This window comes from Panthera leo, chromosome F2 (assembly GCF_018350215.1).
Source record: "Panthera leo isolate Ple1 chromosome F2, P.leo_Ple1_pat1.1, whole genome shotgun sequence".
NCBI lineage: Eukaryota > Metazoa > Chordata > Mammalia > Carnivora > Felidae > Panthera > Panthera leo.
In genome coordinates, this window is record NC_056695.1 from 61,988,255 (window position 1) to 62,564,970 (window position 576,716).

The window sequence follows — 576,716 nt, forward strand, 5'->3', positions numbered from 1 at the left end:
CTTATACTCTATAGGTTAACACAGTGTCACCCAACAAATATTAAGAATGCACATGAGCAGTGGTTGCACACGTATAGAAAGCACTTCTCTTGACCATAAAAGCTAACTTCTTTCTTCTCTTCCTGTGGAGGTAAGTTTAGAGGGGAAATGTAGGTATCAATATTAGGCAGAATGAGCCAACAAGAAGAGGTATGGGAAGGACATCTGCTTGGAATGCAGGAATCAGGGACAGAGCGATGGAGGAAAACTTGATTTGGAATGTAAAAAATAAGGACGGAGGTGGCATGGAGTAGTGATAAGAGAATGAGGCTTAGAGTATGTGTTCTGATCACCTGTTAGTGAGTGGCTGTAGTCAGTGGATATCCAAGTGAGTGCATAAAAGCACTGCATGGGTTAGGAAATAAGTGAAGGAAATAGAAACTACTCTAGGTATTTCAAGCAGAAGAGGATTTAAAATAGGGAAATAAGTGGTTACAAAATTGTGGGAAGGATGGCAGGGACTGAAAACAGAGGCCACCACTAGGCTTCCAGGCTTCTCCTGCAGTTACCACCCCATTTCAGGAAGCTAAAGGAAAACCACTTTCACCATTACCAGTGCTCCACAGTCCCAAATGTGGTTCCTAGACCAGCCTTCCTGGTCACCGCCAATGCTCCCATTTGATGAGACTGTGAATCAGCCAACACCAACACTGAAGATGAATGGTCCTCCTCCTTTCCACTGACCAATCTCATGAGAGTCCAACTCATTGGTAAACCCTAAATTGCATCTGGACCTAACAGCAAGGACAGACTGGGGAATGAAGTTTTCAGCTTTCTGGGCTGTAAGGTATGAGGAAAACTGGAGACAGAGGTGTGAAAATGGATGCTAACGATATATGGTATAAGTATCAAGTACAGTGCAGAGAAGCAAGAAACACTGGTCTGCATTAGAGGAATAAGTCATGTTGGGTGAAGTCAGCTCAAAGACTGATGTCAGGGTTTTGGCAAATAATAAATTAAAAAAAATATTTCCTTCAAGCTGAAGGGAAGTCCAATGACAGAAGGAAAGGACTGTCACAAGAAACTGGCAGAGAAGGAAACATAAGTGCATGCTTCTCCCATTCATCCAATGGAAACTAACAATAGCTTCCATTCTGTCTGGCTAGGGTAGAGAAGACACTATCACAGCTTGCTCATCCCCTGAAGCCGGACCCCCACGTCTTCCTCCTGCTTATCCACCAGAAGGCCGAGACCCCTTTACCATTAGCTCTCATTCAGACTCTATGAGCTGGGACCTTCCCCTTCCTGCTCAACCCCCTAGGGTGATAAGCACATTTTCCAGCAGCTCTGGAGTCAAGGCTGCTTACAGAGACTGTGCCAACTCAAACATGTCCAGCTGGAAGTCGCTGCCTCCCAGCCTTCCTTCCCTTTCCCCTCCTCCCCACTGAAACCACAGGGGCTTCTGAACCTTCTGACAAGCAGACATGAGATAAAGTAAGAGAAGCAAGTCCCACTTCCCAGGGAGGAGCACAGATCTAGCAGAAGGGTAGCAAGTCCTAGCCTTTTAAAAACGTGGACACTCTAGAAAGTGGCACAATTGAGGTAGAAGAATAAACAAGTGTAGTGGAAGAATAGCTAGCACACAGTAGAACACTCGAGCACAGCCAAAATGCTTTCACACTCCCACCTCAGCATACCCTCCACGAAATCCGGGAGTCTCTCTGTCTTACATATTGCTGTTTCCCTGTGCCTGGAACAGGATCGAGGGTGTAGCAGGCAATGCCTCACTGAGATGGAGGGCACTGTACCACGGAGAAGTCAGCACTCAGCATTCCCTGACATTCTGTAGCCTCTTTTGCAGTTCAGTTGGTCTGTATGATTATTAGTTCTGGCCAACAGGCTATGAGTGGAAATGACATGTGTCACCTCTAGGAAAGGGTAGTTAAAAGCTCTGAGCTTTCTCCACCTTTCTCTTCCTTCCCTGCAGGAATCTTGGAAACCATGTCTTGACTCAAAATACAGAACACTGGACCTCTGAGTCACTGGATGCCTCCCCTTGCCTCACCGATCTGCATCAGATTTTACATGAGTTTTGTTGGGCTACCTGAGATTTCAGGGTTTTTATGTTACGGCAGCATGACCTAGACTATCCTGACTGATAGATGCTGAACCATTCATACATTAATTCAGCAGACATGTATTGAGTTCTCCAGAGTGTTGGTCACAGGGGACAAGAGACTGGCATAAAAGATATGAAGCTATAGAAATTTTAAGAGGTTGACAATATTTTCCTGACTCAGGCTTAGGAAAGCCTTGGGATTTCTGTAGCTATTTGTATAATAGAACAGAAATACTTAGTAAATTGAGACTGCCATATGCTTAGAGAAGACTCAAAAATGAAAACATCCTTACATCTTACATGTCTTACATTTTGCAAAGGCTGTCATGTGCATGATCTTACTAGATTCTTCTTCATAACCCTATGAGGATGACAAGTTAGGTATTATTATTCCCATTACCATAGTGGAAAATGAAGTCTAGGCAGCAGAGAACCTATGCAACAAGCTGCTTTCCAACAAACAGTCTGATGTTTAACTTTCCATGATGCAAAAATACAAGCACAGAAGCTGAGATGTAGGTTAAGAGGACACGAATGAGACAGGAAAGAACCCTAGTAGTTTTGGCATAAAGAGTAAGAATGTTAGCTCCAATTCAGTGAGTAACAGAAGCCATATGGATCTTAAATGGAATATCATCATACTTAATTTATCTTTGTGATTCCACCTGACTCCATGAAAATTACTAGGAGGTGAGCAAAGAAGAAAGACAATATCTGGGCATTCAAATCTAGACAACCACATCCAAGGAGAAGGATAAAGGAGGGCTAGGAAGAGTCATGGTCCTGAACATGGTCCTGGTCATCCATTATGACCGTTTCTGGCAAATTTCGGAAAAGAGCCTCTTGTTGGGACAGTTCTCAACGGTCTATGTTCTAGGATAACAACCTCAGCTCACTGTACCATGAAACAAGACCTTCTTAGGCTTAGCAGTGGGTAGCCACACAAATCTTGTAGCCTTAACTAAATATTTTCACTACATATCTGGAGACTGCAGAGACACATAAAAACACTGGCACTTAATTAGGAAAGTTTTTGCAAGTCAGCCCCAAAGAAAGACCATGCATCTCTCCTGGGTCTTTGAACCTCTTGTTGCCACTGCCAAAATTAACAAATGTTAGACGCAGACTCTGCTACTCGACAATGTATAAGTCACGAACTGAAATGATATTAACCTTTTAAGAATCCATCTCAGCATGAACTCTACATCCAAATCCTACTTTTATCTCTGTGTAGAGTCTACTTCTGCAACTTCCCTTATATTCTTCTATAAGTTCCCTCTTGCCTTATATCATCTAATATCTTTCAATGCTTCAAACCCTAAATCAAGTCTCTCTCATTCTGGAACCTTCCCCTGACCATCCCTACCCACTTCGGACTGTACATTTATCTATTCAATTCATATCTTTTGAGTGCTAACTTTATTGGGCAAACTGTGTTAGGCACTGGAGACACTATGGTAAGTTGGGCAGCTCAGATCTATGGGCTAAATTCCAGTGTTAACAGACCAGAGTATTTGTTTCCTGCTTTCTGCTTCTACAACAAATTCAAGCACTCTTACATTGGCCCTTAGAACACAATGCTGGCATGAATGCTTGGCTACCTTTGTACAAGTAAGCTCTTTGATGGTATGGACCATACATGTCTTGTACATTTCTGGTCCCTGCAGTGTCAGGCAAAAGTGGGCTGATTGAGGAACATCTATTGATATATACAAGTGACTAATATTATCCTGTGTCATATACTTTGTGGGGGTGCATAGAGAGAGGAGAGTGAGGGAACAGGAGGCATGTTTAGACTTGGTTTGCCTAGAGCACAGACACAGAGATTTGTTAGAATGATGAATAATCCATAGCAGGCATGGACTAGGACCTGTTTATTTCCAATCTGCTTTAAGAAGTTTGATATGGAACTTCTTCTGGTTGAATAACTCAGCTCATACTACTTGTTTTAGCTTACCAATAGATACTACACCAGGAAATTCATGACGCTGGGGAAAAAAAAACCAGTGAATTCCCTAAGGTGGACTTTGAGTTGTGTGTTTTGGGGGCATAGTCAAGGACCTGTGATTACCTGTACATATGATACTGGGAATCATTGGGGCTGGGTGAAACCAACAGATGCACAGTACCTATGAGTTCAAGTCCTCTTCCTTTTAGATAATGTGTTTTGCAGACTTCTTATTTATAGTATTAATGTTATAGGATCCCCAAGTCAATCTACATAATTTTTTCACAATTGTAAAAAGATTTGACTATGGCATTATGATTATTTTTAAAGCCAGAAGAAAACTTTAGGGTTAAACCTGTCTGAAACCCTCCATTTCACACATGAGGAAACTGAAGCATAAATAACCTAAATGACTCACCATAGATCATATAATCAATTGGGATCAGAAGCTGAATTAAAGGGGCGCCTGGGTGGCTCAGTCGGTTGAGCGACCGACTTCAGCTCAGGTCACGATCTCACGGTTTGTGAGTCCAAGCCCCACGTTGGGCTCTGTGCTGACAGCTCGGAACCTAGAGCTTGCTTCGGATTCTGTGTCTCCCTCTCTCTCTCTGCCCCTTCCCCACTCATTCTCTGTCTCTCTCTGTCTCAGAAATAAACATTTAAACAAAAATTTTTAAATAAAAAAATAAAAAAAAAGAAGCTGAATTAAAATGTGGAACTCATGACGCTTACCTGTGCCTTTTACACCACATCATGGTGACTGAGTTAGGGAACGGCACCTGCTGGCAAAGTGCACCGTAGCAATTTCCTTCTATCTGTGTTATACATACCCAGGTTGATAAATAGTAATTATCAGTGGTAATTTTTTAGAAATGTGGAGTATAGACCTCAGAGAATCTACAGCAAAGGGGGATCAAGTCAAACTTACAAGAATTAATCTCCAGGGGTGACTCAGTGGCTCAGTCAGTTGAGTGACTTATTTATTACAGCTCAGGTCATGATCCCGGTGTTGGGGGATCGAGCCTGATGTTGGGCTCCATGCTGAGTGTGGGGCCTACTTAAAATTCTCTGTCTCTCTCTCTGTGCACCCCCCACTCCTCTAAAATTAAAAAAAAAAAAAGAATTAGTCTCCAATTTTATTAATCTCCAACTTTCTGGGCAAGGGAAAGGTGGGAGTGTTCCAAATAGAGAGGAAAGAATGTAGATTCCAGGAAGTGAGACAATATTCTCAAGTGTTATGGAAAACAGAAGGTGGGAAGACCTGAGGAGGACAAGGTCTATGTACAGTCTTTTCCTGGGTCCCCAGCCTAGGTTACAGCAGCTTGTTTATATAACCCCTTGTGTTTGTTTCCTGTGGCTGCCATAACAACTTGTGACCAACTTACTGGCTTAAAACAATAGCAGTGTGTTTGTTCACAGTTCTGGAGGCCAGAAATCCAAAATCAAAATGTCAGCAGGGCCCATTTAAGGCTTACCCAGGTAACCCAGTGTTATCTCTTCATCTCAAGATCTTTAACTCAATCACATTTGCAAAAATCCCTTTTTCTAAATATGGTCATATTCACAGGATCTAGGAATTTACATGGATCTCTTATGAGAGGGGGCATTTTTTTGCCCATCACACCCTTTCACTTATAACTTTATTGCACATATTCATTATTTGGATAATTACTTTTAATAGCCTCCACCCTTAATGTAAGCATCCAGAAGGACATAAGTCTTGTCTGCTTTATTCACTGCTGCTTCCAAAGCACCTAGCAATAGTACCTGGGACATAGCAGATATTTAATAAATGCATGGGGATTAAAAGTAAGGAGGGAAGGAAGGAAGAAGGGAGAAAGGGAGGGAGGGAAAAAAAACATAAGAGGGAGGGGTGAGCAAGGAGGAAGGTGGGGAAGAAGGAATGTTGGGGGTGGCGGGGGGACGGAGAGTGGGAGCAAAGACAGAGAAAGGAGAGGAGAGGAAATCTCCATATCTCACTACTAGTTCTTATCACAGGGGCAAAGGTGGGAGAAACAAGGATGGGTTTTATAAGTTGAAGGTCACAATTAGTAAGTGATGAAGCTTGTATTTGAAATCCATTGCTATCCAGTACAAGCAGCCCTGGCAGATGCTGGGGGTTAGGTTAGGGTGGGAGGATTGGTGTACAGAGAAGTACATGGAATGCTTGCCCTCAAGGAGTTCACAGTCTCCTGGGGGATCCAGCTAGCTACTCTCTTTATACAGATGGTAGTGTGACAAGTACCAAATAAACAGGGCCTGGATTCTGAAAGATTTTAATGCCTTTGGATTTTATTCTATAAAGCAATATTTAGATGAGATTTCCAGGCATAAGCAGTAATATTCAAAATTTGCTATTTTGATAGTAAATAACAATTTTGTAGCTATTGTGTAATTTTAAGTACAAATATCTATTATGACTCATACTCAACTACATTAGCCCATGGGATTATCCTAAAGGGTAAATTACATACTTGGCCTAAATCCAACCACTGGAAAATACCCACTTGAAAATGCACAATTATGTCATTCCTGAAATGCATTTCATGTATGAATCTAAGTCTTCAAATCCGAATATCTTGAATTTTGACCAACATCTGTGAACTGTACAGGATCAAGACATTATTTAGTGTTGAACACTGTCTTGAGCATTCATTCATTCATTCATTCGTTCATTCAGTCATTAACATGGTTGTTTATTGAGATCCTAATGTGTGTTGTTCTGGGAGCTGAAGATACAATTTGAATAAGAATATAGCCCTTACCTTCAAAGAGTTGCAGTCTGTGTTAATTGGGTTAACCAGAGAGCGGATGCAGTGACAAATTTAGGAATGCAAGAGGGTTATTAGAGAATGACCCACGGAAGTGAAAGGGTGAGGGAACCCTTTCTCCCCAAAAGCAGATAAGACATCTGAGAAAGGAAAGAGAGGTAGGCTCAGGCAAATCCTCTCTGGCCAGTGAAAAACCTGGGCTTGCTGTATGGAGAGTAAAGAGAACAGAAGACAAGACTCAAATTCAGGGTTTTTCTGCCCCATGAATGGGATGAAGAGAGTTCAGAGAGACTCATACAGTCAATGTCTCTGAGCACAGGCTGAGAAAGAACAAGCCTCAGACCACAATGCAGAGCCGATGAAGTCTCTGCCAACCCAAAGATTTCCCACTAGAAGTCCTGCATTAGCCCCAGCACCACTCTTCCGCTCACTGGCTGGGGCTGCCCCCAAAGACCAAGGCCTCAACTTGAAAGGGAGGTAGATCTCTATGGCATTAACAGCTGGAGGCCGTCAGCTAACTGCACTCCTTGCAGTTAAACAGCAAGTTCTTTCTTGAAGGGAGATCAAAGTGACGCAACCCCCTGGCTGCCACATGGTGCGATCAGGAAGAAGGCAAGTAAACAGGCGATTTAAATCCAGTGAGGGTAATGACAGGGTGCCACCGGAGCTTAAACGTGGAGCACCACACTCAGACTTGGGGACAGGAACACTTCCAAGAAGACGTAGCATTTAAGATGGAGCCAGGATTACAAGTAGAAGTTAGTCAAACGAAGGGGGTAGGGCTAACTAGACATGGTTCAGGGCAAGGAAACGTTGTGTACAAAGCCTTGTGGGAGAGAAAGCATAGCACAGTTCGGGGAATGGCAGGACCTGCAGTTTGATTTTAGTATTACATTGTGGGGAGGTAATAGCAAGAGATAAGGCTGGAGAAGTAAGTAAGGGGTAAATAATGAACAGGCTTGGACACTGTGCTAAGGAATTCGGGCAGCATAACCACATGCAAAATGGTCTGTGATTGGAACATACAATTACCCACATTTTTCTCCCAATCAGTAGACAATCCTGAAGACCCCGTGTCCCAATTCTCTGTACTTACTGAGACACTAGTGATCCTTATGCTTAACCCACCGAGCCACCCAGGCGCCCCCTAGTGATCCTATGAAAAGGCAACTGTGTTACCTCTGAGGAAGAATATAATTATCACCCATTGTCATTTTGTCCAATATTTGTATCCAAGGCCACCAGTCTACCCCAACTAGGAGAGAAATCACAGGACTGGTTGGCGAGATTGAGAAGGTTAGCATTATGGAACTCTAAGAAGAATCAGAATCTGAGGAACTATTCTGAGTTTCCAGTATCCCAGGAAAAAGGGGCACAGACAACAATGTGTTTTGCCTACTTCTGATTTAGAGAGCAGTGTTTTTAAAAACGACCCCTGAGATTTCACTTCTGTGATTCTGTTCTGAGAAAAATCATAAATTTAAGGTTTTATAATGATTACTGATGACAGTAACGACGGCTAACTTCTAAAGGTTGGTGTTTGCCATTGCCATAGCTAAGTGCTTCACACCTGATTTTATACAATGTTCAGAATGACCACATTGTACCTAAGAAGGACGAATGGTATTAATTATGCCCATTTTTCTATCAGAAAATTAAAGCTGGGAGAGGTTAACATATTCTAGGTCACATAGTTAAGTGCACAAGGAAAATAAACAAAACATTACTTTGAAAAAATCAGAAACAATTTAAAGGGAAAGTATTATACAAATTTTGGGTATGTATATTAAAAGAAATAGTAATTATTAAAAAGATGTTTTTGAATTGTCTTTAATGACATTAACAACGCCATTATGGTATGGTGTTTAGTGAAAAGAATGGAATGCAGAATTACACATACAACATGACCTTCTTTAAAAAAAACACCCAGCTTCGCTGAGGTATAATTTACATACCATAAAACTTAACGATTTTAAGCGTACAATTCAACGATTTTTGGAAAATCTACAGTTGTGCAAGTATTACCACAATCCAGTTTTAGAGTATTTCCATCATTCCCCTCCCACCAAAAAAAATCTCTCATGCCTGTTTGTGGTTAATCCCTATTCCTACCCCCAGCCAGAGTTGACCCAAACAGATTTTTTTCTCTACAGATTTTTTTTTCTACATTTTATATAGATGGAATCATGTGACAATTTGCATATGGTTTCTTTCAATTAGCATAAGATAATGTTTTTAAAGTTTATCCATGTTGTAGCATATATCATAGTTTGTTGCTTTCACGTGCTAAAAAGCATTCCATTACATGGTTGTTACACATCTTTTTTACCCATTCACCAGCTGATGGACAATTGGACTGTTTCTACTCTTTGGCTATTATGAAAAACGCTGCTATGAATATTCGTGTGCAAATCTTTGTGTGGACATTATGTTTTCTTCTTTTCTTTCTTTCTTTCCTTTTTCTTTTCTTTCTCTTTCTTTCCCCTTCCTTCCTTCCTTCCTTTCCCTCCCACCCCCTTTCTTTCTTAGATATCCCAGTGTGAAATTGCCGGGTAATGTGGTAAATATATGTTTAACTTTTCAAGAAATGACAGAATGGTTTTCAAAATGGGTGTCCCATCGCCCCCAGAAATTCATGAGAACTACAGTTTCTCCACATCCTCACTAACACTTACAATTCTGTGTATATTTTTTATAGCCGTTCTAGTAGGTGTGAAGTGAGAGTTCCTTGCGGTTTTAATCTGCATTTACCTGAAGACTAATGATGCTGAACACTTACTTGCCATTCATATATCTTCAAATCTTTTGTTGATTTTTACTGGGTTGTTTGCTTTCTTATAATTGAAAGTTGAGAGTTCTTTATATCTTGTGAGTGCAAGCCCCTTACCAGATAAAAGATTTACGAATATTTTCTTTTTCAGTTTGTGGCTTGGTTTTTCCTTCTTTTCGCAGAGCCTTTCAAAGAGCAGAAGTTCTTAATTTCGATGAAGTACAGTAATTTTTTCTTCTATGGAATGTGCTTTTGGTGCTTGTCCAAGAAAGTCCTGACCAATCCATGGTACCAAAGAGTTTCTCCTGTTTTCCTTAAGAAATTTAATAGTTTTTAGTTTTTTAAGCCCATGATACATTTTTAGTGATTTTTGTGTGTCATGTCAAGCATGTACTGATGTGGCTTATTTTTCATTTACTTTATTTTTATTTTTTATATTGACAGCCAATTATTTCAGCATAATTTGTTAAAAAGACCATCATTCTCAAAAGAATCACCTTTGCACCTTTGTTGAAAATAAATTGGCCACATGTGTATAGATCTATTTCTGGATTCTTTATTCTTTAAAAAAAAATTTTTTAATATTTATTTATTTTTGAGAGAGAGTGAGAGACAGAGCATGAGTGGGGGGAGGGGCACAGACAGAGGGAGACACAGAATCCGAAGCAGGCTCCAGGCTCTGAGCTGTCAGCACAGAACCCAACATGGGGCCCAAACCCACGAACGGTGAGATCATGACCTGAGCCGAAGTCGGATGCTTAACTAACTGAGCCACCCAGGCACCTTTACTCTTTACCACTGATCTAATTGTCCTTTTTGCCACCAATACCACACTATCACGAGGACTTTGTACCAGTAACTCTCAACTGGAAGTGACTTTGCTCCACAGCGGGATTTTGGCTGAAATTGCACACTAGCATGATTTCTTTTTTCTTCCCTGTCTTGCTTTCTCCTCCCCCTTCCTGGTTTGTCCTGGGAACACAACTGAATTAACCATTCACACTAATTCCTTATCTAGGAGCCTTCTTCTGTGGAACCTAAGATGTGAAAACAGTACAGTGCCTGGAACATTATTAGTAATCAATAAATGTTAGCTGTTATTATTACTACTATTGCTGCTGTTAATTTTCCTCACCTCATTTTTTGAGGGGCTCCCTTTACAAAAGTGACAAATTGCATTTGCAGTATTCCTTTGGGCAGGCTATAAAATTATGGTAGTATTTAACTATCTTAGTATTTCTCCTTAGTACCTAGCTTAATATTTATTCTTATGTATCTTAGTAAATTATTTATACTTAGTACTTACCTAAATATAAATTACCTTTGACTGGTATTACAAGAATGGTGTGTGTTCATTCTAATTATTTAATGTGGCTCTCTTTTTTTAACTGTGGAAACCCCAAATCTGGATGACACAGATCAGTCTCAGCAGAAGAAATAAAAAATAAAACAGAGCAATCATCAACAACCTGGAGTGATCATGTCCAGGACCAAATGCAGATTAAGACTTTGAGATCTCAAAAATCATTGCCAAGGGCACCTGGGTGGCTCAGTCAGCTGAGTGTTTGACTCTTGATTTCAGCTCAGGTTGTGATCCCAGGGTCATGGGATCGAGCCCCGTTTTGGGCTCTATGCTGGGCAAGGAGACTGCTTGGGATTCTCTCTCTCTCTCTCTCTCTCTCTCTCTCTCTCTCTCTGTCTCCCTCTCCCTCTGCCCCTCTCCCCTGCCATTACTCTTTCTCTCTCTAAAATAAAATAAAATAATAAAATAAAATATTTTTAAAAATCATCACCAAAGTAGAAGTTGGGGGACCCCAGGGGCAGCTGGGAAATTCACAGAGAGCACATATTCTCTATTATAATGCAATAAAAGCTAATTCCTGATGTTTCTGAGCTGGCACTGTCTTAAAGACCCAGGAGTAAAAGAATTATACTAAGCACCAGTTCAGATGTAAAGACCATGTCCAATCTCGGTCTTTATAACTTAGAAGAGATATAACAAAGTAGGATGGGTTCAGAAAAGAGCAGAGAAACAGTCAAATAATTGGCAAATTGAAGCTCTGAGGAAAGGTTAAATGAGTTTGGGTTGTTTACCCAGAGAAAGAAAGGCCAAAAGTTTACTTAATACTTTTCTTCAAGAATTTAAAGTTGGCATCTGATCAGATATTCTACATCTCCAGAAAACAAAACTAACTAAGCCCACGATCCACCTCCCTGACCCCCCACCCCCAAAATTAGCAAATTTAAGACTTAGAATAGAATAAGAAACTAAGATTCAAATGAGGAAGAATTTCTTGATTCAGGGGTAAGTAAGGTATGCAAAAGTCTACTCCTAGTAGCAGAAGCTTTATTCCCAGTAATCTGTAAAATACAAGCACAATGCCAATCATTAGCAGAAGTGGATGTTTTTTTTAATGGTGGCTGAAAATCCATGAAAGGTCACATAATCAATGTGAACAGATCTAACTCCAGTTGTCACCACTGCAGCTGCTGTTCAGACCAGCATTTGATATGCTGGGGGCTGTGCCAGACTCAACACAGCTGGCTGAAGCATCAGTATGGGAGCTGAGAAGATTACTATCCATAACCAAGTATTTCACCTAATGGCTTTATCAGTGAGTTTTCACTGCATAACAAAACATGCCCAAACTCAGTGGCACAATGTAACTATTTCTTCCTGTGGGCTGAGGTGGTTTGGCTTCAAGTTGCAGATGCTGGATTGGCTCTGCTTCTTGCGTATTTGTTGTAGAACCTGGGTAAAGGGGAGACATCTACCCAGGGGAAACTATTTCTACTGGTGAAAAGTAAAACGCAAAAGAGGAAGAAAGCCCCACTGCACAAGCACATCTCAGGTCCTTGCTTGTATCAGATCTACTAATATCTCATTCATCAAACTCAACATCACGAGACTGGAAAGTACATAAGGTCTTTTGTAGGAGGCACTGCAAAGATCCAAGGCAAAGGGTATGGATACAGAAACGAGTGAAGAATTGGGGGCCAGTACCTCCTTCCTGCAGAGAGAGGAAAGGTCAATCACTCAGGTAGCTTAGACCTGAAAGACCCAGTACTAAGGTGTGGGTTGGTACCAGAATGGCTCATGCAGGTGTATTCTTGCTTGCTTTGGCTGAACTATGCTTGATTTCCCATGTGGGCCATAGAAATGACTTTGCCCCTTGATACTGCTTTAGAAGGGCAATGACCAAAGGCCAGCCATGAGCTAAGGATTCTTCTAGGCAAGAGTGGCATCTCTACCTTTCCTGTTCCTCCATATCCCCCCAAAGCAAAAATCTATCCACACCCTATATTTTTAATGTGAATTAATGATACAACAACCTACACAGTTATCCAGTTCAGAAACCTGAACTTCACCCTTGATTCCATTTTCTTTATCCCTTCATCTCATTTAAGTCTCTTTGATCTACAACTGAAATGACATACTGTCCCACTCTCTCTGCTACCTTTCTTTGAGATCTATCTTGCTTCTCACATGGATTACTACAGTGACCCTAACTGGTCTGCCTGCCACTGTCCCTCACCTCCCCAGTCCATCCACTGCATTGCAGTCAATTTCCTTTGGAAAAGGCAAATTAGATTATGTCAAAACCTGCTTAAACAGAAGTCAAAGGAGAGTTTTTGTTTTGTTTTGTTTTGAGAGACAAATCTCAAAATCTTTATCATGACATTCAAGGATCTCTGAAATCTTGCTCCCTTTCCAGATTCACCTCATCTCAAACCCCTGGTATGCCAGTCACACTGGGCCCCACATTTTATATACAGTCCACTCACTTCAATAAATTAATGCATTTTCCCCTGCTGTTCCATATGCTTAGAATGCTCTTTCATGTGTCCTCTACCAGACCAAAATTTCTAATCATTATCCTCAAACATCACTGTCCTTTCAGAATTAATCATTCCCTCCTCCATGCTTCCATGGGCCCTTGTTCATCATGTTATCGTAGCGCAGGCCTCACATAAGTGTGCATGTATTGATTGCTCACAGAAACCCTGGGAAGAAAGAAGAGCATCAATAACTCCTTCACAATGCAGAAAACTCTTCAGAAAGCACTTAGCCTGGAAGCTGTTCTTTCCCTTCCTGAGGTCCAGGGTGTTCTAGAGAATCCCTTCCACCACTAAATTTCAGTAGAGGCAAGGAATCTGCATGGCTGTAACAGAGAGCAGGGCAGAGCAGGCATCAAAGGTTAGTGAGCATGCTATGGTCCAGCACTGCACCCGTATGTGCAATAGTACGTTAGGAACAGTAATAGCTTGGGGAAGAGTGAGATACCTAGTGAAGACTTAAAACCTTGAGCACTGACAGAAAAAGAGAATGAAATTCTCTGTAATAATGTATCAACCTTAGAATAAAAAAGGTAAGCAAATGGCCTAGCATGGGACCAGTCTGGGTCACCAAAAGGACTAAAAAGCAGACCTAGAAGCTGGAGATAAGCTGAAAAGGCTAGACCCCACCATGATGGTGCAATTCCTTTGGGTGACACTGTTAACAGGACTGCTCACACTACACTTAAATTTTAGTTAGCTCTGTGTATTAGTTATGGCTCAGTTATTAAACTTTAATACTGTATATACATGTATATCAACATACATATAATTACTTATTAATATCTATGTAGTGTATTATACCTAAGCTATTTTTAAGGTATGGATTCAATCAAGCTATTTGATCCTTTTCATTGTTTTTCATTAAGTCCTGGGTAGAAAACTCTGTTGAATTTTACCGAAGTCAGCATGGACCCAACTCTAAATTAAAATTAACAATCTAGGGGCGCCTGGGTGGCTCAGTCAGTTGGGCGGCCGACTTCAGCTCGGGTCATGATCTCGCGGTCTGTGAGTTCGAGCCCCGCGTCGGGCTCTGTGCTGACAGCTCAGAGCCTGGAGCCTGTTTCGGATTCTGTGTCTCCCTCTCTCTGACCCTCCCCCGTTCATGCTCTGTCTCTCTCTGTCTCAAAAATAAATAAATGTTAAAAAAAAAAAATTAAATTAACAATCTAATGGTCAGAGCGCACAGACCAGACCAGACGCATCATTTCAGAACAGGGCGGCTGAACAATGTGTTTCCTTTTTGGGTGGGCCACCCATAATGAGACTTCCTAACAAGAGTATCTTAAAGTTCTTTATGGCTCTATTCAGTTGTGAGGGCTCCTAAACCAGACGTTATATTGTATTCACTGTGGAACACGGCACAGTAGGTTCTGGCACACAGGAGGTCCTCAGCCAGTGCTCACTGATCCGAACCCCACTGGGATCACGAGGATGCCACTGATGCACCATGGGCTGGACTGGCGGTGGACATGCTTTCAGGAGGGGGATGCTAGGCTCCTCCTTGAACGGGGACCTCAAGGTGTTCCTGTGTGGCTACACCCAGTAGATAGAGCATGCAATGGGGAGGGTGCCTTTGGCCGAGAGTTCATTACTTTCTCACAACACGCCTTAACACATTGCTAGTCTGCCCAGCTTCTGGAGGATGAATAATGAAAAGGAAATGGTACATGCCCAAATCAGCAGTGTCCATGCACACAGAGTTGGATAAGGGGAAGCGACCTGGAATTTTTATTCTGGTTTTAGGTATTTTTTTCCCTTCTCGATCTTTAGTTAATCCGCCTCGCTTAGTAAATTTATGTGGCACAAGAATAGAAGTAAATCCAAGCATTTCTTTCCAGCACCAAATTCTCTTTGTATCAGAAAGCATACTTTTTTTTTTCACTATAGATAGCATTAACACAAGATTTATTTTCTGCCTTATGTAATGATAATCTCAAAGTTACCATCTTGTTTTAGTTGAAGGCAACTGGAACTATAAAATGGGACTAAACTTGCATGGAATTAGCTGGGGAATCCACCGTATCCATTATTCCAGCTCAAACAGGTTCGCTCCGCAGCTCAGTAACCATAAAAAGACCCATTGATGGCAACCCCTTTCATTCCAGTGGCACTTTCCATGGCAATGATGACAACAACATGCAATCGTTCGGGCCAACACAGAACAAAACACCTGCGGTAGAAGATAGCGTAAGATCGTATCAGTGTGAAAATTTGGCCGAATATCACTTGCTTGGATCCAAATGTCTTTCAGCCAACTTGCTTTAAGATGTTAATGCCATTTTCTATGGGTGCAAGGACAGAGTTGAGATTTCTTTTTGTGTTTCAGAGGTTTGTTGGAGGAATAAAAAAGGCTCCACGTGGGCCCAAGCACTGGACATTCAGAAAGGGCTCTGTGTATACACCAGCATAAGAAAACTCTCATGCTCGGTATTTTTTTTAAGGTAAAAGTAAATTAAAAACAAATACTACTACATTTACCAATTCCTATATTTCCCAGGATATCCAGATTTTGAATGTGTAATTCAATTTAATAAGCATTGATTGGGCCCTTGTTATGTACAAAGGCTCTATGCTAGACACTCATGGTAATACAGAGATAAAGTTACAACATACAAGAGGGAAGGCACATATACAAAATACTATCAAATATGACGAAATGCTGGGGGAAGACATGAAAAATGCTTTGCGATAGGGTTCTGAGTGACAAAGTGCCGGGGTGAAGGGAAGGAGTAAAGACTCGAACAGCCACTGGTCATCTGCTCTGTGCAGTCATTGATATGGGATATGAATAAATGACTCAATCAATGTTTTTTTTGTCAGATAAACTATGAAGAATCAGCATGGTTTTTGAACTGCGGAAATGGGGAGAGGAGAACATTCCAGATGGAGGAAAAAATACAGGCAATGATGCAACAGCAAGAAAATTCACTGTACTACTGGGGGCGACCAAATGGTTTTGTATGATCTGAAGAGGTTTACATAGAATAGGATGGTTTTGTATGATCTGAAGAGGTTTACAGAAAATAGGAGTGTCTAACGTACATGCAAGTCACGCCTTGTCAGGACTATAAAGCCAAGATGAGAAACATATTTAATTCAGGGATAGGATTCAAAATTGGGAAACTCTATGATTCAGATGGGGCTTCAGGAAGACGAATGTATACTTGTGGTGCAGCACATGGCTTTGGGCCAGAGAGACCAGAACTCCAGTATTAGTCCGTCCTGTTATAAACTGAACGGCCCTCTGCGTGCTACTTAATCTCTCTGAGCCTCAGAATTCTCATCAGTAAGTGGAGGTAATAAACCCACCTTACCTATTCCAGCTCCAGCATAATAGCTACTTCACGTGAGAGAGGGTGGGAGCAGCACTAGGGAACAGGTCACAAAGAAACTTTGCTTTTGCTGAAGCAAATGCCACAAACGCTAACATTGTCACTTCTAGGTGTCGAGAGTATTCACATCACTTTCAACTTTTCCGAATGTCTGAAATATTTTGTAAATAAAAAAACAAGCCCAACTTATAGCCATGGTTGGTGGATATGATGTTTATCAAGCGTGTGATAGAGGCCCTGGCACAGAGCAGGTTTTCATAAAGGAAAGCTGTTTCATTGTTGTTTTTACAATGTAGCAATGGGGGTGGTAGAATAGAAAACATGTGATAAAAGAGAAACAGAATAAAATCATAGGGCACGCAGGACTTCCACTGTGCCAAGACAGAATAACAGGGACTAGTTTTGCCTTCCCACTTAAAACAACTGAAAAAATAGACAATTATATGAAACAAAGTTTTTCAAGACGGTGGACATCAGACAACGAAGGAAGGGCAGTATTGTCAGAAAGTTGGGAGACAAATGATTCTCCGTGATGGCCCCAGCTTACTGCTCAGAAAGGGCTTCCAGGCCTTGGAGTAGGAAAGGGAACTCAGGTGGATCCTAGTGGTCTCTCTGACTTGCGGAGACAAAGACGGGGCTACCAGGGGGCCAGTCTCCCAAGCATGCAGAGCTTGCATGGGACAACAGATAAGAAGAGAGGGCTCCAGAGAGAGGATTCTGGGTCTGCAGAAGGCACCCGTGTGTATTCTGCTAAGCAGTGGCAGTGCCTACATGTAAGGAAGCATCCTGAGGCCTGAAAAGAACCATCTGGAAGGATTAGAGGAAACAGCCCTTAAGATCTCCTCCCATGGGGCCAGGAAGATTGTGTGCTCACACCAGCAAGAATAGAAAATGTCATAATTCATAAGGCAGAAAGGAGAGTACTCAGAAGGGTTTTACTTCGCTAGCAGGGAAAAAATTAATCTTGGACTGAGTGCTGTTCTGGTTGTGCCTAACAAAGCTTTACAGCAAACTCCAAAAGAATCAAACCATTTCCAATCTCCGAGTAACTTAATTCTATTCCAGAACAAAGGTCACACATATTTATAGGAATATAAAAATATACAGAACCCAACAAGGTAAGACTTACAATATTTAATGATTGATCTAAAAAAGATGAGTAATACCTGTACACTGAAAACTGCACAATGTTGAAGTCAATTTAAGCAGACCTGAAAAATGGAGAGATACTCTATGCCCAAGGATCTGAAGGCTTGGTATTTTAATGCACCAATTTTCTCCAAGTTGATCTATATATTTAAAGCAGTCCCAGGCAAAAACCATAAAAGCTGTGTGGAAATACAAGGGACCTAGAATAGCCAATATGACCTTCGGTGTATGTGCTGCTAAAGAGAGCACACCAATAAAACTTTCAAAACGAAGAACAAACATCACACTTCTCGATCTCAAGGCTCACCATAATGTTACAGTCATCAAGACCATGGCATAATGATATCGTTGTAGACAAACTGGTCAATGGTACAAAACAGAGTCCAGAAAACCAAAACAGACACACACATACATGGCCCACTGACAGCAAAAAAGTGGAGAAAGATTTTGATTAGTTTTCCAATAAATGGCGTGGAACAATTTGCTATCCATATGCAAAAGAGGAAAAAAAAGGAATTTCAATCTATACCTTGAGCCACATACAAAACTGACTGAAAATGAATCATAGACTTACATGTAAAGCCTGTAACTGTACAACTTCCACAAGGAAACACAGGAGAACATTTTTTTCACTTTAGGTAAGGCGAAACATTTTTCAGATACACCAAAAGCATAATCTATTAAAAAAGTAAATTGGACCTCACCAAATTTTAAGCTTCTCTTCAAAAGACACTGTGATGAGAATGAAAAGACAAGGCACAGACTGGGAGGCAATATTTCCAGATGTATCTGGCCAAGGGCTTGCATCCAGGATGCATATGAAGAACACTTAAAATTCAATAATAACAATAAATGAGTATTGTTTAATTTGTTTAATAAATTAGTACTTTAGGAAAAGATTTAAACAGACATTTCACAAAAGAACATAAATGGCAAATAATCACAGGAAAAGGTTAATGTCACTCTGAAAAGGGCAAAATAACCTTTAGGTTATTTCCGCCGGGGGGGGGGGGGGGGGGGGGAGGGGGGAGGGTAGAAAGCAGACAGTGGTCACCTGGGTTGAGAAGGATGCTCACAGTTGGAAAGGTAAGCCACAGGCAACTTCTAAGGGTTCTATTATGCTGATTTTCACTATCTAGTGTGTTTCATGGATATATACATATGTTAAAATCTATCAAAGTATACACTTCAGGTGCATTTTTTAAGGTGCATTTAGTTTCTCAACTGTACCCCAACAAAGGTGTTAGCATGGTTATAGGGAATGTGCTCTTATGACAGGAAAGAAAGAAATCAAAGATGAATTTCGACTTTGGGTGATTGATGAACATGTTGGTTCTGCAAAAAGAGGAGAGAGGAGAAACAGATCGGCCTAGGAAACAAGGGCTTTTCTTCATGTGAAGAGGAGGAGGAGGGGAGGAGGAAGGAGAGGAGGAACTCCTCCCCCCATTCTTTGGTGTCTGTTATGGTCAGGAGACACTTCTATGGCTTTTACCCCCTCCGTTTCCACTTATGATTATTATTTGAGGTAGAGGTCAATGGGGGCAATGTGAACGCTTCAAAGAGAAAATGTAATTTTGAAGCATGTCCTCTTACCCCTTCTCTGGATTTGGAAGGTCATGCCAGCCAGCTTCTGCTTTGGCTGTAACACAGAGCCATAAGGGAGGCCCAGCCACCCACACCACTGTCAAGGGTCACCCTAGGCAATAAAACTGTGTAGCTCAACACTGGTCCCTTGTCTCCAGCCTGAAGAAGGTCAGGCTGTCTTGTCTTGTCTTAAAAACCTCAGGCTGCTGTGCATTTTGTGATCTTCCATCTGGTTTTGGTTGATTTTCAGGCTCCTCCAACACCATAAGCTGGTTTTGCTTTTTGTTTTTTTTTTCTGTTAGCATGTGACTGCAGAGAGATCCAGAAGGATATGGCAGAAACAGCATGGGCTTTGAAGGAGACAGATCAGGGTTCAAGTCTGTGCTCTACCTCTTACATGCTGTAGGCAAATGTTTTAACTTCTCAGAGCCTACTTCTAGTTCTTCAGCTATAAGATACAAATAAAAATGCCTGTTCTTTATGTTTGCATATGCATGAAAATTAGAGACTTCCCTTTGGTCTTTGTCTCATCTCCCTTCCTTCTTCCCTCCCTCCCTCCCTCCCTCCCTTCCTTCCTTCCTTCCTTCCTTCCTTCCTTCCTTCCTTCCTTCCTTCCTTCCTTCCACCTATCTATCTATCTATCTATCACCTACCTACCTACCTATCTATCTATCTATATCTATCATCTATCACCTAGGAGGATTTGAAGCATAGTGGTATTGTGGGTACACAGTAAATGTTAGCTGTTATGAGTATCCTCTTTCATGCTTTTAAATTTACTTACAATCTTTTAGACCAGTAATTCTCAAAATGTGCTCCCCAGATCAGAAGTACCCATATCACCTGGGAGTATGTTAAGAATGAAAATTATCCTGCTCAGACCTACTGGGTCAGAAACTCTGTGGGTGGGACCCAGTGATTTGTGTTTTACCAAGTTCTCCAGGTAATTCTGATGCACACTAGAGTATGAGAACCACTGTTCTAGATTATCGGGCTTGCTAAAGTAAATGGGTAATGAGGGAGGCTATTTCGTATGCTTTGTAATTCTCAGCTGTGTTTGAGGCAGCTATGGTTTTCCCCTTATAGAACCAGCAACAGGCACCCTTACGGCACACACAATTCTTTATTATTTAGCCAGCACTGATTGAGTGCTTGTTTTAGGCTAGGCATAGGTTTTAACCGAATGTTTTTAATGCCCCTGCTCTTCTCTGATCATTTCATTTGCGTTACCTATACTTCCAAGCCAATCTCTGTGCTCTCAGAGGGCGGAAACACAGGGTCTCACACAGCATTTGCATATGCCATTGTGCCAAATGTATTATTGCCACCTGCGAAGTAACTGATAGGGGCCGAAAGACTTGTCGTCTTTCTCAGAATGGTAAAGTTCGGAAAAATGTTTTTTCCATTTTATTTTATGGTTTGAAACATGGTAATAAGTGACGCAGTTGAGTCCATTTTTATCTTAAACCTTTTATCCTCTCCACCCTCCCCTAAATCCTCGTTTTCTGTTTACCTTTGGATTTGTCCTTGAAATACGTCCGCTTGTGTAGTATCTCAGCTTCTGGGTTTGTACGTTGGGTTTCTCGACTTCATCCGATTTCAGTTCCGTGCAATAAATAATAGCCATTTTAGCTAGAGTTTTAGCTATGAATAGCTTCTCTCCTCATAACTTCATCTTATATTTATTGCCTAAAATGATAGATTGAAAGTCATCACCTAGCAACTGGCACATTTTTCTCTTGTGGTCTAGTTACTTGTAATGATTGACTATTGCTACTGCTTCACTTGCTCGTCCTGGTCAAAAATGGATATAACGAGTCTATAAATAGAGGTCCATTTACATACTCTTAAGATTATCAGTGCGACTTACTGAAATGAGTTCATTTGTACAAAATACTTTGTCTATCAATTCATTTCTCACATTCTCAAAAGGAGTAGCCAATTCAAGCCTATCTAGGATTTTATACTTACAGTACTTTATTAGTTCTGTTATCTCAAACACCAGATCTCCTGTTGGAGACTGGCTTTTGTGTCTTTGTGAAGAAAGCAACTAAAAACTTAAAGGAAGAAAGAACACAAAATTTTTATATTGCTTCATGTTCACTTCTGGTATAGTGCTCTGTCACAAAAAATTAATGCTTTGTACTTTAAAAGAGCCTTTCATCCAAAAACCTCAAAGAACTTTATAAATAAGTAAGCATGATTATTCACATTTACAGGTTGGGAATGATGCACAAAGCTGTTAAAAGCGTATTGTGCATCATTGCCAAACTCAAGGAAAAGCTCATTTTAATTAAATGCATATAAAATTAGTTTGCTTGGTGTTTAAAAATATGTATACTAAGTTCCTCTAGGCTTCAACAGCCCATGGATACTAACAAAGTTACGATAATGGTAAGCCCAAATTCCTCTGGTTCTTCCCTCCTACAAAATTCAAGACCTTGTCTCCCTGCAAAGTCCCCTGTTTGTATCTGGGTGTCCCCAGGGGGCATTCCTTCTATGCTCATGGATCATCCATCCCCGCTGGACCTCCTCTGCTTCACCGAGCATCAGTTTCCAATCATATGCTGTTTCCAATCATGTGCACTCATCCCCCATTGTCCTGGAGACATCCTCACAAAAAGTGCCCAACGCACAGTGCCCAGTGACCTGTAGCGGTGTGGGAGAAGGTCCTCTTCCCTTTGGGTCATGTTCTGATAGAGACAGTCTTCTGTCTTAAGCTCTAGTGTTTTGTAAGTGGCTTTTCTTTTCAAAAGTTCTCTCACTTTTTACTTTTCCCCATGGAGAGCTGGGCTCAGAGGTGTATGCTGATGACAAGTATCACGGACTCAGAATTGGCATCTTCAGTGATCTTAACTGATGCTGAGGTTCTGTGCAAATTTGTGTTCAATAACTGAAACCCAAGGCCAAGCCAACTGGATCAGGCCAGTCCTAGAGGCTAGGGGCTGCTTTCCTTGCTCATGAGTCAGCCTCCCAGAGCACACACTGGGTGAATGTGGAGAGGCAGAGCATGGAATCTAGCACAGAGCCCCAACATCAGACAAGGACACTCTGTGATCGGGATGAATCAAGACAGCAAGTCCACTCTGCAATTACATGGGAAAACAGACAAAAACTGATTATTGTCTAAGCCATAAAAATGGTCCACCATTTTAGTTGGGGGGAGGGGAATGCTGTCAGGAAGTGGGAACAATTCTATGATTGGGTACCTGAATAAATCTTACCTAGAATTAGGGAACAATGAGGGGATGCTAAAGCTGTAATTGGTCAATAAGTTGCTTTTGCCTTACTTAGCATTCAGCCCAGAGCAAAGCCTCTTTCTTCTTCAGCCTTTTCCAAAACTACTTACCAGCAGGCCGAACCCTAGAAACAAATCCTCTCTAACATCCCCTTATTAAGACTCCCCAGTGTTCTCCATGGTGTGCATTCCTATTCATTTAATGAGCAATAAACCCAACTGTTCAACTACAGACGTGTTCCTGGAGGGCTTTGGCTGGAAAGTACTGACATCCAAGTGGACACAACAATGGGCTCTGGGGTTTTGTTGCGTTTGACCAACGGAAAGAACCAGCAGAAGATAGGGGGTAAGAGGAGAATGAGGTCCGGGTATTTATTCCCCTCATTCTCCCTTGCAAGACCCATGTCTTTTCTTCCTACATTCCAGTGACCACACAGGCTCCCCTGTGTTGTTAGCCCTGAGACATCACACCAGGTCTGGTTGTTTCTGTAACTTCTGACTACACATTTGTATAGTCTATTAAAGGCTCTTTCACTCTCCAGCTTAAGAGTGCTGTCAATTTATTGTTGGGACCAAACTTTCTTACTGGATTCTCCGTATTACACTCTTTTTTCTCTAGGATCTGTGTCCTCCTAAGACACATTTCAGTCCTCTTGCAAACAGACTTCTGGCTTGTTTGCTTCACCAGCTTGCCAGGCACATCCCCAGTAGGGCAGAATCATGCTTCCATAAGTTTTCCCTTTTGTTGCCCTATCAAGCTTAATTAATAGGCTTAGGAAAGACCTTCAGAAATTATGAAATTTCAAGATCAGCTGACTAGCAAGTATTTCCTTTCCTCTTCTGTGTCAGAAAACTGCACACCCGTTGTGGAAATCAAAGCCCAGAAGAAAAAGAATTAGGACTATGCAGGTATATGTATGCAGAATAAACCCATTTTCACTCTAAAGAAAATACACGGAATATTAAGCAAACACATTAATGGCTCTAGCCATGGATTACTTAAGAGATCATCCTTAATTAATACATTGAAAATGTTAAGCATTTTAACACTCTTTTTTTTTTTTCTTTTAAAACTAGTTACTGATTGCTGAAAAGCCCAGAGAACACAGTGGACAAATTTCCTTTTGGGGAAACTACTCCACAAGGAAATGCAGATGTTGGCAAAGTATTTTAAGTTTTAGCACACTATTCATTCTCCTTGTGACTCAGTTTGGCTTTATTATTATTTTTCAAAAATGATAAACTTTTTAAAAAACGATGTGATTTTGAAAAGCTTTCCTGTAGATGCAATTGTTTCAAAATTATATGTTGGGGCTACATTTCTTTGTTCCTGTGGGAATACATCTTCACTGGTATAATGTAAGTCAGTAAGAAAATAAGATTTGCTTAAAGGAAATTGTTTTATAGCCATGCTTCAGGAGCATGTGGAGTCCATCAGTCACAGCAGAATCCTGTGACCCTAAGGGCTCTTTCAGGGAGGCCTAAGGATAGTTCTAGAGAGTTTTTAGAGGAGGGAATATGTACTGTTTCTGAAACACTTTGGTTGTAATTAAAAAAAAAAAAAAAAGAAGAAGGACGGGGCGTCAATATAGGAATTCCCTACTTCTATAGATTACCTTCAGGACCCAGATTTATTTTAAATAAACACATATGTTATGTAGTTTCAATAAACACACATATCATGGTGATGGAAAATTTTGCATGAATTTAAAGATTAAACATGGTACCTTCAAGGACACTTCCGGGTTGTAATTAGCTCTTTTGGGACTTTGCTCTCAGACCCTGGGGGAGCATTGAAATGTTTATTTCTACCATTAGGCAATACCTACAAGTTATACCCATTATACAGACAGTGATCAGCTCATGTGAGATTTGGAAATACAGAAGTGACTCCCTAGCTGTGTGAGGCAAAAAGCCCACAAAACCCCTCTAAGCCTCAATTTCCTTATCTGGGGAAACACATATGCACTGAATCTTCTTGGGAAGATTAAGTGCCACAGATACTCAAAGAGCTCTGCACAGTCCCAGGTCCAATATATGCTAGCTATAGTAATAGCTAGCATAGTTATAATTATTGCAGACGTAGTAGTTTAGTATTTGGACTTGAAAATTACTATCCCTTATAAAATATGGAAGGGGCTTAAGGTCATCTTTAACATGTCATGTTCTATGGGCCAATGTGTACTTTGCAAATCCTCTTTTCTAGGAACATATCAGGTATTTCCCAAACAATAAAACAAACCAATTTAGTTAACTCTAACTTTTAGGGGAATATGTACAGCATGCTGATGAAAAAAAAATAAACCCAACCTCTACATTTCTGGTTAATTGATTTCGACACAGATGTCAAGACAATTCAATGGGAGAAAGTAACCTTTTCAGCAAATGGTTCTGAGACGACTAAACATCCACATGCAAGACAATGAAGCTGGACTCCTAACTCACACCGTATACAAAGATGAAGTAAAAACAGACCATAGACCTAGATGTAAGTGCTAAAACTATGAAAGTCTTTTAAAATAACGTAGGAGTAAATCTTCATGACCTTTGGTTAGGCAACAGTTACTTGGATAGGACAGCTATCAAATAATAGAAAAAAAAAAAAAAATATATATATATATATATTGGTCTCTGCCTCCTATTCCTGGCACAGAGCTTCTAAAACTCTTGTAACTTCCTAAGTGATAAGAGCAGAAGGAGCATCTTTTGTTCAAATGTTTGATCTTTGACCTTGGTTCCTCACACAGAGCTCTCAAATCCCTTGGAATCTCCTGGGTGACAGGAGTCTCTTTTGTTCTAATGAGACAATATTTGGGGGGCTCCTGGATGAGGGCTGGTCAGCAGAAAAACCAAACCACGATTACAAGACTGTAACTTCCAACCCCATCCCCTATCCTCTGGGAAGAGGAGAGGAGGCTGGGAATTGAATTAATGATCAACATGCCAGCGTAATGAAGCCTCTATAAAAATCCCAAACAGGGTTTGGAAAGCTGCCAGTTGGTGGACACATCCATACACCAGGAGGGTGACTCTCTAGCTCCACAGGACAGAAGCTCCTGCACTTGGGGTTCTCCCAGACCTCTCTTTATGCATCTCTTCATCTGGCTATTCACCTGTATCCTTTACCATGTTCTTTTATAATAAAGTGGCGAATGTAAGGACATATTTCTTTGAGTTCTGTATCTCTAGCAAATTAACTGAACCCAAGGAGGGGGTCATGGTAATCTCCAATTTATGGTCAGTCAGTCAGAAGCACAGGTAACAATGGGAACTTGTAACTGGTATCTGAAGAGAGAGACGTCTTGTGGGACTGAGCCCTTAGCTTATGGGATGCTATCTCCAGGTAAACAGTGTCAGAATTGAGTTGAACCGCAGGACACCTGGCTGGCATCAGAGAATTGTTTCATGTGGAAACCCCCCCCCCCCCCCCCCCAACGCGTCTGGTGTCGGAAGTACTGAGTCTGGTAGTCGTATGAAGGTAAAGGAGAAAAACACAGGAGAAAAAGTAAGTTTTTCCAACTGAACAACAAAAGCACAAGTGACCAAAAAAAAAAAAAAAAGATAAGTTAGACTCTACCAAAATTTAAAACTTCTGTGCGGCAAATGACACCATCGAGAACGTACAAAGGCAACAAATAGATAGAATGATAGTAAATATCTGCAAATCATATCTCTGATAAAGGACTTATATCTAAGATATAGAGATGCTTACAACTCAATGAAAAGACAAATCACCAAATTTAAGAAGTGATTAGAGGATATGAATAGACATTTCCCCAAAGAAGATATACCATATGACTGACAGACACAGGAAAAGATGCTTAACATCGTTAGTTATTATGGAAATGCAAGTCAAAACCACGTTAATATATCACTTCATATTGATTAGGGTGGCTATCATCAAAAAATCACAATAACGAGTATTGACAAGGATGTGGGAGATTGCAACTCTCACACATTGCAAAGGGGAATGTAAAAAGTTTCAGCCACTTTGGAAAATAGTCTGGCAGATCCTGAAAAAGTTAAACATATAGTTACCTACAATCTAGCAATTTCAGTCCTTGGTATATACCCAAGAGAAATGAAAGCCTATGTCCGCACAAAAACTTGCAGATGAATTCTTCTGACAGTGTTATTCTTAATAGTCAAAAGTGGAAACAACCCAAATGCCTATCAACTGATGAAAGGACAAGCAAAATGTTGCATATTCATACAATGGAATGTTAGTCGAGAATAAAAAGGAATGAAGTACTGATAATGCTACAATACGGATGAACGTTTGAAACATTATGCTAAGTGAAAGAAGCCAGTTACAAAAGATCACACATTGTATAATTTCATACATACGAAATGTCTAGAATAGGCGAATCTATAGACTTAGAAAGTAGACTAGCGGTTGCCGGGGACTGGAGGAAGGGGAGGGCTGGAGAGAATGGGGAGTGACTGCTAATGGGGACAGAGTTCTTTTCTTGGCCGATAAAAAAATGTTCTAAAATTAGATTGTGGTAGATGGTTGAACAGCTCTGTGAATATACTTAAAAATATTGAATTGTGTACTGACAATGGTGAATTATGGTATATATTAATTACATGTCAATAAGGTTGCTTTAGAAAAGAAAGGAAAAAGTCTCCAAACAGATCTTAAATATAGACTTTATAGTCCGTTACCTCCACATAGGTTTCTAACATATAAAATACATATTTGATCATTGCACTGATTAAGCTTAACACTGTATTTTATAGCAAATTCTGCAAGCCTGTTTGAGCTAATTGGAGACCAATGGAAATTTGGATGGGAATGTAATTACCTGAGTTGAACCATGATCAAAAGGCATTCCAGTCTAACCAGAAGGCACTACTGGATTTTTAATAAGTGCCGGCTCCTAGGAGTCAGGCTTTCTGCTTCCGGAATAAGATAGAACAATGCTTTTAACCGCCCACCCCCCCCCCCTTTCCTATCAGGCAAGTGGTACGGATTGACTCATGGTTAAGAGGGCAACCTTCTCAGCGAGCAGCACTATTCCTTGCAATGCTTGAAATTTCTTTTCAGTTTCTGCTTTCCATTCGAGTATTGATTGAGACAGGGCTCTGTGTAGCTTACAAGGTGTCAGGTGTTGTCACGGTGTGATTTTAGAGCTCTGAGGCCACTATTGTAATGGGTTGACTGTCTTTATGGAGGTGAAGTACAAAAGGGCAAGCTAGTGGATTAAGGAACTAAAGCACTTGCCTTCGAGGACCCAGGCTTAGCTCAAAACCAGTGCCCTTAGAACCTCCATCTCAATGACAAAATAAGTAGTTGTCATTGTACATCACAAGGGTCTACGTTTTAGACAAGTGATCCCTGTTTTCTTTCATGTAATGAACTATTTGGGGATGTGTGTGTATATATATATATATATGGAACTCATTTGGCAATTAGAAATGCTGCCTGTTAGTAACTGTAATATTTTTAGATGGTCTGATATATAGTGAAAAGCACAAATGTTCTGAGTAAGAAGGGCAGGGTTCGCATCTTAGCCAACTAAAAGTGTTTATTTTTAAATAAAAAAATAAAAAAATAATAAAAGTGTTGCACCTTGGGCAAATCATGTGGGCCCTTCTGTGTTTTGGTTCCCTCTGTCAACAGGCTAATAATTTTACCTATCTTGTAGGCTATACCTGAGTGTTCAATGGGGCAACATTGCTAATGTGCCTTTATAAAGCCAAAAGGGCCCTCACAGCCATCTTTGTTGTATGTGGACCTGTGTGATGTTTCAGGGGACTGAAATCTCTCTGTTTGTGTAGCTCCATGAGGCTGAGTGTGCATACTCAGATCAGATTTGCTGATTTGCTGGTTGTTTTGGGAGTCCTTGGGTTGTTGGGGGGTTGGAGGTATTCAAGATACTCTCCCCTGACTCATCCTTAAGGAGGCCGGGATCCAGCATGGGTCAAGGTTTCTGGATGGGTCATTCATTCACTCATTTAACAATTATTAATTGATTGCTACTCTGGTCTAGGTACTTGGGATAAACTGGTTTATCAGACTGACAAACATCTTCTCCCAGAGGCTTACATTCTAGTGAAAGAAAAAGATCCAATAATCAATGACATAAATAAATACATAATTTCAAAGAACTCGAGGTGCAGAAAATACAGCAAAACAAAGGATAGAAAGTAGGAGTGGAGACTCTTTTTTTTTTTTTTTTTGAACAATTTCAGATCTACGGAGAAGTTGAAATAACAATATGCAATGAACACTCATTTTTCCATTGCCTAAATCCACATTACTATGCCACATTTGTCTTCTCTCCCTCTTCTAGGTGTGCAGGTCTTTATATGTTTGCACACACATGTGTTCGTTGTTGTTGAAACCTTTAAAGTAAGTTACAGATAGCATGAAACTTTATCTCTAAATAGTCCAACAAATACCTCCCAAGAATAAGACATTCACCTGTACAAACCACAGTGCCATTATGACTCAAAAATTAATAATACAGGGGCACCTGAGTGCCTCAGTTGGCTAAGTGTCTGGCTCTATTTTGGCTCAGGTCATAATCTCAGTTTGTGAGTTTGAGCCCCACATCAGGCTCTGTGCTGACAGTCTCTCTGTCCCTCCCCTGTTTGTGCTCTCTCTCTCCCAAAATAAAAAAACTTTAAAAAAATGTTTATTTATTTATATAGAGAAAGAGAGAGCATGCGTGAGCGGGAGAGAGGGAGAGAGAGAGAGAATCCCATGCAAGCTCTGCACTGTCAGCACAAAGCCTGACATGGGGCTCAAACTCACGAACCCATGAGATCATAACCGCAACTGAAACCAAGATTTGGACACTTAACTGACGGAGCCACCCAGGCACCCTCTATATGATTTTTTTACACATGTCTCATATTGGATTAGGATAATTAATGCTAACTGCCATAGCAGGCAAATCCTGAAATCTCAGCTTACACAATAAAATTTTATTTCTTACACGTGTAAAATCTGATAAGATGGGGCATCTCTCCTTATAGCCTCACCATCTGGTATATGTAACCTCCCAAGTGGCCTTGGATGCCCAGAGGAGAAGGGTGGAAGAAGACACTGGCTGTTCCTTGCTTTTCCCCAGGGGGTTAGGGAGTGTCATCACTTCTGCTGACACTTCAAAGGTGCCAGCTGGTCTCATCACTGGGCCATGTAAGGGAGTACTTGGAGTAGCTGGAGAGGGTCAGTGGTCTCTCCCCAGATATTACATGTGAAAGTAGGAAACTCTCAATAATGGCGTCTTCAGGGCCATCTGAGGGGGTGGCCGTGGCACTAGGGGTAGAGTTTATAGCAGGAGAAGCAAAGAAGTTAAAAGCGTTGTCTTCTCTTAGCACTCTCATCTGGAAAGCTTCCTTTTCTCTTTCCTCTTGGCCTCAGGTTTCCTCTTGAAACTTTTGAAGACCTGGGCCCCAGGTGAAAGAGGCCTGATGTTACCTCTTCAGTCAAATTCTGGTTTAGGCCAGAGAGGCAGAGAGGGTGTTCAAGGTCCACAGTCTGGCTCTTGCAGATATGGGACCTGGTAGGTGTTTGGGATCAAAACAGTGGGCATTAACGAGGCAAGGATTTATCTAGATTATTCCTGATTAGTCCAGATGCCCTTGGATTCCTGCATCCACCATCACAGCCTGTTGTTGTCACTAAAGACAGGAATTCAAATCATGTGAAGAGCTAAATTCAGAAACACAATCGCAGCTTCAAAGCACAAGGCTTTGGAGGTTTAGCCCGTACCTGGCAGCCTGAAGGAAGCTGGACCAGCTCTAGGCAGTCCGACAGACCAATCAGTCACCCCGCCACGCCCCTTCTCTGTGGCTCCTGAGGGGAAGGCAGAAGGCTGAACAGCCATTATAAGCCTGCTGTGTTCTAAATCCTTTCTCCTAGGATCACTTGAGGGTCGAGTATATCCATCTGTTTCTCATTCATGACTCTTAGGGGACTAGGCTGCCCAGAAATTCTGACTGCTCACATTTGCTTCTGTGGCACTCGAGGAACACGTGACTGAGGTACGATAGGTAAGAGACAAAGGTTTGGAGTCATAGAGACCTAAATGGCAGAGATATTTAATACTCATAAATACCTATGTACATTCCACCAGCCTTTCCATCCCCCCAGTGATTCCCTAACCATCCTGCTGTTGAGCAGAACCATGTGACTCACTCTGTGAGCAATGGCTGTGAGTGTTTCATGCTTCTTTTTTTCCTCTGCTTTATGGGCCTGGAATCTAGGTCTTCCAGATGCTAGAATCTTCCCTGTTGGCCTGGGTCCTTGAGTACTGTGGGAGCAGAGCCTCCCCTAAACCTCAACCTGAGTGAGGCATGTAAGGTGAGTAAGGTGAGTTTTGAGGGTACTAAACCATTAAATTCGGGGTTTCATTTCTGGTTACCACAGCGTAACCTAACCAATTATGCCTAAGGCAGGATTTACAACCTCATCTAGTCTCTGCCATTTGTTATTGTTGGCCCCCATGCTCTCATCTGTAAAGTGGGGATAATAATACCTCCTGCACTGTCTGTCTGGTCATTTTGTCTGTCCTGCATCCATTGTGGCGGGGCGGGGGGTGGGGGGGTGTAAATTCTCCTTCTCCTCTAACTCCATGGGATTCTTGTGGTGGTGATTCTTGTCAATGTAGGGACTCACCTTCCCTCCCATGGGCCAGCCAATCAGAGAGCCACATCCTCATGGACATACTGACTGGACCAAGGGATGGTCAAGAGACCCCAAAATGGTTAACTGGAGTCTATTTTCTAGGCTGGCATGGATGTTGTAAGACCAAGTCTCTTTCCACGTAAACCTGGAGTTGTGAGATGCCATTTTTTCCCACTCAGACAAAAAAACAGCACCTGTGGATACTGGGAGAGCCACAAGCTCCACCTAGCCCTGGACTTTTTGATATACCAACTCATAAATCTCTCTCTCTCTCTCTCTCTCTCTCTCTCTTTCTCTCCTTAAGGCAGTTTGAGTTGGGGTTTAGGCACCTGCAACAAAAAGTCTTGACCAATGCACCAACCTTGGAGAGTTATTGTAAAAATTAAACAAAATAATTTATTAAAGTGCCTGACACATTACAAGTTGATGCTATTATGACTAAGGTTGGTTGCTAGGGGTTCTAGCTTATTCCTTATCCTCAATCCTTTAGGAAGGAGTTCATAAACTGAAACCACATGATTCTGCGCTCACAGGATTTTTTCCACTGGGCTGTATATGTCCTTGCTGTGTCCTTTGTTGCCTTTGAGGGACATCCTAAGCAGCAGCTACTTGAAAACCTTTATTGCATATGCTATAGGGATATTGTCTACAGCTTTACTCAGGGTCCCATCTAGAAATATACATTAAGAAATTTTTCTCAGACTTATGTGGGAATGAAAATTTGACTTCCCCCAAAGTGGTACTTCTCCAACTTTTTCACCCTCATCACCAGAAAAGACCGAACTCATACTTCCAGGAGGCACAGCCCTCAGCACGGGGAGTACGATTTCTTCTGTTTATGTTAAAAATTCATGTGACTTTTGTATTCTCCACTAGACATCCATGTTTATTTTTATGGATGTTGTAAATCCTGCATCAGATCTTTGATTGCCTCAAGGTTGACATGAAATTTCTAATTTCTCGGGGCGCCTGGGTGGCTCAGTCGGTTAGGCATCCGGCTTCGGCTCAGGTCATGATCTCATGGTCCATGAGTTCAAGCCCCGCGTCGGGCTCTGTGCTGACAGCTCAGAGCCTGTAGCCTGTTTCAGATTCTGTGTCTCCCTCTCTCTGACCCTCTCCTGTTCATGCTCTGTCTCTCTCTGTCTCAAAAATAAATAAACGTTAAAAAAAAAAAAAAAAGAAATTTCTAATTTCTCTTCAATAATGATGGCCAGAGTATATAGACTGCAACCTACATCCTTGTCTCGATATCCTAATTACTCTACAATTTCTCTGATCCTGATTGTAGTTTATTTATAACTTTCTATTTTATGGTATATTTTCTTGTGAATTGCTTCAACGACTTTGTGGAAGCAAATGGGTTATGAATAAATAAAAGCATTCATATAAACATAAAAAAAAGAATTGACAAGCTTGAAATGATACCATATGAGGACACAGGATGTGTACTTGGTTTCCTACTAATAGACATCTTACCCCCCAACCTCAGCTGAATTGAACAACACATTGAACCAAAAGAAGTGTTTAAAATTTTAACAGAAACAGCATGAAAAAGGCATAGCTAATATTCTTGTTATCCACAGAAAATCAAAAGTCCTAATTTGAAGAGAATACATTAATACTGATTTTGGAAGACAGATGTTGGAATCGGCATTGGCAAGAGTGGGTCTATTTGCTTCTTTTTTTTTACCAAGGGCAATAATGAAAAATATTTTTGTTAACAGAAGTACTCGTTACACTTTCAACTTCACACATTGGGACAGAAACTGGGCAATAGCAATACCTTTACTACGTATATCCAGAACTGAGTTAGCTGGTCTTTTGGACATGCTTGGAAGCACTGAGAAGCTTGAAAATGCAAGATGAGGGCTATGGATCTAAGGCCCATTTACTTACCTGTCTCCCCTTCTGAACAACATTCTCTGAGTACAGCAGGAGTTCCTACAATGGGATGAGATTCAGAAGATCCTTGAACCCTTTGAAAATGAATGCAAAGATTTGTGTTGTGTACTTTTTTTTTTTTTTTTTTTTTTTTTTTTTTTTTTGATGAGAGAGCATCCATAGCTCTCAGCAGATTTTTGAAAATACTTGTGATCTGGAGAGGTCAAGGACCAGTGATGATGTCAAGGCTAGTGGATTATCTAGCACAGTGCCTTGTGGGTAGTATGGGCTCAATAAATATGTGTGTGAAGCTGAGATTCTGTGCTTCCCGGTCATAAATAGCTAAGTGAGCTGTAGGACCAGGTCTGAGAATTTAATCCCTTTAAATTTTGATCACTTCACTGCTCAATTAAAAGGGAGTAATAATACCTAACAGAATACAGTAAGAATTACATGAGGTAGAATAAAGAATGCCTCACCTATAGTGGGCACTCAGTCAAGGCAGCTATTGTTTTTGTTCTTGTCAGTTAAACTGCATTTCAGGCAGAATTATCACATACCCGTCAGGGCTGATTCTCATCATAACAATTTTTGTTGTTCAAAATAAAATAAAATAACTAAAAACCTAAACAGTTATTCGGATGATTTTGGAATGTAACAGAGTCAAATACAAAGTAAAAACCAAGGCAGGAATTTACCTGCGTCGCCCAGGATTAGAGAGCAAATCGAGCTGACCTAAGGAGAATCGGGCCTTGTTTGAAACTCTTCGGATCTCTTCCACCTTCCCGCTTCCTTCTCGCTTCCTGCCTCCATCAACGACTACGTGCACACGCACGCAGGCACGTGCCAACGCTCGCATAAACACGCACGCGCACGCATACATGTGCGCGCTCACGTGCATGCGCACGTGCACGAACTTTTGGAAATCTCTCCTGAACGTTAGCGGCAATCTTTCGGAACCCGTCTTTAAGATGTAGTTCTGAACTCAGTCGCGAACTGCCCTAACTTAATTTCTCATAGGGTGTCATGAAAGGAAGAGTAACAAAGGTGTCAAATTTGATACCGCTTATTCTTTGACTTCTTTTTCTCCTGGTTCCATATGTGCAAAAATAATTTTAAAGATTTTTTTTTTTTTTTTTTTGCTTAACCAATCAAAATCAATACCTTTTCGTGTTGAAGTTGCTGACTGTGGGCTTGTGTGTTTGGCGCAGTTGCTCAACTTGTATTCCAAACTTGTTTCCTTTGAAAATCTCGCATAATTCTGTGAGACAAAGCTATGTAAAATTAAAAGTCTTTTTTAAAAATAGACTTTGTTTTTAATGTTTGTTTATATTAGAGAGAGAAAATGCACAGGTGGGGGAGGGGCAGAGGGAGACTCAGAGTCTGAAGCGGGCGCTGGGCTCTGAGCTGTCAGAGTCAGCCTTGGAGCTCGAACTCACCAGCCGAGAGACCATGACCTGAGCCAAAGTCGGATGCTTCACTGACTGAGCCAGCCAGGCGCCCCACTAAAAAATATTTTTCAGTCTTAAGAAGGAAGGTAAGCTACAGTGGACTGAAGTGTTTAGATTTTTAAATGGATGCTTACTTCTTTTTAAAAGCAAAATTGGAGGTAAGATGGGACAAAGTTGTAGTTGAGCTTAAAATTCTGTGGTGTAAGACCTATTACAAACCCCTAATAGTCCAAAAAACAATATTAAAATCCAGTGGTATATGAGCCTTGGTCCAAGTAAGGCTACTGTTGTCCCCTCTTGCAGCCATGGATGATGGCAGGGCTAGAGTATGATAGGCTCACAGTGTTGCTCTATAATTATTTTTATTAATACACATTAGCAAGTTCGTTTTTAGCCCATTTTCTGGCTGCTCCATCACTCGTTGGAGAGCTCATCTTTTGCACCATTTATTTCTGAGGGCCTTTTCACTCACCTGGTTGAAATAACATTGCTGTCAAGCTAATGATTGGCATGGACCCACATTTCCAAAAGTGCTTGTTCTGTGGGTTGTTAGTATTCTCTGGGGGAAACTGTTGGTCCTTGAATGCATTTGGAAAGTACCGCACTGAACAAAGCATATGATTATTTCCTGCAAGACTTCTCAGAGCCTTTAATATGCTAATGTGTTGCATGTGTCTCTAGGAGTGGGGTAAATAACATAAATCATGTTTTCAGAGCTTACTTGACTGTAACTTTCCATCTTTCTGCAATCCCAGCATCTGAGAATGAGTAGGGATTTCAGTTATCCTTCCAGAGATATTTGCATTTTAATAAGAGATTCTTAAAGAAGAAATTATATGTTGAGCTCCTTATTTCTTTTAGGAGGTACAATCTTTAAGGGCAGGAAAAAAAAAGTCATTTATCTCTGAGTCATCAACAATTAGCCCCATACCATGCACAGTTCCTGGCACATAGGTTGAATAGCCTCTACATTTGTTAAATGAATACACAGACTTACTTTCTGGAAGTAGAATTCGAGCCATCAAAGGCAACTGCATTAATCTTCCATTACCCTTAATTTTTTAAAAATCTAGTCTACAGTTCTGGAGCAAGACTTATTTGTAAAAAAATGATAAAGAAAATTATTAAGAAAACATATTGTTACATTTTTTCCTCCCTTGCTCACTAAAAAAAAATAATCTAATACTAGCTTTTGTGAGGCAGAATCAGTGACTTTGGTAGAGAAAAGCAGAGCTGGAGAGGCAAAAGTGGGGAAATTGCATACACAAGGGCCGAGATTTAGAAGAGAAGTATGGAATAGAAGTAAAGAGGGTGTAGAGGGAGGACAGAACCAGAAAAGTCTGGTGGCAGGGAGAGTTCTTCATTGGGAGTTGAGAGTGACAGAGGGAGAAGGGTTTGGGGTGAGGAACAGAAGTGGCTGCCTTTGGATGGATAATGAGGGTGGCATGCATGGGAAGAAGGACTTTTGGGATATTTCCTGTGTAACACATACCCATATCAACACCCACACATTCCATTTTGGCCGTTTCATTAAGAACCAAGTAAAATCTGGAAAATTTTTTTAGATATATCAGTGTTCCCTCTTGGAATTGCCAGCAGAAACTGGGCAACAGGGGGTGCCTAATAATATTCAGATTGTACTACCAAAGGACAGATACAAGTGAGAAACAGGACCCCAGCAAGTTTTCCATTTCTCATGAGAATGGGGGCGTGCTCATTTGTGAAAAAACTGCATGCAATTCTCATTATCCACTCCCACCTTACACCTCCCCAGTGCTATACCAAAACAAGAATCTGGTTGTCTTTCTTAAACTTTATTTTTAGTTGATTTTTCAATATATGTACAAAATCAGGAAAGGTAATGGAAAGCTATTTTTCAGTGTACATTTTCCCAGATGCCATAAAAACAGATATGTGAAGGGGAATGTATTAATAACCCTTGTGATTTCATAATCACCATAAGAACCCGCATCAGCCGGGGAGAGCTTTCTCTGGTACAAAATACCTAGCACTGCAGTATACATTTACTAGGTCGCACTAGGTCTTACTAGATTCTGAATAATCTTGGGTCAATAAATAATTTTGGTGGTCTCAACTGAGCTGCTCATGACATGACTGTACTTGATCCCAATACGGCCACCATGTTTTCCCAGGCAAGTATGAGTTCCCAAAACACTGAGATAGCAGGGAAACTTTTCTTTGCATGGCAAAATGGTAGCGGAATCTGTCTGTGCCTGGCTGGGACGACCTAAAGCTGCCTAGGTGATCTGCTACCTAAAGATTTCACCTCCCTCAGAAAAGACACCTGACTTTAGTCTTTATTACTTTGAGTTAACATGCTTATTGGAGCAGGGCTTGCTGGGCTCAGCAGGAAGAAGGAAAATAAGCTGAGAAGAACATGGCACCAAGTTTAATTCACTTAACCCTAACCTCTGTTGAGCAACTATTAAGCACCATGATGTGGGGATACAAATACCAAGAGGATGAATACCCTACCTTATAAGAGAAAAAGAAAGAAGGAGAAGGGTAAAATGGGTTGGAAGAGAGAGACTGAGATGAGACTGAAAAGGGAAAGAGAAGGAGATAAGATGGAGAGGAAGGTAAGGCAGAGAAAAGAAAACAACTACATGGAAAGGGGGCAGTAAGTTAAAGGCAGAGGAATGACAGAGAAAAAGTTAGAAAATGATAGGAGAGACAAATGAAAGAGGGGGAATGGTCAGAAATTATCCAAGAAAAGTCAATATGAAGAAAATGTTGGGGGCTCTAGTTTTACATCTTCTCAAGAATGGCAAAATGTTGCCCCATTTTCCATGTTCTTAATCTGTGTGAATTAAGAGTGGGAGAAAATTGTGCTTTTAGAGTTATAAGGTGCGTAGGCAGATTTAGAAGGTTTACACATTGAGTCAGTAAGCTAACTTAAAAGATTATCACGGGTTTTGCTTTTGGAAGACTTTTCTAGGTGGGGCGGAACCCAAAACTATATTCACAGTAAACATATAATAAAAAAGGCAATGGGTGTTTCCTTTCTTTTTCATGCAATTTATAAGTGCTTTTTCCTTTCTGGGAAAGAAGTGTTTCTCTAGTATAAGTTGAAGCAATTCATCATACTCAGTAATGTCATAGTGGCTATAAGTACTCATTAGGATGTCTCCTTGAGAAAAGAAAGGGTGAAAATGGTAGTTTAGAGCAGGTCAAATGGCCTGTTGTTTATATTTGGTGCATTGTATTATTCAGTAAAATTTTTTTTAATTTGAGAAAAAAATGTTTGGCATCTTTTAAATACGTGGTTGAGAGTGGAGTGTATCTAGATGTTTTCTGAAATGCACAACTGGCTGTGCCACATGTTTGGGAGAACTAGTTTCTAACCCGAGATCTCCTGGGCAGGTGTTATTTGAAGGTCAGTATCTCTACTGATAAAATACAGGTAGCTTACCGTTGGCCACTACCTGTGACAGACGGAACTGGAGGTGCTGGGGAATGCCATCAATCATGCTATTATAAGCACTTAAGACTCTGTGGGGTGAGAGCAAATTGGTGGGCAAGATCTGTTGTCCCATCTCCTTCCATCTCTTTCCAGGATCTGGAGATGAAGAGAATTGCATCTTTTGCCCGGCTGTGCTCAACACTAAAGCCTTCACCAGTAATAGCAATCATGCTGGTGGGATTTGTTGCTGGGGGAATTCTGTGTGCTGGGAGTTGGAGGGAGGCCACCAATCCATTTCACATACATTATTTCTCCAGGAAACACAGCATAATTGAGGACAATTTTCCACCATGAATTGCATCATTAGCTAACACAGGGAAAGTGAAATGCTGTTAACTTTTCTTTTCCTTCTGCAAAGCTGATGAGCTGAAGAAAACAGAAATAAAAAGTTTAATGTAATTTTTTTTCTAAGGATATATGTTGAAAATCAGAATCAAAACACTTTTACACGGTAATAGAAATCCCACATTTTAATACATTGCCATGCACATAAGGAATCAAGTAATGCTGAATACAAAATAGTCAAATATACAAAATGATAAAGCAGATTTTCAGGCCTGATAGAGATCATGCTCACAGATACAAGGGGGCAAAAATCTGTACAGTTCCATTTCTATTGATTTAAAAAGAATCATGCCCCCCAACTCTTTTTGACGACAACCCAAAACAGAAAGAAACACTATAAGAAAATATAAAGGAGACCCAGAGGGAATTGGCAAGTTGATAGCTGCGTAAGATATGGAAATCGTTGGTTCAAGATTGTGGTGCACAATAATTCTTATGTTTAGAGAAAAAAGTTTCTAAACATCGTATGTCCTGGGAAAGCAGGAAACCAAAGTGAACATCCAACAGAAAAGGCACTCTGATTTTACCATGTAACTTGCTTGAGTCCTCCTAAGTCTCGTCCTGGGAGTTTTTCTAGGGTGCATAGAGAAGAAAAAAAAAAAAAACAAACCACAGTTGTGGGCAATGGATAAGGAAAATACTTATTTAATTAACCACTCTTAGGGGACTAAGAGAATTCAGACTGCTGGTTTAACTGCTCACTCAAGGAAGCTATAAAAATGTCTACCCTCTATGTAGGCTTTTGTGTTATGAAATGTGCTTTTTATAGTCCATGTTTGTTAGTGTTTGTAAAACTGTGAACCAGTTTTTTTCATGAGATTTCCCCCTGTCATACCCTACTCAGGGGAGGGAATGGAAGACCCTACTAGTCGTCCGTTCAGTTTACATTGTGTGATTTTTCTTCTTTCTTCCCTAGGACAAATGCTAGTAGACAGTAGCTCATCAATGAAGTTCGATAGGGCTCTCTACTTCCTGTGACCCTTAATTTGTCAACTTCACACTTTCGTTAGTCTTCTCCGACCCGGGGACTGGTGATTCCCCCCCCCCCCCCCCCCCCCCCCCCCCCCCCCCGCACTAAGCCAAAGCTGAGGCTCTCTCCCTTGGCTAGGTTAACTCTGTCTTCTGGAGGCAGAGAAGTGGAGATACTTGGCCATGGGCTCTGCAGATCGGTCCCTACACATTAGAAAAAGCTTGTGTGTGCCTGCAAAATGTTGATTGTTACTTTCTTATCATTCTTTCTTTTCTTTTCTAATCCCAGAATGGACTCTCAGTAATACCAGCTACAAGGAGAAAGCATAAAGAGAAAGGGCTCACAATTAAAGCCCAGGTCACTATGATAATTGCATATATATTAGTGGCATGGGACACCTTCTCCCCTTAGCTCATTTTAGCCTGCAGACAACACTGTCTGCTAAGGTGGGACACATGAGCAGAAGCCCAGAGAAATGGGCAATTTCTCTTGAATCCAAGTATTCTTGAATTCAAAACATCTTCTTCCCCTTTCTCAGAGCAGTGCCAGATCCACAAAGTCCCAAAAATAACTCCAGTATATAAACCACAATAGATCAATATTTTCTTTTCCCAGGTACTTTTACTGCTAATATGTCATTTTGTTACAATATTGATCTTTTCTAAAGTTTTGGGTACAGCTATTTAATTTAGTGGCTAATGATATTAAAGAGTTGGATTAATTGGAACTACAGTAGTATGGTTTAATGACACAAGAGTTTTAGTGGAATTAGTTTCAAAATATTTGTGCTGGCTTGGCTTTTCAGCAGACTAGCTGCTTCTGTGCCAAGCATGACTGAGACTTACGGTGCAGTCAAGAGCCTAACATTATTCAACTCTCTGCGATGTGAACTTCTTTCACTAGCCAAGCCATGGTCTTCTCAAACATGGCCTTGTAAGGATAGCATTTTTCTATTGGTGGAGGAAAGGTAGTGGTGGACAAACCATTCAGAGCCCCAGAGAGCCTTCAAATTGCCTACATGTGAGTTTAAGCCAGTAAAAGCCCAACTACCTCCAGTGGGCACTGGAGAGGCAAATGCTTCTCTTCATGGTGCCTGGAGATGAGAGTTGCATTACAATGGAAAAGATAAAGGTTCTAGTGTTCAAACGCGAATGCATCCCCCATCCCCACCCCTTGCCCCAATTCTCTTTAAGCTTCCCTCCTATAAACAGGGCCTGTTGATGTGAAAAAGAACCTGGTCACACACTCCAAAACTTCTGCAGCTGGTGTGTGGGTCTTCTGCTGTATGGGAAACAGGAACTGTTCAAAGCTGCCACAGAGTCAACTGGCAGATCTCAATGCAAACACACACTAAACGCAGTTGATGGTGGTCAATAAAAAATCTTGGAAATTATATATATTATATATTATAATACATATAATATATAATTGAATATATAATTCAAATTGATTTAGGGGTGACATAATCAAAGACCAGGACGCTGCTCAATCCAAATCATATTCTTGGAATTATGCATGAATAGGGGGACTACCCAGAGCTTCAAAAGGTATCTTCATGATACTTGTGCTATTTTAGGGGGAGGCCAGGCCAGCTTCCTCTGCAGAATGGGAGGTGGCCACCATCAGTTTGTGGAGCAGAGCAACGATCAGACACTTGTATTTAATGGCAAGCGTAAGTATTTCTTCAAAGTCAGGTCACAAAATCACTCCCCAACCGCAGGAGAAATAATGATCTAATGAGAATCTCTTGTTTCAGATTTTTTTTTTAAAAGAGAACTCTTGAATACATTATTATCGAATTTGGGGAGGGTTGTATTTAAATAGAATCACATAAAACAGAGCTGTGTGCTCTTATCAACTCAGCTTAGAATTGCACATTTGATAGCTGTGTGTGTGCTCATAGGGCATAGCCATGCGTAAACACCCTGTTTGTTTCCTTTGATCCAAATTATTGAAATTTAAAAGATTATAACAATGCAGAAAGCAACCAGCAGCGTCTTCAGTGTCTTCATTGTTTTACGTATTAGTATCTCCAACTGGGTTAATGTAACATTCTTCTTATCATTCACATCAGCAGGGCTGTCTCTATCACCCTGCACTTGAGGCCAAAAGGCCTAGGTTTAAGAGCCTAAGGCTTCCGTAAATGTTTGAGGTTTGGAAATAACAACAGCAACAAAACAAGCCATTAAATAAATGAAACCCCTCAACCATTGGCTCCAAAATATGAAAAGAATATCGTATAATTACAAAGAATGTATCTACAACATTTAATGTTATGTCAACCAGTCAACTGCAATTCTGTGCAAGTCAGATGGTGACTTTGAAATTTTATTAGGTGCATGTTGTTGGTGCTTTTTGGTGTTTGAAGTAACTGGAGAAGGGAGACTCTGAAGTAAGAGTGCTTGGGGCTCTTCAAGATTGTAAAATAGCCCTACATGGTGCATGAAACTCCCATCTTACAAAGCCTTCTACACCCATTTTCTGCTGCTCTGTGGAAGTCATCTGTCCGTCTTGGTGCTGTTGGGCAAGAGGTCTAAAACTGGTCCCATACTCACTGGCACTTCCTCCTTTACATTTATCTTAGAGGTGAATTTCATCCTAAAATTTTTAGATCTTAGAAATGGTGCCCCTCCCACCCGCACTCCAGCCCAGAATTTTCCCTGCAGGGCCAAGATAATGGCCAGAAGAAAACCAGTTTTGGTATCATCCCTCTGGCCACGTTCCCACATGAGAATCTCCAGGGAAGGATCTGTTTTGTTCTTTTTATTAAAGTGCAGCGGAACCTCCCTGTGCACATGGCCAACTCTTCCTCAAGCTTCCCACAGGTGGTCAGCTTTCAAAAGAATGTTCCTTGTCTCCCCACTAGAGTAAGTCACCAGAGCAAAAGAATGGAAATGTGGTCCTGTTTGACCTGGAAGCTATGCAGTGGTGCCAGAAATCGTGCACATTGACAAAGCAGAATTCATAAGACAGTTCTCTGGCCACAGGATTAGATGCAGATCTAAAAAAACAAAGGAGCAGGACCTGTTTGTCTTTGAAATAGAGTCCCCAGCTGTGCCCTGAGCAGAAGCATCTCCTGGTCTGTCCTTTCTCATAATCTCACGGGTTCAGTTTTGATTAGCAGCTTTGACCAGTCACTCCCTGGAGATGTGAATTCACATCCACTGCTGTTTGGGCAGCAAGCCTTCACCAAGATCAAGCATAAGAAGGAATTATTAGTCAGTAGTGGGGAAAAGGGGGACGGCTAAGGTTTTCTGTTTGTGTTCTTTAGAGAATACTCAAAATCTACCCAAGAAATTTTGTTAAAAGAAGAGATTAAAAGAAAAAAAAAAAAAGAAAGTGAGGTGGAGGGGGTTGTGGGAGAGGTGAATAAAAACAGCCTTTAAGACATAAAAGAATGTATGTCATTTTCAAAGATTAGATTTTTAAAAAGAGTCTACGGCAGTCTTAAGTCTAGTTGTCAAGCAACAAAATTACTCTAAAGAATATAGAGGAAAACATCACCAAGAATAAAGCTGCTAATGCACCGGGGAGAGGAGGTTTGGGTAAAGGGAGTCTTCTAAACTTTTCTTCAGAGAGACTTTTGTAGTTCCCATTCAAAATCAATCAGGTGACATTTGCAGACAAAGAAAGCATTTGCAAGTAACACTGGGGTAAATCCATAATCCATTGGAGGTTTCTATCCTTAGGTTATATTTTCAGTAAGGTTGATACTCCTTTTCCCCTTGAGTGTTAAAAATGGCAGAATTCCCTCAGAACTAAGGACCATTAACCTCTGAGCAACCGAGAAGTGACTTTGGAGAGAACTCAGGGCTGCTTCCCCCATTCTGGAGGTAGAAGCCCCATGTGCAGCGACACAGCTCAGAGAGCCTGTGCAGGGGTCTGCAGGTGGCCATCATCCATAGGGAAGTTTGTAGGATCTCTGTCCTCTAGGTATGTCTTCAACTACAGAAGTGATTTGCTTTTCACCCTAGCAGAACCACCGATGCTCTGCATCTCAAATTCAGTTCTCAAGCTGGTACAAGCTAATCCCCTTGGCACCCCAGAGAGTCTGATAATTATTCATTTCTGTTCCTTCCCAAGAGTGTCTTTCCTGCTCAAGTGTGGGTGTCAGCCTTTCAATAAAAGGTGTCGCACAGGTTTAAGTAAAAGGAAAAGTTAAGCATCAACAGTTTATAGCCCTTAGACATCAAAATATTTATCCCTTACCTCCTGGTCTCCCGCTGCCTACTAAACAAAACTCCCCACAGCCATTCCTGAACTTCTGGGAGGTAAAATCTCCAACATACATCTTGGGAATAAGGTACAGCACAGGAGGAAGTAACAACCAGAAATCGTGGCTTAACACGGAACAAAGAACCTAAAGGCTGTGAATGAAGTCGGTTCTCCATTTTGCTGGTTTAGCAAGTAACTGCTCAGATTTTATGCCTCCATGTTTCCAAAACTATCCCTGCCAAAGACTGCAAAATGAGGCTAACAGTTTGGAAAACAGTCACAGTTACTACGAAAATATGTGATACACCAGGAATTAAGGCATTTATAGAGAAGCCATTTTCAACTGGGTTCTTTCATTGACTTCAGCTTTGCCTTTTCCCATCTCCACCCTTAGCCATCACCTTTTAAAAATTTGTCAGCACACTTCTGACTGAAAAAAAAAAAAGCTAGGAAACTCTACTTATTTAATTGTTCAGAACACATTTTGCAAAAGCCAAAGCAAGGATGAACCAGCATCACTGGATGACCACCTGCACCATAAAGTATGTCCAGTTTTCCAAGGTTGTTACCTGTAACAACTAAAGGGTCGACTCCGAACGACCCTCAATTAGTGAACCAACAAATTCCCAGCTACACTATTTCAGCAGCTGGTAGTTCTTTTGGATTCAGCAGGTCCTCTTCTGTGTCCCCAAGACTAAGTTTAGAATTGGAGCTTTAGAGAATCCAGCGTAACAATGAACGGTTGTGCCTATGTAAAGGATGGGAATACAGGTGACCAGGGTGACTATCAAGGAAAGGAATTAAAAGCTGTTTGGGGGAAGCCCTAACCAGCAAAGTCCGGGCCCTGGAAGGGCAGGCTGTGCACAAGGATCCAAATATGTGTCCCGATGCTGTCCACTACCTCTTCTTCCACTGTCTTCTTCCTCAGGCAAGGGAACTGCCTGCTGCCATGTGCATTTTCTGAGGTCCCTCTGGCAGGAGGTGAATGCTGCTTGAATTCTGTTTTCATTGTGGGAAAGCTGGGACAGGGACAGGGTTTGGGAGGAGGAGATATTGTCTCAGAAGGACATGGGGAGCCGGCCTTGTACCCTGTTGTTACCCCAACACAATGTTTGGCACACAGTAGGTGCTCAACAAACGTGTGCTGGATAAAGGAAAGAAGAAGGAAGCCCTGCTGTTGGAAGTGAAATTCAAGAGGTGGGCAGTAGAGATTGGAATGTTCTCCCCAGGGGCATTGGCAACAGGGTTTGGCCTCGTAATTCTGGATTTGTGAAGAATTAGGGTCTGTGAGGGCCTGGTGGTCCTGGGCTGACCCATTGAGAGGCCAGAACTTGTTGGTGACTGAAATCCCTCTGAGTTCCCTCTTGGAAGCCCCCTTCTTTGACAATACAGCCTGACAGGTTGGGGTGAGTCATCCTATGAGGTGACTCACCCAAATCACATTTGGCTCTCTTTCCCTTCCCCTGTCAGCTTTCCAAATCTCAGTGGGGACGGGGAGCGTTTTCCAAAGTGCTGTGCATTTCCTGAGGCCCCCGGGGGAGAGCAGACCATGAGCGCGTGTATGGAGACCCCCTAAGATGCCAAACTTCCTTGTGCTGGCAGGGTCCCAGAGTTGTTATATATATTTAAAGAAAAGCCTCCAGTGCCTATCAGTCCCAGATTGGGATTGTGGGTACACAGAACATATTTGCTGAATTTTTGATTCAGCCAAGTTTATATTTTCAGGGGAAAGGAAAGCGAAAGCATTACGTAAGGTCAGTCAATGTGGACATTTCTCTAATGCCCAAAGACAAGCAATAGTGTGCTTTGTTGTAAGACATCGTAAAAAAAAGAATTATTTGTGGATATAATCCCAGAAAGGATTAAAAAGGGACTAGTAGGTTCTCTACTGAGGTAGGAACCTAGTGTGGATTGGGCCCTTTTCCTTCTTTAGGCACACAGGGGGACACTTGCTGTTTTTCCTCTTCAGAGAGCTGTGATTTAAACTTGACCTAGAAAGCCTTCTCAAGTTGTAAAGTCAGACCACACAGGAAAACGGCATTCTGCCACCCTTACCCTCAACCCACCATGGTCTTTGATTAAATGGCCATCTCCTTTTGTTCTTGAAAACATTCTTCTATAGGACAGGATATATACACTGGCCACATACAAGCCCCCCTGTATTTATCTGTATGTGCATGTGCTAAGTTGTGCCTGGGTACCAGGAACCAAGAACTAAGATGTTTCAACCACCAGCCCCCTTCTCCTTCCCTCTAGAGCTACAAGAAATCCAATTGGTTCACTAAAGTGTCAACAGGTTAAGCCTAACAGTATTGTGGCCATATATACACCAATCTACCACAAATGACTGCCATATGCTAGGGGTGGAGTTTGTCTTGGACAGTCTGAGCCAGAAAGAGGACAAGATTTATAAAAAAAAAAAAGAGAGAGAGGATACTTGTTTTCCCATAGGTACAGAACGTGCTGATTCCTTTTGGCGTAGTTTTCTCATATAAAGTGCTTAAGAGTTGGACAGAATACCTTTAGACGTCATAACTAACATAACCAAGACGTGTTTACATTCCTACCAGGGCAGAGTATCGTGAACACTTCCACTGACATTGCAGAACTGCTGTGACTTTTTTCTAACATATCATGCCATCTGCACACATAATAAAATAATCCAGTAGTTGCCATGCTAAAATAGGACTTCTAGTGAAGGGCACAGACAGCCCCCAAAGGGAGCTTGAGTTATGCACAGTGATGAAAACTGGAAGCAATTTTCCAGCTAATGGTCTGCCAATGACCACTTGGAACAAGTTGGCACTGTATATTATGCACCTCATTTAAAAATCCACAGCAAACTAAGATTTTCCAAAGCCCATAATCTTGACTGAATGGGTGTTTTTTTTCAGTTAATCTGGTTAATCTGTCAATGCTCCATGGGTATCTTCTGGCAGGTGCCATGAGTTAGTCTTTCTGTGAGGAACAGGCCATGTTCATATCAACTGGCAGGACAGCAGCTTGGAAGGCTAACCACGTTTATGGAGAACCCTCGGTTGAGGCTGCAAGAGGAAAAAGGGGAAAAACGCGGTGAGTCATTTCTTTATGTTCCCAGATACTGGTATGAAGCAATTATCCTACTCAAACAAACTCTAACATCCTTTAGGTCGAAGAGAAAGCTCTAACAGATCTAATAGTTACTCAACTGCAGGACAAATTTATGATGGCTCTTGGAATGGTCCTTCTACCATTTGGCAGAGTATGGAAAACATCCATCTCGGGGATAGGCGAAGTTGCCTGGAAGGCAGGGCAAAATCAGATCTCTGGAGCTGGCATTCATCCCTCGATAGTCTGTGGTTTGAGAAACCATTTCATACATTATAGAGCTTCGTGAAGTTACCTGATCTGGAACAGGATAAGACTGGGAGTGGTGTGAAGGCATTTGTGTGTGTGTGTGTGTGTGTGTGTGTGTGTGTGTGTGTGTGTGTGTGTGTAGGGCATAATGGTGGTTTTATTTATCAGGGAGATTTCCTGGGATAAAACCTAGAAGGAAGCAATATGGCTGGAGCTCCTGAGCTTGCTAGTTGAAAAGTGAGACTAGCTGAGCAAGTCAGAGAAGAGACAGAGAAAGTTGTCAAAGTCTGACCAGAGATTAAACTACCTGCACTGCAATCTTGCTTTTGACTTTGGGAATGCTGGTGCAGATCTCTTCCTGGGTTTTGTAATTTTTTATTTTATAATGTTCCTTTTATTTTATCTGAGTCCTCCCTATAGTTCCTTATATGGAGGTCCTCATTTATTAGTTAATATGAGAGTGCCATGGAATGTCTTGTTCAGAAAAATATCAACATTAGCTTTATTTAATACACAAAACTATTGGGCATTGGAAGAGAAAAAAAGCAAGAATTCTTGATGTTAAAAAAAAAGAAAAAAACTGACCTAGTTTTTAAAACTGGCTTTTCAAAATAATGAGAGAACGCAAAATTTATAAGCACGTTTGATTACAACTTACTGTTTTTGAGAAAATGCAAAAACAAAAGTAAGGTACTATTTAAGCATACTAAATATAAAATAATACACACTACTGATAAGGTTGCAATGAAAGTAGAATACTAATAAATTGCTGATGGCATTGTAAACTGGAAAAATAATGTCAATTTATTTAAAAACTATTAAAAATTCACATTCACATTCACATTCACTGTTCCCATTCAAGGAGTGTATCCTTGATAATGATAGAAAAATGATAGAAACTATATGCACAAATATACAACCCAGAGATTATTTATAATAGTGGAAAAATTGGGAAATGAGTCTTCCATTGTTGAAAATGCAGGTCAAGTAAATGATGGTGCATTAGCAGGATAGATGCTTATATGGCTATTAAAGTAATAATTATGATGATTATGTAGCTACATGGTAAACAGTTATGATATACTACACTATAATACTTACACATATGCATAGAAAAGAATTCTAAGTGAAAGGAAGAAAACGCTAGGATTTTTATTATTGTTGTCTTAAGTATTTTGCAAAACACCAAAAATTAGGTTCACAAGAATGCAGATGTGACCCACGAGCAGTGACTAATGAAAGCATCCGTACTCATACTAATACTACCTCAAAAATAACTACTTTGCAGTTTCATTAAGAGATAACACTCTAGGGGAACCTGGATGGTTCAGTTGGTTACGTGTCTGATTCTTGATTTTGGCTCATGATTTGTGGGTTCAAGCCCTGTGGGATTTTCTCCTTCTGTCTCTGCCCCTCCCCCGCTCACACATGCTCTGTCTCAAAATTAATAAATAAACCTTAAAAAAAGAGAGATAACACTCTAGTAATATGGAAGGGGGCGAACAGAAACCAACATGAATAAAAATCTTCTACCCAGGTCAACCTGCGAGGGAAAAGGGCGGCCTAGGGAATTTCTGGGAACCTGACACAGTACACCAGCCTTTTGAGACTTCTAAAATCCACTCTGGAAAAACGTGTGACCTTGGAAAAGTATTCCTATGAATGACCGTAGAATAAAATTTAAAAGTGAATAAAGATAATAGTGAATTCCAATTAATCACTATACATTGAACCCTGAATCAAGAGTTGAGAACTAGGCTTATCACAGTTGCTATTCTTCCAAATAACCATGTTTTCCACATGAACTTCTAACAGATGATGGAAAGCAGGTGTGTCAAGATCTGTAATAATCTTATAAACACTAACATAAGCTGAGCCCACTGTACTTCACAACTCTTTCACCTGTGGTTCCTCAGTTCACTTCTTAGGATAGGTAGGAATATCCCCATTTTATGGATAAGGAAATTGAGGCCCAGAACCAAAGCCACACAGTTTGTGAGGATTGAACCTGTGCTCAGACTTGAGCACAGACCTATGTCCCAGTCTAGCGACATGCAGGAGTGACAGGGACACATATATAAAGTGTAAATATTCGTAGCCTTCCCCATTCTCCTCTCTCCTAAGTAGGATTCTGTGTTTATCCATCGGCCCAGTCAGCACTATAAAGGGCCCTGCTGGGCATGGAAGAAAATTGAAGACTTAATTTATGTTACACAGACAGATGATAGGAAGAGCAGAGGTACTCTTGTAAAACACTGACAGAGGCAGACGTAGAGTTCACAGAGATACCAAGTGGGGGTTTAGGAAGTGAGACAGAGAACTTAGATGGCAGCAGTGGGAACTGGGCCTTTGGCAAACAGATGGCCAATGAGAAGCGCGTGCTATGGCGTAATGCCCCCTTGACCATCTTTCCACGGAAGAGTAAGGAATTCATTGCTCCTTGATGCTTTCACAGTGAGTTGTCTTTCACTTGACTGTGTCACCACATTGAGTTGGGCTTTATGTGGGAGCAAGAGGCCTCTGTTTACTCAGGCTACATGTGAAAGGTATTGGCCTCGGGTCAGGCTTGAACCACTGGTTTTCTATCACAGATGTGCAATGATGGACTCTGCTGTCATCCCTTTGCCCTAGAGTTTTGTTATCTGCAGCTGGAATCATGTCTTCAGGTACAGAAGAGCTACCTGAGGTCAGAATGTAAAGTGGCAGTTCGTGATCTTCCAGATGGTGCTCTTTTTGGGTGCCATCCCCCAGGCTTCAGCCATCCCAGATTCCTTCCAGCTCCTCATACACACTGAGCGTTTGAGCCTTTGCTCAGCCTTTCCGCCTGCCTAGGATGCCTTCTTTGCATGCCCTCTGACACTAGTGAACACCTACCCCTCCGTCTTCCAAAACCACCTTGTGGTCTTGTGGCACATTCTTTACAAAGTCTCCTTTCCCCTTGATACAGCTGACAACTTCCCCCTATCAGCCAGCATGGCATCTGAAACCTTTATCACCAAACCCACCATGAACACTTTATTTTAATGTATCCATCTCTCCTAAATTTCTTGAGGCTGATATCATGGCTTTTTAGTGTGTGTCTTCCTAGTGCAAAGTGCAGTGCCCTGTGTATAGAAAGTGCTTAATGAATAGTAAAATTAATGAAGAAATGAATGATGTTGGAGAAAAAGAGTTCTCTTCTCTTCTCTTCTTTTCTTTTCAATTTAATTCAATGCTTAATTTTATAGGAGATTTAGTCCTGTAGCTCAAGTCTGCATATGGAGAGGGCGATTGTTCTAATTCTTTTCTTGCCATCTAAGAGCTAAAGCCACATGTGCTTTATGTATGTGCTGGCTATGTATGGATTTGCAACTAACATATAGTGAAGGGTTCTTCCTCAGATCTCTGTTTGAGGGTCAACATTACTATTCAAGTATTCTGGGAACTAACCACCTCTTATGTCCAATGCCTCCAGAGTTTGGGAAAAGTAGAGAAGCATTTAAGTCCAGTGATTAAGGGCATGGGCTCTGGAATCAGGCAGATCTGGGCTGACATCCCAGGCTTGCCACTTACCAGCTATATGATGTTGAAAACATTGATTTCCCCAACCTTCAATTTCTTTACTTTTAAAATGGTGATCATTTTTTTTTTTTTATGTTTTATTTTATTTTTGAGACAGAGAGAGACAGAGCATGAGTGGGGGAGGGTTAGAGAGAGAGGGAGACACAGAATCCGAAGCAGGCTCCAGGCTCTGAGCGGTCAGCACAGAGCCCGATGAGGGGCTCGAACTCACAGACGGTGAGATCGTGACCTGGGCCGAAGTCGGAAGCGCAACCGACTGAGCCACCCAGGCGCCCCAAAATGGTGATCATTTTAAAACGGGTTGCTGGAATGATGAAATGGGCTCAGAGAAAAAGCACCTTGCATGGTGTTTGGCAAATAGTAAATATCTGCTGAGTGATGGCTACTATTTATTATTATTATTACCACAAATTCCCAAAATTCCTTAGAGAAACAAGAAATACAAATAGGGCAAGGCAAGGTTCTAATGCCACAGCTGGGGGCAGTTAAAAGAAACACCATGCCCAGGGGTCAAGCCTTTGCACCCTCCAGGAGAAAGATAACACTCTTCTTGCCTGCCAAGGCCACAGTCAACACACTCTGGCTTCTACTCTCCCCCAGATTAGTGCAGACAATGACAGACGGTTCCATGATAAGGAGATTTCACTTCAAAGGCAGGAAGGGGCCCGGGAGGCAATGGTCAGCTTGGCACAGGAATCAAAGAACAGATCTGGGACTGAGTGTGTCCAGCTCCACCTTTCCCTACTCCAGCATCAAGGGGCTGATGGGATTCGTGTCTTTAGGGAAGGAGAAAAGATACTGTGTATAGGCAGCCTTACCTCTCATGGGCTGAGGGAAGGAAATAAGATAGTTTCTTAGAAGGTGTTTAGGGTTTTCCATTCAAAAGGGAGAGCCATAATAAATAAATAAAGGGGCCATATCCTCTATGTGAAAGTGTCTTTTATGTGACTCAAGTTTGAGGACTTTGCATTTTGAGGTGGGGCTATTTATGTCAGATGTGAGATGCACACTCCAAAGGAGTGAAGTCCACAGTTGCCCCTCCATTATGGAAATAACAAGCAAAACTAACATTTGTTGAGCAGCTACAATGGGCCAACGGAAGTTTTATAGGCAGTCACTCATTGGATCCTTACTACCATCTCTGAGGCCTGAATTGTATGATCTTCTTAAAATAGACCTGGAAAAAATGAGGCCAGGTTCATTAACTCCTCACAGTCATAACACTAGAAGGTCTAGGGCCAAGACTAGAACCTGGATCTGCTCTTACCACAATGCTTTCCTGACTCAATAAGAAACATAAGGGGGTGCTTGGGTGACTCAGTTGGTTAAGTGTCTGACTCTTGATTTCCACTCAGGCCATGATCTCATAGTCGTGAGATTGAGCCCATGCTTAGTGTGGAAACTGCTTAAGATTTTCTCTCTCCCTCTTTCTCCCTCTGCCCCTCTCCCCCACTTGTGCTCGCTCTCTCTCTCTCTCAAAAAAAAAAAAAAACAAACAAAAAAACAAAAACATGTTAGGAAAGCAAATTCTTTAACTCCCAACAGGAATGCAGGAAAGCAAGTAGCTGTGTTTGTATAAAAGAATGCTCATCACCCTATACATAAAGTACCATAAATAGAGAAAGTTAGTACATTTCTATTTAACAGTCTGAAATCTTTCCTATGTTTAGAGCAGTAGTCTTCAACTGTGTACAGTTCCCCCACCCCCAGCCTCCCCAAAGAGATATCTGCACTGTCAAAAGACATTTTTGATTGTTACAACTAGGGGAGTATTACTGCAACTGGGGGGTAGAGGCCAGAGACCCTACTAAGCATCCTAGAATTCCCTAGGACAGACGCCCCATCCCCCATCAAAGAATTATCCAGCTACTGAGGTTGGTTTAGAGGATACAGGTCCTTGTTTATCTTCTCTTCCTCGTTGTGAGCCAAATATATCACTCCCGAAATAGGCCAAGATAAAAACCAACTTAAGTGTGCCCGTTGTGTGTACAGGAAATAAGGCTGAGCTCAAACCTCACTCCTTCTATTCATCATTTGCTTGTTTTATTTTATATTCAATGTAATCAAAACCTCTAATACTAAATTATTTCTAACTTTTAGAACCCTCACGGGCATACCATCATAAGAATCAAGAGTGGATGATTTAAACAGGTATGCACACTTAATTAGTTAGCACGTAGGGGAGAAGTCAGGAGATAAAAGAAGGACAGAAGAGGATTTATGTGGCGATAAAGCTAAACTCTACCACAAGTCCTTTGGTGGGAGAGCTCATATGCCTTCTCCATTTCATGAGGTTCCTTTCTGCCACTGCCTGCTTCCCTATTGTTTGGGGGGTCTTTGGCCCCTGAGAGTATGATTAAGAAATTAAATATACCCCCCTGACTGCGTGAAAATCAAGGTCTGAATCTTGGACAAAATGAGTATCAGGCTGGCAGAGGACCTGGGTGAAGGGCAATAGAACAGATGATGCATACAAACTAGCTTGCAGCTTCTCATAAACCCTAGTAAACCGGAAATGACAATGGTGCTGTTATGGGTAACTTTTGTGTCCACCGGACTGGGCCACAGAGTACCCTGATATTTGGTTAAACATTATCCTGAGTATGTCCATGAGGGTGTTTCTGGATGAGATGAACATCTGCATCAGTAGAGTGAGTACCGTACATTGCTGTCTCTAATGTGGGTGGTCCCCATCCAATCAACTGAAGGCCTGAGTTGAACAAAAGGCTGAGTAAGCCTCAGCCAGGAGAAAGAATGAAATCTTGCCATCTGCAACAACACAGATGGAGCCAGAGAGTATGATGCTAAGTGACATACATCAGTCAGAGAAAGACAAATACCATATGATTTCACTTATATGTGGAATTTAAGAAACTAAACAAATGAACAAAAAGAGACAAACCAAAAACCAGACTCTTCACTACAGAGAACAAATTGGTGGTTGCCAGAGGGGTGGTGGGTGGGGGATGGGTGAACTAGGTGAAGGGGGTGAGGAGTACATTTATCATGATGAGCACTGAGTCATGTACAGAATTGTTGAATCACTATACTGTGCACCTGAAACTAATATAACACTGTATGTTAACTATACTGGAATTCAAAAAAATGAAAAGAAAAAAAGAAAGAAAGAAATGCTTTTCTAAAAAAAACCCAAAAAACAAAAAAACAGCCAAGTAAGGGAGAATTCACTCTCTATGTCTGTCTTTGAGTTAGGACACTGGTCTTCTGTCTTTGGACTTGGAGTCAGACTTGGACTGAAACTTACACCATCAGCTTTCCCAGGTGTCCAGCTTGTAGACCTTGGGCCTTCTTAGCCTCCATAATTATGTGAGACAATTCCTTTATCTCTCTCCCTGACATCTCTCTGACCCGTGTGCACTTTCTCTCTCTAGATAGATAGATTTGTCTGTCTTTCAATAACTAGAGATGGGTAGATATAGATACATTGATATATCTCCTGTTGAAGAAGCAAGGTCTCTTACTGTTTCTCTGGAGAACACTAACACAGAGTCTGTAGATGACAATGACCATAATAGTAAGCACTATTATTAACCAAGTACTTACTACATGCCCTAGCATCATGCTAAGAACCTGTGTCCACTGTGAAGCAACTTGAGGAGGTAGATATCGTGACTTCACTCCACAGATGAAGGAAGTTAGGCTTGGAGGGATAAATGAACTAACACGGGCTATACTTTAGGCCAGCCTATGACCCTTGATCTGGTTATAACGTGTCAGGGGCCTATTGATTATGGAAGTGCTAAGCAGGAAATGTGCAGCCCCAAAGCCCCATGGGAACATATTCAGGTAAGCATTTCTACCTAGTTGGGATAGGAAGGCTTTGGCCTCCATTCCCCATCCTCTCAGCCCTCAGTTTTATTGGTTCAATTAGAATGTGATTGGCTCCCGATACTTTAAGAGTCTTTCTGCAGTTGGCTTTGCAGTCCTCATTGGCTTGGATTGTCACCTCTCTCTGGGGTTTTAGAGGGTCCATGAGATGAAGCTGGATCACCGCACACACACACAGTGAATGAGAGAAGGAATGCACTTGTGTGTAAGCTGTCCCTCTCCTAACTCTAGGTCCTATGGGTAAAATTTAGTTTCTGCACTTCAAGGTTTGAGAACTCTGACATTTCAGCCAGAGGTTCTCAAACTTGACTGCATTGGATTCATCTTAAAGAGCGTCTTAAAATTTTATTTTTGTCCAGACTCTCTGCATTTCCACTGATTGCAAATGTCCAGGGGGAGGTCTGCAAAGCTCTCTGTTTACAAACGGTACAGTGATTCTCACGAGATCAGCATGGCCTAAGTCCATGGAAGCATCTATGCCTTTTCCCCAGTACTTAAATAGTAGTTATTTGTCCTTCAGACAGAGAAAAGTGTGTAGACTGTGGGGAAATTTGGTTTAGTCTTGTTCAGTTCACATAATAAAATACCAAGAATCTTGGATATAATACAATGCAGTGATCCAAATATTGGCTTTTAGAATGGGACAAGAAAAGAGCAGTGAAGCCTAAGCAAGCCATTCAACCCACTCACAGTCCTGGAAACTTAGGCATGCTCTATCATTCCAGTATTATTTACAGGCTGATGCATGCATCAATTAATCAAGCAAGCAAGTAACATTTATTCCATTGAGTACTTACTAAATGCCCAACATTGCCTTCGGGCCTTCAGGGCTGGAGGAGTTTCATATCTATATCATTGTACTTGTCACACTGTATTAGAACCACCTGATGATGTCTTTGTCTATAAATATAGACAATTTTACAGTCTTTGTCTATAAAAATGCTTCTCACACTTTACTGTGTTTAGAAATCCCCTGGGGAGATTGGTAGGGCATAGATTTTGAGCCCTGAATGGAAAGAATCTGATTTAGTAGGTCTGGAGTAGGTCTGTAAATGTGCATTTCTAACAAGCTTGCAGGGGACCCCAATGTTGCTAGTCTGAGGAGCACTCTTTAAGAACCATTCGCTCCCAACCCCAGGCTTCTTCAGGCAAAGAATATGTCATCTTCTCCTTCTGCAGGGTGTAGAAGAATGTCTAGAATATCAAAAGTGCTCTTGAAATGTTTGTTGAATAAATATAATGGCTAAGCTACCTGAGTAACATTAGCACTTACTTAAAGTAGAGGCAGAATTTATTTGGGCAACATAATATTGTTCTCTAATGAGAACTGGTTGAGAAATTTCAACGTATACAAGCATCTGAACTCCGTGAAGACTCTCTGAAAAACCAGGACACCTATCAGGATCAGTCTCAGGGCACGGTTTCCCCAGGAAAATGGCAACACCTCACCCAGCTTTATGGCCATTCTGAACTAGAACTGCTGACCACAGTGGCTGCCATCTTGCACCACATGAATATGATTTGATGTCTTTCTGGGAGAAAGTATCATCAGGCTAGATGCTCCCCGCAGGGATGTGTTTGGACAGCCAATTTGGAGGAGGCAATCCAGTGATTCCATTCTCAGCACTGGACATAGGTAAGCATTTCAAGTCATTAAATTCCAACAGCCACTCTAAAAGCCCACAGAGCCTTCCAGAAGAAAACTGTGTCCACTGGCACAAACAACAACGAATCTCATGGGAGATCATAAAAATATGCCTTGAAGTTTGATCCAAGTTGCCTTTAAAATTCCCTCCCATCTCCACAATGTCAGACGGGCTGGCAGATTATATTCTGAAGGACTGTTTCCTAATTTCTCCCATTGCTTCTGCTTCCCACCTCACTCACTCACAGAGCAGGGTGCCCTTTGTGTTTGCCAAATGAGTAAGTCAAGTTCCTTTTCCTTTTTTTTTTTTTTTTTTTTGAAGTTTATCTATTTCCTTCTTTGTCTAGTTAACCCTTCTTTAATCTCAAAGGCCTCTCTTTGGACCAGTGCAATAGCTTCTTCATTGGAAAAATATTCTATTAGATTCACAACTTCAGAAAAACATGTCCAAAAAAACTCTTCAGATCCTGCAGCTTTTCCAAGAGAAAGAAGAAAGCACACTTTTTTAAAAACGCTTATTTTTGAGAGAAAGAGTGTGAGTGGGGGAGGGCCACAGGGAAGGAAAACACACAGAATCCAAAGCAGGCTCCAGGCTCTGAGCTGTCAGCGCAGAGCCTGAGGTGGGGCTCGAACCCATGAACTGCAAGATCACGACCTGAGCTGAAGTTGGGTGCTTAACTGACTGAGCCACCCAGGAGCCCCAAGAAAAGCATGCTTTTAAAGGAGTATACAGGGGCGCCTGGGTGGCTCAGTCGGTTGAGCAGCCGACTTTGGCTCAGGTCATGATCTCACGGTCTGTGAGTTCAAGCCCCGCGTCGGGCTCTGTGCTGACAGCTCAGAGCCTGGAGCCTGCTTTCAGATTCTGTGTCTCCCTCTTTCTGACCCTCCCCCATTCATGCTCTGTCTCTCTGTCTCAAAAATAAATAAACGTTAAAGGAGTACACAAAGTATACTTATTTTTCCTCTTTTTGCATGGGGGCAAGTGTCTTTTTGAATTCATGCCACACAAGCTAAATAAATATGAACATATAAAGCTGATAACAATGATGGATTTCACCAAACAGAAGCTTAGAGTGGAAGGGTATTTTACAGCAGTACTTCTCAAATTTTAATGTGCATATGAGTCACCTGGGTATCTTGTTAAAATGCTGATCATGCGGGTCTAACAAACTCTCAGGCGATACTGGTGCTGCTGGTGGTCCATGGACCACATTTCGAGTAGCAAGGCCACAGAGTTCTTAATGCAGAGCAGCACTGCCCAGTGGAGGCTTCTGCAGTGATACAGATGTTCTATATCTGCTTTGTCCAATATGGCAGCCATTAGCCACATGTGGTCATTGAGCACTTGACATGTGGCTAGTGCCTGGAGGAAACTAAACTTTGAATTTTATTTAATTAAAATGTTTTCATGTTTATTTATTTTTGAGAGAGAAAGAGAGAGAGAGAGAGAGAGAGAGCGCGCGCGAGCAAGTGGGGGAGGGGCAGGGAGGGAGGGGGAGAGAGAGAGAGAGACAGAGAGAGACAGAGAGAGACACAGAATCCAAAGCAGGCTCCAGGCTCTGAGCTGTCAGCACAGACCCCGATGTGGGGCTTGAATTCATGGACTGTGAGATCATGATCTGAGCTGAAGTCAGGCACTTAACCGACTGAGCCACCCAGGTACCCCAAATTTTATTTAATTGCAATTCTTTTAGATTTAAATGGTCACCTGTGCCTAGTGGCCACCATATTGGAAAACAGCTTTGTAGAGTAGAAAACAGACTGAAAAATTTAGGAAAAAGGTTTCTGAAAGAAAGAAAAAAAACCCCTAAAAACCAGGGAAAACCACAGATTCCCCTCAATCCTATTGTAAATTTATACTGATTCCCACCCTCCCCTTCCTGCTTTCTGTAGCAAGGGCTCAATGTTTCCCCTCTGTTCTCCAGAATCATTCTATAAACAAAATAGTGTAATTAGGAAAGGCTTTATAAACATTCTGAAGTGCAGAAGATTATCTCGTTTACATAAACCCTTTTGAGTTGGCAAAAACCAAGTCAGAAGTCTTATAAGAAGTAATTCTTTTGTTACAGGCACTTTCACCTTGGGTACATGGAGCAGGACTCTGAAGACAGGCTCCAAGGTTATTTCTTCACTGTGGGTTTTGGCCTGGAATGCAGGAACACATGCAAACCGTTCAGATAGTCAAGAAAAGTTCAAAAGGAAAAAGAGCTCAGTTCAAGTTGAGTTCCCCCAAATGAGAAAATGCTGAGGGTGGGGAAACGGTAGGGTTTAGTTTTGTCTAAACTGGATTTATCAGCTCTCAGCAGGTTACAGTCTATATTACAGCTAACGAGGTTGGGGGCTCTGCCCTGGGCTGGTGAGTACTAATTTCCATTGAGGAAAAAGTTATGAGGCTTGGATGTCTTAATGATAACAGATAATTTCTCTGTGTTGGCACAGCTACAAAGCACGTTGCTATGAAACTGCATAGATCGGGCTATTTCTTCTGTGTACACAGTTTCCACTTAAAGAATTCACTTGGCATGAGTTGCAAACCTGCTTGGGGACCCTTGTGATTAATTGCTTGAACTGGCTGGTGGCCATCAGCAGGATCTTGCATTTTGCCGGGCTCTACACAGAATTATGAAACTGGAGGTTTAATGGGATTTCAGGTAATAGAGCCCAGATGTCCAAGACTATGATGTTTGAAATTACACTGCTTGCAAGGCTTCGGGGCTTAAACCTTATTTATTTCTTGCTTAGTAAATTTTCCTGTTCCCATCTTTATGTCACCTTGGACCAGTCAAATGCTAAGGTCTTCATTTTGGCATATGGCATCTAGAGAAGCCATTCACAAACATGCACCTGTAGCCAACAGCCTGGAGATACACAAGCTCCCTACCTTCCTGCCCTGGCTCTTGGGATTATCTTTCAGCCAAAAATATGGTAATTAACAGCCCTTCTACCACCTTGCTACTATACAGCACTTCACTTCCAAACTGCTTTCACACATTTAATTGCATCTTATTCGGTCAGGGTCTAGAAGAAATGGTCCGGGACAGGTATTATTATCTCCATTTGGATGAGGAAACCAAGGTGCACAGAAGAGAAGGAATAATAATAGCTAACATTTGTGGACCCTGTGTGCCAAGAAGTACTGTTCCCATGGGAGCTTCTTGTGCAGCATTTCCTTTAAGCCTAACAACAGCTTTGAGATTGATATGATTATCAGCTACACTTTGAAACCCAGAAAACAAAGGCACGCAGAGTTTGGGTCACCCTGCTAATTACTGAGGGAGCCAGGCTGGAAGCTGGTACTCTTGCTCTCAGTTACCTCTTTAAGGAGTATCGGTGGCATCACAGACAAGACCTCGGAGTCTGTTGTTGCTAACACAGCATTCATTTTACATCATTTGCAAGACAGAAGACAGATCCCAGGCACATTTTTCTAAGGAGAAGCCTTCTGTATTCCTATTCCCTGCTTTCTTCCAGAGCAATGCTGCCTCCTGAATGCTCTGAGGGAGGAGGGAGATTCTGTTGAATGGCATCCCATTTGAAAAAAATACTTGGCCTAATATTCTAGGTCCTTTAGATGACACTTCAGCCTATCCTTCCAGCCTTATCCATTCTGCATTCCAGACAGAGGAATTGATGGAATTTGTCCCACTCTGCCTCTTCTTTGATTATATGGCCCCTCCTTCCTTCCTCATCCCCCTGCTCAACTTCTCCCTTTCCTATAAGGCCAGCTCACAGGCCGCTTTACAAAGGCTTCACATAGCCTCACAAAGCCCATTTTTCCGTGTTCTGAACCTCTGTATGATTTTGTTGAATGAACGGATGAACAAATGGAAAAAATAACATCACTTTTTGACCGCTGTACCTGGTGCTATATGAAACACTGGGGATATGTGCACACAGGCAAACCATGACCGCATAATGTCCTGTACGCTATTATAGAAGGGCAAGATGCCAGGGGAGCAGAGAGAAGGGGGTTGCTCATTGCTGTTTGCAGATATGGCTGGAAAATCTGCCCAAGCCTCATCTCCCCTCCTAGTTAGGGAGACTTCGTGTTCAGGGGGCTTGTATTTGATGCATCTATGTACAGTGCTGAGATTCGGCATCATCTCTAACCTGAGCAAATATATGATAAACAATGAAGGGTTGTAGTAGAAGTGATGGGGTCTCTGTCACTATGGTAGGGGCATAGCCTTGCCGCTTCTGTGCACAGAGGGAGGCAGGCCTTTGCAGATGCCCACAGTGCCTTCCCAATGGTGTTAGCCCAGAGGGAGGGGGAGAGGGTCAGTGTCCAGCAGTGGCCCAAACCTTAGCGCTCCTGAGTAAGGGGTCAAGGGATGTTTCATGTACTGCCTTCACATCCACAGTTTGGGCCAGCCTTCCCCAAACCTACTCCTGCCTTCAAAGGCTGGGAAATATTTCTTGTTTTAAGTTATTCCCATTTAAGAACGATTCCTCTCATTATTTCGCATTATTTGGCCCCTTATAAGTGCTCCGTGCAGATAAGCTATTCTTATTACTCTTCTCAACAGGATTGTGAGGGAACCCTGGTCAGTGGCCCAGCCCCTGAAAGAGTAAAGCTCTTTCTCTAGAAAGTTCGAGTTTGGTTTTGGGAAACTGCAGCAGCATTTCATTCAGTTTTGAAGTTTGTTGGAGACAGGAGGTGGGATGGCTATCACTGTACAACACGCCTTTCTTCTCTGAACCGCCAACCTGCGTTGCCCCCAAATTTTAGGGAATCAGTGTAAAATAATAAAAATAACAGTCTTTCTCATCTTGCTAGTTTTGAGACCGGTCATGTTACTGAACCTCTTCAAGCCACAGCTGCTTCATCTGCAAAAGGAGGGAATTCACGTGTTCCTCACCTACTAAAGGAGCTATGCAGATGTTTTTATTAGAACTACTTTCCCCTGAATCCAAGATGTAATTTATTTTTAAAGTTTATTTATTTATTTAAATGTTTTTTTTTTTTTTTTATTTTGAGGGAGAATGTGAAGGGGAGGGACAGGGAGTGAGAGGGAGAGAGAGAGAGAATCCCAAGCAGGCTCTGCGCTGTCAGCACAGAGCCCAAAATGGGGCTCGATCTCACGAACTGTGAGATCATGATCTGAGCTGCAGTCAAGAGTCAGATGCTTAACTGATGGAGACACCCAGGTGCCCCAAAGTTTGTTTAATTTTTTTTTAGTAATCTCTACACCCAACTCAGGGTTCAGACTCACAACCCTGAGATCAAGAGTTACATGCTCTGCTGACTGAGCCAGCCAGGTGCCCCACAAGATGCAATTTTTAATGTACCATGAAGAAAGGACAAAAAACAACAACACAAAAACCCTGCCAGTTGAACTATGACATAATGATATTTGATAGTCCTGGACAAGGAATAATATTAGCCTTTTGCTCCTTTGGAATTTCTTTCATTTATTCTGAAGAACCTGGTCATTTCTCTGCTGTCAGGTATAAGCTTTCTGTACTGTAGGCAATCCTGCATGCACTCCCGTAATAAAACACAAGACGCCTTCACCTGCTTGTGATAACCTCCTATCCGAGGTGGTCGTGTAAAGTTCACAATTGCTGCTTTGCAGAAATAGATGAAATTGAGGCCGTTCCTCCGATGTCAGACATTTGCCTCACTAATGGTGCCCTATTTCCGTGGCTTTGGGCATACGAGATAAATTTTCGCTTCAGTGCCAAATTGTAGTGCACTATTTCTAAAGACATTTTTAAATAGCAATTAAACTCAACAGGTGAAGTACTAACAGTATATATAACTTGAGTGAAGAGATGAAAATGTGATCAGAGCCAAATTCATGCATGCAAGACTGCCATTTGGCCTTCGATGATTATAAGAATCCCTAGATTGTAAAATGTACAATTCAGAAATGTTAAGCATGAAAAAAAGGGCATTCCAGTTGCAGTGAAACACGGTAAGTGATGAGCATATATTATGGGTCTTGCACCCAGGAGATGCCCAACAAATCTCAAATCCCTTCTCTTTTATTTATTTTTTTATTATTTTTAAGATTTTTTTGTTGTTTTTGTTTTTGTTTTTTCCTTCTCTTTTAAATAAGGAAGGAGAATGTGGTGAGTCTCAAAGGTGCATGGAGTCTGGACCTCATTTTTTTCCCCCAAAACAATAAGATACTGAATTTAAATCTGATTCCTGTTAGATACAGTTTACATTTCAGAAAGTACAAAGCCATGAATAATCTCCAGAGAGATCAAAGTACTTTTCCAAACACTATGTGAGTGATGGCTGTAAGTTCTTTGTTGGAGCCCATTTCCTTACCTCCCATTGAGAGGTAGGGTCTTGTTTCCTACTCCCTTGACTCTGGAGCAGGTCTGTGACTGCTTTGTCTAATAGAATATGGCAGAAATAGCATTGGGCCAATCCTGGGTCTAATATTTAGGAGGACTGGAAACTTGTTTGCTCCTCTCTAGAACCTGTCACCATGCTATATATAAGTCAAGGAAACTACATCGGAGAGACCCACGTGGAGAATTAAGGCTCTCAGCTGACACTCCAGCTGCACAACCAGCCAACTGTTTGGACTAACTTGCCAGCCATTTGAGTGCACCATCTTGGATGTGGGTCTCTCAGTCCCAGCTGATAGCATGTGGGAGAAAACAGGAGGTCCCTGCTGAACCTTGCCCAAATTGCAAATCATAGCCAAATGATGACTGTTGAGTTTTGACGTTCTAAAATATGGAGCAGCTTGTTATACAGCAATAGATAACTGAAATTCATTACCTTGTTAATTTTCACAGATGCTCAGCAAGACCTGTTCTAGAACCTCAAGGAGTAGAACACAGAAGTGAACCTAGATCTTCTGATTCCTGCACTGAGGCCCTTGCATAATTATTCTGTGCACTGCAGTTATCAGAGGCTAATCAGGGCATGTCCTACTGTCTTACGCCTTAGCTCTCATCTAATTATATGATGAGAGCCAATTGGTCTAGGCCAATCTGTGGGTTCAGGAAAGAAATAAGAATAACAAACACTCAAGAGTGGAAAAGTTTCAATTTTCAATCTCTCTCTCTCTCTCTCTCTCTCCCCCCCCCCCCCCCCCCCACACACACACACACTCTTAAGGCTTACTTGGAATTTGAGAGTAGACTTTATGAATTAGATGCAAATGTGCTTGTGATATTTCCAAGCTTTTTTTTTAAAGTTTATTTATTTATTTTGAGAGAGAGTGAGTGAGTGGGGGAGGGAGAGAGAGAGAGAGAGAGAGAGAGAGAGAGAGAGAATCTCATGCAGGCTCTGTACTGTCAGCATGGAGCCCGACGTGGGGCTCAAACTCATGAACTGCAAGATCACGACCTGAGCCAAAATCAAGAGTCAGATGATTATCCTGAACCAACCAGGCACCCTGAACTCCCAAGCTTTTTAACATACCTGGTGGTGGTGGCCTCAAGGAATAATATCGTAGTAGAAACAAGCAAGAGTCTCAGGGAATTCATCCATATCAGTCACAGATTATTCAGAATGGAATCCCAAGTAGACAAAGATTACCTTGTTGACAGACTAAAACACAGGGCGTGGAGTCAGTCATGTCCTTGTGACATGAAGGCTCCATGTAGGGGTAGAAGTCTGGTTGACCACAGTGTCACTTCAGACAGCAAGCAAGTATATTTCACATTGTTGTTCACGTTCTAGGCCAGGATGTCAAGATCTTTTGTTTCCACATCTAGTGGTCTGTGTGTTGAGGCTATGGTTTCTGCAGCATGATAGAGCTAATGGTAAGAGCGTAGGACCCTGGTGGAGACATCTAGGTCTACACAGGCCACACTGTCAACTATGTCATCTTACCGTGCAATCAGCTAAAGACGCTTAGGGAGACAGATCTTCTTCGTGTCAGACAAACTCCAAATATCACTGAAGCAGGAAGCCCTTTATTAGGCATATATGCAGGATGCTATCTACCATGGGTATGAATGTTAGAAACATGGTGTGTAATTTATTTTGGAAATCAAGGCAGGGAGGGAACATAAACTTTAGTGTTGAATTCAATACAAATAGCTGTTGTTTATTTTTGCTTTAAAGCTGTAGCGCTTAGGAAATTGTAATTCTTTCCCATGACTTGCTGGTTGATGGCAAAGCTCCCATTTCTTAACGAAACCAGTGGAATAGGAGACGGTGCCTTGTGGCACACGGACATAATAGAGAGGAGTCGAGAATGCAGGAGAGCAATGGCTGGAGGTGGAAGTCGAGGCTGTATAGGACCACTATTCAGACGAGAGGTTAAACAAAGGGGTCTGCCTATTACTGCAGTTGTGAGACGTAAGGAGAATTTATTGGAAGCATTTAAAAAATTCTGAAGAAAAATGATCAAGCTAGAGGAATGTAACTTCTCTACACATGAAAAATTCTATTTGTCTTTTTTTTAAAAAATAAACCAGGTTATAGTCAAACTCCTCTATTTCAAAAGTCAAGCTCTGGCAATTTTAATAATCTAGAATAGGAGCTGGAAAATTATAGCACCTATGAGGCATATCCAGCCCACTACCTGTTTTTGTAAATAAAGTTTTATTGAAACCCAGCCACACCTGTCACGTATGTATTGTCTATGGCTGCTTTTCCAATTGCAGTGGAAGGGTTGAGTGCTTGCTACTGAGATCATAGGACTCAAAAAGCCTAAAATATTTAGTACATGATTCTTTGTATAAAAAAAAAAAGTTTGTGGACTCCTGATGTAAAATATCAAAATAAATCTAAGTGTTAGCGAAAAGGCTTTAAGAAGTTTACATAGTGCAAGGAAAACAAGTGTTACCAAATACTTTCTACTCCATGGATATGCATCAAGTTCTTTCATTCTCAGAACAAGCTTGGTGGAGTAAGACAGCAGGATAGAAGTAGTAGGGACCTGTAGATAGTATTGATTAGTAGTTGGAAGAGGGTTGAAGTAACTGAAAAGCAGCAATCTGGAGCCATTTAGTATAGGGGCACGTGGACTATGGCATAAAATAAATAAACTGATGTGCACAATGAGAGATTTAAAAAATGTTTACATTTAGGTGCTTGAAAGAGTAAACTTTGGTCATTTGGAAAATTTTTAAGTATTGGAGCTTATTTAAATCTTTCTCACTAAAGTATCAGCCATACATGAGTGTAGCATGAGACCTCAGGAAATCAATGCTATGGCTCGGTGTGCATATGTAAATATTCCTTCACTATCTACATCCCTACATTAGTTTGTCCTTTCTAGTCCCTGGCTTCAGCATTCCTCTTAGGCCCCTGCAGCACCTTCCTATCTGGTCTCTAGCTCTTTATTCTTCTGTGCAAATCTATCCCAAACACTCCTATCCCTTGGGTCTCCCCTGAAAAACTACCGGTCTTGTTCATCAGCACATACCAAATGAATATCCACTATGGGCAAGAGATTGTACTAGATTCTGAAGGAGACTCAGAGCTGGGGTAAGGGAGTTTTTGTTCCCAAAGGGCTTAAAAGGTGAAAAGGAAGGAAACATAATATACTTAGAGAAAGATAATTAATAGTATAAGGTATAAGATGATACATAAAAAAAAGGTTTATTGGATTTCATATAAGCAAGTGATTACTGCTTCATGGATTGGTCCTGGAGAGGGTGGAATTGAGAGGAAGGGCATTCGAGGACGTTGGTGATGCCCGGCTCCGTTCAAAGCCACCCAGGGTTCCCACATTCCTCATCTGAGGCTCCCTGTAGTCACTACCCAACCATCACACCATCCCCAGCATCTCTCACAAATAAAGTCTCCCCTGATGACCTCAGTGTTTTCTGGACTCTGATTTTTGAGCGTGCTAGTCCTAATGCCTAGAAAAGCTTTCTGTCCCCTCGAGCTTATCCCAACTTGACCTATTATTTGAGGACTAACTTCTTGGGGCCTCTGCATGGGGCCCCATCCGGGGGCATGGTCCCGTCCACTCCTGCTGTGCACGCCTACCATGCAGCTCACACCAAACACGGCTTGAAGCCCAAGTTCTGCAACACCAGAGCTGGCCAGTGCCCAATAGGACAAGTACACCAATTACAGCCTCGGATGTTAAATTGCTCTGAGAATCTAAACGCTTATTCTCAAGTCATTTACTGATTCCACTGCAAATCGGTAACAAACAGCCCACAGTCTGGCATGGTTCTGCATCCTACAGTATAGCACACTGCTCTAGTCTAACCTCATTTCTTCTCCTGAGTCTGCAAAGCACATATTGTCCATTTCAGGGGGGTAAAAACTGGCGGCACACAGGCCGAATTTGAATTGCCAACATGTAAAAATTGGGAGACGTATACTTCCTGCAAAAATTGTCAGTTGGGGCCTCATCGCCACATATTCTCAAATGACAGTCACCGGCTAGAGCTGAGCAGGCCTGCCAATTTATTTATTTTTAGAATATATTTTTAATTAACCTCTACACCCAACGTGGGACTTGAACTCACAACCCTGAGATCAAGAGTCACATGCTCCACTGACTAAGCCAGCAGGGCGCCCCAGACCCACCTCTTTGGATGTGGCATGCACTCTCCAGTTCCCTGCAGTCCCCATGACACCGCCTGGTATTCTCAGGACAGCTCATCTCTCTTCGTGTGTTTGCCTGAGCCCTGTAGGCATTTGTGTCAGCCACACTGTGCATTCTATGATGTGCATTCTGCCACTTTAATTATATTATCACATACTCTAATTGCTTGCTGTGTTGTTTGTTTTGAGTTCACATCAAGATGCAAAGTCCTAGAGGGGAGAGACTGTGCTCTGTATTTTTTCTCAACGTCTCTCAGTAGATACGACAACGCTATGCACATGAACAAGTGCTTAGTACTTTTTAAATAGCTCAATGAACAAATGATCGATGTTGTTTAGGTTGTAAATCTAAAGTACATATCCTAAGTCAAATATACGAGGTAATTTTGTTAATACTCTCTGGTGGATTAAAGGCAGCTACGAATTCTCTGACACCTCCTAGTGACAGCTGGGGGTCTGTTTCCCCTCCCTTCTGACTGCTAGTTCTAGAGCTGGCCTGTACGAGGACAGGGGGCTACTTGGTCTCTTGAGAAATCTGACTTACTCTGCAGGAAAGACCATGTGGAGAAACCTTCCTAATCTCTGGAGAGGGGGGAGGGCCCAGCTGAGCCAAGTTTTCAAGCCATCTCATCCAAAGCACCAGGACAGCAAGTAAAGGTGTCATGGTCAGCCCGGCCACCAGCTGAATACCACACAGGAACCACATTCACTGCCCTGTGAAGCTGAACAGCTGTCCAGCTGAGGCCGGAGCCAATCCCCAATCCTCAAAACCGTGACATATAATAAAATGCGTGTTGTCTTAAGCTACTAAGTTGTGGATGCAGTTTGTTACTAAACAGTGATAAATGAATAAAACAGAATTTATCCCGAGTTTGCACTGTTTACTGGAATGACATCCTTATTAGTAACATTAAAGTCCTTACTTGCCGTTTTAAAGTTATGGCATACAACGAAAGTAATAACACCTATCTGGTGTTCTAGGTAAATGGTTGAGGCTGCTGGCGGGTGGAAGGGCTGACCTGGGAACTCTGTTGCCGAGAGAACTCGTGTCTCTTGGCGTGCAGGTCGGTGTTAGCAAGCACTTGCCTGTGCACACTTCCACTGTCACGTCCTTCAGTAACGGAACGCTAAGTAATATCTCGTTCTCCACAGCAACTCTGCTGGGCTATTAGTTTTTTTTAATCTTACAAAGATATCTATCCATTATTCTGATCTACATAAATAATCTGGCCGTGATTCTGTATTTTATGACTTTGTTTCTGTGACTGTCAGGTTGTGGAATATGAAATTTTATAGTCTTTAAGAAAGGTTTCATTTCAGTTGACAGATCTTAGAAATCTGTAGGTTTTTAAAAGAAGTGTACATTTTTAATAAAAGCTTACCTCCTTCCCAAGAATCTGTTTTTAGTTAATCACTACGTTTTTCTTCTACCATTCATAACACACTGTAAAATCAGTTTATTAAAGATCTCTTCTCAACCATTCTCATGTGTTTCTCAATTTCCTGGGAACTAATTGGCAACAATCATGCTTCAAGCACGGAGAGACAAGATCCAGACTTGGCTAAGGTTGGAAAGGTAATGGAAACAGTTGACAGTTACTTCATCCATTTCTGATAATTTAACCCCATTAAACAAACAGATGAAAGCCTTCCCAAAGAACACCTGTTCTATTTTCTTGATATGGCCACTTTGTAATCATTTAACTGATGATTATGCAAATCATGTCCTTTGAATGCAAAAGGTGTCCTTGGGCCAGAGGTTTAAAAAGCAGGAGGGGTGGGGGACTCACTCTGCATAGAGAAGAGATAACAAACACACAGGCGAATATGGTGAAGTGAAACCTCTGGAATTATTTGTACATCATTTCTAAATAGCAATAATATTAATAACATTATTCATAAATAACAGAAGAGAAAACTTCTCAGAACTAAATTGGAGACAAAGGAGTGCTCATGGGAAGTTAAAGACCCATAGTGAAGACAGATAGCAAATGAACAAAATACTGTAGTCTCCCCTATTATGTGTTTATGGTCTGATTCATGAAATCACATATACATAAATTCAAATGTACATTAATTAAAACAATCTCTGCCCACAAGTGGTTCACCATCTGGTAAGGTGGAAGGTAGAAAGAGAAAGTAACAGACTATATTCCAGTGGATAAGTGCTGCAGGAGTAGTGTGGAAAACATGCTGGAAACATACGTAATTGTTAATTACATCCAGGGAGTGGGAAGGGGAATTTAAGCAGAGTCTGAAGGGTGAGTAGGAGCCCTCTGTGTATAGCTAGAGGAATAGCATTTCCAGAAGAGAGTTTTGCTTAAGCCACGATGTGGAAGAATGAAGGAACAGAGTTGTTTCCAGAAGGTTAGGATGTGAACAAATATCAGATATGGCTTAGTCACAGGATGAGTTAATTGAGTGAGGAGTAGGGGGAAAAATGAGGGCGCAGTGGCTTGCAACCTAACCTAGAGTTTGGAGCCAGATCATGAAGAGACATGTACACCTGGCTAATGTGTTTGGATTTTATCATGTAGACAATGGGCAATTAGGAAACTTTTAAAGCAGAGGGTGTGTGCCGTGATCATATTTATGGTTTAGAAATATCACTTTGTACTGGCACTGCCCTTAGGATGATCATATATTTGCTTTTGTAGCAATTGTCACAGTGGTCGTTTTACATTTGTTGGTGTGATTATTTGATTACTACTAATTAGAGAACAGAACACCATGCAAACAAGATCCATGTTTGTTTTTGCTCAGAAGAGTCTTCCCAGTACCAAGCATGGTGCCTGGCACATAGCAGGGGTTCAATGATGAGTCATTGAATGAATCAAACTATTTGATATTCGCATAGGCCAACCAAGACATGATGAAGGCCTACATCAAGGCAACGCCAGTGACAACAGGTAAGAAAGAATAACTGATTAACACCTTTAAAATGAAAATCCTGGGTTAACTCTAAGAGGTTAGGAGAAAGGATGGATATTAGAAGGGTACTCCAAAGTTTCTAGGGGGAAGTGCAGTTGTTTAAGAACCAGAAGGAAGAGAAGTGGGTGTTCTTGAGAGGGGAAGCATTTGGTTTCAACATGTATTTGAGAAGCCTCCAGGACATCGAGGTAGAGATACCGTATGGGCAACAGGGAGAATGTCTTGGTAGAAAGAACTGAGAAGTGGACATTGGGTTTGGGCTTTGTAATTTACCAGCTATGTGACCGAGGGCATGTCATGAGCTTCCCTCAACTTGGGTTTCTAACTTGTAAAATGGAGATAAGAATCTCTGCCATAACTAATTTAGGATGATTTAAAATTTTTTTTTGATGTTTATTTATTTTTGAGACAGAGAGAGAGAGAGAGAGAGAGAGCGAGCATCAGTGGTGGAGGGGCAGAGAGAGAGGGAGACACAGAATCCAAAGCAGGCCCCAGGCTCTGAACCGGTAGCACAGAGCCTGATGCAGGGCTTGAACTCACAAGATCGTGACCTGAGCCGAAGTTGGACGCTTAACCAACTGAGCCACCCAAGTACCCCAGGATGATTTGATAATAATGTAAACTTTATTTTTTTTAATGTTTTATTTACTTATTTTGAAAGAGAGAGAGAGAGAGAGGAAGGAGAGAGAGAATCCCAAACAAGCTTCACACCCAGCATGGAGCCCAATGCAGGGCCTGATCCCACGACCTCGAGATCATGACCTGAGACGAGACCAAAAGTTGGTCGCTCAACTGACTGAGCCACTCAGGCATCCCAATAACGTAAACTTTAAAAACATATGAGAAAGTGATTTTTAAAGTATATAGAACTTTATGAGGACTCATACTTATTATCATTACCCTAAAAGACTGCAATGCATCCCTTAATAGAGCATGGTACTAGTCAGTTAAAGGTCATGGATTTAATGAATGTGTGCCATCTAACTTGGTAAAAGTACAGGTAAGTCCCTCCCTTCCAGTCAGCAGCCTTGTAAATGGTATGATGGCAGAATAGTCTGGGCACATCATCAGAAGTAGAAAAATTCTCTACATATGTCTTGTACTGAGAGTGACATATTCCAGTTTTAACAGAACGAGGAGATATGAATACCAGGAAAAGGAGATATGGTATTGCAGGTAATGAGAAAACAACTCATGCTCAAACAAATGTATCCTCTTGACAGGTTCTGGAGCCTTTCCTTTTTTCAGAAAGCCAAATACAAGTCCCTTTGTTTTAATGCATCCTTACTTCTAAAGTTGTCACTTCCTTCTTAAGCCAACATCCAGAACCTCCTCCGTATCCACCAGACCCATGGAACTCAATGCCTTATTCAGGCAGCGGTGAGTCACTCCCATGTTACTTCTTCTAGGATCTGGATTTTCTCTAGAAGATATTAGTCTGCTCAGAATCCAAGAGCTGAAAACATCTCAGCATTTTGACTTTAGGTCGGTCCTAAGGTTCTGTGGGAGTCTAGCAGGTAGGAACAGAAAAGGGCCCTCAATTCAGATGACTGATTTTAAAATTCCTAAAGCAGAACACTACCACAACCCTGCCCTGATATGGAGATAGTCATTGGGGACAGTTTTCTATTAGAGACTGGCTCCTGTTCTCAAAATGGGACTTGAGCACGGATTCCACGTAAGAAGGCAAAGTTGAGTTTCTGAGAAAAATCGATAGGGCTATATCTTTCGCCTGTCTCAAGTTCCTTGATGTGATATAAAAGCAATAATGGGCCTGGGAATGAAGTCATAAACAGTTATTCATTTTACACCACAATAAACGTATGGCAAGATTGAATTGGGGTTTAGACAAAGCACCGGGCAGGCGGGAAGGAGACCCGGTTTTCCTTGCCAGTGCGTGCGTTGTGTCCATCTTCAGGAAGTCACTGGGCGGCTCTGGACCTCAGTTTTCCTGCCATGGGCAGAAGTGGCATGGTTCAGTAGGTAAAGAGATAATAATGACAACTGTGAATAATGACACAGTGAAGACTTACTATGTGCTAGGCTCTGTTCTTGACCTTGGCGTAAGTCAACGAACAGAAGATTTCTTCCGTTCATAAAACTCCCATTTTAGTGAGGGCAGACACGATAAAAAACATACATAAGTACGTTATTTTGTATTTCAGAAGTTGATGAGTGATGACTCCCCTCATCCACACCAGATAAATGATAATGTACTCAGATCATAGGTTGTTGTAATAACGCAACAAAGTAGAAGAAAAAGCCCCTAGCACTCAAATGTTACTATTATATTTTCCAATTTATAATTTCTAATAATTATTATATTTTCTTTTTTTAAGTTTTACTTTTTTAGTAATCTCTATACCCAATGTGGGGCTCCAACTCATGACCCTGAGATCAAGAGCTGCATGCTCTTCCAAGCAAGCCAGCCAGGTGCCCCCCTTTTTAAATTTATTATTTGTATTGTAATTATGCTTTCTAATCTCAAATACTTTGACCCCCAAATCATGATTCTCAGATAACAGGTGTCATAATAACAAAGGGCAATATTTAAAAATCACAAAGGAAACCAAGGATATAATTTAGCCCAGGTGGTTTGCCTCAAGACCTGGCCGATTACGGGAACAGCGATGCTTGCTGAAGTGGAGTGCCTCTAAGATTCACACACTGGACAGACATCTGCAGGCTATATTTTTAGTTCCAGGAGTAAAAAAAAAAAAAAAAAAAAAGTAGATTTGTAAATTATAAAACAAAGCTCTTTAATTTTATAACAGGTCTAACCAGCCTCCAGAGGCTAGCTGTGTGGAGAACAACATACCTGAACAATAATCAGAAAAGGCAAAACTGCCTCCTCTGGGAATTGACGTTAACAGATTTGACTTTTTCTTTTTCGTGCCAGACACAGAGCGTGTCTGGAAGAGGTATGAATTTCAGTGCATCACTTACAGAACTGCTGACCTCTGTGGGAAATGTTTAAGTCCTTTGATGTAACTTATTGTTGAGCAAACAGTATTTCTGGCACTAAAAACATTTTGGGTTTATATCTGTTTCCATCAATCTTTATTCAATGACATTATCATTGCTCACCTATTACAGAGATTTCTCAACTGAGACTTCTCAAAAGGGCAGAGGGTTGGAGAGAGTATGTATTGAAATGACCAAAAGATTTTGTTGCTCCCCGCTTCCCCTGCCCTGCCCTTTGCTTATAGAGGTCATAAAATCACTCATGGGAGAGGACGTTTTTTTATTAGAAAACAGTAAAAGCAGCTGAGGCTGGTCTCCTTCCTGTATTAGGTAAATACCACACATTTTGAGGCTAATATTATTTTTTAAAAAAACTATGTCTCCATTCATTCATTCTACGTTGAATGTTGGTTATGTTCTGGGTGCTGTGCTAGGTAGGCACAGACATAAAAACTAAGAGCTCACAACTCCAGGGAGAGCATTCTGTCTATGAACATGAGGCTGGATTACCCAGAACCTAAAAGAAGGTCATTCCATTGACTTTACAGAGAACTTGACCTTGCTTCCCAAATGCTGCTGGGAAGGCTATGTTGCCAGGGCTTTCGGAGGCTGCCAGCTCTCAGAGAAGATCCGGGAGTAATCTGGGAGGGAGTGGGCTTGGTGCCATGCTGGGGGCAGTAGGATCATTAAGTTCACTAACTGCTTGCAGGGGAATAGGGTTAATGGGCCAGAACCTTTCTGGAGCTTAGTACTCAGGAGTTTGACTAAGTCCCCAAAAGAGCATGTTAAGCAATTTAGGTAAGTTTATTTCAACTCAGCAAAACTTTACGAAGGGACTTCAGAGGAGCAAGTTGGGCCTGTATATGCAAGGATGCGGATTGAGCACTTTCTGCCTTCAAAGAGCTTACAGTCCTAGTCATACCTCTCGATGTGCTAAGGGCAGGAGGAAGCTCGATCTGGAGCTCGAGACAACACTGAAGCAGCCCTGCAAGAACAGATGATGGGGCCGAGGCTCCGAGAGGGGCAGGAAAGTAGCTAAGGCTGCCATGAATTACAGCTGGTTCAGTCCCCAGAGTAGCTGGAGTCACCCCTTCAGGTGTTCTACAAACTGGGTATCCAGATACAGACTTGACTCAGACAACTGTCTGGGTCACAGGATTTGTGTGTATGCAGCAGGAAAATAGAAGAGTTCACACACACTGAGCGCTTGCTCTGTGTCAGGCGCTGTCCAAAGTGCTGGTGCATAATAAGTATTTTATACTTATTATCTCATTTAATCCTCACAAACCATCTGAACAGGTGGGGGAGGGGCATGACCATCTCCATTTAACACAAGAAGAAACTGAGGTATAAGGAGGCTAAGTTTCTAGCAAAAATCCATACACCCAGTAACTTGATGAATCAGGATTCAAATTCTGGTTATCTGGAGACTGCTGTTCCTGTTACCCTGCTGCCTGGGACAAGCTCTTTCCCTTTTGGGCATATTGAAGATTGATATCAAATAAACATTTCAGCAATGGGAATTCTGGCAGAATATGGATATATAGGATATAAAAGAATTCTATCGAAGGTCAAGAAAGCCCTCTGTTGACAGCAAGCTGACTTCTCATATATTTCTATAAATTTCAACCTTGAAAGTCCTTCTATCCATCCATCTGTCCATCTATCCATCAACCATTCAGCAAACATTTGTGGTGGACCCACTACATGCTATGCGCTGTGTGAGGTGCTGGGGATACAAAGATAAAAATTTACACAGTCCCTGCCCTCAATTAAGTCATCGCGGTGCACGGTGCGGCAGTGGGGAGGGGGTCTTGCAAAAAACATTAGAATCTAATGATACCCCTGTTCTATCTTAGGAAGAAGCAAAGTTTTATGGGTGCATGGAGGAAGAAGGAAGTAGGTCAGCTTGTGGAAATCAAGAACTTCCAGAGGGGTTGACACATAAGCCGAGGATGATAGCTGCTGAGAAAAACTGGGCAGCTTTGAGTGTGTGTGTGTGTGTGTGTGTGTGTGTGTGTGTGTGTGTGTAAAGACTGAGGAACAGTGAGAGGGTGAATGAGTGGAACATTTCAGAAACCAGTGGCAGCATTTGGAGTGAAGGACACTGCAGTTGGAATTAGAAGACAATGTGTTTTCCTCCTGGGTCTAGCACAACAAGGAAGTATGACACTGGCTTAGTCACTTGCCTTTCTGAGACTTGCTTTCGTTATTTATTAGACAAGAATATTGATATTTAGTTGACCTCTCACTCACAGGGATGGGACTGAACATTTCTGCAGCTTTAAGAAGAACATTTTATTAATACAAATTATTATGATTAAAAGTGAATTTATCCTCTCCATTCCCCAACTGTGTAAGGACAGGCTTTAGCCACAAGGGAAAGGAAAGCAACCCATGGCTGACAAATAAGAGTTAGAAAAACTGTGTCTCCTGTACTGTGCAGGCTTTTTTCTCCCTGACTTCTTTTGGCCCTCCCAAAGTCCGCACCACACCTTGCTTTGCACATTTGGCCTGTTCTCCCCCCGCCTTTCTAACTTCACACTGAACTTTTAGGCCTGCCCTTTCCAACTCCCCAGGCACCATTTTCATTATTTTGGTTCCCATGGTGTCGAGTATAAGGACTAAAGGCTGAAAATCCATAACAAGCTCTGGGAACTTCATGAGCTAACTAGGTCTAGGCTCCGACTCAAAACTAAGCATACCAAGATGAAAGCATTCAGATGATGAGCTCCCCTTTCCTCTCTCTGTTTTCCCCCTTTGTTACAGATGTTTGCACCTCTTGGGTTCCCCTCTGGGAGGATTTTCCTGGAAAAAGAGAGAATGTACAGCTGTCTTACTATGACCAGTAGTGACTGCCATTTGAAGTTCAGAGCTGAAGCCCAATGATTGCATTTATCGCATCAGATGCTTCAGTCCCTGCTAATTCTGAGCTGCACCAACAACACACTTCCTCCTGGGATGTGATCTACCTATGAGAGAGGAAATATGAATCTGCCATGCGGGGAAAGGGATTTTAAGAAAAGAAATCTGAGGGTTAGTGGCCTGGAAAAGAAGTGTTCTGTAATGGTCACTTTGGCATACCTGAAGACCTGCTAAGGAGGCTGAGCAGGAACCAGCAAAAGGAGCAGGAAGGTGACAATGAAAACGGTCATCTATGTTTAATGAGGGCCTACTATAGTGCAGGCACCATGCTAAGGGCTTTATTTGGAATTCTCATCTGGACCTCACAACAACCCTGTGACACAGATACTATTTTTTTTTAAGTTCATTTATTTTGAGAGAGAGAGAGAGCGAGAGAGCGAGCAGGGGTGGGGCAGAGAGAGAGGGAGAGAGAGAGAATCCCAAGCAGACTCTGCACTAACAGTGCCCCAATGTGGGGCTTGAACTTACAAACCGTGAGATCATGACCTTAGCCAAAATCGAGTCGAACGCTCAACCAACAAAGCAATTCAGGCACCCGCCCCACCCTTATTTTTTTGTTTTTTAAAGCTTAGGACGTAGATACTATTCCTGTCACAGTTTTAGAGATGACAGATAAAGAGGCTAAATGATTTGCCCAAGGGACTATGACTAGTAAGAGATGGAAGCAGGACTCTATCATTGAGAGAAATCTCAGACACATGGTCTCCTAGACAGGCTATATGTGAGGATCATTTGGGGGAGCTGATCACACTGTTGATTCGTGAACAATACAGGGGATATATTAAATCAGTATCTAGGGATGCCATCTGGGACTGTGTCGTTTCCCAAAAGCTTCCCTGGTGGTTTTGATGTTCATCCAGGTTTGAGTACCTCTGGAGGACATGTGCTTTATATGATCTCAAGGGACAGATCCAGTACCAATGTGGGGACAGTGTGGGGAGACAGGTTTCAGGTCAGTGAAGGACGGTTAGGGATGACCCGAGGAGGCAGGTGCTGCTCTGGGAGCAAACAGGCTTCCTGTGTGTGGGGACTGGAAGCCAGCACAATACAGACATAGTGATGTTTAAGTCACTTCTAACCTCAACAGTCTATGAGTTCCAATCATTAATTCATTTAGCTGGTATTCATTGGGCACAAACTATATGCCGGGTACTGTGCCAGGCACCTTTATTCTCCCAGTGATCATGGAACACGGCTAAGGCCATTGCAGTTTCCAACTGCACAACCAGTGGTTGTGTGTAGTTTTTTCATTTGAAGTAGCTATGAGAAGGTGATCCTGTACCACAGCTATGTTAGGGGTGTCTTTGACCCTAAGTTTTTTCACTCACTGATTCATTTATTTATTTAGCAAACATTTGTTGATTGGGTATTGTGTGTTAGATGGCTACCTATCTACCAAAATTTGTGTTCTCCCTTCCATATACTTTTCAGTAGAAAGAGCTGTCCAGCTAGGGACCATATGTCCTAGAACCCCTCACAATGAGGTGTGGCCACGTGACTGAATTCTTGCCAACAGGATGTGAACAGTGATATATACACCTCTAGACCTGGTCCGTTAAAGCCTCTCCTGAGGCACTCCTTTAGCACTCTTTTTCTTTTGGGCTGGATTGAAAGGAGGAAACCTCTAGGGAGACTTTGAAAGCCACTCGTTGATGATGGCAGAGCCTCTGTTGGCCTGGGTCACTGATTGCATGCATGAGGGCCATCCTGTCCACCTGTCAAACTTGCCTAGGACTGTTATCCATGCAAAAACGAGTCTATCACATTGGAACTTTTATACGTGACTTTGCATGTTATAGCAGTCAGCCTACCTTCATATAGGTCTATGAACAAGAAAGACCTTACCCTGGGGCGCCTGGGTGGCTCAGTCGGTTAAGCATCCGACTTTGGCTCAGGTCATGATGTTGCAGTTTGTAAATTCGAGCCTTGCATCAGGCTCTGTGCTGACAGCTCAGAGCCTGGAGGTGCTTCCGATTCTGTGTCTCCCTCTCTCTCTGCCCTTCCCCCACTTACACTCTGTCTTTCTCTCTGTGTCAAAAATAAATAAACATTAAAAAAATATATGAAAAAAGAAAAATTTAAAAAAAAAGACAGAACTTGTTCTGTATCTCAGAGCTCCCAGCTGCACTGAAGACACAAATTACAATCAAGGTTGTGACAATATAAACTCCCCGCAGTAGCACAAAACAGGAGCATGTAAACCATCATCCTAGGGGATCACAGAAATGGCAGCCAACTTGAGACTGGAGGGTAAACTGGAATTCATCAGAATGGGAGGGAGGAAGGGTGATCCCTTCAGAGCATAGCCAGGGGCAACAAAGTACATGGGGTATCTGAGGAAATGGAACAGGTTGAGTAGGGCCAGAGTGAGGTCAGGGGCAAAGTTGGGTAGTGGTGAGGGGTGCTGTTGTAGGGTTAAGATCATCTGCCAGATCAGCAGAGGGAATTAAGAGTCTCATGTCCCTTTTAGATTACTGGGCTCAGAGCCCCAACATCATTGCAGGAATACCAGCGTGGAAGTCCAATGTGTGTGTGTGTGTGTGTGTGTGTGTGTGTGTGTGTGTGTGTGCGTGCGCGCGCATGTGCACATATGTTGAGGGTGAAAAAGGGAGGCAAAGTGAAGGGGAAGACAAAGTTGATTCAGTCATTTTGAACTGAGTCATATCAGAGGCAACAGAGGGTGTTGGTTCTCAGGGTGTGCTGGATGGAGGCCATGGCACCAGATTTGTGAGGTGGGGTCACCAGCTCTGGTAAGCTTAACAGAAATGAAGAGTGCTAGCCCGATTCTGGTTTAAACAGACAATATTGAAACCCTGCCAGGAAGAATCTGAGCAATATTTTGCAAACTTTAATAACAGCTCAGAGAAACCGATCAGAGCATTTGGCTTTGCCGTGCATTATTGCTTAGCTGGACCCATGTAATAGCAGAGAGAAATGAATCTATTTTTTTCCATTTGCAGAGAATAATATTTTTTCTTCCTCCCAAATGGAGAGAAATTCAGTAAAGTCTAAATGTATTTGTTTCATTCCTTATTTCAACTTCGCTATAAATCGCCCATAGGGTTTTGGCACCCACTGTTAAGGTAGTTGGTTCACTGCCTGAAATATCTTCTTATTGGAAATTGTATTCTGGAAACTGGAACTTTACTTAGTTGAAACCTTAATTTGTAGCTTTGATATACCAGTTGCCAGGCAGTGCCTGTGAGAATTAGAAGGGTTTTGAATAGGCCGAGTAGCGGGAGAGTTCCATATCTCATTTCCCTCTGAGACAAGGAAGTTGACAGCTTTCTGGATCCATGTAGTAGAAAGAACATGAGATGGTTTTGGAAACTGAAATGGGACCAAATCCCAGATCAACCACTTATGAACTGGGTGACTTTGAAGACAGACATGGTTTAAGCATTCTGGGGTCCTTGAGTTCCCAGGTAAGGTGGGAAGATAAGGTAAGGTGCATCAAATGTCTGTGGTAGTGCCTGCCTTTTAGGAGAATCCTATCAAATGGCATTTCCTTTCCTCTTCCTCCTCTTCCCTAAGGCAGAGAGAAGGGTTGTGAAGCAGCACATAGACTGTTTCCACATTGGCATGTAGACTCCTTACACCCAGCTCTGTGAATGGGAAAGGTCCAGATGTCCCCCTCAGTCCTGGCAAAATAGGCAGATCAGGGGGTGATGTGGGCTGGTGACATGTTAAGGTGCTTCCCACAGGGAGAAAGGTATCTGAAGAGTCCTTGAAGTCCCAAGCACATAAGGGCCTTAAAACAGGCTGCAAGCTAGGTATTAGAACTGGGTCCCTTGGCAGAGAGGCTCACATTTGGCTCAGCTCCAGGACAAGTGGAATGCTCTGGTTTCATTTTGGGGAATAATGTAGGGGAAGATGAACGAAGACCTTTTCATCTTAGACAGATGAATATTTTCTGAGGAAAACAGAACTAGGAAAAAAAAATGACAGGGAAGAAGGTAGGAGGGAATCATTCTCCTTTCGGTAGGACTGGTGGCTCTCCAATTGTTTTTGGTGAGAAGTCTGTGCACAAAGGGGGTTGGAACATTCTTTCTCATTCATTAGTCTCTGCTGGAATGTTATCTCTATAAAAGGCCTTCCCTGACTACCCCTCTCCCCAAAGAAGGTACCTCCTTACCTCGCTTTACGTTCATCGCAATATTTGTCATCATCCCAAATGACACATATTGATTTGGCTCTGTGTTCATAATTTGTCGTCCCCAGTGGAATGCACCTGTGATGGTAGTTTCTGCAGCTTGCTTGCTTACCGTATCCCTAGGGCATAATGCCCGATACAGAAATATTTCTTGGACGAAGCGATGAACAAAATATATATGTTGTTTATAGTGACTGCTGTTTTTATTTTTAGAGGTTAGGGGGATGATTAAGAAAAAGTAAAATTATTGCTATAAAATAAGACATTACAAATAGATAATTCTCCACAAAACACAGCTATTTTTTCTTGATTTATAAGTACTTTCAGAAGCAGAATTGATTTTTATCCACTTTTCCTTATAGAAGTATCATCAAAAAGTTCAATGTTTGGCCAATGAATTCCAAGTTATGTTTAGATAAATATGCTTCCATTTTAGAATTTCATCCCATTTCTTGGTAATCAGAAGGTATTATCCCAGTAAGCGGCCATTTGTACCATCATTTATCTTAAAATCAGCTCCATTATCTCAAATGTATAAGCCTTATATTTTAGGGTCAGTATGATATCACTATCAATTTGTTAGTGGAAAACGTACATATTATAAACATTTTAAATGAACACAATTACTGTAAATCTATTTTTTCACATGTGTACTGGTGTCCACAGGGTTTTATCATTTTGATAAAGGGAAAATGGCTTTTCAGCAGGCAATCGAATGTGAGAGTCTCACTACAATGTGAACGGGATCTTAGCAGCTGGAATGGATACTTCATAAGATACTTTATACTTCAGGGAGAAATTCACTCGGCTCTTGGATGTTGGGGTCATATTTAAAAGGTAGATAAGAGGGGCGCCTGGGTGGCTCAGTCGGTTGAGCGTCCGACTTCGGCTCAGGTCATGATCTCGTGGTCTGTGAGTTTGAGCCCTGCGTCGGGCTCTGTGCTGACAGCTCAGAGCCTGGAGCCTGTTTCAGATTCTGTGTCTCCCTCTCTCTCTCTGCCCCTCCCCCACTCATGCTCTGTCTCTCTCTCTCTCTCTCTCTCTCTCTCTCTCTCTCTCTCTGTCAAAAATAAATAAACATTAAAAAGTAGATAGGAGGGGACACACAGAAATAAGGACAATGCTGATTGTCAGTTAGTACTGTGACAGTCCACTGAGAGAACAGGCAAATGGGCACCCAGAATTCACAACTCACAAGGGACTCTCTATTCTTCCTAAGGTTATTTTGTGTTGAGTTTTCTGTCTGGACTCTGATTCCCTCCTTCACGCTGCAAAAACAACAAAGTAGCCTGTTCTGGAAGACAATGTAGCAGGAATTGTACACTTTGACTCTGGAGCTGTCCCCCCAACCCTCTTGCTGCAGACCATGTGACCTGCTATAAACGAATCCCTTCAAGCCAGTGTCAGCATAACAGTAATAACAATTACCTTCTAGGCTTGTTGTGGTTTGAATAAGCTGATGGTACTGTGCTAAGCACTTAGTAAGTCCTCAATCAGTGAGTGTTAGCAGCTATGAAAAGCTGTTTGGTAACTACTTCATACCCTTCCCTGAACCATCCATGAATTGTGCACTGCAACGATGTTTGTTTTATTAAAATATTGAAGCAGAAAAGCCTCAGTGAGCAGCAGCCTCCCACTTGTGAGACAGTCCTAGCAAAGACTAGGGAAGTGGGCAGCGTTGTGCCTTAACAGCATTAAAGCAATTATCCCCTGCGTTATTAAACTCCATGGTATCCAGTTCAACTTGAGAAATAATAAGAATTAAATACAGTCCAAACAGTAGCACTTTCCCTCCATCGTGAAAGAGTGGCACTCAACAATGAAGCGCTCTAGCTAAATAGCCAAGTTCAGGGCCTAAATTTAGGATGGGGCAATTGTGAAACAGTTGATTACTGCATCTAACATTATGGGTGTTCTTGTCAACTGTGGAAGATGATGAAGTAAATATAAAATGATGGATTATTATGGGCACAATTATGGGAAAAACCCTGCCTGGGCTGCCTAGAGTGACTCTGCATTGCTACATGGAAAGATTATGGAAAAGTGATCACAACTCGTGTCCAAGAAAGGCACACAAACATAATCCATCTTCTATGAGAAATATGATAGAGGGACTGAATGGAACAGTTTATTTCATTATCACATTTGACCCTTAAGATGAAAAGACATGTTTTGGGAGACTGGAACCCTCTCTTATGCTTCATGTGGATGAAAAAACAAAACAAAAAAACAACATTGGTTCAAAGCCCAAAAAGTAGACAAAGTGATGTCACAACATCGTCAAAAATATACCTTCTTGGTTTCTAATCAGTTTCCAAGCAGCCCAAAGGACAGAATTACCATTTGTGCTTTGACATAAGGCAGACTCCCCACTTTTGAGCTGTGTCTCTTGCCTTCCGTAAGCCATGCTTTCCCCATTGGTAAATTTAGGATGATAGTCATAGGACCTTCTTCATAGGGATGGTGTAAGGCTCTGGGTTAAATGTTTATATGAATTGTTCCATTCAACTCCATTGTAAATGTTCCATAAATGGTAGCCACTCTCCATAATTCCATTCTGCTTCTGCAACTTAAAACCTTTGTGACCTCGGGCAGATTATGTAATTTCTACGTACAGCTGTTTCCTCATATTTAAGAAGATAATGATTGATGATTGTACTGTACCTACCAGACCAAATTGTTGGGGAGGGACGAATGAGCTGTGTAAAACATGCTTCTCAGACATATAAGCCTTCTATGTGTTAGCTGCTATTATTATTATTACTATTATTATTATTATTATTATGACTACTACAACTTATTCGTTCATTCATTCATTTTACTACTACAGCTATTTTAAGAATCAATCAAGTCCATGATAGGTGACTAGGGGGAGTGACGCTTCTCAGGATGTGGTCCTGACAGCTCTATCTTGTCAAACTAATGATATGATGGAAGACTTGGGCTTGTTGTTGCTCTCCGGCTGTGGGGTCCTAGAAGCCACCTCTATAATCTATGGATATGCCAAGATGAGCCACCTGAGGCTACATCACAATACCACTTTGAGCCTCTCTCCACAGGAAGAACTGGAGGGTGGGAGAGGCTTGGAAACTGCTCAGCCCTCCCAAATTTTGGGGCTTTTGATGTCATGGCTTAATAAATTTTTTTTTATTATTAGGATCACCCCAATGTAACAATTAAATGTTAATATTAAACAAAACAAAACAAAATGGAGGGGCGCCTGGGTGGCTTCAGTCAGTTAAGCATCCGACTTTGGCACAGGTCATGATCTTGCGGTCCGTGAGTTTGAGTCCCTCATCGGGTTCTGTGCTGACAGCTCAGAGCCTGGAGCCTGCTTCAGATTCTGTGTCTTCCTCTCTCTCTGCCCCTCCCCTGCTTGCACTCTGTCTCTCTTCTCTCATAAATAAACATTAAAACAAAATTTAAAAAACCCCAGAAAAATAGTAACTGTGTGCCTTCATTCCCCGCTCTCCCACCTGATTCTTCTTCCTTTTCCTCATTCCCTCTCTCCGTCTGCTCCAATATACCAGGAGCTTCAAAGAAGAAAAGTAGCCAAGACTCTTCCCAAACTCTGACAGGGCTCCCTAGTACCTTCTCCATCAAAGTTCTCCTTGATCGGGATTTGGGGTGCCTGCCTCTGTGATTGGTTCAATCCCCACCTCTGGAAACGCTAGCTTGAGCGTCTGTTTTCACCCATGTGTAAAATGGGGGTAATAATTCTACCTTGCTCACAGGACCACTCGGAAGGTTGCATGAGTTCATGCCCCTGACATTTGAGCAGTGTCTGGCACAAAGTACAGGATCGTATATTAGCCAATGTTACTTGTCTCAAGCTTTGGGATTCCAGTATCAGAAAGTTACTACTCTAGCCAGCTAGGATTTTCCTTCCCCCCACCATTTTCATTGTTATAAAATATACATAACATTTATCATTTTAACTATTTTTAAATGGAGAGTTCAGGGCCATTAAGAACATTCACATTTGGTGCAACCATCATTTCCTCTTATTTTGTGGGTAAGTCCCATGAGACTCTGAATCAGACCTTGTGACTTGCCCAAAGTTACACCGAATCCTGGAACCTGTGTCTTCTACTCTTTCAGAATTCCCCAGACTTTGGAAGGATCTCTTCTTCCTCTCACACAGACTCAAGTTTTGGAATGAGTAATGAGGTCAGGGATAAAATTACCGTGTTCATTAAGTTAACACATTTATTTCCATAGATACTTCTTGGGTATCTACCTGCCATGGAAGGATGCATGCAAGAGAACTGGCAAAGAGAATCTCAGTTATTCTTTACAACAGCCATTATTGGTATTTGGCTGGTGTTATTTAGTTTTTTGTTTGTTTGTTTGTTTTTCACTTTATAAATGAGTCCATTCAGGGCCAGAGAAGGTTGGTAACTTCTTCAAAGGCACATAGTAAATAGTGCAGATGCGGTCCAATACCAGATGAACAGAGGTCCAACATATAATGAATCTGGTGACAGGGTTTATTAAGGCTTTCTAGGAATTTTTTTTTTTTTTTTTTGCCTTAAGCCATAACAACATAATACCAATATGCAGAGTACATTTTTGTTACCATGGTAAAAAGAAACAGACTCTTCTGTGAATGAAGGGTACCTGGAGCAAAAAGGAATTACGTCTCATGTTCACAGACCGAGAGCATTATTGAAATATCACAGCAGGGTATTCTCACGCCTTGGGATGGAAACGCTGACAGTGATGATGATGATGGGGTTGTTGATGATGAAAATGCTCATAACTATCAACCATGGAGTGTCTCCTACATACTGGGTTTGTGTTAGGCACATTCATAGCTGCTGGGAATACAGTAGGAAGACAGATACATAGGATATACAAGATTCCCATTCTCCTGGAGCTTATAATCTAATAAGCAATAGGACATGTCACCTTGATCCTGAAAACAACCATATGAGATTAGAAAGATGACAGTCATAACAGAAACTACCACCAAACTTCTCTTTAGAGAACTTACTATGTGCCAGACAGTCCCCTAGGTGCTTTACACACAAAGTATGTCATTCTTCAGATTATAGAACTTCCGTGAGCATTAGTTTCGTCATAACAAAAATGGGCATATATGGGTCTGACACCAAAGACTTTCTACCATATTCTCCTCTCTTAGGCTAAGCTCTGGCTTCATTTTCTTTTCTTTTCTTTTCTTTTCTTTTCTTTTCTTTTCTTTTCTTTTCTTTTCTTTTTTCTTTTTTTTAATGTTTATTTATTTTTGAGAGTGAGTGGGGGAGGGGCAGAGAGAAAGGGAGAGAGAATTCCAAGCAGGCTCTGCACTGTCAGTGCAGAGCCTGACGTGGGGCTCAAACTCACGAACCGTGAGACCATGACCTGAGTCCAAATCAAGAGTTGGATGCTTAACTGACCAAGCCATCCAGGCTTCATTTTCTATTGAGACCATTTGTTACTTCCATCCTGGGTTTAGATCCCAACATCTTGGGCTAGAAAGCAAAAGGGGTTGGGTGTTTACTTTCTAGAAGCGACCAGGTCTCTGTAGATGAGAACGTTTTCCCCCTCTTCTTTCCATTATGAGGGAAAGCAGGGAATCCCAGCCAGACCACTGACTATAAACTGCCTCATGGGGACTGTGTGCAGACGCTTCACTCTACAGCGTCACCTCACAGTGGCTGGGCTTCTTCTAGGGCATGGAGTGTATTAGGCATGATCTTGGTCATTCTGCAGGAGTCAGGGATATCTCCACTTCCCTGAATACCCTAGGCAAGATGGCAGTAAATTCGTATAATGTTATTGCTATTTCAGCTTACATAGCACTCTCCCATAGGTTGTTTCAGTGGATCCTTGTAAAAACCTGGAGGATGTCTTTATTTTATGGATGAAATTCCGGTGGCTCTCTAGTAAGGCTCACATGGCAAAGAGCTGGTGGACACCTTTAGTACAACTTCACGAGCAATTCTGAGCCAGAAACACCCAACCAGGCCACTCTTAAATTTGTAACCCTCATAAGAGGTAACATTTTTTGTTTTTACAGCTAAACGTTAGGGCAATTTGTTATGCAGAAATAGATAACGAACACTAATTTTGGGAGCACAGACATTCACCTTCGGAGTCAGGCAGTTCTGGATTTGCATTCCAGTTTTGCCAGTTATTGGGCAACTCATTCCATCTCTCTCTAAGCCTCAATTTCCTCACCTGAAAAATGGAGATAATAACAGTATTTATGCCCAAGTTCCCCCCACCCCCGACAAGAGTAAATAAAATGATGCTTGTTAAACACAGAGCTTGGCACACAGTAAGCAGTCAGTATTTGGAAGTTATAATTATTATTGTTATTACAATTTTATGAGCTCCATTTGGCAAGTCTTTGAAATACTCATTCTTAAAGTACCAACTATAAGCCTTGCTTAGTTGGATTATACAGAAGGAATGTTTTTATGAGGGAGACATGCTCGGTCAGAGAACACAGGTGTTGCCCTGCTGTTGCCCGTGGTGCAGAAGGACATGCCAAGATTGAAAAGCCCTAACCAACCAGCAGCCAACTGAGCTTCCCTCTCCTTGGCCACAAAATGCTGATGAACAGCATTTTGTAATGTAATTAAGATCACACTGAAGAATGAGTTCTCCATCACCCCATCATTCAATCACCTTTTCCTTCGCCAGCAGGAGCTGAGAGCTGGACTTCACTTTCCCCTACAGATAATCATCTGACCTCCAGCTCATTAGTCCCATCCCTGGGACAGTATTCATTGATTTTAGGGGCCAGAGTCCAACATTTCTCTTGAAGCTGTCTTTTAATGGCCTACACTGAGGTCACAATGAATGACATACTCATTTTCTGGGAGGACATTTTCTGATGTGACAGTGGGTGGAAACTCTTCCTGCTTCCCATCTGCATATCCACATTTATGCTCTGCTTGGCCCTATGATTCATTCCATCCCTAAGCTGAGGGCAGGTCTGGAAGATGGTTTCCCTTGAAAACCATAATTTATCTGCAGTCACCACATTCAGAACAGGACTCAAAGCAACTTATCTCCTACAACTGTTCAAAGAGATGACTGATCCCTTCCCACACGGACACCTCTGCCTTTTTTTGAGAAGAAGACCACTTGGCTCACCTTTTAGACCAAAATGAGAGGTCAAGCCAGGTTTATTAAAACATCTGTTTTGATAAGTCCATCTCATTAGGCAGTGAATGACTTTCTCATGGAGAAGATTAAGATGATTGTACTCTGTTGGAAACAACTCTAACTCTTAATAAGCTGCATGGGGATATTGCTCAGGGAAAAGAGGTTTAACTGTTGATCTTGGCTTGGTCACCAATCAGTTATGTGAACTACATGTCTCTGAGTAAAATAAATTTCTTCATTCATGAAGTGGGGAGAATAATACCTGTTTTGCCTAGTTTTCAGGGTTTTTAGAAAGATCAAATGAGATGATATCAACAGAAGTACACTGAAAAATAATAGTTTAAGTACCTTCAATTCATATAACCATTCCCGTTGCAACGAGAAACTTTCCAATAAATAAACCAGGTTTAACCAGCATTCCCCCCCACACACCCAACACAAAACAATGACATATGAAAGATATGTGCCATATGTGTAAATCAAGCTGTATAGACCAAAAAAATGAAGAATTTATGTTTGGCAAAAAACACTATTGAAAGAAAGTTAACACAAGGTGACAGATTGTCAAAATATAGGCACTGTCAAAAATGTCGAAGTAGGTATTCTCTTTAATCCGCAAGAAAGTAAGACAAAGAAACAGAGCAAGAGGCAGGAAACATCCCATTCTAAATAACCGAAGGCTTCCCACAGGCTAATCTTAGAATGGGGAAATCTAATTGGCTAAGAGGTATGTAAGGCTATGCTCAGATTCCTTTATTATCAGAACACGTACGTTCAAACAGCCACATAGCACTTCACACCCATCAGACTGGCCAAAATTAGAAATGTGGGTAATGACAACCACTCCAGCAGAAATACACACTGGTTCACCCTTATGAACTGTAATCTGACAAGACTTAGTGAAATCAGACACAAAGTTACCTTGGGACCCTGGAAGCTCCATCCTTGGTCTAGAGCAAGTAAATTCTTCCCAGGTCTTTGTATGAGGCAACTAAGCATATGTAGGGTTTTACCTAAGTAAAATGTGATGACCTGCTAGGCAGCATTTAGGACTACGGACTAGAAATAGATACAGCAACATGGAGAGATTTCAAAAAGTGTTAAATGGAAAAAAAAAAAGAAACTAGGAGGTCTATAACACAGTATCATTTGCATGGATTATAAACATTCACACAAAACAACAGTATATATTAACAGTACATCAAACACACTGGAGTTTTTGCTTAAGTGTGAGGAGAGGAGGACTGGAAATGAAATTCGGGAAAAGGAAAGGAGAGGCAAAACCCACAGGAGTCCCTTGAAAGACCGGAAAAAATCGTATGCCGAATCAGGTAGTACAGTTAACCCAACTCTGTGTACCTGAAGTCTAAAAAGAAAACCTGCATGCAAACACTATGATTCATTTTTATAACAACTATGTACCCAGGTGAACATATATACCTGAAAAGGTCAAAAATATTTGCAATGAAATATTAACTGTGGCTGTTTCTGTATACTTCTGGAATGGGATTCAACTCTTATTTTCTTCTTTTGTGTATCTTCATATTTTGGACTTTCCACAATGGACATACATTCCTTTTTTTTAAAGTTTTTGTTTGAATTCCGGTTAATATACAGTGTAATATTAGTTTCAGGTGTACAATTTAGTAATTCAATACTTCCATACAACACCTGATGCTCATCATAACATGTGCCCTCCTTAATCCCCATCACCTGTTTAACCCATTGCCCAACCCACCTCCCTGCTGGAAACTATCAGTTTGCTCTCTATAGTTAAGAGTCTGTTTCTTGGTTTGCCTCTCTCTCTCTCTCTCTCTCTCTCTTTTTCCTTATACTCATTTTTTTTTTGTTTCTTAAATTCCACATATGAGTGAAATCATATGGTATTTGTCTTTCTCTGACTTATTTTGCTTAGCATTATATTCTCCAGCTCCATCTATGTCCTTGCAAATGGCAAGATTTCATTCTGTTTTTTGGCTGAGTAATATTCCATTGTGTGTATGTGTATGTGTATAATTTGGCTATCATAGATAATGTTGCTATAAACATCAGGGTAGTTCTATTTATAGCTTTTTGAGGATGAACAAAGTTTGCACAAAGGCAAACAACTTTACTCAAGAATCCCACAGACAGATGGGGTGTCTGGCTGGCTCAGTCGGTGGAGCATGTGAGTCTCGATCTCGGGGTTGTGAGTTTGAGCCCCATGCTGGGTGTAGAGATTACTTAAAAATAAAGTCTTTTTAAAAAATATTTATTTATTTATTTTGGGAGAGAGAGTGCACACAAGCAGGAGAGAGGGGCAGAGAGAGAGGTAGAGAGAGAATCCCAGGCAGGCTCTGTGCTATGAGTGCAGAGCCCGATGCAGGGCTCAATCCCACAATCCATGAGACCATGACCTCAGCCAAAATCAAAAGTCAGATGCTTAGCAGACTGAGCCCCCCAGGTGCCCAAAAGTAAAATCTTTAAAAAAGAAATCCTAAAGATAGGTGCCATATTTTTCTCTCTTATTAACCTGTATATCTGCCCATGGTGTGGGGCTTTGAAGACTTGACCAGAAGTTTTTCTTTCTGGTTGTCCTTCTCATGAAAATGGAGAGGTGCAAAACTTTAAAGAGTTGAGCCTTTGGCAATTGTATTTACCACAAGAATGAATTCTGCATGAAGAGAGAGAAAATGGCACACTTGGGCAACGAGTGTTTTTCACTGAGTCCCCCAAGAAATCCAAGTGTTAAAAACTGTTGTCTCAGTCTAAGACCTGCCATGTCTTTTACCCCTACTAGAAGTCCATTGGAAAGGAACACTTAAAATATGTGCCCTTCTCCCATTTGGGTGTCAAATAAAGCCACTGGCTTCTGTTTTTCAGTCCCTGGCATTTTAGAGCATTTGCAGTCCAGGGGGTGGCCCTTTGTGTTCATTTTGCAGGGAAAAAAAACCCACTCACATTTATATATGAGGTGAATGTGTTATTAATAACAACTATTAACAGCTGACATTAGAATTCTTCTGAGGAAGGGAACTATCTTTGTTTGATAAAATTTTTTGATGAGCTCTACAGCATATGAGGTTAGTAGTGAAAACCACAAAAGTTGATGATAAAATACCCTGAATGAGATTTTGTTTTGTTCCCAGAAGGACAGTAGAGCAAACGCTGAGAAGAGATGATGTAGAGAGGAACCAAGAGCAGGTAAGAAGGTCTGAAGTAGCAACCAGGTAACAGCCCTGAGAGAGGTTCTATAACAGGATCTCTAATGATAAATCTGATGTTGTGTGAGGTCGAGAAAGAACTTCTCCTCCCTGCCACAATTTTAAGCAAGGTTTATTTTTGGAGTGAGGAGACGACGCTGAGTTTTACATCAGGGACACAGCACGTACAGAAGCTAGAGCCTTGAGACGGAGGAGCCCTGAGGACATTTAAAGCTCCATAGGTGGTCCTGACTTTCACACCATCCTATCTATTTCTTCAGTGTGACCACAGCCGGCAAGCTGTCTATTTTCTGCTTCACCAGGAAAATAAAACCAGGGCATGCCAAAGTAGGTAGATACCAGCCTTTTGGGGGAACTGGACAAATTCTCAAAAATTGCTAAGGAGTCTCGAGTTCCCATGCTTAAACACTGGGAAGACAGACTAACTTCAGTAACTAGGAGCTTCTCCAACAGCCTGGGTCACATGAAAATTGGAAAGAATTATGGAACTGAAATTAGGCATGCCAATAATGTATTCTGGATGGCACAGGGAGAGAAGTGACATCAATTGACCATGTACTGTCCCAGCCACATTACATAGCTCAACTTACTTAGCCTTTATTATAATCCTGGAAGGTGAGTATTATTATCCCCACTTTACACAGGAGGGGGCTGAGCTCGGAAAGATTAAATTAGTCACCCAACATTTCACAGAGTTAAGAAGTGGATTTGACCCGGGCCTGTTTGCAAAGTCTAGTCTCTTTGTACTGTTATACTCTTTCTTTTGAAGAAACAATCAAAAGATATACAGCAGCTACCTTTGGGGAACATTAAATAAAAAAGGACTGGCTGACAAATCATCCTCTTTTCATATTTCTATCATTTGGGATAATATGTTTGTGCATTTATCACAGAACCTTCAACTTGTAAGGGAAACTTTAGAGAGCCTCTAAACAGGAAGATCTTTTTGGAATTAGGGTGGGGATGGGTGTGGTTAAAGATGAATTTGATTGAGTAAAGATAACCCAGGATAAGGGAAATGAGTTGCAAGCAGAAATCGTAGAGTGGAAGGGTGAAAAGTAGTTGTAGACAGTAGCCAGCATGGAGATGGAATCTGCATCGATAAAGATGGGCAAGGGTACAGATGTGTTTTTCACTTCCAAAGGCTCAATTGCTTCAGCTAAGCAAATATGTTCTGATTATCTACTCTGCATGTATCAAGCACTGGGAACCCAAAGATGACTGTGGCAAGGTATGCATGACCATTAGGAGCATGGTCCAATTGGAAAGTATACTGAATCATGTTGATGGTCTCCAAAGTATCCTTTACCTCTTACCACTTCCCACAAGGACCTGAACTTTCCAGTCATGGAGTCCTGGCCAATGAGCAGACTCCCATCTCTTTTGTACTCACGACTGGTTTAGAGATGGATACCAGTCTTTTCACGGACTCAACTAGTGAAATCTTAGAGCTTTCATTAGCTAGTGAGGAGAAAAGAAATTCTTCTCATCTGGCTATCAGTGACAAAACTTGGTAATCACTTTGATACCAGGAGGAACTAATCTGAAGGTAAACCCAGGAAGACAAGGCCAAAAGAAATACATAAAAATGAAGCCCCATATCTAAATGAATCTCTGGATTAAACTATACCTGAAGCCTGATTCCTCTTTTCATTTATGTGAACCAATATATTCCAGTTTGAGTTGGATTTTCTGTATCAGGCAGCAAAAACACCATCATTTAAAGGAAATATAAAAATAGATCATTCCAATATCGTAAGGTGAGTACTATAGTAAAAATATGAAGAGAGTAACAGGAGATTTTAGAGGAGACACTGACCACAGCTCTTGGGATAGAGGCAAGCATTTCTAAGGAAATGATGATTTAACTGAGCTTTGAAGGGTGAACTAGAATTAGGTGGGGAAGGAGTTTTAGACAGAGGAAACCACAGGAGTAAAGACACAAAAGCATGAACTGTATGATATTTGTGGGGAAATTCACTAGATGATATTTTTGGGGAAATGACTAGATGATATTTGTGGGGAAATTACTAGATGATAAAGCGTAATGCTTGGCTGACAAGCAATGTGGCTGGAGAGCAGTTTGAGCTTTACTCAGTGGGTGAAAATGAGATAAAGTTTTAGGCAGTGGAGTGATGTATCTAGGTTTACATATAGCTGTAAGGTGGAGGGTAAAATTAGGGGAGTCGGGAGCTCAGTTACGGGGGATGAAATCACTCACACGCACTCACGGTGCCAAATGGTACTAGACACTCACTACAACGAACGGTAAGGAAAACAGTCCCTGCCCTTGACAAGCGTACGGTTGGCTGAGATGATTACAGAAGTTAAGGTAAGAGATGGTAAGTGGCAGACTGGGACAGCATCTCTGCAGACAGGTGGGTAAAGACGTCTCAGCAGCGCAACACGTGAAATTTATGTATGGTAGGAACCATGCTTTCCTTACCCTAAAATAGAGCCTGACTCCATACCATCAGTTGTTTTCCTCCATTGAATGCTACTATTCCACTTCTGCTGATAATACAGGATCACGTGGGATAGTTTCCACAGTGAATATCTCACCCTTTGTTTTTTCATATGGAATCCTGTTCTTACTCTTGGCTACTCTTGTATGAACATTGGCTTCAGCTGTGGAAAGACAAAAGGGCTGTTGCCTGGTTCAGACTGGAGGAATGGACTGGCGGTGGCTGCATGAGGAGTGCTGTGGAGAAGAATAAGGCTGCTCAGATTGGTTTTTGATGTCTGCCATGGGTGGGGGCAGGATCTGGTGGCAATCACACCGCATACTGGCTAACCTGGTCTTAGCCCACTCTCTGATAAAACGATTAGTGAGTAGGCGACTTTGTTTTTTTAAACATCAGAAGATGTACACCTTCTTCTGAAACATCAGTGTAACAAATGGAAGCCAATTAAAATATGATCAGTATTGACAAAAAGCCCCAGAAAGCTTTCTTATTAAAACACTCTTTTAAGTTCTTAACATACGCTTCTCCTTAAAATACTCAAGACACTAAAACAAATCCATTTTCAGATAAATACAGTTATGAGCACCTCTTTATTCATGAGAATCTGTTCATGCTCAAGGACCATCCGTTGAATGGAACTGCTCTTATTGTCAAAATACTACTTGAACTCACAATTATTTCATTTTATTAAAAAGGAATATATACATATATATATATATATATATATATATACACACACATATGTATATATCCATCCATACATACATACATACATATCTATTTTTCACCAGTTTTCTATTCTCATAAATCATTTTAGAAATCCTATACAACAGCACCTCCTAAAAGATTCTGTATTTTAGAAAGCAAGAAAGATCATTCTAATGGCAGCTAGCTTCTCACTAATAAAAGACATGCAGGACTTCTGTGTACTGACTCTACGATAGCAGGCTCCTTTTGCTCTTGCTTTAAGCAGCAGCTACAGTCCCTGACAGTGATCAGAGATGAAACGTAAACTTTAAATAGGATTATTTTTCAACTACACTATGAACTTCCGATGGAGTCGCGGGCGGAAGGCGTTAGAGGCCTAGTGTGCTGTTGGCCTCATACTAATTGGGTGACCCGGAGCCTCTTAGTACACACGGGCGATTCCACGCTCCAGGTTTTGGGGTGGGAGGCCTGATGGGAGGCTGCAGGATAGATAAGCTGAGCACATCTCCCCTGTGTCTTAATTTAAACTGAGTGTCCGGCCTTTGGGACAGGAGGCACAGCCAGTTAGGCTGACTAGGAGTTTCCTCGATCACACAGGAGAGGGATCTGTGTGGGCAGGTAGAGCATGCCAGAGTGCCAGCGCACCATTTTAACGTGCAGGAGGCTGGGGGAGGTGGGAATAGCATGGAGTTGGAGCCCCTTGTTAGAATCCCAGCTCATTAAATACCCGCTTATCACCTTAAGCAACCTGTTTAAACTCTTGAGTCTCACTTTGCCAATATTTAGATTGGACAAAATAAGAGGGTTACATAAGGATGAAATAGAATCTTTTATCTATTTACTTATTTTTTAATGTTTATTTATTTTTGAGAGAGAGAGAGAGAGAGAGAGAGAGAGCAGCAGAGGAGCAGAGAGAGAGGGAGACACAGAATCCGAAGCAGGCTCCAGGCTCTGAGCTGTCAGCACAGAGCCCGACGCGGGGCTCGAACCCACGAACCGTGAAATCATGACTGAGCCGAAGTCGGACGCTCAACCGACTGAGCCACCCAGGCGTCCCTAGAATATTTTATATCAAGGACCCACAAACAGCACTTGCCATGCAGTCGGCACATACAACAAATGGGAACCTAAACTTGCTCAGTTTGCTGAAGGCCTCTCAATGCCCCCAGGCTTGAAGTGTGGAACGCTGGGCAGGTAAAACACTGAGACCAAACGTCAGTCAATAAACTGTTTTCCTGCTCAGCTGGGCTAAGTTCTAGAGTCAAAGACAGGGTCTGTCCTCCACATCCCTATGGTATTTACCTACAATATTTAATGTGTGCCAAGTACTGGCTTAAGTACTTCTCACTCAATCCCCCCGACTCTATGATTATTACTGCCATTTCAAATGCATAAAACATGGGGCACCTAGGTGGTTCAGTCAGTTAAGCCTCCGACTTCAGCTTAGATCATGATCTCATGGTTCGTGGGTTCGAGCCCCACATCAGGCTCTGCACTGACAGCTCAGAGCCTGGAACCTGCTTTGGATTCTGTGTCTCCCTCTCTCACTGCCCCTCCCCTGCTCATGTTTTGTCTTTCTGTTTCTCTCAAAAATAAATAAACATTAAAAAATTTAAAAAAATTTAAAAAATAAAATGCATAAAACTTGGGGCGCCTGGGTGGTTCAGTCAGTTAAGCCTCCGACTTCAGCTCAGGTCATGATCTCACAGTTTGTGAGTTCAAGCTCCATATGGGCTCTGTGCTGACAGCTTGGAGCTTAGAGCCTGCTTCAGATTCTGTGTCTCCCTCTTTGTCTGCCTCTCCTTCACTTGTGCTCTTTCTCTCTCAAAAATAAACATTAAAAAAGAAATAAAATAGGGGTGCCTGGGTGGCTCAGTCGGTTAAGTGTCCCACTTGGGCTCAGGTCATGATCTCATGGTTCATGGGTTCGAGCCCCGCTTCGGGCTCTGTGCTGACAGCTCAGAGCCTGCAGCCTGCTTCAGATTCTGTGTGTGTGTGTGTCTCTCTCTCTACCCCTGCCTCATTTGCGCTCTGTCTCTATCTCTCAAAAATAAATAAAAAGTTAAAAAATAAAAAAAAAAAAAAAGAAAGTACATAAAGCTTAAGACACACAGAGGTTAAGTAACTTGCCTATGGTTCCAGGGCTCAACCCCAAGGTAACCCTACCTCACCATTTCAGTTGCTGTCACTGAAATGAGCATAGGGTCTGATTCAGTGACTTATAAGACAGAGTGGTCAACTGGCGGTGGGTGACTGCCAGAAACTAGGAAAGCTTTTGTGGGGAAAGTGATATAAGATTATTCTTTAAAACCTTTGAGTTTGGTCTTAAAATTATACCTTAAGGACTCTGGGCAGCCACATACAACACAGAGGGGCACCAGATGTCTCAGGGTCCCCCTGCTGCAATCGGGTTACCAAAGCCAGCGCTGCTTTGGTTATAAATAAGGCAATTATCTGGTTTGAAAGGAGATGGCAGGGGTAATCTTCTACCTGAAGTTTTCTTGTCTGCCTAGGACTCACTAGATCTTTCTACACCCCCACCTTCTCTGTGAGCACTGAAAACCTTTTGCTTTTTGGTTACTCCTGCTTTAGAAGTTCTGTCCCCAACTACTTCTTTCTTGGAATGGAAATTTAATCTTCAAAACTGTTCTGCACTGCTGGCCTCAGAATTAAAAGCAAGCACCTTCAATGGGGAAATTAAATTTATTTGATATACCTGTACATGTATAAAATTGGATCCAGCGTCCATTTGGCTTGCAGGGCTCACACAAAATGCTTTTAGCTATATTCTGTACCTAATACCTAATTCGAAGCTCCAAAGGGGCCGACCTCAAAGACCTTGTCTTGTACTGATCCTGAGCAAGGTGATCATTAGCCAAGAGCGGGCGTCATTTTCTGTTAGAGTGTCTCCCCATGCGCACAGTGTAATCGACAGCTGAGTCTTCCTTGGGGAACTAAATATTCAGTTGACTGAATTTTCATTAAAAAGAGAGAGAGAGAGAGAGAGAGAGAGAGAGAGAGGGAGACGGAGAGATACCCAGGGGGAGAGATACTTCAATTATAAATATCTATATTTCATTTTACATTCTCCTTTCTGGAGCTTCTGAATCCGGCTCTGCCTGGGCACCACAGAACACCCAGGCTCTTTGTTTGTGTGTATCTTGGCTTCAAGAAGAGGTTGAACAAAATAAGATGTGTCCTCAAATTCTCTCCCTTTTCTGCAATTTAGCTCCTATGGCAATGGTCATCGTGTTTTCTCCCCTACATCATTCATTTAGGGCACTTGTGCACCTAGTAAGAAATAAAGACTGGGGAAGATGAACAAAGAATGGGTCTGGGTCAGATGACGTTTGCTGATCCTTGGAGAACCAGAGGGGGTAGGGGTGCTCATGTAGACGGGGGCTCAGGGGACCTGGCCTGATCCTCTCCTGTCACACATAAGGCCTTCCTCCATCGTCCACAAAGGCTGATGACTTGTTGGAAGTCATTACCTCTGGGTGCAGGCAGTCTCTATTTGGATTAGGGGCCATGCACCCGCCCTGTCCAGCTCCAGCACCCTTTCTGCTGCTTTGCTTGCTTTTTGGGCTCCTTCTTCTTCCTCCTCTCTGACTTTTCTTATTTCTCTTTCTTCTTCCCTCTCCTTTCTCTTACACATTCTCTTTTCCTTCACTTTTTCGACTTTTTCTTTGTCTTCCTTCCTCTTCCAATTACTATCCTTTCCCATGCCATCCCTTCATCTAGCAAATATTGATTGACTGCCTATTAAGGGCCGGCGTTGGTAACAAGCACTGGGAACACACAGGCGGTCCAACCTACCACATCCCCACAAGGAGCTGGAGGCTGTGCAAAGCCTTCAGAGATAAGGCAAGTCCCACCCTTTGTCCTCTGTGGGACCCGGCTGCTCTGCCAGTCCCTGCAGCAGGCCCCTGTCTGTGGGAATTGCTAGGAACATGGCCATGGGGTAAGCAGAGAGCTTGGGGTAGCATAGAGAAAGGAAGAAGGGGTCCATGTAATGAGAAGCTGAGCTGAGCACAGGCATGTCAAGGACAGCTCTACGGGGGAAGAGCTGGAAGCTCCCATCAAGGAGGTGGAGAGCCTTTTGGCCAATGTAGCTGGTAGGGTGAGAGATGGGACAATGGCTGCATATTTCTTTGTGAGCCAAACACAGATAATACACATCCAAACATAACCAATCTTTTGCGTTCACCTAAACTAAGCAAAGTTGGGAGTGGCTGGTATTTCAATGAGAAGGCTTGTGGGAAGGCTGTGTGTTACTGGCGCTCCCTCTTCATGGGTGTGTAATCTTGGGGAACTCACAGAGGATGGCTAATTTTACAGGTCAACTTCACTGGGCTACAGGGTGCCCAGATGTTTGGTTCGACACTATTTCCTGGCATGTCAGTGAGGGTGTTCTCAGATGAGATTAATATTTGAATCAGTAGGCTGAATAAAGGTATTGCCCTCCCCAGTGTGCGTGGGCCTCGTCCAATCCATTCAAAACCCAAGTAGAATAAAAGACTGAGTAAGGAAAGAGTCTCTCTTCCTGACTGTCTTTGAGCTGGCCATCAGTCGCCTCCTGCCTTTAGACTCCGAATTGGACCAAAACTTATGCCATTAGCTCTCGTGGGTTTCCAGCCTGCCAACTGCAGATTCTGGACTTCTCAACTTCCATAATTGTGTGAGTGGATTTCTTATAGTAAATCAACCCTTTACCCCCTGCTCCTGTTGGTTCTATTTCTCTGGAGAACCCAGACTAATACATCACGTTTTGAAGTTCTGAGTTATAGAACTCGGTTTTCTCAGTGCCAAACTGCGAATAGTGACAAGACACATTTTGTACCATTTTCGTACAAATAGTTAAATAAACTACCTATAGTAGGATATAATAGTGTGTTTTGCTATGTATTATTTTAAAATAAAATGTCCCACATTCTTCTTGTACTTATGAGGATATCCTACATAGTCTTTGTATCTTATGACCTAGTGAGTTGCCTTGAAAATGGTAGGTTCCCAATTTGTCTTGGGAATCGTGGCTGGTGACAGCAGGAACTTGGGGATATTTATGTTCCTGATGATGTTGCTGCTGCTGAGATGTGGACACAGGGTAGTGACTCATTCTCCATGCCTCATGTCACCTCTGATGTTTAGCATGTGTTGTTAGTTGAATTAACAAATGACTTGGCCAACTAAGTCAGGTCTCAGAAGAGGAAAATAATCTGAGCAATGGATATGACACTAATGGGCAAAAGAGAGGTGTATTACATGAAATCAAAGCCCACAATTCTTAATTCTAAAATATTAATCGAGTACCTGCTATACACCAAGAAGAAAATGCCCAGAATGGGGAATATAACACTTGGACTTGTAGTTTATAACTATCCCTTCTAATAAAAAGTTCTTATATTTCAATCTTGTTGAAAGGTTCTATTGTATCCAAGAAAATGGTCTCAAATGCTCTCTAGAAATAGGTGAAGTTGAAATGACAATGACAACCACCACCACAACAATAATGATGTTTAAGCCATAGTCTCCCGCAAGTAAAATAGATTCCATCTATGCGAAAATTGGCCACATCTGTTGTGGGCAAAAGATAAAAGATGCAGAGGAGGATGGCTGGGAATAGGGGCCAGAAACCACTCATTTTAGAATATAACTTAAGTGTTTTGAAAAATCATTCAAGTCAATCCCCTATATATCAAGCATTAGGTTGCAGTGAATGTTTCCACCCTGGGGTCTTGCAGGCTGGGGTTGACAAGAAGGTGACGGACAGCTGCAAAAATGGCAGTGATGTAACACTCAATCTCCCCAATAGCCTTTATCAGTGCTGCGGCCTCCTTGCTGGAAACAAGAAAGTTCCAGAGATTATGATTCATGCCACATGGAAAGAGACAGTGAGCTATGTTGGAAGGGATTTAAGTAATACCCCCTATGTCATCATCTGTCTTGCCACACCAGGCTCTTGGAGACAATAATTAATAACATGTATCTAAATTGTTTCCATTCCCTCTGTCCTGGGGGCCTTGCCCCTTCTTCCTACACAGCCCCTGCCCCCACCCCTCTTCTTCCTATGACAGATGAGTCATGAGAGTCCCTCTGCTTCCTACATGATCACACCACATGAGGAGCCTTTCAAACACACCAGTGCCCAGTGCAGGTAGGTGCTGTTCCCTCGAACTTTCCACCATGCAGCTCAGGACTTGTCTTTACTTAGTCTCCTTAGCCTATGTTTTTCTATCTTTCTAGGGCCCCTGAGATTTGCCCTTTGTTCCTCTCCCAGACTGATTTCAGACGCTGTGACTGACAATTCTGGTGTATGTTTCCCCTTGCTTATCCCCTTCCCCAAAACGATGTCTCCTGGTGATGGTCTTATAGATCACATATTTCTTTCTTTCTTTTTTTTCCTTTTTTTTAGTTTATTTATTTTGAGAGACAGAGAGAGAAAGAGAGATTTCCAAGCAGGCTCCACACTGTCAGCACGAGCCTGACACAGGGCTCGAACTCATGAACTGTGAGATTATGTCCTGATCCGAAGTCAGATGCTTAACTGGCTGAGCCACCCAGTTACCCCTAGATCAGGTATTTCTATTCCTTCCCTTGGGTTTGTCCTAATTCCTCCCCAGGGACTTGCCCAAATGTTCTCCCCATCTTAATTATCACAATGGGCCTCCTTTTTATAGAGTTGATGCTTTTGTAATCTTGGTACCTGCTCATACTGTAATAAACTCAAAGAATCACCTTCAAATTTACATCACTTAAGCTGTATCCTTGTGATGAAACCAATACTTATGGAGGAACAGACAACTGGAAGGAACATCAAATACAACTGAATCTAAAACAAGCCAGGTGTGGGCCTTCTTTATTTCTTGTCTCTAAGAAATAAACTTTGTGGTCCATTCCCATTATAGGAAAAAAGTTTAGATTGGGAATAAGCAAATAAACACATAAATAAACAAAATGAAATGATCCTAAATCCTATTTTCTGGAGACAGGTATTGTTAACATTTTAATATCTATTCTTTGGGAATTTTTCTGGGTATAGTGGATACAGGGTACGTAAATAAATAGGTAATCATATACATATGCATGTATACATGTATTTACTTAATATATACAGAACTTATTCTTTATAAATAGCATAAACATATGTGATTAGCCTACCAGTTACAAATGGGCTATGTTTTCACAACTTCTTTTTACATTTACTATGAGAAGATTTTTTTTTCTCATTGAAACAGTACTATTCCTGGTATTTAGTTTCCTGAGCTAGAACTCAAAAATTAATGTAACCTATGAAGCATAAGAAGAACTTTATCTACTAAAAAATGGACAAAACAGAATCAGAAATCCACTTTTCCAATTTTAGTTCTACCATTCCCAAACAAAGCCCCACTACAGGTCAAGTTTCAGCCAGAGTATGTAAGACAAATAGGGGCAAAGCCCCCATTCCTCCATCTTCAAAATAAAGAGAATAATTCACATCTCAAAGGCTCGTAAAAATTCTCTTAAATCACATATATGAAAATGGCGGCCACCTACCAAGGACTCAATAAATAATTACAAACTTGGCATCAGGACCTCCGTAACATCTCTGTATCTCTTTTGAGCCACAGAATCATTGTTCAAGGAGTTTTTAAGGATATTTTGGATTCGAACAGATTGCAAGAATTCAACCCATAATTTACCAACTGCACTGCCCCAACTTTGTCTAAGCAGCCTCTTCACCCTCATTTCCTGATAGGGTACTAATCCTGAGCCCTGCCTTGGCTGAGCTCCTCTCATACCCTTCCTGTTTGCTCCCACTGTAGACACATTGGCCTCAAGAAACTGCCAGAGATTCTGTGTAATCATCTCCTTAGAAAAGGCACTCAGAACCACTGACTGCTGCTCTTTGTTGTGAATGTAAACAAAACACAGCTAAGTGCCCACCACGTTCCAGAGTCACTCCGTGTAATTCCCGCTCTGTCGTCTCTGGGGAGGCTAAATGCCATAGAAGTGATATCTTTCACCCACAGCAACTCATGATTTAATCAGGCCCCTTCTGCCAGAAAGATGGTCAAAAGTCACCGTAATGAAAAGAACCATTAACCCAGCCCAATTAACCAGTGACCTATCTGAAACGTCGAGACTGCAGAAGTAAGGCACATAGATGTTTTCTGACTAATGTTGCCTTTTTGAAAATACAAGTGGATGGGTCACTATGTTCTAAGAATTTATATTTTGAGGACTGGCTATTCTCCTGACTCCGGCCAGTTAAGGCTGTCAGGATGGCTTCAATGGAACTCCTTACTGAAGTGGCCAGATACAATCTGCAAGTCACAGAATCCCTGGGTTTATTCATTCAGGAGATGAGACACTCTGGTGTTAGCATGGATTCTGGGACAAGCCCTGAGGGTGATCTTGCTACCCGCAAGATCTCAGGTTTCATATTCCCCAGTGGAAACTGGTCAGTCTTGGCTTCCTTTCTCAAGGGTCTGGCCGGGCCAGAATCACCATCTGGAAATCTGTCACCCATGGGGACTGTTAAGACCAGGCATGACCTTGAGAAAATGCAGCAAGTCAAATGCTATTCCTCTGCCAGTGTTCAGAGTCCTATTGGACACCGATCCCTTTCTTATTAGGTACAGAGCCATTTTGAAATGGAATGCTTTCCTCTGACCTTGCACAGCGCTCAGGTAAGAGTTCCCCTACAGGTTGCTTTATTCTGGCATGAAGGATTATACCTTGCGACAGGAGACAGAAATAGCCTAACAACGTGGACAAGCGAGCTGTTAGAGACATCTGAGATCCTACGCATTGGTGTCAGGCGGGCGCTGCGAGTCTTGCCCTTTTCTCCCGCCCAGTGAAACACACCAGCGTTTGCAATGGAGGAAACAAAGGGAGGCGAATTGGTCCTGCGAGTCCGCGGGGCCATCCCCAATCAGTGAACTTGAAAGAAAACTGCAGCAGAACAGGAAACAGGTTGACATTTCATCATTTTATTTTCCCATCTGTGGGACTATTACAGTTCCCTCTTTATCTGTGACATGAAAGATTAGCCTGTACTTTCATTCTAAACCACTTTCCACATCTGGAGTTTTGAAGTCCTTATCTCTGGCTTGCCACACCTCACATGCGCTTTTTCACACTAGCAACTGGAAAGTGAGGTTAGAGGCTTGTTCGTCATCCACGTGCTTCCTTCCACAAAGAGGCCAACTATGTGCCCCACACCTGCCACTAGACTCAGGGCTAATACATTAGACCTATTTTACTTAAGATATCAAAGACCGTTGGGGCACCTGGGTGGCTCAGCCGGTTAAGCGTCCAACTTCGGCTCAGGTCATGATCTCATGGTTCGTGGTTGGAGCCCCGCCTCGGGCTCTGTGCTGACAGCTCAGAGCCTGGAGCATGCTTCGGATTCTGTGTCTCCCTCTCTCTCTGCTCCCTCACTGCTTGTGCTCGCTCTCTCTCTTTCTCAAAAATAAACATTAAAAAAATTCATTAAAAAAATTAAAAACAAAAGATATCAAAGACCGTCTTATTAGCCCACATTATTCCAGGCTCTGTGTGGCCTCATAGAGAATACAAATGACGTATTGCCCCTCATATAATTTCTAGCTGGAAGGAGTGAGAAGGGTGGTGGGAAAATGAAAGGCTAACTGTTCTCTGAAGTGTTGGTACACAATTGGCAGGGATGTTTGAACTATTATCAGACATCCATTCCCACCCCCCTTCGTTCATCCTCACTCAAGGATATGGGAAAGCTGATGTCTGTAACATCATACGGTCATAGTATAATAATCAGGATGACACCACGCTTACCTGGCAGATGTCCCTAACAGCAGAGGAGCTAGAAGGTGAGAACAGAAAGGCCTCTGCATGGCTTACACAGACCAAGTCCATCTGCCAGCCTCCTGCACACCCAAACTCAGGGGCTGTTGATTCTCATTTTAGATGCATTCTCGGAAAGCTGGCTAACTGCTTTTTAAATCCTCAGCAGATTAGAAATAGCAAATTAGTACACTTCGATGCTTACGGGAAAATGACAGCTGTCAGCCTCCCAGGGAGAGAGGGAGGGAAAATAAAAAGCATGAAATGCAGGCACAAGGCCTACAAAAACCTGGCAGACCAGGGAGACGTCTTAAAGATGTTATGATGGTCGCAGCCAGTATTCGCATGTAGCAACTCAGGAGCCCATGGTTAACAGGCAGGGATGTGACCAACATATTTTAGAAAGATTTCCATCTAGAATGGTTAAGATTGAAAAAGAAAGTTGAATGCAGTTGTTCTCAACCAGGGAATGATTTTGCCCTCTAGGGGACATCTGGCAATCTGGAGACATTTTTGGTTGTCATAGCCGATTGTGGGAGCGGAGGGCAGGGGTGGGTACTGATGGCCAATGGGCAGAAGCGAGGGACACTGCAAAATACCCTGCGGCGCACAGGACAGCCCTCCCACCCGGAGAAGTATTCTGGCCCCAAATGCACACAGTGCTGAGAATGAGAAACCCTTGTTAATGGAACAACATTGCATTATTTGAAAAATTCACTTAATGTGGCTCATCTCAGATGCTACCGATGCAGGGGAGAAGGGGGCATTACTGTGTCATATCCGTCAAGTTCTTTATACCTATCAAGGCACCTTTGATCTATTTGATCTCCACAATAACCCAACGAGATAGCTAAGGGAGTGAGCACAATTTCACTTCACAGACAGGACTGCTGAGAAACAGAAGGCTAAATGGTGTTTCTAGTGATGAACAGATGTCCTGACTCCTCATTTTGTGCCTGTTCCACAAGACCACTTCTCCTTAGATCTACTTATTTCTAGAACAAAATGGGAAGAATCAAAATAGTGCTTGTTGCTAATCTATATCAAATTTAGTTTTAATAAATTAAAATGCAATCTTGGGACTTAGGTTCATCTGTTCATTCATTTTCCAAAGAGCTATTGAGGGTGGGACATGTGACACACACAGACACCTCCTCCCTCGAAGCCCGCAGGTCACAAGTACCTTATACTTGCTGACTGGACATGTTGCAGTGAGTCTGGATAATATTCTCCACCAATGCAAACAAAGCCTTGCAAAATCCCACGTCCTTTCCCTGTGTCCCATAAACCTCATGCTGGAGTCACACTTGATTTCTAAGCAGGCTTTGCACATTTGTGTGATTTATATACTTGCCTTTTCCTCTGCCCCTTGCACTATTTCCTCCTTCTTTCTGTCATCCAGCAAACTCATATTCATTTTTTGGGATCCAGGATAAATGTTCCCTAATACCAGAGCTGGTAGCTTTGTCATCCGGGCTCTCCTATTATTCTATAAATATCAGAACCACATTAATTACTATGGGTATTCAATTTATCTGCTTGCGCCTCAGTCTGCTACCCTTACACTGAGTCTCTTGAGGGAGGTCATGTTGTGATTTTTTCCCTTTGCCCTTTCCAGATCCTTCTCCACTCTGCTCTGTGCCCTGGGAGGCTCACCCCTGTGAACTGCACCAGGGGTCTCCCTCTTCCTCTGGGTACCAGTGAGGATTTGCCAACGGGCAGCACCAGCAGGGGGTTTAGAAGTCAGAAGAGGATTAATGGTGGAGTTTATCTTCTTCAGCTATGTCTGGGGCAGGCCATCCTGGACTATGTATAGCTCACGGCATGAGGCCCATGCATCTCCCAGAGATGGGCGACTCCTGCCGGCCTCTCTCCAGGTCCCAGGCCCTTACTCTTTCCCCTTGTGCATTTAGGCCAAGGGGTGGTAATGGCTCCCCACTGTCACGATGCCCCAGGGTATAGCACCATCCCTTGTGACTTGATCTAAACCCAGTCCGTACATTTGCAATTAGCTCCTTTTCAAACCTCTCCTAAAATTACAGAATTCAATTAAATTCAATTAAGCCACTTTTCTCTTTTTACAACAGTCTTACTCAATTTAGCATCCCAGCATCTAACAATATACAATATATCGAACAAAAGATGTTCACTAAATGTTTGCTAAAAGTGTAAATGAATGAATACAGATGTTACAAAAAATTTTTTTACTGTCAGCTTTGGAATTTTTCATTTGCCAAAATAGCTGCACTCATCAAAGGTTTCGATTTCCTCAGAAGTAGTGAATTACATTTTTGAACTTGACTAGACACAGTACCACTTATTAGCATTGCTGTTCTTTGTCATTTTCAACTTTCAGAAAACAGAAATACGGTGACGTCTGTGCTTTCCCTAGAGCATCTAACAATTCTCCTTCTGAATTCTTCATTACAAACCTCAAACACAAAACAAAATCAAAGCACGAAACTGCTGTCCTAACCAAGCCCTGGTCAGAAGACTTCCACCTCTGAGGATACACATAATGACAGCTGGGTAGACAAGAAAGGGAAAAAATAAATCCAACGAGCCTCTCACATTTCAGCAAAAGTTTTCACCCAAAGCGAATATGACACATTAAATGAGCATCAGTCTCAAAGACCTTCTTTTGGAGCCTCGTTGGTAGCTGTGTTTTCTAAGTTAGCAAATGCCTGCTGTTAATGTGAAAATTGGTCTCAACTTAATTTGGCAACCAAGAAAACACATTATTTTTTTGTAGCTATTATGGTCCACAGTTAGCACTTTCCCATGTTGTCAGTGACTTGTAGAATTAATAGTAATTACAGCTACTGACCATTTCTGAAGTTTTTTTGCAGGAGGTGATGGGTCCTATACTGGAAACTTTTTAAAGGTGATCTTCAAGACAATACTACGAGGAAGGTATCATCCTGCTGCCCTACAGAAGACACAGATGAACCAAGGGAAGGCTACTGGAAGCATTGGGATTTCAGTCCAACTATGCTGACACAGAAACCAAAGACTGGAAACTGCCCTTCTGTGCTCGATAGCTGCTCATTCTCGTATCAAACACAGACACATGGACACATGGGGACGCTTGAAGTTTTCAGTCCATCATATACCCATTCTTTTGGTGTGGACGTGTTTGACTCTTAATCTGTCCAGGAGACCAAGTTGCTTAGTTCTGAGAGTGGGTTTGGGATGATGCTAAAGAAGAAGGTAAAGAGAAAAATAATTGAAAAAGAATGAGAGAGAAGATGAGAATTTTTAAAAAGCAGGTGCCCAAATTTTCAAATGGTAAAGTGAAATCTATCTGGTAACCAAATGCCACTTGTATTTCTGTGAATAGTCTAAGGACCTTCCCCACTAAGAGACAGAAAGCTCAAGGCTCATGCTAACTTGACTGTCTCTTTAAATGGTACCCAGCACCTAATATATTACATATACACTACAACGCAGAACAGATGGAACAGCATAAAGCAGATGCAGATCTGAAGTCTAAATAGAGACGAACAATTCTTCAGTTAACAACAAGAAAATGAGGTGGCAGCACAGACGACGTGGAAAAGGAGCAGTTGTCACGGGAGAGAAGCTACAGGGAAATGTACACATTATCACAACGGGGCAGTGCAAAAAGACTACTTTGTGGCAAAATGACATCCCCTTATGTCTTCCTGGGGTACAAACAGGCTTCCGTGGAACACTCAGGAGGAAAGCTGAAGGAAATGTGAAAAATTTAAGGCCATGGGCAGGTAAGAAGGGGCAAAAACAAACTACCCAGGGTCTCAACGGACTTCTAGCAGAGGGCTCAGCTATTACGAGTACTTTCATACCGGGGGGAGGCACCCAAGTAATCGTAACCGTGGGCTAAAGAAGAGACGTTCTTTCTCCTAAGTTTTAAAATGTATTAGCTGTATTTTTATAATTCTAACACTTTTACTTTATGGACATTCCCAAACATATACAAAAGTGGTGAGAACGGTATGATGAAATCACATTACAATCACCACCCCATTTCAACAACCATCAACGTCTGCCATTCTTGTTTCATTTCTTACTCCCTAGTTATTTCTCTTGGTATTTTAAACCATTCTAGATAAAATGCTTTTTCTTAGTTTCCCTGTTTATAAAGTGCATCTACTTCCTACAGTTGATGTTGGGGGGAAAGGTTATAAGATGTTAAGCGCAAAATCCTGACAAAGGGAAGTATTCAATAAATGTCCCTTTTAATTCTTATGTGTGGACACATCACATAAAAACAATGACAGAGGGTGTGGGAAGAGAGGACTTTCATTGTCAAGTGTTGGGATAGAACAAAACAGGACAGGGATATTAGGTGCTTTTATGTTCTAGCATTGTTTTAAGTATTGGCTATTCGGAAATGTGAAACTCTTTGGACACACATTTAAATGAAGTTAAGTAACAGAATGTTGTTCCAAGGCACAGAGATGTGTACCTCAGAAAAAAAACCTATCAGTTTGTCAGTCCACAAGCGCAAGAGCCCTTTTATTCATCGTCTTGCCATAAATGCCACCGGAAGATGGGGGAAAATGGCTGCTTAGCTTCAAGGAAGCTGACTTCTATGTTGAAGCCAGAGCTGAAACACTTCAGGAGAAAGACCCCAGCGAAGATAAAGAGGGGTGCTCTTGAAAATACAACATTAGAATCTTGTATGTAAAGGCTTAGGAGGTGCTGAGTAATGGGTCCTGCTCAGAGGCAGCCTGGCACGTAGAAAGCAGTTGGCCCTGCCATTGGGACGGTGGGGATGGAGATCGTGCTCTCACAGGGCGCTGACAGGAAACACATAAACACTCCTTAAAAGGCTTGCGAAAATGTAAATACATGGAACGGTCCTCTCCTAAGCCAAGAGAAGATGGTTTTAATCATGTAATTTGAGACTTCCTTTACTTGGTGCAAGCTAAAGCCAGATTCCATTGCAATCGAAATAGTGCTACATTCTGTTGCTTAACATAAGTTTCAGTTTTATTTTCGGTTTAAGTCCAAGTTTCTTACTCCGTTTCTTAAGAACACCTGCAAAAATTAACACAATCTCCTAGCTAACGCTCTATCCTAGTGCTTCCTGGTAGCCGCCCCCCCCCCCCCGCCCCCCGCCGTGGCTTTTGAACTATTGGCAACTTTACCATCCTTGGAGGGGTCTTGGTAATATCAACAATGGCACCACCTCCTCCACCTTCTGTCCCTCCCAAGATCCCCTAAAGGATAGGCTCAAATCTGGGATTTCTGGCCATATTTACAAAATTTTCCACTCTAAAATGTGTCCTCATGTTTCATTTTAATGACATCAGTAATCATGTATTGGAGTAGTCTTTTGGCTTTCAGAGCCAAAAAGGGAGGACAAAATTGTTATTCTAGAAAACAGTCTTCAAGCCTAGGTGGCCCATCACAAGGTCTTCAGGATACTCATAGCTGGCTGTTTAGGATAACCATCAGCATGAAACTAAGATTGTGGCCATATGCACAAGGGTGAAATGGGTGAAGGCAGAGGCCAGGGGAAGAACATGAACTCGAGGTACTGGAGTGACAACTGAAATCTTTAGGATGGTGACATGGACACCCGCATGGTTTTATATGTCTGCCCAGGGAATTCTGAGCCACGCCCAAACTTACATTCCCCGCAGCTGTTCTTACCTGGTTGGAGAACTAACTGCTGGAGAAGGGAATGACACAGTTTTGGGGACCTGGAAGCACTGCAAGGGAAGGACTTAAATTGAGACATAACTGCCCTGTGTAGCGTGGGAAGGACCACCAACAGAGTAAGGTTAATTCCTCAAGTACCTTCCTATTACCTCTACTATATTGCTCTTCACGTGGCCATGGCAAGTTTTATTATCCCACAGGGCAGGGCTCAGGTTATGTTGCCGTTCCTTCCAATGATGATTGCCCGAGGGAGGAGAAATGGGCTGAGATGAGGCATTTTCCTAATGAGAACATCCACAGGCCCGTTATCCCGGCCCTACCATCACTACTTAATTTGCGGAGTTTTCTCAACTCTCCTTAGGACTTGTACATCTTCAAAACGTCCACAACTGCCTAATTGATTAGGACTCGGCCAGACAGCTCCAGGTGGCTAATTGGTAAAGCAATCTCTCAAAGAGTATTCGTCTTTAATTGTGGGCATTTGACATCTTTATGTAGGTTTTATGAGATATTAAATGCATTTTCACTAGATAGCCATTGAAGCCATATGGCAGCCCTGAATATGTGGAACAAATTGGACATAATGAAGCTTGCTTGCTTCTTTCTTTATTTATTTACTTATTTATTTATTTATTTAAGAATAACAAGATGTACTGTTGAGGGTACTTTTTACAAGTTGAGGCTAGAAATTCCGGAGTCTAGGTAGTATAGAAGACATTCTCTAGTTACTGCTTTAGGATAAATGGAAGAAGATATAAGGACCGACAGAGTCCAAAGAGCAAGGAGAGAAAGAGATTCAAAACCAATTTTCCATATTCCAAGAGGAACATCAAAGACATATAATAAAACAGTGCATTGATTGTGTGCCCTTGTTTTCACCTAATAAGTCAGCTGGAACTAGAGTCCCTCTCTTTGGGTCCATTCATTTAATTCAATACTTATTTAGAGTCTATTAGTATAGCAAGTGATATGGATCATACTCATAACAGGTTCATGAACACTTAAGTGATCCATGAATGGGCATCAGGGACTCTGTAATTCTCCTAAAGTGTATGTAAAATCTGTGTACAGGAATGTTTCTAAAGAGCGAGTCCACAGCTGTAATGAGATTAAAAGCCTCATAACTGAAAAAAGGTCAAGAGCCACAAAGCTCCACATCCAAGACTGTAAGGCATACAAATGTAAGACACTAAGGTGAGTGAGCAGTGAGTGCTCTCTTCCCCACCCAGCCGTTTTAAGTAAAAGGTGTATACTCGGGTTATGCTGAAGAAAGTAAGGAGAATCCATAAACCCCAGAAAATGTTGCACATCTAATGTTGTTATGATTCTCAGAAAATAATTTTTGTTATCTGTAAGATCAAAAAATGTCCTAAAGAAATACAACCCAAAGTGGAAGATAAATAAAATCAGTTACAAATGAGAGGTTTGAGAAGGCTGAGGCCATCTAATTCCTATGATTCTTTTTTTTTTTAATTTTTTTAATCATTATTTTTAAGACAGAGACAGAGACAGAGACAGGCTATGAGTGTGGAAGGGGCAGAGAGAGAGGGAGACACAGAACACAAAGCAGACTCCAGGCTCTGAGCTGTCAGCACAGAGCCTGACACGAGGTTTGAACTCACGAACCACGAGATCATGACCTGAGCCAAAACTGGATGCTTAACCAACTGAGCCACCCAGGCACCCATGGTTCCTATTATTCTTAAGCTAGGGTATATCATTTTTGTCCACCTGGGATGAAGGCATCACTTGAACAACATGTGGACAGAGTGGGTTTGCTAGGAAAGACGTAAACATGGAGAGAACATCATTCTCTGTTCCTCCTCACCTCTGGCTGTTGAACAAACACTGGGTCGGCTTTTCAGCACATACTGCCATCTTATTTTTATTAATTGGTCTGAAAACAATAAATAATACACAGATTTTAAATCAAAGATACTTAGGCCTAATTTTAAAGAATTGAATTGTTCTACAGGATTTGCCATAAAAAAAATCCTACGATATCCCTCTTCCCTCTCCTCAACTGCCCCCCCTTCCCCAGCTTATTTTGGCATTTACTTCTTTTTATCTCTTAATCACATACTTATATCGCTACTTTAAAAAAAAATTTGAGAGAGAGAAAGTGAGCGGGAAAGACAGGCAGAGGGAGAAAGAGAGAGAGCGAGAAACAGAATCTTAAGCAGACTCCATGCTCACCGTGGAGCCTGATGTGGGGCTTGATCCCATGACCCGAGAATCATGACCTGAGCAAAATCGAGAGTCAGATGCTCAACCAACTGAGCCACCCAGATGCCCCTCTATGGCTACTTTAAAGTGTCCAACTTGAAAAAATGGGTCTAACACTGTGAACAGCAGACTTACACATGTGCTTTCCAATCCCTCTTCACCCCAATAATTTTCACTAAATCAAGACGCAGTGTTTACATTATTATACTATTTAAATGCTACCCAAAACTGAGCACGGAGTGAACTACTATCAGGATTCCTTCCCTGCAGAACTACTGTTTTCCCAGGAGGTAAAATTATCTGGTTTCTTAATATGTTTGGTTTTCTAAATACTTATGGCTCACTCAGCCCCAAACTCTTCACCATTTATGTAAATACGCTGTCAAGATGTCCCATACTTTAGGTATTCTATCAATCTCATCTTCCTGGAGAAGCCTCTCCTGGAGCCTTGTTCTCAACTGAGACTGGTGCAATCCATTCCCAGAGACTATTTTACCCTCTTCAGGAACAAATCTTCAGCCACTGGCTGGGGCGGGAGCGTGGGAGTCTCCTGAATCAAATATAATGAGTGGGAGAGGGGGTGTGGGGTCTTGTTTATTCTCAAACTTTTCAGTGATCTTCTTTATCTTAGCTCAGATATTAATATCTTGGGTCTGCTAATGAATTTACCATATGTCTGTCTGCTTTCCAGCTTCCAAAATGTGTGTACAGCCATCTTCCCTCTGGTCTCATGTCTTGATAGATTTATGTCCTTAACCTTTTTCTTTGCTGCCTTTTTTTTTTTTTTTTTTTTTTTTTTGGTAGACAACAAATGTATAAGTGTGTATCCAATCTGCCGTCATTGTTTTTGACAGTGTTTTAAAAATCAATATTAGTGAGAACCCAGGCACCTACTTTAAGTAGCCATTTCATCAACGGCTTTTTATAAGACAATAGCCAACATATGCTTATCAGTTAATTTACAGGTGAAGAAAATGAGGCGCATTCTCCTTCAAATATGTCATTTGCTAGATTGATATAAATACAGAACACCTTATGCCCAAGTCCTTTTTTTCGCTTAACCTTCCTAATTGTAGGCTTTTGTAGAGCATTGCCTTCCTGATAGTCTATGGCTGCTTTCAGGTCCCAAATACCTGAGAATTGCTTCAGTCAATCGATACCTCTGTCATGCTCTATTACAGCTGATCAATATGGACAAGGATGCAACGAGCTGGAAGCGAGATGTTTTATTCAATCAAGTTTTTGGTCTCCTTTATTGACCCCAATACTAAACTTCTCTGTTTACAAAACTTCTATACTCCTCTTGTTTATTCCAGCTAGCAAAAATTGTTCGCATAAAAACACCTGCACATGCCTTCCCTCACGGTTTCAGACGGAGTCCCTCATGCTGAACAGATTTGGATCCTAGACTCATCTCTGCCTCTATTTGTGTCTCCCATTTGTGCAGTGGGAGCTGATAAAGCTCACAAACTGGTATTCCATGGGTCTGTTGGAGTCAACAGACATATTTAGTGTGGCTGGCACAACGAAGGAAGTTTCTGGAATGGAACTGTCTTAGCGATAGTGGGGGAGGGGAAAGTACTCCATAATTTTCTGCAGTAATCACTACTTCCTACTCTGTTAACATTACCAGGTTGCTTCACAAAAGCCTATGACTTTTACACTTCTTCAATGTATTTGAGTTTTTTTGTACAATGATTATTCTGTCATATCCCCTTTAGTACTAACTTCCTTTGAGTTTATGGGCACTGCAAATAGTTTAGCCAAAATACCGCAGAACCCTGGGACAGCAGAGGTAGACCAGCTGTGTGATCACCTGAAGTCAGAATGAGACTGTTATAAAATACAGTGATCTTCCCCTCTTTCTATATGTTTTTCCTTTGATCAAATGCCCAAGAACTAGCTGACTCTTCTTTCTGTATATTTCCATTTCCTGAATAGACATTAGTGTCAGCAATATCATTACCACCCACTTTCTTTTCTATCTCACTATATGTTTGTCATATTTAAATTGTGAATTCCCAGAGGGTAGAATGGTCTTGCTTGAGTTTTCATCTTTCGTTTCTAAATGTTTATTTGGATTACAATTTTTGCATTGTACATACAGCATATCGAATGGAAACATTCATTTTTATTTAGTCTTTTTAAGGGAGTCACGGAACACACTGTGTGCTAAATTTTATTGCTTTTTGGAGCCTGGTTATTAAAAGGAAAATAAATGACACAGACATAAGATAGTCTTTCCTAGCAGTCCCCTCTGTACATCCTTGACCATTCTCTAGATCATACACTTGATCTTATAATCCAAAAGACAACAGCAGTGACGTAAGTCCTGGATTACAGAGAGAGAGGACACATAGCAAAAAACAGAAAACAAAACCAGGCTAAAGAAGACATATTTATACTATGACCAGGCCAATGAGTAATTGTATCAGTTGGATATAATTATTGGGTAAGTGAGGGGTCAGAGGAATTTCAAGTTTAAGCCAAATGGATCAGGGGTAAGTTACCATATCTCTCATTATTAGGCTGGGAAGCCATGATTCATTGTTGGAATCAACAATGCACCTATCACCAGCTCAAGATATAGAAAATTATATATAAGCCCTTCCCAGATCCTGTCCACCATGCTCCCCTCCCATGTAATCAAAATTCTGAATTTTGTGTTAATCATTTCCTTAATTTTCTTTATAGTTTATACACATATTTTAAAGCATACATTGAAATCTTCCTGCTTACGAAATTTATGTAAGCTTCATATAAACGGAATTCCAGCTACTATATATATATTCTTCAGTGATTGGCTTTTTTGGTCAATATTATTCATCCATGTGGACACACACAGCTATGGTCCATTTGTTTTCCTCCTGTATAGAAGGCCGTTGATGCCACAACTGATTTATCCATTCTAAGTCAAAGGACAATTGGGTAATTTCCAGTTTTTTGCTATTAAAATCAAAGCTGCTAGAAACACTCTGATTGCCTGTCTCCTGATATACAAAGTTATTCCCTAGGTCATGTGTCTCTAGAACTTCCCAAATTACATGGAATAGAAGTTGTGAGCTAGCATCCTCATTTTAATCTTGATTTTAAAGGGGCTTTAAAAAATATTTCACCATTGAATACGATGTTTGCTATAAGTTTTTTGTGGGTATACTTTATCAGATTAAGAAAGGTCCGTTTGATTCCTTGTTCGCTAAGAATTTTTATTGTGGATGGTTGTAAAGTTTTATTGAATGATTTTTTTGGTATATACTGAGATGACATAAAACTTCCTCCTCTAATTAATTGACATGATAAATTACATTAAATAATTTTCTAGTAACAAACTAACCTTGCTTCCAGGGATGTACTCAAATTTATGATATATCATTTAAAAATCCATTGCTTAATTTGGCTTGCTAATGTTCTTTTAATGGTTAATGTTCTAGATATTTGAATGGTGTATAATTTTATTTTCTTATACTCTGTGTCAAGTTTTGGATCCAAGGTTAATATTGGCCTTGTGGAGGAAGTTTGGGAATATTCCCACTTTTTCTGTTGCCTAAAAGACTATGTATTTTGGATTGAATAATTGGCATAACTCAAATGTAAGACCTTCTGGTCTAGTGTTTTCCAGTAGAAAAAAAACATTATTACCAATTTCATTTCTTCCATGGTCAAAGGATCATTTTTCTTCTCAAATTAGTTTTGACAATATGTTTTTAGATTGTCCATTGTACACAAATTTTCAAAGTTATCTGCTTAAAGTAGTTGATAATTCGCATTATCTGATTAACATCATGTGCCCTTTATAGACCCTTTGCATCTTTTATGTTATTTGTGCAATTTCATTTTTTCCAGTCTTACTAATTCATTATTCTTTTCACAGCATCGGCTTTTGATGTTGGTGATCCTCTATTTGTGTTATCTTAGTTTTCTCCCCATTATCTTTGGGTTTACTCTGCTCTTTTTCTAAGGTTTTCAGTTGATAATTAGCACTAATTTTTTTTTCTGATATAAGCATTCAAGGCTATAAATTTCTTATTAAGTACTACTGTAGCTTCATCTCATATATTGTTTAGTACTTATAATTTCCATAATTCTTATTATGATTTTATTATGATTTGAACCAACGGGTATTTGAAAGTGGGTTCTAAAATTTCTGTATGTATCCATTTGTCTTTTTATAACTGATTTGTTCATCTTCTTATGGTAAAATGGATTCTTTATTTTTTGTAGAGATGGACTTTATGCCTCACAACATGAATAATTTTTATAAATTCCTGTGTCTCCCTCAAAGGAATTTCTATTCCCTGTTGGAACAGTGTTCTCCATATGTCCTTGAGGTCAGGCTTATTCTTTGTGCTGTCCTACTTTTGTATATTGTACTGAAAACCGTTAAGTAACAACTTCCTACTATGATGTGGGGTTGTATATTTTTCACTGTAATTCTGTTCATTTGTTTTTAGTATTTGAAACTATCCTATTCATTATATATATAACACAACATGATTACAGTGTCCTGAGAAATGTTAACTTTCAAGAAAATTCACCTCTTCTGTGTATTATTTTTTGCCTTTAATAGTATCTTTGCTTGTTTTATTAATGATGGCTTCCTTTAGGTTAATGTTTGCCTGGAATACCTTTTTCTAACCTTTACTTTTGACCATCCTGTGTCTAAGAAACATATAGGTGAATTTTGTGTGATAGTGTGTGTGATCATGTGTGTGTGTGCGCATGTGTGTGTGTTTTAACTGGTCTGACAATCTTCGTCTTTTAACAGGGAAGGATAATGCAATTGCGTTGATTTTTGGTTACTGAAGTATCTGGATTCATTTTTCCAATTTTATTTTGTGGCATCTGTTCCACTTTTCACTATTTCTATTTTATTACCACTTTTCCTTCTTGACTTACTGAGGTTTTTTGCTTTTGAAGTATTTCTTCTATGAGCTTAGAAATTATAGACTATGTAGAATTTAAGAAATAAAACAGACGAACATAGGGGAAGGAAGAATAAGATAAAAGCAGAGAGGAAGACAAACCATGAGAGACTCTTAAATACCGCGGACAAACTGAGGGATGCTGGAGGGATTTGGGGTGGGGAAATGGGTTAGATGGGTGATGGGCATTAAGGAGTGCACCTGTTGGGATGGGCACTGGGTGTTACATGTAAGTGGTGAATCACTGGGTTCTACTGAAACCATTATTACACTATACGTTAACTAACTTGGATTTAACTAAAAAGAAATTATAGACTACAGGTACCCTCCATCACTTGGAGTCACAAACAACAGCTTTTCTGTGGTGTGGGTCTTTTTTTTTTTTTTTCCTAATTCACCTATTAAGCATGTCACCTTTTGGGGTCCTGGCTTTTGGTAAAGTATTTTTTGTAAAGATTCAACCTCCCATCCTGCTCAGTATCCACTTTAACTCCTGTCCATCCTTCTCCCACCCTGGTCATAGTGCTAAAACTTAGACCAGAGGATGCCAGCTGTAAAATTTGCTTACTCCTGTGAAGTAGAGTTTTCTGGATGTTCCTTGACTTTGACTGTTCTCCCCTCTATCTCTGTATCTATCTGTCTACCTACCTACCTACCTACCTATTTATCTATCATCTAGCACATTTAGGTGCAGACTGGGAGGGTTTTCTCTAAATATTTGGCCATTAATCTTGCTAGAAATGGAACACCACACTTTGGTTCTGATGTAACCATATCCTTATGTAGTTTTGACAGGTTTATGCAAGCCTGGAACAAAGGGGGAAAAGTAATATATTTGATTTGTAGGTCTCCTGCAAAATTTGCAGGATTAAACTCTCAGATGATATTCTTTAGGGAATCAAGGAAACAAAAGGGATGAACCCTAATAAAATGCCTTCCTTCCACTATGCATATTATGTTCGTATACTCACTTTATTTAATCCATATAACGACTCCATGAGATAGTTATTATTATCCTCATTTTATGGATGAGGTACCTGAGACCACATTTTGAGGATATTAAATTACCGAATTGGGATTCAAACTCTTGCCTATCTAATTCCACAGTCTGCACCCTTTCCTGAGTTATGCTGCCTTTCTCCAGAGGGCTCAGAGGGATTCTTTTTGGAGCTGGTAAAAACAATCCTGGTTAGTCTTTCCCTGGTAATTTTCATAGCAAACAATGCAGCTATTTACCCAGCATTGGTTAGAACTCTGCTAATTGCTAGCACTCATTCTGTTAGCAAACATGGTATTTATTGACTCCAGAAAGAGTCCAGATTGTGGGAAAACATAAACAGTGATAAAATACACAAATCCTTTCAAAGCAAACCTTTGTTTGGGCCCTAGTGTCAAACAGTTTTTATTTTTAATTGTCATTTTTACTTTTGACCAAATCTCTCCCATTCAATACTCTTTAAACCCCTGAGAGTAATTAAGCCTTCCATAAAATCTCCTGATGTCAGTTCATATACTAAATCTCATAATACACACACACACACACACACACACACACACACACATATGTATATATGTATATGTATACATATGTATACATGTATATATGTGTGTGTGTGTGTGTGTGTGTATATATATGTATATATATATATATATATATATATGTATGTATATATGTATATATCTGTTTATGCAAGTGCCTATGCAGCCCTGCAGGCCAAGCCTACACTGTTACTGAAGGCCACCTTGCCAAGTCTAACGGATGACCCAAGAGTGCCATAGACAAGCTAATCTTATTTTATGTCTCTGCTTTATCACCATGGAACTTACCTCAGGCAAAAGGTTGAGAAAAAGGCTCTCTCTCCCTGTCTTTCTACACATCCCCCTTTCCCTAGCTTAACCTGAATGTCTGAAGTGTATCCAAGAGAGCTCCAGCATCTTGGCAGCTTAGAGAAAAAACCATAAAGATGGCACATGGGCCCGTTTTCCCTGGTTATGTCACTAGACCATTCACTGGTCATTGGCTGCCTTTCCAGTGGAACATAACCATTTCTGCTCAAAACCAGGTTGGAAGCAACATACTCCAACAACTCACTCTCGAGACATATGGGAAGGGGTTCGAGTTTGGATCACTGTAATTTAGGGGTCAGTGATCACAAATGCAAACCAAGCAAGGCAACTTTTCTATTTCAAGGCTTCATACATGATCAAAGACACCAACATGGCAGTGTAAAGTGAAGAGAAGTGAAGGTGCATTGTTTCCATGACACGTGGCCATATGTATCTGCAAAGTGGCTCCTAAGATGTTGTCATTCCCTGGCTTATAAAAGGCTCTAACTCCTTTGTGCAAGGTTTGTCCCAAAATACGATTTAGAGGGGGAAAAAGTATTAGCATGCTCTCCCAGTGGATGTCTCTAGTTCTGTTATTAAAACGAAATGGGTGTGTTTACATAATCTGGGTATTCAGGGAAAAAATTACGCAGTTCTGTGTAATTTTCCCCAGAGTTGAAATTGAACAAAAATCAATTGCACATCTGGGTCTGGGGCTGCTTCAGCCTCTGATGCAAAAATGAAGATGAATTCCAAGTGATCAAAATGCGCAGAAGTGCTCACCCCTGACAATTTTTTCCCTCCCTGGAATGGAAATTATAACAACTGTTTTTCTGAAAGATAAATTACAATCAGCTGGTGTTAGTTTTATTATTTTTTTAAGACCTTCTACTGATCGGACTAATAGTATTTTATTATTGAGTACACATGAAAAGAAAAAACATCCTAACACTTTCCCATGATTTTAACTGGAAGGAAATCTAGATCAAACTGGGGTGTGCCTTGTGTATTTTAATATTAGGCAATAATCATACACTACCCTCTTCTCATTAATGTTTATGATGAACATTAATCGGAAATGGTTACGTGAGAAGTGAGGCAAAGCTGTATCTTTTTTTTTTTTTTAACATCTAAGCAAATTTAATTTTTATGTTTTATTTTTATTACTTTATTTTTTTGAGAGAGTGGGGGAGGGAGCGGAAAGGGAGACAGAGAATCTTAAGCAGGCTCCATGCTCAGTGCAGACCCCGATGTTGGGGCTCAATCTCACAACCATGAGATCATGACCTGGGCCGAAATCAAGAGTCTGATGCCTAACAGACTGAGCCCCACAGGCACCCTGGAAATGTAATCTTTAAATCTAGGTATTTTAAAGCAGTACAGAATTTCCAACTGAGGGGCATAAAACAGTAAGCTCAGAGAAAGAAGATAAAGACAGAAGACATTTCCATGGGTTAGAGTGACTCGGGAAAACCTTAAAGAGAAACACTGTATCTTTTTAAACTTGCTTTTAATCACCCATTTCTGGTCCACATCTGAATTATGCTCTCAACTGTAGCAAAGACTATAACCGTCAGATACAGAACTGAAATAGTTAATGCTCCCACCATTTCCTCAGTTTGACATTGTGGGGTGCATCATCAGTGTTTTATATACATAAGAGGGAATAAGTAAAGTCTATTTTAACATTGTAATCAAGACATGCATATTTGATGAATTTTGCTGACTTCCGTGCAGCACAATCCTGTTCATGTGCGTCTGAGAGGTCTGTGTTTCTTTGTGGAACAGCTAAGGGGAGATGCACTGCTTGACCCGGTGGGATTCATTTCACCAAAGAAACAGTTGGGTCAGCAGACAACGTGAGCACAGACAGCAACACATTCCAACACACTTACCTTGGCGAGTTTCTCATCTGCAAATAATTCCCTTCTAAAGGATACTACTGAGATTCAGAGTGGACCCTTGCACTTTCTCTCCACTGGCACATAGGACTGGGCCATTTTAGTGGTGGTGACGGGTGGGGGCGGGGGGTGGCAGGAAGCACAATAAATGCTTGTAGGCTTCCTTCTGCTGCAAGTGCCCAGATAAACCACAAAATCAATAGTCATAACATTTTCTTTAGCTGAACAAGGAATTCCAAAAGCAAATCCCTGTGTAAATGATAGCACAATGTCTTCATTCTTAGTCAAAACAGACTTTTGAGTCCATTGTTATGGTGTTAGAACAAATGCAAAGCATTCCCCTAGTGCCATTTTGTAGCCAAGCAACTCCGAGAGGAGCATGGTCACTCAGACTACATACAGCTTATCTCCAGTCAGCTGCGTTGCCCACTCTATGCTACCAGGGCAGGGTAAACTCGAGTTTGAGATAGAATCAAGGACAAAATTATCATCGTTGATACCTCCAGGGTGATTTTGTACCACAGCCCTCAGTGGAAATATAGCAAAGGTGGCCTGAACGCTGCTGATAGTACTTAATGACCTGGGGAGGGGGTGGGGGGAGGTTATGACTCTGGACTATCAAGCTTAGGAGCAATAAAAAAAAAAGTTTTTGGTCAGCTTCCAAGAGCAGGCTCCAAACAGCAGCAAAAGGGAAAGAAAAGGTTCACGCATTCTTCAGAAATGAGAAGAAACCGGTTTGAGAACACACATAAATGGTGGCAGGGGGTTATTTTCTCATTAGGCAACTGAGACTTATCTTAACTGTATGACTATATACGTACCGTGCCTCAAGCACTCTGCGTTCTCTAGAAAGTATAATTGCAGGCTATGTCAACCACCTGCTCAGGAACAAGTATCTCTGTGTTTTTAGTTTAAGTGGCAGACAGGTACACTCTGGGTCCCCAAATAGAAATCACAAGGTTGCCCTCCCTCGTCCTACATTGGTGACCTCATCCTAGTAACAGCCTTCATGGCACCTTATGTTTACAGGGACATAGTTAAAACTCATTCACATCTTATCTAAATTCAATTGCAGGAACAGCTAGCGGTATATCAGTCTGGAGAATACCATAATTTCTCTTAAATATGGAACCTGATGCACAGATTTTCCTAAGGTCTGCCAATTAGCTTACTCTAGAACTGAAAGGGTCCTGTGGGAACTCATTCTGGCCTCTAATTTCATAGATCAGGACGTAGAGGATGAGAAAGAAAGGTCACATGGTGAGTTAGTAAGAGAGAAAGAAGTGCCAGACTAAAGACTCAGAATCCAGTGCTCTTTTAAAATGTCGTGTTGCACATGTCTAGACAGGAGGCCCCTCTCCTTCCATGCTTTCCTGTGTGCAGTGGTTGTGGGTCTAGAAATGCAAGTGCTGTGAGGGAGGGACTCTTTCTTGCTCACCCTTTTACTGTCAATTCCTAGAGCAGAAAACATTCTGTGACAAGTGTGTAACAAATGTTAGGTGAATGAATGGATGTCTTCTAGTAAATACTAGGCATTTTTAGGAATAGATTGCTGACATTGGGCTCGCTGCTCTCAGCACAGAGCCTGCTTCAGAACTCTGTTCCCCCCCGCCCCCGCCCTCTCTCTGCCCCTGCCCTGCCTGTGCTCTCTCAAAAAGATATAAAACATTAAAAAAAAAAAAAAAAAGAAAAAAGAAAAAAAGGAATATGTTGCTGACATTTGGCATGAAGTAACAATCTATTGACCAGAGAAAAAGAAGATCTGTTATCTTTTGCTGTCATCTCCGTAAATGACATGAAACATCTAGAAGTACCTTAGAAACCTGCCTTGGATGGGGGAGGGGTTCTGACTCAGGCCCTCAGGTAAGCTGGTAGAGTGCTGAGTAACCCCGGTCATAGGCTTCCTTAGTATGACTCAGTAGACATCCTAGTGAGTAGGATGGTTAGAAGCCAGCCCCCAATTTCTAAAGCCATACCTCCTCTACCCTCCCTAAAGTTTGCTTGGCATCCATTTTTCTACATTAAAGGCTAGGTTTGTCCCTAGGGAGTCACATCAAACTGTATATCCTCTCCCACCAAGTAGGTATGGAGAGCCACTGTTTATACAGGAATTATATCCTTCAGGTACTTTTGGTAGAAATGAGGTCAATACCACTGAAGACTAAATGATCTCTGTTTTAAGGCAAGTGATTTGGGGAAAGGGGTAAGCAACTGGGGTTGAGTGACACTGCTTGGTAATAGCTTAATTTGCCTTGGTTACAGTTCAAGTCCTCTGGCTTCCATTTTCTTATCTGGCCATCATGATCCTATACTGCAAGGATATATATTTCCACTTTTTTTCAGAGAGGAAACCAAGGTTTGGAGTGGCTACGACACATGTTCAAGGTCAAACATGTGGAGAAACTTGAACTCAGGTCTTCTCATTCCAAGTCCATTTTCCTTCCCATTTTTCTACAGATGTGAGGTCCAAGCCAGGTAAAGGCTCTTGCTGCCTCTGATCTCCCTGTACAGGCTGGTGCAGGCTATCTGCTGAGCAGGTTGAAAGCTGGGCTCCAGCAGCTGGCCATTTCTCCTATGATCCAAAGAACATGAAACTTCTCTGTAAGCCCAACCTGTCAGTCTTCTGCAATTTGTTTCTCTTGCCTTTCAAACATACATTTTGCTCTAAGCTTACAGAAATTGTTGAAGTTGAAATTCCAATTAACCCAGGCAGTAAGTGCTGTAACTATACGGGAGTTTTATTTTCAACGAAATGAGAAGGTACCTCAAATGTTACTGGAATTTGCTGAAACTGGACAGAGATCAGGATTCAGACGCTTCATCTGACACCACCCAGTTGTTCCCTCTAGAAACCCAGGAAGAGGTGCAGGTTTTCAAAGCAAATATGACTATTTTTATCAGGCAGGCTGTTTTCATGAGCTGTGGTTCCCTGCCATATTTTCATTTTATCTTTTCATCAGATATATTTTGTATTTTTTCCTCTTTTCCCTTTAAGTAGATCATTTAAACCCAAATTAGGCATCAGGTAGGATGAGTTGGACACAACTGCTACCATGGATTAAATATACAAACAATAAAAATTCGAATGAGCCTCGACATATTACAAATAAATCCAGCTCCAAGTGTGGCTGCATGTGGAATTTCGCTTTATATTTGGCTAGGACTCATGGAGAAAATGCTTGGTGCTCCCTCTCTGGCACTTCACTTTTAGGGGAAGTGTTGTCTCCTGGTAAAAACAAGATACTGCTTTTCAGACTCCTTTAGAATTTATTCTCTGACGTGTCAATGGTACCTTTTGGGACACTGATCAACAAATATGGTTTCAGCCCCTACTATGAGGTCAGAACCACACCAGGCATGCAAGGAATATAAAAGCCAGAGTGAGAGATTCTTATTCTTTAGGTACTGATGGGCTAGCTTTGGAAGGGTAGATATGCAGCCCAAATGTTCTATTCCTCATTTGCAAACTCATGAAAGATGCCGTGATTCCACCACAGCATTCTTCACACACACCTGGTAAATGGTCTTGCAATCTTCATCTAATCAGCCATATCCAATTTAAATTGGTACAAGAATGAGGTGAAAAGCTCACTGGCCACACCTGAACTAGTTTGTGAGGCAAAGCTAAAGACAAGAGTAAGAAAGACCAAGTGTTGAATCCTAGGGAAGGGCAGTACCTCCTAGACTCGGGTGATGAGACTTCTATAGAGAGGGTTTCCATTGGGTCTTATGGGCAGGGCCAGAACTTAGAGAGATGAAGGGTAACAGAATTAACAGATTCCAAAGAGCAAATGTATGGATAGAGGAGATGAAAATGGAATATGAATATGGAATAGGGTTTGTCTTGGGATTGCAGAGTAGGGTTCTGTTCTCATTATCTGGGAATTTCATTCAGAAACTTCCCCTATTGTGGTTATGTTCCAATGCATAAATCCTAAGTATGGAGACATAGTGGTTTCTGATGTATAGATGCCCAGTGGCACCCTAAACTATTATGTATCGCATTCTGGAAGCAGTATTAGCTCATTCTCAAAACAGAGAGAGGACTCTGAGTCATAGCTTTCATGTCAATAAAATGGGTAATTTTCTTTTTCTAAGTTTATTTATTTACTTTGTGAGAGAGCACACGCGAGCGAACATACAGGGGAGGGGCAGAGAGGGAGGGACAGAGAGAATCCCAAGCAGGCTTGGGGCTTGATCTCATGAACGGCAAGATCATGACCTGAGCTGAAATCAAGAGTCAGATGCTTAACTGACTGAGCCACCCAGGTGCCCCAATGGGTAATTTTCTACCAAGCTCTTTAAATGAAACCTTTCCAAATATATTATTTTAGATTCATTATAGGCAAACCTGATAGTCACTTTTTGCCCCCTTTATGATAAAATGAAGAAAGCTCCAACTTTCCTGCACTTCTTACAGATAGATGAAACAATAAGCCAACCCCCTTGTCTTCTGCAGTTTGGGCATGGACCTTGCTTGAGGCAGGACTGGCTAGGATGACCTCTTAACTTCCCTTCAAGTGGCAAGATTCTATAAATTTTCCCACTGAATTGGACAAGAATCCACATATCCTGCTTTGAACATCTACACAGTTAGGCTGACACGTGAATGCCTGTGATTTCCTGGTGTACCCCTGTTCCCTCCAAACTTCACCCATAGGACATTTTTTACTATCTAGACAAAAATGAAACATCCAGACCGACTGTAAATGCTGGTGTAAAATTCATTAAGTTCCTTGCAATTACTAGAGGTGACATACTATATACTCGGCATCACTGTTTTCTAGAAAATAGACTATAGGAGAATCTTGGAAAAGTCGTGGATAGAAAGTCATGTGATGTTGAAACTACATGATCCCAGACAGGTAAGTGACCTTGCTAAAGTTTCTTCTGATTTCTGTGTAGGTTCAGAAGTGTGGATTATGTGCTGCCCTAGCACACATGTGCCCTATCCTCTTATATCCAGGCAGCCTCCTCCTGATTTCCTGTTTGATTTCTCTGCTTTTAGTCATATTTGTTCAGAAATGGTCATAAGAAGGAGTCTGGAATATTAGCTGCATGGGTGGACTTCTAGATGACACCTCACAATTCTGAGGGGTTTTGTAATCCATTTTGCCCAAATTTTGCAGCAGGCGCTCATGAGTCTTGAATCTTTCCATGCGAAATCTGATAGTGCCCATATTATAGCCATCATATAAACTTTGGGAGAACACAGGATTTTTTTTTAAAGAAGCAGGTAAGCAGAAAAAGCTAAACAATCCAAATAACAGCTTGAATTTGTTGTATTTAATGAACTAGGAATGTTGCCATTAAAAAACAAGAAACCAATGCTATTTTCTCAGGTGGTTATGGCATCAACAAACTTCCCGAAAACCCTTTTCCCCTTTCTTATTAAAAAAAATTTTTTTAACGTTTATTCATTTTTTGAGAGACAGAGACAGAGCACAAGACAGGGAGGGGCAGAGAAAGAGGGAGACACAGAATTCGAAGCAGGCTCCAGGGTGTCAGCACAGAGCCCAATGCGGGGCTTGAACTCACGAACTGTGAGATCATGACTTGAGTTGGAAGCTTAACTGACTGAGCCACCCAGGTGCCCAGACCCTTTTCCCCTTTCTACTATCATCCTTCCAAAAGACCTATTAATTTAGAATGGCATGTTTTTTTCTTTTACAGTTTATCAAAAAAATAAAGTTTGTTTATTTTGAGTGAGTGAGTGAGAAAGAGAGAATGAACAAGCAGCAGAGGGGCAGAGAGAGGAAGAGAGAGAGAGAGAGAGAGAGAGAGAGAGAGAGAGAGAATCCCAATCAGGCTCTGCACCTTTACTGCCAGGACCCTGATGTGGGGCTCAAACTCACAAAATGAGAAATCGTGACCTGAACCCAAATCAAGAGTCAGACACTCATGTGATTGAGCCATCCAGGCACCCCTAGAATGGCATGTTTGAAGCACTGTCCTGCGTAGATAATATGGCATAGTGGAAATGGACACAGAATTTGGAGACAACATGGGATCATTTCAATACCAGATCTGTTCCTTTCTAATTGTGTGGCAGCAGACAATTCGCTGACATTTGTTCAGCCTTGGTTTTCTTGTTTGTAAGCTGGGAATAATTTAGCAATTTCACAGAATTATTGCAGAGACTGAATGGGACCTAGTCCAGTACGTGGCATAGGGTGGGTATATGACAATTGCTAGTAACTGCTATTGTAGAAGACCCTTTGGGAACCCTCGTTTGATACCTGGAGAAAGACAGGGCATGGCTGGTTGTATAACACTGATGCTTGAGTTTGGTGGGTGGGGGCAAGCATATGTCAGAAAGATGTGTTGGGCTTTTCCGTCCAAGAGGCAGTTAGGGATGGCAATTTTCTTGTCTTTGTTGGGGACTGTTCATGTCTGTATGTGGTTTGTTTCCTGTTTCTCATCAATCTGTCTTCCTTCCCTTTTGTGAAATCCATCCAGCCTTTTCCTTCCAGTATCTTTAAGAAATGTAATAAAGGCCAACACTACCACTGCCTTACTCCACAGAGATGAGAACATTTTCTTCTCTTACCCCTGAGGCGATGTGTCATAAGCCGGCAGAGTTCTCCTGCTCCATTAAACTAGGAATCCAGGGTGGTGGACCAGGAGGCTGTGAGTATGAAGGGGACGGATCAAGGGAGGAAGGAAGCAAGCCTGTGTGTCAGGTGGATTTGTGACTCTTAATCAACCTATGCACTAGAAGAACTAGGTAGATTCCATTTGAGAGTGGTAAGAGAGGTTTAGATAGGTCAGATTAAGAAGCCACAGTCTCAGTGTCCATCACAGAATCTATATTCAGAATCAGAATTTGGTTTCTTAGGTGGGTATTCCTGAAATCACCAATCTGTGCCTACCACGTTGAATACAGTCAGGAAGGCAGCCTGGCTTCACAAGTCTGAAAGGACCCTCTTAAACTTTTGCTCTACCATTTACTATCTCTATGACCCTGCATTTTTTTTTTTTTCTCAGCTTTAATACTGAGCTGACTTAAAGACTATTTAAGATAACATGTGTGAAGCACCTTGTGCCTAGAAAATAAGAAACACTCAGCAAACTCAGTATCTGGAACCAAGAAATGAAGGAAGAATGTTTTCTAAACTAACAGCAAAATTAAAAATGAACAGGCAGAAAAAAGACCTAAGGACAGTAAAATGAAATAGTTTATCTATCAAAAGAGTTGGGATAATGCAGAGAGTCAGAGGGAAACCCTAACTTTGACATTCATCATCACCCTGCCTCCTGACAGAATCAGCTGGTACCCAGTTTTTACTCATCTGTATAACTCATGATATTAATTTGTAATAAATGGAAAAAAAAGAAAAAAGAAAAAAGAAAAAAAAGAGAGGACTAGGGGAAAAGGGTCACTCGTGATACATCTATAGGGGTTTTTTTGTTTGATGTTTTAATTTACGATTACTACTGTTTACACCTTTTGTTTTCCTTGTTGCCCTAGGGAGGTATTGGCAAAGTATGGATCTTCATGAAATTATGAATGGGTGGGGTTTCAAGAACTTGTTCATTTATGAGAAAGCCCCTAATAAATATACAGTCTGCACAGTCACACTTTCTACCCATGCTTACTCGCCTTGGATCATAAGGATAGGAAAATAACATGGAAAACTTCTGCTTTTCTGGATTGCCGAACATTTAAATCCCTTAATTCCTGAGAGATCCAAACTTGCCATTGAAAACACTATCACAGGACGTCACACGCTACCTGTCCTGAAGACCAAGCTCTGGCCTCTGAGCAGGAGTAAATTTTCCTATCACAAAAATAACAATGGAAATGATGATAAGCAGTGATAACAATAGTTACTACGATGCCGGTTTCTGTGCTAAAAGTTTTATAGATATTATCTTTAATCCTGAAAACAAGGCTTTAGGTAGGTATTATCATCCCCATTTACGAATACAAAAGTCGAGGATTAGAGACGTTAACTAAAATGCCAGAGATCATAGTTAGCTTCTAGTAGTGCTGGAATGAATGAAATTCAGGTCCATATGACAATAAAATTTTTTTAGGCCATCACACCGTGCTGTCTGGGATGACCTTCAGAAAGTCAGATATTTTCAAAGTTTTGAAAATTCAGATTTTGATGGCCATGGACCTTCTTTCTCATCACTTGTTTTCCTTCTGGAATGCAGCTTGCAACCACTGGGGACTGGGGCTCTAAGGCAGTGATTTCAGATTTCTTGTAGACCATCATAAAGTACAATTAGTTCATAATAATTAGCAAGAAACAAATGCTTCTTAAAAAAAATCCAATCACTTAAAATGATTTTTAATTTCATAATGACTGGTATATAATTATAGCAGAACAGAGCTATTTAGTTAGGAAAAAAAAATAACTTCAAAGATGAGAGCTCATTTAGTGTTTATTTGCTCTGGGGTTCTAATTACTCTGAAAACTACCAAAACTTTGTATATGATTACTAACAGCATTCAATAGCAGCTTGGAGGGAACCTGAGCCAATCTTTTTCTTTCTTTTCTTTTTTTCTTCTCCATTAACATGGTGGGAATAAATAGCGAATGGTAAATACCAGCAGCACATATTCACTATGTCATTATTACTCTCCTGTTCTGTTGCCAATTCAGGTGTCTTGTGTTAAACAATAAAAAATAAAACCAAACATGTCTTCCTGGCCATTTTCAAAAGGAGACCAACCAAGGAGGAACACTAACCACGATATTGTTTTTCTGTAATATATTAGCAAATCCTGGTAGCTTCAATTTGGCTTCATTACATTTCCAATATATGCACGCATTGATTCATCTCCTTTTTTCCCCATAGTTAAGATTTATGCACTGTATTAATCACCTCGTGACAGCCATCTCAGCAGTTTCATTTAGCAGAGTAAACCAGTCAAACCTCATCAGACTTCTGGGGACGTCACATGGCAAACTTTGGATTCCCGGCAACTTGAATTACTCTTGCCAATATGAGATTTTTCAGAGCGATCCATCTTAGGGCCATCTAATATATCACATCTGACTCTGCTCTTTTCCTAATGGATAGGTTGACAGAGACACCCGCTAGATCTCGCAATTGTCCCCCTGAAGCTGCCTAGGGATAGAGGCTCCGTGGCAGGAGCTCAAAATGGCAGGCAGTTAAAGGTTCTGTTTTCCAAATGTGACTTGACTGATATGAGGGGGCCTGTGTGGCATTCAGTGAGTCCACATTTTCCAAAGGGCTTTAGTAAGCAATGGCAGCCTTCCACACATTCACGGCATGCTCAGGTGGTCTAAAAATAGGACGTCGCCAGGTGTGATGGACCAGCCATTCATTATGATGTCCTAGCCTACAATAGTGCTAACCAGACTCAGGGTTGTGGCTACTTCCCTAAGTTGCTGTCACCAACTCTAATTCCTGGCCACACTATATTTTTTATCTGTTATGACTTTTCTAATGTCAACCCTACTCTCCCTAAAGTTCTGGAAGGGCACGGTTCTATTTTTTCTTAAGGTTATTTATTTTGAGAGAGAGAGACAGAGAGAGAGCACCCATGTGCATGGGGTGGGGCACAGCAAGAGACTCCCAGGCAGGCTCCCAACACAGGGCTTGATCTCATGACCCAGGATCATAACCTGACCTGGGCCGAGATCAAGAGTTGGACGCTTAACCGACTGAGCCACCCAGGTGCCCCATGAAAGGACACAGTTCTAACCGCACTTTAGTACTGCTCAAATAATTTTCACGTAATCTTTATTAAATCCCCACCAGCACACCTGAGTTTGCTTTGTGATACACAGAATACAGAGCTTGCTTTGTGATACCCAGAATACAGAGTTGGATTCGAAATGTAGCTATAATCAGAAAGAAGCAATCTTAACGCAGTTATTCATTTAAGAGAGAGGTCTTCCGAGCTCTTCCAGGTCTTACTTGATTATATGATCAAACAGAAGGGTTTGAGGGTGGCACTTTTCACACTAAAGGACTCAAATAAGGAAGATTCAATGATTTGCTAACTCTTACAGTGGAGCAGCCGAGTAGAAATTATGGTCCTTATATAACGGCATTGCACATGAGACCACATTTTTTTTTTAAATGACCAATTTGATACGAAGAAAATCTAATGAGAAATCCAGAATACAGAATGGGTTACCACAGTGCTATTTCTATGGTCTTTCGAATGCAGTTGTACTTCTAAAATCTTGGAATTAACAGCACTCAAAACTTCTCAGCCTCACAAGTTCATAAAGTGGCTGTATGGTTTAGCAAAGAGAGGGCTAGACAAAAAATAGGGAGAACTATATTTTAGCCTTGACCTTGTGCAGCACTTTATGGTCAGAGGCTGAGCCATTAAACCCACCGTGGAATAAAGGGGCTGGAACAGACAGTGGCTTCCAACTTGTAGCCCTCAAAGGTGGCAGTCAGCCTCCTTGCCCTATTTTTGCTTTTCAGAAAAAGACTCACAAAAATCATACATTTACCCATAATAAGATTACACAGGATAATCAAAATGTCACATTTATTTGCTTTTTGTTTAAATTGTATTAACTGAAAGAGGTAACACTAGTTATTTCATGCTGATCCAATACTCTAATTGGAGGATCATGGTTTTACTTAGTGGGAAATCAAGTTAATTGGCACTTAATAAGTGCAAATTGTAAAGGGAATCTTTCAAAAAGTAAAACTTACAGGCACACATAAGTTTTAAACAGGAACTTGGTAATGGCCAGTTTAGAAATGGCTTCACAAAAATCCCTGCCAACTCAGGATTTCTATTACTATGAATTTATAAATATAAAAGAAATTATTTGGTCCTTTTCTGGTTGTCTTTTGACTTTTAGTGTAGAACAGTTTTTATTAAACCAATGGCTTTACAACTTTCTCATTCAATTCTGTATATACCTACAGTGAGAGCATTTTAACCAACCTCACAATTTTCTTGGCTTACATGCTCCTCGCTTCACTGGCCTAATTATTTTAATAAGCAGCTTAACTGAAATGCTGGCTTATATTTAAATTTCAATTTAATTGTGTACAGTTCCTAGTACAGTGAAAACCTTGAAAGTCTTTCCCTATTTGTGACAGTATTTCCCTGTGTCTATGTGTTAGGGACACTAACAAATAAAATAACTTCACTTTATCTCTAAACATACATTTTTTTATGTATGGTATTTTTAATGTTTTTTTTTATGTTTTTTTTAATGTTTATTTATTTTGGGGAGAGACAGAGCTTGAGCAGGGGAGGGGCAGAGAGAGAGGGAGACACAGAATCTGAAGCAGGCTCCGGGCTCTGAGCCGTCAGCACAGAGCCCATGCAGGTTGAATCCACGAACTGTGAGAACATGACCTGAACAGAAGTTGGAAGTTTCACCTACTGAGCCACCCAAGTGCCCACTCCCCACCCTGCCCCTTTTTTTTAAAGATTAATAATGCAAAGAAAAGACTGCCAAGTTCTATCATTTTGGCTGTCTAGATGAGGAGAAAAGAGAGTCCCCATCCGGGCCTGCAGGAAAGCCCAGGTCTACTGGATGAAAATGAAAATCCAGCACACCCGGGCCACCCATATCGCTCAGGGTGCTTCAGTACTCCCAACCTATTTGTTCCCATCGTTAGCAAACAATTTTCGTAAAGGGGGAAAATCAGGAAGTGGAAAAAAGAATGACCTGGAAAGTCACCTACTAATCATAGTCTTTGGGGAATGGAAAACAGAAATCCCCTTATGGTCTAATTATTCTTTGGTATCTTTAATGAAACTAAATCACGAGAGTTTCCAGTGTCTGGCTGATGTTTCAGAGGCCTGATTTTCACGTGTCCTTGGCTCTGAAAGAAAATATTTACTAACTTCCTGAAGTTACCTTATTATCATCTATTACCATTTAGTTCCCTGAAAAAAAGAACTTTTTGTCACTTTTCTAACATGGAAAGAAAAAGCTGGAGGAACATAAAAGGTGGATGTAAACTGTCATGTGTTTTGTTTCTTGAAACCACAATAGTGTGGCTTCAGAATCTGTCAGCATGGAGCAAGTCACCACGGCCAGGTCAAGCTGGCACAGCTGACTCTCTGATGATAACTCCTTAGGCACCTAACAATGGATCCTAAGTGTGCCCCTGCTTTACCAGGCGAAAGTGAATATATGTGTCCCTTTTCATCTGTGCTCCTGCATGTGAGTCTATAAAAGAAGAAAAATGCGACAGAGCAATGCTTTAGCATCCCAATTCTATTGCCTAGTATAAACTGCAGCATGCCAGAATCAGGGGATTTTGGTAAATCTAATAAAACACATTCTGGAATCCTTGGATCAAAAGCAGTATTTACAGATTCACAGAAAAAAAAATAGCAACAATACAACAATAGCTACTTCTGTTTTGCAATACTGTTAGGCCAGGCTGGACTTGAATCTTCATTCCATTAAAAAACACAAAACATAAACCCTTGCAAAGTGGACAATATTTTATTTTATACTTACTCAGGGTTCATAACTCAGAAATGTTAAGCAGCCTTAAGAACCCACAGGTACTAATGGCAGAGGACAGCCGAATGTTTCCCAGGTACTTAAGGACTACACAGACCCATTCCCCTTGTTTTAACACACAAGATGCTGAAATTTAGAGCTATAAGGTATTTAGATGTGGTAAAATAGTGGATTTAAAGTGTTAAGGCTATGGATTTAGACACACTCAAGTCTGATGATTCAGGATAACTGAAAGGAATGTTACCTTGATGGTGAGATTCTTGGGGGCCAGAAAAATGTGTATTTTGCTCACTTTAGTGGTAGCACACTCTAGTCATTTAATCAGTATTTGTGGATGAAAAGCCAATATATAAAGCTGAAAACAGAAAACATATAAGTCAATTTACATTTGGTTTCGAAATGCATGTTCTCTTCAGCAGATTTATCTTAGGAAATTATATCTTTTTTAGATTACCACAGCCCAGTTTTTTTTTTTTAACACTTTGGTGAAAATCAGAGCCAGATGTGTGCAGCTAGAAGCCAGCTGAAGATGTGAAATGCAAAATACCCCCAATATGCAATCTGATCATGGGTCCCAATTGATGACAGTTTCTACCCATAGGGCTCAAAGCGTGTTCTTTCAAGCCATCCCAACTCCCTCTACAACCATTCGACTGGCACACTCAGGTCCTCAACAATGTAGGAGGTGTTGCAGGGAGAGGTGAGGGCTCGTGGCGGGGAAATGGAGTGCCCCTCACCAGGTCTCCAGACTCAAGCCAGCTCTACCCACTCTGACCTGTGATTTCTTGGGCAGTGAAGTCACATGTCAGAGTTGGTAATAAACCCAACACCAAGGTAAGATTCAGCACAATCTCCTCAGTTGAACAGAACTGGCCCCCAATTTGGGGCATCATTGCTTCCCAGTCCGATGATAGCCTGCTTTTATGTCAGACACGTCTGCCTGACAGGCTAGGTGGGGGAAATGCTCACTCAGCAACGAGGCGTGAGCTGACACTCGGGGACATGAGCAGGGCCTGCTGTGCAACACTGGAGAGAAAAGCGCTTCCTTCCAGATTGACAGCCAGGAATGCCATTTTCTTGTTCGATGAGTGCAAATCTTTTCATTTCTACCCCAAATCTCTGGAGCCCGGCTACACATCTTGACTCTCCCCCTGAGCTGAGCAGGCTGAACAGACTGACACCGGCTTAACAAATACAACCGACCTAGGTGAGCACCGCTGTTGCCTAACGGAACATAGAGTTAATTGTTTCACTAGCAGAAGAAGAGCTTCAGACGCTTTCTTCACCAGGAGAGTGGGGCGTGCTTCAGGCACCCCGAAGCTCAGCTAAAATTACCAGTAGCTACAAGTCAGGAGGGCCTGTTTCTATAAAGAAAAAAAAAACAGAATGGTTTTTTACACTGTGCATTAATAATTTATGAATAGGCCAGTGCACAAAACCGGATGTGCAAGAGGGACCGAGAGGTGAGATAAATAGGAACTTGACTTCTTAATAAAAGCAGAAGGATGAAAAAGATGGTAACAACAATAAATCCTGGTGGGTGATGTGTGAAGTGTAAATATTATCTTGTATCTACCATCAATAAGCAGGGAGAAAAAGAAAAGAACCATGTAGGCTCCCGCATCAAGAGGTGATGCTTTGTACCTTCCCCTCTGACCTGCTCTCTGAGCACTGGGCTGGGTCAGATTGCACAGATCTGGTTAAAAGGGGGTTTTTACAACTGTTGAGGCTCATCCACTTAAGGGAGACCGGGGCGCATTCTATCCCATTTTGTGTATTGTCACTAGATTGTCAGCAAAGTCTGGGGTGCAGAAACTTTACCATGTGATTATGTGAGAAAGAGAAAGAGGCAGCCTTTCTTTGAAGTTTTGGCAGTTATAAAAAAGAAAACTTTTTTTTTTTGAAAATTGGAAAGACAGGGCACACGAGTCATCCAGACACAAAAGAAATGGAGTCTGTCCAGGTCAATTTTTGGCATATTGATTCACTTAGACTTCTCCATCAATTAGATACAACATAACATGAAATAAAAAGAGAATTAGATTCCTCTAATCAGCTGAATTACAAGGTCAGAGCTCTAAATTATTGCTTTGTTGTTTGAGCAGCGAATTATTGGTGAAAGAATATTTTTCTTTTATGCATTCATTTAATCTCTGTATTTATACACTTTTCTAATAGCTATCAAAAAATGCTCTGATGCAAAATACATGTTGCGATTCAATATATATAGATTACATTTTTCATCATTCTAAATCTTAGAGATGCTTTGAAGCTGTGAAATAACCAATACTCCACTTATTGGAAAATAAAACCGTGTCCAAATGACACAAACCCCAAATATCAGTGGATAAGATGCAGAATTCCACATATGAAAGTATCAGATGCCAGAAACTCAATTTATTACTATAAATCAAAGTAATTTTTATTAAGAAAAAGCCCAAGTAAGAAAATATATGTAAAATCCTAGCATACAAAGGACTGCTTAGTAATAATAATGGTAAGCCAGCTGTCATGTATTGAGCATTTACCAAGCAGTTCACAGCCAGCACGGGCACTAAGGAGATCCACCGAAACAGAAGACCAAATTCTTGTTCGTAATGAACTCAAAAGACAGGCAATAAAAGGAAAGAAAGAGGAAAAGAAAGTGACCATAACCAAACATTTCCTGTTTAATTAATGTCATATCAGACATTAAGCAAAGAGGTGCACACGTATGTTTTCTACTCACAATAAACCTGTCTGGTACTATGTCCCTAAAAAAGGTCCGTGTGTCTCTCCCTCATCACAGAGCAAAGAGCAACAAAGACCTCTCCAGCTTCATCTCTCAAAGCTCTCTACCCTCTCTTGTGCTTCCCTAGAGTCATTTGTCGTCCGCTTCTCCAATGCACAGGGCTTTTATTTTCTGTCTTTGAGCTTCTGTTCAAAATGTTCCTTCTGCCTTACTATCCAGTTCAAATATCCCTTCGTCAGAGAAGGAAGGCTTCCCTGAGCTCTCAGGCCAGGCGAACCCGTTATATGCCAGGCACTTAACAATGTCTGCCGTTCCCTATTTATCCGGGAACATTTGATTACTGTCTGTCTCTCACTAGACTGTAAATTCCCTGGGGACAGGGCTTGTAGGTCATACCCCAGGGGCGTCTCTGGCCTTCAGCCCAGTGCACGGCAAGGCTGACGCCAGCAAGATGGCGGGCTAGGAGGCTGCAAGGTGCATCTCCCCAACAAAAACAATAAACAACTACAAGCTGATGAAAACACCTTTGGGAAAGCAGAGCACTACCGTGAAGAAGCAACAATCCTGCAGAGAATCCTTCACAGACTGAAGGTGGTGGCAGAGAAAAAGCGCGGGAGGTATTTTACCCACATCATCCCATTGCCCGGTCCGGAGCGGCTCAGCACCTGGAGGGAGTACCCCCCCACCCCCCCATGAGGGGAGAGGGGGTGGGAGGGGGCAGAATCGCACCACACAAGGAATGGGAGATCCAGCAGAAAGAGCTGCCTGGAGTCCTCCCCAGGCTGGAGCTGCCATTGAGGTGAGACCTGCCCTCAGGGGCTCGACTCGCTGCTGTGTCCTGCCCTCCAGGATTGGGACATTGTAGCACCTTGCCATCTATGGGGACCAGAGCTATTGCCGCATGGCACCCCAGGCCGAGTCCTGGGCCGGGGCTCCGACTCGCTGTCACGGGGCTGTGCTGCTGTTTCTCTGAGCCCCACTCCCCAGGTCCTGGGTCCAAGCACTGATCCACGGCCACTGCGGCTGAATCGCTGCTCTGCAACCTGCACCGTAGGTCCCGGGTTAAGGCTCTGACATTCCATCGCTGGGTCATGCTGCTGCCGTGTGCTGCTCTCTGGGTCCTGATGCCACTCGTGACCACCAGGGCTGACCCGCTACTGCTCTGCATCTTGTCCCCTGAGGCCCGAATCGGGACTCTCACTGCCATCCCGGGGTGCACTGTGCTGCACCCCCCGCCCCCTCAGCTCAGGCCACTGCTGCACCCTGTTAGCACTGGGCCCTTGTTGCTGCTGCACACCATTCCATCTCCCCTAGGGCCCAAGTCACTGTGTGAGCCCCGCAACTCAGGCACCAGCACCACCACCGCGGCCAGTACACCTGTGCTCCAGGCCCCAGGTAGTTCCGTGTGTTCCTGAGGCCACAACCCCAGCTATGCTGCCCTTCTGAGTGCCAGCATGCCAGACTTGGGGTGAAGGGGGACTCCCGTGGCTAGAACATCCCCCCAGGAGGGAAAGGGACAACGGGAGGACCCTAGCAGCCTTTGCTACTGAGGACCTCAAGAGCCCTGCCTGCCAGGATCCCTGCAGTTTTGGCCACTAAGGACCCCCAGTCTTTACCAAAATTAACCTCAACTGATGGGGCTTCATGGAGACTATGCCTCTGTGCCCTCCTTGAAACCAGAGATGCTATACCCTACCTCGCCAGTGCACCGTTGGTAAGAATGTATCTGGTATGGTAATAATGGGAAAAAGTATGGTGGTTCCTCAAAAAATCTAAAATAGAACTACCATATGATCCCACAACCCCACTCCTGGGAATGTATCTGAAGGAAATGAAATCTGTATCTTTTTTTGTTGTTGTTGTTAATTTTTAAGTTTGTCTATTTGAGAGAGAAAGCCTGAGTGGGGGAGGAGAGGTGAGGAAGGGGAAAGAGAATTCCAAGCAGGCTCTGCACTGTCAATGGAGAGCCTGAAGTGGGGCTCGAATTCACAAACTGTGAGATCATGACCTGAGCTGAAGTCAGATGTTTAACTGACTGAGACACCCAGGCGCCCCTGAAATCTGTATCTTAAAGAGATACCTGCACTCCATGCTCATTCCAGCATTATTCACAATAGGTAAGATATGGAAATAACCAAGTGTCTGTTGATAGATGAATGGATAAAGAAAATTGGTATATATACACAATGGGATATTATTCAGCCATAAAAAAGAAGGAAATCTTGCTATCTGTGACAACGTGGATGGATAGGTAGGGCACTGTAATAAGCTGGCCAGAGAAAGATAACAACTGCGGGGTATTGCTTATAGGGGATCTAAAAAAGAGTCACACTTATCTAAACAGTGTAAAAGTGGTTGCTAGTGACTAGAGGTATGGAAACGGGGAGATGTAGATCAAAGGGTACAAATTTTGAATTAGAAGAAGAATAATTCCTGAGGATCTAATGCACAGTATGGTGATTACAGTTAATAATACTGTATTGTACACATGAAATTTGCTGAGTAGATCTTACGAATCCTCCCCCCTCCCCCAAAGAGTTAACCAGTGACAGGATGGATATGTTAATTATCTTCACCTTGGCAATGTCTATCGAATGATCAGACACTTTTCATACACTTTAAGTATATGCAGTTATACCTGTCAATTATTCCTCCATAGAGCTGAAGGAAAAAAAGTGCAGAGCACATCGTGGGTACTCCATAAACACTGATGGAGTGAATAAGGTAACAGCCACTCCCTGACAGAGCTAAGGTTAGAACTGACGCTTGTTCCTTTTTCAGTGCCATTCAACTTTTATTATGTATTTCTCACCAATGTTATTCAGAAGCACTTGCCATCATGTGTTATCTTACAAAATAAGGGAAACGAAGCTTGCGCCTTGACGTCCGATTGTTAAGTGTTGGTTTGTGCATTCATTCATTTATATGTTCATCATGTATCCATTTATCCAAGAAACACTGGTTGACCACCTGGCCTGTGCTAGGAAGTCTCCTAGCTATCTGGGATAGAACAGTGAATAAAACAAACAAAAATGGTAGGATGAATGACATTCTTGTCAAAAGTATGCTCAGTCCATACTCTTGATCCAATTTCTAAGTGTCTGCCATATGTAAGGGCATGTGCATAAGGTTTCATCATGACACATAGACATATAGACTAATGGACAACTTTTAACTAATGTATTAAATATGAAGTCTCTGCAATGAGGTGAAGGTAGTGAGAAGCCTTCCATAGCAGATATACTGAAGTGATTGTGGTGCTTTACAAGGGCCTTTATTCTGTTCATGTTCTCATGGCTCCAGGGACAGTTGTTTTCATGGATGGTTTAGAAGCGCAGAAGAAAACCTGATGATGTAACTGATCCTAAGAATATCCAAAAGAATGTCACTCAGACTCTGATGGTCAATCAGAAAGAGTTATCCAAATGTTTAAGCCGTGGCCATATCACTGGTATAAGGACATCATCTTCTGAAGTCACTAATTTCACCAGAACAGCATACATCGAATGTATGAGCTTTGGTATGTTCCTTTTAAAGCCAAAAGGAGAAAAATAAATGGCCAAGCAGACAGGAAAACAATTCAATCTTATCAGTAAAATAAATGCAAATTTAAATTGCATGTCATTTTAAACCTAACTGGGAGATATTTAAAAGGAAAAAGAAATACCTAGTTTATAGAGCCTTTTGTAGGTAAGGAATGGTTTCACATTTCTGATGGGAGGGTAAATTGTTATAAATTCTCAGAAGGGCAGCTTGCCCATATGGGGATATTGTATGAACTCTTCAAAATGGGCATAATTTTGTTTTACTTGGGAAAAATTGTTTCTATACAATGTTTACTTTTAATCATAAGCAGAAAAAATAAAATGTAGTACTTATAATGGAAAACGGTATTCATCTGCCCATTTCTGCCCATCCTCATAAACTTCTTGCCAGACATAATCACTTTTAATCATTTTAGTTCTTTCTTATAGTATTGAACTCAATTGTTGATGCTTCTACCAAGGGATTACCTTGCAAAACATGTACCCTAGAAATATGAAAAGGAATGGGTACAAGATTAGGTACAGGGATGTTCATTATGTTGCTATTTAAATATGATAAGAAAATCACAAGCGATATTTGTCTGGATTGTTTGAATAAATGATGGCCTAAACATATGATTGAAATATTAAGTAGCCACCTATATAAAAATGGCATGGCAATAAATTAAAAAAAAAACTATAAATTACATAAATATGTAAGAGATTACCTCTGGCTAAAGGCTGATATCGAAGGTGGATTTTTCTTTCTGTACTCTTCTTAATTACAAGATTCTCTTCAATAAATGTATGCTTTCGTATAATCAGAAAAATGGTCACTGTTTTAAAATGTGCATCTTCTATTTTCTTGAATCTTGAGACTTTGATTTCATGTAATGTAGTGGTGGGGCAGTTTGCAAGAAAAGGATTGAGTGAAGTGGTTGTTTTCCTAAGACATGTTTCGGAGACATCTTTGCTTTTGGTCCAGTTCTGTGTTGGGGAAACATATTAATATGGGCAATGATATGGTATCTGCATACCAGAAGGGAAAGAGCTTGACTAGAGTCTACTTTAGTCATGCAATACAATACATGGAGGTCTGTGCAGAACTGACAGATAAATGGGGTACCAAACCCCAGCAGAAACCCAAGTAGGCAAGTGGTCAAATCCAGCAAGATTGGGAGGTGCAGGAAGGGGGACATGCACATCTAGTCAGGGTCCAGAGAAAGGGGGTGGGTAACATTCAGCAAAAGTAGTGCTGGCGTAGAATCAATGAATGGGATTTTTCTGGAGGGTCTCATGGCTTAGGACTGTGATGAAAGATGAATCATTCTGAGCCCACTGACCTTACTCTGAAATTCTGAGGGGAATTCTGAGGGGGAATTTTGAGGGGAAATTCTGCCTCAATCAAGTTAGAGTCACAAATTCTGGGATGAGCTCCTTGGCAGAACTAGGAATGGGAGGAACAGAGGACAGAGTCAGGCAGAGCTGTCCTGTGACGGACTTTGAGAGGAAAAGGACATGGGTCTCATCCAATTTGAAGCAAAGGATTTGGGGGTGTAACCATTTTGAGAATGTGAGAATACAGGAGTTCCAGAAGCAGCAGGTAGAAAATTTCAGATGGAAGCCCGCCCAAAATGTACTAAGGCAGATTTAGGAGATGATCTGAAGGACTGGCAAAAATCTCTTTGTGGTCAACTGACATGTGGCTTTAGGCTAAGTATGTATTAATAAATTTAAATATATATATATATATATATATATATATATATATATATATATATATATATATATATATTTGGATTGGGAGAGTATGCGGTAGATTAATTTAATCTCCACTTAAATTTACATAATAAAAGTATCCTGAGTGTTAGGCACTCATCACATGAAAGTCGTGTGTACTTGGGTAGTTGGGGCAATGCTGCCCCAACCTCAGTGACTTGCTATAACAGAGGTGTATTCCTCTTTCACATGATAGTTTTAAGAGAGTAAGGCAGCTTTCCTCCACGCACAAACTCAGAGATCCAGGTGCCTTCCATTTTGGCAAGCCACCATCTTCAATACGTAGCCTCCATATTGCCTAGGAAAGGGAAGGGACGGAGTAGAAGACGACACTGGGAATTTTGCGGCTGGATTTGGAAGTGGTACACGCATGCCTCTGGCCTGGATGCAGCCATCTGTCCCAATCCGACTACAAGTGCAGCTGGGAAATACAGTGTTTCTGTGTGCTCAGGAAGAGAAATGGGGTGGCGACAGTTCTCGACATGTGGTCCTGGATCAACAGAGTCAAAATCAACTGGGATCTTGTTAGAAGAGAAAAGACTGACTGAATCAGGAGTTCAGCAGTGTTTCCACAAACCCTTCAGGTGATTCTGATGCAATTAAGGTTGGAAAAGCCCAGGGTCAGGGATTATTTAGCCATTCTCTTTTACGTATTTGTTGTTAATTTGTAAATGTTACAGATTACATATAGATACTGCATGTTCATAAAACTGTATATGCTTTTGAGCGTTTACCCACAGACTCTACTGGGAAGTAAGCTTACAGCTTCTACAATGTGCAAATCTAAACATACCTTACCAATTTTGAACTTCATACAATACACAAAGATGTTCATAAGAACCGAATGCATTTTTGAGCATTCGTTTATGGAGTCAAGTAATTTTAGGTATTTGTAAGCATTTATTTACTTAAAGGTTAAAAGGTTTTGAGGATGTCTAACTACGGTTGAGCCATCTGCAGGAAGTCAAACAAGTCTGAGTAGAAATGCTAATGACAAATTAGAAGCAGGATCAAATAGCCTGGCATGGGACTAAAAGCCCAGGACAAAAATGACATAATCTTGAAGATTTTTTCTTAAAGAAAAAAATTGGAAATGCAAAGAGTGAAATGCGGTGGGACCACTGGATGTGGGTAATCAGCAAGTTGTGACCCTCATGGAGGACCCATACACGTGAACAGTGTTACAGCTGTGAACACGACCAAGAGTGAAAATGTGAAATAAAAATATGAAAAGCGTTGATGCAAGTGGTTCTCTTGATCCGTTGACTGAAACCCCTTCTATATTATTAAAATGCCCACTGGGGGCGTGTCATTCAAAACTAAAAGCTGCAGATTCAAAAGCAGCTCAGCTACTGTCCACCCAGAAATGGACCCCAGAATGAATCACCAACCAGTATTTAATTACAGCCACTTATGAAATGCTTCAAAAGCTGAAATACTGGACTCTTGAAGTGTTGTATGTTAAAACAATGAGATTGTTCATTTGTTTAAAGATATACATAAACCTCATCAATATTTCATTAACACTTAAAACTTTTTTTTAAGTTTATTCATTTATTTTTGAGAATGAGAGAGAGGGAGAGGGAGGGAGGGAGGGAGAGAGGGAGACAGAGAGAGAGAGAGAGAGAGAATGAGCAAGCAGGGGAGGGGCAGAGAGGAGAGACAGAATCCCAAGCAGGCTCCACACCATCAGTGCAGAACCTGATGTGGGGCTCGAACTCACAAACTGAGATCATGACCTGAGCCGAGATCAAGAGTCAGATGCTTAACTGACTGCGCCACCCAGGCACCCCTCATTAACACTTTTAAGATCTGCTAGAATGGCATATGTCATGATGAATGCAGGTATTTTCTTTCTAATTGGTTTGTAAGTTATAAAAGTAATACAGGCTCATGGACAAAAATGATCTGATACAGACGGTTGCAGAATGAAAAGTAAACGTTGTCCTCTTCCATATTTCTACGCTTCCCAGACATAACAACTGCCACTAGTGCCTGATGTTATTCTTAGGGAAAATGTCCACAGGCCAAGAGTCCTTGACCTGTATTTTAGGACTATCTCATTTAGAACAGGCATCTTGATAAGCTGTGACAAATAAGGCAAAGACAAGATACTTAGAAAATAACAGTGGAAACTGAGAGAATTATAAAACTCAAGCTAAGGCCAACAATAAAGTAAGTGTATCAATACACAAGTGCTGGAAGATGGGAACACTCCTCACAATACGTTCTAGTAATACAGAGTTGTGCATTTTTGCCGGGGCAGATTAAAAGGGCAAAGGAAAGGGAGAAAAATCAAACTTGTCTAATACTCAGGGAAGCCAGAGGAGGAGAATTTGGATGCCCTCCAGGGAAGAACAGGGAACATCCTCACTTGTTCACTCAAATTTCTTAGGTCACATCTCAAACCTGAATGGTAACATCTGGAATCTGTAGCCACATCTATTCCTTTGCCCATTAATTTAAGATACATTAATTCGTGTCTACTGGATGACATTAGTTCTGATATCAAAGAGTTTCTAACAGAGATGGAGAAGACAAGATATTTGGAGACTAGTCAAGATGGTATATAAAAAGATAAACTGAATATAATTAAGTGCCAGCCCTGCATGGTGCCATGAGCAACACTTAATTAAACTCAGGCTATAATCCATGTTCTGGTTCTAAGAAAAGAACCTCCTACAATTTCTCACTTTCCACTGTAACTAATACCTGGATCTCAGTCCTAAAATGTAATTTAGCAATAAGTATATTTCCATTATTAAAAGGGAAATCTGTTGTTCTTGAAATGTATGTATGTTTACATGTGTGTGCATGTTTAAAAATACCCAGTTTCAGGGGGAGGCAGGGTGGATTTGATTGCATGTAGTGATTGATTCTTCAAATTTAGTACCTCTGGGAAAAGAAGTCATAGAATCATAAAATCCAGAGAGAGAGAGAAGCCTGAGAAATCAACAAGGTCAACCTCTTGCCTCTGGTGGGATGGAACTCCTGACTGATTACCTAGCCAGAAAGTTACAGTGATGTTCTTGTATATATTTTCTTCTTGCATATACTGAATCAAAGTACAGCCAGGCATCTGGTACTGGAACATTATAAAGCCATATGTGAGGCTCACTATTACAAAAATGCCTGGAAGGAAACTAAGTTAATACATATGGCTTTACATTTACAGATGAAGACCCATTCATCATCAAAGACTCAGAATGATCATTGCCCTGACATAGAAAAGAACTTAAGAGAGATATCGGTTTTCATTTATGTATCATCCCCTTCAACACAAGCAACTATGAGAAAGACGTGTGCATTTCCTGGACTTGATCTTGGGTTTTTGCAACACATTTCACAAGGGATTAAAGGGTCCAAGGTCTCTTAGACAAGACTATGTTATGTCAGCTTCACCTCAGAGACAACTTACGTTGTGGAATCTGCAAAAGAATAATACTTACACATTATGCTAAGGTCATAAACAGTACTGGAGATTCTTAAAAAAATGATAAGAGACAAAATAGCAGACAGCTCTGGAACGGAACCCTGTGGCTACACTCCAAACTCTGCATGGTTTCCTTTTCCAGGAGAAAGAACATGCGACTCAGACTCCATCACCTCACATATCTGATCAGAGAAGACATTAACAAGAGAGCTTTTTAAAAATCCTATGATTAACAAAAGTGAAAGAGGAAACGAATCTTCCCATGTTTTCAGTGTTGGCACAATCTTCTTAGGATCTCAAAATCAAAGTTTCTTTCCCTTCCAATTTTGACCTTTTTTATTTGGCAGACGTTGATTTTTTTTTTTCCAGCCTGTGTTTCTAATGGAGCTTGAAATTAACATGGCTTTTTGTTTACCTCCTAATTTGTGCACCGCCATCATCAATGTTGTCAGCACAGTTCTGGGAATAGGGTTTGTTTACTGCTTCTGTTGAGCAAGCAAATAGAGAAATACAGAAAAGACTGTTCTGCTCATCCCATCCCAGCTCAGATTCCCCCACCATGCACAGAAATGGCCTTCATCAAGCAGCCAATGACCTTCTCAGGTACAAGTGCCAACAACCATCTTTGAGTGCTTGTCCTCCATGACATTTCTGGGCTGCTTTTGACATAGCTGAGTATAGCCTGACCCCTTCCACTCTTTGTTAACAGGTGACCCAGAAACTGAACCTTTCCCCAGGTATCTCCATTCTTCAAAGGATTCCCTATAGGCTTTTTAGGTGTTTGCATCTTCTCTTAGTCCTTTGTGAGATTACCTATTTTTGAGTTTTCAGAAGCATGCACTCTCATGCTCACTTGCTCTCTCCTATATGTGTGTGTGCGTGTGCGTGTGTGTGTGTGTGTGTGTGTGTGTGTGTGTATGACATCCAATTCTACCTGTATGTTTCTGATATTGCCTTTGCCTTTTCATTTGGACTTATGTATATGCTTCCTGACCATAGCAACTTCAGTTTGGGGAAGAGGGAAGCAATATTTTTTCCCCAGAAAGTATTATTAAAACTTCACAACAATCCTGGAAACAGAGTTTTTGGTTTGTTTTTGTTTGTTTTTTTGTTTTTTTTGTCTTTAATCTTCATGGTCTTTTGATCCCACTCTTTTGTCCATTTTTTAGCTTCTACTGTCTTATTACCAACATTCACCTTTTCATAAAGGTTTCTGTAATCAGTAAATACATTTGCTTCCCAAATGCACTTATGCTTTAAATTTCTACTTTTTAAAAACTTAGTATTTAACTACTCTAAATGCAAAATCCAGTGCCACCAAGTATTTCATAGTATCGTATGACCATTATCATCATCCATTTCCGGAACTTTTTCATCATCCAAAATAGAAACTTTGTATTCATTCAATAACAGCCTCCCTTGTCCCCACCCCCAGCCTCAGGTAACCTCCAGTCTACTTTCTGTCTCCATGAATTTGCCTAAGTACTCCATATAAGCGGAATAATATATTTGTTCTTTTGTGTCTGGCTTGTTTCTGTTTTCAATGTTCATTCATGTTCTAGTACTTGTCAAAATTACATTGCTTTTGAGGGTTGAATAATATTCCAACACATACACATTCTGTTTATCCATTTATGTGTTGATACACATTTGGGTTGTTTCTGTTTTTGCTTATTCTGCACGATGCTGTGAACCTTGATGTACAAGATCAGTTTTAGTCTTTGCTTTCCACAGAAGGACCCTCTTTTGTTTGCAAATTTCTCAACTGTATCCAGGAATAATGTCCAGCAAGGTCTTGATTACTAATTTATCCTGGCCTACAACTGGGGAGTGGCTGTGGTTCTAGTCACCTGTTTGATTTCAGATCCATGCTTTACTTGCCTTTGCCTGTTCTGTTTGCAGGCAACTACATTCCCCAGGCTCCTTTGCCCTCTGGCCTCCAGGCAGTTTTAACCAATGGGACACTAAGAAGAGACTGAGGGATAGAAGAAGGGAAAGCCCAGCACATTTCTTCCTCTATCACTTTGCTTCTGGAGGCACTTGGGCAGTGGCTGCATCTCCTCTTGGCTCCAGCTCCCACCAGAAGAGGCCAGTGAGGTTCTAAGTTCTGCCTCCTCCTCTGTCCCTCCAGCCCCAGGAAAGGTAGAAACTTCCTACTTTGCTAATTTCTGTGTTGTCTCACTGTCACACCTGTGCTGCTAATTCCCTTCTTTAAGTTCCCTTCTCCAAATATACCTGGAGTAGTTTCTGGGCTCCTGACTGGAGCTTGACTGATAACCGTCCTATGGGGAAAAGAAGATCTAAAATTTCTCAGGATGCAGAACCTATAGCAGCAACTCCTACCTGTCTTCAGTGTACCATTTACTTAACAGAATATTTAGCTGCGATTCCATTTCCACACCTCCCTGGTAGCTCGGTGTGGCCGCGACAGCAAGTTCTGGCCAAAGTGATGTAATCTGATGCACTGTGTGTCACGTTCTAAACCTTCTTTGTAAGTAAGCTGCTCCATACTCTGTACCATCTTCCCATGGTTGGAGCAAGGATGATAATTGGAGTCCCATTGTGGAACAAGAGGACATAGGCCACACCATCTTCCCATGGTTGGAGCAAGGATCTGACAATTGGAGTCCCATCATGGAACAAGAGGACATGGGCCACACTCTGGGGAGGGCAGGACCTAAAGCTGGAAAGAGCCTGAGCCCTTGAGAACCTTGTGGAATAAAGCCACCATCACAGCCCTGTTCTACCTCTGCAATTTTATGTCAGAAGAAAATAAAATCTTCTTTTGTCTAAGCTGCTGCTATTTTGAGTCTCTGTTTATCGCACCCAATCTGAATCCTTACAAATTCAGGACCCATATCATGAGCTTGATTTGTCCCACATGGCTGAATTTTCTTATGCTTTTTCTTACTAGATTAAAGCAAGATCCTTGATCCTCTGATCTCATTCTACATTTGGGTCTCCTCCTGTTTATACTTGGAATTGACCTATTCTCATCTACAAAGCTTTGAAAAAGCTTTATTCCCTCTAACATCCTCTGCTTTGCTTATTAAATTTTCTTTGAAAGGGGGGTAAAACCCAGCCCCTCACCAAGCCCATATCCAACACAGAAAATGATTAGAGCCTGGGATGTTAGAGAATTCTTAATTAAAAGCTTGGGAACATTGTTCCTCAAGTATTAATAAAGCCAGTAAAATGGAGAATCAGCATGGCCTAACACCACAAGACAGACTGTTAGTGTCCCGGTCTGATAGCCTCTCTTCACAGAGCTGATGGGCTGTAACTATACCTAATGGCTGCCAAGCACAGATAAATCTCACCTATACTTTACCCAAGTGGGCGTCAATTAGAAATATGGACGACTAGGATGATGGCTCTCAAACTTTATTGTGCATAAAAATCACTTGGGGGAACTTGTCTGAAATGAGGATCCCCACCCTTCTGCTTGTGATTTAGATGGTCTGAAGTGGGGGCCACAAACTTGTCTGTTGAAAAGGACCCCAGATGCCTCTAAAGCTCATGGTCTATGGACCGCACTATGCGAGATGCTGCTCCTGAGGAACTCATGAAGGTTATAAAACAAGCCACAAGTGGAGAGAGCTGTCATCAGCTGTGGGGGAGGGGCTGGAGAACATTAATTGATGCCTACTATGTTCCAGGGGCTCTGCTAGGCATTTTCCAGACATCATCTTTGCTTATGCTTATGATAACCTGCATAACTCTTAATAATTACTATTATTAATACCCTTGCTTTACAGTGAGCAACCCGAGGCTCAGGGAAATGAAGCAACTTGCCTAAAGTTGCAAAGTGGCTTCAAAGCTGGGTATGTGCGTGCTGGATATATCCTATTTATTTTCCTAGTTTTGCTCTGCACCCCTCCCTACCATGCTCTGTACTCCTAGACACTGGCCTATACACACTGCATCACAGGGCCCTCTGACCCTCCCGTTGGGTTGGGTCCTGCCAACGGGAGGTCCTGGAAGAAGGGCTGGGGGAGAGAGAAAGGGAGGTCAGGGTATTGATTCCCCATCCTCCCTCACTGCAGGTCATATCACAGTTCTTATCAACGGCTCCTGCTACATGACTCTTTCTAGGTTCCTATAACTGTTCCCTCTTCTTGCCCCTTCAGGTCTAGGGCTGATAACCGGTGTCCTTTGTCATCTAACTAGGATGAAGTAGGATATTGACCTTTTTCTTTCCCCACAGCCTGCCTGTGACTTTGTAAGTATGATTATTTCTTTATTAAATTCCCTTCCAATCACCCCATTTGAGTGTTACGTCTGTTTCCTGCCAGGAATCTGACTGATAGAGTTTGCTTGGCTCCAAAGTCTTCCTTGCCCCTGTTCTACATGGCCTACATCAGTCCCCTGGTGAGGAGGACGATGATGGTGGTGATGATGAAGAAGTAGATAATAATGGCAGCAGTGACCACACTGGCTGAGCACTTACACGCAGGTTGTTGTGCTGAGTGCTTCACATGGACATTCTTATTTAATTTCCACAAGTGCCTTGGGTATTAGGCCCTGTTTCACTTCCTTTGTATGGCGGAGGAAAACAAGGATCAGTATGATTAAGTAGTAGAACCCAGAGAAGCCAGTAAAAGGTGGCACAAAGATACATGAGCAATACTTACTCCTTCAAGTGAGTGTCAGTGCCATCACACATTATTTGTCCAGCCAAATGTGTGTGAATAAAATTCATAAAAATAAAAATGTTGAATGAAAAGTCTGTGTCACTTATTTTTCAGACCTGAATTTGAAAAAATTCACTTTGCCCCAAAAGGGAATATGGTGTTATGTGACAGTTTTCTTTCTACTCTCTCGAGCACAACTCAGTTCGAACCCTTCCATTGAACACATGGCGTGTTGTCATGGCTGCCTAACACCCTCCAGCCTCTCCCTATATTCCTTGGCATCCTGCTTATCACAGTACTAGATAAACGTGCTGAAAATGTATTCTGATTATGGTCACATCTCTGGAAATTATCAATGTAATTCAAAGATTACTGCTAAAGTACACCAAAATTCCAGGATAAGATCTTCCATGATTCCCAAATTATTTTTCTGGTCTTGAATGCAACTACTCTCTTATATATCCAGAAGCCTATAAAATCAAATTGTATGCATGATTAAGCCATACTCTTTGAATATGTCTTATGCTTATAGGTCTTTGCTTACAGAGTTCTCTTTGCTTAGAATTCCACTCCCTCTCAAAAGTTCCATAGAGACATCCCTTATCTCTGGATATTTATTTAGCTCTTGGGTCTCTGATAACCTTACTTCCATATTTATTGTCCTGCCTTATTGCAGTTTATGCTCCCGCTTAAGGAAACTAATTCTGCTCTTATTTGCTGAGTCCCATCTATGCTCCTGACACGCAGTATAGCCTCGCATCCCTGGAACAAAACAGACTTATTCTCTGCATCCACAGAATTTACCTTCTGGTACTTAAAAAATAATTTCGGAAGCCTCTTCTGCCTTTCTTAAGGAAAAGTGAATCTTCATACTCCAGACGTTTGTGGTCACTTCTGGAAATGGGGATGAGAAGAAGCACTAACATTTTGCCTGGGCCGTTTCTCCTGCTCAGAATTCTTTCTTTCATCCATGTCTCATTACTCTCTTTTCATTCTTCCTCCCCAGCAACTGCCTCTCTAGTTTGAAAAGAATCCTTTTCCTTCCTTTGTCAGCCCATTTCCTTTGCTTCGTCTCCTTTAATTCCAATAATGTTTCAGCCCTCATATTGTTGGTTTATCTGCTTGTCTCTCCAGGGTTGGGTATGGAGTATTCAATATCTATTCTACCTTGTTTCTAGCAGGTTTCCTTGTCCTGCGGTGGCTGTGAAACTAAGTACTATATTTTCCAGACTCCTTTGCAGCTAGACTATAAGTTTGATGAATTACTCTTTCATGAGATTTTGATAGAGGAAGTGAATTGGATGCTGTATCCCCAGTGGTGGAGACACTGGGCTTTTCTGTGGCAGGGCTCCTGGGAACAGCCATTACTCCAAGGGTATCCAGAATCACTTGCAATGATGGGCTCCCTTAGCCCTGAATAACAGCTAAGGCAGTGGGCCCTTAATTTCAGCAATTTCCCTGGTACTGTCCTGAATCCCTACCTTCCTCATTTAGGCAGACAGAGTAATTGACCTCATAAGGCCAGATGGCTGGTATTGTTTGGGAGTCATTTCTAGAATTCGCAGGGACCCTGGACCTCTTCTTAGCCCTTCCAACAATTTTATAAGTACTTAATTCCCTATCTTAAATATTTTCTGCATGAAATGGCTAGAGAGTTTCTACTTCTCACATCTGAGCCCTGACTGATATCCCTACCAGACAGAGAGTTGTTGATGGCAGGGTTGATATCTTTGTCTCCTCTGTGTCTAGAATAGTGCCTGTTGTATAGTGGAAAGACATTAATGTGTATTGATGTGAATAAGCACTTTACAAGTCCAACAATGTGCTAAATATTCTCTATAAACTAATTCTTACAACTGTCCTATAAGATGGGAATAATTTGCATAATTTTACAAATAGACTTAGAGAGATTTAGCAAATTACTCAAAAAATCCGATATAGGACCTGGTATCTATTGCCAGATTTAAACCCAGCTTTTCAGTCTTCAAAATTCTTGTTCCTTGTACTATGCCACTGCCTTCTTGTAAGATAAAGGTATTTCACAAGAAAACAACAGAAAATATATGACTGATTATCTTAATGATTCATTGAAAACACTATCATAGGGCTGCAAATTCTGACTCTTGAGGGTAAGGATTACATTCTTAAAATAGTCTGTTTCCTACTGCGTGTGTAAGATGTTGTAATAAGTGGTCTATAGTGTTCCCTGGAATATTAACTCACCCCATGTCTTTGTAGTTAGTCACAAAGTGGTCAATAGAATGTGGGCAAGCTAAGATGTTAAAGATACAGATCTCAAAATTGCAATTTTCCCTTTATCAAGAGCCACTGGTACAAAACCAGTAATGAAGGTATTTAAGAGATTCCTTCCCCCCCCCCCCAAAAAAAAAGAGGTTAGAGTGGGAGAGAGCCAAAGCAGAAGAGACTCTTAAAAACTGAGAACTGAGGGTTGATGGGGGGTGGGAGGGAGGGTAGGGTAGGTGACGGGCATTGAAGAGGGCATCTTTTGGGATGAGCACTGGGTGTTGTACGGAAACCAATTTGACAATAAATTTCATATATTTACAAAAAAAGAGAGATTCCTTCCTGTCACATGTCTTTGGTGGGACTTAAGGAAGGCACTTTCCATCATAAACATTCACACACCCAAACTAGAAAGCCAATATAGAGCATAAACCACTTTATGCCCCTGTATGGACATAGTAATTAGTTCCAAACACTGATGGCATGCAGGTGTGAGAACAGCAGGGAGGAAAATTAGATAATCTCTTGGTAATTTGCTAGTTTACAGGTTGAGAGAGGTATTCTGGCTTTTCTTCACTTATATTTTTCCACTTGGCCAAATACAGAAAAACTGAGATGGTGATTACGGAATTCCTCCAAGATATTAAATGTGAGACCTGATAATCTGTTAGCAACCTGAAAGTACTCATGTTTATCAAGAAGTATGTGGAGGGGCGCCTGGGTGGCTCAGTCAATTGGGCGTCCGACTCTTGATCTCCGCTCAGGTCATGATCTCACAGTCGTGAGTTTGAGCTCTGAGTTAGGCTCTACTCACTGCACTGTGCTGACAGCACAGAGCCTGCTTTGGATTGAATCTCTTTCCCTCTCTGCCTCTCTCCCACTTGCTCACATGTGCGTGCGCACGCTCTCTCTCAAAATAAATAAACAACCTTAAAAAAAAAAGAAGTACGTGGAACTTAATGAATTCATTTTCTTCTTCCTTAGAAAGCATGCTATATTGGGAGCATTTGGGATAGCAGGCAGGATATATAATAAGCAATTTCAAAGAGCAACATGGTTCTTCCATGTAGAAAGTGGTGCATGGGGATGGGATAAAGCAGAGAGGTTCAGCCTACACACCTTTGTAAGGAACATCACTTGCGACCTCGTTTATTGCATTTTTTCCCTAAGTCTGAAATATTCACTCTTGGTTTACATGATTTGATGGGAAGAACAAATGCTCTAATTTATAAAGGCAAGTCTAGGTGACTGAAAATAAGACATGAACTCTGTGGTTCCTGAGCGCTTGGAATCAATGTAAGGGCCTCTCAGCCCTGATTAAGTCTCCCAGAAAACATTCCCCTTTTACTTTTCTTAGTTGGCTGATCTTTCTCCTCCTGCCTCTGGACTAGGACCCTCCTTTTGTGGCACTCGGCTTCCCCCAGCTCTTATTTTCTCTCTGGCCCTGGGAGAGCCACCTTTTCACCTTATTCCAAACAATCTCCTCTGCGTTTTTGACCACAAGCCCTATTCTCTAGTTAATTCCCTTTGACATCTACAACCAAATGCCCAATAGCAGATCAATCATATTTGCTTTTACATCTTACTCTGACCTCAAAATTAATGTGTCTGAAAGGTAATTAATTATCTGTCTTCTCTTCGGTGTTGTCTTTAGTATCATCCTATGATTCTGCTTATATTGGGACTTGAAATCAGGTGGCCTCCTCAATTTTATTTGCCTTAGAAAGGGCTTGTAATATGCTATTTCTTCTTCATTCTTGAAATCACTTCTCCTATCCAAACGTTCACCCTCTCATATCTGGATTATTTTCAAGATTTCATTTATTTTTTAAAGTAATCTCTACACCCAATGTGGGGCTCAAACTCACAACCCCCAAGATCAAGAGTTGCATGTTCTACTGAATGAGCCAACCAAGTGGCCCTCTGGATTATTTTAATAACCTCTTAGCATTCACAACAGTCCCACAACTCTTATTGGAGTCCACATCTCAATCCTTACCATTCTTTTTAAAAATTGAGTATATCCTCTATGCTGTGCTTTTCATCTCTGTGACTTATTTATTTTATAACTGGAAGTCTACACCCTATAATCCCCTTTATCTATTTCATAGCCTTTCTTCTGGCAACCACCAGTTTGTTCTCTGTATTTATGAGTCTGTTTCTGTTTTTGTTTGTTCTTTTGTTTTTTTGGATTCCACATATAGGTGAAGACATATACCATGCAATGCAGTAATTCCACTGCTGGGTATTTACCCCCCAAAACCAAAAGATATGGATAAAAAAATACATGCACTCCTATATTATTGCAGCCTTATTTTGAAAGCTACTTAAGTGTCCATTGAACGGTGAATGGATAAAGATGAGGTATACATACAAGGGAATATTACTCAGGCATAAAAAAGAACGAAAGCTTACCATTTGCAACAACGTGAATAAACCTAGAGAGTATTATGTTAAGTGAAATAAGTCCGTCCTTACCATTCCTTAAGGCTCAGATTGTCTCAGCTCATGAATATTTGTGTGACCACGTCAGCCATACCTTTGCTCTGTTCTCTAAGTCCTTAGAGCCTTTATAACATTTAATGACATATTGTCCTCGAAGACTGTTTAATGTGGATTAGTCTTTTCTCCTCCATGTGAATATGTCTATACCTCTCTCCCACAACTGCTGCTGCTCCCTCCTTACATGACCACCTCCCACTATAGCTTCTATTGAACCTTTTAGAAAGTGGATATCTAGGTAGTTCATGCTGTATTTTTTTTTTTAACATATCTAATATAATAACGTTTATGGTAATAATTTTATCTGAAGCATATAACAGGGAAAGTTGAGGTTCAGAAAGGTTAAATGACATGCCTAAGGAGGCACACTCAGTAAGAAACAGTGCTAGGTTCCAAAGCCAGGCTAACATCAAAACTCCTGCTCTTCCCAGACTCGACTCACAGATGACATACAGAATAGCACAGGGAAACTTAGTTACCTTAGTTTGGTATTAAATAACAATATTCCCATATTACTACTAAGGAATCTTGTCCTTTCTCAAGATGACTGAACCAAACTGAGAGACAACCATGAAAAGAAATATTTAGAATTTGCAACCATAAGGAACGGATTATATTACACAGATCTTCAATCCCAGTAGTACTTTGGCAGTTATCTAGGATCCAAATGTGCCTTCTTGTTCTTTGATACATACAGTCCAGCTATGGAGCTGAGTAAGAGAGACCTGCTATGGGCCACATGTGGGCAGCCACCCCTCACTGGGACTGACTGACACCTCTAGGTGGGGGCAACATCTACTGAGGTTCATCCTTAGAGCTGTGGGGCCAACACCAGAATGAAAATGTCTAACTTCTCAGAGTTACTCTCCAAATATGGGGCCAGGTATGGAAGGGCCAAATTTCAAAATAATAATAATAATAAATGTACTGGTGGTGCCAACTTATTTTTCTGCCTAATGATGTAAAAAACAAGTAAGCAAAAATTCGAGAACTAGATAACATGATGTTGGAATGAAACTTTCCATGAACATAACAGATGCCACATACTTTGGAGATGCAATACAAGGTTTGCAAAAGAGATATGAAAACCAGTCCCATTACCTTTATGTTTCAGAGTGATCAAGAGCATATAAAAGTTGGGATCTTGTGGTTAAAGATTTCCTTAAAAAAAAAAAAAATCAAGTGTTGGTGAAGATGTGGAACACCCAGAACTCTCTCATACACTTCTGGAGGGAATGTTTATAGGTACAACCACTTTGAGACAGCGGAAGAACCTACTAAAGCTGAATACATATGTATAGATGAATTGTGTCCCCCACCAAATTCATATATTGGAAGTCCAAATGCTTGTTACCTCAGAATGCGACCATATTTGGAGACAAGATCTTAAGGAGGTAACTAAAGTAAAGTGAAGTCATATGGGTGAGCCCTAATCCAATATGACTGGTATCCTTATAAGAGGAGTAAATGTGGACACAGACACATACAGAAAGGCCAGGTGAAGACAGAGGGAGAAGATGGCCATCTACAAATCAAGGAGAGAGGCTTCAGAAGAAATCAACCCTACCAACTCCTTTATTTCAGACTTCCAGCTTCCAGAGCCGTGAGAATATACAAGCTTCTGTTGTTTATGTCAGCCAGTTTGTGGTACTACTTGGTTATGGCAGCCTTAGCAAGCCAACACATCATATACCCAATGACTCAGCAAATCCACTTTTAGGATGTACCAACTAAAATGTGTAATTTTATCACTCAAAGACATATTTTTTAAGTTTATTTTATTTTGAGAGAGAGAGAGAGAGACAGAGAGAGACAGAGAGAGAAAGAATTCCAAGCAGGCTCCACAATGTCAACATGGAGCCTGATGCAATGCTCAAATCCACCAACCGTGAGATCATGACCTGAGCCAAAATCAAGAGTCAGACGCTTAACCAACTGAGCCACCCAGGTGCCCCCTGCCAAAGATATATTTAATAATACTCAGAGTATCCCTTTTCACAAAATAGTCTCAAACTGGAAACTACCCAAATGCCTGTGAACTGCAGAATATGTAAATAATTGTGATCTGTGCACACATTGAACAATTTAGAGCAATGAGAATAAACCATCTCAAACTACAGACAACAATGTGGACAAATTTCAAGTGTAATGTTGAATGGAAGAGGTCAGACACGAAGAGTACATAATGAATGATTCCATTTATATGATGAACAAAAACAGATGATACTATTCTTTACTAACAGAATATAGAGCAGTGTTTACCCTTCGGGGGGAAGCAACTGGAAGGAAGCAACAAGGAAGGCTTTGGGGCTACTAGTAATGTTCTATTTCCTGGTCTGGGTGCTATTTCATGGGTGTGCACAATTTGTGAAAATTCAGTGACCTATACAGTTAATCTATAAGTGTATATATAATTTGGTGGAAAAGTTTGCGAAGGAGGTTTTCTATTAAGAAAGCTGGGTGCGAGTCCGTGACAGGCTTCCCTGCCTCTATTTGCTTGGGGGTACAGGAGAGAGAGAAGGGGCTGCTCCATGATGCCAGGTCTTCTGAGGAAGCTTCCAGGGATCTCTTAAACTACCTGGCGTGTGTGTTTTGGGGAGTTTGGGGGACAAAGTGAAACATATAAAGAGTCAGGACCTGTGGCTTGCTAACTGCTCTGGTGGCAGACCAAACAAAATATTTTCATGCTAGGGACAGTCTGCCCTTGTTTGTCAGGGAAGGACTACAGAAGCATTTCCCATGAGGCAGATCACGGCCATCCCGCAGGACAGAGCTGGTGTGGAGGAGCTAAGACCTCCCAAAAGAAGCCACTTAAAAGGCGAAAACACGACTCAAGCTGAAAGGCTGATGCATTGCTGAAATGCTGTTGGTTTAAGAAAAATAAACTTGTGGAAGAGTGCGGATGCATTTTCTCTTGTCGCGGGAACCACAAGTGAGCCATCTCCAGCAACGGGGGTGGTAGTGGTGTCTGAAGAACCCATCACAGACTAAACACTTGTCAGCCCTCAAGAGTGGGCTGGCTTCTATCAGTGTTTGTCAAATAAGACCTTTCCTGACCCCTGCACCTCTCTCACCTTGCCCTAATCAGGAAAAGGTTAGAAACCCCTCGTCATCAAGAGAAGGAGGTCTAGGCAGAGGAATGTGGCCTGTGTTTCCAACATGTTTCACACTGAGAAAGAGAGAAAATCATTCATATTTGAATTTTAAGTCATAAGTCACCCATTATGGCCCAGAGAAAGAGAGTTAAAATCACAGAGAAATTTTCAAGGGGTTATAAATTGATTTTATACTCACAAAACTTACACCTAGAAAGTCTGCTTCCCTCCCAGTACTACAAATGACTCTTGGGCCAGATCAAAACGACTTCCTCAATAGTGTAGACTAATGTTCAGCAGAGGTAGGGGCGATGGGGAGGGATGAACTGAGGACAGCCCCGGTGTTTTTCACTTGGGTAATCGGAAAAGTCTCACGTCAACGATCAAAACATGGCTGCAGGAGAAGACAGCAGGCAATGCATGAGTTCACCTTCGGTGTGCTGCATTGGTGGTGTCTTTGGGCTCTGAGGGTAAAATTTTTCCATGGAGATCTGGGAACTGAGTAAAGAAATTGAGAAGAACTAGCTCAGATTAGAATAATTAGTGTATAGATTCAGGTCATGTCTGAGGGGTAGATGTGGTTTCCCAACAAGAAATATTTAGAAACTTATGAGGAGTGGAGAGTAGGACAGCCTGCGAGGACACAGTGAAGGAGGTATGAAAGGGAGAATGATTTTTCCTGAAGCTGAAGCAAGAAGGTCCCCTGAAGAAAAAGGGATAAGAAGTAGCAAACTTCTACAGATGTCAGGGAAAAGAAACACCGAGAAGGATTCATTTAACATCAGAGGACTCCCAATGATCTTAGAGTGATGATCTTGTGAAAAGAACTTGGGGGACAAGCCAGAAAACAGAGCTATGGAAAAATGGGACATGAGGAAAATCCAGACACTCCACAGACTATTCTAGAAATCTGGTGACACAGGAAAGGAGGGCAAAAGTTTAAACATAGAAAGGGTTAAAGGAAGGGAGTCTTACTTTTCAACTCCTTTTCAACATGTTCCACACTGAGAGAGAGAGAGAAACACCATTAAAATTTGAATTTTAAGTTGTAAGTCAGCCCAATCGCTTCTGGTGGAAGCTGTGGCCCAGGGAAAGATTATCAAAGTCACAGAAAAATTTTCAAGGGGTTATAAACTGATATTTATTTGGCAGTCTGGGAAAGCCTATGAACTCCCTCTCAAGAATCTTTTTAAATGCAGAAAGAAAATATGTAAGATTAGAAAATACACAACTTATATTAAAAAAAAACACCTATCAAAACAGTTTTAAGAATTTGTGGTTTAACAATACATGTGTATCTTTGTCAATGCATTAAAGAGTAAAATCTATTGGCAGAAATAACTTTTGTAATTTGGCAGTAGTGATGAGTGCCGATGATGTTTCAAGAAATCTTTATGCGATTCAACCTTACTTGTGTTTCTAGTGACAAAGTCACATAAACTGCTAAGAATACTGAGGTTTTGTTACATTCATAATAAAATGTTAAATTTCAGTAAAAGTTGATTAAATATACAATATATGTAATACAGTATTCTGTAAAATATTATATATACATACATCTAAATTCATCAGCGCCACTAAATTCTATCCATGGCTCCGTTGGAGTTGGGAAGGATCTAGAAATCTTAGGTTAAGACTATTCAGCTAAGAGAAAGAGGTGGTTTGTTGCTTTTGTTTTTAATTAAAGGAGAGAAAAATTGTTCATGGAGACTGGAAAGTTTTGAGTCTTCCTTTGGTGGTATGGAAGTGTAACGCAATGGTACAAGGGTAGCCTCTGGAACTAGACCCTTTGAGTTTTTTTTTTAACTGAAGTATGGTTGGCATTATCACATAGTGTCAGGTGTACAACACAGTGATTCCACAAGTCTAGACTCCTTGAGTTTGAATCTTGGCCTCGTTCACTAGCTGTGTGACACTTTGCAAATTATTTAGCCACTTAACTTCTTTATTCCTCAGTTTCCTTATGTGTAAAGTGGGGATGACAGCAGGAACCCACCTCATAGGTTGTGTGGGTATAATAAGCATACGTTAGCCATTATCATCTTGACCACTTTCCACTCACTCAATACCCCTAGCTGCATGGGACACCTTCACTTCCTTGAATGCTCCACATTCTTGCTCAGACTGCTGCTCATACCGTGTTTTTCTGAGAGACTCTCCCCATCTATTCTTCACATAACTGACTCTTTCTCATCCTTTGGGGCTCAGCTGAAATATTATCGCTCAGAAATGCTTTCCCAAAAGCTATGTCCGAAGAGGCCTTCCGCCATTATTCTCTACAACGACCTCCATCATGGCTGGGCTTGTGTCTGTCTTGATCATCTGTGTAGCCCTGTGCCCGCCACATCATAAACTCTCCATCAACAGTCATTAAATGAGCCACTGGATAGGGAGAAACTGAGGAAAGAAACAGGGACACCCTGGCTATATTAATGCCTGTGAACAGTGCTTCAACTTACAACGTGGGTATGGATTTTATTAAGATTGTTCTCAGATTTGTTTTTAGAGGCGTTGGAAAGCCAAACACATTGCTTACATTAAAATGTCTGCAAGGTAGCATTTAGCCTTTCCTCAAACACTAGGAGGATCCCCTCTCTGGTCTAGACTGAATCAAGTAAAGCAGGACAAGAATGTCAAATTCTGAGCTGTGCTATGACTATCCAGATTCATGCAGGCCGTGCCTAGGAAATCCACAGGTGATGTGTCTCCAAAGCCAGTATTCTGCTATCACTTCACTTCTAGGCAACACGTGATGGAAAAGATCTTGGTCCAGCATTTAGGATCCTGACTTCTAATTCTGATTTTTCATGTTTGACTGGGTGATCGTAAGCAGGTCAACCTCTTTGAGCCTTAGTTGTTTTCAACTTACAAATAGCAATTTAAAAACATCTGCTGCTACCAAGCAAAATCTATTCTTCCCTTCACCCTGAATACAGGAGTAGGCTACACTTCCAAATTCCCCTCAAGGCTTGTGTGGTTATGCGATTAAAGTCTTGCTAGCAGAATGTAAGCACAAGTGTCATTTGTAACCTGTGTTTACTTGGTCAAGGCCCTTTACTTCCAGGTTTGAATGGTGCGGACCAGGGCAATCTCAAAAGTGGCTTATTAAAGGTGGCAGAGCTACTATGAGCCTGGGTCCCTAAATGGCTATGTAAAGCAGTCAGTCCCTGATCTGCAACCTTCGGCTAGGGTTGTTAAATAAGAGAGAATTAAGCCACTTGCTTTCCGGAATATATTTGTTAGAGCAGCTAGTGTATTTGTGACTAATACACAAGTCCTATTTACTTTATAGGATTGTGATAATATGCCTAATGTATGGGAAAGAGCTTTGAGAAGGAGCAAGTACTCTCAAGTCATCATTATTTTTTTCTAGCTTTATTGAGATATAGTTGACGTACAACACCGTATGTTAAAGGTATACAATGTAATGATTTGAGAAATGTATCTATTGCAAATCACCAATACTATTAATAGAGAAAAGTGCATACTTAAGTGCCTGACACATAGTAGATATTTAATATTTATTTGTTGAATGAATGAATGAATGCATCAATGAACATCTTGCTGAAAAAAGGCTGAGATAAAAAAAATTCTATCCAACACTATAGCACTGACAAAATATTTGTTCAGTCAGGGAAAATGTTTGATTCACTTGAATTCATACAGGTAAAGCAAAACCCTTAGATATGAGCTTCTTCAAGAAGATTCTTGTTTTTCTTTTTAACACTTTTTCCATCAAAATAAATTATAAAATATCAAACATTTTAAAAAAGGAAAACAGACCCTTAATCTCACCGTCCAAACACAGCTTTCATTTTCACCCAGTGCTTTCTACCTATGTGCATGCCTACTTTTCTTAGATGTAAATCTGTTTCTTCTTATTATTTTTAAAGTAACTTTTAATTTGTACTTGGTAAGGAAAGCAAAGGCTTGGTAATTCTCCAGGAGTGATTCCAACAAAGAATCACCTAATATTTCTAACAGTTCCAATTTAATTTTGCCAAGGGGTTCCACTCTTATTAAAAAGTATACCAGGGAGAAGAGGTGATTTTCATAAGAAAGTACATGGGGGGTCTTAATTCTCACTATGATTAGGGTGATCACGATTATAAATGTCACAATCTCTCCACTTGCAATTTAAGAGCTATCTTGTGGGTCTTACAAAAATTACATGGGGGGCAGATGAGTGCGTATGGATCTTATTCAAGGCTATAAGCGAATTCGATGATTAATTCAACAAATATTTATTGAGTTCCTATTATGTGTTAAACATAACGTGGACCATAAGACACAGTCTCTACCCCTGAAAAGGTTAAAGTAGGGATGAAAGACAAGAAGAGATACTGTGGTGAGCTCAGAGGCCTGGGGCAGTAGCTGGAGGAAATGAGACCCAACATCTGGCTGGGAGTTAGGCAGGTAATGGGGCAGAGGTGGGTCCAGGCTTCCCAAGCACACGGACCTGAATGAATGAAAGCAAGAAAGTACACGGTACTCATGGGCATGCAAGTTACTGTTAGGATGCTAGCAGAGCATGCTGGTGGTGAATGGATGAGTGGATGAGAATGGAGAAGTAAGCAGAGGTCAGATCAGGAAGAGTGGATAAGTTTCCTCAGAGCAGTGAGGTGTTTGCTCTGTGCCACCTAGGACAGCACCTGGCAAATAGGCTTTCCATCTGTCTTTGTGGAATGAATTAACCCACACCATGCTACACAGTTGACCCATGACTGGTCACTGTGATTGGCCTCTGGCTACAAAGGAAGGGTACACACACACACAGCTGTGAACGACAGCTATTCCTTTGTCTCTAGAGACTGCATCTATGATGGTGCTTACCGCCATGCTGGGGGTGACACGTGATCCCTGCTAGCTTCTCCTCTCAGGGATGCTGCTTTATTCCTGGTGGTCCTGAACTGCTAAACAGCAGGGTCAGACACGCTGAATGCCCCCCTTGCCTCAATTTCAGTTTTCAGTGGCATCAAGAATGCCACACATGTAGTTCTCAGGACATGCTTGCAAACACAATACATTAACGCCATTTCCAATTCCTAATCCTAGAGGCCGAGAGCATCGGGGTGGGTGTGAAGATGTGGGGGAGCTGGGGAGGAAACAAGAGGGGCTAAGAAGAAGTGTTGTGAAGACTGCTACTTGTGTGTCTATCTTTGACTGTAGTCTTCTCTATGCTTTGCAACTACTTTTAGTTGAAACTGAGCATCGATGATGTCAAAGTGCCAGAAGTCTTACCTTCTAGGGAAATGAGCGGATTAATAAACCGGATCTAGCAATAGTGAATAATTTGGAGACAAAGCAGATTTGACTCACAGCAGCCCAGCAGGGTGGCTTACTTTGGAAACATTTTGCCACCGCTCTGCTGGGCATACTAAAAATGCACAATGTGGCCTGACGCCATGGGAGGAGCACGTGGATTCAGCTGCTGAAAAGTGATGTGAAATTAAGGAGAGAATGAGATGTGTGATCTTATTTAATCACACCCAGTGCTTCAATTTCTCAATAACAGCACCCTGCTCCACTGTGTCAAATTGGTTTGCGTGTGTGCGTGTGTGCACACGTAGAAATTACAGCCAGAGGACAGACTGACTCTGATGCCTGCCAGTCCGTTGTAGGGGATCTAATATGCAAATGATAAATAAGGTTTCCTCGTAAAGAATTTCAGAGCAATTATCTTTGGGCCTGGACTGGCATAAAGTCACCATAACTGAGGGGTAAGCCATGAAATTTCACCTCCTAAAAGAGGCCAAAACCTCAGGCTCCCAAGCTGGGGGTGACTTAGGGGAGATTCTGTATTTTAATACCCAAAGTATATTCCAGGTCACGCTTTCTTCTGGCCTGATGGCCAAGAGTGTGAATCATATTGTTTCAGATTCTAGGAGGATGATAGCTAGGCACCCAGAAGAGGCAGCATGAACCACTGTAGCTTATTTAGGAATGTATGTTCGTGAGGTTAAAATTTCATTAATCTGTACTGGAATTGGTATATACAGAGATCACCTCCCCTTCCCTGGCCCCCTCACTAAGGAACTGCTACCTTGTGGCCTAAGGGGATTTCTACTAAGTATTACACACACTGTATTTCTATAGGGACCTGCACATGTTTCTCTGGCTAGTCAGACACTTTACGGCAAGGAGGTTCTAAAGGATAGCAAGGTGCTTCACCTAATGTCACAATGATTACTGCAATTAAATGTCCCATTTTCTGGGGTGGGGGGGGTACTTTCTACATGATTCCATTTAGCAGCAGAAAATAAAAGCTTAAGTATAATTAGCTTAACATTGACAGCTTTACATCCCATTTACGGTGAAGGAAATAAAAAATGAGAACTAGACAATAGCTATTTTGATCCTTCCCAGGGAGTAATCACACGATGGCCTGCAAACCCGCACACAAGTGAGTGATTCCCAAAGATGCACTGCTGGTTTAGAGAAGATTTGTTTAAAGAGATCGACTCAGTGAAAGGAATTACATAGGGAATACATGAATGGAGTGCTCAGAATTCTGACATAATCAATTTTCAGAAGCATGGGATTTCAATATATATTTTGAAAATAATCTCCTAAGTAAGTTCCTTATTGCCAGAGACCCAGGTAACTAAAAGTCCTTGTTTCACTCTTGCTTCTGAAAATCCTGACTATGTTAGCCATCTGGGTAGCACTTATATACAGCCTGTTGTGATCCTCTGATCTCCTCTGGAACTGGAGGCTTCTTGTAGGCAGAAAACCTGGCTCATTCATCTTTGTCACTCATTGTCAAAGTGTATGATGCAGTACCTCCATGCCATAGGTACTCAATAAACAGGTGTGAATCGGACCATTCGTCACTGTAGGTCACATTATTCTGGAGAGTAATTACTTATCTTCCAGCCTCTGAAGAAACAATGAGTAAATGTCAGAGGAAGTGGGGAGAGGAGAGGAAGGATGGCAGGCAATCAAATGAAGTTATATTGAAATTAATTCTCGGGGCACCGGGGTGGCTCAGTCAGTTTAGTGTCCGACTTTGGCTCAGTTCATTAGCTCACAGTTCGTGGGTTTGAGCCCCGCGTCGGGCTCTGTGCTGACAGCTCAAAGCCTGAAGCCTGCTTCAGATTCTGTGTCTCCCTCTGCCTCTCCCCTGCTTGTGTTCTCTCTCTCAAAAATAAATAAATAAACATTAAAAAAAATTAATTCTCTGATATGAAAAAGATGTACTGAATGGACTCTTTATAGTCATTGAGTGAGAATCTATAAAAATAAAATGTTGATTTAAAATAAAGGCCTATCCATTCTGCTATGTGGTAGATTCCCTTGGTCTATTGAAGAGCTTAAGCCACCCTCGGGTCATGAACACAATCTTTCGCGGGCAGGAGGGCAGCCACGTCTGAGCGGCAAAGGTGGTGAGCTGTGGCAAGATCCGTGGGGGTTTCATCATGATCCTGATTCAGAAAACAAATTTTCAACTTGAAAAATTGTGATCAGGGATGTCTTTTAAGGCTTGCCAAATCTATGTTCAATTTTTAATCTGTAGACTGAGAGTAGTCTTTTAGATGCTAGATATTTATAAGCAAATCTACAATAATGTAACAGGTCATTAAACATTCCCAATTATACTGTGGCTCAGGAATAAGCTGGTCTGCTCTCTTCACCCTCTTTTTAGTAGGTAACAATGGATAAGACCACATTCCCTTCCTACTTTTAAACCCTGTGGAAACCTGTCCTTACTTTTAATGTGACACCCAAATCCTGTCCTCGTGGCTGCCATGGCTCTGCAGCGAGTTTTCCCCTCGTCTTTGGCCACTGCCTACCTTCTTCACTATGCCTTTATGCTAATTCCTTTAGTTTGCCAAGTCCTTCCCAGCCTCTGGGCTCTTCCTACTGGCTGTGACTTTATTGTATACCGTTTTCCTTGTCTCTTTGCTTAACTTGTTTATCAATTGGGGTTCCTATTTTTTTTAAATTAATTAATTAATTAATTATTATTATTTTAACCTTTATTTATTTTTGAGACAGAGAGAGACAGAGCATGAACGGGGGAGGGTCAGAGAGAGGGAGACGCAGAATCTGAAACAGGCTCCAGGCTCTGAGCTGTCAGCACAGAGCCCAACGCGGGGCTCGAACTCACACACTGCGAGAACATGACCTGAGCCGAAGTCGGCCGTTTAACCGACTGAGCCACCCAGGCGCCCCTGGGGTTCCTATTAATGGTCACTTAAGAAATCCTTCTCCTGACCCTGTCTAGGTTCCTCCCCTTTCCTACTATCATACAGTATCTTCTTCCCAACCGTTATTTAATGGTTTTTCATGTAATTCTTTAATGTCTATGTTCCAGTCAATATTTTAAGTGTCATGACAGCAGTAAAAAGATATGTCTTGTTCAATGCTGTGTCTTCAGCACCTGGCCCAGCATATAACAGGCACTCAATAAATATTTGTTGAATGATTGGAAGTATCTTTCAGCTTGAGTTGACTATATAGATTTGAAGCATCAGGCATTGTGATGTACTGGACAGCGAGGGGACTCTGGACTCTGTTTGAATTCGGCTTCTGTCTTTGACAGCAAGAGGGATAAATCCATTCAGTTCGCCAAGCTTCACTTCCTCAGCCCTGCAGGCATCATGGCACTAACCATACCTCTAAAGAAAATGTATTCACATGGTACTGCTTGAAAATGGCCTGCACTGTTCATCCCCATGCTACCAGTAACAATGCCCTGTGTATAAGCGTAGTTATTCTGTGTTTTGGGGGAAGAATCTCTCATTAAAGCCAGCTTCCCACCTTCCTCCTTTCAGAAATGCAAAGAGAAAATGGGGAATAGCCTCTCCGTATCTGAACTAGGTCACCTAACACTGCTGTTTTACAAGCATCTAGAAACCTGCATCAGCCACCACGTAGATGGCCTCAAACTGAGGGAAGACATACCAGTTCCCATTCTCAGGGTGAGGCACAGCTGTTTGGGGTCTTCCATTCGACTCTTGTTCAACTTTCTTTCTGACCTTTGTCCATATGTCAAAATAGCATGTGGCTATTAGGGTTTGCACTCCATTGTACAAATACACAATTTATTAACCACAGCTGCACATGGATACTGAGCTTTTTTCCAGTGTTTGGCTATTACTTGCCTTTTCTTGTGGACTTACTCTGACAACCAGAGGACAGGTTCTCTCTGTAGAGGTTTGAGATCTGGGGCCAACTGTAGTCTACAGGAGGTAGAAGGGCTCACTAACAGGAACAACGTGGAACATGCAGTCTGGGGAAGAAATGCACATGGCCCAACCACATGCACCTCCAGCAAAAGTGGGGATTTTTCTCTAACCCAATTGTCAACAATATGGCCATTCCACACAAAAAACAAAACAAAACAAAACAAAACAAAACAAAACAAAACAAAACAAAACACCAGGAGAAACATCCTCGAACTAGATAGGATACTGCTCCAACTCATGTAAGTTCTACCCAACTCAGATCAACAGATATTAGTAGAGGTAGCCATGCTACGCAGAATACTGGGCAGGGTCAACTACACACCCAAGATGTGGAGGAATTGGTCTTGATGCAAGAGCCCCCAGATATGTAGGAAATGCTGAGTAAAGCAAAATTCTATCCCTGGGTCTACTCATAAAGCTGGCTCCTTTCCATGCTCCTCAGACTGCTGAATGACAAGACTTGTAAAGGCATATCAGCCAGCCCTCAAGGGAAGAGTGCCTGGGGATGCAGAGAAATCACCTAAGGCACCATTGAACAGTGAGCTATCAAATAGGCCCTAGCACGGAATAAGAAAAGTTCCACAACACAAATTATAAACATAATATAAACACAAGGGACTAAATGTAACACATAAAAGAGAAAAGCACACTTTAGAAAAGAATTGCCATAAGACAAAGACAAAAGTTTAAGAGTAACCACTTTGTATTCTCAAGGTAATTACTCAACACACCATGTTGCTATAAGAGAGGTAATGAGGCAACAAACAGAGATAAAAAAGGGATTTTATGAAAAGAATACAAGCAAGCAAATAATTCCATTGCAGAATTTAAAACTGCATGAAAAGCAGTAAAGGGGAGAATCGTCCCTGAATTAAATGGAATTAGATTAGTGAAATAGGACAGTGGCTCCCAAACCCAAATAAACTGGGGGGGGGGGGGCATACTTAAAATACACATTCCTAGGGTGAAATATAGGAGATTTTGAATCAGTGGGCCTTGGGTGTAGCTATGAAATCTATATTTACAAAAATTCCCTGAAGTGGATCCAAAAATTAATCTGGTTTGGAAACTGGTGAGTACAAACGTGAGACAATCACCCAGAGTTCAGAAGGAGAAAAAAAAAAACAAAAAACAAGTGGAACGATGAAAGAGGAATAGACGGGCTGGAATCACCGAAACAGAATCTGTAACAGGTGTATGATGGGAATAAAAGAGGAAGCAGTCTGAGCCAATGCAACAGAAACAATGTCAAAAATGTATATTGCAGGAAATTTCCTGGAAATGAAAAAAAATATCTCTAGTGTAAAAGGTTTTTACTGAGGACTCAGTGAAAACTGATAAACATTTAGATGCTTTCAATAGTAAGTCTAAAAAAAAAATCTTCCCCAAATCCAGGAAAAAAAATATAACATAAAAGAAAAAGAAGTTAGTAGAGTTTGTCTACCTAGTTTCCAGGGAGAATGCTTAGGCTATGATTCCCAAATTCTATTATCTGCTTAAGCTGCTGTCAGTATGAAATGGAAGGCAACGAGAAGACATTTTCAGCTGAGAAACGGTTCTAGAACACTGATGTTCTCTATGGTAACTGAGATTAGGCAAGAGCAAGGAAAATGGAATGCAGACATTGCTAAATAGCATCATTTCCATGAAGAATGTAAACACTGTCATTCTTGAAACAAGACGTCCAGTTACACGAGGATCAACGATTTAGTTATTCCAGACCCTAGCTACTACAATCCAGGATATCAATCTCCCAGCAGAGCAACAAAAACTGGGTGGGAGGGGCGGCCAGCTGGAGGAAGGAACCGGCAGTCATCTTCCACTTATAAAAAGTGGTGAGTCAACAGACACTGTTTCATGCTTGACACTGATAATTTGAGAGACATAAGTTTAGAACATGGGTTTTAAGCATCACTCTTATTTAAAAATTCAATAGTAACTATCAGAGGAACTTAAAACAAGTACCATACCTTCCAAATTCCTGGAGTGGGATAGGGAAGGAAAAGTGAATCAAAGAAAAACTCCGATTGATTGTATAGTAAAACTAGCCCCCACTTAAAAAAAAAAAAAAAAAAAAAAAAAAAAGAGAGAGAGAGAGAGAGAGAAGAGGAATAAAAGAAACAGCAACAAAAAAAGTCCAATGTAAACTAAGACAACAGAAGAAATAACAAAATAATGTTTTCATATATATGCATATGCATAATATATGCACACATGCATAAACACACACATATGCATATATGCATAAATACACATATGCATATACATTTCACAAATATACATATTTATGAAAGTCTGAGAGTATATGCACCAAAATGTTGATGGTCATTTCTGCATGGTGGGCTTAGAGTATCTTTTTTATTTTTGCTTAACTAAATTTAAAAAAATAAAAATTCTGGCAACGATTACATATTACGTATGTGATTGAAAATAAAACATAAACCTAAAATTCCTCTTCATTCATCTGAATGAACACTGATCACGAAGCCACTCATTAAAACTAGAAATGACCGGCATAGCGGCAATGGCTGAGATTGGCATTTGCTGTGATTATGCAACTTGTTTCACTAATTTGACTCATTTCCCCAAACAGGATGCACAGGTGGCGTTCATTTATTTAGTCACAACACTAATTACTCTTTACAATTGTGCTCTTCCCTGGTTTTCTCAGCATAACCATCGCAATGGTAGGAAAGTGCCCTTGAATGATTGCTTGTGCATGTGTATGCAGAAGGTGTGGGACCTTGGCTTATAGCCAAATGACTCTGGGTCCTCTGCCCTGTGGGGGCTTAGAGGTGACATTCCAGTCCCTTAGCACCATACACTTCTATCTACACTTCAGTCTCAGCCCCTGCCACAAACAGCAAACTCCAGCTATACTGAGCAAGTCACTTCTTGAATCTTGCTGCTATGCCTGGAATGCTCTGCCGTGTTAGGGGGGAGTTAGGGGCCCCCTCTAGGGTCCACAGCATCCTCTGCTTATCTCCTTATTTTCTCCTGTGGTACAGTGACTGCTTATTCAACTGTTTTGCAAAGGAAATGTCTGTCTCTAAAGGAAAACCTGGGGTGCCTGCTGGTCAGGAATGTATGGTATTTGCCTTCCAGCATTAGCACCGAGTCTGAAAAGGAGGAAGTACTCAGTAGACAGTCACACGGGGAGGGCTCCTCTCACAGCTGATTCACCTCAGCTCCCACCTCCTTCTTGCCTGGCTTACATCTCCTTTCTTGGTGGGAGAGATCAGAGGGTCCAAGACGCAGCATTTGTAGCAGCATGTTCCCTGAGCTTCTGAGCCCCTCAGAGCCACCCTCTCCTTGTGCACAGAGGAGATGTTTCTGCAAGAAGTTGGCAAGAGCTAAATAGCAAGTTCCCTGTGCTCTGTGGCTCCAACCTCATTGAGAATCCCAGATAGCTCGTGCCTTCTCCTCATGTACCTCCTACGTGAAGCCCCACCACTCTCTGTTAAGCAGCTGATGCCAGGCTAGTTCAGTTTTCTGTATCATGATCATGAAACATGTCACTCCTGAAAGAGAAGGGATGTTCACAGATATCCATGGCTGAGGTCAAATATTCCCAAACTGAAGAATCACCTCACTTGTGCCTATTTTTTAGAATATGAACTCAGCAATCATTCTTTTGTTTTACAAATTTACAAATGAAGCTCAAAAAAGGTTGTCCTATTTTCAGGACAGGCCAGGAAAGTATTAAATAAGACTTGACTTATGGTAAATAAACCATTAGAGTCACTAGGAGCTCACGGGACTCTGAAGAACTGGGGTTTGTATATTTCATTCTCCTCCCACTTCCTAATCACTGGTCCTCTTGTCTCTACTACGTAACCTCTACTCCAATCACACTGTAGCAGGTGTCCAGATGGCCCAGCGCCATGACTCTTGTGCGTGTCCCATCCTTCCACACCTACTTCACAAACTAACAGTAATCTTTCAAGATGCTCAAGTGGCTCATCCGCCAAGCATTAATTACTTTACCCACAGTCAGAAATATAATCACAGTACGGGGCAGTACTCTGTCATTGTGTTACAATCTATTTATACGCCTCCATTCCGTATTTCTTCAACAGCTAGGTATTGAGCATGAAGCATGAGTCAATGAATTCAATGAAGACTTGGCCTGTGCCCTTCATCCCTATGACCCTAGACGTTAGCCCTGCACCTGGCATAGGTTATGCACACAGTATCTTGCCGGTTCATTCAAAAAGGGATGGGAAAAGTCCAGTCTCTCATATGACTATGCTTGTCATAGAGACATGGGTGCCTTTCTAAGATAAGTAGGGAAAATACCACAATTTCTTTCTTTTACTATCAGGAAGTTCTTTTCTAATCTGAATCACACCTCTCATAATTCAAGCCTCCTCTTGTTCCCCCTTGCTTTAAAATTACAAAATGTTGCTCTTCATCTCTCTTGATATTGTGAAAATTACTCTAAACTTTTCTCAGTCCCAACTTCCCAAAAATGTGGTGTTGAGAATCTCAATTACCATTATTCTTTTCATGAAGGCTACTTTTCAGGGCAAGAGCTCTTTTAAAAATATTTTCTCTTTGTGGGCACCTGGATAGCTCAGTCAGGGGAGTGTCTGACTTAAGCTTAGGTCTTGATCTCACAGTTCGTGAGTTTGAGCCCCACATTGGGCTCACCGCTGCCAGCACAGAGCCCGCTTTGGATCCTCTGTCCCTCTCTCTCTGCCCTTCCCCAGCTCATGCGCGCTCTGTCAAAAATAAAAAAAACATTAAAAATATTTTCTCCTTGGACTGCTGAAGGCCTTTGCATCATCCTGCAGTTGTGGGGCCAGAAGCTTCCCAGCCCTGGAGGGGGACACAGCCCTGGCGAGAGGAAGAGAAACCTCCCAGATCTGAGAAGAGTTCACAAGCCCCTGCCTCTCAAGTCCTTTCTTTATCCTGTAATATTCCTCCTGTGGCTCAACCAGGACATCTGTTGTTGCCTCACCCTTCTGAGTCCATGCTGTCTCCCTCTTCCATTTGTGCACATGACTCTGGGGTTCTCCACTATGACGTTTCCCCTTCTCTCCGAACAAGTGAGGGGCTTGGGACTGGTTTTCCAAGGAATTGTCTTCCCGTACTGTTTGAGGCTGGCTGCAAAGCTATGTTGTTCTAAGTACTAAATATAATATCAAATAATGCCTGGCAAAAGATTTTTAGGAATTACTATTTCACAACCTAGTAAACTGTTGAACCGGGTACCCCCAAAGCTCACGCATGAAGTCCTAGCCCCCAGCAAATCAGAATGTGATCTTATTTGGTGTTGTACATGCAGTTAGTTAAGATGAGGTCAAACTGGAGTAGTGTGCTCCCCAATAAGACTAGTGTCCTTATAAAGATGGGGACTTTGGGCAAAGACACACACACAGGAGAATGCCACATGAAGACTGGAGTTATGTAGCCATATAAGGAACTACCAGAAGCTGAGAGAGGGGCCCATAACAGACCCTTTCCTAGTGCCTTCAAATGGAGCACGGCCCCGTTGGCACCTTGATGATGTCATACTATCAGCCTCTGGAACTGAGAGGACACGTTTCTGTTGTTCTAAGCTGTCCAGTTGGTGGCACTTTATTATGGTGGCAACGAATACATGCTGATACACTAGCTGCTTTCTCACTCTGTCTTGCTCTCCAGAAGGTGGCAAGCCAACTTCCCTTTAACGTTTGTGCCATCTTCCAGTTACGCCATGCTACCTGCTACCTTAGAGAATGATCAGACACTTGACATGGTCTCTCCACACTGAGCCAGAGGACACTAAGAACACAACAGGAGGGTATCCGGTTGGGTGAAAGAGGAATAGAAAAGGACCATGTTTTCTTTGTGTCAGGTGCTACATTATCTCTTTACTTCCAAAAACCACCTTGTGATGTAAGTAGACTGTTCTGTATTCCACGTTCCAAATAAGATTTATCAAGATCTGTCATCTGCTGACAATCACATAGCCAGACAGTGACAACACAGACATTTGAATCCAGTTCTGACTCTGAAGCTATTCTAGGATTTTTCTTCTGGGGAAGGTAATTAAGCATCAGGATAGGTTACCAAAGAAAGCTGGCTACTGTCATTTTCTTGAATGCTTAAAAACAGGTGCATTGTTCTTTATAGATACGTTGTACATGGTTCTACCTGAAGTCAGGGGCATGGACAAATAATCTTTTACAGTTCCTTTTAGGTCTGTGATTTTTATGATTATAGAACAGTCTTCATGAATTGAGGAAAAAAGAGGCTCATGCTTCAGGAATTTTATCTACGTAGTCCTCATTTAAAATGCTCGGCTCACTACATTAAGGGGACAAGACTATGCAACCGACTGGGTCCCTAGTAATTGCTGGCTTTGGGCCAGTAAGCCATGTCACTTGCCAGTTCTGCTTTTCCACATCAGCGAGTGTCTCTTCCAGGCCCTGGGTCCCCAGGTACTAAGTGTTTTCAGACCTCTTCAAGGCAGGGAGACCAAGCATGCTGTCTTGACATGCTTTCTTCAACCTTACTTCACCTTCCAGTCACCGCCTACAGGCTAGGCAATAAAACCTTTATTCACTTAATAACGTACCGCCTATCTACAGACAGGAATCTTGGGATGTGAGATTCTAGATTTAAACGTATGGAAATCACCAGGGGTAGTGGATCACACAGGAAACACTTGTAACAGCTGACAGCGATGCATAGCCGAGATACAGATCAAAGAAAGGTTGTGAAACTTGAAAGAATAAAGTCAAAAATTAGCAAGCAGGATCAGTTCTCAGGAAGATACCAAGTTCTCCTCTGAGAGTGGATCTGTTCAGGCAGAACTGGATAAAGCTGACGGTCAGCAGGACATCGTGTGCAAGCAAATTGCCATCTCCTATCGATGGTTTCTGCACTTACTATTTAATTTTAATACTTGGTTTGTTTTCATAATTTTACCTAATTCCTAAGACAGTGAGTTTATATTTACTCTTGATTCCAATGTTGAAATGGTGAAACAGCTACTTTTTAAAGAAAAAAAAAATGACCCTTGATAAAGATGATACTTTCTCCTTATATGGTTAAGATGTTGGCAGTTTTAAAAACTGTGAGAAACTGGAGGGAAATATGGTTTCTGTTGTTCTTTCTTTTACTTTTCCTCAGAAGATTTCTGCTTGAAGAAGCTCAGTCCAGCAGCAAATTAACTACTGGTTAAGTATTTCACCAGGTTCTACTTGATAAACAGAAAGTCATTTCCAGCTGCAGGGTTTGGCCTCCCTGGACTTGAATGTGACTCTACTGCTTGGAAATTGGTGAGACAGCCCTGCCATCACCCCCTGATGACTTCCTGACATCCTCATGGTTGCTGTTCAACATAAACAACAAGAAACCCTTCAAAACCCAAAAGCATTTTAATCAACACTCTGTGCAATGTTGATCATATCAACATTATATATATATAGATAGATATAGATACAGATATAGATATAGATATGTATGTATTTAACGTTTACTTATTTTTGAGAGAGAGAGACAGAGTGCAAGTGGAGGAGGGGGCAGAGAGAGAGAGAGAGGGAGACATAGAATCTGAAGCAGACTTCAGGCTCTGAGCTATCAGCACAGAGCTCCATGTGGGGCTAGAACTCAAAGACCACGAGATCATGACCTGAGCTGATGTCAGACTCTCAACCGACTGAGCCACCCAGGAGCCCAGGAGCCACCTATCTTTAAGATTAAACAAATGTTTTTGCTTCCTCTCTGTCTGGTTTTGCAAAGTCCTCAATTATAAAGAAAGGGGGAAAATGCAAAAGCTGACACTTTGCCCAACATAGCTGGGAAGGAAAAAAGAGAATTCCTTCAAGTCCATATGGGGCAGGCTGATTACAACCAAGGCCTTCCTCCATTTCCCTTAGCAAAACAAAACAAAACAAAACAAAACTTTGGTGTTTTCCCTGAATCTTTCAGCTCTGGCTGCAGCTTTGAGGAGTGGTGTTGATCCAACAGCCTCACTGTTTTTTTCTGTGGTCTGTGTAAGCAGAGCCTGATGGAGTGACACGTCAGTGATTCTGTTCTTGCCTCTCTGATGAGTCCCTGATGGTGCCTCTGAGTGATTGTGCCTTGCTTCCCGCAGCTCTGATGGGACCCAGCTCCCTCCTACCTAAACTCAGTATGGGGAGGCAGTCTCTTCAGGGGAGGTGGCTAGCAGCCCCCTGTCTCATTCTGGGCTCCTCCAAGAAATGTGTGTTGTTTTCTCTTCATTGAGGTATAATTGACCTATGGCATTATATTTGTTTCAGGTGTGCAAAGTAAAAATCTGATATTTGGATATTTGGCAGATGAGGACCAGAACAAGTCTAGTTGCCATCTGCCACCATACAAAGCTACATTTTTTTTTCATGTAGCTTACTGTTTCATCTGGGTATGGTGTGAACAGTGGCTAGACACAGATGAAGTAGTGTTTTTGAATAAAAGAATGTGCTACCCAGGAGGCATAACCAGTATTTAATTTGCTGCCTGGGTTCGATAGACTGTGAGCTCCTCAAGGGCAGGGACCGTGTCTCATTTGTCTTTGTATTCTGGGTGACTAATACACATCCATTTGTCCATTCATTTATTCAACAAGTATTTACTGAGAGCTGGAGGTACAAGACTTCAACAAAGAACTAGACATTTCTTTTGTCCCACAGGCTAGCATGCCATGGAATAAATATACTTTCTAATGTGTTACCAGATACACAAATACACACTCAAAATAAATAATACAAAAGCTGAGCTATCTTACTAAAAGACTCAACGAATGTCAAAGATGAATAGGACGTGTTTTTTTTTTTTTAATGTTTATTTTGGAGAGAAAGAGTAGGAGGGAGAGAGAGGTAGAGAGAAAGGGAGACACAGTATCTGAAGCAGGCTCCAGGCTTTGAGCTGTCAGCATAGAGCCTGATGGGGAGCGCAGGGCTCGAACTCACGAACTGCGAAATCATGAGCTGAGCCAAAGTCAGATGCTTAACCAACTGAGCCACCCAGGCACCCCAAGGACCTGCTTTTAAAGATAAGGAAGCCAACTGTCAGAAAAAGTTTACCAATCCTTGATCTTATACTCTTTTCACCTTGAGCAAGGAGGTTCATGAAAGATAAAGTACTTCAAGTAGAAATTTCCATTTTTTTCGGTATCCCTCCCGCCTTTACAACCTAATTTTGTCATATATATATTTATTTTTAATAGTTTAATTTCCAAGAGTTCACATAATTCAAGGGTCTCCAGACCATGGTTTAAATAAAGATTATGAATCCAAATTCTTACAGGAACCAGGATGTAAAATAATTTAAGCAACTGAAGCCAGGGGAAAGAATGGAGGTCAGAATAGAACAAAATGGAAACACAAGCTCTTGTTCACTTATCTACTCCAAATTTATGGCTTAAGGCAATTATTTTATTTTGCTTATGCTTTTGTGGGTCAGGAATTCATAAAGGGCTCAGCTTGGTGATTCATCTCTTACCCATGTGACAGCCCCTCATGGGGATGGAAGATCTACTTGCAAGGTGGCCTCCTCAATCGTGTGTCTGGCACTTTGATGCTCTTTGACCTTCTGTCTTTGTCCCTATGGCATTTCTTCTTCTAGGGCCTCTTCATGTGGCTTGGGCTTTCATAGCATATGGTCTCAGGACAGTTGCACTTGATATATGGTGGCTCATTTCCCTGAATCATTGTCTCAAGAGACAGGAAGGAGGGGCACCTGGGTGGCTCAGTTGGTTATGCACCTGACTTTTGATTTGGTTCAGGTCATGATCTCGCGCTTCTTGAGATCGAACCCCATGTCAGGCTCCACGCTGACAGGGCGAGCCTGCTTAGGATTCTCTTTCTCCCTCGCTCTCTTCCCCTCCCCTGTTCCTGCTTGCTCTTTTAAATGAATGAATGAATGAAGGAAGGAATGAATACATACATACATACATACAAAAAAGAGACAGGAAGTAAATGCTGCCAGTTTCTGTAAGCCTGTGTCCAAAAACTTACATAGCATTACCTCTGCCATATTTTACTGGTCAGAGAAGTCTAAGCTTTCCCAGACTCAAAGGGAGGAAACCCAGACCACATATCTCAACAGGAAGAATGTTAAAGAATTTATAAACATCTCTAATGTGCCATAGTCTGTTTCAGAGAGTAGGTATCAAGATACCAGGTTGTCGCATTGTGAGACTATAGTCCAGCATGAGATATTATGAATATTTAAAAGAGATGATGGAAATTCAAATTTAAAAAGGTGCAATCTCCTGATTTTTAAATGCTGGCAAAAGATTCAGATTTTCTGAAAAGCTCTGTCAGGCATACACATTTGTGGACACTGCCCATGCCCACCAGCATGTCCCCTTTCTTTCACACAACAAACCAAATTCTTATAAAGGACATTTAAGAAAGTACTGATGTGCACTTGGAAATATTTTGCCTACAACTGAAAATGAAGATCTTAAAAGCTTTTTACCATCTTTGACAATAGATTTTTATTGAAAACACACCACTTGGTAAATGAGGGATCTTTCTACATGACTATCATGACCCACAAGGGAATACTGAATGTCTGCTATCTGAGAATTCCCTTCTCCCATTTCTTTCTTAGCCAAATCACAGTTTGATGAAAAGTATAGTGACTTTCATCTCTTGAATTTGAAAACTGAAAATACACGATAGAGGTATTGACTTTAGTGCCCCAAAGGAAAGAAAACCAAAGAGAAGCACAGAAACCAAGAAGTCACTGATACAAACAATATAAACTCCACATTAGTACTTAAACTTTAGTGACCAAAGCACCTCTGGCTGAGAAGAACCAGGTAATGTCCCAAGACTCAGCATTTTGAGTCAATGCTTGAGATGACTCTGATGGAAGTGGCCCATGAACCACGTTGCTGGTACTCAATTAGAGGGATAAGTTTTGAGGGAGAGCAAAACGGTGCACAGCTACAGTATGAACTGTGCCTCATTAAAAAAAAAAATGTTTATTTCAGAGAGAGAGAGAGCGCACACGTGTGCAAACAGAGAAGGTGCCAAGAGAGAGAATCCCAAGCAGGCTGCACGATGTTGGCATAGAGCTCAATGCAGGGCTTGATCCTATGAACCATGAGATCATGAGCTGAGCTGAAATCAAGAACCAGACAACTAATCAACTGAGCCACCCAGGCATGCTGAATTGTGCCTCATTTTAGGAGTTGGTGGTAGCTGTGGTAATAACAGAGCCAAGAGAAGAAAGTATATCATGGTCCCCATTTCCCTGGCTCAGTGTCAAAATCATGTTAGAAGCAGGAGACAGGGTTTCTAGCCCTGATTTTGCATTAGCTAGCTAACTGCAGAAAGTCATTTTCCCTCTCATGGCCTCAGCTTCCTCTTCTGTAAGATGAGGAGGGCTAGCCTGGGTTTCAACAGTGGCAAGTACAACTGCCCATACTCTATGTCCGAGGGTCACCCTGTTGTGGCAAGAGGTCATGGAGAAGACATGACCGCTAGTTGACCTGCAAACCAGACTTGGGGAATCAAGGGCTCTGCGCCCCTCCTCTGTCGTGGAATGTGTGTTCTGCCCGCTGTTTCCACAGTGGGAGCTGTTCCAAGGACCTTAACAGAGTAAAGTGTTGTTGAGACCATCTGGATGAATATGTGACTGAGCCCCATTAGGGCTTCTCTGTAAACTTTAAGAATCTGGCGGGTGGGTGTGGAGATCTACTTGTCCTGCAGTTGCCCAACACAAGCCTTGTATATAAGTTCTCTTGCTTATTAATACTGCTACCTACTGATCTGGACTGAACTGCTTCCTTCATTGGTCTCTCCTTGCCCTCTGTGCATAAGGGCCAGTTTGCAAACCAGCACCTTTCCACCAAGAGCACCATGTTTTCTGCTATGCCCTGGCCTGGCCTTCCAGTTCTTTTTCCCGGCCACTTTCCAACAGGGTAGAATTAACACATGGGGTGATACCCCATGGTGTAGCTGTGGTGAAGGATCTCTGTCGTTTCTCCTGCTTGTATGGCATATTATAGTTTTGGAGGGAAAGTCAGTTGAAAAGAAGCCATGAAAGGTAGTTTTGAAGGTGGGAAAACAGTTTTAGGGCAGGAGCTATCCAGAAACAGAAACATGTGATTTGAGAAGGGTGGGAATGGCAGACAACTTGCCAGCCAGTCTCAGACGTACCTTGGTTCTCTCGATGATGGAGGTCTTGGTATAGTTGCCTCTAGCAAATCCCAGCAACAATATCCCAGGACAGTCCGTAGGAGGAGCAGGGTTGGGATCAGGGTGAGCAAAATCGTGGGTCTGCACATAATGAACCTGGGAGTGAGTGCCTCCTTACATTTGGTACCAGGCACCTTGCTGGCCTCGACCTGGTCCCAGGCCTGGGGAGAGGTACTACTCCAGTGGAGTTGCGAGCTTGCTGTGAAGCTGTCTTCTCTGCCACAGACCCACTGAGCAGAGTGGGAATGGGTTGTGTAGAAGGTGAGATCCAGATGGATCAGGCCTGATCAGGCCAGGAATTCCATGGACGTGATTTCCCGAAGGACATCTGACGTGAAGGGCACTGGCTTCAGATTTGTGCTAGGTTAGCTGTGCAACTCTGTCAGGTTACTTAACCTCTTTAAGTCTCCATTTCCCAATTTGTAAAATGCAAACAAGAACCCCTTCTTGGCGGAGATGCTGTCAGGACAGAATATGCGTCTGTGGCACTTGGCACACAGTATTCAGTTATTACATGGAAATTAATTTTCTTTTCTTTGTTCTCTTTTCTTCCCTTCTCTCTTTCTCCCTCTCCTTCTGCCTTGAGTGTCAGGAAATGAAGCAAGTTACGGACAGCAAAATTCATGCCAAAAATGGTCGTAGAAATCCACATCCTCATGCAGAGGAAGCCTGGCAGGTTTTTACATGCATTGTTGACTTTCTGACTCATAATTGCTTTCTCTTTTAAATCCACCCATTCTGCTCAGGTTAGACCTCGTGCAGGAAGGTTGGCAGTACAATGCCAGGATCTGGCCCATTAGGAAAAATCTCCCAGTGCTGCTCTGAGGCCAAAGTTCTAGGTACAAAAAATTATAAACCTGTGTCACAGGCTTGCCTAATAAGAATTATAGCTACCATTCACTTAAGGGATTAGTATGTGGTTGGCCCAGGGCTAGGCACTTATAAACATTATTTAAGTCAGCCCTTACAGTACTATAAGAAGTAGATATGACTATTGCTAGTTTGCAGATGAGGAAACAGAGGCTAATATGGCTCATGAAGTGTAGAAATGAATAGAAATCAGCTCTTTTCCTGATTAACCATTATTTACGATTGAACATTCATTACTCTGAAAATGCAAGAAAACACAAGAGGAACCCATTGTTCCCAGAGAGTTTTGAGGTGCAGAGAATAATCAGGACCAGCATATGAAAAAGAACAGTATGGCATGGTATGGGCTCAACCACATGGTGAGCTCTTTGAGGGTGGGGGCTTTGTTTCATTCTCTCTTTTTATTCCCCTATTTTCTAGGGCGATGGATAGCCCTTATTAGGAGCTCAATCACCATGTGTTAGATGTCTAAGCAAATAAAAGGATAAATGTTAAGGTGTGTGCCACAGGCCCAGATATTGGTGGGGGTTCAAGGTCCAGGGAGGTCCACAGGGGTCCAAGGGAGAAGGCCAGCTTCATGGAAAGCAGATTGGAACCTGAGATGGGATTCAGACAGGTTGAAAAGGGCAGAGAAGACAGAAGAAACACATCAATCACGACATGCTGTAGCATAAGCATGGGGTGTTGAGACAGTGAGGAGAGCAAAGTGCTTAGAAAATTGTGCACTAGTCAGCTTGGTAAAGGGCCAGTCTAGTAAGAGTTGGTAGGGTCTTGGTGTAAGACTGGCCATTATCTGGAAACAGGTCAACAAGGTCAAAGGAAACACAGGGTAGGCTGGTCTAGACACAGAAGGTAGGGAAGTCAGCTGAAGCAGGCTGGATTGCAGGAAGCACGGTTCCCCACCCATGGTAGAGGATATGCAAATATAACTTTTGGCAGCTGTGAAAAGCATAAGAGGAGGACAAGTCAGCCATGAAGAATGCGGAGGAGGAGGAGTACCGGGAAAGGTCTTGGAGGAACGCATTCTGAGGCTGATCACCCCCTCTATTTGGGTTTCATGCACCATAGCAGCCTACCTGCTCTCAGGAGACCCTTGGTGCATCTGTTTATGCTGTAAAATGAACTCAGGGAAATCATATTTACTAAGGGGTGAGTTATGATCCATAGGGCTCAAAAAGCCATAAAGTCCTTTTAAGTAGGGTTGTCTAGATATATATAGAAATCTCCTCTACACATATATAATTTTATATAATTTAATACATTTTCACATAAATGGAAATATAATTTCATATAAATTTATATAAGTAGTTTTATCCTGGGCTAAAGAGCTAAGTCTAAAAATGGAAGAATGTAACAGATGGCTCTATCTTGAGGCTACTGGTTGCATCCTTACCCTTCCCAGCCGATTGTTCCAAAAGAATAATAAAATTGTAACAGTCAGTTCTGCTCTGTCAGTATATATTTAATCTATGTGTCTCAGCCAGGAAGAAAATTGTTACTTGGTGATGGCCTCCACGTGGGCCTTAGGAACCCTAAGAGTTTTTACCAAGAAGCCCAGAGTGGTTGTGTGGGGCGATCTCTACCTCTGAAATGTGGGACTGAACAGCTCATCACTGCACATACTGTGTGCTGTAGAACCCCAGTGCCCATGGGATGTTAAAAAAACACTGTGAGGAATAGGATTTTCTTGTTGGGAAAATGTTCCCTAAAAACATCCCCAGGGTTGGTGATTTGCTAGGGGAACCAACAGGACTCAGCAAATAGTCATACTCACAGCCGACATTTATTACAGCAGAAGCATACAGAGCAAGATCAACAAAGAGAAAGGCACACAGGGTGAAGTCTGGAAGGAAGCAGGCACGGGCTTCCAAGAGTCCCTCCCGGGGGAGTCACACACGATGCATTTAATTCCTCCAGCAACGAGTGGTGAGAATGTTGTGTGAAATGCTATCTACCAGGGAAGCTCATTAGAGACTCACTGGCCAGGATTTTTATTGGAGGCTGTTCACATGGCATCCTCTGCCTAGCATGTACCCAAACTCCGAACTCCCAGAAGGAAAACACGTGTTCAGGATAAATGACACTGTCCATACAGACAATTTAAGTACATGGGCCATCTGATCAGGGAGAGCTGGGAACCCTCCTGAAAATCAAGTTTCAGGACACCAGCAAGGGCCAATCTTGCAAGTAGGACCTTCTAACAAAAGAATCGCAGGCCCCCTACCTTAACTTTTTCCTATGGAGGGTCTAGTAAGTTAAGAGAATTCTATATGCCATGGCTACCTTTTGAAAATAAATAATGCACATTAGCATACTAAAGGATCTGAAAGGTATTGTGGTATGAAAGACTTTTTTCTGAAACCAACATTTCTCAAACCTTTTTGATCACTTTTTTTTTTTTTAAAGATATCTTATGGGATGCCTGGGTGGCTCAGTTGGTTAAGTGTCTGACTTCGGCTCAGGTCATGATCTCACAGTTCGTGAGTTCGAGTCCTGCGTCGGGCTCTGTGCTGACAATTCAGAGCCTGGAGCCTGCTTTGGATTCTGTGTCTCCCTCTCTCTGCCCCTCCCCCATTCACACTCTGTCTCCTTCTCTCTCTCTCAAAAATAAATATCCAAAGGATACTAGCATCCTACAGAATACAGTTTGAGAAATCCTGGCCTAAATGTATAGACTTGCATCACTTCTATGGCCTCAGCTTTCACCCTTTATTAAACATGCAAATAACAAGAGCTGGCACAAAAATTCTTCTTACTGTGTGTTAGGAGCTTTTTATGTAATAACTCATTTGACCAAACGAGGTTGGACGAGGTAGCTCTAAGCACAGAGAAGCAGCACAGCGGGGGTTAAGGATGGAAACCCTGAATTAGACTGGAGCACTAGTTTCTTGGCTTCACCAGTTACCAGCTGTATGACCACTTTCTTAACCTTGGTGTGCCTCCATTTCCTCAACTGCAAAGTGAGAGCAGCCTTCACATACAGGAAGAACTCCACATGTGCTTATTGAGCTTTCTTTTAAATAAATGAAAGTTTGAGAAGTTTTGATCCTGTAGCTCTAGGCCATGAATCATGGCAGGCGTAGCAACAGACTCATGTGGCTTCAGAGGTGATGGGATGGGATGGGATGGGATGGGATGGGATGGGATGGGATGGGATGGGATGGGATGGGATGGGATGGTGAGGGTGGCCTGAGGGAATCAGAGCGGTAGCAGGTGGAGCTTGCTCCAGGACCCAGGAAGGCTCGACACCAACACCATTCAAAACCAGGGCCACTCTAAGGAGTAAATGAAGACTGACACAGGTCAAGAGGCACTATGAATTTCCTGGGAGTCTGGGACTGAGGCCAGCAACAGAAGTGATATGCTTTTGACTAAATAGAGCAAGACTCTAGACAAACTTTGACTAAACCTGGCAATTTTATCCACATGCTTGAAGAAAGGCACCTCGCAAGAAAATCCCTTCTGATTCAAGCCTCATACAGATCTACATGGTAGAAAGAAAGAATAGGGAAAGATGCCAAACTGAAAAATGACAAAATGCCACCAGGAAAAAGCCAATTTTTAATATGCCTTAACACTGTTTCTTTATCCCTTCTCAGGCTATCTTCAGTTAAGCAATGTTCCATGTAACTGAATAATCCTTCATGGAGATATATGAAGAGTCAGCAGTGTCACCCTGTAAAACGAAGGACTGTGATATATTTTATTAGTGTGCAGGTACAGGTGGGTGTAAAAAGTGGCGGGGTGGGGGGTGGGGGAAGACCTCTCAGTGTGCTTGGGTGTGCTAAAGGAATTTGAATGAAGAATTTCTAAAGGGCTAGGTGAAGAAATTCATCTGATATCCCCTTGAGACCATCCTGGGCTAGTCATGTACAAAATTGTTCTCAGAGATGATTCCTTGTGGCCATTTTCCTGGGACTCACCTCTTTTATAAAGTCAGGATCTGGAATATTCCATATACTCTCATAGTGCCATGCCTCTCCCAAACTAACAACGACCTGGGTGCTTGGCGGATAGCATATGCTCAATTAAATGTGGGTTGAATATACAAAGGCCTTTGTTCACAGATCTTTCCACTTTAAATGTCCAACATTTGCCTCCCTACCTGGCAACATCTGATACGTCAAAGCGTGTTTCCTCTGTAAATCCTGCCTGATTCCTTCAGGCAGGGCTCTGTGGACAGTAGTCCTGGCTACCATTATGGGAGCACTTTGTTCCTGTCACTGCTCCAGGACCTTTGCGTGTATCAACTCTTGTACTCCACATAATACCCACAAAGTAGGACTTTTTATAGGACTACACCTTCACTTTTACAGGTGCAGGACAACGAAGCTCAGAGAACAAAAGAACTTGCCCAAGGATCCATAGCTCGGAAGGGGCAGATGCCTTCTGTCAAGATGTCTCAATCATAGTATTTACCACATCATATGTGGCTTATCATGGCCTAATCATTCATTGCTTCACACCAGTGCCAGCCGGGGAGCTATCCATGATGGGGCACAGGTGTCCCTCACACAATTCCTCAAATAATCAATACAACAGATTGAATAACCCATGACAACACGACTCGGACATCAAAAAGTAAAACCAAGGATTCTGTAGTCAGACAGATCTGGCTTGAGCTCCAGCCTCTCCAAACCCTAGCCTTGTGACCTTGACCAAGTTATTTTAGTCTTTCAGGGTATCGGTTTTCTCTTTATAAAACAGAAATTACAAAACCTGCTTCATGGCATTTGCTTTAAGAATTAAACAAATTAAAGAACATGAAGTGCATACTCAAGGGTCGAGCACAAACTTTATCTGATACTCATGCTCGTTTAAAGGTTCGTTTGATAACCATGCTATGATCAGCCTGAGGCTTACTGGGTGTTCTACAATCGTCTATTAGATAAACAAATTTGGGAATCCAATACAGTAAGACACACACAGAACAGCTAACTGTATTTTGGTTGCCTTAAAATGGATCCTTTTTTTTTTTCTCTTTCCAGAATTCAAGCTTCATAAAACACGCGTGGGCTGCTGTCTAGACACAGCATAGTAGATTCTTAAATGTGGTACCAAAGCGGCCATCTTCACTACGGCAAAGCTGCCTGCCTCCTATGGGCTACTTTTAGTCTTCTGGTGTCATTACTAGTTCTGATCCTTACTTCAGTTCCTTTGATCATATCCCATCATCTCCCTGACATCTCTCTGTAACAATATCTTAAGTTGAAAACACAAAACTGTTCTTTCTTGTTATGTAGAAAAGAGGTCTTCAAGATTCATTTTTTCCATACCTCCATCTTTATGAGCTATATGCTCCTTCTTCTAAATATTAATGCAAAAATAGGTTAATGTAGTAAATTTATATTTCTGTCATTAGGTACAATGAAGGCATTGAGGGCATGATAACTATGGATCAACACCTTTCAGGCTGACTGCCTCGTAATGGTCACAGGGGATGTCTCTGGGCAGCATTACCTCCCGCTGCTGGTTGTTGTTGATTACATCAAAGCTGGGCCAATCAGAGTTCCTGTCTCTGCTCCAGAGACATAATCCAGGGATTATGGACTTGAGATGAGGAGATGTAGAAAGTAATTGGGAACAGAGAGAGGAGAAATTGAGAGAGCACTCGAGAACATTCTGAGTGCTCCAGTCACAGTCCATAAACTCGAAAGGGGTCAAGACTTGAATCAAAGAGATATTGTATATAAAGAATAAAGCGGACAGAAAAGGAGAAACCATAGAAAGAGGGCAGTCTGTTGTCTGGATTCTTGCTGGCTCTCACAGTTCTACTCCTCCCTGAGGTCTTGCTACCTCTGCTCAGAAGTCCTATCAAAGACTCCCATATGGGTTGTATGAATACCTCACCAAGAGGCGCCTGGGTGGCTCAGTCAGTTAAGCATCTGACTCTTGATTTTGGCTCAGGTCATGATCTCATGGTTTGTGAGATCAAGCCCCGTGTCGGATTGTGTGTTGATGGCACAGAGTCTGCTTGATATTCTCTCTCTCCCCCTCTCTCTGTCCCTCCCCTGCTCTCTCTCTCTCTGTGTCCCTGTCTCACACACACACACACACACACACACACATTCTCTCAAAATAAATGAAAAAACAGTAAAAAAAAAAAAAATGAATACCCCATCGAGCCCCGTATGTTTGGCTAAAGCACCTTCAGATTTCCATTCCTTACAACCACAAGAATCTTAACTTAGCCATCACAAAACTATGATTACAATTAAGGTTATCAACAACGATCCTTACAAGCATTTAACACTGTGCACATTTACTAACTGATTATTATTAATATCCGCTACAAGCAAGTGCTAGAATAATGCTGCTGAAGCAGCCATCCACGAACTAATAATTGGGTAGCAGCTGGAGGTTAAAAAGCAAGCCATGGAGAGGGAGCGGATTTACTGAAATGATAACCAGCATAAGTCATCACATCACTGGCAACGATTCTGCTTACAAGAGTCCATCAAGGATGGGTGACTGTAGATCAGTAAGACAGTGGAGGGAAATGTTTTTCTATCAGGAAAGAATAAAACGATGAAACAGATGGATTGCTGTTTTTAAGATGAAGATTACAAGAGCACAAAAAACTGGCTATGCTTAGGTGGTTCAGAAAAAAACATGGCTACCACCACCACGGATCCTAAGAAATATGCTTCTATCTTACATATGTCAATAAAGCATTACTCAACTGTCAATTTAATAATGGAAGTGCCACCAAAGATTCATATTTAACAAACCCAAATGTAATAGATAATGAGGAAAGGTGGCTGGTAGGGATCTGAATTAACTAACCATGTTTGAGAAAATGATTGAGGCAATAAAAAGATCAATAGGAAATCAGGCCATTCTCTAGGACCTAAAAGTTTCTTAGTGGAATATTTAAAAGAGCATTTTACTGGTTCATCCCATTTTTAATGCACTTGGAGATGTGCAGGTGCCCATCAATCCTGCAGAAATGGGTATACAATGAAACTTAAGCTGACTGAATAATAAGGAACTTAGTCACATACCTCTCTCTACTGAGTATATAGCCCTGCATATCTACCCTGCAGATATATCAAGAACAACAGAAGCATTGTTCCAGACTAGAAATATACCATAATTATGTTGCTTTAGAAAATCTTGAAAGTCCAGGAGAGTACAAAGAAGAAAATAAAAAACATCCTTAAACCACCATCCAGAGATACCACTGTTAAAATTCTGGTGCATTTCTTTCCAGTATTCTTTTTTTTTTTCCTGTGAGTGTGAATACTATGCACTAATATTTTACTGTATATACACTATTTAAAAACAACATTTGGATCTTCCTGTTTCTACTGTTTTCATATTCTTTTCACTGAATAGCTAGTGAAGGGGCCCCTGAGTGGCTCAGTGGGTTAAGCATCTGTTGATTTCAGCTCAGGTCATGATCTCATGGTTTGTGGCATTGAGCCCCATGTCGGGCTCTGTGTTGACACAGAGCCCGCTTGAGACTCTCTCTCTCCCTCTCTCTCTGCCCCTCCCCTGCTCACACACGCTCTCTCTCAATAAAGAAAATAAATAATCACACGAAGATTTTTTTCTTGCCATTGCATAGAATTTCAGTGCTGCACACCACTTTCAATCGTATGATTTTGTCATAATTTAACCACCATATTAGCTATTTATATGGTTTCCATTTTACTATTAGCTATTGACCAAATGTTTATGTTTTCCCAAATCTCATCTGCCTAAGCCCTAATTTCCAATACGATGATGTTGGGGGGAGGGCACCTTGTGGGAGGTATTTAGGTTATAAGGCTGGAGCCCTCAGGAAAAAAATTAGCACACTTGTGAGATGAGACACAAGAGATCTTGTTTCTCTCTCTTTACCATGTGAGGACACAGCAAAGAGGTAATCATCTATAAAGTTCCCCACCAGAAACCAAATCAGCTGGCACTTTGATCTTGGCCCTCCCAGCCCAGAACTATGAGAAATAAATTTATTTTGTTTAAGCTACCCAGTCTATGGTATTTTTGTTGTAACAACTCAAACTAAGACATTATTCTTTCAATATCAAGAAAAGAGCTGTTTATTCACACTTCCTTTCCCTGCTTCTTCCCCATAATCCATTCTTGCTTTTTCTGTCCATCTCTGCCATGGGAGGCTGACCCCCTGAGGAGTGCATTACCTGTGACCCTCTGCCTTCTGATCTCTGGTTGTGTTTAGCTAGTTAGAGGCACCAGTGGGAAGCAGTAGACAGGAGGTTTGACCGTTCTCTCCTTCCCTCCCTGTGTGGAACCGGTGCTTGTGGTAATGGCTGCACCTCTCACAAGGTTCTCTGGTCAGCTGACCCCTCTTCCATGGCTCCAGCTCTCTGTACCCTTCAGCAGAAGCTGTTGTTAGTCGCTAGGTGACTCAACCCCAGTAGGTTCCTTTAACCTCTGCTATGTCAGTGCTTCCTTAAATTACCTTTAGATTGCCATCTCACCAGTATGGACAGCTTCAATGAACAACTTGTACATGACATGGTATAACCCTGTGGAGATCACTTATTTATAAAAAGTGTAACAAAGTCAATATCATGTAACCCATTCCAAATAATGGGAGGCTTACCACAGGTAAAATACTTACACGAAACTTAATAAAATAGAAGAATGGTCTAGATTCTAGAAACTTCTTCCTTGATTTTCAGAAAGTCTCTCAGTGAATTTCCTTCAATTCTCTTCTCTGTGTAATGTTCGCAAACCACATGCTTTCCCCCTTCCTGCAGCCTTTGCTCACGCTGTTACCCTAGATGGAGCATCCTTCACTTTCCCCTTTATTCTAAGCTCCACCTGAAGCCCTATTTCCTTCCTGAATTTTTAGAGCCCACACCCACCCTTCCTCACAATTGCTGGATCTGTGGTACTCAACATGGTAGCTGGGAGCCACATATGGCTACTTCAATTTAGGTCAATTAAAGTTAAGTTATAAATTCAGTTTCTTAGTCATACTAGCCACATTTCAAGTACTCAATAGCCACATGTGGCTGGTGGCTATTGTACTCAACAGTACAGGTCTAGAGCATTTCCATTTCAGGAAGTTCTATTGGACAGGGCTATTCTAGAGCACTTAATTATGTAGGATTCCAAAGAGCATTATATCACAAATACCCTTGTACTGTTCTTTTGTTGTAGGGTCAAGAATACTAGGGAATAACAAGGAAGAGCCTGTCTTCTTCATTCTCAGTCCTAGCAGTGCTGGCACAGTAAGTACAGCTGCTGACTTGGGTAATGACCATGACGATTTTCTCAGAACACTAAAACGCAAAGAACTATTAATGACTGAAGCAATGGTATAACAAGGGTATCATGGGACAACCTGCCGGTAGTGGTAGGTAGGGATTCTTCTAATCCCACAAAAACAGAGGCATCCTATACAATGTCCTCCTTATGTACTCACAAAGAACCCATCTATAATATTAGCAATGAGTCTTCAATAAGATAAATAGTCTGATTAAATGAAGTCATCAAAAGAACTCAAGTGCATAGCTATATATAGAAGCTTCCATACCATCCTCTAGACTTGTTCACAGACAATGAAAAACTGTCTTAAGATACTGGTACACTTTTGAGTGTGATTCTGGTTGACAAACTGGCCTCTGTCAAAAGCAATTTAATGGAAGTGATAAAGCTATATATTCTACACAATGGCCTCTCTCATCTCTCTGCCTTGGGATGATTGCAGAATTTTAGCAAAAATTCAGTGTTTGACTTAATGGAATAGGCTTATGAAATACATATTTCAGCCTTATGCTAATCTCTGGCAAGAATGTCTTCTTAGATATGGATCCACTTCCTATCTTTTATTCAGATCTGTGCTAATAATCACTTGGCAAAAATCTCTTCTAATCCGCATAGCAACCCTGTGACCGAGGTATCTTTGTTCTGATTTTACAGCACAGAAAACTTGCTTCCAGAAAGGATATGTCATTTGCCTAAAGTTAAATAGATAGCGAGGGACAGAGCTGGGATAACAACTCAGATTTTTCGACTATAAATGTGCTTTGAGTCACTCTGTGACAGTTCACCAGGGCATCGACAGAGGTGATGCTGTGGTTGGAGGGCATGGCAGGGTGGCACCGTTTTGTGATCGCTCTCCTCAGCACAGCTTCTTGTCCCTCCCAAGGTCTCTTCTGATGTTCATTTGAACAAAACACCTGAAGACACTCAGGAGATGCACAAAAGCTGACAGGCGGCTCAGTGAAGGAAGCACACCCAGGGCACTTGGAGTTTGCCCCTCGTGCTCTCTTATTTGACGTACAACAAAACCTGTTGTGAGTAAAAGGCAGGAACTCTTGGTGGTCAAGCCAATGCACCACCCGCATGGCATCCTTGACACATATTTGGACGACTCCTCAATTTTACTGTTCGGTGCACATCCCACATGAGACCTTCATACTCAGATATCTAACTGCTTTCTTCAATGTTTCAAAGGACCTCAAATATAACGTGTTACACACTGACCTCTTCATTCCTATCAAGACTCTGCCTCCCACTCCCCCATCCAGGTTCCTCCGGAGCACAGGCTGGCCCAGTCTGTAGCAGCTCAGACCAGGAATCCTGACTCACCCTCGGTTCTCCCTCTCCTGGCCACATCCAACCCATCCCACACCCTGCGAATCCTACCAGCAGACAGACCTGTCCTCTTTCAGCTCAGGGGCCACCACCCAGTTCTGGTGATCACCTGTCCTCACCTGGATTTCTGCAAGAGTCCCTGGCGGGACTCCCTGGTTCCAGCTCTGCTGTCATCCGACCCATTCTTCTAGTCAGCTGCCATTTTTTTTAAATGTAACTATGATCTCATCACTTCTGTGCTTAAAATCCTTTAATGGCCTCTCACTGCACTTCTTGAGATGCTAATTCCAAATCCTTAAGGTGGCTCCAAGGCCCTATGGATCTGTCCCTTGCTGTGTCCAGGCTACAGAACTCTCTTCAGAGCTCTGCGATCCTACTTGTGGTCTTTGTTCAGTTCTTAGGTAATGCTAAACTCTTCTGTGCCTCAGAGCTTAGCATATGCTTTTCCGTCTGCCTGCTTGCTCTTCCTCTGCTTTCACCTAGGCACCCTCACTTCTCCATCTTGTTACCACTCAAATGTCACTGTTATCCCATGGTCCAACTTAGAGCCTCTCCTTGCATTTTATATTTTTCCTTCACTGCCCTTAACACAATTTTGCACATATCTCCTTTCCTGTGGCTGGAACTCTAGAAAAGGGTATGCTAGCTGAACAATTCTGTAGGGGCAGTGCAGTACAGACCCTCCAGTTAGCTCCCTGACATTAGATAATGGTGACTGTTCTTCCCAGTCTCATGCAATACATACACAGAGTTACAGCAACAAACCCAGCTGGTGTCTCAGACCATGGGCTTTGGAGAAAGCTGGGGCTCAAATCCTCACTCCATCACTTCTCAGACTGGGTGACCTGGTTCAAAAGTCACTTCGATCTTCTGTGCATCAGTTTTTTTGGTCTGCTGAATAGGGACCCCAACAGCTCCCAAAACGACAATGCAGAGTGCCTGGGACAGTGTTGATGAGCAGACAGCACACACTAAATGACAGCGATTACCTCTGTTGTGGCTGTTCACCTTGGCCTCATATGGGACTAAGTACCCTGGGTTTCAGAACCAATTCTGATAAGACTTGGATAAAAGTCTAAGTTTTGGGAATAATCACAGGACTGAAGACTCCTTGAGGGCAGGAGCTATCTGGGGCTTAGCAGGTATCTATAATGTAATAAAAGCTCAATAAACGCTTATCCAAATACTCCATAAACTGCCCTGATAGGGTCTGGGGGGGGCTCCAATCCTACCTTTAGAGATGCCCATCACCTTATCCTCTCCACTGGGGCAGTGTTGGGAGGGGGGGGGCGTTTCAGCCAGAGTCAACATGCTCAACATCCATATCAAGGGACCAGGATATCAATTCTTTTTCAACCTTTTCTTTCTAAGCCCAGGGCTTGAATCGGATAGGTTCCCTGGAGTCTAAGTAATAATTATTTCAATTATCTTTACTGTCACAGCACTTAGAAGCTACCAGGAGCTATTTTAAGGATGAGGAAACTCAAGTACTGGCAGTTCCTAACCCCAGTGCCGGGTTAACCCAGGGGACCAATTGACTCCCAGTACAACTGTTTCTCACTGCAGAAACTGCCAAGCCATCATAATTTTAGCTCATATTATGACGCAGAGAAGAAAACAAAAGGATGATTTATTTGAAAATTAAAATTGTGCCTATTTTATGGACTCTGTAAGCTGTTGGAAACTCAATTTTCGAGCCCTTTGAACTCAGCGTTGCCTCCAGATTATTTAAGGCAACCAGACAGCCACCACCACTACCACCAAAACAGAGGAGTTAAAAGTCTGCTTGAATCACAGGACGGACAATGGCAGTGCATGTGAGGGACCCAGTGTTGTAGCACAAGACCTGAGCTACTCTTCGCACCCACAGGGATTTTGCCGCAGCGTGGGTGATTAAGGACTTCACATCTGTGGCTGTGCGCCCACCAGAAAGTCTAAATCAAAGTTTCCTCGTGTCAGGTGCGTATCGGCACCCATTTCCACCCTTTCAATAAAGCAGAGAATTGCTTCCACTGCCCTTGTTTTTTTCCTGAAGAGAATTCAAGATAACACTTACAGCTCTCAGTCTGTGTTCTGGAAAAGAGGGTAGAAGGCCTTAGCACCAGTGTGCCAGCCTTCTGGAAATGGAACATAATTTGCTCATGCCAAAAAGATTTTGGTGAGGCTTTGGCAGCTAGCCTATTTGTGTCAAGGATTACACTGCTTATCACTGAGTCCCAATACCTAGCCTGATGTGCAGTACATACTCAAAAGTTGATGAATGGGTGAATAAGTATGTTTATTCCATTTCAACGGGTGCTTTTACAGTGTTAGATACATAGACCATACTCAGTAAGAAATCCTTTAAAAAATATGAAGGGAAAGATTAGGTAGCATTTAAATGTTGCACCCGCCAATTAGCATTTTGGAAAGGCAAATAAAGACACACAAATGGTTCAAATATGACCCTGGTACTTTCTTAAAGTCTGAAGGGATTGTGGTAGTGGGTATCCCTCACTTCTCTGCTCTAGCATACATAGGTGCACGTGTCTAAACCGACACCCTCAAATACATATCCCGATGTGCACCTAGATAACGTCTACACAGGAAAACAACCGTTCACACATTTGTTAGTCACGGCTTTGTTTACGCAGTGCTTCTACAGGGAGGAAGGAGTAAACACTCGTGAGCCTTTTAAACTGCTGAAAGAGACATTTTTCAGTGCATTGCGTGAACAAATGTGATGAGTCCAAGTCCCTACTAAGAAATTCAAGCCTGGAGAACTGGATAAATAAATATAAATGAATTCATTTGACTGAGTGACATTTTCATTTAATTAAAGCAGAAAATCAGTTCCAAAACGAATGATTATCCCAGACAAAGAAGCAGAAACTGGTCCTTAATTAATAAATTTCTAATAGTTCTTCTGTGGACTGAGTAGTCTTTAGGGGAGAAGTACACTGGGGAGAAAAAAGAGGGAACTAGAGAGGGATAAGCCAGAAGACAATGCATATTTAAACTTTTAGAAATAGAAAATTAGAGACCATTTATTTATGCTTTCACACATGCCAAATCCTGCTAGACCAAAAGTATTACAGTCAAACTCTCTGTGTAACAAAACAAATATTCAAGTCTCAGGAAAGGATCAATTTAAAAAAAAACAACAAACAAATCCAGGTCAATGAAATTTGTTCTGTTATTATGTCATCTCTTCCTCCTTTCCATGGCATGATCAAATGACAAAAGAAAAACCAAGTTTCATGATACTTAGAAGGATAATAGCTACATGTGTAGTTTACAGTAAGCATGAACCATGACAACCAACCAATGGGATAGAAATGGGACAAACCAAAACATATACTATAGTGCTTCTCACGTATTTTCAGAACCCCCCCACACTGCCTTCATCAATGCTTCGTGTTTAATAGTTTTTAGTGCTAAACATCTGTGCTGTTTCTCCGACATAACATGGAAAGCGGGAGACTTCAGATGGATATATCAAAGCCACACCACCTCTTACATAGCAGACACTTGAAACCTTTGAGGTCACTGTTAATAATTTTCTGTGCATTCATTTATTTTGAATCAATTTCCATTAAATCAATTAAAATGCCAGCTGGCAAAATTTCATGTCATTGATCCAACAAGGTTCAGATTACTTGGGGGTATGTGGGGGCATCAGGAAATGCTAGGCTGGCATCTCTGCTTCATTATGTCATCAAATAGGGAGACAAATTTCTTATTGTCACAATATCTTGGGTATGCAGGAGGGGCTTAGCAAAAACATACACCTACCATTCCTAGCAGCCCAGAATAATGGGAAATGGAGGATGGAGAGTGAAAACTATGTGTGATAAGCAAGGCATTAAGTGAAACCTTTCATGTGAATAGTCTCAAGCAGTAATTTTTAAAAGTACACTGGTGTCAAGAGGTTTTTTGTAAAAGAAAAAATGTATCTTTGGAAGAACTGAGACTTAACAGCAGGCAGGTAGGGCAGCAAGAAAGAGCACTGGTTTTGGAAATGACTAGTTATCTCTCCCCCTGTGATGGTTAATTTTATGTGTCAACTTGACCAGGCCAGGGGGTACCCATATATTTGGTCAAACATTATTCTGAGTGTGTCTGGGATGGTGTCTTTGGATGAGATTAACATTTGAATAGGTAGAAGTAAAGCAGTTTGCTGTCTCCAATGTGGGTGGGCCTCATCCAATCAGTTGAATGTCTGAAAAGAACAACAAGGCTGATCCTCCCTCAAGTTAAAGGGGATCCTTTCTGCCCATTTTGAGTTAGGGCATGGGTTTTTCCCTGTCTTCGGGCTCTAACTGAAACACTGGCTCTTCTTGGATTTTTAGACTGCTGGTTTTTAAACTAGAATACCACTGGCTCTCCTATGACAACAAGACCCTGGGACTTCTCAGCCTCCACAACTATGAGAGCCAATTCCTTATAGTAAGCCTCTCTCTCCTCATATATGACTAAAATATTAAACATCTATCTCCTAATGGCTCTGTTTCTCTGGAGAACCCTGACTAATATGTGCACTTTTAAATTGTGACCTTGAACAGGCACTGCAGCTCTCTGGGCTAAGTCTCTTTATCTATAGAATGGGGTTCATGATATCCATCTTACAAAATTATTGTGGGGACTAAATATAGAATTCAAAATGCCAAGTGTGCAAATAGGTGCACAATCAATATTAGCTCCAGGCTTCGCTTTTGTGATAAATTGAAGATTTGGTAACTTGTGCCCTTGTATGGAAATACAGTATCTGATGCTGATGTTAAATAGTAATGATTTTGAAACGGTTGCCAAACTTTATAAAACCTCGACGGTTTCAAATATGGATCCCTGAACTGTTCCTTGTGAGCTGAAGCAGCCACTTTGTTTTCTCTTCTCCCGCCTTCTATTTGTAGAGGAGGTCCTACCAGAACAGCTTTGACAGCGTCATCTTTAACCTGTCTTGCACAGGAAATGGTGGGAGTCTTGGCGTAAAGTACCTTCTTTACTGCCCTGTCGGACTGCCCAAGAGAACCCATCTCATTTTGCCGCAGGGAAATGGGAGAGATGGGATTTCAGTCGCTGTCTCTTGGGAAGGATGGAGGGTGGGCCAGTTTCTTAGACCTTGAGGACATCACCTGCAAGGTTAGGTGGCTATGTAGGACGGGATCCACTCCATTGTGGGCTTTACTATGAGATGTTCTCATTTACCCCAAGAGCTGAAGACTTTCTCTGAGTTTACCTGGTCATTAAGCCCAAACGAGCTTTACTCATGCTGTGCCTGGTACACTGCACATGTGGAATCTGCAATGTGTTGGGTAATGGCCCTTAAGCTTTCATCTGCATAAACATCATGTGGGGGTAAAGCTGTGGAAAATCATACTGATGCCTGGACTGGAGAGCCTAATTCCACAAGCTCTGGAGGAAGGTCCAAGAATCTAGAGTTGTGAAGAAGCATGAAGAAAAGTCTGCCGCAGGGAACATGGATTTGGGGGAGGAGAATGTGGTGCAGAGAAGTGAGGGATGATCCTTTACAACCGTCTTCTTTACTGTTCCTCGATCTATCACCACGGGTTGTCTGGTCTCTTGAGTTGACTTCTCTCCACTCTCTCTTGCCACCACCCTCCTTCAGGCTGCCATCATCTCCTGCACAGATTAATGCAAGAGCTGCCTCACAGGAGTCCTGCCTCCAGTCTTGTCCCTCTTCAGGGCATGTGCTCATCTTTTGTTATACAAAGCTCATCAGGATGGTCTCTGGTTCAAACCTTTTAGTGGCCCGCCACTGTCTCTAAATTACTTAGGAGAGCAAATACAGAGCGTGTTCACTTCACCCCGGCCCCTCTTAGTCTTGCCTCTCACCACCAGCTCCCCTCCCTCTCATGCTCTCCACCTTCTAACCAAATGAGCCTTCTGTCCAGCCTTCCACGTGTTTCTGGGATGCACCAAGCTTCCTCTTCAATGTTGGCAACAGAACAGGCTGTTGCCTCCAACTGGGACATTTTTTCTTTCCATAGTCTCAAAGCCGACCTGCCCTACTCCCCTGCTACATCTCCTGAGGGAGATTTTCCTGACCACTCAGAGTCAGGGAGGTCCCGGCTGCTTACAGCTCCCAAAGCATAAATAACATCCCCTTTTGGATCATTCACCATGCTACAAAAGATAATTTGTTTGGAAGTGTCTTCTCCATTGAAATGTAAAATCTGTACATCTGAGAACTATGTCTCTCTTGCTTACTGAATTTCACCAACACCCAGTAAAGTTCAGGCACTCAGTAAATACAGATTTTTTTTTTTTTAAGTAAATATAAGTGTTACACCATGGTATGTCTCTCTGAGACTCATTTTGGCCATTTTATATATTTGTTTGATGACTAAATAGAAAATTAACACGCCCTAACTAAATAGCTGACTCAGTTCAGAGGTCACTGCCTCTTGTAATCTTTCCTAACATATTCTTTCTGGTTTGGATGCACTTCCTACACGATCCTTGAATTCTATGTTTACAACTCTGTTGTGTCTCTTTCACTTGACTTCCACATCAAGGATTATTGTATCCATCCCTGTATCCTTAACACACAGCATGGAGTGCAGGGTTCATGGTATACACTGAATGAATCGCTGTGTAATTGCTACTACATAAAGGGATGAAAAAAGGGATACTAATAATGAAGGGGTTATTTCAGAGAAGCAGAGAAGATTTTGACACGTGGCTGGAGCACAAGGTTGGAGCAATCACAGTGTAGCCTACATGTGATGACTCCTGGAGATGGCAGGCAGAAACATGGATGCAATGAGAATCTTGAATATCTAAGCTCTGTAGAGTTTTGCTCTAGGCACTGAGAATTGGTGGTCCCAAAGAAAAGGCCATAGGAAAGCAGGCAATATATAATATTAGGGACAGAAATTCTAAAACATGCAGATGGTATATTTATCTGTTTCCTCTTGGAGAAGCCAAGGCAGCTCAGGGCATCCCTGAAATTGGCTTTGATTTTCTCTCCTCAGGTCCACATGCCATTGTCCTACTACAGCTGCCTTTTAAATGAAGCCCATAGGAGATTCGAACACCACAGAACCCAAATCTCAGGATTTAGCCTTCCCCTCAAGAAAGGAATCCAATGTTAGTTGTGGAAAACAAATGCCAATACAGTATCAGTTGTTCAAGATCCTTCAAATGCACAGTCAAACCACAAGGTGAAATAACAATGCAATCCCATGGCTATCTTGAATTGCTCAAACAAAAAAAACATCAAATGTATCTTTAACTTCACCCAGGACATTTATTTTTTATTTATTTATTTTTTTAAAGTTTATTTTTGAGACAGAGAGAGACAGAGCATGAACGGGGGAGGGTCAGAGAGAGAGGGAGACACAGAATCCGAAACAGGCTCCAGGCTCTGAGCTGTCAGCACAGAGCTCGACGCGGGGCTTGAACTAACTGACCACGAGATCATGACCTGAGCCGAAGTCGGCCGCTTAACCGACTGAGCCACCCAGGTGCCCCTTCACCCAGGACATTTAAATGTCAATAGCAAAGAAGTCAATAGCAAAGAATTTTTAAGTTAGTGATTTCTGCAGAGGCAGACATAAATATTTGGAGTTTTGGGGGTTCCCTAATGGTTACTTTTCAGAATGCGAAAATGCCATAAAAAATGGAGTCATGCAGAAGTAGTGACAAATAATTCCTCATAGAACATGTCCAAATTAAATAATTACACTGGTTAGAGGGACCATCAATGCAGTCAGAATAGATATTTTTCTTTCTTTCTTAAAAAAATTTTTCTTAATGTTTATTTGTTTTTCACACACACACACACACACACACACACACACACACACACACACAGCATGGGCGGGAGAAGGGCAGAGAGAGAGGAAGACACAGAATCCAAAGCAGCCTCCAGGCTCTGAGCTGTCAGCATGGAGCCCGACACAGGACTCAAACTCATGAACTGTGAGATCATGACCTGAGCTGAAGTCGAATGCTTAACCAACTGAGCCACCCAGGCGCCCCCAGATATTTTTCTACCATGAAGAATGGAACAGATAAGAAGGGTCCATTTGAAGCCTCACTTCAAACACCAGCCATAATGGAGTCCCATGATGAAAATGAAACAGGGGTGGATGCTAACTAGAGTGTACACATCACAATGCTAACCCCTACTGACACACTGATGTGTGAGCTCAACAATCCCCCAAAGAAGTCTATGTTTAGGCCTTTAAATATAAAGCTGTGACAGAGAGAATTTCTCTGAAAGCTCAAATACTTGATAAAATTAGAACTATTCCTGGCCATACAATTTGTATAACAGGGTATGGGGATTCTGAAATGTGTTGGGGGAAAAGCTCAAGAAGGTAGCAGATTGAGGAAATGCTATCTTGGAGGCAACTTAGAAGTGACATGTGGTTGGCAGGTCCTAATCAAATAACACTGGACGAGCAAGTGGTAATGAAAGACCCCAATTATAGAAGAATAATCTCCATGAAGTCTTAGAAGATTCCTGATCCAACATTCTCATCTACCATGGGCCACTGGGCAATTCCTGGGTCTTAGGAGAAAAGGCTCAACTTATAGTTGCTTGACAGTATCTCTCACATTTAAAATTGAAAATAGTGGGCCAAAAGACTCAAGGAAGGAGTGGCTTATATATTTAAGAGCCCCTTGAAAAAGGTATATTTAAGAGCCATTGCCATCAAGTTTACTAGTCAAAATAATACAAAAAGATCACAAAGGAATAAAAGAGATTTTGTGCAATTTTGCTCGTGGAAGATTCAAAATAGCTTTGTAGCTACTATTTTTTTTTATTATGAATCTGTAAAAAATTGACATTGTATTTACTTCTTTGAGAAGATTAAGTTGAGAATAGTAAATAAGAGAAAAGTAGAACAATTAATTTTAAATGAGTAAATATATGCAGAGGATCCACTCTCTGCTAAGTACCATGCTAGGCGGTAGGAGAGCAAAGGGAAATCAGAAGACCATGAAGTTGTCCATGTTCTATAGGGGAGATGGAGAGATCTCATGCTACCTTGCCTTTGTATAGGCTCCTCCTCTGCCTCATGCCAGCCCTTGGCCATCTACCAAAACTTGTATCTTGCAAGATCTAGTTCATGTATTATACCTTTGGCATGTTTTCCTTTACCCCACCTATTCCCAGGTGAGGCTAGGTTCCAGTTCCGTGGCATTACTACACATCTATGCATTTCTATAGGGGCATATACATCCTATCCTCATTGCTAGACTGAGTGTTCCTTTCTAACCCCAGTACCACAGAACCTGGTCCTCACTGGATGGAAGTACAAATGGATACTAAATGGATACTATGCAATAAAGACATTATTAGTATGAACAAAGTGCTTAGTAATGAAGAAGAGAGAATGATTGGTTCTGCCTGACAAATGAGGTAAGTCTTCTCAGAAGAGGTTGTATCTCATCAAGACTAGGTCCTTTCATGAGTTTTATTATACCATATTCATAACAACTCTGAAATAGGTCCTATTCCCATTTTTATAACTGAATATTCTTAATCTCTGACAAGTAACTTGCCCAAAGTTAATGCATCTATGAAATGCCCAGAATGGCTTTCTATGGAACGCTAAAAAGTTTAGATTTTATTCTATAGGCATTTGGGAGCCATCAAATGTTTTAAGGAGGGATATAATGTCATCAGAAATATATTACAATTAAGTCTGGCAATAGAAGCAGGAAGTTAATTAAAGGAGAACAAATGGGGCAGAGCAGAGACTAAAGATCAAGTAGCTAGTAGGTTATTCTTACGGCCTGGGAAGGAGCTAAAGAGGAATGGTTTAACACAGTGGCCAGCAGGGTCATGGGGTATGGAATGACTGGAAACCCATTTAACAGGCAGGAGTCAGAAGGTTTGGTCACTGATTATACGTGCATGGTGAGGGAAAAGGTGTAATCACAGGTCAGGTGACTCTGAACCTTCTACGATAGGTGATGGAATGAATAATGGCATTATTAAGCTTGAGAAGCAGCACAAGGGTTAAAATAGGCTGGGGAGATGGTCAGAAAGACAATGGAGTCTATTTTGGACATTTTAAATTTGAGATGTCAGTAGAATATTCAGAGTTCACCTTTTAGGGAGATTAAAGATCTGAAGTTTCATAGAGGTCTAAGATGTATTTGAGAGTCACTATGGAGCAAGGGATGGTTAAAAACAATGGCAGTGGACAACATTCTCCAGACAGCATGAATGATGAGAAGAGCTAAGAGGGTCTATTCTCCAGGCGGCATCAACATTCTGGAGTGATACAGGAAGGTGGCTTGCTATCAACCAGAGAAGGAGCCATTAGAAAAAGAGGAGAACCAAGGGAGTCATTATCACGCTCATGCAGACAGATGAGCACCAGGGAGTCAAGGCTCAATGTTGTACAATAATAAGGAAGAAAAGCTGAGTATGAAGACAACGGAATGTGAACACAGATTTGTAACACCAGTGGCACAACTAAATAAAAGACATGGAGAAGACTGGAAACCCAAATAGTGTAATTTGGAAGACCCTAGGAAAGGCCATCAGACATACCTGACATATGCATAAAAGGAAATCTGATTGGCTCAAGTTTTCTTTCCCAGAAGCTGGAAATATTGCTATAATTATGTTCCTCAGAACAAAGACAAAGAAAGCATTTCTTAATGACAATTGAGATGCTAAGAAAAATTTAGTCAAATGAAGCAGTGAACTGTACACATATTTGACCTTGACTTACTTTGAGACAATTTACTAGAAACTCTCAGGAAAACAGAGGCCTCTTACGATGGTGGTAACTCAAGGTAGGGCATTAGGTAAGACTTATACAAAGATGGAATGATTTTCAGAAAGCTTGTAACATTTTTGTATGTATTAAAGCCAGTCTCTAAGACTATTTTTCTTCTTTTATTACCTTAAGAATACTGGCCTGGCAGTTTCTTATGAAATTAGTCATATAATTACAATATGACCCAGCAATGCCATTTCTAGATACTTATTCAATGAAATGAAAACTCATGTTTATACAAAAACCTGTACATGTATGCTTGTAATAGTTTTATGAGTATTTACAAAACTGGAAGCCCAGATGTCCCTCACCTGGAGAATGTGGTATATACAACTGTGGGCTATCCATCCAATGGAATACTAGGCACTTAAAATGAATGAATGGAAGCACACCATAGCTTTGATAAGTCTCAGTGAATTATAGTATGTGAAAGAAGTCCGACTCTACGATTCCATTTATGACATTCTGGAAAAGGCAGAACTAAAGAGACAGAAAACAAAGCACTGGTTGCCAGAGGCTGGGGGTAATGAGAACTTTTATTTTATATCTTGATTGTGGTGGTGGTTATACAACTATATGCATTTGTCAAAAGCTGCAGAGCTATATACTAAAAATGGTGAATTTTACTGTATGTAAATTATACTTTAATTAAAAACAGTAAGAAAAAAAGAATACTGGTCTGGGAATTAGAACAGGGATCTAGTTTCAGTTATGCCACTAACCAGCTGTGTAACCACGAACTATGCTCTAATCCTCTTTGGGTCTTGGAGCCCAAAACTGTAAAATGAAATTGAAAAATTTTTCTCAAAGAGTCTATTGCTATGTTCTACAAAGACTTCCTTCTTTAAGCAATGTGGTGGACCAGATGGCCTATTTCAGATCAGATGGCCTACTTCAGTTGAAGTATCACTGCGGGGGTGACTGGACTAAAATACCCAATCTGTACACATGGTTCTGAAAAGTCTTCTTGGATTAGAAAGTAGTGTTTCTAATTTGTGTCGTTCCAAAAGATGAAGCTCTAGGAAAGTCCTCTGGTCATGCAATTCTTAACTAAAATTTAACACATATATTTGGACAATGTGGAAAAAGTCCTTTGGGAAATGCTAATGTTTAATGAGCTATAAGTGGCCCTGGTAAACAATCATGGTCTTCTTTTTTTCACTTTGTAGGCACTAGTTATAAAGGCATTTGAAGATGGTGGCATTTACTGTCTTCATCTGCTTTATCCTCCAGTCTGGATACTGGTTTCTACTGCCCGAAGTTACTCAACCCTCATCGTTGTGGTTACATTTTTACACTATCCAAGTATTTGTAGCCAAGGAAGACATTGAAAAGTATTCCTGAGATTGAGGGAAGTATTTACAACTCAAAAGGGAAGACACTAAGAATAAATCATAATCTTGATAATGATGTTAAAAGTTTACATTTTTAACCCTGAAGAGCAGGAACCCACAATCTATGGCCCACCAACTATGTCTGTAATAATAAAGTTTTATTGGTATACTGCTATGCTCAATTCATTTAAGATTATCTGTGGTTGTTTTCACATGATGTAGTAGTTGTAATCGATACTGTATAGCCCTTAAAGACTAAAATGTTTACAGGTGGCCCTTTTCAGGAAGAAAAAACAATGTCTGCCAACCCATTTTCATAGAATATGTCATGAACTACGCTATATGGTTTCCACATAAAATTTCAGGACTCATCATAGCACCACCATGAAATAGGAGTTCTTATCGCCATTTGACAGATGAGAGGTACTGAAATGTAATGCATAAAAGTTTGCTGTTGACTCAGATAGACCTGTATAGTGCTTTTTTACTAGCTGTCTGACTTTGTCTGTCATGTAAATTCTTCATCCTCCATTTCCCCATATGTAAGTCGGGGCTAACAACAGTACTGTCAGGAGTTGACGTGACAATTAGCGCAGTGATTTGTATACAGTAAAATTTGAAACTCATTAGCCATATGAGAAAGTCAGCTTTCAGTATCCCTGGGGTGTTTTTCTTCCCACAAACACTGTCCATTATTAAAAAGCTAAGGATGCCCCTCATATGCTTGGTTATGAATTAATTTGATACCATGAACTGTTGCTATTACATAAGGAACGTTTCTCCTGTCTCTCATGAATCAAGAAGAGAATAATGATGTTTCCAGCCCAGTACTGCATTTCCCAAGAGATAACTGGAGGTGCCCTGACATGAGTGAGTTTTCTGCAGGAATGAACAAAGTCATAAGCCCACCAGACTGATATCCTGGCCACTCCATGGACAGGACACAGAAGACTAAAAGGCTGTATGGAGGAAGAAACCGCCTAAATGGGACCCAAGGGAACAACATTTAAAGCAGGGCCAAACATTGATTATGTTTCTTGCAAATGTCAGGTAGTTATAGGGCCACTGTGGATAAAAGAAGGAAAATCAGAGGCCAGTATTTCAGCTGAAGAACAGTTCTGGCTTTAGGTGATAAGCGGTTTTAAAAATTTTTGTCACGATTCAATGATGGTGTCTATTAACTGATATATTTACTATGAATCCCACACACGTTTAAAAAATACCTTAGAGTTTGTTTGTATTTGTCTTTGGGTCAGCATCCAGAAGGAGGAGAGTAAGAAAGAAGGAGGGTAGAAACTTCATATTCCCTGTGTTCAGATGACCCACAGTAACCAGCTAGAGCCCTCATAGTCCTTTTGAGACCGTCTTAGTCCTAAAACGGTTACATGGCTCCTGACCAACTGTGTGTATAGAATCAATAGCTTAAGCCAGTTTTAAAACAGCCATCAAAAAGTTGGAAAAGTAGGCTTAATTATCCACTGTTTCCTTTAGAAACATGTTCAGGGATTTCTAAAAGTTATGTAGCATTCTATAATCTTTGTTTGTACTTATCCAGCATATTATTTCCTACTGATTAATATTTGCAGAGATAAAGAATCAAATATTCAATACTGAACCACGTATCATTCTTATGGTGAATTTCCATACAATATATATGTTATGCCAGTCAGATAACTTGGGTGGAATAGTGTTCCAATTTTTATTATAGCCAACATAGACCCCAAATATTTTAAGCCTACCCCAGCTGTCTTTAGAACTTCTATTATCAGTGATTAAAAACAACTTGTCAATTTTTTTTGTTTTGTGTTTTTCAAAAAGAAACCATCATTTCACTAAGGCTATAGATTTTCTAAAGTCTGCCTGGCATGAAATGAGTCTGAACATTAACATGTAAAGGACAAGCAATAAAAAAGGTAATATGAGTGCAGACAAAATATCGAAGAGCTGGAGAACGTGATCTCTCCTAAAAGGAGTGGAATGAGAGAATGCAAAAGGCACAGCTTTTCAAAGCTAAAGAAAGTGACAAGAACTGAATTGAAAAGGCTGAACTTAGCATTACCTTCCCAGAACACAAACATATATTTAGCTTAATAGACTTGAGTAGTATCTCAGGAAAAATCTTATATATTATGCATCTAGGGCAATGAAAGCTGTAGAAAATGATTTTGCAAAGCAAACACACTGCAGGCTGACAGTAGCAGAGGGAAAAAAAAAAGAGTCCAAGGCACATGGGAGGAGTTTAGGTCTCATTTTCTACATATCATCACAGGAGGAAAACAAAAGAGAAGAGGAAGCCTGACGTTGAACAGAACCTGGCAGAACGATACACGTGATTGAAGTTTAAAAATGTGCATGTGTTTTCTGATTATAACCATAATACAGATTCAAACTAGAAAACTTGGAAAATATGTTAAAAAAAATAAACAAAATCACCCACGATCCCACCACCTACAGAGAACCATTATCAAAATATTGGCACATTCACTGGCATCCCTTTTTCTGTGTACAATAAAAATATGTTCTTTCTAAGAAATTTGGTTCATATTGTAAATACGAAATTTTTACATGGTCTTCCCCCTCCCACCACTTCCTACTACTTCTTGAGCACTTCCCCATGTTGTCAAATATTTTGTGAAGATTTCATTCTAATGACTGCATTGTATTTTATCTCATGAGTTTCAGCAGACTTACTTGTTTCTTTCCATATTGCTGAAGCTCTAGGCTGTTCATAATTTTTCAGTTTTATAAATAGCACTGGGGATGGACTTTCTTGTAATAAATCTCTGAATCTCTATTTACTTCTTCAAAGAAACCAAAAAGTATATCAGGATGTCAGATTCAGATTTAAATCACTCAGTGTACTTGTACCTATAAATTTACCACTGGATACCTCTGGAGACAAATGCGAATAATGCGTATCAAATAAACACACTGTTTTCATATCACTCAAAGTCTGTATTCATCCTTGAAGAGCGGTCATCTTCAGGCAGTACATCGCTTTCTCTAGGCAAATGGTCTATTACTGGGTTATAATCTAAATGCAATAACACGAAAGTTGGCTGACCCAGATTTCTCCAATATCAGTATGCATGCAATTACAATATTCTACAGATTGAAAAATACCCCAGGCTCTCAAAAACACATATTTTATCATCCTTTCACAACGATGTATAATGGACATTAAAATAAATAAAGGGTTATAGCCAGTGGACATTGATAGCAACCAAATCTTATGTAGACACGCAAATTACATACAGCATTAACTTAAAACTTTTCTTCAAATTCTAGCTTTATTCTGTCACTTGAGTCCTCTCCAGTGTTCCCAATATATTGAATTTATTAATGATCCTTATTTAGAATTACATGGTCATAATATCCCAGGCTTAAATTCTCTACAGTCTATTTTTAAAAAGTGATTCTACCGGGGTGCCTGGGTGGCTTAGTCAGTTAAGTGTCTGACTTCGGCTCACGTCGTGATCTTATAGTTCGTGAGTTCGAGCCCCACGTTGGGCTCCGGGCTGACAGCTTAGAGCCTGGAGCTTGCTTTGGATTCTGTGTCTCCCTCTCTCTCTGCCCCTCCCCTGCTCATGCTCTGTCTCTCTCTCTCTGTCTCTCAAAAATAAATAAACATTAAAAAATTTTTAAGTGATTCTATTTTCAGGATGCCAAATAGCATTCTCAAAAATCTCTAAAGAGTGTATGTGTTCATACGTGTATATATACACAGACACATACCTTTAAAATGTTTTCCTCCCATTAGTTAGTGAAAAGCAAAGTAACATGAAACATAACAAAAATCCCACTTGTATCATGATGGTATGAACTACGGAATCACGCAAATTCCAAGGCCCCCTCAGAACTGGTAGTCAGACTAAGAGAGCTTGGGCTGCACTGTACAACTCTAGGGGGTGCAACTGTATCTGTATCTCTAGGTTGTGCAGGGCACATCCCATACAGCTATATGTGATGTCCTTGAAACTAGGTCACGAGATATTTCCATTTGCTCATTATTTGTTTGTGCATCCTTCCCCCAGTGACCTATGAAAAAGAGAAGTTTCCCTATGAAAAGGAGGGAAGTGGCCTTTACATCTATATCCTTTTTTTTTTTTTTTTTAAATAAAAGCAATTCTGCAAAAAAACAATAGTTTCTCTCTGGCTCCCCTTTGTCATGATGGGAATGGTTTCTTTCTTCCCATCTTCCCCTTATATCCACCCACGAGGCAGCAGCGGGGTACCTTGTGTGAGTAACTGTAGGTTTCTGACTTCTTCTCGCACCTTCAGCTGGAGCACCTGTTGTAAGATGTGCTGCCGGAGGTTTTCCTGGGCAATCCCCATTCGCTCAAGCTTTTTGTCAGTGAGTCTCAGCAGGGCTCGCCCTGCAGGGTTTCAAGAAATAAAAGAAAAAGCAAATGAACAATGGCTGGAAAGGATTTCCATCTTCGTTTTGGCTAACCCTGCCATAATAGTAGTTTCCTTCCAAACAGATAATTTAGAAGAGAGGGTCCTCGATTATTCTTACTGACAAGAAGAATTGATAATCCAGATAAAGAAAACACACAAATTTAAAAAAAAGAACCCCAATTTTCATCTAATTTTGGCAATCCTCAACTGAAAACACACTGAGTTAAATAAAATCGCAAAATTTTAACCTGGGTATTTTGGACACAGATTGCAGGTTTCCATAGAAACAACGCACTTCGTCGGGTGATGGGTCCTGCCTGAGGCTGGCCCACAGGAGCCCAGCGGAAGACCTGGATGCTGTATGTGTGGTTATAGAGAAACTCCACCAATGTTTCACCCGGGTTACAATAATGTTTCTGTGAAACATGCATTTAAAGTTCCAGTTTTAATCTGCAGGCAGTCACCTGCAGGCATTGCAGCCCTCGTGCTGGGCTAGAGATCCATCTCCAGCTGGTGGGAGCTAAAGCTTAATCCCAATCTCTGGCCCAAGGCAAGGGCTGCAGCAGCCTGATGGGTGAGGGAAGCAGGGTGAGTGAGGGCATCTAAAGATTGCAAAACCAGGAGCCCCCGGGTGGAAGAGCCTGCAGTGTGCAGACACCCGGGGTCCTGGGCAGCCTGGCCTGGTTTCCTTCCAACCCCTCTTTCCCCAGGAGGTCTGCCTGGTCTTCCGCTTCCCAAGCACTCCCTCGTCGTACCTGCACACCTTTCTCATTTCAACTGAGGGAGAGTCAACTACTTGTGATCAATGGTCTATCTTTGGGTGTATTATCATATGCACTTCAGAAAATAAGTTCTCTACCTCCTCAGAGTAGAAACCCCACAGCCACAAGGTGGGGTTCACGGACATTTTCATCAGAGAAATAGGGAAGTGTATGTGGCCTAGGACAAGAGAGACAGGCAAATGGAAAGAACCAGGTAGGAACAATCTATTTCGTTTGCTCTTTTTACCTCCCTTTAGCCCTTGCTAAATGCATCAGGTGGGATGTTAGGTAACATGTTACAGTAACAAATGATCCCCAAATATCAGTGGCTGCAATACGGTTTACTTCCTGTTTAGTGTGCACATCAAATGCAAGTCCGTCCACCTTGAACGTTGATTATTGTAGCAAAGGGAAAAGAGAAGATATTAAAAGGTCTCATAGCATCAACAAAAGGCTCAGCCTAGAGGTCATTTACAAATCATAGGCTGGAACTAATCCCATGAACTTTCCCACCCACACAGTTCACACATGGCTTCTGGCATGTGTCAGGAAACGGAGAGAAATATTTGATGAGCGGCACTGATAAGAACTACACCAAGACAGACGTGGCTTTGGACCAGTGCCTGGCAAGAAAGTGAGTGCAGTGAGCTGTGGTGTTCTGAAGCTTCAGTAAAATCGACGTTGGGGCGCCTGGGTGGCGCAGTCGGTTAAGCGTCCGACTTCAGCCAGGTCACGATCTCGCGGTCCGTGAGTTCGAGCCCCGCGTCAGGCTCTGGGCTGATGGCTCGGAGCCTGGAGCCTGTTTCCGATTCTGTGTCTCCCTCTCTCTCTGCCCCTCCCCCGTTCATGCTCTGTTTCTCTCTGTCCCAAAAATAAATAAAAAACGTTGGAAAAAAAAAATTAAAAAAAAAAAAATCGACGTGTGGAAGAGGAAGGAGAGGCAAGGGGAAAGGAATCCGAGGTAGCTACACTGAGGCTTGGTAACACCAGGCAGCTCGTGGTGGCCATGAGAAAGGAAACGAAGAGCATACACAGACTCAAGTAGTTCTGGTAGTCTCCTGTGATAGAATAACGCCCTCCCCTCCCAAGATGTGCATGTCTTCACCTCTGGGACCCGTGAATTTGTTACCTTATGTGACAAAAGGGACTTTGTAGGTGTGATTATGGTAAGGGTCTCAAGACGGGAGATTATCTGGCATTAGTAGGTGAGTCCTATCTAATGACACAGGTATTTATAAGTGAAAGAGACAGGAGCGTCATAGAGTTGTGATAATGAAGGCAGAAGTCAGAGTGAGGTAGCCGCAAGTCAAGGAATTCATGCTTCTAGAAGCTGTAAAAGACAAGGACATGGATTCTCTCTCATATTCACCATGAGGAAGCATCTCTACCAAAACTGTGATTTTTCCGTAAGACTCATTTTGGACTTCTAAGCTCTAAAACTGGAACACAGTAAACTTGTGTGGCTTTATACCACGAAGTTCGTGGTCATTTGTTAGAGCAACAACTGGTCTTTTGACTGAAATTTAACATATTTTTAAGAAATCAACCAATGGATTCAGATTCCCTTTCCTAATTTCTGGGCAGTGACATACTAAAAGGTAGAGAACTAAGGGGGTGGTGAGCCCAAGTCCCAGGCTTCCAGGACAGCCCTGCCATCAAATGTTCTCCTCACTGTCAGACCTTGGTCCTGAAGTTCCATTAGAAAACTACAGAATGGGATTTGGCAGCCTTTATGTGGATAACCCACTTCCAAATAAGACCTCCAACTCTCTATACGTGTTCTCAACTTACAAATAGTGTATAGGAAAAAAAATCCCTGAAGTTCAGATGATCTAAATCCTTCTCAACATCTCACGTAGATCACCCATCCTTATTTCTGTTCCTTTCAGCAATTAACTGAGCTGTGGCTTCACAAGCTGTGACATTCAGGGGCCAGCTCCGCTGAGGCAATGGTAACACACACGGGGGTTCGGTCACGGTAAGTCGGCTGGTCTGTCACTAGAGCACAGTGCAGTAAGTCAGAGTGAGGATTTTGTTCCAGTGTGCATAGCTCAGCTTCTCTCTTTGGTGGCCCCCCGAGGACCTGTAGCCTCAGCCTTTCCAGTAATGTACCTGACTGGTCAAAGTGTAGCTAAAAGCCCTATCAGAATGTTATCTCCTACTCGGGTGGGTTAACAGCCTCAGCTCTGAAAACGCAAGTTACAAAATTCCAATAGCTATAAAAATCTGTGCATTGAAGACTTTGTGGTACAAACAATAGTGCCTATCAACACATCACATGTTAAATACTCAGCTGTTCAAACGGTTTTATCCAAATCCTGAGGAAATAGATGTTATTATTTCCATCTTGTAGGAAGGAAAATTGAGAAGTTGATAAAAAAAAAAAACAAAAAAAAACCACAAGAGCTTTTCCGAATTCCTCCTACTATACCTTCAGTTGTGCTTTCTCTTCTTTGGGAGGAAACCAAAAGGCTTAGATCACAAGAAGGGAGATTATGGGGAAATTGTATAGAAGAATTTACTGATAAAACAACTTTTAAAACAGATCATGAATCTCACGGTCTGTGAGTTCGAGCCCCGCGTCGGACTCTGTGCTGACAGCTCAGAGCCTGGAGCCTGTTTCGGATTCTGTGTCTCCCTCTCTCTCTGCCCCTCCCCTGTTCACGCTCTGTCTCTCTCTGTCTCAAAAATAAATAAACGTTAAAAAAAAAATTAAAAAAAAAACAGATCATGATCTGTACGCTGAGGATGTTATGAACAAAATCTGACTCACTGTCTTTCTTGGATGGAAGGTCCACGGTTCTGAAAAATCTGCCCAATAATTAGATCATTTTCAGCAGGAAAAGTCCCATTAACTGCCTGTCCCACCACCTGACTACAAAATAGTGACCACAAAATAGTATCCAAATAAAAGTGGATCTGCTTCTGATGCTGGTGTCAGGAAAGTGTTAAGTCGTCAATCAACAACCACATTTTATTTTTGCAACGTATATTGTCACTTTTTGTTGCTTAGCATTAATATCCAATTGTTAATTCAACACTTACTGAGCACCCACTATGTCCCTGTCACTTTGTTATTCACTTTGAGTATAATGAACAGGACAGACAGGGCCAATCTTGGTGCCTTCAGAATAGCAAGGCAGGCAGTAAATGATAAATGTTTACACGTATGTGAGAAGTCCTAAGAAAGAACAAATAGGAGATCACAGAACTGGGTGACCTAACTTGGTCCAGGAAGCAGTCTTTGAGTAAAGAATATTTAACCTAGGACTTTGGGAGTGAGTAAGCGTTAGTCAGACCAAGACCATTGGATAAAGCAAAGATTTTTTAAGAAGTCCAGCAACCCAGGGATGAAAAGGGATACCACTATTGCAGACAGAGAACGTGCAGACAGAGGCGTGCTGTTATGGCTTTTACATTCCCCGCCTTTTCTCCCGAGAGTGTGTTGGGCACCTTGCTCTGCAGTCAGTTGTCTAGACGGAGGAGGAATCGAGAAAAATCAATTCAGTATCAAAAGAGGAACACCAACTAAATGTCCTGATACTCCAAACTGGTTATAAATGGTATTTCATTAATGCAGGCTGCTAGGTTCTTAGAGTTGGAAAAGACTTAAAGCCCTTCACACTGATCATATGCTGACCTTTTACTTCTTTCCTTTATTAAGCATTTATTGAGCACCACTGTATGCCTGACATTATTCTGGGTACTGAGGCTGTGGAGAGGAGCAGTATCTTCTGTCTTCATGGAGCTTACCATTTAGTGTGAGAGGCAGACAATTTACAAATGAACTGACATGCAGGGACCCCTACTGGAAGGATGGCACTTCGTAGTTTGGGTGGAGAGGCAAGACCTCCCTCAAGAGGTGACAGTGGAGCATCCAGAAGTGTCAAAGCAATCAGAGGAATGGCAGGAAGGCTAGCGTCACTAGGGCAGAGTAGATGAGAGAAAAATAAGAAATGAGGCCTGAAAGAAGGCAGGTGTCAGATCACACAGGGTCTCCTAGGCCTTGGTGAGAACTTTGGATTTTATTCTGAATATGGGAAATTTTGAGCAAGGGATGACGTGGGTGGGATCTCATGTACTGAATTCCTCTGGTCACGATGTGGAGAACGGACTGGGGGTGTGGAGGGGGGAGGTAAGGAAGAGTGGGAAGAGTGAGCACACTGCCATGGTAGTCAAACCATGAGGTGCTGGTGCCTTGGACGAGGGTGGAGGGGAAGAAGTCATAAGTAGTAGAATTCTGAACTGTGACACCTAGAAGCGGGGTGTGAGCAAAAGGCAGACCTCAAAGATGATGTAGGTTTTCAGTGTGAGATGGGAGGGGGGCACCATTTCAGCACAGGAAGTTGAGTCACTACTTGGAGAGAGGTGTGTTAGAGGCAAAGGAAATCATGGTAGTGTCAGTGCTATTTTCTTCTCTTGAAGTCATCTGGGATATAGAGAAGTGATGAAAAGAACAGAATGAAACAAAGGAGGATGATTAGAATACTCTTCCTTCTTCCCTGTAGTGCTTTCAATCCTTCAACATTCTTCTCCGATCCCAAATCTCTGAGCTGACTGGGGCAAGGTGCGCATGAGCACATCCCAGTGGAATTTAGAGAAACACGAGAAACCCATTATGACCCAAGTTCTGTACTGCTTGACCCCCAACAATGGTTTCAGTGCTAAAAATGTTACCTAGGACCCTCTGCAGAAGCTCAAGCCAGGGAATATTCAATGAGAAAGTTCACCCAGCAGAAACGTGGATCTGATGCCCTGCTAACGGGCCTGGAAAATTAGTACTTTGCTGCAATGTAAGCTTTAGCATATACGTGAAAGCTTTATCAAGCGTGGCCCACCACAATGCCAGCTCCATAAGAGTCAGTATCTTTGCCGTCAGCTTCCCTACTGTCACTTACTCCCTATGGCTACATGCAATGCTCAAGAAATATTTATTGAATGAATACATTTAGTTCTACTAAATGAATGTTCTCTTCTTTACTCACATACTGATGATCTCAAGGTCATTAAATTACTATCTTTTCTGATGAAGAGACTTGGCTGGAAACTGACTCCCAGGACGATGTGAAACTGAAAATAGCAGAGGGTGGAGGCTGTATTGTGTTGGTGGTGACCGCAGATGCCAAGTAAAAAGGAATAGGGAACTTGACGCTAAATGAGTACTTTGCTTTCCTGCGGGTTTAAAGAAAAGACAAGTGTCTTGTGCTTCTTTTCAACAGGCACCAAGTGGGACTGTAAGCCTCGATGGGCAGATAGGCAGCAAGAATGGATGACAGGTCATGGACACAGAGAGCAGTGTACTCATTTCCTATAGTCGCTGTAACAGACTGCAAACGGGGGAATTTAACACAGCAGAAATGTATTTCCACGTAGCTCTGGAAGCCAGAAGTCCGGCATCCATTTCCCTGGGCTGAAATCAAAGTGTCAGCAGGGTTACACTCCCCTTGGAAGCTGAAAGGGACAATTGGTTCTTGAAACTTCTAGCTTTTGCTGGCTTCCAGCATCCCTTTGCTGGTGGCCATGTCACTCTAATCTGTCTGTATCTTCACATTACGTTCTTCTCCGTGTGTGTCCTTTCAGTCTGCTTCTCTCTAGTAAGCATGCTTGTGATTTGATTTAGGGTCCACTAAAATAATCCTGGATAATCTCTTCATGTGAAGACCACATGTTTGGGGACTATTTCTTTATAAGGTAAGCATTTACCAGTTCCAGGGATCAGGACTTCCTACCTCTGGGTGGCCATCATTCACTCTACCATAAGCAGGAAGGAATATTTGAGACTTTGGAAGATGGCACGAAATTTATCGTGTTCCTCATAGAAAATTGAGGCTCAGAGGGGGAACTGACGAAAGCCACACAGGAAAAGGGGGGAAGGCAGGTCTGGATACGTGTCTCTGACCTTTAGGCCCAATCTGGTCTTTGGTCCCTAGTTCAGGTGTCTCCTACCTTCTGCTCAGAGAACTGTAACAGAAGCCCTGTCACACCTATTCAAGATGGACGATTATATGCCAGAGGGCACAAGTGGAAATTTCTGGGTAAGCTGCCAGGAGCACAAAGGATGTGGCTTCAGGCCCTACCCTACTGGGAAGTCTCAGTGCCACTGTAAGTGGGTGGGGACTGCCCATTTTCCCAGAGAAGAGGCTGTCCTACAGGGCCTCCTTTCTGCTAGAAATAGAGGTCACTTACAGCTCCCCAGAGAAAGGGTCATTTGTGCCCTGCGTTAGCTCCAAACTTGCTCTCAGGTAAAGTCCCCTATCAAGCATCAGGTAGATGTCCCTAGCCCTACCCCACTCCTGGCTGGTCAAGAGCAACCAGTGATGGTTGCTGGACACAGAGCCAGCATCCCACAGCCTGGATCCTTGAATCTCCATCTCACCATCATTACAAAGTTGGGATATCTGGAACAAAGAAAGACAGAGAGAGCTATAATGGCAACAGCATGGAACTGGGAGCTAAAAGGTATAAATGCCTAAGCAAGCATTATTTGGGTCTTAGTTTTCTCATGTCTGTAATGGGGATGAAAATGACACTATTTCATAGTGTCTGAACATCAAATGACATATACATGTCCTTTGCAAACATGAACACTAAGCTCATGCAATAAGGGTCCTATAATTCTTTGGCTGGCTGAGAATGCTTCCTCCTCTTCATAGCAATGATCATGAGAGTAAACATTTACTGAACAGTTGTTAGGAGTTTTAAACACTGTCCTGGGAGTTTTACATGGATTACCTCACTTTCAACAGTTCTCTGAAGATACTACTATTGTCTAGACCTGATTAAGAGCAACTATACCCAGCTGGAGGTCACATACCTACTAAGCTGCAGATGTGAGATACTAATATACATAATGGCCATGCTCTTAACCACCCTCTAACCTGCCACCCAAGAATTCTTCAAACAGACCTTATGTGTCCCCCAAACCCATTTCTGCCAGTTCTTGTGTAGAGAGCACCAGTAGGGCAGGCAAGAGACTAAGGAGCAGAAAAAGGTCATCATCTCTGATGCCTTAAAGCCAGAGAGTGCAAACACTGGTATAACTTCATGATACTCAAGGCTGTGATGGCCTTCACTTGGTGGAGTATCACAGGGGGCTGAGTGGTCTTTGAGAGTAGCCTTTAAACAGATTCATCCTCTCCACCATACAGACTATCTACATAGTCTGTACCATAGTCTGTACCAAGAACTGAACATATTATGTCACTAGGAGGTAGGGTGAAGAAAAGACGATGATTTCCCCATGGAGGGACAAACACAAGCTCTTTAAGAACCTACTGGAAGGGCGCCTAACTTAGCTGGGGTCCTTGAACAACAACCAAAACCCCCACAAAAGCCAAGGGGATGAGTAGGAGGGAGAAGGGCATTCAAGACACAGGGAACAGCATAGACTAAGACAGGGATCTGAGAACCAAAAGGTGCATTTAGGGAACTCCAAGAAACTTGGTATTGTTGCATGTGAAGCTTGAGGCAAGAAACACATCATGAGGGGTCTTATATGCCATTTCATGATGTCTACCCTATAGATGAGTCAGGCTTTTTCTTTCTCTGTCCACCCCAAAGCAGCACTTAAGGGATGATGTTCATAGTTGTAAAACATTCCCATTTATAGGACTAATATAAATACCTCATTTTTGCCTACATTGTACCCCTGCCAATTTCTGGTAAAAGAATCTCTTTTGACTTTTGGGAACTGGTCCTTCTCACCCCACGGGCCTTTAAATAATTAAAAAAAAAAAAAAAATCCCGGTAGTACTTTCCACATCTACAGTACTATATAATGTTCCTGCTTATTCTGTTTATTTTTCATTTTCTGATTCCCTTCCACCTCCTCCCATAATGTAAGATCCAGAAGATCAGGGCTTCATGGATGTCTCCAAGCACCTCGCTAGAGCCAAACTCAAAGTCGGCACTAAATAAATATTGGTGAAAGTAATACTGGTTCTAGTAATGTGCACTAGAATTCATCAGAATTGCTAAAATTCACTAGAATTTCCATGGTTTCTAAGAGAGAAGTCTCTTTCTTTCTTAGATCATGTCCCAAGGGACAACATAAGCCTAGATTTGCTGTTGGTGGCTACCTTTGCCAACATAGAGAAATTGCTAGAGAATTAAGCCAACGGAGGGAGCAGAGCTGAGAGAAAAACAAAAAAAGAATGAGAAAGGAAGATAACAATATGAGATTTCCTGAATACAGCCTTGCCTGAAGTCAGATACCCCTGGGTTTCTCATATATGTAAGTCAATATTGGGGTGGGAGAGGTTAGCAAGTTGAGCTCATTTATACCATTTGCACCCAAAGGAATCTTGACTTACAGATAAAAGCTCATGTGTAATGCATGGTTGAGTCCCTACTCGGTCCCTCTTATGTCCATGTCAAGAAAGCCCATGATGGTGTAGGCCAGTAGGGATGATTTGAACTTATTCTACAATAATTGGCTTTCAAAAGTTAATCACTGGCAAATTCTGATATCTTTATTCCTCACAAATTGTTTGGAATGCACCTTAAATCTGACTGCATACTTCTATTTGATGCACCAGCAAACTCCTTATCCAATTTGTGACCAGAGGTCACAAACTCAAATGTTGTCAGATGTGTGAAGAGAACGACTCTAAGGGACAACAGGGATTAGGTGGACCATAGCCTATTGGACACCGGTTTTTTAATTTTCTAAAATGAGCAATTCCAACCCATTTTTGCTCTGCTAGAATACAGGCTAAGTGTTGCTTCTTCTACTATTTTTAAATTGACAACAACTGAAAATCTGGAAGTTTTATGAATCCTCCCAATTTAATATTTGCCCATTATTTTCCCATACTATGAGAGCCAAACAATTCATGTATATGGGTCGTATTCAGCTCACAAGTTGCCACTTGCAACATCTGACTTTTAACCTTCCCTCCCCCACATCCCTCCCACTCGCAATGGAAAGTAATTCAGGCAACCTCACCTTCAGAGTTTCAGCAGACTTTAGGAACAGACTCCAAGTTTTGAGATTCCATTCTCTACAGCCTATTCTAATTTAACAGCTACTGAGTCCAAAGGTAGTTGAAGACTAGTCTGAACTGGCCCCTCCAGTTTTTATAACCTGGATGTGCCTTGCAAATCCATCTTCTTAAGTAGCCCCCACCCCAGTGCTTGATTTCCTAAAGGTGACTGCGAATCACCAATACCAGAGCTAACAAGGACTCTGAGGTCAGCCAAACTATTGCCTCATTTGCTGGCAAGAACGTGTGCAAAACCTTCCAAGACCAATAAATCTCTTCTCACTTCTACCTGAGAGCACAGCCCACTGCCAAGCCTGGTCACTCACTTGGTTACATTAAGAATGATTAGCCATTAATTGAAGGCCTCTTCTCTGTGCTTAAGAGAAGGATTGATGGACATTTATTTCCATTGTAGTACTGTAAGTAATTTACCATACTGATGGGAACTGTACATTTTTTTGTTTTGTTTTTTAAACCAGTCTGGGATAAACAGACTGTTTTAGACAAACTAGTTTTTTGGTTGAATATATTCACGTACTTACGATGCTAATGGGAAGAAACTGGGATAATGTTGTTTCCCATCTGAAATATAAACTCAGAAAGAAATTATATTACAGTGCTTTTCAGATTGAAAATGTGGCCTTGCACTATTTTTTTTGGAGGAATGCACATCTTCCAAACAGTAAATTAAAGGTTAAATCCTTTTATGTTGTTGGTAGTACGAAGAGTTACCAAATCCCCTTCAAAAATTAATTTAAGAAAACTCTAAAACATTTTGTTTGGGGATTCTGTTTCAGTCCCTGGGAAGACTCAGTAATTACTTCCCTTGTACCTCAGAGCAGATTTTTGAAGCAAAGAAATCTAGTACCAACATAACGGAGACTATAGCTGAAGATTTATGATGTCATAAACAACCTTCAAGGTCTTTTCTGGTTTTGATAGGTAGACCCAACCTCTTGGTATGCTTGCTTTTATTTATTAGCATTTGGGATTCTCTGTTAATTGAGTGCACTAGGTGAGCAACCCACTCTGCATTAGACATCTTTTAAAATTAATTGCCAAGAAGCACCTGAGATTTCTATTGACAAGTGTCCTCCCAGCCTGTGATAATCTGCTCACGGCCACAATAGCCAAACACGTATAGTGTTCATATGCCGAAGACGGGCACGGGGCATACTGGCGTCTCCATGTAGATTAATTTGAACTAGTGACTCACAGCCAAAGTAATGTTAAAAAAAATTTTAAAGCTATTTGACTTTCTCTTTTTGATATGTAGGGATTTGTTTTACTTTAAACTTTTAAATGTTTAACTTTATTAGTATCAGGGATTTTTTTAGTAGAAAAAGCAACGAGTATCGTCCCAGCTCCAGATACATTCAGCAAAAGACATGGAAATAGTACTCCTGCCTTTGAGGAGATGAAAAATTACCTGTGATGTAAGATCAGCAAGCATTAAACAGCTTTAAAGCAATTATGTGATAAAACCATAGCAATGACCACGAGGACCATAAGATCTATTAGGAAAGCTCTGGTAGAAAGAAAGGGGTCTTGAGTTTGGAGTTGAAAGTCAGGGCTGAATTAAACAGTTATTAGCTGCCTGGTTGTTTCCCTGTGAAGATATACCTTGTTAGGCTTCAGTTTCTGGGTGTGCTATGAGACCCTCTCTTCTCATGTTGTCCTGATTAAATAGCCAAGAAAGTAAGCAAGTAGGAAATAATGTTGCCACTTTAAGAAAGAAAGAAAGGTAGGGAGCCCACCCAAGATCCTCTGGGGCATGGTGTAGGTCACTCCAAAACAGATGGGGTTACTTGAAAGGATGGAAATGGAACCTCGTGGTGGCAGCTAAAATCCTTTACCAGCAGTGAAGGGTAACAAGGAAAATGAAATTCTATTTATTGCATGCCAAATTTCAAAAGCTATCAATAAGGTATGCAAGTAGAGTGGAACTTATCTGCTTAACTTGGTCAATTTTGGCACTGTTGACATTTGAGGCTAGATTCTTTGTTGTGGGGTGGTAGGTGTCCTGTGTGTAACAGGCTGTTTTGCAGAGTCTCTGGCTTCTAGATGCCCATAGCACCTGCTCCCAGTTGGGCCAGTCAAAATAGTCTCTAGAGTCTTGCCAAATGTCTGCTGGAGGGCAAAATCCCCAGCTTAAGAACCATTTATCCGGAGGTTTGCTTGCAACCGATTCTTAAAATGCTCATCTCCAAGAGACAGACTAATCCTCAGCGTGGAAGGTTCATGGGACTCTGGTGGGTGAGAAGGCAAACCAACACAAAACTTACTTTTGGGAAAAGCACCTACTATGTGTCAGACCTTTTTCCATTCATTGTCCCATTTAATCCACAAAGCACCCTGGAAAGTACTCTTAACTCCATTTTAAAAATGAGGAAACGGAAGTTCATAGTGATAAAGCAGCAAAGCAACCACATAGCAGAATGGGGATCCCAACCCAGTTCTACAAGTAAAAAGTTCCATGTATTTGATGTTGAAATGTCTTGAGCCCATAACCATAGCACTTCAAATGACATTTAACTTAAGGGGCCTAGTGGAGTAAAAAAAAAAAAAAAAAAAAAAAGTTGACTGAAGTTTCCTTATCTGATAAGTGACTAAAATTTGAGGGAACCAAGACCATAAACATTGACTAACACTGGCTGACACTGCTTCGCTGCTGAAGAAATAATGAAAATGAACATCAACATAATGTTCTTTTGTCCTCCAAAAGGGAGTAAAAATAAGTTCATCAAGCTTGAAGCCCAAAATTTGATGTCAATAGGTTATTATCACTAAAAGTTATATTAAGATAAGCAATGTGAACAGATTCTCAGTCTCGTTTATCTATGTCTATGTCTCCATACATTTCCCCTCCTAATGACTTCCCTCTTTTCTTATCTGATCGGCTTAAAGGGCTGCCTCAGGCCTGTCTTTCTCAGAAAGTGCCCCCTGACTCCCTTTGCAACCTCACCTTTGGAAGGTAAAATATAGCTGGTAAGTGCTACAGTAATGATTTCTATTTCCTGACTTAAATGTCCTTAAAGCAAAGGTATATCTTTTCATTTATATACTATCAACATCCAGGAAACTATTTGATAAACTAGTGAAATAATATTTGGACAGTATGACAATGAACTCTGTCAAAGGAAACTGAAGTTAGAGAATGTGGCAGACCCTAAGGAAAGCAGTCCCATGTTGCATTGTCACGGACATTTGAATTGACTAGCTTTTCCTATGTCTGCAATGCCAATACCTTGACTTTGCAAAAAGACCTGTAGGCTTGCAACAGCCATCCAATAGTCCAGGCTGCTGATGGTGCTAATGATTGTGGGGCTGGAAACAAGAATGGATAACAGCTTTCTTCTCTTATTCTTTCTTTCAGCTCAGAGATTATAATGCTAGAGCGAGAGAAAGGTGGGAAGAACAGAATGAGAGAAGGGCTCATGCTGTGATGAGTTTGATCACTCCTGAAGAGTGGCAGCACCGGGGAAGGGGCACTGGATGGCTGTCACAGCATGGACAAATGGCTTTACAATGATTAAGGGCATAACCCATAGAGTCAGATGCTTGAGTACAAATCATGTCTCTACTGCTTACATGACACACTACTTTAAGCAAGTTACTTAAGCTGATTTAGGCAAGTTCATTTTTCCATCCTATCAGTGGGTATGATAAGGGTACCTCTATCATGGAAATATTTATAAAGAATAAATGAGATGATACACGAAAGCACTTAGCACCGTGCCTGACACATGTAAGCTTTCAACAGAGGTTAGCAATGGAAGATGATGATCAGTCCTAAGACTGAGGACTAGTCACAGGTGAGCCTATGATCAGCAGTGTGGCTCCTCTGTTCTCACAGGTGAAATGTATGGCATCTCCATGCTAACTACAAATACCAACACTTAAGTAGCACATACCTTTGCTCATTGTTACTCAACCTCTGCCTGAGGACTCAAATTACTTCGCTGCCCTCAATTTCCCTTTTTTCCCCTTAATTTCCCTTTTTATAATTCCACTTTATAAGATATTTAAAGTAATCTCAAATGATATTTTTTCCTAAAGAGCTCTAAGTTGCAATGAGACATTTCAAGAATTACTTGGAAAGAAACAAAACAAGGTCAACTTGGGTTTTCTCCAACAAGCACACTAGAGCCAGTGTTCTGGGACGGCCATGTACGAGGGTTCTCCAACCTTGAAAGGTTTCAAATTTCAAATTTTTGTTGTAAGTAACACTTTGTTCACTGTGGGTACGAATAAAGGCATGCTATAATCGATACTGAACTCTTTATAATCAGTTACAAATGATAATCAAAATAGACCCCAAATAAGTTGGAAAAACAGAGGAAGTTGAAGGAAAAAGTGAGATTCTTTGGTATGATTTTTTTCCTTCTGACTTAGATTTGGTTATAAAATTTTTAGTTCAATATTAGTTCATTCTTTTAGCAATAATGTAATTAATAACTTATACTCTAATCATGTTAATTTCTGGGGAGGGGGTAGGGACCTGAACTTGTAGTACAATGTTTGGGTTTGAAGCCTGGTGCCTCCATACATGGGTGCTATGAACCTGGACAGCTTGCTTAATGCCACTGAGTCACAGTTTCCTCATCTGTAAAATGGGAATAATGATTTTGGTCACTTGGAGTTTTCTGTGTGCAAGTTAAACAGGTAATACATTTGAAAATGCCTAGTACAGTATCTGGCTCAACACATTTCTTTCAAATTAAACATACAGATTAAAGATGTGCCTCAAATAGGTTTCTACCTTCACACTTACTATATTATAATCATGAATTTGTTCAAATGCCTGTCTTCCCTTCTAAACTCTGGGCTCTTTAATGAAGAGAATGTGGGCTTCATTTAACTGAGCAACTCCAGCACTCAGCAGTTGGTAGAAGTTTATTAAAGTGCTGCTAAATGAATGAATAAGTTTCTCCTGTGAGAAAGGGAGAAGAAATGGCATCATCCCCATTTAAAAGAAAACAGGTTCAGAAAAGTGATGTGACTTGCTCAAAGTCATATGGCTAGTAATTGGCAGGGCAAAAACTCGAACCAGGATGCTTGATTCAAATTCATGATAACTCTATTTAGAAAAGCCCAGTGTTGGGGCAGCTGGGTGCTCAGTAGGTTGTGTCTGACTTCAGCTCAGGTCATGATCTCACAGTTTGTGGGTTTGAGCCCTGTGTCAGGCTCTGTGCTGAAAGCTCAGAGCCTGGAACCTGCTTTAGATTCTGTGTCTTCCTCTCTCTCTGGCCTTCCCTGCTCATGCTCTGTGTCTCTCAAAAATAAATAAATGTTAAAAACAATTTTTTTAATCTATAAAAAATCGAAGTCCAGTGTTCATTTAATAAATAATTAATCATCTTCTAACATCACCCATTCGACTAGATGCTGGGTATAAGCCGTGGTGAATCCAGTCTATGTGGTCTCTGTGCTCACAGAGTTGTTTAGTGACATCCAAATAAATACTTTCAATAAAGGAAACCAAAATGCTCTTCATGAGAGAAACAGCAGAAACCCAAGTGAGACTGAGGTAGGGTGAAAGCAAATGTGACGGGCCTTAAGGCTAAGAGATGAAGGATGAAAAAGACAAGAGTAAAAGAGTGAAAGGAAAAAATGTGGCAAAGGAAAAAATGCACAATATTCTGTGGAGTATTGCTTTCAGAGAAGGCAAGAAAGCCAATGAGGTGGGTTTGTGGGAAGGGCAGAGGCCAGGAGCTCAAGAGGAAGACAGAGGGGCAGCCAAGGGCAGGATCATTCATGGTCTTGGAGGTAAATCAAGGATCTCGTTATTTGCTGCAAGTGCAAGAGGAGTCCGTGTAGAGCTTCAAGCAGGGAAGTGACATGATACAATTTATATTTTAAAGCTCTTTCTGGCTATCAAAATAGTCTCAGTTGAGGGTGTGACATCTGGAAGTAGAGAAACTGGTCAGGAGACTGGAGCTTTTGTTGAGCCCATAGATGGTGGTTGCTTTTTCTAGAGAGGTGCTGATGGGAAAATGTGCATGTTGCATGTAAAATCAAAAGGATTTGGTGGTAGATTAGGTATTTGAGGCAGAAGAGAAGGGACTGTTAAGGATGATCCCAGTATTTCTGGTTTGAACAATAGAATAAAGTGCAGTTGGTGGTGTGGGGCATATTGAGTGAGCAAATTCAAGGGAAAAGATCAATAATTCTGGTGAAGATAGGCAATAAATCTGAACTGTCTATGAGATATTCAACAAAAATGTAAAGTTGGCATGTAGGTGTACATGCTCTAAACAAAGGTCAGGTCTGGGGTTTAGCGTGGAGCCCCCATCATAGAGTTGACATGCAAACCCACAGTCGAAGAGAAACGAAGCATGAACAGGGTAGTGGCCCTAAGACTGAGTCTTTGAGGAACTCTAGCATTAAGTGGGTAGACCAGTGAGATGAGCCAACAGGGACACCTCTAAGGAGTGGCTGGAGACTTGGAAAGAAAGGTGGGAGAATGAGGAGGAGTGTGGTTCAAGAAAGAGAAGGGGCCATTGGTGCTGAATGCTGAGAAGTCTAAGTGTGGTCACTGGAACATGTGACTTACTGAAATGGAAGGTCCTTGATGTATAGGAAGGAACCCTAGGCGTACAACTATGTGAAGAAGAGGGAAGGGATAATACTTCAGGCCACTCAATCACTGAACTCTCCTCCTAGGCTAGATAGCTTTTGTTTGGCCCAACAGACAAAGGTACAGAGTTGCACGGAGATGGAGCCACAAACCGTTAACATGATCATTATCAATAATAAAAACATCTTTATTTATTGGACCATTATGAGGAGCTAGGTATAAATGAACAATTTCTCATTCTTCAATTTATTCTTTGGGACAGCCCTCTGGACAGGTTCAATTATTATCCCCATTTTTAAAAGGATGAAAAATGGGGTTTGAGAATTTGAATAACTACGATCACATGGGTAGCAAGGGATAGAATTTTCAATTATTATTTTTCAATTCCAAAACTCATCTCTTCCTCCCATTCTGTAGCCTGGCCTTTCTCTGCATATAAACTTAAAAGAGGAAACTCCCTACAAGGGAGTGTTGCCTGGTGTCAACCTTTCTTTAAACCTGAGCTGAGAAGAGCCACTTAGCCCAAGGTCATGCCCCTCTTCCTGAGAGCAGCCTGCATCCAATGCCTGGTGGACAGTTGGGGAAGAAGGTATAAAGACCCAGGCTCCCAAGGTAACCCACCCCCAGCTTGGAACAACCCCAGAGCTGGGACTGACCGTGGTCTTATTGTGACTGAATCACAACCTGACTTCTCCCTCTGCCCAACCTGCTTCTTTCACTTCCTCCATAGATGCTGAACAAAAGGATAACACCCAAGACACTTCCAACATGCAGATCTTCTCCTCTGAGCCTGCTTTCTGGGGACATGAAACTCTCACAGGGTTTCACCAGGCAAAGGGTACCTGATCGATTCTCTGAAATAAACATCACATGTTGTCTGTGGTGACTTTAAAACAGCCCTGGGGGCTTCGCTGTACCGGCCAGCACACTTCTAGGTCATCTACCTCCATTGTTAGTAGGTGTGTGTGCAGGGAATGAAAATGAATTTTAAGAGTGGCCTCTACAATAGATAATTAGCAAGATAAATCTGCTAAAAATTCCACGTGCACACCATCTATTGATTTTCTAAGTGTGCCTCGTTTTCCATAAAACACTGGTAACACTAAATAATCATAGCACGTTATGTATCTGAACATAAAATACATAGGTATAAACACACACACATACGCATACTTTCTTGCATACATGGAAACCTATGTAAGATCCATCTTACTGAAGGCTTGCTATATGCCGACCACCATGAAGAGTGTTGGACATGAACTTCCTCATTGTATTTTCACAGGCAGGCACGATTTCTCTCATTTTTCAGAGGAGAAAACTAAAGCCCAGAGAGATGAAGAATCCTGACAAAGACTTCCCAGCTGCTAGAGCTGATACCTTGAGTCACTCCTGGGACCACTGGAGTTTTCAAACCCTGGACTTTTCATCACTATGCCACACATTAATTTGAGCAAATTTCTTATAAAAATGTGGATTTGGTAAAAGAATAACAAAAACAATCAGTGAGACTCACTGATTCCTCATTGTGTAAATTTGGGTTTGGTATAATGGGTTTCTTTAAATCGGGAGACACCTAAAAAAACAAATTAGGTCCATCAGAAATAGCAAAGCTACAGGGAAATGCAGCATTGTCCTTTTGCCCATGCAAAAGGTCCATCTTCTCAACAACTGAAGTAAGCTTGCTTTTACAATCAAAATGTTTTCCTCTGCATGCAGAGTAATGGAGCATAGCAGAATACATGCCTTCAGCTACAAAAATCTGTAAATCAACACGCACTCCACCATGTTGTGTCTGTGAGAACATACGCCCTCACAAGCCAGGAGACAGCCTCTGTCAGAAGGAAGGGCTGATTCCAATGAATACTGAACAGCCACTAAAAACAAGTGAGATAGAAAAACCATCTTCTAACTGATAAATGTATTGCTATCATAACATCAACAGCTTGAATTCAATGAAAACTGTATCGGTTAAATTAAGTCTTCTACATAAAGATGTCAAACGTTACAACTTCACTATTATGGTGAAGAATAGCTCCAAAATGTGCCTAAACTGAAGAATTAATTAGAGGATACCATCCTGAGAAACGACTTTACGGAGTTGTTGGGTCTCAAATCCTAAATCTGTGTTCGAACATCAAGTTTCTCTTGGTTTGGGTTGTATTTTTCGGCACACCATCCTAACCCAAGCCACCTGGATCATATTTGTATCTTGCTTCTAACAAAAAGAACATATGTGCTTTTTGAATGTTCCTAGAGTTCTCCCTTAATCAGAGGGGTGTGCAAACTGGACACATCTGAAACTTTGAATTTATTAACATTTCTTCCAGACTTTCTTTCATAGTAAAGCAACAGTCTCCCAGGTTCCTTTTTGCCCAAGGTGCCATATTTTTTTGGATTGATTACAGCTCTAGGCTTTATTTAAAATATTAAAAGCTTGTGAAGACGCAGAAGTCAGAACCCATAAGAATTCACCTTTTAAATGAGCTAAGTCAGGAGGTCCATTGCTGGGATCACACGCATGCATGCACGCACACACACATGCATGCAGAAACAAAAGTTTTAAAGATATCAGGATTGTTCAGATACACACTAAATGTGCTTTCTTCATTTAACCTTGAGATTTTATTTTCAGCATGTCTTTTCATCACTTACAAATGTAGCCACATGATTTTTCATTCCAACTTTTAAGATGAAAGTGAGCCTTTCTTGAGCATGATTTACATTTCCTTTATTTGTTCCTTATAAATTATATTTTAAGCTCACTATTCTGATTTATGAAGCTCCATTTCCTTGTCTTGCCATAAGAAAAAAGGCACATGTTTCCGAGATTAGATTCTAAACAACCCTCTGCATGTAATTATGAAAACCTATACAACACAGGAAAGTTAGAGGGGAAGAAAATTGTATGCTCACAAAAAGAAATAATTCAGTATTACAAAATCACTGAAATTAGAGATGGAAAAGGCTTATTAGGTCATCTATCAAAGAAAGTATATGCATTCGACACCCAGATTCAATATGCCAGAGATGTCTGGTCACCCAAGGTGCCTCCAATCTTCTGAAAAAGTGGAGAAAGTAAAACAGAACATTTAAGGATCAGAGCCCTTAATCAAAGGCAAGTCCTCACGGATCAAAATATCAGAGAGAAATATGTAAGATGCAGAGGAGAGGCAAACAACGTAACACCGAAACATCAAGGAGATAAAACTTTGAGAGGCAAGGCCTGGGATTTCCACAAGGACAAAGTGTCCAGGGATTGGGGTTTATAGGGAACTTACAGCCAGAAAAGCCAGAGGGGTCAAAGGCTAAAGGATATTATTGTGTGCAAAACGCCAACCTTTCATCTAAGGAATGTAACTTAACCCTTAGAAATCTGCTTTCTCTTCTAGCAAAGAGCAAAGGTTAGTAGTACACATTCTTCTGAGTGTGCTGGGGAGGGAGAAGATACAGGAGCCTGGGCTCAGGCTGATAAAGCACAACAGGGCGGATGCTGGCATTTACCAAGATAATCACATTAGACTCACCCCCAAATCGTAAGCTTCTTCAGATCTCACCGTGTGACCTTTAACAATATAAATCTTTTGTAAGGCATGGTCTTGTTGATCTTTTATTGTCTTTTCATCATTAAAAAAAAGTACGGTACTAACTAGTTGCTGTAAGCCACTTAAAAGGAGAAGCATGCCAGAAAACATAGTAAAACTTGCTGGTGAGCAACCTCTGAAGTTGATCAGAATCCGAATCAAGAGTCCACCCACACACCCTGCACTGGGGAGTGGGTACAAAGCTTCTCTCCTGAGGTATCGTGTTTCTCCACACAAACACTGAGGCTAGCATCTGCCTGTGTGGGTGCACTGCACCCACACTCCAGCCTGCCCTTTCCTTTAAGGCAATGCTCAGAATTCAAGAGTTTGTTCATTTCAACCAGGTCGCTGCGCAACTGGGCTAATGAAAACAAAGGTAAAGAGGTAAATTGTGCCCTAACCTGTTGAGCAAATTGGGATATAATTCTCAGTGGAAATGGAGACTAGGGTCTGGTATAATTTCAGAAGTATCACATACACAATCTCTCTGGTGGTGGCATTTTTTAAAAAAATTGAGATGATTAAGAGTAGTTTTTCTTCCCTCACGTACATATATCAAAATATCATGTTATGTATCTTAAATATGTACAATTTTTATTTGCTGATTATAGCTCAATAAAGATAGGAAAAAAAGTAGCAGTTTTGAAGTCCAATTGCCTGGGTTTCAATACTGGCTGTTTTACTTGTTTGCTTGGGAAATTTGAACAATATTTGAAGTTCTTTTATCATCAGTTTCTACATGTATTAAAAAAAATAGTATTTCTTTAATAAGGTTGCCATGAGAATGCAGATTAAAGAGATGATATACATATACAGCTAGTACATGACCCACAGTAAGGACCTAGTAAGAGATGCTATTATTAAATTAAAAACAACAAAAAACAGTTTCTAAAAATAAGTTGTGAATATTTGGAGAAAATGACCTTAAGGGGTCAACTTTAAAGACTGGCATTTGACAGGCCTATCATGAACTAATACAGTCAAGTGCACAATGAGAAACAAATGGGAGAAAGTTCTGATGAGGTGGAAGAACAAGAGAAGAACCTATCCCTCCTACTAGAAGAACCTATAACCGGAATTCAGAAGGCCATGGGTGATCAATGACAAAAATGCTTCCATGTCTTTGGAATACAGACAGTATATTGCATTTGGTCTTTAGCAACAGGATAGGTCTCAGTGTGATACGTTTTGTTGATTTTTGGTATTTATTCTACTTGGTGTTCTAGGACCTTCTGGGATATGTGGTTTGGTGCCTGTGCTAATTTTAGACAATTCTCGGCCTCCTGAAAAAAATTTAAAAATTCCCTTGGCTTCATTCCCTCTTTTCCTTCTGGAATTCTAACTACTCGTATGTTAGACACCTGATACCAAGAGTGGCTGAAATTTTCTGAGGCTGTCCTGATTTGAGATAACCTCAATTGTTAGCCTCTAGAACAGTCAACATAGATTTAACTCAGTGTTTCTCAGTTGCCATTTGAGGTTTCCATCATTTAAGTATGTATGTAGTGTTGTACATACAAACCTTAAGGTCTGTAACAGTTAACAAGGGATTTGGTACACACGCAGAATTCAGGGACAGGAATTCTGACTCAGTGGACTGGGGGTGAGGCCAGGAGTATGTATACTCACCAAACACCTTGAAGGAGGCTAAGAAAGGTGATCTTGGTCTTATATTTACAGAAATATCAGTGTAACAAATCCTTTACTATTTTCTATTTGTGGTACTCTAATAAACTCTGTAAAATTAATGGTCCTCTGCTTGAACCTAAACTTTCTTTTATGTACTTTAAAGTTGACTTATTTTAACTATTTTTAAAACTCTCCTAGAATAGCTAAAATTACAGCACTAACAATACCAAGTGTTGACAAGCATATGGATGGTATGAACTATCATGAACAGCTGGTCAAAGCGTAAGCTGAAATAATTACTCTTAACAGCCTTTTAGTACCTATTAAGCTGAATATACCTAAGACCCAGAAATTCCATTCCTCCGTATGGAAATGAGTACTCGTTTCATGAAGACATGTGCAAGACTGTTCACAGCAGCTTTATTCAAAACAGTTCCAAATTGGAAATCATCCAATGTCTCTTAGCAATGGAATAGAGAAATTAGGAAATATTCGCACAATGAGATATTATTCATTAATGAAAAACCACAGACCACAGTGATACTTGAAAACATGGATAAATCTTATTGAGAAAATATTAAGTGAAAAAAGCCATACACAAAAGAATTAAAAAAAAATCTATCACAGTAATTCAGAATAGTGGTTCACTCTGAAGATAATTAACTGGGAGGAGGTACGAGGGATTATAGTAATGACAGAAATATTCTACGTCATGAGCTGAGTGAGGTTTACATGAGGCTACACATGTATAAAATTTTATTGACCTGTACATTTACAATTTGCACTTTTTATTATATATAAGTTACACCGGGGTGGGGGGGAGCAGCAGGAAGGGAGGAAGGAAGAAAAAAAAGGTAAACCACTTTGTCCAAGAATTTGAAAGTCTGGAAAACAAGTTTGAAAGCCCTTTGGTCCTTGCCACTAATGACTTCACAGATTTTATTAAGTTCCTTTTTAGCCCTCATGTTCCCAGACTATAAAGGAAGTCTGGAGAAAATATCTTTTGTTAATAAGTATTAATAATCGATAGAAATCATATGCCCACATAGATAACAAGGAAAATCTTGCTGACTCTTTTTGGTTTTCTCTCTATAGCATTGAAAAAAAAAAAAAAAAAAAAAAGATTTCCCTGGATAAATACAAGGTTCAATGACTTCAGGAGGCTGGGGTATGTTGATTTAACTAAGTTACATAAACTGGATTGAACCATATTCAAGTATTTCCCTCTGACCAGAAGAGTCTTAAAGAGGAAAAATACACAAGGCTTTCCCTGAAATTCCTGGCTCTAACATTTCTTATGTGACAGGTTAAAATAAACACTATGCATTCTTAAAATAAATCACAAAGTGATAAACTCAGCAGGAAAAATGTTAAGGGAGGAGAGGGAGGTCAGCCCTATATTTCTACATTCAGTCAACTAGGAAGGACAATGCACAGAACAAAATCTCAAGTTTACTTTATAATTTAAATTATGTTTAAAATAATCAACTATGAATGTCCTCCTTCTTGCTTCCTTGACAAATGTCACTGGAGGGGCAGTGAGGTGGGTCCAGGGTGATTGTTGACAACAGCTTCCTCTTGCTGCTTCCAAATTACTAGTTTGTTCTTGTAAAGTTTAAGAGCATGAACAAAGGAGGTCAAGAGAGAGAGAAGGAGAGAGAGAATCCCAAGCAGGGGATGGATCTCAGGAACCATGAGATTAAGACCTGAGCCTAGATCAAGAGTAGGATGCTTAATCCACTGAGCCACCCAGGCACCCCTATTAGTCTGGTCTTTCAGAAGAGATCCTTTCCCTTTGATGTTCAATGCCATCCTCCAATAGCAGCCACCTTCCCATTCCTTGAGGACTACATCCCTTGAGGACTATGGCATTTGTAACCACATCCCTTGAGGACTACAGCACTTGTATCCCAGACTCATTTTTACTTTAAATTCTACTCTCCACCATACAAATGAATCTATTATCCAAGTATTACCCCACTTCAACCACCACCACCCTCATAACCACACTCCAGACTTTGTCATCACTGTGAATTATTTGAGCTTTCAAAGTTTGTTTTTATTTTTTTAACTTTTTAATGTTTATTTATATTTGAGAGAGAGAGAGTGCACAAGCAGAGCAGGGGCAGAGAGAGAGAGAGAGATGGAGACAGAATCTGAAGCAGGCTCCAGGCTCTGAGCTGTCAGCACAGAGCCTGATGTGGGGCTTGAATGCATGAGCTGTGAGATCATGACCTGAGCCGAAGTCTGACACTTAACCGACTGAGCCACCCAGGCACCCCTGAGCTCTCAAAGTTTAAAATTCATCACCAACCTCTTCTCTGGCCAGCGATATCACACTCCAGTTCTGCACCCTCAAGTTCTTTGTACCTTCCTTTTCCCCATGCCTATCAATTCCCATGTGCATTCACTTTCACTGTAATCCTACACTCAGCTACATACCAGACTCCCTTGACACTATCCTCAAATCTGGTGTCCCTTGTACCTATGCTTCAAAAGACTCGCTAAACTCAAAGATCATACCATCTGCTTTCCCAACTGACATACTACCAGCGAAAATTGTACCACTACAGGCTAAGTCATGTTCTTCATCCTCACCTGGACCTTCCATTCTGTCTGGGAACCCGTTTTCAATTCTGCACCATTGCTATTCCACTCTCTCCACGATCCCAGCCTCCTTATTGAACAACTACCCAATATCACCATCAGAAAAGTTCTGCTTTGCTCAGAAACCCAGGAAATGGCAGAACTCTTTCAATTTTATGCTCTAATACCTACCAACAGACTTATTAAACACTTATTTAAAAATGAATAAATCCAATCTCTGGTGACAGAGGTCAGAAAAAGTGGTTCACTTTGAAGACAATCAGCTGGGAGGTGGCACAAGGGACTCCACTGGAAAGATAGCATTCCACGTCATGAGCTCAGTGAGGTTTACATGAGTGTATGCATATATGTAAAAATATGGGACAGAGGTGGACAAATTTTCATCTTTCACCTTCCTCAAAAGGATTCTGAAAGAACCAAATCGTCCACCATCCTAGTTTTTTCAACTTAATAGGCTTGTTTTATAGTAACTCTATTCCCAAAAAATACCATTGATATTGAATGTGCTTTGCTAACTGCCTTTAGTTTTGAAAGCTCTACTGTTTGCTGGTCTAAGATAAACTCCATTTATTTAATCATCAAGAATTCTTATTTCAAGATAAGATCAAAAAGCCACAGTAGCTCAAAGGAAGCCAGGTAAAGCTTCTGAGAAAGAATCTTAAACATTTAATCCCAGCATGGTTACAGACACTCGTTAAGGCCTTCAGCAAGAAATTTCAACTCAATATGCCTTAGCTCTCCCTCTATAAAGAAAAGGATATTAATACTGCTAACCCAACTCCGCTAATTGTTGGAAGGAAATTAAATGATTTATGAGGCTGTTATGAAATGTAAAACCCCAGACATCAAGATGAAGTTACAAATAGGAAGGGTGTGAAGGGGAGGAAAAATTGTTAATCATCACTGATACAGAAAGTTAATTTTTCAAAGTGGCCTCCAGTGGGAATGTATTTCATAGGAAAATAAGCTCTAATCTTCCACAATATTTTGACTAGCTCATGGAGGAGGTGAGTTGTTGAGAACGATGGAGATTTCTGCAATTTTATTTTTGTTGCAGGTACAGGAATTTCCTTCTACGCTCAACAAATACTGAGTGCCTACTTTGTGTCAGACATTTTTAAAAATTAATGCAACATTTATTGAAGGTTCTCTATGTCAATTGCTTTCATCATGACATGTCTGCACTCCAGGGGGTGTGTCAGAAGACCGTTAGGGTGTGGTAAAAAAAAAATCAGGCTACATATTCTTATTTTTTATTTTTTAACTTTTCATTTAAATTCCAGTTTGTTGACATACAGTATAATATTAGTTTCAGGTGTACAGTACAGTTATTCAACACTATCATACAAGGAAGTGCTGTGAACTTGACAAATGCACCCCTTAAACCCCATCACTTCCCACCCACCTCCCCCATGGTAACCATCAGTTTGGAATTTAAGAAACAAATGGGCAAATGGGAAAAAAAAGAGTCAAACCAAAAAACAAACTCTTTAAAAAAATTTTTTTTTTTTTACATTTACTCATTTTTGAGAGACAGATACAGAGCACAAGCGGGTGAGGGGCAGAGAGAGAGGGAGACACACACAGAATCTGAAGCAGGCTCCAGGCTCTGAGCTGTCAGCACAGAGCCCGATGCGGGGCTCGAACTCACAAACTACAAGATCCTGACCTGAGCTGAAGTCGGATGCTTAACTGACTGAGCCACCCAGGCTCCCCTATCTTATTTTTTATATTAAAAGAAAAAAAGACTCCATTAGTTGGAAGGTAATGGTGTATATACAATATCCCCGAGAGCAAAGTCAGATTCCATAGGCTTGAGGGACAGCAGTGCTACCCCCACTCATTGGTCCCTGATCAGTGTACTGAGATGTGTAGTATCTACATGTGCTTGGTTAAATGCATCTGTAGCCTATAACAGTTTTAACTAAACTGCCTTACATAAAATACAAGACAAAAAAAAGTTAACATGGTTATTGAAAACCAGTAAAATGGTGAAACTGGCACTTTTTACTCCAATGGAAAACATTTAATTAGCTACACTATGTGGTAAAAGCCATAATATACCAATCACCCAAGAAAATGGTCCCTGAATTCAAAATTATTGAGAAAGACCAACTCAAATATACATATTTATATTCACTGTTGTTAACTGTGAATGTAGTTTTAAGTAGATCTTTCTGCCTTGAAATGTGATAATATGAAGTCATCATAATTAGCAAGATATTTAAGAATATTTTTACATTTGAGTTTACCAGATCCATTTTAATTTTCTATTATCATGAGCTTAATCACAAAGCTATCTGTTTATAATGTGTATATGTTAGAGTATTTACACATATTGGGCATACATGTTCCAAAGTGTTTTACACTGTGATGTGCTATAAAAAGATTGTAACTGCAAGAAAGCAAGATTTGGGGAGATGAAGGCTGAAATTATGCCTAATTGAATACAAAGGAATACAGACAGTCCAAGCTCAAGTTCAATTCTCTCTACAAGGGATATGAAAATTATCTCATATGAAATACTACCTGTGTTAATAGTCCCTATGGTAGTTTCAAAATATAGACTTGAATCTTTTCATTCTCCTCTCATTGACAGGTGGGAACTATGTCCCTTCCTCTTGTATCTGGGTGGGTTTGTGTTTCTTCTAACCAACATACATTGCTGTCAGTAAAAGCCATTAATCATTTTCTTGGAAACTGGGATGCTTGCTATTCTACTGAGGAAGCTACCTGTTACATAACAAGTTCACCTGCCCTCAAATAACCATGTTGGAGAGGCCACATGTAGGTGAATGGTTCAGGTGGAGCACATCTCCTGACCCATACATGTAAGCGGGCCATGTTGCACCTTCTGAACCAACCTACCTACCTCAATTGACATTACAAGGTACAGAACAATCACTTAGCAGAGCCTTGTCCCAATTCCTTAAACATAAAATCTCTGAGATAAAATAAAATGGCTTTTTAAGACCACAAAATTTGGGGGTTCTTTGTCATACAGCAATAGATAACTAACAGAACTTGTTACCAGAAGTGAGGTGCTGAAATAGCAAGTCATAGTGACTTTAACACCAGGTAGTGGGCAAAAGATAGAAAGACCTTGAGGATGTCTTCAGTAAGGTTGAGTGAGGAAAATGTTACAGGGAAAGTGAGGAAAACACTGTTGGAAGATGGAGGGAAGGAAACCCTCATTACACAGCGGTGGAAATTCTAGAAAAACTGTTGCCTACAGTATTTTGGAAAACAAACTGTACTAATGAATTGAAGAACCTGGCTAAGGAAATTTCCAACGGGATATCAAAAGTTCCATTGGTTTCTTTTAACCGTGTTTCATAAGTTACAAATACAGAGAGATGAACTAAAAAAGGAAATATGCTGTTTCAAGCAGAATTTAGAGAAAATATAAAGGAGTCAGGACTTGGCTTAGTTCAAAAATAAAACTATTTCTCAGCCCGTGTTTCTCAGCAGAACATTATCAAAGTAAGAAAGAAAAGGTATAAAAGCAAAGGCCAAAACCAGAATGCTGCGGGGAAGACGTGTTCTCACAGTACATATGAACACCAGGTGTGGCTAGAAAACCATTTTTTAGCCCCTCAAAAGATTTGAGGTGCTGTATCATAGATTATTTTAGTAAAACAACAAAAATCCAAGCTTCATAAGGATCTTAAGAGTGTGCATTACAGGGGCCCATGGGTGGCTCAGTCACTTAAGTGTCTGACTCTTGATTTCGGTTCAGGTCATGATCTCATGGTTCTTGAGATCGAGCCTCGTGCCGGGCTCTGGGCTGATGATGCAGAGCCTGCTTAGGATTCTCTCTCTCTGCCTCTCCCCAAGTCGTGTACACACTCTCTCAAAATAAATAAATAATCTTTAAAAAAAAAATAGTGAGCATTACAGACCCTTTGTTAAACAATAGGGCCTCTAAGAAATCTTAAGGGCACTGTCCCTCAGTAGTCTCAGAGGACCCACAAGAGAGAAGGGCATATTTCAAAGACTTTTATGCATGTGACTTTGTCTAGTACAATGAATTCTAGTAAGATTCTAGAAAATCCAGAAAGTTTTTATGAGAATTGTATTGGTAGAATACATTCCCAACTTAGACCTAAAAGGTCAGATATAGAGAGTGCCTTGCACTCCCCAGAATTCTATGAGCTGGAAACACACTGAGATAATTACTCACAAATAAACATAGGTTATTTCCTTTCTGTGGGAAAGGAATAATGGCCTTCAAAGGATAGAATCACAAGTATACAGCAGGGGGTTGGCAAATTAGGGCCAATGAGCCAGATTTGGGTGGTGGCCTGATTTTATATGCCCAGTAAGCTAAGAATGTTTCTACATTTTTTTCCCTTCTTTCTTTCCTTTCTTTCTCTCTCTCTCTCCTTCCCTCCCTCCTTTCTTTCTTTCTTTCTGTAAAATTTATTTATTTTTATAGAGAGAGAGAGAGAAAGAGAAAACGATCAAGGGAGGGTTGGGGGGGGGTGGTGGAAGAGATCTGAGGTGGGCTTTGTGCTGATAGCAGCAAGCCTGATGTGGGGCTTGAACTCACAAACTGTGAGATCATGACCTGAGCTGAAGTCTAATGCTTAACCGGCTGAGGCACCCAGGTGCTCCAGAATGTTTTTACATTTTTAGAGGATTAATTAAAAAAATAAAATTAAATAAAGACTATACATGGCAAGCGTGAAGACTATTTACTATTTGGCCCTTTACAAAAAATGTTTACTGACCTTTATCTAGTGGGCAAAGCTAAGAAAGATGGAGAATCATTGCCAGGGAGCCATAATGGGCTCTGACCAGAGAACTGGTAGTATAGTCCTGGCTATATCTCAGAATTAATAGGGACTTGGGTCTACTGCCATTTTACGTTGGAGAGCAGCTAACTCGATTCTTATGCTCACTTATCTTTAGATCAAAAGTAACCTTCCCCAGTGAATAGCACTTGAGGTAGGAGTTTTATCTGCACCTGATTTAGATAACAAGATCCTGGATCGTGCACCTGAGCCTGATTATCATACTGGGTCCTCTCTTTGGGTATGTGGGCTTCACAAGGGGCTATTATTCACAGCATGGTAAAAATGGAAACAATTTGTTGCTTACAGAATGCCCGTATGGTTTCAAAACATATCTGCAAATTCTTTTATGTTCCTCCCATAAAGAGATGGGGTGTGTTTCCCATCTCTTGGAGTCAGGGAGGGCTTGTGTCTGCTTTGACCCATAGAGTAGAACACAGCTTTCTGCATAAGTTCTAAGGTTAGGTCAGAAAGAGCCATGCTGTTTCTGCCTTGTTCCTTTGGGAGACTGGCTCTGGGAAAAGCCTCTGCCATATAAGATTAAAAAAAATTTTTTTTTTTAATGTTTATTTATCTTTGAGAGAGAGAGAGAGACAGTGCATGAGCAGGGGAGGGGCAGAGAGAGACAGAGGGGGACATAGAATCTGAAGCAGGCTCCAGTCTCTGAGCTGTCAGTGCAGAGCCCGACGTGGGGCTCAAGCTCACAAACCTAAGTGGGATGCTCAACTGACTGAGCCACCCAGGTGCCCCTGCCATGGAAGGATTTTGATTACCCTAAGACCACCAAGTGGACTGGAGTTCAGCCACTCTGACAGTCCAGTGGAGCACAGAATTCTACCCAAGATATCAGACAGATGAGTGATGTGGTCTTGGACCATCCAGGTCAGTCCATCTACTAGCTGAGTACCAGTAATGTCATAAGGATGAAAAGAGCTCAGCCAAGCCTTTCCTGAGTTCCTGACACCCAGATTGTAGGAGGTACTATAAACGGCCGAATCTTTAAGCAACTAATGTTTGGGGTACTTTATTAAGCAGCAATAAATAACCAGAACAGCTCACTATTTATAAGTGGGATACACTCTACAATGAAGAGGCAATGTGATCCCAGCCATGGGACTTGCTTTGGTCGTGGAATGTTAGCAAACGTGACACAAGCAGAAGACTGGAGTTCTCTTCTCTTGCACGCCTGTCATCACTATGAGAAGATACGCTGGGGCCAGCCTGATGGCAGGCGAGAGACATGGCAACAGAGGTCCTAGTTGTTGCTGCCATCCTGGTCAAGTCTGTCCTACACAAAGGAATAGCCAGCTGGCTCACAGACAAGTGAATGAGCCCAGCCAAGACCAGAAGGACCACTCATCAATTCTAACCCAAATCACCAGGCCATAAACTTGTGAGTTAATGTTTTGTTTTACATCACTCATCTGGAGAGCGTGAATGTGTGTTGTTATGTACCTTTGGTAGATACATGAAGATTTTTATGTTAAGGTACTTCTCGATTAAAAACATGTTGTTTCTCGGGAACCCTCTTGCACTGTTGGTGGGAATGCAAACTGGTGCAGCCACTCTGGAAAACAGTGTGGAGGTTCCTCAAAAAATTAAAAATAGACCTATCCTATGACCCAGCAATAGCACTACTAGGAATTTACCCAAGGGATACAGGAGTGCTGATGCACAGGGGCACTTGTACCCCAATGTTTATAGCAGCACTCTCGACAATAGCCAAATTATGGAAAGAACCTAAATGTCCATCAACTGATGAATGGATAAAGAAATTGTGGTTTATATACACAATGGAGTACTACGTGGCAATGAGAAAGAATGAAATATGGCCCTTTGTAGCAACGTGGATGGAACTGGAGAGTGTGATGCTAAGTGAAATAAGCCATACAGAGAAAGACAGATACTATATGTTTTCACTCTTATGTGGATCCTGAGAAACTTAACAGAAACCCATGGGGGAGGGGAAGGGGGAAAAAAAAAAGAGGTTAGAGTGGGAGAGAGCCAAAGCATAAGAGACTCTTAAAAACTGAGAACAAACTGAGGGTTGATGGGGGTGGGAGGGAGGGGAGGGTGGGTGATGGGTAGTGAGGAGGGCACCTTTTGGGATGAGCACTGGGTATTGTATGGAAACCAATTTGACAATAAACTTCATATATTGAAAAAAATAAATATTAAAAAATTAAAAAAAAATAAATACAATTAAATACATCTTGGAAAAAAAAAACATGTTGTTTCTGGGGCGTCTGGGTGGCTCAGTCGGTTAAGTGGCTGACTTCAGCTCAGGTCATGATCTCACGGTTTGTGAGTTTGAGCCCCACAATGGGCTCTGTGCTGACAGCTCAGAGCCTGGAGCCTGCTTTGGATTCTGTGTCTCTGTCTCTCTCAAAAATAAATAAACATTAAAAAAAAATTAAAAACACGTTGTTTCTAATCACACAGTTTTGTGCACTGTCCCTAAAAACACTTGGCATATTCAGTGGTGCCTGGGTGGCGTGGTCATTAAGCGTCTGACTCTTGATCTCAGTTCAGGTCACAATCTGTTTGTGGGTTTGAGCCCCACATTGGGCTCTGCACTGATGGCGTGGAGCCTGCTTGGGATTCTGTCTCTCCTTCTCTCTGTCCCTCACCCGCTTGTGCTCTCTCTCCCCAAATAAATAAATAAACTTAAAAAAAATGTTTTTAAGGGGCGCCTGGGTGGCTCAGTCGGTTGAGCATCTGACTTTAGCTCAGGTCATGATCTCGCGGTTGACGAGTTCAAGCCCCGCATCGGGTTCTGTGCTGACAGTTCAGAGTCTGGAGCGTGCTTTGGATTCTGTGTCTCCCATTCTCTCTGCCACTCCCCTGCTCACGCTCTGACTCTCAAAAATAAACAAACGTTAACAAAATTTTAAAAATTTGTAAATAAAAAACAAAACAACAAAACAAACTCACTGGGTATATTCAATCTAGTCTCTTTTTTCTTGCTATGCCCTTCCTTCCAGAATGCCCTTTGTCCTCTTTCTGCATCTCCTAATCCTGCAGATTCTTAACAGCCTAGTTTAAATTCTGTAGCCCTAAAATCAATCTACATCACTCTGTCTCGCAATAAGTTCACCTCTGGATTCAAGCAGAATTCACTCTCTGGACCATCTTCTGGACAATTAACTGTGTATTGCTATGAGAGGCTACTTAACTCATTTCTCCCTGCTTGTATTTTGAGATCTCTGAAGGGTGGTATCTTGTGTTCTCCTGCCTCTTACTATCCATCTCAACAACACCCTATGCTGCACAGCCCAGTTTCATGTAAATACTAGGTGTTAACATAAGAAGAAAGTAAAGAACACGCTGTAGCTTTTAAAAGGGTCTCGCCAGGCAGAGACAACACACTACACATTTTGTAACACTGCTTAACCGGTTCCTATTAGAGATAACCCCCACTTGTCGGAAGTTCCCTTGATGCCACTTTGCATTTATGAAAGACCCACATTAGTACTAGTTTCCCTAACTGAAAGACATCTGAAGAGGATTTTCGATTTACAGAGAAAAGGTGAGAAACAAAAACAGCATTCAGTGCTGATTTTGCAGCACCTGTAGTAGAGGCTGCTGCACCCCAGGCAGCAGCAGCATCCTCGCCACCCACGTCCCCAAGCACCTTCCCCAGGACCTAGGCTCAGCATCTCACCATCAAGCCACTAGAATTGGGATTTGTGTCTGTGGGCATCTGTGCTTTATCTTGATTTATTTCGTGCATCTGTTAGGAAGCGGTGTCCTCAGGTATCAGCAAAGCCTAAAAGAGGGGACTTGTTGGGTCTGAGAACACTCAAAAATTTTTCTGTATGAATTAATGGTATTGCTATTCACTTTATACCATTTCAGTTTAGGAAAGGTTTCATAGGAACTTTCTACTTTCAGCTAACAGGGGGACACTACACCTCAAATTTGAAAGAATAATACATCTCTTTATGGGAGATAATTGAGCAATTTGGTGTAGGGTCAGGGGGTGGGAGGAAAATATGCTGGAATCTTGAATGTTTTCAGTGAATCAGAGTCTTCATGGGTAAAAAGGTATTAAACAATTGTTGTCAGGCTTGACTATCTGCCCAATGACTGATCATAATGGCATAGCTGTATTTCCCAATCTGGAGGTTTTGCAAGTCATTAATAGCCTGTGCACCATTTACCAGGTGTTTGGTTAAAGCAGGCTTATATAAAGAGTTTGCAAATATTTATATTCCACAGATATCCTCCCACTGTATTTAGAGTTGAAACAAAAGAATCACTTGTCTTTAAAAGATTGTATTTCTCATGAAAGAACGTTATTTTTCCAAGAATCATAAAAAGAAGTGTTACTCTGTACCTTCTCTTGGTCTCACCTTTTCCCCCAGGGAAATTACCTCTGAGGATAATGGGGAGGCTGAATTAGGACAAATAATCACCTGCCAAAAACCACATTTTAGTGACAATTTACCATATCTGATTTTTTTTTTTTTTTTTTTTACTGAAAGTAAGAAAAGCAATAGGAAATAATGTTTTAGCATTTGTTGGGGGAAAAACTGAAGTCTTCTTTGTACCCAATGTACCTTCATTTCAACCACAAGGAGAGGAAACCTAGTTGTTACATTTCCTCTTACTTTTGTAAAAGACGATTTTCAATAGGACTTAACCAGTCCTTACATCTAGACATTAAAAATGAGGGTAAATAGGCATTCTACACTGAAAGAGATTCATGTGGAAGGGTCAGGGTTTGGAGGTGGGGTGGGGAACAGCTCCCAAGAGCAATCTCATAGCAGCCACAAACTGGGACTGCCTATGAGGCACTGTGCATTGGTGGGTTTGAATAATCCTACCCACACAGAATGTCCTAATGAAAAGTACATGTCTAAAGCCCAGTTGCCATTGTTTTCATGCCCTAGTGGGGACACTGACCAGACTGGTCACTCCCCTTACATGTAGTAGAACACCTAACAATGAAACTGATTAACTCACATCCAAGTACAACTTGACATAATTATTTTAAAGATTGTAACTGGCTGTCTGTTGTCTCCCTTCATGTCAATTGAGAGAGCAAAACTTGCTTATCAAAGGGAGAGTCCTATTCAGACTAAATGGGAGGATAAAGTCCCCAGTGAAAGTCCACGTCAAACCTGAGAGGTGAGTATACCAGTTAGCTTGTGTGAAAGCTCCCCCTTGAGGAGCTCAAAACAACTGTAAAACTCCACTGAAAAATTACATTGCCAGCTCTTCTTCAGAAGGAAAGGCTACGCACTTCCTTAGGACAAAGGGAAAAAAAAAATCCTTCACAAATATTTCTGCCAAAGGCTATTTTACCAACGGTGCTTTTTTTGTTTTTGCTCCCATCCGAGATACTATTTAACTGGTACCTTGAACATGAAATAAGACCCATATAATGAACCACATTGTCATGCTTATTGTCTCCAGCTAGGACTCATCTCCTTCAATAGATGTGAGGAAAACCCAATGGGGGGGGGGGGTGGGGGGGGTGGGGTGGGGTGGGAGATTAACCCTGTTCTAAGGTATCATTTTTTGTGTGTGTAGACTGCTACCAAAAATAGTCGCTTTACTTCTGAGAATAATGTGAGGGAGGACAAAACACTTCTTGTCCAGAGGTCATAATGAATTGGAAAACAATTTTGCTGGGTGAGCATTTGAGGATTCTGCTTTCTGTTCAAGATGAGCATACCCTGAAGCTGACTCTTACTGGGGTTTTGAAAGAGAGAGAAAAAAAGGAGATGTTCTCCTCTAGCGTCTTCAGCAACTATTCTCCCCCAGGGTAAACAGTCTCCCTTTCCAAGTATGTTTTAAGAATGAGATATCCAATCTGCCCACATAAGTCAAACAAACAAACCTCCAGGGCACATTCCACAGGCGAAGGGTGACTCACAAGTCAGGATCTGCCCATCCAGTGCTAGAACTGAGGAGCGGGCTTCTTCAGACCCACCGTGCCTGAGGCCGAGGACAACTGGAACAGACCTTCCATTAAAGCTGTCTCAATATCCCCATTTATCTAGCGTGGCTTTCCCCCCTTTTCCTTTCAAGTTTTTGGACACATTTCCCTCAGCACAATGAATAAGAGACATCAATGCTCTGTGTTATAAAAGGAGAATAGGATTTTCTTTCTATCAGATCAGGGCAGGTCAGTTCCAATAATAGTTTAATAGTTTCTACTGAAGTGGAATCGAGGAGGCAGTTTGCAATACGTATTGTCCATCTAAGTCACAGTGTGATGGCACTAAATGCTGGATGTACAGAGAGACAGAAGATGTTGTATGAAGTGAGAGGAGCTTTTTAACTATATTAGCTACATTAGCTATTATTTTTTTTATTAATTTTTTTTCAACGTTTTTTATTTATTTTTGGGACAGAGAGAGACAGAGCATGAACGGGGGAGGGGCAGAGAGAGAGGGAGACACAGAATCGGAAACAGGCTCCAGGCTCTGAGCCATCAGCCCAGAGCCTGACGCGGGGCTTGAACTCACGGACCGCGAGATCGTGACCTGGCTGAAGTCGGACGCTTAACCGACTGCGCCACCCAGGCGCCCCGACATTAGCTATTATTAACCATAATGATAATAAGTTAATCAGACCAGGGAAAGAATTTAGGACCAGGGTCATTATTATTTTTTTTTCCGGGGCATATTACTCAAATTCTGGCAAAGGATAATGGATGATACTACACTTCTACTTAGTGTATCTCCAACGTGCCCTAGGGAGCCTGCTGAAATCAAGGAAATCTTTAAACTTGGGCACAATCAAATAACAAAGACTGGGTTTCATCTAAAACAACATTTAGCTTGTTGAACTGAATGTTGCAGCTGCCAAAATTCCAGATCGAAGGAATTGTCCTGCATGAAAAATCCAACCATCTAGTGGTACAGGGTTTCATTCATTTGGGCTTGATTAGCCTGACCAGTATTCCCCATGATAACAAGAACAAAGATACCACAGGATAATCCTTAAACACCATTTAACTCTTTCAGGCTTGTCCCTCCCCCTCCCCCGCCACTGTATCTCCATCCATCTTTTCTCCTTTCATCCCTCAAATATGTAAATATTATGAGTAATAGGTGCATAGTATTTATGATTATATATTACAAAAACCTGATTTTCATGATTCCATTAACTTTGTGCATTCTGATTTTTCAAAATGTTTTCAGATTATCAAACTTTTTTTTTTCATTTTACCAATCTTGGAAAAAAAGGCATCAAATAACAGTTTCTAAATTTCATATTTCTTCTGGATTTCCTTTTTTTTTTTTTTTTTTTTGAGAGCACGCACACACCTGAGCTCAAGAGAGAGGTGGGAGGGGCAGAGAGCGAGGTGGGGAGAGAATCCCAGGAAGGCTCCAATGCGGGGCTCAGTCTCACAATCCTGAGATCATGACCTGAGCCAAAATCACGAGTAGGACGCTTAACGACTGAGCAACCAGGCGTCCCTTTTTTCTTTTTTTTTATATGGAGATAAACAGAATTAGGTTAATGAAGAGATGTGAACATATGTGTCTGTACTAAAGAAGATCCAGTTTCTCAGAATCGACACAAAGTGAACTCCTCCTTTAAAGAAGGAGCCCGACATCCTTCTCAAGCTTCTTTGTGTCTCCATTCTGGAAGTGTTGACCATTTAGTAATTGCCGAGCAAGTGTTTATGGAGCAAATTAATGAGCACTAATTTAAAGATAATTGAATAATTAGTAGGTAATGAATGATCTGCAAATTAGCAATCTATAATAAATTACAAATTATCTAATCTGTAAATAATTGAACTTCAATCGAGATAATGATAAAATATTCAGTAAGTAAACAAATTACTGGAATGAAAGAGGAAACTCCTACTAAAAAAATCTAAGGTCCAAGCTACACTATATGTGCAACGAAAAGAAAGGTTATTGTTTTCAAACACTGTAAGCTGTAAATGGGCGCTGAAACAAAATGAGATACACTGCGAGCAGGACCATTCACTGTGCCATCTTGCATCCTCACCTATTACCAACGAAGAATTCTTGAGAGTCAACTGCTAAATGCCTGATAGAATCTTACTATTAAAATACACTTGAGAGGTTTTCTACTCAAACGCCACTGGTTTTGCGATGGGAAATTTGAGCCCCATTTCAGATGTCCGACCTACCCACGTTTACTTGGCTAGTACATTGCTGGCCTTCTTTCCAGTTGGTCCTTTCTTTTTTTCTGTTCTCCCCGCCATTCGGTCAATTCCTGTTTCTCCAGTGACCAACGTGCCATTTTTATGCACCAGTCCATTTTTTTGTGAATTGAGAAGAGGTGGGTAACAAATAAGTGAGGGTATCTTTGTAACACTTATCTTCTTAAACTATAAAATTTCAAAGATAGGTACTATACTATCCATTACTTTCTGACCGCGACCTGGTTTTACCCTTAGTGGTGCATGCAATAATTGTTTCTATTGATACTGCTTCTAAAAAGCAGAGTAGTCCTGTTTGTAGATTCAATTTATTTCCCAGTCCTTTTGAATGTACTAAGAAAATCCAACTCAAGTGTGTGCAGCCAGAGGTGATAAAGAGGGAGGGATACAGACTACAAAAACTTCCAAAAGAAAGCCAGCCAGTTTCTTAAGTAAAAAGCAGAAAAAATGAAAAGGATAGTTTTCAAGCCAGGAAACAGGCTTTTGCCATTATAGCATCCAACATATGATCAAAGAGAAAACATCAGTAAAACATATGTTTTTCCATAGTTTCTAGTCCATCTGTCCCTGACATTTCGCTAATTATCTCAAAAATGGGTTTTGGTATAATTTTCCTTTCCCTTCTATTTCTAGTTAAAGGTAACAATATCTCTTGGTGAATAATAGCTTCAGCATTAAATGATCATGAACAACCGTGATTGGCATATACACACCATTCTGGAGTTCTGAATCTCCTAAGGCAATCTTCTCCTTGGCGTCAAAAATCTTCCCCTACAGTTTGTGTGTTCTATAGTATAGAATAGCAAAGCACATTCTAGAAGAGAGAAATAGGATTGTGCTGAGCATTTAACAAAGGGCAAAATGATGAGAGTAAAGAAGACAAAACCTGCCTCTGACGGGAGCAAAAAACGTAGCCTTAGGTGTCAGGAGTTGAGTACTGCCATCTACTGGCCATGAGGTCTGGGTCAATTTTCTTAACTTCTCCAAGCTTCAGGTTCCTCATCTGAAGAGAGACTCACACTTAGATAATGTGTGGGAAATATCACTTTTGTAAATTTCAGGTGATACAAATGTCAGTGGGAAGTTTTTTACGAATAAAACAATCGAAGATTCTGGGGAGATCCACAGAATGGTTAACTAAACACATTCAGGAAATTGCTTAGAGAAACAATGTGGCTTCCCTTTCACATTCTATAGCAGCACTTTTTGTCAGCACCCAGCCATCACTGCATCCTTTACCCTACAGCTGTCTATGTTTGTTGGGAGACAGGCTAGTCTTTGACTTGAACTTAGTGGGAGCATATTTTGCAAAAACACAGGTAATTATACCTCCACCCCCCCCCCCCCCCCCCCCCCCCCCCCCCCCCCCCCCCGCCCCGGCTGTGTGCTTAACCGATCATCACTGTGAGTTTACTGCTAAAGGCAGATTTGAGGTTAAGATTCTTCTGGAATGACTACAGCAATCCCATCTTTCCTCTCTAGATACACCTCACCGTCCTCTGAAAGATTTATAAAGAAGGACACTGTGGCAACATGCGACCTTTTGAAACTGCTCACGGTATGTTCTCTCCCCGGAAGGAATTCTAATGTCCTCTTGTCTTGTGTTGCCTGCCGTGTACCAACCATGGGGGAAAGGCACTGAAAATTTAATGAACTTAAGAAAAGCTGTGCAAGCTTCTCTTTTGGAGGAGCCTTGGGGAAGAGGGAAGCAAACAGAAGGAAAACATTCAAAGAAATTACACAGCCCCCAAGGGTGGCATCTACAGAGGACAGTGACAGGGACTTGGAGACGCTTTATTTTTCTAGTGCCCATTTACCTACAGGGCTGGTTTCACTTCTGTGGCTGGCCATCACCAGGGCAAAGGTGAAGGGAGAAGATCAATACCAGAGGTAAAAATACCAGAGAAAGAAAACCGTGACTCCATAATACAACAAAGAATGTAAGACGGGCATAGCCAGGGAAGGGAGGGTGGGTGTGAAATAGAGCCGCCTATGGAACCAGATACACAATTTATCTGAAAAGCGTAAATATATGCAACATCCCCAGAGAATAACTACTAACAGCCAAAGAAAACAGTTTGCATTTAACTTAAAAATGTATTTGTCATATAAATGTATTTTTAAGCCACTTAAAAAGAGGCTGTGCCACTCCCTAAGGTCTGATGCACACAAATAAGTGTGCAGAGACAATAATCTGAAAGGAAACACATCAAAATCTTTATGCCAGGGATTATTTCTGAGTGTTGGAATCAGAGGGAGATTTTAATATGTTTTCCTTTTTTGTGTATGTACACTTTCTAATTTTTCTACATTGGGTACACAAGAGGGAAAAGTAACGCACATTTTTAAAAACTGTAACTTCTAAATTTCTTTTGTAACCATCACTGAGAAAACATATTTGGGGATAGGGAGGAAGAGTTAGAATAAGGATCTATAAACCAGAGCCTGTAGGCTGAATCCAGCCTGCTGCCTATTTTTGTAAATAAAGTTTTACTGGAACACAGCCACCTCATTCATTTACATACTGCACAGAGTCTAGTAGTTGGGACAAAGGCCACATGACCTGCAAAGCCAAATGGCCTTAGCTGGCCCTTTACAAAAGAAGTTTGCCAACCCCTGGGCCAGAAGAATCCTTCTCGTGCTATTGGAATATCCACTGCACATTATTAGCTGCGTCAGCTTGAGGAAGTCATAACCTCTGTGTCTCAGTTTCCCCATATGTAAAGAGAAGGATAATACATCTTAGAGTTGTCTTGAGTATTAAGTGAGTTAATGCATAAAAAGTACTTACTGCTGTGTTTGGCACATTATGTAAGTCTCAAAAACATTTATTACGTACTTCCTTTTACTGAGAAAAAAATTTTTTTTAATGTTTGTTTATTTTTGAGAGAGAGACAAAGTGTGAGCAGGGGAGGAGCAGAGAGAGAGGAAGACACAGAATCCGAAGCAGGCTCTAGGCTCTGAGCTGTGAGCACAAAGCCTGACATGGGGCTCGAACTCACGAACTGTGAGATGGTGACCTGAGCCGAAGTCGGACGCTCAACTGACTGAGCCACCCAGGCGCCCCAACGTACTTCCTTTTAAACAAGATACGTTATTCCACTATCGGGGTAAACCTAATGAAGCTGCCATTTTGTTGGTGAAAATTGTTCAATATTGGCAACTTTATAGGGTTCAATTGTAACCCTATTTCACCCACTCACTGTTCTCATTTGTCTGGTGTAAGCTGTAATCTCTGAGATAGTATCAATGTCACTAAAGCAGTTTGGGGTTAGCTAATCTGCCACGGAGAGTTGAGAATAAAAATCTAGGACGGCTGTACCCAAATCCAGGCAACATGGATGTCAGAAACAATAATGCTATATTTGTATTATGCTTTTGTTACCTGTGAAACACTGGCAAATCGGCACTAAATGTATGAGTGGTGGGACAGACTTTGGGCTCTTGCCCTGCTGCCCTAAACAGAAGCTTTTCAGATAAAGGATATTCTTTCCATCTTCCAAAATAACACCTGTCTCTTGACTTTCGGCAGGCCCAACAAGCTTCCATGACACTGTGACAATCACTCTTGGCACTGAGCAGAAATCTAGACACATTCTGCCACAACATCTCTGGGAAGACCTGCCTGAATATGGGGCTCTGGATCCTGCAAAGTTTTGAGAGTCTGTCATTCAAGTCCACTTAAAGATAGCATTTGGGGGTTAGTACAGACCCAACATAGGAGTTTGTTAAAAAAAAAATAATAATAAAATGGGGCTTCTCCAAGAATGAGACAGGAAAAGAGACTCGAACATCAATGGAACGTAATTATAAGAAGCTGCAGATAGAAAAGTGTAGGATGGGCTTCATGAAAAGGAGGCCAATCAGGAAACTGAAGGACTAATCAAGTATTCTTATCAAGGAAATGTAGAAGGGCTTTAAGTTCAGTGCTAAGCCTATCAAAGGAAGAACAAACTCAATTTAATTCAGTCAACACTTATTAAATGCCTATTTTACGCCAGGCAGTGGGTTAACACAGCTAGAGACAGTAAGATAAACCAGATGCTATTTCTACCTTATAGGAGTTTCTGGGCTGATGGAAGGAAGATAAACATGTAACCAAGTAAAGCATTTTGGGGGTTAGTACAGATCCAACATAGGAGTTCATTAAAAAAAAAAATAATAATAATAAAATGGGGCTTCTCCAAGAATGAGACAGGAAAAGAGACTTGAACATCAATGGAACATAATTATAAGAAGCTGCAGATAGAAAAGTGTAGGATGGGCTTCATGAAAAGGAGGCAAATCAGGAAACTGAAGGACTAATCAAGTATTCTTATCAAGTAAAGTTAATATAATGTGATAAGTGTTCTAATACTAACAACAGCGATTATTCACTGCAAAAAATGTGAAGGAAATACGGAATGGAAACATTAATTTTGTTTGGAAAGGCCCAGGGAGGGTGGGGAAGACAGGCATAATTGGAGCTAGCCCTCACAAATGACTACAAGTTCACTAGGTGGACAGTGGGGCAAGAGTGAGAGTGGTCTGCTGGGGTTTGGGGATAGGATGGATTCAAGGAATGGCTGCAAACGAACCTGAGGAAGATTTATCAAGGGCCTCATGCTCCAAGCTTAAGAATCTGGGCTTTATCCAGTAGGCACTAAGTCTTTTTAAGCAGGAAGAGACCCGGGCAAGTCTGATTTAAAAAGACAAAAGAATAGATGCTTTCCCTGAGAGACATAAAGTAGGATCGTAGGAGACTGTTCATGCAGAGGCTCAGAAAACCTAGACCAGAAGGATTGCAGTTAAGAGTAGCAAGAAGGGGATATATGGTGGATACAGCAAGGCTTCAAACTGGAATGCAAAAGTGGAGGCAGAAAAGTCTGACAGGCAAAGAAGAGATGAACAGAATTTGGTGGGGGAGGAGGGAGGGTCACACAGGCAGTGAGAAAAGCACAGGTTAGGGGATTGGCTTGGGAGACAAAGTATCTTTTCCTCAGAGACATAAAGGAAGCCAATAAGAAGGGGGTGAAAACAGATGTAATACTGCAGAAAGTAATGTTAAGAAAATTTACTACCACTGGTGCTTACTCAGAATAATCAAAGGGGAGAGGGGTGGGCTTTGTGGACAAGGAGCTAGGAGTGGCCCCACCATTGGAGGCTGGAAAAGGGAAAAGCTGGAGATTGGTAAAAGAAATATCTGATAGGTAATGACCCAGGATCCACTTGGGCCAACAACTCACACACTGGTGACCTCTCTCATCCACACCTTCCGTTTTTTTTCCCAAGAGTGGTCTGAACTCATCAGTTCCCTCATCAGTGGTGATGCTACCCTCACTGATGGGTGGTGAATGACATCCACAAGAGGAAACTCTGGTTTCCTTGCCCTGACATTCAAAGCCTCTTCTAATGTAGTCCTCAGTCTACTCTTCCAATCTATCTCCACCTCCATCACTGACCCATCCTCAGGTTCAGAGACCCAAATGTTTTCAGGCTCAGGCAGGTAACCCAGTGTGGGAAGAAGAGTCAGGGTCTGACACAAGAGGGGGTGGTGAGGTCAATGGCTTAAAAGTTGTTACATTCTCTTGTTAAGCTCTCTGAGGGTCACATGAAATACATAAATACACCTTGATATTTCAGGGATTTTCTCTTTTAAAATCATACACAGGACAAATCCAGCCTCCTCCAAGCAGACTTCCTGATCAACCCGGATAATAGATAAGAGTTCCTTCTCAAGTCTCCTTTGGTGTTTATCCTTGTGTTCCTCTTCTTTCATCACTTGCTTGTACTTATAAGATGCTATCTTTCATAGCACAGAGGTCAGCTCCCTGAGCTCTGGATTCAGACAGCCCTGGGTTAAAACCCTGACTTTGCCATTTTTAGGCTTCTATGACATGAGACAAGATACCTAAGTTTTTGGAGAGTCAATTGACTCGTAAAATGGAAATAATATTACCTTATGGGGTTACTGTGAAAATAAACTTAAATAATGTAGCAAAGGACTTACTGGAGTCCTGGCATGTAAACATTCAAAAAAAAATTTTTTTTTTAATTTTTTTTTTAATGTTTGTTTATTTTTGAGACAGAGAGAGACAGAGCATGAATGGGGGAGGGGCAGAAAGAGAGGGAGACACAGAATCGGAAGCAGGCTCCAGGCTCTGAGCCGTCAGCCCAGAGCCTGACGCGGGGTTCGAACTCACGAACCGTGAGATCGTGACCTGAGCTGAAGTCGGACGCTCAACCGACTGAGCCACCCAGGCGCCCCTCAAAAAAATTTTTTTAATGTTTATTTATTTTGAGAGAGAAGGTGTGAGTGGGCAAGGGGCAGAGAGAAGGAGAAAGAGAATTCCAAGCAGGCTCCACACTGAGCATGGAGCCTGACCTCACAACATGAGATCATGACCTCAGCTGAAATCAAGAACTGGAAGCTTAACTGACTGAGCCCCCCAGGCACCCCCGAAAACTGATTTCTATACCCTCCTTTGCTTCTTATAAACCCACGTATGGAGTCCATATAATCACAGACCAATAATAAAAACAACCAGTAGCAACTTTGTAAGATACACATATTATTTTGTGAGAAAGGGAAACTGAGGCTCAGGGAGGTGAAACAGTCTTTGCCAAGGCCCCACAGGGTGAATAATCAGTGGAGGGGACCCTATCATGGGTCTCCACAATCCAGGCTTTCTCTGATCTTTTGTAACTATCCAAAGGTGCAGAAAGCCAGCTCTTGAGCCTAGCCCTGCATTCCCCGGCCCTGATACCGAGGCAGACCTTTCCCTTCAAGTCTCAGTTTTGCAAACTACAGAACCTAGAACAGCAGTGAGCGGAGGGAGATCATCATCCAAGAAAAAACTGAATCAGGGAGCAAGTAAAAATCCTCCCACCTGTAAGAGTAGTCTTGATCATTTAAGTCTATGCGATTGGTTTGAAAAAAAAAATCCTTCTAGTTCTTTGATGTATGAAGCAAATAATTCATTGTGTGATCACCTCCATTCTTATCCTTTCAAAGATAACTTTAAATAAATGCTGTATTTAGAACATCAAGGAATGTCCCCTTAGAGTGGCACATTATGTGATGCAAATGGGAGAAATAATGTATGCTTTCCTTAAAGTAAAATTTAGCGTGTTTTTAAATGAGATTTTGTGTATGTGTCAAAATTCCTTTGGTTCATAAAAGGGTGGTGAGGGTAATTTTTAATTTAAAAATATGAATGAGTGAAACAGTGAGGTAGCAATTATATGCTACTGCAAAAATATTTTCTGAAATTTAAGTCATCTGTGAAAGCCAAAAGTCTTGGATACACAAGTGTAGCTCAGACGAGCAAGTCTCAGTACGAGAAGAGAGCTGCTCTCTTGTCAGCTGTCATCTTCCAACAATTGGTAAAACCGTACCTTTCTTTATAAGAATGTTCTGGTAACTTCAGGTTATTCTTCCAGTGAAAAATGCACCAAGTGGATTTTCAAACTCCGTTTCTTTATATGTAGATACCTTTCTTTATAGTTCCATATATTTATATTATTCTATATCATATACAATGCATCTATATATCATTTTATATATTTGTACCTATATGTTTATAACATAGGTAAATATAGATGAATTTGTAATAGAAGATGAATATAGATCCGTCTCCAACATCTTTAATAGAAATGATCCAACAGCCCGTATGGAAAGACATAGGATGACATTTTCATTTTCTCCTTTTAAAAAACACTATGCCATTTTAGAAAATTTGGAAAGCACACAAGTCTCCAAAAACCAACGTTGAGATATAATTTACATACAACAAACTTCACACATCAGAGGTGCCAAGCTGATAACTTCTGACAAAGATATAAGCATTTTCATCACCACAGAAAGTTCCTTTGCCCTTCTTCCCCATCTCCCCCCCACACCCGAATCCAAGCAACCATTGATCCAGATGCCGCACTGCCAATTTTGTGTCTTCGGATCTCACACGATGGAATCACACCGTGCATACTCTTGTGTTTCTAACTTCCTTCGCTCAGCATGTGACATGCTTTCATGTTGCACGCATCAGTAGCTGGCTCCTTTCTACTGCCCAGCAGTGCTTTCGGTGTGAATATAGACCAGTTTATCCATGCTACTCCTGAGGGACCTAACAATTGTTTAGAATTTTTGTCCATTCTGAGAAACAGTCCTTTGGATATTAGTGGACGGGAATTTTTATGAATATGTGTTTCCAATGTTCTTGGGTAAATACCTCAGAGTAGATTTGCAGGATCATTTAATAATTGTGTGATTAACCACATAAAAACCTTTATAGTTTTTGAATTAGGTGGTACCATATTATACTCGGTAACGTCGTATGAGAAATCTAGTTGCTACATATACTCAGCAACCCTCACTATTGCCAGTCGTTTGAATTTAAGCCATTTTACTGACCGTGAAGTGGTATCTCACTGTGGCTTTATTTGCATTTTCCTGGTGTTAATATTCTTTAGCATATTTTCATGTGCTTATTGTCTATTCTTTCGTCTTCCTTGCAAAGGGTCAAATCTTTTGTCCATTATTATTGGGTTGGCTTCTGCTCCACATTTCAGGGTGATCATCTGCCTTATGACATCAGTTCTTTGATAGGTCCCAACAGAATTTTTATTTTGTCCAGCTTATTCCTGTTGTAAGGATTGGGGTGATGACTTCCAAGGTCCTCACCTATGACAGCTGAAATCTGAAGCCTTCTGCATCTGGTGAGATGATCATATGACTTTCTGCATTTATCCTATTAATGTAACGAATCAAGCTGAATTTTCAAAAACTTAACCTTGAATTCTGATGCACACACAATCATGATATAGTATCATTTTTGTTTATGGCTATGTTGAACTTATTTGTATTTCGTCAAGGATTTTAGGTTTACGTTCGTGAAGGACATTAGTCTATGCCATACAATTCTTGTATCTTTGTCAGGTTTTGGTGTTATGGTTATTCTGAACTTATGACTTTGGAAGTACTCCCATTTTCCTCTCTTGTCTCACTGAATCTACATAGGTTTGGTTATCATTATTTGAATTCATTGCAAAAGGCTTCAGGGCTTAGGCTGTGTACGTGTGGCGGGGGTTGTGATTTAAAATTTATTAGGAGATACGTGGCTATTTATATTTTCCAGCTTTAAGTGGGTGCTAAGTAATAGTTTTTAAGGAACATGTCCATTTCATCTAAGTACATTGGCATAAACTTGTTCATACTATTTTCTTATTGTTTTTTTAATGTATACAGGAAATTTAATGATACCTCCACTTTCTTTCTTGGTATTGTCTATTTTCCTGGTTCGGTCTAGGTAAATGTTTACCAATTTTGTTATCTCTTTAAAGAATCAACTTCATCTTTGTTAATTTTCTTTATTGCTCGTATGTTTATCTCACTGGTTTCAGCTCCTACTTTGGGATGAGTGTGTTCTTTTCTAATGTCTTAAGGTAAACCTTTACTGATTTCAAGTCTTTTTTAATACAGGTATTTAGTGATATAATTTTCCTCTAAGTTGTCCTGTAGCTGCACAAGACTGATATTTGGAATATTCACGTTTCTATTATTATCCCATTCAAAACATTTTCTCATTTCTGTTGTGATTTTTTTTTCCTTCACCCACGCAGTTCCTGAGTGTGCGTTAAGTTTCTAAGTATTTGGAATTTTCTGGAGATCTTATGAACAATTCCTAATGACATTCTGTTGTGGTCAAAGAATGTGCTTGTAAGACTTCAATGTTTTGAAATTTGCTGAGATTTATTTATACACTTAAGTGCAGTATACCATGGAGGATAATTCTCATGAACTTGAAGAGAGTGTTTGTAAGTTGTTGGGTATGGTGTTCTGCTTGGCATATGGTTGTGGCTATGTACGTATTTTCAAATGTACGAATTAACTGTGATTTAAAAAATAATGAAATAGAAAGAATGGACAAGGGGCTAGAATGGAACTATTTAGAGAAAAGGAGGAAGCCAGTGTAGCCAGACTCAAGAGAGAATGACTGCAGCTGAGGAAGCAAGGACCCAGGGGGTGATAGAGGATATCTGGTTAAATCAGAGGCAGAAAAGGCGATTTGTAAAAGAGGGTCATATCATCTTCTGGAAGATGGAGTGGAGGGGAAGAATATTCAGGGAAATGCCATCAGATGGTCTATACCTTCTCCGTGTAGCAGAAGGAGGACATCTACTAGAGATGAAGGAACTCAGAGGCAGACATTTTGGGATCTCCAACCAACAGTTGGCTGGGATGAAGGAAAGGATTGAGGACTATGCCGTGGTTCCCCTGGAGCCTGGTGGCAACAATCTGTCCTTGTAGCAGTCATTAAGGGCTTTCCTCAGCAAAGGTTTCTAACCTGGAACCTAAATAGGACCTACAGGTGGGTTTCAGTTAAACCTCAGCAGAACCTTCTAATAATTAAACTTTTTACCTATCAACTTAACGTGACAAGTCCTACACCAGGGCTTACCCTGGGAGCTACAGCATGGGTTACTTAATCCAGAGGAGGAGTAAAAAAGGCTTTCTGTAGGAGATGGTGTCTGAACTAAAGCCTGAACGGAAGTTGGGATTATCCAGGTATATGAGTGGCTTTGAGGATGGTAGAAAAGAACATAGCATTTGATGCCTGCAAAGCAGTTTGGCAGGCCTGCAGCTTAGAAGGAAAAGAGAATAAGAAAAACCAAACACGGTAACCACCACCACTCCAACTCTTAGATAAAAGGTTGCTTTTAAAAGTTATGAAATGCACATTCCTGGAGATGTTTGAGCAAAGGCTGGCTGGCCGGCTATCTAGGTACACAGGGAGGCATTGTGTTGATTCGGTAAGGGGACCCACTTCCCCACTCTTCCTAGTCCCTTGTGGAAGGACTTCCTGGACTAATGCTCCTGGATCCTCTCCTGCCTTCTGTTTGGTGCCTTTGGAAGCAGGAATTGGGCTTGCTCAGCTAGTGCAATGTTCTTTCCTCTCTTGTGACCTGCGTGCCTCATGTAATCTGCTTTCTGTTATGTGGCAAAAGGGACATGGCCAGTCATGCCTGGGAGGGAAAGACCTATTTTTATTTATTTACTATTTTAGAGAGAGAGTGTGCATATGTGAGTGGAGGAGACAGGCAGAGAGGGAGGAGAGAGGGAGGAGAGAGGGGAGAGGGAGGAGAGAGGGGAGAGGGAGGAGAGAGGGAGGAGGGAGGGAGGAGGGAGGGAGGAGGGAGGGAGGAGGGAGGGAGGAGGGAGGGAGGAGGGAGGAGGAAGGAGGGAGGGAGGAGGGAGGAGGAAGGAGGAGGAAGGAGGGAGGAAGGAGGGAGGAAGGAGGGAGGAAGGAGGGAGGAAGGAGGGAGGAGGGAGGAGGGAGGAGGGAGGGAGGGAGGGAGGAGGGAGGGAGGGAGGGAGGGAGGGAGGGAGGAGGGAGGGAGGAGGGAGGGAGGGAGGAGGGAGGGAGGGAGGGAGGAGGGAGGGGGGAGGGAGATCTTAAGCAGGCACCACGCTCAGTGCGGAGCCTGACACAGGGCTCAATCCCACAATCCCGGGATCATGACCTGAGCCGAAATGAAGAGTTGAATGCTCAACCAACTGAGGCACCCAGCCCCACCTCCCTCCACCCCCTGGAATGCCTAATTTAGAGGGAAAATAGTCTGAGCAAACCAATTTGTCTGAAGACCTAAACGACATTCTCCAAAAAGCTTTATCAGGAATGAAGCTGATATTCTGATCTCCATGTACACATTACATTTAAAGGAATATTTTTTTTATCGACCTCATAAAACCTGGGATGACATCTAACCCCCTTCCCAACATTTAGAAGTCTATTATCCTGGATCATCAAGACAACCAGATTCAGTACCCTTGGTTTGGGAATTCTGAAGAGTGGAAAGGTGATATTAGTAAGCTTTCGCCATCAAAAGGGGTTAAAAGCAATATATGTTGTTATTGGAAAATTAACTTTTGGGAAACTTCGGCCTTGATGATGTCAGAAACTTTACTATGCAAATCTATGCTGCTTGAGATAAAAAAAAAAATGTAGAGTAGTTCATACAAAAAGAGATAGGTAACAAAACACAAAGACATAGAAAAGTAAAACACAGTATCCAGAGGGAAAACAGCAACAAGAAAATGTACAGATGAGGCACTGTCTGTAAATATGCCCAGACTTTATGTGGCTATATTGGATTCTATTAAGTAGTACACTCATACCTAGTCACATAAAGTAACCATTCCTCTTCTTGTGATACTTGTTAACTATACAGCCCATAGTCCCTATGGGTAACTCCAACCATAGTAAAGAGGAGGAGGGCAATAGCAGAAGGTGAAGGGGTGAAAAAGAGAAATCCGCACTGAAGGGAATAATGTTAGCAAAGTCACAGAGCCACAAGCCAAAGGTCTGAAAGAGACAGAGGTTTCCCTTTTGTTCAATAACCTAGGCAGAAGTGCCACATTTCAGGGTGCTACATCTCAGCAGAACATTTTGAAGAGGGGAAAAGAAGAGGTACGGGGTGTGTTTGAAGGACAAAAAGAACAGAAATATTCACTTATGTCGCAGGAGACCACTGGGAAGTACTACAAATCAATACTGACCACTTGCAGGGGATATTCATATGATGAGTATTTATTCCTGCAGACATCTGGACATCTGAAGAATTCCCATTGCTGTGCCACAAAGCAGACTCCACGGAAACCTTTTACACATTCAAAATAGCTTTTAAAAATATTTTATATTCTAGGGAACTCTAAGTGCTTCACCCATAAAAAATAAGCCTTTCAAGTTGGCAGGGGAAAGAACCCTTTCCAGATGGAGAACTTGATGCTGAAGGAGGTAAACTCACTTCAGCAGCCATGGGAACAACACAAGGCACAGCCAGGGGCTGAAATCGCCTCAAACCTGAAAATATTCTTAACTGTGCATAAAAGAGAATCTGAAAGTTGCCTGTGAGCTTACACCTGGCCCCAGTAGAGCTTCCTCATCAGCATTCCAAGCCAGCCTCAGAAAGCTGGAGAGAGAATCTTGCAAGCACAGGAAAATAGACAAATTTCTTTCCTTCAAGCCTAATCTGATGATTTAAATCTATCTATCCTAACGCCTCTCAGGTGTTCTAACTATCTTATGCCTTTTAAGAGCGTAAGAGCGCTTCTGCAGGGAGGTAACACTAGTAACTTCTCCTCTGATTAAACACATCTGCCACAAAATAGCAGGTGCCTTCTGGACACAATGAGATTCTCAGAAATTCTAGTAGGAAACTTGCAAAAGGTTTCGAATGCTCCTATACTGAAACACATTTTAACTTTTCTTAGATTTTGGAGATAAAGGGGGGAATGTTTGTGTACAATTCAGTGTCTTTCAAACAAAGGCTTAAAAAATATTAATGGACTTGCTGCCTAAAACATAAAAAAGGAATTGAGCTACTGAAGTTAAAACGGTAATTTTCAAAAAAGGTTAAAACCAGTATTCTCATAAAATACAAAATGAACACGTTTAAGGTTTGTTTTTAACTCATTAGTGAAGAAGCTAGTAAGATATAATAAGCAGGAGAAAGATACTACAAAGGAGAATCCAAAGAGCAAACACACGTAGATCAGCGAGAGTAAATGAAGGTGGCAATGGCAGGCAAAAGTCAGATTTTCCACAGTGGCTAGGAAAGCCAGCTGAACCTCTGTGGGACAGAATTTACACATCCACAACAAGGATTATTTTGTATCGCTATCAGCTATCTACAACGTAAGGAGTTGTAAAAACAGCTCCGTGGAATTAGATAGCCCCAAATGGTGTGCTATTGACGAGGCACAGTTTTTCACAGAAGCCCAATTTTTTCCCTGCACAGACCACTGACTGTCTTATTTATTTCTGTATTCCCCAAACCCGGTACAAGGTAGATGCTCCATAAATACCTGCAAATGGATAAATGTCTACTATGTATCAGGCGTTAAGCTAGGCCCTTCACGAGCATCATTCCATTTAATTCTCCCGACAACTCTTAAAATATTTATTCTCATTTCACTGATGAAAAACTAACTCGTGTAATATTGTATAGATATTGCTTGTCAAAGGTTGGGGGTGGAGGACAAGCAGGGAGGATCACACTCAGGTCTGTGAAAGCCCTTTTTTCTTTTTTCCATTTAATATATGTCCTTTTTATTTGCCATCACTGTACCATCTGCCTCTAAATTAAGGGGCTGTTTATATGTTATACTGGTATGACACACTTGCTTGATAAGCATGATATTGGAGACCCACCCTTTAAGAAAAAGCAAAGGAACAGCAACACTCAAGAGGATCTAGGCATAAATAAGAGACAGGTGAGCATTTTTGTTGCGGCCTTGCAGATAAGCACAGGATATTTACCAGCCTAGACTACCCTCACCCTGCCACCCCCGGTTGCTCATTTCCCAGTTTTCAGGATAATAAAGACAGACGAATTCAACACTGTTTATGTGTGTTGTTTTCACCAAAATCAGAACAGCACTTAGGAGAACAGCAGCAGCTATTCAGAACAGAAGCAGCGTTCAATGCATGCTTCCCAGGACCATGAACTCCTTTCACAGCAACACTATGAGGCAGGTACTGGTACCATCCTCTTTTTGCAGATAAAGAAAGCTGAAGGGCACCAGTGACCTTCACAAGATGACACAACACAGCTGCAGCTCTGGGCTTCCACCCGGCACCTGTCAGCACTGCCGGCCCTCACCCTCAGTAGTCCACTGTTTTTTGGGGGCTGGCGACATTTGCTCTGTTACTATAGGTCTCAATTTTTCACAGACCTCTCTGTCCTGCTTATCACAGCCTAGTCTCCAAGGGCACGGAGATCCCCCCAGCCTCCAGCATCCTAGGGCTGGTCACCGCGGGCCAGCTGCAGTCCCGTCTATTATCTGACCACTTGGCGCTTGTGATCATTCAGGTATTTCACATTCATATTTGGAGAGGCGAGGCCCAGAGAACAGGGGAAGAGACTGGCTTTCTGAGGCCTCATAGGTGAATGTCAAAAAGATGTGGGCCAATAGTTAATGTGAAATCATTCTCTCTGTTCCCTGAGTCCCCAATAATTTTCTGCTTTCCTTTCTTGCCTGAAAAAAGGCTGCCCTTAGAATGAAGAGTATGTTTTTAAACACATCCAGAGGAGTCTTGACATGATAGCAAAATGCTGACATGTAGAAGGTGTCAAGAAATGGCCAACTTAGTAGTTTACTTAATATTATTTCATTTAGTCTTCATAACAACTCTTGCGGACAGGTAGTATTATCATCTTTACTTTGGAGATGAAGAGGGAGGTTAAATAACTCAACCACCTAAAGCAGCTTGCCTGGGATTTCAAGAAGGTTGTGGTTTACCAGTATCAGTGGCATTTCATGGAGACCAAATGTGCCACTAGAAGCAATGACAGGTGTATCTCATGTCCACACTCTTTTTCTTCAAGTCACTTAGCAGAAAGCCTTGGGAAGTGGTACCATTGACTCGGAGCACTGAAGCATGGGACCTTTACTTCTAAGGGATGTAATGCCCCTCCCTGACAAACCATTATAAATGCCTCCCTTCCCTCAAGGGTATCCCATAATGCCCGCCCATAATAAAAGATAACACTACTTTCAAACAAGATCATGAAAAAGGCTTTGCCTTTACTCTATCACACGGGCATTAAGAAACATTAAGCACACATTTTGGGATGAAGGCGACCATCATCAGTCAAATGGTTACTAACGGATTACTTAAGGGGTGGAAAAACAGACTGAGATGCTCTTTTATTGTTAAGGGAGGGCCAAAGAAAAAACAATTTGACACTTGGAATCTAAGCTAAGTTCTGACAGTGCCTTCAGAATTTCAGGAATTTCACCTAAAAAGCCATTTTATTCTACTTGGGGGTGGGGGGGGGGGAAGCAAAGTGAATTAATTAAGTACAATTTTAACACTTCACTCTCTGTTAACTACTCAGCCTGAGCTACACTTGGGTGTGCTCCTTAAATATTAAAACATTACCAGTTTGGTCAGAAGGAATCTAGGAAAATCCAGCTCAGGATTTGAAAAATATTCTTTAGGGGCACCTAGGTGGCTCAATCAGTTAAGCGTCTGCCTTTGGCTCAGGTTATGATCTCACAGTTCATGAGATCAAGCCCCGCGTCAGGCTCTGTGCTGACATCTCAGAGCCTGGAGCCTGCTTAGGATTCTGTGTCTCCCTCTCTCTGCCCCTCCCTCGCTTGCACTCTGTCTCTCAAAAATAAACATAAAAAAAAGAAAAGAAAAGAAAAGAAAAATGTTCTTTAGTATTAGAAACCTTTTTTCCAAATGAAGTTTTTCATAGAACTCAAACATGTAAAACAGATATAAAGGGAGCTGGTTTAGTTGACACACTTATCTCTACCCAAAGCACACCCCATCCCGTTGTCAACCTTTAGCGCACCCAAGGGCTCCACGGAACACACCTTGAAAACCACCCAGTTTGGAAAGAGGCTTGGTATCCACAGTGCTGGGCTACTCAAGATCAAGTCACTTTCCCACTAGAGGATAGTCTTCTCTTGGAAAAGGGGAAGGATCTGGACTAGAATCAGGACTCCTCAACACGTTTTTCCTCTGAAGCGCAGTTTTAGTGCACAGAGCATGTTTTTCAGTCCTGTGTTTCATCACAGTGTTTGCAATGGGAGAGGGACAAGGGGAGGGACGAGGCCCATATTCATGCAGACCCTCAGGGTGGGAGGGGAACACAGGGGAAGTGTGAAGATGCCCTTGTTCTGATGGGCTCCCACGGCGGGCCCTATCGACTTCTTCTCACCCAGCCTGTTCTCCAATCGAGAGACAGGATCCTAAGGGCTTTTACAGTTCATTATACTGTCATGGTTTCTGCTTCCAAGTGTCTCTTGGCCTTCAAATATAATACTCAGAGCCCCTTGCTGTAAATGGAATCTTCATTTGTGCTTTGAAGGTATTCATCTCAGGGACTGTAAGTATTATCATATTCACCTCAGAATTTTCCTGTTTAGAAATCTTTCCTACTTAGAACATCAAATACTGATCCCGCAAACCCAGATAATTTGGAAGACTTCCTTCCTTTTCTCTAGGATTGGTACACATTTTCTCTAGAGTCCCCCACCCACCCCCTTAGCTTGACTCCCACATACTTGTACTGAACCCGCAGAATCCAAGCTTCTCTAGAACTTCTTATGCTTATTCAGTAGCATAATTTGCATGGGTCTGGAATCCATTCTCCTTTTAAAGTAAGCAAACCCATGCCAGAAAATTTCAGTAGGGAGATGCAGTTCATTGTAAGGGTATGGGAAAGGCCACCGTGATGGGGAGAGAAAGAGGGAGTAAAATATTTTGGATGCCGCATACTTTACCAGTTATGTCATGCTGTTTGAATGACTCACTGTAGATCTGATACTGATTCGGACAATGTTTCTTCAACCACTTGCAGACATCCTGCTGAGTCCACAGAGCCACTGGTTTTGACAGCTTCACTGTAGCCGACTATAAATGAAGAAGGAAAAGGTTAATGTCAACCCCATGACAGTGCCCAGAAAGGCACTACTGTTAGAAGTCCTAGAGGGTGTGGTCAAGGCTACAGGCTGGAATCCCTGAAGGTAAGTATCTGGCTCTTTTCCTCCTAACCTCTATAGACCTTTTCCACACCCATGAAAACCAGAAGAAAAGGTCTATGTGGAAAAGGCCATGAAAATTATACTTATCCTCAAGTTATCATCTCCACTGGAAAAAGTCCCCAGAAAGTAGTGTTTTCTGACAAACACTTCAACAGTAAGACAATGCTATTGCTAAGCATTTAATTAAATTTTAGGGGTGAAATAGCTGCCCCCAAATGGCCTTTCTTTGTATTCCACAAAAGTGTCCATTTTGAGATCTCTAGGGTCTAGTGCACACTAGCCCTGGCAGGCGCTAATAATTATTTCAGGAACGAATGTTATTGGATTTAGATACCTACGTACTAAAGAGTGCACACTGGCCTGGGAGTGGTCCTGTAAAGTCTAGGAATTAGTTATGCCACAGCGGGGAAGCAAAAAGTCAATTCTGCCAGCATGTGGAGAATGGTAATAAGATAATGGGGTGGCTAAACCTGATGTAGAAGCCAACTAATTAAGGCCTTTTATTGCTCAACAGATCTTTCAGGAAGGGGTTTATGAAACAAAACAAAGGTGTGTTAGGACCTAGCCTTTGACAGAATTAATTCATCAATTAATGTGCATCAGCTCTGTGCCAGATGCCCATCTTCCTCATGGATCCTAACAACTTGGCTGGGACAAGATGAAAGCTTAGTTTTTTTATATTTTTTTTATCAGCATTTGTCAAAAATCTAGGATTGTAATATAGAAAAATCTTTAAACGATATTGGGCAGCACCCAGACCTGGTCAATGTCCCTTCTCGCTAGGGATCATTCACTTTTACTTCTCTTTCAATCTTTCAGATTAAGGCAAAGAGAGCCTCAATTTTGTAGGACTGTGATTTAATATCTTTCGAATACCTGCTAACATTTCTGACAAAGAGGGCACGCTTTGCCATTACAACCTTCATCAGAAAGCAACACACCTAGCGACTGTTTGATTTTATTTTTATCATATTTAAGGTTACTTTTGTATTATGGCAAATAAAGGCAAAAAAAATTTATTTTCAGTAGTAATATCTAGTTTGCTTTTATTTATTTTTAGTGTTTATTTTTGAGAGAGAGAGAGAGAGAGAAAGAGAGGAAATATGAATCTGAAGCAGGTTCCAGGCTCTGAGCTGTCAGCACAGAGCCCAACGTGGGACTCAAACCCACGATCTGAGAGATCATGACCTGAGTCAGACACTCAACTGACTGAGCCACCCAGGTGCCCCTAGTTTGCTTTTAAAACAAATTTGAGTTTAACAACCGTTGGTCAATTAAAAAAATGAAGGGAATGAACAGTGATATAGATGGTAACAAGATACTAACAGAAGTCACATGCACATGATTCACATTTGTGAAACACAGTGCTCAGGTGTTTCTTTTTTCTGTTAGTATATTTCCAATAGGATTCTTTGGGCCATGACTTACAAAATCATCACAAGCAATAGTGTTTACTTTTTGCTAATTTACTTTATAATTTTTTCTTTCACTCTTATTGTGGTAGATTATATTTCTCAAGGATGACTTTATACATGTACATATATACACATCCGTACACATATATCTGTTCTTCATTCATTGTACTTGATATTCCTACACTGATATTTGGGATTGATGTTCTTTTTCCTTGAATTTTGGCAAGGTCTGTAGTGGTTCTGGCCAGTGGAGCACAGTGGAAGTGATTGACTTCTAAGGCAAGGTCACAAAAAAGATACAACTTCTGCCTGGCTCGTCCTCTTTGGCATTCAGCTTTGGAACCCAGCCACATGCTGTGGGGAAGCTCAGACCACGTGAAGAGATGATGTGTAGAAATTTTGGCCAATCCCCAAACTGATGTTTCAGCTGCCAGCACCAACCAACCATCAGACAAATGAGTCAACAAGTTGCAGATGATTCCAGCCATCAGTCTTTGAATCTTCCAGCTGAGGCTCCCAGACACCAGGATGCAGAGACAAGCCATCCCTGCTGTGCCCTGAGTGAATTCCTGACTCGCATAATCCATGAGCGTCATAAGCCATTGTCTTTCATCACGAAGTTCAGGTACCATGTTCTATAATGTTAGTAACAATTACAATACTAAGTTATATGCTGGTGAGGATAGATGTGTTACAACTGTGCTCTCAGAATGCCCTGCATTTAAGAGATGCTATGCAGCCATGATGAATAAGTGAATGGATTAATGAAATGAACCCAGCAGTGAATTTCAAGCATAGCGTTTTGCTGCTTTCCACCAACTGTGTCTTGCTCCCACGTGGCTCCTAGTCAAACGTATCAGCCTCTTCCTTCCACACCCCATATCCCTGAGTCACAGGCTGTCCACCATGGTCCCTCTAAGCTCTGTATGCACCCGTATCAATTGTTCTAATTTTGATGAGCAAGGAGGGCCTCTGAGGGGGTTGGTGCAAATGAGTTAATGTTTTGTTGTTTGGTTTCTTATTTGCTCGTCATTCCCTCTTTTCCTTTCCATGATGAGGAAACTAGAATTTTGGCTCTTTTAGCTAGAAATGCACTACCATCATGTTTTACAAGTCTGAATCTGGCTCCTTCCTGCGCTAAAAATTTTTCTTCAGATTAACTAAATGAGTTCATAACTGACACATCATTACCCTGAAACCCTTTACAAGTTTACTGCAGGTAAAGCTAATCACATCTTTTGAAAACTCCTATAAACCAATTATAGGACAGGTGTAAATTAGGAAGGGAAAGACAAGAGGGTGAAGTTGCTTATATATCAATATACTAAATTTCCTGGAAGAGCACCTTTAACTTGCTCATTTCTTAGGAAACAGAGGCCCCTTGGCACAAAGTAAAGCCCCCTCAACTGGGCTTCAGGTCGAGATTAACCCATACATGCCAAGTGAACTCAGGATGCATCCCCATCAGCCCCCAAGTATGCTTTTGTTACAAATTATCCCTTTGTCATAAATTCGGATGTTCTGCGGCTAACATGCAAGGAGGTGCCTTGCTTTTCCTTCAGAATATACTCTTACTAAGCAGTAATTTGGTATCACTTGCTCGGAGGGCAATACACTCAATGCTTTAGGCACAGAGTTTTAAGACTGCAGGAACCTACATGGATCTGCCTCCATGTCAACTGGCATAAATAAAATGGGTAGGGATAAAGATTCCTATCGGGCAATTGCTTGTCTCTTCTTACTCAGATAGTGATAAAAGCACTGGCCCCATTTATTAGCCAATTCTTAGCCTTGGCTTTATTATGGAATTATTAATTTGTCACACATTAATTGGTTAAGAGCTATAAAGACTCCACTTCCCTCAGTATCCAGCTGCTTATGGATTCTCAGAGCCGACTTCATTTTTTCTGCCTGAACTGCTCTTTGCACAGCACCCGGGTGAACTTCAGTCACTTTTCCCATCACGATTACCCCATCCCCAGTAGCAACCAAATTTTGGAAGTGAATGCCATAACCTAACTCTTTTAAAGAGCTTAACTTCCATGTGTCATTTGGAACAACAATGAGCATATGTCAAACCCATGTCAATCTACTTACAGCATCTTCCCACTGGGAGGTACAGAGTTGTCAAACCTAATAGCTCCATAGTGATGTTTCAACCGCCCTCCTTTGCTCTGCTATACTCACAGCTTACATACAACTCCGGCCCCAAATTTTCTGATATGTTGTTTCCCTCTCCCCACCCCCGGTGGGAGCCAAATCCAAAACAGTTCACAAAAGAAATCAACAGTATTTCATATTTATTAGAAATAGTAATTAAAAAAAAAAAAAACAAACGAAACATCTATCCTGCCGAAAGGCAAACATTAAAAAAAACATTTGCCCTAGTTCCCTTTCTCTGGGCTCAGGTTTACCATACCATTCTCCAGGATTTACAGCCCTGGTGATGATTTTAGTTTGTTTTGTTGCCCTGAAAGGAGCCAGAGGCAGTTTGTTATCTTAACTGCAAGCATTGTGATACCAAACAGAATTCCGGGCATTTCCTCTCCGAATTGGTCCTGACCTTTCTGTAGAGATGCTGAAAGTGCACTTGAGACACTTTTAGGGTCTATTTTACAAGGAGGCCTCACTTGATGCGAAAGACACATCCCTGAGGGAAAATCTGTTTGCAAATTACTTTTGGCAAATGATTCCTCACCTTTATTCAACAATTTCTGTCTATAGTTCTGGTTTGTACTAAAATGGAGAAAACTCTTCAGTTTTAAGTTCTTTAAGGTAAACTGGAAGCTTTTCTAACTTATAAAATAATTAAATGCTTTAAAGAAGAAGCTTGATAGTGAAAGAACATATTACAAAATGCTTTTCAAGTTAAATTTTGTCATTTGATTATCCCTCAACTTACTTGTTTTGTAATATAAAATCTCTTTAATTTACTAGGTTTTGATTTATAAGAGAACACTGCAACCTAAAGCTCCCAATGGTTGTATAAACTCAACTAGGAAAGCTTACACAAGGCCGAGCGGGCCGACAGGGGAAAAAGTAGGCAACACGTAGATTGCTGATATGTACTGGCAGGTCGGAGTGACTGTTGTGCCCAAATATCAGCAAGTGGCAAACACATCTGCAGCATCTCATTATAAACAGGTGTTTGCAAGCTCTCAACATTGCCTCTTCTCTTAACCAGCCTGCAGTGATTTTCCTTTAGATGCTGGTCTCCTCTTTCATTGGTTTAACCACTGTGTAATCTTACTCAAGATTGGAAAAAGGAATGACAAGGTGGAGGAGGGGAAGGACAAACATATACAACAAGCCATTTGCGTCTCCTTTAACAGCTTCTGAAGCTCATTCACCCCAAAAATGGATCCATGGGCTAGTTCACAGAATCCTTGGCTCTGAATGAATTGATTTTCAAGTACTAATAATGCCCTCTTCCGTAGCCTTCACTCTTTCATGCAAGGAGCTGGTTAGAAAGTCGTAACGGTTATCTCTTCTATCCTATCCTGTTCACAGTGTAGCTTCTGAACTCCACTTGGTCACTTTCTTAGGTTTAAACGAAAACGTGATGAATGAACCTCTTAAATTTCATGCTTCTCAATGAGAAGGCATCTCACTGCTGTTAAGTTTACAGTAAAATGTCTTAGATAAATGCAAGATAAATATATGTCATGTTATTTCACATTTTCCTGTCTTTAACCATTGCTTTAACATCACCTCAACCATTCTGTGCTTCCTCGTTTCCGGTGTTTGTCTCTTCTAACCAGTGTAGCATCCCTCAGTAGCAGTAATGGGTGAGCAACTTTAGGAATTTTTCCAAGTAAACAGAGTGGCATTATTAGTTTCTCCATCTGTTCTTCACATGGTACCTGCTTTAGACCTTTCGATTTCCAGTCTCCTCCACAGGGCATGGTAGCTTGTTAACATTTCCTTCAAAAGGCAGTATCTCAAAAGCACTGACTACAAAAAGAAACACAGTATTGAAACCCAAACTTACCTACCTTCCGTCCTTTCTTTTACAAAGTCAGATCAGTGGCTTACACTGAACTTAGCGCAAATCTACAGTTTTGGGTCTTCTTCAAATTAACTTCTGTCAAAGTAGGGGTTCTCCTTTCCCGCAAGTAGATTCTTAAGAACTTCAACTTTATTTTGCAGGTTTCAGTGCATCATCGGGAATCCTTATTAACCAGTGTATTGGTTGTTCTCCCATATTTGCACCATCCCTGTAGACACAAGCCCTTTGAGGTGCTCAAAACCTTTTAAGATTATAATAGGATCCTACGATTAAAAGTTTGAGAACCATTGTTCTAAGACATCATTATAGTAGTGTCATTAAAATAAAAAAAAAATTGACCTGATATAATTTTCCCCTTAATTTGCCCATATTGAATTTTAGTGATGGCTTTTTTCATTCCTAAATCCTCAGAACCACAGCCTCACAGGAACTGAAATTTTGGAGGACTCTACATAGCCAGTAGGTTCAAGTTTAAACCTAAGGCAAGAATCCAATCCACTTTAACACGTCTAAAACGGTGGTGAGTAAACCAGGGCTATGATAAATATATCAAGATATACATGTGTGTTAACTTCTTGGATAAAGACCAATGTTAATCCCCTAATGGAAAATAATTACCATTCTCTTTTTTTAGAGCTATACAAAATTTGGAAAAACAATGATCTAGGTTCAAGATTCTCCCTGAAAATTTGTAGCATCAGCAAAAGCACCTGTGAAAAGGGTTATTCCACTGCTAATAAGCTCTAATAGGTTAAAATGTTATTTTTGTATTGGGGTGCCTGGCTCAGTTGGTGAGGTGTGTGACTCTTGATCTCAGGGTCGTGAGTTTGAGCCCCATGTTGGGTGTCGAGATTACTTAAAGTCTTCAAAAAAAATTTTTTTTGTGTGTTGAAGTCAAAGTCAGGCTTCTATGCTCTCACTGATTGTGAGTCCTGCCTTTTCAGTAATGCAAGACAAGTCTCCTTACCACCCAATGCACTGATTTCCATTTCACACATCATACTGGTACTCTCCACTGGGTATCTTGCTTTATTATTTTTTTTAACCATGGTATTTGTTGATGAATCCCAAATTGTATTTTCAGCCCAGTCTTCTCTCCCCAAACTAAGAAATTATATATACCATCCATAACCTCACAGTTTCATCTGCAGATCCAGTAAACATTTCATATTCATCATGTCCAAAACTGACCTCCTGTCCTTCTTCTCAAAACTACACTTCTCACCTCCTCTAAGAGAAGCTTTATACTTCATGTTGCCATAGCTCCAAATCTTAAATTCACCATAGACTCCTTTCTCTTGTATTCTACACTGAATCTATTGGCAAAACCTAAGAGGTCTACCTTTAACTACATCCAGACCCCAATCTCCTTTCATCACCAACAATGACTGCTACAATTTTGATCAAAAACACAATCATACCACACCTAGCCTACTTCATCTAGGTGAGATGCACCTAACAGATCATTCTGTTTTTCCCTTGTTTTAAATCTTTGCAATGGCTTGCAAAGCCTCAAGCCATCTGGCAACCCAGTATCTCTGATGGACTCCTTTACTACCTTTATATACTGCTCCCACTACCCTCACTTTAATGCTGCTGCTTATAAGTGCCAACTCTCCTCAGTTCGTATGTTGCTTGAGAGGCTCCTCTCTCCGACAGTGACAGTGCTAATTCCCTCCCTTCTTTCAAACCTTTGCTCAAGTTCTACCTCCTCAGTAAGTCTTACCCCGATCTTCCTATTTAAAAATGCAACCCTCTTCCCTCTGGCACTTCTGATACTTATTACACTGCTCCAGTGTTTCCTTCTCAAGAGCAAGCATCATCTACGGTACTATGTAGCTCACTTATTTTGTCTGTTATCATCCTCATCTGTCTCTTCCCACCCGCCTGCCATCTCCACAAAGGCAGGGATCTTTTTTATTTCATGAAGAGTCCCAAACTTTAGAACAGTACCTAGCACACAGCAGGCACTCAATAATTATTTGTTGAACGAATGAAGAACTGTCTGGTCCGTCATCATATATCACAGCTCCTATATCCTTGAGTGTCAGAAAGATGATTCAAGTCCCAGCTGTGCTCTTGACATTCCCAGGTTAGAACTACAACAGCCTTTTCTCCAATTAGATTTCTCTTACACTGAGCCAAATATGCAGAGACATTCTAGCAGTATAATTCTTAGCAAGACAGCTCACATTTCTGATTCTCGATTTTTCTTTTCCGATTGACACAGAGAGTGATGTAACGAAACAAGGTTGGCATTTGGAATCATGCGGACCTAGACTGAAGGTTAGTTGTGGCATTCACTAGCACGGTGACCTTGGGCAGGTCACTGAACCTTTCTAAACATGTCCCTCAGTACACTGAAAATAAAACGTAGCTTGTCATTTGTGGAGGTAAGAAATAGTTTACTCAAAGCACTTTAAAGGTGCCTGTCACATACTATGTGTTCAGGAAAGTGTATCTTCTAATCTCTCACATGTCAGTGATATGCTGCCCTGCTGGAATTTGCAAGCCTTGCTGGGGAAGCAGCCATGCAGTACAGCAGACAGAGGTGATCCCTGGAGTCCAGCTGACCTGAGCCGAGTTGCAGGCATTGGGAGGTGGTGGTAAGGTTAGTGAACTCAAAGGAAGACAGCTGAAGGAAAGGAGAAGTATTAAAAGGCACCAGTAAAAATGGCATGCTTAGGAACAAGAAATGAGAAAATGTAGGAAAAAAGAAGAAACCTGGAGAGGCAAAGATACCAAATTAGGAGAATCAAAGGGATGGTCGCCTTACTCAAATCTGCTTTGCTGCAGCCAAAAAGCATCACTTCGTGTTTTCCCATGATAGGTCATGCCAGTGGTTTCCCTGACACTCAGAACCTGCTCTTCCCTGTCTCCAGGAACAGTCATGCACAACATGTCCCAATGCCATGCCAAAGATACTGTCTGGACTCCCCAGGCACCTGATGGAACTATATATAAAGGCGCACCATCGAGAGGCATACGCTCTACTGCTCACAAGCTGTGAGGTGGATGCCTGTATGTCATGCTGGTGAAGATCTGATTTCCAAATGCATGCTGCTGGGCATAAGAGTTTCTAACATTAAAACCTCACAGAGGGGTAAACAGGCATGCGCAGGCAGTCAATAGGAAACGAGATGTCTGTGGCATCCTGGATGGCTGTTTATCAAGGCCTGTTCTTCCTGTAAGCCCAGAGTGTTGTGCTTGTTAAGAGAAACGTGGAGGGAGAGGATCACACTGTACTTGGTGTCTGCTCCATCTCAGTACAGAGGAAAGCCCATTGCTCACCTGCCCAAATGCGCACACCCTATGGGAGGTGCTGTGCTGCAAGGTACAAAGGCACAAATATGCTCTGAGCATGTGCCTGATAGAGCAAAACCCCGTGCGGATGTTGGATGAGTGAAAGCATGCTAAAACAAAAAGGAACGTAAGGACCAGAAAATGTTCATGAGTTCATATTTCTAGGACAATTCCTTTGGAGTAACAATGTGGTGGATTGATACCAAAATGTCCTAAGTACAAAACGACTCTCTGAATACAGATGGAGGTCCATTAGGCACAAGGTGGCATGTTTCTCCAAGTCTTGACTCTGGGGGTGGGGGTGGGGATGGAAAGGGAGCAGTGTGACCTGCTTTGATCAAAAGTTCAAGGCACAGGTGATGATGGGCCAGGTCTGAGGGGGAGTTCTCGAGAGGTCTTTGGGGCTTGTGCATGCTTTCTCGCTCCTGTGAAATCATTGTAAGAACATGCCTGGCCAGGTCTGACCATTTCAGGCTTGGTAACATGATAGAAGAGCTTATTATGTCATTCCAGACAGAATATTAGATTCAATTTTATAACAGCATATAGGAAGAATTGTTCTAAGCAGTTTAGATAAATCATCTTTAATCATCCCAACAACCTATAAAGTAGTTATTGCTTTCGTCTGACAGAAGAACAGGCATAGGACGTTGAAGTAACTCATGGAAGGTCACACTGCTGGTGAACTTCAGAGTTGCATTCAGTCCACATCTGCAATAATTCCAAAGTCTATGCTTATTCCATGACATCACTCTAGTTTGATGAACATGCGAGAAAAAATGAGGCTCATGAGGTCACTCCGGCTTCCTGGTCATAGGGGAAAAAAAGACATGAGCCACCTTATTGAAGTTCCTAGTGCTAGTTTGCTTCCTTAATTGAATCAATTAAGATCAATCTGTCAAAAGCAATCCTGCCTTTGTCCTAACCTGGGTATGCCTAGGGTAGAGCTGGGATCCACACCAGTCATCAGTCCCCCAGGGTTCTTTCCACTCTCTTCATTATGGGCAGCAGCACATTGTCTGCTCTATACAAGAAGGCAGGACTAATCACAGTCTCTCAATTACATCGCCAGCAAAACGTGAACCATCTTACAAAGCTGTGGTAAAGGTAAAATGAAAATCAAAAGGCTGAGTAGTGCTTTGGATCATTTTACAGAAAAGAGAGGGCTGATGGTTCTTGGGAAGTTGGGGCTACCATACTGTTGACACTCAGAGAAAACAAAGGCACTAAGAAAATACAGTTCCAGTTGTATTTAACAGGGCAGGGACACTGGGGTTTGGAGAGCCTAAAAACTCTAGACTCTGTTAGGGTAGAAGTTAGTCTGTGCAAAGCTTCCAATTAGTGCACTTGGGTTTTAAAAGTTAAGCCTACATAAAGGGCAGCTACTCTCCAGTTCCATGTGACTTCTTGGTGGCAAAACAATTTGTCCCTATGTTCAATTCGGCCAAATAACAGTTCAATGGGGGTTGTTATATACTGAAAGTTTGTAACCTCCAAAATACATATGTTGAAGTCCTAACCCCCTGATGTGACTGTATTTGGAGTTTGGGTCCTTATGAAAGTAATTAAGGTTAAATGAGGTCACCAAGTGAGGTCTTGACTCCGTAAGACTGGCATCCTTATATAAGGAGAGACACAAGAAGGCTCTCCCTCCATCTTGTGAGCATATGGGAAGAAGGCACCTATCTGTAAGCCAGGAAGAGAGCACTCAACAGAATTTGACCATATTGGGACCTTGATCTTGAAATTCCAGCCTCCAAAACTGACAAAATACATTTCTGTTATTTGAGCCCCCTAGTTTATGGTACTTTATTACAGCAGCCCAAGCTAATACAGGGCCAAACTCTGGTTCAGAGAAACTGGTGAACTTGCAAAATAGTCTGACAATCTACAATTGATAGAACTTGGAAAATTTTACTACATACGCTTAATAAAGAAGAGGATAAAATGGAGGGGAGATAAATTATAAGACAACAGAAGAAAATTTCTTTATACATTTACATTTACTTTTCAAATACTTTTATGCAATTAAAGGAAATCTTAACCTAGGATTGATCTCCTTAATTACATATTTATAAACTGTCTTCCTAGAATCCATGTCCCTGCACATGTCTTTATGGCCACATGACCCTTGTAACAAAAAAATTCTATATCCTTATTTAACAATTTAAATAACTTTTATGCTTCTATAATCATCCTATCCCTAATCTTCTTGCTATCAAAGAAAGCATGCACAGAGTTTAAAAAAAAATTGAAGCAAAAGGATGTAGAGTGAAAAACACCAGTCTCTTGTCCCATTTTTCTCACTGGAAACGATTATTTCTTCAAAGCAGCATGCACATTATGATCAAACTCAAACCTGTCCCTTTTTTCCAACCCTAGCTGCACATGAAGGTTTCTCTCCTCAGTCTCCTTAATTGGTCAGACTTAGAGAATTAATTATCTTTGGATACTCTTAAGAGAATGATCAGGATTTGGCACATATATGCTAGCTTCCTTAATCAGGATGATTAATTTTAGTTCTTAATTGGTTATTTTTTGACCCTTAATATACTTAAATCTGTATGATTTTTCCAAATAAGGACTCCTCTTTGTTTTCATTCCTCTTTTGTAATCGATCATCTCCTTCCATGTTCCACCTTCTGTCATTTGCACTATTATTTTTATATTGTCAAGGATAACAGCACATATTTTCTATCTCTATCAGATTTGCTATGTCATATGGATTGATTCAAAGTTAAAAAATCAGTAAGTAGCATTTACTATATTGTGACTGTGTAAAAATACTGTTCAGATGCTGGGCCAATTATTCTAGCTTTCATTATTTTTTCTTGTATAACATCCTCAGCTGTCCAATGTCATATCCATTCAGAATCTCAAAGAAGTTTCCTAAGACAAAAATCAAATAGACTTTTTCTTATATTCCATCAATTGCTTCAATTCATGCCACCATTTAGTTTGCTTTCCCCTCATGTCATTCATACTTTTCTTTTATATCACAGGTCAGTAAACTATGGCCCCCAGGACCAAATCCGGCCCGCTGCATATTTTTATACAGTCCACAGGCTAATTATAATGTTTTTTTATATTTTAAATGGCTGAAAAAGATCAAAAGAATATTTTGTAATGTGTAAAAATCATATGCCACTCAAACTTCAGTGTTCATAAAGTTTTACTGGAACACAGCCTTGCTCATTTGCTTTTATGCTGCAAAGCCAGAGTGAAGGGTTGTGACTGAGACCAAATAACTGCTCGCAGTAAACTTAAAATATTTACTATCTGGTTCTTTATGCAAAAAGCTTGCCTACCCCTCTTCCACATGGTCGGACACGTTCTCAATTTCATCTGCCAAATCATCTACTAAATTGTAAAATTCCAAAATTGTGTTTTAATTTCCAGGAAATGTCTTGTTTTCTGATGTGTTCCTTTTTCAAAGCATCTGGGGATTTTTTTTTTCCAGTGGATGCAATATTGTTTTGAATTTCTTTGAGGATACTACTTAACATTTTTTTAAAAGGAGGGTTGGTATTTCTCAAATGTTCTCAATGTGCATGTTTGATTTTATCTGTAAGTTAAATATCTGGTTTACAGATTTATCAATTAAAAAAGAAAACAAAAAAACTAGGCAATAGAGACCAGACTTGGATTTCTTGTGCATCTGAACTGGGCTTGTTGCCCGAGTGGCCTGTTACTCAGAATGCTTCCCAAATGCCACAACGAAGAGGACATCACTCTGGAGAGCGGATATACAAATATGCTCCAATTCAACCTAGACACTTAAAACTTTTTAGAAACAGACTCCCCCCACCCCCTGCCCCCGACACACAATCATCTGGCCAGTGGGATCTGTTCCTACAAGCAGAAGGCAAGGCAAAGACTGATTGACATTTTTTACTTGATCCCCATTTTATTTAAAAAATTTTTTTAAGTTTATTTAGTTTGAAAGAGAGAGAGAAAGTGCACATGCATGCAGGGGAGGGGTAGAAAGAGGGGGAGAGAGAAAGAATCCCCAGCAGGCGCCACATTGTCAGTGGGGAGCCTGATGCGGGACTCGAACTCACAAACTGACCCAAGCTGAAGTCAAACGCTTAACTCACTGAGCCACCCAGGTGCCCCGATCCCCATGTTATATCCTGTTTCTCACTCCTGTCCCCAAGTCTAGAGCCTCTTTGAGATTTTATCTTCAAATCTACTGATGTCTTCTCTTCTGTTCTCATTGTTACTACCATCTTATATTTCTTTACTACTTTCAAATGGTGTTCAGTGGATGAGGAAATAGACACCTGTGCTGTCATCTTGTATGTGCAATCTCCACATTTATTTTTTAAGTTGTTACCATGATATATTTTATTCATACAAAAGAACATATTTCCATATTCATGCACATACTTGTATTCCACTGGAAAGCTAATGTCTTGCTCACTCCTCTACTAGTAGACGTTTATGTTGTTTCCAGTTTTTTGCCACTAGTTTGAAAACCCTAACCTCCCTGTCCCCACTTCTGTCTCATTCCATTTCTCTGTTCTCTTCAAGAACGTCTTGAAAGAATTGCCGGAGGTCATCTGTTTCAGCACTGGGTCATGTCACTCTAGTTGGCTTCCTTTCCTGCTCTTCACCAAGCATCCTCCTGCCACGGCCGCTGAAGCACCAGAGCTGCTAGTTCTGACAACACTTCTTCCAATGTCACCCTTCCCTTCACGTGGCCGCTTAGTAACATTTGACACAAGGAGACTCACTTTGTTCTTGAAGTACTTTCTTCTCGATTCCATGTATCTCACTCAAATGGTTTTCTTTCTTCCTCATTAGCTACCTTTTTGTTGCCAGGTTCTTCCCTTCTGATCAAACCCTAAATAGTGTGCTTTGGGGTTTAGCCCTGGTACCCCTTTTACTCTCTATATTCTCTCCTGTGGTAATTTCAAGTCCCTTTGTCTTTAGATCCTGTCAATAAGTCAATGATGTTCAAATTCATACCTCTCCCTCAATAGATCTCTGTAATTTGACTCATTTATGCAAGCTGCTTACCCGATAGCTCACTCAGACATCCAGTAGGACTTTCAAACATAGCATGTTTCAAAACAGAATTCTGATTTCCCTCAATTCTGTTCTACCATAAGTGTTTCCACATCTTGGTAGATACTGACCAAAAGCCCAATAATCTTTTCATCGTTAGTTTTCCCTCGCCCTGTTCCTAATACACAAATACATCCGTCCATATAACCCATATAGGACTGTTGTCTGCAAGGAAAAGGTGTCCAGGATCCCAACACTGATCACCACCTTTACCACTTCCAACCCAGTTCAAAAGGCAATGATTTCTCACCGAGACTCCAGCAAAACTCTCCTGCCCAAATCCCCAACTTCCACACTTGCCACCTATAATCTACTATCCGTAGCTTCAGAGTAAAATTTTAAATATGTAGGTCTCACTGGGTCCTTTACGGTCTTTTTCCACTTATAATAAAATCCAAATTCCATCCTCCAGTCTGTAAGGCCCTTTCTTCATACATCTCTGACTCTTCTTTGCCTTGGTTTTAATGTTCCAAGACTAAGACATGGACCCTATCCTACTTTAGCTTGAATGAATGAAAGCTAGCTCTTCTCTCACATGTCCTCATGACTAGCTTTGGCTTGTCATTCACATCTCAGTTTAAATGTCATTTCTTCAGGGCTATCTTTCCTTAGCATAAGATAGTAATGGTTCCCCGTGATGTTTTTAACTCCTTATAGCCTTATTATTATCTGATAGTTTTACATTTACTTATTACTACAATATTCCCTATAACTAGCACCTACATACAAAACAACTATTCTTTAATGAATGAACTATAAAGCAAATACAGTAAATCTCTATCGTCTGGACTGATTTCTTGATGATAGGATACATCAATTCTAGAAAATGACAGAATCATTTTTCACCTTATGTTTTTCATAGCTTTAAAAAACCTTTCCTAGCTTAAAAAAAAATACTTTAGAATCACAGCAACATTCAGTGGGAGGTACAGAGCTTTCCCACATACTTCTGCCCCAAACACTGTCTCCCTCATTATTGATACAACAAATGTACCTCTCTGGTGGGGAATAAGTGATGAACCTACACTGACACATCATTATTACCCAAAGTTCATAGTTTATGTTAGGGTTCACACTCAATATTGCACATTCTAACAATCTGGACAAATGCATATGACATGTATCCACTATTATAGTGTCATAAAGAGTAATTTCGCTGCCATAAAAATCCTCTGTGCTCGGGAAATTCATCCATCCTTCCTCTCTAACCCCTGAGAACCACTGATATTTTTACTGTCTGCATAATTTTGCCTATTCCAGAAGGCCACACAGAATTACACAGTATGCAGCTTTTTCAGGTTGGCTTCTTCCACTTAGTGATATGCATTTAGGTTTCCTCCGTGTCTTTTCCTGGCTTCATAGCTCATTTCTTTTTAGCGCTGAATCCATATTCCATTGCCTACATGTACCGCAGTTTATTACTTTTTAATTTTACTTATTTATTTTTTTTTAGTAGAGTTGACACAGTGTTAGTTTCAGGTGTTCAACATAGTGATTGGACAAGTTGGTACATTATGCTGTGCTCACAAATGTAGATACCATTTGTCCCAATACATTGCTATTATGAGATCATTGACTATATTCCTTATGCTGAGCCTTTTATTCCTGTGACTTATTCATTCCATAACTGGAAGCCTATATCTCCCTTTCTCCTTCGTCCATTTTTCTCATCCCCCCCTTCCTCTAGCAAACATCAGTTTGGTCTCTGTATTTATAGGTCTAATTTGGTTTTTTGGTTTATTTCTGTTTTTTAGATTCCACTTATCAGTGAAATCATATGGAATTTGTCTTTTTCAGGTTGACTTACTTCACCTAGAATACTACCCTCTGGGTCTATTCATGTTCTCTCAAGTGGAATAATATCATTCTTTATGATGGCTGTGCGATATCCCATTTTGTATGTATACCACGTCTTCCTTATCCATTCACCTACTGATGGACACTTAGGTTGATTCCATATTTTGGTTATTGTAAATAATGGTGAAATAAACATTTCATTTTCTTTGGACAAATATCCAATAGCAGAATTACTGAATCATATGGTATTTCTATTTTTAATTTTTTGAGGAACCTCCATCATGTTTTCCATAGTGGCTATACCAATTTACATTCCCATCAACAGTGCACAATGGTTCCTTTTCCTCCTTACCCTCCCCAAAACTTGTTATTTCTGTCTTTTTGACTTTAGCCATTCTAACAGGTATAAGGTGATCTCTCATTGTGGTTTTGATTTGCACTGCCCTGATGATGAGTGATGTTAAGCATCTTTTCACACGTCTGTGGGCCATCAATAGGTAATTGAAAAAATGTCTCTTCAGGTCCTCTGAACATTTTTTAACTGGATTGTTTAGTGTTTTTGTTGTTGTGTTGGTTTGTTTTTTCTGATGCTGAGTTGTGGTATACCAACCCCCAAATGTATATATCATTTCCAAATATCTTCCCATTCACTAGATTGCTTTCTTGTTTTGTTGATGGTTTCCATTGCCGTGCAAAAGCTTTTTATTTTGATGCAGTCCCAATAACTTATTTTTGCTTTTGTTTTCCTTGCCTTAGGAAACATATCTAGAAAACATTGCTATGGCAGATATTAGAGAAATTAGTGCCTGTGTTCTCTTCTAGAATTTCTATGGTACCACAGTTTTTAAAAACCCATTTACCTTCTAAAGGACATATTGGTTGCTTTCAAGTTTTGGCAATAGAAACATCCATGTGCAAGTTTCTGTGTGGACAGAAGTTTTCAACTCCTTTGGGAATATACTAACACTGGTGATTGTTAGATTATATGGTAAAAGTATTTTTATTTTTCTAAGAAACTGTCCAACTGTCTTCCACAATAGCTGTACCACTTTGCATTCCATGATCAACAAATGAGATTTCCTGTTGCTCCACATTCTCACCAACATTTGGTATTATCAGTGTCCAATTTTTTGGCCATTTTAATGGCTATATAATGGTATCTTGTTGTTTCAATTTTTATTTTCCTGATGGCATAATGTGGAACATCCTCTCATATGCTTATTTGCCATCTGTGTATGTCATTTACTGAGGTGTCTGTCCATGTCTTTGGTCTAATTTTTGATAGGGTTGTTTTCCTATTGTTGAGTTATAACAGTTCCCTGTATATTATGAATAATGGCTCTTCATTAGATATGTGTTTTGCAAATATTTTTTCCCAGGTGGTGACTTGTTTCATTCTATTGATGGTGTATTTCACACAGCAGAAAGTTTTAATTTTAATGAACTCTAATTTATCAATTACTGCTCACATGGATCATGTCTTTAGTGTGTCCTATCTAAAAAGTCATAGGCAAATCCAAGATCACCTGGCTTGTCTCTTGTTAACTTCTAGGAATTTTATGATTTTGAATTTTACATTTAGGTTTGTGATCCATTTTGAGTTAATTTTTGCGAAGAATATAAAGATTTAGTGTTTTGTTTTTGTTTTTTTTTTGCATGTGGATGCCCAGATGTTCCACAATTTGTTGAATAGACTACCTTGTCTCCATTGTATTGCCCTTACTTCTTTGTCAGTGATCAGTTAATTATATTCATGTAATTCTATTTCTGGGCTCACCATTCTGTTTCACTGATCTTTTGTCTATTCATTCACCAGTACCACTCTGTCTTGATTACTAAAACTTTATAGTAAATCTTGGATTAGGGTAGGGTCAGTCTTCCAACTTTATTCTTCTTCAATACTGCATTGGCTATTCTGGGTCTTTTGCCTCTCTCTCTAAACTATAAAATCTGTTTGCCAATATCCACTAAATAACCTGCTGGGATTTTGACTGACATTGTACTGAATCTACATATCAAAGTTAGAAAGAACATCTTGACGATATCAAGTCTTCCTACCCATGAACATGGAATATCTCTGCTTAGTCTTCTTTGATTTCTTGATCAGAGTTTTATAATTTTCCTCATATAGATCTTGTACTTATTTTGTTAGATTTAACCTAAGCATATCATTTTGGGGGGTGCTAATAGTATATAGTGTTTTTAATTTCATACTCCACTTGTTTATTGTTGGTATATAAGAAATTGACTTTCGTATATTAACCTTGTATCCTGCAAACTTGTTATAATGCATTACTAGTCCCAGAAAATTTTGGGGGCTCAATTAAATTATTTTGAACTTCTACATCATTTTCACTCATGATATCTGTCAATAAAAACACTATTTCTTCTTTTTAATCTGCATCCCTTTTACTTCCTTTTCTTACTTCATTAGTTAGGACTTCCAGTATGATGTTGAAAGACAGTGGCAAGAGAGACTTGTCTTGTTCCTCATCTTAGTGGGAAAGCTTTGAGTTTCTCACTTTTAAGTATATTAAATGTAGATGCTTTTGTAGATATTCTTGATCAAGTTGAGAAAGTTCCCTGTTTTGAAAGTTTGGTGAGAAGTTTTATCATAAATGGGAACTGAATTTTGTCAAATGCTTTTTCTACATCTATTGATATGATCATGAGACTTTTCTTCTCTAGCCTATTGTTGGGGATTGCAGTAATTTGTTTTCAAATATTGAACAAGCCTTGCACACATGAGATAAATCCAATTTGATCATGGTATGTAACTTTTTTACATTGTTAAATTCGATTTAATAATAGTTTGTTGAGGATTTTTGCATCTACATTTGTGAATGATACCTGTCTGCAGTTTTGTTTTGTTTTTTTTTTTTAATGTTTATTTAGAGAGAGAGACAGAGTACATGCATGCAAGCAGGCAAGGGGCAGAGAGAGAGAGGGAGAGAGAGAATCCAAAGCAGGCTCCGTGCTAACAGTGTGGAGCCTGATGCAGGGCTCAATCTCATAAAGTTGACATTGTGAGCTGAAAGCAAGAGTCAGAAGCTTAACTGACTGAACTGCCCAGGCACTCCTGTAGTTTTCTTTTGTAATGTCTTCATCAGTATTGTTATTAGGGTAATGCCTGCCTCATACAATGAGTTAGAAAGTGTTCTCTCAGATTTTATCCTCTAAAAGAGTATGTAGACAACTGGTGTAATTTCTTTCTTAAATGTTTGATAGAATTCACAGTGAAACCATCTAGGACTGGTGCTTTGTTTTAGAAGGTTACTATTATTTAATTTTTAAGTAGATACATATAAGCCCATTCAGCTTGCCTGTTTCTTATTGTATGAGTTTTGAGTTTTAGTAGATTGTGTCTTTTGAGGAGTTAGTCCATTTCATCTATGCCATCAAATTTATGGGCAGAGAATTATTCATAGTCCTTTATTGTCTTATTCATGTCCAGGGGACTGGTAATGATGTCTCTGCTTTCATTTCTGATATTAGTAATCTGTGTTTGTTTTTTTTTTTCTTAGCCTGGTTAGTCGCTTATCAATTTTATTGATCTTTTAAATGAACCAGTGTTTGATTTCATCGATTTTATCTATTGATTCCTGTTTTCAATTTAGTTGATTGCTCACTAATTTTTACTATTTCTTTTTACTTTGGATTTAATTTTCTCTTCTTTTCCCAGTTTCCAAAGGTGGAAGTTTAGATGATTGGTTTTAGACTCTTATTTTCTAATTTATGCACATTTAATATTACCATTTTTCCTTGAACTATTTTCATACTATAAATTTTGATACATTTTGCTATTTTCACGCTCATTTAGTTCAAAACATTTAAGATTCATGTGTTTAAAAGTGTCATTTACTGTCCAAATATTTTGTGATTCTGCAGATATTAATTCTGGTTACATTTAAATTTAATTCTGTTAGTTTAATTCTATGATGGTCTAAGAAATCACCGTATGATTTCTGTTCTAATTTTCTTAAGGTGTGTTTTATGGCCCGGAATGTGGTCTCTTTTGGTAAATGTTCTATGGATCTTGAGAAGAGTGTGTATTCTGCTGTTCTTGAATGAAGTATCTATAGATGTTCATTATATACAGTTGATCAGTGGTATTGTTGAGTTCAACTCTATCCTTACTGATTTACTGCCTGCTGAATCTGTCCATTTCTATACACAAGTCTTGAAATCTCCAACTATAACAGTGGATTCAATCTATTTCTCCTTGCAGTTCTATCAGTTCTTCCTTACATGTTCTGATAATCTGTTGCTAGATGCCTACACATTAAGGATTATTATGTTTTCCTGGAAAACTGATTCCCTTCCTGTTATATAATGCTCCTCTTTTACCCTAACTCTGTTTGCTTTGAAAACTGCTTTGAAATTAACATATCTATTCCTGCTTTCTTTTGATTAGTGTCAGCATGATTTATCTTTCTCTATTCATTTACTTTAAATCTATGTGTCTTTATAAATAATGTGGGGTTCTTGTAAACAACATATAGTATGGTCTCATTTACTGATCCACTCTGAAAATCTGTCTTTTAATTGTGATGCATTTAGACCCCTGACATGCAAAGTGCTTATTGACACAGCAGGATTAATGTATACCATATTTGTTACTGTTTTCTATTTGTTGCCCTTGTTCTGTGTTTCTATTTGTCTTCCATTTCTTCTCTGTTTTTTTTAAATATATAAGTACACTTTAAATTTTTTTTCCTTCTTTTTTAGTTTAAATTTTAGTTAACATACAGTGCAATATTAGTTATAAGACCAGAATTCAGTGATTTGTCACTTACATACAATACCCAATGCTCTTCACAAGTGCCCTCCTTGATACCTATCATTCATCTAACCCATCTCTCCATCCACCTCCCTCCATCAACCCATAGTTTGTTCTCTGTCATTAAGGGTCTCTTGTGGTTCCTTTCCCTCTCTTCTCACCCCCCTTTCCCATATATTCACTTATTTTGTTTCTTAAATTCCACACGAAATTATATGGTATTTCTCCTTCTCTGATTGGCTTGTTCTGTTTAGCATAATACATTAGAGCTTCATCCACATCACTGCAAATAGTAAGATTTTATTCTTGTTGACGGCCAAGTAATATTCCATTGTATGTATATGTGTGTGTACACTACACACACACTACACATACACACCATATCTTCTTTATCCATTCATCAGTCGATGAACATTTGGGCTCTTCCCACAATTAGACTATTGTTGATAATGCTGCTATAAACAGTGGGGTGGTGCATGTACCCCTTTGAATCTGTATTTTTGTATCCTTTGGATAAATACCTAGCAGTGCAATCACTGGGTCATAGGGTAGCTCTATTTTTAGTTTCTTGAGGAATCTCCATACCATTCTCCAGAGAGGCTGCATTAGTTTGCATTCCCACTAACAGTTCAAGAGGGTTCCCTTTCTCCACATCCTTGCCAACACTTGTTATTTCTTGTGTTGTTAATTTTAACCTTCTGATAGGTGTGAGGTAGTTATCTCATCATGGCTTTTATTTGTATTCACTCATGTGATGATGAGTGATCTTTTCATGTATCTGTTAGCCATCTAGATGTCTTCTTTGGAAAAGTGTCTACTCATGTCTTCTGCCCATTTCTTAACTGAGTTGTTTCTTGGGTGTTGAGTTTGATAAATTCTTTATAGATTTTGGATACTAATCTTTTATCTGATATATTATTTGCAAAAATCTTCTCCCATTCTGTGGGCTGCCTGTTTTGTTGACTGCTTCCTTTGCTTTACAGAAGCTTTTTGTCTTGATGAAGTCCCAATAGTTCATGTTTGCTTTTGCTTCCCTTGTCTTTGGCAATGAGTCTAGTAAGAAGTTGTTCTGGGCAAGGCCAAAGAAGTTTAGCCCATGTTCTCCTCAAGGATTTTAATGGTTTCCTGTCTCACATTTAGGTCTTTCAACCATTTTGAATTTATTTTTGTGTATAAGAAAGTGGTCCAGTTTCATTTTTCTCTATGTCACTGTCCAGTTTTCCCAACCCCATTTGTTGTTTTCCACTGGATATTCTTGCCTGCTTTGTCAAAGAGGAGTTGACCATATAGCTGTGGGCCCATTTCTGGCTTCTCTATTCTGTTCCATTGATCTATGTGTCTATTTTTGTGCCACTACCATACTGTCTTGATGACTACAGCTTTGTAATATAGCTTGAAATCTGGAATCGTGATGCCTCCTGTTCTGTTTTTCTTTTTCAGGATTGCTTTGGCTTTTTGGTGTCTTTTGTGGTTCCGTGAAAATTTTACAATTGTTTGTTCTAGTTCTGTGAAAAATGCTGGTGGTATTTTGATAGGGACTCCATTAAATGTGTAGATTGCTTCAGGTAGTATAGACATTTTAACACTGTTCTTCCAATCCATGGGCATGGAATAGTTTCCCATTTCTTTGTGTCCTCTTCAATCTCTTTCATAAGTCTTCTATTTTCAGAGTATAGATCTTTTACTTCTTTAGTTAGGTTTATTCCTAGATATCTTATTGTTTTTAATGCAATTGCCAATGGGATTGATTCCTTGATTTTTTTTTTCTGTTTCATTATTGGCATATAGAAGTGTAACAGATTTCTGCACATTGATTTCATACCCTGAAAATTTGCTGAATTCATGTATTAGTTCTAGCAATTTTTTGGTGGAGTATTTTGGGTTTTCTACATAGAACATCATGTCATCTGCAAACAGTGGAAGTTTGACTTCCTCTTTGTTGATTTGGGTGCTTTTTGTTTTCTTGTCTGCTGAGGCTAAGACTTCCAGTGCTATGTTAAACTGTAATGATGAGAGTGGACATCCTTGTCTTGTTCCTGACTATAGGGGAAAAGCTCTCAGTTTTTCCCCACTGAGGATGATATTAGCTGGGGATCTTTTGTATATGACCTTTATGATGTTGAGGTATATTCCATCTATCCCTACTTTCTGAGGATTTTTATCAAGTATGGGTGCTACATTTTGTCAAATATTTTTTATGCATCTATTAACAGAATCATATGGTTATTATTTATTAACATGGCATATAACATTGATTGATTTGCGAATGTTGAACCAGCCATGCAGCTCAGGAATAAATCCCACTTGATGATGGTGCATAATTCTTTGAATGTACTGTTGAATTCGATTTGCTACTATCTTGTTGAGAATTTTTGCATCCATGTTCATCAGGGATATTGGTCTGTAAGTCTCCTTTTTAGTGGGGTCTTTGATTTTGGGATCAAGGTAATGCTGACTTTCTAGAATGAGTTTGGAAGTTACCCTCCTATTTCTATTTTTTTTGTAAAAGTTTGAGAAGATAGATATTAACTCTTCTTTAAATGTCTGGTGAAATTTCCCTGGGAAGCTATCTGACCCAGGACTCTTGTTTGTTGGAAGATTTTCGATTACTAATTCAATTTCTTTGCTGGTTATGGGTCTGTTCAAATTTTCTATTTATTCCTATTTTAGTTTTGATAGTTTGTGAGTTTCTAGTAATTTGTCCATTTATTTTCAGATTTCCCAGTTCATTGGCATATAATTTCTCATGGCATTTTCTTATAATTGTATTTCTGTGGTATTGGTTGTGATCTCACCTCTTTCATTCATGATTTTATCTATTTGGGTCCTTTCTCTTTTCTTTTTGATAAATCTGGCTAAGAGTTTATCAATTTTATCAATTCTTTCAAAGTAGCAGCTCTTAGTTTTGCTGATCTTTCCTGTGTTTTGGGTGGGGGGAGTTCTATATCATTTATTTCTGCTCTAATCTTTATTATTTCATTTCTTCTGCTGGCTTTAGGCTTTATTTGCTGTTCCTTTTCTAGCTCCTTTAGGGATAAGCTTAGGTTGTATATTTGGGACCTTTCTGCTTCTTTAGATAGGCCTGAATTGCAATATACTTCCCTCTTAGGACTTCTTTTTCTGCATCCGTAAGGTTTTGGACTATTGTCTTTTCATTTTCATTTGCTTGCAAGTATTTTTTAAATTTCTTCTTTAATTTCCTGGTTGACCCATTCATTCTTTAGTAGGATGTTCTTTAACTTTCATGTATTTCAGGGCTTTCCAAATTCTTTCTTGTGGTTGACTTCAAGATTTATAGCATTGTGATCTGAAAATATACATGGTATGATCTCTATCTTTTTGTATTTGGAGGGCTGATTTGTGACCCAGTATGTGATCTATTCTGGAGAATGTTCCATGTACGCTCAAGAAGAATGTGTATTCTGATGCTTTAGGATGAAATGTTCTGAATATACCTGTTAAGTCCATCTGGTCCAGTGTGTCATTCAAAGCAATTGTTTCCTTGTTGATTTTCTTCTTAGGTGATCTGTCCAATGCTGTAAGTGTATCATTTTTTGTTTTAATTGAGCATTTTGTATAATTTTCTTTTCTCACCTTTATTAGTGTACCAGCTATATTTCTTTTTTGAAAAAAATTTTATAGTCTTTCCTTTAGAGTTTGCAATATATATTTACAACTGATCTAAGTCCACTTTCAAATAATATAATACTACTTCAAGGGAATGTAAGTACTTTATACCAACAAAATAATCTTAATTCCTCCCTCCCCTCCCTTGTGAATCACTGCTGTCATTCACTTCACTTACACATAAGTATATGAATATTCATAATTATTGAATACATTGTGGCCATTATTTTGAACATATTTTTTGAATTGACTAAGAGTCAGAAAAATGAGTTTTTCTTTTACCTTCACTGATTCCTTTCCTGAAATTTGTCCTTTCTTTGCAAGAAAGACTACTGGCAAGAAATCCTCTCAGTTTTTGTCTAAGAATGCTTTTTATTTTTGAAGGATAATTTTGCATGGTATAGAATTCTAGATTGGTGATTTTTTCCCCTCAACATTTAAAATATTTTATTGCACTCTCTTCTTGTCTGCATGGTTTCTGAGAAGTCAGTGTAATTCTTATATTTGTTCCTTTACAGATAAGATGTTCCCCCCCCCCCATGGGTTCTTTCAGGATTTTTTTTTATCTTTGATTTTCTGTGGTTTGAACAGGATATATGTAGGTATATATATTTTTGATATTTATCTTGCTTAGTGTCCTCTGAGCTTCCTAGATCTGCGGTTTGGTATCTCACATTAATTTAGGGAAATTCTTGGTCATTGTTTCAAATATTTCTTCCTGTTTTCCTCTTTCTTCTGGTATTATACGTACATTCCACGTTTTGTAATTGTCCCATAGTTCCTGGATATTTTCTGTTCCCTTCCCCCACCCCAAGTCTTTTCTTTCTGCTTTATTTTCATTTTTGGAGATTTCTATTGAGATATCCTCAAACACAGAGATCCTTTCCTCGGCTCTGTCTAGTCTACTGATAAGCCCATCAAAGGTATTTTTCATTTCTGTTAAAATGTTTTTTCTTTTTTATCTCTAGCATTTCTTTTTGCTTCTTAGAATGCCTATCTCTTTACTTGCATTGCCCATCTGTTGTCTATCCATTAAAGTTCTTGGCACATCAATTATGTAAGTTTTAAATTTCTGGTAATTCCAACATCCTTGCCATTCCTGAGTCTGATTCTGATGGTTTTTCAATCTTTAGTAGATCTTGTAGTTTTTCCCATGATAGCCATATGATGTACTGTGTAAAAGTAACTACTAAAAATAGGTCCTTAGCAATGTGATGTAAGGTGTGGGAGGAGGCAAAGAATTCTAGAATTCTCTGATTAGAGTTCAGTATTTTATTAAGTCTATGACTGCACTGTGAACTTTATACATGCTTCTCAGTCCCACCCTCCCCCCTCCTTTAGGTACAACAAGATAGCTAGAACAGGCTGGAATTGGGTGTTTTTCTTCTTCCAGGTCAGTTAGGCACTGGTTAGTTTTTCATGAGGGAAGAACTTATTATGAACAGAATACTCCCATGTATTTCAAAATGGACCTTTTCCCTTCTTTCTGCCAGATGCACAAGGGGATTCATCTCTGATATTCACTGTGAGAGCCTTGTAGAGCTCCAAAAGGTAAAATTCACCAAAGAATAATACCCCCCAATGACTGGGTCCCCCTAGAGTTTCTCTCTCAGAGTTATCCACACTGAGCCTCTAGCAATTCATCAATTACAGGTCATGTTTTCCCAACCTGGTACTGATTCCCATGGAGGTTTCTGCACTGTTAAGTTGTGATCCTCTATATTCACCTGTTGCTCTCTCCAATTTGGGGGACAGCAATTTGCTGTATAGCCTCATTTCTCTTATGAATCTAAGAAGAGTTACTGATTTTTCAGTTTGTTCAACTTTTTAGTGTTAGGACTGAGTGGCAACTTCCAAGCTTCTCTCATACTTGACCAGAAGCCACAAGTCCTCCTTGCTCCTTGTGTCTTTTCCTGTCCCAATTGGATAGTAGAGCAAGGCTTTGATGTCAGACCACTGGAAGTGACGCAGCAGTCTGCAAAGCCCAGGAGCAGTTATGTCCATCTGAATTTGAAAATAGTGAGGGTTCTTCCCTGCCTATTCATTCAAATATTTTTACTGAATACTTGTCCAATGCTTCATATACATGTATGGCATACTGGAAACACAGAAGAGGCCTTCCCTCCATGGTATACTTTGTACTCACAGGTATAAGCCTGACAGACCAAGAGATTTAAATAGGTGAGGCTCAATGACATTGTGAATGGGCACTCTGCTTAACTTTGCTCAAATGGAATTCCAGAGGCCTAGGTTTGAATCTTGAATTTTCTATTTAGTAGCCATTAAAAAATTTTTTTTTTCCATTTATTTTTGGGACAGAGAGAGACAGAGCATGAACGGGGGAGGGGCAGAGAGAGAGGGAGACACAGAATCGGAAACAGGCTCCAGGCTCCGAGCCATCAGCCCAGGGCCTGACGCGGGGCTCGAACTCACGGACCGCGAGATTGTGACCTGGCTGAAGTCGGACGCTTAACCGACTGCGCCACCCAGGCGCCCCTATTTAGTAGCCATTTAATTGTAAGCAGGTGACTAGATTTCTCTACATCTCTGCTTCACCATAAAGGAAAAGGAGACAATATATTGTTCTTACAGGTTTTCTATGATGATTTGATTAGAAAATAAACACAAAACATGTTGTTTAGTCCCTGGCACTAATGATAGTTAATAAATGGTAGTCCCTCTTATTATTTTATCATTACTTCAGTTGCTATTCCCATTACTGCTACTAGTACTTGTTATTGAAGAAGTGTGGGTCAGATGGTAATCAGGGTTGCAACACATTTTTAGATATATCCATTGACAGCTACATAATAAGCCACATCAATTATTTTCCAGTGGCATAATTTACCCAGACCCAGAGGATGGCAAAAATGCAAATGACTTGATGGTTTCCATCTTATGGTTCTTTTCCAGAAAACAGCACGAAAAGAAACATGCCATCATACCTTGGTCATTTCTAATATTCAGGCATGAAGCTGGCACTTATTATTCATGAACAAAATCTCCACATTCTTTCTGGCCGCAAGTACCCAATTGAACATGAATCACAGCTCCCAGTCAGCACACACACGTGTACACACACACACACGTGTACACACACACACACACACACCATGGCCAAGAGAAGCATTTTCATTTGCTCAGTCTTTCTTCCAATATATCTTGTCTTTTGGGTCTGTGTGGCTTCTGACTTTCCCCAGGGAGGATCACTGGGGGCCATTAACAGAAATTTGGATCTCACTGAGCAGTGCCTGCTCGGCTCACGAATGTTATTTGTGGAAATGAAATTCGGTTTCCTATGGAAGTGCTGAACAAATCCAAAACCAGAAAAACTCTTGCGCTCAACAAGCATCATCCAGAGTCTGTGGGAATGAATAATGACACTAAACGATACACCACAAATGCAGTTCCCCTACTGAACTAAAACTGACTTTCCCCACAAATCATCCTCGAAAATCCTAAGGTTTTCATTTTTTCTATCTTCTGTTTATTCCTTTTTAATAAGGTCCTCTTTTCATTTTCATTCCATTTCCATTTTTCCTTGAATTTACACAGGTTTTTAAATTAAAAAAAAAAACCTTCATTCTCTGCCTTTGCAGGCACATTATTTTCCACTTCTATTCTGGGGCCTGTTCTGAATGTTTAGCCATTTGGCATTCTCAGCAGGTGCAAAAAGAGACTGGAGGTTCAAAGGTATCTTCTGCATTTCTTGACCTCTTTGATTTGAAAGCACATTACCTTAATAATAAAAATATCTGGGTTACACATTTGATATACAGACCAGAGAGAATTGAGTGCAGGACATTTTTATGATCCTTTAAAGAAAAGCCCAGAAGAGGATTCCAAACTAATTTTCCACTGATTCTCTGTTCCTCCATTACATTATTTTTCTGTACCTTTTATACATCAGTGGAGCCCTTCAGAGTCATTTGGGATTATTGATTATGAGGCAGCAGAAATCCTTCATACGGCAAGCAGGGTGATTCCAGCCTCTATCTCTCAGCTACCCTTTCAGTCATATTATTCCTACTCATCAAATGTATTTTATTCCATAATTCTTTTTAGAGTCAAACTAGTTTTCAAGTTACTATTACTCATTGAAAAGTGACCATATAAAAAGTTTAAAATCTGTAGATTTAATGTGCCCAACACTTAATTTCATGCTCTGTTTGCCCCATTGTTCAAAGCAAATAGTATTTAAGTCCCTAGATCTGTGTGTGTGTGTGTGTGTGTGTGTGTGTGTGTGTGTGTGTGTGTGTGTGTTTAGTTCATGGCTCTAGTTTTTACAGTACTAATATAGTGCTCTTTAAAAGTAATCCGCTATACAGGAAAGGTGTCAAATAATAATTTATTACTTATCACATTAGTTTTGCAGTTCCTATTTGCAAAGTGTTCTGATTTCTATGGCTAACATATTCAGTGGCACTTCTACATTTTTCTTTATTTTCTACCTTAAACAAGTCAACTGTACACCCAGATGATGAAGGACTGGACAGAAGGGCAGCTCTGAGAACAGGGAAAGGCCTCTGCATATTGTAATTCAAATGATTTAAGAGCCACTTTAACCAAACAATTATTAATAACTATGGATGATTATTTTGTGTCAGGTGCATTCAAAGGTTTTTAAATCTACAGAATAAGTGGTCCCTTCCACCCCCACCCCCAGTTTAAGAGGACTTAAATATGATAAATTTTTAATATCAGGCAGAAGGCAAATGGTTAGACAGTTTTCTCTATAGATTAATTACAAGAATCATTCATTAGTGAAATACTTGATCAAGTGTCCACTACATGCAAGGCACTTTGAGATGCGCTGGTGAGAAAGAACAAAAAGACACCTGCCTGCACATGACTTATGTTCTGGCATAAGAGACAGACACTAAACATGTCAACAAATGGTGGTGAGTGCCATGAAGAAAACTGGATGAGGAGAGAGCTTGGGACTAGGGCACAGGAGATGGGAACCATGAGAAAGAAAGGTCTTTCAGATACGGTGGGCATGTTTATTTCATATGACAGCTAGCCTATAAGATAAAAATGCTGATATAAGTTGGAGGTATTTTGTAAAAAATTAACATATACGAACCTCAGCATGAGAACATGAAAATTAAAAACTGTGTCACGACATTGATTTTACTGAAAAATCTTTGATTTTTCAAAAGAAATGTATATTCAGGTAATATCACTGTCTCCAATCTGCTCTGCCCCCCTCCCAAGTACTCCATCTCCATTACTACCCTTCTTCCATGAATTAGGATTTACATAATTACACTGTTCAACAAGCACACACAACACAGTTTCCGGGGCCAGGTGTAAAAATACATGCTAACAATCAACAACCCACCACTAAATGGAGTGAAGATTCATTTATTCAACATTTATTAGGCACTTACTACATGCCAGGCACTGTGCTATCTGCTGGGGAAAGATGAAAAATCAGGGCTGGGGCCAAAGGTTTCAAAAGCGAAGAACAAAGAGAAAGATAATTAGGTTAGAGCAGTTTGTGGTAGAACTGCAAGACAGAAAAATTTAGAGGAGCACCTACAGGAAGGCACCCAGCCTGCTGCCTGCATGAGTGAAGGTGATGGGGAGTCCAAGCCAACAGTGTGTATTTTTAGGACAGAGCCACATGAGGATATTAATGTGATGGAAAAAAGAAACCAGCTGACTGAGAAACACTATGGATAGACGTATAGGAGTATGGAAGAAAAGCTGGGATAGACTAAGGATGAGGAAGCCGTCAAGACTGATGCGGTATTGTTCCCACGTGTAGCAGGGACGCCTGCATGCACACACTCAGTGCTAAGTACGATGCTGGTGAAGCCAAGGTGAAAGAGACCCACTGCGACGCACCATCTGGTAAACCTGTCATGACTGGTATCCCCGACATAACTTCCCAGCTTTGTCACTCTTCATTTCCCTGGAACTATTTCTTGGGCCACGTGAACACTTGCCCCTTTTATGGTCCTGTGCCCTTGCACAGAATGTTTTATCTTGCTAGGATGTCACTCCCACCATCTTTACCAGGAGAATTCCTGCATGCCTTTCAAGCCCCAAACCAAATAAAACCTAATTTCCCCCTACCTTATTCCCATAGTTCTTGGTAGCCTCCAATGAGAGTCCCTTTCCTGATGAGGCTTAATTATCTAAATATCTGCTCCCACACAGAACCATGAGCATTTCCAGGGTACTGACAGTTCTATCCATCATTTCTACCCTTCACAGCTTCAATACAAGGTCTGCCAGATAGGTGTTGATTATATAAATGTTTCCTTTTATATAATTTATTATTCTAGCAGTCACTTAACAAAGGCTCAGATACTCAGACAATATTACACTATGGATGTCTTAATTTTAAAATAGTATAGCGACTCAAGAACGCATTCTCACCGTAACAATTCAAACAATACAGGTGTATAATAGGCATATACACTCTTTTTGTACTATTGTCCCAATTTATTCTTCTCAGCAGAGGCAGAAACCATCAGGATTTTGAGGTATAGGTTTGTGCGCATTTTACGTGTATATACATAAAATAGGAATATATAGTTTTCTATAAGCTCCACCCACTCCTCCATATGGGACAGTCCCATATGCATTGCTTTTGACTTATTTTTGCTTAATGGATTTAGAGATACTTTCCACCCTAAAGCATACAAAGTCACCTCATTTTCAACTATTGTATAGTGTTCACTAGTAAAAAGATGTGCCAAGGGAAACTATGATTAAGTTTTCACTCAAGAAATATGCAAGCATGGAGATGACTGATATTATCCAGTGGGCGGTTTGCTCTTAGACTAGTTTTGCCTTTTCAAAGTGCCAGTTAATGTTTTTCTAAAAGTTTACAACGTGTAACTCCAAGGTCTCTATCCTGAAAACACACACATGCATATGTGTAAGAGGGCATACCCAGATGTGCACTGCTATGGGATTTGCAACAGTGAAAACTTGGGAACATCTTCAACATCTACAAGGGTTTAAAAAACTGTGGAATACCTGCATTTATTCTGTCAGTTTTGGAGCACTGAACCCAACTTTACTCCAGCCCCCCATCTGTCCCTTCCCAAAGCTGCTTTATTTCAAGTCTCTCTCATTTTTAATACTTTCAAAAACTGCAATCCAGGACTATGTGCACATCTGATAATGGGATTCCTTTAGAGACATTACTTATTTTCAGAGATTTTAATAGCCTTGTCTTGCTTTTCTTCCTACATGAGGTGAAGGATATGGTTATTCTGGTAAACTTGGACAAGGCTCTCCTTCATCCTGACACCAAACCCGAACTTGACAATAGTTTTTGCTTTATTATTAATAATAGACATGTGTTGAATGTTAACCACATTTAAGGGATTGTGGAGGTACACTAGACACAACAGCACTCCATTTTACATGTACCAGATACTGAGTGTGGCAGCCTTAGATTAAAAAGGAAGTGAGCAGAAAGTTTGTATGGTTTTGTCCATCCACCAGTCCATCCATCTATCTGCTGACTAGATCAATGCAGTGAAAAGAGATCAAACAGAAACCTCCATGAAATCAAATAAGAAAGGAGAACAAAAAGAAACCAAATCTGACATCATGGCTGAAAATAAGGAAATGAGAAATGAGGACAATTTACAAAATCAAAAGCAGAGAGGTCTAACATCACACGGAAATGCAACAGGCAATTTCTGGCTACCCACAGAGGCCAGAATAAAAGGTTAAGTCCTACAAGAAATAAATGAAAAGTAGAGGAAAGTGCTGAGTCCAAACAGAATTCAATCGCTATGGGAACGTATGGCTCCTTTCCAGGCCAAGAAACTGGAACTTCACAGGTGGTGGACTAAGACTGGAACCCTGAACCTAGACAGATCCACAGAGCAAGGCAGGCCTAGCTGTAAACAGGGGGAAGCCCAGGGAGTCAGGGGCAGCATAGATGCTGGGTGTATGCTGAGACACACTGGCTCAGGCAGGCCGCACCAACAGACCAGGAGGCCTGGAATCAAGGTAAGGATTTATCCAGGAGTCAGACAGTAATGGCACCTATCAATGCCAGTGTCATGTGGGAAGGCGAGCAGGTGGTGAGTGGGCAGGAGAAGGCAGCGCTCCCACCTCCTGGCAGAGGCTCACAGAAAGAAGAGGGACTATGGGAAGGTAGGCAAGGCACCAGGACGGGGCATCCGAGTCTCGCAGGGGTTGAAGGACAAACAGGAAAATCCAACCAAGAGAAAAAGAACAGTCATCCTATTTATTACCAGGACCAGCTTACAACATGGGGCTGTGTCACTGCCACAAAGGGCAAGCCCAAAGAAGCCCAAGTAGCAAGACCTGACCCCTGAGGAGGGTTCCTCAAATTCCTTCTGATTAACAACCACTAATCATCCTACACCCTTGGGCTGGGGTAGAATCCTTAAATGTGGTCAGATAGCTTCAGCTGTGGGCATCAGAGGACTTCCAGGGCCAGGGGCCAGGCAAGTCATTATACTCAATTACCGGGTTTGGCAGGAGGAGGAGGGAAAAGTGTGGTTTTGGCAACGGTGCTGGAATTATAAGGCCTTAATTAGATTACTGAATCAACCTCTGACTAGCAATGGATGTCCTTGGGGAGGTCGTTTAATCTCTCTTTCAGACTATGTCTGAGTTTCTACATCTAAAAAAATGAAAATATTTCAGAGGCAACTATAGAAGAAACCCTGAAGAGCAACAGTATTGCTAAAAGGATTAGGATTTCAGCTGATCCTTCAATTATATACTGCCCTTCACCCTCTGGCCTTGCAAATAAATAGATAAAATAAAAAATAAAATAAAATAAAAAAATAAAAAATAAAATAAAGCAAGGCTGGGAGAAGTCCCCTAAAATAACCATTGCAAAGAAATGCACTTGCTTTGTACTTATGATACGTCATGGAGTTAACTTTGCCAAACCTAACTTGGTTGTGCTGTAAACTAGTATAGTATGACCGAACCATTCATCTTGAAGAAACCTGCAGAAGAGAAATAGCAAGGACAAAGAGACTTTGTATTTCTATTGGCCCATGAATGTTGGATCAGAATCACTACAGAGAACACTTCAGAGAAAAGAAGTGGCTCCAGGAAAAGGGTATTAGAGGTTGACCATAGTTAGAGCCAGGGAGAGAGTCAGATTAAGTAGAGGGCTGTTTATATTTGGGAAAATGGTACGAATTTGGAGTCTACCCAGGGGAATGTTGACTATTTAGCTAAGAATAAAGGGCTTCTCCCCAAAGTTGCCAAAGGCAAGTTAAGAAGGAACAAAGAAAGTCTTTTGAAAGCACAGTAAAGAAAAAAAAATTGTAGTAAAGGATAAACAATTCTATTTGGTATTATTTTGGTTTCCTTATTTTGAGCTAATACCGTGCCTCTTAAATACTGCCAGTGGGCTGCCCAACTAAGCTCTGGGGACAAGATTTGGAATGGTATTATCTAAAAATGGAGCTAATATCAATTTTGAATGGACACTCAAAAACTCATCCCACCACGAGAAATAATTTGGAAACACCTCCAAGTCCTGTTGAGATAATGTGGAGTTTCCCCAGGAAATCACAAACAGAATGTAATGGATGTTATGCTTTGCTGTTTTGTCTCAACAGAATGGTTCACTCTTTATGGAGTTAAAGCAGAGGCCAAGTACATGATTTTCCAGGTCTTTGGTACTATCCACTATCAAGAGGGTCCCACATATTGGCAGAGGACCAGGTTTCCTATATCCTTAGCTGCAACCCTGGAGAAAAATTAGGATAACCTGGAGGTGTTTTTTTTGTTTGTTTTGTTTGTTTGTTTGTTTTTAAAGCAATGTCTGGGGCATCTGGGTGGCTAGTTGGTTAACATCCTACTTCCGCTCAGGTCAAGATCTCGCGGTTTGTGGGTACAAGCCCCGCCTCAGGCTCTGTGCTGACAGCTCAGAATCCGGAGGCTGCTTTGAATTCTGTGTCTCCCTCTCTGCCCCTCCCCTGCTCACATTCTGTCTCTCTCTCATAAATAAACATTAAAAATATTTTGTTTTAACTCTAAAAATAGCAATGTCTGAGATCTACCCCAATCAAGTTAAATTTGAATTTCCGAGGGGTGGGGAATGGGAGGGGGCAGACCTAGGAAGTAATTATTATACTTCATAGCCAGGGTTGAGAACTGACATAAGCTTTCAGATGGGTGAGTGGAACTCATAAAACTTGATGGCTTTCTAATATGATTACTCAACTTCCTTTGCTCTGGTACCAGGATTAATAAGCAAACTTCATATGGTTATTTTACTTTTTAGGTTGACTTTTTTTTTTTTTTTTTAATAAGGGCTTAAAAAAGGGTGATCATCTGACCCACGGAATCTGCCTGCTTGCCAGTTATAGTTCTTATTTTAAATCAATAAAAGGAACATCTCATTTATTGTCTTGTTATTTTGAAAAGTCATGCACAATCTCCAGAATCTGTTTAACTAGAGAGGAAGAAATCTACATGGCTTCAAATACATAACAAAGCAGAGGATGAGATCTGGATTTCTCACAACTCTCTCAGGTGCTGCCCTCAGGAGAGCTATGTAATAAATAGCTTCATCTCTGTGAAATAACTTTGAAGGCAGTTATTGTATTTCAAAGGGAATAATTAATTTCCTTTTTTTTATTATGGCAAAATAATTATATACAAACAAGATGGTAGGTATGCATTCTTGACTGTCTTGGTCTTCCGCATCTAAGGTCACTAATCTGTTTTCTTGGAACCAAGGAGATTCCTGGAAGCAGGAATTTTCAGTTTTAAAACTGAGACCATCCTGGGGGCATGGGGTTGGGAGATATTTCCCAGAACTCAAGACTTTTGCAGTTAAATACAGGATGATGGGGTGGTTACCCCCAGGTATACCCCTAGTTTTCTAGGATGGATCTACTTTACAAAAGAGATTTCACTATCACCTAATGATAACTAAAATGAAACAGATGAGAGGAGGAATTAAAAATGTTCTTCACCTCACATCACAATTCTTCAACACTAGAGAAACCAGCAAATACTCCATGTACAGCTCAGATATAAGACCTACCACAGTGTTTCTACAGACGAAATCTCAGTTTAAGATTGAAAATAGGGGTGCCTGGGTGGCTCAGTCAGTTGACCAACCGACTTTGGCTTAGGTCATGATCTCGTGGTTCATGGTTCGATCCCCACGTCGGGCTCTGTGCTGACAGCTCGGAGCCTGCTTCCGATTCTGTGTCTCCCTCTCTCTCTGCCCCTACCTTGTTCACACTCTCTCTCAAAATTAAATACACATTAAAAAAGATTGAAAAGAGTCACAGTTCAGGTACTGGCAACACGAAGAGAGTCAACAGGAGTCTCAACACATGTCTGAGAGCTTAGAGTGTAGGGGAGATCTTTGATCAAGGCAGTCAGCTGGTCCTAGGTCCCATAATTAATAGCCAAGACGACCTTGAAGCCATGTGGCCTCAGCTGACATTTCCTGAATACTTAGACTAAGATATTACAAAAGGATGTAAGTTAATCAGAGCTCTATGAAATAAATCTATCATCTTCATTTTAAATATGATAAAACTGAAGCTGAATGGATTTTTATTCACCCTTGTATTTCTAGCCCATAGTAGACACACAGCACATCACACAAAAATATTAACCATACACACAAAATTGTAGTGTGGGAAGCATGAATACTTTAATAAAAATCTTTTGCTTTTTTTCCCAGCTATTCTGCAAAATGGCTGACATCTACTTAAGCAGGCCTATAACTGACCATCCTTTACAAATTACTTAAAGATAAAAAGGGAGAAGGATCCAGATTAATATTATTAACCCAAAACTCAAACAAAGTGAAACTACAAGTGATGTGTTCTGGCTAACAGTAATAGAATGAAAAAAAGAATGGAATGTGTGTCAGGAAGGAAAATTAAACTGAAAATTAGATTCCCTGCCCACAAATTTTGACAAAACTTAAAGGAAATTAATCAACCACTTTACACTTGCTTTGCTGATCACAAAAGGGCTCTGACTCCACTTGACATAAGCAAATAAAGATGGTAACACTTGACATGTAATTCTTGGCTCACTTAATTGGATTGCTTCACAAACCATTTTCAGTAATCAATGATTCCTAGTAGGAATCACAAAAGAAGGTACCGGTCTGCTGGGAACAGAAAATGACAGCACTGCATTTTCTTGAATCATCTATTCAGAGACAATGGGCCAGTCAGTCATCAAATGCTTCTGTGCCCTGTCTATACTTCTTTGTCCACATGGCTACTTCTGGGCCCCTTTGAACCCTTATAAACAATTATACCCTAGGGGTGCTAGAATCAGACCCTGGGCTCAAATCACCACTCAACATCTATATGACCCAGAGCATATCATGGCTCCCTGTTTGTAAAGTGCGGGTAACTGTATACCTACCTTACAGGATTGTTGAAGGATTAAGTGGTATAATCCATGTAGAGTGCTTAGAGGAAGGTCTACTCCATGGAAAAACTTAAATGAAGGTTTATTACTATTTTCATTATTGTTTTTGTTGTTCTGTATTTCAAAAGCTGCACTACCTCTACTTTAAAGTTAGGATCTCTGATCCAGGTTCAGTCAGAAAAGTGGAAGAGCCATCTGTGGGCTCCCCTGCAGAAAAGCATGTGGCGGGGATCTTTGTTGCAACGCAGACTCAGTAAAAAGTGGACGGCGTCAGGACATGTAGGCTGCAGCTACTTACCTTAGAGACTTCTTGGACATTCCTCTAGGATAGCTTTGGGCTCAAGCAGCCCGTAAGCACGTTGCCATAGGCCAAATATGCTGGTTGGTAAGGATCTGTTTGAGAACCACCTCATCTGCATTTTTGTCTCAGACCACAATTCCCGGGGCAGGATTCGATCTATCAATGACAGGATCAATGCATTTATGACTCAGTGTTGCTTTAAAAAAAATTTTTTTTAATGTTTATTTTTTCCTTGAGAAAGAGCATGAGTAAGGGAGGGGCAAAGAGAGAGGGAGACACAGAATCCAAAGCAAGCTCCAGGCTCTGGGCTGTTAGGATAGAGTCCGACACAGGACTTGAACACGCGGACTGCGAGATCATGACCTGAGTCAAAGTCGAAAGCTCAGCTGACTGAACCACCCAGGCGCCCCTCAGTGTGGCTATTTAGACTACACATTTGAATCACCAAGACACTCTTCCAATTCAAAAGCCCAAAGGGCTTTGAGGAGATCACAAGACTTGTGGCTTTCTTAGCCCTGCCAGCGTATAAGGAGAGGGGACAGTGTGATACCATGCTGGTTCAGTGTGAGACTGAGTCCTGCTACAAGACACCAGCTCTTTCTCCTTTGGTAATCCCATTCCCTGCAAACCCCAGCTCTTACATGACAGTATGTCCATTGTATAAACGTGGAAATCAGTGAACAGTAGCACACAGCAGTGTACCCTGGGACAGGAAGTAAACACACACGTACACTAGGGCCCAGTTCCTATCAGTATGAAATGGTAGTGGGTGGTGGGTGAACAGCTATGGCAAGCAGACCAAAAAGCATGTCATCTTGATCTCTGGCAGATTCACCAGGTGGTAACATGAACTACAAGGAGGGATGGGTTTTTGCCAACTGCCTCTGAAAACCAATCTGTCCTCAACACGCTCACAAAAACCCCTCTCCTACAGGCAGGAACATCTTCCTTAAAAATGCCAACATGGCTTTCAACTACCCTGATGTTATTTCCATTGGCTCAGAGACGCCTTCGAAAAATAACCCATTGTAAAGGGAGATCCAGTGACGTATGTGGTATTTCACAGGGCTTTGTTGATGTGAAACAATGTTCTCTTTCTATCACGGAAGCTTTTATTTCATGGGTTTAGAGCTGGCTTCATTACCTCCTCATCCCCTTCACTCTTCTTTGTCCTCTCTTTGCCACTCCTGGCAGAACGCTAGGCACAGAGCTGTTCAGGTGAGGGGAGCTGAACCAAAATGTAGCTTCGTGATGGCAATAAAAGATTTCTCCCTCAGTTCCAACTCGATCAGTGCCATGTTTATGAACACTCTTCCCTACTAGAGGACTATGTGGGACTTTTGGTAGCCTGCCCCTGGGTATATAATTTTTGTTACTGTGCACAGAAGTGGGGTACAGAATGCAATGGCCAACCTGGGGAGACAAAGCCATGTGGCCTATCTTGCTGCAGGACCAGTGCAGTGCGAAGCAGAAGCTTCAATCCAAGGAGAGGCTGCGACTCCATCTGCATATAGGATTCTGGTGGACTTCAAGAATCTCCCATCACACTCCTCTCCCCTCTCTGCCCCTGTCCACACTACTCTTTCTGCCTGGAAGGTTGCAGCCTGGTGTGTTTCTACCCATCCAGCAAACAGTCCACAGCTCACTCTTCTGCCTTCCCAGCCCATGGCAGCCAGAAGTCCCCTGGTCCTCCTCTGACCTTTGAAAGCTGCCTGTGACATCCAGATGCTCCTGGAATTTATTGTTGCGTTATGTCCTATTCTGTGGATTTGTCTTATCCATGAAAGAGAGTGAAATCCTGCAGCGTGGCTATCATTACTTTGATCCAACTCTCACTCCACAGAATTTCCAGTAGAACGCTGTAGTGTTATTTCCTCCCTTTTATAAATGGCAAAAATAGAGAGAGAGAGAGAGAGAGAGATATCATGGAGATTCAGGTAGCTCACTCTGACATACTACTGTTTCAGCTTCCTTGGTGAATAGTTAGGCAAAATTAACTAAAATAGAAGTATCCCCATCCTTCAGTCCTCCACGTGGGGCATTAGCCCATAGGTATATGCATTTGCACAAACTGGTAGGTGCTAGGATTTTTTATTTTTATTCTAGCATTAATTGTAATTGAAATTACATTGGAAACAAGCCAAATGTTCAGTGATAGGGAAATGCTTTAATAAATGATGATAAATACATAGAATGGAGTATTCTTTCTCCATTAAAAAAAGATAGGGAGGTACAATTATATATATGGACATGAGGATTTCTCAGTGCTGAGAACAGTGAATATTTGTTGAACGAGTAAATCTCTAAGATACACTATAAGTAAGAAAAGCAAATTGCAAAATACTATATATAGAACTCCATTTATGCTGGAAAGCTATTTACACACATATAGCATCTACTAGAAAAGGCACTGTGGTATGGGGATACGCCACTTTTTACTCCATATTTTACTCATTTGTTTTAAACAGTGAGTTGATGTTCACGTTTTACTTATGCAATTAAGCCGAGAAGAGAGGTTGCTCAGATGCTGGATTGCAGGGCAGCCGCTGGATCTAGGCCCGGCTGCTTCAGAAGGCCCTGCTCTAAAGGATGGACTTGGAGAGGAGACACCCACGTTCTGGCTCAGTCGATGGGGACCTGAGTGGGATCACTGAACCTTCAGAAGGTTTGTTGCTCACTCTTTAGCCTGAAAGTAGAAAGGACATCTTCTAAGGTAACACTGAGACTAAGTAAGATGAAGAATGCAAGAGCCCCTTTCAAACTTACAAAGCACTATCCAAATGCAGAAGATACTACTTATCATCACAATTATTACTGCCATCAAGTACTAATGCCATGTCTCACACAGATAAAGCACATAATACAAATCAGAAAAATAACTGTTAGAATATGTGAATTTAGTCTTTGGAATTAGCTCCTTCCGAAGGATTCTTGGGTCTTTCAGAGCGATCTCATTGAGAAAACATTAAAATAAAAAGGTCTGATTCCCTCTGTCACTAGATCTAAGATGTCACTGATTTTAAGACAAACATTTATTTTATGTACCACCGCGACAGAAAAAGAAAGATGCCAAAGAAACTATGGCACGCAATGATGCCAGATTTTGGAAATGTGAAAATGTGAAAGAAAATGTTCATTTAAGGATCTGTGAAATACAGTACTTAAATGAAAGGCTTCAGGCGAATTAGCTGATCAATTATACATTGTGTCTCTCAAATGAAATTACTAATTTAATAACGCATGGATCTCTCATACCAGGGATGTTTTACAGTGCCTTTTCCCCTTTGGATGTGCTGGCCACAGCATTTTTTTCATGTTTTAAAAATTATAGAGAATAGATAATTACTAGTGAATGCTGACCTTTTCCAGATTATGAGTAATTATGCTATTAAAAGCATCATTTGGACCTTAATTTGGTATACAAATTATTCAATTACCTAGTCTGCAGTTGTAAGGACTTTCAGCCACCACCACCATTTTGGATGAGAGCGGGAGGACAGCCCAGAACACGAAGCAATTTATTCTTACATTATGTTGCAGAAATTTTAGTTGCATCAAAATAGTATTAAAGTAGCGGCGAAACCAATAATTCCACTGAAACGCTCTATGGTACCAAATTACAACCAATATGTCACTACCGAAAGCATCTGCAAGAAGGAATCTGATAAAAATCCCTTTACAAAGCCAAAACTGAGACACACAAAAATAACTCTTCCTTAAGATGGTCAGGTTTAGTGTCCATTGAGCCCTCTCCTGGTTCCACGTTTATGTTGCTTATTTTGTTGCTGCTGGCGATAACAGTGGTGGTGACAGCAGAGACACAGGAACTCAGTGCCTTCCACAAAGCAAGGACCGACCTAAAGGACCTTTATTGCCTAAAGGCAGTGGGGTATAAACAAACCCAAACTGAGTGTGAATCCCAGGTTCATTAGTTACAGCTGTAGTGTCATTGGAACATCACTGCCTCAATTTCCTTATCCATGAAGTGTGAGTCATACAAAGCGTCTTCTAGACCTTTGTAAGAATTGGTGATAAGTTTCTAGAGTCTGTCACACACACACACGAGTTTCAATAAATAGGGGGAGGTGGTAGAATTATTGTACTTATTCTGTGGTTTCCCATTAGAATGCTCTACTAGAAGAAAGCAGCTGATTATATTAAAAAAAAAGGAGGGGGGACTTGTATAACTTTCTGAGTCAGAATAGGAAGGTGGTTTGAAAAATTTCACAAATTCCAGTCATATAACCACAGCTATTGTCTTATAGTGAATTTTGACAGAAAAAAAAGAAAAAAAGATTTAAAATAGTCTCAAACAATGTGTCCTGAGAGGAGTGCTGGATATTCCCCATTTTCCTGACCTCGACACATCGCTGTCTTGCGTTGGGGGGTGGGGGGGCGGGGGGTAGTGCTGAGTGATGGTGGGCACCAGGAGAGGAGTGTGTGGGAAAGGGTAGTTTGCTCCCTGCTTCTTCCAGAAGTACTGGCAGTGACTCTTCCCTCCTCTCTGCCCTCCATCAGCAGCCCCTTGTCCACGGCTTCAGCCCTAAACCCAGCTCTGCCACAGTGTTGCCACCTCACATCCCTCAGGCTCCCTTCTACGGCCACCCTCACCACACCCTGTTAGTTTTCTAAACCCTGCCCATACCTCTAAGTTGTCTCCTCCTTAACATTTATTTTCATATACCCCACTTGAGTATGCCATCTGTTTCCTGCCTCACTGATCGAGAATTCGGAAAGAGAACATTCTGTCCACTTGCTCTGTACTTAACACTCTGCAACCCCACGGTCCCTGATTTTATAGAGGAGGACACTTGAAATGCTTTCAGGGTTATCGATGTTTTCACTTGTTTTCGGTTGCTTCATTTGCTGGCTCTGTCACTCCTCTGCTTCAGACCTTCCAGATGAAACCTGACTAGGAACAGGAGACCCTGTGCGATGTGGCTCCTCCTTCTCTCTCCAATTCGGTCTCTCACCCCCTCCCTCACCTGCAACCTCACGTGCTAACTTACAAACTAACTGGGGTTCTCAAACTGGTCTGCGCAGGTTTTCACACGTGCGGTGCTCCTACTGGAAGGCACTGCTCTCCCTGCGAACCCTGCTTATTGCCTTAGGGGCAGCTAGCACATCGAACCCTCTAGCATTCATCCCATTACCTCATACCAAGTCTCCCCTACGCTCCCACTACACATTTCTATCCAAGCACAGCACCACTCTGTGATGAAACTGTGGATTGGCCTGGCTATAGCCCCACCTCGATCACCAGCTACGTGATAACAGAAACATAATTTTTATTCTCAGCTTTACAGCAACAATACCATCACTGTCATCAACACTATCATCCAACAGACTCCTGAGCAGTGTTTGTTCCATGCCAAACATTGTTCTTTATGCTTTTGATATATTTACCACTCCCGTCAACTCAAGGATGCAGATACAAAGTTCACCTCCACCTTGTAGATGTGGCAACTGAGGCACAGAATGATTAACTGACCAGACCATGTAAGTAGTGAGTTGCAGAGTCAGGGCTGAGACCCAGGCCGTATAGCCCTGGTCTGCACCCTTACCCTCCATGTTCTACTACCCCTCAGGGGCACTTAATTAACATTTGTTGGATTAATTAGTAAATTCTAATGGGCTTACTAGATGTCAAATTGGGTACCAGGAAAGCAAAGAGAGGAAGACACAACTAAGTCTGGTTATAGAAGACTTTGGGAAAAATCCCAATTTCAGAGATCCACTAACGTCACCATGTGGTTCCCCCTTCTCGTGAGAAGCAGGTGGGGTAGACGGAGTAACAAAAGTTCTTCAGCACTCTCCAGCAAGGCTCTGTTCAGAGCTCCCCTTCCTAGCAGCCCCTTCCCAGAGAAGTAACTGCATCTGCAACATGGTGGGCAGAGACAGTACAATGCTTCAAAGCTTCCTGTGAGAAATCCCTCCCCTTTATAGAAATAATTCAAGTATACAACATTTGCCACTTGGTGTCTCAAATGGCAGGCAAAGGGTCTGTGAGGATGTCGCTGTCCTACCTGCTCCCAAAGCATCAAAACTGTGACTTGTCGCCGGTGGTCCACATTTCCTCACCTGAGGACTCACAACACCTCCTCACACTGGAATGACCACCCCTTGGGGATGGTCATGCATCTCAGCTGCATGTTGCAGATGTGACCTCTGCCATCCTCCCCCACGCCTGGGTGAACGGACCCTGTCCTCATGCCCTGGGAAGGCAGGTAAGGGAAGACCTCTCGCCTTGAGGCAGAGGCCAGGAGCAGCGTGAGTAACTTCTGGGTTTTGCCGGGCACTCTACTTTTTTGGGGACTCAAGGAAGAAAGAATATGTTTTGCATGTTTTCTGCCCCTTGGTGCCTGAAATTTTCATTTTATGGTGATAAAGAATCTAAGCAGAATCTAGCCCAGAAAGGTAAGACACTTTTAATTTTGCCAAACCTTCCAGCAATTCCCAAACTCCCAGACTGCAGTTCAGTCCACTACACGGCTGATATTACCGTCACACGAGGAACGGATGGAAATCATACGGAGGGGCTTCTACGTGGTAGGGAAGGAGACCAATGAGGCTTGACATTATTTCTATCCGCATTCAACAAATCCGAACAGGTGGCTTCAGGAGCAAGACAATACTAGGCGTGTTCTCAAAATTACTAAAAATAACTATTAAAATTATTTCGTGCCCTCATTGCCATTCTGGTAGCATCAAATATCAATTTCTGCCAAGAAACCTTAGTGCTCAGAAAATGGCATTTGTTCCTCCAGCTCAAGTGGTTCTCTGCCAGCTCTTAAGCAACGCTCCATACTTCTTCCCAACTGCTGGCAACAATACAAATGCAAGTCTCCTAGAGACCCTGTCATCAACTGGTTCCCACCTTGACACATCACTTTCTGTCCCTGCACACTTCAGCAGGCCTCTCTCATCACCCGAATGAGGTATTGACCCAAGGCGGAGCAAAGTCTGATTCTGTGCTTTGTTTGATGCCCATTCATGATGGCTGCTTCGTAACCCTCAAACAGCAACTTCTGCTCCTTCTCTAACAGCCATGCAAAGTTAGCAGCTGATAAGAGAGCCTTTGCTGCAACATAACCCAGAGATATTCAACTCAAATTATTTACTTTTTCCATTTCCGTAGTTTGAGCTGGTGTCTTTGTCATTTTTCTCATCTTTCATCTTTACATGAATGGCTAAGACCTCCATATGAATGGTCATGACCCTTTGGTCTGAATACCAGTTGAAAGTTTGTACGTCCCAGTCAACACTGAGGACACGGTATACCCAGGGACTTATTCCCAGGCCAGGTATACAACATCGACTGTAGGATCTAACATTCTTACAGGGAAACATTAACACGACCTACCAAGATAGAAGACTCAAGTCCTTTGCCTCATAATGCCTAGCAGTGACCTACCAAGCAGGGAGAGGAGAGAACAAAGAATGGGGTCTCGGGAAACACAAAATTCTGAACGCTGGCTCTGCCATTTGTAGCTGTGAGCCTCTTGGCTTCGGTTTCCTCCAACTGTGAGGTAGAGATGATATCATCTACTTCACCAAATGAGTAATGGGGACAGTTTTTAAAAAGCACCTGGAATAGGATAGTACTCAGTACTTGGTTGCACTCTCTTAATTACTTAATTCTAGGTGCCTGGGTGCTCAGTTGGTTACGTGTCTGACTCTTGATTTCGGCTCAGGTCGGGATCAGAGTTGCGAGATTGAGCCCTGTATTGGGCTCTGTGCCTGCTGAAGATTCTTGCTCTCTCCCCCTCTGCCCCTCTACCCTTCTATCCAACTTATACTAGCTCTCTCTCAAAAAAAAAAAAAAGATTCTAGAGTAAAAAAAGAACTAGATGCGCTTCTCACATGGCATTCATCACACAGTGCCAATCCCTCAAAAACCTAAGGACCTATGAAGAATATATGTTCAATGATATTGCCCATCTGACCCTGGGGCTTTAGTTTCAATAAGCCTTCATTCTTATTCCAGGCACTACCCAATTACTTAAAATATAAATCCTCTTATATCATTTTAATAAACTATTTTTTTATAAAGGGAATAAGCTCAACAACTACCAGAAAATTAATTCCTTTGAGCCTTAGATAATTAGCATGATGACTTGGCCAATATATTTTCCTCTAACAGGGTGTTCGCCTTAAAGGAAACCTGCTGTTCCATTTTCAGTCAGGACTGGAGGAGAGCCCTCAACTATCCGGCTTAACTGCAGAGCTACTAACCATCCAAACACAGAGAGGAAAACACAGGAACCCAGGGAAGAGCCAACAGGGCTTTGCAGAGAGCAATCTCATTTCCTTGAGCCGCAAGGTAAGGAAACTGATGCAAAAACTCCACAAAAGGGCAGGGGTATATGTGGATTTTATTTAAAGTATCTACAAAGCCCTTTACATGTCATAACATCCTCACGGTAACTCTAAGAGGTACCACAGTTATTCCCATTTCATGGTTGTGGCAACTGAGGCACAAAGAAGTTAACTTACCTAATATGACACAGCTTGCAAAGGTCAGAAGTGGATTCCAATCCAAGCAGCCTGGCCCAAGAATCCCAGCTGTTAACCATAGCCTGGATGCTTCCCCACTTCAGTAATGTGAGGGTCTCTTCCTAAAGGCCAGCTGCTTGGGGCGGTTTCTGTCACCATAGGTCTCTGCTGCACAGACCTACTTCTCATGACCCTGACTACTTCTCTCCAGCAGTGAGTAGGAGCTCTAGGACCTCATTAGAGAAGAGCTTACACTCCATTATTTGATATTAAGCCACCCAAGCAATGACAATATGTCATAGTTACTCAAGGCCGATGTCAGCAAATTCCTACACCACACCTGGGACACCAATTTTTAAGACAAATGAATGTGGTAGGTTGTTTTCTCTCTGTCACTTAATGAGCAGTTAAGAGTCAATACACTTGTAATTTCTTTAGTCAATAATGTCCACTGGCTCCCTGTTTCCCTCAAAGTAAAAACAAAGTCCTTACAGTGAACCACAGGCCTTTCCCCATCTGTCTCTCCACTGTTATCTCACTGATCACATCTACCCATCACCCTGAGCTCACCCCTCCTTGTCTTCTAACTTGCCAGGCACACTATACCTCAGGGCCTTTGCAATGGCTGCTCTCAGCTAGAATGCTCTTCCCTAGTATCCTTATAGCTCACTCTTCAGGTATGTGCTCAAATATTGCCTTCTCAGTGAAGCCTTCTATGACCATAATAACCCCAGCTACCAGGATTCCTTCCCACCTCACCTTAATACTCACCATCTTATATAATTGCTCTTAGAAAACAACCTCTGTAAAGACAGGTATTTTTGTCATTTGTGTTCACTGCTTAATCCCAACACACTCTCACAGCACCTCTTATTCTGAAGTTGTGTCACTGGCTTCTTGAAAGGAGTATAAATGAGAAGGCAGAAGTATAAACCCACCATGACCAGAGTCATATTTGGGTTTAATAGGCAAGGTCCTTGAAGAATATGAATGACACCAACCCTCCAGGCAAGGAGAAGTAAGTGGTTTTCTCCCCCAGGCCCACTTTAGTAGGAAGGGATATTATACTTGATTATTGGTGCCTAAGGAGTTAGTGCACACATCATGTGCTGTAAGTAGGAGACAGCAGCAGATGACCACAGGATCATGAGTACTTCAGACAATCAGACGAGAGAGGCAATTCCCCCGGACTGCACTAACAGGGGCCCTTAATTCAGGCATTTATCTCCCCTACGGTGCTTTCTGACATATCTTACCATATGTTGGGTAGTATGTTAGGACCTAGTGATGTAAACATGAAGAGCCAAGTAAATCAATCTTTCAAACAGCCCAATGTGTTAAACATGGTAACAGAGGTATGGACTTTTGCAATATTCTCCAGGTCTCCTCATGTTGCCGTGAGTCCCCTCAAGAGCAACATTCCCAGCAGCAACCAGAAAAATTTTTTAATGAAAATGAGAAAATGTAACCCTTCAGCCATCCCACTGACTTTCATTACATGTCAGGTCTACACCCTAAGTGTGGCCTGCAAGGCTCCATGGGATCACCACCATTTACTCCTCTGGTGTCACCTTTGGTGATTGCCTCCAGGCTCACAGGGCTTCAGGGGCACTGGTCCTCTTGAGTTCATCGAAAGCCTCTTTGTCTCCCTACAGATAGTCCCCTCTGTCATGGCTTTCCTCACCTTCCTTCCTATCACTCACGTTAGCACCATGGTTTCTTCTCAACTGTCCTGTCTCAGGTTATGTAACACCTCCTCAGAGCAGCCTCACCTATGCAATTTAAAGTAGGTCCTTATGATTCATTCACGGCATTCTGGGCCCTCCAGTTTTTCTAGCCTTTAAAGTAATTTATAATTAGGTATTCAACTATTTGCTCACAATATAGTAGAAGTTTCATGAAAACATGGGCTATCTCTAGGTTGGCCATTTGTATACTTAACACCTAGCACTGTTTTGGAACCACAGCAAGAGGTTAAAAATAAAATTGCTGGGGTGCCTGGGTGGCTCAGTTGGTTAAGCATCCAACTTCAGCTCAGGTCATGATCTCACGGTTCGTAAGTTTGAGCCCCATGTCAGGCTCTGCACTGACAGCTCAGAGCCTGGAGCCGCTTCAGATTCTGTGTCTCTCTCTCCCTCTGCCCCTCCCCTGCTTGTGCTATCAAAAATAAGTATTTAAAAGTAAATACATAAAATAGTTGAACAGCTGACTAGGTGGTTGGATTGGCTGGAAGGAAAGGAAGAAAAGAGGAAATAGATTTTTGGATGATAAAGAAATGCTAAAAACAAATAAACACAAACAAACAACAAACCCAAACCCAACCCTACCAATTCTCCACAGGGATAGCAAAGCTAGACCCCAACAGACTTTGCAGAGGAGGGTTATTTTGATTTTTTTTTTTTTTTTTTAAATCAAAGATCCAAAGTCAAAGATTTAGCCAGTCTCTGCTATTCGGGGCACAGGAGGAATTTAAAAACGGTTGATTACTATCCTTGCCTTCAATAATCTTATAAATGTGTGGCCAAGATGGACAACTGGGGGGAAAATAAAGGTACAAGAAAGGGTTACATTAAATATAACAAAGCTCCAAAATATATGGTTCAGACATGAAGTCACACAGGCAGCCAGAAAGAGCAGAGACACAGGAAGACCCCACACAGAAAGCAGGATTTTCAGGGTGCCTTGGAAGAAACATACTAGACGTGCTTACTGGGAACCAGGCTGCGTTCTGACAGCCTTACGTATATTAGCTCATTTAATCCCGCCAACAACCCCATGAGGTAGATTCCAGTTATGACCTCCATTGTACAAAAGAGGCAAGATCATGCAGCTAATTACTGCAAGAGCAGGGGGTCCAGGCAGTCTTGCCCCTCAAAGGATGTCTAATGACAGTTGCTAAATGACCATCCATTAGTTTTAGTCCCTAAAATTGATCATGAGTAGAGTATCTTCTTAATTCAATAGGCACAGGACCCCAGAGCTTCAAAGACATGAAGTGAACATTTAAGGCAGCAAGTCAGCCCCTTGATACAAGAGGATACCCACCCTCTGAAAACGAGCACTTTCAGTCACTTCAGTCTTCTCCCTAGACTAATGGAGACTTTTTGAAGCAAAGATCCCTTTAACTTGTCACAGCTCACCCCACACTGCAGCTCCAACTTTCACCGAATGGCTACCAAACAAAAGATAAGCAAAACTGGTATATGTTTTATTACTGGCTTTAAAGCTGTCCAAGGATCAATAATTTAGGACACCCAGAGAGATCACCCTATAATAAAGACATTCTGATACTTTTGCAATAAATCTCTCTTGGAAGGAGTCCAAGTAGGACCTACCTGAAAGCCTGCTCTGTAGTGAACAGGGTTTTCGTTGGCTTTTTGCGTATTATTCCCAGGGAAGCCACAATGAAGAGAAAGTAAATACATTTCACATTCAGTAAAATTGGCTATTAGAGGGCAGCGCAGCAAAGTATTTTTTTAAAAGTATCTGATCTTTGCCATCCATCTCAATCTAAAAAAAAAATTTCAGGTGCAAATATAATCATGCTAGTTTTATGCAGAATATGATGAGCCTCATGAATAAATTATTACAGAGACATGGAAGAGGTATAAGAGGTCATTAAACAAAATTATTTAATAAAGTAATAATCATGTCAGAAAGCATACCTGCTATTTGTAACAATCAAGACAATAACTGGGAGTGTTTGAGGTTAAAACACAAACCATCAGCCACATCTTAGTAATTCATTGCACTTGACATTTTAAGGAGACACTATTTTGCATTAACTTGTACTTTTTATGGAGAAACATACCACTTAGATTTGTAAATCGAAAAAGACTGACATTATAAGAACTAGTCTTAAATCACTTTCTACATTTATTGCTCTGCTTGTGTCATCTAATGTGGTCATTTACAATTTGCTTTAACAAATAAGAACTTCTGTCAATCACTCAACTCTTGAGATACCGAGAGGAAGATTGCCATCTAGTGAATTTCATTATACTGCTTTAATGGTCAGCAGCCAACTTTGATTTTCTGTCTCAATGATCAAAGTGACGACTGTAACCCATGTCTAGATCATTAATATTAACAAATTTCTTAAATAACAATACCCATATATAACAAAAACTGCCTACTCCCCTGGGGAACATACACAATTACACAATGTTTAAGAAACTCACATTTTCAAGGGCCTTCTAAGGGCCAGATGCTGTGCCAGGATCTTTCACATACTGTTTGCTTTGAAAATAACTCTACATTGTAATTCTTACCCCCATTTCATAGGTGAGAGAACTGAGGATCACAGAGATGGGCCAGTAGAAGGTCTCCAGTTAAAGTCAAATCCAGACTTTAAGTCAGATTCATGCATTTGGCAAATATACACTGAATGCCAACAGTGTATTAAGTACTGTTCTCAGTACTGGAAAAGGAAACTACACAGAGAGTCTAGCTGCACAGTTCATTAAAGTGGGGATACACTGATAATAAACTTATATGATGTCATGCTATGATGAATGCTAGGAGGAAAACTGGAGGACCATATCTGAGAAGGGAACATGTGAACAAAGACCTCAATAAGTCACATGGTTGAAGTGGTCATGTGAATATCTGAAGAATGGGTTTAGACGTATTAGCCAAGTGGAATTTTCACTGATCTATAATATTCTTTTACAAATAAGTTACATATGTATTACTGATATAACTTTATGGTCCAAATACCACTATCCCCTTATGATGCAGCATAACACATTAAAATTCCTTCACAAAATAAACAGCTAGTATCTCCTAGGGAGCCTTCCCTCCCTCTAGCTATCAACATACTTGTCAACCCTTAAGTGCTCTACTGTGAGGGACAAAAGACGGCCAGATAAAAGCAATCAGCTTCTGTCTCTGAAAGGGTGGTTACAAATCCTGAAATGTCACTTCTTTCTCCTCTTCTCTGAGTCTTTCACTTAAAGATCTACAGAGTATTTGCTCTGGGCACTGGGAAAATGGAGATCAAAGAATCCAGACAATGCTTCCTAGTCCTAAAGGAATTTCATGCTAATGGATCTACTCAATGATGCTTTTGATTGCCCTGCTCTCCCTGCTAGGAATCTGCTCTTGGTCTGTCCACAAATACATCATCATGATCTATAGACCTAAGCCATGGGTGTCCACCTGTACTATTCCTCTACTCTGTGCTCTTTCAATGGCATAATTCCTATGTTACATTGGTTAACCTAGCACATAGGACCATCAGTAAAAAGAGCAAGCAGCTTCCTATCAGATAGGACTGAAAGACCCATGGGCCCAAAACACCCACTAACATTAAGTAAACAGACCAGATGGCTTGGTTAGCAAATATTTCCCTGCCCTGGGATCTCTTTAATATCAATTCTCTTGAGGAGGTGACACATTAAACCAATTCACACCAAATGCTGCAATAACTTATTAAACACACTTTTCCCCTGTAAATGGCAGAAGTGGGATTGGAAATAGGGAACAGAGAAAGAACAAATAAGTTGACTGACTGGATGCGTTCAGCAGTTCTAGCAGCTAGTGGGCATAAATAACTTTGGATATTCTGATTTTTAAAACTAACCAGTATCATTAAAATTACCTAATACCAGTATTGTAAATATGAATGCAGTTGATTGTTTTCTATCCTCAATTTCCTCATCTGTGGCAACAACATCTACCTCACAGAATCTCTACGAGATGGAATTAAACAGTGCTTTATCAACGTCCTGGCAGAAAGCAGATGACACAAAATAGTTGAACAGACTGTAATCAAGGTGGTTGTGCAGAATGATGACCCAAAAGGATGTCCACACTTTAAACTCTGGAACCTGTAAATGTGTTACCTTACATGGCAAAAGAAACGTTGCTGGCTTGATTAAGGGTAATTATATACAAATAAAATACAGAGATTATCCTTAATTATCTGAGTGGGCCCAAAGTTAAAAAGTAGAAGAAGGTAGCAGAAGAGGGAGTCAGAGAGGACAGGAAGATTCACCCTCTGCCGTTGGATCTGAAGGGAGAGAAAGCTGCCATGAGCCAAGGAATGCAGGTGGCCTCTGGAAGCTGCAAAAGACAAGTGGACAGAGTCTTTCCTAGAGCCTCAGGAAGAACTGGAGCCCTGCTGACATCCTGATCTAAGCCCATTGGCACCTGATGTGAGACTTCTAACATACAGGACTGTAATATCTTCAATCTGTATTAAGTTCCAGAACTCGTGGTAATTTGTTATGGAAGCAATAGAAAACACAGTAAGTTGTGGTGACAACTTGGTTTAATGGAACCATCAAGGAAAAGTGGAACAGGTCTGTATCAGCAACTGTGGAAGGCAGATACCACCTCAAAGCCAGAAGGGGACAGGGAGAGAGCTGCAGCCAAAGGAGAGACCATGCCAGGCAGTGAGCCTTGGCTGCAAGCAGCAGAATGAGCCACTGTCAGACCACAACCCAGTATGCGGAGAGGGGAGAAATAAACACTAACTTTGCTGTCTTCCTGTCGATGTTTCCCAGATGGAAATCAAAGGGCAAAGGGGCCTCAGTGGTGTGGTCTTACCAGGGTCTGAGTAAGGCAAAAATAGGCAAGAGTGGATGTACGGGGGCAAATGGAATACCCAGCACAGCTGTATATAGAGAACCTGGTACACAGCCAATACATGGTAGGCTTTCCTACCAAGACAACCCATGCCACCATCCTGGGATGTTAGTGGCTCTAGGTCTTTGTTATTATTTTTTTCCCAGTTATTTTATTACAGCTAAGGTAGATATTATTGGTCCTTTTATGGGAAGAAAAAAATGAAATGCAGAGATGAAAAATAACTTGGTCAGAGCTGTTAGGTAATAGAACTCTTTCCTATCCCAAGTACCTTCTTGTCCATTAACATGGTATAAGATGGCCCTAAATCCTGGCTTCATGACTTGAGAGACAGATCTCTCTAATGCAGCATGGCTTTTTAATCCTACAGTTGGATTAATTTCACCACTGGGATATACTTAATATAATCCATTTTACCCTGCAACATCAAGATATCCACTGTAAAGTTCAACAATGCAGATGGTGAGTTAAAATGGGAAAATGCTTACTTCCATAAGTAATCATTTGTGAGAGTAGGTCTCTGCCATCAAAGCCTTCAAGTCAGCAATAGAAATAAAAAATATCAAGACTAGTATCAGTTGTGGGTTCACAATCACTCTCAATAATAATGACCTTTACTTCAAACACATTTTGTTCCATGGGACACAGTTAATAACACATGCACTATGTACATGCTCCACTCACTAATTCCACAATTACTTTTTAAAAGAAGTTTTTGATGTTTATTTTTTTGAGAGAGATGGAGAGAGACAGAGAGAGTGAGAGAGCACGTGTACATGCAAGTGAGCGAGCGAGCATGAGCGGGGGAGGGACAGAAAGAGAGGGAGAGACAGAATCTGAAGCAGGCTCTAGGCTCTGAGCTGTCAGCACAGAGCCCAATGGGGGCGGGAGCGGGAGCTCGAACCCACGAACTGTGAGATCATGACCTGAGCCAAAGTTGGATGCTTAATCAACTGAGCCACCCAAGTGTCCTTTTTTTTTTTTTTTTTTTCAAATGACAGTGTACTAAAGTGCTTGAGGACAGGTGCTTTACATAATATGTTCAATAAAATACTGGACTACACTCCACAAGGATTCAGAATCACAATACAGAATATATTGTATTATTTTTCTTTTTTATTCAAGTAGACAAAAGTGTACAATGTAATATGTACAATGTAATGATTTTTTACATACCCTGTAATCACAGCTTAGACACTGGAAATTTCCATCACTGCAGAAGGTTTCCACTCATCCCTTGTCAATCTGCCACACCATCCCTTGGCTCCAACCACTAGCCCCAAGGCAGCTGTTCTCGTGCCTCTATTTCTTAATTTTGCCTTTTCTTCTGCACATGAACAATACTATAAGCATCTTTTTGTGACCGGCTTTGTTTGCTCAGTGCTAAGATTTTTCTATATTGTACATGTATCCATACTTCATTCTTCTTTAGTACCATGTAAAGACTATACCATCCTTGGTTAGTATTTCATCTCCCTTCTCCTATTAGTGGGCACCTACGCTTACAGTTTGTAGCTATTTTGGGTAAAGCTGCTACGACAGTTTTGTATAAGTCTTTGGACACATTTTCCTTTCTCTTGAGCAAATACCTAGGGCTGCATCTGCAGAGTCAAAGGGTATTTGTTCAACTTTACAAAACAAAACAAAAAACTGCCTAATAGTTTTCCGAAGAGGTGGTGTCAATTCATACTTTAGCAACAATGTATGAACCTTCCAATCACTCACCATCTTGGCCAGACCTTGGTCTTGGCAGTTTGAACTGGTAGATATTCTGGGGAGGATGCCATGGTATCTCATTTTGTTTTTCATTCACCTTTCTCAGATTAGCAGTGATGCTCCATTATTTCACGTGTTTATTGCCACTTCGACATCCCCTTTTGCGAAGTGCATGCTCCAATCTTTTGACCATCTGTAATTGGGTCTTTATCGCTTTTCTCACTACAAGATAGCACTTCTTTATAAACTCTAGATACAAGTCCTTTGCTGGAATTATGCATTGCAAATATAGTCACACCTAATCTGTGGCTTACCTTTTCATTCTACTGTATCTTTGAATGACCCGGAGTTCTTAATTTTAATGACAACCAGTTTATCATTTTTTCGTGTGGTTAGTGCTTCGTGTGTCTTGTTTCAGAAACTTTTGCCCACCTTAAGGTCACGAAGACATTCCCTTTGCATAGAACTTTAAAAATACTCTTGCAGAAGAGACCTTCAAATGCCAGAAATTTCAGCCTCTTGCCTCCTACCAACTTTCCTCTAAACCAACTAAGACAAATAAGCTTCTTCCCCTTTAAAGATCTCTAGAGAAACCACCTTGACCAATCTCCTTCAGTAATCTGTTCCGGCGCTTTAAAACCCTTCCTATCAGGATGTTTTTTCTCTATATTGACTGGAAATTACAATCCTGTTCATGTGATGGATTTATAATGCCTTTAATATTCACATTAAAAACTAATTTAAAACATTTTTATCCCATAATATCCTTCTGTTCTAAGGATATTCTAAGTACAGCTGTTGTAATGGCTTTTATTTTATAGTGTTTTTATGTTAGCTTTGCCTTTTGTTTTTGAGGCACTGAAAGTAATGTGATTTAATTGTTCAAAACATCTATGCAAATTGCTGGTTATTAAGATATTGAGGTCCTGGTGGACACTGGGATGGGGGGATGGGAGGGAAAAAAACAGCTCTGTTTTCCAGAAGCATCCTAGAGAATTCAGATTAATACAGAGAAGTGACAGTTCCTTTGCATATCACCAGTGCACAGTCCCGAACTATGTTTCCTCCTTGCAGAGAGAAAGTCTTTATTGAGTAAAATGCATGAAGTCCTTACTAGCTGGGCATTTTTTTAAAGAAGAGGTCTGATACTGTTGATGTAGCAAATTATTATCATATGTTAACATTTTGCAGTTACTCATATATGAGAGTCATGTAACTTTCCTATTTAAGATGCTAATCAACTTTGCTTAACACAAACAGAAGTGGGGGAACCCATTTATTGAGATTTGGTTTCCAGGTTCTTGGCAATTAATTTATAATTGTGTATCACATCTATCATTTTCCTATACTTTAGACCAACCACTCGAAAAAATTAAGAAATTGAAAGTAAAAACCACAAAGCATTATTCATGTTGATGAAGGACTACCTCCTTTTCATCATCTTCATCCCTAAGGGACAAGGAAACAAAAGAGAAAGCAAAGTATCATAGGAGTATGAATGAAACTTTGTGTTTAGGAATCACAATGAAGCCAGGATGATCTTTTAAAAGTGTAAATCAGATTGTGTTAGGATTAGGATCACCTCACAGTAACACCATTCCAAAGATACTTTCTCTTTGGTCTTCCCTCTCTCTCTCTCGCTCATGAAAGTCTAGAGGTTTGCAACAAGGACCACTGTGTAAGTAAGCTCTTTTCCATGAAGTCCCTAGAATCTGACCTGAGGATGTGGCCAGCATCCTCAAGGTCCAAGGCTACATCCAAGTTTCCGAAGGCAGGGAGGAAGAGGAAGTGAATGAAGGAGGGCATACTCCAGCTCTCTCCTAGAGAAGACTCCCAGAACTGCTAAGGACTGCTCCTATTTGCATCCCCCTGGCCAGAACTTAGCCACATAACCACAGAGAGCTGCAAGTTAGGTGAGAAAACAAAGGCTTTACTTTGGGCAGCCATGCCCAGCTAAAATTTTTGTTAACATTAAGGAAAGGATGAATACAGGGGTAAACCTGGCTCTGCTACCCCAAAGACGTCCTTCTGCAAAGTAACACCAGACACCATCTCCCCATTACCCCAGGATAAATATCAAAGCCCCTGACATAATCTGCAAGATTCTTCATTGTGTGGCTTCCGGCAACCTCTCCAGTACATCATCTCCTGTCACTTCCCTCATCCTTCTCCATGTTCTGGCTCCTCGGGAGAGAGTTCTTTTTCACTTTCCAAGTTCTTAGGAAACTCTTCTCCATCTTTGCTTCTTCAACCTCACCCAAGTCACTCTTCCTCATCCTTTAAAAGTCTGCTTAAAGGTCATTTCCCTTGGGACACGAACCTTTCCCGAGTGTCTCCCCTTGCTTTATGCTCCCATAACACCACATTGTAAGGCTTATCCCACAGTAATCTCTTCTTTACGGTCTTTCTCACTCTTTTGACTGCAAAATCCATGAAGGTAGGGATCTCACCTATTTTGTTCATCCTTTCATTCCTGGTACCTGAGTACAGTATTTTCATTTTTTAGGTAAAATTTACATATAGTAACATGTATATGCCTTAAGAATACAATTTGAGGAGTTTTGACAAGTGTGTTCACCCATGTAACCAATACCCCAATCAAATCTAGAACATTCCCATCCCCTCAAAATCCCCTCATGTTGTCTTCCGATCAATCCTCACTCCTTTAGCAACATTTTTACCTCCATAGATTGGTTTTGCCTGTTTTCCTACTTCATCTAAATGGAATCATACAGTATATATGCTTTTTGGGTATGACTTCTTAACACAGTATCTGTAAGATTCAATCATGTTGCTGGGTATACAAGTTGTCTATTTTAATGCTGCAGAGAACTCCATTATACAAATATACTAAAATCTGTTGACCCACTCCTTTGTTGGACATTTGACTTGTTTATACTTTGGGAGTATTATGAATAAAAGTGTTACAAATATTCATGTACAAGTATTTGTGTGACTATATATTTTCATTTCTTTTGAAAATACCTAGTTGTGGAATTTCTGAGTCACATTCACACACACACACACACACACACACAAACACACACAACACATTTTCTGTATCCATTCACGTCTATCGACAGACACTTAAGTAGTTTTCATATCTTTGCTACTATGAATAATACTGCAATGAACATAGGAGTACAGATGTCTCATTGAGACGATATTTTTTTTTCTTTTAGATAAATACTCAGAAGTGGGACTGGCAGATCAGAAATTACTTTCTTTAACATGTCATGAGACAGAGACAAAAAGAGTGATGTGTGTCAACCCTTAAAAGCTCCAATCGTAGGCAAGCTTAAGATACTCTATTAAAATACAACATAGTCAAGACATCTGGGTATGCCATCATATTAAAGAACAGCTTAGGAAAGACAAAGGAATAAGAAAGAATAAGAAAGAAAAATATAAAAACAGAAGATCTGAATAACTTCAGGTGGAAGGCATAACACTAGTGTTTTGTTACAAGTCAATGCAGCTAATGTTACACTGCCTTAATATTCGTGCTGACACTGAATACTTCAGAATATGTCATTTTAAGCAGAGAATTAAGAACATTTGCTAACCAGCTAACCAAGTGAGAACCACTGGAGCTGTCTTTGAATTCTCCGTCGCCTTCATCCATGTAACCAGTTAACCGCCAAGCGCTTTATGTACCAATTTCTCTCAAATTGATTACCCTTTTCCATTCCCACTGATACCACCTTCAGACCCTCATCAGCTCTCACCAGCAAAAGACTCTAAGCTTTTTTTCCCCAGCCTCTTTTAGCTTCTATTAAACAAAGCTTAGGTCCTGGTATGTCAAATGAAGCTCTTTATCATCTGCCTCCACTGCAAAATTACAGGCCCTCAAAGGTGTCCATATCCTAATCCTCAAAACCTGTGAAGGTGTTACCTTCCATGGCACAAGGCCCATTGTAAGCACTTCGTGATTAAGGGAAGATTATCCTGGATTACCCAGGACACTGTAACCACAGAGTCCTTTCAAGGAGAAGACAGCAATATCAGAGTAGGATAAAGTTGAAGGCACTATCCTTTGAAGATGGTGGAAGGGGGCATGAGTCAAGGAATAGAAGTGTCCTCTGGATGCCGAAAAGACAAAGAAATGGATCCCTCCCTAGAGCCTCCAGAAGGAACACAGCCCTGGCAAAGCTATACAACTCATTTGGACTTCTGATCCCCAAAACCGTAAGATATCAAATTTGTGGTAATTTGTTATAGCAGTGATAAGAAACTAATACAAAGCTTCCCACCCTTTCCCTCTGCAAACCCTGGGTGTAGCTATGAGCTAAATGTGTGGTGCACTTTAATGAAACTCCATTCGATGCTATTACATATTTGGAACATTGAGTCCAGGAGGGCAGTTCCTAATGTCTGCAATGAAGTTACGTACTCAAAAATATTTGTTGAACAAATCAGTGAAGGACCTCAGGCCTCCGCACATGGGGTTCCCTTCATCTTGAATGTCTTACTCTTATTATCCTGGTTAAATTCTTGCCCAGTTATCAAATATATTGACTTTGTTCTGTTTCCCCCAAGGAACTGGTTGATCTTTCTATCGTGCTTCCCCAGCACCATTTCTTTATCTCAATTATTTGTCCACCTATGTGACTACAAGTTTGTGAGGGCAAAAACCTTCCCCTTCCTCTGAGTGCTCAGCACGTGTTACATGAATCACGGTGTAATAAAAGTCTGATGAAAGAGGGTGGCTCAGGCAGTTGAACGTCCGACTCTTGATTATAGCCTGGTCATGATCCCAGGGTTGTAGGATTGAGCCCTGCCCAGGTGAGGCTCTGCACTGAGTGTGGAGCCAGTTTAAGATTCTCATTCTCTCTCATTTTCTCTCCATCCCTCCCTCGCTCCCCCTTTCTCTCCTCCCCTCTGCCTCTTTCCCCAACTTGCTCTCTAAAATAAAATTTAAAAAAATTTAAAAAATTCTGATGAACAACTTCCATACACCCCAAATCACATATGGTGAAAACAGATTACCCAGTTCTGCAATCATCCATCTGTATCATCATAAGAAATTACATGGATTCTCCACGGCTCAGGTACCCCAACTATAGGTCGGGGGTATGACAGTATGTACCTTACAGAGTTGTTGTAAGAATCACATGATAATATGCCCAGAAAGCATATAGCACAAGTACCCAACACAAGGTTTAAAGTAAATGTTAGCTGTCATCATTCTTGTCACTAGAAGATGACAGAATGCAGGGTGAGCTCAGGCAATAATGTATCAAAAGGGAAGAGAACCAAATGTCAACTGGGGTCATTAGATGGTCATGGGATGTAGGTGCCCCTGTGGATATAGGACTAGGTTGGCTCTTGGACACCACGCAAACCACAGTATGTGAGTCTCAGAGCCCCAAATTCCAAAGCTTTGAGGAGGTGGAATGTCATGACATTCATGTTCTCTCTTAGTCTAAAAATGGTTCCAAAATATAAAGACTCTGTGAAACCCTTCTCTTTCAAGTTCAGTTGGGTGTGATTTTTAATTGATCACTTCAGCCAGTAAATATGTACATAATGACCAGTTGAAAACTGGGTAGTCAGTTTTGTCACTGATAGGAAGATAATTAATCTTCAAAGACTTGTAAGTATTTCTGGCCAGTTATTTATCTCATCTCTTTTTCTCTTTAACTCGGTTAGGAGACTAGGACCTGGATCCAGCTGACTGGGTGAACTCCATGGCTGGTGGTGCACAACCTGTGTGTCAGTCTCCTTCTCTGTAAAACATGGAGAACAACAGCTCTGACCTCTTAGGGTTTTCGTAAGGATTACATGGGATAATACAAAGCATTTAAGGAAAGTGCCTGACATGTTTAGGTGCTCATTAAATGTTAGCTATTACTATTATTATATTTTGAAATACAACCTGTAACATCAAGGGTATCACACAGGCCATCTACTTTGGACTCAAGGGAAAATGTTTATAAGAATCAAACATTTGGGAATATTTACTCAAAAAATAGATGACTTTTTGAGGACTGATATACTTAATCAAGGGCTTAAAAGTTTTTAGATTTGTCAAAATGGCAAAACTGAATATAAGAAATCTGATAAGAAATGTTAATGAACTATGAAATGTTAGAGGAGACATCAATTAAACTTAAAGACCAAAATGAAATTTTCAGAGACAGAAACAGATGGAGAATATGAAATAGATGAAAAAAGTCAGGAAGAATGAAGCAACATAGGACTAATTAAACAGAATCACTGGAAGCCAATAATCAAGGAACTGAACTAATGTGGGGAATGTGCTACCGCAGAGTGCAACACAGCGATCACAGACATTGTTCTCCGGCTCAACCCGCTTCAGATTTTAGGTGCGACAAACGTACCTTCACTTTTCAAAAAAGGTGTTTTGTAATCCATTGAATATACCAATGACCACTAGTCCCAGAAATAGTCACAGGACCTGTTTACACAGCTATATGCTGTTCCTTTGAATACATGCTCATTAGTATGGTAAATAAAAGATGAAGACAATGGTGTTTCCAATGAAACCTAAAAAAACACACTAATGTATTTAAGATCTGCTACATTGGCATGTTAGGTTTCTAACATTTATTACCTCACTGCACTCCAGAGGTACATGGATCACTCCAGGCATATCAGCAAATCAAGCTGGAGAGTTCCTTCTCTGAATTTCTATGTTATCATTACTTCATCCCTTTCTTCTTCTAAAATCAATGAGACTAGCAGTTCAGTGGTAATACAGATATCCTACCCAAACTAAATTCCTGGATAAAGGTCGGTGTTCACAACCAGAATTCCCATGGTTTATGGTGTTATAGCACGGAAAATATGAGAGAAGTGGTATTATTGCTAAGGCAGGTCTTGATAGAAAGGACATATCCACAGGGTTTGAAGTACAAATATATGTTTATTCATTCAACAAATATAGACAGGGCACAAGAGGTATGAGGTGCATAGAACTGATCGATACAACAGGGGAGAGGTAAGCACAGCATCTCACCTCTGAGAACACAGTCTTGCCCCATGAAGTGTTTTCAGTATATGTATGCTTTATCACCCTGCTAAGTTCACTTTATATGCCCACATTCTCCCATGGATACATGCTGGCTTTCATACATGGTTTGATGTGGGGCCTGTACCATTCAGGATAGGCTAGGTTGTGCTACAGTATCTTCCCAGTCTGAATCACTTAACAGTCAAAGTTTATTTTCTGCCGGTACTACTTGCCCAGTACAGGAGTGGAAACTGGGAATTTCACTCTTCCATACCCAGAAGATGAGGAGGATAAAATACTGTTAATTAGAACCAGTGATTACCCCAGTGGTTTACAAAAAGGAATAAGGAAAAGTATGGATATGTGGAATGGACTATTAACAACCTATTCCCAGCCTGAAGATTCATCAGCCACATGCCTGCAAACTGGCAATAATATATGGCAATAACAGCTCTCCTGCCCAGCTTGGATGGTGGATCTAAAGCTGCAATGAAGCAGTAGCATATGAAAATTCTCTGGAAGCCTAAACATGCTCCAGACACATACAGTACTGTTGAATAGGAGTTGCTTGTGTTCAAGGCGGACATAGTTGGCCAGAGCTAGAGAAAAAGTGATGAACATTGGAAGCTGCCAAAAGATCAGTGTGGATAAAAACACAAATAATTTATGAATCTTGACCACAGGCTCCAAGACGACTCAGCTGAAGGCCAAGAACTTCAAGCATTTATTTTCTTGGGTAATGAGGGAAAAATAACAAAAAACAAACAAACAAACAAACAAACAAAAAAACGTTCTGAACCCCCTGACCTCTGAATCTCCTTAAAAGTCTCCCTAAGTTTGGAGCCAGGATCCAGAGAAGATTGTCCTTAATATGGCTCCACGGTCCTTCATGCTAGTACAACCAAGTGCTTTTATGGGGTCTCTTGAGATATGCCTCCTTTCTGCCCACATCAGAGTATATGCTGATCTGGACCCCAAGAGACCTTTTATGACTGAGGTTTACTCTGTCTTTGAACCCCTCCTCCAGCTTTTCTTTCCACATCAATCTTTCTCCCATGTGATTAGAACAACGCCTAGAAGTTACCCTGCAAAAAGCCTTTCCTGATTCTTTCAGCTAAAACCAATCGGTCCTTCCTCTATGGTGAGAAGGCAATTATTTCACCTTGTTTTCATATTTATTCTCACTTGGATCAGAGTTATTGATATTCTTGCCTTCCCTACTCTATTAGAGAGTGCTAGAGGGCACAGAGAGTGTCTAATTACTTACCTCACTGTCCATCACTGTCTAGCATGGTGGTCTGTATACAACAGATACCAACAGGTGTGGGATGGTATAAAAGAGACACCCACACTTCTCTAGCCACTTGTTCTGTCCTTTCCATTTTCTTTTGTTCTTCTCAAGTGGTCCCTGACTGATTAGGAGTTGGCACTTTAGAGCCAATGTAGTATCATCTCTTTCTCAATGCGAACCCTCCCTATTCATCCAACCTTCAAAAACTCAGTTTTGTATCCTATTCTCCAATGTGTTGCTTTCTAGAAAACTAGCTTTTTTGAGACCTATTAAAGCATCATTTTGTGAATGTGGCTTGGGAATCTATCCAGCTTGGACACTGGCCGGCTGAGTGACATTTGGAAAGCACCTTTACAAAAAGTGTTCATGGCTGATAATGTGGTACTCCCATGTGCTATGAGTGCCTTAGCTGAGATGTCTGTTTTATGCAGTACAATGCTCTCTAACATGCATATGAATCACCTGGGGGTCTTGTTAAAATGCAGATTCTGATTCAGCAGGCCTAGGGTGGGATCCAAGCTTTTGCATTTCTAACCTCCAAACTTTTGGTGTACAAACCATACTTTGAGTAGCAAGACCACACCCTGAATTGTTTTGTTCATTCGATTAGGAAGCTATTTAAAAAATAATCTTCCAGGGCACCTGGGTAGTTCAGTCGGTTAAGTATCTGACTCTTGATTTCAGCTCAGGTCATGATCTCGCGGTTTGTGGGTTCAAGCCCTGCATCGGGCTCTGTGCTGACATTGCAGAGGCTGCTTGGGATTCTCACTCTCTCCCTGTCTGCCCCTCCCCTGTGCTGATGCTCTTTCTTTCACAATAAACATGCAAAAAAATTATATCTTCAAAAAAAAATATCTTATCACAGACAAAAGTGATATTCTATTAGTGATGTTAGTGATATTCTATTAACATTTAAGTTCAAATTTGTAGCAACTCTTAAAGTCAGTCAATTCAAAAGGCCAGTGAAGCTGTTTTGCTGAATGCAAAATTTGAAATCATGGGTTACAGAAGACAAATATATATTAGCATTAGGTTAATTTTGCATGTTGTTTCCTGATAAATGTCCTCATGCACAGACATAAAACTAGAAATAATTTACAACTATTTAGCAGCATGCCTTACAGTCTCAGGCTAGGTGTTAATGAAACAGAACTGACAGGAAAAGCTGCTAATATCTGTATGAAAGGGCAAATTAAAATACTAATGGTCTCCAGTATAGGCAAATCTGGAAGACTGTTAAGAGTTAATTTTCAGTAAGTAAAAGTGCATGTGAAATTAAATTCAAAGCCAACATCTGGTCAATTCCTGAGCCACCTCTGTGATTGTGAGGATGATGTTTTAAAAACTATACCCTTGATCCTAATAAGTAGACTTTGTGGGCTTTTCCAGCACTGAGTTCTGGCCCATGCAGAGGAGGATTTTGCAAACAAGGGGCAGCGCTGAGAAGAGCATCACGTAAGGGTCCTTCAAACAATAAAGTGACAGAAGCACCTCTGTCCAATTCTCTAAGGCCAGTCAAGCACAAAGGCTTGGTTTCCAGGAGGTTCCAGGCTAAGGACCCCCACCCCACCACCACCCTCCTAGTGAAGTTCATGCCCAAACAATACATTTGTCAGAAGAAACCACTAATGTGACAAGCACTATAAATAACTACGCAGAGAATGCCTGTGTGTGAGGCAGAGATATTAAAAGCATCAAGGTAACAATTTTTTATGTTCAATGGATGGTTCTGCCTCAATATTAAAGAGCTCAGTGGCTTTTAATGATGAAAAAATTATACAAACATTAAAAAACAATTTTATATAATTATTTGGAGTTTGCTTTCATTTTACAAACAACAATTTAAAATAAATCCATTAATGCTGTCTGTGGGGATTTCTCGCAAGTCAAAGGAAATGTATCATGCACTGCGGTTTGGTTTAATACTAGAAAACAAGCTCTTCTACCAGTAGTGCTTATGAAGGGAAATTAAGAAACTTAAGTGATTATTTATGTGGCTGGGCCTGGGCCTTTATTTTTTTATTTTTTATTTAAAAAAAAAAATTTTTTTTTTAACGTTTATTTATTTTTGAGACAGAGAGAGACAGAGCATGAACAGGGGAGGGTCAGAGAGAGGGAGACACAGAATCCGAAACAGGCTTCAGGCTCCGAGCCGTCAGCACAAAGCCCGACGCGGGGCTCGAACTCACGGACCGCGAGATCGTGACCTGAGCCGAAGTCGGCCGCTTAACTGACTGAGCCACCCAGGCACCCCTGGGCCTGGGCCTTTAATGGGGAAGGTTCTTTCATGGAAAGGTATCAGAGTCATCTATTCATTTAACAAATGTTTATGAAGAGGGTAACTGCTCAGAGCTTCCTTCCAACTAGCCAAAAGCATTTCGAAGGCTCATCTCTCCAAGCCCTCCTCACGACCCTACAGAGAACTTCCAATAAGGCTAAAATTTATCCTCAAGGTAAAAAAGAGTCCATGGAGAGTTACCTATTTGTTTCAAAATGATGTTGCCTGGTACCATGTCTAAGAAAACTGAGGAGAAAGACAATGTTCTGAGGCTAATTCAGAAACCAAGCGCCACCTAGCGATGGGAAGGGAATCACCACCACCACATCCTTCCACCTCTCATTCTCTCATCAGTCTTCTAGAACCACCACCTCTTTCTCTGTTCCCTATAAAATCCAATTAAAATAAACACCTAAAGCATAACCAAAAGAAAAATTAATCTTACCACAAAATGCTTGCCTGAAATGATTCTGTAGAGTCTGAGAGGAATGGGAACACTAATTTTGCCAGTTGGCCATACTGGGTGGTGGTCATATCCAACCTCCTTATTAAACTGTCTTTTGGGGTGCCTCAAAGCATAAGTCCTGAAAAAACAGTTTCTTAAATTAACTATACCCTATAAATAGCCCAAGTCCCATGGTTTTCTTGGTTTACCTCCATCCTTAGCTACCATTGAAATCAGCTGATATTCCCGTCTTTTCCTGTCAGCATATTATACAATTCGTATTCACCGCACCTTCAGTTATATCTTGAGGCGATAGGTGAGTGTGAAGGAAAGGTCAATATCTTCAACACAGTTCTGCACCAGCCTTTTTTATTTTTTATTAAAAAAAAAATATGTTTATTCATAAGACGGAGAGAGACAGAACACAAGCAGGGGTGGGGTGGACAGAAAGGGGGGACACAGAATCCGAAGCAGGCTCCAGGCTCCGAGCTGTCAGCACAGAGCCCAACGTGGGGCTCGAACTCACGAACCCCAAGGTCATAACCTGAGCCGAAGTCGGATGCTCAACCGACTGAGCCACCCAGGTGCCCCATCTGCACCAGCCTTCTTAACCCATATAGCAAAACAACATATTCCTGTGATGTCCTCTCCTAGACTAGATATTACAGAAAAGCCCAGACCAAAGCAACACACCAATAATGGATAGATTCTCTTTATTAAATACATACTTAGTTCCATGTCCATCTAGTCCTCAAGACAACTGTATAAGGTCTACCCATAAGTGGAAGGTAACCTGGCTGCTAACTGTTCTACTTTCTCTACATACATGCACAGCTGGTGAGACCATATGGTGGATGGGCCTTTTAGCTGCTATTTCTAAAAGTTTTCCCAGGTCAGCTTAGTGACCAGGGAAACTCAGTGCTTAGCAGAGGCTGTAGTGAGTTGAATGGTGTCCTCCAAAAGCCAAATCCATGTCCTGATTCCTGGAGCCTCTGAATGGGACCTTACTTGGAAACAGGATCTTTACAGATCTAATTAAGTTAAGGCTTTTGAGAGGAGTCCATTGAGATTATCCAGGTGGGCTCTATATCAAGTTCCCTTAGAGGAGAACAGCATAAGGAGATTTGTGATAGAAGAGGAGACAGACACACAGAAAAGGAAACGTGAAGAAGGAGTAGAGAGAGATACAGTCACAAGTCAAGGACCGCTTACAGGTGCCAGCAATTAGAATGAGGAGGAAGAGTTTCTTCCCCAGAGCCTTCTGGGTGAGTGCAATTCTTGTAAGATTTCAGACTTCTGGACTCCAGAAACTTGAGAAAATAAAAATCACTGTAATTTGTTACGGGAGGAACATAAAACTAATAGTTTTAATAGTGCACTACCTGCCACTATTAGAATAGGGGGACATAGCAATGAAATCTGAGATTGGGTTTTGGTGAGCAAGTCTCAGAACCCACTTCATTCTGAAGCTTTTCGGGCTTAATGGACCTTGGCAATTGGTGTTACTGGTTTCTGCACTATTCATCCTCTCCTTTCTTATGAACACAACTCTGGTTTTTTTTTCAGGGCAGCTATGTGTAAACCACACTTCCCAGGATCCTTTGCAGGTGGCCATGTGACTGAGATCTAGTCTGAAAGATAAATGTAAGTGGTTAGGTTGGTCTCTAGGAAAACCATTTGAAAAAAAATTAATGTTTATTTATTTTTGAGAGAGAGAGAGAGAGAGAGGCAGAGTGTGAGTGGGGGAAGAGCAGAGCGAGAGGGAAGCACAGAATCCAAAGCAGGGTCCAGGCTCCCAGCTGTTAGCACAGAGCCTGACGCGGGGCTCGAACCCACAAACCATGAGGTCATGACCTGAGCCCAAGTCGGACGCTTAACCCACTGAGCCACCCAGGCGCCCCATAGGAAAACCATTTTTAAAGGGGGCGGACTCCTCTGGCACTCACATGTGGCCCTAGGTCTTACCCCCCTTCCCACCTGACATGCAAATATGATAAGAGCTGAAACTACAAAAACGGCAAAGCCTTATGCTAAGGCAGGCAGAAGAGAACAAGCCTGTGACACTGAAGATACTGTACATATGAAAGCCCGTCATGCATTGCATACTCTGGACTTCGTATCATGTGAGAATTTCAACCATCTATTTGAGCTACTATTTAACTGGGCTTTCTGTAACAGTCACATCCTAATATGTCCACCAGCTTAAAAAAACAGAATGTTCCTTGTGAACTCACTCAATTACTAGAGCTTTCTATATCAACACTTAAGGTGAAATCAGAGCCAAAAGTGAGGCATTATTTGCCTCCTATTTTGCAGTCACCAGAATATCTTCCTTGGGCCCTCAGACAAGATCTTGAGTATCCTTTGGTGCTTTGGCCATAATATCATCCATTAACACTTCAATCTCATTGTTATCCCTAAAAGGAACCTTTCAGTAGAAGTTAGCTCTCTTGTTTACTATAGTCACTAACAGAACTCAGTGCCTATATCCATGGACACCCCAATGGTCTTGGTACAGAACACTGCACACCAGAACACTGGTCCCTATACAGCAGCAGGATGGATCAGAGTTGGCAGCAATCTGGGGAAGACCAAGCTCCAGCTTTGAAGGTTGACACATTTTCTTGCCTAGACATTTCTGGAACTCCTCTTTATTTACACTCAATTATATCTACCCACTAATCAATAGCTTTGCTCTCTTCAGTTTTTCACTATCTTGATTATTCACAAAACTTAGTAACTTACTTTCCTATGGCTTTGAGCACTTAATTTTGAACTTCATCTTGTATTAAATTATAACCACACGAATATATGTCCTGTCTAGTAAGACTGTAAACTCCTTGAAGGTATGTAAAACACAGACATCTACCACAAGGCATGGATTGAAAGCATTGAAAGGCTATTATGCACAAAGTCTGATGCATTCCAAGCATGGTGCAGTCATCATCTCATTTACTGCCTATTATTCCTATTTTGTAGACAAAAAAACTGAGGCTTAGGAGGCTTGGCGATTTGCTCAAGGTCCCAGAACTACCTGGGATTTGAATTCTCAATTACAGTACCAATGGTAAGAGTCAATTATACGATAGCTGTTGTATGGAATATAGAACTAAGCTCTAAAACAAGTGGAAAACAACTTAAATTTCCAATTTATGAGAGAAGCATTCTCCAAGGCCCGATCTTATTTCCTCTGAAAAGGAAGATGAAGCTTACTTAAGCTGAACACATTCCCAGACAATACAATTTTCTTCCTTTTAAGAATTAATGAATCAAAGACTAAAGCTGCCTTCTCAAAGGTTTTTCTCTCCCATCTATAAAGTCACCATTTTCACAACTAATAATAAACTTTGGCCTGTCAATAACATTTCAATGTGTATATGATTGCATGTCTAGTCAGATAAAGACAGACTCCTATCTCCAAGTAATCTTATATTCTTGCTTCAACATCACTCGTGCAATGACCACTTTATGTACTTGTTCTTATTTTGGGTAGGGAGTTATTTTCATTATTGCTAAATATGGGGCAGTTTGAGGCACACAGCAAATGCCCAATTAATACACACTATCTTACTTTCAACCAAAGTCCTGTGAGCAGTCACAAAGGGAGGCAGAGCAGGACAGAGGGGAACAATGAATGGAAGGGATGAATGTGTTTTCTTCAAACACATTTTATTCAATTTTGAACATAATTCCAGGCCCAGGCAACATTAAAAATGGAACTTTAATGCTACACCATGATTGAAAGTCTGGTGTCATACCAAAGTGATGGATCAAATTTCTTATAAAATCTGCTCTGTAATAACATTTCTTATTCTTAATAACACTCTGGTCTAAATATTGACAGGGAGTTGCCACTTGGGAGACAAGTGGATGATAAAAAATATACCAAGAATATTAGCCTTCTTCCCTTAAGGTTCAATTTTTTCTGGTATAAGAAAAGCATTACCTTCTTAGGTGATTCTGAACTGGTCTTCAACGAAGGTGAAAAAGATCATAAATCCCGTGAAATGTTCATCTGTGTGTGTTTGTATCCCAGAAGGGCCAAGTAATTATGCTAAAACTTTTAAAAACTTCTTGTGTGAACGGATTTGGCCAACTATCCACAATTTAATAATATTTAACCCCAAGCATTGACGGACAGCCAAAAACTCACCTTGTCTATCCTGATTAAACGCACAGGCTGAGCGAGGGATGAGGAGGGTCTGACTGGTTGGAACCTGAACTGAAGCAAAATAGCCTAAGAGTTTCAGATATCACTTCCTAACGAACAGAAATTTTATTGTGCCTTCATGAAACTGGCCTTAACTCTGAGGGCAGGAATGAACGTATTTGTACATCTTCTTTTGGAAATGGTTTTACCTCTGAAATGTATAAGCGCATGATTTCGTGACAGTCCTACACACAGCTTCTCCCAAACTCAAAACTGAACATTATACACACACACTCATCCCTTCTCTGACACCTTTGGTATCATGAAAGATTATGTTTAGGTTTTGTTTGTTTGTTTTTTAAGTTTATTTATTATGGGAGAGAGGGAGAGGAGCGCGAGAGAAAATCCCAAGCAGGCTCCTCACGGTCAGCACAGAGCCCAACGAGGGGCTTGAACCCATGAACCACAAGATTATGACCTGAGCTGAAATCAAGAGTCAGTCGCTTAACCGACTGAGCCACCCAGGTACCCCTGTTTAGTTTATTTTTAATTAAGATATAACATGAACAGTTTAATTTATATGTAGTTTAAATATTTAATTTAAAAAAAGAAAAACTTCTGTCCTTAATAGGTATCCTAAGTATCCAACAGTGATTACTGTCTTAGGTTATAGATCTTGTTGAAAAGATGATACCTGTATAATAAAGCACTAACATACCCTCAAGTGTAACATTATAGTTAATGTGTTACAATTACTTCAGTAGTGAATAATATTGATATTTTTTTAAGTTTACTTATTTTTCAGAGAGAGAGAGAGAGATAAGTGTGAGTGGGGGAGGGGCAGAGAGAGAGGGAGACACAGAATCGGAAGCAGGCTCTGAGCTGTCAGCACAGAGCCCGATGACAGACTCAAACCCACAAACAGTGAGCTCATGACCTGAGCTGAAGTCGGATGCTTAACTGACTGAGCCACCCAGACACCCCAATAATACTGATATTTAAAGATGGTAATATTGAGGGAGAGAATTCATATTGTGTGTGAGCTGAAACAGTCACACACACATACACACACATATAAATAAATACAATTCTCTCCTTTACACACTCCTCTCATTTTAGTGGGCAAGCCGCTCCCCTAGTACAGCTTTTTTAACAGTGGTTCTCAGTTTTTGTTTTATGGAAGAATCCCCTGGAAAGCTTCTGCTTGAGCAGGCTTCGAGTGGGGCCCAGGAGCCTTCGGGTACAAGCAGGTCATGGGATTCTGGCGCAGATCCCACTGAACAGCAAGGAGGTAGTTGAGTTGGCCGTTTGTTTTTAAACAAGAAAGGGAACTACACATATTTATGGAAATTTCTTTTATGACATTCTATTATTGCCTATGAAGTAGAATGATAATTTCATTTATATAACTCAATCTTGAAATTTGACAAAGAGGTTTGGCGAGACAATTCCAGGAAGAGTCATTCATATCATAAATCAACCGAGAGCATCCCTTCTTCCCCAAGTGGAGTGTACACTTTGGCCATTATAGGCAGTGGAAAGGGGGCATCATATGTTGGAGAATGGCACCTAGTGGTCAAGGTTAGACATCAAAGCCTAGCTGTAATAGGCACTAAACGCCCAAACCCTCTCCAACCACGCCCCCCACCAAAAACACGATTTATTCCTTTAACAATTCTTCAGAGTCCTTCTATCAAGAGCTTTAGTTAATAGTTAAAAATGCTAACAACTCGCATATTCAGTAAAGTACATTTCCTCCAAGCAAATAAAGGGTGAATGTGGTTACTTTTCTACTGACTTTAAAACTATTAAAGCTTGAAGTTCTTCAGGAAATTCAAGTTAAAAGGTATTAACAATACCTCTGTCATTTAAAAAATAAACTGACTGTGACAGTCTGGCATATTATATTTTTCTTCACAAAGAACCTACTAGAATTCAAATATTACTTTGCTTATCATTGGCAACTCATCTAGAATGGTAGAAGGAAATTGAACTGTTAACAAAAGGGATGTCTTAGGGCAACAGATTCACCAAATTAGAAAAGAATAAATAAATAAATACAAAAACTCAAAGCTGTGGAGATTAATTTAATTTGGTTACTTCCCTGGAAAACACTCAGAATGATGGGAATTAGGAAGGGGGGAAAAAAAGATCGATTCTTATTTAGAGGAACTGACAGCAATTGAAATTGAAATGTTCATATGAAAGAGAAAGCCATTAACACCATAGGTGATTTCACAATTCTACATTTTCCCCCCACAGTTATGGCGCTATTTTAGGCAACATAATATGCAGTGTCTAGCAGGTCAATTGACAAATTTAGAAATCCCTTGATGCTTAAAAAAAAAAAAAAAAGTGCTTGAATAGACGTTTTGTGGATTGGAAAATCTGGGTAGATTTGATAATGCAAACTTCAGAGCAATGTTTGCTGAACCTCTGCTGTGTCAATTATCATGGTGGGGCCCTAGCAACTCTATAGTTCCGGTTGAAAAGGCACTTTCTTTCTTAAAACCCTACATTCAAGCTTCTATAGAAAGCTCTAAAGTAAAGGGGAGAAAAAAGACAATTTAAAATCTCTCTCAACACAATGCCACACAAAATCAACAGAATGAAGGTTTGCCTTGGGCTCTACCATGTCGTGTAGATCAGTGAGTAGAAAATTAAACAGACACGATTTGGTTGCAGTTAAATCATTGCTCATTGTGAAGACTTTAAAAAGTATCCGTTTGTTTTGTAAAAGCACATAAAGGAACACACCACGTCTGCAATGAACAAAGCATTGGCCCTTTGCAAGCACTTGTTGCTTTTATTAAGACAAATCAAACTTGCCTTTTCTGTTTATCAAAGAAATCTGAGCCTCCAATCTTATAAATGTGTGGATTAGTAAATGAATAAATCAATCAGTTATTGCACTTTTCTGAGAGAACAGAGTACCGTAGTGGACATTTTCCGCCTTCCAACTCTGATCCATTCCCCTTTATCTGGAAATAGGATCTATACTTTCCTTAGAGGCACTTCTGTAACACTTAGACTACATTTCCATTGGGCAAGTGTTAACAATTGAGTGACTCCTTAATTTTGAAGACCCTGGCAGGAATTTCCAATAAAGAGACACTTGTCTACTGGACTTGAGGCTGGGGACTGCTACATGCAGATACCCTGCTGGACAGTAAAGCAAAGACACACAAAACAGACCTAAAAGATGGGATTCATGACAATGGGTGAGCCCTGGATCTGCCATGCCTGAGCTATGATTGGCGTTTTCAGTGTTGTGTGTCAATAAATATTTAGCCCATTATCTGACTGGTTGCATAAATAGCTTGTTCCTTTTCTAGCACCTACAGTGAACAAATCCTAGAGAATTCCACCATATATGAGCTTGTACTGAAATAGGGCCATATCAGATACTCAAACAATATTTTTATGAGCCCGTGACAAAGGGAAATAAAGAGCACTGAGTGTTGTCAGGAACACTTTTTTATTTCAGTGCTTAAATCCTTAGACTGACAGAGTTCCTTATGATCCAGTCCTACTTATTTTTTCCAATGAAATCACCTAGAACACTGTTACCTGATTTCTAAGATCCTTCTATACTGATCTACTCATCATATCCAAACATACCTTACCCTTTTGTGCCTTTTTAATATTGCTTATGTCATTCTCTTGGCTTGAATGCACCCTCTCTAACCTCTTCTCCACTATTCAGACTACCCTACACAGCTAAGTTCAAATATCACCTCCATGAAGCTTCTCTCAAGTCTTGCAGTCAGTTCTAATTCTTTTCTCTGCAAAGCTCTTGCTTATATAAACATATGGGAAAGATATTTTGTGCACTATTGGGAGCTACACAAAGGTCATTTTTAATGTTACTAAGCACTTATGTTATTTTCTTTTACTTATGTTTTATGTATATCACCTTCACTAGACTGAACACCTTGAAGGCAGACACTAGCTTTATTTCTCCACAGCCTAGTCAATTGTCCTGGCATAATAAATGCTATGTATTCATTGTGCTGGCATAATACATACCATAGTATTCATTTATTTCAGATATGCACTAGTCATTTGACTTTTCTCTTGCAAAACCAAAGCCCATAAAAATTTAAAAATTTGCCAACCGCAAATGCAATTAGCCCAAGGAGAGAGAAATTTAAATAATATTTTACAAATAAAACATACAAATAACTCAGTAAATACAGAGTTCAAAATCTTAAAGGAAAAATGGTTTGAATATATCTGTCAAGAAATCTTAAAAGTCAGAAGATGCTTCCCTCTATATACACACCAAACCACACTATACACATATGTCTGTACACATGTTAGAACAAAGACCAGGTCAAAATAGCAGAGTCAAGTGTAAGAATAGGATTTGGTTGCTGCAGAGAGAAAAGAAGAAAATGCCTACAAGGCAAATAGTTCAAGGGAGTAGGAAGTAGGGAGAAGATGGGGGGAGTTGTATGCAGTGGTGACAGAGCCCCTTGACAAAGCTCACAAACTTGACCACCTAATGGGCTAGCAGGTAATAAAAATGAATAGAAAAGGTCACAGGGAAAGAAAAGAAAGCTCTAATATCAACAGCAAATAACATGTGCCTTCAGTTTTAGGGGGGAAATGGGCAATACTGGGGATGAGAGCTGATAAAAAGGTATGCCTCTCCTATAGGGAGCCTCCACTACCCCATTCCCATCCATTACTTCCACATGGAAATTCAGCTCCAAAGTTTGCAGAAAATCCAATTTTCCAAGAACCTCTTAAAATTCATATTTTAAGTGTAATTTGCTATTATTAAATGCTGGCAACTGATTAAATAATACTTTTACTAAAGCAGTGGGCAGGTCAGCTAAATGCACATGTTGGCTTAACTTCAAGTTTGTAGCCTCTCTGATATAAGACGAGCATGTGAGGCCAGCAAGCTTTCCCGGTCACCCAGCATTTAAAGCTATTTTTTATACTCCCCTGACACTCTCTAATTTTTGACCATGGGATAGAACCATGGGGCCGAAGTAGGAATTCAGAATAAGTGGATAGTGCTTGTTTTATGTTTAGAAGGTGTTTCCTTACGCATTCTCTCAATTCATCCTTGGAGCACCTGTGGAGAAAGATACACCTATTTTCAGACTGACTTTACAGCAGGCTCTGGAGAAGGTAGAAGGGAGTCCCCTGAGTCATCAGTTTTCTCACTGATCTTCGTTCGCAGCAAGTATTTATTGAGTGACATCTATGAGCCAGCCATTCCCATTCCATCTCTCTTCACAGCCACAGGATGAGGAAGGCTAACTGTCAAGAAATGTATCCTTTCTCCCTTGTCTATAATGTATTTAAGGCGGCTGGCTCACAAAGTGTTCAGGTTGTAGACCATTTGCCTGCCATTATGCTCTTTGAACATGAAATACCCCTTTAGTCAAGGTAATTCAATAGGACAATTACAGGGGCGCCTGGGTGGCTCAGCTGGTTGAGTGTCCGACTTCGGCTCAGGTCATGATCTCATGGTTCATGGGTTCAAGCCCTGTGTCTGGCTCTGTGCTGACAGTGCTTTGGAACCTGCTTCGGATTCTCTGTCACCTCTCTCTCTCTGCCCCTCCCCTGCTCACACTCTCTCTCAAAAATAAACAAACATTAAAAAAAATTAAATATGACAATTGCAGGTTATGAGAACCTCTGGTAATCATCATTCTACTGTTACTTATGAGTTTGACTTTTAAGATTCCACATATAAGATCATGTGATGTCTTTCTGTGACAGACTTATTTCACTTAGCATAATGCCCTCCAACTTCATCCATATTATTTCATACAGGATTCTCTTCTTTAAAGCTGAATAATAGTCCACTCTATTTTGCCATTGATTTCTCCACCCTTCTCGTCTCTATCACACAGTTAACAGTTCTTTTCCTCTATGTTATGGATATTACTTATAAAGTTTATTACCTAGTATTATATGCTGGTTTAAAGACTCATTTATGTTCATCTGGGCTGGCACAAGGACATCTCAATTTTGTATAAACTTTGGACCAATGTGTTACATTTTTTAACAACATGCTGCTTATATCAGACATATACAGCTGCTTAGTGCAGGGAACCCTAGGAGTTGTGGGCATATAGAAGGCTCTCCTTAGTACAGAAATGCAGCTTAGCACCTAGGAGAGCTCAAAAGTGTCCATTTCTCCTTTGACTATAAATGTTCCTTTTGCCTTTTTCTTTATATCTAATCTGTAGCTCTTTGCTATTGTTGACATTTTTGTTTCAGACAAACTATTGTAATCTTGACAACATTATGCAGACGCTATATTTCTACAAGGTCCATATTCCAAGAACTTCTGAGAAAACCTAGAACCTTCTTTTTAAGTTGACTCTTATTTTCCTTATGTGGGTGACTACCTCTCCCACATCCCTCATCACATCCCTCATCTACTCTCCACATCCCTCATCAGTGGGGGAGGAACCATTTTAATTTCTTAATAGTTCCAACCTCAAAGTGGGTACTAGGCACATTGGTCACCTAGAGGAACAAGAAGTTGGGAAGAAAAGGGCAAGACTGTCTACAGTGAGTCTGAATAAGCACAAACCAAAACTATGTCGGGTGCACGGATAACCCTGGCACAATGCTCTGGAGTCAGGCTCAAACATCAATCACGGCTTTAGCACTACTTGCTTGCCAGTTCTATTACTCAACTGTTCTACCCTTAGTTTCCTCATTTGCAAAATGGGAATAGTAACAGTATCATCCTCTCTAGGGCTATAGAGTAAAGGTTATAATGCTAATGTCTAAGTACTTCTTAGTACATGGTAAGTGCTTGAGGAATGTTTAAAACAACCAGTAGAAGGGAGGTATATCATACCCATAAAGGCAACCTATAGGAATTCCAGATGATGTATCACACAGATGCTTATAGAACATAGGATTGTTAACAAAACCACCAAAAACCATGGCGTCTGCTGGTGCCTGCCCATCATAAGGATGGGACGAGTCATATAAAAGTTCAGAATTGGGGTAAATGGGTTGCTTAGCCGGTTAAGCGTCCGACTTTGGCTCAGGTCATAGTCTCATGGTTCGTGAGTTAGAGCCCTGTGTCAGGCTCTGTGCTGATAACTCAGAACCTGGCGCCTGCTTTGGATTCTGTGTCTCCCTCTGTCTGCCCCTTTCCCATTTGTGCTCTCTCAAAAATAAAGAAATGTTAAACAAAAAAAAAAAAAAAAGAAAGAAAGGAAAAAAAGTTAGGCATCAGTCACACACACATGTGGTGGTTTCCAAAGGCAATATGGCCTCAACACTGGTAGACTGTTATAAAATCAACCAGCATTTATCGGTAATGTCTTAGCTTTTGAATGCAGGAGTTTGTAAGAATAATTCGACTCAATCAACTCTAAATTAGCTATACCTGCCCACCCACCTGCAGAAAAGGCTGGGAGAGGGGGATTAGCTCGCACACACAATTGGGATTCTGGGGCCTTAGTGCCATTGAAGTTCTGTTTCTCTCCAACAGAGGGAGCAGATGGTCAGCAGGAGCCCCAGACTCACTCCCTACTAGCTTAGCAACCCAAAGGAAACAGACTGTGGTCTCTCATTAGCCCTGGCAAAAACATCTTCTGTGCACTTCTAAATGACCTAGTTTGGGCATGTCTGCCTCTGAACTCATCAGTGTGGCCAAAGAGATGAGGACCAACCGGGCATAAATCACATACCCACCACTATGAGGGGCACAGCTGACTCCACCAAACCACAAAAATGGGTTCTTATAAAACTGAGGGCCTGTATGAGTATAGAAATGGGAGAAGGGTGGAGGACATATAAGCCAAGAGAAGTCCCTTTCCACGAAAATATCATCCTGTTAGCTATGGGGTCAGTACTCATAACTTGGTAAGATAGACAATAGTCTCTTTTGCCCCATCCCTCCTTCTAATACACTTCCTATGCCCCCATGCCCAAAAGGTTATAGAATAATCAAGACTATGAGCAGGGTACACATAGTCAAGCATTTAACACAATGCTTGCCGGAAACTTTCTAAGTTATCAATTAACTTCTGTTCTACTAAACTGGGGGTAAAGGGAAATCACCGAGTAACATAGGAGCCTCAAACGCCCTTCTCAGACCTTATTACATAGCATATATAGAACTTTCCTTGGATGGTAAGTTCTTTCATCCTCTACTGTACCACCATCACACTGAGTGCCTCTGACCTCTTGAAGAAAGGCTTGAGGAAATGTGTTCCATGCCTCATTAAGTGCCACCAAGTCTTTGTTAGGTTTCTGAGCTGGAATGCATAGCTCTGTTGTTTTACCTCCTTATCCCCAATGTCAGACACAAGGGCCTGGTACATAGCATGTGTCCGATCAATGTTAGGAAACAGAAAAGTATGAATTCTTAAGGAAGGGGGACATGGAAACCACAGGCATAAGATGGCCAGCTTCATCGAACAGAACTGGATTTAAGAGATGAGAGACATAAGAATGCAGAAAACTATCAGCAGAGGGGGACAAAAGTCAACAGTTATTGGGACTGAGGTCCAGCCTGATTTATACTAACAGACAAGTCAGTCCATCACGTGGGAATTAAAGAAAACCAACCACAGAATGGCACTGGTCTGTCTCCTCCTCAATTAGACTCTCAGTGGATAAACACCTTCCCAGAGTCCTGAGGTCTATTAGGAGATTTGTGTTTCTCTACACACCCCTAACTTAATTTCCCCACCAAATTCTAGGGAACTTCACCGCAATATTCTATATGTAACATGAGCTACCAAATACTAAGCACCTACTATACGCCAGGCATTTTGCCAGGCATGTAACAGCTTCAGTTTTGTGAATCATGAATGAAGAAAGGTCTAAATGGCTAAAGCTTAAGAATGAGCCTCAGTTATATCCAAATTTCAATGCAAGCCTGGATGAGATTCTTACATTCTTTCCCCTTCATAGAAATCTCAAGTCCCCTGGGGCTATTTTCTTTTTCTTTTGTCAATTTATTTATTTAAATTCAAGTTAGTTAACATGCTATTGGTAGTATTGGTTTCAGGAGTAGAACCCAGTGATTCATCACTTACATAAGACATCCAGTGCTCATCCCAGCAAGTGCCCTCCTTAATGCCCCTTGCTCACTCAGCCCATCCTCCAACCATATTCTTTCCAGCAACCCTCAGTTTGTTCTCCGTATTTAAGAGTCTCTATGGTTTGGCTCCCTCTGTTTTTATCTTATTTTTGCCTCCCTTCCCCTATGTTCACCTGTTTTGTTTCTTAAACTCCACATGAGTGAAATCATGTATCTGTCTTTCTCTGACTTATTTCGGTTAGAATATACTCTTGTTCCATCCACATTGATGCAAATGGCAAGATTTCATTCTTTTTGATCACTGAGTAGTATTGCATTATATACATATACCACATCTTCTTTCTCCATTCATCAGTTGATGGACATTTGGGCTCTTTCCACAAGGGGCTGTTTTCCTAATCAATGTAGTGCAATATATTTGTGTCCATTCTAAAATACATGGAGCACAGTTTTATCCTTTTTGATGATTTATAGACACACAGTGGCTGTACCTTTGATTTCAAGTGTTTGGTGATTGTATCTCTAAGTTGAGGGATGCTGATGCCAGTTGAGTACGCATTCCGAGTAATACAATGCTGCCTACAGATGATCTGACAGTCACTATTAAGGTATGGCCTTAAAGAACATGCTGTAACTGAGGCGCCTGGGTGGCTCAGCTTGGTTGAGCGTCCGACTTCAGTTCAGGTCATGATCTCGCGGTCGGTGAGTTCAAGCCCCACGTTGGGCTCCGTGCTGACAGCTAAGAGCCTGGAACCTGCTTCCAATTCTGTGTCTCCCTCTCTCTCTCTGCCCCTCCCCTGTTCATGCTCTGTCTCTGTCTCAAAAATAAACACTAAAAAAAATGTTTTTTAAAAGAACACGTTGTAACTATAAAAAGGAGAAAGGCTTATTTCACTTAGCCTAACACTCTCCAGTTCCATCCACATTGCTACAAAAGGCTATATTTCATCCTTTCTCATTGCCAAGTAGTATTCCATTGTGTATATAAACCACAATTTCTTTATCCATTCATCAGTCATGCAGAGAAAGACAGATACTGTATGTTTTCACTCTTATGTGGATCCTGAGAAACTTAACAGAAGACCATGGGGGAGGGGAAGGAAGGAAAAAAAAAAAAGAGAGGGAGGGAGCCAAACCATAAGAGACTCTTAAAAACTGAGACTAAACTGAGGGTTGATGGGGGGTGGGAGGGAGGGGAGGATGGGTGATGGGCATTGAGGAGGGCACTTGTTGGGATGAGCACTAGGTGTTGTATGGAAACCAATTTGACAATAAATTTCATTAAAAAAAAAAGAAAGAGGTCTACAAATTGTCTAAAGCTATACACTTTTAAAATAGGACTTGCTTTCACTGGTCACAACTAAAGTAATTTAACTTGTGGCCTGTGTATTCTATATAATTTGATTAATACAGTCACAGCAACATTATTTGTGTTCAAGCTATCCGAGTACATTTAAGTTTAGTTTAGAGCACTGAAAAAGATGTAATAATTATGTTGGTGCTTCTAGGAGTTATAATTGCCTCTTGTATGATTACTAATAATTTCAGGTAATTGTCAGCAATATGAAAGAGCTTTTTGTGGTCCCACACTAGGTATGACTCTAGGGAAGGCATTACAGAGCTTAGAGGGGAGTTGAGGAAGGGGGGTGGTTGTGAACATGCATAGTATAATTTGCTTGGTTTATTCTCTAAAATAAGTACATTGCTAGAATCTAATGATTTAATTACCTCATATGACAACCATATGCTGAAACACAATACCACCTTTAAGCAAAAAAAAAAAAACAAAAACAACTATATATGAAAATATCTTTGCATCTTCAAATTCCTGACTTTTCAGAAAAGTCAATTTAAATCATTTGGAAGCCTACCTGAACATTTTTACATCTGAAATATCTGAACTAGCAGGCGTGATGAGAGATCACACTGCACGGGTGTGAGATACTTCAAAACATGGCCATTATTACCATCAGGCAAAGAAAAAAACACCCCAACACAATGCAAGCTGATTTTCCTCTATGCTATGAGGAGGAGGATAGAGGGAATAAAAAAAAAAAAGATCATTTTAAAATATAAATACTCAGTGGAATCTATATACTGACATTTAGTCCAGGAAACTTACATGAATTAACTGTTTCTGAAAACATATAGCCTACTTGTGAAGATACAGGCCTCTCCATGGTAAAATACTAAGAGATTAAAGGACCAGATACTGAGGAAAAATAATCAGAAAACCAGGTGGCCTATGTTTCTCTTCTGGAAGACTCATCAATAAGATGTCTAAAGACAATCACTTACATTTTTTGCTTTATCCAAATATCAAAAGGTCAGAGTGGCTCAATTTATTGTTTCTTATACAAACTTTTTTTCATTGATTTAGAAAGGAGAAGAGCAAAAAGATAGTAAAACTCTAATCAGCCTGAGAGAAAGGTTAAAGCCATTCTTTTTTATATCCATTCTGAGTAGTGATCCATAAAAAATAATTAGGACAAGGGTAAACCTATTATGTAGCACAGATTCACCATCCGTCTCGTCAATCTGTATTTGCTCAGGCACTAAGAGTTTGTTGGAATCTGTGTATATATGATTGAAATGTATATTAAATGCATAGGTGTAAATTTCCCTTCCTTCATGTCGTCTAGTCCATGTCAGAAGGCCTGATGCTCTCCTTTTAGTCTAAACTAGCATCATTGTGCATGCTGATCTAAAAATGGTAGTGTCTGCCCCCCCCACTTTATTTATTGCATTGTCCAATTTTTCACACATTTCTAAACATCCATCATGCAGCTGTTATCTCTACCCAGCACTCACTGTCTGTCACATTTCTCCTGATCCTCCCTTTGAGCTAAGCTCCTTTACAAGGGCTGCCATGTCTATTTCCTTCATCCCTCTGCTGAGCCGAGGTGGCTGAGCACAGGGTCTGTAACTCTCAGATGCAGGCTATGTTAGGCGAAGGATTTTGTATTAGAGATCTGTCAGAGCTGGCCTGAAGGAGGGCACATTTGAAATCATTTCTCTTATTGAGAGATAAGTGTTCACTGTCACTTCTTCTTCCATTCTCGCTTTTACCTTTCACACTACTTCCATATTTATCCTTTAGCCGCCTGCATATTTGACAACGTTATTGCTGATAGTGTTATACCACGAGATATGCACACGTATGGCTGAAGTGACTGATGCGTGACCTTCAGCGCTTTCTATGCTTAATACACACATTCAGGCTTCATCCAAGATTGTTTGGGCTCTCCTGATGATCTCTATCCAGGTCCTTATTTTCCTTAGTGGTAATAACAATGCTAAGTGATAAGGCCATGAATTTATTAGACTTCTTTCTTCCCAGGTAATTAACTGTCATATCCTTGTGACCGCCTCCTTTTGTTGGCATTTGGCCAGAATCAGAAGCTATAGAACAAATGCAGAAGAACGGCTTCCCCTCTACTGGGTGTGGGGGTGGGTGGAAGGGGGAGGGAGAAAGGGGATAGTTGTGCCTAGTTTCCAAATTCACTTTGGATTACTCAACAGGGAATCTTAAAGTGACTTACCATACACATTTGTCAAGAGAAAAATCACAGTCCCAAGGAAGTATTGGTCAGCTAACTATCTGGTAATAAATATACCACCCAGTATTCCCCCAATTGTGAGCTTTTGGGGTGAGAGTTGTGTCTTCCCATAACTCCGGCATGTTTACAGAATCCAATGCTGTGGAGGCTGTTTAGTATACAGTTACTGATTGAGGGGCAGAGAGCAAGAGAGAGCACGCAAATGTGTGCACACACGCAAACGAGAGCAAGACCTAGGTGGAAAGCAGTAGACAGAACCCAGGCACCTCACCCAACGACTGCAGTTCACGTTGGAGAAACCACTCCTGACAGCTTGGTGAACAGAGGAAGAGGTTTTCAGCAGTATTTGGGGGAGACATGAGCATATCCGTGCGACGTTTACAGTAACTTAAGAACTCCATACCAAATTAAATTACACATGAATGCCCACACGCTAAGACGATACAAAGTTCAGTACTAAATAGTCATCTTCCCTTAACAAAAGCTTTACTGAAGTTTCTATCAAAGAGAAAATGAAAGGAATCCCTTCGAGTGACACGTTTCCACAAAGTTGCTGTGAACTTTTAACTTTTTGTGACAATTTCAGATTAAAGAATTTAATATCCAGTTTAACTGAAGGCCTTGTCAGCAGGGCTCTTGAGTTGTGACACTGAGAAACCGGTGTATCAGACACTGAATGAAACTGGCACAGTTTAAGAGAATAAACACGTTTTCAAGGTTTTTTTTATTTACATGAATTAAACAAAATCAAGATATCCAACTGCTCCTGAGGGCATAGGCAAGTAGCCATGAGGAGGCCATCCTAAGACAGATTATTCTGGTGTAAATACATTTTATACATACCCACACGATGGATTTTGTTTAGATCTCTCTACTTCATAAAATACACAATGTTCCTGGCTGTTTTGGTCCTTGGAGGTCATTCTGATATTTGATATTTCCCTAGCTGAAAATGCAATTTTATCTGGCTTTACAAAATGTACTTTTAGATATGTATCTAACTCATAAAATATATTTTGTACCTGAAAGTAGTTGTCCCAGTTGAGCCAAAAGGGTAGCACCCCATGCATGCACTTTGATGTACAGGAGTTTTAAAGTTAGCTCTGGGAGCCACAAACCTTTTAGAGAACTCTGACTTGGCACTTGGCATATTGAAGACCGGGGGGAAAGGGGGTGAAGGGGCCCTCCCTTAACCTCCTGTGCAAATGGAAGGTATTATTTGTTCATGGATGCAAAGATCCAAGTCCGGACCTATCACTAGAATGGTCACAGAACATCAAACTGAAAGCAGGCACCAAGTCAGGGTGGCCAAAGTGGAATTAAGAATCAACTCTTGGCATCTGTTACAATTATGCAGGTCCTCCCCTTTCCACTGCTTTCAGACTTATCCTTATAAACACTGAGGACCCGTAATCGTAGAAGACTCCCAGTGTTTAGAAAATAAAACTAAACTTCTTACATGACATATTTTGCCTTTCTTCATTTGGCTGTTTTGCCTGGCAAAACTCCACCCTTAGATAAATCCAACTCTACTTAATACCTGCATGTGCTCAGCTGAATAAGGCTAGAGAATAATACACAAGCAGTCCAACCCCCAACCCAATCGCTTGCCCACTCCCTCCAACATACATTCTCTGTCCTCACTGTTGAATGGAAACTCCACTTCTTATTTCTGAGAAAACAGGAGCCAACAGAACAGCGCTTCCCAACCCTCATCATCCTACTACCCACCTGTCGTATCTCTGTGCCCCTTCCAGCTCCTACTCCATTTCTCTTTACCTCTGTTAGAGTAAAAAGCCTCAAGAGTGCTGTCCTCACTTTTGTTCTCCGAATCCTTAGGGCCCATTCTCTCCTGAACCCCATGTTTCTTGAGCTTTTGGGCCCCACCACTCCACTGAGACAACTCTTCAGGGTCACCAATGACTGAACCACATTGTCAAAACCAATGGCCAACTCTGAGCTACCACATTTGACACATCAGGAGTATCTGCTTCTGCCAACCCCCTTTGGAAACAATCTCTTGTTTTAGCACCTAGGACAAGACTCACTTCCCTTCCTTCCAACCTCATGGGTTACCCCCTTCTTGGACGCTTGATTCCTTCTAGTCTCCACAATGTCTAAATATTGGGTACCCCAGCATTCAGTCCCTGTAGCTCTTCTCGGGATTTACCCAGCCTCAAGGCATAAATACCACTATACACTACTGCCTCCCAAATTCCCACCTGCAGCCTGGAGCCTGGACTTCTCCCTTGAACTTCAGACTCATTCCCCTTAACTGCCTGCTCAACATCTCCACCTAAAAATATCTAGAAGAGATTTCCTGATTTCTCTTCTCACACAGTTCTCCAATTCAGTTACTAACAACTGTCACCTTTCAACTGCTTAGGTCAAAAACCTTGAGTCACACACAGTTGCACACTGGCAACTGCTCCCTGTCTCTTGTGCACACCCCACACATGATCCATCACTGAAACATGTTGGCTCTGTTGGCTCTCTCTTCGAATCTATCAGGTATACCTGTGCCCCTCCAAATGATCCCACACTTTCACATTTCATGGACTCTATGTGCTAGTCCCTGGAACCCTTGCCCTGCATCCTTGTCCGATAGATGGACAGCCTGACAAGTCTGTGACATTTGACAAATGTCTCTGAAATCTGCCCTACTTCTCCTAATTTCTTCTATACTCCAAAGCGATTCATTACAAAACATCTCTGTGGAATTAGGTGTATAAATCCATAACCCTACCCTACAGAAGGACGACAGAGTAGAAAAATATCTGCTTTGGGCCACAGTTTTGTTGACATCAGTGAAAGTTCCTAAATTAGAAGTTTATAAATATTGAGGCCTCTAATTGAATTTATCTCACTTCTCTGTGTCATTCACAAGACTGAACACTGGGACCAAGTCTTATTTGTCCTAAAACTGGCAAAATAGGAAAGTGTGAAGATTAAATGGATACCATCAATAGTAACACTGGAAGCTGATTAGCATCCTGATGTTTTACACGGATTACCTCATTTAAGTCTCTGAACAATAAGATGAAGCACGAACTACAAATTCTCTTTACATTGGTGGAATCCAAAGCTTAGACAGATGGAAATGTTGCCCAAGGTCACACAAGGGCAATGGCAGAGGCTGGGATTGAATTCTTTAACTTCAACCATCTGGCTCATGAGCTTCCACGGTCTTGGAAGTGTTGCCAAGAAGACTAGGGAAGGTTCCCCAAACTGGCTATATAGATCAGAATCACTTGAGAGATGCTTGATAAATTGCAGTCTTTGGTTTCACTCCTAGGAACTGTTTTGTGACGGAGTCCAGAGATCCGTATTTTTAACAGGCACCCCAGGTGATTTTGATGTAGCCAATTCACTAGCCAGGTATAGTGAGGAAGAAACCAACAACACATCAAGTGGGTCATTAGGAGGAATTTAATGAAGGGACTACTTAGAAAGGCCCGGGCAGAGGTAAGGTAGAGTAGAATAGCAGCAGAGAGCTGCTAATACCTCTCGGCAGAAAGGGACAAGGTAAGGGAGCGGTTGCCACAAGGCTGCAGAGTTGCTACAGCTCAAGAGAAGACAGCCTGGCAGGGGCTCAAACATTCCGGCAAGAACAAAGGCAATCAGAAGAGCAAGAGCAAGAAAGGCTTGACACAGTCCACCAGACAGCGTTCTGAGGTGTGGAGCCAAGTGGAGAAATGGAGAGGTATGCTGATCTGTAGGGCTGAAAGGAAAACTTTCCGTATGCCACGCATTTGGGAATCCATTTCCTATGGGAAAAACATTAGCCTAGTAATCACACTGAGCCTATCAGACCAACCTGCTAGTGACACTTAGTGTCTTCCTTGAATGCCTCCTTCACTCTCAGCTCCAAACCCATGTAACCACCTGCCTGCTGAATACTTCTAGGTCCTGGACACGACACGCCTAAACTGTACATGGGCCTCCACCCCCAACACACGGAACCTGCTCATCTTCCTGCATGCCTACGCGATGAATAGCACCCATCCCCTCCCCCAGGCCCCTGGCCAGAATCTAGGGATTCATCTCTAACTTTTCCCTCTCCCTCCCAATCAGCCAATGGGAAATCTTTGCTCTCTCTCCTCCTCTTCTTCTTTCTCACTGCCATTGTTACTGCTTGAGGCCACGTCATCGCTGCCTGGATCACTGCAGGAGCCTCATAATTGGTCTCCCTGCTTCCAGCCAGTCTCTTCAGAGCTGCTGAAACCTTCTTTTCAAAATGCAAACCTGCCCCTCTTTCTCCCAGGTTTAGTATCCCCCAGTCATCCCCCACAGCACACGGGTAAACTGCAGCCACCAAATGTGAACACGGTATTTTCTTAGTTCTGTTTCTAGACCAGTTTTTGCTAATAGAGAAGAAAAAAAAGATACTGATTTTTATACATTTACCATGGCCAAAGTCTTTTAGTACTTTATCAGTCTATATAAATTTTCTAAGCACGCAATTTTATAACGTGATATACTTGTATTCTTTCCATTTATACACATTTTTACATTTTCTTTCCTTAGTATACTAGAGTGTCCAAAACAATGCTGAATAATGGTGACAGTAGCCATCCTTGTCTAGTTCTTGTGTATTTGTTTTGAGAGAGAGAGAGAGAGAGAGAGAGAGAGAGAAAGAGTGAGTGTGGGGCAGAAAGAAAGGGGGAGAGAGAATCCCAAGCAGGCTCCACACTGTCAGCTCAAACCCACAGACCTGGCCTCTAAGCATCAAGAGTTAGATGCTTAACCCACTGAGCTACCCAAATGTCCCTAGATCCTGATTTTAACTGATGAAATTATTCAAGTGTTTTGACATTTAAAATATTAGCCACTGTTTTTGTTTTTTGAAATAACAGCCTTTATTTCATGGAGTTTTATTCATGAAGTTCCCACCTATTCTCACTTACCCCACTTACCCTTAGGTTTGCTTCATTAGAAATACCTGCTGAAGTTTAGGAACTGCCTTTTAATACACTATATTTTATTTGTCATAGGAATGAATTACACAGATTTCCTATTCACATAAGGAAATCTATTTCCTATTTTCTATTCCTTAAAAAAAAAAAAAAGCCTACCTAGTTGTAATATATTATTCATTGACACAATGCTAGATTTGATGTAATCACACAATATTGGTCTGTAGGTATTGTTCCTTATACTTTTTTTAAAGTCACGTTTTGCTATTCATGTTATGCTGTCTTCCTTTAGAGTCTGGAATGTTGCAGTAATATTAGGATCAAATGATTTCTGATATGCAGAGCACAGGTGTATAATGGTTTGGTTCTTGTGACTTATTTTTATTTTAGTTTTTTTTTTTTTTTATGTTTTATTTTTGTGAAAGAGAGCACAAGTTGGGGAGGGGCAGAGAGAGAGAGGGAGACACAGATCGGAAGCAGGCTCCAGGCTCCAAGCTGTCAGCACAAGAGCCCGATACAGGGCTTGAACCCATGAACAGTGAGATCATGACCTGAAGTCGGATGCTCAACCCAGGTGCCCCAAGCTCTTATGACTTTTAAATGGGAGACCTTTAGTCATATTTCTAGTATCTTCTAGCAAACCTCAAATGAATGAGTATATAGTTTTTCTCATTTTACTTTTGAATTTATAGCCAGTAAAAATCATTCTTTACGGCATACAGATCTATAAATTCAACCAATGCACGGTCATATCAATCATGACAGGAGCTGGTCTTCCCGTTTCCTCCACCTACAAAGGTGAGACTGAGTTTTAGAAAACCCATTGTCCAGAGGTGCCTGGGTGGCTCAGTTGGTTAAGTGTCTGACTTCAGCTCAGGTCATGATCTCACAGTTCACAAGTTCGAGCCCCGTGTTGGGCTCTGCACTGACAGCTAGGAGCTTGGAGCCTGCTCTGGATTGTGTCTCCTTCTCTCTGCCCCTCTCTGACTCGTACTCTCTCAAAAATAAAAACATTAAAAAAAAAAAAAAAAGAAACCCCATTGTCCACACTCACACACAACTGGGGGTACCCTTGGGCAAAGTGGTTAAAGACAGGAGAAAAATTAATGGGGGTTTACCTACCCCCATCACACTTTGGACCACAGAGTTACCTTTTTTTGATTCTTCTGGCCAGAGACTATTTTCTCTCAAGGTTTTAGATGCCTCCATCTTGGCTGTGACCCAGAAAGTGCCACAGAGAGGCCACCCTTGGGGTAAGGCTAAAAGATGAAAAAAAAAAAAAGGAAGAAAAAAAAAAAGGAAGAAAAAAAAAAAAAGATTTCTCCCACACTCTCCAGCTTGCAGGGGGCTCCCTTTTCCTGATCTTCTGGCCAGAATTAGGAGTTTGTTAACTTGTGGCCACAGATACCCTCCGCACAGTTCCAGAACTTGAGCCACCCTCAGGTTCCAGCCAGGGGTGAAAGAGAAAAACCAGGAACCTCACCACGATACAATTCAGGTCCTGCCCCCCACCCCCAATCGGTCTGTATTGTTTACTTTTCAGAGGCCACAGGTTGTGGCTTTTGGTGTTCTGTTCAAAACCGAGGCCTGGTGGGGCTTCTCCATCTTGGCCAGCACGAGAAATGAGTTTTAACTTGTGTCCTCAACATTTCCTTTGGCCTTTCAATTTTAGGATCACAAGGATTTATGCTGCATTCTCTTATAAGTCTTTTGATTTTACTCCCTATGGTTTTCTATTTGTTTTTATTTTTTTGTTTTTTTATCTTTGTTTTTAATTATATACATTTTTTGCTGTCTATTTTCAAATACAACCAAGAAGATGTTATCAGTAGTTTTATTGGCCTTTTCAAAGACCCAGATTTTGATTCATCTAACTTTTCTACTTCAACAATTTCTACTTCTACTTTTTTCCCTAAATTCTTAAAAAAATTTTTTAAGTTTATTTATCTACTTTGGGGGAGAGGTAAGGGGCAGAGAGGGAGAAAGGATCCCCAGCAGGCTCCTCATTGTCAGCACAGAGCCTGACACAGGGCTTGAACTCACAAGACGTGAGATCATGACTTGAGCTGAAATCAAGAGTCAGACGCTTAACCAACTGAGCCACCCAGGCATCTCATCTTTTCCTAAATTCTTGAGATCCATCTTTTTAAGTTCCTCTATTTCACTTTTTAAGTACTGATGTTTAAGACCATACATTTCCTGATTTCAGCCTTTGGCATGCCTCATGGATTTTGGTTTAAGATTTTCTCTTTTTAATCACCTTTTAGACAGTTTATAACTCAAAGTTTGATTTCTATTTTGATCCAAGGATAATAAAGAATTTTACAAACACACAATGACATTTTTTGGTTACCATATTAGTACCGATCTTTTTAAAAATTTTTTAACTGGATTATGATTACAAAACATGGCCCATGAAAATCTGAGGCTAAAAACAATCAATCCTTAGAACTATTCCGCAGACATACAAAAATACACACACCTTTCCCCTTCATAGAATCCAAAGTTAAATATATTCCATTTTATTATAACATAGTCTGCCTGGATGATCCTGAAAGATACATAACAAGGTCATATTGTAAAGTTTTACTAATATCAAGTTCCCTCTGCATTTTAATAACTTTTGCTTTATATTTTGGTCTCACTTGATACACTTATGCTTATGACTAATACATCTTCTTTTATATTGTGCCTATTGCAATGTCCTTATTTATCCTACTTAGTGCTTTTTAACCTTAAACTCCCATAAGCTCGGTATTACAAATATAATCTACTTTTCTTAGTATCTCTTTGCACATTCCTGTAAGTTATACCATTGTTCATCTCTTTGGTTTAAAGGTGCTTCATGTTTCTGGATTTTAACTGAATCTATATAAAATAAGGGAATTTGTCAATTTATTTGTATCTTCTACTGTTTCCTGTTTTTGTTTCGTGTGTGTCTTTTCCTTTTCCTTCTATTTCTTGGGTTGATCAAATTACTGCTCACTGCCTCTCCCTTGCTTGTACAAAGTTCTAAGTTCTGCTTTTCTGAAGACAATTAGGAAAAGTTGAACATGGACTTGGTAGTAACTTTAAGGTATTATTAATTTTGTTAGGTATTATAAGTGTGTGGTTATGCATTAAAAAAAAACAGAAGTCCTCACCTATTATAGATACATACTAGAGTATTTTTCAATGAAAAGTCAGGATATCATTGCCCAATATTCAGGTGGGGGAACAGTTGAGGCAGTATGTAAAACCAGGCATTTATTGAAACTGTTGGGCACCTGGGAATCCATTTCACTACTCTTGTAACTATTTTGTGTATGTTTGAAAACTTCCTATTAAAAAAAGTTAAGGGAGAATTATTTATTTACACAAATGTTCCTATCATCGTTTTCATTAATATTACTGGTGATCTCCTGCTCCTTTTACAGCATCTGTTCAGGGGTCAGCAAGCTGTTTCTGCAAGGAGTCAGATAGTAAGTATTTCAGCCTTTAGGGGCCATTAGGCAAAACTGAGGATATTATGTAGGTACATACATAACTAGAGAGAATCAATTTCCACAAGATTCTTCATTGGATAAACACAAAATATAATGTCAGTAGTGGAGTATGATTTTTGTAATACAAGTCTAAAGTCTACCAAGCAGAAGAATGGAATTTTTTTTGGATGGGTTCCTAATTTTGCTTAATTGGGGTTCAAAGTTAGAGTTCCCCACCATCATGGTAGAAACATAGCCTCATTCTCCTACAGAGTACCCCTCCCCCTTTGTTTTTTGCTTCTCTGAAATAGAGTGATCACCTTTTCTGGGAATTCACCAGAATGTATGATACCTTTATCTTTCTTTCATAATTTAAATACTGCACTCACAGTGTTAAAGAAAACCAGATTAAGAGCATAGGCTCTGGATGAAACCTTCTGGATTTGAATTCAGCTGGATGACTCATCAACCCTACCTATTTGACCTATCTTAGAAACTTCAGTTGCTTCTTCTATAAAATGACTACCAGTACCTCTTTCATAGGACTGGCAGAAAGATTCATTGCACTGATAAATGCAAAGATTTCAAAGAATTTGTGACACACTATAAAGCATTTGATAGGTGTTAGTTTTGTTTCAATTTTTTCCCAGCCATTTAAATTTTAAGATCTTTCTTCGCTTGCAGGCCTCACAAAAGTAGATAGTTGGGCCAGACTTGGTCCATAGGCTATGATGTACCAATCTCTCCAAGAGCTGCTACCTATTTAGGGTATTCTGCATATCTTTCCTCTCTCCACCTTCTGAGCCCCTTCTAGGTTATCTTCCTTTACCCATACGTAACTCCATTCACTCCTGAGGCTCAGGTCCAACTGCGGAGACCCTTTAAGCAGTAATCTGGTAAGAGGGAGGAAGCACAATGGGCCCACAGACTAGCAACGGCCAGGTTGGCAGGTGTCATTCCCAAAGATAGTGGGCTTTTACACTGTTCACCAATATACAGTTCCCTCTGTTTCTGGTATAGGAATGATTATACTCTACCCTAACCCCCAAAGTTAAGTGTACTCATGTGACTTGTTCTGTCCAATGAATATGAGAAAAAGTGACATGTGTCCTTCTGGGTGAAACCATTTCAAGGTCACTGTGTGAACACCCATCTCTCCTCCTCCCTGCTATGACAACCACTGACTTTCCAGACAGTGGAGCTTCATCCAGGTCCCTGATGGCAGAGACCTCAGATCATAAACTACTGACATGTAAAGTGACAACGAAAAAAGAAATGTTTGCTGTACTTTTATCACTGAGGTTTGGGGGATTTTTGTTTCCACAGATGAAACTAAGCCTACTAGGACTATGTACCATAACAAGGGATTAAATTTCCTCCTTGGACTGCTCAGCTGCGAAAGCTGGCATTCTCCTGCTCACATGGGAAGATTCAACCAGTGTATTTTCACTCCTTGTCATGGCTCTTTAGGGGTCAGGAGTCCTCCAGGAGCCACCTTCAGGGATGACACTCCCCTTAGTCCCAGGGTCTACAGCACTCTGTACACCACGTTCTCGGGGAGGCAAGGCATCCCAATACTCCTGAAGGGCTCCCCACCACTGCACCACCCGTTGAGCTGGCTCTCAGCTTGGCCCTCTGGTTCCAGATTCCAGCAAATCCCCAGGTGTTCCTGCCTAACCCGTATCTATTCCACTCAGGACAGATGGAAGTCAGTTGGGCTGGAATTAGGATGGAGGGCAGCAGGGACCAGATCCTGTTATATGCCACCATTTTCCCCAGGCAAATTCCAAGGTAGAGCTTACCAAGTCCTAATCTGGCTATAGTCTTCTCTCTAGCATCATCTCTCTCAGCTTTCCATTTATTTCTCTCTGGGCTTTTGACAGTCAAAACACACATTCTCTGTCTTCCTTATTGTAGCAACTATTTTTGTACTCTTTGTACCTACTCACCTCCTGCCCACTGGCACAAGCCCAATAGCATGATTCTCAGTTCCATGCCCTTCCTAAGTACTTCTGTCTGCCTTCAACATGTGAGTGTTCATGCCATGCTGTAATCAACTGCTTCTCTTACAGCCCTAGACCGGCATGATACCTAGCCCATGGATGAACACACATGATCTTTGTTCTCTTTGGAAGTCTCAAGTCCAGCCATGAAGTCACAGGTAAAAAAGATATTCTATATAGCAGATGGATATGCAGAAAGGAAGAAAGGACATGCATGAAAGAATGGATTTGTTCTCATTAGGAAGGGGAGGAATGGCAAGTGATCAGGAATGTAGCTAACTAAAGAAAAGCAACAACTTAATGGTAACAAGGGATGCAGTGATGATAGAAGCTTGTGGTAACACAGAGGCAATATGTATTTATTGCATGTTTGTCTTCTGGAAAAAAAAGAAAGAGTCAAGGCAGCTTGAAACAAAAGGCACAGGTATACCAAAACTTTACGGGCAAGAAGAGCCAACTCATAAAAGGGAGTGGGGGAGACAGGGGATTGATGGTACCAGAAACCTTTGGGTAAGGTATAAGAACACATAACAAAAGTGAGCTGCTTATAAAGATGATCACTCTGCACTGAATGTTGACAGGACAACAGGAAAGGTTCTAAGAAACGGTCCAGAGTCTAGGCGAAACCAACCACTGGAGTGGGGAAACCAATCCAAATCACTTCTGGATAGATCTGTGAATCTGTCTTATCTTCACAGGTACATTGGAATGTCCTTACAGGGATGTCTTCCCCAGGACATATAGTAGGCACTAATTTAATGTTTCTCAATTCATACAACTCCTATACTTTCTAGCTTAGGAGTAAAAGAAAAACATTAATAGGTATCAAGAACCTATTATATGCCACACATGGTCTTCGATATTTTTCATTTAATATTTTACCCTTACATGATCACCACTTAAAATATACTTTATCACTTTAGGTTTAAGAAACCAATTAATAAAAGCTTCACCTAAAATAAACAACACAATAACCAACTGTGACTATCATCCTTCACCCCATACATCTAAACATTCCGCAAAGCCACTCGTGTCAAATTAGGTGTGGCTCTTTCTCTTTTCCATATGCTCACATACCTAAATATAAGTACCATTTACATAAATTGGATCATACTACGTTATTCTATGATCCGATTTTATTCATTTAACAATAGGTCTTGGAGAGCCACTTCCATATTATTTGGAGATCTACCTCATTCTTTTAAATCTCTGCATAATATTTCACAGAATGAATATACCTGGTTGATTTGGTGACCCCTTTATTGATAGGCACGAATTTGCTTAGAGCTTTTCTAATAGAAAAACATAATTACTCTGTTAATGAAGGTTGTTTCTAAGTTTTTCCCTACAACAAAATATTCTGAAATAAGAATCCATGTACATTTAATTGTCCACAACTGAAGACTTCTTGATAGATTCTTGGACGTGGAATGGCTGGGTCAAAGAGCGCACACGTCTTATATCTCAGAATTAATGCCAAAATAACTTAGAAGCTTTCCACTAACAGTGTGTGACAGTGCTCGTTGTTTCACATTACTTGTCAGTACCTGATAGTTTAATACATTTTCATTTGTGCTAATCCCATGCAAGGCAATCTCATTTTTTAAAAATGATTTTTTAAGGATGAATTGAGTCTGTAAGTTTATAGTCATTTAAAAATTTCTTCTCTGAACTGCCTGTTTATTAGCCTATTTATTCAATGGCTTGTTTTACTGATTTGTTGTGGATATTTGTTTTACTGAACATGTATGGATATTAATTCAATGTCTAGGATATATGTGAGTCACAAATCTTCTCCCATGCTGTGTTTAACTGTGTTCTCAGCGACTTTGTATTTAGAAGTAGGTTTATGATGCTTAAGAAAGCCTTTTTCCTTATTGCCTTCTGAAACTTGGAAAGCTTTATCATATTAACTCTTGAACCTATTTTGAATTTATTTTTTGCATATAAGGTAAGGTGCCTACTTCTTTCTCTTAAAATGTCATCATCTCCATTTTCCAAATAACAAAACTTAAACTCAGAAAGGTTAAAGAACTTACCTGATAATTCTGAGGTAGCAAGTGGTCTAACTGGGATATAAACCCACTTGACCCTTTCCACCAAACCAAGCGGTCTCTCAAGAGTAACGCACGATACATTCCACATTAAAACATTACACTCAGTACAAACAACCTAAAAATGTCACTCACGTCTGCTGTACTGCGTTAGCAGCGAGAGGTGCCTTGGCATTGCTGATCATATATAGATATACCTGCCAAGATCTGCTTTGCATTTGCTCAGAGATGGAATCACGAAGTCCAGGAATAGAATTGCATTATTATTCAACACCAACTAGCTGCTATCATGAAAATGAGGATGCCTCAAATTGACACTTTCTCAAAAGACACTTCTGTGTTCTCTTGCTTGGCATAGAACCCAAGAGATAATAAGCACAGAAGAGCAAGGCTGACATTCTACCCAAGACCAGGAGGCTCAACTATTCTGACTCCAGCTACAACCACCAATCCCTAACCAATGCTGTTCTGATGCAAGTGGCATGGAGGGTTGGTTTTGGTACTTTTTAACTCATCTATTCAATGGGGCACATAGTAGATACCCCGAGGACTGTATTACTAGTTTATAATGAATTTCTCTCTTGGAATGTTTTCTGTATCACCCAAAACAGAGCCACAGGATGCTAGGAAAGATGCCGCTGGCCACCATGTTTGTGTCATGAGTGATTTACGAGGAGTGGACCACTAACTCACACTGTGCCAATCAGACTCCGTCACTACCAGAATTTAGAGTTGGGAGTAAGGGAATCGAGCCAGCTTCATCACATGCCCGAAGTTGCACAGTATCAACCTAGGAGCTGTATGTGGCTATATGCTGCCACATGGACTGGGAAGCGGAAATACAAGCTGCAGGGGAGAGAAGGATGGGGTGTTGTGTACTGAGAATCAGAGATAAGACCTGGAGACTGAGTACTGACTTTGTTAGAATGACTTTTTCATTGGGATCATTCAATTCAAATATTTAGTGAGCACCTAATATATGTCAGACATCCTTTTAGATGACTGAGGACTAGAAGATCTATTTCATCATTTTAAGAAATTCCCCTTTTTTTGCTTAAGCTAATGACAGGGGTCTCCAACTGTTCTAACAGAGACATACAATGAACACAGGTCCACAAATGAAAAAAATCCTTTACCCGTAGGATGTTTTACACTCTCAACTATTCCTGACACCGTCTCCATTTATTAGGCACTCCACCTATCTACCTTGTATCAGGACTCATTTATTAAGCCTCTTCCATCATCCTAAGGTGACTCTAAGTTCTTCCAGGATAGTGATTCTCAACCAGCATGACACAGGTCCCCAGTGCGTTGTGATCAGTGATGAGGTTTGCCATTAGTAATTTTAAAGTATAATGCAGCACTAGAGCTGGCTAGTCCTTTATGATGGTTTCCTCACCCTCCCAGCAGATACAAGGTCATTTGTAATAATGTCAGCCTCACTTGCATGGCCATATGCTTTCTTAGTGGAAATTTGATATAGCTAGCATGTAGGGAATTGCACATAACCCTGGGTGTGTCCTAGGAGCTTCATAAACTGCTGCTGTTGTTACTGCTGATGCCGCAAAAGGACTGCAATTAGCCATATAGTAAATGTCCATGTGTAACGTCTTCCTCCTTAAAAAATTTATCTCAAGCTAGAATATATGCAAAGGTTGGGTAAAGTCAAATAAGGAGGTCAAATGCAGGTAAAGGCAAGTAGTTAACATATTACTTTTAGTTTGCATCCTATTCTGATGGGAAATACTTCTTCAGGCCATAGGATCCTGGTAGGACAGTGACTGGACTAGAGGTAGGCATGTGACTAGAGTGGGCCAATCAGGAACCTTTCTCCTAAGTTGAAATTAGAGAAAACAAGGGAGTCTTCTTCACTGTCAACTAGCAGAATGCTGTAAGCCTGGAGCTACATATGAGGACCCGTCTTTCCCAGAGAAACTAGCACATAACCATGTTAGACACTACATGTATGTTATTTCACTAAATTCTTGTGACCCAGGGAAGTAGATAGCTACTAAGCCCACATTTCTGATGAGGAAACTAAGACTCTGGGTTTGTGTCCCCATCCAAAGTCATCCAATCAGCAAAGAGCAGGGGTTTCAGTCTAGGTCTTTCTGGCTTGCCCTCTTGCAAGTAGGTATACAATGTTTTATATGAATTTGTAGGTATTCTGAAAATACCCATCCATGAGACCCCAGGCAAGTCTTTGGGCATCAGCTGACCTACACTTCAGTGGTTTTAAGCTTGGAGTCCAGAGACCTTCATCTGTAAAGGACCTGATAATAAATATTTTAGGCTTTTTGGGCCACATAATCTGCCAAAACTACTCAAATCTGCCACTGTGGTTTGAAAGTAATGCTAGGCAATACGTAAACAAAACTACAAAATAGGTAGCAAAAGGTAGAATTTGGCCTATGGGGGAATAGTTTGCTATTCTAAGCCATTATTCACCATGGAACTAGATTGTAAATTCTTTATAAACAAATTCCATATCAAGCATGTTTATGTTGCTTTATAACTTGTTCATGACTAAACACACGCACCTATACACACACTTCAGTAACTGAAAAACTGCCAGACACACAAAAAGTACACAAAACCATGAACCAAACTGATAAATGTCACATCATGATGACTTTAAGTACTTTCTTTTTATTGATTGGTTTTTTAAGTAAGCTCTATGCCCAATACAGGGCTTGAATTCATGACCCTGAGATCAAGAGTCAAGGCCTGTACTGAGCAAGCCTGCCCCCACCCTCCCACCTGCCAGTATTTTGATTCTTAAAGAGGAGTGCGCCAAATACCTTAGTGGTGATAAACCAAAGAAGGTCAAGGTGAGCAGGCAATGCTAGGGGGTGTGCAACCCCTATGAAGAGGGTAGTCCATTTCACTCCATGAAAAGATGAACAAACTATTAAGCTAGTGAGAAGTGGGCTACCCAGACTGCAAGGAGAACGTGCTTGGGACTTCAAGGCAACAGCAAGATAAGAAAGAGCGGAATCAAGAAACTATTCTCTCTGGGATGGGTAAACATTAGATTGGCTCATTCTCGGTGGGAAAAGAAGGATGTTTCCATTAACTTCCCAAACAGTATTTGTTTTTAAAATCAAGTCACTTTATGAATAGTTAAATATTTAGATATAAATTGAAATATTTAGCTATAAATTAAACACCTCTATATAAAATTAAAATTATATGTTTAAAAATTTAGATATAAATTAAAATATCCCTGAGATAATATTTGCTATGAATATAAATTAGTACTTAAAATGTTATACTAACGATGCAGTACAATTCTTGATGTATCTTTTAAAATCTGATTTCTACGTGAATATGGTTCTAAGCATATTGGAAGGAGGAGGCAGGATTCCGATGTCAACTTCCAACAGAAATAAAAGGGAGCTGTTCTAGGTCTTCCAGAATTAGGAAACCAGAGAACAAACGAAGGCAATTTTAAGACCATCACTTTTATGAGGTTACTTATAACTAAATCCAAGTCAAAGTTAATTTCTGAGTCTATACACACTTAGGCAATAATAGGCTACCTGCAAATACCATTTAACAAAATGCATTTTATCTCTATAATGAAGAATAATTTGCCCTTGAGGGACAAAGTAGTCTTGTGAGTAGTACGTAAAACAGGACTATGAACTTTCCAAGGTTGCCCACATTTTCCTTTCTGTCTGTACTCCTCTCTCTTGCATCCAAGATTGTCCCTGTTCTACCTAAATACTCAAGAACCAAAGAAGTGAAGGAGGGAGAGAAGGAAAGAAAAGAAAGAAAAGAAGGAAGGCAATATAATGTAGAGCACAGGGACTATAATTTCTGGGGATCTAACACATAGCATGGTGATCACAGTGAACCAATACTGTATTACATACTTGAAATCTACCAAGAGAGATCTTAAATATTCTCATCACAAAAAAGAATGGTGATTATGTGACCTAAGTGTTAGCCAACCCTAAGGTGATAATCAATTCTCAACATACAAATGTATCCAATCAACACATTGTACACCTTAAACTTCTACAATGATATATTTCAATTAAGTCTCAAAGTTGCTGAGAGAATAGATGTTGGTGAGAACACTTAAGCACACAGAAAAGTGATAACTATTCGAGGTAAAGGATATATTAATTAACCTTAATGTCATCATTTCAAAATATGTATCAAATCCTCACACTGTACATCTTAAACTTACAATGTTATATGGTAATTATGTATCAATAAAGCTGCAAAAATAAAATGTAAGAAATCCTTTTTTTTTTTTTTCAAAAACAGCAAAGGCAGATGAAAGAGGGAAGATGAGAGAAAAAAAGAATTAAACAACCCAAGAACAAAGAGAAAAAGGGCTATTCTATAGTCCTAGCACCACCCCACTGCCCCCAAAATGCAGAGAAGTCAGAGACCCTTGAACGGACTATTCCAGGCCTATAGCCCTGCAGATTTCCTGCTTGGCTCCTGTCTTCACTTAGGGTGTTATCATAGTCTGTGTGTTTAGTCCTCAGCTCATCTTTCCACACTCATGATGCCAACTGCACCTCTATGTGCCCAACTTCCAAGTCTCTTATCTCCATCACTAATCCATCTCCAAGTCTCTCTTTGTCAGCTGGACACCTCCCTTTAGAAGAACTACCTTCAGGGGCACGTGGGTGGCTCAGCTGGTTAAGCATCCAACTCTTGACTTTGGCTCAGGTCATGATCTCGTGGTTCAGGAGTTTGAGCTCCACATTGGGCTCCATGCTGACAGTGCAGAGCCTGCTTGGGATATTCTCTCTCTTCTCTCTCTCAAAATAAATAGACTTAAAAAAATAAAGAGCTACCTTCATTTCAAACCCTAATTAAATCAAACAAAATTATCACCCTTTTCTTTTCCTCTAGTTAGCTCTCCTTTTGTGTACCCTATTTCAGCCTACAGTGGAAGCCTAAGGGATCTTGACCCCACATCCCTCAACAATAAGGACTCTTACTTCATGACATATTTTTGGAACCATTCCTTCCTTTACATCCCTTGTGATAACATTCAAAGTCTTAGGCACTCAGGAATTTCTACAATAGTCTTCTTCATCCTCTGTCACTTTACCTCCACCATCTCCCAGTTCCAAACCATGGGAGCTACATGAATCTTACCAAAATATTTTTACTCTACTAGTCTCCTGTTCAAAAAATTGGGGGAGGGGGCCCTGTATGTACAGAACAGTCTAAGTTCTTGGGTCTGGGGTCATAGGTCTTTCACCATCGGTTCCCACTCTACCCTTCCCATCCCCCCAAGAAGAATCTCTCCATAACCTAAGCTGATCCATCAGTTCTTCTCAGATAGTAATGCTCATTCCCACCTTTCCGCCATCACATATTCACATTTAACAGTTATGTGCTAGACATACTGGGGCACCAACATTGGTCATATTCCACTCTTATAATTATACTACAATACTTTAAGTGAAAGCTATTAGCTATATAAAGTTTACAGGTGTCTTTGACCAGCAACAGATTAGTTCTAAGGGTGGAAAAACCTAAGAGGAGAATAAGAATCCATTCTTCTCTTTGAGGCCTTGGTTAAGTGGCACAGTCCTCAGGGAAGGGTGCGGAAGGACCAAAGGATGCACTCCAGACCAAAAGAAGCAATAGCTTAGAAATGTGGGAGAGCACACAAGAGGGATCTGTCTGCAGGGTTCTCCAGATAAGAGTCACACTTAAATATGAGCAAGAACAGGCCAATCACAAGGCCTTCCAATACTTTGAGTTTTCCTGGGTACATGCTATTTAGGTTGGTCAGGACTGTAAGTCAGCCGAAGAGGGTAGAGATTTGGTCTGGGGATTTCACCCCAGGCCATACACCACAAGAAAAATAGAAACTAAAGGGCTTGAAGTACACTTTAGAGTACCAAAGGAGTAGGAAAAGCCATGATATGGAGACAGCCCAAAACCACACAAGCAAGGTGTCTGGCTTTCTCCCTCTCTCCAGTCCCCGTTCCCTGCTAACAACACAGGGAAAGGTCAGTAGCTCTCTCCCAACTCCTGCACTGCATCCTCCACATATCCTGCAACTCTGTCCCCTACCTATCTTATTCACTCACCAATTTTGAAAATACGAAGGAGAAAGGATGAAGAAAGGAGTTATATATATATTGAGAGCATGCTTTGTGCCAGGTGTTCGCTAGATGCTTACATATATAAAGAGAGAAGGAAGCCAAAGCCAAAAGAAAAAGGCAGAGAGGAGTGATCAGAAGTAGAATCAAGCCAACAGAAGATCAATGAGGGCACTGGTTCTCAAACTGTTTCGTGCTAGCTGTGACAGAACCCCCAGGGCAACTGCTGGAATGCAGAAGCCCAGGCCAGTCAAACAATGCACTAGACCTGGGATGAGGCCCAAAACTATATAAATATACACGTTTGTGTGTACGTGCATGGGTGCATACACATACACACACACGCATATATATATATGTATATATAAACATACGCATTAAAAAATAAGCAGCCCAGGCACTTCTAGACAGGTGCTGTATACTGAAGCAGAGGAATCGGATACTCTCTCCCTCATAGATGAGAGCAAGCTATCATATTTTATAAATGCTGAGACACCCAAGATGCATTATTATTCCACCTATCACTAAGAAAGAAAACTCCTTGCCAATTAAACCAGATTATGCAAGCATTGTAAGATGCCTCTCAATTTCAGCAATGTTAAAAGGTTTGAAAAACATGTTACCTTAGAACTGCCAAAATATGGTTAACACGTGTCAAGTGCCCACAGTGGTCAGGGTTAATCTGTGGTTATATGCCTGGCAATTGAAGTTAAGCTCCCCAAGTTACACAGCTCACAAGAGACCATTTCTAACTTGAGAATCACTTCTACCTTGACAGGCAGGGCATGTTGCTGTCTGGTGTCCAACCTCAGCTCAGGTACTGCCTTCCTTCACCGCCCCCCCAGAGTTTACATGAGCCACACAGCTCCAGGACTGGATCTCGACCTACACTGTAGACATGGAAAAGCTGAGAACAAGGTCTGGCATGAAGCAAGGTCTCGAGAAATGCCATCGTCCCTGCCTTCACAGCCTGCAATGCAGCGAGGGGACAGGAAAGGAACTGCCAACAAGTATGTTGAGAGAGAAACACAGGGTGCTGTCTGAGAATGTAACAAGGGGCCTCACCCATGCCTTGGGTGGGTCAGGGAAAATTCCTGGACTGAGTAAGGTTTAAGATAGGGCTTTACCAGTAACCAGCAGCATTTAGCTATGAAAGCAAGGGGTTGGAATGGGGAAAGGTTCTGTAAACCCCAGCCCCGGCAGAGAAAGAAGAACACTGCACAACTCTGCTCCCAACCAGAGTAACACCGCATCAAACAATTCCCCCCAGCAGCCCGCACCCGCTTAGTCCATACGATTCCCACCAGTTCCCAAGGTGCCCTGATGAGGCCCACCGGGAGGGTAAGCAAACTTCAGGCCGGCAGGCTGCCAAAAGAACAGATGAACAGACCCGCTTGCAGGGCAGACAGCAATGGAGCAATAAATTAGCCTTGTAAAATACTTCAAATTTAAACGTGTAATTGCTCTTTCTACAGAGGACTTTTTTTAAAAGAAGGCAAATGAAATTACAACGTTGAGCTAATTGGCAAGCCCCTCTGCACCCCCACCCCTAGGCCTCCTTTAAGGCAGTTCCACTTGTAATACATTTGGGAATGGCTTTATTATCCAAGGTGATGATGTCAGCCTCGGCAGATCTGCAATATGGGGTGGGACAGAAGGAATGCATTACACAGACTCAGTGGGAACCCAGCCCAGCAAGCTCCTGGCACGTGGAACAGAACAGAAGGCCACATCGGTTTGCTTTACAGTAGGCTCCCAGCAAACACAAAACCAAACTCAGCCATGTCATCAGGGATACAAAGTTTTTCCTCATCCAAGATCACCAAAAATCATTTTTCTTCTCTTGCCTTTTTTTTTTAAATGACAGAAGCCATATTGAAAAAGCATATTTATAGGGCATGTAGACTTCTGCTTGAGACTTCTTCAAGAATAAAAAAACAGAAGCCTCAAGTCAGGTAACAGATAAGCAAGAGATGGTACATATTCCAGAATCTTATCCATGAATGCTGAAAGATTAGCTCAGGCTTGCCACCAGGAACTAGGGAGAGAGCTCTTTCTGTATTAGGCACGTTCTGTATCAAAATACATATCTGAAAACACCGAAGAGTCTCTTGAAGACCTCTGGACATCCTATTCCTTTTATGTAGAGTGCTCACCTCCAATTTGTCAGCCATGTTAAGAACGACTATACTCAGGCTTTACCTGGTCTCCCGAAGGCAGGGTGTCCTTTCCTCTATCACCCCCGAGATGGTCCCTACTACACACTTCTATTACTGCAGATAGGATACTGGGTTGTGAGTCATCATCAATACTTCTGATGCCCCATGAGACTGTAAGGTACTAAGGGCCAAATATAGCCACACTGCATTTACCCAAGGATCCTTGCCCCTGGCCAGTATTTGGCACACGTTGTACTCAATACAGGTTGAGCAAGATGTGAAACGAACATCTGTACCGCTTTCTGCTAAAAGAACTCTGGTCTTGATGGGTCTGTGGAAAAGCAGCAGAAAGCACATTAAGTACAAGGTAGACTCACAGATTAACATACAGTCCAAACTCATTTGTAATGGTTTTCCATATTGGTCTAAAACATGTGTTTTCTTAATATTTTTCTTTAAAATGCTTCCCTTTGCTAGTTTTCACCCTGTCCTGAGGAACAATGAGGAAGCCATGGTTTTGTGTGCTAAGTAGTTTTTGTTCAAATACAGAAAACACGAATTACTGAATAAGCATTCTCATCTGTATAGTACCTCCAGTCCTCCAGCCAAGAGTAACAGTGGCACAGTTACCCCACTTTAAGAAATCGTGGGTTAGTAACATATTCAAGCTGTAAAGGTCATCAGAGATTGCCAAGCCCAAACTATTAATGAACAGATAAGGAAACCAAGGCTTAGGAGAATTCTGTTTCTTTCTCAACTGATAAAACTAGTAGTGGGAGGGATGGGACAGGCATCCCGAGCCCTAGCTCCCATTACAGTGTTTTTGCGCTGACTACTGAAACAAACATGAGAGATAAAGGCTTTCAAAAATCTAAAACAGTATTGCAAATATTTTCAAGGTACTTTAAAATGTACCCTTTTACCAAAAAGACAAAGAAAATACAAAGTTCTGGTGGGGTAATGGATATATTACTTTTTCTCCTTCTTAATAACTTATAATGTGGTCACAGTACTTTTATAACGGAAAAAATTTTAAGTACACCCTATGTGATGATTAATTGCATGTGTTGACTAGGCTATGTGCCCAACCATTTGGTCAGATACTCATCTACATGTTAGTGTGACAGTACTTTTTTTTTTTTTTTTTTTTTTTTTAAACACTCAATCAGTTGACTTTAAGTAGATTATCCTCCATGATGGTTAATTTTATGTGTCAACTTGACTGGGCCATGGGTGCCTCCCACATCTGGGAGGGTGTTTTTGATGAGAATAACTTTTTAATCCATAGACTGAGTAAAGTAGACTGCACTCCCCAATGTGGCCCAACAACTGCAGACCTGAATAGACAAAAAAAGCTGACTTCCTGAGTCAAAGGGAACCTTTTCCACTTGACTGCTTTGAGTTGAGACAGCAGTGTGTGTGTGTGTGTCCCCCTGCCTTTGGACTCCAAGTAAAATACTGGCTCTTCTTGGGTGCTGAGCCTGCTGGCTTTTGGACTGGAACTATACCAGCAGCTCTCTTGGGTCTCCAGTTTGTTGCTGACTGCATATATTTTGAGACTGCTCAGCCTCCATAATCTTACATACACACCCTTATTGGTTCTGTTTCTTTGGAGAACCCTAATAAAACACCCTCCATAGCGCAAGTGGGCCTCATCCAATCAGTTAAAGGTCTTAGGAACAAAGACTGAGGCTTCCCAAAGAAGGAATGCTACCTCAAAACTTTAACATATAAGTCGCGACTGAGTTTCCAGCCTGCCCCTTGCCCTGTGGATTTCAAACTTGCCAGCCCCACAATCACACGAGCTACTTCGTGAACTAGTCTCTCGACACATAGCCAAAACACACAGAGCTAGATCCCTATATATCCTTTTGGCTCCGTTTCTCCAGAGAACTCTGATTAGTTAATAACCGTATTTTTCCAAGTCTGTGCATCTGCAGGAGAATGGTGACACCTTAGGATGACCAATCAGGAATCTGGGAGACAAATAACCGGTAATTCAATAACTACAAAAGAGCTAACACTCATCTGTTGTTTGTTAACACAGCAAATGTGAGAATAAAGCAAAATAAGCAACACAGTAGCTCCACACGTAAGTAATTATACATTGGTTTCCATTACAACTTTCTCCGGGTACACACTGAAGAATTCCTTTCTTGATGTTGTTTATCTTTACACTTGGTTTCCATTCTTTGTTTTGTTTAAATCACTGATAGAACAACTCAGATATTCTTACCCAACTTTCACAGTTTGAGTGGGTGCCAGAAGGCATATCTAAAATTTCCCCAAAACAGTCCTCCTCCTCTTCATTTGCTCAACCCTAGTGAAGCCGCCCAGATTTCTTCCAGCGCCTCACTCTGTATTACTGATATACATACAACAAACTTGTCTTCCTCTGCACAATCAGAGATGTTAGATAGAAAGCCTTTTGTTAACAAATCAAACAAATGAATGAATTCTACAGCTCATGTTGACAACCAAATCAATATTCAAAAATATTAATACTATAAAGTTTAAATAAGAGGTCTCTTCTACTCTGTAAATCACATTGTACATCTCCCCATTGCCACTAAATAACAGAGTGCCAATGAAGTCCAGACCGGTTCCTGGCTCTCCCATGTGTTTATCATTACTTTTCCTGAACAGAAACAAACCATAGGAAAATGTCAGTTATACTGTAAGTAGCCTAATCACAACCAATGAGGCGGCTTTTTCACTGCAGCACGAAATTGGGTAAAAGGTATGATGGGATCCTTGAGCACTGTGTCAACTCACTAGTAGAGACTTTTTTAAATGATTTGGGGGCACAATCACCAGTCCCTGATATTTGGTGACTTCCAACGAACACCTTAGTCATTAGTTATTTCTACACTGGTTTAGAAGAAAAGGAAGAAATCATACCCTGAGAATGGGAAACTAGAAAAGGTCAGGGTAAAAGAACTATGGACAGAACACTGAGCAAGAGGCATAAGAATTTAAATTTGGAGTCCTTGCTGTTAAGCTCATCTGTATTCTCATCTTTAAAATGGAGAGTGGGGCAAAATCTACCTACCAATCACTTTATAAGGAAAGGCTAAATGTTTACATGGAAAACAATTCCAGGGCACCTGGGTGGCTCAGTTGGTAAAGTGTCCGACTTTGGCTCAGGTCATGACCTCATGGTTTTTGAGTTTGAGCCCAGCGTGGGCCTCTGTGCTGACAGCTCAGAGCCTGGAACCTGTTTTAGATTCTGTGTCTCCTTCTCTTTCTGCCCCTCCCCCACCTGTACACTCTCTCTCGTTTGCTCTCTCTCAAAAATGAACATTAAATTTTTTTTAAATGGAAAACTATTCCAATTAGAGTATTTTTTCTTTGATATTCTCAAAGATGCAACATTTGTTCCTTTACATTCTATAGCCGAGAATGTCACTCCCATGCCCCCAAGCATGATCTTCTAGAATTGCTGATAAGGCCATGGTGAGGTGAAAGGAGTTACAGATGCTGTGTGATTTTCTTCAAGACTTAGGTGGCAGGAATGACTAAGACTCCCTAGTAAATACCATCCATGTGTCACAGTATTTGGCCATCCCTAGGACTTACCTTTGCCAACTGGCGAGTGACGCGTATGTGTGCGTGTCTCTGGGTGTCAACAAAGAATAGTTTTTAGAGTACAACAATCGTCGAATTGAAACTGTCAATAAAGCTGGTTAATGTGATCTTCAGAGCCTAGTAAGTATAAAGACGTTAATAGCTAGGGATGATACAGACCCCAGGTTTGTCCTCAAGAAACTCACAATCTAGTAACCAACACACATCATAGTGATATGCAACTACGCAGACCATAAGGGACGTAATAGAGGAATAGCAAAATGCTGAGGGAACACTTAGGAAGGTTAATATTGATTGGCATTAGGGTAGATCAGAGCAGCTTTCATGGAAAACGATGATATCCAAAATGAGTCTTCAGGCAGGAGCACACTACAGGAGGTCAGAAAGGGCACTGTAGTCCAAGGACACATCGTGAACCAAACTACTCGAGTGTCTTGACACACAATCTGAGTCCCAGTGGTATGTAGACTTTTTTACATAGCTCATCTATAGAGGTCTTTGTGGTTTCACTGAGATTTGTAAAATCTTGAAATTATGTTTAGTGTTACTCCAGAGCTTTTAGAAACAAACAAAATTTCAAACACAGTTAAAGCACCGTGGTAAAACCTGTTATCCTTGCTTGCCCCAGGTTTACCCCACCACCGAAAATAATATCCTCATATCCCAATACTGTTGTGAAGTGTTGAATCACTACATTGTACACCAGAAATTAATACTGTACTGTATGTTAACTGGAATGTAAGTAAACACTTTTAAAAAATGAACAGGAAAAAAAATATCCTAATACTATTGTTTATAAAATCTAGCATCCTCTTCTATTTATATATATATCCACAAACAGTATTTTTTTTTTTACATTTTACAATTCACATAAATCTCCCTATGCGGAGTAGATTATTCTACAATTTAGTTGTCACTCATGTTTATGAGACCTACCCATTTTGGGTTATGTGACTCTATTCCAATCTTTTTAAACAATATTTAGTATTCCTTGTATGAACACAACAGAATTAACTTACCTGGTCTTCTCACAGATATTTAGATTTTTTTTGGTATTATAAATAATACTATACCATTTCTGTAAAGGTCATCTTTCCCGTATCCAAGACTTTCTCTATGCAAGGGTAGAGGACACAGTCTCCAGGTTATATACAGCATGTGCGGCCTTTAATTTGCCACCTGCAGCTTACTGGCTTGCACGTACCAATAGAACCAATACTCTTTAATTTTTGGTACAACATTCTACTTTGTGTCAAGATTATTGAGATTGTTGTCCCAAGATCAAGATTATTGTGTTGTTGTACCTTCTACATGGTTTCTAACGCTGGTCAACTTAGGGTATCAATTACAAAGAAATGGAAGTCAAAGCTTTCTTCTATGATTGTGAATTTGTCAGTTTCCTCATGTGATTTTTTAATACATTGTGAGGCTATCCTATCAAATGCATGAAACTTTAGAATCATTATATGTTACTAGTGAACTGTTCTGTCATTACATAGTAACATGGATAACTGCCAGACCATACACAATCTTTGGTCTGTCCCGTGTGGGTGACCTGTACCTGCGAAGTTGAGCTCAATGAAGACGCTGATCAGGTCAGATGGTAAAGTATGTGTAAGCTCATACTGCACCTTGCCCAACCAGATTTATCAGGAATAGAAGTGAAATTCTGACTATGAGCTGCTTGACTCAATAATTCAGTCAGGTCCCAATTTAGGGAGAAGAAGAAAGGAGAGCTATTTATTGATTTCCTAATATCTCAAAAAGACTCCCTTCAGAGTAGATTTTTGTTCTGGGATTTGTCCCAGGGCTATTACTAGCACAAAACTAATTTGGGAATTAATTTCTTAGCCTTTGGCTTATGGAACATGGGAATTATAAATCCTGAACTCACAGGAAATCAAGTACATGAACTCAAGTTCTTCTAGGAAGACCTTTTTTCCCCTACCCAAAACTCAAATTAAGACAGATAAATTTCCTTTTGCTTTCCTGTACTAATGGGAAGACTCTTTAGACCACTCACTCCCAAAGAATACAGAACACTCCCTTTTGACAGTCCCTATTTTATGCAGGGGTGGCTGTTTCCATGGTCTCACTTCTAACCCCACACGAGTATTAAAACCCAAATGTCAATGGTCTACAAAGGTAACATAGCCCCCTCCCTTATTCTCACCTCCTGGCTTTTAGTCTCCTCATTTTTAGCAAGACTTCCTTTACATCCTTACAAGTTCCATCATGCATTAAGATTTCTGTTATATTTTGTCTAGCATTTCTCGAGATTCTTAACGGGAGGGCATTCGGTTTGTCTAGTGTGCAATTCTGCCAGAATTACAAATGGTGACACGTGAAATGCACTTGGAGCAGCACATGGCACGTGACAACTGGTAGACAAGTGTTCTCTGTGATTAAAAACCTTCTCTCCCCTCACCCTCTTTGCATAGATAGGTAATGCCCATAGCAAATCTCGTGTGGCATACTTATTGAATGATTACACAAAACTATGCCCTTTAAGTAAATTTCTGTACAGCAAATCTGGTGGGGTTTTTTTTTTTAATTCAATTTTAAATTGCGGGGGATTGCTCTCTATTTTTATTTAAAACACAAATTTAAAGATTAAATCTCAAAGAGCACTACATCATAAAGAGAGTTAAAGTAGCTAAGATTCAGAAAGCTAATGCTTTTTAGGAATTATCACATACATTTAAGGCTAAATAGGGCAAATGTACTATGACTTAAGTTGGGGAAGCTTCCAGACTCTCATTTCCTCGGGGCCAGGAAAGGGCTTTACCAACTGAATCAGGTAATCATATATTTTATTAAAATCTATGAGATTTATTAAGATAAGGTAGCTCGTCCACAGTTACCCTAGTTACCTTACCTTAACTAAGGTAACAGTCTCTCTACTCTGACTCTGACACACCTTCCTCATGTCGGTAGTACTGGAGTATCCACAGACATTTGGGGGATCCAGCTATGGAGAAGTTTAAGTAGAATCACATTTTGTTTGGGTTGAGCAGGACGTATTTATATTGTCTATAAGGTACCATATGGTTACTTGACTTCCATGTATAGTTATTAGGAGGTGTCTCCATGTAGAAATGACTTCCAAGAATACTTTGTGCCCACTCCCACCTGCAGGGACTCAGTCATGAGACCACAGCCTTTGGCACTGAAGTTCCTGTGCAGTGAAGGAAGCAAGCTTTGAGATGTAGTGAAGCAGGAAGCTACTTTTTGGAAAATTCTTCTCATATTTAGATATGGAACCCTGAAAGCTCAGAATCTAGTTCTCATAAACACCAAGTCAAAGGTAACTATGGAATAGACACTTTGGCAACTACTATTATAAAAAAAAATAAATAAGTTGTGTTTCTAGGAATCACAGGAAATAGAATTTATCATAATTCTTATTTTAGGGCTCAAACCTGTAGCACTCCTATAACCAGAAAGTACATTTGTATGAGAGGTCACATGATATAAACCCTAATATCAATACCATCAAGAAATCTTGCTCAAACATACTACAAAATCATTGCTCAAATCATACTACAAAAAAGACTGAATTATCCTTTCAATCTTGTTATGAAAATATTATAAAAATCAATGATTTAGGAAAGGCAATCTGTCAGCAAGCAGTCAAAATATAAAGGGGAAAAAAGTATTACAGAGGTAGGTCAATCAGTTAATAAAAATGGATTTTTGGGGGACTTTGGGACAGTTGTGGTATTTGCCAGCTCTTTCAAATTTGTAACTTTTGTGATTTTTCCTAGTACTCATACTATTTTTTGTATTTGAAATTTTGTAGCAAAATTACCAAAAACTAAGCCTCAGGCCCTAAAACCTGCACCTAGTTTAGGGACAAAAACAAAAAAAGCAGCAACTACAGTAAAAGTGAAACTATAAGAACACATATAATGAAATGAGATTTTGAGCCCAATATTTAAAAAATTTAAACATCGGATAATGCATAGCAAGGAAATCCTTTTACTTATTCATGTGATAAGAAAAATTTTTCAAGAAAAGCACAGTTCTGTATTTTAGTTTAAATCTGCACTGTTCCTCCATAGGGTCAATTTGAAATGTGAATTAAAACTATTTATAAATATCCCAAACTTTAACTTAGGGGATATAATCATTGTCCTAAAACTGTCTTCTTCAGTGAAAGAAGCCAAAATGCTCAGGTGCAAGTCTCAACCTGACTCAAAATCAAGGAAGTTAGTGTATTAAAGTTCATGGTTCATGGGACTAGCTGATAAATTTTGTTCAGAAAGCTATAAAGATATTAATTCCTCCTCAGTCTATAAATATAGAAATTGGTACCCATAATTCAGTATGAAAGGAAATGCTTTAGAGAAGTCCTGTTAATCCAGTAACGTAGATGTACAGCATTTCTAAAAAGAAATACCTTCCTTGAAAATTACAAAATCTGTGAGTAATGGGCTGGACTGCCATTTAATATAGTATACATTAAGCTTTTCCTCCTTGATTTTTGTGTCAAAGGACCCTATATTCCTAGAGGAAGGATGCAGCCTTCCCTCATGTCGTGCAAGAGGTCTAAGCGGAGCTGTCCACCAGCACTGGAAAATGAAGGTGGCTTCAGGAAAGGAATCAGGCCTGGAGAGGAGGATCTGGTGGTCATATGCAGAGACACTCCCCAGGAAAGGAACAGCAAGACCAACCAGAGAAGGATTATGACAGACTTGTAAATCACTGCATTTGAAGATTAAAGAAAAACAAAAGAGGCCATTCAAAAAAGGAGGGAAATGGGGCGCCTGGATGGCTCAGGTTAAGCATCTGACTTGGGCTCAGGTCATGATCTCACAGATCGTGGGTTTTGAGCCCTGCATCGGGATCTGTGCTGGTGGTATGGAGCCTGCTTGGAATTTTCTCTCTCTCTCTCTCTCTCTCTCTCTCTCTCTCTCTCTCAAAAACAAAGAAACATTAAAAAAAGGATGGGAATCGGGGTGCCTGGGTGGCTCAGTCGGTTGAGCGTCCGACTTCAACTCAGGTTATGATCTCACGGTTCGTGGGTTCCAGCCCTGCGTCGGGCTCTGTGCTGATAGCTCAGAGCCTGGAGCCTGCTTTGGAGTCTGTGTCTCCTTCTCTCTCTGCCCCTCCCCTGCTCATGCTTTGTCTCACTCTGTTTCTCAAAAAAAAAATAAATGTAAAAAAAAAAATTAAAAAAAAAAGGATGGGAAAAGGGAGAAAAAAGGCAAAAAAAAAAAACAAAAACAAAAACCAAAAAGCCATGCTTTAGCTGTATTTCATAGACTAAGAGAGAAGTACATTTCCAAAAACAAACAGGAATTGACCAACAATGTAAAACACTGCAGAGAAGTACTAAGGATGTGCATGGAGGCAAGGCGCATAAGGTAGAAAAACCCAACTCATTGATAACTTGGGAGACTATAATTTCAGCAACATAGCCAGAGATCAAATCGCAAGAAATTAAAGTATGGATGATGCAATAAATACAGGGAAGGGACACAATTATTCCTCTGAGAGGTTTGTTCAAGATTAAAAAGATTTTCATAAATTAGGTTGGTGGTCAAAGGGGAGAGATTTCTTTTGTTCTCTTTGACCCTGCCCTTGACGTAACCACACCAAGTCCAAGTGGAACGGTCTACCAGGCAGCTGAAAATGGGGGACTGGGGAGAAGTCAGTCCTGCAGATGAGGATCTGGCTGTCACCTGCAGACACTGCCAGAAAGGCCAACAGTGAGACTGACTGGAAAAGCATTGATGACAATCTTGAAAAATCACTCTATTTGAGGAATGAAGTTAAAAAATGAGAGACTGTTGTGACTCATGGCCATCTTAAAAATAGAGGATATATGTACAGGTTTAGTCCATAACATTATACAGAAAGAAAACAAGGAAAAAAAAACCCAAAAAAGATGGAGCTAAGGAAGCCAGCCATTTCCAGGGAACGCAAGAGAAGATGAGTTTAAAAGTGAGCACGCTTTTCTAAGTGTGATGGTGGGTTCACCAGTGTCTTTTTTTTTTTTTTTAAACCATTAGTCTGACATACATATGTTATATGCTGTGGTAGGTGTCAATTAGTACACATGTTCTAAAAGGCTGAGTGGAAAACACACATGAGCTCAGGAGTCCCTTAGCAGCGGCTGGAGATGTAAGTCCTTCCCATTCCAGGCTCAGCAGGAGTCCTCACCATCTATGCCCAGAGCACAAAGCCCAAGGCAACTGCTTGTTCTCCTCACTAGCTGATGCCTAGAAGATCCCTAAAAGGAAGGGGGAGAAACCCTTCAAATGTCAGGGATTTAAAAAAAATCCAAATTTAACTAAGATTTTCTTGTATTTTTCTTCTTTGAACAATAATCTACGGTGAAGTAATCATCTATGATCCAAGAAAGCTTCTTTTCTGTAGACATCCTGGACAAATATTGAATAAAGTCCCAAGAAAGAAAAGGCACGATGGGAACAAAAGAAACCTGACTCCTGCTTGCATCTCTAACTTATTTCTTACAGGCGGCTATAAGTCATTTCCCTTCTTTGCCCATCAGGTTTCTCATCAGTCAAATGAAAGGGTGGGATTACAAAATTCCTAATGTCCATTCTAATTGTAACCATTCCTTTCCCCTATAGCCTCTAACTTTTCATCGAGGTACACAAGCCTTCTGCTTCCTGAAAAATAGCTGCAAATCTCAGGGCTCCGCTGGGGGCCATCCTCAACAAAATGGCAGCACTGGCTAGAAATTCCCATGACTCACAGAAGTGCACTAATAAGCACTGCTGTAAATAACTTCCTTGCACTAAACCCCAGATGTTGCCGATAAATAGTAGCCATGTAAGCCCAAGAGAGAAAGAGGTCATTCAAGGAGAAGAACTTGTGTCTCAGAAAGTCAACGTGTAAACAGTAAGAGATGCAGCCCAGATTTGCATTCAGGAGGGAAAAATAGGTCAGCTTTTCCAAAACAGAATAATTGCTTAAGCAGATTAGCTCCTGCCCCTCCCCCACAGGACATTGGAAAAAACACTCACCTCTACCTTTTAAGCCCAACAGTTCAGGCCAGTTACAAGCGCTGAGCATTTTCTGACACATGCTAGAAGAAAGCAAGAGCCACATGAAAGGAAATCACAGCATCAAAATGAGAAGGAAATGGTGGCTAATTGCTGTCAATTACATATGAACACAAAATGGGGCACTAGGGATACACATGCCCCAGAATGTCTCTATATTGGTAGCAATCACTGGGACCCAGGAGAAGAGCTTGAAAATCTTCAAATAGAGATTTAATTTTAGTTCACTAGTTGAGAGTAAAAAGAACACTGATAGACTCTGTTAAAAAGAAAGTTATGATCAATACTGACTTGTAAGTAATCGTTAAGCACACCCATCTTTGTTGGGGGGTTGATTTTGGCCTGAGGTTCAGCAAGATGCCTGCCCTTGATTAGCTTATGTTTTGAGCAAGCATTACTGCATTGTTCCAGATGTCACCTAGATTGACCTGGTTAGGCTACGCTTCTGCTGCAGTAAGAAACATCCCTCAAAACCTCAGGACACAAGTTTATTTCTTGCTTCTACAGAAAGTCAGCTACAATTCAGCTCCTGAGTAGCTGTCCTCCATTGACTTAGTGATCAAAGTTCTTTTGACTTTGTGCTCTGCCATCTGAACATGCAGCCACCATACTCCCCCAAAAGAAAAGAGGGAGTTCGAAGTTTGTACCAGGGTTTTGCTGCTTAAGAAATTGGGAAGTGCAGACTTCCACGAGCACAGGAGAGAAGCAGATAGTGTGAACAAACACAAGTGTCCTCTCCCATGACAGCACTGGTAAAAGCAAACACACTCTCACATCCATATGCAAAGCTAGTAAGCCTTAAAGCCTCAAGACTGTATCAGCAGCTCATCCCCAACAACCCTACTCCTCCCCTTTTCTGAATACTGACCATATGCACTAGCCTCTTCACTAGAAGTTTAAAACCATTAACAGTAGGCAAGTATGACTGTGGGTGAGAGAGGTCAAAATTAGGCTGGACAGAAAAAAGTAGGAGGAGCTGTGTTTCTACAAAAGGCCTTTTATTCTGCTACCATTACCCTTCAAACTCAACAGTCTAGCCCTGAAGCTCAAAGTGCAATGACAAGAGGTCAAGGATAACCATCAAAGAAGCAGCAACAGAAGCAGAGCAGCCAAAGAGATACCACCTCCTAGAGATAAGGACCAATGGAGAAACTCTTGGTTTCTATACTTTCTCTCTCTCACTCATGTACAATGTGACAGATATGGCCTCCAGTCTATCTGTGGCTGAGACCTCCCTCATAAATCTGGATTCCCAAGTTTAATAACCTACTTGCTATCTTCTCTGGATATAACTGAGAAATTATAAAATTAACACGGTCAAAATGAAATTTCTGATTTCCCCCCCAAAGCTTCCCCTTTTTAACAGCCTCCTTTGCCAATTTTCCCTATCTTACCAATGTCCAGTTAGCTACTCCAACCAGAAACATAGGAGTTATCCTTGATTCCTCCCTTGCCTCATGAATTCTATCTAATCATGTCTCACCAATTCTATCTTCAAAATGAACTTAAATTTGCCTACCTCTCTCCATTTCTATTGACTCCACCCTGGACCCACACACCACCATCTGTCAATGCCATCAACTTCAACGGTCACTTTCCAGTCTCCCCATTTCTACTCTTGCTTGCTTCCAATCAACTCTGAAGAACAGCTCAAGTCTTCTCTTCCTAAGTCCCTCACCTACCTAAAACCTTTCAAGGATTTGCATTGCACTAAGTATAAAATTCAGACAAAAATCACACAATCGGTCCAGTATCCTCTTGAGCCATTTGTAAACCTGCCACACTGGTCTTCTCTCCTTTCCTAAGCAGGATACAATCTTCTGTACTTGAGGGTCTTTGCACAAGCTGACCTAGCTCCATGAAGCATTCTTGCTCCCAAGAAGTGTTCTTGCTTCTTTGGGCATGGCTGCTATTTTTAACATTTTTAACGGTTTCTCAGACCTCAGTTGGTTTCCTTCCAAATATATATTAGAATTTGCATCAAGTATGTGTTTGAGATCCAGTTTCTACTTCTGTCTTGCTCAATATAGTATCACCAGAGAGAGGGTCCAATAGATACTTTGAATATAGAATGACCTGTACATTTTTTAAGGGTAGAAGAGCCATTTTCACAGAATAAGAAAAGGTTAACTGACTTTTATACTATGTCAGGGTCCTGTTTATCAAGGGTCACAAACTAAACTGCTTAGAGAAACCTAGCTGGAAACACAATGAGTAAAGAGGGCCAGAACCAAACTAAAAGGGGCAACAGTTGACAGCTGCAGCTGGTATAAATTTAGGCTTATCATTTCCAGGTTTTTTAAGTTCGAGAAGTAGAAAATCTAGAGCTTTTAAATAAAGAATTTCTGGGTTTTTCCACTGTTGAATCTGAACTTTAAGTTTGTGTGGGCAAACAAAACTTGTTGATAAATCCAATATGGCTATAGGCACCTAATTTGAAACCCACTGCTAAAAAAAAAAAAAAAAGTATTCTCTAATCTATCTGGCCAAAATACCTGGAGGATGATATTAAGAACAACAATAGTAGCAAACTTACATCATGATTACAATATGCCAGAAGCTGTTTTAAGCACCATATACATCAACTGCAGTGATTCTAACAACCATACTGTGAGGTATATACAAGGATTGTCCCTACTGGGTAGATGAAGACACTGAATCAGAGAGAGGTCAAGAAATGAGCCCCTGGTAATACAGCTAGTAAGTAGTAGGACAGGGATCAGACCTAGGCCCTAGAGCCTGGCGAGCTTTATGATGTAATTTGAAGATAAATCAAAATAGTGAAGTCACATATCCTGTATAAGAATGTCTGTGTGATAACAAATCCAAGTTTTGAGATCTTCCTCTCTTCTGTTTTGTTATAGTTCTGGCCTGTACTGGCCACCTGCAAGCGGTTACTATTATCCAGGCCTTTGTAGGGTTAACCCTTTTTGTGTATTTACAACATGTGAAAGGCTAGTATCAGATTTCCCCCCCAAAATAGATTACACAGTGTGGAAGGTAGACATGTGACCAATTAGGATCTAAACTGGTTAATTATATTAAGAATGAGGAGGTGCCTAAGTCCAGCTTTGGTTGTAGCATTTGGTCAAAAATCTGCTATTAGGATTTGGCTTCGACCTTGGTTTTTGGCAGGCCAAGTAGCCAAATGCCATTTCAACTGTGTTTTTGGCAACCCCAAACTTGTGTGCAATTATTATCATTTGATCTTACAAGTTATTTACATATCTCATCACCATGGCATCATCAGTAACACAAACAGGGGTGTTCTTTAGGTTTATTGTCCCTATATGAAAATTCCCTTTCCAATAAAACTAGGCATGTCGCTTAGAGTAAGATTCTCCTGGTTTGCTTCATACAAGATTAAAAGTTTATCAGCCAGATGATGAATGTATACCGATTATTACAAATATTCATGTAAACAAAAAATGGCTGCACTCCTAGGACATACCAGGCATGGTTAGCAGTCATAGGGATTACTGAACAAAACAGGTCCCTGCCCTTGGAGTTTACACTGTGGTGGATGGTGATGTAGGATAATAATGTGCATAATAAGGAATTGGTACACGGTTTTAGCAAGTGATGGGTATACTGGGGGTGGGAGGGGATCAGGGGCATTGGGAAAAAGTTCATTCTTTAGATAGAAGAGCCCATGTAAACCTCACTGAGAAGGCTGAGCAGTGAGGATTTGAAGGAGATGAAGGAGCACAGCTTGTGCATCCTGAGGAAAAGGAATTGTGGGCAGAGGGAACAGCCAGTACAAAGGCTCTGAGGTGGGAAGATGCCCGGTTTAACGTAGGAACAGTCTGAGCTTTTGCTAGTGTGGTAGCAGATGACATGAGTGGCGTGCCAGGGGACAGATCACGCAGGGCCTGGTAGGGCATCTGAAGGACATTGGCTTTTGAGGAAAACGGGAAGCTGATGAAGAACATGATCTGACTTGCACATTAACTAGACCATTCTGGCTGCTGAGTTGAGAATCCTGCTTTACAATGAATATTGTGAAAACGTTGCTTAAAAAAACCACAAGCAATAGCAACAAAATTAAGCTTCATTTTGAAATTTTAAAAAAGCATCTTTTTCAAGTATAGCCCAAAGCTTTAGTTTATGGGACTGTTTCAATGAAATTGCCTCATGACTTTCAACCAAGATGGCAAGCCCAAGAGTAGAAGCCTTCATTTTAGTAGTTACTACTGGAGAAGGAGAAAACTTAATGACTTGAAGGGGGAATATCACCATTAGCATGACCCTGTCATGACAGAGCTTGACAAAAATCTTAGGTTGCTCCATTACTGACCTCAGCTGAGAGAGAGTACATTTTCAGTATCATAAATGTACAATATAAAAACCACAGGAGCGGACAGCTCTGAGAAATTATTACCACTTACCACAATGCCAATTTTTAACAGAATCTGCTTGGTATAATTTTAATTAAGTTGTAATAAATAGGCAGTCTTATTAATATTTCAGGTTTATTCTTGTATGCCAGCAAGGTATTCATTCTATGATGGTGATATTCAACTTCAGCCAAATAATGATTTAACACTCAGCCGTTTAGCTTTTAGCCAAAATGCATGTTTAGTATATGTTATGGACCAGATGTTTGTGTGCCCTCCCCAATTCCTATCTCGAAGCCCTAACCTCAATGTGATGGCATTTGGTGATGGGGCTTTGAGACATAGTTTTAGATGAGATCATGAGGGTGGAACCACATAGGATTAATGTCCCTTTAAGAAGAAGACAGACTAGAGCTCACTCTCTCCCAAACATGTGAGAACACAGCCAGAAGGCTATCTTTCTCCAAACCAGGTAGGTAGAGGGCTCTCACCAGGAATCAACTGGCTGGCACCTTGATCTTGGGACTTCCCAGCCTCTGGAACTCTGAGAGATATAGATCTACTGTTTAAGGTCACCTAGTATGGACTAGGCATATTTTGTTATAGCAACCCAAGCAGACTATGATAGCATACGTCTAAGGTTACCTGTGAAAGCAACATTTAAAAGCCATTTCTAATTCATTAAGAACTGAAAATAATGTTTTAGGTATTTATTGGTGCCTGTTGGTCTGATTTTCAATTTAAGGCAAAGTTCTTAATCATTTAAGGAGAAGCCGTTGCTTTCCATCTCCTTCCAGTTTTGACTTCAAGAAAATGGGGGTAGAGGGGCACCTGGGTGGCTCAGTCGGTTAAGTGTCCAACTTTGGCTCAGGTCATGATCTCATGGTTTGGGAGTTTGAGCTCTGCATCGGGCTCTGTGTTGACAGCTCAGAGCCTGGAGCCTGTTTTGGATTCTGTGTCTCCTCTCTCTGCCCCTCCCCCACTCACGCCATCTCTCTCAAATAAACTTAAAAAAATTAAAAAAAGAAAAGAAAATAGGGTAAGAAATCGGGAGAGTCAACAGATGCTTATGCTGAGGATGCTGAAAGAGAGTTATGCGTGGGGGTGAGAGAACCTTGCCATCTGAAATCTTGGCCAACCCTGGAGGTAGAAGAGATTACCGGGTCCTGACATGGAGGTTGGAGAATCTAAGTTTAGAATGCTTGCCACACTGCAAAAAGCTATTTTCTCTGGCTTAGAGACAATCTAGATTTTGAGGATGAAGAATAGTTGATTGGCTATGGAAGTATTCATTGCTCACCCTGCAGATGAGGTCTCACTCATCACTCAGTGAGAAAACTGTTCAGAAAACTATTCCCCCCACATGGCCAACCACTATAGGATGTTGCAAGATTTATCTTTCTGTTCGCTTGTAGAGAGGCTAAACATAATGAATTAACGATGAGGCAAAAGAGAGGAGGGCTCAGAGGCAAGAGACTTCTGTCTCACATCAACGGATTCATTCGTTTATCAAAAATGCATTCTTCATTATGTGCTAGACACTGTAGCAGGTACTGATGTTATAGCAGGGAATGAGACAGACAAGACCACTGCTCTCAAGGTGTTTCAATTTTACTGGAGACACAGAAAATAAACAGGAGGATTTCAGACAGGTAGAACTTCCATGAAGGACAGTGATGTCAGAATGTGACTGGGGAACTAATTTAGTTAGGGTGGTCAGGCTTCTCTAGAGAGGCACATTTGAGCTTTGAGCTAGGACCTAAATGACAAAGAATCAGCTGTGCAATGATGAAGGGGAGGAAACCAGGAGGAGGGAGGACAAGTACCAATGCTCTCAAGACAGAATGACCTTGGTATATTCAGGAAACAGATAAGTATGTCTGGAGCTCAACTAACCAGAAGAGAGCCTGCCATGTGACAAAGTTGAGAAGGCAAGCAAAGCCCAAAGGTCTTAGGGTCTTATCAGTCACGATAAGTAACAATTTAAATTCATGAAGTGCTATGGAAAACCATTAAGAATGCCTAGCAGGTGAATGGCATCCTCTGATTCAATACTGCTGTGTGGAGCATGATTGCAGGAGGACAAGAGTGAAGCAGAAGCCAGTTAAGGGGCTTCTGAGGTGGTCCACGGGAGAGGAGATGGTGATGTGGACCTGTGAGGACAGTGGAGACGGAACATGCGTGGCTTTCAGAATAGGTTGTAGGGGCAGATGAATGAACAGGATATATTGGTGAATACTCCATCTCTGTACAACAGATGTGCCTATGCAGTTGGCATTTTGTTTCTTTTACATAGTGGAATACTCTTTTTCCAATTCAATCATTACAAAATCTTTCTCAATGTATGAGTAAATCAGGGTAGTTTTAAGTGATTACTTACTACATTTTTTTTCCTTTCCAACTATAAACTTTTGGCAACTTATGTCCAAATAGAACATACACTGTGCTCATTTGTATAATTATAGAGAAGAGAAAAAGTGTTCTTTTAAAATGATTTGAAGTACCCCTCTACCTCCCACCCCTCTCCCCACAGTTCTCCATCATACTGGGTGTGCAGCGTCAGAAGCTGAGATGCCTAGCACCCCCCAGAGGCAGAGGCACAGCTGAAGGATATGGAGCAGTGAGGATATGCAGACATGCAACTCAGCCACAGGCCCACCACTTAACTATCTCAGAGAAATGCATCCACTTCCTCAAAGTCACATGGGGATAGCAACACTCCCCTCTAACAGTGCAGAGCCATTTACCATCTGTCCCTTTGTAAGTTTGCAAACCCCGTTCCTAATGGTCACCTGAGTTGAGGTGTTCATAGCTCAACAGCAACTACAACGTAGGATACCAAGGAAAGCAAAGATTCACTTAAAAACCTTACTAAACATGCATTTTATAAAGAAGGTATTTTAGCATATGTATGTGTGGGGGGGGAGGGAGAGAGGGAGAGAGGGAGAGAGGGAGAGAGACAGACAGTATGTGCTCTGGGAAGATGTGTATTTGCTAAACTGTAATGCCCCTCCCTAAGAACTAGCAATAGCCCTTAGCGATGGTTGCAGGCAAAGGCCAAACCCTGCTTTCTCCCACAGCCCTCTAATAATGTTCATCTTACTCCTTCTCACACTTGAACCTGTGACTCCGCTTTACCTGCTTCTTAAGCTTACTCAGCTGGGTTAACTAAGGCCCTTAAGTGCTAAGCTTTTCCAACCTCATTCATTGAGGACTAGGATTCTTCATCACAACTACAGCAAAAGCTCACTGTTGTCCTGAGTCCCACCGATGTTTGTCTCTTTCTCAGGCCCAAGATATACATTTGCCTTCATGTAGATGCATACTCTCCTGAAATATCTCAGTTCTGACTGAGGTTCTTAACTCAGTTCTTAACTCAGTTCTGTTAAGGACTCTTTAAACTGCTTCCATAGTGGGTTACTGATCTTCACATTTCAGACTGGAAAAGAAAAGCACTGGGGCAGAGAGCCATAAGACAGGCCATCCCTAGAACTCAAATGCCCTCTCCTCCAGAGGCCTACCTCTGCTATGTCAAAATGGTCAGTGAAATTGTAACTTGGTTCTGATCCACCTGCTGTTACGGGCTCCACTTTTCCTGAGCAGCACCTTTCATTCTGTACCTTCAAATGGCACACATCATAGTCTTACTACACCAGAAAAGTACCATTAACCAAATGGCTCCAAGAACTTGTTTCACATAAATTTGTCAGCATGATAGAATGGAGAGCACTGGCCATGTATTGAACTATATTTGAGACTAGACTGGGCCACTACTGGCCTCCAAATCTTGGAGAAGCCTAGAGTCAGTTTCCTTACCTATAAATTAGGTGGTCAGATGCTCCCTAAGGTTCCTTCTTTGTTGATCATACCATGAATCTTTGGTGCAAATACACCCTATTTCTTACGCTTTTAAGAGCTTGATACTTCAGTAATAAATGCTTACCTCTTCAAATATGGACTTGTTATAGTTTCTCCTGAGAGCTTTCCAAGTGCCCAGTATATATGTGCTGGGGCCCTGGAACTCACATAGCATGAAGTCATTCTGGCTTGCCTCTCTTGTTCTGACCCTTCTGACAATTCTTAAAGTGTGTGCTCATTACATTTCCAATGCATTATGTCCTTTCATATCATTGGTGACATTATATTGGATTGGCAGCTTCTTTTGGAGACATGCTTCCTCCCCAAGCCAAGAAATACAGAGAGCCAAGAATTAGATCATTCTATCCCCAAATTGCCATAGACCTTCTCAGAGGCAGCTGAGCAATGTAATTTGATCAAGGTTAAGTACAATCCACCCTTCACCTTTTAACCCAAGTCAAAATTCTTTTAGTTTTCTATTTTAATCCCAAAGGAATGCTTCTTGCTCAGAGTTACAAACGTCCACCAGCCATCTCCAGTCAACTCTCATTTATCCGCCTGTGGCTTATCCAAAGCACCAAGCTTTCTCCTCCTGCCTCCAGCACCAAGTTCCAGGCCAGCTCCTTTAACTTGGTGCCAAAGAAATACAAACTAAATCTAATATTAGCCTAATGAGAAAAGGCTATCTGCTGCCAAAGATTCACATAATGCATCCCAAAGCCAAATGCAGGCAATTATTCACTGTTTTAGATGCTGGCATTGCTTCTCCCTTATATAAAACAGAGATCAAGATTTTCTGTGTTTCTCTCTGAGGAATACAGATCACGTGCAGTGTTTTTTTAACCTCATTTTCAGCCCAGCCGGCCAGATTCTCAGTATAACAGATTATATTTTCTTTTCCAATAAATAAGTCATTTGTACATTTAATGTCAAGGGAATAAAAAACCCTGGGTTTGGAGTCATTTGACTTACACTTGAATGCCATCTTTCTCTAGTTGTTAGCCAGAAACTAAATTTTGGCAACTCATTTGAACGCTTTGTTTTCTTAGCTGCTAAATAGGGATACGTATTTTATTAAAAAAAAAAATACAAGGCAGTCATGCATGTATGAGGGACACTCAAAATGCCATCTTCAAAAATCCACCAAGACTCTTGATTATCACTCTGTGCCACTTTACAGACTCTAGCAAATTAGAATCATTGGCAAGAAAAAATACAAACTGTAGGAAACCCTTATTTTATAGGCATAAGAACACAGAAAGGGAGTTTCCTTGTGAGCACCTAGAAAATCAAGTCTAGAAGGCAAAAGTTTCTCATTTCCCAATGCTGTGTTTAGGCCACTGGTGAGGATACATCCCAGAATTCCAACAGGGAACAGGCAGGATACTGCCTGCTGATAGGCTGATTTATGCCATAGCCAGAGTTGCCATGGAAATGGAAATCGCAACCATCAGAACAGTTGGGAACATTATTCTCAAAACAGACTCCTGTTTCAACCTTTCTTATGACTGATGCACACGTCCTCCAAGACCCAAGGACAAGAATTAGAGACAATGTCAACAATACTGTTTTCTCATTTTACTCCTATACCCAGAGAACTTACGTAACTTTTTTTTTTTTTTTTAAGTTCATTTTTAGAGAAAGAGAGAGCGTGAGCAAGCATGCAGGCATGCCCTGCATGAGAGCTGGGAAGGAGCAGAGACAGAGGAAGAGAATCCCAAGCAGGCTCCGTGCTGTCAGCATGAAGCCCGACAAGGGGTTCAATCTCATGAACCATGACATCATGACCTGAACCGAAACCAAGAGTCAGATGCTTAACAGACTGAGCCACCCAAGTGTCTCATCAATAGCTTTCTATAGATCAGGACAGTGCTGGCTGATAGAAGTTTCTGTGATGTTCTAGGTCTGTGCTATCCAAAACAATAGCCTCTGGACACATGTGGCAACTGCCCATTTGAAATTTGGCTGGTATGACCAAGGAAGTAGATCTACTGTATTCAGTTTTAATAAATGTAAATAGCCATATATGCCTAGTGGCTACCATATTGAGCAGTGCAGGCAGAAAACAAACTCACATTCCTCATCCTAGCATTCACATCCCATAAACTTGGCTCCAACGTATTGTTCTAACCTGTTTCCAAAACATGAATCTTGACTCTAAGGAGACTGCTGCTGAGCACACCTGAGGAAGTCTGCTGCCAAACCTTGGCTCAAGGTACTTAGACTTCATTGCTTCCATTCTTAACTGCTGCATATTTGAGCTTTACCCATATTTCACAACATAGGTCAAGTTCTACTTTACTGGTACACCTTCTCTCTGGCTGCTCCATCTACACGGCTTGTGAGAAAAGGGGGAACAAACCTCAGGCCAGGGCCTCTCCAGGAAGGACCTTGGTCTCTCATAGGACTGTCTCCTTGGAAACTTCTATGTGGGCATATACCTGGTCTGCAGGACCAGGAGCTGGCCTTGGGCCTCCATGACTACAATGGTAAAAAGATTAAGAATAAAAATAAGTTGATGGACAACAGAGGCTGTGCCTTCTCTGTGTCACCTTGGCTCTCATCTGTGGTGGCTGTACGTTCCCCCATATGTGTACCTTCATAATTTTTGCACCTCCATAGGAGATAAAAATGTTATATTTCTTATCTCTTGCCTTGAATCCAACTGTAGCATAAAATTAACCGTTAACATGGCTTTTCTTTTTTTTTTTCTTTCCCATCTTGAACTTGTAACTGCAGCCCTGATGGCATGTGTACTCTCTCGAGTCCCAAGTGCACATAAGCAATTAGAATTTACATTGGTAAGTATCTTTTGTAGATCCAACATTTCAGTTGGCTCCATTTTTTTTTTTCCAACTAGACTCACTGCTGCCCAGTTATAAAGCTTAATTAAAAGTGAGCTTGGGAGGCGCCTGGGTGGCTCAGTCGGTTAAGCATCCGACTTCAGCTCAGGTCATGATCTCATGGTTCGTGAGTTCAAGCCCCACGTCGGGCTCTGTGCTGACAGCTCAGAGCCTGGAGCCTGTTTCAGATTCTGTGTCTCCCTCTCTCTGACCCTCCCCCGTTCATGCTCTGTCTCTGTCTCAAAAATAAATAAATAAATAAATAAATAAATTTTTAAAAAGTGAGCTTGGTTCTCCATTGGTTTCTCTTATGGTAAGAGCTACAGGCATCTCCTGGCAGAAACCATGTCTTTCTGGAATGAGAGTCCTAGTCTTTTGGGGATTAGAGTCAATGGCTCCAAAATCACATTCTAAGAGAAGCAAAAAAGATAATTATTTCAAGAACATAAAATAGAGAGATGTATCTTTAGATTATGAAAGTAACACAAATTTCAGAGTCAAGATGGTATATTAAGCATGTCATGCTACAATCTCCCATTCCTTGGGTTCTAGAACTTAAAGGCACTAGAAAATCAATCTCTAAATTGATGTAAAGCCAAGCTTGAAGTCACAGAAGAGAAATTTTTAGGTGTCAGAAAACCGCAGCAATGAGGTGGCATGAAGGTCACTATGCCTGCTGGGATCTGGGACAGGTGACATGGAGAGGGACTGGTTTCAAACCCAGCATGGCTAGACTCCAAGTGGCAAGGCCCACAGGCATGACGGGAAGCTGGAACCAGGTTCGTGTGAAGCCTGCAAACAAGAAAGTGCATATGGGATGGGGAGATGGGGGAGGACCACTTGATTTGCATAATCAATAGCAAAGGGATCCAAAGTCAAACTGAACTGTAATGTAACACTGGTCAGAGCTGTTACATCTCAAAAAGTTCAACAGGAGACAAGCAAAAGCACCACACCAAATGGTCTCCACAACTCAAGGCACATATAGGCAAAAAGTCCCCCAACGAACTTACTCCTTTGGCAAATAACTTACCAACAAGAATTGGAAGCCATGGGAGGAAATCAGCACCCTAAAAGGCCCAATATCGACTCAAATAGGAAAGTCTCAGTTGAGCTACTCAAGTTAATAAATAGAGCAATCTGAAAAGGGATTTGAAGTCAATACACCTAAAAGCATGCATATCTTTAAAAAACAAAAGAAAAAAACCCCTCAAAACAGAAGTGAAGAGAAGGTTTTCCCCCATAATCTCAACTCCGGATATAAACCGCTGTTCATATTGTGCAATAAACTCTTCCAGACTCAGTGACGTCTTTATTCAGAAACAGACATTTTTACATAAATGGGGACATGCTATACACACTGTGTCCTTCTCTTCCCCTCACTTTAAAGTATCATCACACTTATGTTCCCACATAAATATTGCTGTAGACTGAATGTCTATGTTCTGCTAAAATTCCTATATTGACCCCCATTGTGATGGTATTAGGAGGTGGGGCCCTTTTACATGCGTAGGTCATGACAGTGGAGTCCTCATAAATGGGATCAGTGCTCTAAAAGAGGCTCCAGAGAGCACTCTTGTCCCTCTCCACCATGTAACACAGTGACATAATGGCCACCTGAACAGGAGGTGGGGCTTCATCAGACAATGATTCTGGTGGCACCTTGATCTTGAACTTCCCAGCCCCTAAAACTGTGAGAAATAAATTTCTATTGTTTATAAGCCACCTAGTCTATGGTATTTTGTTACAGCAGACTGAACAGACTAAGATGAATCCACAGGTCTCTCCTACCCTTATAAAGGGAGGAACAGAATCCTATTCCCTTGCATGAATATACATAGTACCTTTAGCCAGCATTCTAGGAATGAACAGTTGGGCTGTTCCCAACATTTTCATATTATAAACCACGCCAGAGTGACCATTGTCCTGTAGGCATTTTTGCACATCTGGATGATTATTTCTTAGGACAAGTTACTAGAGGGAATTATTGGCTCAGAAGTTACACACATTTAAAATTTTGATAGCTACTATCAGACTGTCCTCCAGAAAAGTTGTACCAATTTACATTACTGAGTGCCTTTAAATTTATACATTTCTAACAGATTTTTTATTTAGAGTAGGTCAGTTTACCCAACATTCAATTACTTACTCAAGAAAAAAAGAAAACTTGCACCTCCAATAACCCTCTGAGGCAACAAAAACCCTTTAAAGGTGTTTGTACACACACAAAATAAGTTCACACTGTGGCACGGAAGGTTCAGTGTCTGTAACACTGTACATCTGTAGTAATCACACTATGGTACTTACTTTTAATTCTGTCTGCCCAGCAAACACAGTTGTCCTCGGGTCCTCCATGAAAAAGGGAATAAATACCTTGCCTGAGCTCTACTAAGGCTTCTGGTCTGTCCACTTCTAAATATGATGTCAACGTGAAAATACTCAGAATCCCCTTAACACCTTACACTGTAGATGATCTGGATAATTCAAATGAATCTGGTTTCCAATATGTGGACTATGCTTGAGAAAAGGGTCATTATAGACTACTTTATTCTCAGTGAAGTATGCTTTCAGCAAAGCAAATATAAAGTGATCTAGAGGCAAAAGCAAATGCTATCAACGTGAAATTCAGGAATTACTACAGTATCACATATTCCAAATACTTCAGAAGTAATCAAATCATATAAGATTTAAATAAAACTTTATTTTTTATTGGAAAACAGACCAGCAATATGATCTGGAAATGTTTAAAACTGAATTAAAATCAGACAAATACCAGCAATTTTCTTTTCCTCCACTCTACTTTTTTAATATTTTAACCATCCTTCTAAAAAGATCCCACTCAAGCTATTTATCTTCCTAAAGAAGATCCTTCATACACTTTTTCCCCTTGCTCTTTCAAGATGTCTGTGTAGCATCAGAGATGGAGGAGGTTTAAATATAACAGGGCTCACTTATTTCCAACTCTCCTCACAAACCAAGCTTCAACCATCGACCAATTTCCTAGGAGATGCAATTTCTTTCCACTAAAATGTCTAGTGCCAAGTATCTACAGTATCCTTGCTAATCATTTCCCAACTCTACAACACACAAAGGCATGCACTTAAGGTCATCGGTTTTAATTATCTACACTAAAGAAGGGAAGTAACAGCAGCAGTTATTCACAACTGTGGATAAAGCAGAGACATTCACATTTGATTTTGGAAGACGTTTGGAGTGGGGAGGGAGTTGGTTCCTATAGGACAGCAAAGTGACCTTTCTACTTCAAGTTTTTCTTGGCTGACTGTAACATTTGCTTTCCAAGGCACGCACATATTCATTCACGCAAACATTTGAAAGGAAATTCCTCTGCAGAGAATGCACAAGGGAAAAACTGAACACCACATGAAGACTAGTTTCTTCAATTTCCAAGGGGCAAACTAATATGAACATCTTCAACTGTGCGCTTGACACGAGCATCTTTACTGATTTCACACAAAGAATCCATCAAGTGCCAGTTCCACTGTGGAAAACCTTTAGAAGAGGTGGTCCTTACTAGAGGACCATCTACCCTCCAAGCCCCACTTTACCAGTGTATGTATGTTATGTGCCTACATTTAAGACTAAAAACGAAAAAGAACTAAGCATCCTAAAACAAAGTAGGATCATTCTATCTTCCATCAGAGTTCTGTTTATGATGGTCTACCTCACAGAATTGTTATAGGGACAAAGTAGGCCAGTATATCAAGAGTCCTTAAAACAGTACCCGGAATACATGGATATACTGAATAAAACATCAGTGATTAATTAACAGTGTTTGTCTGCCAAAGACCCTCATGCACAAGCAGCACTGGACCTTTTGCACAATCCTTCCAATGCATGCTATTATTTCATCTGTTCTACCCATGGTGGAGGGAGTTTTTATGATACCATTCTATAGAAGAAGAATCTAAGGCCTGCATAATCACATGCCATGCTTAAGTTCATAAAATGGTAAGCGTGAGCCTGGCAAACACACCTTTCACCTTTAAGTCCAGGGCATCTTTCTCAATAGCCCATTCTGTACCATACTCATGGCAGGACATGGACCACAAACGTGTTTAACTCCAAAGGGGATGCAGTCAACATTTTCATTATTGCCTAGAACCCAGAAGCAGTCGGTGTTCATTTAACTGAAGATACACCGGGACGGAGTGAAAGGACCATCCGTTCTCTGTGGCTGGACCACAAAGTATCAAAGCTGCAGCTTCCACAATCTCCATAATTTAGTGGATTACTACCTACCTTAGCAGTCTCAGCTTCTGCTGGCAGTCGCTTGGGGGTTCCTTTTTGGTCAAGCACCTTCTGAAAATTTTTGTTTTTAATGGATTGAGATTCAACACCTTCACCTTCAATCTGTAGTTTAATACCTTCGGCACGGGCAGGATGATCAATACCCCGTGGATTCAAGCCACAGTGGAGAGCTAGCAAAGAGGAAAAAAATATAACTGAAAACAAGTCCTGCAAAGAAGGCGTCCACGACAGACAGTATTTCGTGTGGCCTCAGAGGCAAGAAACAAAGCAGTGGTAAGTTTACAAGTGGTGTGATAACTATGGGAAATGATCTGGGGAGGAGGGAGCATGGCATAGAGGAAACCCTGAACTCTCAAGTCAGAAAGATTTCAGCACAAATCCAGAAACCATCAGTTCCAAGTTGTTTGACCTTGAGCAAGTTACTAATGCCCACATCACAGATGAGATTACCAAATCGGGCAACTTCGTTCCTGCCTCCCACACATGCAACTCATTCAACCCCTGCAGTTCAGCTTCTTATCTCTGCCTCCATCTGGAAGAGTGCTTGTTCCCTCCTCCTCTGAATCTATTCAAGCATCCACTCAAGTACCCCTGCTTGCATGGACTGTGCAACTATTTGCTGAGCGTGTACCATGAGACATCCCCTGGATTAGATCCTGGAAACATGGATTCATATATGACAGATGTTCCCTTCCAAGATCTTATGGTCCAATAGAAGAGGCAAACAAAAGGACAAGTGACTTTAGAACAGTTATTACAGCTACATGAAAGAGAAGGAAAGACCAAAGTGAAGGATTCAATGGAGTCAAGCCTAGATTTTTCCTGCCTTACCCTCTCCACATCCTAACATGGATAGGACCATAAATAAAATCTACAGCCCATTTTCTGAGCATAATTATTTATTCAACAAATACTTACTGAGCCCCTCCAAAGTACCCAGCATTCATCAAAGAAATAGCAGGAACCATACATTCCCCGCAGATGACCTCCACGAAGCATCCAGCATGTGTGAGGCTTGGTGTGCATGTGCACGTGCACACAATACGTGTGTGTGCGCGCGCGCGCACGCTTCAAGGTTTCTGGTAGTAAATTCTCTCACCTCCCTGGGACTCCACCCCTTTAAATTTAATTAAATTCCTTATCCCCTTCCCTCTGGCCTCAGAGGATTCAGGGCCAGAACCTTCACTCCTCCATCCCACTCAGGACTCTACTTCATTGGTGACTTTTACTCAATATCTTCACTTTCCCTCCATTCTCAGCATGCCTCCCTTTATATATATATATATATATATATATATATATATATATATATATATATATATATATATATACATACATACACATTTTTTTCCCTTTATACACACACATACACACACACACACACACACACACACACACACACACACACACACATACACAGAGGTTTTTAAAGGTTTATTTTGAGAAAGAGAGAGAGAGAAAAATCCCAGCACAGAGCCCGATGTGAGGCTCCATCTCACAAACCATGAGAAATCAGGAGTCAGACGCTTAACCGACTGAGCCACCCAGGCTCCCCTCAGCATGCTTCCCTTTTAGCCAACTGCTGCAATTCTACAATTCTTCCCTTACTCAACACCCCATTCAGGTCAGGGCTTCCTCTTACCAGGCTTCCAAGAGAGTATGTGACACTTGAGAGAAGAGGGCTGGCTTCGCAGAAGTGAGGCAGGGGTTCCCTTCCTGCTCTCCATGCTCTCCTTCAGAGGAGCCATTCATTCCCACACTCGGACACAATCAACAACCTGCTGATGACGTCCAAATTTTAACCACGGCCTAGATAGACCTGTTAGGAGCTTCAGACCTAAGTGAAACTGGAGCTCAATACCCTAATTCCAGTATCAGATAGCTCAGATTTAACATGTTCAAAACTGAATCTTGGATTTTCTACCACTACCCCCCAAAATGCCTTTTCCAGTTCCACAGAAACCAGAGTCATCCTTGGCAGGACTCTCTCCACGATTTACCACATCCCTTCCATCTATCATCAGGTCCAGCAAGCTCTACACCCACAGTGCTGCTCAAATCCATCCATGTGGCTCCATCTGCACTGCCATCACCCTGGTCCGAACCACCCACGTCTCTCACCCACAATGCTGACCAGCCTAACTGCTCTTCCTCGACTGAGCCCTGAAACCCAATTAAAAAAAAAAAAAAAAAGGTACAGGTCAGATCGTGAGACCCTTTGGCCTAAAACTTTCCAATGGCTTCATTTTAGATCTAGATCACTCAAAAGTCTTTAGCATGACCACCAAGGCTCTGAATTATCTGTTCCCTTCTACCTTTCCAACTTCATCACCCACATTATCCTTCGTTCACTGTACTCTGACCACACACTTCCTTTTCACACTTCCTACTTCTTGAACACATCAAGTTCTTTCACACTTCTCAGATTTTGTACGTAATGTTTCTCTGCCTGAAATGTTCTCCCTATTCCTCACCTAACTCCTACTCATCTGTCAGGTTTTGGCTTAAAGAACACTTCAGATATGCCTTCCCTTAATCTCTTCCTCATCCCCTGCCTCCACCCCATTTTAGATCACTGTACCTGGAACAGGAAGTATTTAAATACTGAATCGATGACCTTACCTAACTATACAAAGGTCCATATGCATGTGGCTCTGTACCTTTCAATATGAAAATTATCTGAATTTCTCTTTTAGCTTCTAAGCTTCCTAGAGCCAAGAACCAGCCCATTTCATGGTACACAATAGATGTTCAACATGTATTAGTTCACACCTCCTCCCTCAGGCTTTATGCCGGATCTCAAATGATCTTCATAAAAACTCGATAAGACATAATTACATTCATTTCACAGGTAAGGGAGAGGAGACTCAAGGTGCACAGTCACAAAGTCATGCAGGTGTCTACTGAAGGTCACAGAGATCAAGGATCATTTAGGATATGGATGATTTCAAGCTTCAGATGAGCAACCCAAAATAGGTTAAGCAGTAAGGAAAATTATTAGCTTTCAGAAAAGGAAGTCCAATAATGGTACAGGTTCAGAGTTCATGGATTTGCCAGCTCAGCAGAGGATTCATCAAGGATTCTTATTTTTTTTTCTTTCATCTTGCCATTCTTCTATCCAGAACATCACCTAGATCATAAGCCTGAGTCCCCTCATGGCACCTTGAGCTACAAGCTTCTGGGTCTCATCTAGAAATAGTGACAGTTCAGTTGTCTGGTTCTCTTTCCCCTAATCCTCTTTCAAATATTCATTTTTTTTCCCCATCAGCTCAAGGTGAATCACATACCTATTAACGAACTAAAACCCTGGCAGTGGAGGTAGCATCACTGTTAACCAGCTGACCCTTCTGCTAGAGTCAGTTTCTCAAACCACACTGCTAGTATTCAAGAAGGCAGGGGCGGAATAGATGCTGGAGAACCAACAGCAGTGCCAACTTCAGGTATATGGAGAAAGAGAATGGAGCAGCCAAAATCTGTAAGAGCAGAAGGCTCATTACTGTTAATATCAGATCAGCTTCTCCATCTCCGAAGAATGGCCTATTGCAACGAATATTCAGTATTTTAAAATCATGACTATTAAAAATTTTTTTTCTTATAAAAGGAGATGAGAGATTAGCACAGGATGGATTTGGACACTAGAGGAAGAAAAATATATAGCTTTGATCTTTCTCTCCAGACTGATCCCCAGCTGCCTTGAAATTTACAGCTTCAGAATACCACTGACTTGCTGGGAATTTCCAGTACTTCCTGTTCTCCCAATACCTCCCCCACCAAACTGGATTCTCATACTTCCTTCACCTTTGCTCATGCTGGTCCCTCCTCCTAGAAAGAGGTTCTACTTCACCCCAGTTTTACTTCCTCCTTTGGGAGGCTAAGTCCACTCACCCGATGTGTCAGCTCGGACCCTTAGAAAGCCACCTAGGAGTTTCTGGATACCAGACCAAGAACCACTTAGCTATGCTTCGACCATGCACACAGTGCCCTGGTGCTTCACTTCCCTCGCTGTAGTGAGGTCTACCTCACTGATCTGTACACCTTGTCTCCCACCCCTGCAAGCTCTTCAAGGCAGGCCCTTAGTCACCTCCATGACCTCCTCTCCCCAGTCTAGAACCTGGCACATAATAGGCATTAAAGAAACATTTGTTCAGGGGTGCCTGGTGGCTCAGTTGGTTGAGCACCCGACTTCAGCTTGGGTCACGATCTTGTAGTTTGTGGGTTTGAGCCCCACGTTGGGGCTGCTTTGTGCTGCAGCGTGGAGCCTGCTTTGGATTCTCTGTTCCCCTCTCTCTCCCCCTCCCTTCCCCACTCACACTCTCTCAAAAATACAGTAAAAAATAATAAATTAAAAAAAAACATTTATTCAGCTGCTAAATGAACCAGCAATCTCCTCTTTTTATACAGCCCTGTCTTAAATCAAAAGGAAACTTCCCTCGGCTGGTAAATACCTAGCATTCAAAATGTAAGAGAACTATAAACATGAGGCAGACTACGGTGTTTTGACTTTCTACACACGTAGTCACCTTCTTCACACAAATATTTTAATCCTCCATAGCTGTTCCCTCCTCGCCTGCAAACCCAGTAGTTGATTTAGGTTTTGTGCTTAGGTTTATTTATTTAAAACCATTTCTGACAGGCTTTGCTTTGTTTTCCCTGAAATTTCATGTCCCTAATATTTACAAATCAAGCAACTTTCAAATGGCCTCTTTACAAGCTGTGACCTCCATTTCTTTGTTCATCATGTAAAAGGTGCCCCTGTTTGAGTCCTCTTTTCTGTCCTCATCACTGCCCTTTCTTGTTTTCACTCAAGTTATTTACTCAATTTAATGGGCTCAGCAGCTCACAGGTCGGCTTGGAGACCCTCTTCCTGTTTCCCCGGGCTTCCGGACCACTCTGTGCCTTACTGATTTCTAGTTACCGATTTGACATCGAAAGCTGTTTGTGGTCTTTCCTTCCAGGGCCGCCCTAATAATTTTCACATTAAAGTTGCTAATACTAAGCTCTTCAAAATCAAGAATTAAAAACCAAATAGATTTCATAAATAGTCCTTTAAAAGAGTCAACAGGGACATTAGTTTTCACAATGTTTTGAGATGCCAGAGCAAAGGTACCATCTGTCTCTCGTGTGGAAAAGCCCATTCCCTCAGAAACCGGTACCCTTGTGCTTTGCTAGTGGGAATGTAAAATGGTGCAGCTGCTGGGAGCAGCTGGGGATTCCTTTAAAATATTCAACACAGAATTACCATCTGATCTGGCAATTCAACCAAAGAATTGAAAGTAGGGACTTGAACAGATATTTGTACGTCCATGTTCACAGCAACATTATTCACAATAGCCAATAGGTGGAAAGAACCCAAATGTCCACTGATGAATGGATAAAGAAAATGTGATACATACGACGGAATTTTCAGTCATACAGTGGACTTTTCAGTTTTAAGAAATGAAATTCTGATACAGGATGAACCTTGAAGACATGCTAAGTGAAATAAGCTGGTCACAAAAGGACAAATACTGTATACGACGCACTTGTAGTAGTCAAGTTCACACAGATGAAGTCAAACAGTGGTGAGCAGGAGCTGGAGGAGAGGTGAATGGGGATGTGCTTAGTCCAGTTTCTCTTTGGGATGAAAAGGTCCTCGAGACGCATAGAGGTGATAGTCGCACAACAATGTGAATATACTTAATGCTACTAAGTCATACGCTGAAAGGGGGTTAAAATGATAAATTTTATGCTATACATATTCTAGAACAAAAAAGAATTTAAAAACAAAAACAGCCCATTCCCTCTCATCTCATTCCCCCATATTGCCTCCATAGCTGGAAAGAGAAACTCCAAAGATATTTATTTTGAGAGAGACCAAGCGAGCAGGGGAGGGGCAGAGATAGAGTGAGAGAGAGGATCCCAAGCAAACTCCACGCTGCCAGCACAGAGCCTGATGCAGGGCTCGAACTGATAAACAGAGATCATGACCTGAGCTGAAACCAAGAGTCAGACGCTTAACCAACTGAACCACCCAGGCACCCCTCCAAAAATACTTTATTCACAAGTTTTAGAGTTTTTTCAGTAAGTTCATTGTGATTTTCAACCAAAACATGTTGTTTTCTTTAAAACAAAACAAAAAAAACACGGATAGCTCAACACTATCATATTACTTTAGAATTTTGCTGGAAAGGGCATATGCTGCAAAAAGGGGCCCCAGTCTGACTAGCAGAAGAGGTGTTTCATTGCTGGAAGTGAGCCTAGACCCTGCTGGACCTGACCTCTGAAAGATCCCATTCTGACAGGACTTAGCTCACAGTCACAGGCTATGGAGAAGTGCCAGGCATTTTGTCTCAAGATGACGAGAGAACCAAGGGGTGTGCTGGCTCCACTTGCATGAACAAGTGCCTCCTACTTGCCAAGAAGTCACCCAGCTTCCAGGTCTTCCAATCCCCACCCACACCACTCTCTCTCTGCAGTGAAACAAGGGGCTGAGCCCCATTCAAGCTGAAGATTCCTTTATTTTGGGCTTTGCTGTTAACAGAGACGCTGTGCAAACACCCCCAAGGTCCAGCAGGCTGCTCCAGATCCTGCACCAAGGGTTTCTACCACCACACAGATGCTGCCTGTAGCTGAGAGGTTTGGTGCTTCTCCACTTTGACAGAATTGATCTTTGTACAAAATATACTCTTCCCTTATTTTCATGGATGATCCTTCAGGAAATTAAATAATCTATTCTTCTCATCGTGAAGCTTTAACTGATTTTGCAACCATTATATCCTCTCTAAGCAATGTTGACAATTCACCTTTTTTTCTTATTCTCTCCCCTCCTAATTCCCCCCAGCCACCCCATGTATATATACACAACGCACCGCAAGAGTATATTAACATGTCGGCTTAGTCTATGACTAGGAACCCCTTGAAGCAAGTGACTGCTCATTAAAGCTTGACAAACCGAGTGCCTAGCCAAGTGCCTACTGTAAGTACTCAATCATTGTTTATAGAATAAGCAGAGGTATGGTGGAAAGATACCAATTCAATCCTACTCACTGCCATTCCCTTCTTAGGAAAACTTACAGCTTTTATTTTTCAAAAAGGGCAAATAAAAGTTGTTTCCTATCTCATTGTATAATTCAAAGATATGTTAAGTCACAGAACCAGACAACTGATGTCAAACTGATTTTCTTGACTGCCTTCTGCAGAGGAGAAACTGTCATGCTGGTCTGTGTGCCTGCAGAGACTAAACAGCTGTACATATTTGGCATCCAATAAACGCTGCTAAATAAATACATGACCTTAGAAACAAGAGTACTTCAATCCCCATCATTATCTATTGGAATGGAGATCGTTTAAAATTTCATTTCTACGTCCTGCTTTTGCTAAAGTTCATGGAAAACACAGCCCTTGTTTCAAACCACTCTTATAAGATAACCACATAGCAGATACTCTCTAAATGTGTTTAATTAACAGAAGTGCCTTATCATACTCTGAGTTCAAATTCAGCACAGCACTACCCTCTACAAGTAATCTGGACCTCTACAAGTAATCCAAGAGACCTCTCTTTGTAGGAAACACTTCCCAAAGTTCTCCTAGAGACTCTTGGAATGTACCCACAAAGGCACTCAATTTCCCAGCCCCCCTTGCAGCTATCTGTAGCTGTGAACAGATTCCTGCCTATGGGGCCGAAGCAGAAGTTTGATGTGTAAAGATGCAGTTCTGGAAGTGACAGAAGAGAACGAATTTTTATATCACCCTTCTCACCATCTTGTCACCTTGAATGGAGAGGTGGTATCTAGAGCTGCTACAGATCATAGGCTATAAACATGAAAGCCAAGAGGCTAAGAGCAACAAAGGCTCTACCATCACCGAGTGGCTCAAACGAGGTTTTTAACCACCTATCTCCGGACTTGACACTACATGAGAAAAGTAATCCCTTGTGACAACACCAAATCAGGCCTCTTCTGGGACTTCAGATGAACCATTCCAAACTGACACATGATACCACTTTAACAATATATCGTTGCTTAGCTCTTCCTAAAGGATAAAAATGAAAACTGGAATCCTAGCAAAATATTCTGCTCTGGGTTTCTTAACTCCCATTAGGACTTCAAAAGCTGAATATAGCAATACCTTAGCAAGGAGGAGGTACATGTACATGAATACATGTAACATGAGTACATGCTGTTATCAAGAAAAATGTTATCAGAGGTAGAATTAATCTAGATGATACAGTGAATACCTGAGGGCATAACTCTTACTCATTGAGGAGCCTCCGGTGCCCAGAAAAGTGCCTAGATCACTCATAAGAATGTGTGCATTGGACGCTGGGGTGGCTCAGTCGGTTGAATGCCCAACTTGGGCTCAGGTCACGATCTCACGGCTTGTGAGTTCAAGCACCACATCGGACTCTGTGCTAACAGCTCCGGGTCTGAGCCTGCTTTGGATTTTGTGTTTCCCTCTCTCTCTCACTCTGCCCCTCCCCTTCTCGTGCTCGGGGTCTCTCTCAAAAATGAACATTAAAAATGTTTAAAAAAAAAAGAATTTATGCATGAATGAATGGGAATGAATGGGAATGTGCCAAGAAGCACAACCTTGGGTTAAGCTAATTGACAGGGCACAATGTCTCTTTGGGCAAAGGAACCTGTCCAGCACATATCTACAAACGCAGGTCAGCAAACTAGGGTCGATGGGCAAATCCAACCCACTGCCTGTTTACATATGCCTTATGAGTCAAAAACAGTTTTTACATTTTTAAATGTTGGGGGGGAAAAAAGAATTAAAAAGGATGTTTTGTGATCTTTGAAAATTATATGAAACTCAAATGTCAAACATAGCTATGCTTATTTATACGTTTTCTATGCTGCCATTGTAGTATGATGGCAGAGGTAGAGGTGAGTAGTTGGGACATACCAAACGGACTGCAAAAATTAAATATTTACTAGCTGGTCCTTTACCAAAACAGTTTGCTGAGCCTTGTTCTAGGGTAGAGTGCCCCCATGTCCCGGAGGACAGTGGGATCTGAGCACTCTAGCTCCCTCCATCATAACATCAAGGAAGAGCCTCATGGGTCTGAGGGACTCACCTACTTATGCTGCACTCCCCCACTCCCAGGCAATTTAAATGAGCTCAATTATGTTTGATTTTATTATTTTGGTCAGGCTATGTGGAAAGAGAATAGGATTTCCAGACCTCTCCTTGGTCAGCTAAATGTGGTATATTCTCGCTCTCTATCTGTATCTATAGATACAGATATGTTTAGAGAGAGAGAGAGAGAGAGAGAGAGAGAGAGATAGGGATTACACATAATAAAAATATAAACATATATTTACAATATATATTGAAGCTTAACATTCAACATACAGGTTGAAGTCCTTTCCTATCAAAAAGAATAGGGGTAAAATACAAATTTCCAAACCAGTAATTCAAGGGCATTAAAAAAGGACATGTCTGTTCCCAAAAAGTCTGCAACTGACCAGTAATAGATGGCTCCCCATCTGTTACTATGAGGGGGCTGGAGAGAAAGGCAACCTGCTGATGAGAAGAGATGGGAGCAGATATCCTGAGACATGAAGGATTGAACCTAAAGAATACTCCATTGTCGTCAGAAGTCTGCCCATAGGTAGCCTTGATAACTACTGTGTGGCCACCGGAGCTGAGCCTTCATGACTGTCCATCCGAGACAGATATTCAGACCACATGTAGATGGGTCAGCACACTGCCCCCTCTGAGCCACATGAAGCACACTCACCCTGGCTCACTCATTTAGAGATGATTTCACCTTTGTAAAAACAGTTTGCTATAAGGGAACCCTGCTCATCCAAAGACTAACCTAAGTGTGATCACCACAGCAAACCTTCACCCTTCCCACTCATGATAAACAGACTAAGCAATCTCAATACAACAGAAATTAAAACAACACTTAACTTACATAGATCAACATCAGCGCAGGGAAAGGCTATGGACAAGCTGTAAGGCACAAACGTTAACTCCTCTCTTTCATGAGGAGAATACAACAGCAGATATAATCAGAGCTTCTGTGAAGCTTTAGATGGAGGATTCAGGTATCAGACAGAAGTAGGTAGTTTACACTGCAGAAAAAAAGGTCACCCAACCACCCGTATCAGCAAAGGCTGAGTGGAGAGCCTAGACTTCCACCCTCACCAGGCTGTACCTAGGTACTCCAAAACCCCCTAGAGGGTGGGGTCATAGAAAGCCACATAGGGAGCCCACAATTTCTGATCTGTCCACCATTATCAAGGCCACTTCCCCACCCTTGCAGCATCAGTTGAGCTGAGGTGAGGAGGCAGGACATCCACTTCCACCAGGCCATGAGACTGCCTCCTCCTTCCTGGGATAGTGTCAGAGGAAGCTTGGTGGAGAGACTCAGGACTCTTCACCATCACCCAGTGATAATGAGGAGGCCCCACCTCCCAGGTAATACCCGGCCAGAGTGATGTTAAAGCCAGCTAAAACAAGTTTTACATAAGATCAAGTCTCATAAAATGAAAATGTCCAAATTTTGATTAAAAAAGCACTCATAACCAAGAGCCAAGAAGATCTCATAGTAAATGAGAAAGACAATCAGCAAATGCCAACACCAAGATGACAGAAATCTCAGATCTGACAAATATTTGAAAGCAGCCAAGATAAAAATCTTCAAAGAGTAATTACACCTGCCACAAATGAGAAACTAGAAAGCTTCACCCAAGAAACAAAGTTGCAGGAAACAGAAGACATAAAGAACTACCCAATGGAAATGTTATAACTAAAAAATGTAATAACCAAAAGGAAAAGCGCAACGGATGGGTTCAAGAGCCAAATGGAAAAGACAAAGATTTCACTGCAAAAAGTAGAAGGACCTTTCTTGCAAATGGAAATGTTCTAAATCTTGCTTTGGTTGTATAATATACAAGTATCAAAACTCAGGACTCAACACTAAGGTTATTTAATCCACAACAGTAAGCATCTACCTTAAGAATGTAACAAAACAATACAGACACTAGATATGCTTTTAGATAGAGTGGAGAAATGATTTTTGATTCATCTGTTTTGATTCATATACCTCTCCCCCACCCAACACACCGCTACCCACTGATTCAAGTCCAAGTTCTACTTTCTTGCTATATTGATGAAGGACACATGACATCTTGCTATATTGATATAGGACACATGGCATCTGCCAAATGTTCAATGAACATCAATCTCCATTTTTATCTTAGTGCCCTCCTCCATCACAACGGAGGGGTCTTTGGCATTAACATTTTTAACAATTGTTAAGTAAACAAAATGGTAGTATTGTAACATAGTACAGACTTGAAAAGTGACAATCCTGAATGAAAAGAACAAACTAAAGTGAAATGGGGGAGGGAGGCGTAGTCAGAAGGCAAAAAGAACAGCTTTTCAAATACACAAACAACTTTAGTGAGAGAGTTGAGGAATGAAGGGATAAAGATAAAAGCAAATATGTGCACCCTGTAACATACTTTGTACAGGTGAGCTGACGGCATTCTCTGTCAAACAGTACCACGGGGGGGGAAAGTGACTGATGGTTTAGGAAGCCTTTACACACTACAATCTGGTATTCCAGGAAGGGAAGAGGAAGCGGTGGTACCAAATTAACATACGGGGGACTCTTCCTCCCCTATCGATAAGGTATTAGAAATTAGAAGGAGGGATGCTTTCACCTGCCCCTGGTCAGTCCATCCGTCGCCCTCAGTAACCATCTCACCCCGCTGCCTCAACATGTGAGTGCGTGCTGTGGGGGCGGTCACTAAGCTCTGACCCCCACGTCTGCATGAGCAAGTGGTCCCCCCACTCCCTGCCCCACCCACAACCCCTGTGGCCCAGGGAGGCGTGTGTAGGATGTGCTGCTGCTGCCCCCTCTCCCTGCCAGGGCTGTGGGGACAGCTCCAGGGGCCTGGGGAAAATCACACTGCCAAAACTGAAGCTGCCTCCACCTCCGTCTGGGTGGCCAAGTGTCCTCCCACCTCTGCCTTCTTTGTCCCACTGGGCGCAGCACCAGTGGACAGCCCTCGCTGGACAAAGCTAGAGGCTGAGCGTGACTCGTCCCACCCGGGCCTGGACTCACATGCTGGCCCGTATGTATTGCCCCCATATGTGCTATACTCTGGGCCTGCCGGCCTGCCACCTCTGCCCCCAGGCTCAGTACCACCACCCTCAGGGGGCCCTCCCCAAACCCAGCCAGGACACTGGGGGACCAAACACACACAGTCAGAGCCCTCCCCGGTGTCTACTGGTGAGGCCCTGGCCTGGAACGCTCAGGAGCCTGAGCTGACCCTGAGTGGGGAGGGGGACAGGGGAGGGCAAAAAAGAAAAAAAGAGGGGCGTGGAGAGGGAGGGAAAGACAGAGATGCTAAGCAACTTGGTTAAGACCACCATGAAAATGGAGGAGACATGAAAACCAGGATTCGTACATCACACACAACGCAGTTTCCCCTCTACACCTTAATTATTGCTTAGTTGGTAAAACCACAGGCTTTGGAGTTGAATAAACCTGGCTCTTCCACTGTTGAGCTGTGTGGCTTCAGGCAAGTTACTCAGCTTTAGGTTAAGGTTAACTTACCTATGAAATTGGAATAATCGTAACGTCTTTATAATTTAGCTTTAGAAGAAAAGTGCCCAGCGCCTGGCACCCAGTACGTGCCCCACAAATGGTAACTATTGCTTTATTACATCCTTTGCTCTTGCTAATATCACCTTAATGATCCTGATTTCATCAGAAGTTATCTTTACCCTTGGTATATACGTCTGAGTACATGTACACAGAGCAGCTCCATTAATAAAAAAGGAAAAAAAAAGTGACTGGTCAGGGGTCAGGTCAGTGTAGGAGGACAAAAGGTCAGATAATGATTTCAGAGAAGAAAAAGAGCAGCTTAAAATTCTCTGGGAAGAGTAATCCTGGCAACTAAAGAAAAAGGACTATCTCAGGAGAAACTAAACAGGTGTCAAGTCACACCAACATGCAAAAGGCTCAACAGGTTCCGGTTGGACTTGATGGGCAGGATGAAGGGATAGGACTTCCCCTTCCCCAAGGGGCTGGAGTGAGAGCACACGCGATCTTGCTTGCTCACACCTTCTATTCATGGTAACTTGCAGGAACACTCCAGGTGAACCAGCCCTATTACTGTTTCACTGGATCTTCCTAAATGTACGTGCCTGTGTATACAGATACACAAGTCGAAGATCATAGTATCTGAAAGGAGAGCCATGATGGAGGAAATGGACGGATCTTAATTTATGGATTGACAATCAGCATCTTCAAGACTTGTGAAGATGGAAAGGAGCTCAAAGGTCAACAGAGCCATTGATACATATACAACTCGCTGAAGACTCAAAAAAATGCTCCTTTGAAATTTCTCAAGTATACAAAGAAAATGAATAAAACACCATGCGGCTTGACATCACAAATTAAAGCTCAATACTCCTTAGTCAATCTTTGAGGCCACGCTGTCCAAAAAAGGAGCCCAATAGTAGTATGTGGTTATTTTAATTACATTTAAATACAATTTTTAATTTAATTCCTCAGTTACATCACCCACATTTCAATTGCTCAATAGCCACATGTGGCTGTGACCACTATACTGGATGGTACAGATTACTGAACATTATTCATCATCACAAAGTTCTACTGGATAGTGCCAGTTTAAAAGATCAGGGTCTTCCCAATGTTAAAACCAATTTGTTCTGTTCTGTAAATGTTACCTGAGGGGGGAAAAAAAAACAAGAAAAGAAACTGACTAAAATAGTTGGACTTTTCTACAGTTTTAAGATTTTTTTCAGTCATTTAAATAACCATATGTACATTTTAGGGATAAGACAAAAGAAGATATAATGACGTATTAGGGGTTTTATAAATTTTTTGCTCTTTGAGAATGAACAGCACTTAGAACCTGTCTATTGCTCTGACTTTTATAAAAGTATATCTGAAGTGTGTGTGTATAAAAGTGACTATTTGTTTAGTTATTTCAGACAGAGTCAGATCTTTATTCCCCAGCCTCGTTGCTTCTGTGTCACAGATCAGTGTTATTTTTGTCATGGTTATAAGCTTTTAGAGATCCAAGATTATCTTGGAGGGAGACAGAGATAAACTGGGAATCAGAGAAGTCAGCTCTGGCAAAGCTCACAGTCTACTAAAAGAGTGACTTGAAAACGTCTACCCAGAGAGGGCAGATACAGGATGAACATTTCACTGGTCCTCTGTGAAATGGAAAACAAAACAAAACAAAACCAGATAGCCTCAGGAGTTTTCCATTGGCCAGTTTTCAGCATAAAGCCCTGTCCTCTCATACTCTGCATTTTTGGGGGTCAAATGCTGATTTTTATGAAATTAGATTAGAGGTGGTGTTTCTGTTCACGTGAGTTTTAATGTTAGTAAAAGTTATATAAACGGTGAGTGTCCCATTAAAAAATTTTTTTTTACTTGTCTATAAAAGCTAAAGGTTTGAGTACTTTTATGCTATTGAGCAAAAATAAGCAAGCCATAGTTACTTGCAGATGGCATGAGAGCAAGGGAAGCTGGGAATATGAGCTGCAGAGAAAGTAATGCTAAGAGGGTTCAAAAACTGAGAAAAGGATTACTTCCAAGAAAACAACAGAACAGGCAAGACTCCATAGAACTTGGTATTTCTGATAGGTTTTGAAGAAAAGGCCAGCTTTGCATCCAAATATCAAGGAAGATGTCCAAGCAAGAGGGACCAATTTTTTTTTTAATGTTTTATTTATTTTTGAGACAGAGACAGAGCAAGAGCAGGGGAGGGGCAGAGAGAGAGGGAGACACAGATCCAAAGCAGGCTCCAGGCTCTGAGCTATCAGCACAGAGCCGGGCGTGGGCTCGAACTCAGGAACCGTGAGATCATGATCTGAGCCAAAGTTGGACACTTAACCAACTGAGCCACCCAGGCACCCCAAGAGTGACCAATTTAAAAGAAGGTACAGATTAGGTAAGTTTGGAACATTTACAAGGAAAAGTAGGTCATTTGAAAAGAAATTATGGAGATGGGACAGGAAGATGATCAGGGAGCTTTTGAGTGCATGGGGTTTTGGTAATAGGATCAGAAGTCTGGGACTTTTCACTAAACAACTGGACGGTGAAGAAATGCTTTAAACACAGGGAAACAGCCAATGTTGTATTTTAGCTATATGGATGAATAAACATGTGACAATCTTCATCTGTTTGATGTGGGCACCCTTCAAGATGCAGTTCAGGTCTCGTTAAAACCTCTTCATTCCAACACCTATCTGTATTCCTTAATCCTAACTCCCAAAGCATCCATCTACACTTCACAGGGCAAGTCACTACTGCAAATTAGGCATCTAATAAATCGTATGGCTGTTAGTTATCAACTTCATTACCTGTATCCTTTTAAAGACCAGACGCATAATAGGGGCGACATGAGGCCTGCTGGTACAAGCCAGCATATCCCACAGCCCTTATGTTCCCACTCATGAATCCTACAGTCGAACACTGGTGGGCGGGCACACATCCTGTGGACGTTTTAATCACATATATAAACATTGCCCTAAGAGACAACTAAAGAAACAAAACACAAGTAAATGGCAGAAAGCATGATTGTGTATTTAAGAAAGGATTTATATTCCCACTTAGCTTTGCAAATCCGATGATGCTTCTAAAATATTTTACCAGGTTCCTCATTGGTCTAGATCGTCTTGGCTGGTATACAAAAAACAAAAACAATTCTAAAGAACACACTCTGAAAGATTAGCAAGTCATTTTATGGTGGTGTAAATTATTTCTAAAGATGCTTCTACTCAGTTCTCAATATGATAGACATTAAAACATTGTAAACACCAACTGTCACAATCTAAACCTCTCCTTTAAGATTAGAGAGAAGGGGGAAAAGAATCAAGTACACAGAGCTCAGATCAGGGAAAGTCTATCAATCCAGCCACTTGCCCCCTTGGCTGCAAACAAAAGCCATGAGGAAGATGGCACCACTCTAAGCTCATGTTCTCACATTTTAGCTGAATCTTCAAGCTCTGCCTTATGTTCCATCTTCAACCCACACACTCCTCCCATAAGGCAAGTCTTGCCCTACATAATAATCCTCTCCCCTGTTTATTACTCCCTTCTTTTTCCCTTCTCCAAAGTAAGACTATTAAAAATACATTATTGTTCATACTTTAGGTAAACCTAAACGGGCACTATTCTAAGCACCTTACATGCTATGATAGATCAACTGTTTGATAAACACTTACTCCTCTTCTTTCAGAGCAAAGTGTGTATGCTTAGACAAGGACTTTGGCCTTGGCCGTGTGATTTAACTTGACCAACGGATAGAAGTGGACGAGATGTGAACAGTGGTTACGAAGTTTGATTTGGCCTCTTACACACTTGTGATAACTAGAAAAAAAAAAAAAAACATGCCTTAGGGGCTACTGCTCCTTCAACCTGGAACCCAGAAGGAGAATCACAGAGCAGAACTGACCCCAACCTAAAGTAAGGAGCCAAGTCCAGCCTCTCTTGGCAGAGAGATGGAGAGAACTGACGGGGGTAACAAGTACTAGACCTACAGGAGCCTGTGATTCATGACAGGATTTTGTTCTTTATCCTAAAGACAGTGGGGGACCTTTAGGATGCAGCTTCTAGAAGTCTTCTCCACTCCATCCAGATGCCATCTGGGGTCCCTTTAGACCCTTCAGACCCACAGCGTACTATTATAGAAACATGTACTACAATACAATTATTGTTTATGCATTTACCACGCCACCAATACGACTGCTTCTCCCACAGGGTTACTCTATTTCATGCTGAAGTCAAAATAACGATTGAAGTCTCGTCATGTCCATGAGAATTCAGAGGAACAGATGTTTGAATTGATGGGTCCTATCCCTTCAAATACATGACCTAAACATTTCAGATATAGGAGAAGAGAAAGACATCCAAAGACAGGGGAGCAATCCACAACAGCTATGCCCGTCTCAGAGCAGATTCCTATTTCTTGCTCTGCAGGCAGAAGAACCCAATCAGGGGAGCAGCTGCTGAGAGAGGAGGTGGTTCCACCAGCTGATACTAAAATAAACCAGAGAATAGCAGGCATTTCATCAGCCATAAACCCTCTACTCCCATTTGCATGGCTGACTCCTGGTTGTGCAAGCCTCCGCTTAATCGTCTCAGTGAAGACATTCCTAACCACCTTCTCTAAGTAGCTTCCCAGGCAAATCCCACCCCATCCCCCATCGTTGTTTTGGTTCTCTACATGGCACTTGGTACCGCCATGTAGAGATGGCTTATGTGTTTATTGCATCCAATAAAAGTTTTAAGTGGTAAGAGAAGGAGGCTTGCCTGTGCCATTCATTGTTATAACCCTAGCACAGTGCCTGACACATGGGCAGCACTCAGTGAATACTTGTTAAATGAATGGGCTGAGGAGATGAAATGCCTTCTTTTATACACATCCTCCTCTTGGGTTTTGGTTTTCCTCTGCAAGGCTGCTTCAGATGTTCCTGTGTAAGTGGGATCTTCAAAGTCCTATAAATGCATACAAAGTCTGACATACATTTGTGTGTCTGCTTTTTTCCAGGCAAAGGAACCCTAGCTATCAGAGAATCAAAGGATCCATCTCTCTTATAGACAGAATTGTGTCCTCCCTGCAATTCACTTGAAGTCTTAACCCCAATGTGACTACGTTTTGAAGACAGGATATTTAAGGAGGTAATTAAGGTTAAATAGGCCATAAGAGTGGGCCCTAATCCAATAGGACTGGTGTCCTTACAAAAAGAGGAAGAGATATCAGAGGTGTATGCACACAAAAAAGGCTACTTGAAAACTTAGGAGAAAGGTCTCAAGAGAAAGCAAACCAGCCAACACCTTCATCTTGGGCTTCTAGCCTCCAGAAATATGGGAAATTCTCTGCTGGTTATGTCACCAGATTTTGTGATGGAAGTCTCAGGAATCTAATACAGTATCCTGTAAAGGTAAGAACCACGGATAAGAAACTACCATTTATTTGAGCACCTAAGTAGGTTGTATTCCTTATTCACATCAATACACAACAATCCTGCTGGGTAATTACGATTGTTGCCATTCCACAGAATCAGGAAATGAAACCTGGACCTAAACCCAATCAACAGTTCAGTCTGCATATTAGAAACACCCAGAGAACTTGTAAAATCCCTCAGACCTAGCCAACCAAAAACAGAACCCAAGTTAATGTGTCCTCAAACAGCCCAGGCATCAGGTACTTCTAATGACTGGTTGGAATTAAGAACCAGTGAGTGAGGCAACCATCATCCCCCAACTTTGGGATTCTCTGATTGCTGGCCTCCCCAGGTCACTTGCTACTGCTTCTGACCATCACTGCAATCCTGCGCATGGTATGCTCAGTGAATCTTATTTTGTCTCAACCCACCTCCATTCACCCTGTCTCCACCACAGCCCAATATTTGATTGGGGATAGTTCCACTCTTCCCAGTTTTTATAGTTCATCTGGGATCTTACCCCAACTCCAGGGCTTGAATGCATGAACTGGTGCTAAGCCAATCAGCACATTCCATATCTCTGACCACATGACCTATGCTGTCCAATCAGACACCTCTGCACTGGTGTGGGAATTACAGGGAAGAGACTTGTTTTCTTTCCTACCAGATGTGTTCACAGGAGGAGACAGAAACTGCCACCGCAGTTCTGACCTCTCAAGACAAAAAGTCTCTGGGTGAATAGGGTCAGAATGGAAAGGAAGTCCAGGTGAAACAACTAGAAATCTGGATTAAACTTCTCTCCAGGCCAGATGAATAGCCAGGCTTCTCAATTAGATGAGCTAATACACAGCCTCTTACTACTTAAAGCTAGTTGGGTTTTCCAGTCCCTACAGCTTATGTCATGTCAAACCACCCTGGTTTTTTTTTTTTTTTAATTTTTAAAAAAATATGTTGAGAGAGAGAGCAAGCGAGTGAGCAGGGGAGGGCAGAGAGAGGGAGACACAGAATCCAAAGCAGTCTCCAGACTCTGAGATGTCACCACAGAGCCCGACACTGGGCCGAACTCACAAACTGTGAGATCATGACCTGACCTGAAGTCGGATGCTTAACTGACTGAGTCACCCACATGCGCCAAACCACACCTGGTCTTTGGTGACTACAAGGGTCTTCAGATGTCAGTAAAGTGCTGTGGCTTTCTAACCTGGTGTGTTAGGTATTTTATCGTGAATTTCATCTTGCGATTAGAAGGCTGCCCAGGAAGGGTTTTAAGCAAGTTCGTGTTAAGATTTTCTTTTTAAACATTACACTGTTTCCATACACAGCACCCTTGGGAGGCTCAGAACTGGAGTCAGAAAAAACTCATTTTAGAAGCTCCCGGATTCACCTGGTGAGAAGAGATGAAGACCTAAGTTAGGGCAAAGGTAGTGAGGAGAGAAGGAGATTGGTTTACAGATTTTTTTTTTTTTTTTAGTTTTTTAATGTTTATTTATTTTTGAGAGAGAGAGGCAGAATATGAGTGGGGGAGGAGCAGATAGAGAGAGAGAGGAAGACACAGAATCTGAAACAGGCTCCAGGTTCCGAGCTGTCAGCACAGAGCCTGACGTGGGGCTAGAACTCAGGATTGGCAAGATCATGACCTAGGCCTATATCGGATGCCCAATCGTCTGAGCCACCCAGGCACCCCTGCAAATTATTTCAGTCAAGGGTTGACCAATGTTATCTGCTAACCCCAGACTTGGTAAAATGGGTCCAACTTGGTAATTGACTGGATGTGAGGGAGGAGGGAAATGAGTCAAGGTAGCTGCTAGATTTTTTGGATCTTTATGTTCTCCGTGTTTGGTCCCAGAATCATAAATTGATTGAGTCACCGAATGTCAGAGGAGGATAGAAACTCATTAAAATTATATAGCTCAACAGCCTTGTTTTATTGGTGATAATATTGAGGGCAGCTTCTGCTGAGGTAGCAACTAGTTAGCAGGGCAAGCAGGACTAGAATTTAGCCCTGGTTTCAGTAGTGTATCTATCACACTATGTTCCTCTCTTCTATGCCTCTAGATAAAGATGTCACTCTTTTTTGAGACCACTGTGTTGCATGTAATTATTGTATATTTAATAAATATTACTAGACATCTATAATGAGTCTCTCAGTGGTCCTAGGACAGTCTGTCCCTCAGGAGACTTGGTCTTATCTTTGTTATACATATTTTCCCCAAGCCATTTTTGTGCTTTTGATTTTTTTAGATTTGACATTTTTTTAAGTGGTTGTAAAACATACATCATACTTCTTCACTCTAAGGATTATTCACTTTCTAATCTGAACAATGTTTTATGTTAAAAGCACAGTGAATTTATTCAAGCCAAGAACTGAAGAACTGCTTATTCAGCCTCATGACAAGAAAAGAATAAATCCCAGACATGCATTATCTGAACATAACCACAGTCAACTCCAATTGAAGACCAAAATATCCTACTAAAAGGCAAGCAAAATGCTTTCTGACTGCTAGGCAAAACCAAAAACCATACAAAGAAAAAAGGCTAGGAAAAAAATATGCCAACTACTAGCAATACCGGTCTTTTAAGAGGTGGGTCCATGGATAATTTTTTTTTTCTTTCTACTTACTTTCCAAAGAGTATATATAAGCATGTAATCATAATTATTTTAAAAGGTTAATTTAAAAAGTTGGGAAATGTTGCTATGTTGTATTTAAAAAAATTCTTGAATTTCTAATAGTATTTTGCTCCAGGATATTAACAGACTATATTAAATTATGTAAAAATTATTAAAACCTTTAGGTTTACAACAAAACTATGCTTTCAGGTCTAAATAGCTGATGTAGCCTTTCTAACTGGATAAATTTTCTCTTCATGCCTAGTGAATGACTGTTTAAGTATTTCCAGACACCAAACCCTCTTCACTGTTGTCCTATTTTCCAGTGTATCTTCCTTTTTTCTCATCCTTTGACAAACCCAACATGGTTGGTGAAGTATCATAAATTCAAATTTTTCCAGACCATTATCTTTAAGCAGGTTGCCTCACATTCTCAACAGGAGAGAATTCTTAGTGCTGTGGTCTCATTCCGCTTGCTTCTTTCATGGAATCTGGACCCCACTGTCCCTCCTTGAGAATGGGAGCCCAGATTTCAAAAATGGAGGACAAGTGGCCAGGCCAATGGAGGACAGCTGGCTCTTCTAAAAATGCTAGCTCAACATTATCAAGCCCTTATCCCCATTCCCACTTCAATGATGAAATACCAGTGGGTAGATACAGAGGAAAAGAGAGGAGAAAAACCTAATCAGGACAGAAAGAGGCAACTGTGGGTGGCCCTTGGGGACATCTCTCCATTCTAAGTTCAAAAAGACCTAGTCAGCAGAAGGGACCACATGGGAAAGTCTCTAGAAGCAGTCAGCAGAATGCATGCTTAAATCAAAATGCTATAACCTGAACACACAAGTACATGACAAGTTACTAAGAGTCCAGCCAGCCCTTTCTCCCCTAACCCTTTTCAGACCAACACATGATTGGTGCCACCTCAATACTAACTCCTAATCCCAAGTATCAAGAAACACTCTTGCCCCAACAAGTCCCATAAACAGGACACCGCTCTTGGGGTTGAATCTGTTTTGGTTTGCATGACCACTTTTGTCACATCTGAATGTATACACATGCACTACAGCGCTAGGGTGGGAGTTAGGAAACTTTCTCCATCCTATTACACGCTCTTATGAAGACGTGATGCACTGAGCAAAATAACATTTCACAATGATCTTCTGAGCATATACCACGTATCTTTTTTTGTAGTGAGGGAAATTTCTGGTTAAAACTATCATCCTCAGAAATGATAATTCCTATAAATTCTACATTTAGATTGCTAACTTTCTAGAAGTAATACAATTAAATATACCCAGACATTGAACCTTATCTGGAAATTAAGAAAATGAGTAGATAAGGCCATAGACTCTAGAATCAGATTTGGGAGTTTGAATATTGGATCTTCTGAGCGATTAACCAGTCCAAGAAAAAATGATCTAAATATTCTGATGTAAGACAACCTCCTCCCTCATTCTAAAAATCCAGCCAATACATCTTATAATGAAAACCATGATTGACAGGCCCCATCCATCCACAATTAAAAAAATTAAGGTCACTCAAATATGAGCAGAGAGTCTAATATCTACAAACACTTGAATATCTAACAAGAACAGAGACCAGAATGAAGACCAAAAAAAACCAAAAAAAAAAAAAAAAAAAAAAAAAAAAACCAAAAAAACCCCACCTTGAAGGCATATGGAGAGCCAGGTAAACTTCAATCAAACAACAGAAATGTTAGCATTAATAACCTCAATGAAGTATGGCAAGATACTATATCCACAAAGATTAGATGCTATAAAAATTTCAGGCAAAACAAGCTGTTGAAAAATTAAGAATGGTACATGCTTGAAAGATAAAATTTATCAGAAAATACAACAAAAACAGATGAGAAATAGGAAACAGACTTAAACTAAAAACTAGTCCAACAATAAGAGAAAGGAATGGATCTAAGAAATATTTCACAGGGGGAAAGGAAGACAGGATTGGGGCTTGTTTCCTTACAGGGTGTGGCAGACCCTTAATTGCTCCCAACTCTCCACTGCCAATAAAATACCAGTCCAAACTCCTTAGCAGCTAGAGCCCTTCCCAGAATGCTAAGGCCTTCCTGCTCTGGGCTGATTTCCTTCCCTTTCCCCTTTGGAATCTGCCCAGCAGTGAGTTGTTTGTTGGCTCATGGTGCACCTGGAATCCCACCCCCATCTTTTTATTACACAAGATAGGGGTTTTCTATGACTCTGACTTTGACATTCACCATCAAGTCACAGGGACAGAACTGACAGAGAGGATACTTTCTGGAACTTGGGCCTCATTAAATGTTGTATCTACAGAGAATGAAATTGTTCATTAGGCTGACCATACACAATGACCAAAAAACAAAGCAAAAACACAAACGCATTTATATTTTATCAACTAACCAACCGCTGAGATTTGCTAAAATGACAGGTTACACCAGCTATCGTGAATTACTTATAGAAAGCCCAGAAGGAAATATGAACTTTCCCTGGGGTGATCTACTGGCTTTCTTAGTGGCAACAGAATGGGCACTGAAGTCATTTGAACTTTGGTCTGAATTCTTACTCCATCATTTACCAGCTGGTGACCTTGAGGCAATTATTTAATCTCTCTGGGCCTTCATTTTTCATGTAGGAAATGAATATTAAGAACCATCGCATGGGATTGTTGTGAACAGGTAGGATATTCAAAATAAACAACCAGTATGGTCCAGACCACAACCCATCAGAAGTCATTGGCTATCAACAGCCAGTGTAGCTGTACCAAGGGAGACTGGCTGGAGAGCAGCTCCAGCTGCTACTATCAGTGAGTGCCTAGTAAACATTAGCTATTGGTATTCCTAGTTTCTTATTTGTGGGGTTTTTTTCTGTCTGTGGTGACTATGAAAGATTTTCACACCTAGAAAAAAGTGTTTAAATATTACTTTAATATAGCTATTTAGAAGATCTAGTTATGGCAAATCAACAAAATAATGGGGAGGGGGGAAGGAATTTAGCTTCTCACTACCGGAGCCAAGGATTGGGTGCTTCCAGAGAACTACATGACCTCTGGCCCGACTCTGGCTGCCTCCATCCATAATTTCAGAGAATTCTGGATACCTTCTAGAACAGCCCATTTGCAAAGCCCTTCAAAGTAGGCCCTGTGCCATCCCTTCAATCATGGCAGCAGTAATAGAAGCCATCAAAGACTCAAGACCCCAAGTTTTTAATCTAAGCTCTGTCACTAATATGTTATGTGACCTTGGACAAGGGAACCTTCACATCCTTCTTTATGAAATGGGAACAAGAGCCCCTGTTCCAGCTGCCAATGGATCAGCTGCGGTTCAGATGAGAAACTGTACTTTGGAAAGCACCAAGTACTCTGTAAAGCCAAGGCGGTAGGATTTCAATGATGATGGCCTTGGGGTGAGCCCCAGCAAACACACGGGTGCCAAAAGCTACCAGCTATTGAGTTTCAATTAAGAAACTCTGGCCAGGCAAAGCAGGTCAGAGGGAGGCAGAGTTTCCTGGGGGCTCTACAGAGGCACTTAGCAGGCAATAGACCAAGCATCAATCAGAAAATCACTACCATTACCATTAGAATCAGGGACAATGGCAGCAGCACCCTGGAAACCTAAATCTTAAAACTTTAAAAGCAGGAAGGGGGCAGGAGATCGAAGAAAATAGGGAACATGATCTTATCTTGGCAAAATTATGAAATTGGCCAAGTTTATTTTCAGTACCTTTTTCGCTTTTCCTTTCTGACATTACCCCTATTAGTTTTCCTGAAACACCAAACCCAGCCTGTAGGGTCAGGGTGCCCTCATGGCACCAGCTGGCTGACCAGCACCCACCAAGGCCTAACCTCTCTAGGAAATGACTTGCATTCTGAAAATGATACCCTCCTCCAACATCTGTGAATTTGAAATCCGAAATCCTATTCCACACCTGACCTACCTGGAGTCAATTATTACAAAATAAACTAACAAAATGTCAATGATCTATGTTATTAAAGGTCATCCTTTTGAGAGAGACTGCGCACGTGCGAGCCAGGGAGAGGGGCAGAGGGACAGAGAGAATTCCAAGCAGGCTTTGTGCCCAGCACAGAGCCCAATGTGGGGCTCAATCCCATGACATTGGGATCATGACCTGAACCGAAATCAAGAGTCAGTCAACTGATGAGGCCACCCAGGTACCCCCTTAAAGGTCATACTTTAAGACCCTCATTTTTAAAGAAAATTCTAAGGATGATAATGTCTTAATCCAGTATTCCCAGTGTTTCCTAACTAGGAAAATGGACAGACATCTTCTGTTTTTATCAAATTCTGGCTTGAGCATTACCAGTTGAGTGACCATGCCCAAGTTACTTAACTCTCTGTGCCCCTTTGTTAATTATAAATAGGGATGATAATGGTACCTCCCACATAGGATTGATGGGAAGGTTAAGGAGTTAATATATAAGCAGGACAGTGCTGGTCACACAGTATAGGTATTAGTATTTCTTGAAGATTACATATCTTAATAACACTCCTTACCTGCACCACCCATCACCCACCACCCACCCCTTCCAGAAAAAAAAAAAAAAAAACCTTCTGCATCTAAACTCGTGATGGTCCTTGCTTTCTATCCATTTTCCCTTCCATCCTATGGATCTTCAAAATCTCCCTATCCACTGGGATGGATGGATGGATGGATGGATGGATGGATGGACGGACGGACGGACACACACACACACACACACACACCCCCCATCTACAAACTCTTTCAAATATTTCTAGCTTAAAGAAGAAAAAAAAAAAAAAGCTTCCTTTGAACTGGTTTCCTATCTAGGTAAAGGCCTTCATCTTCCTTCCCACATCTTCTCAATGGTGAGAACAGTGCAACTCTTTAAACCTGGATCACTCTCTTGCTGTAACTTCTCCCTTTGTTCCACTTCAATACATGTGTATCAAGGGTAGTGTCATCATCCATTTAATCTTTGAATTATTTTAATATGGATTTGCTTCTCATTTCATCAGAGTATCTTTTACTACTTGCCAAACTCATGGACTCTCACAGCTAATACCTTGCTGGTGGTCTTTGACCATCAGGTGATGCTGACATGCTCCATTCCAAAATGGCTCACTGCTACCACAGCTGCTTCTTCCTGCCTCCTTCCGCTTCTTCATCCTACCCCTTCAACACTGCCCTCGCCTGGCAGACACACTCTTCCCACACACGGAGATCTTCATCTCTTGCCCATCTATTCTCTTGCTGTAGACATAGAAGGAGAGCAGAAGGACATCACACGAACCCGTGGGAGAAAGGGCATTTGAGGTGGGAGAAGAGCACAAAGACGGTGGGGGGGGGGGGGGGGGATTCAAGGTGTGCCACGAGCCAGCAAACAACTGAGTGCTGGGCCCCACTGACTATCAGGGTAGACTCTGAAGGGGAAAGGGAGGGAAATCAGCCCAGAGCAGGAAGGTCTTAGCACTCTGGGAAGGGCTCTGGCTGCTAAGGAGTTTGGACTGGTATTTTATTGGCAGTGGAGAGTTGGGAGCAATTAAGGGCCTGCCACACCCTGTAAGGAAACAAGCCCCAATCCTGTCTTCCTTTCCCCCTGTGAAATATTTCTCACATCCATTGCTTTCTTTTCTCTTAATACTTCAGCTTGCTTGGTTTTTCAGTTTCTCCAGGTTAGGACCAAGCTTTCTGCAGCAGTTAATTCACTTTTTTTTTTTTAATGTTTATTTTGAGAGAGCCTGCAAGCAAGTGGAGGAGTGGAAGAAAGGGGGAAAGAGAGAACACCAAGCAGGCCCCATGCTGTCAGCATAGAGTAGAACTTGGGGCTCAAACTCACAAACCACGCAATCATGACCTGAGCTGAAATCAAGAGTCAGATGCTTAACTGACTGAGCCACCCAGGTGCCCCTTCACTCTTTAAAATAGAAAAAGACTTCTCCTGGGGAGTCCAGGGCAATGGGTGGGTCATTGCCGTGGGCAGGGTAGCTCCTGATTGAGAGAGCAGAGCCCCCACACAGACTACCCTGCCTACATGTCCTGCCCATGTCTGAACTTTTTTTTTTTTTTAAACTGGGATACATTTACAACACAATTCTTGAACCTCTGACCTGACAATAAACCCCGTGATGGGAAGGTCCACAGCCTTAGATTCTGGTATATTGCCCAGTGCCATTCACAGTGCTGAGCCTATCACAGATATACAGATTTACACTAATTTGTGCTGGGCATGCAAGTGAACTTGCAAGGCAGCATGGGAAAACAGCAACAGCAGCAACAAATGCCTGAAGACCTGGGGCTCCCTAAAAGGAAAGAAGCAATACTCTACAAAGCAAAATCGAGACAAACACCTTATTACAGATCTGATCCAAAAACCTTAAAGAGTTTTTTTCTATTGTAGAGCCCAAATAAGCAATGTTGTATTTTAATGTAATTTTTTTTTTTCTTAAATTACCAACATTTCCATGAGAGAGCTAGTAAACTAGAACCCACCTCCTGAACTGGTACAAAACCAGAAAAGGAACATAGTACAGTAAGGACTCTGGAATATGGCAAATTTGGCAACAAAGCCTGGTTCCACCACAAATGAGCTGTGTGGCCTTGGGGAGATCACACATCTTCTCTGGACCTAAATTCCCTCAACTATTGGAAGGGGAAACCACGTATCCCACTGCATTATGAAAACTAATGTTTAGAACGGACACCAAGAACCTGGCTGAGAGTAGGCACAAAATAACATTAGTTCTCTTGTTTTCTCAATAAATAATTGTATGCCTTCATTGGGTCAGACACAGTTGTAGGCAATGGAGACGTATCAGAAGAAAAAGTCAAATGCATGTTCTCATAAGGCTCTTATTACTCATCCCTAGCCTCTTTAAGAACAGAATGTAAACCCCAGTTTTTTTTTCTCCCAGTAAAAAAAAAAAAAAAAAAAAAAAAAAAATTATGTCCATCTACAAATTGTGCATACAGTTTTAAAGGGGTTAAGGATCTCCTCTCAGGACGTGAGATTAAGAATCCTGCCCCTATATCAGTGTCTCCCGAATTTGCTTATTAATGACTCAGGGAACATGTTATAGTCAGGGCCCCACTTCTGATTTACCAAAACAACAATACACCCAAAGGAGGGGATTAGGAATGTGGGTGTCATTAGGTGTCCCAGGAGAATCTCATCATCAAGGAAAGACTTAGAGTTCAGTCTCCAGCACACCTGCTTTTCCTAGACTTACCCAACCTATTAGGAACCTATTACTTCCTATTAGCAAGTGCTTAAGATTTGTGAGTATAAAATGAAAAATATTCCAATTCTAGGCTACAGAGGTAAATGCCGTACCCCTACAAACTTCCTAGATGACTCCAATACAAAATATCAATCCCAGTTTATCCACGCAGATTTATTAAAGGACCACCATGTAAAAAAAGTGGGTTTTTTTTTTTTTTGTTTTTTTTGTTTTTTTTGTTTTTAACAGAAAAAATCAGAAAGCAGAAAGAGAAAGCAAGAGCTCGGGCATCACAAGGCCCTGATACACATCTACTGATTGAGCCAAGGCCAGGAGCTGGCACGCCCCAGCTCCACTTCTTGGTGACTGGTTGAACTCTCCTATACCTGAATACACATCACTGGTCATCAAGGGGGTAATCACAACCTCGAGACAAAAGTGCAAAGTACATCTACCGAAGTCTGGTTAACATACTCACCTCCATGTAATGCACAGGTACATTCTTAAATTTTTTTTAAAAAGAAACCCTGAGAAAACATTTTACAACCTCACACAATAGTTAAGGCAATCATGCATCTAGGAATTCTGTAGCAATCCCAGATTCAAGTATTCTATGCCACAGTCACACAGACAGTGGAAAATCCTGGAAGCCCTAGTGTGTTACTGTCCAAATGATACCTCCAAGACGATTGTTTGCACTTGGAAACAACTCTGCCCTTGGGTCCCATATCCAGACTGCAGCTGAATAAAATGTGCTCCTAGCAAGGGAAAGCACTGCTCCCACTATATAAACGAACAGCTCACTGAAGAGCCAATTCGGAATCGGAATGGCCCAAAGCCACAGAACAAGCCCCTGGCCCAGGCATCCTCATAATTTAAGTCACACTAGAAACGGCTAACTTTTTCTTAGGCTTCACAAAACAGGTCAGGACTCCCCTTGGCAAATAAGGCCAACTCCTTTCAAGGACAAGGAAGTTTGTTCCCCACTCCAGTTAAGCTCTTCTGTGGCCTCCCACATGGTCTTCCCTTTGCTGTCCACAGGCTCTTGCCTATCTTTCTCCAAGGTAAGCCTTTCCTAATCTGGGCCGCTTTCCTTATTTGACAACAATGACTCAGTATCCAGAGCTTGATACAAGTCCCTTTATAGAAAGTAACACAAGAATTTGTTAACAGCTTTCTTTTGGATGCAAAACCAGTGGCATTTTTAGGCTATCTTCATCCTCGGGATCTGGACTAACCTGGAAACCAAGGGTGTATATTTGCCATAGCCATATGGCACACTCTTGTATAATGCGGCCCCAAGAGCCCACCTCTGGAAAGTTACTTCCTCCTAATACCATCCAAATGCCTACATTCTACCCATTAAAATAATTATCTTATTTCTGTGAGACCCTCATTATCAGAAGATTTGTTAATAGAGAAAATCCAGGGGTGCCAGGGTGGCTCAGTTGATAGAGCTTCTGAAACTCTTAGTTTCTGCTCAGATCCCTATCTCCAGGTTCCTGGGATTGAGCCCCACATCAGGCTGTGCACTGGCAGAGTGGAGCCTGCCTGGGGCGCTCTCTCGTGCTCTTTCTCACTCATGTGCTCTGCCTCTCGCTCTCTCAAAACAAAACTCAAAACTTAAAAGAAAATCCAAATTGAGGAAAATTTGGCACAGTGCTATGTGTGGGGCATAGTAACTCTAAAGAACGGTTTGACAGTTTCTTATAAAATTAAAACACATTTACTATAGGACTCAAAAACCTCACTCCTACTTATTTATACAAGGGAAACTTCTGTTCACACAAAAAAACTTATAGGCAACTATTTATAGTGGTTATTCACATCTACCAAAAACTGAAAACAACCCAATGTACTTCAATTGGTGAATGGATAAATAGTGGTATGTCCACTCAGTGGACTACTACTCAGCAATAAAAAGGACTGAATGGATACATGTAACAACATGGGTGAATCTCAAGTGCATTACACTAAATGAAAGAAGCCAGACTCAAATGGCAACAGAATGTGTCATTTACAGGACATTCTGAAAAAGACCAGAGTGTGAGAGCAGAATTCAGAGCAGTGGTTGTCAGGGGCTATGGGTGAAAGGTAACTACAAAGAGGCAAAAGGAAACTTTTTGGGGTGTAGGAACTGAACTTGATGGTGGTGGTGGTGAGACTGAATATATTTGTCAAAACTCTAAGAGGCACAAAAGATACATTTTATGATATATAAAGGATACCTAAATTTTAAATTTAGCATACTAACACAAAGAGAACACTGAAACAGTTTAAATGATACTTTATCTGAGATGGAGAAACTAAGAACTTGTATTTAACCAAATTTAGATAATTGTAAATATGTGTTAATTCTTAGACCAAAATAATCCATTTTTTGTTAAGTAACTTCTGTAAGATTTAGATCAGCAGGACAAAACCTTGCTCATTTCACATTTGACTCTTAAACAGTCTATTTACATAGATCTTTCTCCCCCAAAATATATTAGGGCAACAATTTTTGACAAAGACTTTATAATCCTTAGATGATCCTAACATGTTCCTTTGGTGACTATCAAATCACCATCTTAGGTTGATTATTGTCCTCTTTAACAGTTATCTGGCCTAACTTAGCCAGATCTTCTCTGGGTCACAGCCGTATAACATCCGTTGTCCAATGTCAATTTCATAGAGTGCTTGAAATTTTTTTTCTTTTGCAAGATCTGAAATTTGTCTTTGCAATCAATTTATTTATTGTATGGCTGAGTTATTATCAGACCATTAGAGAGCCCAGCCAATGAAACAGTGTGTATTAAGTGACAAGTAAATTTTGGGTGGGGAAATATCATTAAGTGATGAGACTTAAGTGAATATACACCTGTTATGAAAACTTTTACCTCCCTCTGTTGCCTCATAACTGCAGGGAATCAGATAATCAAATAATACATTTAAAAGTAAAGATGACTCATATTTTACCATCACATTTGGTTGGTTTTATCCCAACTCTGAGAACCTACATTCCTTCACTGAGCACCTATTATATATGACAGTATATTACAAGGCCATAAAGATGGGTTAGATGCTTTCTTAAGTGTGGCAGGAAGGAGACATCATTGCCATCATGTTGTCTAACATTTACTGTTTATTGAGCAATGACCAGAATGGGTCCTAAGAGCTTTACTGATACTAACTTAAGTTTCTCAACATACCTATGAGGTCATTACTATTAATACTCTCATTTGCTAAACAAGGAGTCTCAGAACTATTCAGTAAATTGCCCAGGTGCACACAGCAAGTCTTCAGCAGAGTTGGGGTTCACACCCCGTCTAAAGCTGCGGAGTTTGTACGTTTAAAGACAGCAACAGCCCTCACAGTCTGGGGCCATTCTGCCCCCAGCTCTCCAGGTTAGCTGGATCTGAGATTTCACACCCCATGATTAGTCTATACACATCTGTCAAATCACTGAAGACTTGGGATTTCCTGGACAGAATACCATATAAGCATAGCAACAAGGGCAGCCAAGGAGCAAAGGAACTGAACTTGGCAGCTGGCTCCTCCCAGCCTCAGTGCCCTTGGAAAAAATCTGAAGGCAATGAGGCAGCTGCCCCTGGCACCCAACAGCTGCCACCCCTTCATGCTCTTCACTCGGGGAGGCAAGCTGTGCAAGCAGCTTCTTGCACCCACACTTTAGACAAACCAGACTAAATATAGCCAATGCTGCTCTCATGAGCCAGCTCAGAGCTGGGAGCACGGCTACATTCCACTTCAGCAAATTGGGGAGAAATCAGCTCGATTTACAAGAGAGCAGCTTTCCCCGCTTGCTCCTGTGGTTTCAAAAGGACCATACCCAAGATCCAACTGGGCTGTGGGGAGTGCTGAAGGTTTGGCCAAGCAGCTAATAGAGCCCACAGGAAAAGTAATAACCAGATAGGACTCAGGAGCATCCTCATTCACTTTCCTGTCCATAAAGGGCTAAACAACCACAACACCAGGACCGTGGGGGGTGGGGGGGATCCATTAGGTGGAACATACTCTACATACACCCCTGTTTTATGCCTTTCCCCCCATTCCCCAGCCATCAATATCCTGGTCCAAAGCTCGCTTGATGCTACTCCTCTGGCAAGGCTATCCCATCCAGTTCAGAACTAGATGCTCCATTTGTTCTCAGACCTCCCACATCACGTTGTTTGTGCTTTTACTTATTAGCACTTCTATCATTCCACCTCATCTGCTTCTTGTCTCCCTTCAGCAAAGGGATGATGGGGGCGGGTACAGAACAGGCTAAGCTCCCTTCTTTATTGACTCCTCCCCCCACATTTAGTCAAGTTCCCTGCACACAGAAAATGCAAAACCTATACAATGCCAAGGAGTTTGCAATTCCCTACCTTTCTCCTAGTTAAAGGCACAACACGTGACACTCCCTAGAGTTCAAGCACCAGCTTCAGACCCCGGGCTGCCCCTCCAGTAGGTCACCACAGCATCTACCGTGACTCAGCGTAGCAGAACACGGCAACAACGTTCTACACGATCTCCCCCTATGAACACCAGCCCTCGTTTCCTCTGGCTCTGGAGTACAGCAAGACAGGAGAAGGAAAGGGCCGGGCCAGGCCAGGCAAGAATAGGATTAAACTGACACCCTGTCTGAACTGGCTGAGAGGTCCCAAAGAAGTGACAGGAGTGGCAGGAACCAGCCTCGGCAAGCACAGTGGCAGGGTTTGAGGCCCCGCTTCTCACACTCTAGACAAGAATTTTTGAGGATGAGCTTCGATTCACCACTCCCAGGTCTTAAAAAAAAAAAAAAAGTGATTAATACAAGCTGCTGGTACAGTAAAGTCCAATCTTCTGGGCCAGAGAACAAAATAAATTTAGAAGAAAAAAAAAAAAAACAGGAAAAGGGGGAAAAAAAAACCCTTGGGGATAAGTGAAATGGAAGCGAATCAGGCAGTTAGTTGAACTAATAACATCACCATGCACAGGGAAGAGCTGCTTATGGAAACCGGTCTACACGCTCCTACCGCTTCTACAGCCCTACTCTGTAGGTGAACACAGAGGGGAGTTCTCTGTGATCTAAGGAGCTACTGGGGCAATCAGAAGCATCCATAACCCTACCCACTAATTTGTTGTCTTCCCTCATTCAACAAAATTCACCAAGGGTCTACCATGGCCCAGGCTGAAGACAGGCCCACCTGCAGACAGCACGAGCACCACCAAGTACAAGAGGTGATTACAATGTTCTCAAGAAGAAAATGCACTTAGAAAAATGTCAGGGGGGTTAGAATGGAGGGCCATCTTCCTCCTTGTTCCAGGTTTCATAAGAGGGGAAATCCACGTGGACACTTCTGGTCTCTCTCCACTCTCACAGGTTCTTTTCAGAAAGGAGACAACTATAGACTCACGTCTATGAAAGGGAACAAAGCATATGTGGCTCTGGTCTCTCTCCTTCCCTTTGAGTCCCACCTGCCTGCTGCAGGAGCCCACGTTCTCCTGGCTCTTCAGGCTGTTACAGGGGCAGGTACCTCCATGAGGGGCAAGTTCCCTGCTTGGATGCAAGATCAGCAAGTCTGCTTTATCATCCAACCCAAAGCCAAACAAACCAGCCCGAGGAGTCCTGTAATAAAGACATTTTTATCTCCCGTCGGGAGTCTGTGACCTGGTTCTGAATTCAAACAGGATAGCAGGGTAGAGAGCCATCACTTACAACAGCTTCTCTTTGCTAGGAGTGTTTGACTATCTCCTTTGCCCTCTCCTCCAGCTGCTGTCATGTATCCTTACAATACCTTGGTCATGGGCAGGTGTTTTTTTTTTTTTGTTTTGTTTTTTGTTTTTACTCTTTTGCAGGAGAGAAACTACAGAACCTGAACCTTGAATGACTTAGAGGCCATTTGATAGCCAGTTTGTTCATTTAGGATGGGAAATTCAGATTCCTTAACAGATGTCATTTAGAGCATATAACTTTCCATTTGAAATCTTTAGGGGGGTGAAGTGCTGAATATTGGAAGTCATTTTTCTGCCACATAAGAGGGACAAGTCTATTACATCTGGAATAGAAACACTACAATGTTTATCTACTCCCTTTTTTAAATGCAGCTCTAAGGATGAAGCAAGCAGGAAAGGAAATGAGAACAAAGAGTAGGAATACCCTTTGCTTGCTTCGGGGCATTTCTACTCCATTCATGAACAATTCCTGCAGTCCTCCGAGTGCCAGGCACCAACCTTGGACTACAGAGATGAATAAAACACTGTCCCTGATGAGTCCACTTTTTCTGTTCCCTGTATAATAACGCAATCTATTTCTGTTAAAAACATCACCTCACGGACACAATCATCTATACAGTCTGTCCATGGAGAATGGATTACTTTGTGGTTTCTGCGTGCTACCTCCTCCCTGGTGGCCCTAGTTTTTCCAGCTATTTGGGGTAATTTACTACAATTTTTTTTTTTTCAAAAAAGACAATGGATGTAAATATAATCCCCACCTGAAAGCAGACCATGCATTCTATGGCTGGAAGGTACAACTCTAAGCTGCCCAGCTGCCCATAAATGCAAGGCATGGGTCGCAACCAGGCTAGGGAATAGAAACAGGATGTCGTAATGAAATTCAGAGAAGAAAACACAACCCAGGGTGGCCATAAAACATAGGGCACCTCTTTATCATCTTAAACTCAAGGCTACAGGTTCAACAAAATGAATCAGCTCCCTATTTGTTCTTAACACTTTTAATACTTCTAACACTTTATATTTAACACATGGTCAAGCTTACTTAACCAAACAGATTACACATGATAAAACACCTTCTAATTTGCTAATTAGACTTGTGTGAATAAGTGAAAATTCAGAACACAAAACATGCCAAATAGTAAATTTTTTTTTTTTTTTTTTTTTTTTTAAGGATGGGAATACAAAAACATTTACTAAGGATCTATGTTCTAAGTACCCTCCTATAAGGCCTCTCCTTTATTAAATCCTCTCAACTTTCCTAGGAAGTAAACAGTAGTGTGTCCTTTTTCCCAGATTCAGAAACTAAAGTTCAGATGTTAAGTAACACATATTGTTATTTCCTATTCCAGTTCCTCTGGCAAAATTCCTTCCCCCAATCAATGTTTCTCAATGAACTTAGGGACATGGGTTGTTACCTAGTTTGGGGTTGTGAACTTTGCATGGGATGGCCATGCACTGAGGGACATACAGCATCCCTGGCCTATGGACAAAAAATAGGAACAACAGCCCCAATATATCCCAGCCATGAGCTAGGAAGTTCAAGACTCCCTGGATGAGTACTGCTCTATCAGATTGTGAGTATCAAGACTAAAAACTGAGGAGAGGGGAACTTCCTTTAAGAGTCTCTCCTACCTTCAAATCTCTCAGAAAGTCCTTGATTTTATGGCACTTGGGCTAAGAAAGCCCCATGCACACTTATGGAGTCAGTTACAAAAGTGGCCATGAGTTTATTTCCCATACATTCCATAAGCATTTATTGAGTACCTACTATGGGTCTGGTACTGTGCTACTGGCTGGGAATATAAGGTCCCAAGCCCCAAGGGGTTAGTCTTATACTCCAGTGAGAGATTAAGTTTGGAGATGTTAAAATAGGTGTAACCACAGGTACGAGGGAAGCTCAGTGCAGAAGCCCCTCCCATAGACTAGGGCAGAGAGCTGGAAAGCAGGGCTGAGTCAGGTTCGCAGAGGAAGTGAAGTTTTCCCTGAGCCTTTAAAGATCAGGTGAGAGCAGCCAGGAAGAGCCCAGTCTAGGCTGAGCAAACAGACTTTGCAAAAACTGAGCTAGGAATCCTATTTGCAGCCAAACTTTAAACTACTTCCTTCATTCCTCAAGTGGAGACCTCATTGTGATTCAAACTCAGGATCTCCTGTTTACTAGACAAGCACTTGAACCAATAAATCTCTACAAAATAAAATAAGCCTCTGCAGTCCACGTGTACTTCATTCCAAACCCCTTGTTTTTGCAAGGTCTGCCTTTGCTGGTATAATAACCCATCAGACAAGAAATATGACTAATTTTATACTTCTTACAGCAAGCAGGACATTCTTTTCAAATGCACTGTGGACTGGCAACCATGGGAGTGTCCCTCACTTGGGAACACAGAAGAGTGAAGAGAAAAAGAGGATAATCAAGGTCAGCTGAAGGGTGAGGCAGAAGGGGTGCCAGGTCAACTTACCCTTGACCTGAAGCTCAAGATGATCCTTATCCTCTGTTAGCTTTTTTCACTCCTATGAAGCCTTGTTTCACTTACCATCAACTGTACCAATGCACGAAGCCTGATTCTCACATTATTCTATTTGCACAGGAAGCTTATTTTGGCTATTTTTTCAAAACCATGTATGCTATATATGTAATATAGAAACTATTATGTGAGTATATTAATAAATAGGTAACTAAAAGTAGCCAACTGGGAAACTCAGCCCAAAGGCAATAGTTTTTTGAGTTAAGGTACTGAGCACAGAAACTGGGTTGTTGCCACTTCAGGTGGTTAAATAATTATGAGAGCAGGAGTCAGAGTAGTTCAATTGTTCTCTCCTGGGGCAGGAAGGGGTGAGGGAAGCAAGCCCTTGTGGCTCCCTCTTGCCTCTAGCCTACAAGGAACGGGCTCATTTCCCCTTGGCAAGGAGCCAGATGCGGTAGGCGGGCATGCCCTCATTTTCCTGCCCCAGTTCCCCTCTTACCTGAGGCACACTCAGGAACCATAACTCTGCAGGTAACTTCGGTCCCATAATTATTGCATTTTTATCATTCAGGCACACTCTGACCTCAAATTTGACATCACAAACACATCTGGTCCACGCATATTTCCCCATAAATTACCCTGCACACAAAAAAGTCTTGTGTTCCAAGGTAAGATATTCTGAAGTAAAACTTCGGGATCCCTCACAAACCTCCTGTCTCTGCTTTCAACCAGGAGGTTCAGGAGAGGCAGTATCGTAGAGCTCCAACCGCAAAGCCAAAAGGCCAAAATCACACTAGAAAAAGAGGAAGGTATCTTCAAAGGAAAGGATTCACCCCAACGGAAGAGGCTGGCTATTCTTTTTTATTCCTGGCTGATTCCATTTCTTTTTTGTAAACTTTGCTAACCCCGGGGATGGTGGTATAAACAGAGACAGGTGTAGGGGCACCTCCACCCTCTGAGTACATCCGCTGCTACCGCTGTCGGGTGCGCATGATAGGGGCCCTGGACCCAATCGGAAGTCCAGGCTTCCCGATGACGCACCCGGCCGGGGGTCCTCTCCCACGTGGGGGGAGGGGGTGTTACAAAATGGGCATTCCCAGTCCTGCGGCCACCCAGCCCGCCCCGGTTAGAGGGGACAGCGAAAGGGACACCTCGGAGCTGAGACCTCATGCCCGTCTCTCCGATTTTCCCACTTCCAGCACATCGTTTCGCATCAGGGGTACTGTTTGCCTCCAACCCCAAAGTCCTGCGCACCTACATGTCTTTCTAAAGCAACTGAAGAAAGCGCCTATTCGCCTTCCGGGACTCAGGTGAGTGCCAAGAGGTGTAGGAGGAAAGGGCCCGCTCGCCACCACCCTCTTTCCTCTCCTCCCCACGTTCCCCAGGATTCATCAGGGATGTGTGTAGTGGGGTGCGCGGGTTAAGAGGGAGCTTAAAATGCCCAAGCGTCCCTTACCTTCCACAGCCATTCTCCTAGAGCTTCCCTAACGCATGCATAATTTTCTCGGCCGAGGTACTCCTCCTGCCCCGCGCTCCCCCCTCCTCGCGCTTTCGCCTAAATATTCTGCGCTCATCTGCTCCAGGACCAACCTGCCGCGGTCACGCAAAGCGAGGCTGCCGGCTCGGCTCGGCGCAGGGCGGCCCGGGAAGTGTAGTTCTCTCACTTCCCTCCGACCCGGGAGAGCACCCCGAATCCTCCGCGGGGAACTGCTCCATCTGCACACTCAGACGGCAGCTCCGGCCTCAGCCCGCCTAGGCAGAATAATCCCTCCTGGGGGGCGTCTCGCGGGCAGAGCCAGCGACCCCCGGACGTGGCGAGGACTACATTTCCCAGGATGCCGTGCGCTGGGTTTCGTTCGGCGCTGAATAGAGACCCGAAATTGAGCTCTTCGCGGACAATTGGAAGTGGGTAAGCACCTGGCAGGCAGGGGTCGTGCGGGGGGCAGGGGGTAGCTGGGTCTGTGGTGGAATCTTCTGGGCCTGTTCGCCGGCGTGCTTGGCCCGTCATTTAGTAAGGGGAGCAGAGCTCCGGCTGGCAGTGGTTCCCGCCTGGGCCAGAGAGCCGCTGCCCGGGTGCGGCTCAAACTTGTTCCTCTGCGCCCTGGAATACGCGGGGTTCTGGAGAAAACCGCCAGGTGACGTAGCCTTCGTCTAATCCTCCAAGTTGTACAGGTGTATAAACACTTAAAACGGAGTGGGGGATGGCTTGAAAACGCTGAACAGGCATCAGCCTCCAGGGGTTATTGAGAACCAAATCCCACCTGAGGATGTCAGATGATGGAAGGCTGTCTTGCTTCCCAACTAGGAGGCTTTCAGCTTGTTTGGCCTGGAAGCCAGTTGACGGTCTGTGGTAGGGCCTAATAATTAACAGCGCCTAAGAATTAGTGTCCTTTCAACTTCTGACCCTGTGTCCTAACTCCAGGTGTTGGGTTGCTCTATAAGCAGACAGGGGAAAGAATCACGTGGAGGGCAATAGAATTCCAGAGCTGGTAAATACTGATAAAAATGACGTTCCCAGGCCTTTTTCTTTTCTTTTCCTTTTTTCTTTTCTTTCTTTTCTTTTCTTTTCTTTTCTTTTCTTTTCTTTTCGCATGTAGAAATGTAGATGCAGTTATGGCTGGTAGAGATAAGGGAAGGGTCTTGCGGAAAAAATCTGATTCAGGACTGCCGTAAGACTTTTAAAGGTCTTGAGCTTGAAAGTTGCAATGGTTCTATATCGTTAGATATATCACTATCCCTATCTATCTAAAAACTACTCTGGAAAATAACTCTAAGGAAGTATAAAGATTTGATTCTTCCCAAAAGATGACTAGTTAGATTTTGTCTTGGTCATAAATTTTTTTTAAATAATTTTCTTTCTGAGGGTGTACATGCACACCTGCTTTTCTGGTCATGGAGTATGTGCCTAGTCCTGCTATCTGGTAATATGACTGTGTCTGGGTCCTTTTTTTTTTTCCTTTTATTTTCCCCTCCCCCTGTGTCTGGGTACTTTTAGAATACCTGTGTGTAAACATTAAATGCCGTTGGTGATACTTTAACTGTGAGTCCGTAGAGCTGTGTGCAAATCAAACCCAAGATTTCCATCTTTGGTGCAGTAGCCAGAGACCTTTTCAGTGAGACACAGCGGGTATTTGCCATTGGTAAAATCATTTTTCCAACTTAATATGCAACAAAGCATTTTAAAATCTGGGAGGAACAAGGGGCACCTGGATGGCTCAGTTGGTGAAGCACACAACCCTTGATCTCAGGGTTGTAAGTTTGAACTCCATATTGGGTGTAGAGATTACTTAAAAAAATATATGGACGGAAGTGAAATCTGGGTGTTTCTCTCCCCTCTCATGTATGTAACATCACCAAAGCATTAAGTTTTTCCTTAGAATGTTTGAGAAAAAAAAAACCAATGGACAGGCAATATCAGTGGTTCTTGACCTTGTCTGTGCACCAGTCTTTTCCAAGCACACATTTTAAAGCTTCAAGTTGATCTCACAGAATCTGGATTTCTGAGTGTTTGGATAGGGACAATTAAGTTTTAAAAACCCACAGGTGATTCTATGTGCAGTGAAGGTGAAAATCATTGGTCTGTTTTTAAGCTTTTAAGGATCTGGGTGATACTAAAATGTAAAAGTCCCTGGGAGCACCTGGGTGGCTCAGTCGGTTGAGCTTCCGACTTCGGCTCAGGCCGTGATCTCAAGGTTTGTGAGTTCAAGCCCCCCCCATCGGGCTCTATGCTGACAGAGCCTGGAGCCTGCTTCAGATTCCATGTCTCCCTCCCTCTCTGCCCTTCCCTCACTTGCACCCTGTCTCTCTTTCTCTCTCAAAAGTAAATAAGCATTAAAAAATAAATAAGAGTCACTGAAATCCATTTTTAATTTAAAAACTTTATTTCAACTCAAATATTTAAGACCTTTCTCAATTGATGTGCATTCTTGTTTAAGTTTCACTTTTAGTATAAATCTAAGATGTGAAGGAAGTATTAATTTAACCAATAAGAAATAGCCAATACTGAATTCTTTTTTTTTTTTTTAAACCTAGAAATAGAGCAGTATCATATTGTTCAACCTAATGAAGGATAAGCAGAAGTTAACCTGGGGTTTTCAATTCTGGTTGATCATCTGGGGGGGTAGGGGGAAACAATTCCCACTAGAATGGCCAAAAGGAAAAGACAGAAAATACCAACTCTTGGCAAGACTGTGAGGCAGTAAGAACTCATAAATACTGCTGTTGTTGTGCGAATTGATGCAACCACTTTGGAAAACCATTTGGCATATTAAGTCAAATATACGCTTATCCTGTGACCCAGTAGTTCCTCTTATAGGTGTATAGCAGACAGATATGCATACACATCTCCAAAAGACATATACAGGAATGTTCATGGTGTATTATTTGTAATAGCTACAAACTGGAAACAGCCCAGATGTTAATCAACACTAGATAAATGAGCTGTGGTATAAACAAACCAACCTGTCCTGCAGGTGAGCAGACTATGCCCCATGGACCAAATATGGCCTGCTGCCTATCTCTGTCTTGTTCATGAGCTAAGTTTGGATTTTACATGTTTAAATGGTTGGGGGAAAAAGAAGAATATCTTGTCACTTGTGAAAATTATATAGAAGTACCTACATAATAGCTTCAGTTTTGCTTTTTGGCCTGTTAAACTTAAAATATTTCCTATCCCTTACAGAAAAAAGTTTTAGCAAATTCTACAATAAAGTAATGGAAATGAATGAATTACAACTGCAAACAACAACAAAGATAAACCACATGCATTAGGTGTCTATTGCTGGTGACAAATCACCGCAAAATTGAGTGGCTTATAATAACACCCTTTTATTACCTCAGTTTCTGTGGGAAAGAGATTTGGGCATAGCTAAGCTGGAATTTCTGCTTCATGGTTTTTTGTTTTGTTTTGTTTTAATTTTTTGAGAGAGAGGGAGAGAGAAAGAGAGCACCCATGCAAGCCAGGGAGGAGCACAGAAAGAGGGAGAGAGAAATCCCAAGCAATCTCCGCACTATCAGCACAGAGCCCGATGCAGGGCTTGAACCCACGAACTGTGAGATCATAACCTAGCCAAAACCAAGAGTCGGATACTTAACCAAATGAGCCACCGAGGTGTCCCATTTCATGGTCTTTTACAGGTTGCAATCAAGGTGTTGCCTGGGCCAAAGTCATCTGAAGGCTCAACTTGGGAAGCTTAAGCTTCCAAGTTCACATGGTTGTTGGTGGAACTCACTTCCTCACAGGCTGTTGGATGGAAGGCTTCAGTTCTTTGCTGGCTGTTGGCCAGAGGCCGCCCTTAGTACTTTGCCGCAAGAGCCTTTCCAACATGGCAGGCTGCTTCATCGAAACACACAAGCTAAGAAAGGAAAATAGAGTTTGCTAACAAGATTAAAGTCACAACCTTTTGTTGCTTAATCATAGAAGTCCCATCCCCTTAATGTTGCCATGTTGTCATCTATTGGTTAGATGTAAGTTACTCAAGGGGAAGCTATAAATATCAGGAGATTGGATCATTGGGAGTCATCTTAGAGCCTTCCTACCACAACACACAGGTAAGATGCTGAACTAAAAAAGCCAGACGAAAAGAAGTACATTTGTGTGATTCCATTTTATGTAAAATTCAAAAACTGGACAAAATCTATGGCATTGGAAGTCAGGGTAGGGGTTCCCTAAGTGTGTGAGGGGGGGAGTATAAGAGCAGGGAATGGTTAGTAACTGGAAGAAAGGCCCATGAGGGCATCTGGAATGCTGGGGTATTGTGATTCTTCAGCTGTCCGCTGTTTAGACATGTGTATAATGTTTGTGAAAGGTATTAAGCCATATGTATCTGATTTGTGAAGTGTGTATGTGTGTGAGAGATACTCCAGTGAAAATTGATAAGAAGTAATGTATGCTTAGATTCAGTTAAACATGATAAATGACCCATTCATCAGCCACTCTGATTATCCATGCCTTCTCTTTCTTTGCCACAGTAAAGTGGGGGTTGATTCCATTCCATTTAATAAGTTATGTTTTGAGGACCTACTAAGTACTAGGTCCTTGTCTAATGTTTGTAATATATGGCAGGCTGAATTTCTAGAAATGGCCCTTAAGATTCCATACCATTATCCCCTGAACTCGTGTATGTGATGAGTCATTCCTCCTGTGATTGTGTTATGTTAAAAGACACAGTTGACTTTAAAAGTAGAAGACTATCCAGGTGGGCCTAATATAGTCAATCAAGAAAGCATTTTCTCGGGGTGCCTGGGTGGTTCCGTCGGTTAAGCGGCCGACTTCGGCTCAGGTCATGATTTCGGGGTCCGTGAGTTTGAGCCCCATGTCGGGGTCTGTGCTGACAGCTCAGAGCCTGGATCCTGTTCAGATTCTGTGTCTCCCTCTCTCTGACCCTCCCCTGTTCATGCTCTGTCTCTCTCTGTCTCTCTCTGTCTCAAAAATAAATAAACGTTAAAAAAGAAAAAGAAAAAGAAAGCATTTTCTCTAACTGGTAGCAAAAGAGGAGGGCAGAAGAGGAACTCAAAGAGATTCTAGGCATGAAGAAGACTCAACACATAGGTTACTCCTTTGAAGAGAGAGGCGTGTGAGTAGGGATATAAGTGGTCCCTGGCAGACAGAGGCAAGGAAAAAGGGCCTCAGTCCTAAAGGTATAAGGAGCTGGATTCTGCTAACAACTTGAATGAGCCTGGAAATGGATTCTTCCCCAGAGACTTCAGATAAGCATTCAACCCACCTGACACTTTGACTCAGGTCTTGTAAAACCCGAACATAGAACACAAGTGAGCCCACACATCCCTCTTAGCTACAGAACTGTGAGCTAGTAAATCAATATTGTTTTAAGCTGCTAAATGTACTTCCTTTTTTTTTTTTTTGTTTTTGTTTTTGTTTTTGAGAAAAAGAGAGAGTGATCAGGGGAGGGGCAGAGAGAGAGGGAGCATGAGAATCCCAAGCAGGCTCCACACTATCAGCATGGAGCCCAATGTGGGGCTTGAACCCACAAACCCATGAAATCATGACCTGAGCCAAAACCAAGAGTCGGACACTTAACCAACTGAGCCACGCAGGTGCCCCTAAATATGCTTATTTTCTGTCTGTTAATCTGTTAGTTTGTTATGCAGCAATAGAAGCTAATACAGGATGCATCCTGTACACAGCAGAGAGTTATATGGGACCTGTTTTGTTGGCGGGGACAGTTTAAAAAAATGATTTTAATGCTGATAAAGGAAATCAGAATCTCTGGAGGTAGGACTCTCACCACCAGCATTTTTTTTTCTTTTTTCAAGTTTTTTAAGTATTTCAGGAGATTCTAATTGGAAGCTTCTATTGAGCACTCTTGTTAAAGGGACAGAGACAAAACCGCCTGGGGAAGAAGAGATATTTGGCATTCCCCTCTGTCACATGTTCTGTTAACCTGACACCGAGTCTTGTCATAGAGTCTTGCAACATGCCTTTTGAATGTGGGCTTCCTCTCCGTTCCCTCTGCTACCCTGCTGGAGGAGTCAGACATGGGTTTCGTTTAAATAACATAAGCGCTTCCCCTGGCTCCAGGAGGACAGGGAAGGACTCTGGTTTGCTTACATGAATAAACTACCTGGTCATGATTAGGTCTGCATTCTCCCCAATGAAACTTCAAGTTAATGTTTTGTTTTTGTTTGTTGTGATGGTCCACGCTGGAAGAAGTAGGCATTTCTACACCTGGGATCAATTCAAAACTGACTTAGAGGCAAGTTAATCTGAGCCTTCTCATTTCAGAGTCAGGGCAGAGAAAGAGCATGCCCAGGTTGCACCATGGTAGAACAATGTCTAGAACCCAGATCCAGGCAAGGGTTTTTTTTAGGGGGTTGGGGGTGCAGGATGGGAAGATTTCTGTTGCTTTAGGCTTGGCTTGGTTGCCAAGTGAGGAGGCTGGGGTAGCTGTACTTCTTGCTGCAGTTTTGAGGACAGGTTGGGGTAGCTCTACCTCAGGCTGGAGGGGCAGTGGCTACTGGAGGGACCGTTATTCTCATAGTAACGGCAGAGGAACAAGAGGGCAAAGGAAGCATCAAGACTTTTAAGGCCTGGCTCAGAGCTGGGGCATGTTCACTTGTTTCCTTTTGTCATTTGTCAATGTAAGTCACATGACCAATCTCATCATTAAGGCATGAGGAAATATACTATGCCCATGAGGAAGCCGTGGCAGGGATGTGAATGTGGGGAAGGATGAAACGTTCGTTGGGTTAATTACTCAATCTCCACAGTGGCTGTGTATGAGTCTTCTGTGGTTGCCATAACAAAGTGACCCAGCTGGGTGGCTTAAGACAACAGAAACGTATCCCTTTACATCCGGGAGACTAGAAGTCTGAAATCAGAGTATTGGCAGGGCCATACTTCCTCCGAAGTCTCTACGGGAGAGTCCTGTCTTCTTCCTAGTTTCTAGTGGTTGCTGGCAGTCTTTAGGTTCCATGTGTGTTGCTACATCACTCGTATCTTTGCCTTTGTCATCACACGGTCTTGTTCCTCATGAGTATGTCTCTGACTTTTTAGGTCGCTCTTCCTTATAAGAGCACCACTCATTAGATTCAGGGCCGACCCTAACCCTGTATTACCTCTTCTTAATTGATTGTCTTTGGAAAGACATTATTCCCAGATAAGGTCACATTCACAAATATGTGGGGTTAGGAATTCTACACATTTATTTTGGGGATACAATTCAACTCAACCCACAACGAACAGACCAGAATCCTGTACCGTCTTTTATAAACTAGAGCAGTTGTTCTCAAAGTCTGGGTCCTGGATCCACACAATGAACATCATCTGGGAGGTGGTTAAAAGTTCAAATTCTTGGGCCCCAACCCAGACCTACAGAATCAGAAACTAGTGGGGTGGGACCCAGCAATGTGTGATGTTACAAGTTCTCCAGGTGACATTAATTCATGCTAGAGTTGGAGAACCACCTACCGTAGAAGAGAGTAGAAGCTAGGCTTTGCAAAAAGGTAAATGTGGCCATAATTGTTCAGGAGTGAGAGGTAGGACCCAAACCCAGTTGGGTGTCCCGTCCGTGTGTTCTGAATATGTAGTGTTGTTGGAATAAGTGATGGTGAAGGTAATTACACAAAAGAAAGCAGATGTTGGAAGTAGAGTGGGTTTAACTAATCACTTGAGTAATAAGAATATAATTCTAAGGACTCCAGGTCCCCCTTGCCTAATGGATCAGTGGCTTTGACAAAGCACTGTTCCTATATGCAAAAGTCATCACTGAATTGTCATTTCCTGTGGGTGTGAGAAAGCTGGGAGGCGTTATCAGAGCTGGTTCCTGAGTCTGCAGCGTGAGCTACGCTGGGGAGAATCCATGAAAAGAACGTAGCCACGGTGTTCTGCATAGTGTTCAGTGCACTTGTGAAAATGATTATTACCAAAGACCAACTGCTGACTCCACACTTCTGTCTTCAGCCAGTTCTGGAGAAGAATGTATGTGCAGGGCTGAGAAGGAAAACGTGCCACAGTTTGGTACAGCATTTCAGGCATGAGACATAGGAAGTTAGTTTACCAGTGAGGTCCCATCTAATGCACAACTAAATTTAACAAAGGGAGTCAGCGCTGAGATGGGGTTAGATTATCAAATAAAAACAGAGTAAAAATCAGGAATGGGCAACTTTGTGCTTGAAAATACCTTACGTTGTCCCTTGAAACACAAGGCATGGAATTTTATGTATACAGTCCTATGGAGTAATTCCCTAGCACGCCAAACTTAGAGCATAAAGAAAAGACTACAAGGAAAATCTTTATGCAGATGTCTGTATATTCAAAACATCCTGCCTTTAAAATAAAGTCCTCATTCTGAATGTGGGGGGCGGATAGACTGTTCCAAACTTTTTCTTTTGGACTCCAATGTGCTGCTTGGCTTTTCAAGGATTAAATGAGGAAATTAAAATTCCCATCTTAGAGGTAGGTCTCTAAAGAAATGGGAGTTTGTTCAATAAATTTAACCTACCTACATGAATCAAACATTATGGAGTGCTTACGATTTGCCAGAAATTCCAAGTACTTTAAAAACATGCAGACATTCTGGCTCTGGAGGCCATGTGCTTGACTACCGTACTATGTTGCCTTTCTGTTTTTGCACATGTTGTGTCTCTTCTATATGCAGCTTTGGAGAGTGGCTAAATTTGGGGGGTTAATGTGTTAGATAGATAACTGAACCTCAAAAAGCCCCTGACACAGATAAATTGTTCTCCATTTTATAGATGAGCAAATCAAGGGCAGAGACGTGACTTTGCTTAATTCACCCAGCTGGTATGTGGTGAGAGGCAGACCTCAAAAGTCAAAGCATGGAGTTGGATGCACTGATATCGGGTGTGGGCTCAAAGGAGTGCCCCCACCCCAACCCTGACGCCTCTTTCCTTGAAGGGTAGCAAGTAATATGGATAAAACTTCTACGGCCTTTTCTTTTTAGGAAGCGAGCTCTATGCTTTCTTATTTTCCCAGGGGCAGAAAAAATAGCATATTGTGTTGTCTCAAAAGAAAAGAATCAAGTTGAGCCTTCGTGGTTAGAGATGAGAAAAGTCCATCAGTTGTCAGAAAGTCAGAGTTAGGGGAATTTGTGCAGCCAGGGCCCGATAAAAGGCACTGCAGCTACCGATGACAGATTACTGTCCTCATAAACCTGAAGGCATGATCTAGGGCTCAATCCTAATGTCTGCCAAACTCAGAGAAGTTAAAGAAAAATGAGACATGGGAGATGATTTAGATTGCACCTGGGAGAGAAAGGATGTAGTGCACCCAAGATGTGCCTTGTGAGATAAGGCGAGCATTAGCATAGAGCATCCCCATTATTTGCCTTCTCCTTGCTTTTTCCAGCCCGTGGTAACTGTTAGAGAAAATATGTGGCTTGTGAAAGTTATCTCCGTGAGGTCTGATTTTGTTCAGGAAAACTAAAAGCTGGAAACGTAAATGTTATGAGTGCAAGGGATATTATCAGCTAATTTTTTCCCCATGGTTTTAAATGTTAATGGTGTAATATGTCAGGTGTCTTAACTGATGCAGTGTATATTTGCTAAGGTGATCTCTGCCTTCCTCATACAACTCTTCATGGGTTGTATGGACTCTTGGATTGATGTGCGTGGGAGGTGGGGGTGGGTCCTTCGTTCCGATCCCCTGGGCTGGTCTCAGGAAAAAAACAAACCCAACCACGAAGCTTCTCTGAGGCCCGGCTCCTTATGGTGCTGCCTTATATGTGCTGTATGTATTGTTGACTTTGCCCATGGAGGCACAGCGATAGAGTAGAAGTACCCTGGAAACTATAGATGTGAGTTTGAAGTCTGCCTCTCACCACATACCAGCTGGGTGAATTGAAACAAAGTCCCGTCTCTGCCCTTGATTTGCTCATCTATAAAATGGACCACAATTTATCTGTGTCAGGGGCTTTTTGAGAATCAGCTATCTATCTAACAAATTAACCCCCGAAATTTAGTTGCTTAAAATAATTTCTCCTCTCACAGAATTTCTGTGGTTCCAGGAATCTGAGAAACTTCTCTGGGTGATTTCCAGCACAGTGTCTCTCATGAGGTTGCAGTCAAGATGGTGGCCAGGGCTGCCGTCTTCCAAAGGCTTGACTGGGGGTAGAGGACTGGTTTCCATAGTGTCTCTCTCACACAATTGGCAAGTTAGTGCTGGCTCTTGGCAGGAGGCCTCAGTGCCTGCAACGTAGACATCTTCACAAGACTGCTGGCTTTTTCCTCACAAAATGACAACTGGCTTTCCCACAGAGAGAGTTATCCAAGAAAGGCAGGAGAGGCCACATGCCTTTTGTGACCTGTCTTGGGAGTCACAAATCGTCACTCTTGCCTATTCTACATGCTAGAAGCAAGCTACTTGGTCCAACCTTCACTCAAGGGGAGGAGAATCAGGCTCTATTTTTTTGAAGGGAGTGTCTAAGAATTTGTGGTCATATTTTAAATCACCACAAGAGATAACATAAGTAAAATTTTTGGAAAAAATAAGTGTTGGATAAATGAACGCACTTAGTATTTGAAGGCTTTAAAAGTACCTGGTTCCACTCCATCTCTCTAGTACCTAGCATAGTACTTGGTGTGCAGCGGCCGTCTTAAATAAGGAGCTAATGTTAATTAAATAACGAGCTAAATTTGTTGTTTGCTTTGTGTCTGGTGTTGTGCTAAGCATTTCTGTCGGAAAAGTTCATTCCATTTTCACAATATCCCTAGAAAATGGACACTATTATTATCTCAATTTTATCGGTGGGAAAACTTAAGTGTGCACAGACAAGTTGAGCAATTTGTTGGATGTTAACATATGGAGGAGTGTGATAGAGCCCAGAACTAGTCTCTGTCAGCTCCAGGATGCAGCTTTTAACTACCAAAGTACGGGTCTTGTCATAAAGCAAGGCCTCTAAAATTATTTGTGTGAAATATTCCTGCCTCTGAAACTTGTTATCCAGGAATATTTTGAGAGCGGGAGAAAATGCTACTTGAATTGTGAGGTCTGGATGTTGAGGCACTTCTCTCAGATCTAAAATGTTCTAAAAATTCCCAGCCAAAATTTCACAACGGGAAGCACCAGAATTCCTCCCCCAAACTCTTCCTTTCTCTGTTATTTGGTAAAGCATGCCCACACCTCTGCTTTCTTCTGGTCTGCATTTTAGGTTTCCCCTGGAAACTTGGTTGTTTGGAGGTCCAAAGGCTGAATACAAGTTTGAAGACCAAAGTAGATGATTGTAAAGCTCATTTCCTGCCCTAAAGGTTTTTTTTTTTTTTTAATTTTTTTATTTGTATGTTTATTTTTGAGAGAGAGAGAGTGCATGAGCAGGGGAGGGGCAGAAAGAGGGAGACATAGAATCTGAAGCAGGCTCCAGGCTCAGAGGTGTCAGCACAGAGCCTGACAATGGAGTTTGAACCCACCAACTGTGAGATCATGACCTGAGCCGAAGTCAGACATTCAATCGACTGAGCCACCCAGGCGCCCCTCCTGTCCTAAAGTTTTATGATTATAAGATTCCTCCTTCTTCTTGGATCCCCATCTTCATAGAAATGAGTGACCAGGGAAGAGGACTCATTTCTCCTCAATTTGTCCTCAACAATGACACTGTTGGCTCTCCTTTTTCTGTCCCTTAGCCACTGTCCTCATTCTACACCTGGTAAGACTGAGATGGAAACATTGTAGCACCGTCTTTATAGGGCCAACATCTCCAGGCTTTTTTATGATCACATAATTCTCCAAGAATATCCTCTCTGCTTATACCACACTACTGTTAAAATAAAGCCCTTCAGGGGCGCCTGGCTGGCTCAGTCAGTTGAGTATCTGACTTCGGCTCAGGTCATGATCTCATGGTTTGTGAGTTCAAGCCCCACGTCCATCTCTGTGCTGACAGCTCAGAGCCTGGAGCCTGCTTCGGATCTGTGTCTTCCTCTCTCTCTTCCCCTCCCCTGTTCATGCTCGGTCTCTCTCTCTCTCTCTCTCTCTCTCTCTCTCTCACAAATCAATAAACATTAAAAAAATTAAAAAAAAAATAAACCTCTTCAGTTGGCTGTGTAGCAGTCCTCACATGGGATACCATGAATACTAGTAGATATTGAGAGAGAGTTTTTGGAGAATGTGGTGTTAAAAGAAGTTAGCAGTTTTCTTCACTAATAGAAATTCCTTCAGACTTTGATGCGTTGAGGTTCAGTATGAAGCTCCCTGGGGGAGAGAGAATGTAACCCGAGAAGTTTACTGTCTTGGGTTTGTGGTGGACAAAAACAGCCTTCACATCATGAAACTTTCTTGAATTATCCATTTGATAGCTGTTTCTTACCACTGGGCCTCTTCCCTGACACTTACTGTTTGGTGATGAGCCCCACTCATGATACTGCACCCGACCACATAGAAGTCCTGAAGGCCATCCCTCAATAGAATGTTGCTGTAGATCTCAACCCTCAGCCTCCCCAGAATCACCACTTTTAGAGTGTCAAGCTATGTGGATACAGGTATACATATACATAACTTTCTTTGCTGAAGGCCCAGGTAATTTTTTAAGTTTATTTATTTATTTTGAGAGAGAGAGAGAGAGAGAGAGAGAGAGAGAATGAGAGAGAATCCCAAGCAGGTTCTTCACTCAGTGTAGAGCCCTACCCGGGGCTCAGTCTCACAAACCGTGAGATCATGACCTGAGCCAAAATCAAGAATGCATGCTTAACCAACTAAGCCACCCAGGTGCCCCAGAACTGGGCCATTTTAAAGGGAACTGACCCACAGATGTTTTTAGGGGATAGAAACTACTCTTCATGATACTGTAATAGTAGGTAAATGTTACTATACACTTGTTCAAACCCATAGAATATAAAACACCAAGAATAAACCCGAATGTAAAGTATGGAGTTTGGGTGAGAATGTATCAAGGTAGGTTAATCAGTCATAACAAATATACACTCTGGAGGGGGATGTTGGTAATAGAGGAGGCTATGCATGTGTGGGGGCAGAGTGTATGTGAGGATTCTCTGTACCCTCTGACCAATTTTGCTGTGAACCTAAAACTGCTCTAAAAAAAAAAATAGTCTGTTTAAAAAGAAAAAAAATTAGAGCCAAGTACTAAATATAACTTCCCCAGGGTCCAAACGTGTATGTGTGGTGACTGAGAAGTCAACCCTTTCTCAGATGTGTCCTCTTTAAATACGTCCACAGTTTCTAATCTAACTTCCCTATCCCTAGCTTTGCCCTTATATCCTAGGGAGCCTTATCTTCTGGATTTCCCCATTCTAACTCTATTCATGTTCTGGAAAACTCTAACCTTTACCCATTAGGTCCTTCCAGGACCCATTGTGATTTTCCTCGCTAAGACATCTCCCCAAGTCCAAGCCATTGAGTTCAGTGTAGATTCCTAGAGGTTTTATTTGGACAGGCAGTGTTTTCTTCTGATAACCCAAAGAGCTGCAGAGTGGTTCAGGAGGAGGAGGTCATGGTGCTTCAAGTCTCACAGCATCATTCAGGGCATATATCCTCCACAGCAGGTCTGTTAGGGGATTTATTAGATTCTTTAGATTTATTAGAAAAGCACATAGCTCTCCATAAAGTTATTTTAATTCTGAGGGAGAACACCGTCCCTCTAAACCCTAATGAAAAACAGTGGTTTTTAACTGCTTTGTAATTTGCCACATAATTTTTTTTTTCCTTGAAGGCAGTAAATTTCATTATCATGCAGAGTAATGTTACATTCCTTTGATGCTTCTAGCTTTTATCACTTTGGACCTGATGGCTAAAGAAAGGAGCCATATACCTCCAGAAGACTGCTCCCTTGGCCATAAGAGAGAACATTGGAAGGACCATTCAAGCAAGTAAGAATTAAGTAGTCACTCCTGTGCTGGGCCTGGAAATGGAAACATGAGTGATATAAATTTTCTGCTCTGAGAGTTGGCTTTAAAAAGGCCCTTGTTCATTGCTTGTTCATATGTCAGATACATTTTGGGCACCTACTATGTGCCAGGAACTGTTTTGGGGAGGAGGACTGTTTTTGACTGGGTTCCCTGGCAATAGACTGAGAATTGTGAATTTTGTGCAGATGGTTTACTGGGGAATATTTTGGGGAGAGACACCTGACCGAAAGTGAGGATAGCAGGACGGGGCTAGGAGAAAAGCAGGTGCTCCATGGGGTTGCAGCTGAGGCCCAGCCCAGTCTTACCCGGAGTGTTGGCGCTAACCCTTTAGAGTTGTCTCAAAGTAGAAAGGAGGCCAGGCATTTGTATGCCAGTGTCACCCGGTCATTGGTAGCCCAGTGTCCCTGAGAGGGGGCTGTGGCTGCAGGGAAGGCAGGTTTTTGCAGCCTGGGGCAATGCCCATCGAAGGACTTGGCTTTGAGCCATCAGTTATCAGTATTCCCTGGAGCTAGGAGATGGGAAGAAATCTGTGCACGAATACAACATACTGGGATATACCAGGAACAAAGATCTGTTCATGCTCTCAGGGAGCTGATAGTTTGGTTGATGAGCCTTAGCAGCAAACAGATAAGTAAAAGTGCAAATAAGTAAGAAAGGTGGTAAGTGCTGTGAAGATGCAGGGCAAGAGCACCTAGTCCAGTCCTAGGCGTCCTGAGAAGGATCCCCAGAGGAGGTGACCACAATGAAGAGACAGGGCATGTGAAGGCAGTGGGCATGGGAGCCGTAACAGAGAAGGCGCCCTCCTGAGAACTTGGCACAGGGGGCCTTACATAGCTAGGAATGGCCAGAGGGGAAAGTGTGGTATGAATGGTGCAAGGTCCGGCAAAGGAGCTGAGCAAGGGCTTGAACCTAGACCTGAAAGAGCAGGGACACCTGGTCCAGCAGCAGGGGTGGGGGGTGGGGGGGTTATCCTGATGATCCTGACAATCACAGGTCCCAGCAGGGAGTTACTGGTAGCATTTGCACTTCAGGAAGATAATTCTGGCTGCAGTTAGGGGAAAGGGATCGAGACAAAAGAGTAACACAGGGGGGCCCCTAGGAGTGACCGTGTGGGCTGCTAGTTCATTAGTTTCAGTGAGAAATGATAGTGACTTAAAATGGAGGCATGTCAGGTGGGATGGAGAGAAATGGCTGGATTTGAGAGATATTAAGGAAGCAAAATCCATAAGACTTGACTGATTGGATACGGGTCTTTAGGGAAAAAGAGGAGTCAACCTCAGATTTGTCTTTGAGCCACAGCAGGCTGGCAGTGTGAAGAATGAATCTGAGAGACTGTCAGGCTGAAACAAGGGAACCAATTAGAGCCATGATCAACAATGTAGTTTTGTACAGGGACCCATTCAGGGACCAAAAAAAAAAAAAGTTTGTGACCATATCCACTTCAATCAAATGAAAATACCTTTATAGAATTCTATTAAAATAATATGTCTAATCTTCTAACTTAAATTATCTTTGTTAGAAAAATATCAGTAAGAAAACGGGCCATACTTCTAGGCACTTAAATATTAATATCTGAGCCAAGTTGAGACATAGCACCACGGAGGCAGCTTGTCAAGTTTTGGTTCCTATTCATGTGGTGTTTGGACCTCACAAAGAACATTCTAGAGTATGTTCCTTTTTTATCCTAGATGCAACCTTGTAGGTAGCAATTATCATACATTTTTAAAACACAGAAGCAGAACTGAAGATCTTTCTTCAGGGAAATGGCTTCACTTGGCACGTGGCAAAGTTGAGTCTAGAATGTTCATTCCACTTAGTGCAGCATTTCCTGAGGCAGCAGCCCCTATGTGCCAGGCGTCACACAGATGAAATCAATGTGCCGGCTCCCTGCTTCTTTTAGCAACCTGGGCCTCTCTCTCCTGGCTGTAGGATTATCTGTCTGCTTAGGAGCAGAGAGGCTGAGATAGGCAGAGAATGCCTTGTGACCAGGAAGCCCCAGCAATGTCAATTTCTCTTGAAGGGCTGGCCACCCAGGCAGCATTCTTGCTACCTTACTGCATTCAGGCCACTTCTGGGGACTCCTGCCCTGGGCCATCCTGTCAGACCGGCTTTGGCTTTCAGTTACTTGGAGCACAAAGACTGGGCAAGACACAGGTGGTTTCTCCAGATGTGGATTCCTGTGCTTTGTAGGGTCTGAAAATCTTCCAACCAAGTTGAACTTGGTTTCTGGGTTGTATGTTGTAGCCAGATGAACTAGATGTAGCCAAAAGAAACTCTCTTCCCAAATCAGTGATACTGTAACCTCCAGGGTTAGAGGGCTGTGCCCTTAGCTAGAGCAGGGGTGAGGAGAGGAGGCAAGGAGAGGGAAGGTAGGGGAGGGGAGGAGACGTCTCTTGTTCTGAAACTGCCCCTTCAGGCTGCAGTCCCTGGCCACACAGCCTCCTTTTTGTCAGGCAATTGCAGTTATCAATGAGAAGGGAGCTCATTTCTTAATCTAGCAATTTAGAAATTAAAGATGCAATTAAATATGATTACGAATAAGCTTGAAATAGATTTTCTGAATATAAACATTCAGATGTACAGATGCACGCGTTTATTCACTAGTCTCTCTACAAGCACTTTGTTGTCTTTTTCTCCCAGCTTTATTGGGCTTTAATTGACGTATAACATTATGTAAGTGTAACGTACAATGTGTTGATTTGGTACACTTATAAACTGCAAAATGATTACCACGATACTGTTAGCTAACACCTCCATCACATCACATAATTACCATTTTTGTGTGTGTGGTAAGAACATTTAATATCTGCTCTCATAGTAACTTTCAAGTATATAATATAGCATTATTAGCTATAGTCACCATGCTGTACATTAGATCTCCAGAACTTATTTGTCTTATAACTGGGAGTTTGTACCCTTTGAAAAACATTTCCTCAATTTCCCCCTAGCCCCCAGCCCCTGATAATTACCACTCCACTCTCTCTTTCTATGAGCTTAGCTTTTTTAGATTCCCTATGTAGGTGATACCATTCAGTGCTTATCTTTCTCTGGTTTATTTCACTTACCATAGTGCTCTCAAGGTTCATCCCTATTGTCAGAATTATAGCAGAATTTCCTTCTTTCTCATGGCTGAATAATATTCCATTGTGTGTGTGTGTGTGTGTGCGCGCGCGCCTGCGTGCATATACACATATATATCTCCATATACACGATGGACACTTAGTTGTTTCCCTGTCGTGGCTACTGTGAATAATGCCACAATGGCCATGGGAAAAGCAGTGTGTAGTTTTGATTTCCATGGGTGGTTCCATGGGTTTTGGTGTTTGTCATCTTTCTTAAAGTTTTCCTCTGAAGCCCACCTCTATCCTGAATTGCCTTATCTACTTCCAGAGACCCATAGCAATGGTCTTTGAAATGACCACCAAATTGAGCAGGGAACTGCTCTTAAGTAAATAAATATTGACTATACACAGTCACAGAAGGCCTCTCATCTTAATTGTAAAAGTAATAGTAATATTATAAATAGCTACCATTTATTTATTTAACATATATTATTAACCAAACTCTGCTAAGTGCTTTACACCCGCTAAATCAGTGCATTGGGATTCAATTATATTACAGTATTGAGATTTTGTGACTTTTGTGGCAATAAGTTAGTCATTGCCACACCTCTTCTTTCACTAACTTCATCTAGTTCTTTGAATGTTATCCTCTGTGAAAGACTCAAAATGCCAATTTTGCACCATTATCTATGCCCTCTGTGAAGTGGGGAAGATGCCTCTTCTTACATTTTTATACTTTTCGTATGGGTGCATCAAAATACATTGCCTTCTGGTTTGTTTCTTTCCATGCTGCTCCTGCTCCTGAGGACCATTTCTGACTCCCTAGAATCTTCCTTAAGGATGTATCTTAGGTCAAGCAATTTTCCAGTGGTTCTCAATGACACAATGACACAATCCTATAGTTACAGGCACATTTTGGCCAAATCCCCAACTGAAAGGCTGTCTCATAAGGAGGTAGAAGAGGTAAGACAGGCTGCAGATGACCTATGATTCACAGGATGGCCCAATGGCACCTCTCTCACTCTGCCCTTGAAGCATATGCAACACTATAATTGGAATAATTTTGAGTGCAAATTTGTTTAATTTAAAATCAGGTTGCTATGAATTTTATTACATAAACACACAATGCCAAAAAAATGTCTTACTTGTATGTTTAGAGTCCTATGGAGACCTCCAGAAAAAAAAAAAAAAAAAAAAAAAACTGGAAATAATAAGTGAGTTCATCAAGGTCACAGGATACAAGATCGATTTATAAAAATCAATTGCAATTTTATATACTGACAATGAGCAATCTGAAAATGAGATTTAGAAAACAGTTTCACTCAGTCACACCAAGAAGAATAAAATACTTAGGACTAAATTTAACAAAAGGAGTGTAAGACTTGTATGCTGAAAACTATAAAACGTTGGTGACAAAAATTAAAGAAGGTGTAAATGAATGGAGAAACATTCCATGTTTGGGAATTGGAAGATGTTAATTCTCCTTCACTGCTATCACAATCCTTAGGGATTTTGCTACCCCCTATGCTGCCCCTCTCCTGGGCCATCCTGTGAGCCAGAAGCTGGGCCAGAGCTAGTTTCTCCAGATACAGATCTTGGTGCTTTGTAGAGGTTGAGAAGTTTCCATTGAAACTGGTTTCCCAATCATCCATTGTAGCCAAACGAGCTAACTGTAGGTAAACAAGACCCCTACACATTTTGAGTGAGCAGATACTGTCACCATCAATGGTCCCAAGGGCTCAAAAAACATCATTAACCAAATGAAAGGACAAGCTACAGACTGGCTTGCAAAAAATTTGGCAAATCATATATTTCATAAAGGACTTATGTCTGGAATATATAAAAACACTCTTTTACCTTAATAATAAGATGGACAATGCATTTAATACATAGGCACAATATTTGAATCGACTTTTCACTAGAAAAGATGTATGAAGTGTTCACAAATACCTGAAAGGATGTTCAACATCATTAGACGTTAAGGAAATGCAAATGAAAACCACAATGACTTCAGTGCACTGGAATGGCTATAATAAAAAAGAGACAAAAATAAGTGTTGGAGAGGGTGTGGAGAAACTGGAACTTTCACACATTGCTGATGGGAGGTAAAATGGTGCAACCACGTTGGAAGACAAGTTCTCAGTCTCTTAAAAAGCTACCATATGAGGGATGCCTGTGTGGCTCAGTTGGTTGAGCGTCTAACTCTTGATTTTGGCTCAGGTCATGATCCCAGGGGCGTGGGATTGAGCCCTATGTCTGAGGGTGGAGCCTGCTTAAGATATTCTCTCTCTCTCTCTCTCTCTCTACCTCTCCCTGCACCCCCCCGCCCCTCTCCCCTGCTCATGTGCATGCACTTTCTCTCTCTAAAATAAATTTTTTTTAATTTTTAAAAAGCTACTATATGACTCAGCAATTTCACACTTATGTAATCTACCCAAGAAAAATGAAAATATAATACACAAAACTTATAAGTGAATGTTCACAGTGTTATTATAACACAGAAACCTCAGACTAGATCCATATGTCCATCAACATGAAAATGCTTAAACAAAATGTGGTATAATCACACATTGGAATACTCTTCAGTAATAAAAAGAACGGACCTCCTTATATACACTACAACATGGAGGAGACCGCTATGCTGAGAGAATCCAGAAACTAGATTACATATTGTGTAATTCTCTCTATAGGAAGCCCAGGAGGCAATTTATAGAGACTAAAGTAGATCAGCAGTTGCTAGCCTGGTCTGGGAATTGACTGTAAATAGGCACAGGAGTGGGGAGGAGGGAGTCTGGGGGACCCAAGGGCGATGACAATGCTGTAAAACCGGTTTGTGGTGACATTTGCACGTCTGTATACTTTTACTAAAAACCATTGACCTGTGCTCTTATAATGAGTGAATTCCAAGGATATTATACCTCAGTATAGCTGTTAAATAAAAATTTCCAGCACAGAATGAAGAGTGGGAGGTACAGATGAAACAAGTTTAGCAATATATTGATACTTCTTGAGACTAGATAATAGGTAATGAAGGTTCATTATATATTTTTCCTTTTTGCCCTTTGCGTCTATTGAAAATATGCATAACAAAAAATTAAAAAGAAACAATAAACAAGGGAAATGTCACACTTTATTTCTTTAAGTGAAATGAAGTCGGACTCAGTCTTTATATCACAAGGCTGAAGGATAATTAAATCTCCATCATCGCAGAGGCCCCTTGCTAGGATCACTCAACATTCTGGGGAGGCTCACGTGGTGCACAAAATCTTCAGGCCATCAGGGTCATGGTGACATGAGCACTATCTTGTATGAATGGTTCCTAGAAAGAAGTCAGCAAAGCTGCATTTATGCCAAGGATGGAGTTGGAATCTCTGTAGTCTGTCGTACCCATGCTTAGGGCCAGCCTGCTTAGATCCCTTCTGGTTCAGGAAGGGAACCTGAGCTGTCATCCCCCTCTGAGTCTTGATCCATTTGTGCCCCAGGAGAGGTATGACTTTTTGACAGTGGAGTAAACCATAGACCTGCATCCTCTTTACAGCTGTGACAGTAACTTCTCCAGGCTCATTCCAGCTGTCTAATCTGAACGTCCTCTCAATTTTGGCTTTCACAATGGCCAGGAAAAAAGTTCATCTTGGGGCCCCTGGGTGGCTCAGTCAGTTGAGCGTCCAACTCTTGATTTCGGTGCAGGTCATGATCCCAGGGTCATGGGATCAAGCCCTGCATCATGCTCTGTGCTGAGCGTGGAGCCTGCTTGAGATTCTCTCTCTCTCTTTGCCCCTGCCCTGCTCAGGTGCTGCTACTTTAGGTTGCGCTCATGCATCTGAAGTATGGATTGAAAAAATATTCTTTGACTTTAGTACGTGTCTGCATGCATGCACCTGGGGATATGTGTGTAAAAGACAAAGACTATAATACACAAGTACCTTATCTTTTCAAATTCAGCTTCAATGTGTAAGAATCAGTACATTCACTCATTTAATCATTCTTAAAACAAATATTTACTGAGCCCCTTCAAGCAATGGCAGGCTGTGTTTGCAGCACTGGAAGGACAGCACTGAACAAAGGCAACAAACGTTCTGCCTTTATGCAGCTTAGACTCTAGGGCCTATGTTTTCAGACTGCAAGGTGCCTAAGAATCACATGGCGATAGTGTTAAAATGTAGTTACTGATTCCATAAGGTCTGGATGTTGCTCGAGATCTGCATTTTAAAATTTTTTTTGTAATGTTTATTTATTTTTGAGAGAGAGACAAAGCGTGAGTGGGGAGGGACAGAGAGAGAGGGAGACACAGAGTCTGAAGAAGGCGCCATCCAGGCTTTGAGCTGTCAGCACAGAGCCCGACACAGGGCTCGAACTCTCAAACTCACGAACATGAGATCATGACCTGAGCTGAAGGCAGAGGAGCCACCCAGGCACCCCAAGACCTGAATTTTTAACAAACTCCCATGCAATGGCAATGCTGCTGGTGTACAAAACACACTTTGATTTGCAAGGTTCTGGGGTGGAATGCAGGAAAATTTTGGAGAACACAGAAGTTATCATTCATGAGTTTCCATACTGAAATATTTGCAACAGCCTCCTTGTCTGTGCTGAGGGAGGGTCATTGACATGCTCTGCCCTGAGGGACCCCACACAGGTCACTTGGCCCCCAAGTAAATTATTTCTCTCTTTTGTCATGGAGACCACCCTGGCCAAACAGCCTACACAGACCACACCCTAAGCCTGAGGTCTGTTCACATCCAGAGGCTTCTCTGATTAATTCACAGGTCAGGACTGGAGTGTCAGCCTTCCCTTAGGGATCTGATCTTGTTTTGCACTTCAAAAGCCCATCTGGCAGGTATCAAAGGTGTGTAGATCTTTGGAGCTGAACTTGAGCTTTTTCTGGCCTTATATTTTAACTCTTCCTCCTCCCCATTTCTCTTCTATAATGTTAACGATAAGAATGAAAAAAAGGAAAAAAGCACCCTTGTTTTTATTTTTTATATGCGTTCTTTCCCCTGGAAAGCAATCTCTTTGTGTTTGTGTGATTGTTGCACAAAGTGGGCTAATTCTTTGTAGACCCTGTGGCTATGGCTCAAAATAGCTGACGTCTAAACAGCCAGGTTGCTCAGGCATTTACCCTGGCACAGCCCGGGAGCTCGTATGGTGGTGCAAGCTTACTGGAATTCTGCCTCTAGGAAACTATTCTAATGAAATCATTGGAAAGGCAGACAAAAATACCTGCAAAATGAAGTTCTTTACGACATCATGTTATTTAAGTAAATACTTAGAGGGAAGAAAACCTAAATGTCTATATTAGTTTCCTATTGCTGCTGCAACAAACTGTTTCAGATTTAGTGACTTTGACACGCATATCCATTCTCAAAGTTCTGGAGGTCAGAAGTGTGCAATCACTTTTGCTGAGCTAAAGTCAAGGTGTGTGTGGGGTAACCCAACTGGGTGGAGGCTGGAGGTGTGGGCAGTGAAAGAATTCACTCACGGCAGAAGAAAGGAGATAGAACTTTAGTGAACACATTCCAAGGAAGCAGAGGGCAGGACACTGAAGGAGAAAGTGCCTGCCATGAGGAGGTGCGTGGAGGCTCTAGTAAAGTGGGGAGGTGAGGAGGTATGGGAACATACGGAATTTTCCTTTTTTAGTACCTGTGACTAGGTGTCAGTAACTCATTGGTCAGCTAGGGCTTATGGGTATTGTGAGGTAGGTGGTCTAACGAGCCTGTTTGTATTCAGCTAGCAGGTAGGAGGTCACTAGGGCCCCTTCTACCTTACGCAGGTTTCCATTGCTCAAGTTGGTTGCTTCAAAGGGGCTCCAATGGCGTCAGGATTGATTTGTGGTGACGTTGTCTGAGGGGATGTTGTTTCCTTGTCTTCTTTCCACTCAGTTGGCCACCCGTGTTCCTTGGCTTGTGGCCCCCTTCCTCCATCTTCAAAGTTCATCATTTTAATCTGATTCATCATTATATTGCCTTCTCCTCTAATTTTGACTCTTCCTGCATCCTTTGTATGAGGACCGTTACGATTACATCAGGCCCGTGAAAATAATCCAAGGTAATATTTTTTAAGCTTAATCTCTTAAATTTAAGATCCTTCATTTGTCTACATCTGCAAATCCCTTTCACCTTATAAGGTAACATTCTCAGTTTCCAGGGATTACGATGTAGACATGTTTGGGGGACCATTATTCAGCTTACTATAGTAGCAAACCATAGGAAGCAGTTAATAGTGTTAACATTTATTCAGTGGCATATTTTACAGCTGTTAAATCTCTTGAACAGCATTTAATGAAAACAGAATGTGATTGTAATGCATTCGACATTTGCTCACCAAATCTAACACTTCTTGTGTTCCAGGCTCTGTTTTGAGCACTGGGGATACAGTCAAGAGTAAAGGCCCAGCTCTCTTGCATCTTATGTCCTGGTCAAGGAGACAGAGGATAAACAAATAATTTAAAACAGTGTAATTTCAACTAGTGATAAGAGCTGTGAAGCAAATTGGGTGGGGGGGAAGAGGGGTGACCCTGCACAGGGAATCAAGACTCCCTGAAGAAGTTACATGTTCACTAAGACCTGATGAAGAGAAGGAGCCAGTCATCTGCCAACTACTGGGTAGAACCTTCTAGGCAGAAGGGAAAGCAAGGCTAACGACCTCTCTCGAGTCGGGCAGATGTTTGGTGCACACTAAGGACTAAGGCCAGTGTGTCTGGACATAGTGTCAAGGAGAGAGAGGTAGAGGAAGTAGGCATGAGGAAGGATGTTGGAGGCCAGCGGCTGGCAGGTACTGCTGGTTGCTCACCTAACACCCCATCTCTCCTCTTTCTCACAGAGGAAACCGTTCAACATCAAGCATCAATGTATATAATGAAAATGCTGGTTTTCCTGGTGTCTCTTACACCTGAAGTAGGGACGGGGAGGGGGGCAGTGTGGTATGTCCAGGGCAATGAAGATGTCCAGTGAAATCAGTGTGCAGATGGAGGACTTTGACCTCTACCCTTTTAGTTCTTTCTTTCTGGAACATGGACAATATCCTAAAAATGTAGCAGTGCCTCGCCACCATGAGATCGAGAGCCTTGGGCTGACAATTTTGGAGCTGGCAGCTGAAAGGCACCTGGGAGCTTGAGGGCGCCCTGCGGGTCTTACTCGCATTCTTGAAAACCTACCTCCGGATTCCTGTTTGGCTGGGCTACATGAACCAGAGTTTTTTGACATGAAGTGGAATCCAATCCTTAAATGATAAATATAGTAGATATATTACATATTTCTAATATGTAAGTAAATATATTTCATTTTATGTGTAACTGGAAACCATTGGAAAGTTTTAAGTAGGAGAGCAATATGATCTGATTTATATTTGTAACACATGATCTTAACTGCTATATGGAGACTAGACCGTAGGTCCTACTGAGGACATAAATTATCATTGCAGTAATTCAGGAGAGAGATGATGATGCTGGCTTAAGACTAGGGTTATAGCAGTGAAGGTGGGGAGACAGTTTGTATTTTATTTTAAGTTAAAAAAAGCGGGGGACAGTAAGCTATACTTACTATATATACGTAAGATAATAGTAGCCAACATTTGTTGAGTATCCATTATGGCCAGACAAGGCTTTAAGCATTCACATATACTAACTCACTGATTGAATAGTTATACTAGTTGTGTGAGGCAGGCATTACTTTTATCTGAATTTTGGTAGGAAAACTAAGAAGCAAAAAAGTTAAGTCACTTTCTAGAAGTTTTATGTCTGAGCAGTAACATTTCATACAATTTTTCTTTTTTATACTTTTCTTATTTTCCAGTATTTTCTATAGCGAACATGTGCTATTTTTATATACAGGAGAATAATTAATATGGAAAAGGTACTGTGGTATAGAATCGTGGTGTTTGGCCATATGTTTTATATTATGTCAGCTGTGTTTAGGTAAAGAGAGAAAGGGTCGTAGTGTAGTTAGCATGGCCAAAAGCACATAAACTGAGCTGTGGAAATGAAGTCATGGAGCAGGTCAAGTTCCTAGGTCTCCAGGGCATAAAGATGGCTTCTTCATCCTAGTCCAGTGATCTGTCCAGACCTTGCTGATGTCTTCTAAGAATAGTAACCAAACTTTTCAGCCTTTCCACACTCTGGCATTGTAGAGAGCAGCTTTTCAGCACACAGTCTACCTATTCAGATATACTCCTGATAATCTGGATTCTATATGCCAAGCTGGCTTTCTCTGAAGAATTTCTCTTGTCTGACATGACATCATTGAGTTTATTTATGTTGGAGAACCCTGAGGGAAATACTACACCTGTGTTATATATGTGTATGTGTGGATATAAATTGCAGAACAACAAATCATTAGAAGGTAAATTCACTTATCAAATTCCTAGGAGCTGTTCAATATAAGCCACATAAGTTACTTCTGTGTATCTTTTGCCCAGAGCCAGCAAATGAGAAGAGGGTGTCAGAATACAATTTAGGGGTGGCGGAACCCCAAAACAACCTTTTTAGACTCCAAATCCTAAAATTGTCAGAAAAAATTTTTTAACCTCTCTGTGGGTAGTGAACATTTATTTCACTTCTTAGAATAACCCAATCTCTGTATTCTCAGACTCCTCCACATGTCTACTGTTTGCTCAATTCTTAGCCCTGAGCCTTGCACATCAATACCGTGAATCTATTAGAAGAAAAAAAAGTGCAGCCCTAAATGTATCAGAAAACAGCAAACAAGAGAGAGTAAAATAATGGACTCAAAAATCAGAGAATAAACAAAATGCTAATAGTGTGCATTAGTATGCACATATCTTTTTCTTAAGGATTTGAGAACATTGGAGTATGTGCTCCTGTTTTTACGTAGACAATTTGAAGGACATAAAATCCACGATATATGGAAAAGCTTATGTTAAAAACTGAGGACAAAAGTCTAAATAAACCATACTTTATCTTTAAAAACAGCTCTTTGTTTCATTACATTTTCTGCCATTTCTAAGATTTGACCAACTCCTAAGTGAAGGTAGCCTTCGGATTGTGTAGTCAAAATATATGGAGTGTCGTTGGAGAAGAAAGTGATGAAGAAATAGTGTTCATTATACAACCAAGGAGCATGATAAAGATTAGAATAGAGAGGCTTTAGGAGAAGAATTGTTTTGTTTTGTTACTTTAAAATACGTACCTGAGTTTAGTTGAAGCTACGTGACAATACTAGGGTTTGGGTAAAATAAAGAGAACAGGTTTCAGTTGAGCAAGGCGCTCCTTCCTAAATAGACTAATTCTGATAAATCACCAAGACATGGGACTGCCAAATTCTAGACAATGAATTTATACAAAGGAAACAAAGCCCTATAGATGTTTTTTTTATTGTAGATGTTCTCACTATGTCAGTACCAAGCTATAAAACAGGCAAAGAACTGAGCATAATCACAGCCTCTCTCAACAGAGTGAGAATTGGTTTGAGAAAAGCCCTATTGTAGCTCATTGCACTGGGGGAGTTCTCTCAGCAGTACCATGAATCAGGTTCAAGGGCAGGAGCTATATCTATGCGGTGCAAAGCTGTGGGTCTGATTCATTGCCATTAAGTTGGGTCCTCTTATGTGGGAAATGGAAGAATGACCCTAAGTCCTGAGACCAGTGCTTTGGGATTTGGTCTTAGCTCTCACATGATGCACAGTTGCCTTGGGGAAGCCATCAGGTTCTCTGAGCCAGTTTTTGCATTCATAAAATATAGTGCTGCGACTATGAACTGTAGGGACTGTCCCAACTTGAGCATTCTGATTCTTTCTCTTTAGAACCTTAACTTGTTTTCTTCACTACAACCACAGGGTGGTATTGTAAAGTTTAATTGCCAACAAATTAAAAGGGAAAATCCAAATGTCAGAAAAGAGGTTTAAAGCCTGCTGATGCCTGGTGTGATGGATTATATTACTGTTGGTCAAATATTTCACTTTCCCTCCTTGAAGAACCCCTTCTTTTGTGAGGTTTATATGTAGATGCCCTGTTGAAGTCAGGAGTGGCCATGTGAACATGCTTTATTTAATGGAATACAGATGGAATGAACATATGTCACTTCTAAGATGAGCATTTTAGATTCATCATGTCTCTTTTCCCCATAGATATATTGGGGATAGAGGATGTTTTCTTAGCCTGAGTCTGGAGTGACCGATATTTGGAGTAGTTAATGGTCATGCATTGTGAGCAAGAAATAAACCTTTGCTTTAAGCCACTGCAATTTTGGGGATCACTTGTTATCATGCCAAAACAAGATTTTAGGAATGGACAACTATGAAAAACCATTCTGATTTCTTGAGTATGATTCCAACAGAAAATCAGAGTTCTAAATATTTTTTTAAGAACAGTCTCTCTTTTCTCTGATCTTCCTTTAAGTACTATCATATATATATGATAAATGTATGTGTCATATGTACATGCACTATATACTTATGGTATGTATGTCATATATACGTGTGTGTGTATATATATATACATATATATACATATATATACACACACACACACACATATATATATACACACACACACACACAGACATATATAACTTAGATATATAAATTCTCTGCTAATGTTTATGTCAGGTACCCCAGTGCAGGCTCTAAGCTATGGAAGACTTGATAAATTTAGTTTCCGTTTAGTTTATGATGCCTTTAATTTTCTTCCATGAACAAGGATTGCCTCTGTGCCCTTTGTCTATTTACACAACAAATAGTTTTTGATCACCTACTAAGTAACCAGTAATTTCTGGAGATGGAAGAGTGAGCAGATAAGCCTGGTCCCTTAAATCGGTTGTATTATATCTTCTACTAGCCTCAAGGAGACAGGTACAAGACACTGTGATAAATGCTATGCTGGTAACGGATACAATGTTATAGGAGCACCTATAGTAAGCATTTTAAATCAGGGCTTTGGCACTGAGGAAGGCTTTCTAGAGGAAGTGATGTCTAATCCAAGACCTGAAGAATAAATAGTAATAAGTCAGGAAAAGTGTGTGTGTGTGTGTGTGTGTGTGTGTGTAAAGGTAGGTTGGGGAATTATGTGTGGTAGCAGTATACTGATAAAGAATATTCCAAGAGAGGAAACCACACATGTGAATGACCAGTGATGAATCCAGACCACAGGTGTTAAGGAGGGGAATTGTCTGGAAAGGAAGGAGAAGCTTGATCATATAGGAACTTCTAGCTCATATTCAGGCCCTGGATTTTATCTCAAGAATCAATGGGAGCCACTGAGGAGTTTCAAGGAAGTTGTTTCCTCTGCTTCTAATGCCCTCCCCACCCAACCCCCACCACTTCTCATCTAATCCACTCAACATCCTCTTTCTCTTTAGAGTCAGATTGAACTCTGGAATCTTCCCAGGGAGATATAGCTACTTCTTCTCCAACTTTATATATTTATATAAATATTTATATATATATATATATATATATATATATATATATATATATATATATTTTTTTTTTTTTTTTTTTTTTTTTTTTTTTTTTTTCCCTGAACACATTTATTTTATATCTATTCACTTTCATCCCTTTCCTAAACTTAAGATCTAAAAATCTTAGGGGCAGGGCCTGGTCTTTTCATCTCACTGACTTCCAAAATTCTTGGCTCTTAGCAGTTGCTCTGTAAATGTGGCAAGAAGAATCAGCAGAAGGCAAGGAGCCTTGGGAGGATCCAATCTAGAAGGAAGTGTAGCCACTGATGCCTCCTGATGGTCTGGGCCTTTACAACTGAGAACATTTGTTTTTGAGGAATCTCAGAATGATCTCATCCAGAGATGACACTTTGCCCAGAAACTTAGGCACAAGATCTTGCCACCACCCTTCCCTCTGAGTAACTCAGGCCAGCTAGGGCTTCACCTGTCTTTTCTAATTTTCTGAACCAATTGCCACCATTGGGAGTACCTGTCTAGGCTCCCGCTTCAACCTAGACTGGCTCAGGTGGATAGGCAGCACCATGGCTTTGGAAGTAAACGGACCTGAAGTCATACCTTAGCTCTGCCATTTACTGACTTTGCATGGTGGGTGGAATTCTAAGGTGACCAGCTAGCTGTCTCTTTCACCCTGTTCAATCTTCCTGCCTCCCCCACCCCAAGTATGGGTGGCACCTGTGAATATGATAGGCTACACTCCTGTGGTTAGGTTACTAACCAGTTGACTTTGAGTTAACCAAATGGGAGATTATCCTGGAGGGGACTGACTGGCCTGGGAGCAAATGACCAACTTATAAATTAACTAATGGAGTCATATGGCAAGGGAGTATATGACCTCGACTGGCTGACATGAATTCTGCCAATAACCAGTGAGCTTGGATGAGGACTGCAAACCTCAGGTAAGAATCGCAACCCTGGCCGACACCTTGATTTTAGCTTGGGGAAAGCTGAGCAGAGGACCCAGCTAATGTCATACCTGGACTCCTGATCCCTAAGAGCTATGAGATGATACAATTGTGTTGCTTTAAGCTGCCAATATTGTGGTAATTTTTTATGCAGCAAGGACATGTCAATGGAATGCTAACATGCTGTGTGATTGTCCGACTTCAGACAGTTACCTACCTTCTCTGAACCTCATTTTCATCATCCGTGAACTGAGTGTGATAATCTTATCCCCTCATGAACTGTTGTTGAAATCAATTGAGGTAATATATCCAGAGTACCTAGTATCCTCAACATGGATTTATTACCCCCTCTGTGCAAATGTCTTTTTTGGAACATTCTGTCCTGGTTGCCCCTTCAAGAGTGGCCCAGGGATTCAAGCTTTAGTAGGATGCCAGGCAGCCCATCCTCAGGCCAGCGTTCTGATGAAAATTCCTATTGTAATGCATAACCATGAGGAGTCCAGAATGAAATTGCTTTGGGAGCCTTTGTGTGATTAACATTTTAGCTGTTTATGGAGTCTTGGCCCTATCATTTCCTGTTTTAAAAAATTAATGTGCTGGTTTATTATTAAAAACCAAGGGGGGGGGGGTGGAGTTCAGTTGGTGCACAGAGAAATAGTTCTAGATGATCCAAATAAAAGTGTCTGAGTAGGGAGAATATTTGGAAGACCCCTTTTTTTTATTCAGATGGTCTTTTAATCCCAGCAATTATTTCTTTTGATGTCACTCCCCCTCTACCCCAGCTCCTTGGCTTCTGTCATCCCGCCCTTACATTTGAGTGGGATAAAAGACATTTGAGTCAAGAGCATCATGACTTTTTAATAATGCCAATGGTGTTGTGTATATAGTATTGTGCAACCCATTGCATCCAAGGGTATTTGAGTCAGAAGGGACTTTGCAGGCCACATAGCTTGCCTCTTTCATTTTATAGGTAAGAAAAAATGAGGTTTGGAGGTTTAATTGCCCAAGGAGACACAGCTAAGTAGTGACTCAGTTTTCTCTGAAGATCTCCTGACATGCTTTCCTCAAGTAATCTGAATCGATTACTTTTGTATGTTTCAAAGTTTAAAGCCTGACGTGGTGATCTAAGGACCACATCTCACTTCTTTTGGATATGATTCAGTGCAGACCTTATCGTGGACCCCAATGATCTGTAAGACCACCACCATCTGAGCTCCCACAGGAAATAGAAGGCTTTCTTATAGCCAGATAGAAAGACCCAGTTCAATAAGAAGGGAAGATTTAGGTTGGATTTAAGGAACAGAAATAATTCAGTTGCCAGTACTAACTCTCAGGTGGGACTGAGAAATGTTCTTTGGGGATCATCAATGGGACTGGAGATTTATGTATCCATCAGAGGGATTTAGTCATTAGCTACCTGGCTGTACTCTTTGTCCTCTATTATCCCAATGTATTTCTGATGATGTATTTATTTATTAGAACAGGCTGGGCTTCCTTTTTCCAAGAGGAAGAAAGAAACTCTGTTCTAGAGCCCAATCAAGCGAGATTGTAGTAAAGATTGATGAAGCATTTACTGTGTTTGCAGGAATATTAGCATAGTAGACCTGAGACCTCCATCCTTAGGAAGTCTTCTTTGCAACAGTGGCCTTGGCTGACATCCGGGAACTTGAATGGCGAATAGTTCCTTACACTGATCCGAAGTGGCCCCTAACTGATAAGAGTGACTCACTGTGCTTAAACTGTTTGTACAAATGGTATCATTCATGCTGAATCCCTGCTGTCCTTCTGGAATTCTGGAACATTGGTATGTGCCAGGCAATGGGTGCTTATGTGCCCATTCCCAATAAAAACTTAGGTCATGGTTTCCAGTGAGCTTCTACGGGAGGCAATATTTCACATGTGCTGCAGCAACCCATTGCTGAGGGAATTAAGTGTGTCCTGTGTGGCTGCCACAGGGTATGCCCCTTGGAAGCTTGCATTTGGTTTCCTTTGGATTTTGTTCTACGTGCCTTTACCTTTGTTGATTTTGCTTTACATCCTTTTCACTACAGTAAATCTTGGCTGTGAGTACCACTGTATACCAAGTCCTGTAATTCCTCCTAGCAAGTCACTGAGCCTGGGGCTGGTCGTGACACTTCTTCACTTCCTTTAGGGAGAATATATTTATTTTACTTTATTTTATTTCATTTCATTTTTTTGGAGGCTTCCCTAACACCACTGAAGCAGCAGGCTCTGTCTTTAAGGAGCTCAAGTTCAAGAATCAATATGAAGAAAGACAGTCCACTCTAAAATACTCAAATGTAACATTACACCTCTTTTATACCCATTGTTTCCTTCTGATTTGTCCATCTGCCCCTCTCCAGATCACATGTGTTTTTCTTTTTAATTTCTTACTTTGTGTTTTCCTTCCTGTTTTTTTCCCAGTGATTCCGTTTGTCTTATCTTCCATCTTGGGCTATGAATTTCATGATGCCAAAGACTCTATAAACAGCAGATTTAGCAGAAAACAAAAATATTAGTGTATAGAGACTATTTTTATGCTCAGAAATTTTATTATTTTTCTTCTGATTAAAGGAAATCACTTAATATTTTTTATCCCCTAGTTTTCTAATTAATAAATGGGGGCAGTGTTACCTGTCTACCTCACAAAGTTACAGAAGGGATCAAATGAGATGATTTTTAGGTAAGTATTTCAAAAATTTGAGCCTTGTAGTTGTTGAACCTTATTATTCTTCTGGAACAATCCCAGGTGGATTACATGAGAAATGCATGCTCTTGAGATGTGGGCATTCTGTCTCTTTCTTCATAAAATGACACACAAGAGCATATAAAGATTCTCAATGAGAAAGGACCATAGAAATAGTTAGCACTGAGTAAAAGAACATTAAAAAAAGGTTTTGATTACTGACTGCAAGTATTCAAAGGATAGCCATGAAGAAAAAACAAGACAACAATTCAGTATGACTTCACAAGATAGAATCAAGACAAAAAAAAAAAAAAAAGAGGAAAGACCTGGCTGAGGTGTGGGGTAAGGATTAGCAGGAGAAACTGGTCATTGGAACTGTTCAAGATCAGGCTGAACCACATCTTGCATGTTGCACAAGGAATTAAACACCAGATTTATGAATCAACTTCTTTTGTGAACCATCCCCACAATTTTTTTGCTGCAACGTTCTCTGTACTATTATTTGAATCTTTAAATAATTCATTCGTGTTTTAGATAAATTTATTCTAAAACTATATTCTGCACATTTGATATTTGATATTTTGTAATATTCATTAAAACACAAAAGTAACTATAAAAAACATACATCTGTCAGTAAACCCGAAACTAGATGCCTTCCAAACTTGATACTTCCTGGAAATTGTTAAGCCAAATGGAAGACAAGAACAAATACAAAACTACAACCCTGGGGCCCTGACTTCTATTCCTGTGAACCTTTTGTTCACTTGCCACCAAATAGTTTTTCTTAAAGAAAAAGAGGGGGCTTCATGTGTGGAGTGGAGAATACCACTCTGCCTCTCTTCATGGGAGATCATGAGGCACTCCTCCACTTCTGCATTTGCTCATTCCTCTCTCACAAACCACCAGGACAATGGGTATAATCTGGGATGTATGGTGTCCTACCTTTTCCTCACTCTTGCTGCCCTGGTTTTGCACCTCTCACACAAAGCATTGGCACTTAATTCTTGACTCCTGCTCTATTATCTTGGGGTGCAGGCTAAGACACCCCTCCCCCCGCCCCGACCTTTGTCTCGTATGCATACTCTGTCTGCAGAAGTTACAATCCTGCCCCATGACCATGGTTAATTAGGACAGAGAAGGGCACCTGGCCCCAGATGGATCAGTTTTCTTCTTGGGGAATTTGGAATTTCAACCTAGAGACAATGTGTAGTTTTCTAGGGCCGTTTTTTTTGTTTTGTTTTTGTTTTTAACAAAGTACCACAAACTGGGTGGCCAGTGGGGAGGAGCAGTGAATAGTTTGTTCCAGGGTCTGAGCAAAAAGCAGGAGGAAACTGCATATCCAATGAAGACTAAACAGTGACTAAAATAAAGAAAACTATACTCCAAGCATCTCAAATAGTATAGTCAGCAGAAGCGAATGCCTGAAGCAGCTAACTTTTATTACAGAGGCTGTAGACAGATGGAAAAATTTTATAATACCTGTTGATATCTTAAATATTCCCTAGGTATGTTATATACATTACTTAATGGAGAAATGAGAGCCATGCTTAATAGAGGAGTGCCTGAAAACAGCTTGATCAGACAGCGGTGCCTATTCAATTCTTTTTTTTTTTTTTTTCTTGAGACCGATAAAGAGAGGGAAGGAGAGAGAGACCAAGCAAGCATGCGCTAGGGAGGGAAGGAGGGAGAGAATCTTAAGCAGGTTCTGTGCCCAGCACAGAGCCCAGTGATGCCAGGGCTCAATCTCACAACCACAAGATTGTGACCAGAGCCGAGATCAAGAGTCTGATGATTAACCAACTGAGCCATCCAGGTGCCCCCAGAAGTGCCTCTTCAAACTGAGGACCAACTTAAGATCTTTGCAGGTCTTAGGTTCTCTTGTTTTTAGAGTCTCAAATCATGTAAAACATATGTTAATAAGAGAAGTGGTACATTTTAACTTATATGTAACTATCATAAGATTTAATTGTCATTGGATAGCTAACAAAATGTTGCATTCTGGAGGTGCCTGGTGGCTTAGTCGATTAAGTGTCAGGCTTTGGTTCAGGTTGTGATCTCATGGTTCGTGGGTTTGAGCCCCACATCAGGCTCTGCTTTGGATCTTCTCCCTCTCTGCCCCTCCCCCCACCTTCTCTCAAAAAGAAATAAACTTTTAAAAATGTTGCATTCTGTAGGTATAAAAATGGAATGTATTAATCCCTATTTTGCAATTTTCTTATTTTAGAGCCAATACATTTTGTTGCATTTTTGTGTGTCACAGGTGGGTTTTGCAAATTTTATAGGTTTAAGCATTGTGTTTTTGGTGCCTAGTGAAAGAAATTGGGTGTGTTTGTATCGCAATGTTTTAAAATTTTTTAGTCAATTTATAATTACATTTTTAACAACTGAAAAACATAATACATAGTACAGTATTTACACTTCTGCAGAATTTGCTTTCAAGAAGTGTCTGGAAGTAAGCCCATTTTTCCACACGCATGAGAAGTAGTTCTGTATTTAAGAAGCTACTATTAATAGCCTCTGCAACAAAAAAATAAGTTCTCATTTTAAAGAACACTTCATTACAAAGTAAACTAGACAAGCCACATTTCATAATTAGGTGACTTACATAAGCATCAATATATCTGATTCAAACTCAAAATTTGTTTAGAAGCACAGCATACAGTCAGCCTAGTTATGTAGTTTCTACATTTTTGACATAAAATGAAACAAAATGAACCACTTCCAGGAAACCGAAGTAATAATAAGAAAATGATTAGGTATGATTACAGGTATTACATTTCCTGCTTAAAAATAAAAGGCAATTAAAACTGTTGCCATTTGCAGACATTTCTACTTTTCCCGAGTTAGGTTTCATCCGAAAGAGTGGGCTCGCTATTTCTCAGAAGGATGTGCTTCCCCAATTCAATACAATTGCATAAGATGATGTCTCAGCATTTGTTGGGGTTCCACGCTGGGTCTAGCATTTGTGAGTTTTCTCCCCGCTCAGACCTACTTTACCATTTCTGTTTCATTTAGCTCATGACTGGATACCATCCTGTTATTTTCCAACTGCTTTCTGTCTGACCCTTCAGAAGTGGTAAACTCTTTGAAGGATCATCTTTCAGCTTGTGTCTGAGTTAGGAACGGAACCCCACTTAGTGGAAGAATGGATGGTGTGTGGTTTTTTTTGTACCAACGCATATTTGCCTTGTCTTTACTGGCTCAGATGGACACCCTGTTCTTTCAAGACTGCTGGCCTGTATTCAAGTTGTCCAAATCAGTACTTCTTGATAATAACTTGAATTAATTATCCTTTGTTCTCAATCTGTCAATTAATCAGTCAATCTACAAGTACAGCATGAGCTCCAATTACGTTCACAGTCCTATTTTATTGAAGAGCAAACATACGTATATAATTCAGAAAAAAGGGACTGAGTTGAATAAATGCAAATTTAAAATCTAAAATTTTGGGACAGATACTAAAAACAATGATATCCTGTGTTGGTGGATTTAAGGTGATGTAAGGTGAGGTGTGTGCTTTTATAGGTAGCTGCATAGGGTAGCATCTTTATAAAAATTGCCAATATTTATCAAAAGCCTTACAACTTTTCCCAAAAGGCAGCTTGGCACAGTGTTTAGGACCATTTACCTGCATTCAAAGCTCGGTTCCTCTGTGGTGTGACTGTGGGGAATTACTTAATCTTCCTCATCTGTAAAATAAGGGTAACAATAGTACCTGCCTGTTATAAAGCCAATATTACTAAAGTAAGGGCTGGTGTCCAGCAAACAGTTTGTGCTAAATAACCTTCTAAAATATCTCTGGACACAATATTTGCACTTGTAGAAACTGAGGAAATAATTAGAGATGAGAATAAGAATCTGAGTGTAAGTATGAACATTTAAATATATCTTAAATATCAAACTTAATAGAAATGGTTCAATTCATTAAGGCATGTCCACATTACAGAGTATTATACAACCATTAAAAAATTGGGTTTTCAAAGCACATGGAAATGGAAACGTTCTCAGATATAATGTTACGTTTTGAAAGCAGTATGTCAAATTACCGCCACATATTATGATCCTAATGTTGTTAGAAGGTGCATAGGAAAAATTCTAGAAAGAAATGTCAGATATTAATGGTGATTGTCTCAGGGTATTGAAATTAGGAATATTTTAAAAAATAATTTTGTTCTTTTTTTAATTTTATTTATTTATTTTTGAGAGAGAGAGAGAGAACAGGGGAGGGGCAGAGAGAGAGAGACAGGGAGAGAGAATCCCAAGCAGGCTCAGTACTGTAAGCATGGACCCCCACACGGGGCTCGATCTCACAAACCTGGAGGTCAATACCTGAGTCAAAATCAAGAGTCAGGCACTTTATTGACTGAGCTACCCAGGCGTACCTTTTATATTTTGTTCTTTATCTTTTCCACCATTTCAAAATTTTCCACAAACATGGAGGAAAAAGTTAAAAAAAAAAAAAAAAAAAGGTAACACAGGGAAAGGAAAAGACTTATATTACATAACTCCCCCCCGCCACCACCACCACCACCAAGCTGCTGGATAAACATACAAAATTAGAATCTTGAATGTCTTCAAAGAATAGCAATTTTTAAAGCAAGATACAGTTTTAGATCTGTCTAACTGGAGAGTGTCTTTTTAGTAAACAGCATTATGTATGTATACATTTATCCTCCTTTTAAAAAAAAACCTTAAAGTGGTGGCTCATGTCCTGGCAGAGAGTTGAAGCAAAAGCTGATGAGTTTTGGATAAATTCAACAATAACTCAAGTCAGTAGACCCGTAGGAACCAAAGCCAACTTTCAAGGGGGAAGAAAAAACTACAGACTGATGATCTTGGGAGTTGGTAAAGTAATTTGCAAAGACTAAATGTTATTGCAAATCTGACAACTGAAAGTACCAGAACTCACTCCATCATCTACCAGCTAAGTGAGAGAGTCCTCTTACTGGCTTTGGGGTGAGGGGGGATCACGTATTCCATCCTATAAATTCTCTTTCCTGAAGGGGTGAATTATGAGCTCAAATCCCCAAGTTTCTTAATGAAAATGTACCTTCAAATGTTTTGAAAATTTTTCTATTCTCATTTCCTGGCTTGGAAGAAGAAGTATACTTTCATGGTGGTTGTCCAAGGGATATTTACTGCCTAGGCAGTCCTACTTGGATTTTCTTAAAATAATAAGGAAGGGGGGGGGAGGGGAGTGCTCCAAACATCTGCAAACCTGTTCACTGAATCAAAGAAGCAGCTTGGTAGCAAGCACAATAATTATCAATTGAGATGACTGAGGTGTATTTCTTTCTCATTTTTATAGTAGCTGTGTGCCTGTAATCCAGGAACCCTAGAGAAAGTTACATAGGCAACTGTTAAGGTTAAGGATATATCCTTTAAATAGGAATTAGGCATAAGATACATGCTCAGCCACTTTTAAAAAGAACGTGGTAATTGTAATTCATTTGAAAGGAAGCATTCTTAATTTATAACCTTTAAAAGAAACTGTCTTTATTATACTGCAGAGTATTCTAAGTGTGTATCATGGCTAATATTTTATGCATACGTTTTTTCAGTTGAAGGCATTTGCCATAATTCAGCTTTAACAAACTCTGTTCTCAGCTGTAACTCAGAGCATGACATATATCTGTTGTCCAGCTATAAATCTATGGTTGTTATTATACTTTTATGAATCTGATTCATGCAGAAAGCATTATCCCTGCAAGTTTAATTAAGGAGTTAGGAATTTCCCCATTTGAATTCCTAGCATTCTGTACACTTTATTGCATCTTCCCCCGTGAGCCCTAAATGAGATATTTGGATTACAGATCCTTAGAAGAATAAAATCCATAAGCTCTAAATCAGGGATGGGTAAGTGGATTTGATCCAGCTTTAGAACTGACTTTGATGGTTCAAATTGCACAGAGTCTCTTAAGGATTGGATCAATCATTAATATCTAACTTTTTAAAGCTGTAATTTTTGTTACTTGTTGGTATCAGGATATTAAGATGCGGTCTTGGTCTCTTGTTGTTTGGTTTCTTATTTCTGGGAAGCCCTCCAGTCTCTTATTTGGGTTGTGCTAAAGCCAGGATTCTGTGACTCAAGATTAATAAGGCAAAATCGGGTATGAACCAGAAGGAAATCTATGTATGACCTATTACATTAGACACTGTTACTTTTAATATAATGAGGTTGTGAATATTTGTGCATATGTGCAGTTGATTTTACAGAAATACATAGAAACCATACGTGTCTAATTTCCATTATATCTTTAGATAGGCTGCATATTTAGACATCTTGAATTCCCACCTCAGTTGCAATTTTTCATTCTGATGCTACAAATACAAGAGAATGATAGTAACTATACCAGCTCTTAGTTAAATACCAGCCCTAATCTAAGGGCTTTACCCATTAAATGCTCATAACTAGCCAATGAAGTCGTTATTATGATGATCCCTACTTTACAGATGAGAAAACTGAGGCAGTGAGAGGTTAAGTAACTTGCCTAAGGTCAAAAAGCCAGTAAATGGAAGAGCTGTAAATATGAGCCCAGGCACATCTAGCTCTGGAACTCACAGTCTTAAGCATTCTGCTATGCTGCCTGAGCTAATACAGCTCTGTCAGCACACATTTATTGAGCATTTTAAACCAGTGCCACTCTATCCTATCAGAGAAGAGAAAATGTTGAAGACTATATCCTTGACCCCAAGAAGCTTGCAGTCAGGTGAGGAGACAAGAAGTACACTCAGCGAAAATTATGGAGGAGTGTATGTCATGTTAATAACATTTATTGGATGATTACTCTGTGTCAGCTGCCATGCTAATAACTAAATCCGTGTAACCACAGAAGGCACTATTTTTATCTCAGTTTTATGAGAGAGGAAACTGGAGGTAAGTAATTGAAGTCACACAGCTAGTAAGTAGCAGAGTTAAGCTTTGAGCGTAGGCAGTCTGAGTCCAGAGAATTTGCTCTTAGCCCTTATTTCCCACTGGATGTGAAAATGTCTTCAAATGTATGCAGTATATAGCAGAAAAGTGCAATCAGAGCTTAGTGAGGGTAGGAAGGGTGGAGAGTCCAGTTAACCAATTACTTAGCTAGTTAATTTATTCAGTATTATTGGTTATCTTCGTTGTGTTGAACCATACTGACATAGTTTTGGCTCTCTGATCTCAGTATGCTCTCTTTTGTGTCCAGATTTCTGCACATTTCCTGCCAAGAATATCCTTCATCCTCCGCCTCCCCTAGCACCAACCTACCCGCCAACCTTATCATCTCTCCTGCCTCTATTGTTGCCCCCCACCACCATTGGGTGGCTAATTACAGGTCACCCTTGAGGTTTCAGCTTGAATCCCAAAACTCCTTTTTGCCCCTTCAAGATTTCAGGGTGTCTAGTCCCTTATAATCCCACCCCATTATAGCACCTACCACACTGTGGTGTGATTGCAGCTTTTGTTGTACATCCATCCACATCATGCCTGCTCTACCCCACCTCTCCCGACCAACACTCTCTCACCCACCCCAGTGATAGTCTTGGAGCTTCTTGAATGCCAGAACTGAGTGTTACTTCCTCTATTGAACCGCAAGCTCCCACTACAATGCCTGACACATAATAAATGCTTTATAAGTATTTTTTTGATGACTCACGGAGTTCTATGTGCCAGACACTGTGCCCATAAAACACTTGTCATGTGATAGCACTGAGTGAACATTTGTTTCCATGATCTCATTGAATTCCTAGAATAATCCTCTCAGATATGATTATTTCCATTTTACAGATAAGGGTACTGAGGCTTAAGAACATTAAATAACATTCTCAAGGTCACGTTAGCAAATGGGGAGTGGGAAGTAGACATCAGGTCTGTCGGATCCTAACCTGTGCTGCAGATGAACCAGCAGTGGCAATGCAGGTTCTAGAAGGCATGATGTAGTTCTAATAAGGCAAACAGATGAGGCAAAGGAGTCAGAAATCATCTGTGTTTGTGGTTGGTGGAGAGGACAGCAGGTTTTTCACAGGGATGTGATGCACAGGCTGGATTGTGACCAGCCTCTTTCTTCAGGGAGGAATGAGGAGTCTTCTGTAACCAGAGGACAAGGTGCCGGAAAACTAGTCAAGTGTACTTGGATTGGAGTGTCATGAGTAGAGCCAACCTACAACCTCCCTGCAAGGGAGGAACTGGCAGGACTGGAGCAGTGACAAAGGATGTGCCCACCTTATTTCTAAGAGGTTGAGCTTCCTAGGGAAGAGTGGCCTTATCAAACCCTTGGAGGATTGTTAAGTTAGTGTGAAGGCAGGCAGCAAATCAGTTGGCAAAGAGAAGGAAATGATCCCCACTCCATACTTTATGAGAAACAGGAGTCCAAGCCTTTTCTTTTGTTAGCAGCTCTTCCAATCTCCTGCCATACGCAGTTGAGCAGAGACCTGAAAGAATGGAAGAGTAAGCACAACATCCTTTAGATACCCCTCTTTCTTCTCAATCTCTTCCTGTGATGCCTGCCATTTTACCTATTGTTCATATAAAAATGTTATTGTTATTTATATGCTAGATGCTGCGTTATATGCTTTCCCTTATATGCATATTTTATTTGGTCCTTCCATGATGAAGGGTGTTATGTCCACTTTCTAGATAAGACAATGGAAGATCAGAGATGCTAAGTGACTGGTCCAGTTCCACGGGGTGTAAGTGTCACCTAAGAATTAACCCTTGTGGATCTGACCTCAAAGTCTGTGATCTTAACCACTATCACAGAGAATAAAATAATAACTACTAAATAGTGCCTCCTCTGAGCCAAGCACTTTACATACATAATGCATAAAAATATAATAATATATTTGCTCTAATCATTTACTCCATTCTGAAAAAGTAAGATTTGTCTAAAATTCACTTGCTGTCTTCTCTGCAGTAATTTCTTCCCTCTATTTTCCACTACCTTATTTTCTAATTGCACATTCAGAAGGGATGTGGTATCTTAAGGATTTTCTAAGTTATTAGAAATTCTATTCTATTCTCATTTACACACTCACATCCATCTATCAGAACAACTTCACAAAAGAGCTTTAGAAATAAATGTTTGGTGCCCGTGCACTTTCAGGCCCCTTTTAATGAGAAATAGACAGGCGATTATGCCATTACGTGGTACATCCTATTCCTGGAAGCCATCTTAAGCTGTTCAGGATAATGTATCTCTAACATTGCATCAGACTCTTTGTTCCATAGATGCTATTTTTTAGAGTTTTATGAACAGCAAATGGCTCCTGAGGAGAACATTGTCATTGCTCAATCTGGATTTTCCAGCAGTTTAGGGGTAAGGATGATAAAGTGCCCATAGGGCAGTGCCAATTTGAAAAGGATGATTAACTCCAGATTTTCCATCCTTGGGACGTTGTGAAAGCCTGGATCATGGTCTGATATGTTCCAGATGATGTGCAAGGATGTACAAACATGCAGGCTTCCATTATGAGGGAGAGTAGGGACAAAAAAGTACATTCTTCATTCATTTAATCAACCAACGAATACATAGTGAGTGCCCGCTCTGTCTCAGGAACTGTTTGATGCTGAGAATGCGGAGTCCCTACCCTCAGGCCATTTACATCCTCCGAGAGAGGACAGGCAGTACATAAATAAGTAAATTACATACTATCAGGACAAATGAAGCAGGATTAGGCAACAAGGAGTGATATGGGTGTGACATGCTATTATGTACATGCTTTTATGTAGAAAAGAAAAGGCATCCTTCAGGTTATACTAGCGGAGACCTACAGGAAGTGATGGAACAAGACTTGCAGATATCAGGGAAGAGTGTTCCAGACAACCATGGCAAAGTCCCGGGGATGAGAGTGTGTTTGGTGTAGCAACACGGATGCCCTTGTGGCTGAAGAAGAGTGGGTAAGGGGGAGAGTGAGAGGGGGCATCAGCAGGAAAATGGAGGTGAGGGACGGAGGAAGGTTGAGGTGTAGACCAGCTAGCTTCATATAAGCCTTGGTGAAGAGTCCGGATTTTATGCTGTATGGATTGAACAGCCACTGCAAGGGTTTGTGCAGAGGAGTGACACGATCCGACTTACCTTTTTGAAGGCTTCCTCTGCCTGCTCTGTGTAGAATACATGCAGGAGCAAAAGTGGAAGCAGGGAAGCCATAGGTTGGAAGCTGTGTTAGTCCAGGCAAGACATGGTGCTGCTTGCAGCAGAATTGTCATGGTAGAGATGGTAAGTAGGGATCAGATTCTGGGTATTTAAAAGGAAGAGTTTATAGGATTTGCTAATAGGTTGAGTGTGAGAGAAATCGAGATTTGTACCTGCATACCTGGAAGAATGGAGGCGGTATTTAGTAAGAAAGGAAAGATTTCAGGACTAACGTTATCTCCATTTTGGACGTGTTTGTTGTGAGATGCTTGATCAACATCCATGTAGGGTAACAGAGGAGGCAGTTAGGTAGTGAGCCTGGAGGTCAGGGACAGGTTTGGGCTCAAGTTTGAAATTTTTTTTTTAACGTTTATTCATGTTTTGATAGAGAAAGACAGAGCGTGAGTGGGGGAGGGACAGAGAGAGAGGGAGACAGAATCTGACGCAGGCTCCAGGCTCTGAACTGACAGCGCAGAGCCCCACACAGGGCTCGAACTCCCGGACCGTGAGATCATGACCTGAGCTTAAGTCAGACACTCAACTGACTGAGCCACCCAGGCGCCCCTGGCTCAAGGTTTAAATGTAGAAGTCATGAGCTTGTAATTAATCCATGAGACAAGATGAAATCATCTAGGCAAGAGTTGCCAGGAAAGTCAGTTCTCAACTGGGCTCTTCAAGGGATTCAGTTATGTTATCATTTTGGTGTAAAAATTCCCCATGTGAGTTGCTTTCAGCCCTTCGGAGAGCACAGTGCTTCCCTGCTTTTCCCAAAATAATTTAGTTTAAAATGAGTTAGTTCAAGCTAACTCCAAATTTTGTTTCTAATGTTCTTAGAGACTTAATAGACAGCAGCAAAGCAGATGGTATGCTTTATACATCAACAGAACAATTTTGAGCAGTTTTCTTGTTCTACCTGTTACAAAGTAAATCACTGTGGCCCAACCATACTGTAGTGCATGCAAAATAACCATTTCTCCCAAATATCCACCAGTGTCACAAGTGTGTTTCTGGATTCTTCTTGGTGGTAGTGGAAGCTACCAAGATCCCAAAGCAATTTTGCCTTATGGTCTATGACTTCATCCTAAATATGTTTAGTAAAGCAGAGGCGTGAAAGGAGAGCTGTGGATACTCCAGCTAGGGGTATCCACTAGTATCCTGTACTGGGAAGGCAAGTGAGGGAATACAGATTAAACCACACTTCTGAAAGTGAATGGTGGCTACATGCCTATTTACCTCTTGTACCACCCAAAGCAAAGATATTGCAGTGATTGTGAAAGGGAACGGTTGAACTATTTTATACAAGCCCCATAAATGGGATCTAGTATGGCACAGATGAGATTTAGAGTGTTTGATTCAATGGAATAGGGAGATACAGATACATTTAACCCAAAAAAAGAGTTTTGTGTGTTTGCACATGCATACATGTACATGCTCATGACTGTATTACATTTTAAACATGTGGGAGCCTCAATTTTTTTCAAGCACAAGGGCAGTGTTGGGTCCCAGCGTCAGAAAGACTGGCTTCCTGACCTGGTTTTCAAGCAGATGGCTAGGTGCAGAAGAACAAGGCAGGAATCATTGATCAGGACAGAAATGAAAGATGGGAGTCTTGGTGAAAAGGCTGCATATCAGACTAGACAAAGGACCAATGGCAGGCCAGAGTTAAGTTGACTTAAAGTTTGAGATAACTTAAATGCTTTTTAATGGTTTCTGAAGAAGGATCATATTGGTCATAGGGCCTGGAGAATAAAGCTGAGTCTGCAGGAGGGGACCAATTGTCTCTGAGTATGGGTGGGAGGAAGGATACGGACTCAGAGAATGAAGCAAGTGCTCGCAGAAGGAATTGGTGTCACTACCTTTTTTTTTTTCCTCAACGGTAGCTGCTTTTAGCTGTTTGCTCACCTGTGTGTATGGTTCTATCCCTACAGGAAGAGAATCATATTTTTCTTAATGGCACACTAGTTTCCTTGGCATGATTCCAAAATTGCAGTCTCCTAAAACAACAAATTGAGTTACACACTGAGGAAGGCTGGTAGACACTAGAGACTTTATTTGGGAGCTGAGTTATCCAATGCAGTGGTTTCCAGAAGGTTCAAATAATCTTGCAATTATGGTGCCTGAATCCCTTTGGAGGGCCTTCTGTGATATCTTTAACTGTCAGTCACAACATTTAAATGAAGACAGCTGTAATTTGAAAATAGAGTACTTAGATGGTAGGTACACAGCAAATATTATGGATTTTTTTCTGTAAGTTCTCTTGCTTAATATTAGCAGGGAGCAGCAGATAAATCATACTTTTTTTCTCTGAACTTGCACCATGTGGCTATTGCTTTAATTTTGACTACAATGCTAATAGCTTGGTAAAATACTTAATTTTACCAGAATTAAATCTTGGTACCTTTTTACCCCCATGATTATAGTACAGTTGTTGCTATTATAATCCTAAATAATTATCAACAATGATTTAATTTTAAACTAAAATATTATGAAATTTAAAATACCCCTCAGTGTACAATTATATTGTGAAAGATATTAAGACAGTGCTCTCTATCAGTAAAGTGTGTCCAGAATGCTGATTTTATTTATTTGTATGAGCTTTCAGATGAAAGAATACATAGGCTATTTCACTGAGAAATTAAAGAACAAATTTAGATAATTATAATTTACTTTCTTTTTTTTAATGTTTATTTTTTAGAGGGAGAGAGAGAAAGAGAAAGAGCATGAGGTGGGGAGGGTCAGAGACAGACAGAATCCCTCCAGGTTCTGAGCTGTCAGCACAGAGCCCAACTCGGGGCTCGAACTCATGGACCACGAGATCATGACCTGAGCCAAAGTCAGATGCTTAACCTACTGAGCCACCGAGGTGCCCTTAATTTAGGTTCTTAAACTTTTTCTTTTACATAATACCCAGATAACTAAGGTCAAAAGGAGGCTTTGATGAAGGATTATCTAAGTGTCTCAGTTTTTAATTTTATTCTGTGAATGTACACATGTAGTCAAAACATCTAATATTTTATGGAAATTTATTAATTCTCAATTAAAAATGACCCTTTTTTATTTTTATTTTCTTTTTTTAAACAATTTTTTAAGTTATTTATTTGTTTTGAAAGAGAAAGAGAGCACAAGTGGGGAGGAGAAGAGAGAGAGAGAGATAGAGAGAATCCCAAGCAAGCTCCACACTGTCAGCATGGATCCTGATGCGGGGCTTGAACTCACAACCCATGAGATCATGACCTGAGCCGAAGTCAAGAGCCTTAACAAACTGAGCCACCCAGGTGCCCCTAAAAATGCCACTTCTTAAAAAATGTATATTTATTTTTGAGAGAGAGAGAGAACACAAGGGGGGGAGGGGGCAGAGAATCAGAAACAGGCTCTGCACTGACAGCACAGAGCCCAATATGGGACTTGAACCCATGAACCACAAGATCATGACCTGAGCCAAAGTCAGACGCTCAACCAACTGAGCCACCCAGGCACCCCAACAGGACCTTTGAAGAAAACCAATATATTAACATAAGCAAAAAGAAGAAAATAAAAATCATCTATGACCTTGCATTCTAGGGATAGCAACTGTAAGCATGTAGGTATCTAATAGTTGATAGATTTCAGATTGAAATATCAAAAAAGACCACTCCCAAAAAGTCTCCATACACACACACACACACACACACACATACAGAGAGAGAGAGAGAGAGAGAGAGAGAGGAATATGACAATACTTGTACAGATTTTTAATAGAGAATGATTTAATTACAAAAATCTGTGTGTCTTCCAGTGCCTGCACCTTGAGTTAAAAGTTTCATTTTAGATTCTGATTTCTGGTATTTTAAATAATTAATTTAAATTCCTTGGCTTTTTAATATTTCCCAATTGGCTGTAATTAATCTCAGAAAACTCTAGGACCTCGGGGTAGAACCAGACTTTGCAAGTAATCCAGTTGACTCCTGATTCCCATGCCACATCTCTTCTTCATGTATTTCTGCCTGTGTTTTTCAAGCCTGGACTTGATTGCTTCTTTAATGAAAGACTCACTTCCTTTTGGGGATTTTCCATTCTTGAAATAATTCTGACTGCTTGAAAAGATTTCCGTAAGTTGTTTTACAGACTATCTATTTGCTCTGCAGCCCTCAGAAGCTTCTGAGAAAGTTCAGTCCCTCTTCTGTGTGACAGTAGCCCAACCACAAAATTAAACACAGCCGTAAATTGCCCCAGCCTCTCAGCTGCTTTCCCAGTTCCCTCTTCTTTAGCATAAGTGCTACACATTCCCTGAGGCTCCTTTTATATTTCAGTCTTAAAACACCTAACAAGCAGATAGCTTTACTCCATTATCATAGAAACTCTCAGGTTCACAAAGGAGTATCATTTAAATTAGATACAAATTTGTCATGAGAAATAATTATAGTATTTATTTTTTTGTTAAGAGATAAAATTCAATGAATTGCTATGCCGAAGTTGGGCAGTGTAACATGCAATATTTTTCTTTCAGTTATGTTTTATTGGGCTATTAAAACTCATACTTAATTCAATAAATTGGATTTTCTAAAGGCCTACTTAGATTCATTTGGTATATTTATGGACCACCAACTATTGGGTGTGGGATAATCGTGAAATTTTTAGCCCCCTAACTATTCCAGCACATTATTAATGCAATATATAATTTCACAAATTATCTAGTACCAAGATCTAGCTCTTTGAATACACTGCATTTAAAAGCAAAAAGCTCCAAATCTGCATACTTAATTATACAGCATTATCATTTCTATCCCTAATTCTTTAATCAAAACAGTCATTAGCATTGCAAATAATAAAGGAAATTGGCTTATGAAGGAAATATAGATTAGTGACTCTAAGATCAGATAGCTGGCTTGCAAGTCAGGTTGATACTGGGCTTTATTTTGTTATTCAAATAAATAATGTAACTACCTTGTCATAAACCTTTTCAGTTTTAAGGATAAAGCACTAGGTGTTTTTGTTTTCTTTGGTGCAAATTTTGCATGAAATCCGTGGGTAGCTAGAAGTTAAACTGTTCACACATTTTAACAGAATGGCCTATAGCATCACGACTCATCCCAAATTGGGGACAGTGATTTGCGAGGTATCATTTATGAGAATGGTTTTTGCTCCGTTCACTCAAAGGCATATCATTTTAGGTTCCAAGTTTTGAATGGTTATTTGTGTGGCTGGAGTCCCTGGAGTTCAAGTATTTTTATTTTCGCTGTTCAACCAAAAGCACTGCCTTACAACTAAACACGCATTCCAAGTAATTCAATGAGAAGAAACAGAGCAGGACTTGGTAGAACTATAAATAAAATTAATTAAGGCTCCTACCAAGGCAAAGTCTGGCAAAGAGTCCTGTGTCAGCTCCCACCTCCAAGGCAGTCTTACTCTGTGCCCTGGAGGCTGGAGAGATTCACTGGGCCCGTGTCTGCATAATGCAAAAAGCATCTCTGCTATTTAGACTTCTCGATTGTACATATTAGGTATATAAATATTAATAAAAAATTTCTGCCCTTAAATATTACATGTCACAGTTAATATTCTGTACTCTGTCTGGATATCAGGTTTTCAATATTTGCTGTTAGAACTTTATTAATAAATGTGAGGCTTGTTTTTCCCTTTGTGGGAATTTTATGTGGAGCGCTATGTTCAAACTACTAAGGGGCAAAAATAAAATAGGCCCTTCATTTACTGATGGGAGATAGGAATGTAGCATGTTTCCTACAGTTTTAGCAATATAAGATATTACTGAGATAAATGTTATCTTAGACACAGTGGCTTTCGTCTTGTACTTAACATAGCAGAGGAATGTTTTGCTGTGACAAGGGGCCACAGAGGCTCACCGTGTTGAAAAGCTAGAACACCAAGATATCAGGGATGCCTTAAGAAGAGCGTCCTGCATTGGTAGGAGACACCAAGGTGGCGGCTCTCAACCCAGCTGCCCATTATAATCCCCTCAGAGCTTTACAAAATACTGATGCCTTGGTCTTTGCCCCAGGGATTCTGATTTGACTGATTTGAAGTAAGGGCTGGGCATTGGAAATTTTTTAAGTTTCTCATGTGATTTTATTTTTTTTATTTTTTTAATGTATTTATTCATTTTTGAGAGACAGAGAGAGACAGAGCATGAGCAGGGAAGGGGCAGAGAGAGAGGGAGACACAGTATCCGAAGCAGGATCCAGGCTCTGAGCTGTCAGCACAGAGCCTGACGTGGGGCTTGAACCCATGAACCATGAAATCGTAACAGAGATCATCACCTGAGCTGAAGTGGGATGCTTAACCGTCTGAGCCACCCACGCGCCTCTCTCGTGTGATTTTAATGTGCAGACACTATTGAGGACAGTTGTTCTGAAATCACTCCTGACAGAGATTAGAGATCTAATCTGATTCTGTAATTTTAAAATCTAATGTGGTACTATGATTAAATTTTAAAGTATGGTCCCTAAGAGAACTCTAGATCTGCAAAATAACCTGTGCAAAGAGATTCTATGGTCACATAAACTTGGGAAATGTTACCTATCTCATCATTTTCTAGGAGAAACTCAATTTGCCTTGACTCGTTCAAGACTAATGATAAAGACACTTGTTGTACCTAGTGTTTCCCAGAATTTTTAACCAGGATCCTCATTTTTTTTATAACATCCATTATAATCGCATGAAACTAGCATTCTGTAGTCCACATATTGGTTATGCTGCTTTATGTTTTGAATTATTTCTGAACTCTGTGTTTAAAAAAGAAAATTAAAAGAATGTCCACATTAGTTTCATATTTATACACTATACCACAAAATGCATGAAATTCCTATTGGCCACATGGTCTTAAATTGGTAAATACTGTATCTGTGGCTGTTGAATAAAGTGTATGTTGGTGTGACCCTTACTGGAGATACTTCTTACCTGGGGCTATTCCCATTGGACTTGGTATTTACTAATGCAAAGGGCCTGGTATTAAGGTAATCCATCACTCGTGCTCTATACGACAATAAGCAGAGAAGGGCTGCGGGGGTCTTGTTGGAAAGTTACCATCTTACTAGTTACTTAATTATTTGAACTGATCCTCTATGCAGCTTCAGTCATGAATTCCCTGTCTTAAAATGCTTTTCCCTGTCTTAAAATGTCAAAAACATTATGGAATGTGTTTCTTGGGCAGGGAAGAAAGCTGGAAGATTTGGAGATGTGGAAAAAGTGGAGAATGGAATGATCAGGGTTGTGGAGATATAACCAAGAGAGGAGGGTTTTACTGACAAAGTCAGGCAGAGGGGGGTGGGTAAATTGGCCTTACGGCTGGCGAAGGCAATAGACATGTCATTTATCATTTCTCCTTGGGTAGAAACGAAGATGTGACTAGAATACAAACCAAAAAGCAAAGCTACCCTTGCTGTCTGTTCACTTCACATCTCAGGTGTTGTCTCATTTGGTTCCTTGGCCGCATGCCAACTTGGTCTCCTCCTGTGCTCATTTCCTTTCCTTCGTTTCTAGAACTGGTCTCCCTCAGGTTGGCAAAGAGACTCTTCTTGCCTTTACTCTCTCATGGTGGCCTGTGCCCACTTACTTCCATTATGAAGGTTTCTTCTGTTTTATCCTAACTGTATTATCTTTATATTAAAAACATAACTAATAAAACTTTGTATTTATTGTAATATCTTTAAGAGTAAGAATTTTATTGTCTATTCATGTGTCCCCAGATCATGGAAGACACCTGAGTGTCAGCAAATGTTTATTAAACTACATTAATTGACTGATCCCATAACACTTAAAAGATCCTATTAGAGAGGTGGAGTCAAGTCCAGTAAGAAACACCACCAAAAGGTATAGTGATTTATATTTCTCATGTATGCTTAAAAAGATCACTCTGATTCTAAAAATGGTGAATATTTATTGTAGAAGATTTTTAAAAGGAAGAAATGAAGAATATAAAAATGATGTATAAACTCACCACCCCAAAATAACCATTTTAAAGTCTGAGTATTTCCTTTCTGATCTTTTTCTATGCATTGGTACAGGTCTGTCTGTCCATCTCCCTATCTATATCTATCTAAAGTATGCTTATAAGAGAATGTGGATTATACTGAAAAAAGTGATTTTTGTACCCTTTTCCATTTAAAGTTATATTCTTTCTTTTTTTTAATTTTTGTTTTTAATGTCTATTTTTGAGAGAGAGAGAGAGAGAGAGAGAGAGAGAGAGAGAGAACAAGCAAGGGAGGGGCAGAGAGAGAAGGAGATACAAAATCTGAAGCAGGCTCCAGGCTCTGAGCTGTCAGCACAGATCCTGACGTGGGGCTTGAACCCACAAACTCTGAGATCATGACCTGAGCTGAAGTTGGATGCTTAACTGACTGAGCCAACCAGGCTCCCCTAAAGTTATATTCTTTCATTTGGCAACTATCTAGAGGGCGTAATACCATGTACCAGGCACTATTTGAAGGTCTAGGGATACACTAGTATCCTGAATGTTTGTCTAAAAAATTCATTTTTAATGACTTACTAATATTTCCTAATTGAGGTTAACCATAATTCATTTGAATTGCTTGTTGTTGTTGTTACCATTTCACACTATTATTAATAATTCTGCAACAAGTACCCTCATTGATTAATCTTTGTGTTCTTCTCTGATCACTCAGGATAGAAGGGAAGTTAGGAGGGTAGCCATCAGATTATATGGCATAAACTATTCAAAAAATTATTGTGAGATGCTTCTACAAAAGCAAATTATGCAGATAATAATATACAAATATTTTTATAATACTAATAATTATTGGTAATAATTTGTAACCCTGCCCCAGTAGTGTGTCAGAGTAACCATCCTGCCACCCTCACTGGCATTAACTTGTATTTAATTGTTAAATATATTTGTCTGCCTATGGATTGCCTCATATTAGAATCTGTTTGTTCCAGTAGGTCTAATGTTCACATTTGAATGTAAATATATAATCTTTGTTTTTCCATTCATTTCTGTTGATGTTCACTCATTATTACCATTCAGAAAATACAGACTTTAAAAGAAACTCCTGAAACCTATTTTTAAGGATTTTCTTTTGAGGATCTAAGTTGTATTGTAGCCTACTGCAAAGTCCCAGGGTTTTCAGAATGGTTTCTTGCTAGTTGCTTTCCTTGGTTAACATATTCAGTTCAGGTGCTCACATTTAGCAGAGGTACATTAAACAAGGCAGATGTTCGGTGAAAGTCAAGTGTCCTTCAAAGAGTAATAACAGCATCCCAGGGGCTCCCTTAGAGTGTGAAACCTTCTCTGAGACTCAGCGTAATAATTTGTTGGGAGAATCCTGTTGCATCAGTCTCTTCATGGAAAAAAAAATCCAGCTTAACCTAGATCAGCATATGGCATTGCTGTCCAGTGTGGAATGCTATCTCTGCTTTTAGACATATGAATGGAAAAGGACCAGGTATTGTCATAGAGAACAGTTTTAATCCCAATCACTAATATAAAATTATCAAATTCTGAAGGCAAATTATCAACTTATTGAAGGGAAAATACATCCAAGGACAAGAAATGCCATTCATCAAGACTTTCTCAATGTTAATGTAGTCTAAATGGGATGGCATTTAGTTTAATTAAAGGAAACTAAAAAAAATAACTGGATGTATTCTCCATCTTTGAAGTTCACCATGTCGATGATGCAATAAGAAATTAAGGGGGGGTCAGCTGATGTTAAGAGCTAAGTGTCTTTGCTTTTGGCACACAAGGCGGGGCTAGTGGCTGGCTCCATGTTTGGAGTGACTCTGAGTCTAGTTTTACAGTTTCTTCTTATTGGGCCTTTTTTCCCCTCCATAGTTTGCTTCTTTGCTTCCTATGAACACACACACCTTAGAATTTATATAACTTGTTTTTTCTGTTGCTTCTGTCATGCAACCCAGAGGTCAAAGAGCAGATCTGCATAGGACAAATTAGGATTTCTCAACCTTGGCACCATTAGATGAATAGTTGTCTGTTGAATAGGGCTGTCCTGTGCATCATAGTATGTTTAGCAGCATCCGGGGCTCCTGCCCACTAGCACCCACCTCTTTCCTAGTTGTGACAAACAAAAATATTTGCAGACATTGCCAGATGTCCTTTTAGCGGCAAAAGTGTCCCTGGTTGGGAACCATTAGAAGGAAGTCGAGTAAATGTAGCCCAGTTTTCATAAGGGATCCTCTACTTCACCTCTTGGCAGAGCACATTCCATTGTCTACCCAACAGTCATAGTGGTCTTCCCTAAAATAAACTCTTGTCCCCTCCCTACTTAAAACATTCTGATGGCTTCTCTTGGCACTGCAATAAAATCTCAACTCCTTGCAACATTTTTTTAAGACCTTCCGTAATCTTGCGCCAGCTCACTCTCTGACCTCATAGGTTACCCCACTTCCTTCCCTCACTCTTCTGCATTTATCCTGGTTGGAGTACCTCAGAGAGGCCTTTTCTGCCCATCTCTGAAAATAGTGCCTCCTTCCTTCCAGCCACACTGTTACATCATCTGTTTTATTATATATATAATATATATATTATATATATATATAATATATATATATATATATATATTATATATATATATAATAAGCACTCTGTAAGTGCTTATTATAGCCTGAGTTTGCTTGGTATCTCTGTTTTATGATTTTATTTTTTTTTTCCCCAAGTACAGTAGAAGATAAACTCTATGGGTGCAAAGGGCATTTCTATTTGTTCACTACTCCCCTTGCCCAATGCCTAGGACAAATCCAATTCTTTATAGGTGCTCAAAAAATATACTGTGAAAAAAAAATAAATACATGGGTACAAGTAGGCAGAGGTAGAGACTCAGTATGTATATTTTCTCTTTTTCCATATTCAGAGTTGACAATTTAGTAATATTTAAAATATTTCAAAGAGTTAAACCAGTACCGAGAACAATGTAAACATCCTCCTGTATCTATTATCCAGACAATGTGATCTTGAGGTGCAAAGGAGGAAGTGTGCCATTATGAATTTGACAGAATCAGTGTGCATATGTAAACAGTATTTTAAAAATTCATCCTCAAGACTTTTTGCATCTATATAAGCCAACATTTTTGTGTTGAGTACTCAAGTGTGGAATGCTGAAAAGAGTAAAATTCATTTCCCACCATCAAGGGGCTCACAGTCTGATGGGTGCACAGGCACAGAGAAGGAGACCATTAAAGATAATCTGAGGAGTGCTTCAATGTGAAATGAAGCATCAGGGGCTAGGGGAACACTTCAGAGAAACTCTGGAACAGACAGGAGCTGGAGTATATGTGTTGGGAATCAGGAGCTGGAGTATATGTGTTGGGAATCAGGGAAGCCTGACCAGAGTTCTAATTCGCAGAATACTCTGATGTATTTGGGTAGAGTATCCCTCCCATGATTAGAGAAAGGAAGGTGCCTCATTAAGTAAGGAGTAGCTTTGGGAATTGGCTGTACTCCATGGCCCCAGGAGCCGCCAGATTTGGAAGGCCTTTCTTCACTTCTTTTTCTTTCCATTTTGCCTTGATATATGTATAACACCCAGAGTTTCCAACTTCCAAAAAACCTTCTGAACCAGGAAGAAAAGAAATTTGCTTTAGAAGAACAAACATTTGTGTATTGCCATCAACTGCCTTTTCACTGCCATGGCTAGACAAATCTGTACCATCAAATAGTGATATAATACAAATACTCTGCCTTCAGTGACAAGTCTAGTATAACTATGGTGCCCAAATGTTTCCTCTCATTTTTGAGTATGGTTCTATTTACGTGGGAGCAGTGGTTTTTTTTTTTTTTCAGGTATTTTCCATAATTCCAGAAAATGTATCTAGGGTCTTGAGGTGTAGGTATGTAATGGGAATCCTATAAGAGTGTATTTTTTAAAGTTTATTTATGTATTTTGAGAGCGAGAGAGAGAGAGATCATGAGCAGGGGAGGGGCAGAGAGAGAAAGAGGGAGAGAGAGAATCCCAAGCAGGCTCCACACTGCCAGTCAGAGCTAGATGTGGGGTTCGAACTCACGAACCGTGAGATCATGACCTGAGCCAAAATCAAGAGTCGGTTCTTAACCAACTGAACCACCCAAGCACCCCTCCTTTTAAGAGCGTTTTTACAAAATATTTTTGAGAGAAAGTTTATGACATAGTGAGTCCCACTTATTAATCCTTTAGTTGGGTGGTTTGTTCAGTGTGGTTTGATTGATCGGGTTCTTCATGGAACAGCAACCAGGTCAGTGAACAATTCTTGTAGATATTACATTGCAATACGACAGAAGAGCTCAAAAGGCAAATGTCTCTCAGATTAATGTCATATATGAGAGGCAGTTCATACTCTTCTTGATTTTAGGGGTGAGTGGAAGCTATGTACACTTTCCCCAGTTATGTTTTGCATGTGCTTTCAAGTAGTCAAAGTCATTTGGATATTGTTAATTTGCGAGGACACACAGAGGGTTTCAAATGGGTGGTAGTTAAGAATGTTCTGCTCCTTATTTGAAGATGACTGAGTAATCGTCCTGAGAGTAAGACTCCTTCCTTTCCTCTTAGTCTGCTTAAAATTCTAACTATCGAGAGTTGAAGATGAGAGTGATTTGCTCATTGCTCTTCAGCTCTTCTGTCATCCCCCACTTTTTTTTTCTTTTTTTGTAACTTCTGTGCCTCTAGTTGTGTACTGAGATGGCTTTGGTGGCCTTTGCTTGTGTTCCTGTTTGTTGAATTTGTGCAGGATTTTCTCAAACTGCTTTTCTGATACCCTGCCTCCCGCACAAGCAAAATGGTCACATACTCTCGGCAGGGCTCTGGTAGGGAGTCCACAATGAGGAACTTCTCTTCTTCCTCAAGGATTAACGATACTCACTTTCTAGTCTGTTCCTGTCCCTGTGGATACAAATGTCAGAATCCGTATTGCTGGTGGCATTTGAAATGGTATATGCACAGTTCAAGAGGCATAACTGTTTACCCATTAATCACTCTGGGCCACCAGTCAAAATATTTTCTCTGCAAAAATGCCTTTCCTATTTTGTACCAATTAATATTGGATGGAACTCAAGAGTCACAGTTAATATGTGGCAAAGCTTTTATTTGCTGTCAGGCACGCAGACATGAAAAATGCGCAATGCAATATTTTAATTAATAAAAATATGCTGAGAAGTGTATTTTTCTGAAGTAGATTTTTATTACACTTCATTACATTTCCAAATTTAATGGACACATATATTATGTCCTGTCACCATGGGAACCACATCAAGAGAGGCTTTTTATAGGCTATTGGATGTAGTTATAAAACTCTCACAAAGACAAAATTGTTTCTTGTAACTTTAAAAGAAGCTGTGCTCATTTACAGTATGTATAATTTATTGCAGCGCTTGAGGCAATAGAGGAGGTCTTTATTTGATTTAGAGACTAACACTTCTCTTTATGAAGCTCTTAAGTTTTCATTATTTCAGGTCTATGTTCATGAAGATAGAACTTGGCTTATTATAAAAGTAAATAAAAACCATGCAAACTTTGTGTAACATGAAAAAGATGAAATTATTTTTTATAACTGTTTTAAAAGCAAACTGTATTTAAAACCAAAAATTTCCAAACACATATAAAAGTGGAAACTACAATGAACCCCAATATCCAGCTTCACTAGCCATCAGTGTTATCTGTACTTACTTCTCCTTGCCCACCACCTCATTTGATGGCTAAAGTGTTCTAAAGAAAATCTCAGACATTGTATCATTTTACTACCCAGTACTTTAGTATGCATCTTAAAAATTGGAGGGGGCAAGAAAAGGATCACACAGTGAACAAGTTTCTATATTCAACAACCAAAAAAAAATCATAAAACAATATGACACAACAGAGACCAGACGTATAGATCATATTAATAAACATAACAGGCTTTCCTCGCTTATTACAAAAGGAAAAAAAATGGTTTTCTGACTGTCCACCAAAGCAAAATCTTGCTCTCCACTGTTTAAAAGGGACATGCCTAAAATGGAATGATTTTGAAGTTTAAAAATAAAAAATATAGGCAATTGCAATAAAAAAAAAACAAGGGTTCTGATATAGACAAGACAGAATTAAGCCCCCCAATACTAAAATAGATAAAGGAGGATATTTCATAACACTAAAGACTGAAAATCACAAGATGCAAAAGTCATCATTATTATTATCTGTGCCTCCAATAACACAGCAACAACTTTCAAAAAGCAGAAACTACTAGGGATCAGAAATAGATACCCTACTAAGAGAAGATTTTAACGTACTTCTCTCAATCCTGGGAAAATCAGAGGACAAAACACAAACAGGGATAGAGAAACCTCAACTAACATAATCCATAAAGTGGAGCTAATGAATCTGTATTGAAATCTGAACCTGATCACAGAGGTTATGCCTTCCTTTCATGTGAGTCTTTGAAAGTACAATTAATGAAAGCTGATGGGTAGGGGAAGTCATAGAGTTTGAACCCTGGCTTAACATTCTACAGCACTTTCAAAGTTAGAAAATGTGTTCGCTTTTTCTACTCAAAATTATGTATGCGTTTTCCATGTTCCATTCACGCGGCCAGCCTTATCCCAAACAGGCATTTATTCCAGCGATTTATGATTTTCCATATTAAAAGTAAGCTCTGGTGCTGGTTTTTACATCAGACAGAGCTTGAAATACTTTCCTCAGAGGTTTCCAACTTTAACCTGCAAGGAACTATCCAGTTTAGCCTGCTGTGAGCTTTCTGCCTTTTTAAAAATGCCAGAAGAGCAGTATGAGATTTTACAAATCTCAGTGTGAGATTGCTTTTCCATCAGTCACAGCCCCTGCTTGACAAATGCACGGGGGGTTCTTAGACAGGTAAATGCAAGTCTTTTTAAACAAAATGAAGGATTAACCTATTTCTTCGGGGTACTTCTACCCTTCTTTGTCCTAAGACTCTCTCTTCCTCCAAGAGGAAAGGCATTTAGAATGGACCTTGTGTGGCCTGGTTTTCCGAGAATAGAGTTTGTTGACAGTGACAACCTTTAAGATTTTTCTGGCCCCTAAGGCATAGCATTTTTTTTTCCCCTCCCAGTTTTCATGAGATTAATTGAATATGAGTAAGTGATAGGGAGCATGGTCTACATCTCAGCAACCAATATTGTTTGTAATGATATCACAATTGGGGACTAGCGATCTGTACAATGGTGAAAAGCTGTTGTGGGAAATGCATAAGGAATTCAAAGCCACTTTACTCAATCGGCTGGCTGCTCTGCTGGCCTGGCATTTATTCATTTGTTTACTCTTATGCTTTTTTATTTGTTTTATTTTGTTTTAATTCCTGGAGGTTGTGAACTGCTGTCAGTGAAATTTGCAAATATAGCAAAGTAGGTGTGAATATGAATTTTCGGAGTTAAATTGCTCTGGAAATTAGAACCCCTTACCAGCAATGTGATCACGGCAATTTGCTTAAATCCTCTGAGCTTCATAGTTACCACCCCTAGCATGGGAAACATACGAATATCCACCTAATGGAGTTGCTGTAAGGATTCAACTGAAGGACTTTTATGAAATGCTTAGCACAGCATTTACATACACTAAGCATTCTGTTGATGCTCGAAGCTACACTAGTAATGATGGTGTTGTAATAATTAATATTTAATGTTAAAGGCAATTGAAGTGAATGAGAAACTCCTGACTGTGTGGCTAAAAGTGAAAATGTGTCTTTAAGAATTTTTTTTTATTGGGGTGCCTGGGTAGCTCAGGGGGTTAAGTGTCTGACTTCTGATTTTGGCTCAGGTTGTGATCCCAAGGTAGGTGGGATCAAGCCCCAGGTCAGCTCCACACTGAAAGTGTGGAGGAGCCTGCTTGGGATTCTCTCTCTCCCTCTCTCTCTCTGCCTCTCCCCTGCTCTTGTATAGAAGTTTTTATAGTTTTACATTTGTATGTTATCCATTTTGAGTTCCTTGTTGTGAAAGCTATAAGAGTGCAGAGATTTTTTTTTCCATATGGACTTTTAATTATTCTAGCACCCTTTTTGTAAAGATGGTCTTTTCTCCATTACATTGGCTTTGCTCCTTTTTCAAAGATCAATTGACTATATTTGTATGAGTCTACTTCTAAGCTATTTTATTCCATTGATCTATGAATCTGTTCTTTATTCAGGATCACAACTGTCTTGATTACTGTAGCTTTGTTATAAGTCTTGACATCAGCAGTGTGAGTCCTTCAACTTTGTTCTTCTTCAGTACTGTGTTGGCTATTCTAGGCCTTTTGCATTTTTATATAAACTTTAGAATCAGTTCGTTAATATCTACAAAAAGCTTGCTGGGATTTTGACTGGAATTACACTGAATCTATAAATCAATTTGGGAAGTATTGCCATCTTAATAATACTGAGTTTTCCAATCCATGAACCTGGATTTTGTTTCCATTTTCCAAGATCTTCCTCTGATTTGTTTTATCAGAATTTTATAATTTTTCCCATATATGTATTAAATTATGCCTAAGTATTGCATTTTTTGTGATATTGTAAATGGTATTGTTTTTTAAAATTCAAATTCCAGTTGGTCACTACTGATACATAGGAAAGTAATTGACTTATATATATATTAACCTTGTATCCCATGACCTTGCTAAACTTGCTTATCAGTTCCAAGAGTGCTTTTGCTGATACTTTAGGGTTTTCTGCATAGGCAATCATGTCACTTGAGAATAAGTTTTATTTCTGTCTTTTAAATCAATTTCTATTCTACTGTTTGTCTCCTTTTCTTGTCTTATTGCACTAGCTAGGATTTTCAGGATGATGTTAAAAAGGATCAGTAAAGATAGGATATCACTGCCTTGTTCCTCATCTTGTGTGGAAAGAGTTCAGTATATTACCATTGAGTATGATGTTACCGTCAAGGAGCAAGAATGACCTGTTCCCTTCTAGATCCTTCTAGCCAGACTAAGAATCAAATTGATGAAACAGATTGACAGGAGAAAATCTGATTTAATAGTGTGCATACAAGAAACCACACAGACATGGAAATTTCAAAGACAGGCAAAATGAAATATATTTGCCATCCTGAACTAAGGAAAAAGGGATATGGGTCAGGGATTTCCAAGGGAAGGAATGCAATCCTCAAAAAGAATGAAAAAAAGTAAATGTTTGGTAAACAAATGTTTGCTGGGCCACTCAGAAACAATTGGGGCAAGGAGAAGGATGATTAAACAGGGCTTGCTAGGATCCTCCCTGTCCACCATACCTAGTTCATATCATAATGTAGTTATCTATGGTGATAGCTCTCTTCCTGGAGCAGGTCCTCTACCTAAATTCTTTTTAGGCAGTTGAGGGGGCAGTGAAGAGCTTTTCCTGAATCTGTTGGGTTTTGTTTACTTTTTTAACTTGAAATAGTCTTCATGCCAAAGTGGCTCATCTTGGGGTGACCTGCCATTGGCTCCTACACTACCTGTAACATTTTTTGTACATTATCTTCATTAGGATGAGAAAGTTCCCCTCTATTCCTAGTATGCTGAGGGTTTTTATCATGATTGTGTTGGATTTTACAAAAATCTGTGTCTGTATATACTGATATGATCATATATATATTTTTTTACTTTTGTCTGTTGTGTGGATTATATTGACTTTTAATATATATTTGAACCAGCCTTGCATGTTTGGAATAAATCCCATTTGTTCATGTTGTAATTATTTTTATACATCATTATATTTTATTTGCTAATGTTTTGTGAAGGATTTTTTATCTATATTCATGAGAGATACTGGTTTGTAGCTTTTCTTTTTTGTAATGACTTTGTCTGGTTTTGGTATTAGGGTAATGCTGATTTCATAGAATAAGTTGAAAAGTGTTCCATCTACTTTTATTTTCTGAAAGGGATCGTAGAGAATTGTGTCATGACTTCATTAAATTTTTGGTAGAATTCACCAGTGAGATTGTCTGGATTTAGTGCTTTTTATTTTCAGAAAGTTTTTATTTAATAATACAGGCCTATTCAGATTATCTATTTCTCCTTTGTCAGTTTTAGTATTTTGTGTCTTTCAAGGAATCGGTCCATTTCACCTAAGTATTCAAATTAATGGACACGAAGTTGGTCATAATATTCCTTTATTATCTTTTTAATATCCCCAGTATCAGTAGTGATGACCCTTTTTTCATTTCTGATACTGTTAAATTTATGACTTCTCTCTTTTTTTTCTGGTTAACCTTGCTAGAAGCTTATCAATTTTATTGTACTTTCCAAAGAACCAGCTTTTGATTTTATTGATTTTTCTCTATTGTTTTCCTGTTTTTATGATTGATTCTTCCTTTTTATTATTTTTTTTCTTCTGCTTGCTTTTGGCATAAATTCTTCTTTCTCTGGCTTCTAAGGCAGAAGTTTAGGTTATGAATTTTTTATCTTTCTTCAATTTTAATATATGCATTTGATGCTATAAGTGTTTTTTTAGGGCAGTATTTTCACACAATCCCACAGTTTTTGATTAAGTTGTGTCTTCGTTTTCATTTCGTTCAAAATACTTTTTCATTTGTCTTATACCTTCTTTTTTGATCCATGTTATTTGTAAGTGTGTTGTTTAATCTTCAGATATTTGGGGGATTTTTTAACTATCTGTTATTGATTTCTCATATCTATTGTGGGATGAGAACATATTTAAATGATCTCTATTTTTTTAAGAATATGTTAAGATATATTTTATGGCCCAGAATCTGGGTGAATATGAAACTTTTTAATGTTTTTATTTAATTAGTTCATTGTTTTTATTTCTCATTGGAACAATATACTTACAGAACACTCTTACTACAGAAACACTTGTTGGGAAAAAAAATCTCTTTATCGGTCTAAAGCCTTCTGACCAGTGTCTCCCTTCTTCAGTTGGAACAACTGGTTTGGTGACATGAGTTTTGAAAAGTGGAATCAATAATTTTAGTAGAAGAAGCAGCAGCATTTATTGAACATCTGTGTTCCAAGAACTGTGCTTCACCTCTGCAATCGCAGTTCTCATAACAACCTCTAGGATGGATGCCACTGAAAGAGATGCCTCAGAGATGAGGAAGTAAAAACTTAGAGAGCCTGGTTACCCATCAGACAAGTGGCAGAGGCAGAATGTGAACCCTGCTCAGTATGACACTTGGGTACACTTGGTCCACTGTTGTCCTGGCACTTTCTTTGACATTGTTACTACTTAAAATATTATGTTCATGGTTGTGAAATTCTGATTCATTAACATTGCCTCTTAGAATTTCCTTCATTAATTTATTGAGCAATATTTAATCACCTAATAACTGTCAGGCCCTAGGGCTAAAATAATGAGCAAAGCAGATATAGCCCTGACATAAAGAAGCTTGTAGTATAATAAGGCAAAATGAATCCATCAAAATACACAGAAATAAATGTGGAATTATGTAATGTTGTAACAGTGACTTAAACTGGTTGGGCTTGATGTGGTATAAATAGGAAATGATTCATCTTTTTTCTGTTTCTGCCTTTAAACACACTTTGATAGATTTTTTTTTCTTATCAAAAAAAAAAATCTTTGGCATGTCCCAGATGTTTTTAATTGAAATTTTTATAGAGAAAATTTTAGATTTACATCACTTATAAAAAATAACACAGAGAGAGCCCATGTACTCTTTACTCAGTTTCCCCCAATGATGACATTATACAAAACCATAGCACCGTATCATAATCAAGATATTGACATTAATACAATCCACTGACTTTATTCATAGTTCCCCAGTTTTACCTGTGTTCATTTGTGTGTGAATATGTGTGTGTGTGTATGTAGTTCTATATAATTTTATTGCATATATAGTTTGAAATATCTCCTATCGCAGTCAAGATACTGGGCAGTGTCATCACTATAAAGATCCCTTATGCCACTGTTTTCTAACAGCATCCACCTCTCTCCATGTTCCCCCCTTTGTCTCTAACTTGTGGAAACCATTTATCTATTCTCCATTTCTAAAATTTTGCCATTTCAAAGTGTTATATAAATGGAATCATGCATTGTGTAACTTTTTTAGATTGGCTTTTTTTTTTTTACTCATAACTTTCTTGAGGCTTCTCCAAATTGTTGCATGTAACAAGTTTGTTCCTTTTTATTACCAAGTAGTATTCCACGGTATGGTTGTACCACAATTTGTTGAACCATTCACATATTGAATATGGGTATCCTGTTTCCAGTTTTTGTCTGTTATGAATAAAACTGCAGTAAACATTTATGTACTGGTTTTCATGTGAACATAGTTTTCTTTTCTCTAAGGTAAGTGTCCAAGAGTGCAGTGGTTGGATTGTACGATAATTGCATATTTAGTTTTTTTAAGAAACTGCTGTACTGTTTCTAGAGTGGCTGTACCATTTCATGCTCCCATCAGTAAGGTATGAGTGATCTGGTTTCTCCTCATTCTTTCCTGCATTTAATGATGTCACTATCTTGTATTTTTTCCTTTCTAATACGTATGTAGCGGTAGCTCTCTATTATCTTAATTTGCATTTTTCTGATGTCTAATAATGTTGAGTGTGATTGGAGTTCAGAAAATGAGAGTGTGTCAAGAGCTGTGATGGGTTCGAGATTGTACTCTACACATACACAAAGTAGCATGTCACCTCTATGGATATTGACAGAAGATACAAGACTCTGGGATCAGAGATAAGACTCCATTACTCATGACCCAGCAAGTAGCAGGAGCTTCACATTTGCATCATCCACTTCCACTGTGCGTCCTCCACCACCACCGCCACTGCCACGGCCATGGCCTCAGCATAGCAGCGTGGAGAGACCAAGGTGGAGCTGAACACACAGTGAATTTGTGTTACCATTGAGGAATCCTGAGCTTGGGAACCTGAATCTTTTAAAATAGGAAGTAAGCCCGTCTGAGCTTTGGTCTGGAGGGAAATATTGTCTTTATTATATTAAACAGTGAGCAAACCTGCCTTCTGCTCCAGAGGGAGAAACTATCTCTAAATTCCAGGGCGGTTACCTATACAATCATCCTTGAAAAGATACTCTGGAACAAAAGGACAGTTAATACTTCTCCTTGAAAGAAGTGCAGAAACATGACTGACTCATGGAGAATTGTCTCCCAATAGGATGCAGCAAGATGAAGCAGCAAGGTTAGACATGGGCCAGATCATGTAGGTCTTTTTTTTTTTTAATGTTTATTTAATTTTGAAAGAGAGAGAGGACAGGGAAAGGGCAGAGACAGAGTGAAACACAGAATCCAAAGCATGCTCCAGGCTCTGAACTGTCATCACAGAGCCCGATGCGGGGCTCGAACTCACCAACCGTGAGATCATGACCTGAGCTAAAGTTGGATGCTTAACCGACTGAGCCACCCAGGCGCCCCTCATGTAGATCTTATAGACCATAATAGGGATTCTCTACTACCCCACTATCCTGTGCACAATAGAACATTACTAAAACTTTTAAGTGGTAGTGGCTTGGTGGCAGGGTGTAGAGTCAATCTAACAACAAATTACCTGCAGCTGCTCTCAATTTCAGGCTGTACCTGCTTCTGTACCTTTGTGTGTAAGGTTCCCTCTGCCTGGAACATTCTTTCCCCTGCTTTTCTTTCCTAAATCTCAGATGATCTCCTGCTTATCCTTTAATATCCAGTTCAAGCCTTCCTCTCTGCCACTTTGCTTATCCATTTCCACGGTTTCTCCTACCTTCTGTATCAGATTAGGTGACTAGTTTTTAGGCATCTTACAAAATCATGCTATTTGTTCATTGCTTTTGTCCCAGTGAGCAAAAGGCCCCCATTCACACCCTAAGATACTGCCTGACAAAATTTGTCCCTTACTCATTTCTACCTGTCAGATCAGAGGGGATCAGCAAGCTCTAGGCTCTCCTTGTTACCTGGCTTGAGTGAGCAGGGCTCTTAACATTAGTTGTCACACAAAGTATGTCTTTAAGAAGCTTCTCTTTCCATTGACAAGGGTGATTTTTGGGTGGGGGTAGGAAGAGTAGCTGGTGAGATCATTCAAGGTCCAAGGATCAAGAAGGGGGATCACTAAAGGGTTAAGTTCTTAGTTATACTCTAGCTATTTTTTTTTTGTTTTTTTGGTTTTTTTTTTTAAATGTTTTTATTTATTTTTGAGACAGACAGACAGAGCACGAGCAGGGGAGGGGCAGAGAAAGAGGGAGACAGAATCCAAAGCAGGCTCTAGGCTCTGAGCTGTCAGCACAGAGCCCAACGTGGGGCTTGAACTCACGGACCATGAGATCATGACCTGAGCTGAAGTCGGACGCTTAACCAACTGAGCCACCCAGGTGCCCCGCTATTTTTAATCCAGAACATGTACAGATGATAGCTCAACCAAAGTAAAGTAAAAAAAAAAAAAAATCCACCCAAACAAAACCCTACTTCAGTTTGTTTGCACAGACATAATCAGAAACAGCCAAAATTTTAAACTTCATGTCTTTATCAGAAATATTTCATTTTACTCCATTCCTTCATTTCCTTCTACATCTGTGTTCTTCAAATGGACACACTACCATTTAGCTGGCTAAAAATATAAAATTTAATGTCTGCATATGGGTAGTGCCTGAATCTGTAACTTTACCGTCATTTTCCTCAAGGCCTTGAAAGGAAGAAGGAAAATCTAGGAGCACTGAAAAATATAAATACTCATCCTTGTCAGAGTCTTCTAGGCATATTCCTTCAACCAATTTTCAGTCCAGATGACTATATTCATCTCTAAGCCAATTCAAACCAATTTAACAAATAGAATTTTATGAGATTTTGTCACAAGCTTCACCAAAGGCCAATTATGAAACATCTACTTCATTTCCTTTGGTCATTGATTTTCTAATTTGTTGGCAAAAATCTATGACTTCAGTCTAACGTGCTATTTTCTTTGTAAGCCCATCTTATCTTTTGCTTACGGTTCCATTGTGTTCTAACTGTTTAAAGATTTTTCATCTTATTATATTTGTTCATTATAGGCTAAAGTAGAGTTTCTGAATTACAATAGCTGGCTCAGCCATTCTTACCTGCTCTGTGGAATGATACCACGTCTGTTTTCCTCTAATCTTATGGTGTGTCTTGAGTGCTTTGTTTAAAGACAAGTAGAAGCAATTCAATAGAGGTTTGCTAATGTTCTTATTATGCTGGAATGCATATCATCCAGACCAAATGTTTATGTGCACAGTTACTCTACATACTCCCCACCTGCATTTTGCCAGTACTTATTCTCCAGTGTCTCCGTTATTCTTATTGTGCAAGTTTATTTTTCTAATTTGACTTGGTAAACAGGAATTGAAAAATGACTACAATCATTCAGCTACGTTCAGAGTCATAATAATTTAGTCCTCTATCTTTTTATTAGCAAGCCTGTCTTCTGTAGAGTTTATATTTCTCCCCTGGTATATTTGTTTAATGCTTTTTTTATTCCATCCTTTTCTTTGCCTCTTAGCTGCATTAATTTTATTCTGGATTTTCACTGACATGATCAATTCTGGCCACACTCTCTAACAGAGCGGGTATTTTCCCTCTTTCTTTTGCTGTCCCTCTCTGTGGGAACATAAAGCAAATTATAGACATTAATTTTTATGACATGGAGACCAAAGTCAAAGAAAACTGTCAACAAGAATTACACAAATGACTATAATCATTTGCCTTGATAAGAACTTAAGCTTTTAAATGCTGGCACTTTTAAGTCCTGTCTTCAAGTATGAAAAATCTTCACTTGGCATAAATTGGGCATCGTAGGAAATTGCTGTGGCATTTGATATGTTAAATAAGGAAAAGGAGACAAAAATGAAAGGGAGGAAATCCATATGTAGATATCATGACTGACACAGACCCTATGATCTAAAAGTTAGAAAGTATGCTTTGTGAAGAGGGCCTTGAGAATTAGTTTCTAACAAAAATAGTAATTAAGAGAGGCTCAACATATAGAGAGAGTCTTTCTTTGAAAAAACAAATCTCACCAGTTACACACATGGAGTTATGTTTTTCAAAATGAGGCTGATGAGGTGGAGGGTTATCCAAAGAACACACATACCTCCATACAAATAAGTTCATCATGTCTAACAGGGACAATTGGCTAGGGCCTTTGGGTACGTAAATATGTCTGTCTGGTCAGAGGGCTGCTAGCAGCCCAGTTTGGCTACAATGCAGAGTAGAAGTGTAGGACTAGGGCTTTAAACACCTGGATACTTAATTAGGAGCCCCATGAGAACCATTAAATATATAGAATGGGAGTATTTTGTGGTCAGAGATGCCAAACCTTTCTTGAACCATGTTCCCACCCCCAGACAATTAGGATTTGGATTTCTGTATCAGTCACAATTCAGTCAGAGAAGCAGAAGCACTAATGTTTACACATGTGTGTGCACACACACGTATTTGTTTCAGGGATTTGGCCATATGCAATGATGGAGGTGGTTAAGTATTCTCTCTAAGGCTGTTACTTTGCACTTAATGCTAGAGCTCAAAGTCCATGCAGTTCAGGCATTCCTGAAGGGAAGATGGACGTAAGGTGGGGGAGCGTAAGATCAAGCTGGAACCCACAAGCATGAGGTGAAGCCCACGAGAATACATGGAAACCTGTGTCCGTTCTCATCGTCCCTGGTCTTGGTGCTGTGAGTGCTCTGCAACAGCCAAGGCCCTTAGTCATGGGGTAAAATACTGACACGTGGTCAGGAATCAAAGAAGCTTCTACTAGAGAGATTGACTCCTTTTTTTTTTTTTTTTTTTTTTTTTTTGACTGCTAATAGCTTTCAAGTTTTACCACTCCCCCTTCCCCATTCTGTCTCATACCTGGCAGGCTGGTAAGAAAGACTGGGTATTCTTGCCCTGGGTACATGTGGGAAGTTCAAGCCATATGAGCCCCAGCACATGTATGGGAGCTAATACCACAGCCTCACCCTCCAACCACCATAAAACCCCAAGTGAATCTCTTTTCCGTGCTCTCTGAAGCCATTTTCCAACCTCCATGATAGCCTGCCTTGCTCTCCCCAGAAAACCTCATATGTTGAGTAACAGACCTCTTCATTCTCTCCTTGTGCATACGTAGTCTCAATGTCTAAACCAAATTTTCATGTGGGAGGATCCATCCCACCTCTGTGGGGGGAACACAAAAAAGTTGGAAGATTCAGGGAAAGGTGGAACCATTGAAGGCTCAGCCACTCTCATGCTAACAAGACAACCAGCAACAGTGTATCTGAGTTATAAAAGGATTGCCTTCCAAATCTCTAATAAGAACCTCCTTGGTTGTCTAAGGCAACCTGAAACATACAAGAAAGGGAATTTGTTGGTCAACAAATTTGTGGTTCACCCAAGCCAACTTAACATATTGCAAAACCCCTATAGCTTGTCTTTGATTTTTCCCTTTTTTTGGATTCCCATAATCATTTAGTAACTGAGATAATACGTGATTTATAATTCTCAGCATCTCCTCCTTTTTTCCCTTAAATGAGTTATCATTAAAGCATTTAGTACAGTGCCTTGCACATGCATGACACTTAAAAGTTAGCTATTGTTATTTTGTCATTACAGAATATGATATGATTTCATTATCATTTTGCAAGATTGACCTTTCCTATCAATCACTGAAGAAAGCTCTTGACTACTCTGGCTTTGACATTTTTGAGGGTAGAGCTCAGACAGTGTGGAGGGAATTTGCACCCATGACAAATCTGGTGTGCTTCAGTGGTGCTTCATGAAGGAAAAGGATTCTGATTCCTAACAAAAGTGGATTTCTTCTGATTCCTAACAGAAGTGGATTTCTAGAGCAGGAAGTCCATGGGGCCAGACATCCCCTTTCCTTTTAAAGTGTGTTTTCCACTGAGTGTGTAACTCTGTGAATTTATCACTCTCTCCCTCACTCTCTCCCCTTTTTGTCCCGCAAAGTTAAAACCAAATTGTACTATATGCATAGCTCTTGTACCTATTTTTCTTAAGTCCCCATTCCTTTTTAGCTTGGCCTTTGGTTCTCCTTTTCACCCTCTGATTTTTCTGGTAGAAGACTTAGTGTGCTTTGGGTTTTATTTTGAAATATCCAGGTCTATTAATTTTCTCAAGTACATTTCAAAAGCAAAATTAGAAACTTGGAAAGGGAGGCTAATGCGCAGAGAGTCTAATAAAATATTAGCAGGAAAATAATTTCTTCATTTAGATGTTTTATAATAAAGGCATGTTGAACGATATAGAGAAATATGAGTATTTATTTGTTAGGGGCTCTCTGTGATGCAGGTTGGGTCCCAGGAAACAGACTCTGCGATGGAGACCAGCCTTTTGGGGTTTTTATTAGAGAGTGTTCCATAGGATCAACTTGTGGAGGGGAAGAGAGGTGAGCGTGATTACACAGAGGGAGAAGTCAGGCTGAGATACAGTCTCAGTGGAAGGCTCAGCCATCCCTAGGAGGAATCCTGAAAATGCACAACCCTTCAGAACTGTCCCTGGTTGGGGTCAGAGAGCTGGTCTTTTATAATCCTGTGTTAATCAGTCATGGGATGTGAGCTGTTCTGTGACTGGGAAGTGGCGAGTGGCCTTGCGGGAATGACTGTCCCAGAGCTAAGGCAATCCCTGGAGAGAACTGATACCTAAGAACCATCTGTTACCAGCATTCCCAGCAGGTGAGGGGCTGAGACCTTCATTCCTAATGAGGAATCTGGATGGTGCATCACTGTGTCCTACATACTCTGATGGGGAGGCTTACAGAGGGATAATTTTCTAGAAATTCAGTTTTGCCATCCTGTTATGAAATATTCTCTACTGACCCAATATCTGATACCTACACCAGTGGTGATTAAAGGAATAAAACCACAATAAAAGGTGCCTTTAATATTTTTATATGCATCTCATGGTCAGTTTCACATTTTTCCTATCATGTTTTTATATCCTAGTCTTATAGCCTTGTCAGTATGTTACCTTGAAAATTATTGAAAAAAACATCACTTTTGTACACTCTGTCCAGGGGGAGTGACCATTTTCTGCCCTCCTTTAGCCATATTTCTTTCTGATCTCACTCAGGTTCAGATGAGCTCAGTGGATCCCCAGAGCCTGAATAGAGGAGATAAAAATAACTAAAATAATCCCTCTGCTCATCACCTTGATCTTGTTCTTCTCTGCTCTGCTCTGCACCCTGCAAGGCTGATCCGTGGGGACTACATTTCCCCACCTCCCTTTCTGGCTGGCTTCTCATTGGCTTCAGCCAATGGGAGACAAGAAGAAGGAAGTGAGTCTGTGAAAGGAGCAAGAGGTTGAGGAATTTCTCGCCTGGTGCCTCCACGTGTGAGTGCCACTTCCTTAGCAATAATAGTATTTGGTGATCGCAGCCCAGCTGGGTGATCCCTCTTCCGGGTTCAAAGCTTTCACTACATGGACCCTCAACATGGGCCACTGCAGTGCATGGCTTAAGTGACCGCTATTTTATTTAAAAAAAGAAATGTTTTTAAACCATCAATAGCTTCGTTACATATCTCTTAGGAGATCTGTCCCCAGAAGCCTGCTCAATTAGATGTCGGTGTCACTTTGGATCAGAACAACACCTGTGAGTTTTTATACTAAACCACACACTCATATTTCCCAATTACTATCTGTTGTTTGAGGGTGATAGTGATAAGCACTTATGCAGTGCAAAGGGTTGGCTGTGATTCTGAGGCAACAGTTTATCATCATTAGCACAGCTGAAAAGGCAGGTACCAACAAAACTTGGAAGGTCTCCTCCTAAACTAGAGAGATGCCTGCCAAGCTCAGGCACTCTGACTTCTGCACGCCTTTCTCAAGGCTGCCTGTAGCCAATCCTTTCATCGTTTGTACAGATCGTACCCTCTCTCCCCCCTGACATTTTTTCCCACCATTATTTGTCTTCTTATAGCAGCTGTTATTATTTAGTGACAGAGTGAATGATTAAGAAGAACACATACTATACATAGGTAATATTAGTAACTCCTTTCTCTTCTCCTAACCTGTGACAGAGAAGCCAATACTGTTTCTAAATTTCCAAGTTCTCGTGAACTAGAAGAATTAGGAGCTTTTAAGGTTTGGGTCCTTTCACAATGATTAACTGTGGGTTTCTCATGGAGTGGGGGGAGGAGGCCAATGTTTGGATGGACAGAGTTAGGGTGACCTCTGAGACTAAAAATGGTCAAGGCCCTGATGTGTCTCAGAAGGTGGGAGAAGGTGCAGAATCAGAGTCTGAGAGGACAACTCCTAGGAGATGTACCCCTGAGCTTGTCTGGGGAAAACAAGCTGAAATAGTGAATAAGCCAAAAATGCCTGAACAATGGTAACAATGCAGGAGGATTTTAGGCAGACATTTACTTATTTATCTTAATGCATATAGGAAAAATACATAATTTGCACATTAAAACCGTGGTTTTATGGCCATTGGTGTTTTATAAACTAAATAGATTGACTTGAAGAATGTGTCAAGAAAATAATAATATAGGCAGTCCCTGGACATGTGCACATCTAAAGGAGGGAAATATTTGAGTGGCCCAGCGGCAAAGTTAGAGATGGCAACAGACTCCAAGACCTAGACCCTTTCCCAATATTTCTGCCACAAATTCCCAGGATTCTTCTATAATCCCATGGAAGAGTTGAAAGGGGCCCAACATTTACTGACATTGAATGTCTTTCCAACCAGGTTGATGGAGACTTAGAGCAGATGTCATGTGATTTAGAAAAATTAAGCAGGTGTGTTTGCTGTTCATGTTTATTCATTTGCCCCGTATTCTCTCAGCCTTGCTCTGTGGCCTGCATGGCCGCATCAACAGGCTGTCTTGCTGTCTGGCTTTAATTGGGCTCACCCTGGGCCAGATATAGGGTGAAAGGAGCAAGCAAGGTCCTTTGAGCATGGGGATGGCCTCCTTACATGTTGTACCTAGTCTCAGCCCTGTATTCACAAGTGGGAGTCAGGACAGAGGAGGGTGAGGCTGGGGTGTTTATTCCTCAGCTCTTGCTGAGGGTTGGTTACATTCCTGCATTGGGACAACAGTTCCCATCAGGCCGACCTCTCCGTGTATCTCTTCCTCCAGGCGCTCCAGAGCATGGCCATACTCCTGTGAGTGTGTATGTGGGGTGCAGGGTGGGAGACAGGAGAAGGGACTGGGGTAATTGGCTCCCTGGTATTGCTAGACCTAGAGCACTCTATCATCCCTTGTGATTACCCTGGAGGATACCACTATCCCTTGTTACTAGTCCTTTTGGGGACTAAATCCTGCTCACACTTTTATGACTTGTGCTTTTATATTAAAGCCTCCCATTTACTTATGTAAGTGTGCCTCTGTTTTCTGCTGGTACCCAAAGTGATATAGCATGTCACTTGTCTTGATCCCCAGAGCTATGATGAAAAATTCAATTCTTTCACATTTAGTAAATGAAGTTACTTCTTTAATATTTGTCTTCCCCACTAGTTTTCTGGCTCCCTTAGTAGATGGGGCTACAATCTGAGTTGTCACCAGTGTGTCTGCAGAGCCTAGCAATGGACTCAGCATATAGGTAGATACTCAATAAATACTTGCTCACTGATTTACTGTCTTTTTTAAAAAATATTTTTCTTTAATGTTTATTTGCTCTTGAGAGAGACAGAGACAGAGCATGAGCAGGGGAGGGGCAGAGCAAGAGAGGGACACAGAATCTGAGGCAGGCTCCAGGCTTCAAGCTGTCAGCACAGAGCCTGATGTGGGCCTTGAACTCACGAGCCGTGAGATCATGACCTGAGCCGCAGTCAGACACTTAACCAACTGAGCCACCCAGGCGCCCCGTTGACTTATTAACTTGACAAAATCTAGGTCACAATTTTCCCATTTGGAAAAAAAGCAAGGGTTATTAGATACCTGTCTATTAGCATAAAAATCTTGCAACAGAGTTATTGATTGAGAAAAGAGAGGTGAGTTTGTCCTCTGTCCCTGCCTCTAAAATATATCATGGATTTCTCTGAGCTCTTTAATTTTTTTCTTTGTCATTTCTTGGCTGTAAACAGCCCTGACTGGTGAATATAGCAAAACAGACTTGAGTAAGCAAACTTCAGGGGGAACAAAAAAACATGGTAAGTACAGCAAATGCTCATTTCTGTGTAATTGCTTGATCATCCGTCTGTTGGCCTGGGATAATATTGATAAAGGAATTAAAGATACCATGCCATCCCCTGAATCAAATGAGAACAGTCATTCTCAAATTACAGAGTATTACATGTTTGTGCTTTGCAACGTGAAGAGGAAAGAGCATTTAATTTATTTTAATGTGGTTAATTTGAAGCTAGATTAGATCATCTAGTTAACTCATAGGTTCTTGACTTTTAAGACCAAATGTTGTATAGCATCTCATTTTCACAGTGGCGGTTGCTGCGGTTAATATTGGCTTACATCTAATCAACTAGGGAGTTAACCTTGAATACCAAACACAAAATCGATAAACTGAGAGCTAGAACTAACGTGATTTGGGGAAGAGAGTCAATCTTAAATAAGAGGCAGCTTCACATTGCTTCAAAGTGAACTCAGCTTTGATGTTTGAATATTTTGGTTCATTTTCATGTAAAGAAAATGTCTGCTATTTAAAAATTTTTTTTTTTTAACATTTATTTTGAGAGAGAGACAGAGCATGAATAGGGGAGGGTCAGAGAGAGGGAGACACAGAATCCGAAACAGGCTCCAGGCTCTGAGCTGTCAGCACAGAGCCCGACGCGGGGCTCGAACTCACAGACCGCGAGATCATGACCTGAGCCGAAGTCGGACGCCCAACCGACTGAGCCACCCAGGCGCCCCAAAAATGTCTGCTATTTTAAAACCTAGTCACTTTCTCATGATGAAGAATAGATGGAATGATGGAAAAGTTAAAAGGAAAAAAAAGTGCAAAAGCAACCCTGGTGACCAGGACTTGAGATCATGTGTGTGGTGCCTGCAGAAATGAAGTTTCGTCTCTTGATCACAAGATACAACAAGATTTTCATTTGGTCCTAGAAGAGTTCTCAGGTACCATGACTTGCTTCTTCAGGGAGGGGATTCTCTGAACCACTAAACCCTATTTAAGCCATAACAAACAAGTGCAATTGTCCCCCCTTGTTCAGACCATGGGACCGGGAATGAAATTGGGCAAGTAAAGTGGCTTAGAAGTTTGAGACTCCTGAAGACTTCGGTATTTGAAGATGAGGGTAGCAAGATGTGAAGTTCAGTTTCCCTTTTAAGTGATCATGGGAACTCTTAAAAAATACTTTAGGGCTCCTGGGTGGCTCATTCAGTTGAGACTTTGACTTCAGCTCAGGTCATGATCTCACGGTTTGTGAGTTCAAGCCCCACATCGGTCTCACTGCTGTCAGCATGAGCCCTGAGACCACTTGTGAGCCTCTGTTCCCCCTCCCCTCTTTCTGTCCCTCCCCCACTCATGCTTTCCCTCTCAAAAACAAACATTAAAACAAATACTGTAGCCAGTCACTAAGTAGATGTTTGATTTTAAATTTGTTCACAACAACAATTCTGTTTACCAAATACAGGCTTCAATTGAAGCTCTGATATTGGCAGATAGTTTTCAGAAGGTCACCAGGTCCCCCAGAGTTCTGAGGTCTCCATTCTCTCCTTGGTTAATTTTTACCCCCTACCCCCATCCTCCCACTCCCTACTGCTGCTTTTAATTTTATTTTGGAATTATTTGTCTTATTCTGATGAAACTTGTGAGGAGTATTAAGTAATACGAGTCCAGACTAATCATGGAATGAATATTTAGTACATTTTAGTTCCTCTTGACTGTCCTCTATGTATCCTCAGAAGATTACTCTAGATTATTTGTGTTTTCTGTAGGCTAATTTTCCTGTACACTACTTTTAATTATTTTGTCATATTTGATTATTATTATTTTGATTATTGTATGTTTTAAAAATGCACTGAAAATGTGTGTCTAAATCTTTACCTGTTTAAAAAACTCTTTTAACATACTCTTCATTTTCAAGCCCAATCATGTGAATTCTTTGGGATCCACCTTTTACAGATTAGGAAAAATGAGATTAAAAAAAAATGTTTATTTATTTTTGAGAGAGAGAGAGAGCAAGTGGGAGGGTGGGAGAGAGAGGCGGACAGAGGATCCAAAGCAGGCTCCATGCTGATGGCACAGAGCCTGATGTGGGACTCAAACCCATGAACCATGAGATTATGACCTGAGCCAAAAGTCAGATGTTTAATGGACTGAGCCACCCAGGTGCCTCAGAGAAATGAGATCTTTAAGTTGGATCTGTAAGCCCACCCACACTGGGACAGGAACTAGTTAAAGGAATTCAGTGTGAAAAGCCTTTTCAGTGGAGTAGCAGAAACCTGAATGTGAACATCAGTCTTTCTATTTGAAATATGGCAGGTTGTAAGGGTTATTTGGCTCTGGAGATGGAGAAAAACTTTGAAAAGATGAACTGGATGAGATAACACAGAGGACTTTTATTCCACAAAAGTATGTGTAATTAGACATATGTGTGTATTACACATTGCCCAGAAGCTCTTCTTTCTTGCTAAAACCATGGAGTCAAAACCAATTGCCCCTGCTGTTGTTTTCACAGAAGAGACCAGAATGTCATGGGCATGTTAAGAATAGGATAGCCCAATGCCATCTCTAAGTCCCAAGAGTCAAAACATATTGATAAAATGGTGATCAGGGTTACAGGATATTGAATGATATCTTCTGTAAATCAGCCTGGCTACTCATTAAAGATCCCACAATGGATGAGCAAGCCCACAGAGAAGAGGGAACCAGTGAGCTTCAGGATTGGTGGGTATGTGGTTAAGGGCACAGTTGTGTGGACAAATATGAAACCTAAAACTTATTCCCAAGGAAAAAACAGCAAAGAGAGACTTAAAATGTAGAAAGGAGTTAATTGACACAAAAGAAGGATACTCAGGTTAAAGAGAAATGAAAGAAACTCAGCCTAACTGAGATCAATGTATTTCAAAGCAAATTGGATATAAAGAAGGTTTGCAGTGGTTTATACTATAAAGAGAAAACATAGCCTTCCCTTGGCAAAAACACAAGAAAATAGGTATTAGGTGTGAGCAGCAGGCACAGGTTTGGGGTTGGAAATTGTGTTTATCCTAACTAGAGTCAAGAAAAACAGGGCAAGTTTCAGGCAAATAGCAGCAAACCCTATCTTTGGGACAATCCTTCAGCGAGGCAAGAGGACAGAAACAGTGAAGACGAGGATAGAGGTTTCCAGGCTGAAGAGCATTACTCATCCCTGGCAGAGAGAAATTAAAGAGAAAATTGTGTGGGTCAAGGACATGGTGACTCGTATACCTAACACAGAGGTTGCAGGCTGGCAGCTGTAGTCTGCGTCTGGCCCAGAGACAGCTTCTACTCATCCTGCTACACAGATATGTGTTAGTTGATAATATTTCAAAACCGAGAGATTTCACATAGGTCAAGATTTTTAGCCTCGAAAAAATGGGAAGATCTGGCAAATCAGTGCACAGATTTCCACAGAGCAACAGTTACGTGGATCTGAGCGGCAGCAGCTGCCCTCTAGACAAAGTATGCCTTCACCAATTCATCAGATGCCACACCTCACACCTGCTTCGTTCACTCACAGACCTTAGCCGCTTGGCCTCTTAAGACATTGGAGTTGCTGAAGGAAACCCTGACTTAGGGTGAGTATGGCAAAGGCTGTGTGTCATTTGTGTAGAGTGATTAGTGTGTATGTGTGTGTTCATTTTTATACATCATAAACAATTACCAAACATCTGTTATGCACTGAGCTAAATATAAGGAGAGACCCAAAGACAGCAGACCTAGACTTTGCTTTCACAGAGCTTATGCTCTGGTAGAACTTCACTGTGTGCAAACTGTAGTGTTATGTAAGTTAAGACTGGTATAGCTAAAAGGTCATAGGAACTCAGAGCAGGTAAAGACTGCTTCAATCTGAGCAAACATCAAGGAAGGCTTCATTAGGAGATATTTTTCTAAATTAATGGTTTTATTTTTAAATGCCTCAGGGATTTAAAAACTTCGTACAGGTGGTGGTTAATATAGGGACACCTGATCCTGGGTAACTCCACTGATACTATGATACCAAGGCAAACCCATTGTTGATTGAGTAGGTCAGAAATCTAGTGGCACAGTGCTTCGATTGACCCTGACTTTGGCATACATGTCTTTACACACAATAGTAATGTCTCTAGACTTGCTGAGTGGCCATTACTCTTCTGCATCCTTTTAATGAACTGCTTTCTACAGTTTGTTTCACATCCATTTGCAAGCCAGTAAGGGTCTCTCGCTTTGAGTGGGAGAACTAGCTTCTCGATCAAATGTGAGGTCGTGCCCTTTAACAATGTTAGCAGTAGTCACATATTTCAATTGTTTTGCTTCATCAGTGACAGCTAGGGAAAAAACCTTGTGACCACTGTAGGTTTGATCCAAAGCCATGCTGAGGTCACTTTCCGTAGTCCCATTTAGGCTTATCTCTTAACTCAGTATTTTCTTTTGCTCTTCTCTTTTTTCGTAACCAGGTGTAGGTTTGAGAGACATGTGTGATGTTGTGAGAGAAGTGTTGTCCATAAGCCAGAATCACTGACAATCCTACTTCCTGTCACCGTATTTTAAAATAATTTTGTAGTAACAGAACTGTTTTTCCTACTTCTGTTTGCATGGGAGCAATTTAAAATAAGCTTACACTTCTGAAAATATCTCAGTTTACAAAGGGCAAATAATGACTCCGCTCCCTTCTCCTATGCCTGGGTAGAGTTTAGTCACACTGACCCTAGATTCAGTCTCAGAGCCTCTGAACATGGCACTTTACCCACAGTCAGAGGGATCACTCAGCTCCAGATGAAGCTGTTTGTCTTTTCTGATGAAAGTCAATGCCGTCAGAGAATGGAAGGAACTCTGGGTGGCATCATTTATTGAATACACCATGTGTCATGCCCTTGCTGGGCATTTCACCTGGATTTTCCCATAATCCCTACCCATTATTATCAAAGCATTTTAGAGATTACACTGGTTGCTAAGTCAAACTAAATTACTGGAGACTGGGGGCAGGGAAAAAGATTTGTTTTACTCTTAGTAGGCATTAATGGAAAATCATTGACCCGTAGAAAGCTCTGAAGTCCCCCTCCCTGCTCCCGCCTGTAACCTCCTCGCTGGGCATGGGGAGCTCCCTACTCCCTTCCAGCCGTGGTGGCACAGTGCAGTTTCGTCATTTATCTTGGCTGACTCTGAGTCAGGCACTGAGATCAGACCCTGTCTCCCCAGTGCCCACAGAGGTGCTGACACACAGCAGGTCCTCAGCTGACATCTGTTCCATGGCTAAGTGAAGTAACGCTTTTTCTCTTTACATGGTGAGGGGATATTGCCAGGAGTGACTCTCTCTCTCTCTCTCTGCAATGCAGTAGACTCCTCTCCTTAAAAAATGTTTATAAATTTTTCTGATCCTAAAAGCAATATATGCTTATGGTAGAATTATTGAACATTAAGGAAAAACTGAAATTATAAATAAAAAAAAAAAAGAAAAGAAACTAAGAGATTTAGCTTCCTGTTAAAAAATAACCAAGCATACCTATATGCACATTCATGGAAGATATCCATGATATATTTTTGAGTGACAAAAATAAAGTTTTAGAACTAAATATGTTCTGAATGTGACTCTAACATGACTCCATTTTCCTAAAATATTGTAAACATAAACTTGCCTAGGTAAGCATCAATACATTCTTGGGGGGAGTTAGTCTGGGATGAAGATTGAAGTATGTCAGGGGACTTTCCTTGTTGGCTTATATGCTTCTAGGTTATTTGAACAATCACATTCTACTTTTATAGTTATAATTTTTTAATTGTGAGTTTATAATTAAGCAAAGCAATATAAATCTCTTGTATCAGAGATAACCCATGTTAACATTTTTCGTCCTTCTGGTCCTTTTTTAAAAATTTTGATCACACTCTAGAAATTATTGTTTCAACTTTTTTCACTTATAATATCTTGAGTTTCTTCTCATGTCATTAAAAATTCCTTAAAAACATTATTTTAAATTATTTAGTGTTTCATCACTTGAGTTTTTCATAATTTAACTATTCCTCAGGTATAGAACATTGAGATTGTTTCCAGGTTTCCTCAATAATAAAAAGTGACTCCGTCAATATCCCTGGGACAGACTTTTCTGTTTGTATCTCTGTTTCATTAGGTCAGATTTCTGGAAGTGGAATCTCTGGGTCCACAAAAATGAGGACCTTCAATAGGTATTGCTGTAGACCTTCATGGCTGGGCATACTGAGCTTAATGGCCTCGGGTACTCAGAGCCATAACGGTGTGGGGAAGACAAAGTTTTCCTCACATCTCTTAGGGTCCCTCACTGGATCTGAAAATTAAACTGATGAAGACAGATTAACAGGAGAAAAGCACATAAATTGTATTAAATTTTTGTATTGGACATGAGAGCCTTGACAAGTGAATGAAGACACAAAGAAATGACCAAAGTAGGGAGCTTTTATACTTTTCAGACAATAAATTTATGAGGAATTGCAAGACAAAGGGGTTTGTGTTCGATGTACCTCTGACCTTTGCACAGTGCAGGGACTGGGCGTGCCAACACCCTATGCACTTGAAAATCTATGTATAACTTGGACTCCCTCAAAACTCAACTACCGATAGCCTGTTGTTGACCAGAAAGAATGCTTACTGATAACAAGAACAGTCAGCTAACATATTTTTTATGTTATATGTATTATATACTATACCCTTACAATAAAGTAAACTAGAGAAAAGAAAATATTAAGACAATCATAAGGGAGATAAAATACATTTAGAGTACCGTACTGTAAAAAATCCACCTGTAGATGGATCTGTGCAATTCAAACCCCTGTTGTTCAAGGGCAACTGTAGTAAATGGTGAGGAAGTAACTAGGAAGATAAGGGTCAGTTTAACAAGGTTTGTTTGTACAGATTTCTTGGCCCCCAGATTCCCTGTCTTTGGTAATAAGAATGTTTTCCCTTCTGTTACAGGGAGGGCACCTTTCACATGGGAGGTTTATCTCCCGCTTTCAGGAGGACAAAGGAGGCTCAGGGTGTCTTTCTTGTACCAACTATTAATTAAGTGCCTTTAATTCAAAATAATCAGTATACCAAAGTGGCATATTTTGGGGTGACATATTCTGCTACCCTTCAGTAACACATGAGATGGTGTGCCTACAGGCTGGCTATCATTATATACTTCCCATAGGACGAGGGATATGTGAGGTCCAACTGCTGTTACATGATCTGGCCATGTTCATGATGAAGGAAGAGGTCACATCAAGAACCCAGAAGTATATCCTTAATAGCAGTGTGGTTGTGATGCTAGAGGTACAAAAACAGAACGTTTTTCCTCTGGTCTTCCTGTGACCCGGCGGGACCCACTTTTCCCAATCTCCTAACTAGTGTTCTGTTAGACTGTAAATGCTTCAATTTCACCTTCCTCACCATTTACAGTTTTCACTACCTGTTTTTCAAAAGCTTCATCAGCATGGAGTTTGTAATTTAAAAAACAACTTTGTCATCTGGTGAGAATATTATTATTTTAATAATTTTTGAATTATATAGGCAATGAAAGTTTTGTTCAAATGCTTATTGATAATTTGTATTTCTGAGAGTTAGCTATTTAAGTCTTCTATTTTTTCACTGGAGGTTTCTCTTACTGAGTTACAAGAACTAATTATATATCATAAATATTAATCTTTTGTCTATCTTAAACATTGTAAATATTTTCTGTTATCTATGATTTTATTTACAATGTTTCATAAATATTTATGTGACAAATTCTATTAAAATGCTCCTTCGTGCTTTCTGCTTTTGGGCTTAAAAAGTCTTTCTCTACCAATATTCCCTACATAATCTATTTTCTCTGGGTCTTGCTTATTTTTTACATTTCACTCTTTAATTCCACTTGGATTTCATTGTGATTTGTGTGTGAGATGAGTATCTAACCTGACATATTTTCCCCCAAATAATCCATCTTCTAACTTCCAACCCTCTACCCCATTGCCCAGGGAGCTAGATCACAGTATAGACAATTCATTGAAAAGAAAGAAATAATCAAAAAAGACCACCTTTCCTAGTGCCCACCATGCAAGAGAAGGGGTGTCCACTTTGGTTTTGTTATTCAGAGAGTCACTTAACATACCACTCAATTTTCTAAAAAGAAAGCTTTTCAGGTTGCCTTGAGGCCTCATTAATTCTAGAGAGTAAGTAGTGGTACTTATCTCCTTTATGCTGTTGAATATTATTTTTTCTGGCTTAAGATGTGATTTTTTTCCTTTTGCTTTAATTCCCATAGTCACCCATCATACTCTTTTAAAAGAGGTGGTTAAAATTGACTTCTCCCTTCCCCAATCCCCTGGAATAGAAGCCATGCTTTCATGATAAATTGCACAGGAGAAACAAAAAAGGCAGCAGGAGTTGCTTGGACCAAAATGAGAGTGGCTTCTGGCTCTGCTTCAGTGACTTTGTTCCACATTTCTTTCTGAACTCAGACAAAAGTGATAATGAGAGTTTAATCTCCAGACTTGTGCCATCAGCTGTTTATCTTCTTTAGACTATTTGAATTCCTACAGGGCCACAATTTCAACCACTAGAAACAGGACTTTCATGGTAGTTCTTCCCCCGGGTGGAAATAATCAGAGGGTAAAAATCCAAGGTCTGCCATATTTTCCAGCTGTGATCCAATGTATTTTCACCATTTTGAAAAGACTGAGCGTCTAAGTCAAGCTTAATGGGAGTGAGATGAAACATAGAAAGAATGTATTCTTCAATTTACTGGAACTCAGCTATCCTTATGGCATGATATTCAGTATCTTTGTGGATGCTGCCACTCTGATCTTCCCATTGCTCTGGGTTTTCCTCTCTCTTTCATTGTAGAAGCTGGCATGTGCGTTGTCGTATCTGCTATCAGGCTTCAGCAAAGTTATGTATATGTTGCCCATGGGTGTGAACGCATAAGAACTAAGGATTCTTTCAGTGGACTTCTTCCTTGAAGTAGGTAAAGAGTAGTGTGGTCAGAAGGAGTAGTAAGGTCCAGCAAGTGCTTTTCTAACTTTTTTTTAAAGCATTAAAACCATTTTTCCAAAGTTTTATGAAAATAACAGTCTTAATTACATGATGCTTGGGATACAGATAATGCCATATTTACATATTTGTTTAAACCAAATTAAATCTGGCTTCCAACCTCTTCTTGCCAATATGGATAGAAATCCACCCTTTCTCTTGCTTTCTCTGGCTCTCTTGTATTTGATAAAGCTCTGGGGCTAATATGGCCCTAGCCATCCCTTCACCGTGGTTAGTGCTGCCCTGACTCTCCACCACGGTGCCGTAACCATCAGGGGAGGATGGTTCCTACCCACTTCATTTCCTTTTTTTCTGTTTCAACTATGAAGCATCTTGGCTGAGGTATCTGAGGCCATGTACTTAACGCTAAGTTCTGATAAGGACCCACATTGCCAGCCCCTGATGAGAACTGGTTTCCCTCAAAGGAATTTGAAAAGGGCTTCAATAACAATAACAATAACAATAATAATATAAAAACAGCACCTGGGTGGCTCAGTAAGTTCAGCACCCGACTTCGGCTCAGGTCATGATCTCCCAGTCCGTGAGTTCAAGCCCTGAGTTGGGCTCTGTGCTGACAGGTCAGAGCCTGGAGCCTACTTCAGATTCTTTGTCTCCCTCTCTCTCTGCCCCTCCCCCGCTAGTGCACTCGCTCTCTCCCTCTCTCTCTCTCTCAAGAATAAATAAACATTAGAAAAAGAAATGAAAAAGAAAAGGGCTTCCACCATCATTATTTTATTCAAGTCCAGTGGACTCAATACCTTACAGCAGCTCGGAGCTGCCCTTACTGGGAGATTTTCTAAGACCTAAAGCTTCCATCTCTGTCCTCAGTGGTTCCACTTACTTTCAAATCACCTAGAGTTTAGAACTTCCAGTATCTCTGTAGGAGATGTTAGGATAATCTCCTGATCCTGACTCTGGGCGGGAGGAGTAGTGGACACAGGGATAGTAAAAGACGTTTTATCTCGCAACCTAGAAAATTAGGGAGTATAGACCTAGGAAATGGGGCCTGGCCATTGTCCTGAGATGTGTCACTAATAAATGTTTGGTTCCTTTATAATAGATTAGTCGAGAAAAAAATATATATATACCCTAATTTAATTTTCAAATAGGTTATAACTGTTATATTAAATTTTCAGCAAATCACCATGCTGACCTGTTATGACATGTTGACTGTCGAAGTGCAGAAAAGACAGAATTGTAGATGCTGTAGTGTAAGGAGGATTTGGCTTGGAGTTCTTCCCACTCAGTGTCTTGAGAGTTCCTGAGTTACCTTGAGGAGCCCTGGAGGGTCCATGATCTCAATTTAAAAGCCATTACTGTCATATGAGGAAAACCTCTCTTTAAAACCACACACACCTATCATGACATTTCTCACCTCAGAATGGAAGAATGGCTGAAGAGGGGCAGATCCAACTCCTGTCTAGCCACCTTGGGTGTCCTTTGTAATGCGGTACCATGGGACATTTTAGAGAATGGGAAGATTTGTCTGCAGGCATCCACTTTCCATATGACAGGCTCAGAGAATAAGGATGTCCTCTGTAACATTTTAGTTTTTCTGAACAGAAGCATATACTTTCTGTAGTGTACTCACTATGCATCAGGCAGGGTTTATGCACAACTGAAATTTATAGAGTGCTTACTATGTGCGGGGCACTTTTTCAAACACATCACAGGGAGTATATACTTATTTTTACTTATAAGTACTTAAATGTGTCAGGCATTGGTCTAAAAACTCATTGAACCTTAACTCATTCAGTCTTCAAAAGAACCTTCTAAATAGATACGATTATTCACCCGCATGTTCCAGATAAGGAAAATAGAGTATGGAGAGATGAAGAGAGCTGCCAGAGGCACACATCTAACCAGGGACTAAGCTGGAGTTCGAACAGTGACATTCTGGCTCCAGAGTTAAGTTTTGTTACTTCTCTACTATAATGATAATATTAATGATATGTTCCAAGCGTTAGTATTAATATACATATATTATCTACTTTATTGAGATAATGCACATTTTATGAAAATCAATCAGTATATAGAAGAATGTATACAAGAAAGCCAAAGTCATTGGAAATCTCACAATTCTAGATAACCACAGTTAACATCCTCATGGGAATCTTTACAGGCATCTTTACATTTTATGTATGCACCATAGGTATAATCATGCAATTTTAAGGTAAATGGACTAATACTAGAGGTACTATTTGTAACCTGCTTTTATCTGTTCATCAGTCAAGATATTTATGGAAAGCTTGACATTTATGAAGCAATATGCTGAAAACAATATGTTGTCCACATTCTCCTATTTTAAGGTACAGAAAGATTGATCATTTTGTGAATAATAAGTTGTATTAGTCAGGATAGGTAAGGTTATTCTGCAATAACATATCAACGCCTAGAACTCAGTTGGCTTAAGGACATAGGGATAACTTGTTCACATAATTGGCTGTGGATCTCGTGTCCATAAATAGTGATTCAGCAGTCCATGTCTCTTCCATCTCGTGGATCTCATCTCTTTGTGAGACATCTGGGTCCTCAGCAGGGAAAGAGAATGCTTTTCCTGGCTTCAATCTAGAAGTGCAACAAAATACTTTGTTCTTGCTCTTCTGAGCATGTGGTGCCGTCTGACTTCAGGAAGACTAGGACATGGATAGTCTCTGTGTGCCTTGGGAAGATGAGGAAATTCAGAAATTAGTGAGCTCTGGTAACATCTCCCTCATGGGGAGTCTGCTGTGTGAATGGACTATCATTAACTAATCCTCTCTTGATGGATATTTAGATAGTTACCATTCGTTCTCTGTTATAAATAATGCCAAGGTGAATGCATTTGCCTATGCATCATATAGTCAGATCCATTAACTCAGTTTAAATTCTTACAGGAGGAATCCCTGAGTCAATGATAGGAACATAATAGTTAAATAAATAGTTAATAATAGATACTAGATGCCACTCATCCCTATCTTTCTAAGTTCAACTGTGTAACACAGGGGCTTAAAGCCCAGAAATATTTTCCAGATTCTCTTGATGTAGGGTTTTGTTTGGAATCTACCAATAAGAGGCATTCACACAAGCAAGAGGAGAAGCCATTCTCTAAAGCAGCAGTGGAGTTTTGCCTATGACTTTCAGACATCCTCTGGGAAGTCATCAGTCTCCAGGTGTCTTCCTGAGAACTATCTATTTCTGTGTTGCAGGAAACTGGGGTATCAGTGTGACTCCTTTATGATCCTATACTCCCATTTTCCTGAAAAGGGCCTTTCTGATCTACACTTGTCCAGACTCCTAGGGTGTAAGCCTCAGAACAAGTGGCTTCTCTTCTCCCAATTTCACCGAGATCAATGCAGGACACATTGCCAAATTGCTTTTCAGGAAGTGTGTACCAAAGAAACTTCCAGCAACAGCAATATCAGAATGGCATGTCTTCACACTCATGCACTAGGAACTGTCAGTATTTTTCAACTTTGGCACAGTAATAGGCAAAATGAGGAAAATTAATGATGGCTTATATTTGCATTTCTTGAGTTGAAAATGCTGTATTTTATGACTATTTGCTCTTCCTTTCTGAATTGTGTGTTAATATCTCTGGTGGTTAGGCCTCTTCTTTTCTTCAGCAAACTTTCTTAAAAGCTCTCCTCTTTAACATAATACTTTTATTTGTCACTGCTTTTTGTGGACTTCCGGGAGCAATCATTTGTTTCGTTATATTAGATAGAGTCAGAGAAGTGAAGGTCATATGCATGTGAGCAAATTACTAAATCTTCAAGTTGGGGAGTTGGCTGGATGTCCCATCAGAACAAAGAGGGGAACAGATGGGTTGTCAGGGTGATTCCTTCTCTCTGCACCCAGGAGGATAAGTACTATTACATGTGAAGAGTGTGTTACAATTGAAAGTATTTTGGATAAAAAAAAACAAAAAACTTTTAGAGCTTTCTAATGGCATTTGGGAAATGGTATTTCCCCTTTGTTATCTCCTTTCTCCAACTGTCCTCCTTTGGTCCTGGACTGTGGTACATCATGTCCTTGGGAAGGAAAAAGGGGCCAGAGGAGTACGTTCATGCTCTGTTGCTTCTGAGATACTGAAAACAAGGTGACTATCAGAGAGGGACATATTTTCCTTTTGATCCTGAGATGGAAAACCAGTCTGCTAAAGCAAAGGGATTTGAGGAAAAATGCCTGATAATGATAGCCAGTTGGTCATAATTTGCTGAGAATGAGAAACTGGAAGGGACAATACACAGGTTGAAAAAGGTTTAGACCTAGGAATGGAAATGAGGGTGCATCTTGTGTGACCAGTCTGTTTGATTGGCAATGACACATTCTGAGACAAAACCCACACTTATGGGGCGCCGGGGTGGCTCAGTCAGTTAAGCATCGACTCTTGATTTTGGCTCAGGTCATGATCCTAGGGTCGTGGGATCAAGCCCTGTGTCAGGCCGTGCTTGGTGCAGAGTCTGCTTAAGATTCTCTCTCTCTCCCCCCACCCCGGCCTCTGCCCCTCTCCTCTGCTTGCTCTCTCTCTCTCTAAAATAAAGAGATGTATATAGGAACTCCTGGGTGGCTCAGTTGGTTCAGCCTCCAACTTCGGCTTAGGTCATGATCTCGCGGTTCGTGAGTTTGAGCCCCACATCAGGCTCTGTGCTGACAGCTCAGAGCTTGGAGCCTGCTTCAGATTCTGAGTCTCCCTCTCTCTGCCCCTCCCCACTCTCACTCTCTTTCTCTCTCTCAAAAATAAGTAATCATTAAAAAAAGAGATATGTGTATATTTTGTTTCTTATAACATTTGAGGGATGTACAATGTCTTTTCTTAATTTTCTCTTACTGTGAGTACTTGTGGTCTCTTCTACATTCACATGAGCATCGGAACAAGTTTTGCCAAATGTCATTTTAAATGTGAATGCTAATTTCTTGAACCTTACTTGTACCAAGTGTTATTCTGAAAACGTGCTTGTTCTCCAAACCCATCCCACTCCCCACTGGAGTAATTGGCTAGTCTTGGGAATGGGTGCCTTTGACCTCATCCACCCCTGGCATTTTCTAAGCACTTGGGGCTCTGGTGGTTCAGGACTCCGCACTGTGGCCCCACGTCAGTGTTCACCTTCTCCCACTCTGCCCCACATTAGAATTCCTTCCATCTCCCTTCCCTATGGTCATCAAAACTTCTATTCTTTCAGCTCCTATGCTGTTCGGATCTTCCACCTTACCCAAATAAAATCCACACTTCTCACTAAGGCTTACAAGTACTAACTGATCTGGATTCCATCTCCTTCCATTTTCCTACTAGGCTTCAGCTACCCCCATTTCCTTAATGTTCCTCCAAGATTCCAATTATGCTCCTGCCTCAATGCATACTTATGTTCTCTCTGCCAGGAACATTCTTTCTGAGCCACTCCCATGGCTCATTCTCTTACTTCATTCAAGTCTCTGCATAAACATTGCCTCTTCAGAGAGAAATATCACCACCCCACCCCCTATGCTACTTTATCTGTTCTCATTACACTTAACCATTTCCTGAGATTAGAGCATATATTCATTGATCTGGCTATTGTCTGTCTCCTGACCTAGAATGTGGGTTTCAGGAAGAGAGGGACTTCATCCGCTGCACTCCCAGCCCCTAGAACTACAGCTGGCACATGGTAGGCATTCGGTAAATACCTGAATGAATGAAGTGAGGTCAGACTAATACCAACAAACAGTAAAATCCCAGGAGACCAGTTGTATAGTGGCACATTTGGTAACATAGTTGCCTTGCAGCAACATTTCCTGGTGACTTGTGCTTAAGCCACACCCTAACTAGCATTTACAGTTTGCAAAACATTTTCAAAAGTCCAAGTATTACATTGCTCAAAACAACCTCCATTTTTATAGCTGAGGAAATTGAGATTCAGTGAGACCAAGAGACTTAGCAGCTAAGGTCACACAACTTGTTAATGACAGGGCTGGAATTCAAACCTTGGATTCCAGATTTCAAATCCAGGGCATTAAAAACAATAATGGCCACAGCAGCAAACAACAAAAAAGCCTCTACCAGGATGACCTCTCTCTCAAAGGGGAGAAGTTCCTACATTGCTCATATGGAGGTCAGGATGGTATTTCATGTGACAGTGGTCTGGTTATCACTAAGTCCAATCATACGGGGGGAGTCAGTCCTTTATTTCTTCACTGCTTAAAGTATATCTCTAATGATCAGGCAAAAGTACTTTCACTTTCCAGAGTTTGTGATGTCACTGCTCCTTCCATAAGCATATTTACATCCTAAAGCACGTGGCACTGTCTTGCTCATGACCAAGAGCAGCCACAACATAATGGCAACAACATCCATTGACCTCATGCCATATATCAGACACTTTTCATCCATTACTTCTTTTTTTCTTAAGTTTTATTTATTTATTTTGAGAGAGAGAGAGAGACAGTGCAAGCAGGGGAGGGACAGAGAGGGAGAGAGAACAATCTCAAGCAGGATCTACACAATGCAGGGCTCAAACTCACAAACTGTGAGATCATGACCTGAGCCAAAGTCAAGAGTCGGACACTTAACTGACTAAACCACCAGGCGCCCCTTCATCTATTACTTCTAATCCTTACAACCACCCTGACATACTGCTTTCTGAATCTTATAAGTGACAAGAAAAGAAAAAAGGAAAGGCAAGGAAAGGAAGAGAAGAGAAAAGAAAAGAGAGAAGAAAAGAAAAGAAAAGAAAAGAAAAGAAAAGAAAAGAAAAGAAAAAAGAAAAGAAAAGAAAACCCAGGAGAGATAAGATAATTTTTCCCAAATCACAGTAACAAAGTGACATTGCTAATATTTTAACCCCTCTGACCCTAAGGCTGGACTTCTAACCATCATGTTCAAGTTTCGATCCTTTAGAAATAGACTCAATGCTGGTCACTGCAGATGCTGGCACAATACGAATATTCATAGCAACAACTCCTGATGACTACAGCTTTACATTCAATGGTAAAATGTTTCACAGTACCTACTAGACATGCATACATCATGTTTCATGAGTATTTCTTAAAGTTCTTCTTGTCATTATAATTTCAGGAGTTGGGCTGCAAAAAGGTAGAGCATTTGCCAGTGTCTTGATTAAAATCTTCCTCTTTTTTGCCCAGTTGCAAAAAAAAAGGTGAAATTTTGTTGAGTATGTGTAGGTTGTAGAGAATGAGCATATCATGGCCTAAAATACACCATGGTTCAATAAAACTCATCCAGAGAAATGTCTGCTCCAATCAGATAGAGTACTTAAGACATTTATAATTAGATCCTCAGTCCTGTCACTGAATCTTGACAAACTTATAGGAGGTGGTAAAAAATAAGCTTTCGTTTGTGCGGCAACAGCCTTTGTGTAAATGGGGAAAAGGTGCCTGATTAAACAGAAGCTGAGAGGGTTCAGCAATGAGGAGTTGGGGGCGCAGCAAATGCATCTTGTTTGTTTGGTAGTATTTGTGTATTCCATTCCCAAAACAAAGCAGCAGGAGCTGAAAGTGAAACCTGACCAGCTGCCAAGTCATGTTTTCAAGGGCCACGGTCATCATGTGGCTCACCAACTACACCAGTCTCGCAGAACAATGCACAGATTATATGAATATCATACATGAGGAGGAGCAGAATGGGGGCTCCTTTGTCATATCCTCTTGGTTCTCACCCCCCAGGCTGATCTACTACTTTATTCTGATTGAATGATGTAAGATGTTCTTAATTTCATGGAAGGAAGCTTTTGAGTGAGTTAACAGAAAAATCAAGATAAATGATCATATATTATAACTCTTGACCTAGACTTTCTATAACACTTTCACAGAAAAAAATAAAGCAAATCTTATACCAGTTTCCTCTTAGTCTGAGTTTTATCCTGGAGCTATGAAGCACAGGGATAGTAGAAATGAGACAAGTCAGTAGGATTTCTGATATCCTCCTTGCCTTTTCTAGCTTGGATAACCTTGAATTTGAACTGTTTTTTTTGTATTACTATAGGTCTTCTCTGCAACTGAGGTACAAGGCATATCAAACCAATGAGAGAGATAAAAGCAAGACCAACTATTAGTGTTCCAACCCCAGAGACCGACTGTTAGCATATTCCAGTCAGGAGTTTCAATTTAGGTCTTTAAGATCTTGGAAGTTACCTTACTCTTCTGAAAGTATGACTTCAGGAAATGTGGAACATTCAGCTGTTTCCAAGAGCAAAGGAGCCCTCCAATGAAGCTTTCTGCAATGATGGGAATGTTTGATATCTGTGCTGTTCCAATTCAGTGGCCACTAAGTACACAGGCTTATTGAACACTCGAAATGTGGCTACTATGACTGAGGAAGTGAATTTTTAATTTAATGTAATTTAATTTTAATTTATTTACATTTAAGTGTAAAGAGGTACATTTGTGGCTAGTGGCTACTGTTAGTGCAGATTTAGATTGCTATCATTGCCATAAGCATACAGGCTCCTAGACTAATAATTGGAATTCTCATGCCTAAATCAAGTGAAAGGGTCAAATCTCATTTTCTCAAATAAAGACACATCATCATGGAGGCATTTTGTTCACAACTATAGGTCTGGTTCTTTGCAGGACTCTTGAATAGGTCTGTCACTCTTGGTTGTCTTCATTTTCATCTCAGTTGGAGGGGAGAGGGTGAGTATGTAATTCTCCACATGAGGGTGCTTTCCAGGATCTGATGGCAGTTTGCTATTGGAAACCCTCCTAGACTGAAATTTACCTGCATCTGAGCGTATGTAATATGCTACATACTTACCTGATTTTGAAATCCTTTCACATAATGTTTATATCCTGTGACTTACCACCAAAATTCTCCACAGGAAATAAATAAACAACCTTCTCAAAGTTACGGTTTTTCAAACAAAAGAAGGATATTGCTGTTTGGAATAAAATAGCAATTCTATGTGTAGTCATTAGGACTTCCCCAGGCATTTCCAGTTTACCCCCTTCCAGTTTAATGGTACTTCCAAGCCCTGTTATGGTTCAATGGGGCCATGTGGCCGTTCTGGCCAACGAGTTATGAGAAGAAGCCATGCGTGCTTCTTTGGGTCGGGCATTTAATTGCTGAGGCAACACACCTCAGCTCTTTCTCTGCTGGCACAGCATCTGGCAATGGGCGAATATGGTGCCTGCTCCATAGACTTGGGACCCTGAATGCTAGCATGAGCAGGAACCTCTTGGCAACCTGCAGTGGACATATAATATGGAAAAGAAATAAATCTTTGATTTTTCAAGTCAGCACACTGATACATGTCTAAACACGGAGCTAAAGCCAGGATTGTGAATAAAGAAAGACAGAAGTCAAGGTAGCAACAGAACTAGCAGAAGGATGAATTCTCTGAAGTTGGATTCGAGTGATCCTGTGTTTGTCAACAACCTGCAGGACCCTGAATGAGGACATCAGGAAAGCTTAGAAACCTTCCTAAATTAGGCAATTTGTAGAGCCCTGAATGAAATGCTTCTAAAACACTTATCAGTGCAGCATTATTTGTAGAGTGGAAAAAAAAAAGGTGGCTGAGGGTCTATGGTGGGGCCCAACAGCTTTAGAATAAATTGTTCCCATATCAGAGGGCCCTGCAGAGCAGTTGAAGATAAGATGTTGAATAAGCAGTCGTGTTTTCATATACATTTGCAAATTTTGAAGGGGAGCCTGAGTGATGGAAGAAAGATAAACAACTAGAGAAAGGATGTTGACAAAAATATACACTAATTTCATACAACTACCATTTCTCATCCCAAAACCTAGGCTCGAATTTGTGTAACAATTCTTATATTGGGAAATCTAAGGGACTCTAAGGCCTATGGTGATAACATCAGGGTTGTTTTTTGTTTTTTTTTTTTTAATATTAAACCCTAGTTTCATTAATATGAGCTCTGAAAGGAATTACATAAATTATCCTTTTCAATAAGAAAACTTATAAAAGTTGTTTTGTACCACATTCAGTTCTTCGGGTCCAACATATTCTTTTTTTTTTTTTTTTTATGTTTATGTTTATTTTTGAGAGAGACGGAGCACAAGTGGGGGAGGGGCAGACAGAGAGGGAGACACAGAATCCAAAGCAGGCTCCAGACTCTGAACTGTCAACGCAGAGCCTGATGGGGGGCTTGAACTCACAAACCATGAGATCATGACCTGAGCTGAAGTCAGACGCTCAACCGACTGAGCCACCCAGGCACCCCAGGTCCAACATATTCTTAATGATTAATTACTATCGACAATACTAATGAATAATAATTATATTAGTATTTATTACTACAACACCATTACTAATAGAGCCAATTATAACAATGATAGTAATTAATGGCTTGTTTTAATGCTCTTTCTATTCGTCTGGCACTGTAGTAAATATTGTATATGAATGATCTCATTTAATCCTAACAACACTCTGATTTATATTTTAAGTAAAAGGAAAGTGTCCCTATGAGTTTGGGAAACTTGGTGTAGGCCCAACAGCTGGTATGTGGTAGAGCTTCTACATGAAACTGAGACTCAATGAATCCAAAGATTATGTTCTTAATATTACACACTGTACTTCTTTTTTTAGGGCTAACATTTAGAATATCAACTTTAATGTGACCTGTACCTTGATTGTATTTACCCAAATCTTTTACGTAGGAGCATCACAAATTAAAACTAATTGAAAAGCTAATTTGAAAGAAAAATTTAAATTCCTGCACCTGATTGCCAGATGAATTTGCTGATATCCCATTATCATAAAAGATATAATGCTTAACGAAATCGTGAATGCCAAAATAAAAATGATGAACAGAGGTGATGCAATGATTTTTTTAAGGGAGAAAGAATACCAAGGTCATGGTTTACTATATGTTCACATATGCAGCCTTCAAGGAGGCCTGCATGTGTTAGACTCAGGGCAGGTCCACCTGGGAATTTCTACTGCTTCATACAAGCCTTTCTCAGTTCAAATACAATGGGTTAGCAGACAAATAAACCACTTTCTTGCACTGCCTCTGGGCAGTTATGAGACTGGGCAAGTTTCTGTACCTTCCTGGCTCTTTCACTTCGCTCATTTGTCAAAAGGGAGGGTCTGTTGGGCTACCTGTAAGCTCATCCCAGTACTGATATTCTCTTGTGTCTCTCCTTTGTATCCTGACATCACAAAACTATTTGGTTATGATAGCTGGATTCATAAATATGCCCGCCAAGAATTTTTCTGAAGAACCAAGTCATAAGGGCTATGTGGTAGATTTAAATTGTGTCAGTTTAGCCAATCTGGAACTAGAATTCCTGACATTCCCTTCCATGAATAGCTCCAGACTGAGGTGAGTCACAAAAGACTTCTGCACCAGATTTGGGAGGCGGAAGTGAAGCAATAATGATACTCCTCTTATGCTCAAGACATCAGTGCATGGTATGAAGTGGTGTTGCACCTCATGACTGTTGACATTTACCTGCTGGCACACCTTGTTGGCATGGGGCAACTCCAGCCAGACTCCCTGTTTCCATTTTTCTGATTCCTGGGTCAGTTAGCCCCAGGACAAAGGACACCAGCTTCTCCTTCACGTTATTCCCATCCTCAAAGTGAGAGGCTCAGAGGTGGTGAGACTTTGATATGGATTCTTGTCCATTCTCCTTGGTTCCAGCCCATTCCTACAGGGTTCCTTGTGAGCTTGCTTTCCTCACTGCATATTCTCCTCCCATTCCCAGGTGCCAGACCAGCTGACTTCCCTTTTTGAGAAACCATAGCTCAGTAGATGCTTTAACCCACAATCATCTAAGATCAAATCCCTATAATAAATCCCTTATTATATAAATCTCCTAGTGGCTGCGCTTCTCTGATCTAACTGTGACTAATACAGGTTGCCTAAACAGCTCAGAGAAGATAATTACATGGAGAAAATAGAATCTAGCAGAACTCTTGTCAGAGAAATAATGGATGTGATTGGAAGGATTTTTCTTAAGCCATTTGTCTAATGGGAGAACCAGGGTAACAATCCATATTTACTAAGTTGCCTGTTAAGAAGAGGGGTGTCTAGTTCACTTAAAGGCTTTTGTATTTCTTCTGAATGGGGATGCAGTCAGGAAGCTAGGACTAAAGGCTTGGGAAGCAGCAGAGAATGAGGACATTACTCTTGGTGTTCCCGGTAACGTAACCCCACTTCCTCATGCAGAGCTCAGAGCCATCGCTAAACACTTATCAGAAACTATGTTAGGTTTTAATGTTAGTTTTAACAGTAGCCAGTTATCCTCCCTTATGAGAAAACTCTGTTATAAGCAAATGTAATGAGATGCATGGTATATACACCATCCATTCATTCATTCTTCATAATATGCATACAGATTCATTCAATCATTCATTTAGTATGTATTTAACATATGCCAGGTCTGATCTAGGTACTGGGGATACAATGTTAAACAAGCAGGGTTCCTGTTTTCATGGATTTATCTAAATAGAAGTGATACGTTTTTTTTTAAAAAAAGGAACAAGATAATTGTTGATAATGATAAGTAATATGAAGCAAATAGAACAAAGAGAGGGTCTGATTTTGACAGGGTGGTCACAGAAGGAGCACTGAGGTGAAGCCCCGAGTAATGGTCTCTGGAAGACCCGAATGAAAAGAAGGAGCTGATCATGTGGACATCTGGCACCTTGCAGAAGAAAAGCATATTTAAACTCCTAAGTGGGGGCAGGCATGGAGAGTTCAAAGAACAGAAGGAAAGGCAGAGTAGCTGGAGTATAGTGAATGAGGGAAAGAGAAGAAGATGAAGGAAATAAAGAATAACAGGTAGAAACAAAGACATGGAAAGGCTTGTAAACCATGGCGTGGTTTGTGAATTTCATTCCAGGGTCACCACTGGAGGTTTAGATTTTAGAAGATAATTCCAGCCATACTGCTGAGAGTTGAAGAATGAAAATAGGGTCCAGCTAGTGTGTGATTGGCATAGCTGACTGGACTAAGATGGGCACCGTGGATATGGAGAAATGTAAACAGACTTGGATTTTGAATTAGGGCTGCCAAGACCTGGAGATGGATTGGATGCGGTGAGTGAGGGCACAGAGCTTGGAAAGATGGCTCCCTGCATTTGGGGGTCAAGCCACTGAGCCAGTGTTTGCCATTTTCTAAGTTGGGGAAGGCTGAGGGAGAAACAGACATTGGGGATAGGGTAAACCATATTTATGTATGTATAAAAATACGCTATTTATTACATGCTTCTAGTTTTATGCAACTTGAAGTTTGTTTCGGTTCCCATGGCCTTTGATGAAGAAATATATGCTGATTAATAGCAGACAGTGCCTTCAGTGTTGAATGTTTTGTTTCTGTGAAGAATAAGGTCCTTTCAAGAAGTTAAGTTTTGTTCCACCATCAGGGGTGTTCTCTCTGGGAAATTCTTCCCTGTGGTTGTCTATTCACAATTGTACAAGTTTCCATTCTGTGACATGGAAATCAGTGGCAACGCCCACTGGAATCAGCAGTAGGCATTTGCCTTTCGTGGCCATGAATTGTGCACTTTCACAGATCCTGAAGGGTTGGAAAGAAAGAGTCAGGACTAAGCAAAAAGTGGCTGACTCTGATTTCAAGGGTGAGCTTGTGTAAACATTTCTTAAGCATGATTCTTATTCTTAAACATTGGAGAATGGCTTTTATAATGAGGAAGAAAAACCTCTCTACCTCCCCCAAACATCAATGCTTATGTTTTGTTATTTGGCTTCTAAGAAACAAAATCTTTTGCTTTAAAGGGAAAGAGGTTATAGAAATTGTCATTTATCTTAAGGAAGACACTTATCCTGTTACTGGTTTCATGTTAGCCCACCATGGGCTTCACCAGGGAGGATCCCAGAGTCAATGAGGTTTGCCCTCCAGGTTTACAGTAATGGATTCCACCACAATGAGGCGGTTAGTAGCCGATAACCTCACTGTATTTAGCACTTGGAAATCTGCCGTAAACGAATTTTATACTGTTCTTCAGCTTTTGCAGTGTACAGGTTTATTTTTTGGGTGTTAAAGATGGACAAGGATTATGAAGAATCTTGTTTTTCATTTCTTCAGAGAAAGCTTTTGTTTTTTAAGTGTCACCTGATTATTTTGCCTTGGCGTGCACAGTTGTCCATACTGTAATGTCAACCCCACGCCAGCAGATGGCAGTCACACCACACTGCACTTTGGCATTAAGTGAAGTTTTAGAACACCAGGAATTTGTCCTGTTCATGGAGGGAGGGTCTGATGTACTCTGTGACTTGATGGGAGGGGTAACTTGTATAGAGACTAATTCCAGTGAATCCACTACATAAACATATGAATTTGGCTTTGAATCTGAAGATATACTTAGTTGGAAAAGGAAACAAAATTGAGTGAAAAACAAAACAAAGCAAAGCAAAAAACCCAGCAACACCACCAACAACAAAAATCCTTAAATAAATCTGTCAAAATGAGCTATGAGGTGAGCATCCCAAGGTCTTGGGCTTATTCTGGGCTTTGTTTCACTGATACGTGGATCAATATAATCATGGTTGAGGAGCTGGCATGAAAACATAATGGCCAAGAGAATAAGGCTGAGAACAACTGCGAAAGTATTTTATTTTCAGGAGGATTAACTGAGCTCTGGGTGGCTAGACAGGGTAGGGGAAAAACAAAAGAAACTCAGAAGTGAAATTAGAAATCTTAGAACTTTTCTTTCTTCCATAGAGATGATATTTCCAAAGGAGTTCTTTTTTTTTTTTTTACTTTTTTTTTTTTAAATCTTTATTTATTTTTGAAAGAAAGAGTGTGTGAGCAGGAGAGGAGCAGAGAGAAAGAGGGAGACACAGAATCCGAAGCAGGCTCCAGGCCCTGAGCTGCCAGCACAGAGCCCGACGTGGGCTCAAACTCACGAACCATGAGATCATGACCTGAGCTGAAGTCAGACGCTCAGCCAACTGAGCCACCCAGGCACCCCCCAGAGGAGTTCTTTATAGGAAGAATAAGGGTTTTTCTCCAGCTGGAAGGAAGACATTGCATATGTAGCTATCATTCCAGCTTCCACTTCATTATGTTTTCCTGGATTTCTGCACCGCAACTCAGCTGGGTTTGGTCACTCTTCTTTCCCACCGGTTAAGTGGTTGCCTTGCTTTTTGTAGATGGTGAGCTGGCTTTGGGACAGGTGCAGGGGTTACATGGCATTAAGAGGACATTCCTATTTCTCCACCTGCAGTGTGGTTTCTGTGACTAAGCAAAAGTCACATTTTGTCTGTTTACATTTGGTTTGGTTTTTTGAGTGTGTCTCACCAGACATGTGTGGGAACAGGGCTGTTTAAAGAAAATGCCACAATCCATTGTTAGGGAGAAGGCTTGGATCCCATGGAAGTGGACGGCACCGGGGCACAGGTCGGGAATTTCTGCAAATGTTTCTTTTCCCAGGAAGCTATTGAAACTAAGACTGTTGTTTTGACTCAACTTTTTAACGAGATCCTGGAATTCAGGGTGATAAAACTCTATCCATATAATTGTAGTGAAAAACTTTACAGATTTAAGCATAAAGGCATCAAGAGAGCCATTCACAGCTTCCTGGTTCTATTGCAACTCTCTCTGTCTGTTGAGGGCTTGCTTAGATTCCATTCCAATAAGTGGATAGTTGCATGATCATCCATCTGTATGTGACAAGGGGTTGGATACTCAGTCTAGCTGGGGTACAGACAATCAGGGGGTGCATTACCTGTAGAGAATTTAAAAATGTAATGAAACTGACAAAAAGTTAGTCGGCTTTTAAATTATCATCATGCCCAGTAATTCTTAAGCACTTTTCATTGAAAAAATATATGTATTTTTTCTGGTCTACTGATTTCCAAATACTTGCCATGGTTGCAGCTGAGTTTCCATACATTTATGTATGCTTTAAATTGGCACACTTGGGGCATCTCGGTGGCTCAGTGGTTTAAGCATCCAACTTCGGCTCAAGTCATGATCTCATGGCTAGCGAGTTGGAACCCCGCGTCAGGCTCTGTGCTGACAGCTCAGAGGCTGGGGCCTGCTTCAGATTGTGTGTCTCCCTCTCTTTGTGCCTGTCCCCTGATTGCTTTCTCTCTCTCTCTATTTCTCTCTCTCTGTCTCTGTCAAAAATGAATAAATGTTAAAAAATATTAAAAAAATAAAAATAAATTAGCCCACTTAATTCACTTCTTCAATAAACATTCCGTGTGGTAGTTAATTCAGAGAATTCCCAGCTATACTATTGGCCTCCAACACACGTGTACTTGGCTACCAAGTTCATTTCAAGAGGAAGTTGGTAATGGCTCAGAGTCTTTTAAGCTTACTTCTGGGGCAGTTTATATTTCCAACTCTTGTGGTGCTATATATTCTTACTTTTGAACAGTACATTGGAAATAAAGATATCTGTATGTGTTTTTTTTCTTTTCTGAATTATATATATATTTTTTCTGGTGTGATAAAGGCCTAAAAATAATTGCAAACAGCCAGAATCAGTTTAATGATGCAGTGAATACAGCAAGCTTCAAACTTGTTCCTTGAAGACTGCTGCACAGAAATAGGGGGATAGGCTATTACATATGCAAAATGTAAGGAATTGGACATTTACATAGAAAAAGAAATCCAATTAGAAGAAAAGTAACCAGAGTAATAACAGAAAGATACTGGTCTTACATTGTGGGAGAAATAACAAGACAGTATTTGAATATCATCCTTTTCATTAAGATCTGGATACTAGTTCTAAAGCAGAAAAAAATACTGAGATTTTACTAAATGTAATAGAAATTTAAGATGAATTTCTGGCGAAAGTGTTTCATGGGACTTTTTTGACAATGAAACAAAGACATGGACAGTATGCAGTTTCTGGAGTTGATTATGAAACAAGACTTTTATGGAGCTTTGCCAGGCTTACATTTATGTTTAGGAGTTTTCTTAGCTGTTTGTATATCTGTTCCTTAATGTAGAAGAAACTTTATGACATTAAAATTAATTTAAAAAGTGTTCTTCCATTAACTCTCGTCGAACAGATGACAAAAAAGGTCTTTATCGTCTATTGAACAGAAATATGTAAAGAAAATTAATTTTGACAAAATCATTGATAAGTTTGTAGAATGTTAAGGCTAGAAAAATGGAAACTATAATTTTATTGTTTATTACTACAATAGATCGACATTTAGGTATAAAATTTTCCCCTCTGAAAAGTACAGTGATGCAGTTAAAATAATTAACCTACTACCTTTTTTCCTTATGTTGTCATATTTATTTTACTTTGTATTAAAAAACTTAAGACATAATATATAAAAAGTTCTATGAAGTAAAAAATTCATCCCGCTTCTATTTTCTAACTTTTTTTTTCACTTCACGGTATAAGTGTTACTCAAAATGTTAAAAATGTGTTGAAAATGATCCTTCAGATGCCAAATATCTTTCCCCATATTGATGGGTCACAGTGGGCTCTGTTATAGTAACACAGAAACTCTGAAATCTCAGTGGCTTAACCCAACTAACATTTGTGGCTGGTTAGCACAAAAATCAAAGATGGAAGTTCCTGACTGATGGCGATCCTTGGTGCCAGAGACTCCAGGAACCACCATCTTGAGCCTCTGTGAGGTTTGCTACCTGATTGCTACCTCTTCCAGGTTCAGAGTTGATTTGGTTACTGTCCTGCTAATAGATGGAGAAAGAGATATAGAGGACAAGAGAATGCTGAAGATTAGGCAAGACATTTTATGGACAAGCCTGGAAATAGCATATATCACTTCCATCTGCATCCAGTTGGCCAAATCCAACTAACTAGCACCAAACTATCAGCAAAAAAGGCTGAGAAATAGAGTCTTCCTGTGAGATGAGGAAGAGGGAACAGGATCGGTGAGCATCTAGACAGCTCAGTCACTCTATCTGTGATCAAGCTGCTACTCCTGCACCTTTCTACCATTGCAATAGCTTATTAAATGGTGTCTGTGCATCTCTCCCTGTTCTTAACATGCAGTGAAATACCACTAGATGGTCAATGGATTTCAAACCAAGGAAGTGAACTGCTTTTTTCCAAATGAAATATTCTATGCAATTCAGGATGTTAGAAATAGATAAATATATAGCTGTTCTGGCTGGAGTAGGAATGAACCGTCAAAAATATTATTTAAATGGTCTTTCTATTAACTTACACACACTTCCCCTTTCTACCCACCGAACCATTACTGAGACCCAAAGTCACCTTTGTGTAATTCCTGGGTTCTGATGAACAGAAGTTGGAAAGCATTGCAATAAGCAAAGTGAAGCTTTTGAACAGGGAGTGTTGTTTTGAGAGATTAAAGTTTAAACTCTGGCATGTAAGGCTGCTACACCCTACCCAATACTTCTCAACTTTATCTTATTCGACTCTACTCTTAATGTTTCTTAAAAGTTTTCAACTCATTTCAACCTTTGTGTCTGTATAATCAACCTCTTAACATTATTTTTAATATTGAACTTGCTTTTATTTAAGAGTCAGGCATCAGGAAAACCATGATAAAGACTCTGACCTCAAGGGAAAGAATTCTCATAATATAAAATTAAATGAAAAAAAATCTAAACATAAAGTTGAATATATAATGTGGTTATTAACAAGGTAGGAGAACCCCTTTTTTTATACATAAAGACTTATGTTGAGTTTCTTGTTTATTTGTCTAACCCCCTCGATGGGCTCAAGGCCCACCCAAGAGCAATTAAGACAAAAGGCTGCCTTACTTTCTGGGAACCCAGGCCAATCTGCAAAAGCCACCATACCCAGGGAAGGAGACTTGCTCCAGTTCTAGGACTTCCTCCCATGCAAGAAAGGCCACGAGGAACAGCAGCCATGACAACGTGGATGTTAGAACATTTCATTCCCTTCTGCTGGTTGATGAAGGCAGACCTCTGTACTGTGCTGTCTCATTTATAACCCAAGATTAAACTGCTATGATCTTACATTTGTGAGTTCCTCAACATCTCTCCCCAACCTCTCCAACACTACCACTAAGCAGAACCAGCTAAAGCCTGGTCGTTCTGCCCAATTTACTGTTCAATTTATTTGCATGGGGCTTTTCTTCTCAAAATATCATTGACATGGGGCAGAGGTTTATAACCATCCTGTTAATTGCAGAACAGACATAATGTCACCTTTTTAAAGAGCTTTGCCTCATGTGGCCTGAACCAAAACATTCGTGTCTTATCTTTATTCTTAGGATTCCAGGAATGCAGGCATAGCTCCCCCAAAGAATTTATACGCATCACAGTGACACTATTTCCAATTTTGCATTTGTTTGAAATTATTTTCTCCTGGAACAAGTCTGGAATTGCTAATGTATGTATTACGTATACTTCTGATCACTCTACATACACTACAAACCAACCGTTCACACTGTGGTCAGGACATGGTATGGGCAACACATCCTTGCGCAAACAGAATTTTACCACATGCTTTTTCTTCTACATGTGACAAAATCAGATAATTTTTTCCTTTTTTCTATTAATATGTAAGTAACATTGTCTGATCTTCGAAATGTTAAACTAACCTTCCATTCCTAGAATAAACCCTACTTTGTTGTGTTGTATAATCTTTATGGATCATATATGTCTTTTGTGCTACTTTTAATAAGTAAAATGGCCAGATTTATGTATTATTATTGTGATGTTCTCTCTGGTTTGTTATCAAGTTTATGCTGGCTTCATAAAATGAATTGGGAAGTATTTGCTTTTCTATTCTTTGTTAGATTTTTATGTAAGATTGGTATAATTTCTTGCTTAAATGTTTGATGTAATTCTCGATGATTCCAACTAGACCTGGAGTCCTGAGTTGGTGTGGAAACATTTTTAACTATGGTTTCAATTTCTTTAAAGATATAAAATTATTCTGATCTATTTCAGATAAACAATATTTGGAACATACTTAAACTAAAACATTATCTGTTGTTTATCTGAAATTCAGATTGAACCACATCCTGTATTTTTCTAGCAACCCTATAATGTCCTCATTATATTTCGAATGTCTGAATGAGTAGTTATTTGTGCCTTTTCTTTCTCTCTTTTTTTTTCTTTGCTTACTGTCACTAGAGGTTTATCAATTTAATTAGTCTTTTTGAGGAATTAACCTTTGGGTTGTTTATTGTCTTTATGTTTTCATTTCCATTAATTTATACTTCCATTTTTTCCCCTTTTTCTTGTTTAGTCTTTAGTTTGCACCTCTACCTTCTTGGGCTGAATAGTTTTATGAGAAGTAAGTGAGATGACTCATTTTCAGAAATACCAAATAAAAGCAGCGCCGTCTAGTTAACAATAGGTTTACAACCTAGTGTAAATATGTACCCCTCCACGCCCCCACCACCACCCCCCACCCCGCTACCAACCAAGTGAGTCCCAAAGTCTTAGACACTTCACGTCCTGGTTCTTCTACCTCTCTCCATTTTGCGGGCTTATTTTCACGGGCTTTGCAATGAGTATGCGCCAAAGAACTGAAGTCTCTGTGTCACCTCAAGGAACATACTTTTCACCTTCCATGGGCATGGGCGACTTCTCGGTAAGGCTGTAACCTCTGTAGTACTCAGCCAATGAGGAATCAGGGGAGGGGCTTGCACGCTAGCAGGTAAATCGCCTGCTGTGACTGCTCAGAGGGTGCCTGGCCATCAGACATGGCTCTTGCAACAATGTTGATTAAAGCCTCCCTTCACTGTGCTCCAGTCCCTTCTTTGATTGGGGCAGTGGGTTTATTTCTCACAATGTGATCTTTGATATTAGGGTGTGTTTTTTTCTTTTTTATTATAGGAATATAAATCACCTTCTGTGCATGATTTCAACCGGTTCACAGAGAGTGAGTCTTAGGGACTTAGATTTATTTTGTACTTGATCAGGAACCCATTCGTTTTATGCACACACATGACCACTTAATATTTTCTCTCTTTTTTTTAACGTTTATTTTTGACAGAGCGCGCGCGCGCACACACACACACACACGCGCGCACACACACACTTGTGCGAGCACAAGTCGGGGAGGCAGAGAGAGAAGGTGGGGACAGAGGATCCCAAGCAGGCTCTTCTCTGAGAACAGAGAGCCTGATGTGGGGCTTAAAGTCATGAACTGTGAGATTATAACCTGAGCCAAATTCAGATGCTTTACTGACTGAGCCACCCAAGTATCCCTAATTTGCTCTTTTGATGCATGCCATTTGCTGTGTTGTGAAAGAGGCAGTTTAGGAAAGCAGAAGACTAGAAGAAGAAGAGCACAAGGCTGAGGTCAGAATATTGAAAGGCAGCCTTTAGGGGCAGTCAAAGGACAATCACCATTACCGAAGGGACAGTGAGAGAAGAAAAATCCTGTGGTTCATACCAGATCATGAAGTTGAGGCCACAGAGACTAGGTGAAAAAACTCCTTGAAGTTGTATATTTTACACTTGTGTTTCTGTTTAAGATTAACCACTAGATTTTGCATATTGGAATATACAATATTATATTAAAACATATATATATATATATATATATATATATATATATATATATATATAGTTAAGTACATATTTTAAAAATATATAGTTATATATATTGTTAAAAAACAAAATTTGAGTAAATTTGAAGATCTAGCAAGTAGATGGGAGCTCTGAGGAATTTTTGTAGGTAGGAGAGAGGCGGAGCAAGAAGTTATTAGCAAAAGAAAAGAAAGGATATTTCAGGTCTGGTCACTTTCCCTGAGGGGGAAGGGCAGGAGGTCTTAGGCAGATTACCTCATCTTTCTTTGCAGGCTGGAGAAGGCCCCAGTGACAGATTACTTTATGGATAATGAAAATCCAGTTTGATTGGCTTAAAATCCTACTCCTGGAGAGGTTGAAACTGCAATTAAGTCTTGGTTTGCCATCTTGGGAACAACTGGTTGCACCAAGGGCCTGTAGTTTTCTTACTAACTCTCTTCCTCTCTATATTTATTTTGAATATGTAGCAAACCTCTAAAACAAAGAACACATTGAATAACTTTATACCTGGTTACATAGCACACCAGTACTTTGTCTTCTCAGGTACAGCTAAGCTCCACCTGCAACCCTCAGGCCAAAGATTTCCTTGACCTGGACTCCCCACGATAGAGCTTCAAGCATTGGCCATTCTGAAGTCTTCCTGGGTTTACCCACTGTGTGGAAGTCATGGACTTAAAGCCACTCCACTCCCTAATCTATCACTCAGTCTTTTTTGTTCATCTGATTTAGTGAGGTAGATGCTATCTAAAATGTTTTTAGCAACTTGGTAAAGGATAGGTTATAAGTAGAAGTTGTAGATACTAAAGGATAAACTGTCTCATCTATTTTAAGAGAGAATAGTTGAATTCAGAGCAAGTCAGATTCTATATTGAATTTTTTTTTCATTGAAAGAGAAAAGGATTGGCCAGGAATAAACCTTTAGTGGTTTGTTCATGGATAAGGCATTCCATCTTTATGTCTGGGATAGACTAAAAAATTTTTTTCATACAAAGTAAATAATTACTAAATTTATCATTGAATGGCCATCTTTAGAAACCAGAAGAGTTTGAGATATCAAGAGGAATTGAACCTACTGGTTCTCTAAGAATGAATTGAGGTTTATAAATGGGGCATTGTCTTACCAAAGTCCAGTGTTCTAAAAGTCTGGCCACTGTGTCTTTCTTGGCATGTTGGGAAGAAGCCCATGGTTTCTTTCCTCTTTTCACTGGTTCTCTAGATTTTCCATGTGCAGGGTTGCTCAGCTCACATGTCTGTGGGAAGGGGAAAAAATGCCCTCTTCAAAGGAATCAATTTTTGTGGTTACAAATTTGGGTGTTTGGGTCGACATTGGCCAATTCCGTCTGAAACCTGAAAATGCTACATTCCCACCATCATGTTAATTCTTAGGAAGCTGACATCTTTAAAAAGCTGTGGCAAAGAAAAAAAATCACTTATAAAACCACATAACACTATCCTATGTATACACACTATATGACATATCATGGTTCAAGTTCTAATGATAGGGAATACCTCCTTTAGATTTAATGCTAAAGTGGGTTTGGGTATGATTATAGGATAAAGAAATATACTTTCCTTGATCATAATTAGTTGTGATTCTTTATTGTGTTGAAAATCATCACAAACAAACAAACTGATGTTCCATTTGATACCCTTGTGAAGTTTCTAGGTGAGGACTTTGTAGAGGAAATCAGATGAGGAATGGTAGAATTACTGAGCTGCCAATAATGGTTTCACTGTATTGATTTGCTTCTTCATTTTTCATTGACTCATCTCTTTGTCCATGAGCAGCTGGGATGAAACCTTAGAGTTGTTCATGAATAAGCCATCCTGGTGATGGGGAAGGATATGCAACTCTCTGTCCATTCGTCTAAAATGTGTTGATGTTCAGATGGAGATAGAGATGAAATATTTGCCCTTAAAAAGCCCCTGGCAAATAGCAGTCAGCAAATAATGTAGTATGTGCTAATAACAGAGGCATGTATGGAATGTAGTGAGTTCAAGGGAATAGAAAGGGAGGAGACAAATAACACAAGGTGAAATAAAGAGGGTCTGGACAAGGGGAGTAGCAGTGATGGTGGAGAAGTAGATTAAACTGCTTTGGGAAGAGGGAAATCACAGAAGTTAAGTTTGGTTCTGAGTCCTAGTATCCTGGTAGTACTTCTTTGTAGCATACTAGTTGGATCATTCATATTGAATAAGGTTTTAAAATTCTCTGAATCTTGGTTTGTTTATTGGTAAAATGGGATAATAGTACTGACCTCAAATGGTTGTTATATGGATTAAATGAGATAATTTCTGAAGAGTTCTTGGTATCCAATACAAATGAGGGTCTGGACAAGGGGTATCCAATACAAATGCTTCAAATACAGTAATTCTATATATGTTACCTGTAGTGTTAGTTGGGCTTCTCCAGAGAAACAGTGGTATGTAGGTATATGGTATGTAGGTATGTATTATCCTATTTATTATAAAGAAGTAGCTTATACAATTATGAAGGCTGAGAAGTCCTATGGTCTACTGTCTACAAGTGGGAGACTCAGGAGAATGGGTAGTGTCATGCTAGTCTGAATCTGGAGGCCTGAAAACCAGGAGAACTCATTGTGTAAGTTCCAATTTGAATGCTGGAGAAGACCTATGTCCTAGCTTGAAAGTCAGAGAGAGCAAATTTTTCCTTACCCCACCTTGTGTTCTATTCAGGTCTCCAATAGATTGGAGATGCCCCAACCACATTGGGGAGGACCATCTGCTTTATTCAGTTGACCTATTCAAATGTTAATCTCATCCAGAAATAACCCCACAGACATACCTAGAATAAGGTTTAACCAAATATCTGGGCACCCCATGGCCCTGTCAAGTTGGCATATAAAATTAAACATCACACCTTTACAATTACAATCAGAAATGGAACTTGGGTGAGAAGTGAACTTTTTTCCAATCCTTTCTTTTATTTAAATTCCATCACTGCTTTGTATTATCAGCAAGATGTTGGTCAAGTTGCTTAATATCTCTGAGCCTCAGTTTTGTCATCTGTGGAGTTGGGACTATACTATTTATTTTGTGGGGCCCTTTTCAATGAAATGGATCAAAGAATGAAAAAAAACATAGCCCCAGATCAAAACTCAATAAGTGATTGCTACCATTCTTGGAGGCTGATTGGGAAAGAGATGTTGAGAATGACATCCTTAAATTTTAAAGTGAGTACTAGCTGGATAGTCATGATATGCAGAGAATATGGAGGAAAAACAAACTTGTTTAAAGAAAAAAAGAATGAGTTTTATTTTAATCATGGATGAGTTTATCTGGTGTTTCTGTTAGGTAGTTGGATATAAGGATATGCTTCTCAGAAGTGATTCAGGCCTAAGGATTTAGCCTTGTGTATTGGCAGCAAATAAGTTGTATCTGATTCTATGAATATGGATTGGATTTTCCAGAGAGGGGAAAAAGACGCAAGTTTCAAACTTTTGAGGGTAATGATGGAGAAAAAGAAGTCCATGACTGAGCTTGGGCTAAAATGGTGGTGTTAGGAGGAAGCCAGGAAAGAGTCTTATTATGCGTACCAAGAGGTGAGAGTTGTGTTCATAAAGGCATACAGAGACCACGTCAAAAAGGAGAAAACAAAAAATGGTGCTTGCTGGATTTGGCCACATGGAAGGCACCCAGTGATGGTCACTTTAGCAGTTTCTGTGGAGCAATGTGGGCAGGGGGCCAACTGCAAGGGATTGAGAAGAGAATGGGGGAAAGGAAGTTAGGATGTAGACAGTATGGGCTCAGGCAAGACTCCCAACAATCCATACCATTGAGGCGTTTATGTGGCTTAAATATACTAGACATTGTAGGAAGTTTGGGAGTGTCTGTGATGCAGTGGATAGTGATATCCAAGTAATTGAACTTAGCACTTAGAAGAGTGCCTGGTTCATTGCAAGCACTCAATCATTTGCTTATGTTGGAATTGACACTGTCATTAGACACACACTCTGTTGCCTCTTATGTCTACTCTGAGCCACTGCAAGGAACAACTGACTGAACAGCTTGACAATGAATGGGGAAAATGAGGGACTGGCCAAATTATTCATCTACATACATCAGATCAGAGCAATTGGCTTGAGGGTTGCCTGGCAATGACACTATGTCCTCCCTCTTTCCACTGCCCTCCTGAAAGCTACATTCATCCTTTCTAAAATGGCCCTTTCTACATTCACACTCCAAAAAGGATTGTCAGTGTTCTGGTGTTATTTATATATGTATGTATGTATATATGTATGTGTATAATTTTAAGTAGGCTCCACACCCAACATGGGGCTTGAACTCAGAACTTTGTGATCAAGAGTAGCATGTTCTACCTACTGAGCCAGCCAGGCACCCCTACTACTATTTTTGAAAATCCATCTTGAAAGATGGACTTCTTCCTTCCACCTTAAGCCCCTCATTTTAGACATCTCAGTATTTTAGACACAGCCCACATAGACTTGTTGTATGCTTGTAACTCATATAATATTTTTATCAAAAAAACTTTATCTATTATAAAGCTGTTAAGGAACAGACACTCTCAGACATGGTTCATGAAAGTGTGAATTCCTCTAACCGATCTCTTCCAGAAAAATAATGTATGGATTCTTTGACCTAGGCAATCTCATTTTGGGAAATATATCCTACAGATAAAAATAGCCACTAAAATGCAGAACTATAATCGATGATATTTCCTGTATTATTATTTGTAGTGGCAATAGTACTGGAAACAATCTGAATATATTATTAATAGGAGGAAAGTTAACTAAATTATAAAGACCAAAGGGATGTCCATGATATATTACTAAGAATAAAAGCAAGGAAGAAATCCATATGCATAACATTATCCCATATTTGGAACATAATTAAAACATTTTACTTCTGTATTTATATCTCTGTGTGAAAATACATATTTATTTTGAATATGATTTTTTGAGTCATAGAGAAAGGGATGGAGGGATTCTCACCAAACTCTTTACATTGGTTATTTCAGAATTGAGTAGAAATGAGGTAGAGTGAAATTGTTAATGGTTTCCTTCTATCCCTCTGCATTTTTAGACTTGATTATTAGAACAGGCTTACATTACTTTTTCAATTAAAAAATAAACACTGTAAATGAAAGGAAAAATAAAGCTTTCACTACTATCTCATGAAATTATAAACCACTTATCTGGGAACAAGATGTAATAGACACAATGAGGAATGAAACAGAAATTAGTAAGATTTGGATAAATAATCTTAACTTTGGAGTTAAAGGATGCTGGCAGTGATTTATCTCTATGATGTGATTTGAGATATCAATATGGGGGCACCTGGCTGACTCAGTCAGTAGAGCATGTAATTCTTTATCTTGGGGTTGTGAGTTCAAGCTCCACATTGGACATAGAGCTTACTTAAAAATAACATAAAGGGGTACCTGGGTGGCTCAGTCAGTTGAGCATCTGACTTAGGCGCAGGTCATGATCTCACAGTTCATGATTTCGAGGCCCGTGTTGGGCTTTGTGCTGACAGCTCAGAGACTGGAGCCTGTTTCAGATGCTGTGTCTCTCTCTCTCTGCCCCTTCTCCACTCATGCTCTGTCTCTCTCTGTCTCTCAAAAATGATGAATAAACATTAAGAAAAAAATTTTTTTTAATGAATAACATAAAATAATTGAAAAGGGGCACCTGGCTGGCTCATTTGGAGGAGCATGTGACTCTTGATATCAAGATCATGAGTTCAAGCCCCATGTTGGGTATAGAGATTACTTAAAATTAAAAAAAAAAATTGGGGGCACCTGGCTGGCTCATTTGGTAGAGCATGCAACTCTTACTCTCAGGATCATGAGTTCAAGGGCCACATTGAGTGTGGAGCCTACTTAAAATAAAAATTAGGGGTGCCTGGGTGGTTCAGTCACTTAAGCATTCAACTCTTGATTTTGGCTCGGGTCATGATCTCACAGTTTGTGAGATCAAACCTCACATCTGGCTCTGTGCTAGATATGCAACCTGCTTGGGATTCTCCCTCTGCCTTTCCCTCTGTTCCTCCCTCTATCCCTCCCCACCCCCACCCCCAGCCATGCATGTGCACATGTGTACTCACTCTCTCTCTCTCTCTCTCAAAAAATTTTCTTAAAAATAATTTTTTTTAATTAAAAAAAAGGAATGAGTATTGCTACCTGTCTTTAAATGTAGTTATTCCTAGAAGGTCTTTGGGATTCTCACATGTACTTTTGAATTTGATTACTATGTGAGGTAACATATCAGGAAGTTCACACGTTGGCAGAGATTGGTGTATTGGTTTCATTTAAGGAAATTAATAATAATATTAATATCAACAAGAGTATTACTACCAATAAATTATTATTATTAATTATTAACTAATATTAGTAGTGACATTAGTAGTTAATTGTCTTAACTACCTGAAAGAGCAGGACATGAAGGAATGGTATTCAGACAGCTGAGTGTTGACCAGGTGGTAGTCATGAAAAAGAGGAAAGATCCCAAGGTTACAGCAATGCCCCATTCTGGTGGAATTCTTCTGTAGGGAGTAGGTTGAAGGAGGTATCGGAAGGTCACAAATACTCTCAGAATATAGGGAAAAGGACAGGAAAGAGCATAGGAAAAAAGGATAGGGGCCCTGAAAACCTTGAGGGAGATCATCCAGCTTAGGGAAGGAGAGCTAGGGGAGAGGGGAAGAGAGAGTCATGGAGGTAAGAAAGAGAGAAGTTGGTACAGTGTGTGCTCAGGCAGCCAAAGGGCAGGTGACAGCTGAGCAGGGAAGATGAATGCTAGGAGGTGGGGGAAGGGTGGAGGGGACACGGGAAGTCATCCAAAACAAATACGCCTATTTGAAGTTGGCCTAGCGTTGGCCTGGCTTGTATTTTGTCTCATCCACCGGCCAAATGAATTCCTAGGGGTAATTTATAAAGTGAGAAAGTGTGAATTAGCATCTTCATTTACATAATCATCTTTCATAACCAAGATGTCTTAAGCATCCAAAAGGCTTAATGGATCCAGTGTGTGCACAATAGCCTCAAATGATATATTTGGACAGAGCCCTCTGAGATGTTTCATTCTCCTTTGCCAAACACAGAGCTTCTTAAGTGAGGAAAAAGAAATAGTGCTTGACGGAAAAACCATGATAAAGATATAAAGGCACAAGCAGTCAGTGTTGTTATGAGGGTAAGAGACCAACAGGAAGACAAGAAAACCTAGTTTTGATTTGAGATAGCACAAAGTAGCTTTGACATCTTACATGGGTTATTTAAATTCTTTACGTCTTTGTTATATCATCAGTAAGATGAGGAAACCTATGACTTCTGTGGTCTTGTGTGATACTCAGTTCTCTCAGGCAAGTGATGTCTTTGAAACTGATGAACATGGTCATCGGTCTTGAAGATAATAGAAGTCTATTAGCTATGAGTTAAAGTTTGGAGTCCCACCGACCTGGGTTCAAATTCTGTCTTTACATATATTAGCAGATGATGTTGGGAAAGCTTCTCTGTGCTTATTTCCCCGTAAATAAAACTGAGGGTAATAACAGGTATCTGGCTATCAATGTGATCAGTGTGAACTGAGATAATATATGTTAAGTGCTTAATAATACCTGATAACTTGAAAGTGCTCAGAATGTAGTAGTAAATAAAATGAAACATTTCTGCTCGTGTAAAAGCCAAGCTTTTCTCTTTCTCTCTTTTTCTTTCCTACTGCCTGCCTGCCTGCCTGCCTTCCTCTCTCTTCTTTCTTTTCTTTCTCTTTCTTTCTTTCTTTCTTTCTTTCTTTTCTTTTCTTTCTTTCTTTCTCCTCTCTCTCTCTCTCTCTCTCTCTCTCAAGTTATGTTTTTTCCTTACAGATTGGAGGAAAAAAAGGGTTGTGAGTGCCATGGCAATAAAAACACAAGTAAATATGGTAGTGATTTAGCAATACACAGTAAACATACCATTTCACAGCAGGAAGGAAGGAAGGAAGGAAGAATCAGGAGTTAAGTAAACAAAGGAGGAATATTATTCAGACAAGGAACTAACCAACTCTATGGCTAAAAATACTGTGGAATCATCAAAGAAATTGAGTTCTTCCTTGGGTCAGGAACCCTGTGATTTATAAAACACAGTACATTTCCCTTCATGACTGTTCTATCATGACCTCATGGTCCTTCTATTTCCAGGACTACCTAGCTTTTCTAGCCTCAAAGGGGCCACTGATTGAGTTCTGTGGATATTTTTCTATGAGTGTCTTGGGTGAGAAATAACCTAGATCATCATCACCACTGCATAATGCCTCAAGTTCAAAATCCTGTTAAGTGCTAACAACACCTGCACCTTCATAGCCCTCTCACGGGCTGAGGTAGTTAAATCCTTCCACCTGCAATATTTTACTTAATGTGACAAAAACGAATGTTTCAGAAAAGAGCAACAGTGTTTTTGCATGCAAACTTTGGACATGGCAGTATGTGGCCAACCAACGTTTTGGCCAAATTAGACAAGCAGTCAGTACTTACACATTCATTGACTTCTATGCACTGAAATAAGCCATGATCCCTGCCCATGATGAGCTTACAGTCCTGCAGTGACACACAGGAAGGAGTATTTCAAAGAAAAGAGTGACCTAATGGTGACAAGTTGAGAAATCTGGTATAAATTCCTATCTTCCAGGAGTTCACAAGCTGATGAGAGGGACAGAAGTGGAAGGGGAATGATTCTATGGTGTGAGAGTTAAAGTACTGGAGAGAATGGAGGAAGTAGGTATATAGAAGAAACCTGCTAGAAGGTTATGCTGTGTGCCCATGGGAAGCAGGACAAGACTTGACAAGTTTGGAAATTTTTTTGGAATATGGGGTGAAAAGATTGCGTCAAATTTCTTTCTCCTGTTCCAAAAACCAATTGTGATTTAAGTAGTAGGCTAGGCCATGCCTTTTCTTCTTCTCCTTGTCCTTCTCCTTGTCCTTGTCCTTGTCCTTCTCCTTCTCCCTAATTCTCCTGGTAGCATTTTTGGCTACAAAATTAGCATGAGTGAAATTATGAAGGCATGGCACAAAAGTATCTAAAAGTTGTCTGCATTTAAAATGCATCTCAGAAAAAAATTCTATTCAAAGTGGTTTTCATGGTCACATTATTCTGTCATCCTTAACCATCTTAGGCTGTCTGATCTGGCCTTCCACTGTGACATCGTGACTTCCCATTCTACATGAAGGATCATAGATAGATACAGAGTGGAGGTAACTCCATGTCAGATGCCCAGGAGCGTCCCTATGTGAGCATGCGGGTTCACATGAAGGAGCAAGGAGGAGAGGAAAGCTTGCCTTTCGGTAAAAGGCACATTTGATCTTTCCTAACCACAGCAGAGGACAAGGCAGGTTTCCTGGAAGAAGCTCAGGGGAGGGAAAAGGAAAATTAGAAGGCTTCATCTTAAAAGTTGGGGCTCAGCTTGAATTCCTAATTGCCGCAGGTCTTTTCCAAGAAGCATGCCCATCTGTGGTGTACCAGCCTTCAGCTGGGTGGCTCCTGCAGCGTGTCTCCTTAGGCAACCCAGCTGATGGCACCAGCACCATCAGCTCCTTCCAGGAATGCTGTGCCCATCCTCTCTGGTTTTCTGTGGAGTTGGTCTGGCCCTACTTAAGAGGAAAATAATTGGTATTCTTTACGCCTGTGTCGGGCAGCAAGTTCCCTTTGAGCCACCCTTCACATCAGGGCCAGCCTTCTGCAAAATTATGCAGTAGACTGTTTTTAAGCACTTTTCCCCCTCTGGTGCCTATCACTCACCCTGTCCTACTCCCCTTGGCCCACAGTTTTGAGACCTTTACGTTTTCTTATGACTGTCAAGATAACTATACCCTCAGCCCTGTGATGTCTGTACTCAGCCAGCAAATAATCCTTCCTTTTGGAATTGTTAACTTGATTTAAAAGTTACCGGTCTTTTGTCCCATTCTACCATGTGCCAGACACTATGTCAAATGTCATGGCTATAACAGTAAAGAAGACATGTTTCCTATGCTTATGGAGGACACAGTTTCATGAGACATATAGGCAAGAATATCCAGTATTACAACAAAGATGCAAAGGTACGAGACAGCATAAAACATTGGAAGAAATGTCACGATGGCAGAGCATGTCACTAAAGCCATGCTGGGATTTGTTCTGCAAAGGCCACTAAACAAGTGTGCTGTAAAGATGGAGATAAGAATGAACTTTATCCTGAAGGCTGTGGGAGACCCAAAGGCAAGTTAGGCAAGAAGGTGACAAGATCAGATCTACAAATTAGAAAGGTCTCTGAAGAGAATCAGCAAATAGGATCACCTAGTTTATAGCAGAAATCTAGATGAGAGATGGGTTGATCTTGATGCAAGTTGTGGCAGTATGGATACAAAGGAAGGGGCAGATTTGAGAGATATTTAGGAGATAGAAATTGCACACTTTGGTTATTGCTTATATCTTTGTTTGGGGGAGATAAAGAATTTTTTAGGTTTCTGATGAAGGCTAGGGAATGGTATCTTCCCAGAGATGTGGGATGCACAAAGTGAGATTATTTGAAGACTCTTCTTTTGATGGTGGTGGGTATAGATCTCAGAAATCTATTTAATAATTTTGTATGTTATTTTCTTACCAAAATGACATCAGATTGGCTTCATTAAGTTAAAATACATATCTCTTTTATTATGCCTTTAAAGAATTTTGATAATACTGGCAGTTGTAGAGACCATAATAAGTCATTATGAAGAAGAAATGACCTTCTTTTGGTTGGATGGTGGGGTGGAACAGGTTATGGAGCTATTTAGAATAACTTCGCATGATCTGGACCCCTGGTCGTTGTGTTTACATGCAACCCTGCCCTCCATGCACACTTACTTTTTCTCTTACTTAAAAAAAAATCTCTAATTTCTGTCCCCTTTAGCTTTTAATTCATTCTTTTCTCCTTTGCTATTCCAGCACTGTCCAAACCCTCCCCCTCTGTACAAAGCGCAGTGGGCGTCAGCGTGGAGACCTCCCAGTTCTGTGTATTGGTAAATCCACAAGGAATGGAATGGAGGCTTCCTCCCATGGACTCAGAATCCAGAGAATCTCTGCTGCTACCACAGAAGACATTTCGGAAAGATGTGATTACTGAGCCAAGTGAGCATTCCCAAATCCTTGCTATTTCCCAGACACATGAGCTCAACAGTATTGACAGAGCTTAGGGAGGTAAGTTCCTTGGGAAATGAGAAAAATAGTTTAATGTTAAAAAGCTCCATGTCCCAATTTCTATTGTTTCTATCAGTGCAGCTCTTAAATATTCATTCACATTTTCCTCTGTTTCTTGATCTATGGGTATTAATTAAGTGAAAGCCTTAAGTTCCCCTTGCCAAATCCCACAAAGTTTTATTAGGATGTGAGGGAAGAGAGAAAGCAACACTCTTCTCAGGAGTCAGAGAAGGAATAGCAATGGATGTGAATAGAAGAATGTTTAATAAATAGCATGGACCCAGAAATCTTACAATTTTTGTAGCCTGGACCTAATAGACAACACTTTCACTATTCACATGATTAGGCATCTAGGCACCTAGGGCCTTTCATCATGTGGTGGGAAAGAACATATCCACTTGTTATGCAATATGGACCTAGGAAGTGGTTTTGGATTGGTTTTGGCTTCTTTGAGATGGTTTTGGACAAGATTTTGTTATGAAAGCTAAGCACAAGTTATGATTGCATGCTATAAGAATGCCCCATATTCATTGGTTGTTCAGTCTCCTAAACCCACACTGAAATCCTGTAGGGCTATTGATGTCAGAGGCAATTTAGAAAGAAAAGGATAAGAGTTAGCTACTGAAAAATATGGAAATGACTTTGGGTCTTGCTTCTATGTGTGAGCGATGCAGTTGCAACAATGATAGACAATGCTCAGTTCCACTTGGCAAGACACATACCTTGGATGACTTTATTCAAGTGACATGCTAGCACCCCAACAAATTAAATGACATAATGGGGGTTAAGCATAGGAAGGAGAGGTCACAAGATATTCCAGTGGGCTTAAAGACAGGGGAGCGATGTCACATTTGTTAACTCCCACTTTTTATCCTGGATTGAAAAACAGTGAATCACTTAAAGTTATATAGAAATATAAAATCCAATAACCAATAAAAGCCGGAGATTGAGTGGGAGAAAGTGGAGGGTATATTCATTTGAAGGAGAATTTTGTAGAAATCCTTTGTGCTTAAATTCTACCAGAATTTCCACAACGATAAAATAATAAGGCTGTGATTTTCTTGACAGTAAAAGGCATATATTTTCAACTTTGTATCCTCAGCAACCAAGATAGTTTCCAGTGCTCAATAAATGTCTGTTGGCTGAAGGGATATGTGATCAAATGGCTATATTTATACTATGTTACCTATAGTAATGTAAACTTTGTCTACCCTTTATCTATTACCAAAAGGCAATACTTTTAAACTTTTTAGGCTAAGAGATAAAATAGAGCAGATTTTGTAGGTACTTATATAACATGAGGGAAAACAAATTTCCACTATATTTCACTGATGAAATTAAAAATATAGGGGTGCCTGGGTGGCTCAGTCAGTTGGGCGGCCGACTTCGGCCCAGGTCATGATCTCGCGGTCCGTGAGTTCGAGCCCCGCGTCGGGCTCTGTGCTGACAGCTCAGAGCCTGGAGCCTGTTTCAGATTCTGTGTCTCCCTCTCTCTGACCCTCCCCCGTTCATGCTTTGTCTCTCTCTGTCTCAAAAATAAATAAACGCTAAAAAAAAAAATATATATATATATACATATATATATATATATATATATATATATGTATGTATATAATGATCATTGAATACACATTTTTTTGCAATGGAATGAAAAGAATCAAATTCTTTTGGAGGGGATAACATTTCATTTAACTGGGTTTGATGTCCCCATCCTCAAAATAGTTTGCAAATGTTCAGCTATTAATGCTGACATGTAATGAGATTTTCATTATTTCATTTAGAGTTTGAATTTTGTATAGTATTTGTGTATCACTAAATATTCTTTGTCTTTTGATTTTTCCCCTATCATTTAAACATATAATTCTTAGTTCTTAGCCGTTCTTAGTTCTTAAGCCATACAAACACAGGTGGTGGACTGGATTTGGCCCATAGGCTGCACTTTGCTGACTGACCCCTGATCTATACTGGCTGGTTTTGAAAAGTGTTCAATTTATTTATTTATTCTCAAAACTATCATGGAAAATTGAATTCGAAAATATGTACCTAATTTCATTATTTACAATATCTCGCATAGCAGAAGAGTCTCTAAATTTGAGAGTTTTTCTCTGTTTTTTAAAAACTACTTTCATGTGGGTATTGGTCTGAGAACCATCCCACCCCCACCCCCTCCAAAAATAAAATTTACTTTGATATCCTCTTATCAGGTTAAGATAACCTCACTCCTAAACTTCGTATGATTCTTAGCAAGGCTGGGATAGAGAGCAAGGACTTCGCAAGAACTTCCTCTCCCTGGGATAAAAATACAATGACAAGGACAGAACCCTAAGGAACTGCCAAGCCCACTGGTTGCCCAAATTTGAAGTTGTTTTTTCATGTTGTTCTTTTGGTCGGAAATGCTTGAAATGCTTCTGTGTCTCGTAAGCCTTGCTCCCTGCTGTCACTTCAGCCTGTCTCTCCTCCTTCCTTTTTCAAAACCCCAGATTCTTTGAGTGCATGTCATTGACTTCATTACCCGTTGCCCTTCCTTGTGGCCCTCATACACACCACCAAGCTGTGTCTTCACTTCCTGGCCTTATCTATTCCTCTGTGAATTGCCACATAGAATGGTGGTGAAGGGCAGGGAATCTGGAATCGGGCTGACTCGGTTCAAAGCTTCGCACTGTCACTTACTTGCTGTTCTCTCTCTCTTAAGCTATGAGATGGGTATAAAAATAGCGCCTACCATATAAGGGCATTGTGAAGATTAAATGCAATTTGTTTTTTTAAAGAAGTGCTTAGATCAGTGTCTGTCATGAAGTGAACACTTAATATCCAGAGCCTTCACCATCATTGAAAAATAAAGCAATGAATACATAATACAAATACCTATTGAATGCTTCCTAGGTGCTAGGCCCTGTGGAAAGCACTTTGTACACAGTAAAACAAATTGTACTCTGCCTACCTGCCCCATAATACTTCTCTGATCAATACACTTCCTCACTCTCAGAGACTCTTAATTCTTACCCTCTCTCCCCAAATTTCAAGCATCCCCTTTACATCTGACTACTCTCTTCATACCAGTGAAGCTTACTTTGTAGAAAAAACAGATACCATTGGATCTGAACTACCTTATCTTTTAACAATGTAATCATCTATTTAGCATTTGTACCCAACTACTGAATTACCCATCTATTAAAGATTAAGTTTAGGGGCGCCTGGGTGGCTCAGTCGGTTAAGTGTCCGACTTCAGGTCAGGTCATGATCTCGCTGTTTGTGAGTTCGAGCCCCGCATCGGGCTCTGTGCTGACAGCTCAGAGCCTGGAGCCTGCTTCAGATTCTGTGTCTCTCCCTCTCTCCACCCCTCCCATGCTCATGCTCTGTTTCTCTGTCTCTTAATAATAAATAAACATAAAAAAAAATTAAAAAATAAAAAAATAAAAGATGAAGTTTATTTTTGTTACTGCTAATGTCTTAGATTCCTTTCCAACTGCTTTTCTCAAGGACTTGGCCCCTGCATATTTCCTACATCAAAATTTTTCCCATTTTAGGCTCATTCATACTGACATACAAATGGCACAAAATCACCCATCCTAAAACAAACCTGAAATCAACCCCAAACTTCTTTGACCCTATATCCTTCTTTGGAAACTATTGTGTTTGTTTTCTCTGGTGTATAAAAACCTTTTAAAAATATTGTCTATATTTACTGTCTTGTGTTCTTGGCCTCCCCTTCTCTCTGCAGTTGCTTTAATAGAACTTTCAATCCCATCCTCCACTGAAATTGTCTTTATAAAACTGTGATACAGATACTGCTGATTATCTATCCCAAAGATATTTCCATCCCTACTTTTCTTCTTGTACCTCACTTCCTCCCCTTCCTTTTCTTCCTATTCTTCACTCCTTCCTTTTTCTTTTTTGTCTTCATCTTCCTCTTATTTTAGTTAAGTCTTTTATTACATTTGGTTATTTTTCTCATGTGATACAGGAGATAACCAAACCCCTTCCCAGTCCTTGGGATGTGAATTGTAATTGGTCAAAACAAAAAAGAAAAAGTAATTCTATTTTTCTTGACAGTGACTGGTATAGACTGATTTAAGACCAGTCAAGGCTAGTGGATTTTGAGTAAAATTTTAGTGGGGGCATATCTGGGCACTTCCTACTAAAGAGAGAATAGAAGAAAAAAACCTCCTTTCTTAGATGGGATTATGTCTACATGAAGTTTTGAAGATGTATAATCATCTTGCTAATACCTAAAAAGACTTTGTCCATACTCTGAGGATGGCAGAAAAACAAGATGGAGAATATCTGGTTCTTGGTAGTGTTGTTGACCCTTTGAATTAAGAAACCCTAGAATAGGGGCGCCTGGGTGGCTCAGTCGGTTAAGAGTCTGACTTCAGCTCAGGTCATGATCTCGCGGTCTGTGAGTTCAAGCCCTGCGTCGGGCTCTGTGCTGACAGCTCAGAGCCTGGAGCCTGTTTCAGATTCTGTGTCTCCCTCTTTCTCTGACCCTCCCCTGTTCATGCTCTCTCTGTCTCAAAAATAAATAAACGTTAAAAAAAAAATTAAAAAAAAAAAAAAAAAAAAGAAACCCTAGAATAGCCCAGGGTCTAGGCATATTGTTATGTTAAGCAACTAGCCCTCTGTTGTTTAAGATAATCTCAGGTGGGTTTTTGTAGCTTGCAGCAAAATGATTTCTGATCCAGATTTCTCTATCCCTATTTACTTGATGCCTTGCATTTGGTAGCATTTGTCATTGTTGATCTCCTCTCCATCCTTCCTGAAACTCATGTATCTTTAGGTTTCTGTGACTCACAGTCCCTTTCTTTTTCTGCCACCTAACACTACATCTTGAGTAACTTGCTGTCTGCAATTCCATCAGGACTGTAAACTTTAATACGTCACACGACCCATTCTTACTTCTCTTGGTTTCTTTATAGTGTCTCCATAGAGAATTCACCCATTCCAGTGGAATTTGTAAGCTAAAGACTCTTACTTTTTTAAAAAAATTTTTTAGTGTTTATTTATTTTTCACAGAGAGAGAGAGAGACAGAGCATGAGCAGGGGAGGGGCAGAGAGAGAGGGAGACACAGAATCTGAAGCAGGCTCCAGGCTCTGAGCTGTCAGCACAGAGCCTGACACGGGCCTCGAACTCACAGACCACAAGATCATGACCCAAGCCAAAGTAGGACGCTCAATCTACTGAGCCACCCAGGTGCCCCTAAAGACTCTTACTTTTAAATCTACAGTCCCAGTCTCCTTTCTGAATGGCAGACTCACGTACCTAACTACCTAACTGGCATCTGCACTTTGATGTCAACTAGCCATACTAGTCATCACATGGGCAAAATGGAAGTGTCCACCCCCTACTCACAATATTGGCCCTCCTATAAGGTTTTGCTGTCTTAGTAAATGTCCTTACCACAGAACCCTTGGTACAGGTAAAAAATCCAGGATTTGGGGATTTTTATTACTTTATTTTCCTTACACCCCGTACACAACTTTGCAGGCTTTTTCTCCAGAATGTGTCCTGAGTTCAGCTACTACCCACAAATCTTACTGCTAATACTTGAGTTCCAGCCTTCATCGTTGCCTGTTCTATAGTGGCCTCCAGCCTTGCTGATCTCCATGCCTTCACACAGTGATGTGCTCTTCCCTCGCTGAGTTCTTCTTCAGGGTAATCATTTTAAAATATAAGTCAGATTAAGTTACTTCTCTTAAAACCATCCAATGATTTAGCTATCTGTTTATTTGTTTTGTATAAAATTATGGCCTATTTCCCAATGACAGTATAAGCTCCTTAGGTGGAGGACCCTGTCTTTTTTAACTGTATCCCTGGTGTCAGTTTATATTTGGAGTCTCTATGTCAGATTCAGGACCTCACTGTTAGTTGCCAGGATTCCAGGTCTCCTGAGACCATAGATGTCCATTGTCCCTGTTGCTTCCAAGGATTATTCATCTGGTTGAGATCATAGCAAATACAGGTGCTAATGCACTTTACCATTTTTATGTGGGAGAATCTTTATACATTCTGTTCCACCTTCTTCTCTTTGGAAGTAGAAGATATTTAGAGAGCAGAAAACTTTGAAGCTTGTTGGTTATAGGCTTATATCAGCCATGATATAATATCAGCCATGGCGTTAGGTAAAATCTTCACCTCTCTTAGTCTCAATTTCCTCTTATATAAAGTGGTGATAATTTTACTTACTTTTCAGAGTTTTATTTGCTGGGATAAACAAGCAAATTTCACTGCATGAAGGTAGTGATCGATCAATATCACTGTTATTATTCTTTATTAATTTGTTGTATCTGCAATTTTCTTAAGAAGATAGATGCCTGAGGAATTGGGCTTTGATCCAATCTATGGACCTCAAATTCCACTGGCATCAGCTAGTCCTGTGAGATGCTGAGTATGACCCTGTTAGCAACACTTTCTCTGAGCCACTTTCTCTTCTTTGATTTGGAAGCAGATTTAGACGAAAACAAAGCGAACTTAGAGGTGCCTGAGTACAGTCCCATCGACTTGTTTTTTGGGTTGCATTGGGCAAGACAGTTAAATTTTAATTTATTCTTATCACTTAACTTTTGTTTTCCTCATCTGCGTAGTGAAAATAAATTTTCGCTTGCAGGCCTTATATTATGGTTTTTGTAGTGAACATTTCTGAGTTTGTCTCTTGGGGATCATCTCCAACTCTCCTGGATCTTCCTCCAAATTCTGCTCCCATTTCTTGTCATCCATATGGTGACTTCAGGAATAGAGAGAGTTCATTAGCCCAGCAGGGTAGGCAGGATCAACAGAACATTTGTTGCCAGGAATTTTGGAATTGACAAGTGCAAAGGAAGTTAGTATCTCTGTAGGGCCAGACATTTTAAGATATAAATCTTTGGAGCTGTTGGTAGGCCAGTTTCCTGCCAAAGGGAGAAAACTTGTCTGCAACAAGAGGAAATAAAAGGCACGTGCAGAGAAGGCCGTGGAGAAATCATGCCATAAAAGACTTGGTAGACTTTGAGTTGCTGGTTCTAAACATTCCTAAAGTCCTGCTATATCCATAACCCTCATTTGGTCTGCTTGTTTAAACTTCTTTGGAATTTTTTTAGTCATAATTCATCCTTTCTTGCCTCAATGAGTCAGAGTCCTGTTTCTGACACTTGCAAACAGGGTATCCAGAAGCCAGTGGCCTTTTGTAAGTTATGTGCCTTCTCTGAGCCTTAGTTTCCTTCACTGTCAAGGGCGCAATACTTACTTACATTTAAAAACCTATATGGTGCCTGATACATGGTTGGTGATTCCTATTAGGTAGCTGTTCTTATCATTAACAATATACTCCTGTTAGTGATAGACTCTCTTTGACCCACTCACCTTCTGTCCCATTGTGCCTTGTGAGTGGGCCTTGTAAGAAAAAGCAGACTGAATGTGCACCAGAGGTACTAGAAGCAGGAAGTGTTTCTGACAGAGACTTCTGGAAAGCTCTCGTTTTAGTCAGGCTAAGGAGTTAATGGAATTTGGAATTGATGAGTAATGAAAAGAGAGATTAGCAAGGCTGACATGATCTGAATTTCTTTAAGAGTTCTAACTAGTCAGTCTCCAGAGTACCAATTTAAATCATCTTGGTCACATTGCAAATAAAACTTGTGATTGCTACCCCCCCAAACAGCATTTTCTTACCTAACATCTGCTGTTAACAGAAGTGGTAGGAAACAGAAAATGAGGGAAATGATAGAAAACAGAGCAAGAGTTTTAATACAGGCGTTCTAGAGGTGAAGAATACAAACACAGAGCCATTTCTTCTCCCCCTTAAATAACAGAGGAGAAGAAAGCAAGGTATGATAAAATATTAGTTTCACTGTAACATAGACAGCCAATTTATGCTTTTTTTCATCAATAAACTTTGTTTTTAGAGCGGTTTTAGGCTCACAGCAAAGTTGAGCCGAAAGTACAGAGTTCCCGTATCCATTCTGCTCCCCTCCCCCCCCATCCGACCTCCCCGTTATCAACATCCAGAGTAGTATACTTGCTACAATCTTCCTTCACTTAGCAATATGCATTTCGGTTTCCTCCAGTTCTTTTCTTGGCTTGCTAGCTCATTTCATTTTAGCAGCGAATCATATTCCAGTGTCTGGATATGCCACAGTTTATCTTGTATTGAAGGAAACCCTGTTTTTGTTCAAAGTTTTCCAAATTTCAGCAATTATGACTAAAACTACTGTAATCATCCATTTGTAGGTTTGCGTGGACATAAGTTTTGATTCATTTGGGTAAATACCAAGAAGCATGGTTACTGGATCATATGGGAAGAGGATGCTTAGTTTTGTAAGAAGTTGCCAAACTATCCCCCAAGGTGATGGTACCATTTTCCATTCCTGCCAGCAATAAATGAGTTCCTGTTGCTCCTTGCCTTCATCCCCACCAGCATTTAGTGTTGTCAGTGTTTTGGATTTTGGCCAGTCTAATAGAGATGTGGTGATATCTCATTATAGTTTTAATTTGCATTTCTGTGATGACATATAATGTGGAGTCTCTTTTCATATGCCTCTTTGCCATCTATATATCTTCTTTGGTTAGGTGTCTGCCAGGTCTTTGGCTCATTGGTTAATTAGTGTTTGTTTTCTTATTGTGGGATTTAAGAGTTCTTTATATATTTTGGATAATAGTCCTTTATCAGATGTTTCCTATGCAAATATTTTCTTCTAGTCTGTGGCTTGTGTTCCTATTTTCTTGAGATTGTCTTTATAATCTATGTTTTTGAAATTGAAAATAGAACTATTTCTTTTGATGTGTGTGCACTGGTACACCTCAGGTTTAAGAACATCTCAAGGCCATGTATAAATTTCATCACTGCTCCATCATCCACCTCTGATTTTATGGACAGCAGTTGTCTCTGGGCCAACTCATGCATTCCAGACAGTCACCTCAGCTATTACTACTGTCTCTTCCATTCAACATATTTGCCAAAATTCGCATAGGCAGAGATAGGAGAAATGCAGTACAGCCTTAAGTGATGTCAAACAGGACTAAGTTCAGCACTGATTTTTATAATCTTTATCAACATAGTATAAACATAAAATGAATTGACTTTATCCCCTCCTACTGCAACAAACAGAAACAGAGTCCTTTAAGCTGATAACCTGGTTGTATTTTCTCAGAGTGAATTTAAGAGGCAGTAGGAGTCCATTGGCATCTGACTTCCATAAGGAACAACTCAGCATAAAATTCTACAAAACAAAACAAAAAATCATTGTATTTGGCAGGAACTCAATTTTCAATACCCTCAGGCAACAAGTCAATTAATTATGTCTTTTGTAGGGATTCAGTCGCTCTGGGGCCACAAGTGCAGCTATTCTCTTATTCAGACGCATTTTATTCTTAATTCGTTCTGATGGCTCCTGAGGATATCTAGTTCTTAAAATGAGATATTTGCTAGCTTATGTATTGATGTTTCTTTTATAGATGATTCCAACATCTGGTCACACATACATACACACTGCTATGAGATAAAAGTTAGGCAAGACTAAATCTTTTTATTCCATGTTGCCTGGTTTTGAACTTTGGAGTTTGAGACAAATACACGTGCTTAAAAGGATCAAACCTCTGCTCTGAAAAAAAAAAATATTAACTTTATCTTTAGACCTCACTGCTGCTCTCCATTATTATAGTTAAATTTTAATGCATGGCATATTTCCATTTTTGCCTCAGCTTCCAGGAAACAGAATAGCATTCACTCTCGATAGTAATTGATTATTTAACTGGACCCTAGCCTCTTGACAAGCCTCACAATTGCTTCTATGTCCTTTGGAGAATTTTTTTATTGTTACTTATTATATTCAGTGGTGTGTTTCATTCTTAGGCAATTTAAATGATTTTTAAAGAAATTCCAATGCATTTCAATAACTTCTTTCAGCAGAACTTTACTGAGTACTATGCCAATAAGGCATTGTCTCTTAGTTTCAAACCTACCCTCTGTACTCAGCTTTGTGAGGCTGGCTCACTGGCAATGTGCAGGCCTCTTTGCGACTCCTGGTAGGCTGGATTCATGTTGGGATCTGCCAGTAGGGGGCGACAGAGGGAGACTGGCAGGTTTGAAGAGGAAAAAGGGATATTTTCCTTCCTCTCAGCTTCCCATGGGCTGGCTACCTTTCAGCTTTCTGTTCCCAGCATATTACCCAAACAATACTTCTTTATCTCTTAGCAGTTGATCTTTCCCATAGCAACCACTGGATCCAAAGTGCAGTTACTTCTTCCAGAGTGAGCAAAGCTCATTTCATCTCACTTACCATCTTGCCAGTCGTGACCTGTCACAGTCCCTCTTTGAAGATGTGGATGCTGAGCTCACCACGTTGCTCTTTGATGCTTAGAGACACCAGCTGTGGAGAGCTCCCTCCTCAGAGCCCAGAATTTCAACTTGCAAGGACCCTCTCTAGGTTTCTAGGATTTATTATTTCCAACATCCCCTTTGCTCCCCCAGCCTGACGGGTGGTAGTCACTTCCAACAGTTGCCACTTGTGAAATACTTGTGAGTTCTGTCTGTATTCCTTCAGGTGCCTAGTTGACTTCATAATAATTAGTACTTGTTTATATTAAATTCCCTCTCATCAAATAATTGGTATAGTCTCTGACGCCCAGCTGGCTCCTAACTAATGGAGATGCTTAACATGAATGCGGTATAGTTTTAAGTGCCATGGAATGGCCCTGACCCAGATAAATCTGCTACTTCCATAGAATTGATCTTCTTGTAGGGTTGGACAGGCAACATGCATAAATACATACAGTAAAACCTTAGTCTGTGAGCATAATTCATTTCATAAACATGCTTGTAATCCAAAGCACTTGTATATCAATTTCCCCATAAGAAATAATGGAAACTGGAGCGACTGGGTGGCTCAGTCGGTTAAGCATCCAACTTCAGCTCAGGTTATGATCTCACAGTTTGTGGGTTCAAGCTACGATTCTCTTGCGATTCTCTCTCTCCCTCTCTCTGACCCTCCCCCACTTGCATATACTCTTTCTCTCTCTCTCAAAATAAATAAATAAATAAACTTAAAAAAAAAGAGTGGAAACTCAGATGATTCGTTCTACAACCCAAAAATATACATATAAAAATGATTACAATACTGTAAATATAAATACAAAATACAAATACAAAATACAAAATAATAAATTTTGTAAATATTTACACAGTGCAGGGAGTACCCGGGGGAGAGCCTGTGGAGAGCAAGGGACTGTAAATACAAAATAATAAAGAAAATATAAAATGTAAAGAAAGATAAAAAAAATTAACCTGTACTTACCTTTGAAAACTTGCATGGCTGGTGTGAGGGAGACAAGAGAGAGGAGGGTTTTTATGCAAGATGACTTTCACTATCACTAATGGACTACAGTACAGCATTAATAAACTCCTGTCATATACTATATTTAATGTAACTGGCAATGAGAGAGTAGAGGAAAGTGTCTATATCTGCAGGCAGCCTGACCTAGAATGAAGCAGAGCATTCCTAAGCTTACTGTTGTCTGGAAAAGCAAAGGACTGTCTGTAAGTGCTTTGAAGTGACAAAAAATACACTAGTGCCAGCTGTGGGCACCTTCCAACGTTCTGAAAAACCACTGATTTCTGCCAGACACTGCAGCCTGAGATTAAGCATCTGAGCACGGGAAACAATCACCCACAATCCCGCAGTGAGAGAGAGACAAACCATTGGCTCTGTTGTGACCATGTGACACGTACTACTTGTATTACAAGTCACTGCTCATTTATCAAGTTAAAATTTATTAGAAATGTGTGCTCGCTTTGCAGAATACTCACAGAACAAGTTACTCGCAATCCAAGGTTTAACTATATTAAAACAAATGATACTTTTTCATTATTATGCAAAAAAAAAAAAAATAATAAAGGCCGGTAAGGGAGAAGAGAGTGCCTGGGTGGCAGGAAGAGGCTGCTGTTGTTTGGACGGTAGAGAAAAGCCCTCTCTGGGCAGGCCTGCACATATCAATGTTTTTGAAGGAAGAATAGGATCAAATTATATAGCTATGTGGAGCCACAATGTTTGGGGCAGAGAGATTTGGAAGTGCAAAGTCCCTTGAGCAAGCAGGCTTGCTGGATGGCCAGGGAATGGAAAGGCCAGTGTGTCTGTAATAAAGGGAGCAAGTAGGAAAAGTACTGGGAGATGAAAGCAAAGAGGAGACTGGACGACCAGATCCTGCAGGGCTCTGGGAGCCATAGTCAGCATTTTAACTTTTCATCAAAGTGATATAGTAACCCAGTGAAGGAGTTTTGAATATAGGAAGCATAAGCAAGTCCGCCATGATCAAAATTTTATTGAGCATGTACTTTGTGCCAGGCACTGCTCTAAAAGCCAGTATTATAGCAGTGAACAAAATCAGTTTATTCCTGCCCTGCTGGCAGTGCAGATAGACAAGGAACTCCTAAGTCAATATGGAATAGGTCAGATGATAAGTGTTCTGGAGAAAAGTGGAGTGGGGTCACAGTGCAGGGAGTACCCGGGGGAGAGCCTGTGGAGAGCAAGGGACAGTAGGAAGGCCAGTTAGGACGCTATTGCAATACTCTGGGCAGGAGTTGATGGTAGTTTGGACCACAATGGGGATGAAGATGTTTTTTAAAAATGGGGTCAGATTCTAGATATACTTCATATGTAGGGATGATAGGATTTTCTGATGATTTATATGGCTCCCCGTTGCTCTCAGAATAAGTACAGATCTTGGCCATGGCCTACAAGATTTGGCACGATCCTGTTTCTGCCCTGCATTTCTAACCTCTTCTCTCACTCCTGCCTCCCCATTATACACTGTTCTTTTACTCTACTGAACACTTAACCAATTTCCCAAAAGAGCCATGCTGTCACTGCCTGCTAGTCATCTGCATATACCAGTGCCCTTCAAGGACTTATTTACCTATAGAGCTTTTTCCCCACCTGCTTCAGGCCATGGCTTACATTTTTCCTAGTCACACAAGCCTCACCTATTTTCTGAAGATGAGGTTAGGTGTCTCTCCTATGAGCCTCACTCCAAGGCGGATTTGATCTTCAGCAGCTAATCAGACATCCAGACAGCCATGCACTCTCTTCTTGTAATCAAAATTCTGTTTGTTTAGCCACATCATGAACTCTGTTTTGGCTTCACAGCTCTTGGTTGAGGGAAGAGCTGAGGAAGGGTCCCTTTAGACCACAAACATAAAGGTACAGGACCCAAAACAGTAGACATGCTTGGCGGTCATCATGCCATTCGATGAGTATTTGGTGTGGACATTCCTCAATGTGTTCGTATTTAGAAACAACTTTATACTAATGAAGAAGAATTGGATGAGTCACTTATGTTTTTGTTTGGAATCTAATGTTTTGCTGTCGTGGCCCTAAAATGCCCTTTCATCTTTTTCTCAAGATTTTAACTTATTCACTTATTTTAATGCTTTGTTTTTACTTTTTGATTGTGAACATACACAGCTTTTAATCACCAACTCACAGCACCCTGTAGAAAGAGCTAACATATATGCAAAATATATCACATGCTCATTTCCCGAAATATGGAGTGAGTATCTTCAAACCTTGGAAACACTTCAGTTCCATGAAATAAATCTCCCCAGACTGGTAAATTCCCTGAGATTATCATAACAGACTTGCTAAATGGAATTGAGAAAGGATTTCTATTTTGAGAGAATACTGCTTTTGGCAGCCAGGGGAGCCTTCTGTAGACATCTTTTGGAGAATGGGATAACTCATCTGACTTCATCTTAGCCAGAAATAAATATTCTTGGTGCCTGATGTAGGTGCATTACCGGAAGGTTGGTAGCCTGGCTTAGTATTGCTTACAGAAATTATTTATGGTTGGCACTCCCAGTGTGTTTAAAAAAAACTCTTTTCACATTTGGTTAAATGTTTCTGTCTTGCTTTTCATTATTTAGTTGAAGTCTACCTTCAAAATTCTCAAAGTAAGGTTGTTGTTGGACACAGCTCTATCTGAAATCCAGGAAATAGTTTTCATTTTGGCCCCTGTTCCGGAGAACCCACATCATGTATATTCATGCAATTTTCTCATTCGAAACTACTTTTTGTTTCTCAGTTGCAGCCAGGCTTTTATTAACATGCTTAAACCAGTAAATCTTCATCTTTACTGGAGTGAGCTAATCGTGTCCTATAATGAAGAGATCTGAACTTCACTTGTCAAGTTTATGTTTATACATAGGCCACCTCATTGAAAGCAGACCAGCTTAAGGAGTGTCTTTTCAAAAAATACATTGAATGAGTACTTAAAAAAAATATTTCCTTACTAATGATATTTTTATTTATTTATTTGTTTGTTTGTTTATTTATATTGTTTATTTATTTTGAGGGAGAGAGAGAATCCCAAGCAGGCTCTGCCCCCAGCACCAAACCCTATGGGGGGGGCTCCATCTCATGACCATGAGATCATGACTGTGAGATCATGACCTGACCCAAAATCAAGAATCAGATGTTTAACCGACTGAGCCACCCAGGCTCCCCACTAATGACATTTTAAAAACTTAATTCTATAGATGTTATTTTTGCTGGAAATATGCAAACTCTTCCTACTAGTATTTACAAATCTACTTCATGATACGCCATTTACTGTTGTTTAGAATGTGCACCTTACCCGTGACACTCTTTCTTATATGAAAATATGTAGTCGTTAACTTGTTTTATTAATTCCTTTAGAATGAGCTCTGTGTTCCTCTCTGCTTAGCTAACTCCTCTGCCCCTGTCAATCCAGGTGAAATCTCACCTTACAGCTTTACCTGATTTTGGCAAAACGTTCTGTAGATCATGGAGATGCCGCTACTAACTGTATTGTATGCCCTAATTGGAGTCAATGCAGGCAAATATTACCTGGGTGTCAAAATTTGTCCACTTATAAAAATGAATGTACTATTATAATGGAAATTATAGGCACTGGGATAAGTTTTGTTTGTTTGCTTGCTATTTAACAACTGAGATGCATCGTAGGGGACATTGTTTTGGCCCTTCCACAAGCCAGTTAACATTTATCCAGGTAATAGCATCTGATATATCTTGGGACTTCTACCAGTGATGCCCACAGTGTGGACCTATAACTGATCGGAGAGAATGAGGTTCAGTACCTAAGAAGTCTTCATTGCATTGGCATTGGGCTGTGAGGATATTATCCTTGAGTTCCAGAGGCCATTTTGATGGGCAAGCAAACTTGAAAATTAAGCCATTTCAGAAGAAAGAAGGCATATGGGACAGACCACTTCCTGACAGTATGGAACACCTGAATCCAGGTGTGCCAGAAGCTAGAGACTCCTAGGGTTTTCAATTACATGGTCAATAAATGTATTTCAGTTTTACTTATGTATTTACTTTTTTGCTTAAGAAAGTTTAGGTTAAGTTTTTGATGTTTGCAGTTGAAAGAACTCTGGGAGCGCCTGTGTGGCTCAGTTGGTTAAGTGTCTGAATCTTGATTTCGGCTCAGGTAATGATCTCCCGGTTTGTGAGATAGAGCCCTGTGTCGGGGTCAGAGCTGAGAGTGGATTCTCTCTCTCCCTCTCTCTCTGCCCTCCCCCCTCAAAATAAATAAATAAACACTTAAAAAAAAGAAAAATCTCTGAATAAATATGTTAGTCCCAGCTTTATAGATGAGGGAATTAAGCTGAGAGAGGTTTAGAAAATTGCAGAGCAAAACTAGAATTAGCAGTCAGGTGTATCTACCTCCATGGTCCATTCCCTCTTCTCCACTGTAGTGCTATACAGTTTTCTGGTATGCTTTGCTGGTATGTTCTGGCTCCGTGAAAATAAATGTATGTATTTATCTGGGAAGGTGGGACAGATAAAGGCCTAGATTTGCAGTGGTATCATTTTCTACTAGTATTTTGGAGGAAGAGATTATGACGGGCATAGAAACGTTTGTGTTCTAAGTACTTGTAATAGAAGCTCCATTAATATTCATTGAGTTTTTCAGGGATTAATATTCAGCACACGTGGTCTTTCCCGGTTTCCAGCACGTTGGTTGAAGTCAACACCATTCTTATTCATAGAGAGACCTGCTAGTCTTTGTGTCTGTGTTACTCCAGTGTCTCCTGTCCACAATCCCTGTCTCCATCAATTTACATTATTTTCAGAAACACAAACCAGGGTTGAGATAGCCCTTCACAAGGACACTTATATTGGGAAAAACTGGGAAAATTGTGGCTACTCCCAGGCTGGATTGCAGATAAGGTTGCAAGAAACATCTGAGTTTCATTCCTGGAATTGTCCCTACATTTCAAGGTGGCCTGGGACATCATTATTTTTCTATGTTTCTCCAAAGGGAAGATAATAGAAGTAGGAGGGGAATGAGCAAACATCCCCAAATAAATAAATTTATTCTTTGCCACACTAAGTATTGCATTCCCATTTTCCTGAAATTACTGTGAACTCACAGGCCAGATCTCAAAGAGAGCCTTTGAAATTTCAGAAATAGCCCTTTTGATTTATAGTTAGAAGAACAAAAACAAAAACCCAACAAATGGAAAACAGGCTTGGTGCACACACAAAGCTCCAGGCAGGTGGGCCATTCTGCTCAGTCGGTGTCACTTACTAAGACCTAATTAGCTAGGCTGCCTTGGTGGCATTTTCAGAAAGGAAACTGGAATCCTCTGCTTGTAAATGTCTCTATTAGCTCAGTGTGAATGTTTTCATTGGCCTTTAGAGAAGACTCTAGGTCTATTATGGTTTTGTTGATGGCTAACAGTGTTCTTGGCGCTGAGTGAGATATAGAAGAAGGTACAGGATCCGCCCAAGGCGCTGCAACCTAAGTTAGTAAAACAAATAACTTGCTATTAGTCTTGACCTTGCTGGAAATTGGGCTTAAATATCAGTGGTGCTAAATTCCAGAATATTTCTATTTATGCCCTGTTGGGATGGGCAGGAATGACATTGTGGAACAACTGCATTGCTTAGTATGCTTCCTTTCTTCCATTTTTAGCATGTCCATCTGTCTTCCATACTCCAGGGCTTTTTCCATGCCTGACTTAACCACATACATGGTGTTTCAGCATCCACTTGTTTTGATGTAATGTTTGCCCTCATCTTAGTTTATTCTAGTTGAATCTCATTTATCTCCACCCACTGTGGTGGTAGCAAAAAGTGTTGGTCCAGATCAACCCTAAGTAATTTTTTGTATGTGTGGGAACAAATATTTTTTTTCTTAGAGACAATTGTGTGGGTGCTGTGGCACTTCAAATAAAATTGTGAATCTTGAGTGTGAACACCCATCCAGCTAGGCAGCGGTTGAAAATCAGCCAGCACCCTCTGCCCGTGTAGTTTTTCCCCATATAGGTAGGGAAGGAAAATATTTCACTTCAGACTCTGTGATGTTCATACCTTTGGGAAGAGTGGGTGAAGTGGGAAAGGTGGTCAGGGGAGGGAGAGGACGACCAGTGTGACAGAATGTGGAAAAGGGAGGCAAGAAATACGTAATCTGCAGGCTCATTTTTATGGCTGGTGTCAAGCTATTGCCAAATGGAAGCCTGTACAAGAATGAATAAGTTGAGCTGTTTACAAGTTAAGCAAATTGTTGATCTTGCCCCTATTCCATACGTAGCTCTTGCTTGTAAGCACTCCAGAGTGTGCTAGGTTTGAGATATAAAGCTGACTGAAATCTGCTGGCGAGTTCAATGATATCAATGTCAGTAAAAATGTGGTGGACTATTGACACATGCAATAGCCATGGATGAACCTTGCGACCATATGTTGAGCCCAAGAAGTCAGACCCAAGAGCCTAGGGACCGACTCATTCCATTTAAATAAAAGTTAAAAAAAAACCAGACAAATTAAGCTATGATGTTAGGACTCTGCAGAATTTGGCCCTCGGCAGGGGTGGTGACTGAAAGAAGGGGTGATGTGGTGCTCTGGGCTGTTCGAAATGCTCTGTGTCTTGGTCAGGGTGCTGGCTGTATGGGTGTGTCACCTTTTATAAATGTATCCAGCTGTATACTTATAATTTGTGTATTTTTCTGTATATATTTTGTATTTAATTTTAAAAGATTATTTTAAAATCGCTAATGTCTGTTAGATGTTCGCTTGCATATATGTCGTTACGGAGCTGCTAAAAACTTCTAAAGAGCTGTCTCTGCTTGGTTTTTCAAATTAGTAGCTGACTAACACTTGATTTCTGAGAGATATTTGTTATTAATTTCTGGTTACAGAAAAGGAGCCAGTGTGTCTTGGGCAGTAGCCTGATGGATACCTAGGTATTAGTGATGGATATGTGCCCTCTTCATAATCAAAGGCAGTGAAGCCAAGAACTGAGTCCTCTTAGTGTGCTCTCTCTGGACTCAGGAGGAGGGAAGCGGGGCTAGATTATGGCAATTTCATGGTAGATAAAGAAAAATGTTCTTACTCCATTACTCCTCAGATCCTGAAAGGTATGGCAGCTACTGTCACCAGAGTCTGTCACCCTCCTTTGCACCGTGGCTCACTTTTAACCAGCACATCTGGGAGAACCTGCTCACTCCCTTCTCCAGTGAAAACAGTCTCTCTCTCTCTCTCTCTCTCTCTCTGTCTCTCTCTCTCTCTCTCTCTCTCTCACACACACACACACACACACACACACACACACACACACAGGGAGTAGGCATTGAAAGACTATGGTTGACCTGGTATATGAGAGATCAGAGAGAAGAAAGAGGACAGAGGAATGAGAAGAAAGATGAAGCGGTAAAGAAAAGAGAAAAGTGGAGGAGGTCAAGAGAGATGTGTTGAGGTACCTGGAGCTTGTAAGCTTCAAGGAAAGACCAACCAAGAGTGACAAAAGGGTCAGGTCTTCACACTGTCCTATTTTTAAACAAATGTTTAAAATATACTTAGAATATGCTAGGAATGGCCTTCATCCTATATACCCTATATAATTCTATTTAATTTTAATCTTATAGATGATAAAAACTGAGGGATCAGGAGAATGAACACAGTAATGTCAGACTGCAGTCTAATCCCTCCTTATTCACTAACCTATATCCTCTTATTAAGAGCCCACTGAATATAAAAATAATAATGCAATATGTTCAGTGCCTAAGACATCCCAAGCATGTCTTTATCATCTTTTGTTTTCTTTTGATTTTATCATGGTAAGAACACTTACATGAGGTCTACCTTCCTAACGAAACCATGATGTAGAGTATGTTTATTATTGACTGTAGGTGCAATGTTGTACTGCATGTATCTAGAACTTATTCATTTTGCTTAACTGAAACTTTATGTCTACTGATTAGTAACTCCCTATTTATCTCTTACCTCCAGCCCTTGGTAACCACAATTCCACATTGTGATTCTGTGAACTTGACTATGTCAGTATTTCATGTAAACGGAATCACTTAGTATTTATCTTTTTGTGACTAGTTTATTCACGTAGCATAATGTCCTCAAAGTTTATCCATGTTGTCACATATTGCAGAACTTCATTTTTAAAGGATGAATAATATTCCGCCATGTGTAAATACCACATTTTCCTTATCCATTCATCTGTCAAGGTATATGTAAGTTGTTTCCGCATCTTGGCTTTTGTGAATAATGCTGCAATAAACACAGTTGTGTTAATATCCCTTTGAGATCTTGATTTCAGATCTTTTGGATAATTACCCAGAAGTGGTATTGCTGGATCATGAAGTTCTATTTTCCATTTTTTGAAGAACCCCCATAATGTTTCCAGAGTACCTGTACCATTTTACGCTCCTACAATAATGCACAAGAGTTCCAGTTTGTCCACCTATGTTTGTCCTCACCTCAACATATTTATCTTAAATAATTTGTTTTTGTTCCTGCTGATCAACATGTGCATATGTCTAGGTCTGGTTATCCGTGCCCATTTGTACTGGCTCCTTGTTACTGGCTGTGACCTTCTCATTTGGGGTTCCAGCTGGAGCTGGGCGGGACTGCATGGAACCGCTCCAGGCCACATGGCCCCTCTGGTCACTCTGGTCTGGACTCATTCCTCCTCACCATCCATCCTCCCCACCAGGGCTTCTCTGGAACTTGGCCAGCTCCCAAAGGGAAAGATAGGTCACTGGGCAGATGACCATGTGCCTTTAACTGCTGACCCTGATTTGTGTGTACTGGCTTTGAGGGAGGATTCTTGTGGCTTCTTTTCACTGTGGGTTTATATTTAAGCAAAGATTAGATTTGCTACACACTTCTCACTGACACATGAAGGTTTTGGGTGTGCATCATTGGATAGCTTCCCACAAAACCAACGGGCTATAGAAGTCAGTTGCGCCATATGTATATGTAATCAACTTAGAAATTCATATTTGCATGACTGAAATGACTCAAAAATGTTATAAAGGTTAGTTACAGAATCATCACAAGTAATTGAGTATCCATGACCTGCAAGTATTAAGCCAGGTAATTGTGTGGATTCAGAAGTGTGATGTCAGAGGCTGGAATAAAGAAACAACTGAGATGAGGCTGACAAATATTGTACTAAAAACCAAGTCTGTGCTGAGTGAAGGTAATTAGCAATAGGAGAGCAAATGGACACATGCTAAGATGAAAGAGATGGTCACTTCGCAGTGTAGGTAAAAGGACCTTTCCTTACATCTATAGAAGTGATTGTTTCTATGTATTTGCCAATCAGATACAGTGACAATTGGTGGTTTGTATAAAGTATGTCTTCAGTGGCCAAATAAGGTAGTAAATACTAAAGAAAATATATGCAGGTTTCTCTACAGTAAGATCTTCCTGACTTGTTCTTAATGCTAATATTGAAGCTCCAAGACAGAGGTAGATTTTCTAGAATCCCGTTTTGCACCTTGAAAACATTTTTATATGCAATGTCTTCTGGAACTAGTCTTTGGAAAGGTTGGAAACAATGGTTTAACCTTTTCCAAATCACCTGCCTGTCATTTCATGTTGTCTTTTCTTTAGGTCTGGAGGAGAAAAATCTAGACAGCGTAATGTAGTGGAAAATTGACCAGAGAGTAGCCGAAGATCTAGGCTCATCACTCAAGGCTGTTTTGATTTCACCTTCTATGAAAATAAGCCCCTCCCCCCCCCCCCCATCACACACACACTGTCCTCAACAAGTTATTTTACTTGAGACTCAGTCACCCGCAGATTTCTAGTTTCCTTAACCAGGGAACAGATCTAGCCATGAACCCTTAAGATGCATTCCTAACATGCATTTTCCTTTTATTTTCTCAAAGTACTCAGCTCTGAGACGTTACCTGGTGGCTTCTTTTGTGTTTCTCTGGGGCAACCCAAGAAAATGAAGAGATCAAGGTCCTAAAAGGGACACATGTGTTCAAGTGTCCTAGTTTACCGGTGAAGAATCTAAACTTTCTTCAGTTTGACTTTCCCTTGGATTATAGTGCTAGTTTGTGTGAGGGACAGTGGGGGACAGATTAAGGTCATCTGATTCAGTCTATGCTGCTTCCTGTGCGGGCACACAGAGACCATAGGTTCACCCCGGAGGTGTGATTCCCTTGACACAGGGCTAATCTGTGGGAAATGCCCAGGGGAAATTCCTCCCTTCCACCCAGATCCTCTTGCTCTTGTCAGACAAGGTAACACTCAACTGAAACCGTTGCTCTTAACTCTTGGGGAAAAAATATTCAGCATAAGCAATTAGGGTTCAAAAAGTCCATTGGCCTACTAGGGATTTACCTAACTCTGTCCCAGAACTATTTTTTTTAAATCCAAAAATCAAATTGTAAAAAATTTAACAGATCCTAGATGCTGTTATATCAAGGGTCCCAGGAAATGATTGAGTTTAACACTTGAGGGTTCCAGAATAAGGGCTAGGGAAAATGCATGGTGTCTCTAAACCTCAGGCAATTTAACTGTGGCTGCTAAGGCATCCACAGAAAGAGTTTTTCAATTGGTATATTTATACTTTCTTTACTTAGTATTGATTCTAAATAAGGATAAAACCCATCCTTGATGGGAAGCCTATGAGTAAGAACAGATGAATTAAAGTTTGTTTTATCTTCCCACTTTCCTTTCGCTGTAGCCAAAAAAAGCCTTCCCTGTAGAGGCAAACGGGATGTATTCTAGAGGAAGCAACCACTGCTTTCAGAACAACTCAATGATGAAGTGGTGGGAGAGTCCAGGGCAACAAGGGTGTTGGGTTCTGGGGCAAGTCCAGGTGTCCCTAAGCCTTTTGTCTATAAAGTTGGGGGAAATAGACCACCTTAAAGGTCCACAGTTCTCCAAACGTCCCCCGCCCATTCTGTATGTGAATGCCCAGGTGTGTCCTTTTCTAACCCCTCTATTCCTCTTAAAACACCTGCTTTTAGGTCACATGTAAAGCAAGCACTCTCTCTCTCTTTTAGGTCTTGCAACAGATAGACTTCATCATACATATTTGCTCATTGAGTGTCTGTGGAATTGAGAATAATCTCTGGGTATTTTGCCTTGGGAGAAAGAATGATCAAGGTAGGATTATTTAGGCATTGGATGTTTGTGTGTGTGGGTGTGTGTGTGTGTGTGTGTGTGTGTGCGCGCGCGCGCGTGCTTTAGGTACAAACATCATTAAGTCCCACTTGCTCAAACCCAAGGTGGAACTCCAAACCCACGGTGGGGCTCAAGTTTATCTTTACTTCAGCTATGCAACAAAGGTGTGTGAATATGCAGGTAGATTGTGTTTGTACTTTAAAAAGCAATCTTTTCCAAAACTCTGGACATCCTACCCCACCCATAAATAATTCACTCCGACTTGCAGCTGATTTTCTATATCCTGGTGCATAGGCTACTTCCCCCTGCAAATGGTTACTGCTGGGTCTTTGCTGATATGTTTTCACTTCCTGGAGCCCTTCATTTTTGCCCTCTGTTATCTCGCTTACGTTGTATGTTTCCTTCTAAGTACCCTCGTCCTCCACTATCCAAGTTCATTGTTCTTCCTCCCAGAGTTCCAGAGTTCCATAGTGATTTACTAACGCCTCCAACTGAGTGCTTATTTCATTCTGCCTGACAGTGTAGTGAGATGTTAAAAGAGGGATCACAAGAGAGTAGAAAACGAACAGGCATTGGAAATACAGAGGAGGTATTAGCTATGGAAAATTCTAACTGAAAAGTGTTAAGCAAGGTTATTGAGTCTGTTTGAATCTTAGTTTTCTTCTCTCTAAAGTGTACATCACAATCACCTTGCCAATTTTTGTCAGCATAAAATGAGCTAATGTATGTAAAGAGCCTAATACAATGTTTACTACAAGGTAGATAATAGCTCGAAGTGGTTATTATCAGTTACACTGATTTAGGCATTTTGTCTTTGTGTCATTTTCTTAGTGTGTTCCCAGTATCTGGAAACTGTATCTGTTTCAAAATTGTTTGTTGAATAAAGAAATAACTCCCTTGATGTCTAAAAGTTCTTATTATACATATAGAACTGCTATAAAATTTCATACACTGCTACTAAATAAATAAGGAAAAGAATTGTTTGACAAGGTAAACAGAGGTGAGAGAATAGGATGATGCAATTGTTCCAGACTAATTTATTCACCAAAGTAGTAATTCCATGGGGCAGCACTGGTGATTAGTTTATTGAATCATGTCGATCTTGAGAATTATGGGTGCACTGGACTCTGTACCTGGAGGACAGCAATAGTCAGCAATAAGAATTGATGATTATTGATCATCAATGATTATGCCTGGGCGTGGGCATAGCGGTTTAATACAGGCAACACCAACGATAATTTCATGAGGTAGATAGTAATATTGTCTTCATTTTATAAAAATGAAAATGAAGCCCATGGAAATGGAATAACTAGTCCAAATTTATAAAGGTGTAAGGGGTAGACATTGTGCTCAAAACCAGGCACTCTTGTTCACCAAACCCACTGTGACTACAGTGCCACGTGAGATTCTGTCCTCAGGCAGGTTACGCTCAAATTGAACAGAGTCAATTGATACAGAGTAATACATGCTCCAATCCAAGGACCTCAGGCAATTTGAGGCACAGAGAAGGCGCCATCTGAAAAGCAATGCTTTGCGAGGCTTTCTTTTTTTCCCCCCAGCTACTTGCTCAGTCATACTTTAAAGTTTTTTCACTACCTATTGGTGGGTTTTCCCCTCACTTTCTCATAGAACTACTATGATTCATTTAGCTGGAGGTTTGAACTGAAAGGGAAAGTACCAGCCTTTGGTCATGTTTACTCATCGTCTCTCCATAGGGGTTGCATGTGGTCATGCAAAGAAATCAAACACTTGATTGTGTTCAGAACAATGCCGCTGTTCTGTGGAGGAACTAGAAAGCCCTTCTGTTATCTCTTGTTTCTCTGGTACAGTTCTGCAAACTGTGCAGTGGCTATTCTCACAATACCTTCTGCATGAACTTTGCTTCTTTTAAGGCTGGCTCTGGGAAAACCAAAGAGAAGATAGAATTGGTATAGCCGCAGCGGGGTGGCCAGACTCATTCAGACCCTACAGGTACATTTCTCAGAGCTAGCTAAGGAAGCTAGTACAGAAAGGAAGGAGAAAGAAAAATCATACAGGTGTCTTTCTCTCAGCCGCCCAATACAGAACTTGACATTGCCCCATTATAGTGACCCATATTAGAGTCTTTGTAGAGAATAGCTTTCCCTGGATTAAGGATTTTGGTTTTCTGTTACATCGATTTATTAGTACCTTGTCTTAGAGTACTAATGCATTCACACTTGATTGCCATTTGGCAGAGAGAAAGAGAGAGAGAGAGAGAGAGAAAGAGAGAAAGTGAGAGAGAGAGAGAGAGAGAGAGAGAGAGAGAGAGAGAGAGAGAAAGTGTTCTGAGACAAAGAAATGGGGAAGGAATCCATCACATGATGGAGACAAGCTAAGGCATGCTGGAAGGCATTGATAAACCAAGGGGAAGAACATCTTTCACAGTTGGGAACAAAGAGATTGGGAAACCAGGTAAATTCCCTTTTCCCTTAGGCTGTTTCAGTCATCTTGCTTACAAATGTCTCTCCCTCTCTTCCTTCTTTTCCAGACACAGTACAAGGCAAATCACCAAAAGAGATACAAAGAAAAAGGGAACTTGATTCCTCCTCCTTCAGGTTCACAGTCTAGCAAAGGGCACATGTGTGCACAGTTAGGTCTGCAGAGGGCCTGGTTTTGGAAGGCAGGTATGCACACAGTGGCATAGAGCCATGGAACTTCTTTCCTTTTTATCTGGATCCTGAGAAAGTGAAAATGGAAGGGCAGGCATGGCTGGGACTCAGGGTGGAACTTCTCTTCACCTTCTTGTGGATAGAGTTGCCTCCAATGTGGCGTGCATGCCCACAGCCTGGGAAATCTGCAAGCAGTGCTGTGGCCTTGTGAGAATTGGTGTGATCTGTTTTGCTGAGTAAACCCAGGTCTGGCCAAAGCGGGGGCCTGCAGGTAGATCATGAGAGTGCTAGCAATGAGAGCTGACTGTTTTTTTCTTTTTTTTTTCTTTTTTTTTTTCTTTTGCTCTTTTTACATGCCAGTCAACATATTAGTCTATTTAATGATCTCAGCAATCCTGCAAGTACTTTTATCATTCCCATTTTACAGATAAGGAAACTGATGCTGAGGGAAGTTCAGTAACATGCTCAAGGGCACACAAGTTAAGTGGTAGAGCTGGGGTTTCCTTCAGGAGTCCAACTCTACATGCTAAGCCTTGACCATCATGTTCCTGGATACCCAGTACTTCATAGCACAAGTGAGTACAAATAGCTCCAAGAGCCCATGCTAGGGATCCAGAAGGGTCCGTGGGAATGCTAACCATCAGAAAGGGAAGCATGTACCATGCTGATAAGTAGTGGTCTTCAGTTTTTAGGGGAGAAGAGAAGCGAATGCGACAGATTTCAGTATCAGTGGTGGTTGGGAGCAGGTATGTTGTTAGAACAGCTGGAATGTTGTCTTCACAGTGGTCCACGAAACAGTTTCATAGCCTTTTTATTATTTTATTTTATTTTATTTTATTTATTCATTCATTTATTATTTTTGAGAGAGCATGCACACAGTGTGGGGCGGGGGGTGGGCAGAGAGAGAGGGAGAGAGAGAATCCCAAGCAGGCTCTGTGCTGTGAGCATGGAGCCTGGCGCAGGGCTCAATCTCACGAACTGCAAGATCGTGACCTGAGCCGAAATCAAGAGTCAGACGCTTAACCGACTGAGCCACCAAGGGCCTCTTTATCCTTTTTTGAAAAGGCGATGTGGTGATTGCTCTAGGCCTAAAGTCTCTGATCGGCCAGATAGGCACCACTGTTGTCATTTTAATGTTCAAATCCAACATTAGTATCAATTGACTAGGAAAGCAGTAGTGATTTTTGTGTTCAATAGATAAGTTTAAACAAATATTTTTGTTTTTGCTGTGGGAAACTATAATAAAACAGAACTGGCCTTCCAAACACAGGTTGCACTATATAATTAGGTAGATAAACATGGCTGTAGAAGTTGGCACAGCATGAACCTCTAACAAACAGCAGGGAAAAGAATATTGCAGTCATCTTTGGGTGAAGTTATAAGACCATGGCCGAAGGAACAGCCTTTCCTTAATGATAGTTTTATCTTTAAGCTTTAGCAAATATGTGACTTTACATACTGCCCTGAAAGAGTATTTTCAGATGAACATGGTCGGCAAGGATTTGACTTTTGACACCAGTACTAGAATGCACGGACGTGAAACCTCTTATTCGTTCAAGTTTTCTGAAGTATTGCCTTGATTTTAGGCAGACAGGAAACACAAATGGGGGCACAAAATAGAAGCCCGACTCGGAACGTGTTATACATGGAGTTTGGGTCTTTCTTGGAAAGGAGGGATTATCTGAAAAAAGATTGTTGCTTTTCATGTTCCATGTCTTCCAGCCTTTTTAGCAAACTGAGCTGTAGAGCGTCTGCTCAAGCCAGGTTTCTCCCTGGTGAGCCTTCTATGGCTCAACCATTTTATGCTTTTATGGAATTAGTATGCGCTACACCGGTGACTGAAAATAATGCTACAATAACACCCTTGCATAAATATCTAAGCATCAGTGAGGAGTCCCATGGGAGAGAAACTGAAAAAGTATAAATGCATTTGAATTTGATGAGCATTACGAAATTACACCACAGAAAAAGGCGACAACAGTCGCCCTGTGTAGAGTGCTTTAGAGTGTCCGTTTCTTAGCCTTGTACTTTTGCCAGCACCAGATATCATCTTTTGCAATTCTTGTAATTGGTGAAAAATGGCCTCTTGGTGTTAATTATTTCTAGTTCCTCAATTACCCCGGATTGAGTATCTTTTGATGTTTCTTGGTGGATTTTCCCTCTTCCTTTTTTGAACTGTCTGTTCAAATATTTTGTGCTTTTCCCTAGTGGTCTTGTTACATTATTCTTAGAGCTTTGTAAGAGCTTTTAATATTATGAGTATTGATTTTTTTTTTTTTTTGAAAATATTTTCTCCCACTGTTCCTTGTTTTCTAAAGATCTTTATGATGTCTTTCAAAGTATCTAAGTTGAAAGATTTAGGTAGTGAAGTCTACCAGTATTCGTATTTATGTCCTTTGAGTTTTGTGAGTTGCTTAGAAAGACTTACATATGTATATATAGGAAGTATATTGCCAGTATGTGTGTGTGTACATTTTTATGTATATATATACTATAGTTTTTTCTAGTGCCCTACGATCATAATTCAAGTCCTAATTTAATTGTCTTATTAGCATGTTTTTTCTAATACTTTTCAAAGCTTTCTTTTATGCATTTTAGTCTTTCTGTTGTATATATAATGAAATATATAGCTTATTTTTCCAAATAGAATCTAAATTTTGAGTAGCACATAATTTTACCTCCAATTGAAATGTCACCTTTATCACGTAATAAATTCTTATGGATGTTCATTTCTAGACTTTTATATTCTGTTCCAGTTTATTTGTCTATTCATGACACAGTCACCACAATGTTTTAATATCTATAACTTTATATTTTGATTTGCTACATTGTTTTCTTTGTGTTGTTTGGAATTTCTTGGCTGTTTTTGGTCATGTACTCTTTTAGTGAACTTTAGGAACAGGTGAGTAAATGTCCATTTGAAAAATTTCAATGGAGTTTTGATTGAAACTACACAGTGTATGTAGATCCACTAGAGAAAAGTGAGTAATCTTTCCAAGCAATTTTATCCACTCACACAGGATCTCTGCCAGCATGTTATCAGGCACTGGTACCTCTAAAATGTTTGAGTTGCTCAACACACTCCCCAAGTGAACACTGAAGAAAAATATTTCTCTTCCCTGTCTTAATGAATGTTAAGTCCAAACCCTGTCTCACATTACCATTGAAATGCAACTACGATCCTCAGATGTCTGCCTGGTTAAGTTCTGGGTATATCATGTGAGAAGCTTTGTTGTCTGACTCTAAGGTGGTTCACAATGGGATATCTGCACAATGTCAAAGTATGAGAATTTTTCCAGAAACCAAGGACTAGATTCATTAGGTTAGATTCATCACATTTTCAATGAAGACCAATTTTATTGGATTCTCTCCCTTTCATCTAAGGCTATGCAAACATGCCTACAAGAGCGCCACCCAATCCAGTTAATTCTCATTCTGGAAAATTATCAGTAAAATTCAACAACAACAAAAATTCCCACTAATATGTTATTTAACATTATGCACATTAAATTATTAGATAAATTAATAAACTTTTCACTTTTTCTTTCCCTCCTTCCAATAATGCCTTAATTTATTTTTAAAAGATTGGAGAACATAGGTACCATTCTCTAAAGTATAGTTTTTACTTATTATTGTAGCATTGTGATTCTTACAAATTGCAAGCAATCTAAATGTTCAAGCAGCTTGGTAAATACATCTTTGTATATCCATATAGCATTATATTATTCAGCATGTTAAAACAATGAAAGATTATTTGTAATATGTAACTGCATGAAAGGTTTAAGATATATTATTGAACAGACCGAATCACTCTGTAGAATAGCATATATAACATGATCCATTTTTATTTAAAATAATTTGTTTATTGGGGCACCTGGGCAACTCAGTCAGTTAAGCGTCTCTTGATTTCTGCTCAGGTCATGATCCCAGGGTGGTGAGATCGAGCCCCACACAGGGCTCTGCACTGGGCGTGGGCCCTACTTAAGATTGTCTCTCTCCCTCCCTCTCTCTCTCTCTTCCTCTGCTCCTCCCCCACTCTCAGAAAAATGTTCATTTAAATAAAATAAAATAATTTGTTTATTAAACACACAGGTAGGCATACCTAAAGTATATGTAAAAAATAATCACTGGATCCTGGAGTTGGGAAGTATAAAATTCATATTCTACCTCATTCGTATTTATATCATTTAAAAATTTACAGTGAACATACATGTTTTATAATGAAAAATAATTTTTTTGTTTTATAAAATGAAATTTTTAGATTATTTATTAATGATCTTACTTCCTACAATAACACTTTCTCATTGTCACAGATTATTGAGAGATAGCTATGCCTCACAAATCATATGTTTTCTTCCATTACATCCCTGTACATAGAGTCATTTCAGGAGTATTACCATTATTACAATTCCTTGAAGTATTACTAAGTTTCTGTCACAAAACTAACTATATAAATTGCCCCATTTAATCCTCAGGACTGGGCTGGATATTGTCCCCATTTTACAGATACAAATGAATTTTAGAAATATTAAGTCACTTGCCAAAGTCCTCCAGCCAATTAATTAATCAACATAGTAGGGAATACAACTTTAATCTCTGATTCCGACCATGGGTTCTCCCAGTGTCCTACAAAACAGTGTCCATATGCAAATTAATAAACACAAACCAGAGAGACTTTTCAAAATTCAAGGCCATAACCTTCCCATATTTCTTTTGTAGATAAACCTGGCAGGGGTGTCCAAGGATCAAAATGGGTAAAGTGCACATCCACTGAATGACAAGTTTATGGTGTGACATGGGCACCTTAAATGGTCCTAATTCAGGTCCCAGGTTAAGAACCACCACTGTGTCATACCCTGAGAGACAAGGCTGCATATTCGCACGTATGCAGACATGCACACACATACACCTGTATATTACACAACTGTTGTGCTGGGGTCCTTTTATGTTCCTCTGCTTTCTTTTCTGGTTTCAGCCTGTTATGTCCTACAGATGGAATGTTGTAGAACACAACCTAGACATCATCGAATGTGGCCATGAAATATTTCCAGTGAAAGTTTTATTTCTACTTCCCCACCATTCAGCTTCTCAATCTACTGGTCATGAGAAGTTACTTTGCTTGATCAGAATTTGAGTTGAAATTTTTTCAGAGAATAAAGAAAATTCCCAAAGGTAAGGTTTCTATTACTGTCATGATCTTACTGAATTATAGAACATTCAGAAAAGTGTAATAACCTTGTGAAATTGGCTTTTTGGCTATGTTTTATTCATCTTTGAATTCTAAATACTTGCATGGCATGAACTTGGTGCTCAATAACTCCTTTGAAATGGACTATTTCTATTTGTTGTGAAGGGAAACTTTAGAGGCTCTCTCTAGAAATCTACCCACAACCTCCCCCCTCACCAAATTAAGTGACTTGTACAAGGTCTCTTGCCTTTTTAATTGGAGAGCTGAAGCTAGAATCAAGGTCTTGTGTCTCTGGGACCCTCATCTTCTTTCAAACCATCACAACCCAGAATTCTTAAAGCAATGTTATATTTAATTGCAAAAAGGGCTCCAGGCTCATGGACATCCCTGATGACAAACCAGATCTTCAGTTGGGAAGTTCATGTGAATAGAAGTTCAAGAATGGAAATATATTTCAGTAGTTTGTGGCTTAGAATTGAGTATTTTTATGTTGACTTCTTTATATTAACTGGATTTCCATGACTCTGTCCCCTTGGATTGCAGTTGTAATTATGTAGCAGTTAACATATTCTCTGGGCCCAGCACATCCCATAATTAGCTGTGTTCTCTCCACAGCATATGACTCAACCCTGTGTGGTTCTTCTATATCAAAGGCAGGGTGACCAGAGTTTTTTAACCACAATACTTGAGCATGTAGTGGCAGATGGCTGCACAACCCAAGTGCATCGGGTCCTTTTGAAGAGCAACCTCACCAAAAACAAGCAAACAAACAAACAAAACCAGACCTTGAGATTTATTTTTGAAAAAAGGAAAGAACCTTCTTGAGGGTGTTTCCAAACACCACATCATTTTAAAAGAAAAGCATGTCCTCCTCTTCTTCTTCTTCTTCTTCTTCTTCTTCTTCTTCTTCTTCTTCTTCTTCTCCTTCTTCTTCTTTTAAGAACTAAAATAGAAATAAATGAGTTAGAACTTTGAGGTCAGCCTTGATCAGGAAGGAGGGCACTTCCTGGTCTCTAATCAGATGTCTACAGAGGTTTATTTAGTTGAGCTAGAGCATTGGGTATAATGTAATAGGCTGTGAGAAGAACATAGAACTAGGGGTCTGGAGACCCAATTTCTTATCTTTGCTCCGCTGCTAATTAGGTATCTGAAGCTTTCTGAGCTTTGGTGATTCTAACTCCTTCTATCTGAGATCATTTAGGAAAACCCCTATTATAAATGCATGATCTTATATTATGAGACAAGCTGGAAAATAGAGCATCTCAGGCTCCCTTCTGCACAAACACATTAATCTACTTGTGAAGAACCCTAAAGAAGGAAAAGACTCAGTAGCTGCCCTGGTAAACTTATTATAGGCTTAGTGAAACTCACCATCGGGAGTTCCTTATTATATTAGTGACAACATATCAGAACAGAGACTTATTATTCACGAGAATTCCCTAGGGGAAAACAACTACATTTGTTGGGAAAAGGACTCAGAATGAAAGGCTGGACCGAGTGGGCGTAAATTTGAGTTTCACTGTTCCGTACTGCTTAAGGGAACAGATTTTCTTGCCACTTTTCAGGGGGAGGAAAATAGCAAAAGGGAGAGAGGGGGATGGGGCTAGTGTGATGGTAAGAGTGCTACACAGTCTGCAGGGTGACTCTTCCCTGTGACCCTCAAAGACTCAATTTTCTCAAAAATGCATAAATGCTGGGTTCTGTGTGTGTGAAGATGGGGAGAAGTAGTCACAGAAGTTGTGAAGGGACCCCATGTGGCACTCATGTTAATTCTGAGTGGTATTAAACTTGGGTATAGGAATGAGGAGGTAGAGAAAAAAAAGAGAAAACCAGCCTTGCGTACTGGCAGGAATGTAATGAAAGCTCTTGCTTTCCAGTCTATGGGATTGTACTTCAGATCAAAGTCAAGATCTGAAAAAAAGTATTCATAACTTAAAACACCGGCTAACACCCATGACTTGTGCACTTTCCACACTCCAGGCACTGTGCCAAATGCTTTATGTGAATATTATATTTCATATATATACACACCTACATGCAAAGAGTACTCCTTTTAATCTTTACACTGGGCCTATAAAGTGGGTATTATTATCTCAGCTTCACATTGAGAGAAATTAAGACTCAGAGAGATTACATAAATTGTTCAAGGACATAAAGCTTTAAGTTTCATGTGGATTCCAAATATATTGGAAATCAATTTATTAATTACTAATATAAAAATGTATCAAGTATTACATCTACTAAACATCAGAGGATGTACAAAGATGCTTCTAAAGTGAATCTTGCCTCAGCGCATTTATTTTGTCATCTAATAGGAGCTATAGGATGAGGGCAGAGCCACGTTATCAAGACTCTAAGGCGTGAGGCTTCTGAGAGGTTTAAATGCTGTCAATTTCAGGGGAATCAAAAGCTCTAATTCTCCCCACCGCCTGGTGTAGTCTGAGTCCTTTTCTCTTGTGGTGCCAGAGATTAGCTAACATATTCTGGATGTAACCCGAAGTCGGATGTTCTCTTGTCCAGCGCCATCAATCATGACAAGGAATCCACCTCTTCATTGGTTCCAGTACTTTTGGCAGCCTCCACTGAAAATCCTAGAGATCATGAGCTTCGGTCACCTCAGGAAGCACACTGCATTTCATCCGGCACGTTCCCATCCAACATTTTTCTTCTTCAAGCTCCCTCCCCAGATTCCTGTCTTTCCTCTCATCTACCACATTCTTTCTCCTTATCACTCCCTCTTTTGGCTACCACCTCAGCACATTCTTTTCCCAATCCTGCCCTGAAGAGATTTTAAGAAAATATTCTCCCAGCAAAGCAGATCTGGCTAAGGGAGGGATTTTTTTTTTTTTCAAGTAAAACAAATTCTTCATGTAGAAATTTCTTCCATGAATACATAGACCTGCTCAAGCCTTCCATTTCTCAGTTGTCCCGTCTTCCTAGGCTGCCTGAAGATCTCTCTCTCCAATCCTCTAACTTGACCTCAAGTCTCTTGACATTTGACTGCTCATTAGCTCACCGTTTTCCCTAAAGATTGGATAGGGGCCCATGGATGGTACGGGAAACTCAAATCAGCCAAATGTTTCATGTACAACTTTTATAAAAGATTTAGGGGTGAGAAACTACAGTGGCAATTAGAGATTGTCATTTATTTGATTTTCCCTATTTCATCAATTCTAAAGTTCACTTTCCAGAGGAAAAGGAGACACTTTCTTAATACATTGGTGTAATATAAAAACAATTTTGTGTGCTGGAGCTGTACTAAAGTCACAGAGACTGTAAATCCCAGCTCTACCAATTCACAGTTTTCTGATCCAGGCAAAATCATACTTAACTCCTCTGAATCTCAGTTTTCTCATCTGCAAATTGGCATGATAAAACTTTAGATGCTTCATAAAGTTATTATAGTCAAATAGGATAAACTATGTACCTAGAACACAGTAGGTGCTTAATAAATGGAGGCAATTGAGTACACTAGGAATCTCAAACTAAGGAAAGCAAGTCTTGCAAAAACATAAAAATTCTCTACTTCCTACATTCTCTTTGACTTCTAATATTAGAAGGTGGTGCATGAGTTGGTTGTCCTTTGCTATAACCCAGTTACAACTCCATAGATATATAATAGGAGTGTTTACAATTGAATTACAAACTCTGCCAACTTAGTGAAGCCTAGGATTGGCATTCATAGTTGGAAACAAACAAACAAACAAATCCCACCCCTGGCTCTCAGTTTCACAGCTCTACAATTCATTTCCTGAGAAGCTTTCCAACTATGTGATTTTCCATAGCTTCAGGCTTTGTTATTAGTGAAGGGCCCTGTTGGGCTTATCACCCGTTCTAGCAGCTGCCGGCACAGGTGATATACTCTGTTAGTTAGGGCTGGGGACAGAATGTAGGTGGGGGCTTTCCAGTTCCAGGGGAGAAGATTATAAGATGCTTTGTATAAGAGCTCTGGGAGGAAGTAATAGGGGTCCACAAAGAAAGTGTGCTGACAAACTAGAGTAATGATTGAATTTAATACAAACGGCCGTATAACGTGAAGCTACACATTCATCTTTGTGTTTTACATGGGATATTACAAGGTAAAACCCCGTGGACCAATTTGTCTAGCTTGTATTGCCTTGAGATACCTGGTATCTTATATGAAAAGCCTAAGAAAAAGGGATCAAGGAATAAGTAATTGTTGTCATTTATTGAGCAACTATTATGTTCCTCCTAAATTATGTAAAGTAGATGTTCTTAATGAGGGTTATGAGGGTTAGTGATATTAAAGGATTAATCAGCAACTAAGAAGTTATTTCTAAGAATCCATCACTTCAACAATTTCCTCCCATCTAAAAATATACATTAAGAATTGTGTAGTGATGTCAGGTGTCTTTGTTTTGTCCTAATCATTTCAGTGACTTAATGTTTAATATTGCTTAACTTCAGAAGAAACCGGCTGGAAAGGCATGAAGACAGCTTCTAAAAGTCCTTTCTTGAAAAGGGATTTTTTTTTTTTTTTTACAAAACCCAATATATCTTAAAAGCACAAGGACAATACTAATGAAATGTATTCAGTCCCAGAATACAGGGAAGTCTTAAACAGATTCAAGAAGAAGATAACACCATCCATACAAAATGCAATTCTGATCCTTTCTAGATTTTAGCTTCCTTTAGGGTGTGAAATCTTGTCTTTATATACTTCAAAGCACTTATCACAGTTTTAGTGAAGAGTGTGCCTTTGATGAAATTTTATCAGATAAATAGCATTTAACCATCTCGATATCTCAGAACGTGTTGTTTCCATGTCTCCTCATGATTGAAGCATTTTGTCACAAGATAAATAAACAAACAGAACATGCATGCATAAACTCCCCTCCAAATATACAACATAGGTCAGTTTATTAGGAAAACTGAGATTATGGTTGAGATTTTACTGTGTTAAAAGAGAGGAACTCACTTTATTGACGGATGACCATTTAACAAGATTTTCTCTAGGTTAACTCCTTTCCCACAGTGCTTATTTTCATTTTTTTGGCAAAGAAGTGCATGCTGAGAGTGTCTAAAAATACGCAGCAAGTTGAGTAGATAGGCGAGATTTAAATCTTGCTACTTAACCACCTACATTGGCCCTGAACTCTGTTCTTTCCACTGCACCATATTCTCTCCTGGTACTGAAAATCAGTCCTGAAGTTCAGGATAACTTCAACTTACAGAGATTGCTCATAGATAAAGAATGATCCCCTCGAGGTATCTGGACCAGCAGCATCAGCCGCATACAGGAGCTTTTTAGAATTCAGCATCTTGGAGCTCACTCCCTCCCTACTGCATCCAAATCCACTTTAAACATGCTCTCTCTGTGATTTGTATGTAGATTAGTGTTTTAGAAGCACTGTCCAAGAAGTTATGTCTCCCAGCATAACAAGGTGTTTTTCGCAAGGTGTTTTTTTAAGAAGATAAAACAGGATTGCGCCTTTTTAGATAGGTCTTTCCATTCTTGGTAGTGAAAAATAGTTTGACTATTATGATTTCTGTCAGGAATATGGCAGCAGATCAAAAATGTGTGCTTTGGAATCATCCACTAATTTATTCTGCCAGATTGCTTTTATGTTATCAGTGGCGAGGAAATTAAGCCTCGACAGGACAGTTTCTCACTGGAGGCACTGACATTCACAATCTTTCCTGTAGAAGGGGAAGCAGATGGGTCTGGACATAGATATTATGCATTCTGATAGCGAAGAGGCAATCTTTCATGAGCTGCCCTGGAGCAAAGTGGGAAGAGTTCTGTGTTAATTTTTTAATGTCTTTTTAATTAAAAGTGTCAAACGGCAGTCCCTGAGTTTCACTGAAAGAACTGGATTCTTCTCTGTTATCATCTTTAAAATGAAAGCCAGTTCAAGGAGCCATTTATTTTCCTTAGTCTTTGTTTCTGGTTTCCTATTTTTAGTACACTTCAAGGTGAAACTCAGTTATCATTATTTGCTAACTTTCAAGTTTGCATTTGAAGTCATGTTGAAACAAAGAACAGATGCCCCCTGGTATCAGTCAACCGTGGCCACAGTATTGCTGCATAGTAGCATAAAACGTCCCTGGCTTTCCACAGTAAACATTTATTTCTCATGCTGTGACCACAGAGGCTAGGCATTCGGCTCAACCTAGAAGGAGCCTGCTTAGGACAGCTGCTGCTGTGGCTCTGATCCATGAGTCTTTCATCCTCCTCCAGGGACCTACAGGTGGAGCAAACTTTTCTCGTGGAGACGGCAGAGGTCAAGAGAGCAGGCACAACCAAACAAGGCCTCTGATTGCCTAGGCTCAAAACTGAACATGACTGTCACCACTGCTTCATTCTGTTGACCAGAGCAAGCCATGTGGCCAAACCCAAAATCAGAGGGCAAGGAAATGTATTATGTTTCTTTCATGGGTACAACTACTAAATCACCTGTGGATAGAGGGGGAGGTGAAGAACGGGCCATTACTACAGTCTATACAGTCTATGCCACCCTGCCTGTTTTGTTTCCTGGGATTTCTATCATTCAGATTCCTAGCCTTGTTTTTCTGATGACAGTAGGCATTGGGATGTGTGGAACATGATGGACATGGCATGGTTTCCTTTACATGTGCTAGAAAGGGGGCTACTTAACACCTTGAGCTCGATTTACTCCCCGTCTTCTCTCATGTTCAGAGTTAATGTGACATTATAGAAAACCATGTCATGTTAATTACAAAATCATTTCAGCTGCCCAATATTATGGATTTTTCTTTCCTTGCCTGATAATATAGCTTTTCAGAGATGGTCAGATCACACTGGGGAGAATTAATTGCTCAATGTAAATAGTGGTGAATAATTCAAACACCAGTCATGAATCTGCCGAGAAATAAGTTCAAGATAGGGAATCCAAGAAATTCTTCTGTGGATGAGTAGTATTAAAATCCTACTTTTCAACAACTCTTTCAGATTATAAAACAACCTTTCTTAATTTTCTGCTTGAAGTATCACATGACGAAAATGTTTTCCATAGTTTTGAGAAATGACAGGAAGACAACCTTAAAGGTAAAGCAGGCTGATCATCATAGGCACTATGATTTGAAGACTCCTTACCCCAATATCTCCACCCCTACTCCCAGTGTCTAAAACTTTACCCTGAGAGAGTTACTCTTTAGGCTAAGATTTTATTGATTTTTAAGACATTATCATATATCCATTTATTCTGTCTCCCCAGTTCATGCATGGGAGACAAGAAAAAAATCAGTTATCAAAACACCAACCTCCAAGGAAGACAACCTTCTACTTATCATCTTTTACTTTAGCTACCTTTGCTTTATCCTTTGTATCCCAGATTGGGCTACGGTCTTATCCTGTATAACCAAGACCTTGTTAAAAATTATAGCTAAATGAAAGAGTAAATTTTCCTTAGGATGAATTTGTTCTTTTCCTAGAATCATACTTCATGGGATTACTGTGAAGACTAAGTGAATTAACACATGCAAACGATTTAGGAGAGTGCCAGACACAAGGGATATCATTACTAATATTTTGCTATAGCATCTGGATCACTTTATTGCATTTGTTTTTGAGGTTGTATCTTTTCTTGTTAAATACGAGTTTTTTGAGATACCTAGAAAAGTCCATGGCAAACAGTGTGTGCTGCATATTTATTAATGGAATGAATTTGTTGAGTATTCATTATGTTTAAGAACAATGCAAAGCACTGGATATGCAAAAATAACATAGCTGACACCTGCCCTAGATGAGGGCATAGTGATGAGAAAAGACACACTTCTACAGATCATAGAATATAATAAGAAAATGGGTAGAATAGAGGAATATAAAAACGAGTATGGGGGACTAGAAGCAAGAGGAACAGTCAGATGAGCCCACATCTTTGTCTTGGATGGCAAGAATATTGTCTAGGAAATTAGAGTTAGAGCAGTGCTTACCAAGTTTAACATGAATGCGAATCACCTAGGCAGGTTGTTAAAACACAGATTGCTGGGCATTATGCCCAGAGTTTCTAATTTAGTTGGTCCAGGATGGGTCTCAGAATTTACATTTCTGGAAAGTTCTCAGATAATGCTGATGATGCTGGCCTAGGGAACACACATTGAGAACCATGAAGGAATGGGGAGGTAACACTATAAATAGAGTCCGTTCTTG

The 576,716-nt window shown here is 40.8% G+C and overlaps 1 protein-coding gene, 1 long non-coding RNA gene and 1 other non-coding gene across 5 annotated transcripts; 1 reads left to right on the forward strand and 2 right to left on the reverse strand.

The window, feature by feature from the left end:
• Positions 1–46,174: 46,174 nt before the first annotated feature.
• On the reverse strand, positions 46,175–424,993 carry SAMD12 (sterile alpha motif domain containing 12). Of its 2 annotated transcripts, XM_042923625.1 has the most exons (5): positions 424,902–424,993; positions 387,541–387,719; positions 259,443–259,572; positions 204,900–205,040; positions 46,175–46,761 (listed from the first exon to the last, which is right to left on the reverse strand). In XM_042923625.1, the coding sequence occupies exons 1-5, from the start codon at positions 424,912–424,914 to the stop codon at positions 46,739–46,741; spliced, it is 486 nt and encodes a 161-aa protein (XP_042779559.1). In that variant the 5' UTR covers positions 424,915–424,993; the 3' UTR covers positions 46,175–46,738. The 2 variants fall into 2 exon arrangements, with proteins under 2 accessions (XP_042779559.1, XP_042779558.1); XM_042923624.1 differs by lacking the exon at positions 46,175–46,761 and having other exon boundaries at positions 204,419–205,040.
• Positions 187,126–201,164, forward strand: LOC122210745. 2 transcript variants are annotated; one of them, XR_006198213.1, is made up of 4 exons: positions 187,126–187,210; positions 190,022–190,538; positions 197,818–197,955; positions 200,500–201,164. It is a non-coding gene; the product is annotated as an uncharacterized LOC122210745 (long non-coding RNA). The 2 variants fall into 2 exon arrangements; XR_006198212.1 differs by lacking the exons at positions 197,818–197,955; positions 200,500–201,164 and having other exon boundaries at positions 190,022–190,591.
• A 45,342-nt stretch (positions 424,994–470,335) lies between the features above and the next one.
• On the reverse strand, positions 470,336–470,420 carry TRNAQ-UUG. The gene has a single exon. It is a non-coding gene; the product is annotated as a tRNA-Gln (tRNA).
• Between the last annotated feature and the right edge of the window lie 106,296 nt (positions 470,421–576,716).

Coding starts and splice junctions, on each gene's coding strand:
- SAMD12 (XM_042923624.1), bottom strand. Junction 259,573..387,540: donor CAGAAGCTGAGACTGCTAAG/GTAGGTAGTAAT, acceptor CTTCATTTATAG/TCGGCTACAGTGAAGCTGTC. Junction 205,041..259,442: donor CAAACAGCATGACATAACTG/GTAAAGTATGCG, acceptor GAAACCCTGCAG/GGCGAGCCCTGCTGAGACTC.